The sequence below is a fragment of the Myotis nattereri genome (genome assembly GCF_964212035.1).
Source record: "Myotis nattereri genome assembly, chromosome: 13".
Taxonomy (NCBI): domain Eukaryota; kingdom Metazoa; phylum Chordata; class Mammalia; order Chiroptera; family Vespertilionidae; genus Myotis; species Myotis nattereri.
In genome coordinates, this window is record NC_138088.1 from 9,486,092 (window position 1) to 10,062,807 (window position 576,716).

The 576,716-nt window shown below is 39.9% G+C and overlaps 1 protein-coding gene, 1 long non-coding RNA gene and 2 pseudogenes across 6 annotated transcripts in view; 2 read left to right on the plus strand and 2 right to left on the minus strand.

The window, feature by feature from the left end:
- The first annotated feature begins 35,154 nt into the window (after positions 1 to 35,154).
- Positions 35,155 to 295,986, plus strand: LOC308528709. The gene is made up of 3 exons (XR_013996727.1): positions 35,155 to 35,166; positions 46,039 to 46,086; positions 295,896 to 295,986. It is a non-coding gene; the product is annotated as an uncharacterized lncRNA (long non-coding RNA).
- On the plus strand, positions 197,527 to 198,424 carry LOC308529237 (glyceraldehyde-3-phosphate dehydrogenase-like; annotated as a pseudogene). The gene has a single exon. The product of its transcript is annotated as a glyceraldehyde-3-phosphate dehydrogenase-like (transcript).
- Positions 289,325 to 290,101, minus strand: LOC308529127 (small ribosomal subunit protein eS8-like; annotated as a pseudogene). The gene is made up of 2 exons: positions 290,071 to 290,101; positions 289,325 to 289,929 (listed from the first exon to the last, which is right to left on the minus strand). The product of its transcript is annotated as a small ribosomal subunit protein eS8-like (transcript).
- A 49,125-nt stretch (positions 295,987 to 345,111) lies between the features above and the next one.
- Positions 345,112 to 576,716, minus strand: part of NRG3 (neuregulin 3) — a gene marked incomplete at its 5' end in the record, with an annotated part of 1,046,633 nt that continues 815,028 nt past the window's right edge. The window contains 7 exons of one of the 3 annotated variants that reach the window (XM_081104468.1): positions 345,112 to 347,051; positions 347,295 to 347,366; positions 353,258 to 353,431; positions 357,820 to 357,944; positions 373,859 to 373,985; positions 380,709 to 380,811; positions 464,791 to 464,817. In XM_081104468.1, coding sequence (XP_080960594.1) covers positions 346,544 to 347,051; positions 347,295 to 347,366; positions 353,258 to 353,431; positions 357,820 to 357,944; positions 373,859 to 373,985; positions 380,709 to 380,811; positions 464,791 to 464,817 — 1,136 coding nt within the window. In that variant the 3' untranslated portion in view covers positions 345,112 to 346,543. The remainder of the gene's footprint in view (positions 347,052 to 347,294; positions 347,367 to 353,257; positions 353,432 to 357,819; positions 357,945 to 373,858; positions 373,986 to 380,708; positions 380,812 to 464,790; positions 464,818 to 576,716) is intronic. The other 2 variants (XM_081104470.1, XM_081104469.1) reach the window with 2 other exon arrangements.

Here is a 576,716-nt window from a genome sequence, read left to right on the forward strand (position 1 = left end):
CACTGGTCTAAGGTGAACTCCAAACAACTGATTTTATAATTTATGGAATTCAGGAAGATAAACTTCTCAAATTCAAATGACTGTGTCAATGTTGGAAATAGAAAAAGCAATTTTGCTAACATTTACTGAGTGCATGTTATTAATCAATGGGAACACTCAGGAAAGAGGCCTGATCTATGCCTTCTAGGTGGAATAGCAATGGCATTACTGAGCAAGCACATAATACAGATTAGGAATTTTACTTATACATACACATGACTTACTGTAATTAAATTAATTCATTTACCTTTATAGCGACCCTATGAAGTATTTCCCACATTGTAGAAGCCAGGAAGTGGAAGTACCAAGAGGTTAACACACTTGAGCAAAGTCACACAGATGGTGTCAGATCTAGAATTAATCCCAAGTCTCTTTGATCACAAATTAAAGTGTTTCTACCACATCATTTTGGAGAAGCTCATGACATCTGCAGGAACTCAAGCAAGAAGAGTAGTGGATGCCAGGGCTAGACACTGAACACACCTGTCACCTATTGGCAGATCCACTAGACCAGTGGTTCTCAACCTTGGCTGCACATTAGAATCACTGGGAATCTTTTTAAAATCCTGATTTCTGGGCCTCATCCTCCGGAAATTCTGTTTCTTTGTTATGGGGTGGGGCCACAACACTAGTAACAAAGAAACAGAATTTCTGGAGGATGCGGCCCAGAAATCAGGATTTTAAAAAGATTCCCAGTGATTCTAATGTGCAGCCAAGGTTGAGAACCACTGCACTAGACAATGTGCTGATGGCTCTTCCCAGGGGCCTAAATAATCCCTTTGATATCTTCATCTCTATAATCTATAAGTTTGATGAATGAGATGATCCCAGTGTGAGACGACGTGATAGGGCTGAAAGGCTTGATTTTTCTCATCTGTGATTAGAACAAGCAGCTGAGAATAATATAATTAAAATCTTCTGCTTCAGAGTTGATCCCATCCAGGTGTGGAAGCCCAATAGGACATTGTGTTGTTCTTTGAGGTGAAGAGACCTTCAGTGAGTCCCGTGGCATGGTTTTCTCTGTAAGCACTGATGTAAAAGGTGGCTCATACTCAGAGTAAGTAAGAGGATATGTCCTGGATCCAATTTGTTGACTAGAAAAACATACTATGTCCACTATTATAACTCTTAAGCCTGAATATCAATCTTTTGGCCAAAGTAGGCCAGTTTCTGTTGCATATCTTTTGAGGACACCACAAAGGATGCACATCTCCCTCCAGATTTAAAACTCCCTCATCTCTAATCAGTTTGACGTTCTGACTAATTATCCTAGGTTTCCACCTACCCCAGAGTCACTGATTTTCCACAAGCCCCTCTCCTACTGCTTGTCATGGACTCCACTACTTACAGGGTGAAAACTAGGCTCAGCCTGAAGCTGTGACCTTGTGGTGACACAGCATCCCCTTCAGATAAATTCAACAGGAATTAGAATGGGCTTCTCTTGCTTTTTAACAAATTCATTGATCATAGTAAGTCTTGGATTAATAGTCTTCAGAAATGGATCATCATATCAATACAATCTACTTGGGAAGGGAAAAGAGGGAAGAGGTTCTTTCATATCTCTTCTTATCTTTTTTCTATCATAGCACCCCATGAGTGTGGTATAGTTGGGACTGACTTACTCAAAAGACCTGGGTTAAAAACTTACATTTATCACTAATTTCATGAATTACTCTTTCAACACATTTTCCCTTTTAAGGTCTCAGTTTCTCATCTCAAAATGAAGAGATTGGACAAGACCACAGATAGGACCCAGTTGTGTGTTTCATACCTAATGCAGACGTTAGTCAGTCATCTCTCCCCCTGAATACGGATGTAACTGCACAATCGTTCATGGGCCAGCACTCAGCCTGTGATTGCTATTGAATGAGATTTTGTTTAATATATAAAGTCCATGCCTCACCTTTAAGTGGCAGATCTCCAGTATAGCTCCACCATTTTATGATTATTTTTCTTAGTACCTTTTAGGATGCAAAGAAAACTGTAAAGAGATGAATGTCTAATCAATTGATTAGATTTTGTAGTACTTTTCAATTTTCAATGCTCGTTTAACTCCATTATGCCACTTATTCTTTACAAAGAAACTAGAAAAAAATAAATTTTGTTCTCATATGTATCCAACTAGCTATTGCTGCCTTAAAAGCAAACCTAGAATTGAGTGAAACGATAAGCATTTATGATTGCTCACTGGTGTATTGGTTTGCCACATAGTTCTGGTCTCAGCAGGACTCAGGGGTCTGTGGTCAGCTGGGAATTGACTGTGGGCAGTCTAGTCTAGGATGGCCACTGTTTGGAAAATTGAGAAAAGTGGGCTCTCCTTCAAATAACCTTTCACTGTCCGAAAAAACTAATCTGGGCTTGTTCAGATGGCAGCAACAGGGCGCTGACAACAAGACACCAGCAGTGCCTTCTGAAGCCTAGAGTCAGAAGAGGCACAGTGGCACTTCTACTTCATTTTATTGGCCAAAGCAGATAAAGCCAAACCAGGCTTCGGGAAAGGATCGGGAAAATAGACTTCCTAAGTGTTCTGCCAAAAATTGTAAACCATTTCTATAAATCAGAAACTTATCCTGCGCCTTCTTCTTGTGGATCCTCTTTCCCTACCATCCTTCATTTCTTCAGGAAACCACATTTTGATTCTTAACACTGTAAATCATTTTAGTGAGTTTTTAGAAAAACAGAATAATAAATCAATGTCTGTCTCTTTTGTCTAATAGTGTTTTTCATGGTGATCTATACTGTTGGGTGTATATATTTTATTTAAATGTTTATTGGTTTTCTTTTTTATTGTCTTTTTGGATGCTAACTTCTGTTATACTTCTCACTCATCGTTGTGTGTCCCAGTGCTGATAGCAGTATTGTGAAGTAGTAATTATTCTATATACAAATGGAATGAGACAGACTACTCACTATAGAACATTTAAAATGGATCTTAAATCATAAAAATGATAATTACTGATAATTTCACTAACGTGTTACCACATTGAACTTACTGTTTCTGCCCTACTTAAAATATTTTCTATATATTATTTACTTATAGAAACACAATCAAGATCATGCATTTATAGACTTACATAGTCATCCTATTTACTTGATACTATCCTCTATTTTCCAAATCATTAAATATGCCTTCCTCCAACCTTCTTTATACTTTTTTCTTTTCCTACACTTATATATGCATATTATTCATTTGTATTCTCCTTTTCTTTTCTCTCTTTCTTTTTTATTTTCTTTCTTCCTTTCTTTTGTTTTTATCTTCCTTCATTTCTTTGTTTTTCATCCTACTTTACTTTCTTTCTTATACAATATTATATTTAAGTTTATTCATTTTTTTCTGTGTACACCTTTGATTCCCAAAGTTTTACTGGTTTCTCATAATAAAATGTCTGCAATTTCATTATCACTTTCTTTTTGCCCCGATGTATTTATAAAAGCATATTGTTATTCTATTTATATGGTTAGATTTATTGAATTTTGTATTTATTACTTTGAGGCAAAATTATATTAATTATTATATGTAAATGTATTATACACATTTAGAATAATGTTCTTAGGCACAAACCTACTTATGCCTCTTTAGTTTGACTTATTGAGAGACTACAGCAAAGTGCTTAAGAGCTAAAGCTCTGTAAACAGATTGCCTGTGTTCAATATTTAGCTCAACTAATCTCAAACTGTGTAATATTAGTACAGCTACTGAATCTTGCTTTTATTAATTACCACATCTGTAAAAAGATTATAATAGTATCTTTCTGGAAGGTTGTATGAGCAGTAAATGAGATAATAAATATGATAATACATGTAATAAATATGGCAGTGCCCAACGCAATAAATATGTAGATATTAGTTTTCATTATATTATCTTGTTCAATTCATCTATCTCTATTAATTATTTTCTGTTTTTTGTATTAAAGATTGAAATACATTGAAGTCTTTCACTGTGACTCTAATTTTATCAATTTCATCTTGTATTTCTACATTTTTGCTTTAAATATGTTAATGTGAAATTATTTGAAACATGCAGTGGTTGGCAAAAGTAGGTTTACAGTTGTGAGTACATGAAAGTTTATTCTTTTATTATTTATTAATTATTGTATTATTAATATAATTCAACTGTAAAACTACTTTTGTTTACCCTGTATGTGCCAATTAAAGACTAATATGCAAATCGTCCCCTTGAGAGTTTGACCAACAGGGAATTCAACCAACCAGGAGTTTGAGCACTCACTATGATGTGCACTGACCACCAGGGTGCGGTGTGGAATGAAGGAAGGCCCTGGCCAGTGGCTGGCAGCCGGCAGCCAGCAGCCAGGGGAAGGAAGGCCCTGATCGGTCCTGATCACCAGCCAGGCCTAGGGTCCTTACCTGTGCACTAATTTCATGCACCAGGCCTCCAGTATATATATAAATATATATATATACTAGAGGCCCGGTGCACAAAAATTTGTGCACTCAGGGGGGTCCCTCAGCCAGGCCTATGCGGGTCTGCCAGCGGAATCAGGTCCAGGTTGGGGGCGTGAGTGCAGGCAGATGCTGCAGCCGCCCCACCGGCCCGCGTCCGGGTCTGCCAGCGGGATCGGGTCCCGGGCGATCACCGACACTCACGCCTCCAACCCGCTCTCTGATGGTGCTGTACCATCCTGCCTGTGGTATGCAAATTAGCCACCATCTTTGTTGGCGGTTAATTTGCAAATCGCCGTGATTAGCCAATGGGAAGGGTAGCGGTCGTACGCCAATTACCATGTTTCTCTTTTATTAGTGTAGATTCCTTCCTTCATTTATTTGTTACTCATATAAAGCATACTCATTTTCCCATTAGAAGCTTTTGCCTTGAAGTGTACAATACTGATATTCCAAAGCTGCTTTATTTTCATTTGTAAATGCCTGGTATGTAATTGTCCATCTTTTTAGGTGTAGCTTTTCTGTTTCATTTTATTTTGTTGTGTATGTTATGAACATCATACCATTGGTTTAGGTACTTTTACCAATACAAAAAGAATTTAGTGCTTTGACAATAACTGTGATAATTGATATTATTTAATTGTACTTTTGCCCTATTATGTTATAATTTTTTTATTACTCCTCTTTCCTAGATTGGCCAATATAAAACAAGTCCTTTATGCTTTGCTCCTTCAGTGACATGAATCTTACATATACTAAAGAGTAGATATGTCCAAATTTCATTTCCATATTACCTTAAGAAACAACAGTATTATTTACAATGGTATGTAAAGTACATTTTCACATAGCAAGAATGCATGTTATTTCCTTCCTTCCCTTGTCCCCAATTTTTCATAAGGTGAGATTTTAAACCTAAATTATTATTATGAATAATAAATAGCTCTTATATAGTACATTTTTCCAACAATGTTCACCATATTAATAATTAAATATTATAACTATTATTTTTCTCATTTTATGGTTCTCCATCATTTATTTTATACTATAACTTTTCAACCCATGAATATTTGATCTCACTGGTCAGTTACAAGGCATCTTGAAATAATATTTTCAGGCCGTGTTTGTGGGTGTGATTAATTCCTAATTATTAGATTCTAGATATTTTTATTAAATTTTATATTTAAATCATATAGCTCAAAAGAGCATCTGTTTCAACCCATTTTAAAGGAAGTAATTATTTAGTATCTTTAATATTTATTAGTTTTCTCATCACCTCTAAGAATGAAAAATTCATGATATTTAAAATGTTATAATATTTGTTTCTAACTTAATTTGTTTTCAAGCTGTCAGTGGCTTTTATCTGTGTCAATCAGATTCAAGTTGTCATCTCTACTTTCAGATTTGCCCCTTTCAATCATTTCACTATGGAGAGTTGCTACAGTGTTTCGACAGGTTCAAGCCTTGGACTAATGAGAGGGCATGGTCCTCTCGTGGCAAAGCCACATGCAAGTCCTAGCTTGGAGGGCAAAACCCTCCCAGCACAGCTTGACTTTATGGTCCGAACCTGTGGTCCCACGTGGCTAAGTGATATAGGCTGTGGGAGGTTCAGCAAGTAAACAAAGCTTGATCAGGTGCATGTAATTGAGTAGATTTGAAACCCGTGAGAACATTGTAAATACCTTGACCACACCCTTACTTTGCCACATGGAATCTGGCTAGAAAATAAAGACTCGGCTTGGAGGCTGTGGTGCTGTCTCTCCATCAGAGAGGGCAGTGTCCCACCTAGCCCCAGCTTTATTCTCTTGTCTGTCTTTTCCATCCTTCACTGCCCCCTCTCAGGTTCACCCATGGCTGTGCCAGCACAACACATTTTACCGCCATTTGCACTCTAATTTTTGAAAACTGTAATACAATTATTTTATTCTCCTTCCATGATTAGTTTTTTCAGTGTTTTGCTGTTTCCCTGAGGATAAATGACAATGTCAAAAGTTCCTGTGATTTTAAGGACACTGTGAGATGGGAGAACAGCTGGGGAAAACTGTTAAAAATAAATTGCAATAGCTTTGATTCTTTATGTATTTTTTGTCTTCTTTCTTTTTTTTATTTTAACTCAGCTCTTCCACACTAAATATTATTAAACTAAATAACATTGATTCTATAGTAAACAAGTTGTTCCCACGCATACTGTAACGGGCATTGGGATGTTTTGGAAAGAATTTGGGTTATGGAGCCATGCAGACCTGTGTCAGATGCCAGCTTGGTTATTATTACCCGTGGAATATCATAAACTAGTATATGCCAATTTTTAGTATACACCAAGAATACCAACAGGATAGTGAGCTCTGGACATAGGTGTGATTTAAGGCAAATAGAAATAATGAATATTTTTCAGCAAGGAGCTTGAATATTAAGTTTTGTAAGTAGGCAGACATTAATGGGTTTTAAATAGGCCACTGGGGTGGTTATTTTGCCCATTAGAGGGCTTCTCATATGTTTGCATGGGCATAGTTTTTGGTTGAATGGGACCAGGTGGCAAACCACCGCTATTTTGAAGGTGAGAGATGATGAGAGATTGAATTGAGCACAGATGGATGAAAAGTGTGGCTTCAATTGATGCTTATGTAATAAAATTGTGAAAAGTGGGTTTGAATTTTTCTTTTAATAAACTGTTTTATTTTAGTATTATATATATACACAGAGAAGTGGACCAATCATGCGTATAGCTTAGTGGATTTTCACAAAATGAACACAGTCTCCTGGTCACTGAGACTGAGAATTAGAGGATTCAGGACCCCAGCAGCATTTTCATGCCCTTCCCAGTCTCAATGCAAACACCCAACTTCTGAAATCACAGATTTGCTTGTTTTTGTGCTTATATGAATACTAGAGGCCAGGTGCATGAAATTAGTGCATGGTAGGGTCCCTAGACCTGGCCAGCGATCAGGGCCAATCATGGCCTTCTGGCTACTGGCTGGGGCCTTCCTTTGCTCTACACCGCTCCCTGGTGGTCAGTGCATGTCATAGCGAGTGGCTTCTTGGTCAAATTCCTGCAGGGACAATTTGCATATTAGGCTTTTATACATATAGACTAGAGGCCTGGTGTATGAAATTCATGCATGAGCGGAGGGTGTCCCTCTGCCTGGCCAGTGCCCTCTTTCAATCTGGGAACCCCTCATGTAGGATCCCTAGGCCTGTTCGGCAATCAGGGCCTATTGGGGCTTTCCTTCCCCTGGCTGCTGGCAGCTGGCTCCGCCCCCGCCACTGCCACTGCTTGCCATCTGTGTGGTGCTGTACCCCCCCCCCCCCTACTAGGTGCCTCACTCTGCAGGTGACAGGCATGGGGTGTCATTGCTTGGCTGGCCTGGGCCTCCCTCTTTTGGGTGATTGATCATGGGGCTCTGCGATCAATCGCCCAGCAGAGGGAGGCCCCGCCCACCCTGCCAGGGCTCTGCGATCGGTCACCATGCAGAAGGTGGTCTGGGCCTCCCGATTTGGGGTGATTGTGGAACCCCACCCCCATGCCCCAGATTGATTGTCCCACCGGCTGGTGGCCTGGGCCTCCTCTGTGGGCGATTTTTTGAGAATTTAATAAAACATGTTACCAAAGACAGTTTGACTAATTGCGTGTGCTAAATTCATTTACCCATAGGAGCTGGAAAAATTATTCAGAAAAGTAAATCTTGATTTTCTGCCACTCTTATGTGTATGTACACACAGACACATACATTCACTGCACACATTCACCTTGGCTGGCCTGGCACCAGTGTGTGTCATAGCATGGTCATCCGGAAGGTCCTCAAGAAGGTCATTTTGCTATTCGGTTGTTTGGTCGATTTGCATATTACACATTTATTATTATAGATGATTATATAATGTGTGTTCTTTTGTGTCTGACTTCTTTGGTTCAAGATTATGTTTAACAATTTTAATAATTTTGTTATGCATTGTTGCTTTTTTAATTTTATATTTATTTCTGATGTATAGCATAGTGGTTATATAATTCTATAACTTATGGAGTGATCCCCCTGATAATTCTAGTACCAACCTGGCACCATATATAGTTATTTCAATTTTATTGACTTTATTCCTTATGGATTGTTATGGAGAGCTTCTGCTCATGGTTTCTCTTTTGTATAAATATCCCATACATGTTTATCTATTCTACTGTTGATAGACATTTTGGTAGTTTTCACATTGGGGCTCATAAATGATGTTGGTATGAATATTTTTATATATGTCTTTTGGTATAAATGTATGTAGTTTTATAAAATATATAGCAATGAATGATATTTTTGGATCATAGAGTATGCACATGTTCTAGTATCGACAGTAAATGTTTTTTGATATTTTATGAATACACTAGAGGCCCAGTGAATGAAATTCGTGCACTCCAGGGGGTCCCTCAGCTCAGTCTGCACCCTCTTGCAGTCCGGGAGCCCATGAGGAGCTGCCTAAGCCATCAGTCAGACATCCTTAGTGCTGCCACGGAGGCAGGAGAGGCTTCTGCCACCGCCGCTGTGCTCGCCAGCTGTGAGCCTGGCTCAGGGCTTCTGGCTGAGCAGTGTTTTTCTTGTGGGAGCACACTGACCACCAGCAGTTTGAGTGTCTGCCCTCTGGTGGTCAGTGTGCATCATAGCGACCAGTTGTTTCACCATTCGGTCTATTTGCATATTAGCCTTTTATTATATAGGATGCAGATGCAGTGCCTCAGCACTATATGGGAGTTGAGTTGCCTCACAGTCACCAGGATTTGGTATCATCCATCTTTTTATTTTAGCTAGTCCTGTTCTTGTTGGAGCTATCTAGAAAGTCTAGAACTGCAGGAAAGTTTTATTCATTTATTAATTCAGCACATATTTAGTGATTTGGGGGGGTCAAGGGGTTGTAAGAATTGGGTTGGAGGGTAAATCACATAAATCTTAAAATTTCCCAAAATGATGGCAGGAGTTGAGTTAAAAATGGAAACTGTTAGTTAATGGGATTCTAAAGTCCCCAGTAAATGGTAAAAACTCAATGAAACTATATTCAAAGTGAGAAGTGATGTAGTCATGGATCAGTTATTAGTTTCATTGAACTTTGATTTTTCCGTCTGTAAAAAAGTATTCCTATTTTTTTATGGTCATTGTGTTAACATGGGTATATTGCTTATGTACTATACCTAATGTATAGTATATACTCAAGAGAAAAAACAGTTTTCCTTCTTTCAATCATTTGTTGAGAAAGGCTAAGTAGTAATATTAAAAATATATCAGGTTTAATGAATATGGAAATTCTGAGCTGTAGCATCAGGCTGTAGCTCATGAAAGAAACTTGCAATGATCATGGGTGGTCCTGTGCCAACCAGAGGCCCATTCTAAGACACAGACTGTTCTCTCTGATCTTACAGAAAAGGCATCATTGGTGAGTGACAGGCCAGCATATGCATGGGTCTAAGGAAATTTCTTTATTTGCCCTGGCAGACAAATGCTTGAGCATTTGCACATTGCCATGGTCTGAAGAAAACTAGTGATAGATTGCTACAGCAACTCCAATTGCCTGGTTGAGTTGCCAGAGTTCATGCCTCCCAGGGATCCAGAAGGAGAAAGCATGTGCCTCAGCATCTGGGGAGCCACGTTCCTAATGCGAGCTCCGGTCTCAAGGAAATCGATTAAGTTCAAAATTATGCAGACAGCATTTTATAAGGTCCATTGAATTTAGACAGGAGAGACAAATTAGCAGGGAGCCAGCCTTGAGAAACTGTGCCTGGCACAGGTCAGCTCTTGGATGCAGTGGAGAGTTTGCTAATATAAAGAATAAATAAAGGGTGTGCAAGGGAAGACAGGAAATTTGAGAGTCAGGAATTTCACTGCAAGTCAGATGTAGGAGCCACAGATTTTGTTGGATGGTAAGCAATATTTGTTTGCATTTTTTAATGCAGTAGACAGTATCATAAAGAATTCACATTCCTGAAAGTCACATCTTCTATCTCGGTAAGTCATCCCTATCATATAAACTGATTAATTGTCCACAGAACACATTTATGACAAGTGGGCTAATTAGGAAACTGTCAGCTCTTGCCACAAATTTAATACTTTAAGTCATGCGCCTGGATGGGATTCTGCTTTACCAAATTAGGGAGACTGTCTGGCCATGGACGCTAAAGGAGCACTTAGCTCCCAATTTTATGATTCATAAAACTAATTCCAGAAATGTTCAAAAATTTTATTTACGGCAATATTAGCATCTGGTGTTATAAGAGCTATGTTGCCTAATAGGTTTTTTGGGTACAGAGAAAGGAATAAGAAAACATAGAAAAATTGAACTTTTTATAACTAATCTTTTTTATCTCAGTTTTTTGTAGAAATATTTTTGATGCTTTGCAAGGTAGAGGCAGCAAAATAAGAATCTAAAACAACCTCATCCCATATCTAGCATAAAGGCTTTGTGATTCAGAAATTTTTGGAAGAGCTTATTTCATGTGTTATTATAGCCAGAAAAATAAACGCACTAGCAAGCTTAAGAGAAAACCCAAATTTTGGAGATTTACGGGGAGATGAAGAAAAAAAGAAAATGGAAAGAATAGTCAGTTGATAAGGGTTCACAGTATGATAATAACTTAGGAGGAGGTCTGAGTTGAAAGGGGAGAAAGAGAAGCCCCGATAGAAAAATAAGGTCAGAGAACAAAGAACCCACTGATTCACTGGGTTCTTTAAGATTTCATTCTTCTTTACATGTGCTATCAATGTTTCCTAACCCAAACTACACACAGCCTTTCCTTTTGGCTGGTGAGACAGGAAACAAATAAACAGAGACGGGGAGAGTGGAGAACAGCATGGTGCAGTGACTGCCAGAGAGAGGAATGGAAAATCAGCTGGCTGAGGGGACAGATATATACGGTGGGCTCCCCTTACCCGCGTCTTGATATCTCAGGTGTCAGTTAACCACTGTCAGCCAAGGCCCCGAAATATTAAATGGTAAATTCTAGAAATGAGCAATTCATACATTTAAAATTGCACACTATTCTGAGTAGCGTGGTGAAATCTTGCCGTTTCCCACCCATGAGTGGAGTCGTCCCTTTGTCCAACGTCCCCATGCTGTATACGCTACCTGCCCATCGTCACCTCAGTAGCAGTTTTGATGATCAGGCCAACTGTCAGGGTCCTGCAGTGCTGGTGTGTAAGTAACCATTATTTTACTTACTAATGACCCCAAAGCAGAAGAGCAGTGATGCTGGTAATTCAAATTCACCAAAGAGAAGCTGTAAAGTGCGGAAAGGCAAAAGTTCTCACCTTAATAAGGCATTTTATCATCTTACATCATCATCAGAAGAAAAAGAGTAAGTACGGTACAATAAGATATTTTGAGAGTAAGAGGAGCCATATTCGTATTATACCTTTATTATAGTATATTGCTATAATTGTTCTGTTTTATTATTAGTTACTGTTAATTTCTTATTGTGCCTAATTTATAAATTAAATTTTATCATAGGTATGTATTTTAGAAAAAACGTGGTATATATAAGGTTCGGTACTATCTGTGATTTCAGGCATCCACTGGGGATCTTGGAATGTATCCCTGTGGATTAGGGGGAGACTATTGTAACTTTCAGGGCCATGGGCCAGCAGTTGGTAAAATACATTAGTGATACAAATTCCATTCACCCTTAAACAATGTAGTTATTGGGGGCACCAAATCTCCCTCCTCACTCATTATCAAAAATCCACATGTAACATTTGACTCTGCAGTTAACCCTTGCATCTGCAGAATCAACCAACTGGGATCAAAAACAGTATTTTCCATTGGCACTTGGGAATTCATAGTGGGCAATGCAAGGATACTATTTTCAGTCCTCAGTTGAATCTGCTGATGTGAACCTTGTGGATGGGAAACCTCAGGAAAGGAAAAGTCGATGTATTTGTTGGAAAATATCTACCTGTAAGTGGACTGGCGCAGTTCAAACTTGTGTTGTTCAAACATCAATTCTCCTTCTCTCAAACTTAATTATTTAGTGAAATCTCAGCTTATTTTTGCTCAGGACACACCAGATTGTGCTAAAGGTATTTTGTTGAAAAGAGCAAAAAAGATTTAAAAGATTGTAAAAAGATATAAGATGTTGTCAAAATTCTCATGGAATAAATAGCAGTGCTAATTAGTGATGGGAATTTCATCAGTGACCAAGAAACCAGTGTGTTGAAGCTTTATACTACATTGTTACTAAAATGATACTTTGAGGAAGATTCAATTTTACACTGGAGGATATAAGTTATTACTGAATAAACTCATCTCTTTATGTTTAGTGGGTGATAGTAACCAGAAGAAAATCATGCAGAATCATTATATATATATATTAGAGGCCCGATGCACAAAAATTTGTGCACTTGGGGGGGTCCCTCAGCCCAGCCTGTGACCTCTTGCAGTTTGGGACCCCTCGGGGGATGTCCACCTACTGGCTTAGGCCCGCTCCCTCGGGGATCGGGCCAAGCTGGCAATCAGACATCCCTCTGGCAGCCAGGAGCCCTCAGGGGATGTCCACTTGCCAGTGGGGACCAAGTGGCTCCTGTCTCCACCATGACTTGGATGTGCCAAGGAGAGCGTGTTTCCATCCTTTCCATGCCATCTTCAGTCCTTACCGCTCGCCTGAGAGAGAGTGGCTGGAGGGACACAGGACACCTGCCTGGGACAGTCGAATACCTGAGCCCACAACTGCTTCAGCCTTGAAAGGAGTTGATGAAGGCAGAGGCACGTTCTCCCCTTCCCCTCCTCTCCCTCCCCTTGCTCCCCTCCTCTCCCAGGGCCACAAAAATGTCCCTGCTCTGGCCCAGGGGCAGCTGGCCCGTTGGGAGGGTCTCCCAGGGATGCCCTGAGAGTCTGTAGTGGGTGCTCTGGCTCAGGAGGCAGCTGGGCACGTGGCTCTAGAAAGGCCCAGGGATTGCTTCTGAGACACCGTGGACCGCAGACACCTATGGAGGAGCAGACTGGCCGACCAGACCTAGTTCCGTAGCTCAGTCCTGATCCAGCGCGTGCAGCTGGCCTCCAGTGAGGAAGAAGGGTCTCGTCACTGCAAATGGGTTTTTTAAACTGACTGCTTTTAGTTAAATTTTAAAAGTCATCTCTTGTCAAAAGGGTTAAACCTTCCCACCTCGATTAAAAGCATGTCACACAATCTGCATCTGACACCTTCCATGTGAACTGCAGGAGCTAGAACAAGGCAGCAAGTGGGACTGGAATCCAAAGGATTTGCTATCCTTCTTAGGATGTTCTCAGACGTCAAGGCAGTTGCCTGTGTTTAACTGTGAACAAATAAAACTTTATCGTTTTGCAAAAAAAAAAAAAAAGGGGGTTGCAGTCAGATATCCTTAGCACTGCTGAGGAGGCGGGAGAGGCTCCCGCCATCACTGCTGTGCTGGCAGCCGTCAGCCTTGCTTGTGGCCTAGCAGAGCTCCCCCTGTGGGAGTGCACTGACCAACAGGGGGCAGCTCCTGCATTGAGCGTCTGCCCCCTGGTGGTCAGTGTGTGTCATAGTGACCAGTCATTCCCAGTCTTTCTGCTGTTAGGGTCAATTTGCATATATATTACCCTTTTATTATATGCCTGGTGCATGGGTGGGGGCCAGCTGGTTTGCCCTGAAGAGTGTCCCGGATCAAGGTGGAGGTCCTGCTGGGGTGCCTGGCCAGCCTGGGTGAGTGGCTGATGGTTCTTTGCAGGCTGCCCACAGCCCCTTCAGGGTGGGGGTTCCCTGGGGTGCCTGGACAGCCTGGGTGAGGGGCTGATGGCTGTTTGCAGGCTGGCCACAGCCCCCAGTCACCCAAGCTCCCAGTGGAGGTTGACTGGAAGCAGGTATCTGGGATTTATTTATCTTCTATAATTGAAATTTTGTTGCTTTGAGAGGAGGCCACAGCTGGCCAGGGAAGGCAGGAAGCTTGGCTTCCTCCATCACTGGGGCAACCAAGCCTCCTGCTTGCTCCAGCTCCGTGGCTGCCAGCCACCATCTTGGTTGAGTTAATTTGCATATAGTCACTCTGATTGGCTACTGGGCATGGCTTAGGATGTAGCAAAGGTATGGTCAATTTGCATGTTTCTCTTTTATTAGAATATATTTAAAACCTTTTATAAAATTTTTTGAATCATGTTTTCCCTAGGAATCTTTCCAAGTGTTAATATTTCTCAAGTCCCATTTTCATTGTTTTTGTCAGTATTCTATTTAAACCAAAGCTTTCAGTTCTGACATTGGCCTTCAGAAAGCATGAATGGAGTGACCCTAGCTTCAGTGCTTACTGTCCACTTAGATGCTTTCACCTTTTCCCACTCAAGTAGGGATCTGGAGGCTAGATGGACAAGCATTTCAGTCCATTCTAGTTTGCCATGTAAATGGGTATTGTGTTTTCTATGTTAGAGTTAATTCTGATTGAACCTACTTTACTTTGACAGTTTAATTCTGGAAAAAAAGCCAAACAAGTAAATGTTTTTTATAATTCTCTTTATATCATGTAGAATGTGAAATTCTGAATAACCCAGAATAAATTGCTCCTAAGTTGAAACACTGCTTTCTTAGGAATCAATATGTATCAAGTTGCAGCCAATTCATTACCTTACACTTCTCTCTTGATCCTTTAATGCAAAATCCTGGGACTTGTGGAGCCAAATGTATGTAAGAAGAATTGTTAAAAGGAAATAAGGAGCTTATTTTTGTTCTTACTTGACCAGCTAACCCCACTTTTATGTAGTTTTTTCTCTGGTCAGTGTAACAGCCCTGTGTCACTGAATATATGAATATACATTGAGATGGGGAATTGTGTTTGCCTCCTTTTAGGAAAGCTGTCCATGATGTTATTTTTCAAAGAAAAAGGAATATGATAGGTGGTTCAAATTGTTACTTTTAATCAATTCTCAATAAATGTCCAGTTAACAATGATGGAAACAGATGTTTATTGAGCACCTAATGCATGTCAAGGGCTACACTAGATTCTGGGCATACACTAGTGAAATAAAGTAGAAATGACAACTCCCTTTGTAGCACATAGAATGGAGTTAGTATAAATGAACTCTAGATTCTGATATATTGCCCTGTATTACTTTTGGTTTACAGTGTGTTGTTCATCTTTGTGTTGTGTTTTAGCATGGAAAATATAAATGAGAAATTTAGAAGACACACATTGTCATATTTTATCTATTGCCATTTTTATCCAGAACTTTTCTTCTTAAATCCTGTCATTTTTTTTCAAACAAGTGGACAAGAGAACAATTGTATTTTTTAATCCTCATCTGAGAATTTTTTTCTATTGATTGGTTCTTTTTTTGCGAGAGAGAGAGACATACATGTGAGAGAGAAACATTGATTGGTGATTGGTTGCCCTTACGCTCCCTGACAAGGGATTGAACCAGAAACCTATGTATGTACCCTAAAGGGGAATGGAACCTACAGTTTTTTGGTGCACAGGATGATGCTCTAACCAACTGAGCCACTCGGCCAGGACTCCTGTCATTTTTATTCCATGCAGTTTTCCTCCCATACTAAAAAAAAAAAAAAAAAGACTGTAGTCTTTTTGGTTCTTCTCCATTTTTGATCTCCTAAACAGAATTTGATAATGCTTTAGCATTTGAGATTTTTTTTACAGTTATACTAAGAAGATAGCAATAATAACAAACACATAGGAGTGATAAAATTTTTAAATTTCTTATAATCTCTAACACTGTTTTATAGTTCTGTATTCAGATGTAATTGAAACTACTTTGAACTCTTGCTCTTAGATTTTATTTTTGAGCATGGAAGTTACCTATACTTTGTCAACACATGACCTCCACCAGCTGTCAGATGTATTTGGGATCCAAAACCCTCATTTAAGCAAGCCATATTAGTCAGCCTAAGCTGCCATAACAGACTAAGTAGCTTAAACACCAGGGTTTTCTTTTTTTTCTTTTTTGTTTTTTTCTAATAGTTCTGGAGGCTGGGCAGTACAAGACTAAGGTGCCAGCTGATCGGTTCCCCTAGTAAGGTCCCTCTCCCTGGCTTACAATAGCTGACATCTCACTGTGCCCTCTCTTGGTGGATGAAGAGAGAGATAGCTAGACAGAAATCCCATCATGGAAATTTCACTCCGATGAACTAATCTAAACCTAATTATCTCTCAAGAACTCATCTCTAAAACACATATGAATTTGGAAGGGACACAATTCAGTTCATCGCACAAGCTATGGTGATCTTTGAGACCAATTGTTCAGACACAGCATTTGATTGAGTTTTGATTTTTATTTGAATATGTAAAAAAGTTTATAAAATGTTAAAATTGATACATATATCTTGAAAGGTTTTAATTTGTTTTTGAGAGCTTAAAGTGTTATTGACTTTTTCAAAAATGCTTCTTTTGTAGATTATATGTTAGCATATTTTGGGATAAGATTTGTTCAAGAAACCTTTTTTTTTTTCTCCCTTGGTGGCTCCTTTTTCTATGTCACTAAATAATTGTCTTTGTATCCCTGCTGATTAGAAAGTGTTTGGAAGTGAGCAAGATGGAACTTGATAAAGCATATAAATAGAAAATTCTCACAGTAGGACCTGCTAACTTGATTGCTTCATCACCATGGTAACACTCATCAGTTAGTGAAGCCAGGTAATGAGATGGCTTAGTTCAATTAGAGTTTAGAATATTCTTCAACCACTGCATATGAAATTCACAAAGTATTTGTCTAAAAATAGGTCATGCTCTTCTATGACTCATAAGATATTCTGTGTTCAATAGAGTGCACACACAAAGGTAAGTGAGCAAATCCATCCCTAGGCTCCTCCATTTATTTTGTCCTTGAACAATGCAGAATGCTTAAATATGTCTTTGAAAAAAACAATGTTTATAGATATTTAATGTCACAGCCATAACCCTCTTTCATCTCCTTTTGTAACCTCAGGGATACTAATCTGTTCTCTAAGTTTATAATATTCTCATTTAGAGAAAATTACATAAATGGAATTTATTTTATGTAATTTGGGGGATTTTTTTCTACTGAACATACTTCCCTGGAAATTTACATAGGTTGTTGTGATCACCTGTATCAATATTATGTTCTCCTTTTTCCAGGAGTAGTAGCTATGTATGAATACTCCACAGTTTATTTTACCAGTCACCTGCTGAAGAACATCTGGGTTGTTTCCATTTGGGGCTATTATGAATAAATCTGCTCTAAATATTAATGCAGAGGTTACTGTAAAATAAGCTTTCACCTGCTTGGGATAAATGTCCAGGAGTTCAATTATTGGGCTATATGTTAGTTGTATGTTTAGTTTTTAATAAAGTAAAAACAAAGAAAGCATTTTTTACAGTGGCTTTACTATTTTACATTCTCAGCAGCAATATATGAGTAATCTGGTTTCTCAACATCCTCACCAGCATTTGGTGGTATCATTATTTTTTATTTTTCCCATGTTGATCGGTGTGTAGTGATAATATCTTGTGGTTTATTTTGAATTCTCTGAATGGCTAACGGTGATGAATATCTTTTCATGTGCTTATTTGCCATCTTTCTTCTTTGGTGAAATATCTATTCATGTGTTTTGCTCATTTTCTCATTGTATTTATTTTTTATTTTTTTGACATCTCTTTACATGTAACAGATATTAGATATTAGACTTTCTTGTATATGTAATTTATAAACTTTTTCTTCCAATCTGTAGTATTTCTTTTCTTCCCAAGGCCCAGCTTATTAATCATCAGGTATCTTTTTTCCTTTTAGGGATCATGCTTTTGTTATCAAAACTATGAATATTTGGCCTATATCTTAAAGATTTTCTGCTATTTCTTTCCCTAAAGTTTAATAGTTTGCATTTTCCATTTAAATCTGTGATATATTTTGAGTTAAATTTTCTGTAAGATGTAAGACAAGATTACTTGCATGTTTGTTTTGCCTATGGATACCAAATTGATCAAGTATTATTTATTGAAAAGATATCTTTCTTCCATTGAATTTTTTTATACCTTTATAAAAAATTAGTTGGAAATATTTGTATGGGTCTATTTGGGGGTTCTTTATTCAATTGCATTTATCTGTGTTTTGATTATTTCGCCAGTATCACAATATCTTGACTGCTGCTGCTATATAGTAAATCTGAGAATAAGAGACACTGATTTCTCCCACATGATTCTTTCTTCAATTTTTATTTTAAATTGAGACATATTTGACACATAACATTATATAAGTTAAAGGTAAACAACATATTGATTTGATACATTTATATATTGCAGTATGGTTACCACTGTAGCAGTAGCTAACACCTCTAAGACTTCATAAATTATAATGTCTGTTTTGTGATGAGAACATTTAAGATCTAGTCTCTTAGCAATTTTGATGTATATAACACAGTGTTTGACTATAATCACTATGCTATATATTAAATCTCCAGAACTCACTTATAGTCTAGTTAGTTTGTGTCTTGTAACACCTCCCCAGTTCACCCATCCCTCTGCCCCTGGTAACCATCATTCTACTCTTTGTTTCTAAGAGTTCAGCTTTTTTTAGATTCCACATATTAGCAACATCTTACAGTGTTTGCATTTCTCTGACTATTTCACTTATCATACTACCCTCAAGTTCTACCTCTGCTATCAGAAAGGGCAGAATTCCCTTCTTTTTCATGGCCAAATAATATTTCATTCTTTAACTCAGCTTGTTCATTAAATTCCACATGTGAGTACTTGTCTTTCTTTGACTGGATTATTTCACTTAGCATAATATTCTCCAGGTCCATCTATGCTGTTTCAAAGAGTAAAGTTTTCTTCCTTCTTATGGCAGAGTAGTATTCCATTGTGTAAATGTACCACAGGTTTTTAAACACTTATCTACTGATGGGCACTTGGACTGCTTCTAAACCTTGGTATTGTAAATAATGCTGCAGTGAACATAGGGGTGCATATATTTTTTTGAATTCGTGTTTCAGGTTTCTTCAGATAAATTCCCAGAAGTGGAATTGCTGGGCCATAAGGCAGTTCTACTTTTCATTTTTTGAGGTAACTTCATACTGCTTTCCACAGTGGCTGCACCTATCTGCGTTCCAACCAACAGTGCACCAGGGTTCCCTTTTCTCCGCATCCTCACCAACACCTGTTGTTTGTTGATTTGTTGATGATAAGATTCCCTATGTGCCCTCTGTCAATAGCCAAGCAGGGAGCTCTGATAAAAGCTGGTGGGTAGGGAATGCTGGGTTCCCACAAGTCCTGCAGTGATTCCTCCCTGTCTGGTGGTACCTTGTTACTGGTCCTCCGCGGGCCTCCTCTGGCAGCATCCCAGGAGAGAAATTAAGGGGTGCTTTACGATTGCGGGGGGTGGTCGGAGTTCAGGCTCCCCACAAGGCCTTCACTGACATCTTGTTAGGGATGGGAGCTTGTTACTATCCTTGCTACCAGGATACTCCCTCCTCCCTTTGATTTATACGACTTTGGTTGAGGAGCAGGACAGTGGTCCTCACTGCAGTCTCAAGGGACTGGAAGTCTAGGCTCCTCGCTTGGCCTTGCTGGCACGGAAAAGGCAGGACCACAGTGGCTTCTGTGGTAGAGGCTGGAGAAGAACCATTATGGCCGCAACCTTGTCTGGCTGTGCTGCGTTTGTCAGGGTCCTTTGGGTGGAAAAACAGGCTTTTTGTTTGGTTTGGGGTCTTCACCTGTTGATATATTCTAGTTACAAGTTTCTTTACGCTCCAAGTCTGAGATTCACAGGTAAAAGGAAAACCCAGACAACCACCACTATATTTTCCCTCCGGTTCCAAGGCCCCGGGCTAGTCTGCCCCTTTCAGTCTTGTTTATGTGTGTTTTAATTGTATTTAGTGGAGGGAATAGGGAAAAGGTGCCTATTCCATCTTTCCAGAAGGGGAACCTCCCTGTTTACTTTTCATTCATAACTTAATGCAGGTTTTAATTTAATGTTATTCCCTCCTCATCTTCTTCCTATGGAGGCCCATTACCCCAGAAGTCACAGGGCTTGTCACTACATGCAATTACATTGGGTTTGGTAACAAACATTGGCCTCTGGTAGTTACTCGGAAAGCCTGGTAATTTCAAGCCGGCAGGTGACTTTGGAGATCTTTCCACGAGTTCAGAGAGGTAAGCACAGCTGATAGTGGCAGGCTCCTGAAGCGAAATTGGGCTGAGTTGGATTTCATTTTGAGGAAGGGGCATGGGCTACTTGATCTTACATGTGGTATTTTCAACCTGGACCCATCAGACTACAAACATTGCATGTGCAGACATGTGCTCTAAAGGAAGGTCCCAGCCTTTCCCTCTGATATTCACATGCCTTGTGCAGCTCCTGTCACAGTTACTGCTTTATAGCTTTTAAACCTTATATTACACTAGTAGCCCTGCGCACGAATCCGTGTGCCAGTAGGTCGCTGCTGCCCTCCTGTAGCTCCCCCCACTTCCTTCCCCTCTACCCCCCCTCATAGCTTGCTGCCCTGCCCCCTCCTGTAGCTCTCCACAGCCCGCTTGTACCTTGCTGGCCCACCCTCCTGCTGATCCGTGAACTGGTCATGACTCACTTGGTCATTATGCCTCAGGGCATAATGTCTAATTAGCATATTCCTCTTTTATTATATAGGATTATATCACCTGACTTTCCCCTGGTAGATGAGTTGTTAAATATTATCTCATAACCAAACCCATGCTTTCCAAATAAATATTCTAATCTGAGTAAATGGGCTCCTTATTTTTTTTCACCATAGCTTTTTTTTTTTGGTTTGTTTTTGTTTTCAGCTGGTTTTTTACCTTCTGAATACTTAGTGTATATTTTAATGAAAATTTTAGTTAGATTTTATTCATCTATGCATTTTATGAATTGACACTTTAATGAAAAGAAAAATAATAAAAGAGAAAAAATATTAAAAACAAATGGCAACATGCCAATCAAAAATAAATATGAGACTCACTAGCTGTTGATGTAAAGCCCTTTGTATGAAGCATTAAAAATAGTTTCTTATAGGAAGAGGCTGAGGGGATGGGTGAAAAAGGTGAAAGGATTAAGAAATACAAATTGTTAGTTACAGAATAGTCATGGGGATGTAAAATACAGCATAAGAAATATAGTCAATAATATTATAATAACTATATATAGTGTCAGATGGGTGCAAGATTTACTGGGATGATCACTTAGTAAGTTATGTAGTGTTTAATCACTGGGGTGAACACCTGAAATTAATGTAATAATGTATGTGAACTGTAATTGAAAAGTTAAAAAAGTTAAGTGTATATGTTAAATATATATACATATATGTGTATATATATATAAACTTATATATATATATAAACTTATATATATATACATATACATATATATATATATATATATATATATATATATATATATATATGTTTGAACTTGATTGTATTAAATAAAACTTCTGGGCTGGAAATTGAAAAAAAAATTTACAAATAGCTTAATGACACCCAAACTGTGCCACCAATGAACACTGAATTAATCAACTGTTAGCAACATGCAAATCTGCTAATGATTTCTTGTTTGTCTAGATCCCAAAGAAAGCTCATCACTTTAGAGCTGTATTCATTTATAAATAAAACCCATAGGGCTGGTTTTCTAAAAGATGAGTCATTATGCCCTGGCCGGTTTACTCAGTGGTTAGAACATTGGCCCACAGACCAAAGGGTTGCAAGTTAGATTCCTGGTCAAGGGCAGGTACCTCAGTTGCAGGTTCTCCAGCCCTGGTAAGGTGTGGGTAGAAGGCAACCAATCAATGTGTCTCTCTCACATCGGTATTTCTCTCTCTCTCCCCCCCACCACCCTCCTTTCCACTCTCTCTAAAAATCAATGGAAAAGGTATCCTCTGGTGAGGATTAAAAAAAAAAAAAGACAGGTCACTACCCTGAATAGATCTGAAATATTGTAATTATGATGCCCATTAGGTTTTTATCTAAGTATGTGTCAAATTTAGTATATACTAATTACATGAACTGTAGTAAAAAAATAAGAAACAACTTTTAGAAGAAAAAATATCCATGCAATATTAATTTGAATTTTTAAAATATATATCTATTTTAATATTGATAATAAAATGTTGCCTTAAGGATTTAAAAATTACATTTCAAATTAATAAGAAATATGAAAAAATGCCAATAGCATATTATACCTCTTCAAATTTTCTAGAACTAGAAAAATAATTTTATTTAAAATATAAGTACACCAAAAAAAGAATTGTGTACAAATTGAAATGCCTATGTACTTATCTTCAAAGCAACCAATTAAATCTCAATTATGAAAGAAAAAATTAACACTGAATTTGTAAATTTATATTAGATAGTGAATATTTTTTAAAAGAATAGCCCAAATCAAGACTTCTATCAAAACATTTATTTTCTTTTATTCATAACAGAAGAGGTCTACCAAAGTTTGGTTGAAAAAAAGAAACATTTTAAATCTTCTCAATGTACTAGGAAGTGGAAGTTACAAAAATACTGACATTGCAGCCCTATGTATAAAGGCATGACTAGCACTGAACAATTGCTTTTACTTTAAAAAAATGAGGGTAAAAACCAAACCAGCCAGGCCGATGTGGCTCAGTGGTTGAGCACTGATTTATGAACCAGAAAGTCATGTTTTGATTCCCGGTCAGGGCACATGCCTGGGTTTCATGCTCCATCGCCCGTAGGGGGTGTGCAGAAGGCAGCTGATCAATAATTCTCTCTCATCATTGATGTTTTTATCTCTCCCTTTCCCTTATTCTCGGAAATCAATAAAAATATTTTTTAAATAAAATAAACTTCCTCTTTCTTCTATAAAATAGATTAAAAAAATAAACCAAACAAAAATCAGAGGAAAACTTAAACAAAAAATAAGAATTACAATTTATGTATAGATATCATTTCACTAGAAAGAAAATGTCACTCTTCTTTGAGACAGTTTTTTCTTACGACTTTTACTCTGTTCATAATGCTCCTATTGAAAGTCTAGCTTTCATGAAAGCCCAAATCTGTGCAGGTCAAGTTATCTGTTATATACCACTAGTGGCCTGGTGCATGAAATTTGTGCATGGGGGAGGGGGGTGAGGATGTCCCTCAGCCCAGCCTGCACCCTCTCCAATCTGGGACATCCCTCTCGCAATCTGGGACCGCTGGCTCCTAACCGCTCACCTGCCTGCCTGCTTGATTGCCCCTAACCACTCTGCCTGCCAGCCTGCTTGCCCCCAACTGCCCCACCCACTGCCGGCCTGCTCACCTCCAACTACCCTCACCTCCTGGCCTGATTGCCTGTAACTGCCTCTGCCTCTGCCCCACCACCATGTCTTTGTCCAGAAGGATGTCCGGAAGGTCTCCCGGTCTAATTAGCATATTACCCTTTTATTAGTATAGATAACTCATTCACCACCATTATCCAGGAACCCAGAGGTCACAAACTTAAATTCATCAGAGTCCCAGCACGGTTTCAACAGTCACATATTTCAAATGTTTTGCACACATTCATGCATATATATTTATGTATTTTTTCTAAAACATAGACAATTTTTATAATTATTTTTCTTTTCTGTAATATGATGTCAATTCTGACCAATGATGCAGTTTGCCAGGGTACAAACTAAGTCATTATGATGTTTTTTATAAAAATATTGTCATGGTCCAGTCCTAAACCTTTCCCACTTTCTCCTCTGAGCTGCCACTACTAATTCTGATTAATTGTTATAGGTTAGGAATAAGTTAGATAACTAATTTCATGAAACACTGTAAAATGTACATCTGACCATCATAGGCTTTGATGATTCATTTACTAGTATAAATAAAGTACGTACTTAAAAATTATAGTTCCCTCCATTATAAAATACTAACTGACAGCAATTTCAATTTTAGGTCTTTTTATATACATCTTTGTTTGTAGATGGTGATAATAGTATAGAAATCATTTTAAACCCTATATTTCTTAATGAATACAATCCTATATAATTCATTATGTTGCTATATATGATATTCACATATTTTTTTAATTCTGAAAAATTCCAAGAATGCCAGAAAATTTAGTGATAAAATAACAACAAACACGTCAAGATATAGAATTAACACACATTAAGACTTTAAATAATATTTGCTTCAGATAAATATGAAATAACCATTGAAGATAAAATAAAAATTACCCCATTTTAAACTCTAGTTTTTGGAAATATAATACAGAAAAGTGCATAAATATAAGTATAAAGTTTAACAATCCTATATAATAAAATCCTAATATTCCGGATGACAAGTGCAGCGGCGGTGGAGCGTGACCTCTTCCGCCTCCCGGGCATTGAGGACCCCTCAGGGGATGTCCACCTTCCGGATCCAGGACTGTGAGAGGGCGCAGGCTGGTCTGAGGACACCCCTCCCCAAGTGCACAAATGCCATGCACTGGGCCTCTAGTTTATTATATAGTGGACATATTTCTTATAGAGTCTTAAAAACTGGATAATTTTATTTTGATAAAATATAATTTATCAGTATTTTTCTTTTAAGTTTTATACTTTTTGTGATGTGTGGACTCTTTCGTCTACACCAAAGTAGCTAAAAGTTTCCTCCGATGTTTTTTCTTCTTTAAGTTTAAGAGATGCATCTTTTACATTTTGACTTTGAACTATTTAATATTAAATTTTGAGAGTTGAGTGATTTTTTCCCATACTAATATTTAGCTGTTGCTGCATTATTTGTTGAAAAGTCTTTTACATTAAATTACCTTGGTACCTTTTCCAAAAATCAAGCAATTATACATGTGAGTTTATTTCTGGACTGTTTCTTTTGTAACAAACTATTTTTTCTTATGCCAATACCACATTATCTCAATTTCTTTAAAATTAGTTGACTCATTTTACAGGTTAGCATGTGGTCTGACTTGGGAATGTTCCACATGCAATTGAAAGCAACCTGTATTTCACTCTTGTTGGGCTGGCTTTGTAAATATCAATAAGATATTCTAGAGTCTTCTATACACCTATTGATTTTCTGACTACTTCTGTTAATTACTGAGAGAGAAATGTAACACACTTTAATTATAACTATAGATTTGTCTATTTCTTCTTTCATTTCTATCAGATTTTTTCTCATGTATTTTAAAGTTCTATTTTTTATCTTTAAAATGGGCATTTGGGCCTGGCTGACTTGGCTCAGTTGACCTATGAATCAGGAGGTTAGGATTCCATTCCTGGTCAGGGCTCATGCCCAGGCTGGATCTACAGTGTGGGATGTGCACGAGGCAGGTGATCAAATATTCCCTGTCATCATTGATGTTTCTATCTCTCTCTCCCTCTCCCTTCTTCTCTGAAATCAATAAAAATATATTTAAAAAATAAAATAAAATGGGCATTTGGTAGCTTTTATGACTTCTAGACTCTTTTGTCGTTATGAAATTACACTCTTTATCTCTGGTGATAATTATTGTTCTGCAGGCTGCTATGTCTGACACAGTAACTCCAACATTCATATGATTAGTATTTGCATGTTATTTATTTTTTCATCCATTTACTTTTAGCCTATCTAAGCCTTTGTATTTATAGCCAATTTCAAATATATAGCATATGGTTGATTTTTCTTCTTTAGTTAGTCTGGCAATATCTGCCATTTAATTGGATAATTTTTACCATTCGTAATAAACATAAAATCAACATATTTGAGTTGAAATCTATTACCTTACCACATTATATCTTTTTTGTTGTTGTTGTTATTCTTTCTGATGTCTTTTTTATTCTCTCTAGGGTTCCATTTTATCACCACTGTTGATTTATTAGGTGGTATCTCAACAATTGTGTAATGTTAGAATATGTATGTAATTTAGCACAGTTTTTTTTTTCAGGTAACATTATAAATTCAAAAATAATGTGAGAACCTCTCAATAATATACTTTCTTTTGCTTTCCTTCTGTTCCTTGTGTTGCTGTTATCATTCATTTTTCTTTCAAGTTTTAATCCACACAATATGTTAGTACTTTTTCTGTACTTTCTAAATTAATAGAGTACCTTCTAAAGAAATTTGAACATATCCTATATATTTACCCACTATTTACCATTTCTGGTTCTTTACTTTGGGAAGGATACATCTATTTCCACCTAATATAATGTTCTCTCTTCCTGATAAATATTCTTTTAACATTTTGTGTAATGTAGATATGTTGATGTTGAATTCTTTCACTTTCTCTCATCTATAAAGGTATTTACATTACTTTATTTTTGAAAGATATTTTTAGTGGATATAATTTTTTCCCCTTTCAACACTTTAAACAGCATTCCATTAAACTCTGGCTTTCCTAATTCTGATGCAAAATCTGCTCAAGTTCTATCTTTGCTTCTCTATACATATATGCCTTTGCTCTCTTTTAAGATTTCCTCTCTATATTTAATGATCAGAAATGTGAGTATGATGTACCTTGATGTGTGCTCTGTGTGTGTGTATACACATTTGTGTAACTATAGTATTTGAGCTTCTTGGACTTGTTATTTTTGAGTTTCTATCAAATATGGAAAGTTTTCAGTGATTTTTTTCTTCAAATATTTTTTTTCTTTAAACCTTATTCCTCTTTTACTAGGGTTCAAATTATTTACATTAGGCTGCTTGCTATGTTCTGTGGATTCCTGAGGTCCTGATGAATTACTTCTTAATCCCTTCCCCCCCTTTTCTGTCTTCATTTGAATTAATTTAGGTTGCTGTGTCTTCAAGAACACTTTCCTTTGCCTCTGATGTTATGTAACCTGCTATTCATCTATTTAAATTTTTTCAGAAATTACATTTTGTAAATCTCTGGATGATCTTTTATTTCTTTTTTAACGTTCTTTATTTTGCAATTATATTTATGTTTTCTTTTAAATCTTTGTACAACTTAAACATATTTATGATAACATTTCTAATGTTCTTGTCTGCAAATCTCATCTATTATTTCTTGGCTTTATTATTTTTTGTAAGCCATATTCTCATATATGTTGTAGAATATTATATCATCAGTATATTTATTATATTACTATATAGTATTAGCATTCCCATAAAATAGACAAGTCATTAGACTTTTAAAAAAGTTTTCAGAACAAATGTAATAGGTAAAAGGTTAGTGTTCAGAATGTATAAAGTATTTTTAGTACTTAATAACAAAGAAGAGAAATCCAAGGGAAATTGGATAGATAAAATAATGGGTAAGTTTACATACAGAGAGAAAGAAATTCCAGTGGTAAAAAAACAAACAAAAAAACCAATAAAACAAATAAACAGTTCAAGCTCAATCTCCCTAGTAACAAAGAACATGGAAAAACAATTTACCCTAACACAGATTTGAAAACATCAAATGTTTTGGTGAAAATGCCAGAGTGGCCTTGGTAGGCATAAGTGAAGATTAAGTAATTTGGAAAGTGGCCTGATAACACCTCATTTTGAAGCCGTATTTATATGCACTATAATAACAACAATGACAAGAGGTTCTCAGTGGCCTGAAGTTACAAAGACATGTTTTTTATTCATGTCACACTCTGATGAAAGTCAGAAAGTGGGACGGGAGCTTTGCTCCATGTGTCATTCACATGGATGAGGACATTTTCATCCCACAGTGTGCCATCCCTACTGCCTGAGTCAGCTGCTTGGATTGGCTGGGTGATGAGAGGTGAGAGAAGAACATGGGTGACGGCATGAGATGTTTTATGGACTTGCCAGGAAGGTCATCTTTCATTGCCACTAAGAGTCCATTGTTCACAATTGAGTGACATGATTCTACCTATGGGAAGTGTCTAAAATGTGACCTACTTTTGCACTGAGGAGGAAAATAAAATGAGTTCTCTGTGTCAAACAATTTCTAGAGATATTAAAATACATGTGCAGAAGAAAATCTATAAAATAATTATATTGCAGCATTGCTTATAGGAGGAAAACCACCACCACCACCAAAAACAAACTATAGGTTTAAAAATATACTAGATTTAAAATTTTATGATTTTTTTTTTTTACCATTGGCTTATGTAGAATAAATGTATGAGATAGAATAAGAGACAGGGCTGAAACAAACAAACGAACAAACAGAGCCAGGATAGAGGTCAAACTTGTGAGGTTAAAGATCTAGTGAAAGAAGTTTCTCCCATTACCTGGACCACGACTGGCAGCCCCGAGGCTCACCTTTCTCCCTCTTTGCAGTTGCCATGAAATCTTAGAGTTTGTGGAGTCAGCATGCTCTTTCCAATTTCAATTTTGGGAAGAACAATTTATAGTTTTAAAAATAATTTTAGCTTTAGATATCACTTGGGTAAAAAAGACAAGAATATTTGGAGTTCTTAAGCAAACTGAACACTGATTTAAAATTTAATGTAGAAGTAAGGAAGAAAATTAATTAAATCCTTACAGACAAAGCCATGAACAATTCTCTCATTTCTGGATACTTGGTGTTTATAATTGTTTTCTAAGCATGATAAAAAACATATAAATAAAAATATTATATTATCTTTAAATATATATTACAGTGAAATATATTTTATAATGTTATGCTTAATATATGCATGCAACATCTAAGAATACACATAATAAAATATTTCACTGCATTTGGAATATGTCTCTGTTAAACTGCTATGTAACAATAAGAATGTCCACACAGATGTTTGTGTGCCAGTGTAGTTCTTGTCATGAATACTGAAACTTGTGCAAAGAATGCTTGCTTTCCTGTATTCTTACGGGGGAGAACTTGAATCTTATCCATGATTAAGAGTGTCTGGAGAGGTACAGACTTGAAGAGGATTGGAAAGAGGATTACTGTGAAAAAAATACCCAAAAAAGTTGTGAAGACTGCTCCCAGGGGATTTCAGGTAGGAAGGAGCCAGTGTTCCAGGTATAGATCCTGGACTAGTTCCCTATGGTTGCTGTAACAAAGTGCCACAAACTGGTAGCTTAAAACAACAAATTTATTCTCTCAGGGTGGTTCTTTATAAGAGCTCTCGGGAGAACCTGCCCCATGCCTCCCTCCTAGCTTTGGTGATGGCTGGCAATCCTTGGTGGTCCTTGGCTTATAGATGCATCATTCCAGTTTCTGCCTCCAGCTTCACATGGCATTGTCCTTGTGTGCTACAAAACCATCTTTCCCCTATGTCGCTTTCCTCTTCTAAAAGGATACCAGTCATGGATTAAGGACCCAACATACGCCAGTATGAACTCATCTTAATGAATTACATCTGCAATGATCCTATTGCCACATAAGGTCATGTCCTGAAATAGTAGGAGTTAAGATTCCAACATATCTTTTTGGGGGAGGATACAATTCCACCCATAATAAACTACCTTCTCCAAAAGCTTATTTACTATTTATTTACTCCAGAGTAGACACTATAGGGTGTCCCTAAAATGTATACACACTTTCAATAATTATAAAGGCAGTGCTTATTAAAATACATTTCATTTTCAAGATTGAGCTATCAGCTGTAAAAGTGCATATATTTTGGGGACACCCTGTATAGTATAAAAGGGAAACTTCTCTTACATGGTTCAGACCAAAAATCCTGCTGAAAGAAACCCTCTTAAACACCTGGTCACAAGAACAGAGGCACATCCTGCTGATCTCCAGTGGCGACACGCACCCAAGTTGGTGGTCTTGAGAAAGTGTCATTGGCAGGGCTACTTCTTTCTCTAGAAATGAGAGCAGGGAGGGTTTTCCATGGGAACGACTTGGACGGAAGAATGAAAGCAATACGTGGAGCAAAGGGGAATCTGGAAAGAATAATGAGAAGAGGGTCATGGCATACCTGTGATCTACTGTCTTTAATGAAGAGCCTATTTCTTCCTGCTTTTCAAATGTTTCATTCTATGTCATCTTTTCCTAACCTACTCTGTAGCTCTGACGCTTGTCTTTTAATCTTATCTTTTTGCCTTTCCATTTTTGCTTCCGCTTCCCCTAAAAGCACGCCCAAGGCAAAAAACAGATCTTGGCAGAATACATATCTGGTAAATGGATACATTTTATATATGTCAAATGTTGTGGATTTTTTTTTTTTTTTTTTTGGTTAATCACTGTTGAAAGATAAAAAATAAAACTAAATGTTTTCTCTCTGTACCTGATAGGTGACTTGCCCTTCACCTATCATGTACAGATAGGTTCAGTTGGTTGGTGGCCAAATCACATTTACATATGCGAGAAGGTCAGTTAGCCCATTATTGAACTTCCTTCTTCTTAATCTAAGCAGGTTTTAACCTACATCAGATGCAGCTCTGTTGGACTGAGAAGAGATTTTTTTCTACCTCTTGTGCTTAGTTCCCTGGCTTTCTGGTTCCATTTTAAGCACATCAAACGCTAAAATTAATAGTTTTGCAGCACTTGAAATTATTCTTCCACATTTTAATAATATGGACTCTATTTCCCAGCATTTGGCATCCCACTACCAGCTCCCACTGCTCTTTCGATTTCGTGGTCTCCACACGGATGTGTATAAAGTGGCCCTCATGGATGCTTGGGGAGAACAGCTCTCCCTCCGCCTCACAGAGGAACAGCCTTGAAGTAGAGTTACAGCTCCCAGAGTTTCTGTTCAGTGGATCTTTTTTAAAAAAATTATATATATATATATATATATATATATATATATATATATATATATAATGATTGATTTATTTCAGAGAGGAAGGGAGAGGGAGAGAGAGATAGAAACATCAATGATGAGAGAGAATCATAGATGGGCTGCTTTCTGCATGCCCCACACTGCGGATCGAGCCTGCAACCCAGTCATATGTCCTGACCAGGAATCAAACCCTGACCTCCTGGTTCATAGGTTGACTCTCAACCACCGAGTGACAATAGCCAGGCTATTCAGTAGATCTTAAATTTCTGAGCATGGGGGAAAGAGTGGGAAAAGAATGAAACATTTTATGTTCTTGCAGACCAGGCTAGTTTTCTTTCCTATGGCTCTGCACAGGCGGCCCACAGATGGAGTTCCGTAGTATAATTCATTGCCTGGCAGTTGGTGAAAAAGCCTCTCAGTGTCTAGCAATGCCTGGATAAACATATGTAGTTCTCTCTTCATCATTATATATGAAGTAGGAAAAGGCTGCATCAGGAATTATTAGCCAGATACATTTTTCTCTTAATCATTTCTTTCATGATTAGAAACATTTTAATTCTCTGGAGACTATATATATATATATATATATATATATATATATATATATATATATATATATGGTAGGTAAATAGTGTGTGTGCGTGTGTGTGCATGTGTATGTGTTATAATTTATAATTTCCCTTGAGAAACTTTATCTTTCTACTAAGTGAACTCTCTTTCTCTTAATATATATATATATGAAATTATAAATTCCATTATATATATATACACATAAAGAAACAAAAATTAAATATTCTATTATCTATAGTATATGCTATGTTATATGTAATAATTATTATATTATATCATATTAATATATAATGAAATATATATATATATATATATATATATATACACACACACTAAGAGAAAGAGAGAAAGCACTTGGTAGGAAAATAAAATTTCTCAAGGGAAATTATAAATTCCATTAAATCTACTTTAATTAGTATTCCCAAGAAGATATTTAAATAAAAAGTATTGTAAATTACATTAAGCAGCATTAATTTAAAAAGAAGCTTAAATCTTCCCTGGCCAGTGTTGCTCAGTTGGTTGGGCATTCTCCCATGTACCTAAAGGTTGCCGGTTTGATTCCTGGTCAGGGTACATGCCCAGGTTGCAGACTTGATCCCTGGTAGAAGGCAGCTAGTCATGTTTCTTTCACATCACCATTTCTCTCTCTGCCTCTCCCTTCCGCTCTCTCTAAAAAGTAAAAAGCAATATAAAAGGAAACTTAAATGTTGAGAAAGATAAGCTTTCCAGGGAAAAAGTAGGCGACCACAAAATCATAAGGACCAAGCACTTTACCAGAATAAACTGCTTTATTAGAGGAGGCAGCTATTTGGCAACACTTTCAAAGTATTTTGATAAAATGTAAGGTGAACTCACATAGGTATCATTATAGTGACAGGAAAAAAAAGGTAACTCCTAAATAGGAAAAATAAAATGACTATGACTTACCCTTGATGAGTACTCCATAAATAATTCAATATTTCAAATAAAGATTGTATTATGAAGTCACTGAAGGGAGAGACAGTAGTCATTTTTATTTACAAACTTTTTCAACAGCACACTCCCCCTGGACTTGGCAGACGGTTATCTGAGGAAGTTTGCTCCCAGGCATTGAACTAGTCAAGATCCTCACTGAGCAAGCTCAGGATTTTGACATTTGGGTTTCTCCTCCATTGTAAGTTACCATTTGGAAAACAGTAGATAATTGATCTTAGCATGAAATATTCACATATTGCTACATATTTTAATGTGTAAAAATTTACATAAAGGATAACAAAGGACTTAGTAGAAGATGGGTAGTTTTACAAGAATGGCGATTATTATATTAACAAAAGAGAGATATTACAACGACTGAAAAGTCTGACGTCTGTTCCTGAATCAGATCTCTTCATACATACTTGTAAGATGCCTTTATTATCAGAAAAGACAAAATAATATTCCTTATTTTGATTACCTGCCTGAAAACTAAAGGGAAATTTTACAATACTATAGTATTATTTTTAACTACTTATAAAATCATTGTAATATATTTTGCTTCTCTATACTTAGTATGTATTGTTCATTTCCATGTGCACTCATTTTTATAAGAAACTGATCATTTAAAAAGTAGTGCCAGCTCTGGGGGGTTGTTGGGGGCTGGAGGGATTGAGCAAAAAAGAGGAACCTCATGGACCTTGACAGCAGTGTGGTGATGGTGTGGGTGGGGTTGGTGGAGGTGGAAGAGGGCATAGAGGAGATAAATGCAATTGGAAAATATATAATAAAATATAATAAAAACAAACAAACAAAAAATAAATAAAAAGTGGTGTCAAGAACCTCACAGTAACTACTGTTTCCAAACTTGTACGGGTACTAAGAATTTTTTTAAATTTTATTTTTTTAATTACAGTCTAGAGTCAATATTATTTTGTATTTGTTTCAGGTGTACAGCATAGTGGTTAGATAATCAGATACTGTACAAAGTGTTCCAGTCCATATTTCCAGGTCTTTCTTATGTTTGAGGCCATCAGTGCTTAGGGGTGTGAAAGCGAGCTGTTGAAGGTAAAGTGCCTATGGAAAACACTGAGAAACTACAGAATAAAAAGGGGAATGGATGAGTTTGAGAAACATGCTCAACATACTATTTAGTACAAGATTTGGGGCAAGTTACTATGTTCCTGGGATTCAGTTTTCTCATCTATAAAATCAAAGAGCATGCAAGGGGATGGGAAGGTCAGATGATTAACCAGCCTTAAAATTGAGCTTGCTCAGACCCTGTCCTTATGACTTCCAGGGAAAAAAATCCTTGAGCACGTTCTTGCCACACTTTTCCACCAGCCAAAATGGGTGCTAAGGGCATTGCTTGCCAAGCAATGGAAGGGGAGAGCCAAGAAGCATGAGTACCCTCGCTGTGGCCCCCTCTGAGCTGCGGTCGCTTACTCTAACACATTGGGGTAATAACAGCTTACCGTCAGAGTTATTGCTGCATAATTCTAAAGAAGATCATGCACAGTTTAATTTTTCAGTAGCTTTGGCATGAATATTTTATTATAATTATCTGAGAGGTAGGTTAGCATGCAAAACCCTTACCCAGTAAGTAATGACCTGCTGGGTACTGAATGGGTGAGCCATATGGTGAGGCAACAGGAACATGAAGGAAGAAAGAGGTTAGAAGTTTACATTCACAGAGGGTCTATTTTTATACCTAAGCAAACATATGGAGCCTATTAGCATTGAAGGAATGGAGGAGCAGGAATAAACAAAGAAATCATAAATGCACTATGCAGAAAATTAATTGTGATGATTTGGTTGTAAGGAAAGTGCAATAAGGTGAGTAGAAGATGAATGAAATGCATGATTGTGCTTAAAAATAATGGTGATGACAGCTCATTTATTCATACATGCTATGTATCAGATACTAGGAAAAATACCTTTATATATTATGCCACTTTACTCTTACGACAGTCATTTGAGGTAAGCGCTGCTATATATCACCATTTTAAAGATGATAGAATGTGACTTACCAAGATTAAGCGATTTACACAAGGTCACACAACTGGTAAACAGCAGTGGAAATGTTCAGACCTAAGCTTTCTTGCAAAAATTATCCTGCTTGGATTGAGAAGTACAAATTGGTAGTTACAAAATAGCCACAGAGATGTAAAGGACAGCATAGGGAATATAGGCAATAATATTGTAATAACTATGTTTGGTGCCAGGTGGGGACTGGAAGTATTGGGAGTATAATTTGTAAAGTATATGATTGTCTAACCACAATGCTGTACACCTGAAACTAATACAAAATAATAGTGAATGCAAACTGTAATTGCAAAAAATGAAATTTAAAAAATAATTTAAAATGTTACACTACAAAATTTTATCCTTCCCATATATTATGCCATTTTTAAAAATTTGTTCTCTCTTAACTCACTAGTCTCACTGTTTAAGTCTATGATCAGCCAGAGGAGCAGCTGACCACTGTGGGGAGTTGATCAGAAGTGACTGTCTACCCCCATGTGAGTGTCTCACTCATTCATTTTATACCTCCTACAAGTAGTTAGATGGGAAAATATGAAATATATCAGGCAGCTGGTAATTAAGTTAACTCCAGGCCTACACTGTATGCTAGGCCAAATAGTCACCTAACATTCTATTGTTCATTTCAGATTCGTACCAAGACTCCTGACTATCCTCGCTCACTGGAGAACTATACGGTGAGCTACATGTTACAATATGATTTCCAAAAGTAAAACTGTACCAGTTCATTTCTTATCACCTTCAGGGTCTATGAAAAACATGTGCAAGGCATTTCCCTTAGCTCTCAGCAGTGAATGTGTGTGTCTGTGTGTACATACACATAGGGGTGGCAGAAAATCAAGATTTACTTTTCTGAATAATTTTTGCAGCTCCTATGGGTAAATGAATTTAGCACATGCAATTAGTCAAACTGTCTTTGGTAACATGTTTTATTAAATTCTCAAAAAATCATAAGATGAATCAGAATTAAAGCTCAAAATGATACTACCACCAAGGCAGGAACTCACAGAGTGGATATTCACATTATATTATTGATCAAAGTAAGGTGTGATCAAAATTATTCATTGTATAGATGAGACTAACAGAGAAACCACGTCTTGCTACAGCAAACTGCAGAGACAACAAGGGGACGACATACAGGCACTGGGACTGAGAAAGGATACTCAGGCCGGTGAAAGAAAGCCTGGTGCACAAGGAGGGATGGAATCATCAGATCACAGTTTGCGAAAGCATTCATCATTAAGGTGTCAAAGATTAATAAATGGGTTTTGCAACAGATGGGAGGATTATAGTGATGGAAATCCATGGCAAATGCTATATAGAAATCTAAGAAATTATTATCAAGTAATTTAAGTAAGTAAGTACTAGAGACTCAAGTACAGAGTTACAATCTCTCTATGTGGAGTTGGAATGTATAAAATGGATCCAGTCAAATAAAGTTACACTAATTAGAAAGATTCATAAAACATATTCTAGCCCTGACCGGTTTGGCTCAGTGGATGGAGCGTCAGCCTGCGGAATCAAGGGTCCCGGGTTCGATTCTGGTCAAGGGCATGTACCTTGGTTGTGGGCACATCCCCAGTAGGGAGTGTGCAGGAGGCAGCTGATGGATGTTTCTCTCTCATTGATGTTTCTAACTCTCTATCCTACTCCCTTCCTCTCTGTAAAAAATCAATAAAATATATTTTTAAAAAAACATATTCTAGAACATAAAACAAAGATGAAACTTCAAATGAAGGACCTAATTCAGGCTGGTGTAGTATACTAATCCTGAGATAGTAGATTTAGCCATTTAGCTGTAGTAATAAAAAATCTCCCAAATCTCATCAGCTTGGAGACATTTATTTTAGGTTTGTGATATATTTCCATTGAAAATTGGCTGGGAACCCTCATCTGTGTTATCACTGGGTCCTCTTGTTGGGACCCAGGCAAACAAAGCGGCCACTTTTCTGGAAGATTTTAAGTCATAAGGAGAAGCGGGGAAATGCATTACATAAACATTAACTCTTTAAGTCTTTGCCAAGAAGTGAAATTCATAATATCTTCTAAAATTTCATTAGTGAAAGCATATCACAAAGCAGACCTGAGTTCAACAGGACAGGAGACATGTAATTATCATACAGAAAGTAGAATCGGAGAGATGAAAAATGAGAGAATCAGCTATGACTGCTTATAATGGAACTTGACTCTGAGCCAATACAATGTGGAAGTAATCAAGGAATGGACTCTCCATATATTTTCGAAGGTAGGCTTCAGCCTAGAAAATGGGAAAGATTAACTTCTGTTATAAGTCAAATATCCTAGCCAGATTTGAGTATTGGCATGTGTTGGTGTGTGTGTGTTGGGGGGAGGGGGGGAGCCGGGGGGGGGGTGGGGGGAGGAGTGGTACAGATGGGAATGGAATAAAGAGGAATATAAAGGACTAAATAGTTCAAGTGGGTGAGACAAAGGCATACAATTATGAAATCAAGGAAGATTTCCAGCTTTACTCTCTGGGACTTACAGTCCAGAGAAAAAGAAAAAAAGTTGGCACAGTACCGAGTGTCTTCTGTTTGATAAGGATGTTAGAAGAAATTTTTATTTAATTTCCCCAACAATCCTCCAAGATTAACATATAGATTCAATATCACTTACTCCTCCCCACCCCCATTCTGAAGAGGACCACATTTTAATCTAACAGGAGACTACAAAGTTGTAGGTCCAAGATTTTAAACTCATCACAAGTTATTTTTCCATTCCATTAATATAATGTCTTCTCATTTCAACCACCTACACAGCCCACAAACATTTCCCACGCAGAATGGGATGAATATAAAGCTATAATTCCAAAAAGTTTTAATCCAATGGGAAGCTATCTTTTTATCTTGTTAATTATTAATTTTGTTGATTTTGATTTTTTTTCTTTTTTTATTGTTGACACTACTACAGATGTCACCCATTTCTCCTCCCCCGCTTTGCCCACCACCACCCAGCCCCCACTCCCCTCCCCTGGCCTTCACCACACTGTTCTACGGCTATTCATATATGTTCTTTGGCTAATACCTTTACCTTTTTAAAAAATATTTTTATTGATTTCAGAGAGGAAGGGAGAGGGAGAGAGATAGAAACATCAATGATGAGAGAGAATCATTGATCAGCTGCCTTCTGAACAGCCCCCACTGGGGATCGAGCCTGCAACCTGGGCATGTGCTCTGACCAGGAATTGAATCATGACATACTGGTTCATAGTTTGACACTCAACCACTGAGCCACAGAGGCTAGGCTCTTCTCCTTCTTTCATCCAGTTCTCCCCATAAACATCCCCTTTGACATCTGTCAGCCTGTTCCATGTACCCATGCTTCTGGTTCCATTTTGTTTGTCAGTTTATTTTGTTCATTAGATTTCACATATTAATTGAAATCTTATGGTATTTGTCTTTCTCTTACTGGCTCATTTAACTTAGCATAAATATCCAGGTCCATCCATTCTGTCACAAAGGGTAAGACTTCCTCCTTTCTTTACAGTTGGGCAGTAGTCCATTGTGTGTAAAGATATCAAAGCTTTTTAATCCATTTATCTACTGAAGGATATTTGGGCTATTTCCAAATCTTGGCTATTGTAAATAATGCTGCTATGAACATAGGTGTGCATATAGTCTTTCTGATTGGTGTTTCAGGATTGTTAGGATATACGCCCAGAAGTGGATTGCTGGGACAAATGGCAGTCCCATTTTTAATTTTTTGAGGAAACTGAATACTGTCTTCCATAGTGGCTTCAATAGTCTGCATTCCCATCAGCAGTGCACTAAGGTTCCCTGTTCTCCACATCCTCAACAGCACTTGTTGTTTGTTGAATTATTGATGGTAGCCACTCTAGCAGGTGCGAGGTGATAATACCCCATTGTGGTTTTAATTTGTGTCTTTCTGATGATTAATGATGTTGAACATTTTTTCATATGTCTATTGGCTATCTGCATGTCCTCTATGGAAAATTGTCTATTCAGGTGTTTTGCCCATTTTTAAATTGGATTGTTTGTCTTCCCGGTTTTGAGTTGTAAATGTATTTTCTATATTTTAGAAATTAACATCTTATCAGATGTATCATTGTCAAATATGTTTTACCATACAGTGGGTTCTCTTTTCATTTTGTTGATGGTTTCCTTTGCCGGGCAGAAGATTTTTAGTTTGACATAGTCCAATTTGTTTATTTTTTCCATTGGCTTAGGCATTGATTCAGCAAAAATACTGCTTGTGAGATGTCTGAGATTTTATTGTCTATGATTTCTTTTAGTGTTTTTTTTTTTTTTTATAGTTTCAAGACTTGCATTTAAGGCTTTTTCCATTTTGAAATTATTCTTATGAATGGTGTTAATGGGTGATCTAGTTTCATTTTTTTGCCTGTACCTGTCTAATTTTTCCAACACCATTTATTAAAGAGATTGTTTTCTCTTGTCTCCTTTAGCAAATATTAATTGACCATAAAGGCATGGGGTGTTCTGTTCTATTGATCTATATGCCTGTTCTTGTGCTAGTTCCAGGCTGTTTTCATTACAATGACCTTGTAGTATAGTTTGCTATCAGGTAATGTGATCCCTCCAACTTTGTCCTTCTTTCTCAAGATTTCTAAGGTTATTTGGGGTCTTTTTTGGTTCCATATCATTTTTGGAATGCTTGTTCTAAATCTGTGAAATATGCTACTGGTATTTTAATAGGAATTGCATTGAATCTATAAATTGCTTTGGATAATATGAACATTTTAATGATTTTAATTCTTGCAATTCATGAACATGATATAAGCTTCCACTTGTTTTGTTTGTATTGTCCTCTATTTATTTTCTCAATGTCTTATAGTTTTCCAAATCAGGTCTTTTACATTACATCCTTTGTTAAATTTATTCCTAGGTACCTTATTTTATTTTTGTTGCAATAATAAATTGGATTTTGTTCTTAGTTTCTCTTTCTGATAGTTCAATGGTGTATAAAAATGCCATTGTATCCTGCTACTTTGTTGAATTCACTTATTAGATCTAGAATTATTTTTCTGGTGGAGTCTTTAGGGTTTCCTATGTACACTCTTGTGTCATCTCTTAATAATGACAATTTTACTTTCTCCTTTCCAATTTGTATGCCTTTTATTTCTTCTTGTCTGTGGCTAGGACTGCCAGTATTATCTATACTTATAAAAGGGTAATATGCTAATTAGGCCGGATAGACCAGATGTCCTTCCAGACATCCTTCTGGACAAAGCCATGGTGGTGGGGGCTGAGGCAGAGGTGGTTAAGGGCAATCAGGCCAGCAGGGGAGAGCAGTTAGGTGATCAGGCTGGCAGGGGAGAGTGGTTAGGGCAATCAGGCCTGCAGGGGAGAGTGGTGAGGGGTGATAAGGCTGGCAGGGGAACAGTTAGGGGCATCAGGCAGGCAGGCAGAGGTGGTTAGGGGTGATCAGGCAGGCAGGCAGAAGGATTAGGGGCAATTAGGCAGTGAGGCAGAGTGGTTAGGGGAGATCAGGCAGGCAGGCAGGTGAGCAGTTAGGAGCCAGTGGTCCCGGATTGCTAGAGGGATCCTGGATTGAAGAGGGTGCAGGCCGGGCTGAGGGACCCTCCTCCCCCTCATGCACAAATTTTGTGCACCGGGCCTCTAGGGTTGAATAAGAGTGGTGAAAGCAGACATCCCTGTCCTGTTCCTGTTCATAAGGGAAACTCTTTTAGTTTTTGACCAATGAATATGATGTTGGCTCTAGGTTTTTCATATATGGTTTCTATTATGTTGAGGCATGATTCTTGGATTCCCACTTTGCTGAAAGTTTTTATCATAAATGGGTGCTGGGTTTGATTGAATGCTTTTTCTCCATCTATCTGATTTTTATTTTTTAATTTGTTTATGTAATATATCTCATGAATTGATTTGCAAATACTGGACAAACCTTTCATCCCTGGAATAATCACACTTGGTCATGATATATGATCTTTTTAATGTATTTTGGGATCTGATTTGGTAATATTTTGTGGAGGATTTTAGCATCTATGTTTATCAGGTATATCTAATCTAATAAAAGAGAAACATGCAAATTGACCATACCTTCACTAACCCCTAAGCCATGCCCACCAGCCAATCAGAGAAACTATATGCAAATTAACCCAACCAAGATGGTGGCCGGCAGCCACGGAGCTGGAGCAAGCAGGAGGCTTGGTTGCCCCAGCGATGGAGGAAGCCAAGCTTCCCATCTACCCTGGCTGTCTATGGCCTCCACTAAAGGCAACAAAGTTTGAATTATAGAAGAAAAATAAATCCCATATACCTGCTTCCAGCCAGCCTCCACTGGAAGCTTGGGGGAGTGGGGGCCGTGCCCAGCCTGCAAACAGCCATCAGCCTCTCACCCAGGCTGGCCACACCCTCAAGGGGTGAGGGTCCATGCTGGGGGGCTTGACCAGCCTGCAAACAGCCATCAGCCACTCACTCATGGTGGCCAGACACCCCAGCAGGAACCCCCTCCCTGAAGGGAGTGTGGCCAACCTGAAAATGGCCTTTAGCCCTTCACCCAGGCTGGCCAGGCACTCGAGCAGGGACCCCCACCCTGAAGGGGCTGTGGCCAGCCTGGAAATAGCCATCAGCCCCACACCCAGGCTGTCCACACCCTCAGGGGGTGAGAGTGCCTGCTGGGGGTCTTGGCCAGCCTGCAAACAGCCATCAGCCCCTCACACAGGCTGGCCACACCCTCAAGGGGTGAGGGACCCTGCTGAGGGGCTTGACCAGCCTACAAACAACCCTCAGCCCCTCACCCAGGCTGGCCAGGCACGCCAGCAGGGACCCCCACCCTGAAGGGATTGTGGCCAGTCTGAAAATGGCCCTCAGCCCTTTACCGAGGCTGGCCAGGCACCCCAGTGCGACCCCCACCCTGATCCGGGACACCCTTCAGGGCAAACCAGCCAGGCCCCACCCATGCACCAGGCATATAATAAAAGGGTAATATGCAAATTGACCCTAACAGCAGAATGCCTGGGAATGACTGGTCACTATGACACACACTGACCACCAGGGGGCAGACGCTCAATGCAGGAGCTGCCCCATGGTGGTCAGTGAGCTCCTACAGGGGGAGCTCTGCTCAGCACAAGCCAGGCTGATAGCTGCCATCACAGTAGTGATGGTGGGAGCCTCTCTTGCCTCCTCAGCAGCGCTAAGGATGTCCGACTGCAGCTTAAGCCTGGTCCCCGCTGGCAAGTGGACATGCCCCAAGGGCTCCTGGGCTGCCAGAGGGATGTCTGACTGCCAGCTTAGGCCCGATCCCCTGGGGAGCAGGCCTAAGCCAGTAGGTGGACATCCCCTGAGCGGTCCCAGGCTGTGAGAAGGCATAGGCAGGGCTGAGGGACCCCCCCGAGTGCACAAATGTTTGTGCACCGGGCCTCTAGTTGCTGTATAATTTCTTTCTTTATAGTGTGTTTTTCTGGTTTTGGAATTAGGATAATGCTAGCCTTATAAAAAGAGCTTGGAAGTCTTCCCTCTTGAATTTTTTGGACTTGTTTGAGGAGGATAGATGTTAGTTCTTCTTTGAGTGTTTGATAAAATTCACCTTTGAAGCCATCCAGCCTAGGACTAAAGAACTAAAAACTAAAATTTCTGAAATCACTCTATGAACCAGACATCAAATTTTAGATGTGTGTTCAGAGTCTGGTTTGTGACACACGGAGTCTATCTGGCTTTTACTGCTGCTGCAGAGTGAACCTTTCCCCCAGGCCCCAGGCCCACCATAGCTTATTCAAACAGCAGGTTTACACAGACACTGTTTCTTCTTGAATGCTGAATGCTTAAAGGTGCTTATTATTTGTCTATTCAGGGTAGGCTGCCTTGCAGCTGGCCATCCTGTGTCTATTTATCCAGAAAGCTGTGATCAGCTTCAATCTAAGCACACAGATGAGAGGAAGGAAAACTGTCACTTTTTAAGGACAACATGATTCTGTATATAGAAAACATGAAAGACTTCATCAAAAAGCTATTAGAAATAGTAAGCAAATATAGTCAAATTGTAGGATGCAAAATTAATATGCAAAAATCCATTGCCCTCCTATATACTAACATCAAAACTTCAGGAAAAGAAATGGGGGAAAAATTCCTTTTACAATTGCAACAAAAATAATAACATACCTAGGAGTAAACTTAACAAAGAACACAAAAGACCTATATACTGAAAATTACAAAGCATTATTAAAATAGATTGAAAGAGACACAACAAGTGGAAAAATATCCCATGCTTCTGGATAGGAAGAATCAACATAATTAAAATGGCCATTTCACCCAAAGCAATATACCTATTTAATGCAATCCCCATCAAAATCCTAATGTCATTTTTAAAAGAAATAAGAGAAATCATCAGATTTGTATGGAACCACAAAGGACACTGATTAGCCAAAGCAATCCTGAGAAAAAAGAACAAAGCTAGAGGTATTACACTACCTGACTTCAAATTATACTATGGAATTCTGATAATCATAAGAGCATGGTATTGGCAGAGAAACAGACATACAGATCAATGGAACAGAATAGAAAGCCCAGCTATAAAACCACATGTATATAGACATATAATTTTTGACAAAGGAGCCAGAAACACACAATGGAGTACAGATAGTCTCTTCAATAAATGGTGCTGGGAAAACTGAAAAGCCATATGCAAATAAATGAAACTGTATTACAGTTTGTCCACATGTACAAAAATTAATTAAAAAATGGGTCAAAGACCTAAATATAAGACTTGAAACAAAAAGTTACATTGAAGAAAATACAGATACCAAACTTATGGACCTTGGTAGTAGAGAACATTTTATGAACTTGACCCCAAAGGCAAGGGAAATAAAGGCAAAAATAAGTTAATGGGGCTATATTAACCTCTATGACTTTTAGTTAATTTTTCCTGCTTTATTCTTCAGGTCAAGATATCCAATTTAATAAATAGAAGCACTGAGAGTCAACATCAAGCCTTGTTCCTAAGCTTAAGAAGAAAGCATTGAACATTTTATAATTGAGTATATATTAGTTACAGATTTTTCATAATTGTCCTTAGTTTGATTGAAAAAATTTCCCAGTTAGTTGAGAATTTGGGGCATACATTAGATGCTTTATCTAGATCTATTTAAAAGATTACTTGGTTTTGAAATCTTTTCAAATTTTTTAGTATTCTGAATTACATCATTGGTTTTCAAATATTAAGCCAACCTTTTATTACCAGGAACAGCAACCTTTGGATATGATATATCATAATTTTTATATTGTTGAATTCTATTTACTGAAAGTTTATTGAGAGTTTTTGTTTATGTAAGCTATTGGTCTGTAATTTTCTTAGTTGGGATGCCTTTGATTTTTGTTTCCGATCAATACTGGTGTCATAAAACAAAATGAGATGCCTTTTCTCATCCATATCTTAATGACAGAGCTATATGGGGTTTGTCTTATTTTATTTTTCATAACTTATTGTGTGTGTATGTATGTGTAAGTATATGTAAATGTATGTGATTGTATGTATGAGTATATGATCATATGCATATATGTATGTATACTGATTAAGGGATTAGTATGAGTTAGATTTAGTATGTATTAAAGGATATGGTGTGATGTGGTGTATGATTTGAACAAAGTGTGGACAAAATCTTTTTTTTTTATATGCAGCTGAGAAGTATGCTGATGAGCAATTCAAAGTCATTAGAGAGCTGAGATTTGTTTTCTCTTTGTTTGACAGAAATGAAATATTTTCCTTCTTCATTTAATGCTTTTCTAACATACTGAACAGATGAATTGCATGGAAACTACAACCCTCAAAGTATACTAGTCCTCAGTTTCTGTCAAATGCCTAAGCAGTTCATAGATTATGGATTCTATGTATTTAAGGGCACATGTTTTCCTATTACCAGGCTTTTTATTTTATTTTATATTTTAACTAGGGGACCAGTGCACAAATTTGTGCACCTTGAAAGGAACTGTGGGCTTTGAGGCTGTGGTGGGCACAGGGGTGGGTCTTGGCCCATCCTCTGCACCCCTGCCTGGCCCCTCCCTCCACAGCCCACAGTCCCCTGTCTGCCAGAAACCCCACTCCTTCCACCGCCCCTCTCACCCGCTGATGGTGCAGAGCAATTGGGGCAGATGACAGCAGCGGGTGCGAGAGGGGCTGGCACCGTCAGCGAGTGCAAGTGGCGGCTGCTGCCCTGATCGCCCCTCAGGAGCAGGAGGAGGTGGAGAAGCCCTGAGGGGCATTCAGGGCTGGCAGCCACCACTTGTACCGGCTGAGAGCACCAAGTGATCCGGGCCAGGACTGGGCTCTGGCAGTGGGTGTGAGCAGGGATGGCACTGGAAGTGGGTGTGAGAAGTGGTCTCTAGTCCCAATCACCCCTCGGGAGCAGGGGGAGGTGGTGAAGCCCTCAGGGGCAATCGGGACCAGCAGCTGCCACTCATGCCCGCTGGCAATGCTGAGCATTCAGGGCAGGTGCTGGATGCTGGTAGTGGGTGCAGGTGGTGGCTCTGGCACTAGCAGGTGTGAGCAGGGCCAGCACTGGCAGCAGGTGTGAGTGCCGCATGGGACTGTGGCATGCAGGAGCAAAGAATTTTCAGTAACGACCAGAGGCTCACCCCAAAGACAGCGACTGGTGCCCTGTCCGGTGCTCTGGTGCCCACTCACCTGCTCCACCATCCTGCCTGCTGTTAACGCTTGCCATGTTCCATGCGTGCCCACTAGTGGTCAGCGCACATGGTAGCGACTGGTTGTTTGGTTGTTCTGCCATTTGATCTATTTGCATATTAGGGTTTTATATATAGAGATTGATTTCAGAGTGGAAGGGAGACAGAAAAAGAGAAGAAACATCAATGATGAAAGAGAATCTTCTATTGGCTGCTGCAACCCGTGCGTGTGCCTGAATCGAACCCTGATCATCTGGTTTATAGGACGACACTCAACCACTGAGCCACACAAACCTGGCTTATTACCAGTCTTTAAGACTTGGGAATCCATATACCTTTCTTGTTTAATTCTTAAAAGACTCATTCGTTGAAGATTAAAGATTTCCTTAAACACCTCCAGAGGCTGTGGAGAACAGAATAAGCCAAAGATTAATAAAAACCTATGATTCCCAGGATCCACTACTTCTTCTGGACTATGAGCTACATCCTTTGCAGCTACACTGGTGAAAGTTTGACTGAATGACATCATTATATTTAGAAAATCGGGTGAATGGGTGCATTTAATGTAGGTGAGACATGTGATACTAACCACATACCAAGTATCCAGACCCACGATGTGTGAGTTTAATGAAAAACGGAAAGGTTTTACTCCAACCCAAAACAAACAAACATGACACATTCTGTAATTAGAAAAATGCTAATTTATACTTCTAGTCTTAAGAGATCAACCTCCTGTTCTTAACAGAAATATTATGTTTTATCAACTTTGAGAAAAATACTAAACAAAATAGAATATCCATATAGTACACTCCTTCAAAAAATATATGAGCTATACTGTCAAAAGTTATTTCCCTATTAAGATTACACAATGAGCGATTTTGGTTTTCCTGTTTTTGAAGTGTTTTTGTTTTGTAGAAAATTCTTAGAGAAGATTTGAAAATGAGCAAGAGAGAGGCAATCTGGGTAAGTACATGATAACGTTTTAGGAGAATTTTGGGATTAACTTCAGTGTGTTTTGCAAATATATAATTTATACTGTTTCTTTAGAGGGAGAAGTGAATGAAGATAGCCAAAGTAGCTTTATATGCATCTGTTTTCTCATGTGCTCCTCAATTTGATTCTGTGTATCCATTAAAATGAAGCATAACTATGTTGACTATACCACCATTAATTCATAAACCAAACTCTCATTATTTACTACTCATAGTAATGTATTATTGCCTCTTGTATTAGGATAACATTATCTGATAAAAAAAATTTTTCAAGACATTTTCTTGCATTTTTTTACTTGCATTTTTTATCGATTTTAGAGAGAGAAGAAGGGAGGGAGGGAGGGAGAAAGAGAGAGAGAGAGAGAGAGAGAGAGAGAGAGAGAGAGAGAGAGTTTGACTTGTCATTCCACTTAGTTGTGCATTCATTGGTGCTTCTTGTATGTGTCCTGACCCAGGATTTAACCTGCAATCTTGGCATACCAGGATGATGCTCTAACCAACTGAGCTACCTGGCCAGGGCCAGACATTTTGTACAATACAATTTTTGAGGGCATATAACAGTCAAATGCTTTGTTTGCTATCTGAAGTCAAATCAGAGAGCAAGGATATATATACTTTTTATAAACCCTGCGCTAACATGGCAAACATCACTTTCATTGGCCAATTGGGCTAGTACTAATCACAGGAACATACCAGGAAGTTGGGGAATGCTATTCCTATCTAGAAAGCTGCTTACCAGCAATAACACAGGGTGGGAAAGATGCACACATTTAACAGTTATAAAGTTTCATTATTTTCTTTGGGACAAATTCTATGTACACATTTACATAGCACAGAATAACATTTTAGGTACTAGTGACAGGGACATATCCATTATTTTACAAAGTGAATATCAACTTTGTGTTTAGAGAGAGAAGGGGGAGAGAGAGAGAGAAAGAGAGAGAGAGAGAGAGAGAGAGAGAGAGAGAGAGAGAGACTGATGTGAAAAACATTGATCAGTTGCCTCCCATATGCTCCCCAACCAGAGTTCGAACCCACAACCTAGGTATGTGCCCTGACCAGGCATCAAACCGGCAACCTTTTTGGTGTGTGGGATAGTGCTCCAACCAACTGAACCACCTAGCTACGGCTCAACTTATTTTTAAACAGCTTGTTTAGGTAATTCAATTACCCTATGGTTCACCAAGTTAAAGTGCACAAATGCTTTTTCAGTATATTCATACAGATGGGAGCCATGACCAAAACTGATTTGTAGCAATTTAGTTATCCCATTTTGAAAACTCCATGCCCATTAGTAGTCAATGCCAATTCCACCTTTCTCCCCCATCCCTAGGCAACTACTAATCTATTTTTTATATCTAAAGATATGTCTGTTTTGACCATTTTATATAAAAGAATATACACAATATGTGGTATTTGTGACTGGTTTTTTATACTTCACATAATATTTTAAAGGTATATCTGTGTTGTAGCATGTATCAGTAATCCCTTGGTTTGATTACCATTGTATAGATTTACTAGATTTCTCTTATGCATTTATCAGTTGATACATATTTGAATTGTTTCCATTTTGGGGCTACTGTGAATAATGTTTCTACAAACATGTGTGTATAATTTTTGTTTGGATGTATTTTTCCATTTAAATTAGTATTTCCCTGGAGTTGAGGGATCATAGGGTAACTCTATGTTTAATATTTTGAGGAACTGCCAAAGTATTTTACAAAGTGGCTACAACATTATACATTCTTATTAACAATATATGAGGGTTCTAACTTCACATCTCTGCCAACACTTGTTATTATTATAACTTTTGATTTCAGTCATCTCAGCATGTATGAAGTAGTATTTTATTTTGGTTTTTATTTGAATTTACCTAATGACTAATGACATTGCCCACATATTTTCATGAGCTAATTGGTGATTTCTAGTATATAATCTTTGGGGAATTTTATTCAGAACCTTTGTTCATATAAAATTTGGTTGTTTCCTTTTTTTGTTATTGAGTTGTAAGGATTCTTTATATATTCTGGGCACATGACTCTTATAAGATAGATTTTCAAATATTTTTTCCAGTCTGCTTTTCCCTTGTACTTTTGATGTCAAAAAGAAAAAGAAAAGAAAAAAAAAAAGCCTAACACAAAGTCACAAGAATGCTGTATTTTTTCTAAGAATTTTAATATTTTAGTTCTTACACTCAGGTCTATAATCAACTTTACATTATTTGTGGTGTGGGGTGTGTGTGTGTGTGTGTGTGTGTGTGTGCGTGTGGTGTGAGGAAGGGATGCAAATTCATTCTTGTGTATGTGGATATAGAGTTGTCTCAGGGTTCAGTATCATTTTTGAAAATAAAGTCCTCTCTGAATTGAATTGTGTTGACACTCTTGTGGAAATACAATTTATCACAAATGATGAGATTTATGGATTGATTTTTCTCTTTTTCTTTTGCTTATGAATGTTAAAGTGTTCCAGCACCACTTGTTGAAAAGACTGCTATTTCCCCATTGTATTGACTTTGCTACCTTGTCAAAAGTTAATTTATTGTATTTGAGTGATTTTACTTTGGGTCTTTCTTCTGTTTCATTACTTTTTCTCCAATACAATTCAGTCTTGATTACTGTTAATTTGAATTTTCTTGAAATCGGGTAGTATGAGTAACCTCCTTTACAAAAAACATAATAGGAACACAAGCAGTATAGAGTACTGATATGAGTGCATAAGTATGCTTTAGTTGCTAGGGAGGAACTGTGTTCTTCAGGCTTAAAAGATGGTGCAAATCAGCTCAACAAGCAGGAGATGGCATTGAGGATTGGGCCAAAATTTCAAGTAGTAATAACTGCAGTTGTTTACCCAGCTGGATTCTCTTTTCATATGACTTTGGAAAACCACATTGGAGTGGTTTGCACAAAGCTTAGAGGTTGGTAAAGTTTTCAACATTCAAGGAAACAGATCTTTGTATTTTTATATTTTAACTTTCTATTGGAAGCAATAATAAGCATAATGACAATACTGTTATTTTGCGTTGTTTGTGGTGGTGGTATTTAGTTTACAGAGTTCTTTTATATATATTTACTGGAGGCCTGATGCATGAAATTCATGCAAGGGCCTCAGCCACTGCCACTGAGGTGGCTGCCTCTGCATTGGCCCTGCCCACTGCGGCGGCTGGGGGCTTCTGCCTCAGACCCCACCACCATGGTTTCATCCAAAAGGACATCCAGCCTAATTAGCATATTACGCTTTTATTATTATAGATGAATTTGTGCACGGGTGGGGTCTGGCCAGCCCTCCCTGATTGGAGCCCATTGGGTGGGGCTGGCTGTGGGGTTGAATGCTGGAAGCTGTAGCTTTCCACCAGCTGTATCTAGTTGTACTTGAAGGATGACCAAAAGAAACCCACAACAGAACTGTTTTGCATTTCACATGCCATGAGATGAAGTTGTTTATGTGTTGTTTGCAAACGTATATCAAGATGGATGATGGCCCTTTAATGATTTTTGCGTTCTTCCCGGGGATCTACTCTCAGTTTCCCAATATGATCTTCATGCCTGTTTGTTTAAAAGTTTTTCTGTTTTTGAATGTTCCTACCCTTTGCTTTTGCTCCTGGCAGCCTGCAGGTCCTCTTTGCCACCCCTTTTAAAGAGAGATTGAAAGCTCACCTAATCTGCAATGCACTGCAATTTCACAAAATCCCCACCCAGCCTCTCTACATTCCTCAGCAAAGGGCCGCCATCCCATTAATGCTTAGGTTACCTTTTCGGCTAACGTGGAAGGTCTCCTCAGGCTTCGGGCCGTGGAGGGAGATTTCGACACCTTGCTGCAGAAATCTCTGCAGAGCCCTCTGGAGACTCTGGTCAGGGACAGAAGGACTGATAATTATTTTCTTGTGCTTTCAGTAAATGTACATGCACCAGGGAGCCAGGCAGGGATTTAGAGGTGTTGGGGGCCAATCAGGGGCCAGGTGGGCCAAGAGGGGAAGCTGATCGGGGCCCAGATCAGGCTGGTCTGCTGACACGGTGTGCATTATAGCTACCTGTCATTCTGGTCGTTATGATCGCTGGGTTTTTATATATATACTAGAGGCCCGGTGCACAAAAATTTGTGCACTCGGGGGGAGGGGGGCTCCCTCAGCCCAGCCTGTGCCCTCTCGCAGTCTGGGACCCCTCTGGAGATAATGACCTGCTGTCTTAGGCCTGCTCCCGGGTGGCAGAGGGCAGGCCCAAACCTTAGGTGCAGCCCCTGGTCAGGCTCAGAGCAGGGCCGATTGGGGAGTTGGGGCGCCACCCCCTGTCATGCACAGAGCAGGGCGGATCGGGAGGTTGCGATGCCACCTCTAGTCACACTCAGGGTAGGGCTGATTGGGGGATTGGGGCACCGCCCCCTGTCACACTCAAGGCAGGGTCGATGGGGAGGTTGCAGCGCCACCCCCTGTCATGCACAGAGCAGGGCCAAGCAGAGGGTTGGGGCTCCGTACCCTGTCACGCACAGAGCGGGGCCCATCAGGGGGGTTGGGGAGCTCCCCTCTGTCACGCACAGAGCAGGGCTGATCAGGGGGTTGGGGCGCCTTCCCCTGTCACTAACAGAGCAGGGCGGATAGGAAGTTTGTGTCCCTGCCCCCGTCACACACAGAGCCTCAAGGCGATCAGGGGGTTTGGTCACTGCCCCCTGTCATGCTGATCCCGGTGCCAGGAGGCCTCGTGGCTCCACTGATCCCGGTGCTAGGAGGCCTCGCTGCTACACTGATTCTGGTGCTGGGAGGCATATTACCCTTTTACTGTATAGGATAGAGGCCTGATGCATGGGTGGGGGCTGGCTGGTTTGCCGTGAAGGGTGTCCTGGATCAGAGTGGGGGTCCCCACTGGGGTGCCTGGCCAGCCTGGATGAGGGGATGATGGCTGTTTGCACCTGGTCACACCCCCTTCAGGGTGGGGTCCCCACTGGGGTGCCTGGCCAGTCTGGGTGAGGGGCTGAGGGCTGTTTTCAGGCTGGCGGGTGACTGAAGCTCCCAACCTGTCTTTTTTTTCATTTTTTTATTTTCTTTTTTCTTTTTTTTCTGGGCTTTAGCTCTGAGGCTTTGCTCCAGCTCTGAGGCCTCTGCTGCTGAAAGCAGGTATCTGGTTTGTATGTGTTCTATAATTGTAACACTGTTGCGGTCCTGCTCACTCCAGCTCTGAGATCCCGGCTGGCTGAAAGCAGGGATCTGCGTTTGTTCTATAATTGAAACAATGTTGGGGTCCTGCTGGCTGAAGCCCGGCTGGCTAAAAGCAGGTTTCTGGGGTTTTGTTTAGCTTCTTTATTTGTAACAATGTTTCTTAAACTGAAAGCTCAGAGGCCTGCAAGGCAGGCGGGGAAAGTTGGTTTCCTCTGTCACTGAAGCAAGCAAGCCTCCTGTTAGCTTTAAGCTGTCTGGCTGTCGGCTGCCATCTTGGTTGGCAGTTAATTTGCATATCACCCTGATTAGCCAATGGGAAGGGTAGAGGAGGTATGGCTAATTACCATGTTTCTCTATTATTAGATAGGATAGATTGCATCCAATTGCAACTTTAAATGTTTGCAGGATAGGACCTATTTTCCCTATTTTAGGATAAAAAAGCAAATACTGCACTATTTACCAAAGATCGTTGTAGAAATGCACACCTGACGTGGTCCAGAGTGTCCCAGAAAATCAAGCACTAGCCAATTTAATAGGAGATGACTTATGAGCAGCACAGTAGTTTGCCTAAGAGTCAAATGAAAGAAGAACCTGTTAAGAAATCAAAACAGGTTGGTATAAACAACAAGTGGGTGGAAATGTGGAGTGTTGTATGTGGCAACATAATTAGAGCTAATGAGATGAAATCAGGGCAATTATAAAGGAAGTTAAAGTTAACAAAGTTGTGGACTTAGGAGCAATTAGTAATAGAGTTATCTTTTCTGTTGAGTGTTGGGAAAAACATGTTTTAATGTGTGAGAATGATTGGTTTATGGGGCTTTCAATAACTGGTTTAGAGACTATTCTAGAAAAACGTTAAAATTCAGAAGTGTAGCCAGCTGCAAAACATTACATATGAACACATATAGCCTAATTTCAATGAATCTTTAATATTGTTTTTAGATGTTTTGTTTTCCCCTTCATTTTGTCCCTTAAAATTTGGTAGTAATAGTAAAACTTTATATTATACACATAATTAACATTTTCTTTCTCTGTGCTGTATTTTATAAAATGTCATGTTGATAAATGAAAATATTTTCTTAATATAATCTACAGCCCTAGTTGGTTTGGCTCAATGGATAGAGCGACGGCCTGTGGACTGAAGGGTCATCCCAGGTTTGATTCCAGGCAAGGGCACATGCCCAGGTTGCGGGCTCAATCCCCAGTAGGGGGTGTGCCGGAGGCAGCCAATCAATGATTCTCTCTCATCATTGATGTTTCTATTTCTCTCTCTCCCTTCCTTTCTGAAATCAATAAAAATATATTTTAAAAATGTGATCTATACACTATTAAAAGATAGCAATAGGAATGATGTGAACTTCACAAGCTGACTCTTCAGTGTTACTCTAACAATTGAATATAGTTTTCGAGTTTCAATGGCAGTTTGTTTCCAGTATCAACTCAATTTCATGCAAATTTCAAATTACAAATAATTACATTTTGATCAATTATGAAAAATGTTTATTTTCTACTAGAATATTCAATAGTATTTTCCTAAGTAATAGGCACGGCAAAGCCTCCACCGAAGGCAATATGATGTAGTTGATGATTTTCACACAGACATGGGTAGGGTCTATTAAAAACCTAGAATAGCTTTTTAAAGGCACATTTGTCTCTCACGCACAGTACCAAGTCTTGGAATAAGAATAAAGTTGGAAAAACTCAAGTATAGTACAAATGTTATGAATGCATGGACAAATAAATGTATATATAATTTATATATATTTTTTCTTTTCCATTTTCCACACATAATCTCTCTTGTTAACAACGGGGAAGAACAAGACTGAGAATGTTGATGATTTAATAATAATTCTTTCTGCTAGGAATATAGTTCAGAATCTCTGTAAATGTAAGTAAGGTCAGTAGTTTTATGTCTGTATGTGACATATCACTCATCTTTTTGCACAATGCTTATTTGAGATGAGAGTGCAAGGCTGAAATATACCTCATCAGGGCTGCCTATAAGGATGCTACAGGCTCAACAGGTACAGAGACATGGGCAGGCTTAAAGGAATATTACCCTTTATTTGACTGACAGTGATTTGTGCAAAAGTGGGAAGGAGGCAAACAATAGTTGAAGAGTGAAAAATGAAGGCAATAGATTACCTGCTGGGAATGTGGTATTCTTATGGGGAGGGTATTCTGTGTTGTCCAAGAAATTGCTGGTGAGTGAGCAGAGAACCTAGAGATCTGAAATTAAAGGGGGTCTGGATAGTCAGTTGCTAATCCTATTGACTCTTGTTAGATTCTGAATAGTCATTTCACATGATCCCCAAGGACACAGGAATGCCATCCTTTGAGTGAAACACCAGATTACTCCCTCTCTCTGATCTTTGGCTTCCTGCCATTAGACTAGTATCTGTAATGTTCCTCCTCACCCTTCCCCCTAAATTTCAAGGAGCATGTGAAACAATAATCTGAATTTTCTATGTTAGGCTCATTGAGTGATAGGAGCAAGTATTTATTATATAGGATGTGTTAGTGTTGTGTGTTTTTCATATCTGTTCACATTTCTTTATCTTAATCATAGTTCTGCTCTTTTTTCTTGGGGTGTGAGGAGCCAGGTGATGGAGGAGGAGGATGCCATTCTCTGGATCCCAGGGATTACTGGAGCAGCATAACAGCCATGGGGCTTCCTCGTGTTCTGAGTTAGGGACTGCAGGAGTTCATCCTACGGAGCCTACAGGGACTCATTTGAGGGTTTTGGAGATTTGTTGGAAAGCTCTCAGTGGCTCTGTTTGTTATCAGAAGCCAAATCAGACAGCAGCAGCTGTCAACAAAACCTCAGAGAGAAATCACTGGTGATTCTCTCTGACAGCTTCCCAGCGACAGCCTGGGGCAGCCGGGCCATGGCTCTGCGCTTCTCCAAGTGTGTCTGTGGTCTTCTGACTGAGAGTGACTGGGGACAGTGGTGAATTCCGCTGCCAAATGAGGCACAAATAAGCTTCCACACATCAGCTACCCACGTCAACAGGTGAGGTCCCCCTTGTGATTGCCATGGTAGGTGAGGACATGGTTATTCTACTATGAAGGGTTCAATTCAAGGAATGCCAAGTGACTGGGGGATAGGGCCTATATATTTTCAGAGATAAGGGGAGGTGGCAGGGCTGGTAAACTGAGTCAGGTAGGTTTTTTTGTTGTTGTTAATCCTCACTCAAGGATATTTTTTTTTAAATATTTTTTATTGATTAAGATATTACATATGTGTACCCTCTACCCCCCCCCTCCCTGCTCACCCCCTCACCCCCCCGTTGTCCGTGTCCATTGGTTAGGCCTATATGCTTGCATATAAGTCCTTTGGTTGATCTTTCCGCCTTGCCCCCACCCTCCCCTACCTTCCCTCCAAGGCCCGACAGTCCAATCAATGCCTCTCCGTCTCTGGATCAGTCCTTGTTCATCAGTTTATGTTGTTCATTATATTCCACAAATAAGTGAGATCTTGTGGTATTTATCTGCTCTCCAGTTCCATCCATGCTGTGGCAAATGGTAAGAGTTCCTTTTTCTTCTTCCTCTTCTTAAAGAATACCTTTCAGCATTTCATATAATGCTGGTTTGGTGGTGATGAACTCCTTTAGCTTTTTCTTATCCGTGAAGCTCTTTATCTGACCTTCCATTCTGAATGATAGCTTTGCTGGATAAAGTAATCTTGGTTGCAGGTTCTTGCTATTCATCTCTTTGAATATTTCTTGCCACTCTCTTCTGGCCTGCATGGTTTCTGTTGAGAAATCAGCTGACAGTCGGATGGGTACTCCCTTGTAGGTAACTGACTGTCTTTCTCTTGCTGCTTTTAAGATTCTCTCTTTATCTTTTGCTCTTGGCATTTTAATTATGATGTGTCTTGGTGTGGTCCTCTTTGGATTCCTTTTGTTTGGGGTTCTCTGCGTTTCCTGGACTTGTAAGTCCATTTCTTTCACCAGGTGGGGGAAGTTTTCTGTCATTATTGCTTCAAAAAGGTTTTCAATATCTTGCCCTCTCTCTCCTTCTGCTACCCCTATAATTCTGATGTTGGTACGCTTGAAGTTGTCCCAGAGGTTCCTTACACTATCTTCATATTTTTTGAATCTCTTTTCTTTTTTCTTTTTCGGTTGGGTATTTTTTGTTTCTTTGCATTTCAAATCTTTGACTTGATTCTTGGGATCCTCTTGTCTGCTGTTGGAGCTCTGTAAAGTATTCTTTATTTCAGTCAGTGTATGCATAATTTCTAATTGGTCCTTTTTCATGACCTCCATGGTCTCACCATACTCCTTGAGGGATTCATTAAATTTATCGGCGGTTTCCATAAAATTCTTGACAAACCTTATAAACGTGGCCTTGAACTCTATATCCAGTCGTCTGGCCTCCTCCGTTTCTGCCAATTGTGACCTGTTTCTTTGTCTCCGCATTTTGGCTGCTTCCCTGTGTTGATAGAGTGGCCTGCGCGCCAGGTGTCCTGTAGGGCCCAGTGGCTCAGCCTCCCCAGTTACCTGGGGTGGACACTCTTGGTGCACTCTTGGTGCCTTGCTTGTTGTAGGATCACTGGGAGGAATTGACCTCCAGGCCAATTGGCTGTGGGAAGCAGCTGTGTCTGAAGTGGGAGAATGGACCCCCTCTGACCACTGGGTACAGTGGCTCCTGGATCTAAGGAGGTGCTAATTCAGCCTCTGCCTGAGGCCTCACAGCCGGAGGAGCCACGAAGAGGCTCAGCTGTGAAGCAATGCAAGCCGCTGCGGGGCCTTGGGCCTTCTCGTGGAAGTTCCGGGTCTGGCTGGCCCGGCTGCAGTTAGGTAATTATCAGGTTGCAAAGGGCCGGGGCATTCACATGCAAAAGCCTCTGCCGCAGCCCGGGTGGGGCGGGGCCTCAGGGAGTCAAAAGGCCGGGGAAAGAAGCTATGGCTGATTCTCCGCGCCCGGAGTCGCGCGTCTCAGTGTCCCGGCAATGGCTGCAAGCACCTCCGAGGGAAATCTGCCCCCAAGTTCGCCCGCTGCCGCCTGAGAGAGCAGCCTCTGCCCGTATGAGTCCTGGGTCCCCAGAGACTTCCCAGAACCGGAGATCAGAGCAGTGGGGAGCTTGTGATTCAAAAAAGACAGCTGCGTCCTCAGGTGCCACCCCCTTTCCGCGCGCGCGAGCCGCTGCGTACCTCTGCACTCAGCCTCCGCAGCTCCTCTGGCTCTCAGCGTGCTTTTCTTTCCTTCTAGTTGTAGAAATTACACTCAGCCAGCCTTCCTGTTGTTCTGGACGATGTTTGCTCCGTCCTTTGGGCTAATTTTCAATTGTTGTGTGGGGGCGACTATTTCCCGGTGTTTATCTATGCCGCCATCTTAGTTTCTCTCAAGGATATTTTTCCATTGAGTTTTAGGGAGAATGAAAGAGAGAGGGAAAGACAGAGAGAAACATTGTTACAGAAGACTGAGGAAGAACCAAGCAATGCTTTTAGCAGTGGTTCTCAACCTTCCCAATGCTGCGACCCTTTAACACAGTTCCTCATGTTGTGGTGACCCCCAACCATAAAATTATTTTCGTTGCTACTTCATAACTGTAATTTTACTACTGTTATGAATTGTAATGTAAATATCTGATATGCAGGATGTATTTTCATTGTTACAAATTGAACATAATTAAAGCATAGTGATTAATCACAAAAACAATATGTAATTATATATTGTGAAATATTTATTTCTAATTACAAATATGTGTTTTCTTTTTTGTTTAATATATTTTATTGATTTTTTGCAGAGAGGAAGGGAGAGAGATAGAGAGCTAGAAACATCGATGAGACAGAAACATCAATCAGCTACCTCCTGCACACCCCCCACTGGGGATGTGCCAGCAACCAAGGTACATGCCCTTGACCAGAATCAAACCCGGGACCCTTGATTCCACAGGCCGACACTCTATCCACTGAGCCAAACCAGTCAGGGCACAAATATGTGTTTTCTGATGGTCTTAGGCGACCCCTGTGAAAGGGTTGTTTGACCCCCAAAGGGGTCGCGACCCACAGGTTGAGAACCACTTGCATAGAGATATGGAGTTGCACTTTATTATTATTATTATTATTATTATTATTATTATTATTACATGCGGGCCAAGGGAAAACTGTATTTCAAATTCTGGGCCCCAACATGGAGGAAGTTTCCCTATTTATACCTTTTTACCTTCTTTGTCTCCCAAATATGGTGTTTTTTTTTCCAATCCCCTTTGCAAATTCTTAAAGAGCCCTATGTGCTGGGGCTTTGAGACCTCAACTAAAGGCTTGGCCTGGCACCAGCACTGATAACTTCATCTGGGAAAGGTTTATGGCCTTTCTGGAATGGCAGTAGTCTTATTTTCCTTATTATTTAAGCCAGCAAGCATTTACAAAAGCCAAAATAGCAGGGTTAAAATTTCAAACAGCAGTTTTTACATGAGATGGATGTTTCAACATGAATGTGAGAGGAACACATTGATTGGTTGCCTCCTGCACAAGCTCTTACCAGGGCCCAGGCCGGGGAGGAGCCTACAACCAAGGTACATGCCCTTGCTCAGAATCGAACGCAGGACCTTTTGATCCGCAGGCTGATGCTCTAGCCACTGAGCCAAGCAGCTAGAGCAGGTAAGTTGTTTTTTGTTGTTGTTTTTTGTGTGTTTTTTAATTGCTTTCAGAGAAGCTTGTCAGTCATCTGCACTAAAAATCAGCTGAGAATTAGAAGTGGCTCATGATCAGAAACAGCAAATTAGCCAATAGCAAAAGAGGCCACTTAGACTTTGAAAGGGACACAAAAGTCAGCCTTAAAACAGAAGAGGAAGTTGTTAAAGGAAATCGCAAATTGCTCAGTCTGAAAAACCAAACATCAATTTATTTGAACTTCTAGTAAGAGGAATTGAGAAACTCCATGCAAATAAATAAATAAATAAATAAATAAATAAATAAATAATGCAGGTGCCCCTTTTATAAAATGAAGTGCATGGTCTTTTGGAATAGGAGGGTAAAATTTAGTCACAATTATTTAAAAAGGATTCTGGTTAATATACTAATCAAAAAAGCTAATTGGGTAAATGTGAAAGTCTGTCCAAAGGGGCTTGTGGATTGTGGGCATTCTGTTTCCAGGTTTGAAGATTTTAATATGCGGATGGTTCACATCCTGCAAGAGAGTTATTTATAGTTCTCTCTATATGTTGGTAAAGTGATTACTTAGCTACTATATTTTAATTCTCAAAGCTGATTAAATATCTGAAGCCTGAAGGGTTGATGATGCCTGCATGTTCACCAACCTTCTAGTTAACATGAGCCAAATCTTGCTTATAATAATAAGTAAAGAAGATGAGTTTTATCTTGAGTAAACCTTAAGTCCAGTTTACCCTGTAAAAACTAATTAATAAATATACTTGATTCAACTGTGTGAGATCACTAATAAAGCGAAAAGAGCTCTTGTAGGGTTTTGAAGGGCTCAGAGGTATATGTGTGTTTTGATTTGTTTGTTTTGAGTTGTCACAATACCTGAATTGCATTTGGCATTTAGTGGGAAGCACTTAGTTATGCAAGCATCCTAGGTGTTTCAGAGAGCTCTATACAATTAATTTTCCCACCTCAAATGCCCCTAATTCTTCCACTGAGAAATATGAGGGGATTTACAAAATCTTCAGGAACAAAATAGTGCTTGAAAAGCTTCATTTGATTGGAATATAATAGATGATTAGGAGCCAAAGATCAGGACAAGAAATTATTGGACCCAGAAAAATAAGATATCTTCTTTGGGACTTCGGGGTTTCAGGCTAATGGATAAGAAAGGAGCATTTAATGAACATTGACTCACAGATATTGGTTGACTTTTCCACATTGAACAGTTCAATTTGTTTAACATTCTTATGAGAAAGGGAAGATTGTCTTCCTGTACAGACAAAAACCTGAAGCTGGGAAAGAGAATAACTTGCCCAAAGGCACAGAGCTAAAGAGTAGCATCTCTCAGGAGGTTGGGAAGGCAAGACCTAGGGGCAAACTTCTAGGAACCTCCCCATCCCTCTTTATTTATTTTACTTTTTAATTGAATCTATTGGGGTGATATTGGTTCAGCAAGCCAAATAAATTTCAAGTGTACAACTCAACAACATGCTGAATTTCATTTAAAGAGGTAAACGGGGAGTCCTAGAGAGAAGAATTTATCAATGAGCTTTTTTTTCTTTCTTTTTTTTACTTTCTTTTTTTTTCTATGTGAACTAGCTTTGAAGTAGAGTTGTTCTTCCAAGGGGAATGTTATAAAAGCATTTTGTATGAACATTTATATTCCTGCCAGGAAACCTTGTTATTGTTAAATTATTCTTTGTGATTCTGTTTTCATGATAAACCAAGAGCTTTTGTCCTTCTCCTTTTCTGTTAATTCATTCAAGTTGGTCTACACTGAATACTAAGAGAAAGGTACAGTGTTTATGACAATTCTATAGACAGAGTTACAGAAGAATTATAAATGATTAGCTCCATAGCCATCTGAAAATGTACCATTAAGTAGTAAGAACTAATTCCGAAAGCTAGAGACTCCTATGAACAGTCCATTACTGTACTTGGCTTTTGTGCAACGAATGAAGTATGTTTCTCATGGCTTTGTAGGGAAATTAAATAAATTGAATATAAACTAGATTACCATTCCTTAAAGTACTTTTAAGTACTTTGTGTAGTCTAGTACTTCTGAGATATTTGCCAACATATGGCCTCCCCACATGCATCATTCATTTGTTGGTTTTCTTATTAGAATATAGTAAACAGATTATTGAAGAACATCAGAGAGCACTAATTTAAGTATGCACATTATTAGATTCAATTTTACACTAAATAAAACATTGCATTCATTTTAAAAAAATATCAGGATGAATGTAAGCCAGTAATTTGTATTGATATAAAGTTTAGAATGATTCTCCAATCTTATAGTTTTAATGTACAGTTCTATCTTCACCGTAAATATCTTTAATATATGTTTGCATATATTAGACATATATGTATTAATCCCTCCTCATACAAATTTCATATATGTACAATGTTTTGTTTTGTTTTGGGGAAGGTGGTGAAGTTACTAGTATACACAGAGACTGACTCTGTCTGCCAGCAATTTATTTAGCACAGCTTAGCTGTGGGAATTATAATAATTTCACAAGCCAATAGCATACAGAATAATGTTTCTTAATAAGCTAACAAATAAATAACATACTGCACAGCAATGACAGAGAAATTATAATACTGTTCCGGGCAAGGGCAGATAAAGGGAAAAGTCCAAATTTAACTGAGGAGTACCTTTTTATATGAATTTGGTAACTTGGAAAGATAGCTTAAACAGCTGTAAGCAGACTTCCAACTGCTAGCACAAATAAAAGTCCCTTGTTGCTAGAGTACACAGCTAGGGAATGAAGGCAGGGATATTGGTTATGGGGCTGGGCTGCTCTGAGGGTTATCACTACAGGGACATTGCACAATGTAGCACTCCTGCCCACCAAAAAATCATCTTGGCCAAAGCAGAAGTAAGTGTCTCCAATCTTCAGAGAGCTGTTCAGGTTGGCAAAGTGTGCCTTGCCCAGATGGAAACTCTCTAATAGTCCTCACAAACTTGCAGTATTTATAGTCTAAATGTCCTTGTCAGTGCAGGCAGGTAGGTGTTAACAAAAGAGAAGGGAGCTAGACTCGCTGAGCCTGATTGAGTTTGGAAGTTATACTCCCCCTATCTCCCTATAGAAAGGAAGAATGGCTTTAAAACTCCCCAGGAAACCACTGGTTCATTCCCACAGATTGCTGGGTAGGGCGGGGATACAGGGATACAGGGGTACAGGGCAGGGTGTGTGTGTGAGGAGAACCAGTAAAGTGGAAATTCCTCTGCTGGAGCATGCGCAGTAGGAGCCAAGATGGTGACCATAAAGGAGAAAAGAAGGCTGGATTGAATAGGGGGAGGACCCAACACGAGCCTGCAAAGACCGGGAAAGAGATTGGTTAGTTTGAAAGAAAGCTTACCCCTTCCCACGTCCAGGTATATAATCAAAGATTAACAAAGACCCCTCTTGGTAGCACCTGCTTGCCTACTCACATGTGTGCTCTCTCTGTAGCAGCTCTGTAAACAGTGCTAAGCCACCTGGTCCTGGATGAGAAGCTGGGCCTGTGGGGATAGCCCTATGTGTTTGCTCCGGCTCCATTGCTGGTGTGGTAGTAATGAACTCTTTTAGCCTTTTCTTTTGTCTGCAAAGCTCTTTATTTCACCTTCAATTTTAAATGATAGCCTTGCTGAATAGAGTAGTCTTGGATTCAGTCCTTCGGTTTTCATTACTTTGTGTACTTATGCCATTCTTTTCTTGCCTGAATTATTTCTGCTGAGAAGTCACTGACAGTCTAATGGGAGCTGCCTCGTAAGTAAGTTTCTGTTTCTCTCTTGCAGCCTTTGCATTCTTTGTCTATAAAGTTCGCTGTTTTAATTAGTATGTGCCTAGGTGTGGATCATTTGAGATTACTCTTGATTGGTACTCTGTGTTTCCTGAATCTGAGTGACATTTTCCTTCACCAGGTTAGGGAAATTTTCTGCCATTATTTCTTCAAATATGTTCTCTATTCCTTTCTCAGATTCTGCTTCCTCTGGTACCCCTATAATGCCAGTGTTGTTCCAAAGCTTCCTTAGACTCTCCTCCTGCTTTTTAATTTTTTTTTTTTTTTTCATTTGCAGGCTCTGAATGGGTCCTGTGTTCTACCTTGTCTTCTAATTCTCTAATTCTATCTTTAGCTTCTTCTAGTCTACCATTGAATCTTTCCAGGGTATTCTTTATTTCATCTATGTCATTCCTCATTTCCAATTGATCCTTATGTATTGTTTCAAGCTCTCTTTTCATATGTACATGTAGAATGCAAATGAAAACTCCTGAGCTCTGCGTTAAAAACAAAAACAAAAGCAAACAAAACTGCAGCTTTCTCTCTGACTGGCTCCGGTCTGCCAACTCCAGACTCTGCTGTGGCCATCAGCTCTACCTCCTTTCACGGCTGGATGTTACATGAATTGTGGGTCTAGGCCAGGGGTTCTCAACCTTGGCTACACATTAGAATCACCTGGGAATCTTTTTAAAATCCTGATTTCTGGGCTTCATCCTCCGGAAATTCTGTTTCTTTGTTATGGGGTGGGGCCACAACATTAGTCACAAAGAAACAGAATTTCCGGAGGGTGAGGCCCAGAAATAAGAATTTTAAAAAGATTTTCAGGTGATTCTAATGTGCAGCCAAGGTTGAGAACCACTGGTCTAGGCTCTGGTGCTCTGGGCTGTGGAGCCCAGACTGGGTTCCAGGACTTTATCTTCTGAGAGAACCAGGGGTGGGCAAACTTTTTGACTCGAGGGCCACAATGGGTTCTTAAACTGGACCGGAGGGCCGGAACAAAAGCATGGATGGAGTGTTTGTGTGAACTAATATAAATTCAAAGTAAACATCATTACATAAAAGGGTACGGTCTTTTTTTTTTTTTTTAGTTTTATTCATTTCAAACGGGCCGGATCCGGCCGCGGGCCGTAGTTTGCCCACGGCTGGATAGCATTCGCTTCTTACTCTTGGCCTGCTCCCCCTGGCAGCTGGGTCAGCTCCTCTCCTGACCTTGCCCTTCCTATCCGTCTCCAGGTGTTTCCTGTCCTTTCTTGATTTAAGTCTCCTCCTCAGCGGGACCTCAGTTGGTAATTACAGGTGGATGTTCTTGAATTTAGCTGTATTTCCAGTCTGGCCCCAGGACAAGAAGCACAACAGGAATACCTATTTGGCCACCATTTTTTTCTCACCAGGATGTATTTTTAGAAGTGTATCTTAGCGTTTTACAAGCTGTGGTTTGTGTCACTGACGTCAAACAAGGAGCTTTGGGGAAATAAAAATTTCCAAGCCCCAGTTCAGACCTGCTGTTGCAGGATCTGCACTTTAACAAGAAATAGAGTGATTTGTATTAAAGTTTGAATAGCATTTGTCCTACAGAATCATACATATAACTTCAATACTGATAGTTATTCCTGACATGAAATTATCAATTACATTTTAATTTTTCCCAGACTGCTATTATATTTTAATTTTCATTTACTTGATTGCTTGTAGATTGAACATTTGTTATGTTCATTAACTGTTGATATTGCTTCCTGAATTGAACATTTACACAATTTTCTCTATTTTTTGTGCATTTTTCTTCATGACGTAGAAGTTCTGAATTAACAATTAAGTATTGCACATATTTTCTTCAATCTGGTTGCTTTTATATTTCTTTATTTATTCTGGAATAATTTGAAATATCAACACAATTAATTTATCAGTCTTTACTTTCCTGGCTTCTGTATTTTCTCAATTCTGATGGTCCTTTCTACCCAAATACTTCTGCTTAATTTTTAAAAAATATATTCTTATTGATTGCAGAGGAAAGAAGAGGAAGAGAGAGATAAAAACTGCAGTGATGAGAGAGAATCATTGATCAGCTGCTTCCTTCACACCCCACACTAGGGATTGAGCCTACAACCCAGGCATGTGCCCTGACCAAGAATCAAACTGTGACCTTCTGATTCATAGGTTGATGATCAACCACTGAGCCATGCTGGCTGGGCTGCTTAATTTTTTACATAGATATTTTTAATATTTCTGAAAATTAATTTTTATTTTTTTAATTATTTCATTTTATTTTTTCCAAATGTTTAGCCAATTGTCACCAACCATTTATTAAGAAATCTCTTCATTTCTGCATTGAAAAGTCTTCTGTGTTATATACTGAGTCTACATATATAAAAGGTCTATTTTTATACTCTGCATTTTATTCCATTGATCAATTGCTTGTATTGATAATGGTTGCATAGTAAAATTTGTTTTTATTTCCATGGTTGCATAGTAAATTTTAATATATGGTATGGAAATTTCTTTCTCATTGCATATGTCTCAATTTTTTTCTTAACCAAATTAAACATAATTTTCTTTCAGATAGAGTTTATAATTACTTTTTCTAGTTTCATAATAGAGTCCTTTGGGGGATGGAATCACAGTTAATGTAACAATAAATTTAAAGAGAATGGATTACAGTCCTTCTTCTATATGTAAATATAACACTTTTAATTATAGAATATTATATCATGCATATTTTTGGAATCAGCGCATAAATCCATTTTATGTATTATAAATGCAAATCCATTTCATGCACTAAAATACAAAATGATAAATATAAAAGTATAAACAAGTAAAATCACCATACAATTCTCATTTAAATATTAACTTTGTTAAAAATCTGCTCTATTTTCTTTGAGTTTCATTTTTTTAAGGATGTTTATAACTTTATATATTTATGCAGGATACATTTTTATTTTTTTAATATATATTTTTATTGATTTCAGAGAGGAAAAGAGAGGGAGAGATAGAAACATCAAGGATGAGAGAATCATTGATTGGCTGCCTCCTGCCCACCCCCTACTGAGGATTGAGCCCACAACCCGGGCATGTGCCTGTGACAGGAATCAAACCTGGGACCCTGCAGTCCACAGAGTGATGCTCGATCCACTGAGTAAAACTGCCTAGGGCTTTGCAGGATACATTTTAGAACTGGAAATGTAGATAAACAACACCAAACAGAATTATCTTATGTAACATAGCTCTCAGAGACTTCCACTTTTATCACTTAAATGTGTACAATATTTTAGTCTGATCTGTATATGTATATACATATATTTTTAAAAGGAGCAATAATATTGATATTAATAGCTAGAATTTATTACAATGTATATAATACAAGTGTTAACTGCTTAACAGAATTTTTAATATTTAGCTTCACAACAACTCTTGAAGAAAAGTAATATTCTTATTGTATTTATGAATACATACTTATTATGTATATTTATTCATAACTTTAATAATCTATACTAAAAGGATAATTAATCCAATAAATAAAGGACATGGTTATGCTATTTCTAAAGGAAATACACATTGATAAAAATATATTATATTTCAGCTTGTCAAATGAAAACCAAATGAAAGTTTTAGAACCTCTTGTTCTTTTTTAGAAGATAAATTTATTTATTTTAATATAGTATATAAGCATTATATTGAAGTATACGAAGGACAAGTGCACAGAACAGAAGTTTGCAGCTTTTAATTTTCACAAAGTGAACACACACAGGTAACCAGTACCCCATTCAAGAAGCAGTACTGCATATCCATCCTTCAGTCAGTAGCCTCTCCAAGTTTTTTTCCTAGTTTTCTACTATCTGATCTGTCAGTTTTTCTAATGGGATTAAAAAGAATCATGAATGCAATCCTTTTGAACTTTAAATGACTATACCCACACTGTGGCCTACCTTTTCATTCTATTCCTGGTGTCTTTTATGAACACATGTTCTTAAGTTTGATGGTACAATTATCACTTTTCTTAGTAGTTTATGCTTTTTGTATCCTGACAAAGAAATATATACTCATTCCAAAGTAAATCCTATTTTTTCTTCTAAAAGCATTATTGTATTACATTTTATTCTCTAATCCCCTTGCAATTGATTTGTGTGTATGGTGTGAGGTTGGGATAAAGAACACTTTATCTTTCTGATAAGCATGGGCAATTGACCAAGCACCAGTTATTGAAAAGTCCAGCCTTTCTTCATTGTACTTCAGTGAGGTCTGTTCTTCTATTCTTGTCCAGTTCCATACAGCCTTTTTCACTATAGATTTATAAATATGTTGATAGTAGTAGTGTAATATAAATTATCCAAATTTATTCTTTTAATTCAAGATATTATTTAGGCTACTCTAGGGCCTTGCTTTATAGTATAAATTTTAAATTTAACTGTCAATTTTGACTTTAAATAGTCTGCTGAGATTTTTATTTTAATTATGTTGAATTTATAGATCAAATGAGGAGAATTGATAACTTTAAGATATTCAGTTTTCCAATAATAAAAATGATGAATTTCTTTATTTATTTAGGTCTTCTTTAGCTTTTCTGAATTAGTCTTATATTTTTTATTATTGAGAAGCAACATAACTTTATTAGATTTAATCCTAGCCTTTAATTTCTTCTAGGATGCTTTTTTATAGTTCAGGGGTTATTTATCCTGCTATATAGATTACACTTTGTTGTGCTTTATGTTGACCTTGTATTCAGTGATTTTGCTATATTCTTGTATTAATTCTATTAATGTTCCTGCAGATTTTGTGGATTTATTATGATAAAATTGGTGTCTGCTGATAATGATAGTTTTCCCTTCATTAGTCAAGATCTCCAGTGCAAACTAAAACAAGCACATTGAACAAGCATCCTCTTCTAATTCATGATATCAAAGAAATCTAATAATGGGGCTTTAAGGCTTTTTCTCAAGCTACAATATTCACTGTAGGTGGGGATATAGGTGGAAAAGGACAACCTGATGCATATAGATGAATGTGGAAAATGGTTTAGAAAGCAATCTCGCAGCATATCTCAGAACTTGAAAGTGCAATCTCATATTTAATGCACACAGATGGTCACTGAATTAATATTGGCAATAAACACCAATGGCAATGGTTAATTTAAAAATACATTATTGTAATACATAATAACAGTTATTAAAATGAATGCGAGTCTGTAAGTCCTACATGGATGACTTTAATATATTGGCATATTTATTCTTGTATCAAATTTGAGATATATTTCTGTCAAAAACTAATAACAATCTCTTAGACTTCTTCTCTCTCTCTTTCTCTCTGTCTACCTGTCTGTCTGTCTGTCTGTCTCTCTCAAATACACACAGATGAACATACACATACACAGAAACTCAGTGAAAAGGTGAGGGGTTAGCCCTTGGAAATTGGAAATGGAGGAAATTAGTGGATAACTTTTATTGTTCATCTTCTAATATTAAAATGCTTTTTACTATAAATCTAAAATAATTTTGAAATAAAAGTTAACACAAGGGAAGATAATGAGTTTGGCATTCTCACATAGTACTTTCTCAGGTTTAGTCGGTGATATATATCCATATTTCTAAATCTGACCCTGAGGTTCAGAAATTTAGTATCTTCATCTTTAGTTACCCAAATAAATCACAGTATCTTCCTTGGTGGCCATTTTGTTAGTCACTTTGTATTTAGACATTCTGTGTGAAAGCTGAGTGGTTTCTGGGCACCATTTAGTACTAAACAGTCTCTGTGCTCAAACTTTACTATCTGAGTCGCATTACCCCATCACATGGGGTCTACAGCACAGATAGCAATGGAAATTCATTGTATTGTTTCCTAGCCCTTACCAAAGGCGTTTGAAGTCTTCTGCTCTTTTGAACAGTGACTTATGTCATAAGTTGATATTGTGAAGGGATTTTGGTTTTCCCTTTTCTTTCACCTTTTTATTTGGGGATAAGTTATTGACACTTCAGATATTAACTTCCTGGAACTCTGAACACCCTGCTCTATGCCCCAGAGAAACTCTCTCTCCTGAACCTACTGCTCCTCTGGTTTTTCCTTAGCCTCTAGCTACTTACTTTCCTCTGGGTTCTCTATGTAGTAACTTATTTGGAAAGCTATTTAGAATTCAATTGTGCTTTGTTTTATTGAGTTGCTTACCTTTGTTCTTTTACTAGCTTTTCTGGTTACCTCCTACCAGTCAGAAAGGTACATTTTGTTTTATAAAATTGTGTTATACTTGCCCATCAAATTTGTAAAACCACAATTTTATGTATTTTCTGAAAGTAAGAAGTTATAGAGACAAACAGGCCAAACAGTATGTTGGGAAATGAACAAACAAAACAATAGCAGCATGCCCTAGCTGGTTTGGCTCAGTGGAGAGAGGGTCAGCCTGCGGACTGAAGGGTCCCGGTTTTGAATCCAGTCAGGGGCACATGCCTGGGTTGTGGGCTCAATCCCCAGTAGGGGGCGTTCAGGAAGCAGCCGATCAATGATTCTCTCTCATCATTGATGTTTCTATCTCTCTCTCCCTCTTCCTTCCTCTCTGAAATCAATAAAAATATTTAAAAACAAAACAAAACAAAGAAACAATAGCAACAACAACATTCAAGAAAAGTACAAACAGAGAAATTTAAAAGACTCAGGCCAGGAAAGTGTTTTTCCTGCATTGCATACCCTTGCATGTGTATGATGATAGTGAGTGTTTATTGGGAAATGAATATTGTGGGATGAGAGAGAACAAAACTACTGAAAGGAAAAGGACTGTAATGAAATTCTTTCTACTTTCTTGCCTGAGAATATGTGGGGAAATGTCATCCCTACTTTCCATTAAAATACCCATCAAAATTTCCAGAGACTATAGAAATCTAAAGAATTAACTTAAGTGAATAATAGTTACTGAGGTTATTCTTGATTCTGATTTAACAGAGGTAAGGATGGGGATAAGGTCCACTGAACCCCCTTGCATTCTCTTTATGGGCTTTGATGTAGGACAGTAAACAGAAACTTGCCAGAAGTAGACTTTCCAAACTGCTGTATACTTCTTATAGAACTAGAAGCCTGTTGCACAAAGATTCGCACAATAGGCCTTCCTTCCCCTGGCTGTTGGCACCGGTTTTCCTCCAGCACCTGGGGTCCAGGCCTTTGGTCCATCCACAGCGAAGAAGCCAAGCCTCTTCAGTCTTCAGTCTTCAGTTTTCACTCCAGCTGGAGCCTTCAGTTTTTGCTCTGTGCCTGCGTATGCAAATTAAGCACCATCTTTGTTGGGATAATTTGCATAGTTGCTCTGATTGGCTGGTGGGTGTAGCGGAGTGATACCAATTTGCATGTTACTCTTTTATTAGTGTAGATTGTTTAACATATCAATGAATTTATAATCTAATCTATGTAGATTCATGTTTTTATTAATATTCACACATATTTCTTTGGCTAAACAATTAAAGTCCATAGAGAATTGATTATAAAGATCGATTATTTGAAGCTGTGTGGGCAAAAACTCGACCTTCAAGCACTAGCTGAGCAGAGAGGCAACCTGTGTCCCTGAAGTAGAGCTATGAAAGTTCTCCATTGTGAGGAAATCCTTTTCTGTGATTGGTTCTTCCTTAGAAGTATTTCTGTTCACACCTTGTTTGATTAGTTATACATAAATTGGTGAATCATATTTATACAGTATATTAGCCTATCTAATAAAAGAGAAACATGGTAATTGGCATACGACCGCTACCCTTCCCATTGGCTAATCAGGGCAATATGCAAATTAACTGCCAGCCAAGATGGCAGCCGGCAGCCAGGCAGCTTGAAACTAACTTGAGGCTTGCTTGCTTCAGTGACGGAGGAGGACTCCAACGTTCCCCGCCTGCTGCTGCAGGCCTGTAAGCTGGCAGTTTGAAACATAGTTACAAAAATAGAAGCTAAACAAAACCCCAGAAACCAGCTTTCAGCTAGCTGGGATCTCACACTTGGAGTTGATACAGAGTTTCGATTGTAGAACCTAAACAAACCAGATACCTGCTTTCAGGAGCGGAGGACTAAGAGCTGGAGCCTCAGAGCTAAAGCTGGCTCAGAATAAAAAAAAAAAAGAAAAAAAGGAGCAGTTGGGAGCTTCAGTCCCAGCCTGAAAACAGCCCTCAGCCCCTCACCCAGACTGGCCAGGCACCCCAGGGGGGACCCCCACCCTGATCCGGGACACCCTTCAGGGAAAACCAGCCAGCCCTCACGCATGCACCAGGCCTCTATTCTATATAGTAAAAGGGTAATATGCCTCCCAGCACCGGGATCAGCGGAGCCGTTTGGTCTCCCGGCACCAGGATCAGCATGACAGGGGGCAGCGCCCAAACCCCCTGATCGCCCTGCAGCTCTGTGTGTGACAGGGGGCAGGGCCACACCTCCCTATCTGCTCTGCTCTGTTCCTGACAGGGGAAGCGCCCCAACCCCCTGATCGGCCCTGCTCTGTGCCTGATTATAGGGAGCTCCCCAACCCCCTGATCACCCTGCGTCTCTGTGTGTGATAGGGTGAGGCGCCCCAACCCCCCCCCCCCACGAGCCCTGCTCTGTGTGTGATGGGGTAGAGCCATAACCTCCCCATCGGCCCTGCCCTGAGTGTGAGAGTGGCGGCGCCCCAACCCCCTGATCCGCCCTGCTCTGTGTGTGACAGGGAGCGGTGCCCCAACTCCCCTATCGGCCCTGCTCTGTGAGTGACAGGGGGGAGCTCCTCAACCCCCTGATCAGCCCTGCTCTGTGCGTGACAGGGGGGAGCTCCCCAACCCCCTGATTGTCCCTGCTCTATGAGTGACAGGAGTCAGTGCCCCAACCCCCTGACTGGCCCTGCTCTGTGTGTGACAGGGGGTGGCGCCACAACCTCCCCATCGCCCTGCCTTGAGTGTGACAGTTGGTGGTGCCCCAACCCCCCAATTGGCCCTGCCCTGAGCGTGACTGAGGGTGGCATCGCAACCTCCCAATCTGCCCTGCTCTGTGCATGACAGGGGGAGGTGCCCCAACTCCCCAATCAGCCCTGCTCTGAGCCCGACCAGGGGCTGCACCTAGGGATTGGGCCTGCCCTCTGCCACCCAGGAGCAGGCCTAAGCCAGCAGGTCGATATCTCCCGAGGGGTCCCAGACTGTGAGAGGGCACAGGCCAGGCTGAGAGACTGCCCCTCCCCACCGAGTGCACAAATTTTTATGCACCGGTCCTCTAGTCTCTTATATAAATGTCATAGTATTTGCATATAACTTACACATCCTCCCATATACTTGAAATCATGTCTAGATTACTTATATAATATCTAGTGAGTGTAAATAGTAGGTAAATAGTTATTATACTGTATGGTTTGGGAAGTAATGACAAGAAACATAAGTTTGTACGTATTCAGTACAGGTATAACCATTGTAGGCCTAACTGTATAGCACATGTCAGCAATAATGTAACTTTTAAAAATATGTTTGATCTGTAGATGGTTGAATTTGCAGATAAGAAACCTGCGGATATGGAGGGCTGACTGTATTCCAGTTATGTGTTGCTATTAACCTATCACCTTAAAACGTAGTGGCTTAAAGCAAGAACAGCGGTTTTAAGTCCTCTCATGCTTTCTCTGAATCTGTAATTAGGGGAGGTGTTGCTGGGTAGTTTGGGCTTGCAGCCTCTCAAGGCCTTGCAAGCCACATGGTGAATGGCGCTGCAGCGGCTGGGTGGGCTGGGGCTGGAGCAAGGGCAGATGGCTCACGGGAGGTCTCTCTCTCGCTGTGGTCTCTCCACCGGGACTAGTTTGGGCTTTTGCTTCTTTATCATGTTCTTCTGTGCGATTGCTGCAAGATTTTCCTTTGTGGTTACCATGATAAAATACCTTACCTAAAGTATCTTAAACGTGTCACACCCTATTTTAACCTGATAGCGTCAATAGAATATGTATACTTTATATCATACTGCTTATCCCCCTCACATTTAATGATTGCTATTGCCATTTACATGTTTTATATTGTACAACATAGTACATTATTTATGCTGCTTTTTAAAAAAATTTATATTAGATTTGTGAGTTATGCACCACTGTTACCATATTGCAGAATTTAAGTATGACTATATATTTACCAGTAGCAGTGAGATTTACACTGCTTTTTGTGTTTTTATGATGATTAGCATTCTTTTACTTCCATTCAAAGAACCCCCCTTTAGCATTTTTGTAAGGCAGGTCTAGTGCTAATGAACACCATTACCTTTTGTTTAAGAAAATTTTATCCCTTCTTTGTTTCTGACAAATCCCATTTTAAGTAAAAAAAAAACCAAAAAACAATTTCCCACTTTTACTGCTTATTCTATTCCTGCCTTACCTCCAATGTTAGGAGGAGAAATAGTGAAAAAAATTATAGAGAAGATTTTTGATTGAGGGGGCAGTGGGTTGTTAAATAATTTTATATGTCATGTAATAATTGAAAAGGGGTATTTACATTTCATAAGCATTTATGAAGAAAGTCAATATTCCATTACAAGATATTCAGGAAGGATGAATCCCTTTGAAATTGGTGCAAAATCACACATTCCCCAATTGCTATCTAAGTGAGAAAAATAGAGCCTATGAGAAGGCAGAGACAAAACACTTGAAGGAGAGAATTGACAGAGATGTGAACTATGTGGAGATCTGTTCTGAAGAGGAAAACTACATGTTTTAATTCCTTCAAGAATGGATCTCAACTGAACTGAAGCTTCGACTGCTGAAGGTACTCCTGAGAAATGTATGCTCCTTACCTGGTCTCCCAGTGAACATTGAGGGTTACTCCCTAGGGTGGCTGTGAACCTATTTCTTACATCTGCTGAGCAGGAGGCAGGTATTGAGTCAGCAGAAGAGGCAGGGATGAAGGGGGCCAGCATTGCCACCCGAAGGAGCTGTCTACACCCCCAGGGAAGTCTGGGATCTGGGAAACTGTACCCTTTTCTAGTCTGCTGTGTGCTTTCTTGTGCTTTATGCAAGTGATTTCATACCCTTCTTTATTCTTATCCTATTGTCATTTTAAAAAATTACATCGTATCTGGACTGTTGAATTTTCTTCAATGACATTATCAGTCCATTTTGGTAACCATAGATTCCAAAATTATACTATGACAGTGCCATCCCAACTGATATCCTAATCAATTTATTTGGAAACTTAACAAGCGGATATGTTCTATTTAGGTTAAAGAAATAACTTAGAGATAGCTTCTGGTTTGAATGGACACTTAATTAGCTGCCCATGGATGTGCTTTCTACTTCAATATTGATGAACCATCAGAGAAAGGTAAAAATAAAACAGCCCCCAAGAGTAGACCCAGCTGCTGTCTATAGCTGGGAAAAGTACTCCACAAACTATGCAACTGACATGGGGATTGCCTGATGCCTCAGGAGAGCCTTTGAAGTGAAAATGTTAGCCTAAACAAATGTAACAAAATAACTCTTCCTCCTCTCAGCCTCCACATGCTGTTTCATCTCCATAAACTGAAGGCTGGACTAGCTAGAAAATGAACTGCTATCCCTCTTGCTTGAGTGAGTACTTTAGGGACTTTCAAACCTCATAATCTACTCCCTCTTTTTAAAAATTATTTTAAAATTGATATTTTTGGGAGAGAGAGAGAAACATTGATGAGAGTGAAGCATTGATTGGCTTCCTCCTGCATGCCCCGTATCAGGGAGCAAGCCTGCAATCCCGGCATGTGCCCTGACTGGGAATTGAATGGCAACCTTTCAGCACACAGATGACGCCCAGCCAACTGAGCCATGCTGGCCGGGGCTCTACTCCCTTCTTTAGTTGAACAGTTTTTACATGAAAAACTGACTATACAATAGTAATATTATCTAAGATGTGGAATATTAGAGGAGAGAAATTTGGTGGGGGACAAGGGGAGAAAGGCAGAGATAGAGTGAGTTTGATTTGTGATATATTGATTTTTGTGTTCATGCAATTCAAAGGTGATATACAGTAGAATTTGTATATGTGTTTCTGGATTATAGGAAAGAACAGGCATGGACTCTTGTATTTCTACCCATGTTAATCACTTCACTGAAATTTATCTGGGCAAGGTTATCAATTAGACCCCATTGATTAAATCCAATAACTGCTTCTCAATTTTTATTTTAATAATCTCCCCTTTCCATTTGGAAATGTTGCATTCTCCCTCTTTTATGAAAAATAAGACTCTTTTGGCTTTGACATTAATTTTTTGTTTGCTATTAAGATTTACTCTCGATGTATATGTATATTGTTGATGCTGAGAAGAATATCCCTGCCAAGAAGGACTCTGTGGTTAATCAGGCCCGAAGTCATAGCCAGAGTCCAGCAGCCATTGTGTACAGAGGCCTCTTACACAGGCTGCATTTCGGGAAAAGCCACAGACTCAGATGCCTGCCCCCTGCATTGTGCTCCTGCTTTCTGAGTGGAGTTTTAGAAGAGAGCTTGTAGGACTGCTTTTCAACCAATAGGACTGAGCTATTCCCCATCCAATCAGAGCTGCACAAGTTGTATCATTCTGACTTATCAGGCTTCATTATGACCTGGGAGGACAGAGGTTTTTGGACCAAACTGGGAGGATTTGGAATCCTAATTTTCGTGAGAACAGACCAATCCAGGACCAAGGGCAGGCACGCTTCTTCATACACCAGTGAGCCAGTGTCCCCTCTGTCCGGGTGGAGCTCACTTTCACTTTCCACAGAAGTCTGTTTCTAGCTGGAGCTGCAACCCCAGAGCAGGGCTGGAGGCAAAACACCCAGGCTGCCTGGCTCCGGCCACCTCACAGCTGTGCTGTTCTGCAGCTGTGCTGTTTCACAACTGAACTGCGTGCACTGAGCAAAATCTCTCTTCCCTCACTAAATCTCAAATGGGGCTCCTGTTGGCATTGAATTGGTGACAATGACCTTTGGGTGACAAAATGTATGTGTACGTATACATGTATGTATGTATGTATGTATGTACACATATACTCTCTATATCTTTTCCTTTCCAACCTCTCTAGTAGCTGCCCTTTCTATTACTCAAATTTAGAATTTTCAAAAGTTATCCCTGCATTTTCTTCTTCTTTCACTCTAGGTGGATTTCCCAGGCTAATTTTATCCATCTTCATGGACTTATCTATGTTCTATTATCTGATAACTCCCTAACTTTTAATCGCTATACTTCTTTTAAATTAATATTTTCCCAATACCTGGGCATTTTCCTTAATACTTCTCTTCTTTTTGGGGAAAACAGCTCCTGGGTTTATTCTGTTTTAGGACTTGCTATGAATTGGTTGCATATACACTGAGTCCCTGTTTTTGGCTTTCCAGTCCAGGAAAGGAGATATAGGAAAAGTTCCTTGCCTTTTAATGCTCACCAGATTTCATTTCTGGCAATCTGACAGGTAAGATATGCTTTCCCTACATGCACCTTAAAAAGCTTTAAACCACAACAAAATTTCAAATACACAGTTGAATTCCCAAAAAATAAAAAATTCTAGGGATAAAAAACAAAGAGGACACAGACAAAAGAATAGTCAACATAGATGGCAATGTGGGGCTGGGGAAGTTGTTGCCAATCTCTGTAATAAAGGTGCTGTGATTCTCTGGCCTCATTGTTAAAGAATTTACCAGGCGACCGAAAAATACGCAGGAGTACTGGAGACAGGAAAACACACACACATTTATTTTCACATGTACCAGCACAGGACTCAGGGGAGACTGTTTTTCTCCAAATCCGGAGCAAAAAAATGGAGGAAGCTTGCCCTTTTTATAGCTTTCTGGGTCTCTTTGTCTCCCAAATTTGGAATGAGACTTCTGGACCTTTTGTAGGCTTTTTTTTAAAAAAAAAATAAAAGAAGCCCTGTGTGCTGGGATGAGGGGGGGAGAGGCGGGCAGTGCACCTAGTAACTATCTTGTAGGGAGCTTATGGCCTTGAGCACAGCACAACTTAGATAACTGACAAATACCTGGCATGGGAGTAGCTAGAAGTGGCAACAGAGCGGCAGTGCCTTTCTCTAGGCTGTAATAAGAGCTAACGTTTCTTGAGCATTTGCTGTGTGAAAGGCACTGTTCTAAGAACTACACCTGCATTAGATCACTGACATTTACAATAATTATTTGAGGACAGCACCATTCTTTTTAAAAAAATATATTTTATTGATTTCAGAGAGGCCTGGAGAGGGATAGAGAGATAGAAACATCAATGATGAGAGAGAATCATTAATTGGCTGCCTCCTGCACACTCCCTCCCTACTGGGGATTGAGCCAGCAACTTGGGCATGTGCCCTTGACTGAAATTGAACCCAGGACTCTCTAGTCCACAGGCCAATGCTCTATCCACTGAGCCAAACCAGCTAGAGTGGCACCATTTTTATTTCTACATGTATAGATGATGAATCAGAGGCACTAAATGGCAAAGTCATTTGCCTAAGGCTCTGCACATAAGAAGATATGAATCCAGCATTAAAACTGAGCAGTATAACTCCAATATTTTTAAATTAGTTATTAGAATTTTCAAACACATGAAAGGATAACTTGAAAGGATAGTACAATGAACATACATATACCCCTTGCAAATTGTTTTGTGCATTTCTGTTGAATAATTTGAAAATAAGTTTTAGGCATAATGAAATTTCAACTCTAGATACAAGGTATAATCTACATACAATGATGGTACCAGTAACATACCTAAGAAAGTTAAGACTACATCACATCAGCTAATATTCAGTTCGTATCTAAATTTTCCTAATTTCTGTCAGACAAATTTTTAGAGCTTTTTTTTAAAAAAAAACAAACAATGAAGATTCAATAAATATTGTTACATTACATTAGGTTTGGATGTCTCCTTAGTGTCTTTTGAAATAGAACAATTTTCTCATCTCTTTTCTTTTCTCCCAATATTGACTTTTTGAAAGACTCAGGCCAGTTGCTTGGTTGAATCTCTCACATTTTGGACTTGTCTCATTTTCTCGTGGTGGTGTGTAAATAGCTCTTCTATAGAGCTGGGATTTTATCTACTATCTTACTTTTCTTCTTCTGTAGGTCCTGGGAATTGAGTCATTTCACAAGGAAAGATTCATTTAAAAAATGGAGCTGCTGCTTTATCCATCACTAGAATGGGTAATACCTTAAAAGTAAGATTGCATTTGGTAACTGTCACAGTGACTGACATCAGGGCCCGTTTTCATTGAGAATGTTAGGAACTTTTAGAGGACAAGCTAGGCTGCTGGCTTGGCCTCTCCTTCCACAATGACCATACTGCAGCAGTGTTCTGCTGATATGGACAGTTAAGATGAAATAATAGCTGAGTCACTACTGCTACACTTGGTTCGTTGGGAGTCCTCACAAAAACCTTATAGTATAGATATCATTATTATCCCATCTGAGAAATGAGAGTAGGTATTCAGAACTAGTTAGAATAAACAAGAGGCCCGATGCACCAAATTCGTGCAAGGGGCTCAGCCCTCACAGCCCTGGCTTCATCCAGAAGGTCGTCCGGAAGGGCATCTGGAAGGTTGTTTGGCAGTCCAGTCTAATTAGCATATTATGCTTTTATTATTATAGATTTTCCTGATCCTAAAGCCTATAAAATTTATTTAATCCAAAACGGTAAACATGTTTCAAGTCTCATGCCAACTGTGGCTGAACAGAGCACAGTCATGAGGAGAATTCTGAGGACATAATCCATCCCAGTGAGAAAGAGTACCTTAGAAAATGCCGTTTCTCATGAACCCCAACAAGCATGAATGCTGGTACATATGAAGAATATTTGAGAATGCCACCTGACCCACAGTGAGCAAGCAAATTCTAGCAGGTTGCTAGCTGGGAATATCAGTTGTTTCCTCCTCCAAACAGTAGCAGTTTTCCAAGATTTTATTAATACAAGGTATCCAGGTGATGAGGCACTAACCTGTCTTCCAGGCCACATGCATGTTGGCGGTGGGATGACAGCTGAAGGTGGTTGGGGGAATAGAATTAAATGAAGGTCACAATGGTTCCCGAAAGTAGACAAGAGGTTACTGTTTACACCGGACTAGAAACGATTGCCCTGTGAATGTCCCATAATGTGATCTCTAACAGATTCTACACAAGAGAGCATTTAATGTGAAACAGCTTTATGGGTCATTTAGAGGAAATCCACAGTTTTGCAAGTGAAAAGTGCTGAATGGATGCTTTCTATTAAATTCTTAGAAAGCTCCAGATCCATGAAAAGTGTAGAAAAAAGTAACATTGCAGGATGCCTCACTCAGGCTTCATTTACCCCACTGCACTGAGGATTGTGCCATGGCACGGCCATTCCCTTGGAAACGAATGGTAATTAGGAATGGAGGCAGATGATGTGATTGCATTACTAAGTCTGAGGTAATTAGAGACATAATTTGATTCCTTGTAACATGGCTATTAAGAAGGGCATCAACAAAGCCAAAGATGCTGGCATGGAAGGGTGAACCCTGAACTCTTACTTTCCATACTCTTTCAAATCCTGCTGCTATTTGCTATCTCCCAACAGAAGGCATCATGTTAGCACTTAAAATATTAGGTATCACTTTACACTTCTACATATGGTATTCTAGACCTGAACTCACTAGTCTAACCCAGTGACACAGGGAAGCTCCTCCCACACTGATTTTGTGTTAGAAGTAAATATTCAGTGAGGTTAAATGATTGAGCCAGTAGTACCTGAATTTGAAGAGATAAAGCAACAATTGAAACAGTTCTTTCCTCTTTCTTCCTCTCCATTATGATGAGTGTCCAAGTCAATGTGAAAAATGACACATTATAAAGAACTGTTGGATAACTCAATATTATCATGCAGTTCCAAAGGCTTTTGTTCCTTTTCATTTCTTTGTTTCATAAATCCACATTCATCCCCACAACCGCAAAATGGAATATTCTCCCTCATTACAAGTCCTAGGGACTCAGGTATTTTTCATCACATTAATGCCCCTATCATCTACTATATATTTTGGTGTGTGGACATCCCCCTCTCCCATCAACAAAATGACCTTTAAAACAAACAAATGTACACTTTTTATTTTAAGATTTTCTTTTCTCCAGCTAAAGAATAAATTTTAAACTGTATGTAAGGTTCACTGGAAGAACTAGTTAAGCATAGAGAGTCCCAGAACTGCTCCTAGAGAATGAGACTGTTGATCTTCATTTGGGACTCAGAAATATACATTGTCTACAAGTGCCTTACAAGAATTTAATTCAAGTTATTTTTAGAACTGAGAAACACTGCAATTAGGGGACTAACAAAAAGAGCAAAATGAGAAAGTTACAAATGGCCTTAATCTTTCAAAATTTCGTAATGTTCTTCATCTACTTCTTGGTTTTATAAGTTTCTTCCTCCCAACTGTATTCCCCAAAGAGCTCTCTAACCTCTGTGGCCTGAAATCACCTTGTGACGGGCCATAAAGGAACCGCTAGTAACAACCACATTAGACAACACAGCTCCAGAGTCTTGGAACATGCTTGTCCATACACCACTAGGCTTTTATCCTTTCCTGGATGGCCCCCTCTGAGACATTATAGTCAGATGTTCACTTTTTTCTTCGATCTCTCATATTTGAGCTTCAGTTCAGTGCTGTCATCTGTAGTATATCATAAGCCTTATTTGCCAGAGTTTAACGGAAGATCATTTGAGGTGACATTTTCTATTTTCAAATAGACTTTAGTTCTAGAGCAGTTTTAGGTTACAGAAAAATTGAGCAGGCAGTACAGAGAGTTCCCATAAACTCCCTCTCCAATCACCCCTTTGCCAGTTTTCTCTATTATTAGAATCTTCCATTAGTGTGGTACGTTTGTTACAATTGATGAACCAATAATGATATATTATTATTAACTAAAATTTATACTTTATACTTAAGCCCATGTTTCATTTGTATGACTTTTGACAAATACATAATGCCGTGTATCCAATAGTTCAGTATCATACATAATAGTTTCTATTTTCATAGGTGCCCTAAAAGTCCTCCATGCTCTGCCTCCTCATCCCTTCTCCCCACCCAACCCTGACTACCATAGAACTTTTCACTCTTTCTATAGTTTTGCCTTTTTCAGAATCTCATATTGTTAGAATTATACAGAATGCAGCCTTTTCAGGCTGGCTTCTTTCATTTGGCAATATGAATTTAAGATTTTTCCATGTCTTTATATGGCTTGATATTTTTATTGTTAAGTAACGTTTCATTGAATGGATGCACCTAAGGTTGTTTATAAAGTCAGATAGGTAAGCAACTGGTGGCTTCCAGTTTGGGGAAATTCTGAATAAAACTGTTATAAGTATTTATGTGCAAGTTTTTGTGTGGACATAAGTTTTCAACTCATACGTGCATGATTACAACATTGTATATAAGCCTGTGTTTAGCTATGTAAAAAGTGTCTTCCAAAATGGCTACAATGATAGTCCTGTTGCTCCACATCCTTGTCAACATTTGGTGATGTTAGTGTTCTGAATTTTAGCCACTCTAATAGGTGTATAGTGGTATTTCAGTTCTTTTTAATTTGCAATTCCCTAATATGGTATTGAATATATTTTCGTATGGTTATTTTCCCTCTGTGAATCTTCTTTGGTGAGGTGTTCAGATCTCCTGCCCATTTTTCTATTGCGTTGCTTGTTTTTTTATTGTTGAGATTTTGTAAGTCTTTTATTAGATATGCATTTTGTAAATATTTTCTCCTACTCTATGTCTTCTTTTTCCCCTTAGGTGTGTCTTTCATAGAGTGGATTTTTTTTTAATTTTAATGAAGTCCAATTTATTACTTTTTTTCTTGTATGTGTCATGTTTTTGGTGTTGCATGTAAAAACTCATTAACAATATATGGTGTCAGATGGGTATGTGATTTATCAGATGATCATTAGTAACTTATATAATGTGTTATCACTGAATTGTACACCTGTGTAGGGCATGGCTATAGGGTTAAGCCTCGGACTGACCTGTTGGCAAAACCACAAACAAGTCCCAGCTTAGGGGGCAGTCCTCTTAGCATAATTAGGCTTGACCTTATGATGCTCCCTAGATCTTATCTGGGAAGCTAATGGGCTGAGGGAGATGTAGCAAGTGCTGCCAAAACAAGTGAAACTCACAAGAACATTGTAACTATGGTGACCACTACCTTGTTTACCTCTGGCTATAAAATAAAGGCTCAGTTTGCCTCTGGATCTCTCTCTGTGGCCTCAGCCAGGCACAGAAAGATCCACCTAGACCAGTGATGGTGAACCTATGACATGCGTGTCAGAGGTGACACGCGAAATCATTTTTTTGGTTGAGTTTTCTTTGTTAAATGGCATTTAAATATATAAGATAAATATCAAAAATATAAGTCTTTGTTTTACTATGGTTGCAAATATCAAAAAATTTCTATATGTGACACGGCACCAGAGTTAAGTTAGGGTTTTTCAAAATGCTGACACGCCGAGCTCAAAAGGTTCGCCATCGCTGACCTAGACCCAGCTTATTCTCTCTGTCTGTCATTTCTTCATCCTTCACCACCCTCACTCAGGCTTTCGAACCCTTGGCTGAGCTGGCTCGGCACACACCTGAAACTAATCTATATATATATATATAAAAGCCCAGCGACCAGAACGGCAGAATGACCAGAATGACCAGTGGCTATGACGTGCACTGCAGCAGACAACCAGCCTGATCTGGGCCCCAATTGGCTCCCCCATCCCCTGGCTGGCCCAGCTCCCAATTGGCCCCCAACAGGGAGGGCTGACCAGACCCCAACCATGCATGAATTTGTGCATCAGGACTCTAGTACGATAATGTATGTCAACTATAATTGAAAATAAAAACAAAATTATTTAAAGATTAAAAAGTAAAATAAAAACTCCTTGCCAAATCCAAGTTCACTTAGTAATCCTCCTTTGTTATCTTCTACAAGTTTTGTGTTTTATATTTAGGTCTATGATCTACTTAGAGTTAAAGTGTGTGAATGGTATAAGGAAAGTATTTTTAGACTCACGGGGAGGTGGGTGTATGTTCAATTGTTACGGCACCATTTGTTGAGAAGACTGCTTTTTCTCCACCTAATTGCCTTTTCTCCTTTGTCAAAGATGAATTGACTGTGTTTCTGTGGGTCTATTTCTGAGCGCTCTATTTTGTCCCATTGATCTTTGTCTATTATTTCACCATTACCGCACTGCCTTGATTACTGTAGCTTTATAGTAAGTCTTGAAGTTGAATAGGGACAGTCCTCTGACTTTGTTCTTCTTCAGTACTGTGCTGGTTATTCCTGGTCTTCTGCCTTCCCACATACACTTTAAAATCAGTTGTAAATATCCACAAAGTAATTTGCTGGGATTTTATTTGGGATTGTGTTACATTTGTAGACCAAGTTGAAAAGAACGTACACCTTAAAATATTAAATATTCCTTTCACAAACATGTAACATCTCTCCATTTATTTAGATGTCATTTTATTTCTTTATTTAACATACTAGAGGCCAGGTGCACAAAAATTTGTGCACTGGGGGGGGGGGGTGTCCCTCAGCCCCACTTGTGCCCTCTCACAATCTGGGAACCTGCTAGAGATAACGACCTGCTGGCTTAGGCCCACTCCCAGGTGGCAGAGGGCAAGCCCAATCCCTAGGTGCCTGCCCCGCAGCCCCTGGTCAGGCTCAGAGCAGGGCTGATTGGGGAGTTGGGGCACTACCCCCTGTCATGCACAGAGCAGGGCGGATCAGGGGGTTGTGGTGCCACCCCTGTCACATACAGAGCCGACCGATCAGGGGGTTGGGGCGCTGCCCCCTGTCATGCACAGAGCAGGGCCCATCAGGGGGGTTGGGGAGCTCTCCCCTGTCACACACAGAGCAGGGCTGATCAGGGGGTTGGGGAGCTCCCCCCATCATGCACAGAGCAGGTCCGATCAGGGGGTTGGGGAGCTCCCCCCTGTCAAGCACAGAGCAGGGCCGATCAGGAGGTTGTGATGCCACCCTCAGTCACAATCAGGGTAGGGCCAATTGGGGGGTTGGGGTGCCGCCCCCTGTCACACTCAAGGCATGGTCAATGGGGAGGTTGGGGCGCTGCCCTGTCACCCACAGAGCAGGGCCGATCAGCGGGTTGGGGCACTACCCCCTGTCACACTCAGGGCAGGGCCGATGGGGAGGTTGCGACTCCACCCTGTCACACACAGAGCGGAGCCCATGGGGGGGTTGAGGGGCCGCACCCTGTCACACACAGAGCAGGGCCCTTGGGGGGGGGGGTTGGGGCGCCGCTCTCTATCACCCACAGAGCAGGGCTGATCAGGGGTTTGGGGCACCGCACCCTGTCACACACAGAGCCGCAGGGCGTTTGGGTGCTGCCCCCTGTCACACTGCTCCAGGGGCCATTTTCTTCTCAGATCTCTCCAGCTTCTCCTGCCACACAGCTCCGTGCAGCTTTGGGCTGGTGAGGATTCCACTGTGTGCATGGAAATATCCAGAGAGAACAAAACAGTGGCAGCGAGGCCTGCTGAGGGACCGCAGTGAGCAGCAGGCCAATGCTAGTTCCCAGAGAGTAGCAATGGCAACTTCATCAGGAGAAATGTTGTCAGAGCACTTGGGGAACAATTCCAGGGCCGCCCTGCACTATTTTGGGGCAGAGTGAGCTCGTGCAGGGGTTTAGACACCTAGGAAGCAGGTTATGCAGGAGACCGGAAGCCAGGGACATCTTTAGTCACTTGCTAGTTTCCAGGTTACAGTGGAGAGGCTCTAGGCCTGACCATTTCACCCCCCCAGGTACCCAGGATGCACACATGGGAGACAGGGCAGTGAAGAAATGAAGTCATTTGCCCAGAGGAATTAGCGCCCTGAGGAACAGTGTAGCTAAGTTTGCTCAGGAAAGAGGAGATTCACTAACATTGTTTTATGTCTACTGTGTGTGAGGCATTTCACACATGAAGTTTAATTCTCAAAAGACTCCAGTGGGGAAGGTGTTATGTCCCGAGGCTCAGACAGTCAAGAAACGTGCAGAGACACGTGGTAGACAGAGATATGGTTGCTGAGCAATGGTAGTCGCCTCTCCTTTGCTGCTCTCTGTAGTTACAGACGTTTCCTCCCTCGGGGAGTCTCCTGGCAGCTGGCAGTGAAGGTGATCTCATAAGGAAATTCTCTTATTCTGTGCAAACAGCAGTGCTTTTTCAATCTTGGCTGTCTCATCTGTTTCATAGTTCTAGATTTGAAATTACATTTCATTATGTGTGAGTTTGAAGCAATATTAGTTTTTTTGGGGGGTGGATATTGGAAGTTGCCACAAAGAGACTTGTAATTAAATCGGCATATCAAATCTCTCGGAGGACCATTTTCACATGGGAATTTAATAAGTAATCAGTGGGGTAAACTAGAATCTAAAGTCCGCTTTGAAAACGCATAGACCCCTTCTGTCCTGTTCAGAGTCTCTCTCTACTCAGTCTGCTGAACAGCTTCCATGCTGTGCTACTCGCGCTCTGACCCTCAGGTCCAGGCCCCATCCCTGCTGCTTTTCAAGATGCATAGAAGAAAGCTCAAAGCCGCTCTCTTACCACTGCCAGTGAACAAAAATCTGCGTCATGATGGGAAGATAATATGGCTGTTGCTTAGAAGAATTCACATGCTTTAGTCTGTGTGTATAAAAAACCGTGGCAGCTGATAGACTGTGGATTTTTATGCCGATTTTATAAAGCTATGCAAAACCAATGCTAGTTTACACGGATGCCACCCATAGAGTGACCCCAATATGCCCATAGGTGAAGAGAGACAAGGCTATTACACGGAGCACCGTGGTCATGAAATCCCATATTTATGACCACATTCAGAAAGCCATGAACCTTTCCCACTCGCCATCATATTTCAATTTGCTGCCACATTTGTGAGCACACGTATAAATCACAGGCGCATCTTTCAAAGATAAACCTCACACAAATGCCGGGCAAACTACTGCATCCTTTTTTATGGAATCTATGTGACCTGACTGCAAAGAGTACTTTTGATTAATCAGAACAAAGATTTTAATAAAGAAACAGCAGGTGGGCTAACCACAAAATTAAAACTCCCAGCCGTCTCAGCAAAATAAAGTCATAAATATAAAAGTGCTCAAAATACCTCATTTGCAACTTTGAATAACGCCCCCGTTTAACAAGGACGGAGCACTGGCTTGACCAGCAGAGGGCAGTTGTTCAAGTGTGTGCTCGTGTCCCGGTTCAGTCTCAGCGCCTTTGTCAATCACTCACTGAGTAATAGAGCAGGGCCGTGCGGTAATTAATTGCCATCTGCAGGGTGTTTTTACCAGTGATTTTCACACCCAATTGCTCAATTGCAATAGCATATGAGCTGCATTTCAACACGTGCTGGAGAACAAAAATGTGCATCTAATTTCCTAATCAACTTTGGTCAATTTAAGGATTTTTTTTCCCCCCAGAAACAATATCAGTGTATCTCAGTGACTACATATAACCTCCCTGTTAGCAGTTAACATTTTATGGCTTTTTAAAGAAGTCAGGTCCAGGCTTGAAATCAGGTTCTGCTGCCCAATGGCTGTGTGACCTTGTATAGGTTTTGTTAATTAATCTAGTTACTGAGACTGGAACTACTTTCTCACAGTAAAAATTTAAATAACAATACTAGCCAAAGGTGGTATTGAGGTTTAAGCACTTTAAGAATTCATAAAATGTGCGCTTGAAAATTTTCAGCTGACCTACATAAGTTACACGTGTACTCAGAACACTCCCTCCCAACAAATTTACCTGAGGAATTTTTGAGCATCATTGAGCTACACTAACTACCTCTAGGAAAACAGTTGCGTTTATGGGGAACATAAGACATTTTGGGGGGGCTAGCCATCTGAATCTGTGCCAGTAACCTGCCTTCCAACGCACACTCTTGCTAGCCAATAATTAACTCCATTTGTGAAGGGATGGAGGAGACCAGCAGCCTGACTCTGTACCTAGTTAATCAGTGTCCCTAACGCACATTCCTGTTAGCCTATAGTCTAGACCAGTGATGGCAAACCTTTTGAGCTCAGCATTTTGAAAAACTCTAACTTAACTCTGGTGCCGTATAGAAATTTTTTGATATTTGCAACCATAGTAAAACAAAGAGTTATATTTTTGATATTTACTTTATATATTTAAATGCCATTTAACAAAGAAAAATCAACCAAAAAAATGAGTTCGCATGTCACCTCTGACATGTGTGTCATAGGTTCGCCATCACTGGTCTAGTCACTGCCCCTTCCTTAATTATCTGGTCTTGCAAGACCTGTTTACCTAACTACTTCAGTCTTACAGAGGCCATAAGCCATGAACCATGCACAACCCCTGGAGGAAATCATCAGCACTGGTTCGAGGCCAGGCCTTTAGGTGTGGTCTCACGGCCCCCATCCCAACACACGGGGCTTTTTGCAAAGCCCGAGAACGGTCCGGAAGTCTGATCCATATCTGGGGGACAAAAAACCAGAGGATATAAAGAAAGCTTCCTCCATATTGGCTTGATCAGGATTTGGAAACAGGCTCCCCTGTGTCACAGTACTAGCACATCTGAAAATAAATGGGTTTTTTCTGTGTCTCTGAGTACTCCTGTGTTTATTTTCCAGCTGCCTGGTAAATTCTGTAACAGAGTCAATATGCTCATCTGTTGCTTTGGTGATTGTAAACATGGCAGAGGAATGGTAACAAATACACGGTATAGTTCATGAAATGCTTTTATGTACATCAATATTCATTCTTTATGGTAACTCTGTAGCTAAGCAGGAAAGAGGTTAGGATTTTCCTTTCACGTTGAGGAAGTGGAACCCCAGAACTTTAAGCAATTTGCTCAGTATCATGTGGTGATGACAGATACAGAACTCGAACTTAGTTCACTCTGACACCCAGTCCTGGGCATTTTCAACACACACTCCGGTGCCTCTGAGAGTCACAGCGATTTCCCTCTCAGTCCCTGCCTCTGCACTGTAACCAAGAGAATTAGGTCAAAGTGCCACCAGGTTTCCTTTTTGCTCTGACATTAACAGAGGTCCTAAAACAATTTCCATGAAAAAAATTGTCCTAACCTCAGTAGAGAATTACCACAATATTTCTATAATTCTCAGAGAATGAGGCTCTAGGGCAGCTGTGGGCAAACTACGGCCCGCGGGCCCGTTTGAAATGAATAAAACTATTGAAAAAAAAGACCGTACCCTTTTATGTAATGATGTTTACTTTGAATTTATATTAGTTCACACAAACACTCCATCCATGCGTTTGTTCCGGCCCTCCGGTCCAGTTTAAGAACCCATTGTGGCCCTCGAGTCAAAAAGTTTGCCCTCCCCTGCTCTAAGGTTTAAAAATACGGAAGAAACTTCTTGGAGGGAAGAGAAATAATGAGAAAGATGGTGCTCGAGTCAGTGAATCATTATTTTTAAAAAGTCAACTGTTTCATTCTCTCCTTTTAATACTCAGTAAATATCACCTACCCTCATTCTCAATTCCACCCCCTAAGACAGTTCACCATAATATAATTCTATCGAATTGCTTTCTAAACCCAAACCAAATGATTGCAAACAACAGTAGTAGTCATAACAGTGGCAGTATTAATAATAAACATGTATATGCTTGCTATGTGCCAGAACCATCCTTTGTGCTTTAGAGGCATAATCTCATATAATCTCTTTGATCTTATGAGGTAGGTACTTATAACATTAATGTTATACAGCTGGTCTTTTAACCAGCTTTTTTTTTTTTTAATATATTTTATTGATTTTTCACAGAGAGGAAGGGAGAGAGATAGAGAGTTAGAAACATCGATGAGAGAGAAACATCGATCAGCTGCCTCCTGCACATCTCCCACTAGGGATGTGCCCGCAACCCAGGTACATGCCCTTGATGGGAATCGAACCTGGGACCCTTCAGTCCGCAGGCCGACGCTCTATCCACTGAGCCAAACCGGTTTCGGCCAGCCCTCCTTTCACTACACTCTTTACCAACAGTCTCCAAAGCATCCAGACTGGTCTTTTAAAATGTAAGTTTAATCATGCCATTATGTTTAAATCCTTTATGCAATTTATATTTCTAAAAGGCATTTCTGCCCACGACATAACTTTGTAATCTCATCTCATCTTATCTCATCTCATCTCATCCCCTCATCTGCTCTCCTCTCCTCTCATCCTCTCCTTTCTTCCCTCCAGAGGCTTCACTGACGTTCTCTGTGTCCTTGGCAGGAGCAAGATCTTCCCGGTGCAGGTCTTTTCCCCTGGCGTTTCCGACTGGAGCGCCGTCCTTCCTGCTGCCCCTGTGTTATGCCAGCGCATACCTCTCAAATGTCCTTCCTTCAGAGAGGCTTTGCTGGATGGCTTAGTCTCCCATGGGACACATGCAATTGTTTGGCTCAAATAACTTTTTTATTATTATTATGCTTAACACAATGCCTTATACCCTGATGTGCATGCTTATTATTGCGGGGTTTTTTTTTTTTTAAATGAGGGAAGGGTCCATGCCTGTTTGATTACTGTGATGCAGCCAAAATTTTACAGTTCCTTTCAGAGAGTAGAAAAAATTATATAGCAAAGTCAAGGACTCAACTTTTCATCCTTATTAAACATTCTCATTCGTTTCTCCTCAATTTGTTCCTCAAAAAAGGCAAGACATTTAAGCAAACTATTTCTTAGAACAAAAGAAAAATTATAGAGCACGTGAAACCATAATTCAAACAAGTAAAACAAACAACAAACAAATAAAAACTGTTCCAGAATAATAAAAGAATAAGTGGGAATTAAAATAATAATTCCTATATTTATTATGTAAGTTTTTTACTCTTATTTTGTTTTGCTGTTTTAAATAATACTAGTCTCCTGATATTCGTATTCCATTGATTTTTGCATGTAACTAATAAAGAAATTATAGAAAAGTTACTGGGGGAAGCAAACTAGCTTCTACTGAAGAATTAGAAAGGTACTCAAGGATGAAATTGAGAAATTACTGGGCCCCGCATTTAATTGCAAAGTCCATATGATGTAAGTCATAAAATTATAATTACATGGATGAGGTGAATGATGACTAGTTCACCCAATCTTAGAGTAATAGAACTGGTAAGCACCCTGCAATTCACTAAAGAAATAAGTAGCAAATTTTAAAATAGAGATACATTTTAGAAAATGTATATGAATTCATGGATATTAATATGATGATATCTTCAGGGGAGTAAGGTCATTGAGGATCTATCACTTAGCTGTTTAACCAGGTGCCTGAACCAAAGGTATTCTTGTCTTCAGACTATGCTCATTTCTTAGATTAAACACATATTTGATGCAAGGTATTTTAGTCTACATTTTGGTGTCAAAACTTTTTCTTATTTTACTATAATCATGGCATTAATTTAAAATGTATATTTTTATTGATTTCAGAGAGGAAAGAAGAGGGAGAGAGAGAGATAGAAACATCAATGATGAGAGAGAGTCATTGATCAGCTGCCTCCAGCACCCCCCACACTGGGGATGGAGCCAGCAACCCTGGAATGTGCCCTGACCGGGAATTGAACCGTAACCTCCTGTTTCATAGGTTGATGCTCAACCACTGAGCAACACCAGCTGGGCCATGGCATCAATTTTCATTCAAGTAGGGAAGACCTACCATTTTTTTTTTAATTCAAATACAGCAATACTTTAATAATTCACAGGTTGGGATGCTGACCCCCCACACAGTCAAAAATCTATATATAACATGACTCCCCCAAAACTTTACCAATAGCTTGCTATTAGTAGTTAACATAACATAAAAGCAATTAGCATATATTCTTTAAGTTATATGTATTATATACTGCATCTTTACCATAAAGAGAAAATAAATTTTTATTAAGAAATCATAATAAAGAGCAAATACATTTTCAGTATTTACTGAAAGAAATCTGTGTATGAGTAGACCTTAACAATTCATTCCTGATCCTGCGTTGTTCAAGGTGGGAAGACCTACCATTGATCAGGTGTTTACAGGACTGAGTAATCCTGTAGGGCAGTGGTTCTCAACCTTGGCTGCACATTAGAATCACCTGGGAATCTTTTTAAAATCCTGATTTCTGGGCCTCATCCTCTGGAAATTCTGTTTCTTTGTTATGGGGTGGGGCCACGACATTAGTAACAAAGAAACAGAATTTCTGGAGGATGAGGCCCAGAAATCAGGATTTTAAAAAGATTCCCAGGTGATTCTAATGTGCAACCAAGGTTGAGAACCACTGCTGTAGGGCATATTGTTTCTAATTAACTCCTCCCCTCAATCTATCTGAGCTGTCATCCAGGAAAGTGGCTTCCTATTCTTTGCACCAATGACCACCCACTAGATGTGTTTTTCCAGGGCTTTGTTACTACCATTTAGTATTTGATTATCCATAAATATTTACTGGAAATCTACTACAGACATGCTAGGTAGTGGGGAAATGGAAAAGAGAAGAGCATGATTACACATCTTGCAATGCATGCAAGAGAAAGGAAAAATTGAATGATCACTATATAATATGTGAAGTGCTACAAGAGAGACATGTGCAAGAAACACAATATAATTGCAGAAAGAAAATCTCATAGAGGAAATGATATTTGAGTTAAGACGTAAGTGCCCACAGGGCAACACTTGAGAGGGGAAAAAAAAAAACATTTATCATAGAGAATTGTGCTAGAAAATAACATGCTTAAGAGAATGGAATTCATTTGGGGGGGAATGCCTGAAAAGAGAGGTAAGCATGAACTTAAGGAGAATTTATACCTATAAGTTGAAACTCTGTTCTGAAGCAATAGAAATGGGCCCCACTGAGAGAAAAAGCTTCAATAGTTTCTGATAAAGAGAGAGTCTAGGCCTGGCTTTCTGATTTCTAACCTGTTTAAGTAGATGGATTACGGTGACATACGTTGAGATGGGAAGCACCAGAGTCAGATCATTTGAGTGTGTGCGTATGTACATGCATGTAATGGAGAGGGAAAGGTGTAGGGTGGTGAGCTCATCCTTGGGCATGCTAGTGTTGAAGTACTGTGGGTCCTTTAAGCGGAGACATACAGCAGGCAACTTGACACAGAGTCGTGGAAATGAAGATTGATGTTTGGCTGGAGATAATGACTTAAAAGTTATACAAATGGGAATGAAAGCCATAATGCTGGATGAGACTGTGCAGGAAGAACATTTAAAGTGGAAAGACAAAGTGATGTTATTTAATCAGAAGTTATGAAAGGATATAATTTTCATAGAGCAAAGTTATTGAATTCTGCTACAGTGGCCTCATCTTAGCAAATGGGAAAATGTGAGCACATCGCAGGCCTTCATTCAACAAATGCACACCATTTCACTTGCCACCCACCAAGAAAAACATGGCATAGTTATTCAAAAGTTCTGAAGTTGTTTTTTTTTTAAATATATTTTTATTGATTTCAGAGAGGAACAGAGAGGGAGAGAAAGATAGAAACATCAATGATGAGAGAGAATCATTGATTGGCTGCCTCCTGCACGCCCCACACTGGGGATCAAGCCCACAACCCAGGCATGTGCCCTTGACTGGAATCGAACCTGCGACCTTGTAGTCCGCAGGCCAACACTCTATCCACTGAGCCAAACCAGCTAGGGCTGAAGTTGTTTTTTAACCAAAATTAAGCCTCATAGAAGTACAAAGTGCCTTGATTTCTACTGTGTGCTAAAATCCAAGAGAAATAAGCTTCTAGTTCTGATGTAGCAACATTAGTAGAGAGTACTTAAGCAGCTATGGTGTTACCTCCTTGGGAAAGCTGAATCAGTATGAAGCAGCTCTTTTCTTTTAAAAATAAGTGGGGGAGGGGTAGAAGGGTAAGAACATTGTAAGACTGAAACTGCTCATGCACAGAATTCTGTGTTATGTATCCGGCTAGTTTGAAAGATGTATTAGCATCTGCCTCAACAACTTGTCTCATGAAAGCAATTGAGCCAGGAGCACAGCAAAAAGCAACCAATGGTATATAAGTCCTAACGATATGCATTGTATTCACACCAGCGACAGATGCTGGGTATTCGGGAATATCCTTCTTTCAGTGAATGGACATGACCACAGAAAGTTGGCCACTTCCTTCTCTGCCCACATTTCCTTATTAAATTGAAATATAATAGCAAAATAAATAGAGAGATGATAGGTAGACAGCTAAACAGACATTGCAGACATATACTTTATAAAAATTTTTATCTTTATTGTTAAAAATATTACAGATGTCACTTTTCCCCCCATTTACTCCCTTTCTCTCTCCACCTGCCCTCCCCCCAGGCCTTCACAGCATTATTGTCTATGTCCATAGGTTATTGTCTATGTCCGGAACAGTGGAATGACCAGAATGATTGGGGGCGGGGCCAGCCAGCTAACTGCCAGTGGCCCCTCCCCCTAGCCACCTCCACCTCCAATTGCCCCCCCACCCTGATTGGGTGGGGCCAGCTGGCCAACTACCCACGGCCCCTTCCCTGGCAGCCCCAATCAGCCTGCATTGAGCAGGTGAGCAGGTCCCCCCCCCATGCATGAATTCCTGCACCTGGCCTCTAGTATGCATATAAATTCTTTAATCTCTTCCTTCCGAACCTCCCCCCTTCCCTCTGAGATCCCTCATATACTTACTGTGCAGGATCAGAGATCAAGGAGGATTGAAATAATGCTGCTGCCCTTTATCTCCTCACACTGCTCCCAATCTTCTACTCATCTCTGAAGCTATCTGGGGATTTTAACACCTAAAGTTCCTCATACTTAAGTGTACTAAAAGCTATCGGATATTTCTCTGGCTATACTAAATGGTATTTTAAGCAGAAATAAACTTGGGCAAGCCAGAACATTTTTATAAATGTAAAAAGATGGATTTCAGGGTTATCTGGCCAAAGAATCATTAGGAACAATTGTCTGTTCATCAAAATAGACCCATAGAGCACCTCAATATCTGAAGCTTGAATATTATATAAGAGTAGATTAGGGATGTAACCAAAGACTTTGAATTCCAATTGCTTGAAAAATAATTGAAATTGATTTCTTATATATTTTATTGTGCTAAGACTTTAGTCATATTCCTGAGCCTCCTCTTAATCATTTTATGAATAAAAGTGTGTCCATGACAGTCCTCTCCTTATTCCCTCAGTGTACATCAAAGCCCTCCCATGTTCTTTATTTCTTACTGCTATAAAGTTAAGCTATAAAGAATATGATAACTGAGCCTTGAGGGATTTAAATTTTATTATTAGAAGTTCAGGAAAAATTTAGAAAATTACAATCTGGATTTATATACCCATAGCTGAGCACTTTGGAGAAAATAGTCAAATAGTCCTACTATCTGTGTCAATAGCAGAACAAGTAATTAACTTAGCATGACCGTCTACTGATGGATGTTGGTGACTATCATAAAAGAGTAACTCTGGGAATTAGGAGACCTATGTTCTTACACAGGCTTTTTAAATAACCATCTCTGTGATCCTGATGAGCTACACTCTCTTCAGGTCTCATTTTGCTCATCTTCAAAATGAGATAAACTTATTCCCTCAAGTTTAATATTCTGGGAGTCTATGAAATAGTGTGGATTCAAGGGTCCCCAAGCAAACCTTGGCCCAGGCTGACCCATATGCAGTTGCTACAAAGAGTGGTAAGATCTGCAGGGTCCAGCAACATTTCTATGCCTGGGTGCAGGAATGTTCTCATTGTAGTAGATCTCTTCAGCCAGGAGCTGACAACTTGTTGTGATTCAAGTCAGCAGATGTTCTACTAGCCACCCTTAGTTATCTGCACCCTGAAACTAGCAGGAGTCAATCAGATTCACATGGGGACTTGGGACCCCTGGACATTATGTGATTCTCTAACAATCCAGCCCAAATCAAGTCAGAGAGCCTGCACTGCAATTGCCAGGGCACCCACTGACTATCTGTGTGCTGAATAGATACTGTACTCCCTGTGACACAAACTTGCCAAGATACTCCTACGCCTTTTTTAACATGATAGCTCCCAGGGAACTCTTATCCTACAAGCTCAGGCACACCCCATTTTCCACACCTGCTTTTGTCCCCATAAATTTGCAATTACTTCCCCTCCAGGCTTACTTAGACTAATTAAACTCAGCAGTGGTTCTCAATCTGTGGGTCGCGACCCCTTTGGGGGTCGAGCGACCCTTTCACAGGGGTCACCTAAGACCATCGGAAAACACATATACAATTTCATATTGTTTTTGTGATTAATCGCTATTCTTTAATTATGTTCAATTTGTAACAATGAAAATACATCCTGCATATCAGATATTTATATTATGATTCATAACAGTAGCAAAATTAAAGTTGTGAAGTAGCAACAAAAATAATTTTATGGTTGGGGGTCACCACATGAGGAACTGTATTAAAGGGTCGTGGCGTTAGGAAGGTTGAGAACCACTGGATTAGAGCCTTCTTCTTGCCCCTCCAGTTCCAATGTGAATCAGCTCAAATGCCAGAGCAGGTCAAATCTTTAACTTCCAGATTCCCCACGGGGCCTAGCGGAAGTACGAAGAGGAGCCTTTAAGCCTTGATGTCCAATGCGGTCTCTTGGTCTCTGAGCAGGAAACTGGCAGAGTAGTAATGATGACAGCAGAGAATTTATTAACTGCCTTCATTGAGGACTGCAGGGAGGGGACTGGAGCCCACAATTTGACCTGATTGAGCCTAGAGACTAGAGTGGAAAGACAACTAATATTTCATGAAGCATCTGAGAACAAGAAGCTTAAACATTTTATTTTGCCCTCAGGACATCTCTTTAAGATAAGAATAATTATCATCCTTTCACATATGGCTCAGAGAGGTTAAATAATTTGCCCAAGGTCACATATCTACAAGTAGAAGAGCAGTTATTAGAATGCAGATCTGTCTGTAGGAAAGCTGTTTTTTCCTGTCCCTTAGCCTGCTGGGGAGAAATACCCAGGCTTAGGGAAGTACAGAGCAATGTAAGAATGGTATGAGGGGTCCCTGTCTTATAAAGCCGATTGAAGCCTGTTGTCACAGAGTTGGAGGCAGGAGCATGGAGAGGAGCAGAATGAGTCTGAATAAATTACAGGTGGGGAGGGCAGGCTGCGAGAGAAAGCAGCAGGGATCAGGCTTTGCAGAGAATTAGCTGGGGCCTCAAGAGTCTCCATAGAGGAGGCTCAACTTACAGTTTCTCTTTCTCGCAATCAAGAGCCTCCACATCCAGCCACACTGGTGCTCTGACCTCAGTGTTGTTTGCTGAACTGCACATGTTATAATTGACTAGCAGGTTGCATGTCCTTCTCTGACCTTCACACACCAGAGGGCCTTCTCCCAGGGGCTGGAGACCTGTCTCTTCCCCCCTGCCCTACTCCCTTCATCAAGGCCCAGATCAAATGTCTGTAACTTTCTCTGAATCCCCAGCATGAATAAATAAATCTCCTCTCACTGAATTCCCTCAGCATATTAATCAAGTCCTAAGCACATGGCAGTTTCTGTGCAAGCCTTACACTCCCTGCTGGATCCTTAAATCCTTAAAGGTTGGGGCAAGAGATACGGTAGAAGAAGCACATATTTGAGGTGAAAAATCCTCTTTCCCGTCTCGGTCTCCGACACAGAGATAATGCTCAGAAAATATGTATAGAGGAAGGAAGCTTACTCCCATCATTATGCTTGATTTTTCTTTTTCATACCTTGGTAGAAGACACTGACCGTCCATTGAGCAATTCTTTTTTACTAATTACCAACTACAAGGATAGTTCTGCGATGGTCCAGGGCATGCTAAGGCACCGAGTGTTACTCATGTTTCAGGGAGATACGAATAGCTGTGAAGCAGGGATGACATAAGACTTGTTTTTTGGAGATTCTTCTAAATCCAACGCTATGGAGGGAGCTGCCCAGGCAGCAGGAAGAACAGAGGATGTGGGCTGCATTCCAGGCATGAGATGGTAATGGCTTAAATCAATCTTTATGATGCAGAGGAAAAGGACTGATGAAGTAATAGAACTGTGGGTGTCTGCTCATTCACTTTTCAGCTCTGGCTTCATCGCTTGATCATCTACCGCTGGTTCCCAGTAGCCGCCTATTCCTTCCTATTCATTCATTGGGGTTTGGCTTTTCTTCTTTGTATATTTGCCAAACATGATAGACATAAAATTAAAAACCTATTACTAATAAGGCAAAACCATGCATTACATGTTAAGTAATAGAAAATGTATATGATTAGGCAAAAACGAGTTCCAGGATATGGTGGTCTTAGAACACTGTCATGAGATTGCTATGAAGCATGGGCCAATGTTGTTGTTTTTTAAATATATTTTATTGATTTTTTTTTTTTTTTTACAGAGAGGAGGGGAGAGGGATAGAGAGTTAGAAACATCGATGAGAGAGAAGCATTGATCAGCTGCCTCCTGCACACCCGCCACTGGGGATGTGCCCGCAACCAAGGTACATGCCCTTGACCGGAAGTGAACCTGGGATCCTTCTGTCCGCAGTCCTAAGCTCTATCCAGTGAGCCAAACCGGTTATGGCTGGGCCAATGTTAATGATGTACACAGCTAGATGAGGAAGGGCCCAACTGCTGTCTAGAGCTGGGGCGGCATTTCACATTCTGACCAGCAGTGCACAAGGGTCCCAACTGCTCCACATCTTCACCAACACTTGCTGTTTTTTAAAATCATAACTATCCTAGTAGGTGTGAGACAGTATCTTGTTGTGGGTTTGATTTGCATTTCCCTAAAGATGTTTAGTATAATTTCCTGTAATTATTGTCCATTGGTATATCTTCTTTGGACAAATGCCTATTTATACATTATATGCGCAGTAATTACAGATTTATAATTATTTTTATGTTTGTGTTTTAAATCATGTGAGAAAAAGTAAAGTTACAAATAATACAGGGATATAAGCTTTTATATTTTCCCATGTTTTTACCATTACCAGATACATTTATATTTCTTCAGGTGCCTTCAAGTTACTGTCCAGTATCTTTTTATTTCAATCTGAAAGATTCCCTTTAAGATGTCTTATAAGACAGGGTTATTGATAATGAACCCCAGAAATGTCTTAATTTGTTTTCCATTCTTGAGGGGGAGATTTGCCAGAAATAGGATTATTTGACTTTTTCTTTTTCTTTCCGCACTTTAAATATTTCATTATACTGTCTTTCTGCTTTCATAGCTTCTGATGAGAAATTGGCTGTTAATCGTACTGAACATCTCTTTTTCTCTTTTTGTTTTTAAGGTTTTTATTGGTCTTTGGCTTTAATTAATTTTATTATAATGTGTCTTGATATGAAACTCTTTGAGTTTATTATTTTTAGAGTTCATTGAGTTTCTTGGATTTTAAAATCTATGCATTTTTATCAAATTTGGGATGTTTTGGCCATCATTTTAATTATTCTTTCTGCTTCTATCTCTCTAATAATGCATATGTTCGTCTACTTTATGGTGTTTCACAGAGACCTTAGGTTCTGCTCACTTTTCTTCATCCTTTTCTTTCTACTCCTTAGATTCAGTCATTTCAACTGTCTCATCTTCATATCCACTGTTTCACTTTTCTGCCTGCTCCAATCAGCTGTTGAACTCTAGTGATTTTTTACTTTAGTTTTTATACTTTTTGGTTCCAAAACTTGTTTGATTAATTTTTATAATGTCCATTTCTTTATCGATATTCTCATTTTATTTCTGTAATTTTTGGATTTCCTTAGTTTTGTGTCCATATTTTCCTTTAGTTCTATGAGCACATTTTAGATACTTGATTTAAACTCTTTACCTTATAAGTTCAATTTCTGGGCTTCCTCACAGATGGTTCTATCAAAAAAAAATTGTTCTGCCAAAACCGGTTTGGCTCAGTGGATAGAGTGTCGGCCTGCGGACTGAAGGGTCCCAGGTTCGATTCCGGTCAAGGGCATGTACCTGGGTTGCGGGCATATCCCCAGTGGGAGATGTGCAGGAGGCAGCTGATCGATGTTTCTCTCTCATCGATGTTTCTGACTCTCTGTCTCTCTCCCTTCCTCTCTGTAAAAAATCAATAAGATATATTTAAAAAAAAATTGTTCTAATTAATGGGCAATACTTTCCTGTTTCTTTGTATACTTTGTGATTTTGTTGTTGTTGAAAACTGGACTTTTTGAATATAAAAACCCTTTAATATACAAACTGTAATCACAATAGCATCCACACGGCAGCGAGGGGATGGGAAACCTGGCAGAGAGCAGGGCAGGGGGAGGGAGGCTTTCAGGGTCCCTGCTGCTTCCTGAGCCTGCAGTCACTCTGTTTGTTGCCTGTGGGAGTGTGAGGTCTTAGCAGGAAGCCCATCAAGGCAGCCAGAGGCAGAGGGGCCCTGATACTGACAGTGAGACCGCGCGGGCTGGACTCTCCAGCATGCCATCTCCCCACAGCGGTACCTCCAGCAGGATCCAGATCCAGTGAGGAGGCAGGGAGAAAGGGTTGTGACTGAGAGGAGACTCAGCCATCATCCCTCAGCATCCCGCTGATCACACTTTTGGGAAAAGAGTTGCCCGGAGGCTGTTGGATTGAAAAAGAAAACACACTAAAATTCATCCAGGGAAGAGGACAGAACTTGTGTCTGAGTCCACCTTCTAACCCAGATTCTCTGTGACTCTAGAAAGCTGAGTGGGTCCACTCAGATGTTTGGGAAGGGAAAGGAATGATAGAACCTTTGGCCCAACAGGACCAGATCCTTGCCAGCCATTGACCAAGAAAGCTTCAAGACAAGCCAGGGGAGTCTGTGGGAAGCACTTTGTGTCAATGGTACTCATATGGGAAGGATGGTGACACGTGGCCTGCATGTGGAAGAGAGAGAAAGAACACAAGTTAGGGAGAATTAAGAACTAAGTATCTACGTTTTATAGGACTGGGCAGTAAAGGTGAGATAATCCTTCTGGGATAAGACTGGGATAATCTGAGGCCCATTTTTTTCCTTGCAGACAAGCAGGCCTGAATGTAGTTGATGGCCCCAAAGTCTTCCAGATGGCCCCCATAGGACTCTCCAGGAGGCCTGACTGCCCCCTCCAGGTGTATTGGAGACTGGCTTTAGTCCCAGTTGGGCCCAGGTAGGGCCTGGAGTTCCGCAGTTACATGCAGTCCATGGAGTTCTTCAGAAGGAGGCCAGGGATGAACAGGGTGCCCCAAGCCCTTGACAGAGGTGCAGTTGACGGGGAGGCTGAGGTTAGGGTGGGTCCCAGTTTTCTATGACCTCCAGCCTGTCTGTGTGGTTGTCCCAGTGGATGTGAAAACGGATCACCAAGGGATGCCAGCCAAGATGATCCATTGGAACTGAGAGAAGTCTGGCTTTGGTTCTTCTATATCTCTGGGTTGGGGTACTCATTGTTGACTTAATAGCCCACGCGGATGAACTCTTTAATAGTCCATGCTCGGTGCAGGTGATGAGGCCCAAGGACACACCGAAGGCATCGCTCTCACGGAGGAAGGATGAGTTGGGGACATCAGCCTGAAAGGTGAACACGTGTCTCCCTGCACCGCCAACTAGCACCAAGTCTAGGGTTGGACCAAACTCCTACTTTCGGCTGAGCCAACATAAATGATCTGCAACTCCAGGCCGTCCGCCAGAGTCTTATTGCACTCAAAGCTGACCTGGAACTGGAAGGGGCCTGTGGAAGGGCTCGGGTTCTCCAGCACCGCCAGGTTCAGCACCAACACCTTGGCGGTCACCTCGCCCCACAGCAGCTGAAGCTGGCACTGGACCAAGCCCACCTCTGGGTCCTGTTGGGTCAGCAGGACAGCAGGACAGCCCCCCAACAAGTTTGGACCGATATCCTATATAATAAAAGCGTAGTATGCAAATTGTCCTCTTGACCAGGAGTTCGTTCATCTGGGAATTCAACCAGGGGGCGGGGCTGGCTGGGGGAAGGGAGAGTGGCCCCGGCCGGTGATTTTGGTGGCAGGCAGCCAGAAGAAGGGAGAAGTACCTCTCACCTCCTCTGTCTGAGGACTGAAGTGCTGAAAACTGGACTTTTCAGTATGACAACGTGGTCTCTCTGGAAATCAGATTCCACTCCACCCTTGACCAGATTTTCCTGTTTTATTGATTGTTGAAGACTATAGGAGTTCATTTGTTTAGTGAATTTTCCAAGCTATTTTTACAAAGATGGTATGCCTTCTGTGTGTGGTTACTGAATTCTCTGCTTGACTTGCTTGCATTCAGCTAATGTTTTGGTAGAGAATTTCTTGAACACCAGGAGCTAAGAAAAGGAAGAGGAAAAATAAACAGACAAGAAAAAGCAAACACCTCTTCCAGTCGTTGTGGATTGTCTCTGTGCTGGGGACTCCAACACTCAGCAGGGTTGCACTAACCCCAGGTATATGCTCAAGGTGAGAGTTTAGGGCAGCTGTGGGCAAACTACGGCCTGTGGGCCGGATCCGGCCCTTTCGGCTGTTCTATCCAGCCCACAGACCCGAAAGAGCGGAGGGTTCTCTTGCTCTCCCCTCCACTCCTTCACCAGCAGCAGTGTTAACATGGCAACGTCGGGAAATTCGGCCGCAGCTCCTTCTTCTGAGTCCAGTTTAAGAACCCATTGTGGCCCTCGAGTCAAAAAGTTTGCCCACCCCTGGCTTAGGGTCTTCTCAGGTCTTTTATGAGTGCATGTCTTGCCGTGGGCATGCATATGGATTTTAAAAATCTATACATGGGTGCTTTTGACTACTCTAATTTCCAAAAATTCCCCCAGATTTTCCTCCAGGGCTTTAGACAGTCAAATAGATTTTAAAGCCAAAATCTTTTGCCCTAGGCACCTACAGGTTGCAGTTCACCTTGCAGTGTTTTTGAGCAATTCTTACCACTTTTCTATCCTAACTTCCCAAGTTAGATTTAAAAAGCTGAGCAGCTCACATCACTCTTTCATGCAGCCCCCCAACAAGTTTGGAAAGATATCCTATATAATAAAAGCATAGTATGCAAATTGTCCTCTTGACCAGGAGTTCGTTCATCTGGGAATTCAACCAGGGGGCGGGGCTGGCCGGGGGAAGGGAGAGTGGCCCCGGCCGGTGATTTTGGTGGCAGGCAGCCAGAAGAAGGGAGGAGTACCTGGTAGGCAGCCAGCAGCTGCTAGGGACCCTACCAGTGCATGCACTGGGCCTCTAGTCTATATATATAAAAACCTAAGCAATGGTTACAACCAGTCGACTGGATGACCAGTTGACCAGTCGCTATGATGTGTACTGACCACCAGGGGCCAGATGCTCAAAGCAGTAACTACCCCTGGTGGTCAGTGCGCTCCCATAGCCAACCTCTCATGGCCAGTCAACTTCCCATGGACCCTCCCCTTGGCCGGCCAGCCAGTCAGCCAGCAGCAATCAGCCCGATCGGGACTGGGCAAGACGGCCCTGATCAGCCCTGATCGCCGGCCAGGCTGAGGAACCCCACCTGTGCATGAATTCATGCACCAGACCTCTAGTACATAATAATTTAACTAAAAGATCTGTTCTGCTGCCTTTAGATCCAGGAACAGGTTCCCACCCAGGGCTGCTGCTGCTTCAGAACCTGCTATGTGGAAGAGGCTGTGGGGCAAGTTAACACACACACACACACACACACACACACACACACACACAGCTTTCCTACCATTTAAAGTTGCTTTTTTTGTGATTTATCATTTGCTTGGAGTTCTGACAAAGTTGGTCCTGACAGTTTTGCTTGTTTAGTGATGTTTCAAGGAGAAAGGGGAATGAGACCTTGAGGCTGCCTATTGAACCATTGTGCTGACATGCTTTGTTTCTAAGTAAAATTTTATTGAGGAAAATCATGCATTCAGAAAAGTGCATTAAGTGTAAGTATAGAGCTTGATGACTTTTCATCTGGTTACACCTGTATAACAAGCAATCCAAAAAAGAAATAGGATATCACTTGTTCTCCGTGACCCCTCTTATGCCCACTTTTAGCAAATCTCAACTGTGACCACTCTCTAACTTCTAACAATGTAGATTGTATGTATTCTGATATTTTCTAACCTATCTTATTCAACATTGTTTTTGAGACTTATTCATGAAATTGTGTGTGGCTGTAATTCATTAATTTTTATTTTCAAACATTTTTTTTTCAGCTTTTCCCTTTCTCTTGTTAGTGGTCATTTGTGTATTTGCATTTGTTGACTATTATCACTTTTACTACTATATGCATTTTGGAACACCCCTTTTCTTGGATATATGGGCTTATACCTAGGAGAAAATATCTCTGGGTCATAAGGCACATGCTAGTTCAGCTTCAGTTTTTCAAACTGGTTATACTCAGTGACAAGCCCACCAACAATGGATGAAAGCTATGGTCGTAGCGCATGCTCGTTAACATTTGCTAGAGCCTGTGATTTGTAACTTTTTACTTCTCTGGTGTGTGAGTTATGGTTGTCCAGCATTTCACACTATTACCAGGAAACTATGAGAGTTGTGGTTCCTCCTCATCCTCTCCATCCTTTGGGACTGGAAGCCTGTTAGGTTTTATGAGTTCTGGTGACAGTGTTATGGATTTCACTGTAGTTTTAATTTGCATTTCCATGATCAACAAAACATTGAAAATGTTCTATATGAGTATTGGCTGTTCATGTATGTTGCTTTATGAACTCTCTTTAAATATTTTGCCCATTATTTAATTGAGGTTTTTATCAATCCAATATGTAGTCACATGGGTTATTTATAAATGCTGGGCACTAGTCTTTTCTCAGATATATGTACTAGTAATTTTTTAGTTGCTGGTTTAGTTACCATTTTCTTAAGGGTAATTTTATAAGTACAAGTCTATTTCAGGGTTCACTATTATTTTTCTATATGTCTATCCTATTTAGCTGTCACACTCTTATGATTAGTGTCATTTTATAGAAAAGCTTGAAGTCAGGTAGTGTAAGTTCTCTAACTTTGTTCTTTTTCAAGATTACTTTAATATGTGATGTCATTTTCATATCCATATTCTGTTTTTAATTTTATTGATCCTTATCATTTTTCCCTTCTACTTACTTTGGGTTTAATTTTCTCTTCTTTTTCTGGTTTTCTAAGGTGGAAACTTAAACTATTTGTTTTAGGTCTTTCTTCTTTTCTAATATATGCATTCTACTATACATTGCCTTCTAAGCACTGCTTTCACTCTATCACATAACTATTAATAAGTTGAGTTTTCATTTTTATTTAGTTCATAATATTTAAAAATGTATCTTGTGGTTTCTTCTTTGACCTATGTGTTATTTAGATGTGTCTTCTTTAATCTTCACATGCTTTTATTTTTCCAGCTATCTTTCTGTTGTTGATTTCTAGCTCAATTCCATTTTAGTTTGAGAGCAGACATTGTATGTTTCTTTATTTTAAAATTTCTAAGGTGTGCTTTATGGCCCAGAATGTGGTCTATTGCTGGGGTCCAACCCCAGCAGGTCCAGGGGTCCCCAAAGGTGTGGACAGAGTTGGCAAAGAAGGAATGACACGGAGACAGCGTTCAGTTGATCAGCAGCCTAGCCAGGATCTCTAGCTGGGATCTCCAGCCAAGTTCTGTTCTGGATCTCTAGTGAAGTTCTGGTTTGGATTTCCAGCCAGGTTCTGTGTCCATGTTCTCTTGCTAGGTTCTCCAGGTTCTCCAGCCAGGTTCAGTCACCAGGTTCTAGTCAGGTTCTCTTGCCATGTTCTATCCAGGTTCTGTAGCCAGGTTCTGTCTCTAGGTTCTTTAGCCAGGTTCTCTCGCTAGGTTCTGTGTCTAGGTTCTGTGGCCAGTTTCTGTCCAGGATCTTTTGCCAGGTTCTCTCCAGCGAAGTTCTTCTGTCTCTAGGTTCTGTGTGTAGGTTCTGTCTTCTAAGTTCTGTCTTCTAAGTTCTGTGTTCTAAGTTCTGTGTCTTGCTGCCTTGTTACATCTGTATTTATAACAGTTGATTCAATCCTATCAATCTCTATTACAAAGGTTAGGGCATTTCTTATCTCCATTCCAGGGAGTAAAGATTATGTAGCTTAAGCATGATTGTTCATAGTTAAAGTGATTAATTACCCGCCTGGCACTTAGTTGAGGGGTTTTATTCCCTCTCTAACTTCAGGGGAATATCCCTACCTGAGGAAACAACCTTTCTCAGAGAGGAGACCTTGGTTAAAACACATAGTGCCAAGAAGGTGAGCAAACATATTAAGAACAGTATGCCATACATGCCAGGTCCTTTGAAACAGCAAGGATGGACTGGCTCCCGGCAGTCTATCTTATTGAATATTTCATATGAGCTTGAGAAAAATGTGTATTTTTCCGTTGTTAGGTCCTGTAATCTATAGATGCCAATTTAGTTCGGTTGTTTGATGACATCATTGAGTTTAACTATATCCTTGTTGATTTTCTACCTGCTGGGTTTGTCCATTTCTCATAAATAGGTGTTGAAGTCTCCAAGTATGACATCATACACATCATTTTCTCTTTACAGTTCTATTGGTTTTTGCTGCACACAGTTTGATGCTTTATTGTTAGTTACATACATGTTGAGGACTGTTATGCCTTCTTGGAGAACTGATCCTGCATCATTATTTAATGCTTTTCTTTATTCTGGATTAGTTCCTTGGGTTTGACAACTGCTCTATCTGAAATTAATAGCTACTCTTACTGCTTTCTTTTGAGTAGTGTTAGTATGGTCATTCATTTCACTTACATATAAAAATAATAAAAGGCTAATATGCAAATCGACCAAACAGTGGAACGACCAGTTGCTATGACACACACTGACCACCAGAAGGCAGATGCTCAATGCAAGAGCTGCCCTCTGGTGGTCAGTGTGCTCCTACAGGGGGAGCACTGTTCAGCCAGAAACCAGGTTCACAGCTGGTGAGTGCAGCCGCAGTGGCAGGAGCCTCTCCCGCCTCCACAGCAGCTCCCCAGTGGGGACCGGGCATAAGCTGGCAGTTGGACATCCCCCAAGGGCTCGCAGACTGCAAGAGGATGCAGGCCAGGCGGAGGGATCTCCCAAGTGCACAAATTTTCATGCACTGGGCCTCTAGTATAAAAATATATAAGTAGATAGATAGATATTTACATAACATATAATCAAGTAAATTTTTGGTATTATTTTAAACAAACTTTTATCTATTATATCAATACACCATGCAAAAAATTAAAGTTTTTATTGTGTCTTTACTTATTCTTTTTAATGCTCTTCTTTACTTTATGTGGATCTCAGTTTCAAATTGCTATCATTTTAATTTTCTCTAAAGAACTTCTTTAAACATGTCTTGCAAAGCTAGCCTACTGACAACAAATTTCCACATTTTTTTCTCTTGAAAACAAAACATTTACTTTACTACCTTTATCACGTTTGAAAGGTAGTATTGTAGGATATAAAGTTCCAGGTTGGTGGGGTCCTTTTCTCCTAACACATTAAATATTTCCCTATATTCTGTTATTGACTATATGGTTTCTGGGTAGAAGTCAGATGTAATTCTTATTTTTGTTCCTCTACAGATATCATATATTTCCCCCACAGTTTCTTTCCAGACTTTTGTCTTTGATTTTATGTATTTGAAAATATGTGCCTAATGTAAATATTTTTTTATCTTGCTTGGTGTTCTCTTGCTTTCCTGGATCTGTGGTTTCATGTCTTATATTAATTTAGAGAAATTTCAGTCAATATCATTTCAAATATTTTTTTCTTTTTCTCTCTTTTCTTCCCTTCTATTGTCCCCATTACACACATGTTATGTATGTGTAGTTGTCCCACAGTTCTAAGATATTCTGCTGTGTATTTGTTTTTGTTTTCTTTGCTCTTTGGGTTTTAAGGATTCTGATGATATATCCTCTAGCTCAGAGAATCTATCTCTTTTAAAATTTATCATTATTGTTTATAGTATTAAAGATGTCCAGAGAATCTTTCTTGGGCCATGATCAGTCTACTAATAAGCTCATCAAAGGCATTATTTATTTATGTTATAGTGAATTTTATCTCTAGAACTCTTTTTGGTTCTTTATTAAGATTTCCATCTTTTTCTTATTTTATCCATCTGCTTTTGCATGCTCTCTATATTATACATTAGTGCCCTTAGCATATTAATTGTAGTTACTTTAAATTCCCACTCTGATAATTCTACCATCCCTGCCATGTCTGGTTTTGATGTTTGCTCTGTCTCCTCAATTTGTGTTTTTTGCCTTTGGTACACCTGGTGATGTTTCTTGACAACCAGGCAAGATGTAATGGGGGAAAATACTATTATAAGTAAGCATTTAATATTGTGGTGGTGAGGTGTCAGGGGAAGTATATAGTTTTATGATTAGATATTAGTCTCTTAGTGAGCTTATGTTCTGGACAGTAAATTTTACAAATGTTTCTTAGGGTTTTTTTTATCCTCTTTTATTTGGGAAAGTTGTGCAAGAGTAGGTTGAAGTGGGGTATTTCCCTTCTCCAGGTGAGTTAGGCTCTGGTTAACTAGTTTCCTCTCAGGGCAGATCTATTTATGAAGAACAGAGTGCTCTGGTGTACAGTCATGTTCTGCTTAATGACAGGGATATGTGCAGAGAAATGCATTGCTAAGCAATATTTCTCATTGTGCAAACATCATAGAGTCACTCACTAACCTAGATGGCTAGGCTATATGGTATAGCCTATTGTTCTTAGGATATAAACTGTACAGCATGTTACTGTACTGAGTACTGCATGCAATGGTAAGTATTTGTGTATCCAAACATATCTAAATACTAGAGGCCTGGTGCACAAAAATCGTGCACTGGAGGGGGCTGTCCCTCAGCCTGGCCTGCACCCTCTTACAGTCTGGGACCCCTCACTTCTTACTGCCCACCTGCTTGCTGCTCTTTAGCACTATCGTGGAGGCAGGAGAGGCTCCTGCCACCACCACCACTCTCACCAGCCATGAGCCTGGCTTCTGGCTAAGGGGTGCTCCATCTGTGGGAGCACACTGGCCACCAGGGGGCAGCTTCTGCATTGACCATCTGGCCCCCAGTGCTAAGTGAACATCATAGCGATTGGTTGTTCTGGTCGTTCTGCTGTAATAGTCGCTTAGGCTTTTATTATATGGATAGAAAATGTAGAGTAAATATATAATATAAAAGATAAAAAAAATTGTACACTTGTGCAGGCTACTTACTGTGAATGAAGCTTGTAGGACTGGAAGTTGCTCTGGGTGAGTCAGTAGTGAGTGGTGAGTGAACGAGAAGGCCTAGTCATGTATTATCATCTTCAAGTATTATGTACGGTACATAATTATATGTGCTGCACTTTTATACAACTAGTAACGCAGCTGGTTTGTTTGCACCAGCCTCACCACTAACACAAGTGATGCATTACACGATGCCGTTTTCATGGTTACACTAGACTATAGGACTTTTTCAGCTTCATTGAAGCCTCATGAGACCACAGTTGTATATGCGGTTTGTCCTGCACCGTAATATTCTTATGTGGCATGTGACTGTATTTCAAAATAGTTTATTTCGCCTGTTCTCTCAGAACAAGGAAAGGATTTTTCTCAGATATTTACTGCAAGAATCTGGTCAAGCTCCTGGAGGTAAATCTTAAAATATTGTAGAGGCCCCACTATGAATGGGTCCCCCCAGAGTTTTTAACGTTCAGAGTTGTGCACATTGAGCTTGCAGCAATTTGTCAGTTACAGTTCGGGTTTGCCTGCCCTGACAGTCTTCCCTCAGCAGTTTCTGCTAATGAATCTCTGCTCTAGTAGTCATGACTCCCTCTGTTCACCCGTCTGTCCAATTTGGGGGATAGCAGTTTGTGCTTACCTCTCTTACGGATCCTACAAGAGTTGTGGATTTTCAGTCGGCTAGCATTTTAGTTGTTGTTAGGGTGGAGTGTTGACTTTCAAACTCCTTACATAGAGAAGTTGGAAACGTTTTTAAAATGAAACATATTAAAGTTTGCCAGGGTTGAGAGACAGAGGGGAGGGGGGCTTGTGGGTGTAGTGATGAGAGATCGATGCAACAGATCCTTGTAGTGACAGAACCATTCATCATCTCGACTGTTATGAGTTTACATGTGAAAAATTGCATAGAATAAATATCAATATGCACACACACATGCACATAAAATGTAATTCATTTTAAAAAAATTCATAGAGGAAGACATAGAAACATCAATGATGAGAGAGAATCATTGATCAACTGCCACTTGAACACTCCTTACTAGGGATCAAGCCTACAACCCAGGCATGCGCCCTGACTGAGAATTGAACCGTGACCTTCTGGTTCATAGGTACAAGCTTGACCAGTGAGCAACACTGGCCCGGTTGTAGTTCCTTCTTGAACTAGAGATTCATGTGAGGTAAATTGATAGGTGATTTCTAAGAATTATCATGGCACTCTAAGACTCAAACATCCATTGGCTCAATATATACTCCAAAAAGTGAAAACTAATTTGATATTAAATTAAGACAAATGCAAAAAGTTTAATTATTTGCATCTAAGATTATGGCATAGATGTCAGTAATGTATCTAACTGATTCAGGAGCATAGAATAAATGGAATTAAAAGCAGAAGTCATATCAATGGGGAAAATGCCAATAATAACCATTTAAAATAAAATATGAGAACAAAATTTAAAATAAAGGTAATATGAGTTAATTAACACAGCTTCAAATGTCTTGATATATATGCTTTCTAGGAATTCCTGAAGGAGAAGACAGAGAGTACAGATAAAAATTTGAAATAAAAATGGCCAAAACTTTGTTAGTTTTATTATATTTACATTGTCAATGTGTATAACATTTTATTCTGTTTTATAAACATTATTTCTACATTTAAAACATTAATTCTATAACTAAATACATTAATGGTCTCTACATATTTTTTTTGCCTTTTATTTTCTTGGTTAGCAAAAATACACCCTGGAGTGATTTCTTTAAAAAAAGCCAAAAGTAATAATATTTCTAATATTTGCACATTCCCAACATGCTACTTGTTATCTTTATATGTGAATGACTGTATATAAATATCGAGTCAGGGCTATTTTTTTTCTTGAGACTTTTTAATTGTTCATTTGTCCTCTGGCATTGATTATGGTTATAGAGAAGTCTGAAGCCAAATTCATCTTTCTGCTCTCATCTTTATCTGCCTGCCCAGACCTCAGTTTTGGAGGGCACTTATTTGTGGTGACCATCATGTCAAGTTTTTCTGGCACACAGAATAAAGTTTAGTCTCTATTTTATGACTTTGTTTCTGGAAAGTTTTCTTGAATAGTATCTTTAAAGATAGATTTTATTCTAAATATTTTCCTTAGTTACACAATTTGCACAATTCTATTCTCCCTTACCTTTTCTTTTCTCAAAATTCTTTTAGGAACACATATTTATATCCATTTTATTTTGCTTGCATTTTTAAATCCTGTCTTTTTTGACCTTACTTAGAAATATGTATTCTCCTGTTATCAGTGACAATTTGCCTTTATCTCTGTGGTTTTTTTTTATTGTTCTCTCATTTCTTTTCCTAGTTCTTATATACATATTTCATTGTATTCTAATTTATCACCTTGTCCTAAATTCATGGATCTTTGCTGATATTATCTTGTTTTTATTGCTTTCTGATATTTTTAAAACTCATGGTGGAATACTTTAAAATTTTCTGTTTTATTGTTATTATGGTAAGTATTCTTTTCATGTCCTTTGATTTATTTATTATTTATTTCTTGTGCCATCTTTGATTCTGTGGCTCTTCTTTTTTGATTAAATATTTTTGAAGTAAGTAGTTTGTTTTCTGAAACCATTATTTTCAGAAGTTTCATTGAAGGAGCGGTCAAGCCTCTGTGTCATGGAAAAAGGAGTGTTCTTTAAGAATAAACATATTAGCTGAGCCAGTGTGGCTTAGCGAATGAGAGTCATCCCAAGCACCAAGAGGTCACCGGTTTGATTCCTGGTCAGGGCACATGCCTGAGTTTTGGGCTCAATCCCCAGTAGGGGGCATGCAGGAGGCAGCTGATCCATGATTCTCTCTCAACAATGTTTTCTATCTCTCCCTTTCCCTTCTTCTCTAAAAAACAAAGCAAAAAACCCAAAATAATAAAACATATTAAAAATTATAGCCAAAACCGGTTTGGCTCAGTGGATAAGAGCGTCGGCTTGCGGACTGAAAGGTCCCAGGTTTGATTCCAGTCAAGGGCATGTACCTGGGTTGCAGGCACATCCCCAGTAGGGGATATGGAGGAGGCAGCTGATCGATGTTTCTCTCTCATCGATGTTTCTAACTCTCTATCTCTCTCCCTTCCTCTCTGTAAAAAATCAATAAAATATATTTAAAAAAATTATAAAAAAGAACAAAGATATTACATCTGGGTTTGTATTTCACTAGTAAATGGAGAAAGGCAGGAAGTTGAAGGATTGATTATGGACTCTTTTTCATTTATCCATTGCTATTGGAAAGCCTTTCACAAATGTCAAAATTTTTGGATGATAATGTTGAGATGCTATTTCTCATTAATCTTATTATTTCATGTTTTTCCATTAGACAATGAAGTAAAGGCTATTTTTTACATGCTCAATTTTAAATTAGAAGTTCTCAAAAACGATTTACAAGTCTGGGAAAAATTATTGTGTATTCTTACAAATACACCTAGACCACAGGCTTTGCAATTTAAGGGGCGAGATTTTGATAGTGTAATATTCTGGATTTTCTCAGAATCCTGCTTAGCTATGAGGAGGGAAATGGCTCTTTAGCCTATGGGTAAAAGCTAATGAGATATCAGATAAACACATCTTTACTTCACAATAATTTCTCTGTATGGTCTACAATTGCTTTTCCAAGAGGTCATGAGCAAGAGAGTTGAGGGGAAGGTATCTATCTAGGCCTGATATAAGGCAGAAAGAGCCTGGGACTGGCTGCTGCCATTTAAATATTGACATAACAAGAACAGAAAACATCAGAGAGTTAAAATGTGTACTAAAGGCTTCCGGGATGTAGTGCCGTTTTCTTTATTTTTCAGTGAATTAGCTTTCCAGGTTTTCTTTTGACTGAGATCCAAGACTGATTCTGTTGCTACAGAGATCAATTTACTGGAGCAAATGGATAGCTGAATTTGTCTCAGGAAGCAATCAAAACGGGAGGCTTCGCTTGTGCATGCATGTGTAGGTGTGTGTCGGCTGGTCCTTTTAAATAGGCCCTGAGACACAGTGTGATAGACTCTAAAGAACGTGATGATTAATAAGATGTGGGTGGGGAAGGACAATTTGTGAATGATGCCTAGATGTCTTGTTTGGACATCTGAGGAGATAGTTATATCTTTAGCAAAATCAAATGTACAGAAACAACAGCAGGTCTGAGAGTGCAAAATAATGAGTACAGCTTTGGACAAGTTAAGTTTCAGGTGTCTGGTGGCTATCAAGGTGCTGTCTACCAGGCAGTTAGTTATATGGGCTAGTGCTCTGGATGGAGGTGTGGACTGGAAAAAGAGATTGGGAAGTCATCAACATCTTGTCAAAGGCTTGTCAAGTGGAAATTCAAGTGAAAGCTCCTAGATTCATTTTATATCCAACTGGCCAAATACATACCAGGAATTTTTTTTGTGTGAAATGGTACATTCCTCTTCGAGGAATGGCATTCTTATATTAGAAAACTTTAGTATTTTAAAACTCATTGCAATCCCCCTGTGAAGTGCAGCTTTTGATTAGTGACACTACTATCTCTGTCCCTGTGCCATAAAATCTATATTTAACTAGGTAAAGTCATAATGGAGAAAATAAAAGGAAAATAGTGTGCAATCTTTTAACTTAATGAAACCAGCATGGGTATTTCATCCTGGACTCTGTAATTATTAACATAACTTTTAAGGAAGGGTAGTTGTAAGAAAAAGTGGGAAGTGGAAGACTGTTTAAATGTGTGTGTGTGTATGATTTTTATAGTAAAACTAGAAGCCTGGTGCATGAAATTCATGCATGGAGGAGTGTGTGTCTCTCAGCCCAGCCTGCGCCCTCTCCAATCTGGGACCCCTCAAGGGATGTCAAGCTGCCCGTTTAGGAATGTCCAACTGCCCACTGGGATCAGGCCTAAATGGGCAGTCGGACATCCCTCTCACAATCCAGGACTGCTGGCTCCCAACTGCTCACCTGCCAGCCTGATCACCCCCTAACCACTCCCCTGCCAGCCTGATCAATGCCTAATGCTCCCCTGCCAGCCCAATCGCCCCCAAATACCCTCCCCTGCCAGCCCGATTACCCCTAACTGCCTTTCCTTGCCAGCCTGGTTGCCCCCAACTGCCCTCCCCTGCTGGCCATCTTGGGTCCACATGGGGGCAGCCATCTTGTGTGTTGGAGTTATGGTCAATTTGCATATTACTCTTTGATTAGATAGGATAAAAAAATCATAAAATTTTCCATTTTAATCATTTCAAAGTGGCATTGATTATATTCATAGGGACCCCACTATGGGAAGTCACTGCTAAGTGAGTACAGGGTTTCCATTTGACATGAAAAATTTCTAGAACTAGATAATGGTGTATGTATATTTGGCATTTTTGTTCATCCTCACCCAAGAATATGATTATCATCGGTTTCAAAGAGAGAGGAAAGAGAAGGGAGGGAGAGGGAAACATCTATGTGAGAGAAACATCTTTGGGTTGCCTTCCTTATGCCCCAATTTTGGGATTGAACTCATAACCAGGGTATGAGGCCTGACTAGAACTTGAACCTTGACCCTTCTGTACACAGGACGATGCTCCAACCAGCTGAGCCATACTGTCCAGGGCTTGGCAAAAGTTGTCTTGAATAAAAACAAAACAAAGTGTAAGTGGGGAGGCTTTAGATCTCATCCTGTGCTTCCATGAGTAAGATCTGTGGAAGACTTCTTTCATGGCCTAATATCATGTGTCACAATTTTGCATAATTGTGTCAAAAGTATAGAGTTGTTGTGATAAACAATCTTACTGTGTGTGTCTAACATCGCAAGATGGACATTTAAAACATGTCAGTTTATCCCAACTACTGGTCTCTGTGGCTGAAACCTAAAGTGGAGTTGGCATGTGTTGGACATTAACTCTCCAGCAGCTCTCCCCTGGCATTGCCCTTCCCTTGGCATGGGGCATCTCACCAGGAAAGTGAATACATTGAATGACAATAGGCAGCTAAGTGAATGGCAAATATTCACTATGCTTTAGTGGCATAAAAGCAAGTTCACTTGTAACACGGAATATTGTGCCAATACAGTTTTTAATGTAGCAGAGAGATGTAGGAGGCTGAAAGGGCATTCATAGAATTCAGAAACAAACTGTGAAGAAGTGTGTGATTGAATCAGTAAGAAATAATGAGGCTATGCTTGAAAAGTCAGAATCAGGATTAGGTACTACACTGAGGAATTAGGAGAAAGAGGAAAGGGGGTGTGGGAGGCAGGAAAAGGGAGTGGGGGAAGGAGAGGGGAGATATTGATTTAGTCTTCCTTTTCTAGGGAAAGCTGCAAAGTCATGTATATCCAAAAGGCAGTAAAACAAGGGGGAAGGACTGGCTACTCAGGAGGGTAGCCTGACTCTTCAATTTTCTGGAAGCAAAGCTTTTCAGAAGGAGGGGGTCCTGGAAGCTTGGGATGGAGTGTGACTACATGTCTTAAAGAAATGAAGGAAAGAAATGCCACCTATGGACCGCAGCAATGTCATTGTAACTATGTTCCTTGATGCTTCAAATAAAAGAGTAAGTTCTAATTAAGCCAGAGAATCAAGTTTTTAATGAATTTTCATTCATTCATTCATTCATTCATTCATTCATTCATTCATGTATGCATTTATTTGTTTAATCAACAACAACATTTGAACATTTGAAACCTTATTACCTGCAAGGTCAAAAATACTCTTTTTTTTTTTTTTTTTTTGTTAAGTGTTGGGAAAAAGGAAAAATATAAAGGAAGAAAGACAAATTTTTTGTGTGAAAGAAAACTCCTGGGAGGAAGGTCAGGAATGCAGGAAATTTAAGAATTTGAAGCCTTTTTTCCACTTACCTGAATGTGAAATCCTTAGGCTCACATTAGCTTCTGCAAGCGTAACATCACACAGGTAGAACTCACTTTAATATAAGGGAAATTATAAAGCTTGGTTATAAATTCTTTAAAACAAATCATATTTCCTAAAACACATAATGCCCTGCATGGTCAAAAGTTTCAGTGTTTCCTCCATAAATACCTCATTAATCCCCGATGGGGCAGGGAATGAAACTGTCAGTGGTGCTACAAATATTCAGTGAATCTTCCCATGATGTCCAGAGGGCTCTGGTTTAGAAATTCAGCATTAATTGGGTTATAGTGAAGTTTCTCTTTACTTTGGAAATTCAACTAAACAACACTAGGAAAAAAGTTAGAAGGGGGCAGAAATAAAGAGAAACATTTAATAGCAACCATTGGTCCTGCAGGGGATGAAGAATTTTACTCTATTCTACAAAGGCTGGTTTGATAATAAAATCAACATGAGACAGATTAACAGGAGAAAATCAAATTCAATTCATGCGTATGGAACCCACATACACGAGAAAGTCAGAAACCCCACATAAATGAAAGATTCAGAGATAAAAAGGTAAAATAAGGTATATATGACATCCTGAGCTAAGGGATAGGATAAAGGCCTGGGGATTTAAGCAGAGGTGGGTAATTCATCAGAAGAAGAGCAGATGTTGGGTAATAGATGTTTGTCCAGTCAAACAGATGGGTTACTCAGCTGAAATGTATCTCTGGTAATAATTCCCATTCTGGAAAAGACCCTGAGTTAGAGTCTTCTAGGTAGTTAAGGCAGGGACGGAAGTTTCTCTGAGCCCACGGAGTCTTAATGGTCTTCAGTTTGAAACAAGCTACATGCTGAAGTGGCATATTTTGGGGTCTCATATTCTGCTCTTTTCTAGTCGCATCTGACAATTAATTCAAAGAGATTATGTCCAGGAGAGAACTCAGTGAGATGGTGGCCTGAGACCAGTGCCTTTAGTGGGTTTGGTCACCGACCCTTCATTACCTGAGTCTCTACTGCTGATGGTGATATATGAGTGACAGATGCTCAGGAGGCGTTGACTTAGGATGTGGGACAGTCCTTCTATAGATGGAAGCCAGAGCCTCCGTTCCATCTCTTGGAGCTGCTTTCCCTTAGGATTTATCTCTTGGGAACTGTTGGCTTTTTCTCTAATCACAATGGATTTTCCAGTGAGAACGTCTCTCTGCTTCTCCCTAAAACTGCCACTTCCCTCTTTGAGGGACATTTCCTAATTTCCATGTCTGTATTCTTATTACTGGTTGTAATTACTGGATTCTATGGCAACTCTCTGAGTGGCCCTGCCGTGTTCTCCGCTCTCGGCGTCAGCAGCCGGGGCAGCACTGGCCAGTTCTGTCTGTGCTTTCCTGGACCCCATATACCTAGATTGTACTCATCGCCATTCTAGAGACTTGATGTTAGCCCTGCATCTACATTGTGAATTTAATAGATGTCTGAGGACCAGATGACGCTTATATCTAACTCATAGCAAGTAGCACATTTTTAATGCATAATAAGTAGCATAAGAAATAATAAATATACTGTTTCGCAGGAATCAACTCCTCTACCTCAGTGGCAGGATCCACTTGTAAAGGCTATTGTATCAAAGTCAGACTTCAGCTTGATCACTAAATGTTTTCACTCATAAGGACAGTAAAAGTCTAGGAATTACAAGCAAAATTACAGCCACTGCAAATATTGGTGAGAGAAAGGTCTTTGTTTTGGATAAAGTGCAGTAGGACAGACTGACCTCTGGTAGAAAGTGATCAGTACCCACCAGTAGTCCTGACACATGGGTTGTGGTCAGTAGATAGTACATTTGCCGACCATGAGCCAAGGTGAAGTGGGAAACCCCAGGGATGAAGAGGACCACGTATTTCTTGATGTTAATTACTACATTTATTTGAATTTAAGTTACTATCTAGTATAGTGCCATTATTTTATGGAGTCCAAAGGAAGAAGTATAATTAGCTTTCAACACAATGCTTTCTTATGAAAATTTTATTTTAGATATAGTGTTTTAATGTATATCATGCTGGTCTATTCTATAACTTTCTGAATACACAATATATTCTGTTTCACTGTTGGTTATAATGTATTATTTTTAGGACATTTTAAATGACAAATAAACTGAACATACCTCGTACCAGCAATGCAAATAATACACAGTCAAAGCCATATTTAACAGACAGCTACAACAAAGCTTGGTCCATATCAAGCAATAGCAACCTACAACACAGGTCCCTTCTGGCCTGCTGCATGGCTGATACACACTGAAACCCTCCATGGGCTCTGAAGGATATCAGATTTCAGGAATTTGCTCTATGTGAAAAAAATACATATTACAAATTTTTAAATGGAACAAGCTCTCTGCCTTTATTGTGATGAATTTAATAGACTTAAGGGTAGCTCTACTTCAATCAAATGATGTGCAGATTTGTGGGACAATAATTAATTCTAAGGAAATTGATTCTAACAAGTTGAAATTTGTCACCGTGACAAGACAATCATTATTCTAAGGGATCTGCTGTCTGTACCTGGCAACAAACACGAGGCTTGCCATTAGGGACAGAGCAGAGTGATGCAGTGCCATGGTGAGCATCCAGAGGGCAAGCTGCCTCTAACAACACTAATGGCAACACGGGTATAGGCAGAGTGTGTGCCAGACTTGGTGCTGCATTGTTTGTACTAAATTTTATAGCAATCTTCTGAGTGAGGAACCACTGTCAGAACATTTTATGGATGAGGACCTGAGGTGCAGGAAGGCTAAGTAACTCACCGGGTACTCCACAGCTAGTAAGTAGAGGAGCAAAATTCAAAATTTAGCAGTCTGACTGCAAAGCTCAAGCATGTCCCACACTGCTATGCTGTCCCCTGGCAAGTTAGCGTGGGCCAGCAGCCTTTCTCTTTATGTGACAGGTGTTCATAAATTAGACGTTTGTGAGTTGGGAAGTAGTTGTGCCTCTTTGGCTTGCTATCACAAGCAATCCTAATTCTCTCCGGCCCTCACTGTGGGACCAATCAATGCAGGTGCACTGGCATAGAACATCGGAGAGTGAGTGGTTGCAAAGCACTTGTTTTTTTTATGTAGTCTTTCTAGAAGTGTTTAGTTTGTGGGCTTAAAAATATTTTTCAAATACAAAATTAATAGAGTATAGTCAATATAAAAGCATAATATAAAAGCAAAAGAATTTCCTCCTCCTGTTCCCTACTACTCCAAGGATGTCACTCTTCCCACTTTGAGGTGTCTTCTATATAATTTACATAAAATAAGCTTTTAGATTTTACAAAAATTATATCAAATTATTCAATTGTTACAAAACGTGACTTTTGCTTCACCAATATATCATCAATATAGAAAATCAATTTTATCTATTTCAGTAAAAAGGGAAATTACCGGTTCATGTCTTCCAAGGAAGGATTGGGTGATCAACTATAGGATCAGAAGGATAGAATTGGAACCCAAAATCTGTACACTCTTCCTATTTCAGATTATTGTGGATTTTCACCTTGATTGTCCTCTCTCATTGCAAAGTAAGTATCTCTACAGGAGAGGAAATGTGGCTCCCATCAATTACCAGTTCCATTTTAAAAAATCTGTGGCATGACTCAATTGATTCCACTCTATTAGGTATCTATCTTGATTTGGATCAACCAACTGTACATAAGTGACTGTGGAGTTATGACTGTCACATATTTGTTTAGCTACCCAAACCTGGAATATTCAACAGTGGCCTATGGGGCATAATAACTGCAAATATGCCAATTTCAAGTTTGAACCACATAGCTGAGGGCAGGAGCTAGGTGTAGTTTCCAGAAGTATTGAAGCCTAAAATAATATTGCTAAGATAAAGTTATCTGGATGGACAAAATGATGGGAACCCATTAAGCAAGTATGAATGTACTATAGATTATTTGTCATCTCTCTATGGATGGTCACTCACCTTAGCTCACATTTTTCATTATTGCAAATATTTTCCATTATTATAAGTAATGCTTTTATATTAATTTTGTACACATTTGAGTCCACATAAACATTTATGTTGACTACATTTATAGAAACGGAAGTGCAAGTTCAAAGTATATGTATGTTTTAATTTGATATAGACTATAAAATCCCCACTGAAAAATACTTGTACCAAGTTATACCACCACTAATGATGAATGATTATGCTACTCTCAAATCTCCTAAAAATATTGGATAACATTAAATGAAAGGAAATTAAGAACTTTCAGAAGTGGATTAAAATTATTGAAATCTCTAGGCTTTGTTTTCACTGTACTTCAAGTTATATGGCTGTGAGAATGAATTGACACTAAATATAGTACTAAATGTCTGAATTTTGGGATCTTTTTCATCAAGAGTGGAAGAACATTTAGTCTTAAAGGTGTGTAGAGATATGGCTTGAGTTCTTTCTTAGGAAACAATATTATGAAAGGATCTCTTAAAATTTGGCTTTAGCTATTGAGGGCCAACTTCAACATTTATTTGGGCTGCTCTCTTTCTCAATTCATTAGCAGTGTCAGTCTTCTAAATCAGAAATCATTGTTTGTGGTGAGGGCAGTGAGAGTGGAAGAAACAGTGTGCCAAAGAGAGCCTTACACAGGATGAGGATATATTTGTGTATTTAATTATTAGATGACTCAATGATGTTCTGAACACACATACTAGAGTATACATTTTTCTCAACATACTTTGTACAATGATTCACCTGGATCTTGTTAAAATGCAAATCTCAATGTAGTAGTTTAGGAATGGGGCTGAGAGTCTACTTGCCAACAAACACCATGTGCTGCTGAGGTGGTTGGTCCATGGACCACATTGTACAGAGGAACAGGCTTATAGATTGCAAAAGGGAAACGACCTAAGATTTAAGCATCATTATGTTAAATTTTTATAAGAATATCAGTGTGCAGGCAAGTTATTGGCCCAAGATCACTCAGTTCAAATCCTGAAGCCATGATTCAACCACAGGTCAACTTGAGTAAAACATAAATAAATAAAAATCTATTTTTTTCTTAGTCACAGCTGAACACCCAAGCCAAGTCTTGTGGTCTGAGAATTTGGAATGAAGGAGACAACTTAAGGAAAATTTTACATATTTATGTTCAAAGACTTCATGAGCTAGTTGGGGAAACACAAAGCATTGCATACAATGCAATACGTTCTGTAATACAAGGATATGTAATGATTGTGATTTATAATTTTATTTATTTATTTTTAAAATTTTTAGAGAGAGGAAGAGAGAGAGAGAGAGAGAGAGAGAGAGAGAGAGAGAGAGAGAGACATCAATGTGAGAGAGAAACATCAATGTGAGAGAGAAACACTGATTGGGGCTTCCTGCATGTGCCCTGATCAAACCCACAACCTGGGTATGTGCCCTGACCAGGAAGCGAACCAGCTATGCTTTGGTGTACTGGATGACACTCCAACCAACCAAGCCACACCACCAGAACTAATTTTATTTTTAATAACAGATACAATTTATATTGGATGTAAATTAAAAAATATGCAAATTAAAAATTAAATTACCTATAACCTCAATATCCAGAGATTATAAAAAATAATATGTGTATGTTTTGTATATCATTATGTTTTATATTTATTTTTTTCTATAAATACATAGATTTATGTCAGGATATCTTAGAAATAGTTTCTGGGATGAGACTAAAGTTATCCCCTGACAACAGTTTAACCCTATAGAAAACTGAAGCTGGTTGTTTTACCTACGAGTCACAATTAGCAGCTACCAATTATATACGCTTAGAGATTTCTGTCTGTCTGTCTCTTATATGGTATTAAATGACTCTTATAAGGCAATAAATATGTTAATTATATTGTGTTTACTATTTCTTTATAATATTATCTTGTATGCTTGTTCCTCACCTCTGAATTCCGCCCCCAAGAATAACAGCAATAATTAAATTATGCAACTTAGCATGAAATATATGACATAGGAATGGTTGAGCTTCAAGGCTTCCCTTATTCTCCTTCATCAATTCAAAGGTTATGTGTCATTTTGTTGTTCAAGTTGTCCAAGAACATTTACATACACAAAGCAGGAATTCCTGTTTCAGAGAAGGCCAGGCCCAGCCAGGCCTACAGCCGAAAGCACGGAACTCAGCCGGCGAGGGCCTGGGCTTCCGTGGCCTCTGCTCAGCTGCAGGTCCTGGGGCCTCACCCTCGCAGCAGAAACCCATGACAGGGTGTGGACAGGCACCGCAGACGGGTATGGAGAGGCCCTCAGCACGTCTCTGTCTGTGCTTCCTCCTCCGTCCACCCACCAGCAGCAATGGTGGGGCCCCAGGCAGGACATCCTTCCACACCAGCAAGTGCACCACCAGCAGAACTTGTCCTCTGGGAAGACCCTGGCCTCTCCCTCTGACAATAGCCAGGCCAGCAGAGGGCCACTGCAAACTGCTTCAGCAAGTTCAAATCCAGGTCAATGGAGACATCTGTGCTCAGGTTTAGCAGGAGTCTGAGTGAACTGAAAGTAGAGACCCACTGAAGACACTCAAGCTTCACATGGTGGGCGGCACGGGCGAGGATGAAAGAATCTGGAGGGCCCAGTGGTGCTCGCCACACTTTACCTGGAGCATGACAACCACAAGCTCCCCACAGTCTATCGGGGTACCTGCAAGGTCTCCATGCAAACCGCTGCCAGTAAACAGACGTGCTGCCGAGGCACACAGCTCCCAGGGCCGGAGGGCTGCGTGAGTGGGAGACCGAGGCAGGCCCTGACACAGAGCCCTCTCGGTGTGTCCACATAGTGGGTATCTAGCATTTCCAGGGCCTTCAGAAACATTGTCTCTGTACCAGCCATGGGGTTTCAGCTGTGAAAGGCTGCCAGGAGCCGCCAGGAGAGGTAGCTCCCCTGCCTGCCAGGCCAGCCACTCTACCCACCTGGGAGGACAGCACAGACTGACTTGGTGTGTGTCCCCTTGGGCACATCTCCTCTCCCTCTTCCCTGACTTTCTCTTTCTTTTCATCTATTTTTTTTTTTTTTTGCTTGCTATTGTTGGAGAGGGGAGATGGTTCTATTGAAATAAACACAGACCACCCAAACAGAAACACACACACATACTCTCTCTCCTGTTCTCTCTTCCTCTCCCCGCTCTTTCTCTCTTGTCCTGAAATTCACTCATAATGTCTATTACCATTTCTTTGGGCAGATTAGATTAGATCATTCTTTATAATAAACTGCATGTTACATAGTAAATGCGTTCACATCACACCCTCTGGTGTGAAAGGGAAGCACATAGAGATAAGAATCTCCAGGCCAGATGGTTTCAACTGTAATCACTTAAATAAAATCAAGGATGGCCTGGCCTGAGAAGCCAGAAGAGCACTGAGCTACTTCTGAAAAAAAATTCTCTGGAATATCAGTCAACAAAATTCAGCCAAATGGCCTTTTGAGCACAACTGTTTTCCAGCAAACACTACAGAGTGCTAAGATGAACACACCTCACCTGTTGCCATAGGCCGGTAGGTGGTTACAGCCTCTGGGTTCCATAGCTCTAGCATAGATTAAATATTTTATCTTCAAGGAAATGTAATCAGAGAGGAGAATGAGGACTTGGCTTCATCTGATACTTGATTTACTTTCCCTGCCATTTAGATGAGCCACATTTTGGTGTTGATTTTCAATTCAACTGCTGTTGCAGCACCAGAATCCTGAATTATGAACAAAAAAGAGCAGTTTCATTTAGAAATAAATATTTATTCCAGCAGCTGTGGACTCGGGATTTAAATATCATGCTAACTTGCTGAATGCAAACAGACACAGCACGAAGTCAAGAGAGAAGCGAATGGCAGAAACACCTGTGTGTCCCCTCACTGGGTACACAGTGTGGCGGGTTTGTGGTTTGCCTCTTGTTACCTGCCTGTTTCTTCCCTCCCCAGCGTTTACTAGGAATCCTCCAACCACTGCACTTCCAGCTCTGCCCCTACAGATTCTTTCATTCTCTTCATTTACTCATTTAATAAATATTCAGAGTGGCTAGCGAATACTATGCTCAGCTATGGAGATACAATAGTTAAAATAATTTATATTAGACAAATATATAATGTAGTACTGAGCTAAGTGCTATATTTTAAGGTATCTTTTGATAGCTGTTGGAGAAGAACATGGTATAATTAATTATGGGTAAATAATCAGTGCATGAGTAGAAATATAAACTGCAAATATATAAGAAAGCAAATTATAGACAGAGCTAGAGAAAAATCACAGGGTCTGGAAGGTTATCTGAGAAAGATAAAGACAAATAATTGGTTATGGCATAGGGATGACACGTGGCAGAAGTGGTGGGAGATGATACAGAAAGAGAAGGAGAGACCAGATTTGAAGAACCTGGAGTGGAAGAGCTTGGTCTTTATTCTGGGGGTGAATTACCAATGACTGTGGTCAGATGAAGTGTGTATTCCACGATGATCACTCCAGTTGAGGATGGAGAATTTCTATTAGAAATTCAAGATTCTAGATTTTTTTACAAGATGTAGAAAAAAAGTTTTGAGACCACAGTTTTTGGTAACATATTGATTACCAAGGTTGTAGCTTTTAAAAGTGACTAATTTTTAGTGAAATTACTGATGAGTACACTTCTCCACTCTACAGTTGGCTATAAGAAAATGAGGTTATTTTTGCATACCTTAACATTAAAGCAAGAGGTAGTATAGTGAGTAGGATGCTCTGAATGTCTGACTCCCTTTTGATCTTCAGTGATGATACTTATGATCAAACAAAGATACTAAACTAAAACCAGTTCTTAATGGAAAGGAACTGCTTATAGGAGGCTTATAGAGTGTCAGCCCAATCCTAGCCCCTTCTTTGGTAAACTTCCCCTCTCACAGCCCCTGTATATTTGGCACAATAAGAAACCTATCCCCTGCCTTAACCAGTTTTTCTCCGTGGTTAGAACTTTGGCCCACAGGTTTCAGGTTCCATTCCAGCCAAGGGCATGTGCTTCAGTTGCAGGATAGATTCCTGGCCCATGAGGATCTGTGGGGGAGGCGACCAATTGATGTGATGTGTCTCTCTCACATCAAAGTTTCTCTCTCCGTGTCTCTCCTCCTCCTTTCCACTTTCTCTAAAAATCAATGGGAAAAGAAAATCCTCAGGAGAGGATGAACAAAAACAAGGAAACAAAAAACTTATCCCCAAACCCTGTCTCCAAGTAATGGACAAATGATAGGCACATGACCTATGAATAATCAATCCTTTATCATTTTTCTAAACTGTTTTTATTTATTTCAAAAAGAGGGAGGGAGAGAGAGAGAGAGAGAAACAACAATGATGAGAGAGAATCCTCTATTGGTTGCCTCCTGCATGCCCCCTATTGGGGATCAAGCCTGAAAACTGCACATGTGCCCTGACTAGGAATTGAACAGTGACCTCCTGGTTCATAGGTTGATGCCCAGCCATTGAGCCACACTGGCCAGGCCAAGCCTTTAAACTGGCCTAATACACCTAACTGTGTGACTTGGTAGGAAATGCTACCGTGCCATCCAAATCATAATCTATGGAGAAGTATCTTTGGTATCACTTGGTAGCTTGTTAGAAATGCAAGATCTCAGGCTCTATCCAAGACTTCCTAAATCAACCTACATTTTACCAAGACTCCCAGATGACTCATATTTATATTAAATTTTAGCAGGTTTGACTGTCTTGAAAATTTAAGTTAAGAAACACAGAAAACATCTGAGTTAAAAACTGGAAAGAAACATACACATGCAAAATATAACTATGTTCATGTTCATGGCCAATTAGTTCTATAGAAACCCCCAGACTACTCTTGCAACTGAGGTGCCAGAAGCTACCCCAAGTCTAGACTCTCCTTCCAGTTCCAGGTGTTCAGATTCCTCCTGCAACGTATCTACTCTTAAATTTCCATGCAAGTCACCTCATTCATATAGATATGTACAATGAACTCCCTACTCTTTGAACCAGCTTGAGATTATTTGTTTCCTACAACAAAAGTTGCCAACATAAAAGACTTTGCTGTAGCAATCGCTGAGGAGTTAGCAAATACAAAGCTCCAATTCGATCCCTAAGAGGAACAATTTCTCTTGTGCATAAAATTGGCAGCAACACGTTTCCCCAGTCAGAGCTGGTCGGCCAGGGAAAAGCGATCACTCCCACTAGGATGTGCATTGATTTCTCAGGCAAGCAGAATGGCGCCTCCTCTACAGAAAAGGGTCATTGACTCCTGACCTGTACGAAGGGAAGAAGCCATGTCCACAGAAGATGGTCCTGCGTTTTCACAGGCAGAATTGGCAATCTTTGCTGATGTTTCTCTAGGGAGGAGGAGAGGAGGTTTAATGTAGATATTCCTATTTTAAAGTCAGGAAGTTTGCCACCTTTTTTCCCAAGACCATTGCCAGTAAAGTCTGTCTCTTTATTAACATTTTCTCTTTTGTTTTCATAAACTTCTTTAAAGAAAGCAGTATCTGCCATAAACACTGTTCTGCCTCATTGCATGATATCTGACCTCAAGCAAGTGGCTTATCCTTTCCACTTCTTTATTTCTTTATTATAAAGGGAAGACATAAAAGCCTGTCATCTCTCCTATATGACGGCATGCCATAATCAAATCCAATTATATAAATAATTATGTATATAATACTAGAGGTCCGGTGCACAAAAATTTGTGCACTGGGGGGGGGGTCCCTCAGCCTGGCCTGTGCCCTCTCGCAGTCTGGGACCCCTTGGAGGATGACCACCTGCTGGCTTAGGCCTGCTCCCCAGGGGATTGGGCCTTAGCTGGTAGTCAGACATCCCTCTGGCAGCCCGGGAGCCCTTGGGGGATATCCACTTGCCAGCGGGGAGCAGGCCTAAGCTGCAGTTGGACATCCTTAGTGCTGCTGAGGAGGTGGGAGAGGCTCCCTCCACCACCACTGGACTGGCAGCTGGCAGCCTGGTTTGTGGCTGAGCAGAGCTCCCCCTGTGGGAGTACACATACCACCAGGGGCAGCTTCTGCATTGAGCATCTGTCCCCTGGTGGTCAGTGTGTGTCATAGTGACCAGTCATTTCCATTCATTCTGCTGTTAGGGTCAATTTGCGTATTACCTTTTTATTATATAGGAGTGCCTGGCCAGCCTGGGTGAGGGGCTGATGGCTGTTTGCAGGCTGGCCACAGCCCATTCAGGGTGGGAGTCCCTGCTGGGGTGCCTGGGCAGCCTGAGTGAGGGGATGATGGCTGTTTTCAGGTTGGCCAAGCCCCCCAGCAGGTACTCTCACCCCATGAGGGTGTGACCAGCCTGGGTGAGTGGCTGATGCTGTTTGCAGGCTTGCCACAGCCCCTTCAGGGTGGGGATCTCCCCTGGGTACCTGGGCAGGCTGAGTGAGGGTCTGATGGCTGTTTGCAGGCTGGCCAAGCCCCCCAGCAGGGAACCTCACCCCATGAGGGTGTGGCCATCTTGGGTGAGGGGATGATGGCTATTTGCAGGCTGGCCATGGCCCCCAGCCACCCAAGCTCCCAGTGGAGGTTGGCTAGAAGCCGGTACCTGAGATTTATTTGTCCTCTATAATTGAAATTTTGTTGCCATGAGCGGACACCACAGCCAGCTCAGGACAGGCGGGAAGCTTGGCTTCCTCTATCGCCAGGGCAACCAAGCCTCCTGCTTGCTCCAGCTCCGTGGCTGCCGGCCGCCATATTGGTTGGGTTAATTTGCATATAGTCACTCTGATTGGCTGGTGAACATAGCTTGGGACGTAGCGAAGGTATGGTCAATTAGCATCTTTGTGTTTTATTAGTGTAGATACCAGTATATATGTATATAATACATATATAATATATGTAATTACATATATGTAATTTTCACTGTTAGTTATTTAAATGCAAGGTAGTCCTAATATCCTGGGGTGTCTTTTTTCAATATTTTTTAGAAATGGAATGTTTTGTTGAAAGAAAATATTGCGTTCTAAATAAATAAAAGAGTTTTTGGTCTGTTTGAATTAGCTGCATGGTGATTTCCTGCTGGATGATCTGAGGATTTTATACTTTAAGCCCTATAACTAAATGCATGAAGAACAATGTGAAAATCAGATTTCTGTATAGCTTGAGACATCATATATTCACTTCAACAACTGCTTGTAGAGTGCCTGAACTATATATCAGCAACAGGGCAGAAATAGATAGGTCTCAGTATATATATAACTACAGGGTATGTGCTAATTGATTGTTGAATTAGTATTATTGAAGCACAAATACCTCATCAATTAGCTCTGCCTAATGAAAGTCAGCGAGAACTTTGTTCTGCCTAATGATGGTTGGGGAGAGAGAAGTGAGGTTATAATTGATCTACACCAGTGGTTCTCAACCCTCTGGCCCTTTAAATACACTTCCTCATGTTGTGACCCAACCATAAAATTATTTTCGTTGCTACTTCATAACTGTAATTTTGCTACTGTTATGAATCGTAATGTAAATATCTGATATGCAGGATGGTCTTAGGTGACCCCTGTGAAAGGGTCGTTCGACTTCCAAAGGGGTACAACCCACAGGTTGAGAACCCCTGATCTACACTATTAAGAAATAGTAGGAAATTGGGCCCTGGCCGGTGTAGCTCAGTTGGTTGAGCATTGTCCCATACACTGAAAGGTCGCAGTTTGATCCCTGATCAGGGCACAAGCCCAGGTTGTGGGTTTGATCCCTGGGAGGGGTGCGTGCAGTAGGCAACAGATCAATTTCCCTCTCACATTGATGTTTTTCTCTCTCTCTCTTCCTCTCTCTTCCTTTCACTCTAAAATAAATAAAAGCATGTCCTCATGTGAGGATTGAAAAAAGCAAGAAGAGAAATAGTAGGAAATTTTATGAGAAATAAGTAAGCAAAGAGTTTTCCATGCAAGAAGCATAGGTAAGTAAAGCCACAGTGGTGAGTGAGTGGCTTCAAAAGCATCACATAATCTGATAAGATTGGAGCTTAATTTATGGGGGAAAATAAGTCAGAGTAGCTTAAAAAGTAGAAAAGCTAAAAAAAAAAAAAAAAAAAAAAAAAAGGTTGGGGCCAAGTTGTGAAAAGCTTTGACTTTCGTGAAACTCTATTTTTGCAATACATGTTTAATAAAAGAAAACAAAATGGCTAAATATTTATTTTAGAAAAATCTCTGTGGCAACCAGATCAAAAGAGTTTGCTAGATTGTCTCCTTTTGCTCCTGTGAGTCCACAGACCATTTTGTCATCCTGCTCCCCAGTTCCCGGGAATCTGACCTGCATAGATTGCATCAAATGTGTTGCCATGACTGCTAGGTTTTGGTAAGGCTACATCAATGGGTGGCCCCAGCAGGAGAGTGGATGGGTGGAAGAGAGTACTGCTGAGCTGTGCTTGGCCTCCAGCTTCCTTCCTTCGGAGTCATTTCTTCCTTTTTCTTTTCCGTCATATATTTATTTATTCATTATTTACATCAGTGTGTATCAAGCTTTTTAATTTTATTCAATGGGGTTATAATCTGCTACCATGGTATTTATTTTCAAGTTGTATTTTTAGGATCTTGGCTTTTGAGGGTCCTTCAAGCTCTAATGTCCTCTTGGCACGTCCCTGCTTACTCTGAGGCTCAGCACAACATTCTAGATTCCTCTTCTGTGATGAATGCCCCAGCTCTAGAATTGGTCATTTCTCCATGGAGATCTGGTTCCTCTTAGTGATTCAGGGGTGCTTATTGCTGTTGTGATGCATCTAGGGCTAGGCCCTATCAGCAAATACACCCAAGGAAAGTCCACCAGTTTATACTGACAACTCCACATCTAATCTATGACCATAGCATTCATTTCAGTCTTCCCCTTTCTATATGTTTAATTCCCTTCTCCTACCTGACTGCTATTATTCTTAATATATACTCATTTGCACAATCCTAGAATATATAGAAATTAGTTTTAGAATTAATAACTAATATTACTGAGAAAAGGAAAACTACTCAGGTTTAGGGAATGATGGTACGTTCCTGCTGTCACTGACCCTGGAATATTGTACCATTTCTTATTGGCTTCCCTAAAACTCTGTGACAGGTTTGCTAACAGGATTTTTATTAAACATTCTTTAAGTATCCAATCGGATCCTGTCCTCTCCTCTCTACTGGGTCAATAACTGATAAAATGTGTAGAGTGATTGCTTCCCAGGGCTTTAGAATATGTAGCAAGAGTCAATCTGCCCAAGTTCTTATCTCCCTGCAAGCTTTGAGCACTGTGTCAGCACCAATGGATTTATCCAGCTTCTGACTTAATCACGAACACAACTGTAGTGAGCCATGCCAGAACCTCATATTATAAAATGTATGTAGACAGAGATCTAGGAAAAGTCATACACCATTACACACTTTAGAGAAATAAGTACATAATGGCTTAAACTAGCTGGTTATATTCACTCTAATTAATAACATTCTATTATTTTTGTTCTCCACTTATACCTGGTCCAGGGGTTACATGACAGTTCTTCCATAGCTACCTCTCATTGGCAAGACTTATAAAGAAACACAGAGCATTTCTGCAAGAAGCCATGTCATGATGTGGCATAAACACATTTTTGGCTGGTGTAATACTGTAATTTATAATAAGAAATATATGCTTGGTCTTCATGCCTATTACAGTCACATGGTTCTAAGTACTTTGAAATTTCCTGTGATGAGACCCAATAAAGGTATCTTGGTTGTCAGCGGAATTTTCAGTCCCACTCTCTTCCCACCCTCACCTCTTAGAAGAGGAGAGGGGCTGAAGATTGAGTTCAATCACCTATGACCAATGATGTAATCAACCATGCTTACATTAGACAATCTCCATTAAAACCCCAAAGAGTTCTGAGAGCTTCAAGGTTGGTGAACACATGGAGATACAGGGAGAGACATGGAAGAGGCTGTAAAACTCCACATCTTTTTTGCCCATACTTTGCCCTATGTATCTTTCATCTGGCTGTTTATTCGTATCCTTTAATATCCTTTGTAATAAAGTGGCAATCTAGTGAGTAAACCAGTTTCCTGAGTTCTCTGAGCTGCTCTAGCAAACTAATTGAATCCAAGAAGGGGTGTGTGAAAACTTCTGACTTATAGCCTCTTGGTTAGAGGCACAGGTAACAACCTAGATTTGCAATTAACATCTGAAAGTGAAGGGCAGTCTTATAGAACTGAGACCTTAACCTAAAATCTGATGTTATCACCGAGCAGATGACCCCAGCATTGGGTTGAATTGCAAATGCCTCACTGGTGTTAAATAACTGCTTGGTGTTGTGGGGAAAAACAACCACACATTGAAATTGGGTGCAGAATTGTATCTGGAAGACCTAAAATCTATCTAGTATCAACTTGAATATATACATTTACCATTATGAGTGTTCATAGACACTTATGGAAGGAATCACAATTAGAGCTGAAATGTTAAAGCTCAGAAAAAATAGCTAGTTGAGTAACCAATGTTTGTATTAACCATAACATTGATTAAAAATAATATACTGATTATATACTGGAAAACAAGAAATTTCTTACCCCTACACCTGAGAATTTAAAGTGGTACAAAGTTTCTTAAAGGAAATTTGATTATTTTACACTGCATTTGTTATAAATTGCTTATAACATTTGATTTAGAAACAAACTGTTCTCCGATTATTCTTTATAAATGAATAAGTAAGAAGTGACTTGAGGTTTGCATTAAATAATTTTTATCCCATCATATGTTTAATAATTAAATCTTGAAAACTTGTGAAAATATTTAATATTGATAGATTGCCTAAATCTACTGTGATGAAACTTTTATAAAGTTATACCTTGATCCAATAAATAATAGTGAATTAATTACAACATATTTTTTTAAAAAGCAGAACATGAAATGGCAAATTTATGTATTGATTTATATTAAGAAATATGGGCCCAAATCCATTAGAGTTTAAAAAGTAATGTTATAAAATGTAAGCTAAAAGTAAATTGGTCAGTTTGGGGGAATCCTAATGAACCAAATTATTATTTTGAAATACAGAAAATTAATGGGAAAGAATGAAAATTTTTTCTACATTTTTAAATTCATAATATACCAGTAAATAACCAAATGGAAGTGGAGAGGTTCTTTATAGAAGCATCCCAGGCAATGCATGAAGAAAAGTAATAAAATTGGGTTATCCCCATTTTGCTACACTTAATAAATTATTAGTGGATCTAAGCATTGTTCCTCAATGGCTACTAGTATCACAAAATAAGCGAGAACTAGACATTATGTATGCTTTAATGGAGAAATACATTCTGTAAGTATTTTTACTCTCTCAAAAATATTGAAATTGCATCTGGTCAAACCTTTCGACCCAAATATTACTTAGAGGAAACACGAAGGCAGAGGAGCATATCAATTCACACTTTGATGATACAATCACTTTACAATCTCTACAGAAATGTTTCTAAAATTGCAAGAGAATGAGAAGTATTGGAGAGAAGCACATATAGATTATTTATATTTTGATTCAAACTGTTAAAATTTAAGACATAAATCCATCGGACAAACTGACTAGATATCTGATGGTATAAAAATATTGTCTTTTGTTTTTAGTTGAATAATGGTCTAATGGTATGCTAAAGACAGAATTCTTATTTTTTACTGAAATAAGTACAGATAAAATATGATATCTGGAATTTGCTTTAAAATAATTTTGTAGGGGGATAAGTAGTTAGGGGTATAGGGAAAACAAAACTAGCCATAAATTGAAATTGTAAAACTGGATGTTGGGTAGTTGGAGATTAATTAAACTAGTATGGCTAATTTTGTATACAATGGGAATTTTCTATAATAAAAACATAAAAACAAATGAGCAACAAATGTATAAGGTGAATATAATTTACATAGTAATTCACTAGAGAAAGTAAAGGAATGAAAACACCTCTTGTTTTCCTCAAAATCAACAAAAATTGCTTTTTTGTAATCTATATGATTATAAAAATTTTCTGACTCTGGAATTTCCAACAGCCAAAACTTCATTGGCATTTGTTATCCTCCCATTCCTCTACCAAAAGTCTAGGCAAACCAAGAAACTCAGAAAAATTATTATAGTACTTATGACCGATTTTGAATATCATAAAGTTGGCTGCCTTGCATCATAATTTATAACTAATTAGTCTTGACACACAGGAAGACCACCAATGTTATGATGTTATATTTTTAAAATATTTTATTGATTTTTAGAGAGAAAGGAAGGGAGAGAGAGAGAGAAAGAGAGAGAGAAAGAGAGAGAGAGAGAGAGAGAGAGAGAGAGAGAGAGAGAGAGAGAGAGAGAAACATTGATGTGAGAGCAAAGCATTGATTGGTTGCCTCTTGTGTGTTCCCTACCAGGGGAACAAGCCCTAGTCCCTTCTGTACATGGGATGACACCCAACCAACTGAGTCACACTGGCCAGGGCTATCATTAAAATTTTAACCAACCAATGCAATGAATTTTCTTATTGATTTTCTTTTCTTTTTTTTTAATTCTCACCTGAGGGTTTTTTTTTTATTATTGACTTTAAAGTCAGAGAAAGAGAGAGAGAGATTTGAGGAAGAAACTTTGATCAGTTGCCTCCCATATGTGTCCCAGCTAGGGATGAACCTGAGACCTAGGTATGTGCCTTGACCTGGAACCCAAGGGCAACATTTTTGATGTAGGGGACCAACTGAGCCAACCAACAAGCACCTTACTGGTTTTCTTTTATAAGAATTTTGCAACTAATTCTCTTGAATTTCTAAGATACATATTAATAGCATCAGCAGTACTAAAAACTTTTCTTTATCTTTTTTTGTAATGTATATTTTTTAATTTTTACATTTGTCTGCTTGAAGGGTTGATAAATATTAGTGAAGACAATACCCATTTTTGTTTGTTCTTCATAACTAGATTTTGGTTTGAGAGACTATATCATTTACAATTTTTAAAAAATTTTGAAAACTTTCATTGAGATATAAATGACATATAACAGTATATTAGTTTCAGGTGTACAACATGATTCAATATTTGCATATGTTGCAAAATGATCACCACAATAAGTCTAGTTAACCTCTGAGACATTATACATAGTTACAACACAAATATTTTTCCTGTGATGAGGACTTTTAAGGTTTGCTCTCTTGGCAACTTTCAAATATGCTATGCAGTATTATTAACTACTAGAGGCCCAGTGCACGAAATTGGTGCACTTGGGGAGGTCCCTCAGCCTGGCCTGCACCCTCTGTCAATCTGGGACCTTTCGGGGGATTTCTGACGGCCTGTTTAGGCCTGATCCTGCAGGGATTCCTATGGATCAGGCTTAAACCGGCAGTCGGACATCCCTATTGCAATACGGGACATCTGGCTCCTAACTCTTCACCTGCCTGCCTGATTGCCCCTAACCACTTGCCTGACTGACTGATCGCCCCTAACCGCTGTTTGCTGCTGCCTGATTGCCCCTAACCGCCTCTGCCTGCCTGTCTGATCATGCCTAACTGCCTCTGCCTGCCTGCCTCATTGCTCCTAACCACTTGCCTGCCTGCCTGATTGCCCTGGTCTCTGGTCGTTCTGGTCATTCCACCGTTTTGGTCTCTGGGCTTTTATTATATAGGATTAAGTAGTACAAAACAAACTGAAAAATCAATTAAAGTCTTTATGCTTTCAAATTCTATGTTAAATGGCACATTCCTGAAATATATTTTAGGTCTGACTTTCCAAAGTTAACTGAAATTTTACAGGAGACATCAAACCAGGTGCACTTGCACAGTATGTCTGTACAATACATCACGCTTGTCTATTTTAAAATTCCATTCCACCTTTTTTTTACTTAAGTCAGACATGCTGAGAACCAGAGAACAAAGTTAAAACGACAGATATTATTAAATGTCTGGCTGCTCCAGCTAATAGGGCTTAGAATCTCATGCATTTCTAGTTTCAGCTGCCAGTTCCCGAGCAAGTGGGTCTGTTGATAAAGGGTGGCTTTGACAGGGAAGAAGGGAGAGAGGCAATATGATTTGGAGAAATGTACAGCTTTAATGGAGAGTATTTTTAGAGCCAAAAGAGAAATGTCTTCAGAGCTTCTCTTATGGTTCTCTTAAGTTTATTCCATAACCACCTTCCTTATCAAATATGGCCGGAGGAGGTCAACAGAAGAAACCAGCCCACCCAGTGATGCAGAACAGACTTTCTGAGACTGAGCGTGTCAGATGATTTGACAAGGAAGTTTGGGTAGGGGCATGGGTATAATGATTCTTTAGAAGGTTTTTTTGACCTCACGTTTTTAGCATTTTGTTACAGTAATTTTGTTTTGTGGACCTGACACCCAGGCACTTTATAGTTCAAAATACAAAGTACATTGAATACCTGACATGAAAAAAGAGGTTATTTTGGAAAAGCTTACTTTAGCCTTGTTAGCGCTGCCCACACCTGGAGATTCTCCATGCACACAGGGACTCCACCATGAACATGTTCTGCCATGAACATCGCCCCATGACCCATTGGACCTCAGCAAGATATGCTGACCTGGCTCAGTCGGTCCTCTGACACTCACCTGAGCACAAGTCTCCAATGTCTGTCTGGCCTTTGGGCCACGGTTCTGCATCTTTTCCATGGCTGCATTGCACAATCTCTATTCCTTTTCTACTCTCCACTTCTCTTTTCCCACACACAATCCATCCTAATGTACTTCTTAAGTAATTATTCTCAGCAGTTGTTAAGTTTAGCTTAACATGAATGATGGATTGTTTTACCCTCTTAGAGACACATAAAGATTCTCCGCAGTGATATTTACCATAGCCAAGATCTGGAAACATCCAAAATGCCCATCAGTAGATTAGTAGATAAAAAAAGCCAAGGTACATTTACACAACTGCATACTAGATGGCCGTAAAAAAGAAGAAACGGACCTGGATAAAATTAGTGAATTAAGGAATAAGCCAGTCAGAGAAAGACGAGTACCATATGACCTCACTTGTATGTGAAATGTAATGAACAAATATAAACTCATGAAAAAAATAGAACCAGCACATGGATTCATGGAGCAGACTGACAGCTGTCAGAGGGGAGGGGGGAGGCGGGTACTGGGTGAAATAAGGAGAAAGGATTAGCCAAAGAACATGTATGCATAACCCATCCACACAGACAATAGTGTGGTGACTGCCAGAGGGAAAGGGGCACAGGGGGAGGAGATGGGGACATCTGTAATAATGTCAACAATAAAAATACGAACACGATTATGCTTAAGTAATTGATAAGTAGGGTGAGCACAGCACTTTCGCCCCCCTGGGTGCACTGGCAGCCAGGCCCTGCCTTGGCCTGGGCAGGTGTGCGCACACCACCCTGCAGTTCCTGGACTCAGATGCCTCCTGTGCAAGGACCTGGGACTTTCGCTTCCAGTCAGGCTTAACCTGACTTATACCTCAATAGCTCTCTCCCAACCTCCCTGCCCTTATGTAATCTCCTGCAGGAAGTCAGATTTAATAAAGAGAAAGCAGGAAGGGGGGTTTAACTTCAATCTTCGATTGCTTTGTAGTGCATCACAAACCTTCTCTAAATATCTTGGATTTAATGGAACATGTGAAGGAATGTAAGATATGCTAGGTAGGCATTTGGGTAGGTGAGATGTAAAAATAATCAAACCTCTTTCCTTTCTTGACATCTAATTTAATTCCATTTGTAGGCAACATTACTTCAGAGATTTAGATAATTTTACATAAGGATTTTCAAAAGGCCTTAACAACAAAACTCAGCAATTACTGAGACTTTTCTTAGATGACTTGAGTTTGGAAGCTAGTATATCCAACCCATGCAAAATATCTTTATTTTGAAGATATGTTAATAACACACTTAAATTTGATATTCAACACACAACAGTTGGGTGGCAATAGAATTAGGTGTACTTGGACAGATCTGAGTGTGACTTATAAAACATCATCCCTAGAAAGTTCTTCTAGCTGAGCTGCTGAATTTTCTACTAAGCTGTTCTACACAGAATTGCAATTTTAAAAAGACTTAAATCTTAAACGTAACAGCCTTTGCAAAATTTTATTTTGTTACTAGAGGCCTGGTGCACAAAAATTTGTGCACTCAGGGGAGGGGGGGTCCCTCAGCCAGGCCTGTGACCTCTCGCAGTCTGGGACCCCTCGGAGGATGTCCACCTGCTGGCTTAGGCCCGCTCCCTGGGGGATTGGGCCCAAGCTGGCAGTCAGACATCCTTCTGGCAGCCCAGCAGCCCTTGGGGGATGTCCACTTACCAGCATGGAGCAGACCTAAGCTGCAGTCGGATATCCTTAGTGCTGCTGAGGAGGCGGGAGAGGCTCCATCCACCACTGCTGTGCTGGCAGCCATCAGCCTGGCTTGTGGTTGAGCAGAGCTCCCCCTATTGGAGCGCACTGACCACCAGAGGTCAGCTCCTACATTGAGCATCTGCCACCTGGTGGTCAGTGTTTGTCATAGTGACCAGTCATTCCCAGTCGTTCTGCTGTTAGCATCAATTTGCATGTTACCCTTTTATTATACAGGATAGAGGCCTGGTGCATGGGTGGGGGCCAGCTGGTTTTCCCTGAAGAGTGTCCCTAATCAGGGTGGGGGTCCCTCTGGGGTGCCTGGCCAGCCTGGGTGAGGGGCTGATGGGTGTTTGCAGGCTGGTCACACCCCCTTTAAGGTGGGGGTCCCTACTGGGGTGCCTGGCCAGCCTGGGTGAGGGGCTGATGGCTGTTTGCAGGCTGGTCAAGCCCCCCCAGGTGGGGACCCTCACCCCATGGAAGTTTGGCCAGCCTGGGTGTGGGGCTGATGGCTGTTTTCAGGCTGGCCAACCTCCTTTAGGGTGGGGGGTCCCCACTGGGGTGCCTGGCCAGTCTGGGTGAGAGGCTGAGGGCCATTTTCAAGCCCCCTGGTAATGGAAGCTCCCAGCCTCTCCTTTTTTCCTTTTTTTCTTTTTATTCTGGGATTTATTTACCTTCTTTAATTGAAACTTTGTAGCCTTGAGTGGAGCTCAGAGCCGGCCAGGGCAGGCGGGAAGCTTGGCTTCCTCCATCACTGGGGCAACCAAACCTCCTGCTTGCTCCAGCTCAGTGGCTGCTGGCAGCCATGTTGGTTAATTTGCATATAGTCACTCTGATTGGCTGGTGGGCATGGCTTAAGGCGTAGCGAAGGTACAGTCAATTTGCATGTTTGTCTTTTATTAGTGTAGATAGAGGCCTGGTGCATGAATGGGAGCCAGCTGGTTTGCCCTGAAGGGTGTCCTGGATCAGGGTGGGGGTCCCGCTGGGGGTGCCTGGCCAGCCTGGGTGAGAGGCTGAGGGCTGTTTTCAGGCTGGCCATACCCTCTTCAGGGAGGGGGATCCTGCTGGGGTGCCTGGCAAGCCTGGGTGAGGGGCTAATGGCTGTTTGCAGGCTGGCCACAGCCCCCAGCCACCCAAGCTCCCAGTGGAGGGTGGCTGGAAGCAGGTATCTGGGACTTATTTGTCTTCTATAATTGTTGCCTTGAGTGGAGGCCACAGCTGGCCAGGGCAGGCGGGAAGCTTGGCTTCCTCCATGGCCAGGGCAACTAAGCATCATACTTGCTCCAGCTCCGTGGCTGCTGGCCGCCATCTTGGTTGGGTCAATTTTCATATAGTCGCTCTGATTGGCTGTTGGGCATAGCTTAAGGCGTAGTGGAGGTGCAGTCAATTTGAATGTTTCTCTTTTATTAGATTAGATTATTTTATTTAAAAGGTAGCCACAATACACTACTTTTGGAGGCAAATACAAAACAGTAGACACAATAGAGCCTGGGTCTTTCTAGAATGTCTAGAGCAGTGGTTCTCAACTTTACTAATGCTGAGACCCTTTAATACAGTTCCTCATGTTGTAGTGACCCCCAACCATAAAATTATTTTCGTTGCTACTTCATAACTGTAATTTTGCTACTGTTATGAATCATAATGTAAATATTTGATATGCAGGATGTATTTTCATTGTTACAAATTGAGCATAATTGAAGCATAATGATTAATCACAAAAAGAATATGTAATTACATATGTGATTTCCGATGGTCTTAGGTGACCCCTGTGAAAGGGTCGTTCGCCCCCCGCCCCAAAGGGGTCGTGACCCAAAGGTTGAGAACCGCTGGTCTAGAGGATTCTTTTAGGTCTTTTTAGAGAATGAAAGAGAGAAAATTATATTTGGATCCAATGAGATATAATGGAAGGTTCTGATCTACATTTTATATACACAGTCTTTAATACATGTAGGCATTGATAAAACACCACATTTATGTATAAATAATAACTACTTATGTTATTCTTAAATCCTAAGACATTTAGGGACCAGTTCCAGCCTGCACATATTAAACATAACAGTAGGGTATAGATTTTTCCTCCCAGTGTTGTGGAAAGTTGTGTTGAATCTGTATTTACATGTATTTCATCTTTGATCAAATATATCCAATAGGTATTCCGTTATCTACATTTTGAAGGTAAGGAGCCTAAATTACATGGAATATCTTTCTCTCTCCCTGATCTTCTTTTAAGCAACTAGTAAAGCAATAGCAAAATGCTTGCATTGATTATTATATGCTAGGTGCTATGAAAATACTTTCTTGCACTATATTATTTTTTAAAAAAAAAAAGCCTGCCTGTGCTACAAGCATCAAAATGTTTTGCCTGAAGTAGTCCTAGTGAGGCAATGTGATCTAAGAGGACAGTCAGGCTCATGCACTTTTGCCTCTGTGTGAAGCAGCAGAGATTGGGGGAGCGGGTGGAGAACATCCTGAAAGAACAATACTAGCACACAGTGCCTAACTGAAGGATAAGGCGCAAAGACAAGCATGCCTGGAATGCAGCGGCTAGGGGGCGGGAAACATTGAATGTCTTAATTTCCCTGTCTACTAAAAAATGCAAATATCAAGAGCAAAATTGCTGTTTGGCCAGTGTGGCTCAGTTGGTTGAACATGATGCACTTAATTACACATGATTTAACAAAGTTGTGTCATCAATGTGGTTGGTGGTAAAAATACTATAATATCTGAATATTTTTATGGCTTAATGTGATAGAGCCAAAAAAAATGTATGTTATGCTTATATGAGGAAATAGATACACACAGGCATTTAGATTAATGATACTCATTAATAAAGCTTTAACATAGAAATTTAATAATTTTAAATAGCACAATTATTTAAATATACAATTTACCAATCTGAAATAATGTTTTAATAATATTAAAACCATCCAGAATTAATTTGTAAAATTGAAACCACAGTAAATTACAGATGATGACATATACCCATGTATAACTGCAAAAATTGATAGATGTTGGCTTTTATATTTTTATATCTTAAACTTTTAAGTTAAATGAACAGAATTGTACAGATAAATCTGAAGCCACTCTTTACTCCCTTTAGTTCCATCCCTTCCCTTTTTTTAACTCAAAAGCAAATATTGATGTGTCCATGTTTTGCATAATTTTGGTCCATGTTTTAAAACTGTTACTATATATTTTCAACCCATAAATAATATATCTCTGTGTGTGTATGTTTATTTGTGGAACTTTTACACTTTCCCTTCTTCATTTAAACATATTTTTTGAAGATAAATTTAAGTTAATACAACAGTTCTATTTTAATTATTTAAATTAAGTCTATTCACTTTATGAATACAGCACATTTATCTAGTCTTTTACTGATGTTTCTTTTGTCAATTAGAAGGATATTTGTAATATGTTTTATGAGGTATACTTTATCAGGTTAAGGAATTGTTCTATTTATTTTTTTCGGAGAATGTTTTTCAATGACAACTATCCCTTAAATGTTATTATATATATTCAATCTTGGGCTTCTTTAATTTATATTAACTTATTCCTGCAACCAAGAGAACCAGTAGTTAGTTCAAAAACAAATACCATTGCTGATCATTTTCAGTGATATATAGCAGAACACTTTAATAAGTATTAGATTCTATAACAAATTTCCAAAAATAGATCTTACTTTAAAAAATAATAAACAGCTTCATAGGGATATTATTTACATACTATAAACTTTACTCACTTTAAAGTGTTTTAATGCTTTTTAATATATTTACAGAGTAGTGTAACCACCACCACAATTATGTTAGATCATTTATATTACCCTAAAAATAACGTTGTACCCATTAACATTTTAATTTGTTAAAATTAAACAAGTTCTTTCTCTTCCACCCACAAAATTCCTAGATAGCCCTAAGCAACCACTAATATATTTTCTCTTTTTATAGATTTGTTTATTCTGGACATTTCATATCAATAAGATCACATAATATACAATATTTGTGGCTGACTGCTTTCACCAAGCAGAATATTTTATGTGTTAGATTAACTCATGTTGTAGAATGTATCTGTACTTCATCCTTTGCTATTACCAAGTACATTTCATGAATATGCATTCTACCTGTTATATATTCATTCCTTCATTGACAGATATTTGGATTGTTTTCACCTTTTGTCTATTGTAGTTCAGGTTGCTATGAACATTTGTGTATAAGTTTTTGTGTGACATGTATCTTCATTTATCTTGAATGGAGATGGGAGTGAAATTGGTGGCCCATATGGTAACTCCATGCTTAACATTTTGATGAATGGCCAAACTGTTTTCCAAATGGCTGCATTGTGTTACATTCCCACCAGCAATGTATGAGAAAGTTCCAATTTCTTCCCATCCTGGTCAAGACTCGTTTATTACAGCCATCCTAGTGTTTATGAAGTGGCATCTCATCTTTTTTTTTTTTTTTTTTTGCTAATGACTGATGAGATTGAGCATCTTTTCATGTGCTTAGTTATCATATTTAATCTTCTTTTGAGAAATGTTTATTCAAATAGTTTTCCCATTTTTAAATTAAATTGTCTTTTTATTATTGAACTAGAGGCCCAGTGTGCAAAATTTGTGCACGGGTAGAGTCCCTCTGCCTGACTGGTGATCGGGGCCGATCAGGGCCACCTTGCCCAGTCCCGATTGGGGCCAATCGGAGCCAGTGTCAGGGGAGGGACCGTGGGAGGGTTCCAGGGCATGTCCAGCCCCATCTCAGCCAGTTCCGATCGGCTGGGCCCCAGCAGCAAGCTAACCTACTGGTTGGAGCATCTGCCCCCTGGTGGTCAGTGCACGTCATAGCGACCGGTCAGTCCACTGCTTGGTCAGACACTTAGCATATTAGGCTTTCATATATATAGATTGTAACTCACAATGCGGAATGCTTAGCACGCACTTTCCCTCCAGCCCCTGGTCTTGGAGACCTCATGTCCTTCCTAGGCTCTGCTCACCCTCTTCAGGTGCCACACGAAGTAAATTGCATCGTGTGCGTGGAAACCCTTTGCAGGCTCCATGGGTGTGTCTTTACTTCGCTGCAGTTCTGATTACGCCAACATAAGGAGTGACACCCTCATTATCAGGTAACACCATCGTGGTAAGACCCCTGCTCAGCCTACTGCAGTGGTTTTAAATAGGCCATCGATCACATGGTTTGGTCCAGTGGATAGAGCCCCAGCCTGCGGATTGAAGGGTCCTCGGTTCGATACTTGTCAAGGGCACATTCCTGGGTTGTGGGCTCAATCCCCAGTAGGGGGCATGTGGGAGGCAGCAGATCGATTCTCTCTCATCATTGATGTTTCTCTCTCTCTGCCTTCCTCTCTGAAATCAATAAAAATATATTAACAAAAATAAAAATAAATAGGCCATGAATTAAACGTCGCTGCTCTCCATCCATCCAGTCCCCTCACACCCTCTTTTGTTGTTGCCGCCCCCCCTCCCCACCCCCTCCCCCCACCCCACCCCCACACACACACTGCTGGGGTCTGTAAAATGGGGTCAGGATTTCTACTTCAACCAAGGGAGATGTTTCTGCATGGCCCTCCTTCCCTGCCCATCTCTGTCCCCAGTTCTGTGGGGCCTCTCCCTTCCTCCCCTCCATCTAACTTGGTGGGCCCTGCTCTGCCCCCTCCTCCTACAACCTTTTGTCTGCAGCCTCCCCCTTTATCCTCCAAGGGCAGAGCTCCCCAAAGGCTGGGCGGCGGGGTGAGGCTGTGCAGGGCAGTGCTGTGTGGGGCAGGGCGGGGTTGTGCAGGGCAAGCCCAGGTGGGGCCTTGGAGGAGAGCTGGGGTGACAGGTCATGGGGGGTTGGGAGAGGAGAGGGAGTGACGTGGAACCTGCCCCTGGGAGAGGCATCGGGCTCCTCGGCTGCCCCCACCCAGCAGCTTTTCTAGGCCCCTGTGCAGCTGTCACCCTCTGCCCCTCACTGCCTCCAGCTTCCTTTCAAATTTTGGACTTGGTTTCTCCAACTCAGCCCTGCCCCCCACTCTGCTGCGGCCTTGGGATTCTGAGGCCAAGGCACACCTGGCCTGTCCCCCTGTAATGGTGCTACCCACTCTCCTGTAGTTAGTGAAGCTTATCAAATAAAAAAAAGCATCTCAGAAGATTATAAGTTGTGCACTGAAAACACCACAGGCTGCTAATGACCATACCAGCCTCCAGCGCCACCGGGTCCCTCCTGGCCCCTGCCCCCACCCGCCTCTGCCTGAGGCTTGGGCCAAACCCTGGAAGCTTCCTGACAGCTCTCACCTCAGACCTTACTTTCCAGTCCAGCCCATTAGCTCCCACAGGCCCCAGGGTGTGGCGGAGGCCGGCGCGGCAGGCTTACCTCTTTGCTCTTCGCTTGCCAAGCCAGCCTTTGCTCGCTGCTTCTGCCTGGAGCCAGCCGGCTTCGCTCCGTCGCTTGGCGCCTATATATGCAAATTAACCACCATCTTTGTTGGTGTTTAACCACCATCTTTCTTGGCAATTAATTTGCATATCACCCTGATTAGCCAATGGGAAGCGTAGCAAAGGTATGGTCAATTACCCTTTTGTCTTTTATTAGATAGGATTATAAGATTTTGAATATTCTGAATACAATTATCTTATCAGATATATAATTTGCAAATAATTTTACCATTCCGTGGGTTGTCTTTTTACTTTCTTGATAGTATTCTTTGAAGCAAAAATGTTTTCAATTTTTATTAAGTCCAACTTACCAATCTTGTAACTTTTGCTTTTGGTGTCATAACTAAGATAATATTGTCTAGTGCAAGATAATGATTTACTCCTGTATTTTCTTCTAAAACTTTTACAGCTTTACCCTTACATTTACATCTATGATGGACTTTGACTTAATTTTTATGTGTGATGTGAGACAGGGGGCCAAATTAATCTTTTGTACTAGGACATCCATTTGTATGTGAGCATCTATAAAACAACTTTTTCTGGTCCTTAACATCCTATTCTCCTTCTGTGATTATTATATTTATTTTCCTTAAACCTTAATGCTGTTAATTACCTTGATATTTTCTGGTATTTATTTCTACTTCTCTTATAAATTAAACTTCATCATTTTTATTACTTATGTTCTAAAAACTGATTGTCCTATTCAATCTATTTTCAAACATATTGAAATATACACTGAGTGGCCAGATTATTATGACCACCTGATGTTTGTAGGCAAATTAGCTATGATTTTGCAATGAAGTTGCTAGAGGGCCAGGCCATTATAAATAGGGAAGCAGTAGAAGTGATTTTTTTCTGAAGATATGGATAAACAACGCAATTTAACAGCCTTTGAACTTGGGATGATTGTTGGCGCTCAGAGCCATGGAGTGAGTATCAGCAAAACAGACGAAGGCCTGTTTGAACACCTTTGCTGTCTGCAGTTACCAAGATAAAACGTCTCCAATTCACACAGGAACACAAGGATTGGACAGTCGAGCATTGGAAAGAAGTCACGTGGTCCGATGAATGGTTTCCAGTTGCATCATGCAGATGGCGGAGTGAGAATTTGGAGGAAACAGCATGAAAGCATGCACCCCACATGCATGAGTACAACCCTTCGAGCTGGTGGGAACAGTGCTATGGTTTGGGGCATGTTTTCCTGGCATGATTTGGGCCCTTTAATTCGTGTGGAACAACGTCTGAATAGCACAACATACCTAAGTATAGTTGCTGATCAACTTAATCCTATCATGTTGATGGCGTATCCCAATGGAGATGGCTTCTTCCAACAAGACAATGCCCCATGCCACGGTGCTCGTATTGTGCAGGAGTGGTTTCAAGAACATGAGGGAGACTTTACCTTGCTTAGGTGGCCCCCACAATCACCAGATCTCAATCCAATTGAGCATTTGTGGGACGAAGTTAAAAGAGCCATCAGGCAGCTGGTTCCACAGCCATCAAATCTCACAGAACTGGACAGTGCTATTCATCAGGCATGGTGTCAGATTCCTCACATCACCTTTCAATATCTCGTGGAGTCAATGCCAAGAAGAATCGCCGCAGTATTGAAGGCAAAAGGTGGTCTAACGAAGTACTGATGGGGTGGTCGTGATAATCTGGCCACTCAGTGTATTTTGTCTTCTAAATTCTATGTAATGTTTACTCTACATAGTTTTGGATCCCATTTTCATTCACAGTATTTTCTTTATTTCAACTGTTTCTTCAGTCTTTCTAAATGTTTATACATTTTTAAAGTCTTCTTCAAAAACAAGTTTTCAGTTTTGTGTATACTCCTTTTTCAAATTGTTTGGTTTTTAAAATGTTTATTATTTTGTATTTTTAAATGTTTTATTATTTTATAATATAAGTTTCACTCTTTTCTTTATCATTTTCTTTATACATGTTTAAGTGGAGATAAAGTGAGTGATGAATATAACCCTTTTAGCAGTTTCCTTTTTCCTTATGAACTGAATTAGTGTTGAAATGTATATGCATTGCTTCAGGTGCAAGTCACAACGTTTTAACATAAATTACTTATGTTAGCATTTAAATTGGGAAATTTTATAACTCCTATTACACTTTCTTTTTAAACCATGAAATAATTAAGGTATACTTTTTTAGTTCCACACTATCTAAAATTTAGCTTGTCATTTAATTGAATATTTATTTTTTATTATATTATTTTTTTAAATTACAGTTTGTGTGCAACATTATTTTGTATTAAGTTTTCAGTGGTCAGACAATCATACACTTCATGCAGTGTTCACCCAGTCCCCCACCGAAATGTCCGTTACCCACCTGGGACCACACATAGTTATTGACAATATTATTTTTAGTTATTGCAATATTATTTTTAATCAAAATGAAATAAATTAAAAATTCATTTTGAAAAATAAATGATCTAGCATAATCATACAGGGTAGGCAAAAGTAGGTTTATAGTAATTCTAATGGAAAGTAGTACAATAATTAATAGTGATACAAGAATAAACTCTATTTCACATAATCACAACTGTACACCTACTTTTGCCCCTACCTTTATTTAAAAGTAATACTATAATAATATGATCAGGATGGTGTTAATTCTTTGAAATTGGTTGAGACTTCACTCATAGCCAATATTATTTGATACATTAGTCTTTGTAAAGCATGTTTATTTTTTATTTTAATATTCCTGATTATCTAACTTTACTCAGTTATAATCTGCAAACCCCTGCCCATGGTTTCTTCAGACTCAAAATGTATCAGTCTGTGAGCCATGCTGGCTTCAGCTTCCAATCCACACCCTAATTCTTAGAGTCCTCTTCCTTTATAACACCTGGGCATTTTCGTCATTTAATTTTAATGCTACTGTGTACAGCAAAATACTTTTTATACTTATTCAAATTATTACTTTGAAGAGAGAAGCTTAAATAAACAGTTCATTTCCCCAGAAATTTACCAGGCATCTGTGAGAGCAATTTTTAAAGTTTTCAAAATATAACCACTTAAAAAATTTGCCCAGTCCAAATAGTTAATTCAGACAAAAATTGATTATAAATTTGAAAACCAAATATTTAATATGTTTATAGACATTATGGATTACATAAAAAGGAATATTTCTCAATTCATTGTAAGAAATGAGCATACTACTTTAAAATATGAGAAAGATAAAACAAAAGAGAAAAATCTAAAACATTTCTCATTATTTTAGAGATCAAATAGTTATTTAAAAGTAAGCTGAATATTTTTATGATATGTTAAAAGGACAAAGCATCATAACCAAGTACTTTAATCCAATACATAACAGGTTTACTAGTGGTTGAACTCAGAAATCTGGTAACAGCTAGATATTTTATTGGATCAAGAAGAAAACAAATGTGGTTATTTAGTTTTGCAATAAAAAGACATTCAACAATACAACGTAAACTATCTATTTCTTCTATTAGTGCTACGAGGCACACTACTTCTTTTAGATGATAAAGGTCACTCTGAAACCATATAATAATAATAATGACAATTATAATAATCCCTTTAATGCTTGTAACATTCCCTCTCATTAAATCAGGTCCATGACATGTCATATATAAACCTCTTAAAGGATTTTCTGGAAATTGTATTTAACCTACTTTGCAAAGTAAGAGAAAAAGGAAATATATAATTGGAAATGGCTAGGAGATTTATCATTATTTGAAAATTATATGAGTCTACCATGAAAACCTAAGAACATAAATCAACAAAAAGTATTAACCACAGTAAGAAATTTCAGTAAGTTATCAGCTTATAAATGAAGACTACAAAATCAACTATCTCTCTATGTGTAGCAGTGATCAGTGATAAACTATAAGAAAATATGTAAGAATAAATATAAGAGAAAATTATAGTGACTATCTGCAGAAAACATTACTGAGCCATATATGATAAAACAATGGAAATTTAGGAAATGTAATTTAAGATATACATTCTTATCAAACTCAGCTATGAAAATTATATCAGCATTCTTTTTTAGAAATAAAGAGTTCTAATATTTATTTTGAAAAATAAATGATCTTGTATAATTATATTTTATGTTTTGGTTTTGGTTTTCTTGTTGTTGTTTTTGTTAATCTTCACTGGAGGATATTTCTTCCCATTGATTTTAGAGAGAGAGGAAGGGAGGAAGGAGGGGGTAGAGAAGAGAGAGAGAGAGAAACATCAATGTGAGAGATTCACAATTGGTTGCCTCCCAGGAGCACCTTAACGGGGGCAGGGAACCTGCCACCCAGCTATGTCCCCTTCCTCAAGATCGAACCTGCAACCCTTTTGTTTGTGGGCTGATGCTTTAACCAATGCTGGCCATGGCTGCATAATTCTATTTTCAAGTAATAACATATTAATGAGGCATAAGCTGTTCTCACAGATATTAAGCCCTGTTGGGATTTTTTGCTTTTCTGTACTTTCAGCACTTTGATTCCACACACATTGTCACTCTTGGACTGCACTTCAAAGACCAAATCCACACCTACCGAGATGAGCAGTCTAACACACCCCATGATCTATTACGCAGAGCTTTCTCTTTTATCAGCTCTAGCATTATCGATCTCTTTGGACAGAAGTGTTAGTGCAGTTATTAGAATCATTTATTTGCTTTCTTGCATTACTTTATAAAACTTAGTGAAGAATAAAAATTATGTTTCAAAACCTTAATCATTGTTAAAGTGATGCTGTAACTCACTGGATGCAGAGAAAGTAAATGATCTTTAACCTTGATCTAGCATTCATTGGATTTAGCCTGATGTGCCATTTTTCATAAAGATCCAAATTCAAAAACAAATTGCTGGAATGGGTGTTTGCATATTCTAAGCAAGAACAATGTGGGACAGAGAGCAGAATTCACCTGCAAGCTTTCTTTCTCCTGTTTATTTTTATTTTAAAAATCTTAAACCTGTCTAGGAGATTATATGGAACTTCCAGGTATGATTCAGAACAAAGTGAGGGTAAAGAGGCTGAAAGAGATGTAGAAAGAGGTTGCTCTTTTTTAAAAAAAAAAAATATATATATATATATATATATATATATATTTTATTGATTTTTTTACAGAGAGGAAGGGAGAGAGAGATAGAGAGTTAGAAACATCGATGAGAGAGAAACATCGATCAGCTGCCTCCTGCACACCCCCCACTGGGGATGTGCCTGCAACCCAGGTACATGCCCTTGACCGGAATCGAACCTGGGACCTTTCAGTCCGCAGGCCAACGCTCTATCCACTGAGCCAAACCGGTTTCGGCAAGAGGTTGCTCTTGATGGGGGTGGGTGGGAGGGAAGGGTAGCAGTGAGTTTTCTGGCCTCCAGCAGATAATCTATGGGTTTGAATACAATTAGAACTGGAAGAATATGACATCTCATGGTTGTCAGGCTGACGGATGCCTGGGGATAGAGAAGTCTTCCCAACTTATTGAGAGAGGTTCCCAGAATTCCATACCCTGAAAGCTAGAAGCCTAATGGGAGTTCAAAGTTGACTGTTTCTTTCACCATGCAGATGAAGGCTAGGAATCACAGGTAGTTAAGTCACCAGTAATAAATATTTCCTTAAATTTTGAATTCTGCACTGAAAATTGATAACCAATATTTTCTTATAATTTAATAAGCCTGTTCTTTTATATCCTTTTGAATTTTGTTAATAGTTGATATGTCAAAGACTTGGAATAGTACTAAACCCTACCACTTCAATGGTATTTCTGTTTATCTCTATTTTTATTAATGTTATTGTTTGTTTCATTTTGTCTTCCATTATTTCTTGTTGAATATATACAAGTTGAATAAAAGACTGTGGATATAATGTCTTCATTGTAGATTTTACATTTTACTACACTGACTACTATAAAAGGACTCATCTCTTTTAATATCTTAACCTCTATCTGGTTTGTTCTTGCCTTCTCTCTATCTGTTACAACATTCAACATCTGCACAATTGTTTTTTCTAAAATAATCATTTTATTTAAGTGTATTATATAAACAATATAAAATAAATGCTTTTCATACAAAGATTAACTTCATCCGAAAGATTTTACTCATTTTGATTGATCATATTATCAAATAGATTAAATTTTTAGTCTGTTTTTTACATTTTTATTGAAATTTTATTTTTCCCATCACCATTTATCTCCTCTAGGCCCTCTTCCACCTTCCATTTCCCTTACCCTCCACAATAACCATTCTTTTGTCCATGTCCATGAGTTTTCTCTCCTTTTTCTTTCTTTTTTGCTCTATCTGTCCACCTCACACATCCCCACCCACCCCTAGAGCTGTCTGCCTGCTCTCTATCTATGAGTCTGTCTCTATAGTGCTTGGCAGTTCAGTTTGTTCCTTAGATTCCACATATGAGTGAAGTCATGTGATACTTGTCTTTCTCTGACTGGCTTATTTCACTTAGTATAATGCTCTCCAGGTCCATCCATACTATTGCAAAGGGTAAAATTTCCTTTTTATGGCAGAATAGTATTCCATTCTGTAAATGTACCACAGCTTTTTTATCTACTGATGGATGCTCAGGCTGCTTCCAGATATTGGCTATTGCAAATAACGCTGCAGTGCACATAGGGGTGGGTGCATAATTCTTTTGAACTAGTGTTTTTTTTAAAAGACAATTCTCTATCTCAAGAGTCTGCAATCTACAACTTATAGACCAAGTGTGTCCAGCACCAGTTTTTATATGAGCTAGAATGTCTTGACATCTTTAAATAGAATAAAAGGGAAAATATGTGAGAGAAACCATATGTGGCACACAAAACTTAACACATCTGCCATCTGTACTTTACAACAGAAGTTTGCTGACCCCTGTTCAGTCCTACATCAAAACAGACTTTTAGCAGGTGCTGCACTGGCCCCGCTCATGTTCTCTGTGCTTGTCCGGCTGCTGGCACATGTGACTCTTTGACATGGGAGATGGGGCTCTGTTCTCTGTGACCTGTGGCTGGACCTGGCCGAGAGCCAAGGAGTTAGTGCCCCGGGCAGCAGTCCTCACTGATGGATAAACACCCGCTCACTTGCTTCTTGGGCGGAAAAACTCCGAGGCCCACATTCTCCACTCGCTTGGAGGGTCCCCACCATGATTAAGAGCCTGCTGACCACAGCAGTCACGTGCTTCAGAATACATGTTTTGTGGCTTCTTTCTGTTCCTTGTCTCTCTTCCTCACTTCCTTGCAGTGCTTCCGGGTGTTGTATCCCCAATAAACTACGTAAGCTTAATGCATGAGTCATTGCCTAAAATGGCCTTTAGAACGTTATCTTCTATTCTCCTGCTTCCTTGAATTTTACCCAATTCCTTAATTTCATATGTAACGAATTCCTGAAAACACGTACGAGTTCAACATGTATAATTTGAAAAGGCAGACTTACATTTTATAAGGTCTCAGAGAGCCAAATATGTCATTTAAAATTTCTCCTGACATTAACCGTTAGTCCCAAATTTGAAAGGCATGTTGAAAATATTTCATAAGCAATTTTTAAATGCATTTTTCCTCACAATTCCTCACAGGTGACTGTGTATCCGCTGACTAAATGGGGGTGAAGGCACACTTAGTAGCTTCTATCCTAGAGCTTTATTCTATATGTGGGCTGCTTATGACTGATAACTTCATTTTTTATTTTCTCTCTTTCAATTTGTTTTAATACAAATAATTAGATACAAATGAATTAGGTTCCCACATAACTGAAGAAACACTATTCTTCAGACTAAGGCCTCATGCTACTGCTGCACTCTGTTTGGTGCATAGGCAATGTTACCTTGAAATATTTTACTGTCTTTATTCACCAGGCAAAGAATGAAAACCATAATTGATTTGGGACAGGTATTTCAGAGCAAACAGTGCATTATTTTTCTAAAGAATGATATACATCGCCTGGCTGGTGTCGCTCAGTGAGCCAGAAAGTCTCAGCTCCATTCTCAGTCAGGGCACATGCCCAGATTTCGGACTCGATCCTCAGTAGGGGCCATGCAGGAGGCAGCTGATGGATGATGCTCTCTCATCATTGATGTTTCTATCTCTTGCCCTTTCTCTCTTCCTCTCTTTTAATATCAATAAAAACATGTGCTTTTCTTAAAAACAAAACAAAACAAAAAAACAATGGCATATATAAAAGTCAAATTTTTAAATCAAAGACCCCCCCTGCTAGCTTTTTCCTGTTTCCTCCAGGTGTGCCTATAGTTTTGGGTTGCAGTAGCTTTTTTAATTCTGGTGATTTCTCTTGCTCTAGTTATTCTTATAAAAGGAGAAATGTCTTTGCCTAGAGTTTGTTTAGGGCGGCGATTCTCCCCCATGACTGCACAGGGGACTCAGGGGCACTGGGCACAGCCCAGGGGCCAGGTCTCAGCTCCACGGACCCTGGTTTCATTGCATGGGATGTGGTCCGGGCACTGGGAATTTCAAATCTTCGCAGGAAATTTGTTTCCTTTCTACCGAATTTGTTGGGGTGACACTGGTTAACAAAACTATACAGGTTTTGAGTGCACAATCCCACAACACATCATCTGTACACTGTATTGTGTGTTCATCACCCATGTCAAATCTCCGTCCATCACCATGTATCTCCCCTTGTACCCTCCAGCACCTCCCTCACCTACCTCTCCAAAACAATCACCATACTGTTGTCTGTGTCCACGCGTTTTTTTTCTCTTTTTTTTTCTTTTTTGCTCCATCTTTCTAGCCCTGAAGGCTGCCAGCATGCTCTCTATCTGTGAGTCTGTCTCTATTTTGCTTGTTAGTTCATTTTGTTTGTTATATTCCACGTATGAGTGCGATCATATGGTGCTTGTCTTTCTCTGACTGGCTTGTTTCACTTGGCATAATGCTCTCCATTCCCAGGAGATTTTAATGTGCAGCTAAAGCTGAGAGCTACAGATCGAATCAGCTGGGAGTTCAACTGAATTCTACTGAACTTAGATAGTGTTTACTCTTTTACATTATGTAATGTAAAAATTATATCCTTTATATCCAGTCATATCCTGATTTCCATCTCTGGTATAGATAGTCAATTTCCTTTAATCTAAAGTGGTTTGAGTTGTGTTTCCGTGGCTTCCAAGGCAAAGAATCCTGAGTAGCAAAAACACTCAAGCTGTCATCAGACCTGAGTTTGAGACTCGCCCCTGACCCTGGGGATGTACCTGCAGGCATTCCTGCGAAAGGACAGCAACATCGGAGACAAGGGGAGAGCAGCCTGCCTCGGTGCCTGGGAGGAAATCGCAGAACAGAACAGCCTTCGAAACTTAGTAACTCCCCCTCTGCATTCCAGTCCTCTCTCCCCCCCCGCCTGTGAGAAATCAGACCCCAGAGACATCCAGCAAAGTGCTGAAATCGGCTGCGTAGGTCAATCACACAGACTCACCCACATCAAGCAATCCCTACGCTGTAAAAAATATAGCAACGCAAGTCTCCCGGATATATTTTCCTTGCCTGGAACCCTTTCATGCCCCTCCTTCTGAATAACTGCTTTCTTCAGTTAATGTCTGCGGCGATGCGCACGCGTCAGCGCTCAGCCTGCTCCTCGGACACAGCCTGCTCCTCGCGCCTGCTGTTCAGAAGGGAGAGGTAAACCCTGGCAAAGTCCTAAAACAGCCACAGGAGTCAGATAATGTGACAGACAACAACAAATAAAAGAGCACTTCACGCTATTCGCTTTCGGCGATCCCTGGGACATCTTGAGGAAGCCAAAGCTTTCTATCGATCACGTTAGAACGTTGCTCTAGCGCGGAGGGGAGGGATCATGAAGCGCATGTCATTACGGGGTCAGAGACCACGTGGGAATATAGAATGAGTGGCAGGTCCTGCTGCCCTCGGATGGTTCCACATTACAGATGCACGTCCTCCCGTCCGCTTCCCCGGGTCGTTCCTTGCTGTAACATTCTATCTCTGAAATGTCGCATTTCTAACTCCTATCTTGTTCTCATTGGTGCCTCCGCCGCCTGCTTTCACTTGGTGAGGGGCATATATTTACATCCTCACTTGGAGCTCAGAGCCAGCGGAGAGAACTGGCTAAACACCAGGGGCCCATAAGGTCAGGGAGCAACCCTCCCCCCTCCCATCCGCCCCCCCCCCCCACTCCTGTCCACGGACTTCTATCGCAGAAACGCCCTTGTCCTTGGGAAAGTGTCTGCTATTTCCTACCTGTGGATTCCTCAGTGTCTGTGCCCCACTACTGCCAAAGATCCATCAGCTAAAGCACAGAGAGTCAGCCAATGAGCACAACACAGGCGCGGTGTGTCTCAGAAAATATATGAATTTTTCAACTAACACGAGGCATCGTTTCTTTGCTTACAAATACAAACACCTGGCATATAAACTGTGCATTTTGCTCACTGATCTTTAGAAGACATTTGTAGGAGCCCTGGAGTCCGCAGATAGCTTTGTTAAAGTCCAATTTCTGTTGATTATATTTGTCCAATGACGTGTAATCAATCCTTCTGACCCTGTGTCTCCGCTTTTGTAAATAGGAATAATAATAACACATAACCAAAACTTGCTTTAAGGTAGAAATGAGATAATGCATGTGGAATTAAGTCCAGAGTAGTTTGGCAAATACCATCTTTTGGAGTTAAATCAACCCAAGAGAATTTCCCAGAGGAATTACTGATATTGTCTCTGGAGAAACAGTCCTAGCAAGACAAATGTCAAAGTGCTGCCTCTTTGGGGAGGAATGGGGAGTTAAATCATATAATTAAGCATCCATGCTTTCTTCACCACTCAGTCTCACTCACAGCTGATGTCTAAGTGATCTCAGAACACCGCGAACTTGCTAATGGAAGAGACAGAGTGAGGTAATTGCTGTAAAAACGCCGCCTTGGCCCTCCGCACTCTGAGGCTGGGACAGAGTGTTACTATCATCCTAGAATCAAAAAGCAAGGTCTCCGATATCACTCAGACAGAATCCTTTCTTTGCATGGAGTTAACCGAGGGAACTCCTGAGACTCTTAAGTAACCCCCTCAAACTGATTCCACGCAGGCCTGACAGTCTGCAACACGGGACATTGGAAAGTCAGAGAGATGCTATAAGATGCAGACCCTAAGCACGGCCTACACCCTGCAGTGGTCCCGCACGGGGCCTGGTTCTTGCAAGTGACATCCATCTGGCTTCGTTCTCCCTCCTCTCATGCCACTGCCCACACCCCTTCATGCGAGGCTGGTCTCTCCACATGTCTGTGCCTGTCAGAGCCTCGGGGGTGTGAGGGAGGCTTGGGTCGCTCCAGCCTGCATTTGGCTCTGTAGCACTACCCTTTCCACCGGAGCAGCCTGAAGAACCGCGTCTTCCATTTCAGTGTGAAGAGAGCAATCTCCGGAGACAGCCAGGGCTAGATGAGCACCTTCTGCTTTTCTCCCGCCGCGTGGCTGTCAGGAAGGGCACGGAGCTGTTCAATGGAAAGTGACTGTACCTCACATGCCACAGGCAGTTGTCATTGAATTCAGGAGCCTTTCCTATGTCATAATTTTAATGATTCTCATGCTGCAAAGGCCAGGGATTTAGACGTTTAACCATTTCATAGCAAACCAAGCTAAGCAGTCATTGGTCTTACGGGTATGGCTGTGATAGTTGGGGAATGTGTTCAGAAAAGCAGAAATCTTGGGTTAATATTTTAAATCTTGTCATAAACAAAGTAAAAGCAATTCAAAGAAAGCAGAAAATACATGTATAACAATAGCAGTTTAAATATATCTATGTCTATTATATATTTATTTATATTGTCACTAGAGAGATAGTAAAATATATTGAATCTATGAAACAAGAAACTAGAGAATACTATAAAAGTAATGAGTTATTACAAATATATATTATATATTTTTTAAAATATATATACATACAATTTTTATTATATAAAATATAATAAATTGTTATATAATAAATTTATATTAATTTTATTATATAAAATTGATTTTTAATTAATTAATTTATATAATTAATACATATGTATAATTTTTAATTCAGTGAAAAGATTGAGAGACAATAAAGAATATCATAGGGAGTAGACCAAAACCAAAATATATCTCACAGCAGACTAATAGGAGTTTCACAAAGAGAAGAAAATAGGGTAAGGGATTAAATAAAATAATAACACTGGACAATTTTCCATAAAAAAGAAATTCAAGATTATTGTGGAAAGACACAAATTATCCAGCTTGATAAATGTAGAATAGCACCCCAAGCTATAGCATATTATATGAACTCATCATGATATTCCAGCACCTGATTATAAAGGGATGTCCTCCAGAAGTCTCAGCATGGGAAAGAGAAGGAAGCAGACTTCTCAGAGGGCTTTAAAGCTGCGTGAATTTTCTGGAATGCTGTGACATGATGGCATAAGTGTAACACCTTCAAACTTCCAGATAAAAATAATTTCTCAACCCAGAATGAGAATTTTTTAAAATGATGATGAAAATATGAATATGTTCTTCCTGAAAACATCACCAGAGAAAATATTCTTGCCAAAGAAAGAAAAACCTCAAGGCAATGAAAGTGATGGGATTGCTGATCTAGGCTGGGCTCAGCAGGCCGACTGTGCAAGCTCTGGGTTGGGTGTCCCTCTGGAGCTCAGGGTGAAGGGAGAGAAAACCAGGGGACGATCTTCTCATGCTTGAACACTGTTGTGCAAGAAGGAAAACAGAATCATGATTCAGTCTAAAGTCTCTGTCCATCAGGTCCACTACATCTTGTTGACCCAATGGTTCTCCAAGGGGTCAATTTTCTCCCCTGCCCAGGGACATTTTATGAAATCTGGAGACATTTTTGATTATCTGGAATCTTGGAGAAAGGCAGGGGTGCTATTAGCTTCTAGTGGGAAGAGTCTATGATACTGATAACCATCAGCGCTCCACAACAAGAATTGTACAGCCTACAGTTCACTTTAGTGCTTTGGTGAGGACCGCTGCATTAACCTACTCAAGTCCCATAGACAAGCCCAATGTCAAGGGTGAGGAAGGACCCACTAGGAGCCCAGGGTGAGGGTGTAAATGGAGAATACTGCCACAGGGATTGAGGAATCGGTTGGATAATTTGATCTAATTCATCAGCAGATAATAAATTCAAAATTAATTTCAAAGTATGTATGCAACTCTTTCACGGGGAAGAAGGTGTGGCCTCTATTTCCAAGAGAAGAGACTAATAATTATCACTGCTCTTCATTGATTCAAAGATTCATAGTTCTTTTTCACATTCAAACATCTCCAAAGTAATGTGTCTTATGATCAAAGTGTTAGGAGGTATTGTATTATATTTCAATTGGTCTTTTTTGTTTATTCCAGTGGAACATGAAAAAATTACATCTTCTACATTAAATGCTTATTATGCACTTTCCCTATGATGGGCAGTAAATTCAGAAGAACTCTTGGAGGTACAAATAGTTATTTTGCATATGTATGTGAGGATCAGAACTTCCCACCTCTGTCTCTACCTCTCCACATATAAACAGGAGTTTACCTTTCCATAGTGTTTCCCAGAAACAGAAAAAGGATGCAAACATTATTGTTGGACTCTAGAGCTACATTTGATAGTAACTGGGGACAGATCTGCACAGTGGTAAAAAGGAAATACTGGCTCCAGCTCTCAGATTAAATGAAAGACAGAGTGAAAATGCTTAGGATGTTGTTTGACATCTAATAAACATAGACTAAATAGTTATGGTAGACAGTATATGCCCAGTACTATGATAATTGCTTTATGTGGACTGTTCTATAGCCTATTAGATGACTCATCTAATTTTTTCAGAATTTTCCTACTCAGTTCTGAAAAATAGCAAGGGATTCATAACCCAAATTCACACAGCTCAAAGTGGTGCATCAGTGTGTGTGTGTGTGTGTGTGTGTATGTGTGTGTGGTAGGGAATTCAGTGGGATTTGAAACTCACATCTGGGATTCTAGTGGCTGTGCACTATTTGCAACTCTGATTCTTTATGGTGCCGTGTTGATTACTTGAGCCCTCAGCAAGCATAACCAAAGCTTGGGAATCAGTCTAATTGGGCAAACAATGAAACTGTAGAGCATTTGTACTGATGGTTTTGGGAATAGATTCCTTCGCTTACTTATGGAGAGGACAAGAATGTTAGGGAGAGGCAGAGGCCTATACAGAGAGATAAGACAATCAACAGTGATCATTCTACATGTTATACTTCATAAAAGGCATTGGTGAAAAGAATATACACCAACTGTAATTCTCTTTCTGCTTCTTAGTGAAATGCCCAAAGTCAACTCTCAAATGACCTATTAAAGCAAGCCATGAGGCAGCTTAGAAAGTATATCCAAACTAAGAAAATGTTAGGTAAGCATAAGTTTACATTGACTAGTTGTCAACATTAATTTAGTATGCAGTAGTTGTGCAAACTTGCATAATTTATGCAGTTCTCTGGCCCATCACTGTAAAGTGAAGCGGTTGACCTCTTTTCTAGCTTGAATATTTGGTGGTTTGGTAGGTGGATAACTTTGGGGAGCGGTGATTTTAAAGATACATTTTATTAGGAACTTTGATAGGTAATGCATTATTTTCCACTTCATTAATATTTCATCAGAAGCTAAATTTATGACTTCATAAAATTAGAACAACCAATTCAGGTAATTACTAGGTGGAAAACATTGAAGCCATACTAACACCGTCTTGGTTTTCTCATCTGCTAATATGGACACTGGCTTCTGCTTTGCTAAGTCATACATTGTGTGGAATAGCATGTGCACAGGCTCACAGTGTCCGCACAGAAAACACACAGGGCAGCATGTTACTAAGATGTATCCCACATGCTGTTAGACTCTGGCGACTATCACCTAAAGTTAGTGGTCTAGTATTTTTGTTTTCTTGCAAGGCTTGGGTGTAATGCACATTTTCTTACCATATATCTACACAGCAAGGCCATCACTACTTTTGGGGTTCAGAAACTCATCCATAAAGTAATACTGAAATCCACATTTTCAAAGATAAGTGAAAATTAATCTGAAATATTGAAAGATGAATTTCAGTAACACTTTAGCTGGCTTCAGTATTTATTCCTGTAGAGCCAGGCTTACATCAACCTTCCCATTAAAATTTCCTCTGAGCACCCTATATTTGAGTAAATATGAAAATACAGTATTTCCTTATACTCTAAATTGGCATAAATATAAAAAGATATTCTTGTAAATAAATATTCCTTGCAAATTGACTGCATTTATGAAGGTGGGAAATCATAAAACCTTACATTACCATGGCTGTGTAGGGAAGAAAAGTCTATGTTACTACAGTAAAAGAACAAAAATGTGTTTAGCTATGCAGAAGACTGGAGACCAGGTGCATGAAATTCATGCATGGGTAGGTTCCCTAGGCCTGGCTGGAGATCAGGGCTGATCTGTGGGGTGACTGGTGGGGCAATCAGAGGGGCTCGCACTGGCACCTACCTTGGCTGGCCTGGCGCCTCCCACTCACCAGCCCCACCATCTGCCAACACTGCAGCTGGCCGGGGCCTGTGGGCTGAGGGCAGCTCCTGCGTTGAGTGTCTGCCCCTAGGTGGTCAGTGCTCATCATAGCGACTGGTCGTTCTGTGGGTCTTTCCGCTGTTTGGTCGATTTGCATATTAGGGTTTTATTATATAGGATAAGAGAAGTCATAGGTGGGAGTCATGTGGGGAGCTGCCTGTCTGCTTCTTGACTAGTGTTCCAACCATATCTCATGCTTAGGTCTTTTCAAGAAGATCAAATTCATTTCTAGCTCATTCCTGCTTCTGAGTTAACATTTTAAGATTGACTGTGGCTTGGATCATCTGTCTTCCCAAATAGTTCTGAGGTGTGTAGAATACCAATGCAGATGAAAGCTCTGGCCCAACTGGTATAGCTCAGAGGTTGAGTGTCAACCTATGAACCAGGAGGTCATGGTTTGATCCTTGCCAGGGCACATGCCCAGGTTTGGGACTGGATCCCCAGTAGGGGGCATGCATGAAGCAGCTGATCAATGATTCTCTCATCATTGATGTTTCTATCTCTCTCTCCCTCTCCCTTCCTATCTCTGAAGTAAATAAAAACAAACAACAATAAACTTATATTGCTGTTGTGAAATAAATGCATGGTTAATTGCATTTTAAAAAAAAAAAAAAAAAAGAACGAAAGATCTGTAGTTGTTGAGAGTAAGACTTTTATCTGATTTTTATTTGCATTTAGAACCTATGCAATTTGCCGATTTAAGAATGAGGCCCCTAGTGATGGAAAGCTTTACCAAAGATTACTTGTTTTGGGGGAGGGCTTTCTTCAAGATTTTAGAGGATATGGTAATGTTATGGCAGCCTAATTTTGGCCATATAATCACAATCAGGCTTTCAGGTTAGATCCAGGGATGGTGGCATTGAGTGGGGGAGAAGATCATAAATGAAGAGATTAACATTGGACTGTAGTCTTATTTTGTGTGATTCTGGACTATCACTCAACCCTCTAAATTTCCAAGACTGGGCCGGTGCAGTGGCTGTGCATTTTGACTGTGCATCAGTCATCATGCAAGTCTGTGAAATGCTACGGCCTGCCCAGTCCAGCTCACTTCCTGAGAATCTCCAAGGGCAGGTCTGACTTCCATATGTTTACAGATGCCCCAGGTGATCTGACGAACCTTGGGATTAAACCCACTGCTCTGGAAATTCCTAAGGGCCTTTCCAGGCCACCAGTGCAGGCGGGAGATTGACTTTTCCTTCATGGTATTTCTTTCCACCAGTGTTTTTGATCTTTCACTTATTCTATTTTTTCTACTTATTTGACTTACTAACCAACCCAAATTCTAATTACATGATGTGTGGCAATATCAACCTGTATTTACTGCAAAATCAGGTAATTTTAAAAAAAAAATTTATTGGGGTGACACTGGTTAACAAAATTATACAGGTTTCAGATGCACAAGTCCACAACATATCATCTGCGCACTGTACTGTGTGTTCACTGCCCCAATTCAAGTCTCCTTCCAACACTTTTATCTCCCTATAACCCTCCTCCATCTCACGCTCCACCTCCTCAGATTCCTGGCATGTTATCCATGTCTATGAGTTTTTCTCTTTTCTTCTTTTTTTCTCAATCCCTCCACTCCCCAGACAGCTGTCAGCTATCTTTAGAAGACATTTGTAGGAGCCCTGGAGTCTGCAGATAGTTCGTTAGATTCTGTATGTGAATGAAATAATATGGTACTTTAAAATCAGGTAAATCTTTTTTTATTTAATACTAGAGGCCCGGTGCACAAAAATTTGTGCACTCAGGGGGGAGGGAGGTCCCTCAGCCCGTCCTGTGCCCTCTCGCAGCCTGGGACCCCTCAGGAGATAACGACCTGCTGGCTTAGGCCTGCTCCCCCCGGGTGGCAGAGGGCAGGCCCAATCCCTAGGTGCAGCCCCTGGTCGGGCTCAGAGCAGGGCCAATTGGGGAGTTGGGGCGCCACCCCAGCATTCACAGAGCAGGGCAGATTGGGAGGTTGTGATGCTGCCCTCAGTCACACTCAGGGTAGGGCCAATTGGGGGGCTGGGGCACCGTCCCCTGTCACACTCAAGGCAGGGTCAATGGGGAGGTTGCGGTGCCACCCCGTCTTGCACAGAGAAGGGCCAATCAGGGGGTTGGGGTACCACCCTCTATCACCCACAGAGCAGGGCCGATCAGGGGGTTGGGGCACCGCCACTCTCACACTCAGGGCAGGGCCAATGGGGAGGTTATGGCTCTACCCCATCACACACAGACCAGGGCCCGTTGGGGGCAGGGGGTTGGGGAACTCCCCCCTATCAGGCACAGATCAGGGCCGCTCAGGGGGTTGGGGCCCCACCCCCTGTCACGCACAGAGCCACAGGGCGATCAGGGGGTTTGGGCGCTTCCCCCTGTCATGCTGATCCCAGTGCCAGGAGGCATATTACCCTTTTACTATATAGGGTAGAGGCCTGGTGCATGGGTGGGGCCAGCTGGTTTGCCCTGAAGGGTGTCCTGGATCAGTGTGGGGGTCCCCACTGGGGTGCCTGGCCAGTCTGGGTGAGGGGCTGAGGGCTATTTTCAGGCTGGGAGTGACTGAAGTTCCCAACCTCTCCTTTTTTTCTTTTTTTTCTTTTTTTTTTTATTCTGAGCAAGCTTTACCTTGAGGCTTGGCTCCAGCTCTTAGGCCTCCGTGGCTGAAAGTAGATTTCTGGCCTTTGCTTACAATGTTGCGAATCCGCTGGCTGAAGTCCGGCGGTATTTGTTACAATGTTTCTTAAACTGCCCGCTCAGAGGCCTGCAGCTGCAGGCGGGAAACGTTGGTTTCCTCCGTCACTGAGGCAAGCAAGCCTCATGTTAGTTTCAAGCTGCCTGGCTGCCGGCCGCCATCTTGGCTGACAGTTAATTTGCATATCTCGCTGATTAGCCAATGAAAAGGGTAGCGGTCGTACACCAATTACCATGTTTCTCTTTTATTAGTGTAGATATTTTTATTGATTTGAGAGAGGAAGGTAGAGGAAGATGGAGATAGAAACATCAATGATGAAAGAGAATCATTGATCGGCTGCCTCCTACATGCTCCACACTGGGATTGAGCCCAAAACCCAGACTTGTGCCCTGACTGGGAATTGAACCATCACCTCCTGGTTCGTAGATCAATGCTCAACCACTGAGCCACACCAACCAGGCTCAGGTAAATCTTAAAATCAATATTTTCCTCATATGAAGGCATAATGCTGAGATCCCTTTAGCTTCCAGAGCTGAATTCAATCCCAGGGGAAACACACACACACACACACACACACACAGCTACAGTTATCTGGCAAATGGGATTTGATAGACATGGTTCTCATTTGAGTCTTCTGATGGAAGAAATTTTAAGGGGAGAGGGAAGATAACTATTTGACAAAGCAGTTATTTCCTGTTAAAAAAAAATGTCCAGGATTCTTTCCTGTACTTTTAAAAATTAAATTACTTTGGTTATATGTTTGTAAAAACCACTGGCACACATAAGAGGGATTTCTCAATTCCTCCTCTTGCAGAAGCTCTGGGGCACCTACCATCTTCCATCCCTTTGAGGATGGTCTGAGATGACAGATTGGATTAATGCAGTTCAGCATCCAACTCAGGAGATCAGCAAATGGGAGGGACACTGATTGGTGGATAAAACATTGCTAGCTGATGTATTCAAATTCTTACCTGGTGGATAGGTTCTTTTCTATGTCATTGCTTATACAGTTCTTATAAATAAATATTAATAAAGAACTCACATGGTTATCTATTTTTACTTGACTTCATCAAAATTACTGCAACCAGAGACTGTCTATTTCATGTATCTTTTTATACCCTAAAATGAATAACCCAAAATTAATCAACTGACTTGTAAATTCCTTAATTCTATGCATCACCTTCTTCATTCTTCCCAGTTCTTTTAACCAGAATTAAAAATTAGACTGTCAGAACCGGCTAGGTGTTAAGGAGAGACAGGTCTTACTTGCTCCACTGCCCCTGGGGCGGCTCCAGGAAGGAGAGGTTACACTCACTGGACATCTGAATTACTTGGAGAGGGAACAGGACTCTGTCCGCTCATCCCCTTGAGAAGCTTATGCTCTTATTGTCTCAACCTCCATCCAGTGGTTCTTTGGGGGCATCAGAAAAAAATCTATTAGGTCAAACTTTCCCCAGGATATATACTCACACAGAGATCAGGTAATGGTCACATTCATCCATACACATTTATAAGTGCCTACTATGTGTCAGCCATTGTCACAGGCCCTAGGTATGAGAAATTAACAAAACAAAGGCTTCCTTACTGGGATTTAACTTATAAAGAGAGGTCAAGTTGTACTAAGTACTACTGAAAAAATAAAGAGGGCAAGCCAGAGAGGACAAGAGTTGTTACATATATGTAGTAGTCAGTGACATTTGAGCAGCGCTTGAAGCAAAGACATTCCTCAAGCTGGTACCTGGGGAAAGTCTTCAAGGCAGCAGGAACATAGAGGGGAAGGTCCCTGAGGCAGCAGAGCCCTTGGCATGTTTGGGGAACAACAAGGAAGCTGGTGTTCTGGAGCAGAATGATGAAGATCCAGGTGCGGAAGAGAAGGTCAGGTGGACCCAGGGGACAAGCCATTAGGCTTTTAGGTCATGATAAGTACTTTGCTGTTTATTCTGAAAAATATTAAAGGTTAATGTACTTCCTCATTCTTGTTTTCAAAGGATAAATCTGGCTCCTGTAGGCAGAATGATCTTTCCAGGCAAACTCCAGAGCAGGGAAACCTGGAACAATGCAGAGGCTTCTTGCATTGTTCAGGTGGGAGATGGTGATGGCTTGGAGTGGGAAAGAGCGATGGAGGTGGTCTCACGTGGTCAGATTCTGAGCTTATTTTGAAGACAGAACTGAGAAATTTGCTGATGGATTGGATGTGATATGAGAAAAGAGAAAGAAATCAAGAAGACTCAGGTAGATTCTACAGTCCATTGTCTTGAGCTCTATCATGGAACTACTCAGGCTTGGGAGGGAGAGAGAACAAAACTCAAGGTCTCCTACAACCTGAGTGGCTGCGGATGACTTCTTATAAATGTTATCAGCCTCAGTTTCTTCAAGTATGTTAGTGAACATTATATCTAACACATCAGTGTGTCTTCAGGGTTAAAATTAAGTAAGAGCCTTAAGTGTGTTAAACTCTCTGTATTTACATCTAAACTGTTATCTCAATGCTATGAGAGAATTGCTATTATCATAGGATGAGAAAACTGAAACGTAAGAGATTATAGAATTTGCTCAAAGTCACACAGAGCTAGATGTAGGACTCGAAATCAGCTCTGTCTGACACTAGAACCCAAGTCCCCAAACGCCATATTAACGACAACAAAAACAATTAGTGATCTCAGTAATACAAGTAGCTAACATGGTACATCCAACAGGCCACACCTTTTGTCTAAGTGCCTCACCAACGTTACTTTCATTCTTACAACCTGCCAGCCCCATGAGTAATCTTTCTTTTACAAACGAGGGAGCAGAAGCTCAGGGAGGTAACACAGCTTGTCCATACCACACGGGCAATGAGCTCGCATTCCTGGAAGCCTGGCTTTAACTTGGGTCCACAGCACCCAGGCTGCCTGCTCCACTGATGCCAAATGCCTCTCTGCACTAACGGATTTCGTCCCGCCAACATGAGAGGGAGGAGGAGCAGGGGAGGCCGACTGTGTGGGTTCTTAGGAGAACCTCTAAAGCTCGGAGGAACAGCAGGTACCTGCTGTCCGTGACTCCAGAGCCATAGCAGGACTGGCCATTTCAGCTCTGCGGCACTTTTCTTTGAGGTCAGTATCACAAGATGTTAGTCTGCTTCTTCCTCCAAAAACAGAATTTAATGCACTTTCGCATCGCTCTCCTTTTTCAGAGATGATGAAGTACTCATCAGAAGGCATGTTTTTGCAACTATAAGTGCTCTCCACTCACCAGCGAATCCAATTGCTTCATGTTGAGGAGGAAAGAGAACGAGTGAAAACCTGGCTACTGTTGAATCCTCAGAGAAATGAAAGCAAAAAAAAAAAAGAAAGAGAAAAACCAGCTATTTCAAAAGTAAAATCAGACTGCATTTGGAGGATAGCAAGGAAGGAAAAGGGAACTTATTATCAAGTAATAATAAATTGGTTTCCTTTTGTTTCAACCTCACTTTTATGATGTTGCAATACAATTCCCAACGGAATGTTCTTTTCAGGGATCTTTTGTGTTTTTTGTTTGTCTTTTTTTGTAGTTTTTTGGGGGGTTTTGATTTGGTTAAAATCACAAAGGAGTTAAATCAATTCTTTATAAATCTACCTTTAGGAAGGCAGAGATTAAAGCAGTTCTAGATATCAGTGCACAGAACTTGTCCATATGATTGTCCTTGGTCATTGCAGATGGAGAAGCCATCACTCCCATGGTGAAGGCAGCTGCAGGGCTATTTCTGTGCCTTTTATAAAGGGAACAGGCAGGGTGCCTAATAGCAGCTGAGGGGTGATGTCTTGATTTCTAGAATATTAAGGGTGCAAATGTGTTGAATACCCACTGAACACCCATCCAGTTTGAGCCATGACTAGGCATTCACAGGCGAACCTAATTTTCAGAACTTGCACCAGAGAAAGAGACCTCTTGCCATTCCCATTTCAGAGATGAGGAGACAGTGTCAGCACTGCAGATGTCTGAAACACATATCTAAAACATACGGGAAGTTGGTGGATATACACTCACATCTGCATAACTCCTACTCATGGTGCTACACACTGCAATGCCTTCCCTTAGCATCACGACCCTCCACTAACTTCTCTGTAAATTGAGAGCATGTATTGTCTGAAAAGATTAATTGTAAATAATGTGTGTAAAGTAACTAGTATAGTGCCTGGCATATTGTAGAAAATTTTTCTCAAACGTTTTATTGGTGCATGTACCGTCAGGGTTGTATGAAAGAAACAGAACCAGTACGATGGAGGGATTTATATTCCAATATTATATGAATTATACTAATATAGGATAGTAAGATTTAAAATTATATTATAATGCATATATGTATAGGTGTCATTCATATATATACATACACATATATATGTGTATGTATATATATGAATATCTGCAGTCCACATGCAGAATTTCTTCTGTCAGAGTACTTCACTCTTTCCCTTAACATCTTTCAACCGATTTCAGCTCAAGCTATGGAGGATAATCTTCACTTAAAGCCAATTGATTGTATATATTAACCACATCTACTAACTACCTTTAGGGCACCATCACGATTAGTGTTTGATTAAATAACTAGATGCTATTGCCTAGGCACGTTGACTCATGAGGTTATTCATCACATTGTGCAGCAGCAGGAAACTTGCCTGAATCATTTTATCACATTGATAATTAAAGAGCTAGCCTGTTAGTATTTTTAGATTATCTTCAGAGGGGGCATGGGAACCAATGAGGGAAGAAGCACTGCATTTCCTCATCTGCACATTTTTCCTAAAAAAGTAACTATTAGAGTATTTGTTCTTTATTGAATTATTTTCAAAATGCCTGATTCAATGTTTTCTTGGAGGCAAATACTTGTTAAATTATTCATAGTACTACTTTCTAAGAATAATTAGATTACCTGCAGCCTACATCAGCTAGGAGACTGTAGTGCCAAAATATGAGAATTTATAATGCTTTATGTGCATTTTTCCTTGACCAATCTAGCCTGTATTTGGAAATGGGAATAGGATCAACTCTGAAAGCAGTTTATGGAGCGTGCTTTATGTTGATGGGGATTGAAATTGTGACCAGAGAAAGTCTTACTGACAAGTTGACATTTGAATAAACATCCGAAAGAAATGAAGATGTCATTCAGACATCTGGGCTGAAAGCATTCTGGGCAAAGTTCCTCTGTTAGGAGCATGCCCAGTGTGCTGTGGCAGAAATGAAGAAGGGTGGGTTAGAGGGGAGTCAATGAGAGGAAAGCGGGCATAAATGAGGTCAGATTGATAGTCTTCTTGTTAATTCGATTATTTTTCAATCATACTCTCTTTCCTACTTCCATGGGAGGATATAATTCCTTTCCCCAATTTTGTTGACTTGGCAATGTAACTAGCACTGTAACCAAGTGGATATGCTGCTCAGTTCTCCTTCAAAGGAGCCTGCTTCGGGCAGCATAATTGGACCCAGAGCTCTCAGTGCTGTCTCCCTGATTCATGACCAAGTTCACTTCTACTGGGCTGTTCTTAGCCAACCACTGAGCATTGCATGGGCACTGGTACAGCTTCTAGTAGAACGCATGCCAACTTGTATAGCAACTTTGGGTCAAGGGTTACACACTGGTTTAGCTAAAACTTTCTTAGCACTGCACTGCAATCTAAGGTTCTCCCTATGTATTTATTCTCCCTTCTCCCTCTCCATTTACAGTTTATCAGACCTGCATTGCAAGTCTGCACTGGAAGTTCTTCCCACACATAGACCTCCATTCCTTTATAGCATCTGTTTTTTAGGGGATCTGAACAGATACATTTGGCTTTGCTTCACATTGTTATAATGTACTTCCTGCAGATTGATTTTGGCTTGTCATGTTGCATGCATTGACCAAAGACAAGGAGGACATGAAATAGAACTGGGCCCAATCTGTAGCTTGAGCCAAGTACACTTGAGCCTGGACCACCAGTGACCATCCCACAACCATGAGTATAGATAGTTTTAAGCTATTGATATTTGGCATTGTTTGTACACAGTATTATTGTTACAACAGTTAATTGATACACATAGTAAAATTTTGGCTATTTTTTTTCTAAAATAGATGAAAAGCAAGTAGAGAGCTTGAAACACAAGATGACTTGATCTGAATGACTCTGTTTTAGCAGGTTCACTCTTATTACAATGTTGATAGTAAATGGGAAGTGATAAAGGGCAAAAATGAAGAAATCTGCTATTGGCTTATGAATGAGTTCAGGCAGGAGACAATGGTGGTTTTGACTAAGATGGAAAGAAGTGGTAGAAATCAAGATATTCTTTAAAAATAGAAAAGACAGGATTTATTGATGGGATGCTCTGTAGTGTGCAATAAAAAAGAGAAAATGGTGACACCAATGGTTTTGACCTGAACAATTGGAATGATGGAGTAGTCTTAACAGAGAAAAGAAACAATCTGAAATCAGGCTTTATAGACCCTTGAACTTCTCAGCTGCAATCATCTGTATTGTTTCTACATCACACTTCAGCCACCCTCTCCCACAGTTGTTTCCTGAACTTTGTCATCACTAATTAATATGTCATTTCTAGAATCTAGAATTTGGGTAAGCCCAACACTGACTATCTCTTATTTTTCAAATTTACTGAACCTAGCACTTCAAATAAAAAATATTTCAATGTTATCAGACATTCCAACTTTTATGCTATCAACCTCATACTATTTTTTCTTACAACAAAGGACATAACACTTCTTTTTCGTCATCTTTTTTCAGGACACGATGCTTCTTTACTATAAAAACTCTCAATATAAATTTTCCTCAGAAAAACTCACTCACCTGTTAAAATCTCAATCCTGCTGATCTGCACAGCTCACACCCAAGGCCAGCTTCTCTTCTATGCTCAAGCCCAGTGCTCCTGCAATTGTCCAGTCTCTCTAATACATTTCCACTTCCTTCCTTGCTCCTGCATCATTTCTATCAGCGACAAATATGCTTACATAGGCCCAGTATGAAATATCCGCTCTTTTCTCCAGACATCCAGCATGCCCCATGGGTAAGGGATAGAGGTCAAACTAACTACATGAAGAAGAATGGTCACCCCCCAGACAACAGCCTCCACACAAAGAGACCCAGCTGCAGTGTAGGGGCCACTGGTCCTCATTGTCTAGGCAACAACCCTCTCCTGCCACTAAGGCACTGTGTCTTTCAGGTCAGCCTGTTACAACAGTGCTGGCTGTGACTGCTTATAGAAATGAACCCAGAGCGATAATATCACTTACTGATGCCATAGATTATTGGACCTTCAGCTATCATATCAGTAAAAGGGGAATGATAATGTACCATAGTCTAAAGGACTATTGTAAAGATTAATTATCCTCACACACAGAATAAACTCATTTTATTTTAGGAATACCTATAAAGGACTTACTGAGTTTAGATTTCACCAGGATCCATGACCCATAGCTAAAGTGATTATGTAAAATATAGATCCAGCTTAACTTTGGGAAACATACTGAAACAAATAGATCAATCTAAGATAGAGAAGAAGATAGCAAATGAAATATAGATATCAGCAGTGACAGATGGTTAGTATAAAATAAGAACCATGTTCTCAAGAAATATCTCATTGACATGTAATCAGACCCAAATTTAAATATGGATTCAAATAACAATTATACTTCTGTTACTAACACAAAACAAAAATGTATAAACATTATGACTAGTAGATGAGACCCTTAGCACATATTAGGAAATTTATGGCCAAGAAAATAAAATAAGATCCATAGAATTAGAGGTTTGTTTGTGTTGGGGTTTCATGGCCAATTTTGACTTACTAAAGATATGAAAGTATTATTTAACATTAAAAATGAATTAACATACAATACATTGTAATAATAAATTAACAGTTCAAAATTAAAAAATATATAACTGTCTCAACATGGATAGAAAAAGTGGGAATAAAATAAAATTTCCTTCACATTATAATGACTACCAAAAATCTACAATAAACTTCATGCTTAATTTTGAGACTGTAGAACTATTCCATTTTGAACAACTTAGTGGTCATCTTAAAATTAAAAATATACATATCCTAAAACCGATGCACAAGTAGCCATTGTTCTTAATAATCTTCAAAAAATAAATGCAATGTGGTAGGTTTATATGACAGAGTACAATGTATCACAGAGAGAACAAATCTCAAAACACAATTCTAGGAGAAGAAATTAAGTCAGTTAGTTCTAGTATAATGTGAATGGTGCCAAACTATTTTTGAGTGTCAGAACATTATTGCTATGTAAGATGATATAAAAATAGGAATCTATGATTCCCTAATTTTATTTGAATTATGGTCAATTTATAGTGTCATATACAAATATAAACATTTTTATATTGCAAATGTGAAAGGTTTTTGAAACATTTTTGATACATGTAATGTTCTGAAATGGTGTTTAGCAAATGTTTCTATAAAGGACTAGATAGTAAATATTTCAGTCTTTGTAAACACAACTGGTTTTTATCACAAATTCTGTTATTTTTTCAATCAGCTCATAACATGCTAAAAAAATCTTAGCAGTTCTTTTCTGATCCAGTGAAAGGATACACAATAATCCAGTATGGAAGTTGGGTTTTTGGATGGAGCATTCAACATAGTTACACACAGAGCAATGGAACAGAATAGAGAGCCAAGTTCTAAAATCACATGGACAGATAATTTATGACAAAGGAGCCAGAAACACAATGGAATAAAGATAGTCTCTTCAGTAAATGGTGCTGGGAAAACTGGAAAGCCCCATGCAAATAAATTAATCTGGATTACAGTTTGTCTCCATGTACAAAAATTAATTCAAAATGGATCAAAGACTTATATATCATACTTAAAACAATAAGTTACATAGAAGAAAATATAGGTACCAAACTTATGGATCTTGTTCATAGAGAAAATTTAAGCACTTGACCTCAAAGGCAAAAGAAGTAAAGGCAAAAATAAATGAATGGGACTATATCAAACTAAAAAGTTTTTGCACAGCGAAAGAAACTGACAACAAAACAAAGAGGCAGCCAACCAGATGAGAGATGATATTTGCAAACAGTAGCTTCTACAAAGACTTAATTTCCAAAATATATAAAGAACTCATAAAACTCAACGCCAAACAAACAACCCAATAAAAACACTGGGCAAAGGATCTGAAACTACACCTCTCCCAAGAAGACACATGAACAGCCAATAGATATATGAAAAGGTATTCAACCTCACTGGCAATTAGAGAAATGCAAATCAAAACTACAGTAAGATATCACCTTACACCTGTTAAGAGTGGCCATTATCCACAAGACAAACAGTAACAAGTGTTGGAGAGGTTGTGGAAAAAAGGGAACCCTCATTCCCTACTGCAGTGGCAAACTGCGGCCCCTTGAGTGTGGCTCTTCCATAAAATACCATTTGCGCTGCGCGCCCGTACAGTGCAATTGAAACTTCGTGGCCACACTCAAGGGGCCAAAGAGCCGCATGTGGCTGGCAAGCTGCAGTTTGCCTACCACTGCCCTAATGGTAGGAATGCAGACTTGTACAACCACTATGGAAAGCACTCTGGCAAATTCCTCAAAAAATTAATAGAACTACCATAGGGCCCAGCAATCCTTCTTCTGGATATATACCCGAAAAACTCGAAACCATGTATTCACAAAGATATATTCACCCCTATGTTCATTGCAGCATTATTCACATGGCCAAGACATGGAAACAACCAAAGTGTCCTGTAGAGGACTAGATAAAGTAGATGTGGTACATATACACAATGGAATACTACTCAGCCATAAGAAAGGATGAAATAGGGTTATTTACAACAACATGGATAGACCTTGAGAATATTATGCTAAATGAAATAAGTCAGACAGAAAAAGCTAAGACCTGTATGATTTCACACAGATGTGGGATATAAAATTGAAACTTGTGAACACAAACAGTAGTGGGGCACTTGCCAGAGGGAAGGGGGTGGGGGGAAAACGGTCCTAATATAAGGTGACAAGAGAAGATTTGACATTGGGTGGTGGGCACATGGTGCACTATATAGACCTTGTGACATAGAAACCCACACCTGAAACCTATATGTTCATGTTGACCAATCAATTTAATGAATTAATGTTAAAAAATAAAACAAATCAATAAAATTGACTGCATTAATAGGATCGAGGAAAAATAGCATAATCTCATTAGCTGCCAATGAGATGTGGCATTTGGTAAAATTCAGCATTCCTACTGAGACAAAAAGTACCTATAGCAAATATTCTTAATTTTGAAATGTTGAAAACATTATTTGAATTCAGAAATGAAGTAGAATACACATTTTACCACATTTAATGTACATTCACTTGGAAAATATAGATGGTGCAATAAGACAGGAGCAATAAATATTTTTAATAAATAGAAAGGAATAAGCTTCTCATTATTTTCATAATTGAATATACATAGAGATTTTTAAAAATCTGCATAAAAACTATTACAATTAATCATGACTTGTAGATGGAAAATCATGTCAAAATCAATTCTATATCTATATAAATCACAAATATTTAGAAAACCTCTTTAAATGCTTTTTGTAATATCATTAACAACTATTATTAAAATGTTGAATTCTGTGTGACAGTTTCTAGTGATTTTAGTAGTCATGTTCCTGTGACTCAGAAATTACACTGCTCTTGGGAAGTCCTTACATACCCGCAGAAATGAGTATGTCACTGTTTGAAAACAGTAACTTAGAGAATCCACTGGGAAGCCTCTTTGAACTACCCAGGACTCTGAAACTTGCCTTCCAGAAACCCTGGCAGTATAAAGGATAGAGGGGATATGTAACTTTTAGAGGGAACTATTCCAGGACTGAATTTTTATTAAGTTTCAGAGCCTTCCAATGTGAAGTCTGTGGACATAAGCACAGGGACCCGAGCTCCTGTGAGGGTACCAGATAAAATCAGGATGGGGCATCACTTCTGCTGTTCTTTCAGTTGCAACCTTCTTGAATTCCAAATATAAAAAGGAAATAGGAATATGTGGGTCAGGTGAGACTTCCAAGACCCAGGCAAGTCCAAGAATAATGTTGCACAATTTCTTTTTCTCATATCCAAATATTGTTGCCGTTGAATATATATTCTTGTAATAAAATTAATGAGTTGACAAACTAAGATAGCCCTGGAAAGTAAGAAAAGCCGAGCCTTCCTCCCAACTGGTTGTGGAATAGCCGAGTTATAATCATATATGAGATGTCCAGTGAGGGTTCTCAGGGGAGTCCTTTATCAGAGACTGTGATGTCACCACAGCAGCTTGTCTGGTGCTTTCAGGACCATGGGTCTTAAAGTATGCCTTGCTATTATATGAAAACATCTGAATTTGTTTCTCTTGCATTCAAATGTTGCTGTACAATGTGAATGTGAAGTGTATATTTGCCATTTCATCTGTGATGTCCTTATAAAAGGGCATTTTAGATACTTAGAGAAAACCAAATTGTTTCATATCATGCCAACCTTGTTCATTTATTCATTCAGCAAACATGAAAGGAGCCCCTACAAAGTGCCAACACTACTCTAGGTGCTAGAGATACTGCAGCAATTAAAACACAACCAAAACAGAGCAAAGCAAAACAAAAGAAACTCTGCCCAGAGAACTCAATTCTAATGGTGGGAGACACCAAATTAAAGAAATCCTATATAATAAAAGCCTAATATGCAAATTGTCCCCTTGACTGGGAGTTCGGCCAGGGGGCAGGGTTGGCTGGCCAACCACCCTCAGCCCCTTCCCCTGACCAGCCCCACCCTGACTGGCTGCGATAGTAGGTGGCCTGGGGAAGGTAGGGCCCCCCACCCCCGGCAGCCACTAGGGACCTTACCTGTACATGAATTTTGTGCACTAGGCCTCTAGTATTACTATATCACCACATTAGTTGGGGACAATTCTACATCACTGCATAAGCAGTTTCTGTGATCATATAAGAACGTTGCTTCCCAGTCAGATGCAGTCCAGTTGAACCTTATGGAAACTCAATCACTATAAACTAAAACAAGAAGCCTAACTATACCATAGCCTCATACACAGTTTATTTCCTCATGCCAACCACTAAACTTCAGTACGTAGGATCATCAGAGATATTATAAGCCACACAGATTAATTTAAAAAGCAAATTTTATAAAGTCAATACCTAATCTTATCTAATAAAGATGGAATATGCTAATTGACCCTCACAGTGTCACAAAGATGGTGGCACCCACAGCCAATAAGGAGGGAATATGCTAATTGACTGTCCCACCCTCAAAGATGGTGGCACCCACAATCACAAGATGGCCTGCAGGGGAAGGCAGTTAGGGGTGACCAGGCCAGCAGGGGAGGGGAGTTGAGGGGAACCAGGCTGGCAGGGGAGGGCAGTTAGGGACAACTGGGCCAGTGGAAGAGGGCAGTTGGGTGTGACTGGGCCGGTGGGGGAGGGCAGTTGGGGACAACCTGGCTGGCAGAGGAGTAGTTAGGCATTGATCAGGCTGGCAGGGGAGTGATTAGGGGGTGATTAGGCTGGCAGGCAGAAACAGTTAGGGGCAATCAGGCAGGCAGGCGAGCAGTTGGGAGCCAGCAGTCCCAGATTGTGAGAAGTATGTCCAACTGCCAGTTTAAGACATCCGCAAGGGGTCCCAGATTGGAGAGTGTGCAGGCTGGGCTGAGCGATACCCCCTGCTAGTGCACGAATTTCGTGCACTGGGCCTCTAGTAATTAAATAAGCTTAAAACCATGACAGAAATGCTTGTGAGGAAGAAAGAATTTGACAACAGCACACATTAATGTTGGCACAAAATGAGACAAAATGGGACTGTGAAGGATTCAACTTCCCTCCCATATGACTTTTCCCTGGGATGGTAGATCACTTCCAATTTTTGTGCTAGCCCTGACTGCTTAGCCCTGTCTGCCTGGAGCCCCATGGTTCAGGAGTCTGGCTCCTGTTAAAAATGTGTGTGTGTGTGTGTGTGTGTGTGTGTGTGTGTGTGTGTGACTTTCCCAGGCCTGACCCCAGGCAGTGCAAAGGATTTACGCAGCAGGCCTCCCAGGGCCAACCTGACCTCCTGGTGCATGGGAGGCACTGCAGTCTTTGCAGAGGGGTGTGGTCAATGGCTGGGACACTCTGGGTGGTTGCACATTCCTAGTCCAGGCACCCTCATTCCTCGGCTCCTCATCTGAGGCTGTGGGCAGAGGTTTTCTTCAGATGCCTGCCTCTGTGGGGATCTTCTTATGAGAGGCAGAAAGGGCAGACGAACCTTGAAGACACTTTCCCCGTTCAGACTCATTACCCAGTTCTTTTCCTTTCCAACCCTCTTTCCCTCTCCCCAGACTCTGGTCCAGAAAACTGCAGGGACCTTTGGTGGGGCTTTTTCAATAAATAGAAGACTCCCACCTGACACTCCACCAGGGAGCCTGTCATAAAAGGAAAGTAAAATGGGGGAAATGATACTTTGTGCAAGGTTAGCCAATAGCTTATACTACTGCAGTAGGTGATTGAAACCACAGCACTGCCTTCATTTTGGCTCCTGTTGCTTTAATGGGCAACTCCAACATTTAGCAGGCTCTCCCGCGTGGCTGAACTCTGGCAGTGTGAGACCAAATCTTACTTTGGTTCTCAGGAGTATATTTTCAGTGATGGGCACCTGTCTGAACCAAGTTCTAGGTGACTGGTATCCTCACATTAGATCATGTAGGTGTCTTAGAGGATGGTGTGGGAACCAGCTCTATGGGAGTTAGGCTGCCAGTGCCACTGTCTTCCCATCCCACATCATCTTAGCTCTGCTTTTACACCTGTATGTCTAAATTGTTCCGGTCTAGTGGGAATTCCCACCCAAGGTTCCTCAAAGCTCAGCCCTATCCAAAGCCTCACTCTTCTCATTAAGAGAATTATTTTGAAGAAAACAAGTTTAATTGCCCAGTACTAGCAATAAAATTGAGCGAAAGGTGACGTATCAGGGAAGAGAGAACTAGTCTTACTAGTATATGACACCAGGCTCATAAAAATGATGTATGCTTTGTCTATATCTGTAAAAATTAATCCACAGTGTCACCTAAGGTCACGTAGGAGATGAGTGGTGGATGTTAAGTGCCTCACTTAGGTTTAACTCCCGTGGGTCAAGAAACCCAGGCTACCATAGCTGTTCCTACAACCTTCTAAGTATCCTAGACCGCAGGCAAATTCACAGATGAGAACTGTGGGAGGTTATGTTGTGGATCAGAGTAGTGAACCCTTTATAATTATTGTCACTGCACTAGGGAATAAGAACACAACTTCATTAAGGAGAGACCATTGTCTTTGGAGTCGAATACACCTCAACTATATTCCTGGCTGCACCCCTCAGTAGAAATGTGACTTAGTCTAATTACTTACTGTTTTATAGCTATAAGTCATTATTTTCATGACAAGTAACATGCCAACAGCACCTAACAGAGTTATTGTGGCTATTAAAGAAGTTAATTTATTTAAAAGTTCTCACCCCATAAATGCACAGGAGCAGAAATTCAGCAAAAGAAAGGCACCTTCTCCTTAAAGAGAGATAGATGTGGAAGGGCAGTGGCCAGTCACCGGCAGAAGCAACTGCGGAAGCTTAGTTCAGTCTAGCAACTCTCAAGGGAAATGCATTGATTTAGCAGAGTGGTCTCTTTCACAAACCAAAACCAGGAAATGCAGCCAGGACTCAGAAGGGATTAAAACAAAAATGTAAAGACATAATTTACACAAAAAGGAGATGATGCCAAAAGCGGAAGGGCCTGAAACCTACTGTGGGTTCTTGGCTTTGCTCAGGAAAGAATTCAAAGCAAGACAGCATAGAGTTGAAAATGAAAGTGAGTTTATTAGTGAATCAGTGAGACAGAGAAGAAGCAGATAGAGCACCCCTCCCTGTGGGGATTTACTTCTTTGATTGAGGCTCATTGACTCAAGGGGTGGGGCATTCAGTAAGGGGAGGAATATTCAGGATCTTTCTGGGAAAGGGGTGGAGACTTCTCCGAAGAGCCCCAGCGGGCCATTTTTCATCCTTGGCTGGCTTTCCATTTCCAACAACGGTGGCTCTGGGTGTGTGGTTTATTGTGCTTACTTATGACAATGAGCTATAATGAGGCTAGGGGTTCTGCAAAGTGAAATCCAGACAGTCTCTGTGGGTTCTAAGCCATAAATCTGTTGGGGGTTGGTCTTACTATCTCCTTGGCAGTTTCCGTAGCTTTATTTTATTTGTTGTTGTTGTTGTTGTTAATCCTCACCCAAGGAAAATTTTTTTTTTTTTCTTGAGAGTGGAAGGGAAGGGGAGGTGGAGAGAAAAATCGATGCGAGACACATCAGTTGGTGGCCTCCCACATGTGCCCCAACTATGGCCAGGATTAAACCTGCAACCCAGGTATGTGCTCTCGACTGGGACTCGAACTCGAAACCCATTATTTCAAGGGCCAACCCTCTAACCACTGAGCACACTGGCCAGGGCAGACAGTTTCTATAGCTTCCATTGCTTGCAGCTGTTCTGCCACATACCCTGTCTTAGAACAAGAGCGTCTCCTCCTTGGCTAACTTCTTTTCTGGGGTTGCATGGCCGCTCAGCTGCTCTAAGCTCCTGGTGCTGTGCATCTCTCTTTGTACTTTAAGCAAAATGATGCTTTCAGCTGCACCAAAGTATCTTCTCAGTTCAACCACCTGGAGAGATGCTGCATCCCTATGTAGGCTGTAAATCTCCATTACCAGCTGGATGTAACCGGTGCAGTGTGGGCCAGGTGCGCAGGCCTGGAGCAGTGAATTTCAGCCAAGGTGGGTGGTTATATGACTGGAGTGGCAGGTTTCGCTGTGACTGCAGAATATCATGGGAGGACGTGGAAGTGCTCTCTGCAACATGAACAGAGTGGAGGCGGAAGGAAAATGGGCATCTCTGCCAGAGAAAAGCCATCAGCATTTCATTTTCTCGTCATCTAATTAAATACATAGTTTTACCTTGGAACCTGATGAAAAGCAGCGCGTAGGCCATGTCTGCAATACACTGAAATAAAACAAATAGCACAAATAACAGAAACGCAGAGGTAGGATTTCTGCCTAGGAGAAGCCATGACGTGGGTAAAGGCGGAGCGAGGGGCTGCTTTGAAGCCATATGCATATTTAAAAATTTGAGAAAATGCTAATTGTACATTTTAAGGAAGGATGGTTTGCCACTGAAGCAAATTGTTAAAACCCACCTCGTGCGCCATTCGATCCACTTCTTGCTGTGAAGCTGAGTCTAAGGGCCTTGATACAATCATCTTCTAAGGGCTCTACATTACATATGTTGTAGAAATTATATATAATTCTACACAAGTGTCCATTATTATCATCTCACCATTACATATACTCACAGACATTCATATATATATATACATATATATATATATAATTTAATTCCTATTAAAAATTTTGTATATATTTATATATAAATGTTTAATAGGAGTTAAATTGTATATTTTACATTCTGCTTTTATACACAATGAACATCTTTTCATATTTATATGATCAGGTTATAAAGCATAAAATTTAATTGCTATTTAAAAATACATAAATATATACTAAATATTATAGAATTGTGTATATGTGAAACCACATAAATAATAAACATTTTGATTTCTAAATATACGCTTGAACTATAACATTTAAATGAACTTTCCAAAATATTCTCTGGAATATACCTTAGTTCTGAGGATCTAAATTTTTCCTTCATTTTATGAGTTTTTGTGTATTCTTTACGATATTAAGAACATATTCTTCCCTAGTTAACTAAATTTTTTAATGTTAAAAGTTTGTATAATCTTATCTTTGCTGTTAATTAGACTTGCATGTGATTTTTTTTTTTTAAAAAAAAAAAAACACTATAGTTTTTCCAAAGAACTTGCTCTTGGATATTTTTATTTTTTTACTCAATATTTACTCTCACTCATTATGTTCTGCCGTTATCTTTATTGGTTCCTTGTTTGTGCCCTCTATATACTGCTAAAGTTGAAGGATATATTGTGCCTCAGGCACCTTCATCTTCCAGCTCCCAAGTGCCGTCTCCAGAGTAAACTCGATGCAAAGACTTGAGTGGTGTTGGCAGCTCTGTGATTCGTGTGGTAAGGGAATGGCCACCTTGCCCAGGCAAGGCCACAGCTGCCCACGTTGCGGACTGGCCCTGGCACCATCTGCTGGGCTGACCCACTACTCTGCCAGCAGTTTCTGTGAACACTGGAATTGTTTCCCGTTGGATATTTCTGGAAACATCTCTTTACATCAATTAAAGACTAAACAACAGATGGTGATTTCTGGAGACGGTGAAGGATTTAACCGATTCTTTACTGATATGGCGAACAGTGGTAGCAACCAATTAAGCATCACGTGCTTCGGTTACTCTTCTTTTAGGTGGTCAGTTTCCAGTATGAGGAGATTTCAGGTTCGAGAGTGAACATATGCTTCTCAGCTTCTGATGATGGAGGCTTGTCAGGATGCCCGGGAAGTCAGCAAGCACAGGTATGTGTGTCAGTAATGTCAAGGTCAGGCCTTACACCAATGAAAATGATGTTCCTCACCATTCAGATACCAGAGCAGCTCCAAGGACACTCAGCAAAACTTAGTGACTGTGATATATTGGAGACTATGTGCCAAAGCCTAGCACTGTGCCTGGCACAAGAAAACTCAGCAAACAGTAGCTGGCATTGTACTACCAGTGACAAAATCCTAGCAACTGAGCAGCAGTGTTGTTGACCTTGTCTTTCATTTTGGCATACTATTGGAAGAATCTGCCTATACTTCTCTAATAATTTTACCACATTCATAACTCTATTTTCATGACTCTGCCTTACTTTCTTCTCTCTCTCTCTCTCTCTCTCTCTCTCTCTCTCTCTCTCTCTCTCTCCTCTCTCTCTCTCATTTACAACCTAAATTCCTCAAGACAGAGAATCTGATGAGGCATGTTCTTTATTCATTGTCAGAGCGCACCCACTGGTCACTCTTGTGCCAAATTACTCCTTAAACTGGCCCGTACAATGGACCCATCACTACTCTTCTTAGACTCCTGATGCAATCCACCCTAGCCGGGTTAACAGGGTTAAGTGACAGAAAATGTGGGAAATTACATGCAAGGATCACCCTGGTATGAACTCGGCTTAGAAGAGACTGGGGGTCCAGGGCGCACTGAGTTTTATAGACTATTAAATACAGCAGGGATTTATTTTTCTTTTCCTCGGGAAACTGGTAATTTTTATAGTGGGTTCAAATCTTTAAAAATCTGTCAATGAACACAAAGCAATTTGCTTAGGAAGTAGTTGAGTGATGACCTCCTTAGAGCCTTGGGAGCCATTTGGAAAATTTGCAATGGCTCACCAAGAATCTTCTCACCACGCATGTCTCCAGGTCCTTGGAGCCTGGCTGAACCACACCAGCTCATTTTGGAAGCAATCTAATGATTAAGTGAATCCTCACCCATTCCTGGCAGGGTAAGGTAAAGTATCAGGAAGATTAGAAGGTACCAGTAGACAGACTTTAGTTCAAATCAGTTTTCTGTCAGCAACTAGCTGACATGGGCCCCAGCTCGCACTCCCAGCCTCGCAGCCCTGCAGTCCTGCCTGGCACTCTGCCATGGCCTGGTGCCGCTCCCTCACCTGCTCCACCAACCCACCTGCAGAGGATTGATCAGTGCTGGGCCCCCTGCCCAGCTCCCTCAACACCTGGGAGCCAGGCAGCGGCCCCACCCCACCCCCCACCCCCATCGCTGGCACTGGTCACTGTCTGTGGGGTGATTGGCAGGGCAATTTGGTCCCCACTCGCACCTGCCTTGGCCTGGCACCACCCACTCACCTGCTCCACCATCCCACTGCTGTCCCACTCTTGACCAGGCCTCCACTGCCTCCCTCTGCTAGCATGCATCTCTGACGCTTGCCATGTTCCGCGCCACCCCCTGGGGGTCAACACACATCATAGCAAGTGGTGAACTCCCAGTTGAACAACTGCCGGAGGGGACAATCTGCACATTAGGCTTTTATCATATGGGATTATTCTAGAGTTATTTTTCTTTCTGTGTAAAACTAATTCCAAAACGTATTTGTTTAAAATAATACACACTTTTTATTGCTCAGGAGTCAGTGGGCCCAGGGTTGGTGGGGCAGGCAGCAATGCTGAACTGAGGAAACGGACTTGCGTGCTTGGGGATGGCCTGGCTAGTGGCTGCTCTGTGGCTCTCGTCCTGTGCTCTGCAGAGTTACATTGCAAGAGGGGTCCATGCAGGGAGTAGAATAATTGCAGCCATTTCTTATCTCAGAGTGCAAAAGGTATACTGTATTATATCCATGCAGTCTGATAAAATTTTGATGAAATTCAATGTCTATATGAAAAGGAAAAAATGCTTAGTGAGCCAGGAAGAGAAGTATTTCCTTAAAATGATAAAAAAAAAAAAGTAGAATTCATCCCAGTAGTCAATAACATATGTAATGCTGAAGTATTTTACTACTTGAATAAACTTAAGACAGGGATGCCTGTCTTACTAGGGAGGAACTGAGCAGACTGGTACACTGACAGGGCACCCCCTCCTTTGCCTCTCCTATCTGTACACCAAGGGCAAATGGCCCACAGTTTAAGCAGATTATCTCCAGTGCTGCTTTGATTAAAGAGTATAAAGGAGCTTCCTAAGTAGTGAGTGGATATAAAAGCCCAATCAGAGTAGATTTTAGAGAGAAGGACAGGAGAAGAATCTCAGATAATACAGATAGATATTTCCTAAGAGTTTTACTCTGAAGGACAGGAGACAAAGTGGGACAGTAGCTCTAGAGATAGGACGAAAAAAGCATTTTGCTATTTTTAAAAATATGACAAAATGAGCATGCATATATGCTGATGGGAAATAAAGAGTAGAAAAGAAATAAATGGTTATGTAGAAAAAGGAGAAAATCTGCAAGGAGCGGCATCTAATGTGATCTGATTTATATATTTACTACTTTCCTTTGTCTTATTCATTGTTTTTTTATAATATCTTCAAGATTTTTTAATTTATTGATTTTTAGATAGAGAGGAAAAGAGAGGGTGAGTGAAACATCGATAATAAGATCACATTGATGTGCTGTCTCCTGCATGCCCCCCACCGGGGATCAAGTCTGCAACTCTGGCATGTGCTCTGACTGGGGGTCTAACCAGCAACCTTTCAGTGCACAGGAAGATGCCCAACCAACTAAGCCCCCCCAGCCAGGACTTGTTCATTGTTTTTTACGCCTATAAATAGAATAATCATACATATTTTAGACTATTGTGATGTGTGAACTTAATTTAATGAAAATATATAAAGATATTTAGAACTTGGGCTGCATGAAGTAAACATTAGATTTTTTCCCCCTTTTCTTGTCTTTTTTTTTTTTTTGCCATTGAAATTAAGAGGTGGCCGCCTCCTTAGTGAAATTTATCCTGTTTTATAAAATCTCCAGTCGGGACTCTTATGAGCAAACGAGGACTCACTCTGGCTCTTAATGAGAGATGCACACCAGGCGATTTATAATTAAATGCATACTGCCTGTCACTTGCAGGTTAAATACATGGTTCGTGCAGTTGGACAGGAGGGAAAGCTTTATGAATGGTGCTCTCAAGCGTAGTCTGTTTCAGCATATAAATGTATTGCTGGGGGGAAATTGCTCCTGGTAAGATAATACAGATGAAAAGAAATGAGGGGGCAAACAGTTCAACATATAGCATATGCCATGACTGACACCCTCAAGGTTGGCAGCCTGGCAGGAATCTACGGTCTACCATTATGACCAGAGTGCTATGACCTCTGATGCTGCTTTGTCCTGATCATAAATTATTTCACCCAAACTGATGGGGTAATTGATTTTGTTACCCATGAACAATGACCCTGCTCTTGAAATAAAGGGTTTAATGTAGGAAGATGAATCCCCAAATCTAGAAAAATTGTCATCAGTGCTCTCCCTCTACACCTAAAACTGAAAGTGATTCAGAGAACTTTCAGGCAGAAACCAATGGCATCATAAACCACATAAATGTTGGTTACTTATATGCTTCTTTACAATGACTCGCTGGGTGGTGAGTGTGAATTAATGTGAGAAGGAGAAACGCTTGAAGACTGTAGTCTTAAGGGCTGGTAGACTTTACTTCCAGGAACCGTATACCATGCACAGTGTAGATCTGGCAGGGAGCCGGCAGAGTAATCATTGTGAAATAAGCTCAGGCCATTGCCCATCACAAAGGCCTGCTATCAGAGAAAAGTACTTCACAGAACCTTGTCCTACCTGGGTGAAGGGCTCTAACCTTACTCAAGTCCCTCTCTAACCTTCCTAAGCACCTAAGAGGAAAGCAGGAAAAGACACACTTGCTAAGATCAGAGGCAGGGATACCAGCCCACTAAAAGATGGAGTTTCAATCATGAAACTCTAGAACACTTCTTCCTCACTAACATCACCACCACAGCAAGGCACCAGCATAACAAAGTGGGTCACAGCCTAAGAGGATTATAAGCTCTATTTAAAGAGTTTTCAGGCAAGCCTGAATACAGGGGAGACAGAAACCAAGAGCAGGAAAGGATTTTGAAGGCTCTAGTGCAAGCACGTCAAACTCAAAGGCTAACTCACACCAAATAAACCAGGCTGTTTTTGCCTGGGGTGAAGGCAATTGCCACACCCTATTGGAAAACATTTGCCCTACCCTTTGGAGTTTCTGAAGCCCATTAGCCCATTAAGAGACTGAGAATAACAATCAGCCTACAGGCAGAAGCAGTTACTGAACCCTGTTGGAAAAACTCTAGCCCCTCCCTGTGGTCCATCCCCTGAGGCGAATCAAGACTGTATACAATCAGATTGCAGAAAGAGGTGGGTCTCTGGAGGTTTTGAGTTTTTGCCTGATTTAATTCAGCATCCTGGGCTAAGAAAAGCAGACAAGGGTGTGCATCTTGGTCCTTTCCAAAGGCAACCAGCCCCAGCAGGGGGAGCCACAAGCTGTGGATTGCTGATAGCTATAAACATGGTACTCAGAGCCAGTCACAAACAGCATCTGACATTGTCCTGCACCAGAGGTTGTGAGTTGTAGCAGATCTACCTAATACATAGACACAAACTCAAACACACAACCAAAATGGGGAGACAAAAAAAAAAAAAAAAAAAAAGGCCAAAAACCAAAGAACAAGAGAATTCTCCAGAAGAGCTAAATGAAATGGAGATAAGAAATTTGTCAGACATTGAGTACATAAAAATGATGGCAAAGATATAGTAACAATGAAGAATGACAGCACCTGCAACCTTGGCTCATGGGGATGACACGCTAACCAACTGAGTGACCCAGCCAGGGTCGAGATCATTCTTTTCCAACCTGCTGATTCCAGTTCAGGATCATTGGTGGCCAGAGCCTCTCCTGGCAGCTCAGGGAGCCAGGACAGGCTTCTCTAGACAGGACACCTGTCCATTGCAGGGCACACTCACACTCATATCCACACCACACTCACTCGACTGGGACAACGCAGACATGCCAATTCACTTCATGTGCACATCGTTAGGGTGTAGGAGAAAACCAGAGTTCTTGGAGAAAACCCACACAGACATGAAGAGAACATGCAAACTTCACACAGACAGTGGCCCTAGCCTGAAATCAACCTTTTTTTCTCATCAACAGTATAACCAAAGGAAGTTGAATGAAATGCCATTATCTGAGAACCTGCTGTAAACACAACTGATGACATTTCCCTTGGATTCATTTATAAAAAGACTGTTACTCATGTTGGGGGCTCTCTCTTGGATCACTTGCTCTGAGGAAGCAAGTTGTGAGGAGCCCTATAGAGAGGCCTACATGTCAGGGAACTTAGGTACTCAGCCCGCAGTCAGTGAGGAACTGAGGGTTGCTTGCAACCAACTGAGTGAGCTTGGAAGCAGGTCCTCCAGCGCCATATGACTGCAGGCCTGCCAACAGCTTGATTCTGACTTCATGAGAGATCTTGAGGCAGAACTATCCATCTAAGCTTCTCTGGAACTCCCATTCCACAGAAGCAGTGAGATAATGAATATTGCTTAAAGATGCTAAGATTTGGCCCTAGCCCCAGTTTGGCTCAGTGGATAGAGCATCAACCTGTGGACTGAAGAGTCCCGGGTTTGATTCCAGTCAAGAGCATGTATCTCAGTTGCAGGCTTTAGCATTAGCCCCGGTTGGGACACATGTGGGAGTTGCGCAATCAATGTGTCTCTCTCACATCTATATTTGTCTCTCTCTCTCCCTCTCCCTCTCCCTTTTACTCTCTCTCGCTTAAAAAAAAATCTATGGGAAAAATATCCTCAGGTGAGGATTAACAAAACAAACAAACAAACAAACAAAAAGATGCTAAGATTTGGAGTAATTTTTACATATCTACAGATAACTAATATACTGACCTATCTGGAAAAGGAATTATGTAACAGGAGATTAAAGAGGACAATGTTCTTTAAATATTGATTTTTTTTTTTTACCTCCTTTATAAGTTTAGTCTCTATCATAAAGTATGAACACTTTTTAGGAGGAATCTTTATCAGGCTGAGTTACACAAAGACCCCTTAGAAGGGTCTTTCTCCATGCCCCCTTCAGAGTTTGACATGGGGACATATCAAACCATGCCCATCTTTGTTATTTTCCCTTTGTACTATTAATAAAGGATAAAAGTACTTGCTGTTCTGGGAGAGGACTAATTTATAGGGAAGAAAAGAAATAAACAAATTAGAGTTGATAATTCTATTGTGATAAAATGTCTTGATGCAAAAATTACATTGTAAAGCTGAGTCATATAATTTCTGAAGGAGGCTTTTTAGTGTACATTGCACATTAAATGCAGTTGTATGTGTAGTTAAATTTGATGAACAGTGACACCTTCCCATTCAAAATGCCAAGTCCTGTTGACAAAGTGTTCAAGAGGGACTGAAACAAAGCAAAGGGAAGAAATCTGTGTAAAAATATTTGATCCCCCATCAAGTCATGTTGGGCCATATATTCAGAGACTCTTCAAAATCAGTGTGTCCCCCAAAACTATATGTTAGATAATATGCATTTTATATATGCAACCATAAAGAGAATTTTTTAAAATCTTAAAAATATTGTATTCCAAACTTTACTGACAAACTTAGGTCCTTCATGATGGTAGCAGAAAAAAGAAAAAATGTTTCTTTATCTATGATTCCATTTGCATGTGACAATTGTGGCTTGGATGAGAGTGATAGTTATGAAGGTTGTAAAAAGTAAAAAATCATTGATATCAGGACGATTATGAAAAAAGAATTGTCAGGCTCATGAATCAGATGTGGTATATAAGACAGATAGAAGAGTCAAGGTGGAAATCAAAGCTTGGCCTGAGGAGCAAGACAATCTGTAGTGCTATTAGTTGTAATTGAGAACCCAGGTGGATTAACAGATTAGATGATGGTGATAGACAGGGAGTCAGGAATTGTCGTAAACTTTTATTGCTTACTAGAGGCCCAATGCACGAAATTCATGCAAAGGGCTTGGCCTCCCCCCACTGCTGCCATGGCTTCATCCAAGGTCGTCTGGAAAGACATATGGAAGGATGTCTTGTTTAATTAGCATATTATGCTTTTATTATTATAGATTTACACCTAAATATAAATGTCAAGTATATATTTGGATTTTTTAAATTAAATTTATTGGGGTGATATCTATAATAGCAAAAGCATAATATGCTAACTAGACCAAACGTCCTTCTGGATGACCTTCTGGATGAAGCCAGGGCTGGGAGGGAAGCCCAGGTCCTGGGGGCCAGAGGGAAGCTGGTTCCGGCAGTCGGAGGAAGAAAGGCCTACTCTTGCATGAATTTTGTGCATCGAGCCTCTAGTTGGTTAATAAAATTGTATAGATTTAAGGTGTACAATTCTTTAATACATCATTTGTAATTGTTGCAGTTGGATTTACAAATCCATAATTCAAGGTAGAAGTTGTGTGGGAACCACACCAGGTCCCTGGATAGTCAAGGCCAGTGGGAGCACAGAGGCCTTGTTATCAATACACCAGAATGACCAAAGGCCACTCTGGGCATGTGCCTAAATGGAATGTTCAAGGACTCTGAGCCTGGGAGTCCTAATCAGGCCAAGATACCATGACCAGGTGCAAGGACACAAGGTATCCTGTGCCCTCCAATAGCCAATATGATTGATGTAACTATTGGCACGAAGCCCTCTTTGTCTAAATGGTATAAAAGTAGGTTACTGATCAGGTAGTCAGCTGAGGTGGGAGTGAGAAGAAGTCTGCTGGAGTATGGAGAAAGAGAATCTAGGATGGAGTGTGTGAGGAAGTCTGCTAGAGAGAGTAGCTGGGCAGGAGAGACTGGAGAAGCTGCTGAGCCGAAGAGCTCAGGTACCACTATGATGTGAGGCGATGAGTCTAGAAGGCAGCGTGTGACTGCTCAGATAATAGCTGTGGGTACAGAGACTGATGCTGTTCTATGGGAAAGATATATACTGAGTGGCCAGATTATTATGACCACTCCATCAGTACTTCGTTGGGCCACCTTTTGCCTTCAATACTGCGGCGATTCTTCTTGGCATTGACTCCACAAGATGTTGAAAGGTGATGCGAGGAATCTGACACCATGCCTGATGAATAGCACTGTCCAGTTCTGTGAGATTTGATGGTTGTGGAACCAGCTGCCTGATGGCTCTTTTAACTTCGTCCCACAAATGCTCAATTGGATTGAGATCTGGTGATTGTGGGGGCCACCTAAGCAAGGTAAAGTCTCACTCACATTCTTGAAACAACTCCTGCACAATACGAGCATTGTGGCATGGTGCATTGTCTTGTTGGAAGAAGCCATCTCCATTGGGATGCACCATCAACATGATAGGATGAACTTGATCAGCAATGATACTTAGGTATGTTGTGCTATTCAGACTTTCTTCCACATGAATTAAAGGGCCCAAATCATGCCAGGAAAACATGCCCCAAACCATAACACTGCCCCCACCAGCTTGAAGGATTGTACTCATGCATGTGGGGTGCATGCTTTTATGCTATTTCCGCCAAATTCTCACTCTGCCATCTGCATGATGCAACTGGAAACGTGATTCAGTGGACCACGTGACTTTTTTCCAATGCTCGACTGTCCAATCCTTGTGTTCCTGAGTGAATTGGAGATGTTTTTTCTTGGCAATGCAGACAGCAAAGGTGTTTGAACCTGCCTTCGGCTTCCATATCCCATATGGAAGTGTACGGCTAATTTACCTACAAACATCAGGTGGTCATAATAATCTGGCCACTCAGTATATGTTCACCATATGGACTTTGCTGTGAGGACTGCTCTTGTCTAATGGTGACATGGCCACTGGCTTCAGCAATAAAGACTCATTCTTATTTACCCTCAACCTCTCATAGCTTCTCCATCTAAGACCTGTGTCCTGAGGTCCAGCCCCAGGCAGAGGGGCTCAGACCCAACACCTGTGACTAGTGAGCAGAGGATAAAGGAGGAACTTGGACTAAGTTCCCAACACTTAGGTCAGTGGGCAGGGTTCGAGAAGAACCAGCCCTGGCGTAGTCGGATAGGAGAATTTAGAAAAATGCATGGACTCACAGCCACTCAGAGATACTCAGAGGCAGTCAGACCAGCAGAGCTGTGCGGTGCTCCTGCTGCTGGCTCTGACAAGTTGTCATTGAAAATATAAATTTGAGTCTCATCAAATTGCTGATGGTTGCGGAAGCCAGCCTCTAAAATGGGCCCAAATGACCCCTGGCCCTGATATTTATGAGCTTGTTTGGTTCCCTCCCATAGTTTATCAGGCTTGGTTCCTGTGAGTGGGAGAGTATTTGAAAAGAGCCTGTGATTGATAAAATTAAAGAAACCCTTCTTGGAAAGTGGAGAAAAGGAGATACTTTCATGTAGGGGCACACTGCTTAGCAACATCATTCCCTACATTCACCAGGACATTAGAAAGTGTTCTAATGAGCTGGGTTATCTAGCTAAGGAGGTTTTCAGCCATAGTATTAGAGGTACCACTTGTTTTCACCTTGCTGCTCATAGTAAAGTGTGAAGTGAGAGAGAGACTAAAAAAACTCTTAAACTGAAGAAATTGGGACTCAATGGTGCTGAAAATTCTCAGATTCTCCAGTGGGAAAATGATGCTAAAATGAAGAAGTTGCTTCTAAAAAATGATTAAACCCAGATCAAACATGCTAGGAAGATGTGTACTAAAGGTAAAGCCTATGGCATGACAGTAAAATCATGTCCCGCCTCAGAAAAATCAAAACTGGGGCATCGGAATATCATCCTGTCATACAACAGGGCCTGTAAGGGTTAGGAGGGTGAGGCACACAGACATTTCTAATCAAACAACCGAGCTTCTAAGGAGCTTAAGAGCATTGTTTCCCAGCCAGTTCAGCATAAGCCCAAGGTACAGTAGACTTTATTTCAAAGAGGTGTGTCAGTAAGTCTTTTGTCTAATGTGTAGGGCAGATGACGTACTAGTATCTCTTCAGTTTTATGGGCCTTTAAATTTAGAGAGAAATTGAACTTGAAAAGATATATTTAAGGATTTAAATTCAAAGAGCTTCATTTATACCTGAGCTTAATCCCTGCTTTCTGGTATTTACACACTTGTCTAGATCCCTCACACCTTGTATTAGGTTGGTCTATGTGTGAACAATAGAAAAAATGGCAAAAGTGATGACATGTTACCTCCAAGGCTATATTATATGACATCGTGGCTTCTGCCCAATTCTCTTGGAATACTTGCTCTGGAGAAATCCAGGTGTCATGTTCTGGGGACACTCAGACAGCACTGTGCAGTGTCCCTTGTGCATGATCTAAGCCTTCTTCCATGATCTAGAAGAAACCAAGGCCTATTTGCAGTAACCACATGAGAAAACCATCATGGAAGCAGGTCCTACCATTTTAGTTCAGGCTTCTGACCATCTTCACATTAGCTGAGAGCTAGACTGCAATTTCAGGAGACCTTGAGTTAAAACTATCCATCTAAGCCACTGATTAAGACTTGACCCCCAGAAACCATGTGAGATAATAAAAGTTTGTTGTTCCAAGCTGCTAGTTTTGGGGTAATTTGTTATGATTGATAGACAACTACTAAGATGGTGTTTAAAGCCATGGGTCTAGGCTAGGGAAAGCTCCTAAAAAGTGAAGGTAGATAGAGAAGTCATATTATCAGGAATCTGATGCCTACGGCCTGCAAGTGCTTAAGTATCAGATGCAAGGGGAAACAATACAGCCATATGATTTTGGCAAATTACTGGCATTTATTTTTCTAATCCAGCAGACGGAGATAGAACAGCCTACAGTGTTGTGGGTGAAAATTAATGGGATAACATGTGTAATGTGTAGTGTCTGTAATATTATAGTCTCAAATGGTATTATTTTTCTTCTCCCTTATACCTTACTTCCCACAGTTTTAGGTTTTATCCTCATAAACAGGACAGGGTCTCAGATGTTCAGATGAGCATCATGAAGTGTGTAAAATTTTCACAATTATTTTCAAGTTAGGTTGATTGTACTCTTTGTAGATATCTTCCTTGCCATTAAAATTGGTCAGTAAAATAATATTATCAAAATATACATCCCCCTATTTATAATTATATGCAAGAAATATTGCTGTAGAAGAAGCATATTAAGGAGTTTGTACAGAATGATTTTAGTTTTCCTTTAGCATTACTCATGCTCATTATTATTTTGTCTGACAGTTGAGAAATTTCTATTCAATGGTATATTTCTGTCTAGGTATAACATCTGGAGAATTTTTTTAAGCAATGAGAAGTTAGAAGATATCTATTCAAAACAGATGGATAGAAAATCTATTTTCCTCAGAAATTATTTAATGTCACATTTAGAAATACTGTACAGCTGAAATTTGAGATTAGCCAACAAGCATCTGACAATTTTTATTCTTATCTGTCAGTCAAATGCTTCAAAAAGACTTAATTTTGCATCTCATAGTGTACTGGCAAAATTGGATTTTTGTTTATGGGAGCAGAAAGTAGGGAAATTATTTATTTTTGTTTGATTTCCTTAGAAATTCAGAATGAAAATTCTATAAAACTGTTTCTTATATTGTTGTAAAATAAACATTATGACCAGATTACAAATTGAACTTTAAATGATGAAGCTTATATTTTCAAAAAAAAAAAAAAAAAAGTGGGCTCAAGGAATACTTAAATATTCTTTTATATAAGCCTACCTAGAAAGGGAAATGTAACCTGGCAGGGCAACGGCCTGAGTCTTAGACGGAGAGTGTGTCCACCACACGCACATGGTGCATTTGAAGTGCTATCAGGACCTTGAAATCACTTTTTGTTACTCTTTAGCTGTGGCATTTCCAATCCATTATCTTCTATGTTCATTGGTATTTTAAGCAGGTAGAAAATATGCTATAATCATTTAACTTTTTTTCCTAAAATATAAATTTTATCTTAGGTCCTGGCTGGTTTGGCTCAGTGGATAGAAGTAATGGTGAACCTATGACACACGTGTCACAAGTGACACGCGAACTCATATTTTTGGTTGATTTTTCTTTGTTAAATGGCATTTAAATACATAAAATAAATATCAAAAATATAAATCTTTGTTTTACTATGGTTGCAAATATCAAAATATTTCTATATGTGACACGGCACCAGAGTTAAGTTAGGGTTTTTCAAAATGCTGACACGCCGAGCTCAAAAGGTTCGCCATCACTGGGATAGAGCGTCAGACTGCGGACTGAAGGGTCCCGGTTTTGATTCCAGTCAAGGCCTCATGTCCAGGCTGTAGGCTCAATCTTCAGTAGAGGGCATGCAGGAGGCAGCCAATTAATGATTCTCTCTCATCATTGATGTTTCTATCTCTCTCCTTCTCCCTTCCTTTCTGAAATCAATAAAAATATTAAAAAAATAAAAAATAAATCTTATCTTAGGAAAAAGATGTGTAATAGGGGAATAGAACAAATTTTTTTTAGTGTTTCTATGTGAACTAGGTCTACTTTCCTGAAAATAGAATTTGAGATGAAGGTTTATGAGCAAAAATGGGGAGAGAGAGAGAGAGAGAGAGAGAGAGAGAGAGAGAGAGAGAAAGAGAGAGAGAGAGGAAACTCATGGACAACAGTGTGGTGATGGGGAGGTTGGGGCGGGGGGAGTGTGAAATGGGAAGAGAGCCCAGAGAGGATAAATGGTGATAGAAAAAATAAAATAAATTTTAAAAAAGCAAACAACAACAACAACAATAAAACAACTTATGTTCAAAAAGTTTATCAGAGATTTTTCATGAAAGTGTCTGTAAGGGGCAGAGAAACATGATTGGGTAGAAGAAAATGATAAACTGTGAAACAGTGTAGCAGAAACATTCCAGAGCTGAACTTATCCTTCATATTTATCTCAATACCCCTTCATTGACTAGCCATTGGAGGCAGCTGCCAGTGGACTGATGGAATCTTTGTACTGTCTCAAGAGAGCCAATCGCTAAACATTCAAGAATTTCGTAAACTGGTTATTAAACTCTGTTGTTATCTTGAAATCAGCCAACCTAGGAATATTGATTTGCTTTTGGAGCACTGGTTTACCAGCATGATTTGGGGTATATTCTTGGGAAGGTGGTTTTCTTCCACAGAAGGAAATGTCTGAGAGGGTCTCACCTGTGAGCCATTAGCTGGAAACAATCCCAGAAGCCAGGGCAGTGCATGTCCTTGTCATGAAAGGGGAGAGTTGGGCAGTGCAACATGACATACCCTGCAGTCCACACCATTTACTGCCCAGATTCACTAGTTCACCCCATCTGATAAAGATACCTCCAGAATTCCAGATGGTCTCTTTACTTTGGGTAACTTAGAAGATGAAGATTAGTTAGTAGACCGTGAAGTCACACATATGCTCATCACCCTTCCTTTCTCTTACAATCCCTTGTATAGTCTCATTGTGTTTGGCTAGCACCTCTGCTAGTCTAAGTGGATAACTGATGGGGTGAACCTTATCTTCATGATTGAGAATTCATGCATGGCTGCTGTACCTATCACTTAACATCAAAATTGGTAACAAAGTACCAAGTGACTCCCCAAGGGGTTACCTATGTGCCAAATTTTTTTATTTCTGTCCCCATAAGCCCTACCACTTCCTGATGGTCAGAGTGAATTACCTTGACAGAATGCTGATTCCTTTATTTGCTTCTAATCTCTTGGCACAAAGAACCTAAAGTGAGTGGGTGGAAGCCTGAAAATAAAGTTGAATGGGACTCTAACTATGTCCCCTGGTGTAAGTGTTACCTCTATGGTAAACCCTCAGAAACTGTAAACCCTCAGAGTCTAAGGTAATAGAGAATGGAAGTACAAGTTTCCTACATGGATTATTGCAAGCGATAGTAATTAAGGCTACTCCTATTCCAACCCGCTTTGTTGTTTAACTCACATATTCTACTTATTGGAGACCTCACATGCTTGCATCTCCAAACTGGAACCTCAGTTGGGTCAGGGCAGCTTTGAGGTAGTATATGTATATATGTATTATGATATTTATGGTTCTTTGTCCACTGACATATCTCCTTTGGTGTGAAGTTTATCTCTTGTTCTACAGAGTTGTTTTGCAGGATTCTGAGTAGCTGCGTCAGATATCTCTAGATAGTGTGCCAGCCTGTGGGCAAGAAAGAAAAATTTATACTCAGAATGTATGCTGATTCTAGTCAAGATGATAACTGTCTTTTAAGGTAGAGAAATCCAATGTAATAAGCCTACCACCAAAACGTCTCATAGGTAGATAACTTATTGGGGTCTAGAGCTGGTTTATGTTGTGGGGGATTGAACATTTGCCAGAAGTAGTAGCTGTATCAGTCTTAGAGAATGGAAACACATGCTAAAAGGACCATGTGTAGTTTTCCTCTCTGACTCAATGGCTACTCTATTCATGAGCTCATTGTATTAGAAATGGGGTATTGGTTGGCAATGGTTGATTGATACCAAATGGTGAGTTGCTCTGTCTACTCGGTAGCTCAGTACTTACTTCATTAAGTATGTTTTCTAGTAGGTATAGATATACAATAAAATGTCTTGACCACTTCCATTGGTGCCTCTTTCCCAGCTCTTCTTGTTCTCAATCTTCCAACTTTCTTCTCCTATGTGTATAGAAATCCATGCAGTCATCTGCCATTGCTCATTATTCCATTAGCATTCTTATCTTAGACCACTTCCCTTTCCACACAAGTAGATAACCAAATGTCTGAAGCTTGGACTTTTTCTTCTTATCAGCTTTTCAAAAGGAGTCCCCTCATGTGGTACCAGGTATGAGCTGAAGAAGCACAGTGCAACATTAATAAAAGATATGGAGGTCTAGGTTATCTGCTCATGCAGCCAAGCCATCACTCTGGACATACCACTTTTACATTACAATAGATTGTTGCGGACTGGTCTAACTTATGACTTTATGAATTTGACAGGTATAGCTATTGCTACGTGGTCAAATGGTATCCATGGTCAGACACTGTAAGGATACTCTAGTACAGTGGTCAGCAAACTCATTAGTCAACAGAGCCAAATATCAACAGTACAACGATTGAAATTTATTTTGAGAGCCAAATTTTTTAAACTTAAACTATATAGGTAAGTACATTGTTATTAACTTAATTAGGGTACTCCTAAGGCTTAGGAAGACACACACTCAAGGGGCCAAAGAGCCTCATGTGGCTCGCGAGCCGCATGTGGCTCGCGAGCCACAGTTTGCCGACCACTGCATCTAGTAGATCAGCCACTACTTGTCAAATGGTATATATAGTTGTCCACTGCAAGGCAGGAACTTGCTTCAGATCTCCTGGGGTCCAATTGTAATTTTCCTCTTGGGGAATTTAATAAATGCCACATGGCACATTTATAATCAGGGTGGAATATTCTAGGTAATATGGGCTATAGGTATAGTTGGATTGTAGTTCTTTTGTGCATTGGGCCCTATTCAAACCTGGCAGCCTTCCAGGCAAGTGTTTCTAAGCGGTGGGGGGAGTAAGATGACATAATATGTCCTTTACTTAAGGAGGCATATCATGTAATGTCCCAAACTTCTATACCTCTAAAAGTTTCACTGCTGTGGCACATGCCCTAACATTTCTCTAATTTATCTCTTACCCTCTGGAGCACATGAAACACAAAAAAGGTCTCCAATGTATTTAGCACTTTGTGTGCATTTTGTCTGGTTAATATGATGCCATCAATGAAGTAGACCAATGGAATGTTCTGCATAATATCCAAGTGATCCAGTTCCCTTCAGACTATGTTATGCCAGAGTATAAGAGAGTTTATATACACTTAGGACAAGGCTGTAATGTATATTGTTTCCATCCCACATTCATGTGAATCACTTCTAATTTTCTATCCCCAAATGGCTGGAGATTGGATATTTTTGCTAGTTATTCCCCTGTTTCAGTGTCCGTTTGCTCCAGAAAAAATTCCCTTCTGGCAAAGGTACTGCAATTGAGGCTACTGTTTGGTTGTGTTTAGAGCACAGCATCATCAGTTGGCACAATACGTCTCTTGTTCGAAGGGGCCAGAATAGTGAATTAAATGGAACTATTATGAGGACCCTCATGTCGAAATTTAAGTCATTAAAGTAGTCACTAATCTCTAACACCCCAGTGTGTGATATTTAAATCCTTGTTTTGATATAATTTTAAATATACAGAAGAGTTGCAAAATAATATAGAAAGTTTCCATTACAATTCACCTAGTTTACATAATCATGTTGATATCTTTCATAATGATTTATCAAAACTAAGAAATTAACAATGATAGAATACTATTATTCAACTAGAGACTTTATTCAGATTTTACCAGGTCATGACCTTTGTTGTCATTTTTCCAGAACCCAAAGCCTCATACCACATTGCATTTAGGTTTCATGTTACTTTATACAAATTAAAACCACAGGAGATGCGTGCATGTCCAATAGAATGACAGAAATGGGGAAAAAATGTCAATACCAAGTGTTGGCAAGAATGTGGATCAGCTGGGATTCTTATGCATGCCTGGTGGAAATGCAAAATGGCATAGCAACTTGGGAAGATCATTTGGCAATTTCTTATAAAGATAAGCCTATTAGGTGGCTTTCTCTATCTTTCTCCACCTCTTTCCCCACCCCTTTACCCCAAAGGTATTTTTCTTGCCTCTCTCTTTCTCATTAACTCTAAAGGCCCTTCTTTTGCCTCTGTAACTTGTTTCCCGAGTCTATTTCTTCTACTTATATGGCTCACTTCTATTTCTGTTACGTTCTAAATAAACTTTTGCTTCTACTAGTATTTGAGTACTGGCTCTAAATTCTTCCTTAGCCAAAACTCAAGAGAACCAAGGTCTGGTCCTATTCCATCGGTCTCACACCTGGTGCCATTTCCCTGCCAATACTTAGGGACTCGAGCACTAAGTATGGTGATGCTCCAAGGTAAAAGGAATATATCAAGATAAGAACTACACCTGCCCTTTGCCTCAGCAATTCCTAGGTAAAAGCTTGAGAGAACATTAATTTGAAAAATGGATTTTTCAGTTGCAGGGCTGAATATGTCCCATTGAAATCATCGATAAATATCATTCTCATGAAAGGAGCAATTTTAAGGGTTACTAAGGAAAGAGCCCACGTCCCTGGTGGGGGGTAAGGAAGTGGGTGGCAGAATTGTGTCAGCTGGGATTCCGACTCCCATGTTTGTGAGCTGATTCACCTACCAGTCAAGCAAGACTCTGTCCAGAGCAAAACCTCTGAATGCAGAAGGAAGAAATGTCTCAGGAACACTCAGCCTTTCCGTCCCATGCTGTCACCCTTGGTTCATTCGGATTCATTCATGCCATTTATCTTCCTGGATATTCAGGGGAAGCAGGGGTCTTAAAAAAACTCGTATTACCCAACAAACGACCTGTTAGAAATGTAGAATATAGGGCCACACAAAACCTGTACTAAAATTACTAGATGTTTACTGTAGCTTTACTTATAAAAGCCCCAAACTGATAAAACCTCCACTGTCCAGCAACTGATTAATATACAAAAAAAAAAAAAATAGGGGTACAATATAATGAAACACTGCTCAACAATAACAAATAATAAACTAATAAATACATAAACATGGGTGAATTTCAAGTCTTGCACAAAGGTACATATTATGTAATTCCATTTTAATAGCATTCTGGAAAAGATCAAACTATTGGAAGAGACATCAGAACAATGGTTGCTATGAGCCAGAGCTTGGTGAAGGGGCTGACTGAAAAAGAAAGGAGGCAAGCTTAGGGGGTGATGGTGATACAGGAATTCCCCTGAATTTTAAAGTTCACGTTTAGTCGCTTTGCTTTTATAAAACACCTACATCAGAACCTGTGTTTCCTAACCAAAAGAATCTAAAAAGGATTTTTCTTTTCCAACAAAAGGCAAAAAGCACACACAGCGCTGGGTGTGTGTTTTGCAGCAGCCCTTACAGAGGCAGCACCTGGAGCAGTGAGAGGGGGGGCCCCGCCCCGCTCCTTCGCTGGGAACCACACTCAGCATCAAGCCGCCATCACCTTGAGCTGTTGTCTGTGAGCATCTGCACTTTATCTCCATTCATTTTGTGCATCTGTTAGCAAGATGGGTGTGACTTTATCAGAAAGGCCTAAGGGAGCTCCTTACGGGTTTTATGTTGAGTGCAAAAGTGAGCATAATTGTTTTGATCACCGTGAATGGAAGACATTGTGTGTGCATTGAATTTTGGGTCCAGGAGGCTAAAAATTATTTCCACATAAATTAATGACAAGTGCTTCTTCACTTTGCACCATTTTGACTTACAAAAGTTTTTTTTTGTGTGTGTGTGTGTGTGTTTTTTGTGTGTTTTTTTTTATAAAAACGCTCCACTTTCAGGTAGTGGGGGAAAGCAGTAGCTTATATTTTTACTATGGTGGAGGTGTTTAGATGACTATATATATTTGTCAAAACTTACCAAATTAGGATTGTGCACAAAGGTAAATTTTATTATGTAAATTATAAAACAATAAACCTGACCAAAAAGAAAAGAAAGATGTAGCCATCCACACTTATTGGTTCAATTTTTCATGCCTTAAAATGAGAATCATTAGATAGAAAGAATAATGGGTTTTAAGAAATTAACAGTTCAAACAAAGCCCAAGTTCATGCTGCTTCTCTGCCTCCATGAATACTGCACAGGTTTCTCTTGAAGTTTCTCAAGGAAGCTCATGCCTTTAGAACCAGCAGTTCCAGGTCACCTGCCCATGGAGGACTCACAAATGTGCGGAGTCTACTAGTTGTTTTATAGTCGGATTTATCCAGCTCTAAGGCTTGTGGTAAAAATTTCAAGACGAGTTTGATCCTATTGTTAGAAGACAGCTGCTCTAAGTTCCCCATCCGAGGTAGTGTGAACTCCCCTAGCCCACTACTCCATGCCTGTGAACATTGAACATTGGCGTTTCTAAGTTGCTGTGACTGAAATCTTAAAGAAGCAGGCTACTTTACAGGGCCAGTGCTCAAATGTGCCCTTGACACTGAAGTTTGGTCTATCTATTGTATTTTACCAAATGGTAAATTGAAAATCGGAACTGAGCTCCTAGATAATGGACATTGTTTCTAAGCAAAGGCCATGCTTACAGATGAGTACCATCTGAAGGGCAATTAGGAGTTTTAAAGTCAAATGGTACTTATATGGCATTGTACAGTATGAAATTCTGAAAGCTTTTTGACAAATGGCGGAAAAAGAGATGAAATTGAATGCCAATAACAGAAAATGTGACTCATATATGAGATATGATCCTTCTTGAACAGCCAGGTTCAGACAATGTGGGTGTCTCGTGTGATTGCACTGTGGGGGAAATGATAGGTTTCTTGGTATTTACAGGGCAGCTGATGCCTGAAAAGCTGGAAAGGAATCTCTTAGTAGTAAATGTAAACATATCTCATTGAGTAAGATCATGTGTTGCAGTAGTTAAGAGTTTGGGATTTGGAGTATGGCAGACCTTGATTGAAACGTTAATCTGCTATTTTCCAGCTCTCTAAATCCCCATTCTTTCCTCTGAAAGCAGGAAAGACAAACATTATTAACAAGGTAAATTAAAGATGGCATAAAACATATGTCACACACCTAGTGTGGTGCTGGCTCACAGAAAATGCTTAAGAAGTAGAATTCAATAGTATCATTTTTAAATTTTACCTCAGAACTAAAAGAATGCGTCCACTCAGGTTTCAGTTGTACATCGGGTAGGTCAGAATATTTTTGTTTCTTGATAAGTGCTGGTTGGATGTTTGTAGATATGTTTCATTCATCGGCATCACCCAGATATGCTGAATGAAAAATAACAGCTCTGTGTAAGCCAGCGCAAGCATCTGAATACTGAGACTATGGAGGATAAAATGTTTATTCTATAAACATACTATAAAAATAAATTTAAAGTTACTAAAATTGATGTAAAAGAGCATGAATGAGTTATTTGTCCCTCCAAGAAATTAACAGAACACAAAATAAAAATATAAATTGATGAAATAACTAGGAATACTGCTGAATCACAAGAAAATATACTTTCTATTTTTTTCTCCCAGTTCATTATATATTCAAACTGTAAGCCCACAAACTGATTGTTTAAAAGGGACCACCATATATAATCAGTAAAAATTAGACAAAGGCTCTAATGGTATATTTTCTTTCCTTCTTCTATTTTATTAATATGTTTCTTTTTTTAAATATATTTTATTGATTTTTTACAGAGAGGAAGGGAGAGGGATATAGAGCTAGAAACATCGATAGGAGAGAAACATCGATCAGCCGCCTCCTGCACATCTCCCACTGGGGATATGCCCGCAACCCAGGCACATGCCCCTGACCGGAATCAAACCTGGGATCCTTCAGTCCACAGGCCGACGCTCCATCCACTGAGCCAAACCGGTTTCGGCAATGTGTTTCTTTTACCAAAATGTAACTTGTGAGAGCTTAATTTCGTGTTCCCATTTGAGATGAAGCTTTGAAAATTGCAGGCTTATATGGCAGATAGTGGAGGAAATCTCCCAATTAAAGTCTATATTATAGGATGAAAGTATAAACAAAGCATCTAACCACTTGCTTCCCTACCCTCTCACCATTAAATTATACTTAAAGCTAAAGGAAACATTTTCTATCATCACTGGATGGATTGCACATCCAAGACTTCAAACAATTTCCCTATGTATAGAAGAGCTCTAATGGAGAGATAACTTTAACCAGGGGCTAACTTACACCTCACACTTACCAGGAACTATGTACAGGAATAACTCAAGAATCTGGTTATGGGCTCTCTGCTCCTCCTGTTTATCAGACAGCCTCTTCCTGCGCTGTGCCAGAAGCCACAACCCTGAGACACGGTGGTGAAGGTCGGAGTGAACGGATTTGGCCGCACTGGGCGTCTGGTCACCACGGCTGCTTTTAACTCTGGCAAAGGGGATATTGTCGCCATCAATGACCTCTTCATTGACCTCAACTACATGGTCTACATGTTCCAGTATGATTCTACTCTTGGCAAGTTCAAAGGCACAGTCAAAGCTGAGAACGGGAAGCTTGTCCTCAATAGAAAGTCCATCTCCATCTTCCAGGAGCGAGATCCCATCAACATCAAATGAGTTGATGCTGGTGCTGAGTACGTTGTGGAGTCCACCAGTGTCTTCACTACCATGGAGAAGGCCGGGGCTCACTTGAAGGGCAGAGCCAAGGGGGGCATCATCTCTGCCCTTTCTGCGGATGCCCCCATGTTTGTGATGGGAGTGAACCATGACAAGTATGACAATTCCCTCAAGATTGTCAGCAATGCCTCCTGCATCACCAACTGCTTGGCCCCCCTGGCCAAGGTCATCCATGACAACTTTGGCATTGAGGAGGGACTCATGACCATGGTCCATGCCATCACCACCCCCCAGAAGACCGTGGATGGACCCTCTAGAAAGCTGTGGCATCATGGCTGAGGAGCCGCCCAGAAAAATCATGCCTGCTTCTACTGGTGCTGCCAAGGCTGTGGGCAAGGTCAACCCTGAGCTGAATGAGAAGCTCACTGGCATGGCTTTCTGAGTCCCCACCCCCAGTGTGACAGTTGTGGATCTAACCTGCCGCCTGGAGAAAGCTGCCAAATATGATGATATCAAGAAGGTAGTGAAGCAGGAATCAGAGGGCCCCCTCAAGGGCATCCTAGGCTATACTGAGGACCAGGTGGTCTCCTGTGACTTTAACAGTGATACTCACTCATCCACCTTTGATGCTGGGGCTGGCATTGCCCTCAATGACCACTTTGTCAAGCTTGTTTCCTGGTATGACAATGAGTTTGGCTACAACAACAGGCTGGTGAACCTTATGGTCCAGATGTCCTCTAAGGAATAAGAGTCCCCTGGACCACCAGCCCTGGCAAGAGGAATAGAGGCCCTCAGCTGCTGGGGAGTCCCTGCCCAGATCGATCTTCCAACACCTGACCACCGTTTCCATTCCACACCCTCTGAAGAAGGGGAGGGGTATAGGGAGCCCTATTTTGTTGTGCACCATCAATAAAGTTCACTGTACCCAACCAAAAAAAAAAAATCTTACCTAATAATAGACAGACATGCTAATTGACTGTACCTTTGTTGCACCCAAAGCCATGCCCACCAGCCAATCAGAGCAACTATATGCAAATTAACCCAACCAAGATGGCGGCCGGCAGCCATGAAGCTGGAGCTAGCAGGAGGCTTGGTTGCCTCAATGATGGAGGAAACCAAGCTTTCCAGCTGCACGGCCGGCTCTGAACTCCAAACAAAGCAACAAAGTTTCAATTATAGAAGGTAAATAAACCCCAGATACCTGCTTGCAGCCGCCATGGTCATGGAGCTGGAGCGAGCAGGAGGCTTGGTTGCCCCAAGATGGAGGAAGCCAAGCTTCCCAGCCGGCTGCTGCTTCCTCTCAAGGCAACAAAGTTTCAATTATAGAAGGTAAATAAACCCCAGATACCTGCTTCCAGTCACCATGACCACAGAGCTGGAGTGAATAAAAACAAAAAAAGGAAAGGCTGGGAGCTTTGGTCACCGGGGGTTTGGTCAGTCTGAAAACAGACATCAGCCCCTCACCCAGGCTGGCCAGGCACCCCAGTGGGGACCCCCATACTGAAGTGGGTTTGGAAAGCCTGAAAACAGCCATCAGCCCCTCACCGAGGCTGGCCAAACACCCATGGGGTGAGGGTCCCCACTGAGGGGCTTGACCAGCCTGAAAACAGCCATCAGCACCTCACCCAGGTTGGCCTGGCACCCCAGCGGGACCCCCACCCTGATCCAGGACACCCTTCAGGGCAAACCAGTTGGCCCCCACCCATGCACCAGGCCTCTATTCTATATAATAAATATGCAAATTAACCCTAACAGCAGAATGACTGGGAATGACTGGTCACTGTGACACACACTGAACACCAGGGGGAAGAAGCTCAATGCAGGAGATGCCCCCTGGTGGTCAGTGCACTCCCACAGGGGGAGCTCTGCTCAGCCACAAGCCAGGCTGATGGCTGCCAGCACAGCGGTGGTGGCTGGAGCCTCTCCCGCCTCCTTAGCAGCGCTAAGAATATCTGACTGCAACTTAGGTCTGCTCCCTACTAGCAAGTGGACATTCCCCGAGGGCTGCCGGGCTGCCAGGGGGATGTCTGACTGCCAGCTTGGGCCCGATCCCCCAGGGAGCGGGCCTAAGCCAGCAGGTGGACATCCTCCGAGGAGTCCCAGGCTGCAAGAGGGCATAGGCCGGGCTGAGGGACTCCCCCGAGTGCACAAATTTTTGTGCACTGGGCCTCTAGTAAATAAATGAAGAAGAATCTGGTTATGGTTTTTCATCTAGAGAGGCAAGAGGGCAGGTGGAAGAAACAGTACTTGAAATCCCTCTTGGCACTGCTGATGGGTAATACTGGTGAGTCCTTGATTGGGGACAGTGAAGGTTCCAACTGCATCCTTAGCCACAGGAAGCAGTCCTAGGCTGGAGAGATTCTCTCTTCTGTTGTGGCAGCAATTGACCAGAAGAGATGCTGTTTCTGTTCAAGCAAAAAAGTCATATAGAGAAATCAGCACAGCTCAGAGACTTTTTCAACAAGCAAACCAGAGAGAGATAAATGCCCTAGCTAAGCAGCCCATATAGCCTGCTCCTACAGCACAGTTTTGGACCTCAGAATTCACCATGTCAATTTGCACCAACCAACTGTTGAGATTAAGATCTGATCGAAGGAATCTATTAGAAGCCAAGCAGTACTACAAGGACAAAAATAAGGAAAATGAGTCCACCCTATATATATGGACACACACATAAGTGATCTGGATGGAGAGCCCTTTACTCAGAGTAATCATTTAACAAAAACTGGCATAAAACCCATGAAAAAGTCAACACTGTTGGGGTCCAGCACAACACCAATAAAGAGGGAGAATTATGTAACTAGAAAGATGCAGAAGAATATTTATGTGTATATGCATCTCCAGTCCCATATCCATATCTATATTTATATGTATATTTTCATATATGTATATGTATATCTAATATGTCTATATCAAATTATAAAAGTTGCCTGCCTTATTCAGATTTTGTGTGCTGCTGCTATTTCTCAAACTAGACTTTATTAGAGAAGGTTATAAAGAACAATATGAAGATTATTAGTAAAAGATACAAAGACAAATACTTATCAACACCAAACAAGATGCTCTGGGTGACATTCCCATGGGACCTGTCCTTGCAGAAGGCAAGCAGCCAGCTCATATGGAGGCCTATTTTGTGCACATATATGTTTGTATACATATGTAGACCACTCCTGTTTATTGACCAAGTCATCAGTAATCTTTTTCTTTAAATATATTTTTATTGATTTCAGAGAGAAAGGAAGGAGAGAGAGATAAAAACATTGATGTTGAGAGAGAATCATGGATCAGCTACCTTCTGCATGCCCCTTACTGAGGATCAAGCATGAAACCTGGGCATCCACCCTGACCAGGAATTGAACCGTGACCTCCTGGTTCATAGGTCCTGACAACTGGCTTTAGTAAATTGTAAGTTTCTGTTTGAAAACAGTATGCACAGGTCAAGTGGCCAGGCATATTATCCCCACGTAGGGATTTTCTCAAAGCAAATGTAAAAATGGTCAATGCTTTTAAAACAGGGTCAGCAAGCCTTCTCTATAAAGGAGCAGGTGGTAATCCTTGAGGCTTTGTGAACTGTCAGCTCTGCCCTAGGGTAAAGCTACCACAGGCAATATGTAAACGAAGGTACATAACTGGGTCACTGTGTGACAAAGACAGACAGTAGTTTAGTTTTGTCCCTCAGGCAATAGTTTGCTGACCCTGAGTTGGCCAGTATATGGACCATATGGTCTAACTAGGAAAAACAAAAAGCAAAATGGATTTTACAATTGTTTACGGAATTGAAACTTTTTATACTGGAGCAGAGGAAGGAAACAATTAGATGACTAAAGAAAAGAGTACTATATCCAATAGTGTGGTCAGGTAATTTAAGAATCACTCAGAATTGACACTTTGAGGGGGGAAAGCCACCTTCCTGCAAAAAGGCCAACTAAAGTTCTCCTGTAACAAAAACCTAAAGATGCTGAATAAATTGTACTTTTGTAAAAAGCCATAACAGGGCATTCCAAAACCTAGGAGAAAAAGACAGAGAAGATAATCTCCAGTTGTTAAAAAAAAAAAAGAAGAAAACAGAAAATCAAATTGTAAGTGACTTTACATTACAGCTGAGGCTTATATTGCCTGTGATGTATGTGTTGGAGGAACACTTCGGGAAGTACTTTTACTAGGACTCAGAAGGTTATTTTTTTTTAAGTTTATTCCCCTTAATGCCAAGATACCAATAGATCATACTAAAATGGCACAGGGCCCATCATGTAGTGGATGCTGTGGTAAGGTATGTTCCTGCAGAACCAAGGCACTCACACATCGCCCCACCTGCTGACAGTGTTAGCAGCCAGGAATTGCTCTTGGCTAAATTGACTTGCCAAAGCTTTCACCTTCTTCAAAGGGTCAGCCTAAAACCTATTACTAGACAAGGCAAAAATTCCATGTTCAACACCTTTATGTCAGTTTGGGAAACCTCAGAAGAGTCTTTGGCTCTTTAAGGACCATCAGATGGTGCCCAGTTGTAACTGAATTACAGTTTACCTTTCCTTCCGCTCGATCCTTCTTTCCTCACTTCTTTTAGGAATTGTTCTCTAGGGTCCATAAGTCACTGTCTCAAATTATTTTTCTAGGAAACTGGACCTGGCACAGTCATCACCCAGCTTTATATATTAGCATTATTTCTTATATACTTAGATAATTCCCACAAACATTTTGGTAGATTAGCATATATTTATGAATCCATAAATATTATATAGTAATTTTGTAGCCATTTTAACTCTATGTATGGTATAATAGAATATATTATGTGCTGTACTCAAAATTGTTTTGGGGCTTATGTTTTCAAATAATGTTTAGCTCTTTAAAATATGACTCAAAGCAAATATGTCAAAATATTAAGAGCTCTGCCCAGCCAGTGTGGCTCAGTGAATTGAGCCTTGCCCTATGCACTGGGGGAGTCGCAAGTTTGATTCCCGGTCAGACCACATGCCCAGGTTTCGGGCTTGATCCTCGGTCGGGAGCCTGCAGGAGGCAGCTGATCAATGTTTCTCTCTCATGAATGTTTCTATCTCATCAATTTTTCTGTCTTTCTTTCCTTCTCCTGTCCTCTCTCTGAAATAAATAAAAACATATTTAAAAAGAATACTAAGAGCTGATACTTTTCAAACATGGTCATATACATCTCTGGTATATCATTTCCTCTGTACTTCTTTATATTGAATGCTTCCGGATTAAAGATTTTTTAAAAACTAAACTAGCTTAATTCAAAGAAAAATAATGACAAATCTACAGTGTTCCTCCTCCACACCCATTTAATCACTTGAGTCCAGATTATACTGCACAAAAGCCTTTTGCAGGGTGACTCAAACCAACCTAAGTATCTAGTGCCATTGGCAGCTGCATGCTGGCCGGCTCTCCTGTTCTGGCCCATCGTTTTCAAAAGTATGTTCCATAGAAGGGCATTCCTGAAAAATATTTTAGAGAAAAGCTACTCATTGGTCAAATAATCCATTAATTATGCAAGCCACAGGTCTCTTTTGGATGTACATTTGCTTCTCTACATTAAAGACAAAAAGCAATTCTGCAATTAAAAAAAAACACCTATTCAATTAACGGTTATTTCCAAATTTTGTTTTTTCATTAAACATTTGCTTATGGAGTTTCTAATAAACTGCCCAGGGGATTAGCAAACTGTGGACACACTTCACATTCACCACCAGTTATATTTTCTCTGTTCACTGTCCATCATCAAACATTCTATAAATGTGTATTGAGTTCCTGGTGAGTGCATGGGTGGATAAATATGTGTTCTTATAGAACTAACGCACAAATCTTATATTAAAATCATTTATTTATACATCTCTTCCATCAGACTGCAAGTTCCTCAATGACAGGAATTGTAGCTGATTCATGGTTACATCTGCAGTGCTTAATACCATGTCTGTCATGTAGCAGATGCTCAAGAAATGCCGTTTGAAATTTTGGGGGAGGGGAAGATAGAAAAAATGTGGAAGAAACTAAAAAAAATCAACTATATGAAAGTCAAAATTGAACTATTCTTCTAAAAATATAATAGTAGAATAAGTAAAAAAAAAAAATAGGTTAGGACAGTTAGCCTATTTCAAAGTAAATTATTTTTAACTCTTCCATGGAATTTTTTTTCCCCTAAGGCTCTCATTTTTATATAGTGACAGTGACACTTAAAGATAGGTTTAAGAGGTTTAAGTGCCAAGTCTCAGAAGAAATTTTAAGAAAAACACTGAGTTTGTGCAACTTATGAGCAGCTTCCAAGGTTTAGAACACATTGGCCTACCACCACAGCGGCACTCCCTCAGAAGCACAGTGCATTCAGGACCTGGATGACTTCCACCCAGATAGGCGACAATGCCCACAGTCCAACAGGGATTAGGAGCTAATTGGTGTTGGAATTTTATAATTAGCTAACCTGCAATTGTTCAGATTGTCATTCTCGTTTACTGATCCAAGTCAAAAGTATCATGGTTCAAATATTCTTTCTGATTATCTCAGCTTCATCATTCTTGATAATTCTTCCTTCCACCCAACTATATCCGCCATTACTTTTAAACCTAGAACACACTGTTGTTTGGCAAATACATTCTTTTGTATTTTTAATCTCCTCATAGAATTATCCCACTAATTCCATGCCTTTAGAAAAGCTCTACCATGAGATGCCTTTTCTCTCCAGCTTTCTCAGATAGGTTGATACATATCACACACGTGAAAGAATAGAGTAGAGAAGTGATCTTGGCATCTTCGCCCACTGTGCCACTGTTATGTACCACTTCTTTCTTCACATTTACTGTTAGAGCAGTGACTGTCTCTCTATATTCACTCCAGTACTTTTATTGGTCTTTTCTTCCTGCATCCCTGCCAATCCCCAGATGAGGTAGGAACTCTTCAATGTTCTTTCATAGAATCTTGTAATTTTTCAAGAGCAAATTAACATATGATTCTGAGTCTATGGATCCCTGTGAGTAAATATTACCTCTTTTATTTTATTATTGTACCCTAGTCTTTGGCCAGTGCCTACTCCCAGTTTTACTCTCCTAAGTATTTGTTGAAGAACTGAATACTTGTAGAGTACAGCAGGGCAATTATATCTAAGGCTCCATCTCAAACCTGACATATCATCACATCCCAGCTCTAATACTTGAGTACCTATACCATCAGTGACCCTTAACTTATACTTATAGGATGTTTGTATTTTAATTTGATGCTGGATAAATAGTCAACAAAGACAGTCCCATATTAATGACTTTGGTTCATAAAGATTGTTAGTATCTTTCTCAATCTCATTGCTCCTGTAAGGTCTTCCTAAGTCCACATAACTTCTAGGATCATCATGTTACTTTCTACAAACTTCAAACTCTTACACTAACTACCAATTTGCCACTGAGCTATCCCCTACATCTACTTATTCAATGTTAAGTAATCTTTATGTAAAGTCACCAGAGTCCCTGTAGAACAGGGATCCTCAAACTTTTTAAACAGGGGGCCAGTTCACTGTCCCTCAGACCGTTGGAGGGCCGGACTATAGTTAAAAAGAAACTATGAACAAATTCCTATGCACACTGCACATATCTTATTTTGAAGTAAAAAAAAACATAACGGGAACAAATACAATATTTGTATTTGCATGTGGCCTGTGGGCCATAGTTTGAGGACCCCTGCTGTAGAAGCTTACTGTTGACAAGATCAGCCCACTGAAACCTCCTAATGGCCCATAGATTTCAAAGTATGTCACCCTCACTTGAATCTCACAATGATTCTTGTGGCCCTGGATTAGGCTAAATTCAATTACAATCCTATAATTCAGCAATAACTCTTATTTATAATTTTTTCCTAAGATGCTATGAGTCAACTTAAATTAATCAAATCAAATTAAACTCACTTTAACTAAAGCTGTTCACGTAAATAATATTATAAAGACCCAGGAGTCTCTAGTCCTCTAGATGAGATATTTGCAGTCAGCATTGCCCTCTCTAAAGATAAGTGTTTCAATTCTATTGACCTCTCCCTGACCACACTGGGTCTATTCAGTCATTTGTCCTGGAAAAAATTGAGAAGGAAAGTAAGATTTCAGTTTCCTTTTCAAAATCAGTTTTCACATGCATCTTTGCAGTTGTACTTTTCTATGGCAGCTTCCCAGCAAGACACTGGTCCTTCGCCATTAACTTCATCCCCTATGCTGGATGGTGCAGATGGTTTTCTATTGTATGGTCCAAGGGGAAGAACCCTTTGCTGCTCCACTTCAATATCTGCCTTGATTTTTCATCTCTGGCAAACAGAATCTGGAATCTCTTTATCATAGCTTCTTCATCAGCCTGTTAAGGGGACATTTATGAATGGTGGACTCATTTGTTATCAATTAATTGAAATGCTTTGTTTACAATGCCATCTATATATGGTGCACTTTTTATCCTCTACACTCTACTGCGCAATGGTTAACATTACAGTGTATATCTTTCTATACACATAACATGAGAAAAGAGTGGATACACTGAGAACCATTCTACCTAACAAAATTGTCCCTTTATGCTCCCTGACCTATAGATCATATATCCCTTCCTGAATTACTTGGCTCTTGAGATATACATATATATATATATATATATATATATATATATATATATATATATATATATAATTTCAGAGAGCAAGAGAGAGGGAGAGAGAGATAGAAACATCAATGATAAGAATCATCAATTGGCTGCTTCCTGAATGCCTCCTACTGGGGAGCCAGCCCAAAACCCCAGCATGTGCCCTGACTGGGAATGGAACAGTGACCTTGTGGTTCATGGCTCAAGGCTCAACCACTGTGCCAAACTGGCCAGGTTTGACTCTTGCTTTTTACGTTCAGATGAAGCCTCTCCTGGAACTCAGTGGACTCAGTCACATACACACATTCTGTTCTACCCCATGAAATACCAAGTTCTGTAAAATTTTCCCTGAAGAATTTGTTCTCTGATTCACAGAATACCAGCACAGGAATGTTTCAGAGCTGGCTAGGATATAAACATCCACCACTTCTATTCTTAAAGAGCACCACTTGTAAAATAAGGGTTTTAAATCATTGTCAGCGGAAAGGAAGCTGATATTCAAAGCCAAACATTTGACTACTTAGTACATTGAAATATTCTTTATAGTTAATATGATGACAAAAATATCTATCTATAATAATAAAAGCATAATATGCTAATTAGACCAGAAGTCCTTCCGGACAACCTTCCGGATGAAGCCAGGGCTTCGAGGGAAGCCCGGGTCCCGGGTGCCAGAGGGAAGCCAGTGCCAGCAGCTGGGGGAAGGAAGGCCTACTCTTGCACAAATTTTGTGCATTGGGCCTCTAGTGATACTATAAAAATGTTAGTGCTTTTAAAAATCTAATTGAGAAAAATATACCTGCACAAGTAATAAAAGGAACAACCCCCCAAAAGAAATATTCCTAATGAGAAGACCTTGGGGGAAAATGTAGCGTGGTATATTTCACACACTGCATCCCAACACAGAGAGTAAGGCCACTGTGAGCAAGGTGTTTTTTTTGTTTGTTTTAATATATATGAAACCACATTAATTAGAGCACAGATATGGTTTTGAATTCTGGTAGCCTAACTAATTAATTTTGTGACCTTTGGAAAGTAATTTAACTTCTTCAACCCATAAAGTGGTTAGTCCATAAAAATGTAACAGAGTTGGTGTAGCTATCAAATAAAACATTCTGTGAATGAATTTAGCAGAGTAGTTAGCACATGTCAGGCCATCCATCATGTAATATATTATAGCTTACTGCAAAGAGAAAATCCTTGAACATCTCTCTTAGAAGGCATCCTTATTAGACAGAGAATCACTAAACATGATAAAATAAGCATATGGGAAACATAAGCATGGATAAATGCATTTTTGAAAATGATGCCTACACATAAAGCACAATTTTCTTAAGCCAGCATAAAGGGAGATCAATTTCAAAATCTCCCTAAAAAATAGTCATCCATTTAGAAACTATTGAATAGTGGAAACAGCAAAACACATGAACCAGGAAGCAAGCTATATCTTCTCTGATCCTCAGGTTCCTTATCTATAAAATATCTAACACTGTTGTCTTGAATGGGAACTAAAGGTATACAGTATTGGGGGCATGTTGGTACAAACCACAGAGTGCTACACAATGCATGGCGTCATTCAGTCAGTCCGTTAGCAATCATTTAGTAAGTGCTCCTGAAAGTTTTATTCTTGGTTTGTTTCTGTCAAGCATATCAGGAAAAATGCCACCAGATTCTGTGATTTCAACATACTTTGCTCATTAGAATACATGGTTACTGTAAAGTTAAATTGTAATAGCAGGTGTTCATTAATCTAGCTAAATGCCAGGAGAAGAAAGCTGGCCCTTTTGAGGAAGGGCAGTCATTTATTCAAGGCTTGAGTCTGCAAATGTGTCCCCATCCTCATAAGATGTTTAAACTTGAAAAACTGCTCAGAGTTGGTTAAGTTAAAATGTCTCTTCATTTTTTCTTAAGTGATTCGGATTTTGTAGCCTCCATTTTGTGTCTAACCCACACCTCAACTAGATTGATCATGACTTTGTATAGACAACTTTAGTTTTCTCATACTGATTAAACACCTTTTCCCCCCAAATAAAAACAATGTTATTCATTAATCCCATATACTAAAGGGTTAGTGACATTTCTTCCTCACTGAAATCCACTGCTTGCTATTGATGCAAGTGATAGCAAAAAACCATCCATGAATGGGATAAAATTGGCCAAATATGACTACTATATAATATAGGCACTAAAAGCCTACTTACTAAACCTAAGCTATGCATTTATTGCAATTGCAATGCTTTGTAAAAGAGACTACATTCTTCTGATGTCAGATCCTTGTAAGACCTTTCAGTCTCTGGAATTCCTGCATAAAAACAGACGGCAACTACATAGGGAAACCAGAGATACATGGACAATATTTATACAGACACAACAAGTAGGTTTCAAGGTATTTCCATGAACTGCGAAATACACCAGTAGCCACAAGACAGGCCTTGGACCACTGTTTATGTGGGAAGAAGACAAAGGAAGCAGTGAGGGGGGATTCTTTGGAACTGAGGAGTCGCCTCAAAGAGTCAGCAAATGTTCTCTGTACAACATCATGGGCCGACTTGAGAAGAGCGGCTGAAACTGGGAAGGGGTTTGCTTTCCAGAAACCTGGCCAGTGTGAGGGACCAGGAGAAGAAGTGCCAAAGAACACAGCAGCCCAGCCCGTGAGAACTCGAAAAGAAGATTCCAGAATCCCTTTGTGTGTGTCCCTCACTCAGAAACTTCTGGGAGCTGGATTAAAATTGAACATTGCCTCATCGAAGAGATCAGAAAAACTATTTCACGTTAAAAACAAACAAACAGAAAGGCCTCAAATCACTGTAAATCATACTGTTTATGTCTCTCTGGTCGAATAATAAAGAAAACAATAACAGAAAAAAATATTTGGAGCAAAAAAAGAAGTGTGAAGTTAAATCTCAATCATAGGTCTTATAAGACAAAAATGAGAATCAGGAGCAGACAAAATTCTTTACAGACTATGGGAGCAAGCTATAAAGATGTGCCACAAAACAAACCGAAACTATTGCTCACTACTTTAAAAAGAGCTAAAAGACATTAAAAGGATTCAGGACATGATGGAAAACATGAATAATTAGCAAAAATCAGAAATAGGGTTACTGAACTCAAGATGAATAATGAACAAATTATATTAGAAATTGAGGCAACTGGAAGGAACAAATGAAAGAAAGAAAAAATAAATATAATGTCTTAAGAAATGGAAAATAAAAATGATTTTTTTTTTAAATTAGAAAGAAATGGAAACATTAAAAGGAAGCAAGAGTGATAAATACTGGTGTTGAGCAAAAGAGATTGCCCTAGGAATGAATGATGGGAATCTGAATATAAAACCACAGCAAGAGAATGAGAGAGAGAGAGAGAGAGAAGGAGAGAGAGAGAGAGAGAGAGAGAGAGAGAGAGAGAGAGAGAGAGAGAGAAGGAGAGAGAGAGAGAGAGAGAGAGAGAGAGAGAGAGAGAGAGAGAGAAAGAAGAAGAAGAAGAAGAAGAAGAAGAAGAAGAAGAAGAAGAAGAAGAAGAAGAAGAAGAAGAAGAAGAAGAAAAAGAAGAAGAAGAAGAAGGAGGGGGAGGAGGAGGAGGAGGAGGGGGAGGAGGAGGAGGAGGAGGAGGAGGAGGAGGAGGAGGAGGAGGAGGAAAGAAGGAAAGGCAAGGCAGGCAGGAACAAATGAAGGAAGAAAGGGAAGGTGGGAGGGAGGACGAGAATCTGCTCCATGAGGAGGTGGTTCAGGAAGTGGCTAACCGGGGCAGTCAGTGTTCAATGGGCAGGTGAGAGTCCCGAGTAACAGACTTGCACATGATGGAGAGACTCTAAATTCATTAAATAGATAAATCAATCAGCCAGGTGAAAAGCCTATCTTCTCACAAGAGACTCTAGAAAACTAAATGCGCACTTTAACTAGGAGAGTCAGTCAGTATCTGCAGAGAGATAGAGGTCATCTCAGGTAATTGATCCTCATCCATCCATCCCCAAATTAAGTTAATTTCTTATCTAGTGCTGATCTTAGCTTCATGCAAGTGCAAATGAGAACACATCACTTATTTTTAGTTGGGCTTAATAGTACTTACTGAGAATAACTTCTGACAGAAAATGAAACGGCAAGGTCTTTACTTACATGCAAAATATCAATTAATTAACTTAAAAAGAGTACATGAAAACCCAGAAATATTGTTTTTGCAGATGTTTGAACTCATCACAGTATTCTGTACATTTTATATGTCCTGCAAAACACATGTAAATCCAAGTCAGAAGTTTTCTTCAGTGGAAAACATAGATGACTTTCAACTGCTCAGGTAGCAGAAGGTAAAGACACGGAAAAACCCTGCACACGTGTTCATTCTCTGGAGGCTTAAATGTGATTGCTGCTTTTTTCAGATTCTTTTAAGGCTAAATCTTTGAGATGAGTGCAGATTGCAGGCCTTCTATTTTCTTAGCCTTATTTTTATAGAAATTTATGACAACTTGTGATATAATCATTGGTGTGCAGTAATTCAAAACATCAAGCTAAAGGTGTGAAGACCAGTGCTTTTCAGTAGTGAGTGATCTGGAAAAGGACCTGTCAGCTAGCCTGGTTCACTCATTTTCCAGGTGAGAAAATGAGGCCCAGAGAGAGAAAGTGGTTTACAAGTTCTAGGCTTACATGGAATATAACAAGTGTCTCTGATTGTTCTATGATGGGGTAGATGTATATTTATTAACACAAAAAATTTCCAGCCTGGCCAGCGTGGCTAAGTGGTTGAGTATCAAACCATGAACCAGGAGGTCATAGTTTGATTTCTGGTCAGGGTACACACCGGGATTGCAGGCTCAATCCCAAGTAGGGTGTGGTCCAGAGACAGCCTATCGATGATTCTCTCTCAACACTGATGTTTCTACCCCTGTATCCCTCTTCCTTTCTCTCTCTGAAATCAATAAAAACATATTTAAAAAAAATGTTCACAAAGATATTAAGCAGTATGCTCATTATAATTCTGGAAATACATATGCCAACATTTGTTCTGAGTCCTTTTTTTTTCTGACTATAGTTTTCAGGTAAATGGTTATAATTTAATGTTCAATTTTGCTTGCATTTATTTCCTGATTGTTATAACAAATATGCATTACTTGTATAATGAAGAAAGACCCATAATATTAGCAAAGTTTAGAATCAGTTTAAACTGGCCAACTGTTGAGGCTACAGTATGAATTTCGGAAAAGCAATCCGCATGGTGGATGTTTAATAAGCTTTTGCTTGGAGCCAGCATGTCCCAGAAGGAGTGGAGAAGGCATGGGTGCTTTGCAACTCTAAGTGTGGCCCACAGAACAGCAGCATAGGCATTACCCAAGACTTGGTAGAAATGCAGAATTTCTGAACTTAGCTTTATTAAATCAGAATCTGCATTTTAAGGTCTCTACATGTTTCATAAGCACATTACAGTTTTAGAATCATTATTCCAAACTAGAGCATAAATCCTAATTGCATCCAATCACTCACTGAGTTTGAGAAGGAATATGGAGGAAAGACATGGAGGGGGATTTCAAGAGGGCTGCAGAGTAGGTGGAAGCTATACCTACCTGTGTCTGGCACCAAACTGTATTTATAGCTAAATCATAAAGCAATCAACCTGCATAACCAACTGAAGGCTAGCTGAACTCAAATATTATAACCAAGTAGTTGCAGAAGACACAGGGAGACTGGTAAGAAGGGCAGAAATGCAGAAAGGGCTGGCACCCACACCCATGTGCAGTGGCTGAGAGGTATCTTGGCTAAAATACTCCCTTTCCCCAGGAGCGAGGGTCTCAACCCCACCCAGGAATCCCCAAACCAGAGCAACAAAGGAGCCTGCATAGCATCTAGTGGTGACAATCAGTAGGGATTCAGTCCACCTGGGAGAGAAGGGAGTCTGCTGGAGACCCAGATGCCATCTTCCTGGGGTGGAGCACTCCTATTGTCACAGCACCAGCCTGGAGAGTGCACTGCCCGGGCCTCCAGCTAGTGACGACACAACTCTGCCAGTGATGACACACTCTGTCACACTCAGGTCCTACAGAGGGGTCTGCAGGCTGCACACAGCGGGAAACTTTGGGGAGCTCTTTTTCTTTGTCTGGAGAAGTTCTTGGCAGAGATTCAGACAGTAACTGAACTGTGTAGCTTTGGAAAGAGGACCATTCCTTTCCACCTCAAGTGCACAGCCTGCACCCACCACTCCCACACCTGATTTCTGTGTCCAGGAACCAGACGGACAGATGCTGGGCTGTATGACTACATTGGCAGGGGAGAGGGGGGAACGTCTCTCTCCCATGTGAGCTCAGCCAAAGCTATTCCAGAAAGGGGAAGAAGTGACCACCTTCCTACTACAGGCTTATGGGCAATACTCCCCATAAATGTTTATCTCTTTTCCACGTCCAGTGCGGCTAGAGAGCGGTTCAGTTCCTGAGTAGGGGCAGCTGGGGATTGAGAATATGAAAGAAAGAGACAGACTCAGAGATAGAAGAAAAAAGCTGGGGCCGGGTGGGACAGCTGTCCTCTGATGGAGAGACAGCGATTCAGAGCCCATACAGTGCATTTATTTTATTCAGCAAAATACCAGGAAGTTTTACTAAAGCCCAAGACAAAGGAGATTATGTGCATTCTTGTGGCTCCTTTGTAATCATCACTTCTGGGTGGGCCCAGATAATCATGTTTGTTCCTGGTGTTTGGCTGGATTTAGATAATAAAACCCACGCCCTGGTGCCTGAGCTGAAGGTCAGGCTGACAGCCCAACTGCCTCTGGCAAGGTATATATACACATCAATATTATAGATAGAGACAACAGTGTGGCAAACAGCAGTGGGGGGTAGGTGGAGGTGGGCAAAGGTAGGGATAATGGGAGGAAATAGACTTTGCTTGGAGCAATGGGCATACACTGCATTGTGCAAATGATTTTTGGTTGAGTTGTGTTACACTTCTAAGGTAGCCTAGATTATAGGATTATACGGTAGAACTTCTCTCTTTGACAGCTTCCTTATTTGTAAATGCTGTTAATAGTCCCTATATTTCATGAATATTTTGAACATTCAGTGTTAAATATGCAGCAATGCACATAACCTGTAGGAGATAAGGGCTCATTAATGCCATTTCCCTTTTCCTTACTGTGAAAGTATAATGGGACGTTTGGTGGCTTATAGTTTTGTAGCAAGGAGAGGATATGAAAATACAGCCAACATATTATGTTGCTTTGGGCTATGACTCTTATTTTCAAATTTTGTTAAGTGTCTCTAGTAGTTGGTCTAATACAAAATCTTGTAGAACTCAGACCTTGGCAAGTAGGGGTTGGACACTTTCCCTTCCTAAAAAGGATGGTAATGATGGGTTTTAATTGCAACACAATTAGAGCTTTTGATATCAAATTAATTTTCAGTGATAGTGTTGGTCTTGGCAGAGAGTACAGAATTTATGAGATAAAAGCCCCGTGAGTATATGCACACACTCTTATAGCTTTTTATGCTAAATTGAAATTCCTGCTTCATTTCCATTTCTAGAATCAAAGATTAAGGATAATAAAGCTTTTTAGCTTAGCTAAATTAGTTAAGTGCATTTTATTACATCAAGTCATACTTAATTATAAGCCATACTTGGCAAATTCTCTCCACTTTAAATAATTGTTCACAAGATAATAATTTTATGAAATTTGTGTACATAATATGAAAATATGGTGCTAAATTAAAATTACAGAATTTTAATAAATTTTGAGCCTGTATTTTACTTTTAACCATTAATGCACTTAAGCCCATGTAGTTAAACTAGCATGAGTACTAAAACAAAACCTTATTTTTGTTATTTAATAAAAAAATTTTACATTTTTGCCAATAAAAGCAATGCATATTATTTTGAATAAGCACATTTGATGTGTCCAAAATTTAGACCATTCCAGACAATAGTAGTGTCAGAATAATTATAATGAAAACAGAAAGCCAGTAATTAAAATGATAAGTACTGACAGATAATCCTATATAATAAAAGGTTAATATGCAATTGTCCCTTCGGGAGTTCGAATGACCGGGAGTTCGATCACTTGCTATGATGTGCGCTGACCACCAGGCAGCAGTGAGGAATGAAGGAAGACCCCAGCTGGCAACCAGAAGGAAGACCCCGGCTGGCAGCCAGGAAGGCCCCGATTAGCCCTGATCTCTAGCCAGGCCTAGGTACCCTACCGGTGCACGAATTTCATGCACTACACCTCCAGTTTGATATAATATTAAGACACAAATGCATCTCTACAGAATAGATATATGTACTAAAGTTACCCATGTGACATAAGTAGATAACAAGTATGAGAACTTTGAGATTATTTTCTCCTTATACAATAACACAATTTTATTTTTTTATTTTAACTATTAACATACTATCAATCCAAATAATGTTTCTTACATTTCCTTTCAAAAAAGCATACACACACACACACACACACACATACACACACACGCGCGCGCACACACACACACTAGAGGCCCATTGCATGAAATTCGTGCACTTGGTTGGTCCCTCAGCCTGGTCTGCACCCTCTCGCAGTCTGGGAGCCCTCAGTCAGACATCCTCCTGCCACTGCTGCTGCACACGCCAGCTGTGAGCCTGGCTTCTGGCTGAGTGGCACTTCCCCTGTGGGAGTGCACTGACCACCAGTGGGCAGCTCCTTCATTGAGTGTCTCCCCTTGGTAGTCATTGAGTGTCATAGCGAATGGTCGTTCCACTGTTGGGCTGAAACTGGCTCTCTAACATCCCTCGAGAAGTCCTGGATTGCGAGAGGGCACAGGCCAGGCCTAGGAACCCCACTGGTGCATGATTGAGGCTGGAGAGGGACATGGGAAGGCTCCAGGGTGTGTCTCAGTCCCAACCCAAATGGCCAGACAACAGCAGCAAGCTAACCTACCGGTTGGAGCATCTGCCCCCTGGGGGTCAGTGCACATCATAGCAACTGGTCGACTGGTTGACTGTCTGCCCCCTGGTGGTCAGTGCATGTCATAGAGAGTGGTTGAACGGCTTTAGCATATCATTAGCATATTACACTTTGATTGGTTGAATGGCTGACCAGAGGACCGGACACTTAGTATATTAGGGTTTTATTATATAGGATACTAGAGGCCTGGTGCATGGGATTTGTTCACTGTTGGGAAGCATGGCTTGCAAGGATTGGCCCGCTGTGGGATCACTACTCATCCCAGTCAGCCAAGCAGTGCTCCCACTATGGGAGTGCACTGACCACCAGAGGATAGTTCCTGCATGGAGCATCTGCCTGCTGGTGGTCAGTGTGCATCATAGCAACTAGTTCACCAGTTGTTCTGGTCATTCTGCTATTCTGTCGCTGGGCTATTATTATATAGAATACTAGAGGCCCAGTGCACAAATTCGTGCACCTGTGCACCAGTGGGGTCCCTTGGCCTGGCTTGCAGGATCAGGCTGAAACTGGCTCTCTATAATCCCCCGAGGGATCCTGGATTGCAAGAGCATGCAGACCAGGCTGAGAGACCCACTGGTGCATGATCAGGGTTGGGGAGGGATGTGGGAGGTTGGCCAGCCAGAAAGGGACCATCGGAGGGCTCCAGGGTGTGTCTGGCCCATCTCATTCAGTCCCAATTGGCCAGATCTGAGCAGCAAACTAACCTACCAGTCAGAGCGTCTGCCCCTGGTGGTCACTGCACATCATAGTGAGTGGTTGAGTGGCCTTAGCATATCATTAGCATATTATGCTTTTTGACTGGCTGAATGGCCAACCGGATGACCAGATACTTAGCATATTAAGCTTTTATTATATAGGATATGTGGTTACAAATGGTAAAATTTTATGAATATTGCCATTTCTATCTAACTTTATTTTTAGATATTATTATTCCCTAAAGCACTTCCTTATTCTTTTATTTTTAAGTATGAAATTGAATACTATTTATTATTTATTTATTGAATTAAACAGTCCTCTATGGATGGAAATGATGTGGTCTCTAAAATTTTCCTTTTAGAAATAATGCTGCAGTGACTGTCCTTGTGCACTTACCATTTATACACATGCAAGGCTAACTGGAGGATAAGATCCCATATGTATGTAGCAAATCTGAGCTAAAAGGTATATGAATTTTAAATTTCAATTTGAATTCTACAGAGATTTAATTTTTGATGCACTCCATAGAGATTGTACTAAGATTTACCCTGACTAATAATATATTAAGGTTTCTGTTTTCTCACACTGACCAATACTGTGTTATAAAACTATTGATTTCCTACCAGTGTTATAATTAAAGTATTTTTCTGGTATTTTTAATTATTAAAATTAACTTTTCATTTTGAAAATATTACAGACATGCAAAAATTACTAAAAATTTGGTGTAAAATCAACAATACCCTCAGATATTAACATTTTACATAAACACAGCACATTTACAAAATCCTAGAGATTAACATGGTAGGAAAACTATAACTTAATTTACACATCTCATCAAAACTTCACCAAATACTCTACTAGGGTCTTTATATGGATCTGGAATTAAATTTAGTACTATACATTGCATTGAGTATCCTTTAATCTGGAATAGTTTCAAGATCTTTGTCCCCCCTTTCAACACCTTAACATTTTTGAAGAAAACTGCCAAGTTATTTTGTCTAATAGCTCCAATTTTGCCTTGCCTCATGTCTCTTTATGACTAAATTCTGTGGTCAGAACACCGCAGAAGTAATGGTGTGTCTTTCATTGCAGTCACAAGGCACATGAGGTAGATTTGGTTCAGCTACTTAGGTTGTGAAACTTGATCACTTGCTTTATGGTCCCTGGCAGGTTTTCCACTGCATCGTAATTTTCCCTTGGTAATGACTGATCTCCTCTGGAAGATACTTTGAGGTCATGCAGATATTTTTAAATCACACATTCACCCACTAATTTAGAATCTATAGGTGAAGATAATGGCAATTCTCCATTTCTACATGGAGTAGGTAGAAATGTACTCCAAGGAGTTCTCCTTCCTCACCTCTTTACTTAGTTTTTGGTTACTGATTGATTGACTCCCTTGGTTCATATCAGTTTGGACCTATGGAATCTTACATTAGTCTATGGGTAGTAATTCACTATTTCCTTTTTTGGACTGAAAAAGTTTCATATTTGGCTTTTGAGAACTTCTTCATGCTAGTCCCTGTGGCCTTTCAACATAGCCCCATCGTTTCGGAGTCTTTGCTTTTCTTGTATTAAGTGAGATTAAGCCACTTTAATTTTACTTTCAGTGAAACTGTTAAACTTTTGTCTTAAATTTTTCATTTAGTTAATTTTTCTTATTAATAGAAATTATTTTCATAAGTAGGCAATTAATTCTTTGTAATATGATTTGTGAAATGTTTTGCAGTTGATATTTATGTTTTTATTTTCTTATGTTTTATATTCATAAATTTGATTTTAATGTAATAAAATTTATGAAGTTTTTAAGGCTTCTGTGTATTGTCTTCATAACTGGACCAGCCTTTCCCACTCCTATATTATAAAACATTTTTTTCCTGTCAGTATACTTTTTTTAAGTACAATTAGCAGATCACTTTTTTACATTTACATCTTCCACACATTTTAAATGTTGCTTTGTGTAAAATGTAAGTTATATGTATTATTTTTTCTCTAGATGATTACTTTGAACTGAAAGAAGATCCACATTTATTGCTTAATTTATTAGTTCTGGTTATTTAAAATTCTATCTTTATTCAATAGTAACATTTTGTGTGTCATTGTTTTTATTTTTGTTAATTTATGTCTACTTACAATTTTGTATCACACTTACTTTGTCTAGTTTCAGAATGTATTTTAATATGCTAATCAGGTATCTTCATATTACTTCTCTTTTTCATATTTTTATTAAAAAGTACTTTTCATGTGAAATGTAGCTTAAAAATGTATTATTATTACTGGGGTGACATTCAGTTAGGGAGAACTGACATTTGTACAAATATGAGTCTTTTAGTCAAGGTTACTGTCTTACTATCTACTCAAGTTTTTCTTTGAGTCTTTTGAGAATGTTTTAAAATATCCTTTATATGCATTCAGAGAGTGTTTCTTGTTAAGTTTATTAAAAGGTATTTTATCAATGTTTAAATTGTTTCAAATAAGATATTTTCCAATTATTTTGTTTCCATTTTTTGTTGTTTATAAATTAGAAAACTTTTGATTTCTACATATAGATTTTGTATCTAGAAATCTATCTGAATTTCATTATTGTAGTTGCTTTTATCAGTTGAGTCTTGGGTTTTCTAATTATATATTCACATCAGTGGTAAATAGTGAAAGTTATGATTCCCTTTCTCATTTCATATATTAATATTTTCTCTTGTCTGCAATGGCTGACATTTTCAAAATCATATCATAATGATGATAGTGCTGCCCATCCTTGTGTTAGGATTCTAATAAGAATGCTTCTAATGTTTCCTTGGCAAAAAAAATAAGTGAGTTTTAGAATTTTGTATCTGTATCTCATAATGTTTAAAGAATATCCATGTATTGTTATTTTATTGTTTTAAATCAAGATAGATATTAAATGTTATCAAAGGCCTTGAAATATCTATGGAAATTATTTTATGGCTGTCTCCTATTATCCATTAGTATGGTAAAATTAATAGGTTTCTTAAAGCTGAAGCATTCCTGCAATGGAATAAACTTCACTTGGTTACTAGAATACATACTGCTATTGTTTTAATGTGTAATTGAATCATGTTTGCTAATATTTATTTACCGTTTTCATTATTAAACATAATCTTTGACCTTTAAGAAAAATTTTGTTGCATTTTGATATCATTATAAGAGTAGCTTCAAAAAAAGATTTTGTTTCTTTTTTTTTATATTGACCATTTTAAATAGGTTTTGAATTTTCTGATCTGTAAAAGTTTTGGTAAAATTTCCCTGGAAAAAATGTCTGAGTTTGGTGATTTTGAACAGAGGGTAGCCTTTTCACAACTCTATTTTTCCATAATAACTGGTCTGTAGACATTCTGTGTTGAAGTAAATTTAGTTTAGTATAATTTCCTTTAAATGTTCCTATTTTCCCCCTGGGTTTTCAATTTGCAGACTTTAACAACACAAGCCTTTATTAATATTTTGATTTTCTCAAAATATGGTGATTTACTTTTCACCATTTATTGTTTTATGCATTTGTGTTTTCTATTTTTGCATGATCTAGTTTATTGATTTATTTAGTAGTTCTGCCACTTTTTTGTTTCTAACTTGTAGCCCGGTGCATGAAATTCGTGCACAGAGCGGGGGTTCCCTCAGCCCAGCCTGCACCCTGTCCAATTAGGGACCCTTTGGAGCAGTGGTTCTCAACCTTCTGGCCCTTTAAGTACAGTTTCTCATGTTGTGACCCAACCATAAAACTATTTTGTTGCTTCTTCATAACTGTAATGTTGCTACTGTTATGAATCATAATGTAAATATCTGATATGCAGGATGGTCTTAGGCGACCCCTGTGAAAGGGTCATTTGACCACCAAAAGGGTCACAACCCACAGGTTGAGAACCGCTGCCTTTGAGGATGTCCAACTGCCGGTTTAGGCCCAATAGGGCCTAAGCCAGCAGTCGGACATCCCTTTCGCAATCTGGAACCGCTGGCTCCTAACTGCTCACCTGCCTGCCTGCCTGATCGTCCCTAACTGCCCTCTCCTGCCTGCCTGATCTCGCTCCCAACTGCCCTCCCCTGCCAGCCTGGTTCCCCACAACTGCCCTCCCTTGCTGGCCTGATGGCCCCCAATTGCCCTCTCCTGCCAGCCTAATCTCACCCCCAACTGCCCTCCCCTGCCAGCCTGGTTCCCCACAACTGCCCTCCCCTGCTGGCCTGATGGCCCCCAACTGCCCTCCCCTGCAGGCCAATTTGGTTCTGATTGGTCGGTTTCTATACCATTCAGAGTCAAAAGCTCCACCTCCTAGGCAGCCATTGGTTCTTCATAGCACCCACATTTGGTTCTGATTGGTCAGTTTCTATGTCAATCAACGTGAAAAGCTCTGCCTCCTAGGCAGCCATTCTCTCCTCATAGATTCTGTTCTGATTGGTCGGTTCCTATGCTAGTCAGTGTCTCTGGGCCTATCAATGGGACCTGATCAGAAAGTCAGGGCTGATCAGCAGCCCTAGTGGAAGCCTGGAGAGAAATGGAGGTGTAGCTGCTGGCCAGACTGGGAGAGAAAGAGAGAGGCAAGTGCTGATCAAAAGCTGCCACAGAGGCAACAGATCAGTCCTTGCTTCTCTCTTCAGGCCTCTCTCTGGCCCTGATTTTCAGCCCCCTCAGCAGTCAGTGCTGGGGCACCACACCCGCAGCGGAAGCAGTGGCAACCCAGCTCTGACTTGGTGGTGACCGTTCCTTAAGACCCAGGGTTTTTATATATTAGGATTGACTACATTCTTTTTTTAACTTTATTAAATCCATCCTTCTGCTTCCCCTAGATTGTTGTTATTGTGTTTTTTTTCTATTTTCAATTAAAACTTTATACTTTATCTCATAATTTCTGTTATGAATAGCTTTTGTGACTTTTAAACATTCTACAACTTGGGTTTGGATATTTTTTTTAAATTGTTTTAAGAAGGTTTCTTTTTGTAATTTCCAGGTGTTAGGAACTTTTGAGTAATTTACTTTGTTATTACATTGTTGTTCCAGCTCACTGTAATCAGAGCAACTATCTCTATTATTTCTACTTTGAAATACACAGAGACTTTATTTGTGGCTTATTATTTGGTCAAATTTATAAATATTTCATGAACATTTCATCAGAAGAGGTATTCACTGTTTTTGAGGCACAAAGTTTTTAAGCATATTATATTAAGGTTTTAAATGAAATTTGGACTAATTCTGTTAATTTTCCAAAAACACACATATTGTGATTTTAGAGAGAATACATGGCAGATAATTATAAGACCAATTGATGGATAGTTTATTTTTACATTGTTTGAGATTTTCAAGTTCAGGAACATTATGTTACTTACTTTATTGAATATTTGTTTCTTGTTTCTATTTTAACTTTTCTTTTTCTTTTTTTTTAAATATATTTTTTATTGATTAAGATATTACATATGTGTCCTTGTCCGCACGTTACCCTCTACCCCCCCCCCCCCCCCGCTCATGCCCTCCCCCGCCCCCAGCCCCCGTTGTCCTTGTCCATTGGTTAGGCCTATATGCCTGCATGTAAGTCCTTTGGTTGATCTTTCCCCCTTACCCCCACCCTCCCCTACCTTCCCTCCAAAGCCCGACAGTCCAATCAATGCCTCTCCTTCTCTGGATCAGTCCTTGTTCATCAGTTTATGTTGTTCATTATAATCCACAAATGAGTGAGATCATGTGGTATTTATCCGCTCTCCAGTTCCATTCATGCTGTGGCAAATGGTAAGAGTTCCTTTTTCTTCTTCCTCTTCTTAAAGAATACCTTTCAGCATTTCATATAATGCTGGTTTGGTGGTGATGAACTCCTTTAGCTTTTTCTTATCTGTGAAGCTCTTTCTCTGACCTTCTATTCTGAATGATAGCTTTGCTAGATAAAGTAATCTTGGTTGCAGGTTCATGCTATTCACCACTTTGAATATTTCTTGCCACTCTCTTCTGGCCTGCATGGTTTCTGTTGAGAAATCAGCTGACAGTCGGATGGGTACTCCCTTGTAGGTAACTGACTGTATTTCTCTTGCTGCTTTTAAGATTCTCTCTTTGTCTTTTGCTCTTGGCATTTTAATTATGATGTGTCTTGGTGTGGTCCTCTTTGGGTTCCTTTTGTTTTGGGTTCTCTGCGCTTCCTGGACTTGTAAGTCTATTTCTTTCACCAGGTAGGGGAAGTTTTCTGTCATTATTTCTTCAAAAAGGTTTTCAATATCTTGCCCTCTCTCTCCTTCTGGTACCCCTATAATTCTGATGTTGGTACGCTTGAAGTTGTCCCAGAGGCTCCTTACACTATCTTCATATTTTTGTAATCTCTTTTCTTTTTTCTTTTTCTGTTGGGTATTTTTTGTTTCTTTGTATTTCAAATCTTTGACTTGATTCTTGGGATCCTCTTGTCTGCTGTTGGATCTCTGTAAATTATTCTTTATTTCAGTCAGTGTATGCTTAATTTCTAGTTGGTCCTTTTTCATGTCCTCCATGGTCTCACTATACTCCTTGAGGGATTCTTTAAATTTATCGGCGGTTTCCATAAAATTCTTGAAAAACCTTATAAACATGGCCTTGAACTCTATATCCAGTCGTTTGCTTTCCTCCATTTCTGCCATTTGTGACCTGTTTCTTTGTCTCCGCATTTTGGCTGCTTCCCTGTGTTGATAGAGTGGCTTTGTGTGCTAGGTGTCCTGTAGGGCCCACTGGCTCAGCCTCCCCAGTTACCTGAGGTAGCTATGCCTTGGTTGTTGTAGGATCACTGAGAGGAATTGACCTCCAGGCCAATTGGCAGTGAGAATCAGCTGTGTCTGCAGTGGGAGAACTTCTGTGCTGGAGACACCCTTATGGGCAAGACTTGCTTCATTGGGGCTTTGGTCCTCACTGAGTCTGCCCCCTGAGTGTGCCCCTTATGGATCTGAGGAGTTGTGATCTGGATGGTCCCCCTCTGACCACTGGGTACAGTGGCTCTTGGATCTAAGGAGGTGCTAATTTAGCCTCTGCCTGAGGTTACACAGCAGGAACTCCGAAGAGAACTGCAGATTCCCCTTCCTTTTTTTTTGGCCCTGATGAGGCTCAGCTGTGAAGCAATGCAAGCCGCTGTGGGGTCTTGGGCCTTCTCTTGGAAGTTCTGGGTTTGTCTGGCCAGGCTGCAGTTAGGTATTTACAGGTTACAAAGGGCCGGGGCATTCATATGCAAAAGCCTCTGCCGCAGCCTGGGTGGGGCGGGGGCTCAAGGAATCAAAGGGCAGAGCAAGCACCTATGGCAGAGCCTCAGCCCTGCCCTAAGGAGTCGCGAGTCTCAGTGTCCCGGTAACGGCTGCAAGCACCTCTGAGGGAAAGCCACCCTCAAGTTCGCCCGCTGCCAAACAGTCCAGTTTCTCCCCGTATGAGTCCTGGGTCCCCAGAGACTTCCCGGAACTGGAGGTCAGAGCCGTCAGGAGCTTGTGACTCCCTCTGGATTCAAAAAGACAGCCGCGTCCTCAGGTGCCAGCCCTTTTCTGGGCGCGCGAGCCCCCTACCTCTGCACTTTACTTCCGCAGCTCCTCTGGCTCTCAGTGTGCTTTTCTTTCCTTCTAGTTGTAGAATTTACACTCAGCCATCCTTCCTGTAGATCTGGATGATGTCCGTTCTGTGTTTTTGATGTGTTTTTCAATTGTTGTGGGAAGCAGCAATTTCCCGGTGTTTATCTATGCCGCCATCTTAGTTTTTTTTCTATTTTAACTTTTCAAGAGAGAGAGAGAATGCCAATATAATCCCACAGACTAATTTCTATAAGAAAAAATGTTTCTTCTCAGAATGCACATTTAAAATTGTTAACATTAAAATATATGATTGTCTAACCACTATGCGTACACCTGAAACTGACACAAAACAATATTGAATGTAAACTGTAATTGAAAAAAAATGAATAAATAAAAATAAAATTGATAACATTAAATACATGAATACTTAGTACCACATTGCTCCAAATAAACATTGTATGTTGAAGAAATGTGCATAGCAGATTTGCTTACACTAGTCCTGTTTCTCTTCCATCCTCTGCTACTCTGTTGAAAAGGTGGTGGCTAAGGGACTGGAGGTCAGAACGGTGATAAAGATCACATATCTATCTGCTGAAACCAGTTTGGCTCAGTGGATAGAGCGTCGGCCTGAGGACTGAGAGGTCCCAGGTTCGATTCTGGCCAAAGGCATGTACCTGGGTTGCGGGCACATCCCCAGTAGGAGATGTGCAGGAGGCAGCTGATCGATGTTTCTCTCTCATCGATGTTTCTAACTCTCTGTCTCTCTCCCTTTCTCTCTGTAAAAAAATCAATAAAATATATTTAAAACAAACAAACAAAAAGATCACATATCTATATGTCATTATCTATGGCACAAAGGATTTTACATTTTAATGTTATTTTCTTGAGGCTCCAGCAAAGCACTTGCATCAAAAGTGCTATTTCACAAGTTCTCCAGCAATGAAAGCATTACATCCAATCAGCAACATCAAAATGTCCTAACTTGTCACTATAAGCAGTCACTATTATTGGTGTTAGCATTACCATGAAATTCCTTACCTCTACAAGGTGCTATTTTGCATATTTCCTGCATTCTATTATCATAATTAGAAAAATGTATTACAGCCAAAATTCAAGATTGTAGGGACCACTTTGTAAAGTATATGATTGTCTAACCATTATGCTGTACACCTGAAACTAATAAAAATAATATTGAATGTCATTGAAAAATAAAATTTAAAAAATGCAAGCCAGTATAGATAAAGTTTGGATATAGATGAGTAGCCACTGGTTAGCCCTGACTTCTGCAGCCCTTCCACCAACAGGTACTCTGAAGGACGACCTGCTTAAGTAATCTGCAGACAAATTCGGTGTCACTCACCTAAATATCTCCATTGAATAGAGCTGCCTGGGTGGGGTTGTGAAGACTTCAGGGTGAAGCTGGTCCACAGGCCCAATTGCCAATGTCTACAAACATTTGAAATATAATCTTTATAATTTGGTCTAATCTATGATTCAAAAACTCAATGCCTCTATCACAGAATTTCCTGACCAGATCTCATATGAGGCCAGGCTACACTAGTCTGACTGCTGCTCATCTGGGAGAAAGCTTCTCTTGAAATCACTTATTCAGGCTCCACAGAGAGCTCCCAGGAGGAAGACCTTTGGGGTGTGGATATCAGCAACACAGGGGATTTCACTGAGAGAGGCACATTGCAGGTAACATGGAAGGTCAAGGCCCTTGTGGGCCTTGGGAGAGTCAGAGGGTATCTTAGGTACTTGGCAGAGTTGAGTATTTACATTCTGGAAAATGACCCCCTTGTCTTACATGTATACCCAGCACTTTGGGTTTGCCTCGTGGGCATGCATGTTCCTGTCAGACAGGTGTGGACATAATTTGGGTAAATAATGAAGGAGAGTGACATGTTGGTTTGAGTTGTGCATGTCCCAGGAAAGCAAAAGACTCTTTCTTAGGAAGTCCATGCCTATGGCTGTTGCAGTCACTCGATGGAACTCACGCATGAAAGAAGAAAGAGCACATGAAATCACAGGGGAGGAAGGATTTAGCCTTCATATAAGGTATTTGGATTCACCCCAACTTCAGACCCCAGCACAAGCCTCTCTGGCCTTTAGGGAGGATGAGGTTAGATGGCCCCTCATAAGCTGACAGGAATGCGTCTTTATAGACTTGCATTTCATCAGGACCCCACTTCTTGCCTTGCCTCCATTTAATGCTACAAATTCCAATAGCACCTTCCTGAGTATGGCAGCTTTAGGTTGGTTTGTCTTTATTTTATTTGCTCTGAATTTATACATATACTGTACCTCTACACAAAATATCTTTCCCCACTTTGTTCTTGAAATGCCCATTCACCTGCAACCTACAGCATAACAACTCTGGTTGCCTAGAGAAATGGATTGGTTTTGCGTTGCTTATTAAAGGGGGCATTTTTAGGGAAACAGTAAGGGAGTGAAGAAAGTCATAGAGTGAAGGGGAAAGGTTTGAGGGAGGATAGTGTCTTATGTAATTCAGGATGTCCCCATGCACAGAGACCTCTGGTTCCACATCTCCACCTGAGGCAAGGGGTCTGGAGTTTTGTATTCTCAGAGCAATCAATCTTTAGTTGTCAGAGGTCTCCTGGGCAAGTTGAAGCCCACAGGCTGAGGGGAGTGCCCAGAGAAAGGGAACAATTGTCAGTCCTTAACAACTAAGACTTAAGTGTACCAGCCTGGTCAGCAGACTCTGGGAGAGATCCCAACAGTCTCCATACTTGCTCTGACTGGCTCATGGGTGGCGCTATGACAAGTACTAAGAGATACAGGAAATAAGTTAATACAGAAAGGAAAAAGGAGAGAAATCATCACTTACTGGCAGAAAGAAAAAAGGAGTAATAATTGATCTTAAAAGCAGTTTAGTTTTCTTTTTGTTGTTTTATAATGATTTTCAAATACAAGTATTTGTCCATTACTTAAAAATATTTAGTAACTCACAGGTCAGCATATTTTTTGTTTTAGAAAAATATATAATGTCTCAATTAATATCCTCCAACTAGATGGAATTCTGCTTTTCATCGAGTTTTAGATACATGACATTTTGTTTTTCAACTAAAATGAATAATCCATTTACAGCATTTTTCAAAAAATGAATAGTTGTATTTTCACTAGATATCTCAAAGCAGTTACTGATAAAATTGAACCAAGACTGAATAGGACAAAAGTAATTGCAATTTCACTAGATGGTATGCCTTTTAAAAGACAGACCTGGGGCACTAGACTATGAGGAGATGAATCATTTTCCTCAAATATCTATTGGTGGATGAAAACAAAATTCATATGGATTTCCCTGGAGCCTGTCTTAGGGTTTCATAATCACATTAACTGCTGAGAGGTTTAGATAAATAGTTCAATATCTACACATTCAGTATTTCCCCCAAAATCTTCAAGAAAAATCTTTACCAGTTTGGTGAAAACTCTCTTTGGGTAATAAAGGGACAATATCCTAAAGCCAAAAAAATAAAAAATAAAAAGTATAGTATCTCTTGTTATTGTCCCTATAGGACAGAGTATGTGTTGAGTGCAAACACAACTTGGATCACACAGATAAAATGGAGCAATTTCAGAATCAGGAAACAGTATTCTCAAAGTGTTATTTATTAAAGTTATTGATCTCTGAACATAATTTCCAAATAAAACCTTTCCTTTTGCACTCTTCTCACCAATGTATTAATTAATAGACATTCAGTACAGTGTTTTATTCATTAGATGTGCATGTACAGTCTCTGTTGACTGAACGCTTCAATAGTCACTTGCAGGGAAAGGAGAAAGGGCAGACACGCAGATACACCCACTTTTAGTGAGTTTTCTACATCTTATGTAGAAGAGCTTCACAAAAATACTTTATGACTCTGACCTCCCTCTGCACTCCTGTGAACAAATGTAAATGTACTTTCTTGTCATTGTTGGGAGCCCAAATCCTCCCGAGGCCTAAAAATAGCCTGGGATCTCATAGAGCATCAATACTTTGGAGAATCCCCCCTTTTGGTGGTTACCAGTCCTCACTGGAAACTCTGGAGGTGGATATTGTTGCAGACCCTGGGCCCTTTGTGAACCATATTGTGTCACAGGATTCTGGGGAATACCAGGAACCCTGTGCTCAAGGTTGACTAGACTTTATATAAGGTCTCCTAGACTTTACATATTCATCCCCTCTGCTATCTTGCCAATTTACCAAACAGCTGCCACCAAGGAGCTCATTTTCCCCTGCAGTTTTAGGCCCTCAGGGGCACCCTGTTCTTATTCAAATGAAGAGCCACTTAATCCTTGTTTCTCTCAGAAAGATTGTTTTCTCAGGAATAGCAATCTCTTCAATGAGCATAGGCTTTCACAAATGTAGGAATGTGTATTGACTTTGAAGTGTTTCTCCTATTCCACCCTGAATAAAAGTGCAAGATCAGAATAATTAAAAAAATAAAAACCTTGACCAAGTGTGAATAGCCCGGTTGGGGTGACTCAGTAGTTGAGATTCAACCCATGAACCAAGAGCTCACAGGCCAGCAGTTTGCTTCCTGGTCAGGGCACATGCCCTTGTTGAGGGTGTGCTCCCCAGTAGGGGGCATGCAGGAGGCAGCTGATTGATGTTTCTCATCAATGTTTCTATTTCTTTATCCCTCTCCCTTCCCCTCACCCTAAAAAAATAAATAGAATAAAATAAAGTTTAAACAGTATGAATATAGGGAATAGTAGGGAATGAAATGGTGTTAGATTGGGAAGGGAAAATGCAGAAGACACAAATTGATCCTTCACATATCCTCTTACCTTGATGGAAACAAAAACACAATTGGTGACTTAAAAAAAAAAAAAACCATGATCATTTATCCAATTAGGGGAGGAAAAAGTGTAATACTACTTTGGTTTTATATCCTTGCAGTCTTTATTCTTTCCATTACTAGTGTGAGTATACACTGATGCAACCAAAAATGGAGAGCAATTTGGCCCAGGCTTCAGTGGACCATGACCTAGAAGCTGTCAGAGGACTCTCTTCCTCCTGCCTCACTCCAGCAGCATTAGCCTTGGTAGAGATTGCTGCTCTCTCCATGCTGGAAACAGGCAGGAAGGAGGAGAGGAGGGTGAAGGTGCTAGGTGACTGGGGAGGAGTTAACACTTATTCAGCTGGAACTCAGCAGAAAAGTGCAGCCAGTGAGAGCACTGACTGTTATACAGACTTCCTGAGCTTGACTCTCACCTCTGCCTGTGATTTTTGGCCAGTTACTCAAACTCAGAGCCTTAGTTGTCTCCTCTGTAAAATATAGGTTATTATAGGACGTAGGGTTGTGGCAGTAAGTAAATGAACTACTCTATGTAAGGCACATGTAACAGTGGCTAGGCATGTTCAGCAGTTAAAAGCATTGGCTCTTTCTGCTCTAGATCAGGCCTTCTTTGCTTCTTGAATGATGGACCTAAGAGAAGAGTGGGCTTTTGGGGGCAGGGGGTGGGGGGGAGAGGGGGAAGGCAATCAGCCTACTCATATTTTTTCTTTCACTATAATTAGTGTTTTTTTAAGAATCTAAAGCCCATTTCGAACTCTTCCCTCCCCCCTCTCTCTACTCAGGCTCCTCATATTTTCAAGCATGTATTTTGGCAAAGGTATTTTCTTAATCAGTCTTTCCTCTCTATGCATTTTGACACTGTTCTACTTAAGACTTCACTGAATTACTATTGTCACATTCTTTCTCTAATCCTATCCCCTTAAAATCCATCATCTACTGAGGAGCATTCTGGCCAAATCCTTTCCCTTTTAAACCTTTCACTGGCTCCCCAACTTTACTACAATAAAGTCTACCCTCCTTTTAGCTGGTGTGTAAGGTTCTGCCCACATCTATCTCCTGTCACTCCACTTGTCTCACACTGTACGTGCCAGCAACACTGTCTCTTACATTTGCAATTTCCTCAGGAGTTAATGCTAATGATAAAATAGATTGAGTGTGTTTGTGTTTGTGTGTGTGTGTGTGTGTGTGTGTGTGTGTGTGTGTATGTGTATGTGTCTATAGGCAGGTACAATTTAGAGTTAAGGGTACTTTAATTTTTTTTTTAATTAAACAAGGGTTAAAGTGACAAAATGAAACATCATTCTCTCAAAAAATATCCCCCAAATCTTAATTTCCTAACTGGGTTATTTCTCCAGCTCCTAGCTTATCTATCTTTCCTTATGTTATAGAATAATCATTATGGCAGGCTGAACTATTTGAGAGCCTGGGTTTTGACATACCCTATGCAGGGTATAGAGTAGATCTTCAGTTAGTAGTGAGAAATAAATGACACTCAATTGACTAAAGAATCTTAATCACAGTAATTACCAGGAGGTTCTTAGTATATCTTCCCACCAACGAAATACCTATTCCTTTTTTTTTTCATATTTTCTTTTTTAGTTTCCCAAGTAAAAACCAAAACCAAAGTATGAGTTTTCTTATTTTGTAATTTTTCTTACTATCAAGTCTGACTCAACTATTGATTGCTCACAAATAAGGTATTGATATTTAATATATGAAAGAGTTTCCCCACTTGATCATTGTATAGAATGAAAATGTTTGCCCAACTGGCACGGCTCAGTGGCTGAGCATTGACCTATGAATTAGGAGATCACAGTTCGATTCCTGATCAAGGCACATGCCCAGGTTGGGGGCTTCCATCATTGATGTTTCTATCTCTCTCTCCCTCTCCCTTTCTCTATGAAACAAATTAAAAATATTTTAAAAAGAAAAAATGGTGTGTATCTTTAGTAAAGAAGGGGAATATTCTGTGTTATATTTTAGTAATAAAGTGTTAATAAGAAATGCCATTATAAATCATAAAAATATGCTTAAATGCATTAGTATTCATAAAATGGAAATGTAAACATGATAGATATCATTTTAGTCTTAACAGTTTGATGAAAAGTATAATCCTGTCTACTACCATATCTTGACAGGGATGTGGGGATATAAGAACCTCATGCATGATAGGTGGTCATGAAGTTTAGTAGAGCTAATCAGAGGCATAATCAAGGTACATACTTCATTTAAAGTAAATAAATAACATAGGTTCACTGTACACTTGCAGTTCTGCTCCTAGATATGTAGCTTTCTCTATACCTTATAGACAGGGGTCTAATAGTGAACAAGGATAGGATTGGTCACTGTTCCTTTGTCACTGGTGGCAGAAATCCAGAGGCCACCAGGGGTCCGTGTGGAGAATGAGTATAATACCATGTCATTCCACAGTCAACACAACACGTGCACAGACACCAGTGTGGACAGATCTAGAACTTCAAGAGTTGATTGAAAAATGTAATAATCACAATGAGATATTTGGTTTGTTGTCCACCTATGTGCCTCTTTTTGCCCCATACAGGGTTGTCGTGAGCATTAAATGAGTCAATGCATGAAAAGCACCTAGCTCAATGCCTGGGACACAGCAAATGCTCTGTAATACTAGCTATTACTCATTTTATTTTATTATAAAAATTAGGGACACATGCAAACAAAACACCATTTAACATTTGAAATACCGTAAATGCATCCTAGTACAAAATATACATCAACATTCCCCAAATTTATTGCTTATGGGGAATGGGAGTAGGAAATGGGGGAAAAAGGAATAAAGGCAGAGCTATCACAAGAGGGAGTGATGTGTCAGGCCCTGAGCAATGTGATTAAACCTTCCGCACCTGAGTTTCAGAAAAAGATCAAAGCTATCCAAAGGGCTTGCTGGTCGGGCATGAAGTTAAAGTTATTTTAGCGACAAGTGAAATAACGACTTCATCAATAGGCGGTGTTATTGCTCAAAACACATGTTTGGAGGTAGGTAGTCCCAGGGTCAGTTGGGTTCTCAGTGGTACTGTATGTCTGCGCTCAGTCTGCATGGCCTGGATTTTACGCTCTGGCTTTCTTTCATGGTCATAATACAGGCCATGTCTCAGAGTCTACCTGGTGGGGAAAGGAGTGGACTTACTTAGAACACTTTGTCTCTTTTAACCAAGAGAAAATCTTTACCAGCATGTCTGCCATCAGCAACCATACGACCAACTCAGACCAAAGCCATGACTCAGGGTAGATCGGTGACTTAAGGCCCAGCTGTGAGGAAAGGGAAATGCTGTATCTGATATCGACAGCCCCTCTGATGGACAGTGGCTCTTCCTACCATGCAGAAGGGGTGGGAATGGCTGCTGGGTAGGCCACTGAGAGTATCTGCCATGTGAGAATGAGAACATGGGACTATAAATATGAGATAACCTCATGCTGAGTTAAAATCATTACTTCACCACTTACAGGCCTTCACCCTTATGGAAACAATTCAAACTTTCTGTGCCTCATTTTCCCCATCTGCAAAGAATGAATAATACTATCTACCTCATAAGCATGCACTAACAAATGCTACCTCTAATTGCTATTTGTTAGTAATTATTAAAGTGACCAAGGGATTGTATTCTTTGGGATCTCCATGCGAAGCCCAGGATTGTCACCTGCTGCAAGCGCTATCCACATGTGCTAGTGCCTTTATGCAGGGCTGATCTGGGCTTTTAGGGGATAGCTGGCAATATCTTCTCCTTGTCACAATTATCAGGGGAGCAGGGTGAGTGCTATGGGCATCTAGTACCAGAAGAGGCCAGAGACGCTGCTGAACATCTTACAATGCATAGGGCAGCCTCCACAACAATTATTCAGTCCATAATGTTAATACTGTCAAGATCAAAAACCCCTTTAATATATATAACTGAGACTGAAGTAGGTCAAAACGAACATTTTTAACCATCTATATCAACCATCTTTTTGTCCACAAAATGCAGATAATCACCCCTTTCATGTTGTTGAGAAGATTAAAAATCCATAAAGAGCATTTCAAACAGAGTGAGCAAACAGTTCTCAAACTGCAGCTCAGCTTCTTCAACCACTAAATGTGATAATAATGCTTCCTTGTAATGTCACTGTGAGGATTAAGTAGAATATGCTTAAGGTTCCCAGGACACAGTAGGTAATGCCAAGTATCAGATGCTTTCTTCTCTTCTCATTAATCTTCAAGAGGCAGAACTTTGATCCTCTCTAGGGATGAGGTACTGAGGAGCTACTAAAAAAATGTAACTTAGAGCAAAGCTTGGATACCTAGAGTTGAGAAGGTCTTTCACTACTCAACTGTCACAAGATATCTCTCACGAATTTTTAGATGAATCAGGCTGTGGTAAAAATATGTACACTCAGTTCCAGAGTCAGAAGCATAAATTAGAAGAAGAAAAAAATCAGTATGTAATTTGCTTTCCATTTGATTTTTATATAAGGTTGTTACATCTTTAATGGCATAACAGCAGTGTGTAACATGGAAGTTGCACAAGCGTACTGGTCAACTCATTGTAAACATCACTGTGCATAGTTACTATAAAACCCCCTATTATTCATGTAACGAGTCTTGGTAATAAACCAGCAGCCATTGATTCATTTCTCTGTGTTATTTCATGCAGTGCACCTTTGAGGTCTGAAATACAAAAAGCAGCTACTTTGAAAGAGAAATATCACAGAGAAGAAAGGCTATCAATGTGCAGGCTAAAACCAAATGAGGCCCGATGCTAATAAAAGCTCTGAAGCTTGACCCTGCAGACACCCCGCACCTCGCACAGTTTCTAACTCAGACAAGGTGTAATGGCCAGCATAAACCACGCTTACATCCCATTCACCACGCAAAGATTTCAAAATTGCCAGCCAATAAAATGGAAGAGAACCCGTGCAGCCAAATGTAGGAAATGAAGATAAAAATCGGGTGAAAATGTTGTAATTAGCATTGGGAGGAGGGAATGGGTGCCTCAAGAAAAAGCACCGGATACCAGCAGTAAAATGGAAGAGAAAAACTCATTGTGGCCATTCTAAATGCCATGGAATCAAGCCAATGGGGTTAATGAAACCAGCCTGGGCTTTTAGTGTGTCATCTTTTGCTGCTTGTACTATTTTTGTTTGCTTTTTATCTTCTGTAATGATTATGAGGGCAGACATCCAGTATAATGAGAAACATGCAAAACACAATCAGGTACCTGGCTTGTATTATTTGACAAAAATATGAATAGATTCATTCTTTCCACCCCTTTCTGTGTATCACTAGTGTTAGATAATTTACACATTCCGCCACCATTATCTCCCTTAAATTCTTAGATACATTTTTTTACTCAGGGATTCTGCTTTATATTGAGCTTAAACACAATTCTTGTTGTTTTTTCTTTTGTTTGATTCATTAATCCTATTTTCAGTACTTGAGTTCACAGGGCAGACCTTCTGCTTTTTACAGTATGTGAAGTTCTCTTACTGTTCTGATGATACTGTCCTCAAATTTTCCCAGGTGGTTGAGAATTTCTTAAGAGTCACACATGGAAGCAAAACAAGGTTTTTAGGGTGACCTTAGAGCAGATCTCAATACTCATTCTAATTACTAGGAGGTCTTATTGAAATTCAGTTTCTGATTCATTAGGTAGGGTGAGGTGCTAGATTCTTCATTTCTAGCAAGCTTCCCCAAGATGCTAAAGCTGCTAGTTAGCCAACAACTATGAGTAGCAATTGTTTAAAAATGCAGATTAGAATATATTACTATTTTCATCAGTCTGAATACTATTCATCTGACAATGCAATGTAAGACGGAGATTTGTTTATGCATGTGAAAGAGCCTCATCACCTTTCCTAGACTCAGTGAAGACAGTTTTCCATTTATTAATTCCTTTATGAAATCTTTTTGCATTTGTCATATTCTCTGTTCTCAGGAACATACACCTTACTGCTCAGGTAAATAGCTCTCACTATCACTTATTACTCAGGACAATCCTTGAGCTTATCTTTTGTAAGTAGCTCATAGCTACCTACATACCTGCTCCCATTGTCATTGGTGTCAATGTCTTTACATTTTAAAGTAAACTCAGTATCTCCCTGCTCCACTGTGTCATCTCCAAGGAATGGTAATGCCATACAGCCAGGTGCCCAAGATAGGACTGTTGGAATTACTTAGTATTTTCCTTATATCATCTCATTAGTCAATGAATTTATTGCCAAGACTGGATGATGGTACCTCCTAAACACCTTGTAGGATTACCCATGCTGCAGATCTGTGGTTAAGGATTATTTCCCCCAAGATTCCATTTCTCCCCTATCTTCTACATTCACAAATACATCTACACCTTCAAAGTTGGCTTCTTCTGCTCAATTCCCACAGAGCTACCCATGCTTCTCCTTTCTTAATCTTAGCATATTTATGATTATAGAGGCTTTATATGTTTTTCTTTTCCACTATCACACAGAGTAAATGTCTAACAAGAAACTACTGAATATTTAATAAACACTGAAAAAAAAACCTATGCTTGCCTGGCCAGTATGGCTTCCTGGTTGGGTATGTCTACCTATGAACCAGGAGGTCATGGTTCATTTCCCAGTCAGGGCACATGCCTGGGTTGTGAGCTCGAACCCCAGAGGCAGCCAATAGATAGATGATTCTCTCTCATCATTGATGTTTCTATCTCTTTCTCCCTTCCTCTCTGAAATAAAAAAAATATATTTTCTTTTAAAAAAGAAAAACCTGTGCTTGACTTAGTTCTTTTGTCTTTCTGTCTGTATCTAGGTGAAATGCATTGACATTCATTTGAAATGAAACCCAATTTAGTTGCTTATAACAACTTTATTTTTCAGTTTTAAATGCTTTTTGTATAAGTGTAGATTATTAAAAATGACTTTTTCTATTAATAAATAAAATCTTATTGACATTTTAACCTGAATAATGTTAGTGGATGGTATTCATACATAAAATCTTTCACTTGCTCTTAATTACAAAAATAAAACAATCACAGATCAGCACTTTCTAGATTTTGAAAGGTTGTACTGAAGTCCAGTTCTTTTTGATGTGTGGAGGGTGACCTCCATGCTTTTCTGGAACCCTGTTATCTGTATTCACACACACACACACACACACACACACACACACACACACACACACACGCTGCATGCTGGCACCAGTGGTCTCTGAGGATTGTGAGCCAGGAGAAAAGTTATCAGCTATCCCAGTTTGCCCAGGACTTGGGGGCTTCATAAGATGTGGGACTTTCAGTGCTAAAATCAGGACAATATTGGGCAAACAGGGATGGATGGTCACAACAGCCAGTGTTGACTGCATCTGGGGTCTAGCTCTACCTATAACATCCACCTATCACCAAAGTCCATAAAAGCCAGGCCTGTTAAAAGAAGTCACAATAGCTGGGATAGTTGCTTTATAGATACGAAGGGGAATTTGACTTGACAGGCTCTCCTGGCCAATCCGGACCTTCCAACAGATTGATTCCATATTACCTTTTATTGGGCTCATGGCCAACAAAAGCCAGCTATAGTAGAAGGACACCCATTGTTGTTGTTTTTAAGATGAGGACCTTTTCCCTAATATTTATTAAATAGCAGATTTTATCCTTTTCTCTACTATCAACCATGGCTGTCATCAGATGGTAATAATTTAACCATTTGCAAGGGCAATAGCTTAGTAAACTGTTTGCAAAAATTAAACCATAAATGAAATAGAAATTGGATAAATGCAGAGGCACATGTTTCTCTAATTAATATTGCTTCTGTAGAGAATTACTAGTATAGGTTTCTTTTGGCAACATTCATTTTAGTTAAATCTTGTCTGGCAGTAACATTTTAAGAGAAGAGCATTAAATGTTTAGAAAGAAATAACTTAGTTTCCTCAGAAATGTCTTCATCTGAATTATGTAGTTTCAAAACAGGGCTCTGTTAAGACTGGAAGTTTAGGCACTTGGTCTGGTTTTCAAAGGATTCTTTAGGTGATCTGACAATGTTTATCCCAATGACTTTCTACATCTCCCTACAAAACTTTCTCTATTTCTGCTTAGTAGGTCAACAGCCTTTTTTTCCCCCCAGACACTATTAGCACTGTGTTTTGCATATAGTAGGGACTCAATAAATGTAAGTCAGATGGATGAATAAATGATGAAAAAATAAAATCTGGCAGAATATTTGGAACCTCCACCACAGAACTTGCCTTGTTATCATTGCCAAGCTGGCAGATTGTCTCCACTTCTCCCTTTCCCATGAGCAACTCTGCTGCCCCTCCTCTTTTTTCTAACTTAAAGAGACCCCAAACCAGGACTCCCTTTCTCCAAAGGTCTGTGCTAAAAATTCACACTTCTCTCTACTCTTCTTTAGCCTGTTCTACTCCCTAAATCAAATTCATGTTTAAATATTTAATTGCTACCTACAAAAAAGTAGAAATACAAAATTTATTAAATTATCAGAGTTTACGCCAATAATAATAAAATACCTGGAAGTACTTTAAATGTTAAACTAAATGCATGTCTACATGGTAAATTTTCAAGTACTGAAAATTGATAGTTTTTAAAAATATATTTTATTGATATTTTACAGAGAGGAAGGGAGAGGGATAGAGAGTTAGAAGCATTGATGAGAGAGAAACATCAATCAGCTGCCTCCTGCACACCTCCTACTGGGGATGTGCCTGCAACCAAGGTGCATGCCCTTGACCAGAATTGAACCTGGGACCTTTCAGCCTGCAGGGTGATGCTCTATCCACTGAGCCAAACTGATTAGGGCAAAAATTGATAGTTTTCAAACAGTTTGATGAGATGGAAGAATGAATGTGTGTGTATGTGTGTGTGTGTGTGTGTGTGTGTATGTGATATGTATATTCCTAGTGAGACAAATATTCCTCTTCTGCCATTAGCAAAATCTAAAACATGAATAAGAATAAGGATGAAGGGGTGGTTGAGAGGACATGGAAAAACAATGGCTGATGATAGAGAAAAATCTTAATTGAACCTTCAATTAACTGGATTGTTAGTGGTAGGAAGTAAGATTTGCTATACATTGCTTTTATTAAAAAGTGAGGAATTTAAGGAAACTAAATAGTCACAGGAATATTTAATTTAAATTCTTGAGAGTGCGCTACTGAGGTCATAATAAATTCACTTAATTGCCTACATTTCCTATTTCTAAAGTTCTGACAATTGGAATAGATGCCCTAAATGATGACCCTGAGTCCCAACGTGGGTTGTAGTGATGAGACAATGAGATAATGTGTGTGAAAGTACTTTGCAGATTACAGTGCACTGCACAACTCCAAGGAAGACCTATTAATGCATACCCATCTCGAAAAATTAGTATTTCTTCATAAATTTTGATTCCCACTTTCTGGAATTACTCAATGTAGCTGGATGGCCATGTTTTAAGAATGGCTATAGAAAAAGTTTCTTAAAGGGTCAGAGGTCTGTCTAAATCACTTCCGTTATTCCTTCCACTGCTGATATTTCATAATATATATATATATTAATATATATATATATATATATAGAAGGCTAATATGCTAAGTGCCCCTCCGAATGTCTGACTGGTTGCTATGATGCACACTGACCACAGGGATCAGACAATCAACTCAGGAGCTGCCATGACAAGCACAGAGAAACAGCACCGCTGAACTGGTGCCCACAAAGCAACACTTGGCTTCCCCCAAGTGGGACACAGGACCCGCCACCACCCTGTAGTGACAGCCCACCAAATCGCAGCCAATGCTGCCAAGACCCTATGGCACAAAATGCAGCCCACAGCCCAGCCCAGCTCAGAAACGGTGGCTGTGGACACTGGGTAATGACGTTATGTAGCAACACTCGGCTTCCTCTCCCTTGTGAGGACTAGCCTCTTTGGAGTTTCTTCAGCCCAGGAACACGACTTGCTGTATAGTCAGGTGGAAACATTTCACACTTTAACCAAATGTCTATGAAGCGTTTTCCCATGCCTCATCTCATTTGATCCTCACAGAAATCCTGGAGTAGGTAGATAGGAGAGTTGGTGGAATCCTATTTTCTTTTCATTAGCAGGAAAATGGAGATTTAGAAAGTTTAGAAACTTGACCCAACTGAAAAGAAGTAAGAAATGGTGGACCTTGAAAATGACTTCAGGTTTTCTCACTGCACAGAATATAGTCAAACACTGCTGCAGTTAAATATGTTACTCTTTGTTCTCCCTGCGTGATCCTATATAATAAAAGCCTAATATGTTGTGTCCATTCTTCCAGTCATTCGTTCAACCAATCAAAGTGTAATATGCTAATGATATACTAAGGCTGTTCAACTGCTCACTATGACATGCACTGACCACCAGGGGGCAGACACTCTGATAAGTAGGTTAGTTTGCTGTTGGGGTCTGGCCATTCGGGATTGAGTGAGATGGGCTGGACATGCCCTGGAGCCTTCCCGCAGTCCCTACCTGGCTGGCCAACCTCCTGCATCCCTCCCCAGCTCAGACTGTGCACCAGTAGGGGCTCTCGGCCTGGCCTGTGCCCTCTCACAATCCAGCACCCCTAGAAGGATGTGGAAGATCTGGTTTCAGCCCAATCCCACAGGCCAGGCAAGGGACCCCACTGGAGCACAAATCCGTGCACCAGGCCTCTAGTCTACAATAATCTACTTTGTGTTGATATTTACTGCTGTGTTGCTGACAATTACCTGAAAGAGAAATTTGGGGTGCTTCACTGGGCTGGAAAAAGTTTAGCTACATCAGAAAGCAGGTCTAATTAAGCAAGTTTAATATATATATATATATATATATATATATATATATATATATATACACACACATATATATATGCTGAAGTTGACTCGCTCATGTGTGATACATATAAAACTCTTGCTGGTGCCAATCACACGTGTGTATTTTGACCTGTCATTGTTGATCGTGAATTTGGTTGACACTTCTATTATAGAGAAAGGGTGAATAGTGATAGTAAAATATTTCTTCTAATTAATTTCCTTTTAATGTGCATGAATTTGTGCACCGTTTCACTAGTACATGACTGAAAGATACTAGTATTTCAACAATTGCTCTTTTGACCATTAAACAAATCTAATTTATTTCTATTAGTAACCAACCTACCTTCTGCCAAGTGATATAGTTTTGAAAGTACCTTGTAATGTGCTCTAGTCCAGTGACTTTTCATCAAGTTGGGATGTACACATCAGTTTCAGTCCAGTGCTTCTCCGTACCTGACCCTCCCTTCTCAACAGTCACTGATCCGTCTTGGCTATCAAGTGTCGACTATTTCTAGTAATAGCAGTGAGAAGTAGGGCTGGAAGGTTAGCTTTCAGGATTGGTTCTCTGCAGGGAGTATCTCACTGAGAGCTGGTGCCACTCTCTATGCTAGCCCATAGCTCATGCATTCATGGCACAGGAGATCCTTGGTACTTGTGGAGATGAATGGATAATATTAGCCTCTTTAAAAACACATACATTTGCTGTAGAGCTCTCTCCGCTTTGGGGATCCTCTGAGAAATTAAGATAGAACTTTGTTCTTGTTCAAGGAAGGCACCCTACCATTGAATTCCTCTGAAGGATTTCACCTTGTCTAGTACCAAACAAATATATTCAAAACAGTTACTCTAACTTGTATAGCACAACTACTGACAATCAGAACAGATGCTGGCCAGAGCAGTAAAGTGGGGTCTGTGTCATATTAGCACTCCAGTTCATGATTCATGGGAAGCCCTTTCAGAGTGGTGCTGAGGGGCCAGGAGGTGGGAGGCACTCAGGGTTTAGGACAACTTCTGTGTTTCTATCAGGCAAAAGGATTTCCATTTTAACAACAAATTGAGGCATACTGGAGCACACCAGCTAGGTACCAGTCCTGCCAGTACTTGGTGGTGTCTGAAAAGAATGTAGACCCTCATTCTCAGGTACTAACCACAACTGAAACCCATGGGAACCTCTGGTGTCCCCTCCCATAGAATTGTGGAAGACAGGGACAGTGGTCTAGGGACTCATGCTAAGACATGTATGCATAGGGGAACTACAGCAATGGCCTGCTTCCAAGTTTGAACTTCTCCATATACTAGCTGTGTGACCTTAACTAAATTACTTAACTCTCTATTTTTACATTCCATTTTTTTGTAAAACCAGAGTAATAATTCTACACATATGTTGTTTTGAAGATTAAACTTGTTAATATCTATAAGGTAAGTATAATAGTGCCTCACACAGTAAATGCTATGTCAGTATAAACTGCCATTACTTAGTCACCCTTGTCCAAAATATGGATATTATCTATAAAACTACTAATCTCACACTTTATCTGGTAACCAGTACTGCAGACCCCATAACACATGTGTATAACTCCAAACTTTGATAGATCCCTCCTGTATTTCTTTTCTTAGATATCTATTGTTGGCACTTAGTCCCATGATAATGGAAAAGTCAAGATTCTATACTGCTTACATTGTAACATGCTTTATTTTAATTCTTTTTATAAATTTATACTTTTTCTAGGAGTTTAACTACTTTCTGTCTCTCCTTTAGAACTAGGGATGGGAAAAATTCTATTTCGTTGAACCTAGAGCAAGGCTAATTTAGCCTCACAGTGTAGAGAGCCATTGCATTTAATGGTATTCTATCTCTATGAGAAGGGGGCCCTTCATGTAGCCTTGGATGAACAGGTGTCATGATACAGTGTAGTGTGCAAAATGAGGCATCCATTAGTGCTCATGTTAGTGAGCATTGAGGCTCCATAGTTCTCTGCTCCATGCAATGACAACTTTCTCAATAGCTCAATTATTTGGACTTATGATCCCTTTCCTTCTTGTCATACCACATATACCACATAATTTTCATTCTTTCATATTTTTAAATAACTGAAAAAGTGCTGGATGAAGAAAGAGGTAAGAGATGCATATACTGGGCTTAGAGATATTAAGAAAGAACTCATTGACCTTGAGAGGGGACTAACCTGTATAGATGCCTACACAGGCAGTGGATGAGTTAGAGGGAGTGAAATTATGGAGAAATAATCTGCTTTTTGGTTTTTGCAATCTTAAATGGTATTACTTTAAATATGAGCTATTAACTCCCATCACCTGTGCATTGGGGTGGGAGACCACAAGTAAATATCAAAGGAATCTGATTTCCTTGGTGGGTCTGGCTAAGAAGTTGGGACAGGTGTGCCTTTGCTTGAGGAACATAACATATGAATAAATTATGACTTTTCTTTAGTTGTTATTTCTTCCACTGTGTGAAAACTATAGTGCATATTCAGTCTATTGTCAGATCAGGTGTTTGTCTTGATTATTATAATCGACACTAGGGTCCGTAGTGTCTATTATCCTTCTGCCGGTTGCCGTCCAAGTACTCCCTCCCTTCCCCTGGCTGCCTGCTGCCACCGCCACCAGCCTAGGCCTCGCTCACCTCCCCTGGCCAGATCCACCCCTGGTCAAACTCCCAGATGACCTCCCGGTCAAGGGGACAATTTTCATACTACACTTTTATTATATAGGATGATATGATTAGGTTTGTTTTTTCTTTTTTCTATCCAGCCCAAAATGACCAATGCCTTTAACCTCCCTACCTGCTTTTCTGTGAGATATAGCATGCTATAGGGTCGCTGGAGTTGAATGTTGGCTTTTCTGAACGTCTACATCCTCAATCTTTATTTCTGGATTTGCTATAGTAATTATTGTTTTACTAGAAAGCAAAATAAAGGTAGCACTTGAGCGATTAGAAGTATAAAATTAAATTTTTGTCAAAAGAACCAGTTCTTATATTAGATATAAGAATGTTATCAAACATATCTAATCTAAATATATATATATTAAAGGTTAATTATTCTTTTCCACCCAGTGTTATGGATATATAACTGACATAATCACTGTGTGAATTTCAGATGTACAATATAAGGTTTTACTTACATATATTGTAATATGGTTACCACAATAAGTTTATTGTGTTTATCCACCATCTCCTATAGATGCTATACAAAAATGGACATTTTTTTTCTCATATAATGAGAACTTTTAGAATTTACTCTCCTGACAACTTTCATATAAGTCATACAGCTGTGGAAACTGCAGTCAATATGTTATACCTTATACCCCTAAGTGTTTATAAATCTTTACTGTTGACCACTTTCCTGAATTCCCCATTTTTGTTTAACGTAGAGTGACTCTTACTCTAGCTCTGCTCCTCAGACTCCTCCTCTATGACATGTAGGATTTGGATCAATTTGTTACTAGTCATCTTTTATCTCTATGCATATGGTAAGTATTAATTTTATTCAGCAACCAAGAAATAAAATATATCGAGCTCAGTCCATTGTGAGGAGCTGAAGATACCTTTTCTCCCACACTATATGATGTGTGTAAATATTTCAGAAAAACCATCAATTGCTGAAGAGCCAATTTATTTTGAAAATTCATTAGTATTATTTGCTCAATGTAATAAAACTTGGTGTTTTATATTTCTCAAATGAGGACTGTATTGTAGCTGTGTTATTTTGATATAGTAATATTTTTGTTCCACAAATCTATAAAAAGGCAAGGACTCTGTTTCGGGCACAATACAGACCTGGGTAATAGTGCCTTTCTTGGCAGTGTATTAATAGCACATTAATGTACTAGTCATAGAATTTACCTCTCTCTTTTCGTTTTATTTATATTATTGAATGTCTACTTCAGATTATAATTATGTCACTAAATCTCAGGATCATAATGCATGCCAATTGCCTGACTCTAAATCAAATCTACAAAAGCAAGTTTTATTTAAGGAGGATTATTGAAGCTTGAAAAATACCTTCCTGAGAGTATTTAGGCTGCATAAAATGGGACAATAAGTAATGGTTGGTCTCAAAATGTTTTTGATATTATCCTTCTGTAATGAAATTGGTTTACATAGTACCCTATCAAATCATTTCAATAAAAGAGAAAGAGAGAAGGAGGAGGAGGAGAAAGAAGAGAACAAGATTTTGTATTTTCTCAAGTGTTCCCTTTATTTTTTTAAATTTGTATTGTTGAAAGTATTACAGATGTCCCCCTTCTTCTCCCAATGACACCCTCGACCCCATTCCTGACCCCATTCTTGACCCCGAACCCAAGGCCTTCAATAAACTATTGTCTTTGTCCATGGGTTATGCAAATTAAAATGACAATGAAAGAAAGAAAGAGAGAGAGAGAGAGAGAGAGAGAGAGAGAGAGAGAGAGAGAGAAAGAAAGAAAGAAAGAAAGAAAGAAAGAAAGAAAGAAAGAAAGAAAGAAAGAAAGAACTCTCACTGCCTTTAAGCTGGGATAGTAGTATTTTCCTGGGTTTAGACATTTAGACTGGTACCCCATTGGCTCTCCTGAGACTCAGGCCATGGGTCTCCAACTGTAACTCTACCACCAGCCCTTCTGAGTATACAATTTGCAGATCAAAGGACCTCTCAGTCACCATAATTAGGTGAGTAAATTCCTTATAATAAATCTACTGTTTATATCTATCTATCTATTCTATAGATAGCTATATTTATCTATCTATCTATCTATCTATCTATCTATCTATCTATCTATCTATCTATCATCTATCTATCTACCATCTATTCGTCTATTTATCTATCTATCCTATTCATTCTGTTTCTCTAGAGAGCCCTGACTAATACAAGGGAGTACAGATGTGCATAATCTTAACCCTATGTCAATTATTACTTGTGAGTCATGTGCTAACAGATACAGAGTGCTTTAGGAGTCCATTTGATGGACCAGTAAGGGAAGGATCATGGAGAAGTTAGCGCTTGAGGTGACTTTTTTTCTGTTTTTTTCCAGGCAAAGAAAGTGGGAAATTATGTCCTAGGCACTGAAAATGAAAATAGTGCTCACTTGCTTTATTGATTTATTCAAAGAACATAGAAAGGTTAGGAATGACTAGATTGTACACTGTGTATGGAGATAGCAGAAAGATGTGTGGGACACCTGCAGAGTGAAAAGACCATAATCATACTCCATCAGCAAAGCATGACATGCTGGAACCGAATCAAATCAGACCCACTTTTTTGGAAACTGAGCACCATTGCTTGGTTTCCTAGTTTACCTATAAGAGATAATCTTCTTTTTATCAGTCACTGAGAATTCTGCTTCTGTAAAATATTCTTCAACTTTCCTTTATACCACTGTCCCTACACTAGCTCAAGACACTGTAATTTTTTACCGGATCACTGTACACACACCCTCATTCTGCCAACACCTTGATGTCAGCCTTGAGAGACCCTCAGGAGAGCACTAAGATGACTCCTTCCTGACTCCTGACCAACAACACTGTGAGATAATACATTTGCATAGTTTTAAACCACTGAGTTTGTTACAACAATAATACACTGCTATCTGGTTTTTACCCAGAAAGTTAACTATTTAGTTTTGTGTTTTAAAAACTATTGTAATTCTCAATGGGGACACATTAGGGAACACTGCAGAAAAAGCCAGAGATTATAGTCATGTTATTTTGGATTCTGGTGGTGACAGTAGAGATACAGAAGTGCTTGGATTTAACCTTGGGAAGTAAGGGCTTCCAAGCTGGTGATGCATCAGATATTCAAGGGGAGGGGAAGTGACATGTCCACCGTCATTCTGAGGTGTTGGGCTTATAAAATTAGTGAATGCTGTTTTCAGCCAAGGAGAAGGGAGTCTAGAGAGAACAGCTGCATATGAGGAAAAAAATAACTATTTATCTAGGCAAATATACATCTCCTGAACTAGTTCCCTAATGTTCTTTATTTTGAGCTGAAAAATGTTCCAATGCCTGTATTATATTTCAACTTCTGAAAATAACAAATTTGCCCTTGGTTCTCCACAAAAATTAAAAACTCTTTAAACTCATTCAATCCTGAAATGCACATCTGCAGACTAATTACTAGAAGAGAGGAAATGTTCTTTTTAAATATGCAGGATGACATGTTTATCCAAAGAAATTTTCCCTGAGTACACTTACCTGTGGGAAATGTTACAGGAATCAAGCCCCTGGTGCCATTTATCGTCATGGTCAATTTTCCAATTTTCTGAGTTGAACAGTTCAGTGCCCATCAAAACATGAGACTATTTCACCTGGCTTGGCTTGGCGTATAATAAAATAATGATATGACATGGCATGATATGATATGATGTGATTTGATATGGCATGATGTTATATACTATATGTGATATATATATATATATATCACAGTATGTACATATGTATACCTATGATGCTATATACAATGTTTTATTGGTCACAGCAACTCTGTCTGCTTTTGCCATCTTGCCACAGAGCAGAAAGCCTTAGTGGAAGGAGACTGCAAAGCATAAGCAAATTCTCACTGAGGTGCTTTCATGTGAATCATGCCCTCACTTGGTGGGGTATGATTGGGGAAGTGTTAGCTCTGCACTTTGGTTTACGCATACATATGATGGGGATAAAAATCACAAGTACTTCAATGTATTCTTGTTCATCCTAAGCTAACACTGCAGGGCTTATCACCTGGAAAGCACTCAGAGGCGGTCCTTGGAGATCATTTGGTTGAACCCATTAAACTGACAGATGAGGAAATTAAAATACAGACAGGTGAAGTCCTTTCGCATACTCACGTGCACAGAATCCAGGCTGCCCGGACCCTAACAGAGGACACTGGGATACCATGCTGCTAATCACTGCCTCGCTTGTGCTTGAGGGTCGCCTAAATGAGAATCACCTCAAATCCAGATTAAAGGGCTTGATCCTCAGAGTTTCTGATTTAGTAGGTTTCTAGCAAGTGATCAGATGAAACTGGTGCTGCTGGTTCAGGAATCACATTTTGAGATTTGTGAAGTAGACTGGGAGGCAAAGTTAAGAGCATTTCAAACTGTGTTAATATCAAGGATTAAATCAATGATTTGGGGTGTAAGCTAGGTAGGAACTTAATGAGCCGTGGGCGGTGAGGGTGACAGATGAATGTTGAGATATCTCTCTCAGACAGCTAGGACAATGCTATTAATTTAGATCAGAAAAGTGATAGGAGTAAGTGACTTGGAAGGTGATTGCGGGCTTCATTTTAGATGGGCCAAAGCGGAGGAGCCTGTAGCCTGGGAACAGGAAGAAGTGCTGAACCATCAGTTAAAAGTTTGAATCTAAGCTTTGGCCAAAGCTCTGAGCTCAAGTTAAAATCTATAGTTGTACATGTGATGATTGGAAATGAGGAAGTGCAATAAACTGTGTCTAAATTGAAAAACAGGAATAAGCACAGGAACATCAATGTTGACAGTGGCACAGAGCAGGAACAGTGGAGGAGACTAGGAAATACTTCGCAGAGAGTAGAATTCAAGCAAGCAGTGGGTGGATGACAAGAAGGGGTGATCTCTATCAGCAGAAACTGCATCTTATAATAAAGTTTAATAATTATATATATATATATATATATATATATATATATATATATGATTTAGAGGTTTCAGTAGCATAATGGGATGAAGCCATTTGTCTTATCTATGAGTTTGCTTATTTTTTAATCCAGATGAAAAATGCATACTACCAAAACTTGTTGAAGTTTATTCATGGAACCGAAAAATGCAAATCCTCTTCTAGTCCTCACCCAAGCCTGACCCAGGATAAAACATCACAAACATGACTACCAGCCTCCAAAATTGTGTCTTCCACTGATTTCTAATCAGTAATGGAACTTCTGGGTCTAAGTTTCTGAGGCCTGGCTGTCTTTTCTGTGTGGCCCTATTTAAAGCAGCTTAATTAAAAATAAAAAATAGATACCAGCTCTGAATTTCCTCCAAAACTCCAGTCACATTCCCATTTGCCTCCTGAACATTTGGATGTCTCACATTTAAGGACTTCTTGGGCCTCCTATGTTGATTTGACCTAAAAATTAAAATGGCTCAGAGATAAATTGATTATCTTGGTTCATTCTCAAGCTGACAGTGGTGTGAAACCTCCAAACCAGAGATCTGAAAGCACTTGTAGAGCTTCTCTTTCTGTCACTATGCAACCCCATTTCTTAATCACTGTCATATTGATTCTGCCTCCTAGCAATTATTATAACCATCTGTACCTTCCTGATGCCACTCGCTTAGGAAGATTTCACTATCACCTATATTTCTGCAGTTGTCATACTGTTGCTCTTCCTCTAACGCTAGTGCCTTCCAACCTGTCAATCACAAAACTGTCAGAGTGATCTTTCTGAAAGGGAAGTCAGCTCAGGCCTCTCTCCTGCTCAAAACCCACCGAGCTTAGGTAAATTCCAAATGTTTTGTCCTATCGTATGAGGTCCTCTTTTCCTCTCCTGCTTTAGTTTGCATTGCAACCCCCTTTGCCCCTATAAATTATTTGTAGATCAAAAGTCCTTATAAATATAAGAGCTGGTATTTATAGTTTCCACTGTGTGTCATAATCTGATAAATAACCTGCCTAATTTTTTTTTTTTTAATCCTTGGCTTTCCCCACTATATCTCAGTCCTGTCCTTCCAGGATAAACAACCAAATGAAGATATCAGACACAGTCCCCAAAGCACAGGACCAATTTAAATAGGGCCACACAGAAAAGACAGCCAGGCCTCAGAAACTTAGATCCAGAAGTTCCATTACTGATTAGAAATCAGTGGAAGACACAATTTTGGAGGCTGGTAGTCACGCTTGTGATGTTTTATCCTGGGTCAGGCTAAAACATCATGAATAATAATATACGGCTTGGGTGAGGACTAGAAGAGGATTTGCATTTTTCAGTTCCATGAATAAACTACAACAAGTTTTGGTAGTATGCATTTTTCATCTGGATTAAAAAATAAGCGAGCGGCGGCTGCTGTCCCCGATTGTCCCTTAGGGCTTCTCCACCTCCCCCTGCTCCTGAGGGGTGAATGGGGCTGGCAGCTACCTCTCACACCTGCCACCGGTGACAGCCCCGCTAGGACCCACTCTGGTGTCAGCTGCAGGTGCAAGTGTGTGCAAGTAGTGGCAGCGGGAATGGGGTTGCTGGCACACAGGGGACCTGGGGACATGGTGGGAGAGACCAGGCAGGGATGCGGATTCAAACCGTGACCTCTTGGTTCAAAGGTTAATGCTCAACCACTCAGTCACACCCAATGGCTTATTTTTAACAGTTTGCTAATATCCAGATATTTGAAATTTTCTAAATATCTTATTGTTTTTTGTTTTGAATAGGTCAGTTTGGACCATGGAATATATTTGCTATGATTTTCAGTTCTTTGAAATTTATTGGGAATTGTTTTAAGGCCCAGACTAAGATGTAGATAAGTGAAAAGAATCTGTAATTATGTTGTTGGGTGAAATGTTCCTCAAGTTAGAATGAGTTCAAGTGGCTTAGATTGTTAAGTCTTCTAAGTTATGACAGTTTTATACATTTGTCTTATCAATTGCAAGTATCTGGAGGCTTCCTATCTAATAATAGACAAACATGATAATTGACCGTACCTTGGCTATGCCTCCCATTGGCTAATCAGCATGATATGGAAATTAACCACCAACAAAGATGGTGGCTAATTTGCATTTTGCAGGCAGGGCGGGACATCGGGAGCCGCCATCCAGGCCCCCATGTGTGACCCCAGGAGCCGCCGGAAATCTGGGCCTCAGGCAAGGCGGCCCCTCAGGACCCAGGAGCCGCCTTGCCTGCGGCCGTGATTGTGATGTTGACTGGAAAGCTGGGCGCAGGCAAGGTGGCACCCCCGGGATCCAGGAGCCACTTTGCCTGTGGCTGGTGTTCATGATCACGATCGGGAAGCCAGACCGCAGGCAAGGCAGCACCCCAGGACCCAGGAGCCAGTCGGCAAAGTCTGCAGGCAAAACAGTGATCAAGCTATGAGGGGGAGGGTGTGGGGCAGAAAGAGCTACAGGAGCAGCTCTGGCCGGAGACCGAAGACTCCTGCCAGAGCAAGGAGCAAAGACTGAAGGCTCCAGCCGCAGCGAGCAAAGATGGAAGGTGGTGGCCAGAGTGAAGGTCTGGGTGCTGGGTGCCAGAGGAAAACTGGTGCTGGCAGCCAGGGGAAAGGAGGCCTATTGCATGAATCTTAAAAATATTAAAAAATTAAAAATGAATAAAATATTAATTGAAATGTATCTGCATTACATGAAAAATCTCCTAATTGCTTCTAGCATAACTTACTAAATTGTGCTAAAATTTACATGGTTCAATGAAAAAATATCTTAATTCTAAATGATACAATAGAAAATATATAATAGTGCAGTTATAAGCACTTATCTGAAAATAAAAATTTAAAGAAGTAAATTTAAAGAAGGGATTTGTCAAAGAAAATATATGCACAATCCATGGACACAGACAGCAGTATGGTGATGGCCAGAGAGAAGTGGGGGGTAAGAGCTGGGTAGAGGGGGCAAAAGGGGGGAAATAGGGACATCCTATATAATAATAACAAAAGGCTGAAATGAACATTGACTAAATGGCAGAATGACTGGTTGCTATGATGCGCACTGGCCACCAGGGGGCAGATGTTCAAAGCAGGAGCTGCCGACTGGTGGTCAGTGCACTTCCATATGGGGAGTGCCACTCAGCTAGAAGCTGTCTCATGGCTGGCCAGTGCAGTGGTGGTGGCAGGAGCCTCTCCCACCTCTGTGGCAGCACTAAGAATGTCCAACTGACAGTTTAGACCCGATCCCTTGGGGGCCTAAGCCTTTAGTCGGACATCCCCCGAGGGCTCCCTGGCTGCCAGAAGGATGTCTGATTGCAATCTTAGGCCTGATCCCCCGGGGAGTGGGCCTAAGTCAACAGGTGGACATCCCCCAAGGGGTCCTGGACTGTGAATGGGCACAGGCCGGGCTGAGGGACCCCCCTCCCCGAGTGAACAAATTTTTGTGCACCAAGCCTCTAGTAGTTTTATAAACATGTAAGATTTCTATACCTTGTTGATGAATGACATGTTTTTTGTTATGTCTGACTCCTCTGTTTATGGTAACACTCTTCATTTGAAGTCTACATTTTCTGATATTAATGTAGCTTTACAAGCTTTGTCATGTGTAGTGTTTATATGGTATTTACTGTTTGGTTTAAAATTCTTTAATGCTATTTTTTTATTATTATGTGTTATTTGTAAAAGTAACAAAAGGAGAATTGTGTCTGAGTATGGGAGCCATGGTGTGTGTTCCCTTGGGCTCTCTGTGTCTTCTTAAATGGGTGTGAGCTCACTGGAACACCCCTGAGTCCTCCCCACACCCTGCCGCTGCACACTGTCTGCCCCCACACACTTTGCCCCCCTACCCCCGCCCCCCCTCTCCCCACACACACACATACACACTCTGTGTTGTCTCGGAGCTATAGCTGATTTCCATCCATGTAGATTCTACTTCCCTTGACTGGACTGACACCTGGGAGAACACTCTCTTGAAGCTGAGGACGCCATTTTTATGATTTCACTAATATTTAATTTCAAGTTCTATTTAGAAAATACATGTGGAATTTCCTACATATTTTATTGGAGCTATAGCGACTACTCCTGCTATCCATGTAAACTAACAGGTGGTATCAACAATCACCTTTTCTTTGACATACCACTTTCTACTGGCACTTATCAACCAATCTCCAAACTAAATATAAAACATTAAAAATGAAAACTTTTGTTGAAGGCAATAGCATGAATTGGTAATTGAAGGCTTTCATAGTGGAAAGAGGTGAGACTTTACTGGTGTCAAACGGATTTGGTTTTGAATCTCAGCTTCGTTAATGTGTGACCTTCAGCAAATTACTTCACTGAACTTCAGTGTCTTTATCTCTAAAATGAGGGTAATAATGCCTACATTATTTAGGTATTATGTGGGATAGAAATAATATGTGGACTGTTAACATGAAGTAGAACCCAGTAATTGGTAGTATTATTATCATTATGGTCATTTTACACATTAAAGAATTGAGTCTCTTTCTCCTAAAAAGTATTAATCTCTAATCCCAGTTTATAAAGTACTCCCATAAACTCAAAGGAAAGGGCAGTCACTGAAATAATTACATACATATACTTTCTTTCTGCCAGCTAGTCCTAGTGATTAAATGTATTTGCATACGCAAATTAAAACACGGTGTATTCATTACTTTGAATATGTTTTTCATTAGGTAAATGAAATGTTTATTAAGGATGATATAAAGCTAAAAGCAGAATATTGTCAAAACAAGTTACTGGATATATTTTTTTAATTTATTTTTTAAATATGGCAATACCACTTTTACTTTTGTTCCCCCAAAATGTATGCACACTTTAACAGCTGATAGCTCAATTTTGAAAATGAAATGTATTTTAATGAATACTGCCTTTATAATTATTCAAAGTGTGTAAAATGAAATGTATTTTAATGAATACATTAAAATGTTGAATGCCTTTATAATTATTCAAAGTGTGTGTAAACATTTTTGGGACACCCTAATATACATATATAGTCATTTTATTCAATATTTTTTGTTTTACACATACTAGTCTATAAGCAAATTCTAGAACACTTAAGGTTCTTTTTAACTGCATTACAGGAGTGATTTAAGCTTTCTTTCAATGCCATTTTAATTACACAAGAAAAAAATCAAGTTTTGGTGTTTGTTTTTTTATTCTTGACTACAGGCTAAAGCAGAAATAACAACACATTAGAAAATGCTCTCTTTGACAACTGAAACCAATAAAAAAATCTATTTTAAAAATAAAGGGCAACAGATTATCCATCTGCAGAGTGAATCCACCAAAGAGAGTTGAAAATTCCCCAAATGTTATTAGAATGATTGACAACAGGTGGTTTCCATCCTCTCTGTTAACATCTCTTCCTTATTGATTCTATCCCAGCGTGTGCATACCTTCCCTATTACTCAAACAGCAGAGCAAGGTCATTCTCTGGCTCTCCTCTCCTTGCCCCCAGAGACACCCCAGCTCTCTCCCAACCATATTCTCTATACTTTCACATATACATTTGGGCTGTTTATGCTTTCTGTCATCTCAGCTTTCTCAGAGGGTCTGGATTAACTTGACTCCTCAATTTCCCTGTCCCAGCCAATGAGTCCTCAGCTCACTATGCTGCCTCTGCCTTCTCACCTCTCCATAGCTTTTCCCATCCCCAATCTAAACCATTCCTCAGTTGAACACCTATTCTGGTTAGGGAAGAAAGGTGCTATGAGCAGTTAATTATTTCTTGTTAATTGAATGAATGCATTTAATGCCACCAAGCTTGTTATAAATTGCTTTTTGTTCTTGGCTATGAGGTTCACTGCCCATTCTTGGGTCTTTTTTTTTTTTTTTTTTTTTTTTTTTTTTAGGGACATGAATACTCTTATGTGTAAGCCACATTATCCTCTTAATAGGGGTCATATTCATGGAGTTTTAATAATTTTTAATGGTTGCTTCTTAGGACTTTGCCTTTCCAGTATGAGGTTACCTATCAGCCATACTCAGACAATTAGCTAGAAAATATCCAGCTGGAATGGGGATCCTAAAGAGAAGGAATATAAAGGAAAAGTTTTTCTTTTAATATATTTTTATTTATTTCAGTAGAGGAAAGGAGAGGAAGAGAAATACAAACATCAGTGATGAGAATCATTGATTGGCTGCCTCCTGCATGCTTCCCATTGGGGATGGAGCCTGCAACTCCCATATGTGCCCTGACCAGGAATTGAACCATGACCTCCTGGTTCATGGGTTGATGCTCAACCACTGAGCAACACCAGCCAGGCTAGAGGAAAAGTTTTATTTGGATAATAGGGATTTCACCCAGAGCCCTGAGCAAGAAGTTTATAGTCCTTCACTTAAATCTTCCCTCTAAGACTGATTTTAAATGTCTTTGGGTGATTGTCTTCATTGACTTCTTCTTTCATTTATGCAATCATAATTTATTAAATGCCAAGGCCACACTAAGAACAGAGGATCAGATCACTTTCTATAAAAAGCTTATGGTTAAGTCATCAAACAGCCACTGTATCAAACACACATAGTAGACTGTTGAGTCAGCCAATTACAATAAGAAAACAAGTAACACAGTTAATTTAGGGTAATTGGAAGAGGGTATACTTGCAAAGGAATATGTACAGAAATGCAGTGAGGAGGAAATCAAGGAAAGTAACGTATCTTGCAGCCAGTGGTATCACAGCTATTATCACCCAAAACGATGAGAGAAATGGTTACTGGAAGTTGAAAGAATGAATTGCATGGAGGAGGGAACCTTTAGAAAGCCTTTGGTCAAGTGAAACAGCCAGTCCAAAATGAATCTGAAGGAAGAAAGCCAGGGAATAAAAAAGATACTGTTCTTCCTCCCATTCCTGAAACGAATCCTCACGGATTGAGCCAACCAGAAGACAGAGGATGAGAGAGCTCATGGATATACTAGTAATAGAGGCCCAGTGCATGAAATTCGTGCACTGGGGGGCGGGGGGGGGGGGGCGGGGGAGGGGGGTCCCTCAGCCTGGCCTGCACCCTCTCCAATTTGGAATTCCTTGGGGGATGTCAGATTGCCAGTTTAGGCCCAATCCTGCACCAGCAGTCAGACATCACTCTCGAAATTCGGGACCGCTGGCTCCTAACCACTCACCTGCCTGCCTGCCTGATTACCCCTAACCAATCTGTCTGCCAGCCTGATCGCCCCCAACTGCCCACCCCTGCCAGCCTGTTTGCCCCCAACTACCCCCTGCCACTGGCCTGATTGCTCCCAACTGCCCCCCCTTGCCAGCCTGATTGGGGTTGGGGGGCCAATTGGGGGTGAGGCTGGCCATGGGGAGGGGCTTTGGTCAGTGAGCTGGGAGGCCACCCCCCCAAATGGGGTGGGGGTGGAGATTGGGGCCAGTGGCCTGGGGGAGGAGCCATGCCCCTGATTGGGGTGGGGGGGCAATCTGGGGTGGGGCTGAGCAAGGGGAGGGGCTGCAGGAAGTTGGCTGCCCAGCCCTGCCCCCTCTTGTGGTGGGGGGGGGGGGATGCAATCAGGGGTGGACAGCACAGGGAGGGGCTGTGGGCTTATTGTGGTGAGACAGGTTGATCAAGGGCGGGGCTGGCCGGGGCGGGCGGGGCAGGGTGGTGGGAAGAGAGAGGGTGTTTGGCCGGCCCGCCTGCTCTTTTTTTTTTTTGGCAACTTCACAACTTTTACTTGTGGTGCCTGTGCTATGTCTGAAAAATACCTTCTGCCCCTGCCCAGGACAGCAATGGGGAGGGGGCAGCAAAAAATAGAAGACGTCCTTCCCTATTGCACATGGACCCTATATACAGGCTCACCTGGCCCAGGCTGGTGGGATGCTTGGCACATTCTAGGATCCCTGCTCAGGGGCTGGAGGGGTGACTGGTGGCAGCACAAATGAGAGGGGACCTCTGGGTGACCACTCTGGTCCTGGCTACTGGTCCTGGCACTTCCTGGTCCTCAGTTCCTTTCTGGTCCTGGCTGCAGCCCTGGTCCCCCGACCTGGTTCAGCCTCCCATCTCCATCCTGGCCTCAGATGGCCCCCTTGGCTCCTGGGGGCTCTGTCCTCCCCTCCTAACCTGGAGATCTCAAGGGAGGTTATGGCTTCTCAGAGACTCCTTGACAGCCCTGTCACTCGTGTTCACACAGGGAAGGGGTGCATGTGGCAAAAGCAGCTGTATAAATGCGGGTGCATGGGCAAGTCCTCCGGGGTCACTTGGACAGTTTGCTGATGACGCAGATCAGGGCCACATTCTCATCCTTGAGGCGCTGGTTGTCAGCTCGGAGATTAGACAGGCCCTTCAGCTCCTCTTCCAGTTCAGCGGCCTTGTACTCCAGGGCCCTGCACTCAAATCTCGCCAGCTCCAGGAGGGCCGGCCTCTCTGCAAAGCGCTCTTGCCTCTGCATGGCGCGCTCCAGCTCCACCTTGAGCTGCTCCAGCCGCAGCGTGGTCTGGGTCAGGGCCTCACGAAGTCTCTCATTCTCAATGTGCAGCTTTGCGTAGAGCTTCCTGAAGCTCCCTCAGGCTCTTCCATTTCGGGCTGGGGTTCTGGGTTTAGGTCCTGCTGCCTCTGGAGGGGAGGGGCTGGATTCTGGGCTGATGTCCACTGGCTTCACCTTCTCCCCCTTCACAAGCCCTCTCCTCTCATTGCCAACTCTGCAGTGCTCCCTGGAGGCCTGTGGTCCCTGTCCCTGCCCCTCAGGCACCTCTACTCTCTGGGCAGGGCCATCAGAATTCTCAACCCCAGGGACTCAGGGCTGCCAGGAAGGGGCCAGGCTCTGTGTGCCCTGCTCTTGATTGGGATGGGAGAGTCTGATGGGGGGGGGGGGGGAGGGGGGGAAGGCTGGCAGCGGGGAGGGGCTGCGAGGTTTGCTGCTGGCCCCACCCCCTGATCAGGTGGTTTGCTGGCTACAGTGGGCGTCATAGCGACTGGCCCAATCAGGGCCATCTTCTGCCCGCTCGCCACTCCCCAGTCCCAATACCTCCTCCACTGTGGGGCTATCAGGCCTTTGGGATCACCAGCTCACGGCACCTGCTTTCCCACAGGCCTGTGCCTCCAAGCAGCTTGGGATGAGCTGCTTGGGGGCTCAAGGCCTGTGGGAAAGCAGGCACCGGTGACTTCACCTGCATGCGTGTCCATCTGACTGGTGACTAATGGAACGCACTGCTTGCTTGGGGCCGCTCACACCTGGGCAGGTAGGTCTCGGGCACTGCCACGACCACTACTGCCACTGCTGTTGCTGCTGCTGATGGAGCTGGGGCTTGAGACACTGACGGAGGCTGCTGGGCATGCCCGCGACCTACCCACCCCAGGTCCGGTCACACATGGGACACCTGCCGCCCCGGGTCACAGATAGCAGGCCCGGATGGTGGCAGGGCAGGTGGGATGGCGCTGTCCCGCCCCACCTCCCCGGGTTAAAAATAGCAGGCCCAGATGGCAGCAGGGCAGGCAGCATGGCGCTGTCTCGCCCTGCCTGCGGTATGCAAATTAGCTGCTATCTTTGTTGACAGTTAATTTGCATATCATATTGATTAGCCAATGGGAGGCATAGCAAAGGTATGGTCAATTACCCTGTTTGTCTATTATTAGATAGGATATCTGTGCTAGTCAGCTGCCCAGGTAGTGAGCTGAAGAAAGAAGTAAAAAGTAGACATGGAGCACAAGAGAAATCATTCTATGTAGTTTATGCTTTTTGATGCTTAAGATCCCATCTTTTCTTTCATCTGGGGAAAGTTTGTAATAAATAAAAAAATAAATAAAAGATGAATCAAGATATTCTTCTAATACCTAAATCTTAAATCATCTACTACTCGTACTCTTGACAAAAATTACTGGGGATGGGAGTGGGTAAAAGGTGAAATAGAAACACTAAGTAAAATTAAATGCATCTGCTATATTTAGTGCACAGTTTTCTAGAACATATATTTTATTAGGATCACATAAAACACCATATAGCAAAAGCATCTGTATGTGTTGCTACTAAAATATTAAGAGGACCACTAAGTATTTATGTGTCTTTCTTTATGGTGTACAGACCAGGGTCTGGCAACTTATCTTTCACTTTGAAAGCCATATTCCATCATACCTCTACACCCCTAGAAATGATTTTTGTTTCTGTGTTTTGTTTTTAGAAATGTTATTGACATTACAGCACCCTTACCTTTCTCTTGGTCTATCTCTCACCACTGAGTCTGTCAGTAAAATATTGCTTAGTGATGTAGTATAATAGTCACAAACTATCAGGGCATAAAACGATGAGCATTTATTTCTTACTAAGTTTATAGATCAGTGAGTGTAGCTCCACTTCAGTCCCTGTCGACCTGATGTGCCAGCTTCAGAGTGCAGTCTCTGCTTCACAGGTATGTTCTTCTCCTGGCATGGAGGGTGCCAGTGGGAGCATGTCCTGGTGATGGCAGGGGGACAAGATAACAAGGAGGCACACTTCCCTGTCTGCCTCCATTCCATTGGCCAGGGTGAGGGAATGCCTGAGCCTAATGTCAGCAGGAAGCAAAAATTATCTCACCTCTACAGAGGGACACAAAAGTCATGTGGTAAAGGGCTTAGAAAAAAAAATAGAAATAAATTTTAATTTATTTTTTTCCTGGAGCCCCTTCTGATACTCATGTCAGTCAAGGTCTCATCAGAAAACAGATGGCAGATTCAAATTAAGATCATTTTTTTCAAAGGGTTGTTTTGAAGCCATAGTGGATTAAAAGGCTTACCAATTCTTTGAAGCTCCATGTAACTTTCATAAAGTACCCTACTTGGAAAACTTATAGAAGGCCTGGATGGTCTTTCTTACTTGCAAAAGTCTTTCAAAATAAAAATTGGCTTCAAGGCAAAGTTCAAATCCAGAGCAACAAAGTATGACCTCAGAATAAAGTAAAGTCAGGGTGTGGCTTTAAGACCCTCATTAAGACCTCAGAGAGATTTGGCTTTCTAAGAGTTTAAGGATATGCCTTGTAGGCATTTCAAGGGGGTTTCAGAGAAGATTAAGCACAGTGTCCCTGTTATGGGTTAAATTGTATTTCCCCCAAATAATATTAAAATCTTAATCCCCGATAATTTTGAAGTGACATTATTTAAAGACAGGCTCTTAACCAAATTAAAATGATTTCATTAACAGTGGGCCCAAATTCATTATGACTGGAGTCCTTTCCTCCAAAGGGAGGAAATTTGAAGACAGACTCACACACGGACACCATAAGAATGCCAAGGCAGAGATTAAGGTGATGCAGCTACAAGCCAATCACCACCAGATTGCCTGAAATGCACCAGAAGTTAGAAGCGAGGCATAGAACAGGATTTTCCTTAGAGCCCTCACAAGGAGAAAACCCTGCCACACCTTGATCTTGACCTGGCCTCCAGAATTATGGACCATAAATGCCTGTTGTTTAAGCCACCCAATCAGTGGTACTTTGTTTTGGCAGCTGTAGCAAATTAATACAGTCAGTCCTACATCAAACTCAAAAAAATTCCAGGAATGGGAATGACTATAAGAGATTTGTGAGTGTGGTTGTGTTTAATAAAGTTCATTACAATTTGACCCCCCCACCCCCTGCCAAAAAAAAAAAAAAAAAAAAAAGGAAGCCAACACATTTTTGAAATGACTTAAATTGAAAGGGACAGAAACAGAACAAAATGAAAAGAGATACCTTCAAACTACTAGGACAGGCACTAAACTGAGAAGCCTGCTCAGCTGAAAATACCAGCCATGTCTTATGGAAATGGATGGATGATTCACAGTCACAGGGTAGAGGAAAAAAAAACCACAGAAAACCATTGCCAGGAAGCTGGGCTGGGCTTAATTAAGATTTGATCAGATATGCCCAGCTGGGCTTTAAAATTATTATGGATCAGTAACGGCTATGTACCTGCCATTTCCTCTTGGAATAGAAGTGTCTATCATGATTATCTCTTTCTGTCACCCCACAGTAAGTTTTGACATCTGAGCTGCAGAAACCAGAATCGCCAGCCCTTTGAGGACCCCCAGGCCTTTTTGCATACCTGCAGGCCTTTGCAGAGCTCCAGCCTGCTTCCTGGTTAATTGCCCACCTGGCACTCCCTTTGGCTACTTCCCCTGTAACCCCAGCCCTTGCATATCACTAAGGCCTTTGAAGACCCCTAGTCCTGCATGTCCGTAACTGCCTTTCCCCTCTTTTACTTTGTGCTTTTGCTATATAAGCAGCTGGCTTATTTATAGTGAGCTGCAGAGCAGACTTTTGTGGCTAACCTGCTGCTCTCCCTTACTGCCCACAATATTGGAAAAAAACGCTCACATATGATTCAGCCATGTCTCTGCTTAAATTGGCTCGAGTTGCGACAGGCAGCACAGACCCACTGTTTTTCCAGTTACATGAGTTTGAAAGGCCACCACACAGGCCTGTCCTGAGCTTGTCAGGTTAGCAGGTAGCCCTTTTGTCCACACCTGTAAATAATTTTTATTACAGTGTATTTGACCCAAACTGGTGAATTGCCGTGAAGCAGGATTTAGAACGCTCTGAAGGATGGCAGTGTGCAGCGTCGCCCGCGTATTTTGAATTAAGGAGGGAATTTCAGGAAGATAACATGAAGCGGGAGAAAGCAAGGCTGGAAGCGGAGTATGAGACAGTGGACAAGAGTAGGTGATCTCTTGAGGGTGGTTATGCTCTGGAGGGTTCTGGATTGGGGATTACTTCTGGCATTTCAAAAGCATGTTAACCTGAGTGCACAAAAGCAATGGACAAGGCATTATTAAGGCAAAGATAAGCATTTACTAGGGGCGTTATAGGCCTGAGAGATGACTGTCCACTATGGCCTCCCAGTTAGGGATTTATGACCAGATCACCCTGTGAGGGCACCTTCAGGCAGATGGATCACAGCACCCCTTTTTCGTTCACACATAAATTGAAGGAAGACTTGTTAAACAAAAAAGAAACAGAACTTAAATGATTTTGAAAATACTCAGTCCCTCCAGATAACATAAATGCTAAAAGTAAAATGTTACATTAAACAAACAAACAAAAAAATGTCAAAAACAAGTCAGAAAAAAAAGGCTGAATGTTCTGTCCTCCTTTAAAAATAAACAAACATATTTTAATCCTCATATGAGGCTATGCTCTCTGTTTTTTAATTTTTTAAAAAATATATTTTATTGATTTTCCACAGAGAGGAAGGGAGAGAGATCGTCAGAAACATCGATGAGAGAGAAACATCGATCAGCCGCCTCCTGCACACCCCCCACCGGGGATGTGCCCACAACCCAGGTACATGCCCTTGACCGGAATCGAACCTGGGACCCTTCAGTCCACAGGCCGATGCTCTATCCACTGAGCCAAACTGGTTTCAGCTGCTCTCTGTTTTTTAAATTGATGAGAGAGAGAGAGAGAGAGAGAGAGAGAGAGAGAGAGAGAGAGAGAGAGAGAGAGAGAGGAAGATATGAGAGAAAAACATTGCCTTCCATACACACCCTGACTAGGGATCAAACCCTTAACCTAGCTATGTGCCCTGACCAGGAATTGAGCCCACAACCTTTTGGTGTTTGGAATGATGGCCAACGAACTGAGCCACTGGCAGGGTGTTCTGTGTCCTTTTATGTGATGATTAGAGAGTTGTGATCACAAGAGGAGATAGAGGGGAGGCTTAGGTCAACAGAAGTCTATTATACTCACAGGCCTTAGGAAGGGGTGTCTCTGCAGGCCACAGGGCTCACAAGAGAAGCACTGGGTTTCACTCAGGTGGCAGAAGATGAGCAGGGGAAAATTTTAGTCCAGAGCCTGTACTGGGATTTCTGCATGAAAGACAAGACAAAGTAAATATATTAAGTGGCTAGTTCAAATAATCCCAATGGACTATGGGTGATAGGTGCAGTCTCTGGCTGCCTGGCACCTGACCTTGAGAGGATTAAGGCAGAGGGATATTGCCCTGGTGCTTAACAGCCAGATAGTAAAGGTCTGGCAATGGATTGGCTAGTTTACACATCAAAGGCTGCAGCTGGCTGAGCCTCTCAGTATATCTAAGAACTACCTAGTCCTGGGAGGGGTTGCCTTTCCCCAGCCAGAAAAGTTTCTACGTCAAAACATCGCATTATATCATAATACGGAGAAAATTTTGAAAATAATGTAAATTATACACAGAATATGTGACTCTATACCCTTTTGCTAGAGCCTCAGAAAGAACAAAAATATTTGTGAGTGTAGCTTTTGCCTAATGGAGTAAAAAACCAGTAAAATCCATTGAAGAGCCCCAGTGTTGTTGAGAATTCTGTTTTTTTCTGCAGAAATACTGCTAGCTTGAACTGAAAGGGACAGAGAGAATCTGAAATGAAAGGAGGCTTCCAGAACACCAAAACTGCTTGGAGAGCCGGCAAGCTAATGAAACTATTCAGCTTCAAACACTTGCTACTTGTCATGAAAAGGGAAGAAAACAATGAATGGCCCACAGGGCAGAGCCGAGACTCCAAGGATTATGCCCAATGGTTGACACTGAGTCAAGAAAAATCTCCATTTGCCCAGCTGTATTACAGAATATACTGGAGCCAGTCACTCCTTCCACCTGCTGCAAACTTATAAGGTGATCCCCAAGATTCCGGCCCCTTGGTGTACATGTTTCTGTAAAATCTACCTCCTTGCATGTGATTGGGACTTATCAATAAGATGGGATGTTTGTTATGCAGCAATAGAAAACTAATACAGCCAGATAGCAGCCTAGTTTTTTAAAAGCAGCTCTCATCTTGGTGCGTTCCAGCCAGATAAGAGAGGATCTCTTCAAGCCAGTAAGAAATCTGACTACCTTGCTTAAAAGACAAGGTGGAAATGCCCTGAGGCCTCATTAAAAAAGAAGAGGGCCATTTTATGTCATCTTCTCTCAGCTGCTATGAGTCTCAGTTGGCCCTAGCGATGCTCGAGGAATAACATTGAAGCCCTCTTGGACATTTGAGACCAGTCCGGCCTTCAGCCAGAGACCACCAAATGACCCCACTAGGGCTACATAAAACAGAAGAATTGGCCAGACAAGTTCTGCCAGAATTATGAGAAAATCTAAAATGTTTGTTGAGAAAGTCACTAAATTTGGGAGAAGTTTATTATGCAGAATGGATCTCTTGAAGAGGGATATTGCCTCCTGGTGCACTGTTTAGAGAAATGTGAATGTGGTGTGATTATAATGGGTAAAGTCATAACTCAAAGCTAGTGAACAACAGATTTCTAAAACTACTGTGTGAAAAGAATAGGAAGGGAAATTTAGTATAACCCTGTAGTGGGCGGTTGTTTATAGGAGACCGCCTTTAGAGAAGTACTGATTTGAGTTTGAAAAGCATGGTGATCCAAGGAGGAGCACAAGGGAATGAACCCCCTGACCCTCCTTCCTCCCTCTGCTCTTCTGCCATGGCTTCCAATTGGTCAAAGCTCCAGAAAGCACAGGGATGGCTTGACAGTTCCTTGTAGTTATACAGGTCAGCCTCCTGGTGCAGCAAGTACGGGGAGGTGCATGAATAGTGGACCTGGTGGGGCATAGCGAAGACACCCAGCCCAGCTGGAATCACTGCTGTGATGGGGGCAGACACATAATGTGTGCTACTCAAGGTCCAAGAATGCATCTCAGGGACTTTGGATTCAGTTGGCTCTCTTTAGGATCTGTTGCCAAAAAATTGGTAACAGTTCTATAAGCAAAGGTTTAAGGAGGAGACAATTTATGAAAGGGAACAGCAGGAAAACTCATGGAGAAAAAAATAAAGATGCCATATTTTATTGTAATTCTGAGTAATTAGAGCAAAGCAATTAGCAATAGCATTTACCACAACAGACCATGGCTATTTTTGTTTATTGCTGAAACACTGATTGACTAAATAGGTTGAGTGTCAGTTTTTCGACAAGCTACCACAGCCCATCTGTCAGGTAATTGGTATTTCAAAGCTTGAGCTGCAGCAAATGGAATCTTTTGGGGGCACTCTCTTTCTCTGATCCATTCATTCTGTCTTCTTCCCTTTTATAAATGGTTTATGTGTAAATCAACATCTGGAAAAAGGGAAAGAAAAATACAGCACAATCACTGAGCCTGAAAGTTGATACTGGGATCAGAGATCCAGGTAGGAGTTGGGGGAAGGTCATTAATCTGGAAATTTCCAGCAGAGCAGCACTCGTTACGGGGCTCTGATTGGCCTCTTTCACAGTGTTCCTGAGGTATTCCACTTACTAAGCAATTATCACAACTCCTGAGCCCATGAAGCAGAACAGATATGACATTTGTAAAATGCAGCAATCCCAGATTAACTAGATTCCCTTTCAAAACATAAAACTTAGAAATTATTTTTCTATGTTAGGGTCCAGATGTGGTAGGAACACCGCAGGAGATTCCTAGTTTGTTGAGCCAAAATTTACGAAGAAGTGGATCTGTGCTTGAAAATACTTCACTTGACATGGAGCTTCATTAAAAGCCATAAGGGTTTTACATTCTGCCAGGCTTAATCAGCGTTTCTGCCTGTGTTTGTGGTCAGATGCAAAAAGGCAGTGACTCGCCTCTCTGCTTAGGGCCTATTTTCTACCATCTTCTCTCAGCTGCTATTCGTCTCCATTGGCAAGGAGCCCAATATGCAGCATAAATTTATTTGTAGAACAAAACAGTTACAAAAGGCTGGCCTCTTCACACACTATGATTGCTTCCTGAAAGAAGCAAATGGGGTTGTTCTAGGTGTTTTGCTGAGTGATTTTAGCTGAGAGCTCAGAAAGAATTCCTGTAGTGTGCCTTGAGGAAAGTTTTTATTTTGGTTAATCCTCACTGGAGGATATCTTTCCCAGTGATTTTTCTGGAGAGAGTAGAAGGGAGGAGGAGAGAGGAAAGAGAAACATCGATGTGAGAGATCCACATCAATTGGTTGCCTTCTGCAGGCACCTCAACCAGGGTGGGGAACCTGCAACCCAGATACATGCCCTTGACCCAAAACTAACCCACAACACTTTGTTTTGTGAGCCGATGCTCTAACCCAGCCGTGGGCAAACTACAGCCTGCGGGCCAGATCCGGCCCGTTTGAAATGAATAAAACTAAAAAAAAAAAAAAAAAAAAAAAAAAAAAAAGACTGTACCCTTTAATGTAATGATGTATACTTTGAATTTATATTAGTTCACACAAACACTCCATCCATGCTTTTGTTCCAGCCCTCCGGTCCAGTTTAAGAACCCATTGTGGCCCTCGAGTCAAAAAGTTTGCCCACCCCTGCTAACCATTGTGCCAAGCTGACCAGGGTGAGGAAAGTTTTTTAAATGTATTTTATAATGCATGCCATCATACTTACAGATTCCTTATCTACCTGGATATTCAAAGTACCTATAAACTCATTCCATTTATCATTGGAAAGAATAGCATACATTCATCCCTCCCACCACTCTAAAAGCAATGTCTTATTTTATATTAATTTTGAAAGATACAGTATTGGACTGATTTCTTCTGGTAAAAATTTTTACCATAGAGATCGCATAATGCACAAAACACAAGTTATCTTCACACACTTCACCACACATTCCCCTCACCTTTCTACAGAGATGACCACATTATCAGTTTGGGGGGATAGTTCTGGACAGCCTTGCTTCCTTCCTGCTCATGGTGTTTCCTTAGCTCAGCTGGTCTTAGCCAGTCCCAAGGCAAGTGAACCTTAACATCAGCTGACGAGCTCCAAAGTTTTTCTCTTCTAATAAGACCAGTTGCTCTACTGGGAAACTTTCATTGTGATCTATTATTTGCCTAGATGTTCCATGCAATTTCTTTTAATTTTTCAGCAGATTTGTAGAGTGATATGGGGTACAGTTTCTTGTTCTAGAACCCTTCTCATGGGGCGTCAACATCATATTAGTTTTCCCCAATAAACTTTACATTAAATGGCAGTAGATATGTATGTGTTTACATAAGATCTGTATCTTTGCAAACATTTTTCATACCATTAATATATATATGTCTAAATCTATCTCTAACCATCTATATATATAAAAGCCTAAGTGACCAGCCTACCAGCCTACCATCAGGTAGCTATGATGTGCAGTGACCACTTGGGGGGCAGATGCTCAATGGAAACATGGAACAGACTGATGAATCTCAGAGGGAAGAAGTAAGAGGGGAGAGAAGGAAGAGATTAACCAAAAATCTTTTATGCATACTAGAGACTCAGTGCATGAATTTTTGCACTGGACTGGTGGGATCCCTTGGCCTTGCCTGCAGGGATCTGGCCAAAATCAGTTTGGTGCACAGATTCATGCACCAGTGGGGTCCCTTGGCTTGGCCTGTGGGGATTGGGCTGAAACAGGCTATCTGACATCCTCCAAGGGGTCCTGGATTGCAAATCTGTGCAGTGGGCCTCTAGTAATAATGTAAAAGAACATAAAGGCATCTATCTATAATGACAAAACTATACACCCAATGAGAAGGAAAAGAAAACCACATGATATAACTCAGTGATGGCAAACCTTTTGAACTCGGCGTGTCAGCATTTTGAAAACCCTAACTTAACTCTGGTGCCGTGTCACATATAGAAACTTTTTGATATTTGCAACCACAGTAAAACAAAGATTTATATTTTTGATATTTATTTTACATATTTAAATGCCATTTAACAAAGAAAAATAAACCAAAAAAAATGAGTTTGCATGTCACCACTGACACGTGTGTCATAGGTTCACCATCACTGATATAACTTCTTTTTTTTTGACATTTATAATTCTATTATTTATTTATTTATTTATTTATTTATTTATTTATTTATTTTTTATATAGAGGAAGGGAGAGGGATAGAGAGTTAGAAACATTGATGAGAGAGAAACATCAATCAGCTGCCTCCTGCACACCCCCCCACTGGTGACGTGCCCGCAACCAAGGTACATGCCCTTGACCAGAATTGAACCTGGGACCCTTCAGTCCACAGACTGACACTCTATCCATTGAGCCAAACTGGTTAGGGCTATAATTCTTTATTTTTTCTTTTGTCATTATATTTGCATGATTATATACTAAAATAGTGGTGTCACCCAGTTGAAGTGGCTCAGTTGGTTGAGTGTCATCCTGTGCATCAAAAGGTTGCTGGTTTGATTCCTGGTCAGGGCACATATCAGAGTTGCAGATTTGACTCCTGGTTGTGGAGCATATGAAAGGCAACCAATTGATGTTTCTCTCTCACATTGATGTTTTTAATCTCTCTCTCTTTTTCTCCCTTCCTTTCTCTCTCTTTCTCTTCCTCTCTCTAAGCATGTCCTCAGGTGAGGATTAAAAATAAATAAATAAATAAAAATACAATAAAATAGTGGTGTCAATATAAATTTTATAAAATTTGAATTTTTAAGACACAATTTTAAAAGTATTTAATACTTTTATGTTATCATGGTTTTATTTTATGCTAGAGGCCCAATGCATAAAATTCATACAAGAGTAGGCCTTCCTTCCCCCAGCTGCCAGCAACAGCTTCCTCCTTGCACCAGGAACCCAGGCTTCCCTTGCAGCCCCAGCTTCATCCAGAAGGACGTCTGGTCTGATTAGCATATTATGCTTTTATTATTATAGATATTCATAGACTTTATATTAAACATTGGAATATCTCTCTAAATTCTCATTTACCAGCACTGTGATATTTTATAGTTTTTCCAATCTGAGGAGAAAATAAAAATGCATATCCTTTTTGTGCATTTCCTGGTTGCGAATGAAGTTGACCATATAGCCTACTGGACATGTTATTTTTTTTCTGTAAAATATTATTTCATTCCCATTGATCCCTTCTTAATTAATGTAAATAATATGACTAAATGTTTTCTACTGTAATTTACTTACCAAAGCATTTTTTCTCCCATAGAATTGAACTATCAATGTTGTCATATATTGCATTCTTTTTTGTGTCAATAGATATATTTCTCTACTCTTTGTTTAATATTTCTCATATATTGATCCATTCTTATGTCAATGCCACAATTTAAAAACTATTCCAGCTCTTACTATATTTTTAAGGTCGTAGTACTTCTCTGAACTCATTGTTCTCCTTGATTATTATATAGTACTAGGGGCCTGGTGCACGAAATTCGTGCACTGGGTGTGTGTGTGGGGGGGGGAGTGTCCCTCAGCCCAGCCGGCCCCCTCTCACATACTGGGAGCCCTCAGGCATTGACCCACATCACCCTCCAATAGCAGGATCAGCCCCTTGTCCAGGCCTGATGTCTCTGACAGAGCCGTCAGGCCTGGGCAGGGGACACTCATTTTCCCCCATCACTGATTCTTCCCCCAGCCCAGGCCTGATGCCTCTGGCCCAGGCATCAGGCCTGGGCAGGGGACCCCCAGACCCCTCCGATTGCTGGCTCTGCCCCTTGCCCAGGCCTGATGCCCCGGTCAGAGGCATAGACTCCCATCACCCTCCGATCGCCTGATCGGCCCATTGCCCAGGCCTAACGCCTCAGCCAGAGGTGTCAGGCTTGGGCAGGGGACCCCGATCTCCCCCAAATCACTGGCTCTGATCCCCGCCCAGGCCTGAGGCCTCTGGCCCAGGAATCATGCCTGGGCAGGGGACCCTCATCTCTCTCTGATCGCTTCCTCCAACCCCCGCCCAAGTCTGATGCCTCTGACCCAGGCTTCAGGCCTGGGCAAGGGGACCATCATGTCCCCCCAATCCCCAGCTCCGCCCCCCACCCAGGCCTGATGCCTCTGGCCCAGGCATCAGGCCTGGGCAGGGGACCCCCCGCCCAGGCCTGATGCCTCAGCCAGAGGAGTTGACCCTCATCACCCTCCGATCACCGATCACCGGATCGGCCCCTTGACCATGCCTGAGGCCTCCGGCAGAGGTGTCAGGCCTGGGCAGGGGACCCCCAGCTCCCCGCGGTTGCAGGCTCCGCCCCTGCCCAAGCCTAACGATTCTGGCCAAGATATTAGGCCTGGGCAGGGGACCCCCAGATCCCCGTAGCTATAGGCTCCTCCCCTGCCCAGGCCTAACGCCGCTGGCCAAGACATTAGGCCTGGGCAGGGCACTCCCAGCTCCCTGCGATCTCCCACTCTGCCCCTGCCCAGGCCTAACGCCTCTGGCCTAGGCATCCGGCCCGGGCAGCGGGGACCCGCAGCTGCAGTGGCCCCGGGATCGTGGGCTCCGCTTTAGGCCCAGGCAAGGGACCCCTACCTCCCGGGACTGCCAGCTTCGACCGTGCCCAGCTCCCATCACTGGCTCCACCCCTACTTCCTGCTATCACTGGCCAGGGTGGCAAAGGCGCCTGATTCTCCGATCATGGCTGTGGGGGCAGGGCAAAGGTGGCCCCAGGGCCGCCTTTGCCCTGCCCCCCAGCTCTTAGCTCCCCCCTGGGTTTCAGATCACTGTCAGTGGAAGGGGGCTTCTTCCTGCTTTCCCTTTCGCCTCCCTGCATTGTGCCTACGTATGCAAATTAGCCGCCATCTTTGTTGGCAGTTAACTGCCATCTTAGTTGGCAGTTAATTTGCATATAGCCCTGATTAGCCAATGAAAAGGGTAGCGCCGTACGCCAATTACAATTTTTCTCTTTTATTAGTGTAGATTTATACAGTTTCATACATATGTTTAACAATCTAAGTTTCTTAAATATTTTGTTGGGGTTTCAATGATATTGAAATAATTTTCTTCACTACAGTAGTATAGTTGTCCCTATTAAGGTTTCATATAGTTCTTGTTAATTTACTCTTATCTATTTTTTTTTTTTTTTACATTTTCAATTTGGCTATTACTAGTATACATTAAATAAAAGAACTCTCAAAATAGTAGAACTTTTGCTGAGATTGTTGCCTATTTTTTATTTTAAAACTAAAGGTCTGGTGCACAAAAATTTGTGCACTCTGGTGGTGGTCCCTCAGCCTGGCCTGTGCCCTCTCGCAGTCTGGGACCCCTCAGGGGATGACCACCTGATGGCTTAGGCCTGATCCCTGGGGTATTGGGCCTTGGCTGGCAATCAGACATCCCTCTGACAGCCTGGCAGCCCTCTGGGCATGTCCACTTGCCAGCGGGGACCAGGTCTAAGCTGCAGTCGGACATCCTTAGTGCTGCTGAGGAGGCAGGAGAGGCTCCCACCACCACCACTATACTGGCAGCCATCAGCCTGGCTTGTGACTGAGCAGAGCTCCCCCTGTGGGAGGGCACTGACCACCAGAAGACAGCTCCTGCATTGAGGATCTGCCCCCTGGTGGTCAGTGTGTGTCATAATGACCAGTCATTCCCAGTCTTTCTGCTGTTAGGGTCAGTTTGCATATTACCCTTTTACTATATAGTATAGAGGCCTGGTGCACGGGTGTGGGCTGGCTGGTTTGCCCTGAAGGGTGTCCCGGATCATGGTGGGGGTCCCACTTGGGTGCCTGGCCAGCCTGGGTGAGGGTCTGATGGCTGTTTGCAGCTGGTCACACCCCCTTCAGGGTGGGGGTTCCCACTGGGGTGCCTGGCCAGCCTGGATGAGGGGCTGATGGCTGTTTTCAGGCTGGCCACATCCCCTTTAGGGTGGGGGTCCCCACTGGAGTGCCTGGCCAGCCTGGGTGAGGGGCTGAGGACCATTTTTAGGCTGGCCGTCTACTGAAGCTCCCAGCCTCTATTTTTTTTTTTTTTAATTCTGGGATTTATTTACCTTCTATAATTGAAACTTTGTTGCCGTCACTGGAGCTGAGAGCCAGCTCCTCCTCACTCCAGCTCTGAGGCCACGGCCTGCTGAAAGAAGGTATCTGGGGTTTGTTTAGCTTCTATAATTGAAACTTTGTTGCTTTCGGAGCTCAGAGCCGGGCCACGGCAGGCGGGGAATCTTGGCTTCCTCCATCACTGGGGCAAGCAAGCCTCCTGCTCATCTCAGCTGTGTGGCTGCCAGCCGCCATCTTGGTTGGTTTAATTTGCATATCGCGCTGATTAGCCAATGGGAGGTGTAGTGAAGGTATGGTCAATTACCACATTTATCTATTATTAAATAGGATCTTTTGTAAAATTTTATGGCTGTTTGTTGGGTGTTTATCTTTTATTTGTTATTTCCTGTTTTCCTCTCTACTAATATTTTATATTTTTCCCAACCCTGACCACAGTTATTTTGAGGAATCAATATGGGACCTATACTGATTAAATGCTATTGGCTTACTTTCTACTTGTAGTAGAAAATTCCCATTTTCTCTGTATGTTGTCCTGCCTTTATTTTTTATCCTGAAGCAATAATTTCTGGGGCTTTCTACCTGTCACAAGTTAGAAATGGAGAGAAGTTTCTACCTTTTTTGCATTAACATTTTAAGTCAGTTTTAGACACTTCTACTTCTAAATACTCTTTATATAAATGATTTTTTTTTTATTGTTGCTACAGCTTTTTTTTTCCAAGAAGTAGAAATATATGATTCTGGTATTCAAGGAGGTATTGCTGATGCTATACTTCTTTATTTTCCACTATTTTTGGATTTATTTATTTTTAACTGTTTAATGTTATATATAATGTGTTTTGTTTTTTTTAAATTTCCACACACACTTACAAACATATACCCATATATCACGTACTTATGATAAGAGGATAAGTATTATAATTAAATCCCACGTCATCAAAATTTTAATATTTTACTTGTATTTCTATACTTTTTTAGCCCATGGTATATAATTAGTAAAGAATTTCTTTTATTGTAGCTAGATGAACAAAGATATTCTTAAGCTTAAATCATATTTCCTTTCTGGAAATATTGGTGAAAAGATACTCAGAGCAATATTCCCATCAGAGAACACGTAAAAATTCTGTATAAAATAGAAAAGAACATAAATATTTTTCTTATTCATAATTACATATAAAAATGCATATCTGTAGATAGAAATTCCCAAGTGGCTACTAGTAAAAACAGAGTTTGACTCTGGAGAGGTAATACTTCTGCTGTGAATAACCCTCGTCAATGATGGCAAAAGCCAGGTTTAAACATGTAGAGTAGGACAGCAGACAAATGTGTTAGTTCATTCAGGCTACTAACAAAATACCACAGACTGGGTGGTGTAAAAACAACAGAATTATATTTCTCCCAGAGCTGACAGCTAGAAGTTCAAGCTGAGGGTGCTGGAATGGTCAGGCTCTGGTGAAGACCCTCAAATGGTGGAAGGGACTGGGGCAATCCATGTTGTTTTTTCTAAAAGAGCACTAATCCTATTCATGATGGTCCCACCCTCATGACCTAAGACCTTCCCAAGGCCCCACCTCCTAATACCTTCACACTGGGCATTAGGATTTGAAAATGACTTTTAGGAGAACGTGAAAATCCAAACCAGAGCAGAAAATACAGAAAAAAAAAATGGGAATATGATTAATGAACTCATGAACAGTATTGACGTTAAATAAGGTACATTTATTAAAGAATTATACTTTCTTAGAATAAAAAATGTTAAAAGTTGTAATTATAGACTTATTAAATATTTTGTAGCAGATGAGAGAGAGAGAGCATTAGAAATTCAGACAACTGGAGAAATTATCCAGAATGCAACAAAGATAAAAACATGAATTTGAAATTAGAATATATAAATGAGAGGATGATAAACTCAAGCATAGACCTACTTTGATCTTCAGAAAGAGAACATAGAAAGACTAAAGGGCCCTAGCTGGTGTGGGTCAGTGGATAGAGTGTCGGCCTGGGGACTGAAGGGTCCCAGGTTCGATTCTGGTCAAGGGAACATGCCTGGGTTGCGGGATAGATCCCCAGTAGGGGGCGTGCAGGAGGCAACCAATCAATGTTTTTCTCTCATCATTGAAGTTTCTATGTCTCTCTCTCGCTCTCCCTTCCTCTCTGAAATAAAGTAAAAATTTAAAAAAGAATAAAGGGAATATAACTACTTGAAAATAAAATGAATAAAATGTTTCTTTATTGAAAGTCACCAATCTGGAATCCCAATGTGTACTAAACAGAATAAATGAAAATCAGATCACAAAAGTTTATTAATATAATGAAACTGTAGAACTCCAGAGAAACTAAAAGTCCTGAAAGCAATCACAAGAAAATGAATTTCTTATGAATACATTGAACTTCATAATAGCTACATTAGAAGCTAATACAAAGAAATAATAACTTGAAAATAATAAGAGAAACAAAGTTATTCTTTAGATATTTAGGATTTTTTTGCATCTCTGTATAAATGCAAATTGTTTGATTGCAAGTAACAAAAGCACATGTATTCTATCCTAAGGCAGGCAGGGAGGGGCTGGTGGGGGAGAAAAAAAGAAGCATTTATTGCAAGGATATTATGATGTTTCATAAAACTCAAGAGCCTGCAGGAACACTAGGACTCCAAAAGAACTAGAACCAGGAACAGAAAATAGAGGAGGAACAGTAGCAACTCTCACATTCTCTCTCTCTCTCTCTCTCTCTCTCTCTCTCTCTCTCTCTCTCTCTCTCTCTCTCCCCTCTATCTCTATCTCTCTCAGGAATGTCCACAAATGATCACAAATGCTCTGAGGCTCTGAGAATATTGATTTTGGGTTTCCAAATAAATTGTAGCAAATAGATGAATTCACAAACATGGAATCCAAAAATAATGAAGCTTGATTGTATAATTTAGTCTCAGTATTTTATGTCTCATGTTGTATGTTCTCTTTAATATTGTCAAAGAAGACAATAAGTACTCATTCTCTCTCAGCTATACTCTGCAAAATATCAAGCACTGTTAACTTTGTCAGCATTGGATGAGCCAATAATCTTCATTGAAAACTTCTTTCCTGGAAAGAGGAGAATCAGCTGAATATATGATTCTTATATCATCACTGTGGAGTTTAGTTTAAATTTGTTTGGATTAATATTAATATTAACATTAATATTAATATTAATTACCTAAGTTCTGTAAATATCAAAGAAGAAGTGACTCAAAATGGGATATAGCCAATTATCTAAAACATGATAACTGCATATTTCTGTTACATTTATTTATCATATTTTCAGTTGTGTTGATTTTCCTATAACTGGTTTTACTGAAAACACTCTCCCAACTTTGATGAACCACTTTCAACTTTAATTTCATTTTAATTATAATGAGTAAGTTGGCCCTTAATAATTTTCAAGCCCAAACATCTGCACTGCAAAGTCTCAATGACCACTGGAAAATAATATGTAGTGTGCTCCCATTAATTCTTACTTGTGGCTTTTCAATGGAGTGGTAGCACACAGGAGAATGCTGTCATTAGTAAAATGTATGTCACCATCAAGACGTAAATATAAAAGTTATTCATCATGATCAGGTTTCCTCATATTTAATTTATTTGTAATTGTATTAAAAATAATACTATAAAAAGTTTATAAAAGAAAAGAATAGCTTACCCATGGGGATATAAATAACTATGCACGGGGCCAAGTGCATACTTGAAGCATCAGGGGTCCACTCTGTAAAGCTCATGATATTCTAACCACTATGCTGCATACCTGAAACTAATAAAAATAATATTGGGCCCCACCGCCATGGCTCAGTGGTTGAGCATTGATCTATGAACCAGGATGGTCACAGTTTGAATCCTGGTTAGGGCACATGCCCAGAATGCAGGCTCAGTCCCCAGAAGGGGGCATGCAGGAGGCAGCCAATCATTGATTTTTCTCTCTGATCGATGTTTCTATTTCTCTATTCCTCTCCCTTCTTCTCTCTCTAAAAACCAATAAAAACATATTTTAAAAATAATATTGAATGTAAACTGTAATTAAAAATTAAGAAAAAATAATATCACAAAAATGTATAGTTTCAAAAAGGAATATAAATGAATATAAAATGTAACATACCACCAAAAAAGAAGAAGAAGAAGAAGAAGAAGAAGAAGAAGAAGCTTTTACTTTGTGTTAAAATTGGGAAAAGACAGCCAAAGTAATTTCCATCACAATTATTAATAAAATAAATTACCAAAATCAGTATCACTTAATTTTAATCAAACTTCTTGCTTAATCAATTTGATGTGAAGGAAGCAAAGTTATAAACAGACAATACATTTATTGTTTGTTATGAGAAAAAATGGCCAATAATTTGATAATTTACTCATTATATGGTTATATTCCTAAAAAATATTATTTTAAAATATTATAGTATTAAAGGGATTTGGTTCTGGTTAGAAGATAAGGGTAGAAAAAGGAATTGTTTAATATCTGTGCCAGCAATAATAAGCTATAAAATAAATGAAAGTAAATGAAATAAACTATAATAGCCATAATATCAATTACATGTATTTTGAAATACACATATTGAGAATAAGTCTTATATAAAATGAAAAAAATCTATACATATTCACTCAGATAGTGTATCAGGGTCATGAAAGGTGGAAAGCATAAGTATAGTCTCAGAGAATAGACATAGAACTTGGGTTCAAATTCCAGCTCTGCTACTTGTTAGCTCTGTGCCTTAGACAAGTTAGTTAACCACTGTGTTCCCGCAACTCTCAATTACAACTATGAATAATACCTATCTCATAGGGTTTCATAGAGTTTAGAGAAGTTAATTCTGTGGGCATAAAACAATGCTCAGAGTGTAGTACTGTTATGACAAGTGTCAATTATTCAGCTTATAGGTAAAACCTGAACATTTTAATCTTTTGCAAATAAAGCCCAAGCCTGATACCAACATTCACAATCAAACTCAAAAGGATTTTCCTTGGAACTCAAAATATTTTGCTTTTAATCAAATAAATTAAAAACAATTATTAATATTGAGAATAAATGGCAGGTACCTTTATCATTATAGGTTATTAAATGCAATATTAGATATGACAGTATGATACTAGAAATATTAATAGACATGTAATCCTAGACATTCCAGTAAAGATGCATTAAAACAGTAGTATTACTGCCCTTCCTAGTGTACTCAGTGGTTAGAGCATTGGCCCAGGAACTGAAGGGCCATGGGTTGGATTCCTGGTCAAGGGCACATGCCTGGGTTGCAGGTTTGGTCCCTAACCCAAGTCAGGGCATGAGGGAGGCAACCAATCAATGTGTCTCTCTCACATCGGTGTCTGTCTGTCTGTCTCCCTTCCTTCCATTTTCTCTAAAAATAAATGGAGTCCAGCCAGCATGGCTTAGTGGTTGAGAGTTGACCTATGAACCAGGAGGTCACTGTTCAATCCCAGGTCAGGGCAAATGCCTGGTTGCAGGCTGAATCCCCAGCGTGGGGCCTGCAAGAGGCAGCTTATCAATGATTCTCTCTCATCATTGATGTTTCTATCTCTTTCCTCTTTTCCTCTCTGAAATCAGTAACATACATACATACATACATACATACATACATACATAAATAAATAAATAAATAAATAAAATCAATGGAAAAAATATTCTAGGGTGAGGATTAACAAAATAAATAAAATAGTCATATTACCAAGTCCCTTGGATTTAAGACTTGATACATGTCAGGTATTCCAGTAGCTTTATAACCAGCATGTACCAACACAACCAGGCAAGTAATTTGCTACTGTCTCCTTTTACAGATAAGGATACAGAAGAAAGCAAGGGGATTATATAGCTTATTAGTTGTGGCCTAACAAAGGGCAAGAAAATATTTTAAGTATGAAACAGTAAACTTCAATCATATTATAACATATTGTATTGCATTTCATTTTATTAAATATTTTTAAAGTGATACAGATAAACCTGGTAATTCATGAATCAGACTTTGCCTAGAGTTTTAGTTCAGTAAACAGCAACCCAATGCATAAAGCTTTGGTGAGTAATGTCAGCCTCACTATAGTTTTTCTTAAGGAGTCTGTAAGCAGACCCATCAGAAAGCAAAATACTCTGCTTTCCACTTCCTTCCTCTAGTCTAGCTCATCTTTCTCCGTCAGCACTACCACTTCTCTACATTGTGCTGTTTTTCTTCATGGCATCACTGTGCCCCCACATTTCCCGTATCTGGGAGACACGGTACGTTCCCCTGAACTGGTATCATCTCCTGATGTAATCAGCAGCCCCTCCCATTCTGTTTACCCAAATTTCAGCCTCTCAGTCTGGTATTTAATACCTATTTCTTTTCACCACACTCATTGAAATTCTCTTTTTTTGCATAAAAAGAGTAAACAAATTTCAATGTCAGTACGTAATTATCCCTCACATGATATTTTAATGGCTTAGGAATGTTTCACTGCCTGAATGTTTACTATTACATCTAACCAATGCGCAGCTGTTGAAAATTTTGGTTTTTCCAATTTTTCATTACTACAAACAACTGTAAAACAAACAGCCTTGCAGTTAATTATGTTAAAATTTGACCATACGCTTAATTATTTCCTTAGGATAAAATTCTAGTTAATTGAATTTTTGGTTCATTGTTTATACATATTGTTAAGGCTGTTGATGCACACTATCAAATTACCCTACAGATAGTTTATACACATTTACATTCACTCAGTAGAGACTGAGGGATAGTAAAAAAAGTAGTATCTCATTGTTATTTTAATTTGCATTTTACAGTAAGATGTGAAACTGTTTAATAACAATGTTACTTTTGCCAAAAATATAGCCAGTTGAAATTATAACACAGCATGGTAGGCAGACCTACACATATGTAAAATACACAGATAGTATTTCCTGTGCATTGAATGAACATACACACATGCACACATATTTCAAATAACTGGCTGATCACTCAGAAAATCAAATAAGTAAATGCCTAACTCCTAAATATTTACCATACAGAGCAGTGTGTTTTTATGTGTGTTTCCAAGCGCCTGAGTGGTTTGTGTAGTAAATTTAGAAGATCAAGACCAACATTTTCCCAGCCATCAAAGAGCAGAACAAAATATATATCCATGTGTATGTTTCCTTGGTAACAGGCAAAAATATTTCTTACTGTGAGCTGTGATCAGAAACGTCTGAAAGCCACTGATATAAATAATCTGTGGAATTAAATGCATTACTGCATGTAGTGTGCTTTGTGCAATATACTATTGTTTAGTAAGCACTTGTACATATTTTGGAAGCATTATCATCATTACACACATATGAATTTGCGTGTATATCATAATCAGGAAAACGTAAGGCTTTTTAAATGAAAATATGCTTTCTGATATATGTGCAACCTCTGCCATGGGCTTCGGCACTGTCTACTTCTACGAATAGGTGATCCATCCTGAGGGCTTTACCACATACTCTGTGAAAAGGTTAATTTCTATTTATTGAGTCCTGCTTTACAGTCAGTAGGGTTTGTGAGGCTAGGCTTATGTACTCCATAACATGCAACTGTTCATGGGCATACACGGAAGCTGCCAAGTCTCTTTTGTATCATTGACTCTCCAGATGAGACACAACTATTCACAAGTCAAAGTAGCAAAATTCTCCTCTCTTAAGTCCAAGGCTTTTCCCTAGATTCTAGGAGGAAATTCTTAGCTCAAAGAGGGATAAAATAGCAGATGTCTTCGTATTTTCCTCAAGACATTTGAATATATGGAAATCATAAATATTCTATTTTAAAGAGCACATTGATTCTGCATACATAACTTAAGCATTCAGCACATGATAAAAGGATTACAACAGTTATCCTCATTAATCAAAGGCCCCTGGCATGACCAAAGCCAGAATAGTGGTGATGGGCACAGTGAGAAGTACTGGGATAATATCTCCTTATTCCAGTTCAAGCCATCTTACTGGGAGATCTCAGGCCACGCCCCCAGCTTGATGGGGACTTCAGGCTGCACCCCTGGCCCTGGCGCAGGGACAGGGGACATGAAGCTGTGTCCCCCCCCCCACCTGGTGGGGCTTGATGGGGGACATGAGACTTCACCCCCTGCCCAGAGGGTCTTGACAGGGGACCTCAGGCCACGCCTCCCACCTTGGTGCTGGGCCAGGGGACCTGAGGCTGCACCCCACGCACAGAGGGACTTGGCGGGTGTGGGGCCGGCTGGTCTAGGTCTCACCCAATGGGGATGGGGCGGCTAGGTCTGGGTCTCCTGTGTTTTTAAAGCGCATGTGAGTGGTGGGCAGCGACTTGACTCTAGGTCTTGCAGCGTGCCCCGGACTGACAGATGGAAGATTTTCATATACATTTTACTAATTTTCTTTTATCTCTGACACTTCTATTATAGAGAGAGGGCAAATAGTAATATTAAAATATTTCCTCTAATTAATTCCCTTTTAATGTGTACAAATTTCATGCACCAGGCCACTAGTTTACTTATAAAAAAGAAATTCCATCATTTCACGCATGTACATATGTGCTTTATGTTTTTTATTATTTATTTACCACAAGTAAAGGTCAGGCATTGTTATCTTTCTTTTAATTTTTTTTTTACCATTTCATTCAATTACTGCTGTGTGTGTGCTCCATGTGAGTGACGTAGGTGCTTATGTAGGTGTGTTGCGACTTACGGCAAAAATTGCGTTACATCGTGCTGTAGGAACGAATCTCCGACGTAACCCAGGACCTGTGGCAATAGGCTTAACAAAAGAATAAGAGGAGGAGAAAGGAACAGAGCCTATTCAAACAAATAGTTGAAGAGAACTTCCAAAACTGATGGAAAGAGCTAGCTTCTTGAATCCAAGAAGCAAAGAGAACACTTAATTACCTAAATCAGAAGAAGACTTCTCCAAGATACAATGTATTAAATCTGTCAAAAATTATTGGGGGAAAAAGAATTCTTATGGGGAAAAAAATCGTCAATTGTAAAGGAAAGCCCATGACATAATCATCAAACTTCTAAGCAGAAAATTAACAAGTTAAAGTGAGTGGAAGCAAATATCCAAACTATTGAAAGAGAAAAATTACCAGCCAAGAATAATATATCCAGCAAAGTTAACCTTTAGATATGAAGGAGAAATACAACCTTTTCAGATATACAGAGGCTGAGGAAATTTATCACCAAAAAACTTTCATTGCAGGAACTACTCAAAGGGATTAGTCTACCTGAACTAAAGAACAAAAGGTCACAAACCAGGAGTAAAATCGCCAACAAACTTGCAGTATGAACAAAGATTTGTGACAAAAAACATCAAGGGGGAGGGGGCAGAAGTCAGAATTTGCAAAGGAGGATGGAGATCAGACACATTCAAAAGAAAAAGGACTGCTATATACAGGGTGTCCCAAAACCATGTATACACACTAACTGCTGACAGCTCAATTGATGTTTCTTTCTTTTCAGCCAGATTAAGCTTTGAACAAAGGAAGTTCACCCTAAAATGCTACTGGAAGTTTGAAAATGCAGTTGAAGTACAAAAACTGCCTTTATAATTATTCAAGTGTATATACATTTTGTACCCCCCAAAAATATATACACATTTTAACAGCAGATTATTCTCTTAATTTTCATTTCTTTTTCAGGTTGAACTGATTTAAAATAATGGTTGAAACCAGACTAAGCTTTAACATAGAAAATTTATCCACTAGACTTTTTATTGTTGTTGATCCTCACCTGAAGATATTGTTTTATTGATTTTTTTAGAGAGAGTGGAAGAGAGAAGGAAAGACAGAGAGAACCATTGATGTGAGAGAAACACCCGGGCCAGGGAGGAGCCTGCAACCAAGGTATGTGCCCTTTGACCAGAATTGAACCTGGGACCCTTTGGTCAACAGGCCAACACTCTATCCACTGAGTCAAACCAGCTAGGGATCCACTAGATTTTTTTATAGGTATACATAAAAGAGAAAGTTTTTGGTGCAAAACTGGCAACAGTTGATGAATTGAGGGTGCACAAATAATGAACGCAATTATTCTTGATGTTTGTGATTCCATTGTTTCATGTTATCAGCAATTCCTGAACCAAAACAGTCATCAGTTTGAAAGCAGGGGTTGACAAAATAAGATTATTCATTTCTGTAGATTCTTTTAAATTTTGAAAATGAACTGAATGTTAATAAACACTGACCTTATAATTGTTCAAACTATACATTTTTTGGGAACAGCCTATATATGAAACTTTCTTTTTTCATTAATCTAAAGATAAACACACACACACACACACACACATACACACACACACCAAAACAGACATGTTATTTAAAAAAGGGGAAGCAGAGAAAAGAGGTATGGAATACCACCAAACAAAAACAAAAGAGAGAACCACAAAAGAAAAAATAAAAGGAAGCACAGAGCTACTAGAAAACAAAAGATGAAATGCTATAGGAAATCCTCATACATCAATAATTATCCAAAATGTCAATGGACTGAATTCACCAATAAAAGGCACAGAGTAGCATATTGGATCAAAAACACATGTAAGCTTCAAAGACAAAGATAGACTCAAAGTAAAGGCTGGAAAATGATTTTCCAAGCAAATAGCATTCACATAAGAGCATGTGTAGCCATACTTATATCTGACAAAACAGATCTCAAGATGACAAAGTTAACAAGAGACGAAGATGGACATTTTATAATGAAAAAATGGAAACACTGCATCAAGAAGTCATAACACTTCTCAATATTTATGCACCCAATCAGGGAGCACTGAAATATATAAAGCAACTATTCACAGAACTAATGGGAGAGACTGATAAAAATACAATCATAGTTGGGGACCTAAATACTCCATGGACGGCTCTAGACAGATCATCCAAACAAAATCAACAAAGAAATATCGGCCTTAAATGACACATTAGACAAAATGGACATAATTGACATTTCCAGAGCCTTTCAGCCAAGAACATCAGATTTTACATTCTTCTCCAGTGCACATGGAATATTCTCAAGGATAGACCATATGTTGGATCAGAAAGCTAGCCTCAACTAATTCAAGAGGATTTAAACTATACCACGCATATTCTTTGCAATTAGAAATGAACTGCACAATTAGAAATGAACTGCAAAAGGGAGTAAAGAAACTGACAAATATATGGAGATTAAACAACATAGTACTAAAAAATGACTGGGTCAAGGAAGAAATAAAAGGTGAGATAAAAAAATCTATAGAGACAAATGAAAATGACAATATGACATATCAAAACCTCTGTGATTCAGTGAAAGCAGTAATAAAAGGGAAGTTTATCATTATAGGCCTATCTCAAGAAACAAGAGAAATCCCAAGTCAATAACCTAACATTACCTGGTCAGGAGGTAGGGCATTTTTCCTATGCACTGAAGGGTCCTGTGTTTGGTTCCAGGTCAGGGCACATACCCAGTTTACTGGTTTGATCACACAGTTGGGGCATATGTGTAAGGTAGCCAATCAATGTTCAATGTTTCTCTCTCACATCTCTCTCTCTCTCTCTCTCTCTCTCTCTCTCTCTCTCTCTCTCTCTCTCCCCCCTCTCTCTTTCCACTTTTCCTCCTCTTTTCCTAGAATCAATGAAAAACATAGCCTCAGGTGAGGATCAAAAATAATAATAATAAAATAATATAACATATATTAAAAAATGAGAAAAAAAAGTAACCCAAAGTCAGCAGAATAAAGAAATAATAAAAATTAAGACAGAATTAAATGAAATAGAGTACAAAATGACTATATAAAAAATAACAACAAAGATGAGTAAAATTGACAAACTGCTGGCTAGACTCACTAAGAAATGAAGAGAAAAGATTCATATAAACAAAGTCAGAAATGAAAGGGGAGATGGAACCACAGACATCACATATTTACAGAGGATCACACTAGAATACTATGAAGACTCTATGTCACCAAATTCAATAACCTAGAAAAAGTAGATAAGTTCATAAAAGTATGTAACCTTCCTATATTGAAAATCTGAATTGACTGATCAATAGTGAAGAAATTGAAAGTACCATCAGAAAACTTTCAAAACATAAAAGTCCAGGACCAGATGGCTTCACTAGTGAATAATAGCAAATAATCAAGGAAGATTTAATACCTATTCTCAAACTCTTCCAAAAAATTGAAGAGGCAACACCTTGTAATACATTTTATGAGGCCAACATAACCCAGTACCGAAACCTGGCAAGGACAGCACACACACAAAAAACTATAGACCAACATCTCTGATGAATACAGATGCAAAGTCCTACACAAATTCTAACAAATCAAATACAAAAATACATTTTAAAAAATTGTCTCGTGCCCAGCTCGTGTGGTTCAGTGGTTGGGCATTAACCCAATGAACCAGGAGATCACCGTGTTGATTCCCAGTCAGGGCACATGCCTGGGTTGCAGGCTTGATCCCTGGTGGTAGGGGTGTTCAAGAGGCAGCCAATCAATGTTTCTCTCTCTCTCTGCCTTCTTCTCTCTCTTTTTTAAATCAATTTAAAAAAAACATTTTAAAATAACAATACATCACAATCAAGTGGGGTTCATTCCAGGGGCATAAGGATGGTTCAACATATACAAATTGATAAATGTAATAAAGCACATTAACAAAAGAAAGAAAAGAATCTTATGATCTTATCAATAGGTGCAGAAAAAGAACATTTGATAAGATACAATATTCATTTATGATTAAGACACTCAATAAAGTGGGTACAGAAGGAATGTACTTAACATAATAAAGACCATGTATGACAAACCCTAAGGAAATATCATACTCAGTGGTGAAATACTGAAAGTTTTTCCTCTAAAATCAGGAACAAGGCAAAGATGCCCACTCTCACCACTATTATTTAACATAGTTCTGGAAGTCTTAGCCAGAGCAATTAGAAAATAAAAAAGAAATAAAAGCATCCAAATTGGCAAGGAAAAATATAAGTGATGACTTGACTCTGTAGATAGAAAACCCTAAAAGTTCACCAAAAAACTATTAGAAACAATAAACAAATATAGTAAAGTTTCAGAACACAGAATCAATGTACAAAAAAACATTGCTTTCCTGTATACTAACAATGAAATATCAGAAAAGAGATGAAAAAAATCAATTCTTTTTGCAATTGCAGCCAAAAGAATAAAATACCTATATATAAACCTAACAAAGGATGTGAAGGACCTAAAAACTACAAAGCATATACTGGAAACTGTAAAGCATTATTTAAAAATATTTAAAAAGACTTATTGAAAGAGAACAATATACCATGGTCATGAATTGGAATGATCAACATAGGAAAAAAATGGCCATATTACCCAAAGCAATATACAGATTTAATGCAATACCCATCAAAATCCCAATGAACAAAAAAATAATCATTAGATTTGTATGAAACTGGAAAGATCCCAAATAACCAAAACAATACAGAGAAAAAAATACAAAGCTGGAGGTATCACACTGATTTTAAATTATACTACAGAGCTACAGTTATCAAAACAGCATGGCATTGGCAGAAAAACAGATACAGAGATCAATGGAACAAAATTAATAGCCCAGAAATAAAACCACATGTATATGGGCAACCAATTTTTGACAAAGAAGTCAAAAACACACAATGGGGAAAAGAATACCTCTTCAATAAATGGAGCCAGGAAAATTAGAAAGCCAAATGAAAAAGAATGGAACTACGTTACAGTTTGTCTCCATGTCCAACAATTAAATCAAACTGGATCAAAGACCTAAATTTAGGACCTGAAACAATAAATTACACAAAAGAAAACATAGGTACCAAACTTATGGAACTTTGTCACAGAGAACATTTTATGAATTTGACCCCATAGCAAAGTAAAGGCAAAAATAAATGAAGGGGACTATATCAAACTAAAAGGTTTCTGCATAGCAAAAGAAGCTGCCAGCAAAGCAAAGGGGCAACCAACCAAATGGGAGATAATATTTGCAAACAATAGCTCCAACAAGGGGTTAATAACCAAAATACATAAAGAACTCTTACAACTCAACACCAAACAAACAATAATCCAATTAAAAATTGGACAGAGTGCCAAGCCAGTATTGCTCAGTGGTTGAACATCGACCTATGAACCAGAAGGTCACAGTTCCATTCCTAGCCAGGGAACATGCTTGAATTGTGGGATTGATCCCCAATGGGGGACGTACAAGAGATAGCTAATCAATGATTCTCTCTCATCATTGATGTTTCTCTCTATCCTTGATCCTTCCTCTGTGAAATCAGATATATGAAAAAATGCTCACCTGCATTAGCTATTAAGGAAATGCAAATCAAAACTATGATGAGATACCATCCACACCTGTTAGAATGGCTATTATTAACAAGTAATAACAAGTATTGGAAAAATTGTGAAGAAAGAGGAACCCTCATTCACTGCTGATGGGAATGTAAACTGGCACAACCACTATGGAAAACAGTATGGTGGTTCCTCAAAAAACTACAAATAGAGTTCTCATATGACCCAGAAATCCCTCTTCTGGATATCTACCTGAAAAAACTTGAAAACAGTTATTCATAAAGATCTATGTACCCCTATGTTCATTGCAGCATTATTTATTTGGCCAATGCAATGGAGACAACCAAAGAGTCCTTTGATAGTAGGTTGGATAAAGGAGATGTGTGGATATATACACTATGGAATTCTACTCAGCCATAAGAAAAGATGAAATACCTCTATTTGTGACAACATGGATGTACCTGAGAATATTATGTTAAATGAAATAAGTCAATCAGAAAAAAAGGTAATAAACATATGATTTTACTGATATGTGGGGTATAAAACAAACTCATCGACATAGACAACAGTATGCCAATTTCCAGAGGGAAGGGAGCTGGGGAGCAAATATATGGTGACAAAAGGTGATTAGACTTTGGATGGTGGGCACACAATTCAATATACAGATCATGTATAATAAAAATGTATACTTAAAACCTATATAATCTTATTAACTAATGTCACCTCAATAAATATAATTTCAAAATGTCATCCGATAAGCATTTGTTGATTCAATAAATATGGAACTTGTGGGGAAAAAAAAACTTAGGCAGTTAAAAGGGTGGAATTATTATGATTAATTCTCTAAAACATGGCCTTGAATTGTCTTTATTCACTACCTGGAAGGAGAACCCAATGATCCATCAGCCTAAGAATCTACAGTCTCAAGGATTGGTTAGGCCAGTGGTCGGCAAACTCATTAGTCAACAGAGCCAAATATCAACAGTACAACGATTGAAAATTCTTTTGAGAGCCAAGTTTTTTAAACTTAAACTATAAAGGTAGGCACATTGTTATTAACTTAATTAGGGTACTCCTAAGGCTTAGGAAGAGCTACACTCAAGGGGCCAAGTGGCTCGCGAGCCGCAGTTTGCCGACCAAGGGGTTAGGCCAAGTCACTAAGTAGCCCGTCACACTCTACATGTGTTTGGGAATGAGATAGAAATACAACTACCCTGTTGATAATTGGTTTCAGAGTCTTTGCAGTTGTTGATGGTATCTGTTGACACTCCAAGCCTGTCAGACATCCATGAACTGGAGTCTATTCTAGGGTGGGTGTAACTGTGAACAGTAACTCATAAACCAGGGCTATGAATAGAAATGAATGGCAGCAATTTAAGAAATCCCTTATTTGTAAGGGAGTGTGATGGATGCTGAGAGAGTCAATTAGTCTTGCAAAAGCATTCAGAGAATATCTGTTACAGGAGAGATGGCAACTTATTCGTTAGTCAGTAATTGAGAATTTGATTAGGTAATCAATAATTTACTACCTTAACTGTTCATAAAATATTTCATTGCAAGATCTTAAATGGGTTTTGAAATTACTCATGTTAATTACATTTCTTTCTTAGGCAGTGCCTATGAAATCATAATATTCCTTTATTGCAGCAAACTAAGAACTATTTAAAGAGAAAGGCCACTGTACAGAGAAAATACACGTGATATATTGTGTTCTTAATTTATAAAACATTGCACAACAAAAATCCAGTTTTTACTACATTTTGCAACATAATATATCTCTTAATGAAGAAACAGATTGCCCCTTCCTTTTTTTAAAAAAATTCTCTTGGTAATTAAAGTTCAAAAAAATGTAAGGTAGTAGGGTAAATTATAATTTGTTACCCATGGAAACCACCACATTGTACTAATACAGTGACTTTGCATTTCATAGATCATTCTTGGACATATTGTCTAATTACAAATAATAAGACATTGCTTTTTTCAAAACTAAAATTGACAATGGAGCAAACATGGAAGTGACAATCCTGTATGGTCTTAGAGATAGGAATAGAGAATTGAATCCTTCATTCATTTAACAAATAATTATCTTATCAATATATGTCGGGCACTGTGCAATGTGGGTGCTGCCTCCACAGAAGGTTTATTTTTTATTAGTTGGGCTCAATCGTTTTTAGAGTCATTATGGAAAATATAGGATTTCAAGAATTCACTGTGATGGAGTGCTGGTTATGCCTCTTCTCTGCATGCCCCTCGACGTCGACGACACGCTCCATTCTCCCTTGCAGTTAGAAGTGACAAGTCACTGAGACCTGGACAGCGGAGCATGCGGAGCAGTGATTATGCTTGGCCTAGGAAACTTGCACATGTGCCCCTTCCTGTTCTTTCCCCTCTGCCAAGCAGACACAGGTGATGATCAGTGCCGGGAGATGAAGGATACCAGATCCCATAGTCAGTGAGGAGTGGAGAGCATCCCACTAACAAGAAGTCCACCTTTGTCATCTGAGAAAATAACACCAGATGTGTTATCATCATCAGGCATTTGGGGGCTGTCTAGCTCTGGCTTACCCTAATGACTACAGTCACATGGACTCAGATATAAACTGCATCTGACCCTGGGCTCCTCCACTTATGCCTTCTGTCACTTAGGACAATTGTGACATTCTAATTTACTTCACCAGAAAACGAGACTAATAATTACAACCACCGTATAAGGTGTTGGGGAAGATGGAAGGGGTTTATGTATGAACAGGGATTATACCAGCCCCTGGTAAATAAATAAACAAGGTTGGTTACTTTTATTATTGTTCCTCAGAGGATCCTTAAAGATCTGACATAGAAGCATGAAGCAGACCGTCAAACCTCAGAGGGAAGGCAAGGGAAGGTGGGTGGGTGGAAAGAGATCAACCAATGGATTTGTATGCATATATGCGTAGCCCATGGACACAGAAAACAGGGGGGCAGGGGCAGGCTAGGAGAGGTCAATGAGGGTAAAAAGGGGCATGTGTAATATTTTCTACAATAAAGATTTTAATAAAAAGATCTGAGAGGAAAGTTAAAGTGGACACATGAAGCCACAGGGTGAGAATTGCTCCCACAGTGCGGGGCAGGTTGGCTGGAGCAGTGAAGGATCAAACATGCGCTCCAGTGAGAAAGTGACAATCACACTCTCCTCTTCACTGGGTGCTCTCAAATTTTCTGTTCACTGAGATTGTCTATTGTGGTTACATTCATGAGGCATCAACTCTCAACAGTATCTGGAGAGACACAGCTAGCTATTCTGAAGGAGATAATGCAAATAGCAGCAAAGAAAAAAGAAGAAGAAGAAGAAGAAGAAGAAGAAGAAGAAGAAGAAGAAGAAGAAGAAGAAGAAGAAGAAGAAGAAGAAGAAGAAGAAGAAGGAGAAGAAGAAGGAGAAGAAGAAGAGGAGGAGGGGGAGCTCAAGAGGAAGAAGGAAACGTGGCCTTAGCAGCAGAGAAGCCGTTGGAAACCCAGAAGTGTAGGGAGAGAATCCAGGAGCCACAGGAATCTGGAAAGTAGAGGAACTTGAAGAGAAGACCAACATGTGTGATCATTATCATACACATTCTAACTAGTCAGAAAATTGCATATGCATGGACGTGTCTATGCTATTACCCACCTGTGCCATGGCAGGTATAATTACAAGGAAGGGAGCATTTAGCATCCATCTTGAGATATGTGGGGACTACCTCAGAGCAGTTTAGCATACCATAATTACTACAGCCACATGGATTCAAATATAAGCTGCATGGTTTTGATCCTCGGCTCCTCCACATAAGCCTTCTTTCACTTAGGACAATTGTGCCATTCTAATTTTCTTCACCAGAAAAAAAGGCTAATGATTATGTAGATTTATTTAATACCTATTCCCTTAAAATTAACCTTAGGCCTTATTGTGCTCTCCTTATTAAATTTTATTTAAGGAAGCAAAACACTTGAGGAAATTTTCTATTAACCACTCAGCGTTTATCTGAGTCATCCTGGTTCTGGAAAATTTTGTATTTCTCATTTCTATTTGACTAAAACCACTCTAAGGGTTTCTAATGAATATCTTCCTGACTATTCAGATCCTGTTGTGACAGATTTCTCATGTAAGAACTGGAGCTCTTGCAGACCCAGGCCAGGAAAGAATGAGAAAGGGAGGCCGATGGGAAGAGGGGAGAAGCTCTGGTCAGAGATCCCGTGTTGAGCACTGTGTTTACACAGATGGTTAAGATTATTGCTGCACACCTCGGCTTTGAAGTGCTGGTTTTCAAAGGGGCGAGGGTGATAGGTATGTCACTTTTTATCCAACTATATTTCATTTCCTTTTGAAATACTGCTCCTCTTTCTTCTGATGGCGATCTCAATTGTGGGAGGTGAACATTTCACCCAAACAGAACAAATCAGCATCAGCCCTGCGATTCTGCTTAAACCATCAAGAAGAAGGTCCTCATTCTCTTTGGAGACATACAACTGTAATGGTTACATGAGTTAAGAGATGCTTCTGGAAATATTTGCCTGAAAATGAGGTCATCACAGAAAAAAGCCGAGTCAAAAGATGAATAGAGGGAAGTTGTGTCTCCATGAAACTGACTTCCTGGAGCCAGCTGTCTTTGCCTCTAACTCATCTATGAACCTTCTGGTTGCATTGATGGTTCTCACAGGGTGGCACCTGGAGCAGGAGCAGCCCCAGCAGCAGCACCAGGGAGCTTGTTAGAAGTGCAAATCCTCATGCCCCAACAAAAGCCTATTGAAGCAGAACCTCTGGAGCTTGGGCCCAGCAATCTGTGTTTGAACAAGCTCTCCCGGGGATTTTGATGAGTGCCCCTGGGTTATGTGAATTGCTGGGCTCTATTTGCTTATTTAATTTCATGTACACACACACACACACATACCTATACATAGATATACATGTATGTAAATAGATTACAAAAAGAATCTGTTCTTGATTTAGCAAACTATTCATTTAATCATTAATTCAATAATCCATTTGATAAAATTTACTAAGTTCTTAGCATCTATAGTATATCTCTAGATGTTTAGAATAAAAAATAAGTATGTTTTCTAATTTCAAATAGCTTTCAAAATAAGAGATAGCTAGGAATAATAAATACTTAAGCTGCCATTCTTCTGCACCCATGATAGTCACTCCTAAACGAATTGCTATCATAATCCTTCCCAATAAAGTAATTCAGTCAATGCCAATCTATCAGAGTAGGCTCAAGATAATACATCAGTCATCTCTTGGATTGAAAGAAAAATAATTTTACTATTTATTTTTAATTTTGCATATAAATTATATTTTAATATAAAGTGGTTTGGGTAATAACATATAGGGTATTTTTAGTGTGAGTCAATAATATCTTGACCAATCTTCTTGGAACAATATACTTTGTATTTTACTAGAGGCCCAGTGCATGATTTCATGTACCAGTGGAGTCCCCCGACCTGGCCTACAGGATTGGGCCAAAACTAGATCTCTGATATCTCCCAAGGAGTCCCGGATTGTGAGAGGGTGCAGGCCAGGCCCAGGGACCCCAATGGTGCACGATTGGGGCCAGGAAGGGGTAAGGAATGTTGGCCAGCCAGGGAGGGCTCCAGGGTGTGTCTGGCCCATCTTGCTCAGTCCTGATGGGTTGGACCCCAGCAGCAGGCTAACCTACTGGTCAGAGCATCTTCCCCCTGGTGGTGAGTGCATGTCATAGCAAGCGGTTGAGCAGCCTTAGCATATCATTAGCATATTATGCTTTGATTGGTTGAACGAATAACCAGTCAACGAAACACTTAGCATATTAGGCTTTTATTATATAAGATTACCATTACCTAATATGTAATGGTAATATTATATGTATCCATAGCATTTTAGGGGTTTTTCATTTATTTATTTTAAAGACTAAACACCTTTATTACATGAGCTAAGATATAAGGGAAGAGGATTTATTTGTCTTTCGGGGCCTTGATATTCCTCTGATAAAACTCCAGCTCCTTTCCCTCTAGCACATGGTCCTCTGTGTGGCCACATGGGCCTGGTCTTGAAGGGATGTGTGCAAGAATCTTGCCTTGCTGGAACCGCTCCTCGAAAAGACTGCTGATTTTGGCATTCTTTTTCCCTTAACATATATCTGAGTTTTCTTTGATTGTTTCTTGTTGAAAATCTTTTCTTCCTCAGGAATTAATTTGGCACTCTTCTTGTGGCATAGGGGCAGTGCCTAGTGGGACTCACACCACTGTCTCTGAGTGTGTGTCAATGAACAGGGGCAGTTCCTTACTAGGGCCTTAGTGTGGACCCATTTGTTGTTGGATGCATTGTAGACAACATCAATAATCCTTCTTCTGTGCATACAGCACTCGGAACCCCAGGAGGAGTTGCCTACATCCAGCCTCAAGGTTTGGTACTTCTTGTTACCTCCTCGCACATGGACTGTGCATATGTGGTGGGTGGGGGCCAGTCTTAGCATTGCCAGCAGGATGTCCCAGCTCATATTTTCTCTTCTTGTGGAAGGACTTTCTCTTGCCCCTGGTCTTATGGCACTTGGTGCCAGCTGGAAGGATAAAGTGCAAAATATTCTCTAGTTAGAATTGCAATTCATTTACTTAAGAAACTTTTGGATATGTTTAATATAAAATGCAATACCAATTTTACAGATGTGGATATTGGTGTCAGAAAGCATACTGCTTTTTACCTGTATTCACCACAACTTCATTGTTCAGCATTCAACGTGACTGATTAGAGATCTTTGACAACATTTATTCCAACAGACTGGATCTATTGGACCAGCTGCTGACAGAACCTGATTGGGAATTACATACAGATTGGAGCAGCTTCATGGAGAATGGTCAACAATGAGAGTAAATGGTAGTTGATATAGACAAGGTAATAGAAGTCCCTTGCTGTAGGGCCCTCAGCATAAAAGGCTGCACTGATAGCTACAACAAAGCCTTGGACTTATCCAAGGGAAAGAATGTTATCATCCACACTGATCTTACATATGCCTTCATGGCAGTCCATGCCCATGGGGTAATGTGGAAAGAAAAATGTTCTTAACCTTGGGGAATAAGCGCATCAAACATGCAAAGGAGATTTTAAAATTGCTAGAGGCAGTGACTCCACTAAACTAGATTGCCATAATGACCTGCCCAGAACATCAGAAGGACAGTTCCCCAAGAAGCCAGGGAAACCAAACTCCCAATAAAGCAGCAAGACAAGCCACTTGACGGCCACCACTTCTTGGGGCTTTAATTCCCACCTGGACTTGTCAGAATTTACATCCCATTACAAATAACAAGATGAGGATCAGGCCCATGGATGGAAATTCTCTAACATTGACCCTAATTCTACATGAAAGATCAACACTCATGATCTGATCTTACTCCCTGAAGCTCTATAGGTGAGTTCTCCATCCATTTACCCTTAAAAGGATCCAGAGTTTTGAAGAGAGGAATTGTTACTCTAGATCAAGCATGTCAAACTCAAAGGCTAACATGGGCCAAATAAGCAAGGTTTAAGTGTATGTGACCACAAAAAAACAAAAGCTTCAATTTTCATAGAAACGTAAGTTTATTTAGATAGAGACATGCTGACTACAAAGAGCTGAAATAAATGAGTCATTGTTAACATAAAATAATAGAACATTTTAATAAAAACGAATATTTTTTCTTGAACATTAACTTACCAGACACTACATGTATAACACAAATAAAACTATTTTTCTTGTTCTCCTAAAGCGAAATATTTTCTGTTGTGCATGCCAAACAAGTCAGTCCAAAACTAATGACATAGCAATGGGCTGCTAAAATACTCTCTGCTAGTATTAGTGGAGAGAAATGGTGCACCTGCACATAAGGCACATAAAGGAAATGAATGCAACACAACTATAGTATTTAATCATTAGCAGATGTTGTAGTTTGTTATTAATAATTATTTTACAGGATATTGTAAAAATTAAGTCATGAAATTTTTATTCAAATGTTTCTTACATACAGTTATATTGGCTGGACCACAAAAATATTTGTCGTGGGCTGCATGTGGCCCATGGGCTGTGAGTCTGACATGCTTGTCCTGGATACTCAGGTCACTGGGGAGTCTCCCCAATTGGACATGCTTGCTCAGCAGGAAGTTTTTACACTAAGTACAGGACCTAAGTTTCTGAAAACTAGAAAGATGAATAGATTGGGTTCAAGAGCTCCAAAAGCTAGAAAAATGAGTGGACAGGGCTCAAGCATGCCCAGATGCTAGCAAGGTAATTGGACAGAAGAAGCCCACACTTCCCTATAAGCACTAGGGGCTAGAGCAGGAAGAAGAGATGGGTTTGGGGACAGGAATCTACCATTCTCCCAGGTTGTGTGGCACCTTAATAAAACCTCTTTCCTTTTATTTTATTTTTTATTTTTTTATTGTTTAAAGTATTACATATAGTTTGGCTTTTGCTGTGAAAGGCAGCCAAACATATGCTGTTTTTGGTTACAATTTTCCAGTCCAATGTCTCAGAACTGAAAGACAGAAGGAAAGAGGGAAAGAGCTGGGAATCCTGTCCAGGATGAAAGATGTGTCTTAACTCTTAAGCACCTAAGGGATACTGGAAGACAACACAGCATTATGGTATAACAAGTAACGGAGAGGAGCCTCAGAGTCAAATAGGGGTCAATTACAACTTGAATTTGGCACATGTTCTCTCTGGGCACAGCACTGATGGGATAACCTTATATCAGATTACTGGCCAATCCTTAGGTATTCTGTTCGATCTTGTAAGCTTCAGTATCATCTATCTCTTTGGTAGTGATTTTGCTTTGGAAAATACAAACAGAATCCGAGAGAAAACATGGAGATAAAAAAATCCCATTAAAAGTCATGTGGTTCTTCATCATGAGTCTGATAAATACACAAATAACAACAAAAATGCAAATAACAACAACAAAATATAGATAAATTGGACATTATAAAATGAAAACTTTTTTTGGCTTTGAATGACACTGTTAAGAAGGCAAAAAGACAACCCAGACAACAAGAAAAAGTATATGTAAATCACATATCTGATAAAGCTCTACCATCCAGAATATAAAGACCTCTAATAACTCAACACGAGAAAAGACAAATAAACCAAGAGAAAAAAAATGGACAAAGGACTTCAATAGCTATTTCTCCAAAGAATATACACAAATGGCCAACAAGAATATTAAAATATGGTAACATCATTAATCACTAGAAAATTGCAAGTCAAAATCACAATAAGATACCACTTCAAACCCACTGGGATGGCTATAATAATTTTTAAAATATTTAATAACAAGTATTATGACAGTTGCATAATTGGAAGGCTCACAAATTGCTGGTGGGAATGTAAAATGTTACAACTGCTATAGAACAAACTGAATGAATGCAAAATAGAGACAGACTTCTAGACAAAGAGCAGGCAGACAACTATGGTGGGGTGGGTGGAGGAATTGAGCAAAAAGAGAAAAAAAGAGAGAGAACTCATGGACATGGACAGCAGTGTGGTGATGATGGGGGTAGGGGAGGGGGTATAGGTGGAAGAGGTCATAGAAGGGATAAATGATGATGAAAAAATAACATGAAATAAATAAAAATAGATAAAATAAATTAAATTAAAGAAAGAAAAGAAAACACTTTGGGGTTCTTCAAAAAGTTACACATAGAATTATCATATGACAAAGCAATTCTATTCTTGGTTATTTACCTGCCAAAATTAAAAGAGGTGTTGAAACCAAAAGTTGTACATTAATGTTCTAGCAAGACTATTAATTAAAGCACAAAGATAGAAACAACCCATGTGTCTGTCACCTGATGAATGGATAATCAAAATGTGGTATGTCCATACACTGAAATTATGTGGCCATAAAAAGGAATGAAGTAGTCATGCGTGCTATAACATGGATTAACTCTGAAAAGTGAAAGAAGCCAGGCATAAAAGACCATATCTTATATGATTTTACTTATATACAATATCCATATCTGATAAATCCATAGACAGAGAAATCAAGTTTGTGGTTGCCAGTGGTTACAGAGAGGTGGTAATGAAGAGTGACTTTTTCATTGTTGAAGGGTTTTCTTTTGGAACAATTAAAATGATCTGAAACTAGATAGAGGTGATGCTTGCATTTACACTGTGAAAATACTAAATGTCACTGAATTGTATATTTTTAATGATAAATTCTGTCCTGTGCATTTTCCCACACATGTACACATACCAAAGATCTCTAGTGTAGAAAACAGATCTTTTTATTTGCATATAGAGTAAATATAAAGAATTGCCTGACACCTCAGATTCCCACGAGATGATGCAATGAGAAGCAGATGTCACCGGAACATGCAGCAGAATTTGCACCACAGGAGAGGAATCCCAGAATATAGGAACTCCATGTGTAGAGATCTATTGGCACAGCTTCCATTCACTCTTCTGAGATAAAGAGAGAAAACCTTTTCTTCCTTTCAGAATGTAAACCAATACTCTCTGGCGGAGGAAAGAAAGGCCTCTACCCCAGAATGTAAGCAATTGTCTCAAAAGGAGATAAAATATAAACCCCCATCTCTAGATCATATTGCCCTTATAATGGTAGAAAAATAGCTCTGAAGGATAAAAGACAAGTGTCTCTGAGTTTATTCCCCCTAGCATTTGAACAAATGACTGTTGGGGAGAAGAAATATTCTCTATCTTCATGTCCTGTCAATTTTCATTATTCAGAAGGCCTCAACCATGTAGGAACACAGAAACACACACACACACACACACACACACACACACACACACACACACGTCAAACTATGTTTCAACACTGGTCTAAAAAATTAAAAGCTGTCTTCCACATCAGAGTGGCTCAGGGGTTGAGCTTAGATCTATGAACCAGGAAGTCCCTTCTTATTCCTGGTCAGGGCACAGGGGGGTCATGCAGGAGACAGCGGATTGATGATTGTTTGTCATCATGGATGTTTCTATCTTTCTCTCCTTCTCCCTTCTTCTCTCTGAAATCAATAAAAAATAAAAACGAAAGCTGTCTAATCTGAAGTTTGGTTTCTTTGGCTTTGCTCTTTTGGCTTTGAATAGCTCCAGGGAACTCATACCTTTGGGAACCACTTATTGTATCTTTGAAACGAGTCCATTTCTTGGGTTGCGCTGGGTTGTCATTATAAAGAAGTCATAGAAAGAAGGGGGTTTATTATATGTGGAATATAGACTCACTAGAGGCCTGGTGCATGAAAATTCGTGCACTCAGGGTGGGGTGGGGGGTCCCTCAGCCCGGCCTGTGCCCTCTCTCAGACCAGGAGCCCTCAGGGGATGTCCAACTGACAACTGAGGCCTGCTCCCTCGGGGGAGTGGGCCGAAGCCACAGTCTGGCCTCGCTCTGCAGGAGGTGACCCAAGAGCCGATTGGGGGACGGAGCCAGCCAGCACGCGGCCAGCCCCACCCCCCATCACCCCGCTGCTTCCTCCAGTGGCCTCCATCTGCGGGAGGCAATCGCCCCTCCACCACTGCAGGTCTCTGCTGCCCCCCAGTCGCCATCCCCTTCCTCTGCCTGCTGGCACCTGTGTTGGCTGGCCTGGTGCCACCTTTTCGCCGGCCCTTCCCCAAGCTGAACGGTCATTCCACCATTCGGTCTATTTGCATATTAGGCTTTTATTATATAGAATAATCATATTTAATATACAGATAAATAGTATTTATTAATGTCTTTTATTTAATGTATTTAGTACCTTGTAGAAATAGCTACTATAAGAGGACTTTAAATCAATTCCTAACAGTATACTTCCTTTTCATTTTATTTTATTTATTTTTTTAAATATATTTTATTGGTTTTTTTACAGAGAGGAAGGGAGAGAGATAGAGAGCTAGAAACATCGATGAGAGAGAAACATCAATCAGCTGCCTCCTGCACATCCCCCACTGGGGATGAGCCTGCAACCCAGGTACATGCCCTCGACTGGAATCGAACCTGGGAGGGACCCTTCAGTCCGCAGGCCGATGCTCCATCCACTGAGCCAAACCGGTTTCGGCCTTTTCATTTTATTATCAATCTCTTATTTAATGAACTGTGATGGTTATTTTTCTTCATTTTTTTTCCTGCTCAAAGGGTGATGAAAAACCTTATATAATTTTCCTTTAAAATCTTGCCAATATATTTGGCTTTGAAAAGCCTAGTCTAAAATGTAAATTTCAGCAGGGTTCTGCATTAATCAACTGATTTTTAATTGTAAAGAGTGACTAGAAGCACTGTATCAGGAAACAAAGAGATTTAATAGACATACCACTTGGGTCATAAGAACTTTTCATAATTCAGTCACTTCTCTCTAACTATCTACTAAAATGGAGGTAGTGCCTGCCCAAACAATTAATGTTAAGATTATATGATAAGTGTTTGGAATATTTCCTTATGGAAATATTCGCATATCGGAGGTGACAACCCTAGGATCTAAGACAACAGGGACAGTAGAATGTCAGTTTTGAAAATGGAAACCATTTATCCAACAAATAACTGTTACGTTCCCAATTTACAGGTAAGAAAATGAAGGCTGGGTGCAACTGAAAATGCAACATGTATGTGTGGACTTGAATCCAGCCTTGCGCAGCTACCAGTTGACATTGGGTAATTTCAAAAACTCTGCTTACTCACCTGCAAACAGAGTCATTATTTATATGGTATTAAAAAAATGTGCCTATACTAATAAATCAGTATTTTTTTACTCTGACATGGATTGCTTTTCTCATGGCTACCTCTTTTTCTCCTCTATATCTTGTCTTTAAAGAAACCCTTTATTAGAAACTTTCCTGTCCCTTTCCATCAGAGGGTGCCACCATTAGGCTCTAATATCACACCATGCGTTTTCCTTAAAGAGCTGATCAAAATTTATAATTGTATAATTTTATGATTACTTGTGTTTTGATCTCTTCACTACTAGACTGTAGGGTTCATGAGGGGCTAAGATTACATACATTGCCTTAACTATTGTGATTCTAGCATCTAGACATTTCTTTGTCTATAGGTGCCCAGAAAATATTTGTTGCATGAATAAAAAACATTAATTATAAGTAAATAGTTTTTTTTTCTTTTTTCTAAATATGTTTTTATTGGTTTCGGACAGAGAAAGGGAGGGGGAGAGAGAGATAGAAACATCAATGATGTGAGAGAATCACTGATTGGCTGCCTCCTGCACTCTCCCTCCTGGGGATCCAGCCCACAACCCATCATGTGCCCTGACCAGGAATTGAAAGGTGAACTGGTTCCTGAGTCGACACTCAACCACTGAGCCACAGAGCCTGGGCAATAAATAGCTTTTTAAAGGAGAAAACAAAAAGGCCTTCAACCGAGCTGCTGGAGCATAAATGACTTTTTTAATTTAATTTTTAAATCACAGTTTATATTCAATATTATTTTGTGTTAGTTTAGGTATAATAATTAAACAATCACTAGTACTTTTTATAATTAATAATGAGAAGGGCAAATAATTCAAGCCTCAGAGAGAACAGTAGTCCTCAAAGGTAGTGTTCTTTTATTCAATCTAAATGTCACTGAAAAAAATGATATTGACTCCAAATTGGTTATCTTATAAATAGCTTCTCCACTGGGGGAAAGTTACAGAGCTTCCATAGCAGTGAATATAATTAGCTTATTGTCTCTCTGTGTTAAACTGTCTGAAGAGGAAGAAATGAAACCTCTCATCTCTTCACTTCCTTTACCAGGGGGAGATTCTTAGAGGAAAGAAAGTAAAGAGGGGTGACACTGCCTAATATCCTTGACAGAACAGTTACTAGACCTATGAGAAAATAGACTAATAATAATATTTGTTAGGAAAGGGGTTCTTATATGTTGAACAAAGATGTCTCTTTAAGGATTGCTTGTAACAGGAGAAAAGGGTGAACAGGAGAAGGAAAAGGAGGAGAAGAAAAAAGACCCATCCCTTATGGATGTATGAGGCATGGCTCCCTGGACAAAACCGGGGTATAAAATGAAGATGATTCAGAGATTAAATTCTTTCTATTCCTGTATCTAACTTAGAGAACTTACCTATTCTGAGTCAAAATGTGTGTCCAGTGTTAAACACAAACAAACTAACAAAACACCGATGAGTTGTTTTGATTTCCTAGAGTCCTCAATTGGCTTCTGGGCTTCTTGATTGTCTGCATTCCTGAAATTACTAATTAAAGCTTAAGGTGGGGTAAGAGTTTTCATTCCTATGAGTCTGACTTGACAATCGGAAGCTTTGTGTTACTTCACCATCTATGACCCTCTTCTACCAAAACACATTCCAGCTTCAGATGTCCATGTGGAATATTGACCTCAGCAAAGGAAACATCAAAATGAAAACCTCTCTAGGTAGGAATTACAAAAACATGTTGCTTTCCTGACAAAATGAGACACATTGCTTGGAAAGTCTCTGCCTTTCCCTCGTCCGGAATGTAGATGTGATTCCTGTGGAAGCAGATGCTGCTTTTTGACCGGAAGAACCAAAAAAAGTAATAAAGTCCAAGAGTTTAAAATAAGCACTAACATCAATATATTGAAGTTATTGGAATAAAGTCATCAGCCACAGAGCTCAGACTTATTATTTAAGACAAACATATCTCTATTATTTAAGCTACTGTAGCCTTTTCAGTTGCTTGCAAGCAACAGGAAAAATGCATTTCTAAATTATAGAGTCCCTATTAAAATGTCTGGAATCATCTCAGTCAATGTTGGGGAAGGTCAAATAAATTTTAAAGTGTTTTAGATACCAACTCTCAAGAAGCCACTGTTGCTTTAAAGACTAAAAGAGGACATCCGTTTACAGAGTAGCTTTTTCCCTTTGCTCTACTGGCCAAACTCACAAAATTTGAACTGTCAGTGTTTAAATTTTCCATTGTTCACTCAAATGAGAAAAGGGGAAAGGCCACGAAATCAGAGAGGCTTAGACTGAACTCCATTAAGTTGTCACTGCAGCAAAAGAGAAACGTAAGTGACGTCCCCAAATGACTTCAACATGACTTCATAGAGGCGCAGAAGCCACACTGTCTGCTGTAGGAGGCAGCATTTCTGTGGAGATGAGGGGGGTCATGAAGCAGAGCACCCTGCTTTCTGTCCTGGGACCTCTGTGTGGGGAGCTCCATTGCACATGGGCATGGGGACTTCAGGTGGGAGCACAGCTATATTATCATAGCAGGAGTGACCTCTGGGCTCTTGTCTGGAGGTCATGATCACACACAGGGTTTCTTCAGACACACTCAAAAAGGCAGCCTCACCAAGTAAGGTAGGAGGATACAAAGAGCACAATGTAAAGGAATCAAGTTTTTTAAAAGAACTAAAAACCAAGTTTTCCTTTTTTTTGAATACCTAGATTTATGGAAGTTTCCAGTGAGAAAAGATATCAGGAGTCATAAATTCAAAAGTTGTTATTTGATAAGTGAAAAATAGAGTCCAATGAGGGTGAGTAATAACATAAGTCACAATAGGCAATCGTCAGCAGGAGAACCTAGGCCTCTGAACTGGTTTCACTTTCTTTCGTACAATTACGCTACAATACTTTCCCTTTCTAGGCGAGTGTAAAACCAAAGATAAGTGACGTAGGCAAACATAGACCATATATGCTTCCTGAGCAAGTGGATAATATTACAAATAATATGATCTTTATGAGGTGACCTTGCAGGAATGCTAGGGAGCAGAGGGCTTGAATTTTCTTAGCATTGGATCAAGTGGTTTCTTTCTGAACAGGATGCAAGGGTGATTTTTTCCCTGGTTCTTGCCTAGGTGGATTAGGAGAATGAAGCCATGGACAAAAGGTGGTACATGAAAAGGTGGAAATTTATTGGAAACAAGTACAGACTCCCACATTGGGCGGGGGGGCGGGGGGGAGTCCCAAAGGGAATAGCCCACTAAACCCCTTTTCCTAAGGTTTATAAAGGCTGCAGTTCTTTGTCTCTTGATGCTACCTTCTTATTGGTAGAATATCAACTTCAAAGCTTAAAACCCACGTGGTGCCCCCCTATTTCTCTCCGCCTTCAGTGGTAGAATTCCCTAGCTCCTGTGAAAATCTGTTTTCCTCTTTCTCTCATTTGTCAGCATTTCTTTATCCCCTGTGAAAGTTTGTCTCCTGTTTCTCCCCGTACCCTGTGGCTTTCCCCCATCTTCTGTGAATGGATGTCTTCCTTTTTCCTTATCCTGTGGCACCTTTTGTTCTCTGTGAATGTATGCCTTTTGGCAGATCCAGGCCCCCGACCAACTATGTCTTCCTCCCATGGACCCCCTAATTCCTAAAACTCCTTAAACCTGCCTATTTTACCCCTAAAACTCCTTTCAGTAGTATAGATAGGACATCTGATCTGTCAGCGGTAAGCCCTAGACATGTTTAATTCCACTGAGCAGAAGCCCTGCTGTTATCCTCACTTTGTGTGTTCTCATGGCTTAGATTTAGCTTTGGTTTCTGAGCTGCTTCCAGCTTATTTTCAGGGACAGCAGTCTGCCTGGTGGATCTGATACAACCCTCGTCCAACCCTTGCCACTCTTCACTCAGCACTGCTGGGCCTCTGGGTGACTTTGATGATACATTTTTAGAACCACGTAGGTGTCAGTGGCCCCGCTTGAATTCATATGAGCCCACAATACATAGAACATATTCACAAAAATACATGAAGATCACAATTTACCTGGATCAACATCAAATTTATCAAGATATTAGACATTGTAACTTGGTCTATGTGTCCCGCAACCTGAATCTCCACCTGAGCCTCGCTTACCAATCACTAGTGTAATTCTCTTCTCTCCATAAGAATATCACTGAAGTCTTACCATACACTGTAGGTTGTCAAGTAGTGATGATATTGTATGAATTCTTCACTATCATAATAGCTTTAAAATTCTTCCAAATAGCCTGGCCAGCATGGCTCAGTGGTTGAGCATCGACCTATGAACCAGGAGGTCATGTTTCAATTCCTGGTCTGGACACATGCCCAGGTTTCAGCTTGATCCCCAGTATGGACCCCTCAGGAGGCAATCAATCAATGATTCTTTCTAATCATTGATGTTTCTATCTCTCTCCCTCTTCTTTCCTCTCCAAAATCAATAAAAATATTTTATAAAATTAAAAAAAATTCTTCCAAATGAAGTTAATTTATACTGGGTAATGGGGATAATTCAAACTACAATAATTGTTGTTTTTGTTAATCCTCACCAGAGGACATTTTCTGCATTGAATTTTAGAGAATGGAAGGGAAGGAGGGAGAGAGGTAGACAGGGAAAGAGAGATAGAGAGAGAGATAGAGATAGAGAGAAAGAGAAACATCAATGTGAAAGAGACACATGGATTTGTTGCCTCCTACATGCTCCCTGACCAGGGCCATGGATTGAGCCTGTAACCCAGGTATGTGCCCTTGACCAGGAGTCAAACCCGGGACTCTTTGGTACACGGGCTGATACTCCAACCACTGAGCAACACTGTCAGGGCTATAATAATTGTCTTAATCAGGTTCCTCTTATGGTCAAGGCATTTCTTCACATTTTATCTATACTTATGAAGGACTTCTGATAATATAGTGAACTCTATGGCAATGACTTTTTTTCCTAATAGTACTTTCTTCCTTAATAAGATGGTTCTGATTTATTAAAGACAGCAGCATACCCAACTAAAAGATTACATTCCCTAGCCTGCATTGAAGGTAGGTATACCTGGTGCCTCATTTCTGGCCACTGAGAGACAAGAGGATGTGAGACCAGAGGATGTGAAGTTCTGAATTCACAGAAGCTTCATAAGTGGGGGGAGAAAAATCTAGATAAGCTGCTATTATTCTTGGAAGACAATGGGCATGCATGATATATACATACATACACACATACATATACAATGGACTTCCAAAAAGTAAGTACAGAGCAGGGAGGGAATAATTAATAAAATAGTTTATCCCCAAAGAGCAGAGCATGAGGCCTCATTTTGGGCTAGTTCAGGCAGCATCTACACAGTCCCTTAGCAGGGTATGGTTAATGGATGGTGAGTGACTGGGAATGTTTTCTGATCAGTGTCATTGTGAGGACATTTTTCAATTTGGTAATTCTAGGCTTCATCCCCTATCATTTGTTGTATGTGTTAGGCAGATATAATTTGTACCTTAGCTTAGAGGTAGTTGGATCCAAAAAAATCCTATTAGGAACTAATGAAGAAGATTGCACAGATTTTCCTGAGATGAAATTTTGAGGGTTCTATGTAGGGAAGAAAGATTTTTTCTCAAAAGCACAGACCATGACAAATGTTGTGTTAGTCTACAATATACATTACTTCCTGTTACACTGTTAGCAAGAACTCTGATCTCTGATGATGACAACTCCTTCTTGCCATCACTGGACTGCCCAGTGTTAGACAATTTTCCCTTGTGCAATTTTCTTTCTTAATTTAAGGTTTAAAATCTATACACGCATTTTCCTACCTTGATAAACATTACCGCAAACATACTAATTAATCTATTCCATTGTTGATAAATGTATGGGTTTGTATGGTTTTTAAAATAAAGAATGAAACTATAGGTAGATTTGGTAAAATATTTTGCATATAGCATTAGAGATTCAAATTTTCATTTCATTTTGTAAAGAGCAAAGAACTTATTACCAAGTCATTGGTGTAAAACAACTCTAGGTGTTCATGTGATTTTTTTTTTTTACTTTTACTTTAGACCCTACATCAAAAGCAGAAGATGACAAACTAATAAACGGGAAGATAATTGTTAATGATTGGGCATATGCCAGGTATTGAATGCTTTCATTGCATTAGCACATCCTATGTGTTGTGTTTTTTCCTCACTATATCATTATACTGAGATTGAGATATCAAATTATTATACTTCTAAGTTTTCACACATCTCATAATGCTAAAATCAGAATGAGAAATCAGTTTTGTCTAATTTAAATTTTATGTTCTTTTCACTACTTCAGATTTATTTATGTAGGGAAGATACTGTGATGCACTGCTAGGATTTTTAAAAATATATATATTTTATTGATTTCAAAGAGGAAGGGAGAGGGAGAGAGAGATAGAAACATCAATGATGATAGAATCATTGATTGGCTGCCTCCTGAAAGTCCCCCACTGGGGATTGAGCCTGCATGCAACCCAGGCATGTGCCCTTAACTGGAATCAAACCCAGGACCCTTCAGTCTTCAGGCCAATGCTCTATCCACTGAGCCAAACTGGCTAGGGTTACTGCTAGGATTAATGTTAGACTGGTACTTTGTAGAGGTGGCTAAAACCAAGAATTACACTTGCAACCTGAGGTGGGGCAGGAAGCAGAAGGACAGCCAATGTTGTAATGAGGCATCTTATCTTATAGAGGCAAATATGTGAAAGATGCTAGAAGAGAACATCTGGTGTGGCAAGCAAAGTTCTCAGGTGGCCACCATGACCTCTACCCTCTGGTGTTATATCCTGGACAATCCTCGCCCCAGCCCTTCCTTTCTCCTAACCACTGTGACAAAAAATATGGGATGCTACTGCCTTGACTAGGTTATATTACACAGCAAAGGTGAGGGGACGTCAATCCTATGATTATGTTGCTATGTAAGACTCCGCCTTGGAGAGACTGGAGCAAGAGATTCTCCTTCTTACCCTGGAGAAGCAGCCGCTGTGCTCTCAACTGCCCAAGGAGCGGGCCGTGTGGCAGGGAACTGTAGGTGGCTTCTAAGATGTGACAACCTTTGTGCTATAGCCACAAAGAAATTAATTCTGCCTGCAACCTGTATCAGCTTAGAAACAGATATTTTTTCCCAGTTACCAGTAAGCCTCCAGATGAGAACACAACCAAGTCTATATCTCGACTGCAACCTTGTAAAATCTTGAACAGAGCATTTAGCTAAGTCATGCTTAGACTTCAAACCAAAGAAAACTGTGAGTTAATAAATACAGATTGTTTGAAGCCACTAGGTTTGTTGTGACTTATTACACAGCAATAGGAAACCAATCCAACTAGTGAAGTAGTTGGCATCAATGAGGCTCAGTTCCAAGGTAGCATGACAGGAAGATGGTACTGGATGGGACTTATTTCCTGGAAGGACTAAAGTGTTAGAGAATATATGAAGAAATCACTTAAGAACAATGCAGGACTTGAGTTACCTGCACAAAGGCTCAATAGATAGGTAGATATTAATAGTAAAGCAGACTCTAAATGAGCCAACATTTGTTCATTCTGTAAGCCAAAATTAATTTTAGACTATCATAAGGAATAAAAGCATTTATTTGAGCAAAAAGGAGCTGCATTCCAGGAGCCACAGATTCAAATAACAACTGAAATTGTGTTCCACCAAGACATAAGGGAGGCCATCTCTTACGGCAACATTTTTCACCCAGGTTTCTCAACTGCTTCCATTTTATGTAAATTAGGCATTTAAATTGTATAATTCTGATTGGACAGCACATTTCTAATGTGTTAGTAGAAAGATGAAACCAGGGCTTCCCTGCAGTGGTTGATACAGACAAGCAGAGCACAGAGCAGGAAGCCCAGAGATCAGTCTGACGTTCTGCCAGGTAGAGAGTGCAGGACGCGCCCCATCAACAGGTGGCCACTGGGCTCTTATTACTTATAAAGTCTGGGCTCTTGGTTGACCATGTGGAATCCAGCTCAGCAGATAAATTCCTTCTCAAGTTTCACATCAAAAAGAATCTTTTCAGGATTCAAAATTCCTTCAGAAATATTGAATAATGACAAAAGTGATAAGAAAATAAATGAACTACAAGAAAAATCTAAAGAAATGACTCAGAATGAGGTAGAGAAAGAAAAGAAGATGGAAAATATTGAAAGTAGGTGAAAAAATATTTCTTATTCCAGACCTATGAGTCAGAAATTCTGGGGGAATGTGGTGGCAATTTTTGCTGCAACTGATTCTGATGCGCACTAGAGTTTGCACACCACGGGGAAAGACTGGAAAGGTGGAAGGAACATACTCTGACTTTAAAAAGTGACAGGTTACGAAAAATTGTTTTAATTCTATTTTTGGTATCTTTTTTGCAATAATATAAAAAGCAGAAAGAAAAGAATGTGATCTCATTAAAAGAACACATGCTTGCCCTGATCGGTTTGGCTCAGTGGATAGAGCGTCGGCCTATAGACTGAAGGGTCCCAGGTTGGATTCCGGTCAAGGGCATGTACCTTGGTTGAGGGCACATCCCCAGTGGAGGGTGTGCAGGAGGCAGCTGATTGATGTTTCTCTCTCATTGATGTTTCTAACTCTCTATCCCTCTTCCTTCCTCTCTGTAAAAAATCAATAAAATATATATTTTTAAAAAGAACACATGCTTTAACAGAAACTATAAGCACAACTAAAACTTTGTTATAAGTTTTGGACTAAATGTTTGTGTCCTTCCAAAACTCATATGTTCTAGTGTCACGACATTTGGAGGTGAGCCTTTGAGAGGTAATATGGTTACGAGAGCGGAGTCCCATGATGGGATTAGAGTCGTCGTTATAAGAAAGCAGAACAGACCTATCACTTTGTCCTCTCCAACATGTGAGGACACAAGCTAAAGATGTTGTCTGTAAACCAGAGCGGGGCCTCCCCAGGCACCCGCCATGCTGGCTCCCTGACCATGGACCTCCAGGCTATAGAACTAGGAGGAAAAAATGACTGTTGTTTAAGTCACCCAGTCTACTGTGTTCTATTATAATAGTCTGAATCGACTAAGACAGAAGTAAACACAACTGGTTTTTAAATGAATCAGAAAAAAAAATGGATGTGGGGAAACACTGAATTTTCACTTTGTAAAATCTGGGTTCTTGGTTGACCATGTGGAATCCATCTCAGCAGATAAATTCCTTTATAGTCACCTGGCTATAAAATAATTAGGTAAAGCAACCATAATTCTTCTTATCCAAATAGAATAAGGGGCATTTCATTTGATAATAAATCTTTCTATTTTAAAACACCACTGTTCTCAGTTTATTTTGTTCATTAGATTCCATATATGAGTGAGCTCATGTGATGTTTGTCTTTCTCTGACTGGCTTATTTAGCTTAGCTTAATACTCTCCAGGTCCCTCCATGTTGTCTCAAAGGGTAAGATATAAATTGCTTTTTACTGCTTCATAGTAAGTATTCTATGGTGTGAATGTACCACATCTTTTTTATCCACTCATCTACTGATGGGCACCTGGGCTGTTTCCGGATCTTAGTTATTGTTAATTGTGCTGCTAAGAACAGAAGGGTGCAAAATAGATCCAGAGACATAAAAGCATGGAACAGACTGTCAAATCTCAGAGGGAAGGTGTGGGTGGGTGGGAAGAGATCAACCAAGGAATTGTATGCATATATGCATAACCCAGTGACACAGACAATAGGGTGGTGAAGGCTTGGGATGGGGGAAGGAGGTGGGTTAGAAAGGTCAGTGGTGTTAAAAGGGTACATATGTAATATTTTCAACATTAAAGATTAAAAAATAAAATTTAAAAATACCACTCTTCTCTTAAAATCTAGAATTATTTTTTTGTAGACTTTTACTTGACACCATAGTTAAATTCTTTGATGTGTGCCAGAATAACAATGGATTGGAAACTCCCCAGACTGCAGCCATAATTAATGAACCCAACTGATAAAATATGTAAAGTCAAAAGAGTAGGCATGTTTTCCACACAGCCCCATCCAACAGAGTGCCAGATTCACTTTGTTCCAGTATTGGAAAGATTACAAATACATGACCTTTCAAATAACTTTCTACTGCTAATTTTTACTTTTGTATATGTTGAATACTCTTCACATTTTAAAAATGAACAGTTTTGAAGATACATTTTAAAATATTGAAGTTAGGAGGAAAATACTGGCAATAAAGTAAATCAAGTTTTGGGAAATAAAAACTAAAAAAAAACACATCATTAAATTAATAAAATGACCTTTATGGAATTTATGTAAATACCATTTTAACATTAATAATTAGAAGACCTGCATCTGGAAATCTTTCTGTAGTAGTGAATATTTTAAATATTAAAAATTGGTGTGCTTCCTAAGTTTTGCATAATTCTGGAAAACAATTTTACAACTTCTTTAATATAGACCCCTTTTGAGAAAAGAAAAACCCGTGGGTGTGTTATGGACTGCATTGTAATCCCCCCCAAATGCTTATCTTGAAGACTTAGCCCCCTATGTGACTCTATTGGGACAGAGGGCCTTTAAGGAGGTAATAAAGTTAATGAAGATCATAAGGGTGGGACCCTCAGCCAATAGAATTGGTATTCTTATAAGAAAAGAAAGAAACATCAGAGTTCATTCTCTTTCTGAAAGCATAGAAAGAAGGCCATGGAAACAAACCCTGCTCCCACCTTGATCTTGGATTTACCTCCCCAGAACTGTGAGAAAATAAATTTCTGCTGTTTTAGCCACCCATCTGTGGTATTTTTTTATGGCAGCCCTAGTTGAGTAAGACATGTGGTCATAGATGAGTGTTTCTAGAACAATGCCTGGTACAAAGAAGGTGCTAGAGAGATATTTGTTGAATAAAGTATTAAGTGCAGAGAACCTTTAATATTCAATATGGCCATAGTTTGTCTTAATTTTACATCTCAAGAACATACTTATTATCTATAGAAACCAATCCACAAACATGTAATGGATGCTATTTTGTTAACTGCACATTTGTTTTTTTTTCAGTGTGTAACTATGCTTGTGTAACTATGCTTTTCATAAGTAAATACTATAAGAATAGTATGAAGCACACTTGTCTTGCATTCAAAGTATAAGATAGAACAAGAGTAAGAGAATCACCCTTGGCATGCACTGGGCTGTAACTTCAGGGTCTCAGTACAACATTGTTCAAAGTACTGGAGCAGGTAGGTAGACAATAGACACCTTAGGGCAAAACCATTTTGCCCACAGAAATAGGAATTGAGCAACAAAATGATGCAATATCAATTTAACATCCTGTTTTTTTTTTATACCAGAAGCAATGTCAGTAACTTCCTCTGTGAGCTCATCAGAGCAGAACTAGATATCGGGCCCCACTTAATTGAAGGAAGGATAGGAGATGTGTGGGGGCACATGGATAGTAGTTGAACAGTAAATGTATCTGCCACGCAATCGATCTTGGATTCCAAGTTTTCAGTGACTGTTTTCTGACCATATTCAAGTACCAAATATTTTATTATCAGAGTTTGTTCAGGAAAACATTTCAGGGATTTGGGATAAGAAATTAGATACTTACAATATATTTGTGAGGAATGAGGTGAGAGTCAGGAAAAATGAAGAATGACCTCAGGGAAGCAAGAAGCCATGCGAATCTGCAAGGATACCAGATCCTGCAGCACTGAAGCAGGTGCCTGCCTGGAAGTCTTTGGGAAGCTTCTGCACAGCCTCCTTTGTGGACTGTGCCATGTTTCCTGCTACCAAATCTCTGGGCAGTAACTGTCATGATGAAATGTAAGCTAGAATTAACTGGCAATAAATTCCAGGAAATGTACCTCTCAGACTTTCTTCCCACCCCCTAAAACACACACAGGAGTATAGAAGCAAGTGGAGAGCATTCCTGGTCATCAAATAAAAATAATGTGTGTCATGTGTGCATACATGCACACATGTGTGATGAACACTATAATTGCTTATTTGCTCTATTTTGGCTTTGGTTTCTGGGAAATTCAGAAATCACCACCCCCCCCCCCACTGTCCTTTTTAATTTCATTTTTCATAGTGTATGAACATGAACAAAACCTTTGGTGAGAAAAATTTATAGTACTTACATTCAATTATTTTATAAATAAAATGCTTTCATTGTAATTGCATATCCTTGCCTTTATCAATCATGAAAATTCTCATCTGTAAAATGCAAAGGTTTAATTTTGGTAAAGTTTCATGATTAGTCTACACTGACAAACTCTAGTATATGTTAAAGAAAAAGGATTGCCATTTCAAAGCAAATCTTGATGCCCATATCTCTGAAATAAATATTATAAAAACATAAATGAGAAATTAAATACCTAATACAATATGTATGGCATTTGAATAGAGTTTACATTACCCTTAGTCTGAAGTTATGTATGGTTTTGCCTGGTAATTATATTATTTTATGAGCAAGCAGTAATAAGATGTAGCTATGAAAATAATAATTTTTCCATCATTGAAATGCTACCTTTTTATATTTTGGATTTTCTTGAACAATTAATATACAACATGGTATTTATGAGAAAAAATTATATGGTAACCAAAAATATAACATAAATGAAAATTCACTTACCAAAAATGTATAGGACCAAAAATGTATATGAAGAAAACATTGACCTGCTACTGGTCATAAAGAAAACTTCATTGAAAACTTCATTGAAAAATATCTCTCTCTCTCTCTCTCTCTCTCCCTCTCTCTCTCTCTCTCTCTCTCTCTCTCTCTCTCGTCTCAAGAAACAATAACAATGTAACAAACCGATTTGCAATCTGGCAAAAAGACAAGGACAGCCAGTGGCTTGTAGGCCTGATTGGTGGAAAGCAACACAAGTATTGCTAACACTGATGTAAAGATTAGGGTTATTAAAAATAGAATTAATTACTTTTAATTAGATTTAGCACTCAATGAAGTATATTATACTGTGTTGTCTAAATGGATACACCTAATTTGTAAGATTGTATTTTTCATGGTGATATTTTTGGTTTAAAAAAATCATAAGAGGAGGACAGTTGGCTAATTTGGAGCCCACCCAGAGATAAATTAACTTAATTAGCAATGACTCCTTAAAGGGGATCCAATAAAATTGCATATTCAATACATATTTTCTCATCTATGCATGAGTAATTGACAAGTTACTTATATGTTGATTCATTCAACAAATAATTACTGCTTGTCTGCTATATCCTATTTAGAATTCTAGGCATTGTAGATATAAATAAAAATAAGATAGACTTAGGATATAGTTTAAGTGTTTTATGTTCACTGTCATAGGGACTAAATTTTTATAATGTATATTAAAATGTCCAACCATCTATTGATTTCCCTTCTGATTTAGCTCCTACACTGGATTTGCATTTTGAGGTTGAGTAGGGAAGAAATATGAGCCCATAAACATATTGTCTCTTTGTCATACCATGTGAAATCATTGGTGGAGTTAGAAACTGGCCATTGTAAGCATGGACATTATGTTGTACACCACCTCCAGAGGCAAAGCCCTGTGCTCAAAGTGTAGTGTTCCTATATTTAGCAAACTGAAGAAGGAGTCTTCTCATTCCAACTTTGGCAAAAAGTTACTCTACAAGAACTTAATTCAGCACAATACCATAACTTCACAAAGATTGGCTTCTGTACAGAAGCCCGCATTCTGGAATTCTAAGGTGTCTGAATTCAGAAAACTATTATAATGCCCAACAGATTCATATTCTAATGCCCTAGAAGGAGAAAGGACTCAACCAAGTACACCTAGTGATTTAGAAGCAAAACTATTGCTGTAGACAAGTCCTGTTAAGCTGCACACCAGCCATCTATCAATTTTACTAAATATCTCGTTCAGCCTTTTCTCTTTTTATTTGAAATTAGAGGCCCAGTGCATGAAATTTGTGCACTGGGGGGGGGGGGTCCCTCAGCCTGACCTACACCCTCTTGCAGTCCGGGAGCCCTCGGGGGATGCCGCCAGCCATGAGCCCAGCTTCTGGCTGAGTGGCACTCCTCCTGTGAGAGTGCACTGACCATCAGGGGGCAGCTCCTGTGTTAAGCATCTACCCCTTGGTGGTCAGTGATCATCATAGCGACCGGTCATTCCGGCGTTCGGTCAAATTGCACATTAGCCTTTTATTATATAGGATAACTTTGAAATTTTTTTTGCAATAGCTTTTATATTTTATTTCTCTTTATTGTTGAAAGCATTACAGATATTCTCCCATCCCCTCCCTCTGTTGATTCCTCCACCCCACTCCCCCCGCCCAGGTCTTCACTGCACTATAGTCTGTGTCCATGGGTTATGCATATTTTTGGTTAATCCCTTCCTGCCTCCCCTCCCTCTGATATTCTGTTCCATGCTTCCATGTCTCTGGATCCATTTTGTTCATCAGTTTATTTTGCTCATTAGATTCCACATACAAGTGAGATCATGTGATACTTGTCTTTCTCTGACTGGCTTATTTTGCTTAGCATAGTACTCCCCAGGCCCCTCCATGCTGTCTCAAAGACTAAGAGATCCCTTTTTATAGCTGCATGGTATTCCATTGTGTAAATTACATAAAATCAGAAAACTTTTACAAAGTTCAATTCAAATTGAACCATTTGAATATAAACTGCCAACATGAGATGACATCATACTAGACATAGACATTCTTCTAAAAAATAATTCAACTATTAAAAGAAAAAGGTAAAACAAAAAATTAATATTAATTATTAAGATATCACCACCATTAACTCCAATGCATTGCAATTGTATTTAATTGTCATATCTTCAACATGGAATAGTTCCTCCATCTTTATTGACTTTCACAAACTTTATTCTTTGAAATTACCATCCCTTTATTTTGAGGAACATCTCTCAGTTTGTGCTAGTTTGATGTATGTTCATGATTAAATTCAGATTATTTAATTTGGGTGGAAATATCACAAAAGAGATTTTTTGTTCTTTTCATTACCTCCTATCAGGTGGTTTACAATATTGATTTATTCCATAACTGGTGATGTTAAATTTAGTCTTTTGATTAAAACAATGAGTGCCAATTTTTTCCACTGTGAAGTTATTCCTTTTTTGCAATTTATAAGTAATTTTTCGGAGATACTTTGAGACTATGCTAATATATAACTCTTCATCAAATATTACAGTTTTGTATTAGTATCATTAACATTCCCTAGACATATTAATTATTACAATTATGGTTGATTTGATCACAAAGGTGAGTTTCTTATCCCATCATTCCTTCTACTTTTATTTGTTGGCATTCTGTAGTAAGGAGAACATTATCTTCCCTCCAATTACTCACTTGTAATTTATTTATATCAGCAAGGATTCATGGATTCCTATTTTATTCATTAGAGTGTAATTTGTCTTAATTATCATTTATTTGTATGCTTAATTGTTCAGCTGTGTGTAATAGTCTAATAGAGGCCACTCCAAGTTGTCTTCTTGTCAAGAAAAGCATGTGCTTTGACAATGTTTCCACCATTCCTTGATTCCTTTCTCACTTTCTGTTGCTACAAAATATTCATCTCATACTTCCTGGGCCCTATAATCAATCGGTCATTATTCCAAGAAATCCGTGTTCCTTTTAGTAGAAGATGTTGTTTAGAAAGCAAGGCCTGGGCACTGAGTGTGCTCCTAGTCTCTTGGATGCTACTCCAAAGCCCGCTCAATGGAGAGAGCTAGCATGAGTACACACACACACACACACACACACACACACCTGTTTATTTTTATTTAGATTGAAAACTGTGAGTTCACACTGATACTTCAGTTTCCAGTGCTGCACAATATAATTCATGATAGCTTTCTCTCTTCATATTTGTTCCTCCTCTCTCAAACAGAAAAACCTGGCTTCCATTATCCAGAAATATTTACTTGTTTAATCAGTCCCCCTCCCTTATACACTATCTTTTACCTATCTTTTACCACCTTTCCTTTTTACCTCCCTCAGGCTGTGACATCTACTCTAACTTACTCCCAACACTGCCTCACATAGAGTTGCTTCTCCCCACACTCTTGGGCTCCAACCTCCTACTCTGGGCTGCCTCATCCCAAGGAGGGACCTCCTCAGCTCTCTCAGGTTCTAACACCCCAACTCCTAGGGCCACACCTGGTGGTGTGAGCAAGGGGAAGGGGACAGGAGTCCTTTAAGAAACGCTTTGTGCATAATTCCCCTTTGCTGGCCCAGCCCTTCCCCCTAGTCACAGTGAGGAGGATCCTCTCTAATGCCCATAGAGCAAGTTCCCCTCTGGCATCATCGTTATTCTCCCAAGCCTGAAGTCCGCGCTGTGGGAAGTCTTTCCAAACAAAATGTCAAAGCTTTATTTGTATGGTTCTCATGTTCTGCCCTGTCGTTCTTCTTGACTTAAGAGTGCAATTGTCTGCAATAGAAAGATACTGGATAACATAAAATACTGGGGGCAGGGGAAATGATTGCTAATATTTAAAGTATATTTCACCACACATTTTAAAGCTCATTTTTTTCTTTACAGTAACTATATGCTATAAGAATTATAATATTACTTTTATAAATGAGGACACTGACACACTCCCAGGTCTTACAGTGCGTGTGTGGTAGAGCTCTGATTGACAGCCAGGCTGGCCTGATAACGCAGGCCTTGCTCCCTGCGTTGCACCCTGCTCCCTCGATCTGGGCTTCCTCCTCCTGGGTGTTACAGGTTCCAAATGTACTTCTCAGCGTCCTTCTTAACGGAACTCAGTACTGACTTGTTCCTTATCTACATAATAGGCTGAAGCCACATTAAAGTGTTCCTGTAAGGAATCTTGTGGAAGAATTTCTACAAAAGAGAATGTTATGTAAATGCTCACTAAGATTACTAATGTCCAGAATTCAGACATTGTGAATGTGACCTTACTCACAGAAATGAATAGTTATCAACCCAGGACAAGGGAAGACTTCTGAAATATTTAAGACCTACATGCTTTTTCTGGAAAACATCTGCCAGAATTGGATATTTAGGCTATGGCAATGAATGACAATTGCCACTATTTAAGAATGGAGATATAAAACAATTTTACTTTTTCTTCCCCTGTAACATGAGTTCAGGGTCCGTATTGAGTCTCATAAACAACCTCTAGAGATCATTTTAAAGCTGTTTCAGTCTCATTCTTTTTTATCTTTTTTGTTTTAAGTAATGCACTACCTAAATGTTCTCTTCTAATGTCTTAGCAAAAAATCTTATAGTGTGCTCTCAGTTAAATGCATCAGACTTTAACCATCTCTACTGCTAGAGCTCAAATTGAAAAATATAGAATTTTGCTTTGCTTAACATTCAGTTATGACTACAGATGTTTATAACCCTATTTCTGGTAAAAGATAAATGTCTTCTGAATTTAAGATTTGATATTGATAGACAAATAACTGCTAAATTTTAATATATATATATATATATATATATATATATATATATATATATATATACTTCTCTAAGCTTCTGAGTATCCGTGGCCATATAAAGATGAATTAGCACCCAGACATTGTGCTCAAGAGGCAGTACGTTTAAGGCAGTATGCTGAGTCAGCCTGAAAATTCCTAGTTCACAGTTTTTTAAAATTGCTAGTTTACCTTGCATCTCTGCACATCTGTGTATGTTGTTTCCTGAGTCTGAAACATTGTTCTTCTGCTTGAATGAAGAGTGAATTGCTAAATGCCCTCAAAACTCAAATGCCAAGTCATAAACCCTTCATTTCTTGCCTGATTGCCACATATTGCACTCTCCACACTTTCCTCATGGTAGTTAGAATATTGTACTTAACCGTCTGCCAACTGTCTATCTCACTAGGTGATGGTATACATTTAAGTTGTACGTTCAAATACTTTCTCACTAATTTTTCCACCGTTCACTCATTGAACACATATTTATTGAGCATGTATTTATTGAGTCTGGAGAAATAGACAGGAGTCTAATTGTAAAGCATCTTCCAGGGCTGTCAAGGATATGGAGTGCTTTTCCTGATTTGAAGTGCAATGAAAACCACTATATAAGAACAGAACTATGAAGCTAGTTTTCTCATATAAGGTGAGTTCACATGAGTGCAACATGCCTTCTCAGCCTATGGGTTGGAGAGAACAAGTGACCATGAACAATCATCTCTTCCTCTCCTTCCTCCCCATCCTCCCCTTCCTCCTCCTCTTCCTCATCAGCATCATGATCATCATCGTTACCTTGGTAGCAACATAAGAAGGGGCATACTTGTGAAAAGAAGCATTTTGGAGGACTTTGAAGTGACCCTTCTTGCTGATGAGTGTAAACAATGAAGGAGTTATCTCTTTAATTAAACAGAGAACACAGCTGAGGGGGAGCACCTGGGTCAGTTTTCAGTGTGCGATCCCTCAACATGAAGTGCCTTCGGAATCCCGTGTGTACCTATTCTTCAGAAATTTGGGGATCAGCGTTTGCTTTCTTGAGACTAAAATGAGGAGAGATCCCAATGCTACGTATAACTAAGGTTGCCTGAGGATTACGTGGTAGGATATTCATGAAGCACACACCTCAGCATCTGGCATGCCGAGAGCACTAACTCACAGTGGGACCCTTGGCACCCTTCCTTATGCCTCTGTTACCCCTTTCCTGATCTCACCTCAAGGTGGCTCTTTTATTTTCCTTTTTTTATAGTGGGGCTATCTTTTTCTGGGATGTCCTGTCTTATTCTGTTTTATGAAGATACTAGAGAGAGTTCTCATATAGTCTTCACTCAGTTACCCTTAATGTGAACATCTTCCATCTTAATATCTGGTACATTTATCAAAACTGAGAAATTAGCCCTGGCCAGTGTGTTCAGTGGTTAGAGTGTTGTCCTATGCACTGAAGGGTCACAAGTTCTATTCCTGATCAAGGGCACTTAATTGGGTTGCCCGTTCGATCTCCACCCCTATTGGGGTATGTGTGAGAAGCAAACAATCGATGTGTTCCTCTCAAATCAGTCTCTCTCTCTCTCTCTCTCTCTCTCTCTCTCTCTCTCTCTCTCTCTCTCTTTTTTTCTTTCCCCCCTCCCTTCCATGCTCTCTAAAAATCAATGGAAAAAATGTCCTTGGGTGAGGATTAATAACAACAGCAACAACAAAACTAAGAAATTCACATATGCACAATACCATTAACTAAATTACAGACTTCATGCAGGTGTCACCAGTTCTTTTTGCTTCAAAAATCAGTCCAGGACGCTTTCTGTGTTAACGTTCTAGGGCTGCCATAATACAGTACTGCAGCCTGGGTGGCTTAAACAGCAGGCATTTGTTTTCTCACAGTGTGGAGCCTAGAAGTCCAGGAGGCGAGTTGTTGACAGAGTTGATTTCCCATGAGCCCTCTCTTCTTGACTTGTGGATGGCCATATCTTCTCCTTCTTTATTTCTTTTTTGTATCAGCATCCTAATCTCTTCTTATAATAACACTGGTCATATTGAATTAGGGCCCATCCCAATGACCTTATGTAATCGTAATTACCTCTTTAAAGACTCTATCTCCTAACCTAGGCACATTCTAAAGTGTTGGGGGTTAGGACTTCCACATATGATTTTTGGGGGGACACAATTTAACCTGTAACACTGTTTTATTTCATCATATTTCCTTCGTTTCGTCAAATTCATGGCAGTTTCTCAGCCTTTTATCCTTTGAAACTTTTGAAGAGCACTGACCAGTTGTTACAGAGATGATCCTAAATATATGTGTTTGATATTTCCCCATAATTAGACTGAGGTAAATTGTTTTGGGAAAGGATTCTACAGAGGTGAAGTGCTCTTTTCATCACAACATTTGGGGAGGGGGGCACATGAAATTAATATGACATATCACGTTAAAACTTGAATCGCTTGAAGGTGGTGTCCATAAATGTCTCCAGTTAAAACTGGTATTTCCTCCTTCCCAAAGTCTACTCATTAGAAATGAGCCACTAAGTCCAGCCCACAGGCAATGGTAGAGAATTACGCTTCACCTCCTGGATGAGGAGTGTCAAATCATGTATAAACATACGTTAAAGACACCCCAGTAATTAATGAATCTCAGGGGAGAGGAACTTTGAAGCTATGCAAATATCCTGTTTCTCCTTAACATTTTACCTTTATTAATGTAGTTTCATACTGTCCAGTCACAATCTCTTGAAAAAAAGGGAAACCAATCTACTCTAGGGAAGCGAGTCCCGGCCAATCTGTTGTCAGCAGCCATACTTGGCTGTGTTTTTTCTGAATGTCACAACTCATCCATCCTTTTGCCTACTTAAAGTAAACTCCTTCCTTTTGTAGTTGTCAGCATTTGCCCAGGAAGTAAGATACCTGAGTTCTGGAAATCGTGGCTGATAGCACAGCATGGAACTGGGTCTCTGTGATATTGTGACATTAAGGAGTGATAGAGTGTCATCTTTGTTGGAGCCTCAGATGCTCTCTAATTGAGCCAGGCTGGGAGAGGGAAGCTGTAGCCCAGTGCAGTGGCCATCCTCCAATCCTGAATTCTAAATGGACAAGAGGGGTCCTGGCATCCATAGTCCAATGCCTTATGCACACAGTAATCCTCCAAGTAGATATCTCCATTATTTACTGATTTTTCCAGTTTCACTCTTGAAATGGTTTTTTCCAAGTACTAGGGGTGCCTCTATTTAGTCTCCCCTTATAATTCGAAACAATATTAAATTACAATAGTAATAGCAACCTCATGTGTACTTAAATAATAACCAGATCTTACTTTTCTGACCAGCGTAATCTCTTTCTCAAGGGAATTATTTATAAGATACTGCGTTACAAGCAGTAGGTGGCTTGTCAGGAAGAAAATCCAAGTGTGATGGACACAGTCGATGGTCTATGACCAGTGCCCTGGAGCTGTGATACCACAGTGACGCTCCTACACAGAGCGTGCCCGCAAGCGCACCTGGTGTTTGTGGGCGCCCAGGACAGTGCCGACAATAGTGACACACTCCAAGTTTCTTTTCTTTTCTAAATTCTAGAAAAGGAAACTCTTTTAGTCAGAGATTTGATAAGGCTATGGCTCTTTTATATTCACTTATTAATTCATTTATTCTAAAAATATTTATTGGGAAGCAGAAGTGCTGATAAGGGTGCCCTCGGCTACTGCAGTCACTCTCCAGTCCTCTGCACCAGATGAGAGCTGCAGGCTGACACTCCACGGAGCCAGAGTGCTGTACTTTGAACTGAAGAAAAGCAGAAATAAACATCTCCTACCTTTAATTGCAGCCATTGATTGCCATGCCCAGGAGTCCTGGACAATGAGAGGTCGAGAGAAGGCACGGGGACAGGGATGAGCAGCTAGTTCTCCTCACCCTCTGCCTTTTGCTGTCTCATGCCTCCATTGCCTGCATCCCCCACCAGCGCTGCGGCTGGAGGAGACCCCTATGGCCCTGAGGGTCACTGCCACCAGCCGGAGACAGGCCCTGGAGGTGGGGCCTGCAGTAGCACGCTGAGCCAGCCATCCCATTTCTGCTAGTTAACCTTGAGCATCTTTATGTGAGTAAGAGAACCCTATGCTTGTTTAAGCTATTGTGTTTTTCTTTATTTGTTTTTTAACTTTTTAACTTCAAAGTAATCAGATTTTCATGGAGAAGCCTTGTGTGCCCTTGCTGCAGCTTCACCCAATGACAACATCTCACAGAACTTTAGTACAATGTCAAAGCCAGGAGAGCGACATTGGTCAAAGGCCTTATTCAGATTTTGAATGAATGCATGAGTGAATGAATGAATGAATGAATGAATGAATAAACAAATAAAAATATTTAAGTATCTGTGGCCTCTGTCTTCTTAAAGAGAAAACTTGATTACATTCCCAGGACTCAATCTCTCTACTTTACATCTGGTATATACAGTTAAACAAACAACACTGGTCTGAACTTCATGGATCCACTTATACACAAATTTTTCAATAGATTTACACTCAAGCCTCCATATCCATGGGTTTTGCACCACATGATTCAACCAAACCTGAACTGAAAATAGTATTTTTGATCTGCAGTTGGGAATCGGCAGATGCGGAGAGCTTACTGTATTCATTGTTCTATTCCATTTTATATAAGGGACTTGAGCATCTCGGGGATCCTGGAACCAATCCTGTGCTGATAGCAACTAGTGACTAAACTTCTGGGGGAATCAAAAGTTATGTGAAATTTTTGATTGCATGGTATTAGCACTCCCAACCCCCAGTCTTGTTCAATGGTCAACTGTATTCTAATTCTTAGGTAGTATTTCTCAAGGTAGCTCATATTATCAATTAATTTGCTGAATTTTCTGATTTTGCTCTTTAGGGTCATCTTATTTTCCAAGGTATAGGGATACTTCCATTGAGTCTGTCTGTATACTGCTTGAAAGTCATCATGAATGATCTGGATCTGATGGTCAAGGTCTGATCTAGGTTACATGGGACCTGAAACTTATGCAATATAAGGGGACCTCTTTAAGAAAGAGAATACAAAATTATGAGTGCAAAATTTGGTATTAAATATGATATTTATTTAAAATGAGATAAAACAGTTACTGGAGTCTCAGATACCCACATTTTTGTCTCTTGAGAATCATTTAGACAATTTGTCATAAACGCTTATATGGAAACGCAACCTGACTTCTCTCCAATATACTCTACCCCTCTTAGGCACTGGCGACCCTCACAGGGATCCATGCATGTGAGGGCCTTGAAGTTTAAGTCTCAGTACTTTCACGGTAGAGTTCTCTTCTCCAGTTCTGGAGTAAAGCTCTCAAAGCGACAAAGACAGAGTGAACCAAGATACAACTCCAAGTCAGAATAAGCAAGGACACAATTAAGTCACCAAAGCTACATATATGTGATGTGAAATTGAAATTCTAAATGAGGAGAGGTCAGAAATGGAATGAATACCAGGAATCATAATGCCTGGCAAGGAGGCGATGGGGGAACTGGAGATTAAGTGGGTATGAGGGTATGCCATAGAGGCAAGAAATGGAGAATCATGACACAGAGAGCTGGTGTGTACTGTATCTTTAAATCTCACGTTGTGCCTCTGTGTGTGGCTCTGAACCTGGCAATTTAAAACATCCAAAAACCTAGTGGCTTGGAGTCAGGAAGAAGACACGGAAGTGAGAAAGAGCATTCACATTATTGTTTCCCTCTGATCTAATATGCTTTTAACATGACAAATAAGGAGGGATTGCCCCTCGCTGTAACAGAAGCTATGGAGGCTTTAGAATCCACTTTAGCAATATGAGAGTTCCAGAATACCCTTTCTGCCCCTGCATTCCTACGTGGGGGAGCTTCCTGAAGCATAGACAAGTGCACAGATCTTGCTCTGCAAAAGCTGTGTCACAGAAAAATCTACATTTTCATGAAGTGAGGAAGCCACGCTCTCCTGCTGGGAAGCAATGTTTTTCAATTCAACTCCAGAAATGTTCTCTATAATCAATACATTGATTTTGAAATGTTGTGGGAAGAAAATGCTACTTAAAATAAACATTGACTACCAAAGTTTGGCCTTTTAGGAGAGTAGAATAATTCATGTTGAAGTCAGGTCTTTATTGCTTTTCAGTGTAAAAAGTAAAGATTCCAAGAGAGGGATAAATATCTCTTCATAACAAAGAAACAAACAAACAAACAAAAATGGATGTTGAAGGGATAGCGGAGAATGGAAGAGAAGCATTTTGTAAGGAGGGCAGGAAAAATATGAGAAAATTGAGAGAGGCAGAGGAGAGAGAGAACAAACAGGAGACAGAGAAAGTGGGGCAGCAGGACAGTGACTCCTGTGTGAAGGGAATGGGATTGTGAGAAAAGTCTTAGTTCCTTGAGAACGTTCTCATGGCAGCGAATGGATAATAAAGTTTTATAATAAGGATGTGTGAGATAAATGCAAATTGCATCCTATTCTGTGCTGGAATTGCTCACACTTCCCCTTAAACTATAAGTAGCAGTGAACCTTGTGTTTAAGTGCGCCAGGGGAATGCGGCACTGGTGAAGCAGCACCGGGAAATATAGGGTCAACATCAAATGTCAGGAGGAGAATAATGATAGAGAAGGACTTGAATTTTAATGACTTTATTGATTTCTAATACACAGGCGTTTACAGAGAAAATAGTGATAAATAAGCATTTTTTACTCAAAAAATAAATTATTATTTTTTAATTATGTTACTAGAGGCCCGGTGCACAAAAATTTGTGCACTTGGGGGGTCCCTCAGCCTGGCCTATGCCCTCTTGCAGTCTGGGACCCCTCGGAGGATGTCCACCTGCTGGCTTAGGCCCGATCCCTGGGGGATCGGGCCCAAGCTGGCAGTCAGACATCCCTCTGGCAGCCCGGCAGCCCTTGGGGATGTCCACTTGCCAGCGGGGACCAGGTCTAAGCTGCAGTAGTACATCCTTAGCGCTGCTGAGGAGGTGGGAGAGGCTCCCACCACCACCGCTGTACTGGCAGCCATCAGCCTGGCTTGTGGCTGAGCAGAGCTCCCCCTGTGGGAGTACACATACCACCAGGGGCAGCTCCTGCATTGAGAGTCTGCCCCCTGGTGGTCAGTGTGTGTCATAATGACCAGTCATTCCCAGTCATTCTGCTGTTAGGGTCAGTTTGCACATTAACCTTTTATTATATGCCGGTGCATGGGTGGGGGCTGGCTGGTTTGCCCTGAAGGGTGTCCCGGATCAGGGTGGAGGTCCCACTGGGGTGCCTGGCCAGCCTGGGTGAGGGGCTGATTGGTATTTGCAGGCTGGTCACACCCCCTTCAGGGTGGGGGTCCCCACTGAGGTGCCTGGCCAGTCTGGGTGAGGGGCTGAGGGCCATTTTCAGGCTGGCCAAGCCCCCTGGCAATGGAAGCTCCCAATGGAAGCTTCTTTTATTCTGGGATTTATTCACCTTCTATAATTGAAACTTTGTAGTCTTGAGAGGAGCTCAGAGCCAGCCAGGGCAGGTAGGAGGGAAGCCTCCTTCTTGCTCCAGCTCTGTGGTCACAGCCAGCTGACAGCAGGTATCTGGGGTTTATTTACCTTCTATAATTGAAACTTTGTTGCTTTTAGTGGAGCTCAGAGCCGCCGTGGCAGGCAAGAAGCTTGGCTTCCTCCATCATTGGGGCAACCAAGCCTCCTCCTCACTCCAGTTCTGTGGTTGCTGGGTGCCATCTTAGTTGGGTTAATTTGCATATAGTCCCTCTGATTAGCTGGTGGGAGTGGCTTAAGGCATAGTGAAGGTATGGTCAATTTGCATGTTTGTCTTTTATTAGTGTAGATTATGTTTGAATCCTCACCCAAGAATATTTTTTATTGATTTTAGAGAGAGTGATGGAGAGAGAAATAGCGATGTGAGAGAGAAACATGGATTGTCTGCCTCCTATAAATGCCCCAACCAGGGATCGAACCCACAACCTACATATGTTCCCTGACTGGCAATTGAACTCACAACCTTTTGGTGTACAGGATGATGCTCCAACCAACTGAGCCACCTGTTCAGGGAGAATTAAGGTAATTGTATAGGTCATAATTGAACCTGTAAAAACAAGTATTGATTAAACACATTATGGTGGATTAACAAAAATGATCATAGCTAATATTCTTGCACCATATACTTTCATAAGTGCTTATGAGTATTACATAATTTAATTCTCCCATTGGAGCACAGATATCGTTTAGCTCACCCAGAGTCGCAGGGCTGTTTGGTTTCTGAGCTTGCTCTTAGCTATCAGACTGTATCAATTCCATAAAGCCTAATGCAATGAAGCCTTTACAAATTATGACGATGAAGTAGTTCCTTGAACTACAAATATACTCATTACAAAGCAGAAATAACAAAGCAGGTTGACATTTAACGTACAGATGACTATATGTGTGTATATGTCTATCACATACGGACTGTTTAATGAAATATGTATCTATTTTTATTCTCCCAGTGGTGACCTTCACCTTCTCTAATACAAATTTGTTATATTACATTTCTCAATATTCCAGTTTTAAGAATGGTATAGTGTATCTTGCCTCTCCCCTGACTGATTTTTTAAAAAAATATAGCACATTTTAATTTCTTAGGTGATTTTATTTTTCAGTTTTTGCTTAGATTTTGTATTTATTTAAAATTTACATTCATTGTGTGTATGAATTGTCACAGGCATTTTTACATTATAACTTCCAAACTTTTCAGTTTTTTGTCTTCATTGGGTTGCTTCATTGAACTTCAAGTGACCAATTGTCTTAATTTGCCTGAACCTGATGGATTTCTTGGAACATGGGACTTTAGTTTTATAATTTGGACAGTTGTGGGCAAACTAGGACAGTTGATTGCCTTAAGATTGTGTGCCTTTAAGCAAAATGTACTTAACTTGCCTTAAAAAATAATAGAAATACCTGTATTTGCAAAGGTATAGAGATATATAAAGAAAGGCATCTATTGAGAAAGATAAAGGGAAAAGATGAAAGACATATACAGGGAGAAAAGGATGCATATGTAGAGGCTACAGATACCTGTTTATGTTTTTATGTATTTATTTTCCTACATTTATACACGCATCTATATGTATGCCCAAATATTTAAAAGGGTGAGAGAATTAGAGAGAATGGTCTCAGTTTCAATCCTCATTGTGACATTTATAATATAATCCTTGGCAAGTCATGAATTATTTCTGTTCCTTGGTTTTCTCATGTGTATAGTGGGTATAATATCTCCTTTATAAAAGGACTACAGTAAATATTTCATATAATTTGTATATATTAACTATTCATCTATTAACAGCAAGTGTAAGAAAATTTTATAACATGCATATATTTTTTAATATTTTATTTAAAAAATATATACCAAAACCATCCCTTATCTTTGCTTTCCAAGGTCAAAGAGAAGTTCGTCCATAGCAGTTCTTCAGTGCTTTCCTTTCCTTGTTTGGATTATATATGAAAACTGTCATGTATTAAATCTATGAAATCATGAGAAAGGCCCAGAGTTTGGTCCTCTGAAATTACCATTACTTCCTGTTAAATGATTTCATGTAAGAAGTTATATCAGATCTTCTGGAAGTTCTCAGAGTAGCGACCCTCACCAAGGTCTTCTCTGCTAACTTTATGTGAAGCAAAGACACCCAGGGTACAAGCTGAGCCTTCATAGACCTTCAAGCAGCTTTCACCCATTTGAGATCCTGACTCTGGTGGGGTACCCTTCAGCAGATGGATGCACTGGTTACTCTTGTGGTACCCACAAAATCTTTCCTTCCTTCCAGTTTCAGAGAGCCTTTCTCAAGTTGCCACCATCTTTCCCTCACAACCAGCAAAGCCTTTAACACTTGCCCATACACCCCTGGAAAATCATTCTATTCCCTTCATTGGCCATGATTCTGAAAATTCCATTCAAATACAAAAGGAAGCCCATCCCAGCCATTGTGCCTCAGTGGTTGAGTATTGACCTATGAACCAGTAGGTCACAGTTCAATTCCTGCTCAGGGAACATGCCTGGGTTTTGTGCTTGATCCCCAGTTGAGGACATGTAGGAGGTAGCTGATCAATGATTCTCTCTCATCATTAATGTTTCTCTCTCTCTCTCCTTCTCCCCTCCTCTCTCTGAAATCAATAAAAATATATCTTTTAAAATAATTAAAGAAACCCAGAAGTCAAAGGCAAAATGGTGGTCTCTCAACAGAAGACTTGAACATGCTATAAAGACAGTTTTGCTGATGACTTTATAATAGCTTTCCCAAAAGTTTTGTTGATGAGTTTATAACAGCTTTCCCCAAAGTGACACAAATTAATTAGCTTATGAATAATTTTCCTCCTATTTTTAGTACTGTTATAAAGTAATAACATTTTAGTAGCTTTTCCTTCCCAACCTGTCCACAAAGAATATCCAGAACCATTTCTGTTTCCTCTGACAACTGACTAATGAGAAGCTACAGAAAAGAAACAATGCTCCCTACGTATCCATTAGTGTAAATAAGTTTTTCACCGCCTTAGGTGTACTGAGGGCAATAATTAATGCAACCACTTAAGGTGACTCTTTATTTAAAAGACTTATCAATTCCACTTAAATTCACCATTCATTTGAACATGGTATATAAACAATTTCCTGCTTGGATATCCATTTTAGTGTAAGTACCCAAAGAAGAATATGGACTCCCTAACATTCCAATTCCCATGTAGTTGAGATGTCAGACATCTGAACTATAAAAGGAGTCCTAGGAACAAACACAGGATCTACAAAAAGTTAATAGCTATTCTAACTTATTTGGAATTCTTGAGTAGGTTCATTTCAGTTTCCTAATAGATACCAGTTTATTTTGTTAATTTTCTGCCTTCAAGCTATTTTGCAACAACACTGTCACAAAGTTATGCTAAGAGGTAGGCTGGCAGGGGCTGGGGACTGGGGGAGGCAAATTTCTCACTGAAATCAAAGCTTATAAACTGGAACTGTGTTTCCTCAAGATAATAGGCAATGCAAGGGTTATATGCCCATTTGCTCTTCTCGGGGAAACTGCCTCTCATCACTACTGCCTCCTGTATAGCAAGTATTTTGTACAATATAATCTTATGGTGAGCATCTGGCTCCTAAGTATTGCTGTTTCCAGTAATTTTGAAACCTGAATTTCAAAAAAGGTTAGTATATTGAAAGGAGCAGTTATAATATATTAGGAACAGAGGCCAGTAATTTTCAGTGGTATATTCTACAGCAAAAGGAAATTGTTGGCAGAGACAGAAGGGAGAGCAGCATTCAAAGATGGCTTGATTGCACTGCTGGTTTTCCCTATATCTCCCCTGTGCCTTGTTCCAGTCTTTCCTGAGGCCCAATTGCATTAATGTCCTTGGGTTCATGAGACATCTCAGCATAAAATATAGTAGACCCTCAAACAGATATTAGCTGTGTAATTCTCATGTTATTGTTCTCTCTATTGTTCTTCAGTCTATAAAAACTCTTGGTTTTCCTTCCTTCCCTAGCCAGTAGTGGTTGCACCATTTGTTCACATAAACCATATTCTGAAGACTCCATTGCAGTCCAGCTCTTCCAACTTAATTATGACAGGAAACCCAAACACTGAATAATTTTTCCAACCCATTTTTCTTTCTTTTTACTTCTGACACAGATGGTTCAGATTGACAACCACTCCAAGACCAAGGTCTCCAAAGTCAGCTTGGTCCCAAGAATTCCCTTTAATCTTTTTATTTCATTAACTTTTCCCATTATTCCTCTCAATTTCTACATGAAATGTTTACTACATGCCATCAGATCTCTACCCAAGAAAACAATGTTATTTTTAGTAAATCAATGCCTTTAGACTCACTGAGAATATAATTTTATCACCATATCAGAGTCTAACATCTTTATTCATATCCACTCTCTCTTTTGTATCAGTCATAGAGAACGGTGTGTTCTTTCTCCCATTACAGACAATGGTTTCCACTCTTCCCTCTGAGCCCATTCATTTTCACCTCTTCAAGGACTCTCCTGTAGAGACTTCCTCTTTAAAATCTTTATCTTTATAGGCTCTATTCTCTCAGCTAGCACAAATTCTCGATAATTCTTATCTAAGTATATAAGCTAAAATAGTTAGGATAGTTTTGACTCCAATAACATAATCTATATATATAAAAGCCAAGTGACCAGCACAGTGGAACGACTGGAATGACCAGAATGACCAGAATGACTGGTCACTATGACAAGCAATGTGGCAGCCAACTGGCCCAACTGGGGCCCTGATCAAACCCCCCCCCCCAACTACTTGCAGGCCCTCCCCCCAGCTGGCCCAGCCCTCAATCAGCCCTCCTACCCTGATTGGGGGTGGGGCCAGCTGGCCAACCATCCATGGCCCCTCCCCCTGACAAGCACTGTCCCTGATCAACCCCTCCCACCCCAATCTGGGGTAGGGCAGGCCAACTTCCCATGGCCCCTCCCCCCAGACAGTCCCGCCCCAATTAACCCCCATTGAGGTGGGCTGACTGGACCCCACCCATGCATGAATTCATGCACAGGGCCTCTAGTAGCAAAATAAAAGTGATTTGACCAATGCAGATTTTTTTAAATCTATAGAAAAAGGAGCATGTAGATGAGAATTTCACCCAAAAAATAGAGAAGAAAGCTCTACACATCTGATTTCTGATATCATTATAGAGATCCATAACTGCTCTGATTTGGACAGTGTCTAGTGTTAGTGTTGGGGGTATTGGTGTTGGTGGTGATGGTGGTGATGTTGGCACTGCTGTTTTGGTATTGTTGTTGGTGGTGTTGTTGTTTGTAGTGGTGGTGATGGTGGTGATGTGCATTGCTCTGGTTTCTGATATCTTCATGAAAATTTGGTCTGGTGCATGCATGTAAGTGGAGAGTTCTCTGCAACACTGAGCCAGTGGATGCTCTGCAGTTAGCTGAAATAATCCCAGACCCAAAAGAGCATTCTAACTGAGAACCTGTCTATATTGTAGGAGAGAAACAAAAAATATTAAGAATATCTTAGCTGCCTGGCTGGTGTTGCTCAGTGGTTGAGCGTTGACCCAGGAACTGAGAGGTTACTGGTACAATTCCCGGGATCGGGGCACATGCCCAAGTTTCGGGCTTGGTCCCAAGTTGAGGATATGCAGGAGGAAGCCTATTGGTGATGTATCTCTCTCATCAGTGTTTCTACCTCTCTATTCATCTCCCTTCCTCTCTGTAAAAATCAAATTTAAAAAAATGTTAAAAATACATATCTTAGCTGATGCCAACATAGGTAGTAATTGTTTCAAGCCAATAATTGTCCACCCACTATCAAGTTTTCACAAGGAACATAAGAACTTAAAATTGGCTGAGAGTAAGTATTTACCTTTCACTTTACCAGTGGAATGGTGACTTTCCTAGAAATTAAACTTGGTTTATAAGCCAGAAATATTTATAAGGCATTTTTTTTTGGTGAATATCTGAGTTCTGAATGCAACTATGCCAATCATTTCTTAAAAGGAAAATCTAATAATCCCACTTTTCTCTTTAAAACATTTAAAGGTTTTCTTACTTCTCTGGAACATAGTTCAGATTCTTGACATGGCCAACATAGGTAGTATAGCCAACAGTCCAGCATATTAGCTCTGCATTTAGATAATGACCTCACTATTAACATGTCTGTGTCCTATCCTCTTTAAAACAGATGTTACTTAACCTCTCTAAATTTAAGTTTTCTCATTAAGTGGGGATTAAAAGAATAGTACCCTAACTCATAGCATCATGAGCTTAAATGAGACAATCCAATTAAAATATAGCAAATAGATAATCTTAGTGTGGTTCACTAAACATTTTCAGTTCTGCTGGGAACATGATTTGACTGCCCTTCCTCAACCGCTTGTAATTATTGTAGCCATGTGGCTTGCATAGGCCAATAAAACATGAGTTGAGGTCACATGTGTTAAGTGCTTGCCAGAAGATTTAAGAAATAGGGTGCAGCCCTAGGCAGTTGCTCAGTGGTTAGAACATCAGCCTGAGGACTGAGGGTCCTGGGTTCAATTCTGGTCAAGGTCATGTTCAACATCCCAGCCGCAGTCAGGGCACATGTGGGAGGCAACAAGTCATTGTGTCTCTTTCACATAGATGTTTCTCTCTCTCTCCCCCCGCCCCCTTCATTCCACTCTCTAAAAATCAATGGGGGAAAAATATTCTTGTGTGACAATTAACAAAAAAACAAACAACAACAACAACAAAAAAAAAAAAAAAAAAAGAAAAGAAAAGAAATAGGGTGTGATTTGTCACGCTCTTTTCCCTTGACACAATGACTGACAATGCCCTAAATGGGGACTTCCAGAGGCAGACCAGCATGGAACAGAGCTCCCAGCCAATTTGAAACACATATGAAGCATTAGTGAGAGATATACTAATGTTGTTTAAGCCACTAAACAACCTAGCCTATGCAACTAGTGCAAAATGGTTAAAACTATATTTGTTGTTGTCCTACGTGTCATCGCCATTACCATCAGTATCATTACCATCATTAATCATTACCATCCCCTTCATCATCATTATCAAATCCTCATCCCCCTCCTTTAGCTGTCCTGTTCTCTGTAACTTTATTCCACTTTATGATCTCCTTTGCCCCCTAGTTCCCTACCTCAGTCATATCAGTCTTTGTCCATTTTCTTGATTGATGCTGTTTTACATTTAAGCTTCAAAAATTAATTTTATTTCCACCCTTCTTAGATCCCTCTTCTTACCCTCATTAGCTAACACTAACAGGTTTTTAACTTAAACTTTACTTTCTTTTTTTAAAAATATATTTTTATTGATTTCAGAAAGGAAGAGAGAGGGAAAGAAAGTTAGAAACATCAGTGATGAGAAAGAATCATTGATTGACTGTTTCATACACACCCTCTACTGGGGGTGGGGCCCACAACTCGGGCATATGCCCTGACCAAGAATAGAACCTAGACCTCCTGGTTCAGAAGTTGACATTCAACCACTGAACCACCCTGGCTGGACAAACTTTACTTTCTTCTTACAGCATTTCATAGCATTTTGGAATGATTGGTCTGAGGGTTTTTTTACAATAAAGCATTATTGATCTTTCCTGCCAAATCTTTTCTCTCAGTCATTTTATTGTAAGGTGAAATATTCTTCTTCCATTACTAAAGCCAGAAGCCTAGAAGTTATCCATTTTTTCTTTGTTCCCCTCACCACATATCAATCAAACTCTTTTCTACTTCTACTCTATTCTTTATATGGCAGCCAGAGTAATCTTCTAAAAAAGAAAAAAAAAAAAACTGATCATGTTGTTTCATTCCTTGAGTCCTTCAGTCTTTTACATGCCTTTGAACTAAAATCCAAACCCCTTACCATAACCGTTGATCTCTGGTCTAACTCCTGCTTGTTCTCCAGGTTCATTTGCTTATTTGCCTGTAGCCTCATTAGCCTCCCTTCTCTTCCCTGAAATGTTTCTTTTTTTTTCCCACTGAATTTATTGGAGTGAAATTGGTTAATAATGTTCATGTGTATGTTCTATAATACAACATCTGTACATTGTATTGTGTGTTCATCATCCCAAGTCAACTCTCTTTTCACCACCATTTACTCCCCCTTTACTCTTTTACCTCCCCCTCCACCCCCTTTTCCTCTAATAATCACCATACTGTTGTTTGTGTCTATGAGGTTATTTTGTTTTGTTTTTGCTTAATCCCTTCACTCCTTTACCCAGCCCAACAACCCCTCCCCTATTGACTCTTCCCTGAAGTGTTGAAACCCTTTCCTGTCTAAGAAGTTTTGTGTATGAAATTTCCCCTCTACTCTTCATATGGTTGAAACATATGTGACCTTAAATATGTCCTCCCATGGGAGGCCTTTCATAACCATCTTCATGAATGGGTGCCATATCACCTCTGCTCTGTGTCACTGTGGTCTGCTCATATTCTTCATGACACATCAACACACACAACACAAACACACACATACACACACACACATCTTTATTAATTTTGTTATCTCAGAAAAATACTGTAAGCAATGAAAGTTGAGACCATTTCTATTTTATTAGCCAACGTTTTACCAAGTTCTTGAATTAATAAATGTTGCTCACAATTTCAAAGATCATCATATACATTTTGCAAAGCATTAATTGTCTGGAATAATAAGGGAGGAATTCTTAATTGTGCTCCTCGATATTACCTTTATACCCATATCACAACATGTCAACAACCTTACATAGATTATTATCATCATCTCAGAGTTACCCTGGCTGAGAAGCCACCCATGCATTCTATCTCCAAAGAGCAAGTATGACTTGAAAACAGGACTTGACATAAATTAAACAAACTCATTTAATCTAAAAATATATCTTTAGTATCTTAAACAGCAAGGATACATAATATCTGAAATTTAAAACAAAAATAACATTTTAAAAAGATATATACTAGGATAGATATGGATGGAAATTCCATTGTAAAATTTATTGTAACAATTTTAGAGAATGAAAAAGTTATTACGAATCCCCTTAAGGTTAGATATGATTAACCTCTCTAGATTTTTAGAATTGGAAGGTATCTTAAATATTATTTCAGATGAAGCATGGGGAGCCCTACTGTAAATGTAAAATAGTAAATTAATCTTTTTTCTCTGTCTTTGTGAAATTGTGTTCATACACTGAAGTCCAATCAATTATCATCTGTCACCCTTGTTACCCAATTGGCCTCTCACCAGGTTCTCTTTCATTCGCTATCATCACCCTGAAGCCATTTATACACAGTAGCCAGAGTCATCTTTTTAAAGAAAATCTGAACAGATCCCTCTTTGCCTAAAACTCTGTAATGATGCCTCATTGCTCTTAAATTAAAATTAAAACTCCATCCCACATCTTATAAGACCCTATATAAGTTGGCTTGTGTCAGCCAGTCTATATGACCATCTCCTTGAACTCATCCTCGTTATCTCTACTGCAGACACCCTGGCCTCTTTGCTCGTGCTTCAGCATTCCAGCCCTCCTCCCCACTCAGGGTTTCCCACTTGCCGTTCCTTTTACCAGGGTTGTCCTTGCCCAGGTCTTTGGGTGACTTATTTTCAGTATTCAGTCTTATTTTGAACATATGCGATTTCCTCAGAAGTGGCGTTTCCAATGGTCCTATGTAAAATAACTCCTTCCCCTACGTTTCTACCCAGCTACTTCCTATTTCTTTAGGTTTTTCTATCAAAAGCTGAATTACATTATTCAATTATTTAACTCACTTCTATCTGTCTCCCTCACAGAGCTCGAGCTCAATGAAAGGATCTTGTCTATTTTGTTTGCCACTGTGTCTCCTGCCCCTAGAACCTATCTCACATACAGCAAGCACTCAGTAGATGCCAGTGGAAGGGAGGGAAACACATGAACATGTTTACTAGTATATATGGGGACATATGTGTGGAGAATTATCTCGCTCATTCTGTCCACCTAGTTCTCCACACAGGAAAACTTGGTCACCACAGTGTCTAAGGAGAAGTGGGTGGGCTCACAGGGTGAGGCCAGCGTTCTTTCTCACCAAACAGAAAGCACGGTCATTAGGAAAATACTGTCCTCTCATGTCACATGACCTCTGCCTCCTTCTCTGTAATCAGAAGGCATACATACAGATTTTAGCTTTGCTTCAAGGAGCAGTGATAATTCACGTCATTGAGTGATAACAAATAGAATTCTATGAACCAGCTCAGGATCACATTTTAAAGAATCCGTTGAACTACCCTAAATCCATGCTTAGCTCCCAGAATGCTGAAAGTTTGGACAGCTCTTCCCCTGACAGAGGCCAGCAGTTTTCGTGAATGGTTTCATTCTGGGAGCTACCTGGTAAGTCAAGTGTTAAATAATGAAAAAATATGCATCAACTTTCTAAGTTGGAGAGTTATAGACGGGAAAGTTGCCATCTGCCCTTGGATGTAAAGGAAATGAGAAAGACATTCTTGCAGCAACTGGGTGCTGTTGAGCAAGTATGTCTAATCTCTGGAAAATAGGAAGCCTCGGGGGAATATATCACTCGTGTCCTGCTTCTTGTGGCCTCGTCCACAGCAAACACTCAGTTGCAATGCAGAGGAGCAGAACAGAGCCCCAGTTAACCAAACCAAAGAGGCATGTCCCAAACTGAAAGGCACCATAAAACACCATAAAGCAATGTACTAATGAGCATTGTAAGAATAGGAAACAAAGGCACTGCTTTTTGCAGAATATTGAAATGGGTTCGATAAATTAGATTGTTGAAAATTATATTTAATATATCTTCTGAATATAAAAGTAAAACATGTCCACTATAAAAATAGAAATACGCAGTCAATATTTTAATATTTCTTTCTAATAGCTTATGTGGAGAACATTTTCCAAATCAATCAGTATTCTCTCAAAACACAATATTTAATAATATCATAATTTAAGCACTTTGCTGTAGCTTCAATTTTAGGTATCTTTCAATTGCTTTTATTGGGTTTGTTTTACCATATATGTATACATGCATAGATGAAAAAGAGGGAAAGGAACATATGAACATAAATTTATTATTTATGTTATAAAATTATAATTCAATATTGACCTATATCTTTAATTAAGTGTAATAGTGGGAACAACATCTAAGACGCAACTTTACAGGATTTAACATAATGTCATCATTATGTAAAATATACGATTTGTTTAACCATTTGATTTGATTTTTTCCTATTATAAATAAGGCTGTAGTAAATATTCTTATACATAAAATCCTTGTGTAATTTTCTGTGTATAACTTTTGTTATGAAATATTTCAACCATAATAAAGATACTATCACACACACTATCATTCCTTCTGTTTTTGGAGTGTGTGTTCTGTGTTTGTGTGTTTGTACAGATAATTTTCTGTTCGTGCCCTTTGCCCATATTTCCACTAATATGTTGTCCTCACCGAGGCATCAGAGTTTGTCATTTTGTTCATTCCTATCTTTTAGAACATCACCCAGCACACATACTAGGCATGCAGTTAAGACTTGTTGAATTAATCCTTTTTTAAAGTTAGCCAGTTTTCTAGCAACATTTCTTGAATAATGTAAACATATAATTTAAAATGTTCCTTTCTATGACATTATTTTAAATTTAAGAATGTATTTCTGTGCTCTTGCTTAATTTAATTTCTTTCTATTCCTGCATCATACAAGAAGGTTTAATAAGAATAGTATTATGACATTTTTGATTGTATGCTAAACTTCTTTATTCTGTGCATATAGTTTTATTTTTCAAAGTGTTTTTAGCCATTCACAGTCATGCATTTCCTGAAATACTTCAAGTATGTCTTTTATTCTATTGCATTATATTTATGAATTAAATTGAGGATTATTGGCAAGTTTAAAATATGGAATTTTCTCATTAAGAGAAATTTATATCCTCGTTTATTTACATGTTCATCAATATTATTTTACTTGGTAGTTCCCTTAAGTTCATTTCAGGGTAATATATGTTTATGTTAATATTGCAAATTAGATCTTACTTAGCTTATATTTTCTGGACACTTATTCTTCTTATTTATAGGCATATCACTGAAATCACAGTAGCATTCTGTTGACTCTTGAATTTCCTTTTGGATTGTTGTGATTTTACATTTACTATATTTTTTTCTTATTCCTTTTTAAAATCGTGTCTTTTTTTTTGCTATTTATGGAGATAAATCATGTTTCTAAATACACCAATATTAAAATATATTTAAATTGCTAAACTAAATTTTATACTGGCATGATGATTTCTTTTTTATTATACTAATACAATTCATTTGCAAGTATTTTACTTAGAATTTTTTCATATCTATTTATAAATGACATTGGACAATAGAAAATTTCCCAAAGACAGTTTTGTCAAACAGTAGTGAATACTAAATGCTCTTCGATAGATAAAAGGTCTTGTGATCCAAGCACTCAAAGGAAATAGATCTGGATGCCTAAAGGGAGAGATGGGTTGACTTCCCTTTTCCTGGCTCATCTTTGCCACTTGCTGGCTGTGGTATCTGACCCTACAGTGAGGCCCAGGTGGTGAGGAGATAAGACAATGAGCAAGCGCAGTTTCCACCCTCTGAATGACACAGATGAACAGCTATGGAAGCACTTTCTCTGATGGAGCACTTCCGTGGGGTGGGAGACCCTCTCCCCAGGGTTCTCTGAGTGCAGCTCACCTGGCAGAGCTGGTGCCTCCTCCTGGCCTTGGCTTCTCCTTAGCTCTGGACCATCCCACAGACTCTGCGTTGGGTTGGGGGAGCATGCATCTGTACCTTAAGACCAACACATGGACCCCCTCCCCCCACGCCTCTGTGTCTCTTCAATTGAGCAATTGGCAAACAAGATCCAGACAGAATTTTATTTCATTCTCCCCAGGCTAGAACTTCAAGGGAATACACACCACGGGACCTACCGAATGCCCTCTGAATGCCCTCTCACACGGCTGGATGTAAGGGGAAGCCATCTTTTCTTCATCTGAAAAAAGGGAACAGCACAAAATGCTGACAATTCTCTGAAGGAAAACTATTTCTCCTTGTAAAGCTCATGTTTTCAGAGGCAGGAAGTGGGTGATAGCTAACTTGGCAGAAGTGGCTTTAACATTTAATGGCATATCCTTCCTAGGTGATCTAAAGCTTTCTCTAGGAAATGAAGGCACAAGGCACCTACTGTAGCTGTTTCAACCTTTGGACCTCAAGCAAGTTTTAGAGAGAAAGCTTTGCGTTTTAACATCCAACGTATGCATGTGTGTGTGTGTGTATTAATTATATATTCTTGTATAACAGATATTTAGCATTGATATATGATTATAGCTTACATATGTGAACATACATATGTGTGTGCATATATTTATATATGTATTATATATATGAACATATATGTATTATATATCCATATATAACCTACCTATAAAATTATCTGTATCTGGAAACTTATTGTATTTAGCTAAGTAATTCTTGGAATAGGAATGTTGTTTTTTCTCTTTAATTTCCTATGAATATTTTCATAACTCAAATTTTCTATTTTTCAGCACTTTGGGTACATTTTATTTTCTCTGGAAAATTATGGTGCATTGGGATTTTTATTAGTACTTATTTGTGCTGTTAAACAAAAATTTAAAATACTTTCCATTCTTGTAATTTATATACTTTCTCTTTGCTTTGTTTGATTTCTCATTTTAATGTTATTCTTTATCTAAAGTTGCATCTTTTATTTTTTCAGTTTTCACTATATTTCTTATTCCAAATATCTAATTTTCTGCTATTACATATTTTTTCTTATTTTTCAAAGTGGATTATATTGTGTTTTTAATCATCTAAATTGAATTCTTAATTCAAACCTCTTTTCCTTTAATGCTAAATTCATTTAAGACTCTCTCTGGATATCACTGAGTTCAGCTTTGGCTGGTTTTAAATATTTTTTAATGTCTTTGCTTTTGATTTTCTAAATTTTCTAACGCTGAAACTTTTATTTTCTCTTTGATGCTTGTTATTTAGAAGAGTAGGGTTTATTTGCTCTTTTTAACATTTAAGTTTTGAAACAACACATGTATAAGAGTATGAAATTAGACAACTTTAATACTATTAGGGCATAATTGTGCTTTGAAAATTTTCGTATTTACTAATTCTGTCCTATTTCAGCTTTGCTTTATTTCCTCTTTCTTTAATACTGTTCTTTCTTTCTTCTTTAAAATATTCTTTCTTGACTTTCTTTCTTATACAATGTGTTCCTTATGACTCAGCTATTTATCTCATTTCTGATAATACATTTCATCATTTTTATATAATAGTTGGTAATTTCTAAGGTGTGATATTCAAGCAAACTCATTCTGGAAGGAGTCCTGACCTCTGCACAGATGTTGGCATGGCCTCACAGCGCTCCTGTGGGGATAGTCTATGATCTCCATGCCTTGGCAGTGAGAGGTTCCTCTATCAGTGGTCGGCAAACTCATTAGTCAACAGAGCCAAATATCAACAGTACACAATTGAAATTTCTTTTGAGAGCTAAATTTTTTAAACTTAAACTATATAGGTAGGTACATTGTTATTAACTTAATGAGGGTCCTCCTAAGGCTTAGGAAGAGCACACTCACGGGCCAAAGGGCCGCATGTGGCTCGCGAGCCGCAGTTTGCCGACCACGGCAGGTCTTTGGCCTCCCTGATAAAGTGGACAGGGGAGAAATGGAATGAGTCTCTTTAGTATCTTCTATTGACCACATGCTTCCATGCAAAATCCCCCTTTCAGATCCTTCCAGGAGTGAGGGACCAACCATAGCAGCTTTCCCGATGAACACGCATCTGACCCCAACCTCCTGGTTTTAGCAGCGACGACTCTGGATTCAGGGAAGGAAAATTTAAGTACCCAAACTATAACATCACTTGTCTTATCTTGGTGCCATCATTTTTGATGAATTGCATAAAGGACTTGGTAGGCCAAAAAACGTACATACAGATTATACAGAATATATATATATATATATATATATATATATATATATATATATATATATTCATTTCATTGATGTGGCACTTTTGAAGTAAATGGACAGCTAAGTGCAACTACCAGCCGGCTCTTGTTTTGTGGAAGCAGATAACGGGAAGATGGCCATTTTGTATTCACTCTTCACTTGATGGAAGCAATTGGCATAGCCACTGCCCGATGTATGTGGGATAAGAAACAGCAATTTTGCTAACTATTTGATCACTGCACTTTGTATGTGAAAATTTTCATGAATCTACAAAATTGTGTGCATAGAGTTCCATTCATGAGCTCTATGCTCTGTTCTCATTTCTAGAACTAGTTCTATCCAATCTATGGGTTGGTGAACTATGGGTCTGGATCATGTCTTAAACATGTAAACTATGATTATCAGAAATTCCTCAAGAAAGACAGTGATAAAGATTGGAAAATAAAGGGTAAGTCTGCATGAACTCTGGTTTAAAGACCAGGCCCTTAATTTGTGTTATTGTGTGTGTGTGTGTGTGTGTGTGTGTGTGTGTGTGAAACCTTAGGAAAGTTTCTTAACTTCCTTTGCCTTGGTTTTCTCATCTTTAAAATGGAGATCATACTCTTATCTACTTCATAGTTTTATTATGAACATTAAATATGTTAATATATGTAAAATACCCAGGCCCTGGCATATTCTCAGTTCTTTACAAAGGCTTGCTTTTATGTTAATGTCATGCCTCCTGGGCTCCAAAGCTGATGGCAATTTTAAATCATCATGTCCTGTATTTTTTAGCACTCAGTTTTTTGAGTGTGGAATGGGAGGTGTGAATTTAGTCAGCTGTACAAAGGTTTCTGCAGGGTTTATATCTTTTTATCCAGTTGTCTACATTAGCAAAAATATTATTTCAGTGATCAAAATTCATTGAGAAAACTGCTCTAAAAACTTTCCTAATACTGTGAGAGAGGCTAATATCTATGTCTATCCATACATAAAAATATGCTTATACCAATAAATGTATCTGTACATATAATATTTAAATATTGGCACAAGTCAAACATTTAAAATCAATTTATGAACATTTAAATATCAATTAAATATATTATGTGATAAATGCTTTAAAGAACCATTTGAAAATATAAATGTGCTTCATCCAGATATGGATTGGGTAGCTATTAAAATATTACATGTAAAGATGATTTACTAGTTGAGGAAATTATCAAAGACCATATGTAAAGTTAATAAAGGAGAAGAAAATGTTTTAAATATTAGATGATTCCAAGTTTGTAAATTACATACGGCATGTGTGTGTTTATCCAATTAAAAATAATGGAAGAAAATAGACTTAAATATTAATAGTGCTTATCTCTTGGTTGTGATTTTTATTTTTTCTTAATATATTCTATGTGTAAACATGTAACATTTTTCTAATTAGAAATTAAAATTAAGCTTCATTAAAATGATACATTTCTGATTAGACCTAAACCAATTATATTTTAACTGCAATATGTTATATCGCTATGCAAAGTAAAGTTTAAAAATTCCAGTGATATTAAAACTGTATATACTAGCCACTTCCAGAAATCAATTGAGTAATGACTAAAACAAGTGTTCAAAGTGGTCATACTAAAAAGCAGAACTATGGAAATAGTAAAAAGATCAGTGATTGCTGGAGGTGACAGGTGGGGGATGGGGGTGGGAATGGTGAATAAGTACTAGAGAACAGAGAATTTTTAGGGCAGTGAAAGTACTCTGTATGATACTATAACAATGAATACATGCCATTATATATTTGTCAAAACCCATAGAATGTACAATAACAAGAGTAAACCAAATGTAAACTATGGATTTGGGATGATTATGATGTGTCCATGTGGATTCTTCAATTGTAATAAATGCATTGCTCCCATGGGGAATGTTGATAATGGGGGAGGCTGTGGGTATGTAGAATCAGTATGTATATGGGAAATCTCTGTGCCTTCCCTGTTTTGTTGTGAATTTAAGAATGCTCTAAACAAAAAACCTTAATTATAAAAAAATAATAGTAACAAAAAGGTGCCCTGGCCTATGTGGCTCAGTTGGTTGCATGTCGTCCCATGCACCCTAAGGTTGCCGGTTTGATTCCCTGCCAGGGCACATTCCCAGGTTGTAGTTTGGTCGGGAGGCAACCAATTGATATTTCTCTCTCTCCCTCTCCATTCCTCTCTCTCTAAAATCAATAAAAAACATATTTTTAAAAAGTCATATTCATTGACCCAGCCATACAATTTCTTCTGATGTATAACCAAGAAAATTTTACTAACCTTATGAAATGTTTAGTTTTAGACCTTCCCCCACACACAAAAATGTGAACATATTAACGTATGCACAGCATTACATACAATGCTGAGTGTTTGCAGGCCCTACAAAACTTGCTCATGAACCTACATATTAATTCCAAAAAAAAGAAAAAGTAATATGTATTGTAATATTAATTGTGGAACTACTTATGGTAGTGAATAAATCAAAGCAATTTGAATGTCAAATAATAATAGTGCCTAAATATATGTACCCCTGAAATTTATGTAGCCTTTAAATTAAATGTTTACAAAGACAATGTATAATGATGGGGCAGTATGATATATTGTTTTTAAATTATAATACAACATAATAGAAAAATAACTTCTAGTAGAAAAATGTGAAATATGCACATATGAGGAAAATGAGAGGGCAATACAAAAAGAGACCACTTATTATGGTCTTAGCATAGTTGAAGTCATAGCTGATCATTTTATTATTTTTAATAATTTCATTAACATTGTTTTTAAAATAAAATAAAAAAGCATAGCAAAAAGGAAATTATTAGTAAACTCTAACTACTTATGGTATCAGGTCTCTGTTTCTCCTTTTTCAGTAGACAAAGGACTCACAGTAATGCTTATTTATTGTTTTAGTTGCAGTGGAGGGAGTATGCAGGATAAGCTCTTTTAAAATAACAAACAAAAAAGAATAAGAGAATGACTCATTACAGCACCGTGACTATTTTGTGAAGTACAGCATAAGAATTATACTATTGTAATAACTATGTGTGATGCAGTTGGGTATTGGGAATATCAGGGGGAACACTTTGTAAAATATATAATTGTTTAACCACTGTGCTGTACACTGGAAATTAATACAAAAGGAAAATATTTTTTAAAAATTTAAATGCAAAAAAAGAAAGAAAAGAATGATCCATATCTCACAGCGTATTGTACATCCTCAGCTTATTTAGGTTATTTGGATCCAAGAAAGACTGCAACTACTTTTATCTAAGTCACACAATTTAACTTTTATAATTTGTTTGCATCTGCCTCATTTAAATCTGTATTTTTATCAACTTACACAAAAATTTTACAAATTTTATGTCAAGTCTGAAAAAATGGCAAAATCAGACATTTTACTATATATAAATGTTTGCCCTCAACAAGCATAATTAATGGTCAGTAGAAATTCTAAAATATAAAGTATTATGGAAAGATTCCAACTTGTAAAGAATTATGAAAGAAAGCCTCATTGTGCAATATATTTGTCTAATATTTCTGTACATTGTTTTAGCCGTAGATTTTATTTTATTTTTAATCAGTAATATTTTGCTTAAAACCTTTAAAAATATTGTTATTGGCTTGGTTTCTATTCATTGTTTAAAGGGTGATTGTTTTCTTTTATTTATTGTTTTATTATTTTACTTAAATAGATGATTTTGCCTTTCTCATATGGTGGAAAATACTGTTGTAAAAAACACACACAGTATCATGATGTTGAAATGTCTTGTTAACAATATTAAGAACATTAAAGTGCCCTGGGATATGTCTGTATATGAGGGAATATTGGCTAAAATCATGATGAACCTTGTTATCACATTTAAAACATTCCTCACTTATTCCTCCACTAGTGCAACTCAAAAGAGCAAATCTATTTTTGTCTACAAAATCACACTGCTCTCTCATGTAGAAAAAATTCTGTTTAATGAAAGGGAAGTGAGATAAGAGGAACATGTAGTAAGAAACCAACCTAAGGGATTCTGAGTGTCCATCTTCATCAAAGGCTACTGAGATGATACGGCAGGGTGTGGCAGTCAAGGATGAACATTCACATGACAAAGTCAAGATTATTATTGAAGTGATCGTGAACTTCACATCCTTATTTTGAATAAGCAATATATCTCTCTGAAACAAAGTGCAGACACAGTGGAACTCAACAGTACTGAAATGTCAAAGGGCACACATCTAGGGTCATTTCCCAAAGCCTTCATATCCCATAGAGAGGTGGACATCATTTTGAATTTTTTTTTTTCCAGAAGAAAACCAAGGAGATACATACACACTCCTTGAAACAGAATTATTATCACAGGCACAAAAGATTGCTTCCGGTAGATTAAAAAAAATGACAATTAAAATATTCTGCTGACCATTTTGCTGTGTGTGACATAATTCTTTATTTAAAATATGATCAAATGGGTTAATAAAATATATTAATTATTAAGAACTATGGAAAGTGTTTTTATTTAGATTTAATGTCTACAATTACATACTTACAAAAGCAAGAGAGAGCCAAGGTGCTTCTCTCTAGTTATCTTAACATATACACAGTGGTCACTGGTGAGTGTGCAGTGATTTGAGAATGAGCTTTATGTTCTTCCATTTGTTTCAGTTTGAACAAATGTGTCAATTCTCCACGCTTTTATTGATGAAAACATAATTTAAAAGCTGACTGTAAAAAACATAGAAGATAATCTTTATATTTTCTTGCTGCATCCATTTCCTAAGAAACATCTAAATTCAAGGTCTTCCATGGTGTCGGCTTGGACACACTTAAGTGGCCTGAAAGGGGAAAATCTAAGGAAAAGGAGTATAACATTGAGTTTTAACACACCATGTGTGTGCACGCATGATTGTTTAAGCCCTTACATTTATATTGATTTCATAAAGGACAGCGTCAATGTAAAGTGTAACAAGGCTGTATAAGTGCTCCCTCAGCCTTCTAAAAATACATCAAAATGTAGACTTTTTTTTCTATTTCGATTTTGTAAGCAACTACATGGAATCCTTATAATTTTAATAAACAGCAAAACTTGAAAAGTTTTACTTTTTTGATGAAATTATTTTATATCCTGCATTGCTTCATTGAAGACTAAGGAATTTAGACTTTAGAATCTTGATGAGGATAAGTTATATATGAAAGAATAGTGCTAGTTGGGATGCTATAAGAAGGTCAAGTAGACATTGACTTGTCAAAAACAGCAAATACAACCAACATTAAATAAGAAAGTAAACCTTACATTTTTTGGCCTATTGTGTCCCCCAAAGACAGGATTATTTGCAACTATAATATGAAAGTGTCTTCAGAGAGTTTTTTCACTATTAATTGGAGAGTTTATGTGAATGAGTTTTAGGTGCAAATAATTGAGAATATCAATTACTATCCTGTGCATCCAATGAGAGTGTCCTCTGTCTCTATGAGAGGAAGCATCTTCAAGATCTCATGCCCTCTCTGCAGAAACCCTTGCTCTGGCTTTGATAAAGGTTCACAGAATGCAGTTTCTCTTAAAAACAATCTGCAGCAAATTTTGACCCAAAAATTTGGGGAAAGTTCTGATGCTGAAGCTTTTAAATTAGGTATTTTCTTGGTCAACCCTTCATTTTTAGTATCTGTCCTAGGTAAATTTACTTTAAAAACAATCACAAAAGCAATCTTATCTATTTCTGCAAGGAAATGAAATGGAACATTATATTTAAGTCTTATTCATAGATCCATATACACATTCCAATTATTTTTTTAGTCTTACAGAAATAGTCTTAAAACCATTAACTTTCTAAAGGGTTGTGTTGAAATGATAGGATGGCAAATGACCAGGTAACATCTGAATTATAATGATTGGATAACAAGTTATTCAATTTGGAAAGAAGTTGAACTAGATCATTCTCCTTGTTTGGCAAATGGTATCATGGAGCTACTATTATGGACAGATAAGTTAGAAGCTTTCACAAAATGACTTTCAATATAATGATTTTGTAATGCATTTCCAACAAAAGAGATTGCTTACTATCACACAATTCTTTCATAGGCAAAATTACACATGCAATCAACACAGGAATTTATGACAAAAAGTTATCAAAGTAGTAGAAGCCCAGTACGTCTAGGTCTGCTCACCTCTGCTATTGTCATCACTGGGTATACAACACTACCCATAGCCCCCACCACCACTCCACCTTCACCTCACTAGAGTGCAAAGAGTGCTAGAAGTCAAAGGCACCTATTTAGGGACCCTTGGGAGAAGTTGATTTAATTTGGAAAAAATATCTTTGAGATCCTTTTACATTATAGTTTTAGCAATCATATACACTCACCGTTCAATCTTCATTTCTAAGAGATAATCTAGCAGAAATTTTATTTCATGTTCTTTTGATTTTTCCAACCTGAGGACATTTCTGCTTACCCAACAAAGAGAAAGAACTGAAAAATACCTTATTATCTAAATGTTGGCAGAGCTCTACATAATTTGATTTCATTGGCATTCCTGAAGGCCATCACTTTAATATTTTTCAATTTAAACAAAAATAAAGCTATGAAAATAATGAAACACATAAATTTAATATACATATATATTTTATATATTTATATATGTATATTTGTGCATGTGTATGGTCACAATAGGGAACAGATTATTATGAGAGAACAATGTAGGCTTTAAGGAATGAATTTCTTGCTTTACCCTCACTATTTCTTAAATGGGAAAGAATAAAAGAGAAAGAGATAAAGCTTATTTAAAGGCCTCATTTTCCATAAAATGTTGGGATACATTTAAAATTGAGAACACCCTAGAAACATTGTACTGGTTTTTGCTGGATGAAGACTGAATTTCTGAAGACTAAAGTACAAACACAGTATAGGCATGCTGTCATTGAACACACTGCACTGAATCTATACAATTGAATAATAAAAAAGTATTTCTTATATATAAAATGTTTCCCAGGTACCAAAACATCAAATAAAAATCCCACCCCTCCTGCTGAGTCCCTAGGTATGTATACTACATACTGTCTTGGGAAATGTTGCACAGAGCTTGTCTCAGGGGCAATGTTTTCTGGTTTATGGGGCCAGAAGTAAGGAACCAGTATCCCCCCTTGCTTTGGGAGGTGTGGCTTCCTGTAGCACCATGTTGCTGGTAGGTGTAACACCCAGCGTGTTCTGGTGGACACCTGCTCATTGACAGCCTTAGCCATGGTCACTGGGAGCCTCACTTGAATTGTAGATTTACTGTCATTCACTCTGGAAGCCAGTGTGCATTCTCTTGAAGTCTGCTTATCCCTTTTTTCTCTTTTTGGCAGGTCTGATATGTTACTATGATCAAAACAGACTAATTTGACAAATGCTGGAAATAGCACTATTTCTCCTACAGAAGGTCTTTCTGCTGCTACTTAGAAATGATGTAAAGTATTAGAAATGTGAGTCACTTATAAATATTTAGTCCTTAACCCATAGCAAAGTAGAGAGATATTGGACTAGAGCAGTGGTTCTCAACCTTCCTAATGCCGCGATCCTTTAATACAATTCCTCATGTTGTGGTGACCACCAAACATAAAATTATTTTCATTGCTACTTCATAACTGTAATTTTGCTACTGTTATGAATCGCAATGTAAATATCTGATATGCAGGATGTATTTAGGCGACCCCTGCGAAAGGGTCATTCGACCCCCAAAGGGGTCGCGACCCACAGGTTGAGAACTGCTGGACTAGAGTATCAAACAGAGCACTTCATCATTTGTGTGCATAGGAAAACCAGGAAGAAAATTTGGATGCCCATTTTCCAACATTGTTTCGACTATTTCTCATTAACATAAAGTTGGTCACATGTTTTGAACAAATGCATTCCATAGCAGTCACTGGCAAATTAGACTAACATAGGCTTTATGAACAACATTCATAGCAGAAGATGATTCAGAGTAAAAATAAGAACTGACTTTCATTTTCCAGTTAATAACAAGTATTCGACTTAGTTTATTATAAACCTGCTTACATAATAAAGACGAGGAAAGTGAAGCATGATCAAAGGTGTCTTGTAGAAAGACGTGTTTCTTTGTGGGCACCTGAGCTCAAAGGACAAGGTACTGATGGCTCCAGGTGTTTGCCATGTTAGATCAGCTTTGCAAGTCTTGATGCTCTCAGCACTTGTCTGCTGGTGCCCAAAATAAGCATTTTGAGCTTGGACCTTTTTCAAAGGAGAGTTTCATATTCCAAAAGGAGAGAAATGACCACTGAACATAACATTAATAGTTATTCTTTATGGAAGAGTTTGTCTTGACTATCAATTAGGAAGTACCTGTATCTCTAACTTCACATGAGACTGCCAGTGGGTGTGCCTGATGGTCATGTTCTTCTGAATGCACCAGGGTGTTTACAATCACACAATACATGGTTCTTCTTTGAAAAATAATGGGTTGGACCAGGACTTATGTTTGACTGATAATCTTTTAAAAGTAAATAATATATTAACAACCACAGTGAGTCACAGAGTATATAACCTCCTAAATAGATAAATTATGTCCGACTCCTTCAGATAAGCAACAAGGAACATTTCAGTGAAAAAACCCAAGAATGAGGTTGACAGCAACAAACTTGTGAGGCCTTCTAGTTAATGTTTATAGTTATAACAAATTGCAACACAATAACATATTTTATATGTACCTTAAGAGGGTTTTATATACCTGCTAAGACTATTTTTCCAATTTTTTCCCAAAGATATCATAATTTTAAAATGAGAACATAGATGATCTAGAAATAAAAATATATAATCATCTTTTAAGAGGCTAACATTACCTATAAATTAGAAAACAACAAAACCATAATGGGACAACTGATGAGTACAACGAACCTTTTGTTGCATATAAAATGCATCTCTACCAAAATGTTTTCAACATTTGAGACCTTGAATTTTCACAAAACAGTGCTGAAAAACATACTGTCCTTTCTTTCCCCTGTGTGGCATTGTGTCTATTATTAAAGAATGTTCTCAAAGAGCAATTTGCAAAGTATTTTCAACAGAAACAACTTAACTTCAAATAAGAGTTGTATGTGTTCAATGTCTGACGCTGAAATAGTTACATTTCTTTTCAATGGAAAAAGAAAATTTTAAATAAGGTTTCCCCAACTGCAGTAAAAGAAATCTTTTATATACTTTCAAATACTGTGCCTTTTTATTTAAAACAGTGTAAACATAACAACACCACCAATAATTGGAAAAAGACTGGTTATGTGAACACTAATTTTCTTGAATGCCCCCATCAAAATAAGGGTAAATAAAACAGACAAATCTCCAGGAGGAGTCCCCGCTCACCTCAGCAGTGGTAAAAATATTGCTTTATTCCAAAGGAACATACAATACAATTTACTGTCCTTTTGAGGGCTTCCTGTGAACTGAATACTCGCCTTTGTGATTTCAACAATTTATTCTTTCCATATTAACCACAGAAGCCAATATCTTGGTCCACAAGTTGTAGACTAACTACAAAATAAATACTAATGAGGCTCATGAAAAAGCAAAGTATAACTGTCAATTTGGTCATCGGCTTGTGTGAATAATTTAAGTACGCATGATTCAAAACAAGCACACACATTCAACTCTCCTGTGATACAGATATCATCAATGAACCTACAGTTGTTCCTCTCAGAAGTATTCACATCAGAAAATGGTCTAGACATTGTCAACAGTTTTATAGGACCCCACCATGCAAGTGACTTTGATGTAAGAACTTACTAACTGAACTTTATACTTAATGGAAAAATTTAAAGTGAACAGATCTAAGAGGGAAATTTTTTTTTAATATTAGATTCCCTGATGTTTCAGAACAAAGTTTAGCAAGCTTAATGCACACACACACATGCACACACATACAGTGAACACATATGCATACAGCATACCAGTGCTCGAGGGAGCAAACACACACACACACACATTCTCTCTCTCTCTCTCTCTCTCTCTCTCTCTCTCTCTCTCTCTCTCTCACACACACACACAGGCACACACACACACACACTGAGAAATGCTCCTTTGGCGTCCTAAACGATCTCAAAGAAAAACATTTCTATCAGCATGACTTTAGTGACATGACACTGATTTTTTTGTCCTTTTTTATAGATTGATTTCATATCTTGCTCTGAGATTCTGCACCTTCAAATTTCAGAGGAAGATGGCACGAAAGAGCAGCTGAGTTTGCCCCCAATGGCTCCCTCTATCTCTGTCCTCCTTCTCCTTCCCAGGCCTGGGCCATTCTCAAAATGAAATAGAAAACACTACATTGGTTGACATGACATAACCTGTGATGAGGCTGTCGAGTGAAGAGAAATTTAGGGGCTGGGACTGCCAAGCCAAATGGCAAGGGCTGTCTGCGCACAGGCACACCCGCCCCCGGGTGCAGCTGGTCTCTGAAACCAGGTACCTGCCAGTGCTTTTGGACGAGCACGCGGTGCTGGGGGGCTGAGGGTCTGAATCGCCCGCATCTACCAAGAGCCAAAGAGGATAATGTTGGGACTAACTGAAACTGTATTCAGAATTCCACCCGAAAGCTTTAGTTGTAAGCTTTATCCCTCCTGAAACGTTTCTTTCCCTTTAAAAAAATATTTTGTTAAAAAACACTATGATATGAGGGCGATAGACTATTTGGTTTCTTCTAAGTAGATGCTCTTAAATTAATGCATATAAATAATTTGTATTTAATTTCCTCTCTTTCCTGTTGAGCAAAGCATAGAATGCACAGATTCCTACGTCTCAAGTCACTTGGTCAACGCAGAGTCTCTTTGTATTTCATTTCTTAGGATAAATTGTGCCTCTCGTTCCGATTTGGCCATGGGACTCAGGGGGAGAAAGGCGGTGTTTTCACTCGCACTGTCCTCAGCTTCTACACTGGCTAGTTCGTAGTCTTCTGACCTCCTGGCATCAGTCAGAATTCGGATCTGCTCCTGGACAGTTTCTAGCAGTATTTTCACTTCTTGTTGTTCTGCTAAAAGACAATCGCTGACTGGAATACTCACATTGACAATATCAGCAGAGTAGGAGTTTTTGCACCATTTGATGCTTTTGACGTCAGAAATCCCTGGCATTTGGATGCAGGTTTCCTCTAGCCCCACTGAAGGGATGATGGGCACTGAACTGGCCCTTGGGGATGAATACCCCAGCAGGTCCTTTTGATCCAAGCTATTAAAATAGGAGTTTGTCTCTCTCGAAGGCAGTTGCATATGCACTGATGCATCCTGTTGGGTGTTTAAACCGGCGGATGAATACCTGAAAAGAAAGAGAGTGTGAGACAGCCTGCCTTCTGCCGGCGCTTCTTCAGAGCACTCGCCAGCCAGCAAAGCACTTGCCACATGCACCACCTCACTGACTTCTCACAGCAACCCCATCAGACGCAGAATATGTTCCCAGATAAACAGAGAAGGAAACTGAAGCTCAGAGAGGTGCAGTGACTTGCCCAAGGTCACACAGAAAATAAGTGACAGACTGAGACTCAAACCCAGATCTTCTTACTTTAAGTCCAGGGATCTTTCAACACACCACAGCTGTATAGGCAGGTGGGATATAGTCTTCCTGACCTCTATCCTAGAATACAAAGTACATGGGGATTGAGCAGGTAAGTGTGGCCTTTCCATAGCGACAAACAGGAAACCCATAACGGCATCACTCCACTCCATCAACTCGACCACCCTCTCAGCCCTGGTTTGGTACTCATGTGGCCAACCTACTTGGAGAAACCGGGAAGCCCCACGTTAAGCATTAAGGTACCAGAGTCCAGAGTCTTTCTGCTTCACAACGTTAGGGGAACGAACGCCATTTCTATCGGCACTCTGCTCTGTGGGCATTGCCTCACTACAAACTGCTGAGCCTAAAGGGGCATGGGAGGCACATGATTCTTCTCTCTGTCCAAAGACAAGCATGAAGTGAGCTCCGTAAGGCCTCTACCAATCTAGCAACTTCCCATACATGGTTTCTGCAGCCAAGTAAGGTAGCTCATTTGTGCATGTCAATGGCTTGTCAAGAATGCCAGCATGCTATTCAAGTCATTTGAAGATTCCAGAATCTGATTAGGCCCTTTCTTGCCTGTTCAGAGCTAGTGAATTTCCCAATGCCTCTGAGCTTCCCAGTGCCACAGTGTGGGTCAGCTAGTCATAGATTCAAAGAAATGTGGTTTGGGGACTTGAACAGTAGTTTTTACTCTATTTCTGTTATTTATCCCTAATTTAAACATTAAATTAAACATTAAAATTTACGTGTAATCTAAACATATCTACCCTCCATATGATACCTAGCATTCCCCTAGTCTTACATTGTAATATAAATAAAAGTCATGTTTATACAAGGAAAGAGTAATTGCGATGAAGTGTGTAGCATACTGAATAGAAATCGTTATTTAAGGGCATGATGGGAATAATTTAGAGGTCTTTCTTTCTATCAGATTGTGAGAAAAGATGGGGAGCAAATTTAGGTGTCTTTATAGTCCCATCCTCTCTTACTGTGCCTAGTACAGAGTGGGTAACCAATAAATCTTGATGGAGCATGTGAGAACATAGCATACCTTAGAGATAAACACTTTATACCCCAATCAACATCCATTTCAAACATACTAACAAGAGCTAACATTTACATAGTGATTTTATTTTTTAAAGATATTTTTAGTTAATTTCAGAGAGGAAGGGAGAGGGAGGTAAAAATATTAATGATGAGAGAGAATCATTGATCAGCTGCTTCCTGCACACCCTTACTGGGGATGGAGCCCACCACCCAGGCATGTGCCCTGACCAGGAAGAGAACCGTGACATCCTGGTTCATGGATGACACTCAACCACTGAGCCATGCTGGTCAGGCTGCACAGTGTTTTTCAAAAGTACTTTCACCTTTAATTGCTTCACTATTTTTAAACCTGTGGTTTACTTATTATTATTACCATGTTATTAAAGAAGAAACTGGACTAAGGGTTACTCAAATGACTTGCACAAGTTACCTTTCGTAAGCAGAAGAGGAAGAAGTTAAACGCAAGTTGTCTTATTTTAATTGTTACTATGAAAGCCAGAAATGAGTGGGCATCCAAGGTGCACTAGAACACTTTTCAAAGGATGCATAATCTCTACCTGTGTAAACTGTATAGCCACCCCGCAAAAGGAAATTTTCCAGGGATTTTGGTCCATTTGCTTTGGTGTTTTGGGACTGAAAATCTAAGCCTAAGGGTTCTAATCAATTTCAACAAGAAGAAATGGAACAAATTAGAGGGTTTTGTGTTTGTCCTGAATATCATCCAGTTAACACCATTAATATCTATGAAGATTCAGAATCTCTACTATCAGATTCACTAACCTCACAGAGACAAAAATGTAATTAGGATAAAATTGTATTTCTCACAAATATCATGAGAGTATATTAGTGGGTAGAATTTAATAGGTTTGAAATGTGATAATCATAGATGCAAATTCTTATACCAGGATCTAAACATTATTTGCAAAAATCTGTATATATAAAAGCCTAAGTGACTGGCTAACCAGCCAACCACCTGGTCTTTGATGTGCAATGACCACTGGGAGCAGATGCTCAACACATAGGCATGGAAACATGGAACAGACTGATGAATCTCAGAGGTAAGGGAGTGGGGGGCAGGGCAGGAAGAGATTAACCAAAACTCTTATATGCATACTAGAGGCCCGGTGCACGGATTCATGCACTGGTGGGGTCCCTTGGCTTGGCCTGCAGGGATCAGGTCGAAACCAGCTCTCCAACATCCTGTGAGGGGTCACGAATTGTGAGAGAGCACAGGCCAGGCTGAGGGACCCCACCAGTGCATGAATCTGTGAACTGGGCCTCTAGTATTAGATAAATGTATAAATGTCTTAGAGGATTTAGACAATCATAGTTTTAATAAGTTAACAATGTGGCCTGATGAAGAAGTGATCAAAGGCAATTCAAGCCAAACTTGAAGCAGTCTTATAACAAGCCTGACTGCTAGATTAAGGGTGTAGATGAGAAAGGAATTTCAGCTGACCTATAGGTCACCTCACAAGTCAGTTAAGGGACATGGGACACACAGCTGCCAATAACTGCAATATAAAATGTTACCATAACATGAAGATGTGAACTCTCCCAAATGTGCTTTTGTTTTGGATCAGACATGACTTCAAGCCCCAACACCATTTTTAGATGAATTGCAGCCTCCTTTTAATTTTATCCTTAATTAAAACAATCAGGTGGTGACACTGCTCTGGGGGATTGCTCTGAGAACTAACTGAAGTAATGCTTCTGCACTATTCCCCAGAGGATGCTGGTAACTCCCACTTCCCTCCTAGAGTCTGTGAGTCCAGCACTGGTATTGAGGAGAAGCAGATTACTCTTCTCCATGAGTTTAAGTGAGAGCACAACTTCTAGATGTGATATGGGTTGGAAGACAGGCAGCAGTCTGATCCCTGACAGTCAATCACTTGTTCACAATTTTGATCCATGAGCTTGTCATTCATTGTCTGTAAAATGCCAATTTGGACTGTTGTTCCTCTGATCTCTCAACAAAGAAATAACCAGTGCATTTCCTCAGCAACTAAGGAAAGGTGAAATATTGCCAGGCCAATGAGGCTCAGTGGTTGAGTGTTGACCCATGAATTGGGAGGTTATAAACGGCAAACAGTCAGTATACTTCGTATCCCTTCTACTTTGAAGGTGGCAGTCTAGCTTTTGTGACTCCATTTATTTCTATCTAGCATATGAATACATTAGTTTGGTTTGCCTGACATAACACAGCTCAGAGCTCTGGGACCGTGGCTGTCTCTGACCCCACTAATCCGAAAAAAGGTTCCTGAATAGTTACCAGTTCACACCTTCCTCTGGCTTCACTGAGATAACTACTGGTTCAAACTGGGCCGAAGTCAGTGCCACGGAGAGAAGTCCCACCACCGGGGCCTACCTAGCAGACAGCACCCACATGCGTGATAAACAAGCAGCAGATGGCTGATGGCTCTTGCAAATTCAATCACTGCCCCTCCAGGTTAGGGCCAGATTTGAAGAGGGCCTTTAACTGTGAAATTCTATTACAGATCCTATTTCCAGTCCAGAGAGATGGAAAGTCCCCCAGGAGTGGAAAATAGCTGTTTTCAAGAACTGAGAATGAGATTGCTCCCTGAGATTCATTGTGTTGAGCACACCGTGACTTATACTTAGAGTCACCATTTATCAACACTGGGTGCATATCACACACAGGAAAATGCACGTGGCCAGCCAGCTGGAGAGAATATTCCAACCCCGATGATGATTGAACCAAAACAAAACCACCACCATGCAGACAGAAAGTGGAAGTCTCCCAGGAGGTAAAAGACAAAGCAGGGCACCTCTGAACATGTGATGGGCACCTCTGAGCCTCTGAAAGTTCATGTATGTGTGGTTGAAGCAGCTCAGAGCATCCTTACACCTGGACATATGAAACAACAGCCAAAACATGCCCGTCAGAAAGAAACACGGCATGGGCTGGGCCCCCTCTGCAGTCACAAAGTATGCTATTCCTAGGCAACGGCAATATCAGTGATTTAAGAAGGAAAATAATTATGAAATCTGATTAGTTGTCATTGTAGGCTAAATACAAACCCCCTTTCCAAATATAAGGCAAAGAGAAGGCCAGCTACTTCTTGACTTGCATTATATCAGACATTTTGGATAACTTGGCTGTTATGTTGAATTTGCAGATCTGTACCAACTACATTTTGCACTACATTCGGAATTGCTTCAAAATTACAAAACCCAGCCACAGGCTATTTAATTCTTGTCTCCTGGTCTTCCTAAAGCAATCTGTTGCTGAGCTTTGTCAGATAGAGTAGAAATGCACATATATCTTGTCCAGAAGAAAAGACAAGGGTAAGGCTCTGTGATGGACTCCCTACTTGCTTAGGCCTCCAGCTTGATACAGTGTGGGAACATCACCCAGGGCAAAGCAGCATAGAAACCTGGCATGGCTCATCCAGAGAGATAAAAGCTAGATGTGATAAGAACCTGGCTTGTGTGAGAGAACAGGTTCCTGAAATTTCTGTAGCAAACCCTGATTGCATTATTCTTGAAATCAATGATAATTTTATAACAGCTCCTGAGACAATACAAACCAGTACTACATCTCTGCTTGCCATGTGACAAGGTACAAGCTCTTTCCACACATAACTTAAAAAAAAAAAATCTACCCAACAACCTTGAGGAAGGCTGTATTATTTCTATTCAATTTATAGATGAAAAAAAAACTTAAGCTTAGATGATAAAACTATCTCAAATTCACACAAGATGTTAAGGGCCAAATATTTGAACTTAAGTCATTTGAAGTAAGAGCTACCATGTTTGGTTGAATAGTCAATTAGGTGAATGGGACTGAAGTTCATCCTCCATTCCATTCACCACACCTTGAGCTGTGTAAGCCACTCAGAGGAAGGACACCCTTTGCACTGCAAGGAGGAATAGCAGTTGTCGTGCCCAAAGCCCATATTTCCATCCCTGCACCATGAATAAACCTAGGGATCTGAGTTCAGCAAATTGTACTTCGAAATCATGCTGTCAGTATTAACCGAAACACATTCAAGAATGCTCGATGGAAGTAGATAACATGATAATATATATATAATTAGAGGCCCCGTGCACAACATTCATGCATTGGGGGAGTTTCCTCAGCCTGTCCTGCACACTCTCAGAGTCCGGAACCCCTTGGGGGATGTCCCGCCTGCTGCTGGGAGCTGGCCTAAGCTGGCAGTCAGACATTCCTGAGGGATCCTTAATGCTGCCGTGGAGGTGGGGGAGGCTCCTGTCACCAACACTGTGCTCACCAGCCATGAGCCTGGCTTCTGGCTGAGCGGCACTCCCCTTGTGGGAGCGCACTGACCACCAGGGAGCACAGCTCCTGCATTGAGCATCTGCCCCTTGGTGGTCAGTGCGCGTCATAGAGCCCGGTCTTTCTACTGTTGGGTCAATTTGCATATTAGGGTCTCATCATATAGGAGATGTATATGTATGTGTGTGTGTGTGTGTGTGTGTATCCTATATGATATATCTCATATATATATGCTATAGGTTCTATAGGTTACTGTTCACAGTATTGTCCACAGTCGTACTTATCAGAGAATTAAGTAGTTTTATTCAAACCTAAGGATAAAGAAACATTTTAGTCCTCCTAAGAAATCTCAAGTTTTTAAATCGAAGACAAATTCTAAGCTGTTTTAGTGACTATTTAATAACATAGTGCCTAGATATGTGTACATTTATTTCCTTGCTAATGTTATGTTTATTTTTGATTAAACACTTTCCTAATATATATTTCCATTGTACCTAACCTTTTAAGTTAGTTTACCTTTGTAGAACAAAGATGAAAGGAAGTATAAATAGCTAATTGGTGACAAAATCAATGAATAAAAAACCCCAATGAGCATAGCAACTCAACTTAAAGCTATAGCAATAATGACACCCTCCCTACATTTCATTGTTTTCAGACCTACCCTTGGCAAGGTATTGTATCCTGGTCGGGGATCCTTGATTCCTCAAGTTGCTGATACGCTGGCCCCACAATCCCGCCCAGCCTACTTCGGGGTGAGGGGGGTGTCCTCCTGAAGGCGTTCCGGTGGAGCACACCACTCCTCTGTCCTGGACTGCAGCAGGAGGAGAGACTCCGGCTGCGGGAGAGAAAACCAGCACATCAGTCATAGCCATAACCTTTCGGGTGGCTGCTCAAACCCTTTAAACACTGCACTTGCACCCGAGAGCCTCAAAGTCCCTGTCCAGACTCCACCCATGACTGGAGTGTTTCTGCCAGGAGGGATCAGAAGTTGCCAAATCCATTTACCCTTGCGAAGCCTGAGGCCAAGAGAAGTTCTTGTGTTTCTGGCTTTCTAACGTGGGTCACAATGGGCTAAAATTGCTGCTTTCCAGCCAAATTAAGAGGTGGGTTTAAGGAATTCTGAAGCTCCTGATTCCCACCCTCCCTCAGTATTCAAGCTACAGTGGCTGTATCTCTAATAACAATAAGTGTGGCTTTCTTATTAGACACTGACATGGACCAAACACAGTTAGGCCTGAAGGGATCTACGGGGAAATTTTCACTTGTGCTAGCAGTAGAATAAACAAACTTTATTATGATTGGCATTCTCTCCTTAACATATGTGCTAAATTCACAGTTTATTATCTCAAAATTCCATCAGTCTTGAGAAGCTAAATCATTTTCCATTTTTAGTTTGCTTTTACTAAACATCTCATTCTGACTCATATGTCCAAATACCAAAATAACTGTGTTTTTAGGTGCCCCTAAAGGGCAACAGATATAAATGAAATGTACTTTCGGTGAGATCCCTATACAGATCATGTTAAACAAAAGAATAAGATTCTTTCTAAAAATCAGTTACTAATTTGACACACTACCTGTTGCATATCCATTCGCATCTCTACCCCACTGAATTTCACATACTCCATGGGGAGCAGTGCAGAGAACTGGCTCCTGTGTACACATTCCTAAGATGACAGTTTGTGATTAAATCACATAAAACTATGCAGAAAAAATTAAACACATTTTCAAAATGTCAATAAACCTATCAGGTTTTAAACAGACCAATCCCCCAAAGGAGTTTACCCATATCACTTTATTATTTGAAGTTCTGTATGTTTTCCTGCATGAATATTGCTGTTATTTCTACTGAACAAAACAACTTCTCAAATATTATTTAAGGCCAGAGTTTGAGAACCAAGATGACTAATAAAACTTCATATTCTCAACCCAACATGGACTTCCTGAGTTAGTACAAACACCAGATTATGTCTGGCAACATTATTACAACTTAATTATTTCTCATAATATTTCTTGCATGTCGAGTCCCAAGATGCCTAATATCAAGGGGTCTCATTAAGTCAACAAGTCTATGAAGCTCTGTATCAGCTCATGCCTTTCCCTCCCTCCAGCTTCTATCTGCACCATCCAGCAGCAGTTATGGAGTCTGAAGGGTGCTCAGGCTTGCGTGCTAGGGTTAGCTGGATCTGGGTTTGCATCTCCGGTCTGTACATCATTAGCAGCATGGCACTGGGGGAAGTACTGGTACCAGTTAGAGCAGTGATGGCAAACCTATGACACACGTGTCTGAGGTGACATGCGAACTCATTTTTTTTGGTTGATTTTTCTTTGTTAAATGGCATTTAAATATATAAAATAAATATCAAAAATATAAATCTTTGTTTTACTATTGTTACAAATATAAAAAAAAAATTTCTATATGTGACACGGCACCAGAGTTAAGTTAGGGTTTTTCAAAATGCTGACATGCTGAGCTCAAAAGATTCACCATCACTGAGTTAGAGTCTTGGAGGAAAATAGATGACACGCTAAATTGGGTCATTTGGGGGAAAGTTTGCCATTTACAAAGGTGTGCCCAGTATTTGAGAAAAGAAGGACAACAGAGGATACTGCTGTATGTCAAGGCTAGTGACAACAGGAAGCTGTTACTATCCCTATGACCTAAGGGACAAGGAGAGGGAGCTGTTAGCAGAACGGAGAGACAAGGCGATTAGAAGGAAAGGGCCACTTGGCAGGCACTTTGGTCCCAGGAAAAGGGCCATAGCTGAGGCAGCCAAGCAGGGAGGGGGGTGGAAGTACTGGAACCTCGCTCTCTTTGGCCCTCCCATCACATGCAGGCGCCTCCCATTGAGCCGACGGAAGCTAGAGGACAAGGGAGCCTGCTGCCCTTCTAGTGCACAGAGCAATGCTGGCAGAGAGAGGTGAAGACTAGACACGTGTGGAGAAAGGCACTGGCATCATGCTTACGTCTTTTCATAAGATTGCTATGGGGGTTAAAAGCGATAAAGTATGTGAAGTGTTTGGCACATAACAGGTGCTCAGTACAATGAGCTCCCCTGGCTCCTCTCACACAAATCATTGAAAACTCAGACTCTTTCCTCCTTTAAAAATACTTAGATGTGTGTTATCTATAAGTGACTTACATTGCCAAGTACAATGCAATAAGTAAGACATGACATACTAGGATTCTTTTTTAAAAAGAAATAGTTTTGACTAAAAAGAAATAATGCTTTGAATTAATAGCTTTGTTTCATAAATGAGCTATCCAAATATGTCATATTTGCAGTGCAATGCAATAAATTAATTATTCATAGCTAGCCAAACTGCTTGGCAGCAAAGTCTACCATATGAACTAGTGGCCCATCTTAAAAACAGTTCCATGACTACTGATCAGCCAGCTAGTCTAGCCTGCTAACGCAGTAGCATTCGGGGAGTCATGGAGCAGTTGGCAGGCTACATAAATCAGTGACCGGGCTGCCAGTCATGAAAACATTTAAGTCTCCTGCATGTTTTACAAAACAAAGCTCTGAGATATTAAACTGTAGCTTCAAAGTTTTAGAGGCACTTTATGAATCAGTCCTTGCCTATTTACCATGACACGATGCATGCCAACAACACTGCAATGTCACTGAACCAAACAGAAAGGAAGGTCTCCGACAGGCATCCTTATTTCCTAGGAACCACAGCGGGAGCCACATTTAGGAGGAAGGATGTCAACAGAGAAGAGGAAGAGTAGGGTATTTGCAGCACAAACACGATAGAAGCTGTAATTCTTTTTTATCTCAACTTTAAAACATCAATGGCATAACGTAGTGCTGGAGTAATATTATACTTAATTAGTTTACTTAACTGGGTGCAATGCCATTTTAACATGTATTATAATCAGCAGGGGGAAATGCTGTTTTGGAGAAAATATTCATCTTCTAAGATGCTGGTAATTTTGGACTTATTTCCCTAATTAAAGAACTTCTATTAGCTCCAGGGAACTGAAATGGTTTTTTTTTTGTTTGTTTGTTTTTGGTTTTTTTTTTTGTTTTTTTTTTAGAGGGAAATATCTACAAATTCCTTAATTGATATAAATCAAAATATGTAGTTAATAACTAAAGTAATTATCCAACAACTAAACATATTTAAATCCTGAGCTAAAAATATTTAAATCACCTTTTGAAAAACAGCAAACCTTTAGTATCTCAGTCTCTAATCGTACAGAGTGACAGAAATCCTCAAAGCAACATGTCAGCATCAATGAAATCCTTTTTGGGCCCATTGAAAAGCAAGGAAGAAGACCATTGCCTTGTACAATGTGTGCTTCTGTCCGGGTGGTTTGCAAAGCACTGCCTGGGTGTGTAAAAACCAGTATTTACGTTTCATTGATGGGAACAACTGTGATTTTTCATATTTTCTTTTTCACAAAGTTTTATCTCTTCATAATTTTCTTTTTAAATTTTAAATACTATACTTCTTACTAAGAAAAGAAAGCTCAAATCTTGGGACAACTTCTACAAGGATCGAGGATATGCATTTAAATGACATAAACATAATGTCTGCTTCAGCACTAGTCCCAAACTTTGGCACTTGTTTTAGAGCAAACATTTTCAATTTTTAGAGTTCCAGATTCCTCATGTATAAAACACAGTATGTGACTAGAAGATGACTAAGAAGTTTTCAGCCTCAGAATTTTATAAAATTTGTAAGATAACGTTATTTTTGGCTTTCTCCCCAAAGAGCCAATTGCTATGGTCAGCTTGTAAAGGATGGCCACCCCATTGATCATAGATCTTACAGATCCAAGGAGATTTGCCAGGATTCTTCCCCCATGAAAGTTTCTTTGTTTGAGAGTCATGGTGAAAGACCTGGAGCATGTCACATCAGTTTCCCAGAGAAGAATTAGTCATTAAATCTGCAGAGAGTGATAAGGCAGGCTAAAACAATCATGTTTTTAATAGTTATTTTCAGAATGCAATTATTTCATCCATTGGTCTGTATCTGTAGCTTTGATGGGTGTTGTTCACAGCTCCTTTCGGCTTTGTAGAGGGGCACTGCAGCCTGCTGGTGTCTTTGGTTTACCTGCTGTGAGCTGCTTGAGCATCCACTCCATGGAGAGCCACGTGAGAAGCAAGAACAATCATCTCTCCTAAACAGTGTTGCCATTTCTGGGCATGTGCTGTCCAGAGTCACACACGGTGTGAATGTGCCCATTCTACCATGATTAACTACCTGTACCTGTGGTGTTTGACAGATTGGCTTCCTCTGTCAGAAGGGACCTCTGGAAATGACTGGGGGCCAGCAAAGCTTGACTCCATCATTTTCTCCAGTGCCGTCACGGGATGCCTCTCCGCCTTTGAGTACTGTGGGGAATCACATGCACAAGGTTGAGCAGGAGGATGAGCGGAGGGCCTGCAACACTACAGATAGCTATTGACAAGGTATGGAACTTCCAGGAACATTCCTCTGGCCACCCGGCCAGGAGCATGGCAGAGGCATCATTCGCAGCCCGTGTCTCCCACTGAGCATGCTCTCCCATCCCTGCCCCGCACCCTCTGTGACTCGGTGAGGTCCCTTCAAGAGGGTTCTTCATTTTAGAATCCTGAGTCTGTCTTTTCATTTAAATCCACAGCCATGGCACAGCCAAAATAAACACAAGCATGTGTTTTTGAATGCAAATTTTATTAAAATATTAATTAGTAGCTGACTACTAATATTAGGATTCAATAAATGCTGATTGAATGAAACTCAGAACACTCTCAAAATTATGGAGGACATTGATTCAGTGTCTCTGTCCACCACTCCACACTGTTTCCCTCTTTCAGTCTGTTACCAGATGTGTCTAAAAAGAGGAATTTGTGAGCATTTCACTCTTTATAGTTACTAACTCTTGGTTTTACCTTTGACTATGATACTGCATAAGCAAAAGAGTCTAAAGAAAACCGACAGAGATGATATATTAAGAACAATTTTGCCTCAAGGTAAGTATCACATGGCATCTCACCCAGGCAGGTGCCCAGTCATCTTTCTTTGGATCTTGGCCCTTGAACAGGCAGTAGGAACGGCAGGTTTCTCTTCTAGAAACTTCAGATAAAAACTCTCCTGAGAAATGATGTTTGTAGAATGCTAACCAAACTACAGAGATTTTGGAATTTAGATATTCATGTACAATGTATGACCAAGAATTTCACAGAAAAATATGGGTATATAGCATGCAAATGAGAAGGTATACAACTATACACATTGTGAATAAATGGAAATCAGAATAAAAAAATAAATTTTACGAATATATAGTAAAGACAAAGATTTGAGAAAAGTAAAGATGGTGCTAATCTGTTGGGATAAATATTGACAATTCTAGAGGCCTGATGCACGAAAATTGTGCAAGAGTAGGCCTTCCTTCCCCTGGCTGCCGGCACCAGCTTCCCTCCAACACCCGGGACCGGGCTTTGTTTTGGATGCCAGCAGGCAACCAGGACCCGGGCTTTGCCCCAGCCACCAGCAGCCACCTGGGACCAGGGCTTCCCTCCAGCCCAGGTTTCGTCTGGAGGACATCTGGTCTAATTAGCATATTACCCTTATTATTATAGATGTTCCAAAATGTTACATATACATACTCTTTTATCAAGAATATTATTTCTAGGAATTGCCATCATTAATATAATTATAAACATTTAATATGATATAATCACCAGAGTATGCCAGCAACACAATTTTAAAGAAAAGAAAAGAAAAAAAAAAAACTGAAAGCAAACACACAAGAAACAACTGAAAACAATAAAAATATCCACAAACAAATACTACGTTGCCATTCAAAAGAATAACATCAAGGTACAAAAAATATGCCTATATGAATTATTTGGTTATATAAGGAAAATGCAGAAAACATTGTATGTATATATGTACATAGAATTTATACATATACATATATTCTGTGTCTATTTCTTATGCAACTATGCAGAATGCAGATTTTAAAAAAGTAAAATAAACTAATAAATATAATATTAACTAGTTGTTATCCTTGAGGAAATGTGTATCAATGGGATGGGTTAGGAAGAGTACGGAAAAACGTTTTCTGTTAAAGTACTTCTGAGAGTGGCAGTAATGACCATGACTTTCATCAGAATCTGCATCCTACAAAATGGGTTTACAGAAGCGGGTCAGACTTCTGCAAAAATGGAATAAATTAACAAGGAACAAAAAGAAGATATGGAGATAATTAGGAAGAGGCAAGGGTCTCCAACAATCCAAAAGTACAAACATCCAAAAACCAATGGGAATACCTGTATGTATGCTTCTAATTGAATTTGTTTATTGTAAACTATCCATGGAGAAAGTGAACTGAATGGACATGTTACTGAAATGTAACTGACATCCTGAATTTCCATCTGATATTCAGGTTCTATAGAAGACCTGCTAGGTTTTTGTTTTCATTCTTGTTTTCTTTAACATCTGACAACTAGGTTTAGAAGACAAACTATGGTGCCTGGCAGGGAGGAGGCGAGCCCCTGCTCTGCTCCTACAGAGAGCGCTCAGGAGCAACATCAGCCAAGTATTTCTGGAGCATCCAGGTTTTCTAGAGGAAACCACCCAATCGTTAATGTCAGCAGCCCATTTATTTTTTAAAAAGAATAATATATCAAAATGCCTAATTTAGCTTTTGGCCCATTAGTTCAGAGCTTCTATCTAAATGAGACTATTGATCCTGAGAGCTTGAGGGGCTTTTTCAAAATCCTGGATAAATGTTTTGAATAGAATCAACCTATTACTCGTTCTGATTATTCATATGGTTTATACTAGATACCCTGTTCAAAATATTTCTTTCAAAAACTGAGATTGTTGTTATACAGTTGCTTTCAATTGGACTCTTTTGATCCATTAATACAAATTTGTTTTCATAATTTGTTATTTTGAATCTTCTTCCTTTTTCTCACAGCCTTTATAAGAATCATTTACATTTTAGTGGCTGCATTTAACCTGAGATTCATTAATTGCTTGTCTTCCTATCCAGAGTTAGCTGAAATGTGGGAACACTAAAAAGAACCCTCTTGATTTGGCAAACCTTCAAACTGATATTCCATACATGTGGGTTCAAGTGAATATAAAGGTAGCTTCCAGTTTTCAGTTCTGACAAACAAAGAGCTTGGAAATGGTCATTCCTGTCTTTACAATAAAAAAAGGCTGAACAAATAGAAAATCAATGACTATTCTTATATCCATCAGATATTTCAGGTTTCAGGCAAAACCGCCACTCTAAAATCTGGACAGGTGAGTGCATACAGAGGGTAATAGTCAAGATCAGCTCACCTGTAGCAGGATCTGCCAGAGACACAAATTGGCTGGAATACACAAGTGGTCATTTTAATAAGTTGTTGGAATCTGTGAGTGGGCTCGAGTGAAAGTAAAAATCTCCTGAAGGCTGCAATCTGAGGTAGGGTTCCAATACAGACCCACAACAGATGCTCACATGAAGAACAGTTTTTAAAAAATCATCTCCTGTCTCTGACAAGGGAAGGGGGTAAATAACCACTTGGAAATGCATGCAGAATGTTCTCCATTACCACTGCCTACTTTTCAGTGAAAAATGACTTTACCAGAGTTTTATCTCACCTGAGAGGAGAGCGTTTCCCTGGCTCCACCCCCTGTAGCCTTCCTGTCTCACATAAGGGATAAAAAGTGAAGAAAATCTTATGAAGGTCTTAGCCCAGGAATATACTGACTAAAAGAGTGAAATGTAATCATAAAGTCAGAGATGATCTCCTTCCACCACTCCTTAGCACCACATAAACAGGGATCCACTGTAACAACAGGGGATGACAGCGGGGAAGTTGTAAGAAGGAGTTCTTAGGGAAATCTAAGATACACAAATATATAGAAAGAAAACACTAGAAGGTGTTAAAGCCCTTGGCATCTGCATTGACATCAAACATTAAATAAAACCCAACCACAAGCCAGATTAACATAGAACCATACACTAAAGGTCTATTTGCCTCACTGTCTATTACCCATCATGTCTACCTTTTAACCAAACTTTTATAAGGTATGCCAAAAGACAAGAAAAATGAAGTCCAAAGAGACAAAATAATCACCAGAACCTGACACAGATAGCACAGATATGTTGGAGTGATCAGGTAGTTAATTTAAAAGGAGCATGGTAAATACTTTCAGGGTTCTAAATGGAAAAGTAAACAGCATGCAAGAAAAGATGGGTATTTTAAGTATAGAGAAAAATCACTGAGAAAGATGTAAAAGTAAATGCTAGAAATAAAAAACACTGTAACAAAATGATGAATGCCCCTGATAGACTCATCCCTAGAGTGGACACAACCAAAAAAAGAAGCAGTGATCTTGTGTTTAAGTCAATAGAACCTTCCTGAAATGAAACACAAAGCAAAAACTAAATGCATAAATACAAGAAAAAAAGAGGAGCACAGCAGAAGATAATATTCAAGAACTGTGGACAATTTCAAAAGGTATAACATATACACAATTGGAATACCGGAAGGAGAAGTAAAAGCAAATGGATCATGAAAAATGTTTGAATAACGACCTATACCTTTCAAAAATTATTAACAGATACCAAACCACAGATATAGAAAGCTCACAAAACACCATGAAAGATAAACATAAAAATATTTATACCACAAAATATCATATTAAATTTGTATTTAATTAAATAAATAATAGATGGATGGTAGATAGATAAATTAATTAAATAAATAAAATGCTGGGGAGGGGGGTAAGCCATAAAAGAAAAAGATTAAAAAATACAGTGGACTTCTAATAAATCATACAAACAAGAAGAGAGAAAGAGTGAAATAAAGTGTTAAAAGAACAAAAGATACCAACATAAAAATATCTCTAGTGAAACTATTCTTTAAAAATAAAGGAGAAATAAAGCCTTTATAAAAGAAAAACTGAAGAAATTCATGACCAGCAGACCTGTCCTACAAAAAATTTTAAGAGAAGTTCCTTGGGAGGAAACAAAATTGTGTATAGGTCAGAAGCTCATATCTTTATAAAGAAAGAAAATGTTAGAGAAGCAATAAATAAAGGTAAATTAAAATATTTTTCTTATATTAATAGATCAAATAAAAATATTCATTCAAATTAATAGTAAATACACAAATTAAATAATTGGCAGCAATGTTATAAAGAACGGGAAAGTGGAATTAGGAAACTCTGTTATAAAATGCCTATACTATCAATGAAATGGTAAAGTGTTACTAAAAGTGGACTTAGATTAGTTACCAGCTCCAGCTGCCCATCCCACCCTTCATTAACATTCTGTACAACAGTGCCAAGTACCTCAGTTAATTCCACGTTCCTTGCCTGCACTCACACCACAGATCTTGACTTTGTGTGTGTGTGTACTTGTTGTACACGTTTTGTTAAAACCTCTTCTGATATATTATACAAAACGTCACTTTAATAGTGAATAAGGAGATGCCACAGACCATTCACGGGTCTGTTCAGTAAGAGCTGAAAGAATTTCCTTTTAAACACCCACATAGGCCCTGATCGGTCCTGTTATTCTGTGGGCAGCACTCATCCCTGTTGACTTTGCTGACCGCCTGCCTTGCGGAGGTGCTTTGGGTGCTGAGGCAGCCACTGCTGTTGCACCATCCCCCATGTCGCTCCTAAGACAATATTGTGGTGCACTGGAATCAATAGCCCAGCCAAATGAAGCAGGCACGTGCTGGAAGCAGAGCGACAACTCTGTTGTTTCTAGCTCTGCAGCTTGCACGCAGTGGGGGTCAGAAGGCTAAGTGAAAGCAGTGTCTGTGCTGGAAAGCAATGTTGACAGCTGATAACCCCCTGGTCTGGAACCCAGGCAATAAAGGCAGGAAGGAGCATGTTTTTAAACAGTTTTAAATGTCTGGCTTTCTGCTAAAGGAAATAATGCTGGGAAACATAGAAGGCAGCAGGAAAAGAGGAAGACCTAATATGAGATGGACTGACCTCTGAAAAGGAGCCGTAGACGTGAGTCTAGAGGAGCTGAGCAGGGTTTGAGGACAGGACAGTGTGGACATCCCTCTTTCATAGTCGCCAGGAGTCAGGGCTCAATAGCACTTAACACACAGTCTGCATGCTCCTAGTTTATTCAGTCAAAAAAGATACCCAACCACACTAGGTATTAGGAAAATGCAAATCAAAACTGCAATGGGATATCACCTCACACATGTTAGAATGGCCATTATCAACAAGGCCATGGAGAGGTTGTGGAGGAAAAGGAACCTTCATTCACTGCTGGTGAGAATGTAAACTGCTACAGCCATTACTGAAAACAATATGGAGGCTCCTCAAAAAATTAAGAATACAGCCCTGACGGGTTTGGCTCAGTGGATAGAGCGTCGGCCTGTGGACTGAGGGGTCCCAGGTTTGATTCCAGTCATGGGCATGTGCCTTGGTTGTGGGCACATCCCCAGTAGGGGGTGTGCAGGAGGCAGCTGATTGATGTTTCTCTCTCATTGATGTTTCTAACTCTCTATCCCTCTCCTTTCCTCTCTGTAAAATTCAATAAAATATATTTTTTAAAAAATTAAGAATACAGTGACCATATAACCCAGCAACCCTATGTTCATTGCAACATTATTCACAGTAGCCAGGACATGGAAACAACCAAAATGTCCTTCGTTCGATGATTGGATAAAGATGTGTTACTTATATACAATGGAGTACTACTCAGTCATAAGAAAATATGAAATGCTGCCTTTTGCAACAGCATGGATGCATCTTGAGAATATCTTGCTAAGCCAAATAAGTCAGAGATAAAAAGTTAAGAACCATATGCTTTCACTCATACGTGGGATATAAAAGTGAAAGCATCAAAGAAGAAAAACTCACAGACATAGACAACAGTATAGGGGTTGCCAGAGAGAAGAGGGGTAGGTGTGGTAAAGGGTTAAGTGGGTCAGATATATGGTGATGGAAGAACTGACTCTGGATGGGCAAGCAATGCAATATACAGATGATATATCATAGAATTGTATACTCAAAACCTATATAATCTATTAAGCAATGCCACCCTACTAAATTTAACTTAAAAACATAATAATTCACATCTTATGGATAAACAGCATGTACATTTGTGCTTTAGATGATAATATTTAGTTATCAACTCTTTTTAAAAAGGGCATTTGGAACCACCCATTATGAACATCTGAGTGCAATTCAATTTTTCACAGTGGATTTCCTAGCAAATCAGTGATCTTCCATACTACAGGCCAACTAATATAAGTCTCCATCTTTAATTAATTGTAAGTTTGAACTGGAGGAGAAAATGTGTCTGTTACCTTATTGTGTTAAAGCAAGTGTTGTGCCTTTGCACATTCAAAAGAAGATTTTTTTTTTTATACACACACACAAAATAAATCTTTATTTTAAGTCTGACTTATTAGCCAAGATGATGGTGAAATTGAGTGGTTACGTTTTAGAACATGATTTCAACCGGATCTATAATGCGAGTAATTAAAAACAGCTTGACCATCGTTGCTATTTTGAGCATTTTGGCACCGGGTGTCAGAGCAGAAAGAACAGTTATGATTGCAGTCAAACTTTGAAACATTTCCACTGAAGCAAAATAACTTAGCCAGACATGCTTTCCAGACACAAGGCCCAGCAAGCACCCTTCGACAACCACCCTCTACCACCCACCCACCACTCCACCTCCCCACCTCAACTAGATGTCTGTTCAGCCAGGGGACTGAACCCGCCACTTATTTTCTCTTCTCAGATTCCCATTGTCAGGTTAACTTCAGGCTGTAGGTGTTGGCACATTCCTTGTGATATTATGTGACTAATCTCTGTCACCTAAGTAATCAGTAAGTGCTTTGAAAATAGGGACATTGTTATTTTGGGCCATCATTATACCCCTGGTCTTTAAAGCAGTGTAGGGTGCTTACTAGACGGTTAATGCATATAAAGCATCTTGCTTTTGTAGACTTCTTTCTGATCCCTGAACTCAAGAGAGTGAGAAGTTCACTCTCTTGACTGGTCTGGAGGTTATAATTCTAGCCCTGGTGGCATTCTCTCTCTCTCTCTCTCTCTCTCTCTCTCTCTCAACACAAGTCAGTGAGGTCAGGGCATCTCTTCGAGTCACAAATGCTTCATTGGTAGATGATGCTGAAGAACCAGGTTCTTCTAAGGCACTTCCAGGTCCTCGGAGCAAGTGTTTCCAGGCTATCATGTCACTTCTTGGGACTAGGTGTTCCACACTTTGTAAATGACTGTAAAGTGAAACCCTACCCCATGAATATTTAAAGAACTTAAGGGAATGCCAGACAGACATTTGTTAAACAGTGCATTTTGCAAAGAATTTTAAGTTGTTAATCTGGGCTTCAAGATAAAATAAAGAAAGCTTTGTCTGATATGGTAAGCTGGTAGGAAATGTTCCATCCCAAGGATTATAGTGTACCTGGATAACATAGCACCCTTCATGCAGTAGAACTAAACGCTCATGGTGGGAAAGCTGGAGATAGAACCTCTATCTAGGCTTTCAGAATTTTCCAATGGGCATATTTTACAGCTTGAGCTTGGACTCTGGACTTGCTCACCACTCTTGAAAGTTGGGAAGAATAATTTTCTATTGGGGGTGACTATCCTGGGCATTGAAGGGGATTTATCAGCACCTCTGCCCTCTACTCATTGATGCCTGTAGCACTTCCCTCCCAAGATGTAGCACCCAAGGTGTTTCCAGATTTTGCCAAATGTTCCCTGGGGCAATATTACCCCCTGTTGAATACCTCTGAGCGACAAGGATGTGGGTTTGACTCTCGACTACTCACTAGCTGTATGACAGAAGTTAACTTAAGCTTTGAGCCTCATTTTCCTCTTCTATTCATCTTGGGTGGAAATAAGCAATTTTTGTTAGGACTAAATAAGACAATGTAGGTATATTATTTAGCATAATCCTGTGTATGTAGCAAATACATGTTATTTACTATTACTATTATCACTATTTTATTTATCATTTTTTGTTATTATCACTGACATTTTTATTCCCACATAGCTCTTTTTTTCAACTTTATTCTTATTGTTGACACTATTGCATATGTTCCCATCCCCCCTTTGCCCACCTCTACCTATCTCCTGCCCCCTTCCCGTCTGGCTGTCACCACACTGTTGTCTGTATCAACATGTTATGTCTATGTTGTTTGGTTAATCCTTTCATCTTCTTTCATCCAGTCCTCCCTTTCCCCCTCCCCTCTGACAGCTGTCAGTCTGTTCCATACATCCATGCCTCTGTCTCTATTTTATTCATTAGATTCCACGTATAAGTGAAATCAAATGGTATTTGTCTTTTTCTGACTGGCTTATTTCACTTAAGATAATAATAATCTCTGGGTCCATATAAGCTGTCCCAAAAGATAAGATTTATTTCATTTTTATGGTCCCATAACATTCCATTGTGTAAATGCACCAAGCTGTTTTATCTACTCATCTACTGATGGGCACTTGGGCTGTTTCCAGATATTGGATATTGTAAATAATGCTGCTATGAACATAGGGCTGCATATATTCTTTCGTATTTGTGTTTTGAGATTCTTAGGACATATTCCAAGGAATGGGATCGCTGGGTCAAAAGGCAGTTCTATTTTTAATTTCTTGAGGAAACTCCATACTGTTTTCCACAGTGGATGTACCAGCCTGTATTCCCACCAGCAGTGCACTAAGGTTCCCTGTTCTCCACAGCCTCACCAGCACTTGCTGGTTGCTGATTAATTGATTGCAGCCATTCTAACAGGTGTGAGACGATACCTCATTGTGGTTTTAATTTGCATCTCTCTAATGATTAGTGATGGTCCATCTTCCCTACCCCAAGCGCCCAGCCAGTGTCCCTACTTCTACTTGTTGAATCACTTAGCTGGCCATCCTTCTGAGTTCAGTAGCACAGGGGTACCAAAGGCCGCACAAAGCTGAGACTTTTGGACCATGTCTCCCAGGAAATTTTTTGTCCAAGAACCAGATGGGCAGATGCTGATGTGTGTGGCTACATTGCAGGGGAGGCAAATCCTATCTCCCCTGCAAGCTTAGCCTGCACTACCCCAGGAAGGGGAAGAAGTGCCCACCTTCTTCCTACAGGTTTGTGGGTACAATCCCAATAAGACTTTTTGGATCCTCCCTGCCAAGCCAAGGACACTCTGCATCATGAGGCTCAGCTCCATGTGAGAAAGGGAGAGTGGCTCAGAGCTGGGACATTTAAAGTGTGAGACCCTAGGATGCTCTTGTCTGGGGCCAGGATGAAGGGCTTGGCCTCCTCCTGTGAGCTTGGTCAGTATCACCATCCAATGGGAGAGTCTTTTGGTCTGCCACCTTGAGCTCAGAGTGGCTGAACTTGTTCCTGCAGAGGGGATGGTGGGCTGAACCCAAACTGAACCTGCAGTGAGTCCCTAGATGAGGAACTTGAACTCTTTAGCAGAGACTGAGTGGTTGGCTCTGCAGCAGGGACCACAATCCCTCACTGAATGGCTGACTGCATGATCCCCAAGTAGTGGACCCACTAGCCCTGTTCCCCTGACCCTGGTTGCCCCACAACCTGTGGAAGGGGCTATGGTTTGGGGTCAGCTGGGCCTACCCTATCATCTTTCTTTGGAAGGCTCTAGAGCAGTGGTTCTCAACCTTCCTAATGCTGCAACCCTTTAATATAGTTCCTCGTGGTGTGGTGACCCCCAATTTCATTGTTACAAATTGAACATAATTAAAGCATAGTGATTAATCACAAAAACAATATGTAATTATATATGTGTTTTCTGATGGTCTTAGGCAACCCCTGGAAAAGGGTCGTTCGACCCCCAAAGGGGTCGCGACCCACAGGTTGAGAACCGCTGCTGTAGAGGAAGAGTAGGCAACCTCAGGGAAAGACAGCATAGCTGACAGGTGGAGGCAGACCTCAGGGATCCTCAGTCCTTCTACCCATTGGCCCTTATACACAGACTGGTCCCTCCCATGCATACTCAGGCCCAGTAGACACAGCCACAAACAATGAACAGTGTGGTAGCTCTAGACAAAGGCTGGTTACACATAACATCTGATATCAACCTGTACCTAAATATGGCCCAAGTGGACCCAGAAACAACACAACCAATGGTGGCCATGAAAAATTACAGTATAATGCTGGAAGCTAATCCCAGCAGGGCATAATAAAATGCAAGAAGTCCTCAAAAGGTTGATGGGCTTCTATATTCAGCAGGGCTGAATCATATTACCTGCTGCTGGAATAGCTGAAAGCATTTCCCCAAACCTGAAAATCTACATGTTATTACTGCAGCTGGCCAAACAGCTGAACAGCTGTAGGCATTTCCCCCAACCTGACAATGCCTACTGTACACTACACCTTACCTTTGATATGTATATCTGCTTTGCTTTAGGGCAATTTGTGTGAATAAAGAGCTTGGGTCCGGAGATTAGAGAGAACTTGATTACTATAGCTAAGTTTCCTCTGGCTTCCCCATGTATTCCAAATTTATACTTCTAGTCTCTTTATTAATTTACTCGCAGCCCTTCTTCAGATTCCTAAACCCTTCTAGATGCTGAGAAACACCCTGGCAGCATAATTCTCATTTGATTCTTATAATAAAATTATGAGCAAGAATATTAGCATGTAAATCTCCAAGGTGGAAATTTGACTAGAAATATATGGACTGAGATTTTATACTAAATTCTCTAATATAAGTGAAATGTATCTATCTATCTATCTATCTATCTATCTATCTATCTATCTATCTATCTACATACTATGGTCTCCCATTAAATTAACAAAATAAATGTTGACAAAGGGATAACAAAGCTAATAGTACCCACATTGCTTTCTAGGACTGGAATTGATGTGCATCTTTGGGAAAACAACTTGTTCATCCCAGGCTATGGTAGGAGGTACTATTTATGCACTCCCTTGAGCCCAAGCTGGCACTGCATAGAATGCTATAGCTGTGAAAGGGACCAATGTTTTGCCATCCTAAAGCTGTGCCATTGTTTTTAAGCTAGTTGTTAAGACACAAAAGATGCAGAAAGAACATTTGACCCTCCCTCTTTCCTGCCCAAGAGGCTCAGATGACAAGACTTGCTCCAGAAAGGAAACCACTTTAGCCTAATTTAAAGTAATTTTGCTAGATGGGAAGGCTCCCAGCAGGAGCCTCGTAGCAGATCGTCCTCTGTGCCCCATTGTTTCTGGGTTGCCCAGCAAGAATTTTCAAGCTACGTGTGTTCTGCTCTTCCTCAACTACCTATAAATTGTCCATCTTCAATGTTGAAGTCTGAGTCTGTTCCCCCCTTTCTCCTTTTTCCAATATGTACCCAATTTTGTATCACTGTCTTTAGAATTTTCAGGCTTATGTGAATTCCCTGTAGGCACATATTAAAATTTGATTTTCTCCTGTTAATCTGCTGTATGTTATTTGAATTATTAGCTCAGCTAGAAGAAGGTAGAAGGTGGGAGTGAAAATATTATTTTTTAGCCCCCCCGCCCCCACATTGGCATGCATATGTTTCTTCGATGCACTCACTTTTTTCAGCCTTCCTTTCATATCTATTCTCTGCCTGAACTCCCAATTCCTGTATAGACCTGTGGACTGATGATCTCTTGAAATGTATTATCTTAGCTGACCACATCACTACTGCGAGACAAAATGTCTTATACATACACCCACTTTATTAAAAAATGGGATCAATATAAAAAGACACTTTCCCATATCTTATCTATGACTCTATGGGAATAATCCAGTTGGGTTCACCCTCTGCTGCCTTCGGCAAACACACAAATGCCATGTGTGTGGTGGGGGGAGGGGAGGAGGATGGGCTGTAGAAAAGAGAGGAGGGAGAGAAAAAAATTATCTATTCTCAAAGGTCTTTCAAGTGTTGGATCCTTACAGTTAGTAATTTCTTTCTTTTGTTCTAATCCTAATAACTCCAATCAAATGATGGGTGGGAGGAGCACAGCAGTGAAGTTTCTTCTCATTTTGCTTTCGTAGTAAAAAATGGGAGAGAACATGGATGTCTACTAGGAGGGGAAGGACGAAAGAACATTGTGAAGTGGCCACTCTGTGGACCTTGATGCTATCTCTCAAATGAGTGAGTGTGGCGAGTATAGATCAGACACAAAACGCTGTTGCTCCTGTGTTTAGTGAAAGGAAAAAATAAAAATGGATACAAAGCTGTGTTTTCTGCTGTAACCCTGTAAAATGCAAAGGGACTGGCAAAGATGCTCTTTCTTCTTGAGCAAACTAATTATTTAATTTGTTTTAGAGAGGGAGGATGGAGAGAGCGATGGTGAGAGAAACATCAATGTGAAAAAGATACAAGGATTGGTTGCCACTGATATGTGCCCCAACCAGGGATCAAACCCACAACCTAGGTATGTGCCCTGACCAGGAATTGAACCAGCTACCTTCAGTGCACGGGACAATGCTTCAACACACTGAGCCACACTGGCCAGGGCTTGACCAAACTTTAGACAGGCTCCTCCAAGCCCTCATTTTGAGAAGGCCTCCACTTTGGCCTATAAAACTGTAGATTCTCAGTACAAATGATTTCATCCACTCACCCACTCACAGCCACACTAAAAGATGACTAAACTCTAACATAGTTTATAACATCCCAAGGCTGACTCTGGGCCCACTTAAAGGGCCTTCCTGTGAACAAACCAACAAACAAAACCCTCAAGGCCTCCAAAATAATTCACCCTTTGTTCTAGCCAACACTTGAGCAAGGGCCCCTGACCTCCCTTTTCTAGGGCATTTGCTAAGCAGGGCTTGCAACTGCAAACTTCCTTTGTCACTCTGAGGTGTATATGAATCTCCTGCAACTCAGGAGTGTCTCTCAAGGACCCAAAAACCATTTCTTTGAAATGTAATCAATAAAAAGGATAGGGCTTCTGTCGCCCAGTCTCTGAGGAAGTATATAATCCTAAAGTGAATAATTACCAGCTAGCAGATGCTATAAATGTTGGCTTAATCGCATTTACACTGATCAAACTCGTAATTTTTCACTTCCCAGAAGATGAAAAGGAGCCGTGTACTAAACACGACAGCTCGGCGGAGCCCTGTGTGGTGGTGGCCTTACAAACTCAGAGATATAAAGTAACCACATAGGATGGTCCGAAATTAAAACTCTCCAACTAAAAGTTAATAGTGGTGGGTAGTCATATCCTAGGCTGATATCTTCCCTGACAAAGGTCAATTCTTACCTTAGCTGAACCTGTCTACTGACCTTTTGCGTGTGAACATACCTTTGGAATATCAGGGTAATTTCCTCTCCCCCACCACACATCTCACTGCACCACAGTGGAGACCACAAATCCCCTTATTGTTATTGTTAATTGTGTTAATTGTTGACTGTTTACTCTCCTATTCCCACAAATATAAAAGAAGCATGGGTCTATTTATTTTACTTTCTTATCCAACCCCAGAGATATTCAGCTTTGCTTCCTCCCGCCTCCCTAACTCACCAGTGGATTTCATGTAACCCCTTGGGTCTCCTCCTTTGATTGTAATGTACAAAGTCAGGTGCCAACTGCCAGTTCCTGGAGCGTTTTCTCAGTCCCTTGAAATTTGGCATCCCAGAAGATGTCAGTTTTGCTCAAATAAACTCATAAAAATCCTCTACAGGTTTAAACATTTCTTACATTGACACCCAGTTCTATTAAGCTCCTGCTGTTTCTCCCATCCCATTCTCTCATTCTGTCTTTAAAACACCCAGTCACCCCAGGCCAGTGTGGCTCAATGGTTGAGCATCAACCTAGGAACCAGGAGGTCACGGTTTGATTCCCAGTCAAGGCATATGCACAGATTTCAGGCTCTACTCCCAGTAGGGGGTGCAAAAGAGGCAGCCAATAGATTCTCTCTCATTATTGATGTTTCTATCTCTCTCTTCCTCTCCCTTTTTCTATGAAATCAATAAAAATATATTTAAAACAAAACAAAACAAAAAACACTCAGTCACCTCTGAACAAACTGAAGTTCAGTTCACACAGGACCCTCTTTCATAATGCAATAGTAGGTTACTGATTACAGTCTCTCTTTACTATTTGAGCTAGTGGCTGGCTTTGTCTTTGACAGGTCCAGATGCTAAGGAATTGAAGCCCTCCATCACTGCATTTGTTTTAGGGCGGTGGGATGATACTCATTAGAAATCATTAGCAAAAGCATTCTCTCTGTTTCAGAAACGAAGAATCTCTACACATCGCCATGATTACCAGTTAAATAAAACTTTGCTGGGAAGCAATCCTGATTTATGAATCCACATTAAACATCTAAGTACATCTGTTATGCCCAGCAAAATGGTAACTGTTTGGGTAATGATATCTTAGAGTCACAACTGATGCATACATTCCCAGTGATTTATGCATTTGGAGGGGTGGAATGTGTCATGGTGATTGACTATTATACTCAAATACTGGATTTTTACTGTGCCCTCTGTCCCTTCATTTTGTGCCTGAGAATCAGGAAGTGCAACCTTGTGCGGGGGCAGAATGGCTACCCTGAGAGATATATTTCAGTATGTCTTAGGCGGTATCCACTTGCCTTTGATTCAGCATTTTGAAATATATCTCAGAAAAGATGAAAGCTACTTTAGAAAGATGTACGATTCCAAGAGTTTGCTTTTAACTTCAAGTTGTTAGAAGTACTGACCGTGGTTCCACAGTGCCCACCGCCCACCTCGCTCACCTTGGCCTTCTCTCACACCCTTCCTTCCCTTGGAGGTGCATTCTTAGGATTCATGACTTGAGTGTTTCTCCCATCTCTGCCCTGTGACTATCTGATGAACCTTTCACATTCTTCAAAACTCAGCTCAAGCCTGACTTTCTTAAGAGGCAGCCTCCACCTGACCCCTCTCCCCTTTCCTCTTTGGTCCCTTCTCCAATTTCTGTTGCAATAGCAACCATCTCAGCCCACACATCTCTGATTCTGGTGTTTGTATTTCTTACAATACATGAGTTGCCATATGGTGGGGAACATTGTATCCCTGGTGCCCAGCACAATTTCTGACACAATGGAAGGATTCAGTACGTGATTATGGAACAAACAACTGAAGCTCTCTTTGCTTCCAGAGACGACTTTATATGACCTATTGTAATCCAGGCTGAGATTTAACTTTTCTCTTTTATCCAGTACATGTATTCATTCATGTGCACACATGGAACTGCAAGATGATTTAAGAAAAAACTCTCCAAAGTACTGTAAAAATACACATACAAGTCTGACTGCAGGCTCCCCACCCCTGCCTGGCCTGGGACCGCTGAGGAGGGCTGTGGGAAGAGATACAGAGACATGTAACTTACATTCTGCAGCTGCACATGATTCTTCACCAGGTGCTCTGACTTTGCCATTGTGCTGGATGCTTTGAGACTGTAGTTTTTACCATTCTGTGGCTCTTTCAGCTGCTCTTGAAGTTGTTTAGCTTGTTTTCTGCAGGTTTAAATAAATAAATGAATAAATCATTACATATATGTATGCTACGCATATTGTTCGCTTCATTCATTCCTATCATCTGTCATTTACTAAAGCTAGAGGAAACTCAGTTTAATTCTCTTTTTAAAGGGAATCCTTCCCTCATTTTCAACTTCACCAAGAACTCCTTCCAATTTGGAGAGAAGGTGGTATTGCCCATCATCTCCCAGGGACTCGCGCCCAGCAGTGTTCTGAAGGCGGACAGCAACGTCATGGGTGGTCCCTGCCCTCATGGATGCAAGGGGTCCCTTAGCCTGAGTGGTCAGCTGCAAAGAATTGGAAATGTTCTGGAGAAGTGACCAGTGGAAAATAGGAAGCTTGGACCTAACAGCCACACACATGTAACATACTACAAAGTTACATGATTTGTATCTTTACAAGTCAAGCGTGTGTAGCTTGATTGCATGGTTGGCATATGTACCATAATGAGTGTATATTTTCTTTCTTATAGTTTAGAACCAGCTCATTATTGTTATCATCAACCCTGCCTATAGAGATCTTTACCCCTTTGCAAACATTTTTGTAACCAACAAAAACAGTTAACTCTTAAATAGTATCTATTATGTGCCAAACATCATTTTATTTTTTAAATCTATTTTTATTGATTTCAGAGAGGAAGGAGGAGAGAGAGAGAGAAACATCAATGATGAGAGAGAACCATTTATCAGCTGCCTCCTGTACGTCCCCTACTGAGGATTGAGCCTGCAACCCAGGCATGTGCCCTTGACTGGAAGCGAACCTGGGACCTTTCAGTCCACAGGCTGATGCTCTATCCACTGAGCAAACCAGCTAGGGCCCAAAATCATTTTAAATGTTTTCCATCTATCAATTCACTTATTCTTCACAATAATTTTGTGTGACAAGGCATTAATTCTGTATCCATTTAGATAAGAAATCTGAGGCACAGGAAGTTAGATCATTTGCCCACACTCACATTGCCAGGAAGTGCTACAGAGCTGGATGCAGACCCAGGCATTGTGGCCACATATTCAGCACTCTTAACCGCCACTCAGAACCGGCAAAGCACTTGCCCGTGGACCCGCAGCTTCTCAGCGGGAAGGCTGAGCCTACTCACAGTGTTCGGACTCCAAATAAAGGACTCCCGCCTGCATATGTGGGCTGGCTATAGCAGCATGATGCAACAGATCACCGCGCTATTAGCTGCTCTGTCCCAAGGGCTTTGCAGCACCTATCTATCAGCAGAAGACTCAGCACCAATAAAACAAGCAAACAATAGCAAGCGAACAAAAGCCTCTGCAGAGTCATCTGCCCTGAACTCTGCCTCTTGCCCACGGCCCTGCCTAGGACAGAGCTCTGGTGGAGCAGAGCGCTGGCCTTGCAGGGAGCCACCAGCAGGCCACTCCCTGCAGAGCTGGGACTCAGGTCTTAGAGGGGCAGAGACTTGTATCTGCCACCCTCCAGTTCCGTTTGGATTTCCTAAATCAAGAGATTGATTTCCTAACCGTCCCTGAGCCTCAGCTTCTTCATCTGCAAATGGAGTCTGTAAAAGCTATCTTCCATGCATCCTGTGGAAACTAAACGTGAGAGCGCATGCGGAATGCTGAGCTCCTCCCCGGCTCACCAGTTAGCACGCGTGCACGTGCAGATGCTACAGAGGAATTAGAACACTGGCTCAGAGAGCAAAGAAAAGACCGTATGAACTGTATCTCTCAGCATTTGCCACGGGATATGGAGGTTTTGAATTTACACCAGTGTGATGCACTCTATTTAAATATTTCTTTCATCTTTTCAATTATTTGGGGGGCTTTTATCTCCAGTACTCTAAATTGCTTTAATCCAGTTGTAATTATGTATCTACTTCCTAACAGCTCATCTGTAGCCTATTGTTAAAAATAAATCAATCACATCAGCATTTTTAGAAGCACATCATAGTCAAGAAACCCTATCAGGAATTCACTGAAGAAGCAAATGGGAGATCAGAAAGTTCCACCTGAGTAACTCATCATGAAGCAGTGAGAGGGGCTTATGCTCCTAAGAATTAAAGATAAGAAACACTATCTTCCAGTGATTCCATAATTCGGTGTTTGGGAAATATAAATTTCTGAAGGAATTATTTATTAAATGTTTGAGAACAGTTCCTGAGTCCTTTTATCACTTACTTTCCTTTCCTTCCTTTTCACTCACGTCCAGACTCACCTGCCTCCTTCTCTGTCATCCCTGCCCTTTCCCAGGCATGCGCATTTTTGCTCTCATCCTTTCCCCAGTAACTGCCAGCAGAGGAAAATGATCGCTGTACCATCAACCCTCTCATGAGAACACCTGCTCTGGGGAGACCAGATGCAGGCATTGCACACTGAACCCTACTAGCCAGCAATGTCGGTATCAACATTGCATAGTAAACTGAGTTTTTTAAGTTTCTCTGGCTCAATTCTTCAGAAGGAACTGAAATGTAAGTAGTGGCATATCTGATGTCACAAGTCTGTTGGAAAACATTTGCAATGTTGCAGGTGGGGTTCTTGGGGAAGTAGACACTGAGAAGGAGTGTGCAGGATTCTTACTAGGGAGGGCTCTTTGGATTGGCACCAGCAGAAGCAAAGGGTAGGAAACAGGACTGGACTGCAGGAAAAGTAAGGATGCCATGCAGATCTCAGTAAATCCCACAGCAAGTTCTGGAACTGGCCTGGCCTTGCACTGCATGTTGGGGAAAAGTCTACGCCTTCAGAGCCTCACATTGAACCATCACCAACTGTGATCTATCTCAGGTCAGAGTATGTGCTTGAGAAAAGTAACTCCTAGCATAACTGTGTTTTAGCAACTGGGGGACTAAGCCCTTCACCACTGAAGAGCATCATAGCAGCATACCCGAGCATTCGCTGCTGTCCTTACGAGGCTTTCTCTGTGCCTACAATACCTTACTTCAGAGAGTGATAACCGACAGTCAGAGCAGTTGGCCACCATCTCTGCTGTGTACCAGTAGCACCCACTTGTTTTCCTCCTGTGTTTTCCCAGTTGTGATCATTATTCGTCCAGCCTTTGCTCCTGGAACACCTCCTCTCCCATCCCCTTCCATTCTTAGAGTTGAAACATGTCCTGCATTTCCAAAGTCTGCTAAGGACCCCTACAGCCAGTCTCACCCTTCTTACCCACGTGAGTTGAAAGTAAAAAGAAAACCTATGAGAATGTATAGTTGCATGTGAGCCATATCAGCCCGACTGAAAGCTCAATGAATAGTTCTGTTAGCTACTTGGGGGAATGTATTGCTTTATTGGGAGGGATGAGAATTTCTTCCATTGGGTCCTTCAGAGTCGTTGGGTTTTAATTCATTCAGTTAGAAAACCTTCTAAATTCAAGAAGGTGTTTGTCACTTCTACCTCCTCAGCTAACAGTTTGCTATAGTATTCTATCTGCTGAGGTCATGCCATAACAAGGGTGACAAGAGAATGGAGAAAGGACCAGAGTGGTGGAATCTGGGAGTTTATGGGGATTAAAACGTAAGTGACCAAGAGAATGTGAGCTTTTTTGTAACTCCTGACTTTCTCTCACCAGAAATAGTACATCCTGGTATATAGGATGGAGGTTTCAAGTGAATTTATTTGAAAAACCAATGATAGAGAGGTCCCACAATCCTAGAATTTGTGGCTTTCAAGATGAGTTAAAGAACGTATCCACATGGAAACAACCTGACTCTATGAAAGTGAGGAAAGGTCAAGGTAGAGTCTGATCAAGGGTTTGGGAGGGGACTTGGAATTCCAGCACTCAGCACAGAGAATACTGTGTCAGGGTGTTATAAACATGCACGTTCACCAATAGGAAATGATTTAGAAAGTGGATTCAGTTCAGAAAAACTGTATACTTTCTATATTAAAAATATGTAAATACTGCCCTAGCTTGTTTGGCTCAGTGGGTAGAGCGTCAGCCTGCAGATTGAAGTGTCTTATTTAGTGAGTGAATGAATCATGCTACGTCTACAAAACAAACCTAATACCTAGTTTTCTTTTAATAAAGACTAACATTTATTTGATTCACACACACACACACACACACACACACACAGTGCACGTTGCCCTCAGCTGTGTAAATCAGATGCCTGGTGTGGGGTGTGGATTCCGCTCAGGCAAAGAACAGTAAAGGAAGACCATGCCTGGAAAGTGTACAGAAGAAGGAACTATACTCTTAATGAGAACTATAATTTCCACCTGGGAAAGACTTCCATTTTTATTATCAGTTTATTCTTCTCACATTTTCTTATTTATTTGTTTTTAATGAGAACATGTTCCAGCTGGGCAGGCAGAAGGCAAGCTCGGGAAGAGTGTTCCTCCATTGGCTAAGGAAGAAACCGACACTGAACAGGTTTCCATTAAACCCTGGACTGCTCACTGCATCGCAGGAGGAAGTGTCCCAGAGCCCACTGCTGCCCTGAAGACCGAAGGCCCAGGTTACCCAGCTGCTCGCCAGTCTTGTGAGCATGATCATCAATCTTCCATGTAAATGTGGTACGACTAAAACTCACACTCTAGTGAGAACAATGAAGCACTTCTTCATAATAACTTGCTATTGTTAAATACGCCATTTCTTTCTCAAGGGCAGGAGGAGCATGGAGAAGCTTGCACCACCGGGTGAGGTGATCGCCTGTCTCCTGCTCCAGGGCGCACTCTTCACCTGGGGTTGCCCGGCGGAAAAGGTGGCTGTGAACAATAGCAAGCCCCACTGAGTACTTACTCTTTTATACTCTGTGGTGTCCTTTTGACAATATTTTCCCATTAATCCTTAACACATTCTAGAAGGGAGCTATATGTTGACCATCTTACCAAAAAGGAAATCAAAGGTAAGGGACTGGATGTAATTTGCTTAAGAGTTCATAACAAGCAAGTGGCAGCCTGAAGATTTGAACACATGTAAAACCACAGCCACTGTGCCCTGTAGCCTCCCTGAAAAAATAAAATTAAAAAGTGCTCCGGATTGCACCTGAGCAGGGCTTCCTCATTCACCCGCAGCAGTTTCAGCAGCCAGTGAAAGGATATATGAGCCAACGTGGTTGGTGTAAAGCATGTGATTGAAACTAGAACAGTGCAACTTCAAAGACCCCATCGATTGGTAAGGGATAAACGTCTAATCACTCTGCTGTACACCTAAAACTAATGTAATATTGTATGCCAGCTGTAATTGAAAAATAATAAAAATCATTTTTTAAAAAAAAAAATGATTCCATCTGCAATTTTCTACTGTGTGGCTTTGACAACTTAATATTTTAAAATTGAATCCTGATATTTTAAAAAATGCAGCAATAACACACAATTCCAATTGTCGTAAGGATTGGGAGCTAATACATGAAAAGCTCAGTGTCTCTGACAAAGAATAAGTGCTTAAAATGAACAGGAACACCTGAAACCTGTATAGCTTTATTAACCAATGTCACCCCAATAAATTCAATAAAAATTTTAAAAATAAAATGAGCAATAAAAAACAAACACAAAACAACACAAAACAAAAACCCACTAACATCACAGCTAAGAGTTGCCTAGATGTAATAATTAAATGTAATGTGGCATCTGGATGTAGCCCTGGAACAAAAAAGCACATTAGGTAAAAACTAAGAAATCTGGAAGTATGAACTTTAGTTAGTATTACTGTATCAATATTAAATGTGTCATGCTAATATAAGGCAATAGTGGGAAACTGAGTCTGGGTATATGGAATCTCTGTACTCTTTCACAGTAATTCTGAAAATCTAAATGTATTCTAAACTAGTTTATTAAAACATAATAGTTACTAATTCTGGATTCAGACCTGAGTTTCCATTATTTTTCTGAAGATCAACAAATATGCAGACAAGTATAATAGGCTATATATGGAAATTGGTCTATTTTTAGAAGAACAAATGGATAGAAAAATATATGTCAATGAAAAGCAATGAAGCTTTGGTTTGGATTTCAACAAGCTATAGGAACAGAATTGGTGCCAACTTATTCAGGCCTACGTGCCTTAGAAGAAACCAAAAAATAGTATGTTTATCTGTATTTCCTATTTTATTATGCTATTATAATAATTAAAATACCTTTACCAAAGTTTATTTAAAATAAAGATATATGTAGGTATACATATATAATTACATAGCCGTATATGGATGTATATTTTAGCCTACATTATTATTCAAAACTAACTACCTTTATGTGCAGAAGGTCTGGTTTTTTGGCAAAGGAAGTATAGGGCATATTCGGGATATGTATACCAGCTGGGGAACTAAAATAGATTTTATAATTTTTCATATTTCACATTTGGCTAAAACCTTTATGAATATTATGTAAAAACACTATTGAAAGAAAACATGTAGATTTTTTAAAGAAAAACAATAGATACTGGTTGATAATGTTTAGGTCTACAGCAGTGTGACCTCTCTGGTCACAAGAGTGTGAACTCCTTAGTCACAGGCAAATGTTGAGACTTTAATTCTGGCAGGTAATCAAAATGTGCAAAGAATGCAGAGTTTTTATGAGCACAGAGAGGGATGATAGCTATGTGCGTCAAAGATAAACCACACACACATACATGCAAGTGTGGCATGTACACTCACCACAGGCTACAAAATTCTAAGTCACTCTAGATGTTGGATGGGCCCATTTTTACAAGATCCCTCTGTCAGGAGCAAAGACTGAGAACTTAAAAAAGACAAAGTGCTTCCTCTGAGAAGTAGCCTTTTAACACTTGAGAGAATGGTCTTACTTGCTTTTGAAGTAGAATGCTGCACAGAACATGCCCACGATGACAATTCCAAAGATGATGCATGAAATTGACAGCACCTGCCTTTGATAAACGTCTTCACTCTCTGTGAATTTGAAAAGAGAAATTAGAAAGGATGTTAGCAGGGCACAGCTGAGACAATCTTCGTCCTTGTGCTTTTAAGCTGGTATCTCCTTTCAAAGCAAACTTTTTTGATCCTGTCATGAATAGGGAAAACATGAGGAACTTATTAGCATGCAATTTGTTGGCAGTGGTCTACAGGATAGCTGATTGCTACATTTTGATTTGCATGGCTAAGTCAGAACTCATACTCACATATCACAATTATGTATCTTATCAAAAGACATCGCATGACGTTAGGACACATGGGGGGCATATCTTTGTGAAATGATGGTTGGGTTCAAAATAATCTGCTACAGAAACAAATGTGAGCCCATCAGAGCCTTCTTGTGCCAGTGATGACTTCCAATTTATTTTACGATGCCACTGCATTTATTATTTGGTCTTTGGCTGTCATTCACCCACGATTATGATTGGCATCACTAATGAAAAAGAACTTCAATATGGATGTGAATGTTTATTCACCCATTCTGTGACTTCCTCAATACCCATCATCTGGCATCTCTATTATCTCAATTGCTGTTATCAAGACCATATCTTATAGCTTCTTATCGCATAAAAACAACAGAATTCATAAACAAGCATTTCACTTCTCAGCCATTATTATTTATATTCCCAGCTCATTTTCTGAAATATGTCTACTGAAACAGTTCTTCCATCTCATCAAGACCTTTGACCCATAGATCTCCGAACCTTCTTTCTGTTATTGTCCTCTTGTTGTCTTCATTTCTCTCCTTATACAGCATACAGACTTTGGTGCATGATTACACTCATTTATTCTCTTGCAAATACCCTCACTTCTGGATCCTTTTCTCCTTCCCCTTTACTCATTTGTCAAAATAACTGTGTACAAATCCAGTCAACTGCCTTTTCTACCCCTCTACCTTGAACAGTTCAGAATTGGAGAGAAGATTGCACAACTGAGAAAGGAGACAGCAATAAAGGTTGACAATCACATTACTGAAGCAGACATCCAGTAGAGGCTAACAATCTCATCAGCTTGCTTCTCCATTTTTCTAAAGATCATCCATACATTCTCCATACTACTCAAACATCTGACTTACCCTCCTTCCTGACTCTGAGATCTTTCATATTTGTCACACACAAAAAGAAGTCAGTATAAAAGAAATAATCTTGATGCATAACACAAAATATACAAAATTAATTGTGCCTCTATTCCTTTGGATTCGTTCTTATTAACATAACGCAGTAGTTCTCACACTTTAGTATGCATTGGAGTCACCTTGAGAGTTATTGAAGGGCAGTCTGCCACCTACTTTCCCTCCCAGAGTAGGTCTGAAGTGGAGACAGAACATTTGCATTAAAAAAAAAATCCCCAGGTGATTCTGATGTTGCTGGTCTGTGAAACATGTTTTGAGAACCACTGAATAGGCTAGGAACCCTCAGAACACAGATCTACTATAAGAGAATAACTGGGGGATATTTGTTTTTCTTTGTAAATGTCAACTAAGGATCCACTTTGGACCTTTTGAATAAAAATGTCTATTCAAAAGAAAATTTTCAATGGTGGTGGAAAAAATTAAATTAAATTAAACTTAAAAAAAAGAAAAGTGATTGAGCGTCAACCTATGAAACAGGAGGTCACGGTGCAATTCCCTGTCAGGGCTGTGCCTGGGTTGCAGGCTTGATCCTCAGTGGGGGGCATGCGGGAGGCAACCAATCAATGATTCTCTCTCATCATTGATGTTTCTATCTTTCTCTCATTTTCCTCTCCTCTCTGAAATCAATAAAAATGTACATTTTTTAAAAGTCCTCTCCTTGAGGATATGCTTAAAAATAATAGAAAGAAATAAAATCTTCAGGTGTTTCTCATGCACACCAAAGTAAGAAAATTATTCAATTAGAGAAAATGTTATCTTTTAAAAGATTAATTTCTTAAGATCCAATTGTCTTCTACCATCTCAGGGTCTTCACAATCACTGAGAGTAAGAGAAGGGAAAACATTCCAATTCATTTTATGTTGCCAACATTACCTTTATATGAACATTAGACAAAGACATAAGAGAAAATAAATTACAGACATATATTCCCCCTTGACATAGATGCAAAAATTCTCACCAAAAGTTTAGGAAATTAAATCCAGTAAGATGTTAAAAGTAACACACCATGGCCAAGTGGGGTTTATATAAGGAATACAAGGTTAGTTTAATATTTTAAAAATTAATAAATGTGATTCACAATTTTAACAGCCAATAAAAATAATTTAATTATCAATTAGGTGGAAAATTTACTTAAAATCTAACATTAATTCCTGATTAAAATTCTCAAAGAGTAGGGATAGAAGGGAACTTCATCACACTTATGAAGAATATATATATAATCTATACCTAATTGTAAAAGACTGAATGCTTTTCCCTAAGGTTAGGAATGAAGCAAGAATATACCCTCTCACCACTTCTATTCAATATTGTACTGGAAGTTTAGTCAGTGGAATAAGCAAATATAGAAATTAAATCCATTCAGTTTTGGAAAGTAGAAGAAAAATCATCTTTGTTCTCAGATAGCATGATCATCTATGCCAAAAGCTGATAGAATCCACAAAGAAAGAGTTAGTATAACTAGTAAGGAAAGCTTAGCAATTTTGCATGATTTAAGTTGTATTATAGATGATACAAAAATTAAATATGTGTCTAATAACAACAAATAATCAGAAATTAACATATAATTATTATTTAGACAATCATCAAAAATATAAAGCACATAGAGATACATGAGGTGTGTACACTGAAAACTACCCAAATATTATAGAGAGAATTTTAAAAAGACAAATAAATGAAGATACGCATCATGTTTATGGATTGAAAGACTCAATATTATTAAGATGTCAATTTTCCTCAAGTTAATAGATACATTGAGTACAATTCTACTGAAAATTTCAGGGGGAATTTTGTTGTTGCAGAAATTGACAAACTAATTCTAAATGTTATGTGGAAATACAAAAGATCTAGAGTAGCCATAACAATGTTTTGGTAGCCCAAAAAATCAAAGTTGAAGGACTTAAACTACTTTGTTCCAAGACTTATTATGAAGTTATAGTAATCAAGGCACTCTAGGCCAATACCATAGTGCCTTGATATTGGCCTACTTATAGACAGACAAGAGAGTCCAGGAATATATGCAAAAAATATGTGGCCAATTGATTTATGAAAAGATGCCAAGACAATTCAAAGGGGAAATTATCTTTAAAAAAATTGACATTATAACAGTAGTATAGCCATATCCATAAAAATGAACCTTGATTTGAGACATTAATGTAAAATTTTATACTATAAAGCTATTAGAAGAAAACATGGGAGAAAATCTTAGTAATCATGGGTTTGGCAAAGATTCCTTAACTACAATACAAAAGATACAAAGTATGAAAAATTTTAAATCAATAAAATGGACTTCATCAAAGTTAATAATGTTTGCTCTTCAAAATATAGACTCATATCTACAATATATTCAAAAACATTGACTGTTCAACAAAAATATATATTCAATAACATGAACTTGTATATGGTATAATATAAGTGGATCTCTTACTACTCAATAAGAAGACAACAGCTGCATTTTGAAATGGAAAAAAGATTTGAATAAACACTTCCCCAAAGATATATAGATGGCAAATACATACATAAAATATTTATAGATTGTAAATGCAAACATCATTAATCATTATGAAATTGAAAATTAATCTGTTTGGAGCTATATGGCATCCCTACTAGAATGTTTAAAATTAAAGAATGACTATACCAGGAAAGTGGAACAATTTTAACTTCCATGTACTTCTGGTAGAAATGTAAAATGATATAACCACTTAAGAAATAATTTCATGAAAGTTAGACATATGCTTACCTTATGCATAGCTATTGCATTCCTAGAGATTTACCAAAGACTTATGAAAGTGTTCATTATGTACATAAATTTTCATGGCAGCTTTATTTGTAATAGCAAAAAAGTGGAAACAATCCAAATGCCCACGAACAGGTGAATGGATAAACATATTGTGCTATATCCATACAATGGGATATTATCTTACCTAATAATAGACAAACATGGTAATTGACCATACCTTTGCTATGCCTCCCATTGGCTAATCTGTGCGATATGCAAATTAACTGCCAACAAAGATGATGGCTGGCAGCCACAGAGCTGGAATGAGCAGGAGCCTTGCTTGCTCCAGTGACGTAGGAAGACAAGGTTCTCACCTGCCGCGGCCTGCTCTAAGCTACACTCAAAGCAACAAGGTTTCAATTATAGAAGATAAATAAACCCCAGATACCTGCTTTCAGCCGGCTGTAGCCATGGAGCTGAGTACAGGAGGCTTTCCCTCCCACCCGCCCTGGCCAGCTCTGAGCTCCACTCAGGCAACAAAGTTTCAATTATAGAAGGTAAATAAACCCCAGATACCTGCTTTCAGCAGGCCGTGGCCACAGAGCTGGAGCCTTGGCTTGCCCCTGGCGATGGAGGAAGCCAAGCCCTGGCTGGCTCTGAGCTCCACTCCAGGCTACAAAGTTTCAATTATAGAAGGTAAATAAATCCCAGAAAAAGAAAAAGAAAAAAAGGAGAGGCTGGGAGCTTCTGTCACTGGGGAGGCTTGACCAGCCTGAAAACGGCCCTCAGCCCTTCACCCAGACTGGCCAGGCACCCCAGTGGGGACCCCCCCACCCTAAAGGTTGTGTGGCCATCCTGAAAACAGCCATCAGCCCCTCAACCAGGCTTGCCAGGCACCCCAGTGGCACCCCAGTGGGGCCCCCACCCTGAAGGGCAAACCAGCCGGCCCCCACCCATGCACAGGCCTCTATCCTATATAATAAAAGGGTAATATGCAAACTGACCTTAACAGCAGAAAGACTGGGAATGTCTGGTCACTATGACACACACTTACCACCAGGGGGCAGACGCTCAATGCAGTAGCTGCCCCCTGGTGGTCAGTGCGCTCCCATAGGGGGAGCTCTGCTCAGCCACAAGCCAGGCTGATGGCTGCCAGTGCAGAGATGGTGATGGGAGCCTCTCCTGCCTCCTCAGCAGCACTAAGGATGTCAGACTGCAGCTTAGGCCTGCTCTCCGCTGGCAAATGGAGATCCCCTGAGGGCTCCTGGGCTGCCAGAGGGATGTCTGACTGCCAGCTTAGGCCCAATCCCCCAGGGAGCGGGCCTAAACCAGCAGGTGGTTATCCCCTGAGGGGTCCCAGACTGCGAGAGGGCACAGGCCGGGCTGAGGGACACACAGCCCCCCCCCCCCCGCCCCCCCCCCCCGCCCGTGCACAAATTTTTGTGCACTGGGACTCTAGTACAGAAATAGAAAGGAATGAGCTATTGATAAAAGTAACAATACACATGAGTCTCAAAATAATTATGCTGAGTGCAAGTCAGACTCCCCAAAAATGTACCTGTTGCATTATCCTAATTGTATAAAATTCTGGAAAATGACAACCAATCTATAGTATGTGGAAAGCATGCAAGTGGATACCTGGAGTGAGGAACTGGGGATGGGGGTGACATGAAGAAACTTTGGAGAATTATAGATATATTATCATCTTAAATATGGTGTTTCCATGCATGAATATTTATGTCAAAGTGTATCAAATGATATATTTTAAATAAGTGTTATTTTTACGTCAATTATAGTCGCAAACATATTAATCTGAGGGGACAAAGAATATAAGGACAAGTAAAGGATATACATGATAAAAAAGATATGCCTGATACAACACCATCCACCTATACTATCTCCTCTCCTTTTCTTCCAGCATACCTGACATTTAACTCCTTAGAGACCTGATACATGCTATTCTTTTTCCCTTTCTGGAATATTATTCCATGTTCGTTTTTTAAATGCCTACTCACCTTCTGATCTCAAATTAAATGTCACCAGCGCAAAAAATCTTGCCCTGCCCTGTAAGCACCATTGGTGCAGAGACCATGTTTTTGTTGATTTATTCATTTGACTCACCACTGCTTCTCTAGCACCAGCTGTGGTTCTTCCCACAGAGTGACACCCCAAGACTTGTTACCTAATAGATACATAGATATCTCAGGCTTTACAGGGGTTTTCTGCTTTATGCTATTCCTGAAATAGCAACTCTCACCCAGGGATGCCCTTAAGGTTTAATACTTTTCCTTTGTTCATCCCACATCCTCCCAGGCTTCACACAAATCCTCCTTTTCCAAGTTGACCACCAGCAACTGACCCCACCCTTTCCTGAACTCTGCACCTGGCTCTTTTCATTGGGGTTTCCCCATCCAAACCTGGCCTCCTTGCTGCGACTGTCCTAAGTCCTTTGCAGAGGGCGAAGTGTCAGAAGGAAAATGATGAAGTCATTTGTTCCCAGGCCTCTGAATAAACTGTAGCATGATCTGCCCACAGGCAGGTACTATCATGGTTCTTTCCCATGCCATCTGACTGCCAGGCCCTAGTTTTCTGGGTGATTTTCAGGTTGTCTGGTCAGACTCCAGGAATACACTCTACATAAGGGGTCGTCAAACTTTTTAAACAGGGGGCCGGTTCACTGTCCCTCAGACTGTTGGAGGGCCGGACTATAGTTTAAAAAAAAAACAAAAAACTATGGCCCTAACGGGTTTGGCTCAGTGGATAGAGCGTCGGCCTGCGGGCTGAAGGGTCCCAGGTTCGATTCCGGCCAAGGGCATGTACCTTGGCTGCGAGCACATCCCCAGTGGGGAGTGTGCAGGAGGCAGCTGATCGATGTTTCTAACTCTGTATCCCTCTCCCTTCCCTCTCCCTTCTTCTCTGTGAAAAATCAATAAAATATTAAAAAAAAAAACTATGAACAAGTTCCTATGCACACTGCATATATCTTATTTTGAAGTAAAAAGACAAAACGGGAACAAATACAATATTTGTATTTGCATGTGGCCCGCGGGCCGTAGTTTGAGGACCCCTGCTCTGCATGGTTGGGTTTATATAGAGTTTTCAACATGCTCCGCGCCTGCAATGGTGAGCTGCCTGGTTTTCTGTCCCAGTGAAGGGCACATGCCTAGGTTGTCGGCTCAATCTCCAGTAGGGGGGCATGAGGGAGGCAGCCGGTCAATGATTCTGCATGATACCAATTCACAGCCAGAAAACTGGCTGAGAGTTGGCTCATGGGCACAGTAATCCCCATACCAGGACTTGCTGGGATGCTTTCACAATGCCCCAGAAGCTTCCAGGGCCAGCTAACGTGAGTCCATGGCTTGTGATGTTCCTCTCCCAGCAAAGTCAGCTGCAGGACTCCATCTTTAATTAAGCAAGTCCGGACCAGACACACAGACATGGATTAAAGCCTCCACATGCAGAACCCAATCTCTAGGCCCTGGTGTCTTTTTTTTTTTTACTTTCTTTCCTGGGACCATGCACTATTTTTAAACATGACAAATTTTTCTGTCCTTTTTCCTACAGAAGTGTGTTGGGAAACAGAGATTTAGAAGAACTTTCCCCTCTTCTTTCCCTTCTTAGGTTTTGCTTCTGTTTTATTTTGACTGGAGTGTCATAAAACAGAAAGTAAACCCAAAAGAAATATCACTATCCAGTTTTCTGAATAAGCGGAGAAGGGCAATCAGGTGGCCCTGGCAAGTCTTAGTTTACATTTTACATTTGAAAAGATTCAAATTAAAGAGATTACAGAATGTGTCATTGGCACCTGGTTTGGAAGCATTCCTACCTTAAAGAATGCAATCCTTTCTATCTCCACATTTGTAAGCTCATTAAATTTTCCATTTGAACTTGGAAACAAATACATACTTGCACAGACTATAAAGAACTCCATTTCACTTAATTGCTGTGAGTTGATGACTGCAATGGGATAAGCATGACTTGCATCTGATAAGCTACCCCACCTGGCCTGTGCCAATAACAAGAATTATGAAAATGATGGATAATAATACTCATTAAAACATAAAACAAGATTGTATGCACTACACTGAATGATTTCCTCCTGAAATCTTTGTGGTGTTTTTGTTCTTATTTGAAGGTAGTCAAATATGGCCTGGGGAAATGCACAAAATCAATTCTGAATTGAAATCAAGAGTGAAATTAAAACCCCAAAGAGGGTGAGTGTAGTCACATGGGGCACAAGAACCAGCATGGGAGGGGCCAGAGCAAGGGGGCAAGCATCTGGCAATGTTGGATTTGACTTTCATTTTAGCCACTTTTAATTTGAGTAACCACAGATCTATCACTTTATTTATAAACTTCAAACAAGGCAGGGATGAAACGCTGACTTTAATAAATGTTCTAACAAGAGGTATGTAATGTTATGAAAGCATATGATAAATGGACCTATTCATAGATATGAGAGGTCAGAGATCTGAAGTATAAAATTAGGAGCCAAGTAGGCAAGAGATATGGGGATGAGGAGAGTGGTCCAGAAAGAGAAAACCACCACTTGTGCAAAGGCCCTGCTGTAGGAGATAAAAATGGCACATTCGGGAATCTGCAGGTTATTTCCAAACCCCAGAGACTTTGTATGAGCACTTTGCTCGCCCTTAATAGCTTGGCAGAGCAAGAGGCAATGGGGACTTGCTGTGCAATGAGCATAACCTTGCAACAGCAGGGAGGTACTGAAGGATTTGAAAGGAGAGGAGTGTGATGTGGTGATATTTACATTTCCATTGTTCTGCATGGGTGGAAAGGATTAGAAGGGATAGAGTAAATGCAGAGCCCTGTTAGGAGTCTATTATAATGGCTCAGGTCAGGCATGAGGAATGTACGACAGCAGTAACAATCATGGTGGGGAGTGGAAGGAACAGAAATGAAAAGCACTTAGGTTGAAACTATAAGGGACTAGATGGTGATGCTGTTAGCTAACAGGATATTGGAGGAAGGCCAGACACGGAAGAAAAAGTCGCAAGCTCAGTTGTAGACTCAGGGAGTTTTAAGGGCCTGGAAGATATCCAAGTACAGATACCCAGTGGACCCTTAAACATGGCAATCTAGGTTAAGAGGAGGTGGCAGGGCTCAGGATAGAAATATTTAGGGGCTATGCATATAGTGACACTTGTGTGTCAATAAGATAGTCCCAAGGGAAAATGAAGAGTAATAGGAGAAGAATGGCTAAGATAGAGGCTCGAGGGATTCCAAACTTGCATGGAAGTGCGGAGAAGGAACCTGCAGGGGAGATGCAAAAGGAACAGCCAACCAGACAAAAAGAAAAGTAAAAACCAAACAACAAACATAGCAAAACACGAGAATATTATGAAAAACACACACAGAGTTTTCTAGGATGGGTTATTGGTACTTTGCTAGGCCAAATGAGATCGAGTCCATTAATTTAGTGATGTGGAGGTCATTGGGCTCTCTGATGAAGTCATGATGGTCGCCCTCATAAGCCTGTGGGTCCTCTGCCGTGTACCATTCACATGCTGCAATCAAATGCACTTTCTCCAAACCTACCCCATTTAAACCACTTTGGCCTGGATTTAGAATCAAGAATTCCAGCCTAACTCCAGAAAGCAGGGAATAACTTAATTGTAACTTGAGGCTACCATGAACGTCACTGTAGAGAAGTCGTGAGGAATGAATGAGCTAAGATATATGGCATTGTAGTTCTTAACTCCAAGTGGTATGAACGATTAGGCTCAACCATAGAACACTATCATAGGGGAGAGGGGGGCAGTGGCACAACAAATTGCTAAATACTGGCAATTTAATTTGTTTCTATCAAATAGATGGTAACTGAAATTATTTTATGGGATGATAATGTTTGTGCATTTCATTTCTTAAAAATCCAGATTATGAAGTCATTTTTGAGGACAAAAACCAATCTTTACTTAAACAGGAATTAGTAAAGGATGTTTCATTATCTCTACTCCCAGCGCTGATCCTCTCACCTTTTCTGTTACACACAGGACTTGCTCCTCTCTTTTTATATGATCATATTTCTTGTTATAAAGGTGGAAACTAGAGAAGGTAATGTAACAGTGACATTTTGGAAACTGACATAGGACCAGTGGGAAAGTCCTTTTGGCAGGCAGCCTGGCCTAAGACTCTGAAAAAGACCAGGGCTGCCCTTAGCTGCACCCTCCCTCCACTCCCCCCATTGCCCACTTCACTCAGGGAGCATGGTGCTTGGTGGCTGGGTACCCCTGGGTTTAAACACCAACTACAGCTGTTCTTATTCTCTCTCATCCATGGTCTTGGTCAATAAAATGGAGGAAAATGACATGCCTCACCTATTTGTTAAGAGATTCAATAGGCGAGCACAAATAAAGTGTCTAGAATAATGGATGGCATGGAATTGATGAACCAAATACCAGTTTCCCTCTTCCCCGCTTTTTGCCTGGAGCCTAGACTTTGCTCCACTTCTCTCGTGTGCAGCCAACCTTACCTACAGGCAATGACAGCTGACCTGAGGCTGGGCCCTCCTGTATGTTCACTGCAATCTCAGTTGATGGAATTTACTTTTATGTCATTTTCTTTACTTACAGTTCCTTATACTTTCACTCTTAGCAACTGCATTTTTCAACTAGTGGTTCTGAATTGCTATAAGGATATTTTGGAAAATGCAAAGCAAGTGAGCCTCACTGAGTCCTGGGCTGTCTTTCCCATTCCCCTCACACATACCCTTTGAGAAGAGAAGAAATGTGTATCCCTTGTTGCCAGAGACACAGAATTCCTGGAGAGCACGCAGGCCACGGCATCTCATGCTGAACTAGAGTGCTCACAGTTCAGGCCATTCTGTGCAAAGCTGCCTGAAAGAATGCTTTTGGAAACCGGAGTCTTTAGAATTTTGGAAGTCTCTACACAAAAACTTGTCAAGCAATACTAGGTAGAAAAAAATAGCACAAGAAAATCATATTTGCTTCTTTCTTATACCATTCTCAGTAGAGTTCTCGATATTAAGAATGGAGGTGTGAGGCCTAGCTGGTTTGGCTCAGTGGATAGAGCATTGGCCTACAGACTGAAGGGTCCCAGGTTAGATTCTGGTCAAGGGCACATACCCAGGTTGTGGGCTTGATCCCCAGTACAGGGTGTGCAGGAGACTGTCCCTCTCCCTTCCTCTTTGATATATATATATATATATATATATATATATATATATATATATATATGAAAAAGAACAGAGGTGTGAGTGACTGTGATGAACTGTAAGTCCCTGTGTATGTCAAGGAATGGGAAATGTTCTAAAAGGTGGCTCTAAATCCCTTCCAATATAGCGCCCCTGGATTCCACTGACTCTTGACAATCTTTCCCTTGTACCACCAACTTTAATTAATACTGGAAGACATCAAACTTAAGTCTGATTTTCCTATGTGTGCTGGCATCCAGGAAATGTAAGGCTTAAATATGGACCTAAACACACATGCACACACACATCTGTAAGTCATATATGAGAACAAAGCTTTTTCACTCAGACCACCTCATATTCAACATATGCACATAAGACCCTATGTGGGCCAGCACTAGCTGCCCATGAAAACATGATTAGTCCAATAGTTTATTGTAGTGCAACCTAACAGTACCCCTGGGATTCTTATCCAAGTACTCATCATCTGAAACCCTGCAGTTAGAAGTCTACATCAAGAAGCAGAAGTCACCATAACACAACAATATTCACCAATGAACCCACTGTTTGGACACAGAGACACGCCCGCAGACAAGAACAACGTCATGGGAAGATGAAGGTAGAGGCAGGGTGATGCATGGATAAGTCCGGGAAGGCCAATGATTGCCAGCAAACCACTGACGCTAGGAGAAAAGCAAAGGAAACGAACCCCCTCTCTGCCCTCAGAAGAAACCAACTCTGTTAACTCTTGATCTTGTACTTCCAGCCTCCAGAACTGTGAGACAATACAGGTCTGTTATTTAACCACCAGCCCTTGGTACTTTGTTATGGGCAGCCCTAGCAAGCTACCGTAAAATACTCCCTGATCCATAAAAAATCAGAATGAACACTATCAGGTCTGAAAATTCTCCTCAAGCTCCCCCTTCCATATCCTTTTTGCATCTTCCAATGATGCACATATCTGTCTTCCCACGCCCAAGACTGAGAGCCCCTCAAGGTCAAGAGTATCATCTTCATTCCTGGATCCCTGTGCCTGGCTCGCGCTTGCCCTGCACAGGAAAGGCTACTCAGCAGGCCTTTGTTGAACTCAACAGCTTCTGGGTTGGGTGTCTAATGCCATTCTTCCAGCTGATCCTCTGCCCGGTTGGGTAATAAAAATAGGCACTGCTTTCTCGGAGGGGTGTCCTCTTACCCCAGGAATCCGTCCTGTTGTTCTTTGCAGCCCACTGTGAAAGGGCAGCATTTCAAATACTTCGAAAAGGAAAAGAATGGCTTCATAATAAAATGTTGGCATTCAAAATATTTTACCATCTTTCCATGCAAAGTGCTTTTAGATGTGCATTAGCCATAAAATTTGATATTTAAAGGAAATAACAGTTTAAATGCATAAACACATTCATTCTCAGCCTGTAATTTTCTTTTCTCCACCCTCTTCCCCCACACTCCGCCAAATGTAAACCTGCCCTGTAAAATCCCTTATCTCCCTCCCTGCTTCCCCAAACAGTGCAGCGCTGGCTGACTGCAGATAAGTGGATGTTCTAAAACACATTGGGGAAAAAAAAACACATGAAAAGCCCCGGGTCTTCTCATTGGTATGTCTAACAGGCACTGGCTTTCTAAGTGCTATTGCTCCCACAAATAAATTATTGTAAAAAGAAAATTGCATCAAAATAAATCTATGGGTGAGTTTTCAATGCTAAGTTGAAACCAGTCTTTGGCTTCTGGCTTCACTGATAAAAGGTCTGAGAGTTTCATTTTCCTGAACCTGTAGTAACTGTCCTGGATCCTTCCTCTTAACCCCAGTTTTACAACTCAGGATTCACTGTTCATTGGCAAAGTCACATTCCACTAGCAAGATATGCGACTCAGAAGGACACCATGTTATTTTCTTGGCAATGAGAAGAATGTGACCCAGTGGCCTATAGGACTCTTCTAGTGCTTGACCTATTTTGATGGAGTGGGAAGACTAATCCACTAAAACCGTGTCCACTTTGCCACACATGAGAACAGTCAGGTCCATAGGAACAGCCAACCCTCCCAGACTGGTTTAATGGATCTCCACCACCCTTGGCCAGGTGAGAGGTAAGTTAAAGGCACCCGAGTCCCTTTGCCTCAAATGTTAGTGTGGCCTGAACTACAAGTGTCATCTGCAAAGTCAGCCATTTCACAGCTGCTCAAGCAGACAGCCTTGTGGCTGTGTGCCCTTCCCAGGCCCATGCTGTAGCTGTCACGTCAGGGGCTGTCCTGAGGCAGGCGGGGTGTCAGACAGCTCAGCACAGGCTTCTGGGCTCTGGGCAGTGAATCTCCACCCTGGCGCTGCATCAGAAGTGATGCGGGAACTTTTCAAACCTGCCTACGAACCAGTCCCCCCCAGAGCAGGGGATCTAGTTTCCAGCCCTGGGACCCTACATTCATATTTCTCTAAGGCAGCCAAGATGCAGTAAAAGAGACCCCAAAATTACAAAAGGCAAAATTAACTGTAGTTATACATTTTATTTCACTCAACATATCTAACCAGTATCATTTCCACATGGAATCACTGTAAAAGGGCTAATAAAATATTTTACTTTTTATCTTTTTAGCACTAAATCTGTAAAAGCCTGTGTGCATTTTGTGGCTGCTCATCTCATTCGGGGCTGGCCGCATTTCAGGCGCTCCATGGTCACAGGTGGTCAGTGGCATCCATATTGGACAGGGTAGGTCAAGGGTTAGACAGTAGGCTCCTGTTTCTAGGCATCCTCTCTGACTACTTATGTGAATTGGGGCAATTTTATTAACTATCTGTGACTCCGTTTTTAGGGTGAAAAAGGGGGCCATGACCATATTACTTCCCTCACTGGATTGCTTTGTGAGCATTTCATAAGCACAGTGCCTAGCTCACTAAAAATGTTCATAACATTTAAGTGGCTTCTGTTATTAACATCATCATCATCATCATCATCATCATTTCTATTCTTTTAATATATCATGACAAATATTGCTAGAAAAAATCCATAGAGAAAGTTGGATTTGAGAGGTAGCACTAAAACCATTTGAAAATATATGACTTTCAAGTCCTCATGTGGGAAAAGAAAATTAATAATTAAAATAGGCATCATCAAACTCATTGGTCTCAGATACAAAGTTATACTGAAGCTCTTTAAAATAAAATAATGATAACTAGCCGAAACCGGTTTGGCTCAGTGGATAGAGCGTCGGCTTGCGGACTGAAAGGTCCCAGGTTCGATTCCGGTCAAGGGCATGTACCTGGGTTGTGGGCACATCCCCAGTGGGAGATGTGCAGGAGGCAGCTGATCGATGTTTCTCTCTCGTCGATGTTTCTAACTCTCTATCTCTCTCCCTTCCTCTCTGTAAAAAATCAATAAAATATATTTTAAAAAAATAATGATAACTAATAAATATGCATGCTCCTTTATCAACATCAGTGCTGATAATGTTTAACTTAATTCATTTTACATTTGGCCTCTGAATGCATCATACGGATAGGTAAATACAGGCAAACTAGAGCTGGAAATGAAACAGCAAAGCTGATCCTGTCCTTTGATCTCCCTGTGCCTCTGCCCCTGCACTGCCTGCTTTGGTAACTTGTCAATATCCCTCTCCTCACTCTGAGTTTCTGTTCCCCTAGATCAGGGGTCCTCAAACTTTTTAAACAGGGGGCCAGTTCACTGTCCCTCAGACCGTTGGAGGGCCCGACTATAGTTTAAAAAAAAAAAACTGTGAACAAATTCCTATGCACACTGCACATATCTTATTTTGAAGTAAAAAAACAAAACGGGAACAAATACAATATTTGTATTTGCATGTGGCCCGCGGGCCGTAGTTTGAGGACCCCTGCCCTAGATACTTAGTTGCTGAGGCTCTTGGCTGGCCACATCTGTTACTCCATCTAAGAAAGTCCTTTCGTGCTTCTGATCCAGTCTTATTTTTTTTCAAAATTCAAATTCCTGTCTTTAAAATATAGTTCATATCAAAGTGTAATATGTATATAAAAATGCATAATTCATAACTTTACAGTGTGAGGAAATTTGACAAAATGAACATGCATAAGTAATCAACACCCAGATCAGGAAATGGGACAAGGCCATCCAATACTGCCTCTTAACCACAAACCACCTTGTCTACAGCATATCCACTAACCTGACTTCTGGCACCAGAGATGATCTGTGCTGGTTTATGAAGTTTATATAAATGGGATCACATTATATGTTCTTTTTATACCTAGCTTTTTCCCATTATTGCTGGTGAGATTCAATCATGTCATTGTATGTAGCTATGGATCATTTATTATTCCTGTTAACCTGCCTTTTAAAACTTACAATAAAGTCAAAATCATGGGCATTTTTGTATATTAGGTCTCAGAGGTCAATCTCATCTTTTTAGTGGCTGCATAGTACTCTATACTATGGTGACCTCACATGGGCATCTATATTATTTCCAGTTTTGCATTGTTATAACCAATGTTCTAATGAACAGTCTTGTATATGTGTAGCAACTACAATTTAAATGGAATTTTGATCAACTTTACAGTGTGCAAAGAGTATAATGAGGAAGGGAAGTCAGATAAAAGAAATGAAAGTGGATAACTAGGGATTCTAGTAAGAATATTGTGCCTCCTCATTATGATATTCGAAGTTTCTCAGCCTAAACCCTCTCCAACTCTTGACCCAATGAATCTTGTCAATAAGTCCACCTATGACAAATGCCGTTGAGCTTTCTCAAGCAGAGTAGGTGTAACTGACATATTGCTTTTCTCGGTGACAGTAGTTATCCCAGGTGTCCTTAATTCACAGGCATGAATGAGGAAAACTTGGCTCATCAGTTCTATGTAGAAAAACTTGATGATAAGTTCCCAGGGTGGAATATATAGACTTAAAACCAGTATATGTAAGCCTCCAGAATGAGCCTTAAAAGTACCCCTAAAAACACTGACTCATTTTATGAACCTATCATGATTTCTAGCTTTAATACTGGATATTGTGGTGCATTAAAATGTTCATAAGCTCTAATGTCAGAAAGACTTGGATCAATGGTTCCTTTTGTTATTTCATAATGTGACTTTTGAGTCTTATCTTCTTTGCCAAAAGAAAGAGCAGTAGGCGGTACTTTTTGATGTAAGATAATCATATACTACAGTTATATGTACCCTTCCTTCCCAGGTAAGTTAAGAGAAGCAAGCTGTCATCTAGCTGTGAAAGAAATTGTGTATCCAACTGTGTAATACCAACAAGGGTCTGGTGACAAGTGTATCTCAGCAAGGAGTGAGAGCTTCAGGGTCCAAGAAGATGACAGGGTTAGTACCAAGAGATAATAACAGTGAAGGTTCAACTAAAACAGAAGCAATAGAAGATACTTGCCACTTGAAGAATTAGCACAAGCAAAGACTCTGCAAGAGATATCCAGAAGCAAGATGAACCACACCAGACCCATAAGGAAAGTGATTCAAGCAGCTGGTTATCGCTGAATGGAATAGAATGTTAAGGTCTCTGAGAATCCCCAAGTCTCTGTGGTCTATATGCATATAATCTTCAATAAAAGCATGTGGAGTATTTAGATTCACTCTTTGCTCTAGCCACATCATGGCAATAGTTCCTATCTTGTAACATCAAGTGTATGGGGATAGCAGCAGAGAGTATTATCTTGCTTCAGGCCCTACAGTGTGTAGAGAAAATTTCATCTCTTCTGGCATCATAAGCTGTAATAACCATGTTTTCTATTTTCTACTTATGATGCTTTGACATCTGGGGCTTGCTGGCCCTGAAGGAACTGCCCCTCCCAGGGTTGGCCAATTTTGAGAGACAGGAAACAACTAGCTCGTGAGCATGTTGTTTTATTTGTATTTTTTCAAATACAAACCAACCAATCCAGAGCTCCTCTCCGGACCACCCCTTTATCAGACTCCCACACTTGCACAACTGTGCACCTGCCCTCATAACCTCAGGCCTAGGTACCAGCCAAGTGGGAAGAGCCTCTGTTCCCACAGACTGCAGACATTATTTAAAGCAGCCAATCCTAAGCCTGCTTACCCGGCCTCCTCACCTACTGTATGGTGTAGCAATCACAATACAGACCCTTCCCCACACGTTCCCCTTCTTCTCGGCCCCCTGTCCGACCTTGGTGTTTCTTCATGCGGCACCCACATAGCCCCTTCTTCTTGGGAACTATAAGTAATGAATGATCTTTTCAATGACAGTTGTTTCATAAACTGTTGGCCTTATTGGATGTCAAATTTTTAGTTAAAACCCTATATTTTCTAACATGTGCTATTCAAATGAATGTTTTTAAAGGATAATGTGTCATATTAAAAGTTGTAAATACTTTAAAGATACTGAAAATTTGCTTTTCTAAAGAAAAAGAATAAAGCTGCTTAGCTCAATCTAATGGAGCAACCACTCCCCATTGAAATAACTCCTAAAGAATTCATCTCTGTACAGGAGTAAACTTTAAGACCAGCAGAAAGTTAGACTATGTTTATTGAATTCTCTCCTACATCACATATCAGACACTGCTCTAGAATTATACTTTAGCTAAAGGATAAATAAGGTAAAATTCATAAATCCTATGATCTAGCTGGTGAGATGGCATATCAGTGTAAATAAAAAACAGTGATAAGTGTTAAGGATTATGAGCAGAGTGGCATCAGCAAGATGTCACTATCCAAAGCAATCTACAGTTTCAAGGCAATCATTATTAAAATTCCACTAGAAAAAAGGAACAGAGCTGGTAGTGGCATACTTTCTCATTTTAAACTATTTTAAACTGTACTTCAAAGCTATAGTAAACAAAACAGTACAGTATTGTCATAAAAATAGAAATATAGACTGATGGCACAGACTCAAGAGCCCAGAAATAGCCTGGCCAGTGTGGCTCAGTGGTTGGGCATCAACCTATAAGCCAGGAGGACACTGGTTCAATTCCCGGTCAGGGTTTGATTCCCAGTCAGGACACAGGCCCCTCAGGACACATGCCTGGATTGCAGGCTCGATCCCCAGTGTGGGGTATGCAGGAGGCAGCAGATCAATGATTCTCTGTCATCACTGATGTTTCTATCTCGTTCTCCCTCTCTCTTCTTCTCTGAAATCAATAAAAATATATTTTACAAAAAGAGCCCAGAAATAAACCCTTACATATATGTCAACTAATATTTGACAAAAGAACCAGAATAATGAATGGGTAAGGATAGTCTCTTTAATGAATGGTGTTGGAGAAACTGTGTAATCATATGAAAAGAAATGGTATTGAACCTCTATCTTACACCATTCACAAAAATTAACTTCAAATGAACTGAAGCATAAGACCTGAAACCATACAACTTCCAGAAGAAATCATGGGAAATAAGCTCCTTGGTAATGATTTTGTGGATATGACATCAAAGGCACAAGGAACAAAAGCAAAAACAAATAAGTGGGAGTGTATAAGACTTAAAAAACTTCTGCACAGAAATAAATCAACAACAAAGGCAACTTATGAGATGGGAGAGAATACTTGCAAACCATCTACCTGATAAGGAGTTAATATCAAAAAATTTTTTAAGAGCTTATACAAATAAAGCTAGAAACCAAACACACACACACACACACACACACACACACACACACACACACCACCACCACCACCACCACCACCACCACAACAACAACAACAATAACAAAACAACACACAAACAACAGCAACAAACAATAATAATAGGCAGAGAAGCTGAAGATATTTTCTCAAAGAAGACATACAGATGGCCAAGAGACACATGCAAAGGTGTTTGATATCACTCATCATCAGGAAAATGCAAATCAAAACCACAATAAGTTATCACCCCACTTGTTACAATGGTTGTTGTAAAAAATACAAGAGATAATAAGTGTTGGCTAAAATGTGGACAAAAGAGAATCCTTGTGCACTGTTTGTTGGAATGTAAATCGGTACAACTATGGAAAACAGTGGAGGTTCCTCAAAAAATTAGAAGTAGAACACCAGCCCTGGCCAATTTAGCTCAGCTGTTAGAGCATCAGCTGAAGGGTCACAGGTTCAATTCCCGGCCAAGGGCATGTACTTCAGTTGCAGGTGTGTCCCTGGCCCCAGTTGGGAAAATCAATGGAAAAAATATTCTCAGGTAAAGATTAAAAAAAAAAAAAAGTAGATCACCATATGATCCAGCTAGCCCCCTTCTGGGTATATATTCAAAGGAAATGAAATCATGATCTCAAAGAGATATCTGCACGACCATGTTCGCTGCAATATTATTCACAATAGCCAAGAAGTGGAAACAGCCTAAGTGTCCATTGATCAATTAATGAGTGAAGAAGATGTGATACACACACACACACACACAGATACACAGGAATATTATCCAGCCATGAGAAAGAAGTGAATCCTGGCATTTGCTACAACATGGATGGGCCTTAAGGACATTATGCTAAGTGAAATAAATCAAACAGAGAAAGGCAATATGGTATGATCTCACTGATATGTGAGTGGGGAAAAGGGCTGAACTCTTAGAAACAGAGTAAAATGGCCCCTGCCAGAGGCTGAGAATAGGGAAAACGAGCAAGGATCAAAGGGTTCAACCTTCCAGTTAGAATATGAATGAGTTCTGAGGATCTAATGTACATCATGGTGACTATAGTTAACAGTACTGCATTATATATTTGAAAGTTTATAACAATTATATCTTAAATGTTCACACACACACCCCAAAATAGTAGTGTAGTTATGTGATGTGATAGAGGTGTTAACTAAACCTATTGTCGAAATCATTTTGAAATATAACTGTTTCATCACATTGCATACCTTAAACTCACACATGTTACTTGTCAATTATCCTATCTAATAAAAGAGAAACATGGTAATTGGCGTACAACTGCTACCCTTCCCATTGGCTAATCAGGGTGATATGCAAATTAACTGCCAGCCAAGATGGTAGCTGGCAGCCAGGCAGCTTAAACTGAACATGAGGCTTGCTTGCTTCAGTGACGGAGGAAACCAATGTTCCCCGCCTGACTTGAGGGCCTCTGAGCCTGCAGTTTGAAACATTGTAACAGATATAGAAGCTAAACAAAACCCCAGAAACCAGCTTTCAGCCGGCTGGGATATCAGAGCTGGAGTTATACATTGCTTCGATTATAGAACCGAAACAAACCAGATACCTGCTTTCAGGAGTGGAGGCCTAAGAGCTGGAGCCTCAGAGCTAAAGCTGGCCCAGAATAAATTAAAAAAAAAGAAGAAAAGGAGCAGTTGGGAGCTTCAGTCCCAGCCTGAAAAGAGCCCTTAGCCCCTCACCCAGACTGGCCAGGCACCCCAGTGGGGACCCCTACCCTGAAGGGTGTGTGACCAGCTGCAAACAACCATCATCCCCTCATCCAGGCTGATCAGGCACCTACCCTGATCCAGGACACCCTTCAGGGCAAACCAGCCAGCCCCCACCCATGCACCAGGCCTCTATTCTATATAGTAAAAGGGTAATATGCCTCCCAGGACCAGATTCAGAGGAGCCGTGAGGCCTCCAGGCACCAGGATCAGCTTGACAGGGGGCAGCGCCCAAACCCCCTGATTGCCCTGCCTGTGGCTCTGTGTGTGACAGCGGGTGGGGCCACAACCTCCCTATCAGCCCTGCTCTGTTCGTGACAGGGGAAGGTGCCCCAACCCCCTGATTGGCCCTGCTCTGTGCCTGATAGGGGGGAGCTCCCCAAACCCCTGATCACCCTGCGGCTCTGTGTGTGACAGAGTGTGGCGCCCCAACCCCAGTACCCCACGGGCCCTGCTCTGTGTGTGACGGGGTAGAGCCATAACCTCCCCATCGGTCCTGCCCTGAGTGTAAGAGTGGCAGCGCCCCAACCCCCTGATTGGCCCTGCTCTGTGGGTGATAGAGGGTGGCGCCCCAACCCCCTGATCCGCCCTCTCTGTGTGTGACAGGGGGCGGTGCCCCAACTCCCCTATCCGCCCTACTCTGTGAATGACAGGGGCAAGCTCCTCAACCCCCTGATGGGCAGTGCTCTGTGCGTGACAGGGGGCAGTGCCCCAACCCCCTGATTGGCCCTGCTCTGTGGGTGACAGGGGGGAGCTCCCCAACCCCCTGATCGACCCTGCTCTGTGCATGACAGGGGGCAGTGCCCCAACCCCCTGATAGGCCCTGCTCTGTGCGTGACAAAGGGTGGCGCCACAGCCTCCCCATCGACCCTGCCTTGAGTGTGACAGGGGGCGGTGCCCCAACCCCCCAATTGGCCCTACCCTGAGTGTGACTGAGGGTGACATCACAACCTCCCAATCTGCCCTGCTCTGTGCATGACAGGGGGCGGCGCCCCAACTCCCTAATTGGCCCTGCTCTGAGCCCGACCAGGGGCTTCACCTAGGTATTGGGCCTGCCCTCTGCCACCCGGGAGCAGGCCTAAGCCAGCAGGTCGTTATCTCCTGAGGGGTCCCAGACTGTGAGAGGGCACAGGCCGGGCTGAGTGACCCTCCCTCCCCCCCGAGTGCACAAATTTTTGTGCACCAGGCCTCTAGTATAACAATAAGTTTGAAAAAAAGTTAAGTTTCCAAACACTGAAGTTAAAAAAGAGAAAGAAATGCAAATCAAAAGCATAATTAGATATGACTTTGTGCTCATTAAAATGGGTGAATCAATAAGATAGACAATAACAAATGTTGGCAATATGTGGAGAAATTGAAACTTTCATGAAGTACTGCTGGGACTGTAATATGCTTTAGCCACTTTGAAAAATAGTCTAGTAGTTCCTCAAGTTTTTAAATATACAGTTACCATATGACACAGCAATTCTTCTCCTAGGTATCTATGGAAGAGGAAGGAAAATATACGTTCTACAAAATCTTGTACTTAAATGTTTCTCTGCATATCATTTACTAGAGGCCTGGCACACAAAACTCATGCATGGGTAAGGTCCCTAGGCCTGGACTGCAATCAGGGCTGATATTCCCTGGCTGCTGGCAGCCAGCCCTATCCCCCACCACTGACGCTAGTCGCCCTCTGTGTGTGGGGTGACTGAAGGGGTTATTGGGCTTGGATTGCTGGCTCCTAATTGCTCACCTGCCTTCCTGCCTGGTCACCCCTAACTGCCCCTCCCTGATCACTGGCCCCGCCACCACCACCACCCACCCCCAGTTCCTCATTTGTCATTGGGTGATCAGAACCTGACAGCTGGGAAAGGGCCCAAGAGGTGGTCAGTGTGCCTCATAGTGACTGGTCGAGTGGTCATTCTGGTCATTCCCCCATTAGGGTCAATTTGCATATTCCCCTTTTATTATGTAAGATAGGGGTGGAATCAGAATTATAAAGCAAGAAGGCTGTCTTACAAAATCATCCATTCTAGAGTGAGAGGAGAACCAAGATGGCGGCATAGGTTAACGCCGGAGTTTGCTGCTTTGAACAACTACTTCAAAAGTGAAACCAGAAAACGGAAGGGACATCACCCAGAACCACAGGAACGCTGGCTGAGTGGAGGTCCTACAACTAGGAGGAAAGAGAAACGCATACGGACACTCAGAGGAGGCACAGTGCTGAAGTCAAATTCTGAGGTGCGGAGTGCGCGGAGCGGGCTGGCGGCGGAGAGTGCGGTTGGCATTTTCAATCGGGAGGGAGTCGCAGACTCTGAGCTCCAGATACAGGCGAGTCTTTAGGGACCCAGACTCAAACGGGAGAAGCGGGACTGTCTGGCTTCGGTCAGAGCGTGTGCAGCTTTCTCTCCGAGCTTTGCAGCCGTTGCTGGGACTCAGAGAGGCAGAGCCCCTGGGGACAGGACTGAGAGCCACCATAACTGCTCTCTCCAGCCCACCCTATTGATCCTGTGCGACCCACCCCGCCCAAGCCCTGCACAGAGGTATTTGCTGGATAGCCTCAGGCAAAGGCTAAATTAGCACCTCCCTAGAGGACAGAAGTTCTCTCACTGCAGACACAGCTGATTATCATAGCCACTTGGCCTGGAGGTCAAACCCTCCCTGGTATTAGCTACAACAATCAAGGTTTAACTATAAGACTGCGCACAAAGACCACTAGGGGGTGCACCAAGGAAGCATAACAAAATGCGGAGACAAAGAAACAGGACAAAATTGTCAATGGAAGATATAGAGTTCAGAACCACACTTTTAAGGTCTCTCAAGAAATGTTTAGAAGCCGCCGATAAACTTAATGAGATCTACAAGAAAACTAATGAGACCCTCGATCTTATATTGGGGAACCACCTAGAAATTAAGCATACACGGAATGAAATAACGAATATTATACAGACTCCAGACAGCAGACCAGAGGAGCACAAGAATCAAGTCAATGATTTGAAATGCGAGGAAGCAAAAAACACCCAACCGGAAAAGCAAAATGAAAAAAGAATCCAAAAATGCGAGGATAGTGTAAGGAGCCTCTGGGACAGCTTCAAGCGTACCAACATCAGAATTATAGGGGTGCCAGAAGATGAGAGAGACCAAGATATTGAAAACCTATTTGAAGAAATAATGACAGAAAACTTCCCCCACCTGGTGAAAGAAATGGACTTACAGGTCCAAGAAGCGCAGAGAACCCCAAACAAAAGGAATCCAAAGAGGACCACACCAAGACACATCATAATTAAAATGCCAAGAGCAAAAGATAAAGAGAGAATCTTAAAAACAGCAAGAGAAAGAAACTCAGTTACCTACAAGGGAATACCCATACGACTGTCAGCTGATTTCTCAACAGAAACTTTGCAGGCCAGAAGGGAGTGGCAAGAAATATTCAAAGTGATGAATACCAAGAACCTACAACCAAGATTACTTTATCCAGCAAAGCTATCATTCAGAATTGAAGGTCAAATAAAGTGCTTCACAGATAAGGAAAAGCTAAAGGAGTTCATCACCACCAAACCAGGATTATATGAAATGCTGAAAGGTATCCTTTAAGAAGAGGAAGAGGAAGAAAAAGGTAAAGATACAAATTATGAACAACAAATATGCATCTATCAACAAGTGAATCTAAGAATCAAGTGAATAAATAATCTGATGAACAGAATGAACTGTTGATTATAATAGAATCAGGGACATAGAAAGGGGATGGACTGACTATTCTTGGGGGGGAAAGGGGTGTGGGAGATGCGGGAAGAGACTGGACAAAAATCGTGCACCTATGGATGAGGACAGTGGGTGGGGAGTGAGGGCGGAGGGTGGGGCGGGAACTGGGAGGAGGGGAGTTATGGGGGGAAAAAAAGAGGAACAAATGTAATAATCTGAACAATAAAGATTTAATTAAAAGAAAAAAAATCATCCATTCTAAATATCCACTCAACAGGGGAAAGCAAGGTACCATGTGTAGAATAAAAATGGTTGGGAAGCCCCTGGCTGGTTTGGCTCAGTGGACAGAGGATCAGCCTGTGGACTGAAGGGTCCTGGGTTCAATTCCCAATCAATGGCAAGTGCCCAGGTTGCGGGCTTGATCTGCACTTAGGGGGCCTGCAGGAGGTAGCCTATCAGTGACTCTTTCTCATCATTGATGTTTCTATCTCTCTCCCTCTCCCTTCCTCTCTGAAATCAATAAAAATATATATTTTTTAAATGGTTGGGAAGTAAATGAAGGAATAAAGGGGAGGAGATGGAGCCAGGCAGGCTGCTACAGGGTGTTTAGGGAGATCCCTGTGGTCCTGCCCATGGACAGAGTATAAACTGATTGAGGTAATGTCCAGCTATGATCCCACAAGCAGAATAAAATTGAAGCATTTTTGTCTTCATGTCAGAGATAAGGAAACTGAGGCTCAATGAGATTAATGTAACAACTTCAGAAAAACAGACCTAGGTCCCAAGTACATGCCCCAACTCCAGGAGGACATGCATAAGCTTGCCCTGGTAGCTCAGTTGGTTAGAGCGTTATCACCACATGCCAAAGTTGCAGTTGGATCCCTGGTCAGGGCACATAGAAGAATCAGCCAGTGAATGCATAAATACCTGGAACAAATTGATGTTTCTCTCCCTCTTTCTTTCTACCCCTCTCTCTCTAAAATCAATCTATATATATATATATATATATATATATATATATATATATATATATATATTTTAGAAAAAGGTCATGCATCTTTTTCTCTTTTCCTGATCTCCTCTTTCCCCTACCCTTGAGGCAGCTGAAAGGGAAACTGTCCATCTTCTCTCCTACACCCAAAGGCATACAGAACAGGACTCCCAAGCAAAAGTAGAAATATAAACCAAAAAGTATTTTATTAAAAGGAAAAATCTAAAAGATAGTATTGGCTCACAGGTGCTCAGAATCTAATAGAAGAGGCAGTGTATGTTTGAAAATTAAATAAAAGAAGTTTCAAAAGAGACATGGAAGCCAAGATGGAAGGTGAGGAAACAGGAACTCCTACTATTTAATATGTAATGATTCTATGGTGAGTACGATGAGCCCCACACAATCAGCTCCTTTTGCCCTTGAGCTCTGGGGAGCACAAGGGAATTCCTCAAGTTACACAGTTAGAGGTGAAAAGTAGAACCAAGAACCAACCAATTGTCCTGACTCCAAAGTTCAAACATGTCTTTCTCCATTAACATTTATTTAACTAAAGTCTCAAAGTCATTATATGGTAATTACCTCAAAAATAAGTTTGTTTTTTGAAAACGAGGGTGGATGAATATGTAAATGAAAGTTGCTAATTCCTGCTAATGGAATAGGTGTGGGAGGTGAAGAAAAATGAATCAGGCATGGTTTTAAAATCATTAGCCTGAATGAAACAGGATGGGATTGCCATTTCAGGAGGAGAGATAACCGAGCAGTTGGTGGTGAGGATCTAAGATGGTGGGTATTTTCCTTCATTTTCTGGTCCTGTCTTTTCTCTTCCCATTGCCTTCCACACTCTGTGCCAGGCAGGCTGTCATTTCTCCGTCCTCCCCCTTACCTCCTTCTTCCTGGGATGCCCTCCTACCCTCTCTCAAATAATCCACCAAACTAGAAGCATATCATTTGGATCAAAGATTTCCATGGGGAGGACGTTGTCCCTCATCTCCACCCCCAATAACTGCCAGGGGTGAGGTTTCCCTTTCTTGTGCTTCTGGAGAATCCAGTGGGGTAATCTCATTGTGCCAATGATTACTGTGCTGCAGTCCCTGGGTTAGTTATTTGTCTTCATTTTAATCTGTAAACTCCTTGGAGCTCTGCTGATTGTTTTGTTCTCTATTTGTTCCCATTTTGCTCTGTGTTGTTCCAGAAAATCAGGGAAAACAACATAATGTGAATGCACTCAGCTTGTACTCTGAACTGGCACATGCAATAGACTGCCAAGACATCTGAGAAATTAGGACCTCATGTTCATGAACCTGCGTTCAACATACACAGTCAAGTTCCTTGGAGAGACCCAGCAAAGGCATATTACCACCCTCCCACTGGGTTGTTGGGATCCAAACACACATGCATGCCTTTAGACTGAGATTATCCTGGAATTCTCAGTATCCCTGAATGTCATTCTTAGATGTAGGATTCTGCTTATAATTTTCTGGTAATTACAAACCCCTTCTTAAGCTTCACTGACATTGCTAACCATGGTAGGAGTGTCATGACATGGCCTATTCTATGAGACAACTATTACCTCGAATGCCACAGGGAAATTGGTTTAAAAGGGGAAATTGGGAAAGAAAAACCGACATGCAGGTTCTAACAATGGTTCCGAAAACATATTAGGACACTTTCTTCTTTCCCTCCATGCCCCCTGCTACTCACACATGCCATTGCCTTTAAAAAAAAGTTCACACAGTGACATTTCTGAATGAAACCAGCAATTATGAAAACTCTAAGACTACAGGGAAGCTCAGACCCCCAAGGAAGAGATGTGCAGAAATTTTCCATAGCCTCTTGTCTCTATGGCGAGACAGCTCAGGCAGGAGGTCCCCATGGACTGAAATAGATCAAAATCCTCCTGTTGGCGTATTCACAGCAAAGGCCCATTTCCACTGGATTCAAATACCACACTGATCGTCTATGACAGACAGAAAGTCTACAGGAACCAAGGAAGAAAGACAGACTTCTGAAGATGAGGAACTGTGGGAAGACTTGGAATAAGTACTCACAGTTGGAATAAAATGCATCCAGTAAACAAGGCCACAGGCACTGTGCTCAAACCTACCATTTCAGAAGAGAAATCTCCTACCCGGAGATTGTTTTAAAATGTGCTTTCTGAACAGTAAAACGGTACAAGCATCTCCCAGGACAGAGAAATGACAGCCAGGTTTTGGATACAGTGGCTCAAAAAAACAATTCCATTTTAGGAGAGAACTACAGAGTTAAGACAGTTGTCAAAAGCAGGGCCTATTATAATTCTTACTGCTCCCCAGCCCCCGCCATTATCATTTGAGCATCTTACAGGGTTGTCAGCAGAGAATATCATAATTCTGATTTTCAGCAAAATGTCTGTGGCTAAGCAGTTATGCGTGCTTTGTGTGACAGAAGTGCCATTCTCATCATTTCTAGGAGAAAACACTCGATTTTATAATGCTAGAAATTTCCCCCAAATGCATGCATTTTTTTTTTTTTTTGATGATTCTGAGGCCTCAGTTCTCTTTTAAGCAATTCATGTTTTGTCTCCACTTAAGAAACACTGAGTGATTTCACAATACAGGCAACCCCCTCGCATGCGATTCTGTGAAATAATCAGTGAGCTCTGCAATAGGGGCAACAAGGAAACACAGACGTGTAAAATGAGTGTGGGGTGTCAGGGGTGTGAGCGCAGCGTGGGTGCCCTTGCATCGTGAAAGATCAAGGTCAGAAAACTACAGTGAGGGGTCAAATATAGCAGGGTGGTCTGGCTTTGTAAGTAAAGTTCTGTAGGGGCAGGGACACACCCATTTCTATTGTTTATGGCTGTGTTTGTATTTCAACAGCAGAGCTGAGTAGTTGCTGCAAAGTCCAGAAAACCCAAATATTTACTATTTGGCCTTCTATAGAGAAAAAATGCGCTGATCCTTGGAATAAAAAAAAGAAAATTCAACAAATAAAAATTACTTTGTCATGAGATATGCAAACTAATTTAAATAATGACTCACTCTAAACAATATTTTAAAAATTAGTGTTTTAAAAGATTTTTTAAAAAATTCTAAAATTACTCCTTAAATTGTCACAAGAATCATTTTAGCTTCTTTACTGATTGGGTAAACCTGGATCCTGCCAGACTAGGGAAGTCCCCTCGCTTGGCACCTACTGGCAGATAAGACCAGTGTGGCTCCTAGGACGACTGAGGCTCAGAGTCTAAAGCCAGAACCTGAGGGCAGAGGGGGCACCTGAGCGGGCACAGGTCAGGGTCCTGCAAGCTGTTAAGGCACAAAAGCTCTGCTGGAGTGGGGATGGTGCCAGTGAGCTGGGCCAACTAGTGTCCTTCCCAGAAAACTCACCTGTAGACCAGAGGGAGAGTAGAGGCAGTTCAAAATGGAAGCAAAATCAGAAAGACCAAAAAATAAGGACAAAAGAGAGACAAAGGACAGTTGCGTCATGTTAAACAGATGTCCAGTCTCAAGGGGGATCCACCTAGAATTCTGCACAAATCATGAGAAATGTTTTCTTACCACCCTTAACATCATCCCAGACTCTCAAGACCAGGCATCAAGGTCAAAATCCCTGTGTGGATGAAGAGGGACCCCATGCTAACCTGACTAACTCAAGGAAGGCTTAGCTGGCGGCCTTGCAAACTCAAGAGACCTAAAGTAACCACAAAGGATGGTCTGAAATTAAAACCTTTAATTAAAAAGCACTTTATAGTGGGTAGTCATGTCCTAGGCCAGTAAATTCCGTCCCAAAGATCAACTTCAATCTTTATTGAGCCTATTGTCTTTTTGCATCTGAGATAACATACCTGTGGAATGTCAGGGTCACTTGTAACTTTGCTTTTTCTAGATCCCTCAGGGCACACAAATGGCACCAGGGGGAGACCACAAATTCCCTCATTGTTGTTGTTATCTTAATTGTTAACTGTTATACCCTGTACCCACCTATACAGAAGAAGCATGTGTCTATCAGCTGTGACTGAACCCCTGGGGATTGATAAGAAACAATGACTTTCAGCGAAGGAGTCTTCCCATGTCCTCATTACTGACACTCGGGAGGACAGGAGGCGGCTGACAGTGTGCTTGTGCATTGGCCTTGATCCATGTAGGGTGCCTCTGTGAACAGGCCCCACTTAGAACAATGACAGCAATGGCAACTGTAACACAAACACTGAGCTCTTACAATACAAAGCTCCTTACAGGTGCAAAGGCCTTTAGCCTCTCCACTGTTCAGGACCACTGTTAACCCTTCTGCACTTGAAGAAATCGACTCGCAGAGAAACTAAACTATGCAGTCAAATTCAAATAAAAACTAAATGGTCACAGACTCCAGAGTCCATGCTTTCAACCACCACAGGTTACTGCCTAGGGAGAGAAAAAAATACTTCCTCCACCTCTGTAACTAGAAAATCTTTAATCAAACCAAAATAACGTTGTAGAAGTGGTATGGCAGGGGGAAAAGACCATACGCTGCATTAGGGAGACCTGGGTTCAAATGCCAATTCTCCTTTTGATTAAGCAGGATCATTAGGAAGAAATCCCTTGTCCTTCCCAAGCCTCAGGACTCTCCTCTGTAAAAGAGCAAGGCTAATGCCTTCCTTGTAGGGTGTTTGTGAGCATAATAAAATAAGGGATGCAAAGTCCTCAGAACAGTGTTGGTCACATAATGGGTAATTATTCCCCCAAAATAATGTTTTTCTTCTTCCTTTCTGCTATGGTAGTGGGGAAAGCATCCGGTCTTTCAACCCTGAGCTTATAGAAGACCTTACCTTTACCATCATGTAACCCAGGAGAGAACAGCCCCATGGATTGCCTCACTGCTAAACACACAGCCAAGGATTCTTTGTTGAAAACCTGAGGTGCTCCTGACCTTAGATCCCAGTTTATCCTCATCCAGATGGATGGGATCAGTGTCATGAGGCATGATCTATCTTCCATGTTGTCTTGAATTAAAGTGAAGAAACTTAAAATATTTAAAATCTTAATTATGCTGCTTGGAGTGCTTGTGGTATGGAGGAAGGAAGGAATATTGCCGGAAGCCGGTCCATCCTTGCTGCTTGATACAGTCACCACAGGGAAGAAACATCTGCACAGCATATGTTTCAAGGGATCTGACATATATGGCATACTGTTCTTAATATGTTTGCTCCCCTTCTTAGCGCTATGTGTTTTAACCAAGGTCACCTCTCCAAGAAAGGTAGTTTCCCCAGGTGGGGATTTTTCCCTGGAGTTAGGGATTAACAGGACTAAGGAAGGGAATATCAGTAAAACCCCTTAACTAAGTGCCAGGTGGGTAGTTAATCACTTTAACTACGAACAATGACACTTAAGCTACATAATCTTTACTTAGGATAATCTCCTTCAGTTACTTCCTTGTAGCTTAACAGAACAATAGAGTAGTGACCTTGGAATGGAGATAACAAACACCCTAACCTTTGGAATAGAATGGAGAGGATTAAAATCAACTGGTATAAATACAGAAGTAATAGGAGAATAAAGACAGAACCTGGTTGGAGAACCTGGCTAGAGAACCTGGCTAGGCTGCTGATCAACTGAATGCTGCCTCCGTGTCCGTCATCCCTTCTTCGCTGACTCCATCCACACCTTTGGGAAGCCCTGGACCTGCTGGGGCAGGACCCCAACAGAATATTCTATTCTGTGTTGACTTAGGATATTTAGCAGCCATTTTTTTTTTAAGTCTGAGATATTCTATTTCAGTACATACAAGGCTTCAAAAAGCAGATGTGGGTACAGTAAACAAAATACCATTAGAAACTGCCTGATTTCCTCTTGCCTCTGTCTTCTGCTATAGTAGACCCATTGGATCGCAACCTCCCCACCCCATGCTCACCACCTACACACCCTGATAGGGCGGCTCTGATCCAAGCTTGGGAATAATTTCAACTGTGGGAGGGAGTTAGACAAACATGAGCAGAACAAGAGTGATGGGGCAGTTACAGAAGGACAACATGGCAGAAAGCCCTGGGTGACTAGAAAATTTGGGAAAACAAACACTTCACCCCCAGGTAACCTTTCCTCCCCTAGCATATCCTTGTGAGAGGGTTAACTTGACACGCAGGCAGACAGGGCAGGGGCCGAGTGGAAAACAAAGGCAGGGGGAACATAGGCAGGGCAGACATGGCAGTTTGATCAGCCTAACCACAGGAACCAACCAAGCAGAAATGATAAAATGTTTCTGGACTCAAAACAAGAGGCATGGGAAACCAAGGGAGGACCTGCAGCAACAAGGTGTAGGAATGCATAGAAACAGAGAAAGTTCAGCACAGGAGCAGAGAAAGAGCACACGGAAATAGGGAAAGTTCAGGTCTATTGCTGGGCAAGAACGACTGAGGGAATCGATCAGATGATGACACAGGTAGACATAGAGCAGGCTTGTAGCAAATATATACCCCTGGACTAAAGGCTTGAGGGGATCAGTCCCCTCCCCCCATGAGGGGAGTCTGAATCTGCTTGTAATAACTTTTCCACATTTTTGCTTAAATCTTCTGGTCCTTGGAGCTCATTCTTCAGCATTGCGAGACAAGACCCTGGGAAGAAACCTCTGCTCACCGTTCCGGTTATCACTTGGCCATGGGGTTTGGGCCCTGATCTTTCTTATGGCTGGCCATGCAGTTTGGACCCTCTGACATTCCCTCCTTAGAGACAACATCTAGGCTTCAGTTGTAGTTCAGCTCCAGGCGCAGAAAAGCAGCAAAAACTGGGTGGGTGATGCCAGGACCAGCCACATTGACTAATAACCCCCTGTTCTGGCACCCACCAATCAAAAGAGACAATGACCCTGAAAGGATACGCTTGGGAAGATGATGAATATTCTATTGTGATTGGATCCCTGGGACCTCCCCTAAGCTCTCTGCCCTTAAAAGCCCTTAGGACCAAGGACCCAGTGCGCTCTCCCTCCTGGGAGCACACCCAAGCCTCCTTCTTCCTCCTCTCTCCCCACCCAGGCAAGTTACCTCCTGAGCCCATTTCTTCTACCACTCACTTCTTCTACCTCTGTGAGTTACTAAATACATGTGTCCTATATTTTGAGTCTTGACTCTGAATTCTTTCCTACCCGGAAATCAAGTACCAAGGTTGCTGAATCAAGGACTGTTCTGACACCACTGATCCAACACCTGGTGTCCTTCTCACTGCCACCAACACAACTACACTTGGAAGGGCACAAGGCAGTGTTTAGGAGACACTCAAGGGATTGGTTTACTAAACATCAAGTCTGCATATTAATCATCCAGCCCTGGCCTTGTCCTTGAGATGCCCTGACAAAGTTCCAACGTTCGTCTCTGTTAGGTCGGAGAGAGCCCAGGATTGGATACATGCAGACATGACAAGATAATGGACTTCCCCTGGAATTTCTCACAGATCAAGGTGCCAGACACAGATACCAGCTTCTTCTCCCTGAATTCACATACCCCCACACAGATAAGAACTTTGTCCTGAATATTCCACCCATCCTCTGCAGCAGAGAATTCCTCAGCTCATGTCCCCGCCCCTCACCCAACCGCAGTATAAAAAAAGCGGCCCCCTCCCTGTTGGCGTGAATCCACGTGCCCTGTCCTTGGGGTACGTGGGTCTCCCGGGGACGCAGAATAAACCTTTTCCTTTCCTTTCTTTTCTGATTCACTGGTCTCTATTTCTCGCGCCGCCTCCTGAGCCACCTAACCTAACAGTCTCCAGTTCTGGTATTTGATCTTTATTCAGTGCTCTCCACTTCCAGTCAAGAGAAATTGAGATCTTCTCAATGATTTTTCTTCACTATGTCATCTCCCCTTACATTTAACAGTTGCACATACACAAACACAGAGAAATTAGTGTATAGGGAGAGAAAGAGAGAGACAGAGAGAGAGAGAGATCTAAATCCTAACCCTAAATTTAAATTTAAAAAGCCTTTTTTGATGCTGACGGCCTGATCTTCCTTTTATTGCTCCCTCATTATTTTGTATATTCATTTCTACATTTCTTCATTTCTGGAGGGAGTTCAGATTTCATCTATTTTTTAATTGAGTTTATTAGGGTGACATTGGTTTGCAAAATCATACAGTTTTTTTTATTTTTTTATTTGATTTCAGAGAGGAAGGGAGGAGAGAGAGAGATAGAAACATTAATGATAAGAGAGAGAATCATTGATCAGCTGCCTCTTGCACACTCCCCACTGGGGACTGATCCCGCAACCCAGGCATGTGCTCTTGACAGGAATCGAACCCAGGACCCTTCAGTCCACAGGCCGACACTCTATCCACTGAGTCAAACCAGCTAGGGCAAAACCACTCAGTTTTTAAGTGTAGAAGTCAATAAAACAGCATCTGTACACTGCGACATGTGCCCATCACCCCAAGCAAAGTCTCTTTCCATCCCATCCTTCCACTTTACACTTACGCATTCATGCACCCATTCATTCATTTATTTACATATTATGTGAGCACCTACTCTGTGCCAAGCATTGTGCTAGGCATTAGAAGTAACTGCAACATAAACAGTCTGTTTTCTCAGATTTTGCCAGGGCTACTAGAGGATAGAGACAAAGTACTTGGTGCAGTGTGAGGATTTATAATACATACTTAATCTAGACTTTGGAGACAGCATTTGGAATACTGGGACAGCTTTCTCTATGGAGTAATACCTTAGATAATTCTGAAAGGAGAGTAGAGATTAGGTGGAAAATGAAAGATAAGAGCGGCCATTGGTAAATGGAGACAGGAACAGTCGGATCTTCTAGACCAGCGGTTCTCAACCTGTGGGTCGCGACCCCTTTGGGGGTCAAACGACCCTTTCACAGGGGTCATCTAAAACCATCGGAAAACACATATATAATTACATATTTTTTTGTGTGATTAATCACTATATTTTATTATGTTCAATTTGTAACAATGAAATTGGGGGTCACCACAACATGAGAAACTGTATTAAAGGGTCGTGGCATTAGGAAGGTTGAGAACCACTGTTCTAGACATAGGTAACAGCAACTGCAAAACCCAAGTGAGAAAGACAGCTTATAACATTAAAGGAACTAAAGGTTTTTCTGCGAGCAAGCATATCAGACATATAGCTGGGTGTGCTGAAAGTAAAAAGGCTATATTTGTATTTTAGAATAACTCTGATTGTTCTGTGGGAAACAGATTAGAAAGAGAGTGCAGAGAGACAAAGATAATAGGCTATTACAGTAGCTGATGTACAGATAACATTTCTCTGTCTAGATATGTGGCAGTGGAAGTAAGCTAAAGTGGAAACACGGATAGATGTTTAAGAACAATTGAATCAACTAGATTTAGTCATTGCTAGTTGGATGGGAGAGAAAGGGAGTCCAAGCGGACTTTTAGGGTTTTTATGTGGGCAAAGGGATGGATGGTGGTGTCACTCCCCAAGAATAGAGGAGGTGACACAGGATGGAAGGCTATGCTGAGTATGATGTTTTTATGGGATTCATGAATGTGGATATAGTAGGAACTGGCATGCCCCATATTTGACACTCCACAACCTTCTGTCCTTTAATACCTACCTAAGACACCAAGTACTCAACTGAATCATACCTGTCTATGATGATACCATATACATCACACTACATATTCTGTCTGCAAGAATGCATGACCTCGCCCTAGCCGGTTTCACTCAGTAGATAGTGTGTCGGCCTGCAGACTGAAAGGTCCAGGGTTCGATTCCAGTCAAGGGCAAATGCCCGGGTTGTGGGCACGATCCCCAGCAACTGGCATGCAGGAAGCAGCCAATCCATGATTCTCTCTTGTTATTGATGTTTCTATTTCTCTCTCCCTCTCCTTTCCTCTCTGAAATATATATATATTATATCTATCTATCTATATCTATATATAGATATATATATATCTATATATATATCTATATATAGATATATATATATCTATCTATATATATATATATATATATATATATATATTAAAAAAGAATGCATGACCTCTATCATTTGCAGGGATATCTAAATTTCTAAGACATAAGAAAAGTAAAAAAAAACAAAACAAAAAAAAAACAAAACCATAAATAAATAAATAAATAAAATGAATTAAAAATCTAAGACCTGGTCATCAAGCTGAGGGTGGACCTCTTACTCCCAGGAGGACCTCAATACCCAGGGTTTATAACCATTTCAAAAAAGTTCTCAAAATTGATCTGATGCTACAACTTGCTCCTGGAAGGCAGGCAAAGTCAGAGTAATAGCCTTAGCCAAATAGACACTGAAAGAGTTGGAGGAATTGAAACACCTGATCAATTCAGATATAGCTTTAAAGGCTCTGGCATTGCAACAACACTCTTTACTCTCAGGCTATCTATTTGGGGAAAACATCAAGTAAAAATTACACAGTAAAACCCCAACGAGGCTGCCTGAAGAAGAAAAGTTAAATTGTTCTGCAGGGTAATTTCACAACTGAAAGTACAGTTTTATTCAAGGTATAGGGCTTAGATAATATAGAAAAAGTACCTATAAAAGCTTTTTTTTAATGAAAGGATAAATTATTGAGTCCACAAATAATGATAATGCTTTATATTTGTACTAAAATTTGTAGTTTACAAAATAATTCCATTTCCATGAAATTAATTTAATGTCTGACTCATGGAACTTCAAAAGCAGTCACTGTTTTCCAGATCCTTTGGTCCAATGTTAGGAAATTCCACATAAACCTGCAATCAATTTGTCAACATACAAAGTATTTTCTTGCCTCAACTAAACCACATTCTGTAAAAGTAGATGATTATTGATGTCGGGAGTCAAAGAAGATGAAGAGTAAATATCTTCACACCTGAATTGGTTGAGTACTATTGCTGAATATTCTTAACATATTTGATATATTTTTAATAAAATGCAGGAGGTAAAAGAAAGACAATGAATTTTTCCAAAACAAGAAAACTGAGCCAATAACGAGTAATTTAAATGTCTTCTCTTCATCTATTTGTAGTTTTTAAATAAACATTTTCTGTTAAAAGAATTTTAGCATTACAAAATAATTGTGACACTAGTACAGGTGTATTCACACCCAGTTTCACCTGCTGTTATATTACCTTAATACATGTATTTGTCACACGTAATGAGCTCATATTGATATATTGCTAACTAATGTCTACACTTTACTCAGATTTTCCAGTTTTCCCTGATGTCCTTTTCCTCTTCCAAGACCCCATCTAAGACACCATGACATGTAGTGGCCATGTTTCTTTAGGTTCCCTTTGATTATGACCGTTTTTCAGATTTTCCTTATTTTTGCTGACTAACAATTTTGAGGATTACGGGTCAGCTACTTTGTGGAATGCCTCTCAATCACGATTTTCTGATGATTACACGGTGGAGGTCATGTTTGTCAGGGTTCTCAGCTGTAAAGCTACTCCTCTTTTTTCCATTTCTACAGTGTTCTTCGGAAGAAACTCACCAGGTGCATTCAACATTTAAGGGGACTTATATTTCATCTCTCTAAGGACAGACCAGCTACATACATTATTTGGTGGGTGATATCTGTCTGTTCCCCACATTTATTACTTATTTGTAACACTAGACACACATCTATTTTATTTTACATATTGAGGTATAGTCCAATACAACTTTATTTATTGTTTGTTTGTTGTTGCTCAAAATTGTTCAGCTTTGGGGAACTCTTTCAGATGGCTTCTGGAACACTTTGATAAACCCACATTGTTGTGGGTATGTTTTTGTCAAGTGCTTTTTTACTTCCTGGCTCTACAAGATGCTTCAGGCCCCTTCTGTATATTTCCTGTCCCAGTCCTGGAATAAGCCCTTTCTCCGAGGCTCACCTGTCTGGGGAGTAGGCCTTGGTTATGGTGAACTGTGTGGGTGTAAGTCTACAAGTACTACTCCCTCCTCCTGCTGCTGGGGCCAGGAGGAGCTTTCTTGAATCCTCAACAGAAGTTGCTCCCTTTCATGCTACTCTCCATTCAACCTTTAGTAACTGGCCAATATTACTATTTAATGTTCCTTCCCAATGTACAACTCTAGTGCAGTGGTTCTCAACCTGTGGGTCACGACCCCTTTGGGGGTCGAACGACCCTTTCACAGGGGTCGCCTAAGACCATCAGAAAACACATCTATAATCACATATTGTTTTTGTGATTAGTCACTATGCTTTAATTATGTTCAACTTGTAACAATGAAACTGGGGGTCACCACAACATGAGGAACTGTATTAAAGGGTCGCGGCATTAGGAAGGTTGAGAACCACTGCTCTAGTGGCTTCTGCTCCAGTCACATCTCAGCTATGACTCTGGACTTACCTGTCTCTCGAGTTCTCAGTGTGATATGATCCATGAAAACTCAGTTTGTGGGTGAATCCAAGAAAAGTCATTAAGTTACAGATTGTCCATTTTTACTTGTTACTAGGACAGGAGTGGCAACTTCCAAGCTCTTTGCATGTTGAATCTGATACTAGAAGTTTCTCTATTTCCATTTTCTTTTCTTTTTTAAATCTTTATTGTTGAAAGTTTTGATTCCATTTTCTAATCTTTTATTTCTATCTATTCAGACCCACCTTTGCCTCTAGTAACTATCTACCTTCTTTTCATTCCAATACCTCAACGACAGCAATTGCAGACATTTATGTTTGCATTCTGTCGACTTTAGAATTCCTCAGTTCAGTTTGTTTCTAACGGAGAGAACATCGGGAGTCTCACTTAGTCAAAGTACAGTCATATGTGCTAGAATGGATACCAATGCAAATTGTGGCATTCTGCACTTTACCTTAAAGTCGCAGACACTTCAGTCCAGGCATTCAGGGCTAGAAACGCATTGCCATGAAATACACAGATGGCGCCTTTCCTTGCCTACATGTGCACGTGATGAGGTTTTTACAATGGCTTGAGCTTCTAGACATTTTCCCCCTAAAGTTCATCTGAAGAATATAGTTTAAAGTGGAAAAGGACAGACAGTCTTAGAACTTTTACTCATGCACCATGGCAACTCAGTGACTGCCTGAGAAGAGTAGTCCACATGCTAATTCCCAAGTTTCCAAAGTATTCTCCCTTCCTGACACACTAAACCATTATAGGCACATTTCACTCCCAAGTAAAGTCCAAGAGATCAAATGACAATAATCCCCTTGTGGGAAGGAATCTGGGGAGCTGGGAAGCAATAACTGACAGCTCACGAGCCATGAAGGCATGAGGGAAGGCTGCTGTCACAGTGAAAGCCAGGCTCAGAGCCTAAGAGCAGGTCACAGTGTTCACATTCATTAACCAACTTGCCACATGAATTGGCAGAATGGATTCGCTCTGCTATTGGCTGACTTTGGATAGCATTTCAGAGGCATGGAAATAAAGGTTCTATGACTAAGAACAGATGAGGTGCCAAATGCATTAAGCACTTATGTGATACAACTCCACTTAATTCCCACAAGGGGATTTGTGCCACCATCCCCTTTTTCCTTTTTTTAAAACAAATATTTTTATTGATTTCAAAAAGAAAGGAAGAGAGAGAGAAAGATAGAAACATCCATGAAGAGAAAGAATCATTGCTTGCTTGACTCCTGCCTGCCCCCTACTGAGGATCAAGCCCACAACCCTGGCATGTGCCCTTGACTGGAATTGAACCTGGGACCCTTCAGTCCCAGGCCAACGCTCTATCCACTGAGCCAAACTGGCTAGGGCACCACCCCCTTTTTTATCTGTTTAATGAAACTTAGAACAGTCAAGGGAAGTCACATAACTTTGTAACTAAACTGTTCTAGTTCACTGCCTTCCAGGAGATCAAGGCTGGACCCTCAGAGCCCTCTGTGGGGAGGAGCCACCAAGATGGAGCAGCCAGGGCCCATGAAGACAATGTCTTCAGTTTGGAAGGAAAAGGATGCCACACAATTCCCAGTGCCTGGGTCTCATCAGCAGTGAATGGTCAGATGTTAGGGTCTCAGCGTGGTGCCAAATGTGAAAACTCTCCAGACTACCCAGCATTCCAATGAAGGAAAAGATAACTCACTTCCTAAGCAACACTCATGTGTCAGGCACTTTCATAGATTGATATTTATTTGATATTTTATTTAACCTTCAAAATAACCTTGTGGTTTGTGAATTTGTTGAACATTTTACAGAGAAAAAAACAAACAAAAACAAGGCTCAGAAAGATGAAAATATTTGTTGACAATCTATTGGTGAGGAGGGTGTTAAACTGCAATTCAAACTCAGGGCTGTCTGAATGCAAATTCTTGGCTCTTTCAACATGCATCTCATGGCTTCTATGAATATTTTTCATGTATTACATATGAAATGAAAAGTTAAATATTCATGAAACCTGCTCTTGAGTGTGTAATCTCTCCACGTTAAGTTGCTTAGCCATTTATTTTTAAATCAGTCACTGGTGATTAGAGAATATATTAGGGGGAAAATGTCAACGTTCAGTTTTTTACTTTGCTATGATGTTTGTTTGTTTTTTAATTCAGGGAAAAATGTGTATATATATCCTCTAATTTCAACCTAATACAAAGGTGCTAAGCTGATCCAGTGGCAAGGCTGTGACTCTAGGCCCCGTTTATGACCTAGTCTAGAGTCACAGGCAGGAGGCTGGTTCTGTTAAATTCAATTTGAGATAATACCAATTTTTAAATATTGCTTAGAGAGTTTTAAGCTTCAAAACTAGGCAGGAGACTTCAGTCATAGGGTTGTTTAGGAAGTTAATGTGGATTATCCACGATGTTATTAAACATACCAGAAATATGGCCCAGCCATGACCTTAAGTACAGGAAAGACAGTGAACTTCTGAAACAATAAGAGTAATTGGAGGTGAGGGAAAGAAGCAGGTACCATAAGGGTCTCATGACTGCCTAGAGGGGCCAATGACACAGATGCACCACCTGGTGGAGACTAACTAGGAAGCCATCCATCTATTTTTTTTTTTAATTTAAATTATTGTTGAAAGTATTACATTAGTCTCCTTTCCCCCATTGGCCTCTCTCCACCCGCTCCCACTCCCCAGCACAGGCCCTCACCCTCCTACTGTCTGTGTCCACTGGTTATGCTTATATGCATGCATACAAGTCTTTTGGCTGACCTCTTACCCCCTCACCCTCTCCCTCCCTCTTCTGTCTTTCCTCTGAAGTTTGATGGTCTTTTTGATGCGTCTATGTCTCTGGATCTATATTTGTTCATCAGTTTATGTTGTTCAGTATATTCCAAAAATGAGTGAGATCATGGATATTTATCTTTCTCTGACTGGCTTATTTTACTTAGCATAATGCTCTCCAGGTCCATCCATGCTGTTGCAAATAGTAAGAATTCCTTCTTTTTTACAGCAGCATAGTATTCCGTTGTATAGATGTTCCACATTTTTTTAATCCACTCATCTGCTGATGGGCACTAGCTAAGATTTGGAAACATCCATTCATTTTTTATGCAAACCAGGCTCTGTGCAGGGTGGAAAGTACTCTCCTTAGTGCATGCCTACTACTCAAGACAGCCACCTCCCTGTGCCTTCCTTATGAAGTATTCTTCATGTGTTGGTCAAGATGTCATGTACTCTCAGCACAGCTACTAAAACTTAGCCTGAGTTAGAAAATGAGAGCTCTGTGAGCTGGTCCCACCACTCTGGTAGTGAATTACGGAACCAGGAGCTGCACTAGAATTATTTCAGGTCTCCTCCAGTGGGCTAGTATTAGGCCTGCATTTGATTTTCTACCAACTTCCCAAATTCCTTTAAAGCTCAGTTAATTCAGCAATATAATTGCATTCCCTGAGGAACATGTGAACATCACTGCTGTATAGAAATGGAGATTTCCCCAGCATGCTCTACTGCTACAATGGGTCTTCAAACTAATGAAATTCTTACTATCATTCAAGGGGAAGGGGGAAATTTATAATAGTGCTGCTAACTTTTATGGATAATCATTTAAAAAATAAATAAATATATTATTTTTAAAAGACTTTAAATAAAATGATAGAGGAACCATTGCTATTGATCCTATGGACATTAAAAGATAAAGGGAAAATTTGTAATTTGTCTGAAATTGATCAGTCCCGTGAAACACACAATCTACAAAAACTATCACCAGGAGAAAGAAATACTCTGAATCGGCCTACATCTATTTAAAAATTAAATTAATAGTAACTTTCCAAGAAAAAAATCTGTGACCTAAAGTTTAATGATTAGTTTTAGATACAATATCAAAAGCATGATTAAAAATTGAAAATTTTGACTTAATTAAAGTGAAATATATCTGCTCTGCAAAAGACAATTTGAAGAGAATAAAAAGGTGAGCCAAAGACTGGAGAAAATATTTGTAAGACGTATATTTGTGGAACATGTCTGATAAAGAATTTTATCCAAAATCCTTTTCAAATCCCTTAAAACTAACCAACAAGAAAAGAACCAACTCCATTTCAAAAGAGAACAAAATATCTAAAGAGACATCAAAAAAGGTAGATAGTGGTCAAAAGCATATGAAAAGTGCTCAAAATCATGTGTCATTAGGGAACTGCATATTAAAACAACAATGACATACCACCATACACCCATTAGAATGGCTAAGATCCAAAAACTTAACAACAGCAAGGCTGGTGAGGATGTAAGAAATAGGAGCTCTCATTCATTTTCAGGAATGCAAAATGGTAAGGCCACTTTCGAAGAAACATTGGCAATTTCTTACAAAGCTATACATAGCCTCATGATGCAATCTAGAAATTTTGCTCTTTGGTACTTGCACCAACTTTTTGAAAATTATGTCCACTTAAAACCTGCATGTGGATGCTTATGGTAACTTTATAATCACCCCAAACTGAAAGCAACCTAGATGTCTTTCAATAGGTGAATGGATTAAAAACAACTGGTACATCCTTACATTCAATGATAAAAAGAAATGAGCTACCAAGTCACAGAAAGACATGGGGTAACCGTGAATGATTTGATGATAAAAATGCTAAGTGATATAAACAAGTCTGAAAAGGCAGCATACTCTATGAATCCAACTATATGGCATTCAGGAAAAGGCAAAATTACAGACACAGTAAAAAGATCAGTGGTTATCTAAGGCTGTCGGCAAGAAAGTAGGGATAAATAGGTGGATTTTTAGGGCAGTGAACTATTCTATATGATACTGTAAAAGTGATACATGACATTATGCATTTGGTAAAGTTCATAGAATGTACATCACGAAGAGTGAACCCTAATGTAAATTGTGAACTTTACTTGTAATAATGTATTTATATTAGCTCTTCAACTGTAACGAAACACAACACTAATGCAAGATATTACAGTAATAGGAAAAATTGTGTATGTGTGGTGGGGAAGGGTTACATGGGAAGTCTGTATTCTCTGTACAATTTTACTCTTAACCTAAAACCGGTTTAAAAAATGGGCTGTTAATAAAAAATGCTTATTCCAAACATCAGAACTATTTAAAGATTCATAACTCTAAATTAGGTGGGCATCAAAGACTTTAATTGTCCTTTACCTGTCACCATAGCAATAACACATACAGCTAGTTTCACCTCTTTTACCCATGCAAAATGGAAAAATCGGCAGGCAAATCCATCATCCTATTCAAACAGTGACAATCACTGCTATAGAAGGATTTCATTTTGCTGCCATTTTAAATTCAGTGCATCTACTCAGGAAGGGTAAAAGCTTGCTGGTTTTCTTTCTTTTTCCCCCATGATGGAGTGGCAAGGAAATCTCATTGCCATCACCATACATGAGTGACCACGGCTTTGTCAAGAAACTCACCAGTAAATGATGCTAACATTGTTCTTCCAAATGCCCCTCTGACCTGTTAACCAGAGATCACCAAGTTATAGTCAAGAATCTTGGCACGAGAGGTTGTCTCCAGTAGGCAACAATTGTGACCAAACTGGAGATATCTGTCTGTCAGTTTACATGTCATCGATATTGAGTGTGGGATTAACAAAGAAGATGAAATTTCATGGTATTCTGACCATCTGTTCTGAAGTGAAATCAGTTCTCACAAGGCAGGGTGTGGGCCTCAATTTCCTGAGACTTAGCCATGTGTGGGGTCTGAGTTGGCCCTGAGCACATTGGGGATCGGGAGGCAGACACTACTGTCACCCTGGGGGCTGTATTCCCTCAGGGCATGCCACGCCATGCTGCCTCCATTGGTTTCATGCTCCTGGCTGCCACAGCTCCTGTCCCTGGAAGCAATCTGAAGATTCTGGGAGAGTTGCCAAGCACAGCCCTCCTATCTGCTTGGGAACAGAGAGCATTTAGGCTTTTGGAACTAAGCTCCTCTGCCAGACAGGAGCCCCGGCAGGACTGGAAGCTCATCTCTCTCCGCAGCACACTCATCTGGTCTCCCTCCATCCCTTCTTCCCCTGGAAGGCGAGGCAGGCTGAGAGGTTTGCAGGTGAACACCACCAAGGCATCAATGTGGGTTTTCTCATTTTAACACATTGATTACCATTTTCTTTCAGGGCTGAGCAGTAATTACCACTAATGAGCACCACGATTATTTGCTGCCATAACTCACCAGTTCTTTGGCTTTGCCATTTAACACAATGAATTAGAGCTTTTTGTGCCAGAACTTGGCAGATTTTAGTGTTATCTTCCCTTCAGGTCAAGGTGTACTGCAATATGCAGGAGAGCGAGGGGCATTTCTACTCAGGAAACATTCTGGATGCCTTGGCATGAATCATGCTTATACAGACAAATTTGTGGACTTAACTGCTGGTGTCTTGGCCATCACTGACACTGTACTGCACATTGAGCAACTCGTTTCTCCCGAGTGAGTTGTTACACCTTATAAATGCCAGGCCAAGTTGAGCCAACCTCCTCACTGCAGCTTCTGCCTCAGGCATTGCTTAGGAATGTGAATTGATTTTCTAGTGAAATACACACACATCTGAAGTTTCTTGTGTGATGTTTTAGCAGGATAGAGGGAAGGAGGAGGATAAGTAACTTATTGAGAAGCTACTCCAAACCAGGTACCATGTAGACACAATATATCTGCAGTGTCTTCCTGAAGGGAGCTCTTTTTATTAGTCTATTGAGGACTAGAAATCTAGCTCCAGGAAGGGTTATGGCTAGACAAAGTTCCATGTCCAATAAATGTCAGCGACAGGCTAAGACTCAAAGCTATACAATTGCCTGCACAGTTTGATCAATTCCTGTTTAAACAGTTTCATATTTTCAAATTTCCTACACATACTAGACTCTATGCCTTCCAAAACAAGGGCTACAGTTCCTACTCACTCTGTATTTATATATATCTAGAGGCCTGGTGCACACAAATTTGTGCACTCAGGTGGGTCACTCATCCCGGCCTGTGCCCTCTCACAGTCTGGGACCCCTTGGGGGATGACCACCTGCTGGCTCAGGCTTGCTTCTTGGGGGATCAGGCCTAAGCTGGCAGTCAGACATGCCTCTGGCAGCCCAGGAGTCCTCAGGGGCCAGGCCTAAGCTGCAGTCGAACATCCTTAGCACTACTGAGGAGGCAGGAGAGGCTCCCACCACCACCGCTGTACTTGCAGCCATCAGCCTGGCTTGTGGCTGAGCAGAGCTCCCCCTGTGGGAGAGCACTGACCACCAGGGGGCAGCTCCTGGATTGAGTGTCTGCCCCCTGGTGGTCAGTGTGTGTCATAGTGACCAGACATTCCCAGTCATTCTGCTGTTAGGGTCAATTTTCATATTACCCTTTTATTATATAGGATAGAGGCCTGGTGCATGGGTGGGGGCCAGCTGATTTGCCCTGAAGGGTGTCCTGGATCAGGGTGGGGGTCCCACTGGGGTGCGTGGCCAGCCTGGGTGAGGGGCTGAGAGCCATTATCAGACTGGCCACACTCCCTTCAGGGTGAGGGTCCCCGCTGGGGTGCTTGGCCAGCCTGGGTGAGGGCTGATGGCTGTTTGCAGGCTGGCCACAGCCCCCAGCCACCCAAGCTCCCAGTGGAGGCTGGCTGGAAGCAGGTATCTGGGATTTATTTGTCTTCTATAATTGAAACTTTGTTGCCTTGAGCGAAGGCTACAGCTGGCCAGGGCAGGCAGGAAGCTTGGCTTCCTCCATCGCTGGGGCAACCAAACCTCCTGCTTGCTCCAGCTCCATGGCTTCTGGGTTAATTTGCAAATAGCCACTCTGATTGGCTGGTGGGCGTGGCTTGTGGGTGTGGCTTGTGAGTGTGGTGGAGATATGGTCAATTTGCATGTTTCTCTTTTATTAGATAAGATAACCAAGATTTGAAAACAGCCAAGTGTCCATCAGTAGATGAGTGAATAAAAAAGCTCAGGTACATTTACATTTACACAATGAAATGTTACTCTTTGTGTAACATGGATGGACCTGGAGAACATTATGCTAAGTGAATTAAACCAGTCAGAGAAAGACATGATCATAACAATAGATGCAAAAAATCACATGATAAAATCCAACACCTATTTATGATAAAAACTCTCAGCAAAGTGGGAATAGAGGGATCATATCTCAGTATAAATAAAGACCATTTGTGACAAACTCACAGCCAACATCGTACTCAATGGGCAAATCTAAAAGTATTTCCTTTAAGTAGAGGTCCAAGACAGGGATGTCCATTTTTACCACTCTAATTCAACATAACAATAGAAGCCCTAGCCACAACTATTAGATAAGAAGAAGAAATAAGAAGAAATAAAAGGCATCCAAATTGGAAAGAAAGAAGTAAAACTCTCATTATTTGTAGATGACATAATACTGTATAGAGAGAACCCTAAAGATTCTACCAAAATCCCCACTAGATTTGATAAATAAAATCAGTAAAGTATAGGAATAAAAAATAAATATCCAAAAATCAGTGGCATTTGTACACACCAAAAATTAACTATTAGAAAGGGAAACTAAGAAAACAATCCAATTTATAATTGCATAAAAAATACCTAGAAATAGGTTCAACCAAGGATGAAAAAGAACTGTATTCAGGAAATTGTAAGACAATGAAGAAAAACGTAGAAGATACAAATAAGTGGCTGCCTATATCATGATCATGAACAGGAAGAAGTAACATCATTAAAGTGTCCACACAACCCAAATATATAGATTCAATGTAATTCCCATCAAGATGCCAAAGGCATATTTCACAATCCAGAACCAATATTATAAAAATGTATATGGAACCACAAAAGACAGGAATACCCAGATCGATCATGGGAAAAAAGAACAAAGTAGGAAGAATCACACTACCTCATATCAAACTATAATACAGGGCGTAGTTATCAAAACAGCATGGTACTGGTGTAAAAACACAGATACAGATCAATGTAACAGAATAGAAAGCATAGAAATAAACCCACACTTTTATGGTCAGTTAATATTTGACAAAGGCGGCAAGAACATTCAATTGGGTAAAGATCGTCTATTCAATAAATGACATTGGGAAAATTGGACAGATATGTGCAAAAAAATGAAACTAGACCACCTTCTTGCATTACACATAAGAATAAACTCAAAATGGATTAAATACTTAAATGTTGGAGTTAAAACCATAAAAATCCTCTAGAGAAACACAGGCAGTAAAATCATGGAGATTTCTCTTAGCAGTATTTTTTCTGATATATGTCCTTGGGTAAGGGAAACAAAATGAAAAAGAAACAAATTGGACTACATCAAAGTAAAATGTTTTTTTGCACAGCAAAGCAGACCATCAGCAAAATAAAAGACAACCCACTGAATGGGAGGACATATTCACCAAAGATACATCTGATTAGGAGTTAATATCCAAAAGTTATAAAAACCATACAACTCAACACCAAAAACAAACAATCCAATTTTTAAAAAATGGACAAAGGAAATGAATAGACACTTCTCCAAAGAGGACACACAGATGGCCAGTAGACATATGTAAAGATGCTCAATGTTGATAATCAACAGAGAATTGCAAATTAAAACCACAATGAGACATCACCTCCCACTTGTAAGAATGGCTATTATCAATAAATCAACAAGCACCAAGTGCTGGTAAGGATGTGGAGAAAAGCAAATTCTTGTGCACTGTTGGTAGGAATGTGGACTGGTGCAGCCACTGTTGAAAACAGCATGGAGTTACCTCAAATAATTAAAAATGGAATTGCCGTATGACCCAATAATTCCACTTCTGAGAATATATCCGGAGAAACCCAAAACTCTTTTTGAAATAATACATGCACCCCTATGTTCATTGCAGCACTATTTACAATAGCCAAAATTTGTAAGTGCCTATCAGTGTAAGAGTGGATAAAAATGTGGTGGTACAAGCCCTGGCCAGTGTTACTCAGTAGTTAGAGAGTGGGCTTGCATACCAAAAGGTCTAGGGTTCTATTACCAGTAAAGGGCATCTACCTGGGTTCCAGATTTGATTCCCAGCCCCAAGGCAGGAAGCAATCAATGTTTCTCTTTCTCTCCCCCTCCTTTTCTCCCTTCTGCTCCCTCTAAGGATTAATAGAAAAAATATCCTTGCATGAAGATTAAAAAATACCACCACCACCACCAACAACAACAACAAAATACACGGTGGTGCATGTGTACAATGGAATACTACTCAGTTGTCAAAACAAGGAAATCTTACCCTTGACCCAAAGAGTATTATGCTAAGTGAAATAAGTCAGTTAGAGAAAGACAAGTACCATACGATTTCACTTATATATGGCATCTAATGAACAAAATAAACTAAAAAACAAAATGGAACCACACTCATGTAAACAGAGAACAGGCTGATAGCTATTAGATGGGAAGAGGTAAGAGGGCTGGGTAAAAAGGTAAAGGAATTAAGCAAACACTCACACACACACACACACACACACACACACACACACACACACCCTCATAGACAGACAGCAGTATGGTAATCACCAGAAGGAAAGCTGGGATATGGACTGGAAGGTAGGAGAGGGTAAAGGGAGATAAATGGTTATGGAAGGAGACTTAACTTGGAAAGGTGAATGCACAATACAATATACAGATGGTGTATTATAGAATTGCACACCTGAAACTTACATAATTTTATTAACCAATGTCACCCCAATGAATTAAAAAAATGGGATTTAATTAAATGTTCTAGAAATTTTAGGAATCAGAATGCAGCTCCAACTTCCCAAAATATGAATTTTACATTAGGGGATCTTCCAATTTTTTTGTGTCCTTTAATATAAATGCGGGCATATAGTCCTTCCATTCTTCAAAGATCTTATTAAGAATTTATCCTCCAGTCACTGGGTCCCAGTGAAGTAGAACTCAAAGCAGACGACAGAGAGTTCTGTGTTTTTGTTTTTTTTTAATCTTTAAATTCTTTATTAGTTAAGGAATTACAAATGTGTCCATACCCTCCCTGCCATTACCCCCCCCCCCACTCATGCTCTCATCCTCCTGTTGTCCATGTCCATTGGTTTGGCTTATATGCATGCATACAAGTCCTTTGGTTGATCTCTTCCCCTTACTCCCTCCCTCCCCTACTTTCCCTCTGGGGAGTGATAGTCTGATCGCTGTTTCTCTGTCTTTGGATCTGAGTTCTGTGGTGTTAGAGGCATGAAGGTAGGTGGCCTCACATGAAGACTCATGCTCTCAGTAGTGGGGTGAAGAACATTTTCTTAGTTCTGGAGATACCTGAGAATAATGGAACTGTTAACCCAGATTAATTTGTACTGATTGCCATTTACCATTTTTCTGTGCAGGACAATATAAAGACCCATTTATTTACATTATTTTCACCTGTGTCACAATTTTTTAAAAATTGCTTAATCACCACCATGTCTTCCAAAGTTCCTATGAAAGAACAAAGCAAAAGAGCCAACAATTTTCCAAATTGATATTTGCAGGCTTCTTTCTTAACTCCTCTGATGACAAGGTGGCTTTATGTACTTCATCCTTTCTAGAAAAGAGCCATTTTAAGCTAAGAAAAGGCTTGGGTTTTATTTGATTAATGCATTGCTGTGTACAGAAAATGTTAGAAAGTATATTTAGAAGACTGTTCCTTGTGCTATCTAAGTGACAAAACCATGTTTCCTGCTAAATATGTTTTACTTTAACTTTGTGATTTTTTGTGGTCTCAAAGTTCTGCTTGATTTTGCAGATCAGAAAAACATTCTAGTATAAGACAACAGATAGATATTTCTAAATTGGATAAAAACTTTTATCCTAACTTCTTTTTTAAAATGCTACTCACTAATGAATTCTCACCAATCAGAATATGAATTCAGGCTTGGAACATAATTAATTAGGTGCATTTTCTACATTTCAGAGGATCATGAAGATTACACACTTGTTATGCATACTATAAATTTAGGTCATCCTTTTTACATGATTGGAAATATATAAATGTATTTTAATCTTCACCCAAGGATATTTTTTCCATTGATTTGTAGAGAGAATGGAAGAGAGAAGGAAGATAGAGAGAAATATCAATGTGAGAGAAACACATCGATTGGTTGCCTCCTGCATAAACCCAACCAGGACCCAGGCCGGGGAGGAGCCCACAGCTGAGGTATATGCCCCTTGACTGGAATCGAGAACCTTTCATTTCGTCAGGCAGATGTCTATCCACTGAGCCAAACAGGTTAGGGCTGATTTTGAAATATTTTTTTTAAACTTTTGAATTGTTCAAGTTTCCTTATTTTGTTCCTAATGGAATTAGGCTTGTGTGCAATCAGCTCCATCCATGCCTTGAACTATACATCAGAATTGAAAAGAAAAGTAGTTAGTGATGTATTTGTTTATATCATTGTCAAAATTGACACTCTCTGGCATATTTTTACCATGTACTGTTATGACTTTCTAATGTTTGTGTGCATTTATCTTATTCTCTAACATGGAGCTTTTCAACCACTGTTGTAAGTGAATTGAAAGAGATGGATTACCTAAGACATAGTAAAGCCTGGGTGAGGTTTTAAAAGTTACCTAAATCTCTCAGGCCTGTCACTTACAGCCTTGAGGTGAGCAAAGCTATCAGAGATTTTTTGGAAAGAGGCCTGATCGGAGTGGGTCTGACATCATGCCCCACAACCCCTATGACAGATTGCAAGATGAGCAGTTTAGGGCTTCTGAACTGGTCCAAGAAAGTGTGCTCTCAGCCCCTCATGGGAAAGGGCTTGAAGAGCTAGTATTGCAAGTAAAGAGAAGCTCTGGGCGCTCCCAGAGGGACGCTGGGCAGGGGTGGAGCAATCGGAGAAGCAAGGACGAACCACCTACATTGATTGTCTTTACACGTGTGATGTGTCCGCCTCTGGCTGGTATTCATTTTTAGTGGCATCCAAGCTGGCTGTAGTATATTGACTAGTAATTCAAGTCATTCCACAAATTCTACATTCTTATTATTTCAGAATAGTTGTATAGAAAAGTTTTACTGAGTTACATGCCAATTGGCATTATCACCAGAAATTTAACATTACATTTGCCAATGAAAAAAGGAAAGGGCTTTAAGTTTCCTAACTATAATTTCAACTACTGTAAAAATTCAAATGGTCATAAAAATAGTTTAAAGTTTATATTACTTTCTTGTCTGTGGTGGCATTTAAAAGTTTTAAATGACCATGAAAGTCTAACAGAAAGACATTTTTTTTATGAAAGCAAACTCCAGTTTTTTGTTGTTACAGTTTTAAAAGTCACATATGTAGGAGTTTTATCTAAACTAAGGAATTAGCCTGGCCAGCATGGCTCAGTGGTTGAGCGTCGACTTATGAACCAGTCAGGGCACATGTCCAGGTTGTGGGCTCGAACCCCAGTGTGGGGCATGCAGGAGGCAGCTGATCAATGATTCTCTCTCATCATTGATGTTCTATCTCTCTATCTCTCTCCCTTCCTCTCTGAAATCAATAAAAATATATTAAAAAATAAACGAAGTAATTAATATTATCCTAATACTTTATATTTTATTACAATATAAAGATTAGAAAAAGAATATTGTTACAAAACACCTAATATGCCTCAAATATCCTCCTGTGTGTCCCTTCAAGTTTCCTTCTTTTGTTCCTAATGGAATTAGGAAAATATATTTCTGTGTTTAATATTCAAATGGTCGTAAAATGGTCATAAAAAAATGATTGAGAAACACTGTTTGAACATACTTTTTCCTTCCTCTACAATATCATATTGATGCTTTCTGCATGAACTACCTTTCCTACCCTGCTCCCTCCACTTCAGGCATAGATGTTCCTCCTCCTCTGCATCCTGTCCGGGGAGGGCAGAGGTCTTCCGCTCAATGAGTGGTGAGCAGCCACGGCGCAGTGAGGAGGAGCTGCGGTGCCGGGCTGCCATCTGTTACACCACCCCTGGAATGTTCGAGATTCCACTTTGCATGTTGATAAGAAAGTAGTTAAAACACAAGCTGACAATGTAAAAGGACATTGAGTGGGATGGGGGTGGCAGTCTATGTGCTGAAACCAGAACTAATGAGTATGTAAGTACAGACATCACTCCTTTGGTCTGAAATCGTGCTCGTCTTCTCAGCACACACATGTGAATCTCTACCATTTCAGATCTTCCACATAATTATGTGTAATAAAATATAATTCATCTTTTCAAAGATTAATAATAGACGTGAGATACAAAAATCATATGCTGATGGCTATTACTAGAAATGGTCTTATATGTGACTATCAGTTGGTTGTACCTATGTGTCTGTATATTAACCTGTCCACCTATGCATTCAGCTATAGTAACAAATGTTGAGACTTGAAATGAAAAAGCTAATATAAAAGGGGTTTATTTTAAATCAAATTAGGAGTCATCTTTATTACAGTGTCTCTAAATTAAGATGCCATTTTAAAAACATGATGATTACTAAACTGCCTATGAAGTCATAAATCTTCCAAACTGAGAGGCCTGGCGCTAGGTCTGTGGCTTAAATGCGGGTACGTGCAAGCTCCTTCAAAGTCATAAATGACCCTCACGTATGATCTCAGCCATCTGCTGCTCGGTTTGACCTTACCCCACTGTGTTCAGGTCGCCGCTGGTGCCTGAGAAATGTCCCCTGGTTCTGCGGGCACCGCGGCTGTGGGACTCAGCTGCAGAGAATCGTTACCGGGCTCACTGTTCTGCGGGAGGAGCAGCCGCTGCTCGGCAGGGCTGGAGGTGAAGGGCTCATCACTGAGAGCAGCAGCCGCGTTTTGAGAGTAAGGGGGCCTCCAGGCTTTGTGTAGGAAGGATTCCGGGATCTTCTGTGAATTGTCTTCTGTGAATTGGCCCTCTTTGGGGAAAGACGCTGGGCACTGCCAACCATCACGTCTCGTTGGCTGAGGGTCACTCTTGGAGCTTTAACCTTTAAGCACTGCTGGCCTCCCCTTGCTCCGCTGAGCAAGGCTGCTAACAGGAAAGGGGCTCTGGTTGCTGGGCTGTAAGGCCTGCACCAGGTCTTCTTCTTTCCAGTAAGTGCTAAGTGAATATACTCCACAATCCGTCATTTCAATATCTTTGTTGTTGTTGTTGACAGTATTTCAGATGTCCCCCCATTTTCTCTCGTTTACCCAGCTCCTCCCAGCCCCAGCCCCACCCAGGCTTTCCATGGGTTATGCCTATATGTCTGTGTCCATTGGTTATGCCTATATGAATATGAGTTCTTTGGTTAATATCAACCCATCACTTCCCTCCCCCGCCCCCCCCCCCCCCGAGATATGTCAGTCTGTTCCATGCTCCCATGTCTCTGGACCTACTTTGTTCAGCAGTTTATTATGTTCATTAGATTCCACATATGAGTGAGGTCATGTGGTATAATATCGTTAATAAGCTTCATTTCAGCACATCATTTAAAGTTATAGAATGGACATCTCTATTTTCACCTTATACATTAAGGCATTTTAGTTACTTAAAAACATCAGTCATTAAAGAAATAAAGAAGTCAGGAACAAGGAAGCCTCAGGTTTGTTTCTGCAACTGCCAGTTGTGTTCCTGAGTGACCTTCTGGGTGGTACTGTGGATCCAGTCATCGCTGTGCAGTTCAACTTTCACCTGGACTTTCAACCATCTTCTGTTATTTAGCATTTAAAAGTGACTTGTATCCAAAATTATTCAGTTCTCTAAAGCATTAGATGATGGCTTAAGAACATCTATTTGTTTCTCAAAAGCTATTTAACTCAAATGGAATTTAAAATTCTGAAGTAAATACTCAGAACTTCCAAATGCTGCTGCTGCCATAAGTGCTTACACATTCACACAAGTGTGCATTCATCACATTTCAAGGACTACTTGCTGCATTTCAATCAAGTCCTTTTTCAGAGATGTACACAGTGTACTGCGATCCTAAAAGCTGTCCAGGCTGGTGATCTTTGCATTTGTCCTTCACCAAACAGACTTCATCTCATAGGAGCAGATGGACGGAGAGAGACCAAACTGGAGTCAGAGAAGGACCGGGACAATTTCAGCTGATGCCTGACTCCTGCTAACCACGAGTGTGCGAATTGGGGCCAAGACGAGTAAAGACTCCAGGTTCCTTTAAAACGCAATCCCATTTGCCACTTGGAGGCGGGGACTTGAACTCAGCTCCAGTGGGAATGGTTTCTCAAACTCAATGCATTTCATTCCTGCTACAATCCTTTGGGAAGAAAGAGACAACCTTCCACGCTGATTACTACCAGCCAGTTTGTTGCAAAAACACGACATTACATCTAGTTTGAAGTTGTTAGCTGACTTGCAAACCACATTTAGAGGTACTTACTTTGATTTTTTGAAGAGCAGCTGTTTTCAGTTACATATCTTAAGTACACCAAAGTTCATGTGTATTTCTATGTAGGAAATCAAAACATCATCCTTCTCATTAAAATCTCCTTCTAGATGTCCTACAGCCGTAAACAGGCCCTGCATGGGAAACAGGATGCACAACGCACAAATCCCTCCACACCCAGCTTCACGTTTTGCCAGGCGCAGCAAAGTTTCTACAAACCCATGACTCCTCTTGGGTCTCAGCTGTCTCCTTAAAACCGTGACACCAGAGAGGCTTGGAGCCTGGTTCCAACAACTATGAGATTTTAAACATGTGCTTCACTGAGGTCCAGTTTTCTGGTCTGTAAAATGGGGATGGTGGTGTTGCCGGAGAAATAGATTGGTGGGGCTCCTCCATGGATAGTGGGAGTAGGGGGTCCTTGCAATATCTTCAGAAAAGGATTTTAAGGTTCACATGAGAGAATGAATGGTTTTCACTTGCGTGGAATTGTATTTCTTGGGTTATAAAGTCCTGTTGCCTTTGACCCAGTCCCGGAAAATGTGCAGCTGGGGATCCAGCAGAGCCAAAAGCAGGGCCAGTGTCAGCTTCCATTCTACGGTGAAGTTGGTCCAATGTGGCCTCAGGCTAGATCCAGTTATCAGTCCATTGTGTGGGCCCCACATGGCCATGAGCCAGGTGGTCTAGTTCAGGGGAGTGCACCCCTGTAAGGAGAGTCCCAAGAGAGCAAGAAGGCCAAGAGCACAAGAGCCAAGAGAGAGAACTCCCTTCATTCCCGAGTTAGTATTTCAGATTTTGCTGCCTTGCAGTGGCCACGCTTACTCTGGCCACTGACTCACTCCCAGATGTGACTGACAAGTAAGCATTTTCCCACATCACCCAGATGTGTCTAAACTGCTGTCCAGTCCTTGTGCCCATCAGTTTGCAGGGCACAGACTTGGAGAGTGCTACCTGCAGCCTCCTGGCAAAGCTGTATAAATGGATGCCTCTATTATCCAGTCTCCCCTCTCCTCCTTTCCTGTGAATAATAACCAGGTTACTAACAGCATCCCTAGGACCTCACTAGGGCTGGTTGTGAGCACTAAATTGTAGGATGTCAGCAAGTTGCCTGGTCAAGAAACTGGCATGTTGAAGAGGTCCAATAAGCCAGCCTCATTGCTGGCCCCTTCTCTCATTGAAACGTATTTGTAAACGACCACATCGCTTTCTGTCCAAATAGTCCCCATGTCTTAACCCTGGCTCAAACTCCAGCTCTTCCTAGCCCTCATCCACACGCAAGCCGAGAAAGGTAAATCCCGTGGAGCAGCGGGGCAGGTCCCTGCATCAGGCTGTGCTCATCTCATCTAAACCTCCCAGCAACCCCCTTGTACAGGGGAATAATTATCTGTACTTCACAGATAAGGAAATAAAATTCACCCAGCCGGTAAATAATAGGGCTGAGGTTCTAACCTGGGCTATCGCTCACCTACTTTTCTGGAAACTCACACAGTTTTAATGTTATGGCATTCATTTGAGAAATAATATTTCACATTTTGCCTCAAATTGTCTTAAGCTATTATTAAAATGCCTTATTTAACTTTTCGTATTTATGCCATCTTCATGAGTAAGCTTCTCAGGACTAAAAAAGTCAGTATCGGCCCACCCTCCTTCACTTATTGGACAAAGACATACTGGATGCTCACAGGATGTGGGGATCAGTGCTAAGAGCTGGGAGTCCAGGAACAAACAACACAGCTTCCTGCCCTCAAATAGTTCACGGTCAAGTGGGAACAATATCCACACACTAATAGCAATGCCATACAGAAAATGCTGCCATAGAAATACGTCAGGATGCTCGTGACCCTGAAAGAAATTGTGCCAATCCAGGGCACAGGTTTCTCAGGAATCTGTCTCAGAGGAGGCAATATGAGTCTTACAGGAAAATGCAAATTTACACAAAATGAGGCGAGAGGTGGCTAAGAATTTAGAGGGTTCACAGTGAAACACAAAGGAGAAAAATCCCAATATGCAAAAACAGCATGTTAATCTGAGTCAAAATCACCTTATTGCTGAGCACAAAGAACAGTGGAGATGTTGAAACAAATAGATTTATATGCATATTTATATACATATCTAACAGCTTGGATTTTATCCTTGTAGGAATGTTTTCCCCATTGATATAAAAGGAATTGTGTAATATTTTGCAAAACAATTTTGCCTAATTTTTAAACATTTCTTGTTTTTTTAAAGTTATTTTTTTTAAATATATTTTATTGATTTTTTACAGAGAGGAAGGGAGAGAGATAGAGAGTTAGAAACATCGATGAGAGAGAAACGTCCATCAGCTGCCTCCTGCACATCTCCTACTGGGGATATGCCCGCAACCCAGGTACATGCCCTTGACCGGAATCGAACCTGGGACCCTTCAGTCCGCAGGCCGATGCTCTATCCACTGAGCCAAACCGGTTTCGGCTAAAGTTATTTTTAATAGTTGTTGTAAAATGTGTTACACTTTGGAAGATATATAAAAGATATGCATACAGTTAATACAGTATAGAAAATTAAAACCTGCATACACCCAGGTTAAGAAATTTAACATTACAAGTCTCTCATTGGATACTGTCCCCCATTCCCTGCTCATATCCCTTCATTCCCCACAGGAATAATACCTTCCTGAAATTTGTGCAAATCTTAGCCATGTAGGTTTCACCAGACAATTATCAACAGAAAATCTACACCTATGTAAACAACCTGGATAATTTCACGTAGAAAATATATTGTTCATTTTTTCTTGTTTGTTAACTATATACCTATACATACATTATATGTATACATGCATAAACAAACAAATCAATCAATAAAAATATTAGTATTTACATTTCTCAGTGAATCACCTACTTTATTTAATAATATTTTTTGAAGTTTACTCATGATAATTTGATTTTGTAATTCTTCCTGTTAGTTGCTGCACAATACTCTATTGAATGATTGTTTACACCAAAGTTTGTCAGTTTATTAATTATGGCCATTTGGATTACTTTTACTTTTATTTTTTGGCTGGTATAAACAATATCACTGACATCCATAGTCATACCTAGAGCACCTGTGTGGAGATTTTATGGTACAAGGGCAGGAATGACATTGCCCTGTCAGCAGTGAGTTATATTTCCCGTTGTTCCAAATCTAGGCAAGCTCAGATAGTATCCACATTTCTACTCTGCTCTAGTCTAGTCTACTCCAGTCTAGTCTAGTGTCCTTGAATTGATCCAAATCTAGTTAAGTCTATTCTATTCTATTTTGCCTATCACTTGATTGTGAAATATTTCAGTCTGACTTTAACTTGCATTTCCTAAACAAAAAATATGATAAGCATCTTTTCATATACTTACAGCCTATTTGAATTTTCTCTTCATACCCACGCTAATTTGTCTATTGTACATTTTGCCATTTCAAATTGATCTGTGGAATACTAATCTGATATTTGATATGCGTAATGAAATAGCTTGTCCTGGTTTGTGACACAGCTGCCTGCCCTCAAATAGGTCATGGTCAAGTGTTTTCATTCTTTTGACATTAAGAAGGTCTTAATTTTAATGCGATAATTTTTATTAAACTTTCAGTTAATGCATATGATTTCTGTGCCTTGTTTAATAAATATTTTCTTATCTCCATACCATAAAATTTTTGTTCCTATATCATCTTTAAAGTTCTATAGATTTGTGGGTTGTGTTTTTTTTTTTAATTTAAATTTTAATCCAAATAGGAATTTATCTGGGAGTATGGAATGAGAGCTATCAATTTAAATATTTTTCTACAAAATGCCTGATTGTCCTTTTGTTATATGGGTTTATGGAGAGAGGGATATCCAATTTAAATATTTTCCATACAAATGCTTAATTGTCTAGTTGTTATTCATTGTATAGTCCATCCTTTGCAAATGACCTGCAATTACCTATATGTCAGGATTTTATTTCCCACATATGTTTGAATCAGCCTCTATGTATTGATCTGTTTATCTGTCCGTGCACTAACACGCTGCTGTCTCAGCTTCTGCAGCTTCACACTACCTATTGACACCTGGGAGGGTAAATGCCCCATTTGTCTTCCTTCAGGTATGCTGTGTCTATTTTTGTCCTCAAAATACATAAAAAGTTTCACCTTTACATCTCTTTATCTTTTGTTATATTTATCGTAATTTGATTTTTGCTTCTAGAGTAATTAATTTTTTAAAATTACATAGAAATGCAATTGATATTTTTATGTTGTTGTTTATATCCAAAGATTTTGCTAAATTCTTATCTACACTAATAAAAGAGAAAAATGGTAATTGGTGTATGGCGATACCTTTTTCATTGGCTAATCAGGGCTATATGCAAATTAACTGCCAACTAAGATTGGCAGTTAACTGCCAACAAGATGGCGGCTAATTTGCATATGTAGGCACAATGCAGGGAGGCGAAAGGGAAAGCAGGAAGAAGCCCCCTGCCACTGACAGTGATCTGAAACCCAGGGGGCAGCTAAGAGCTGGGGGGCAGGGCAAAGGCAGCCCTGGGGCCGCCTTTGCCCTGCCCCCCAGCCATGATCGGAGAATCAGGCGCCTTTGCCGCCCTGGCCAGTGATAGCAGGAAGTAGGGATGGAGCCAGCGATGGGAGCTGGGCACGGTCGAAGCTGGCAGTCCCGGGAGCTAGGGGTCCCTTGCCTGGGCCTAAAGTGGAGCCCATGATCGCGGCGCCCCCCACTGCCACTGCAGGTCCCCGCTGCCTGGGCCAGACGCCTAGGCCAGAGGTGTCAGGCCTGGGCAGGGGCGGAGCCTGCAACCGCGGGGAGCTGGGGGTCCCCTGCCCAGGCCTGACACCTCTGCTGGAGGCCTCAGGCCTGGTCAAGGCTGATCCGGTGATTGGTGATCGGAGGGTGATGAGGGTCAACTCCTCTGGCTGAGGCATCATGCCTGGGTGGGGGGCAGAGCCGGGGGTTGGGGGGATATGATGGTCCCCTTGCCCAGGCCTGAAGCCTGGGTCAGAGGCATCAGGCTTGGGCGGGGGGTGGAGCAAGCGATCAGAGGGAGATGGGGGTCCCCTGCCCAGGCATGATTCCTGGGCCAGAGGCCTCAGGCCTGGGCGGGGGCCAGAGCCAGTGATCGGGGGGAGATGGGGGTCCCCTGTCCAAGCCTGACACCTCTGGTGGAGGCGTCAGGCCTGGGCAAGGGGCCGATCAGGCGATCGGAGGGTGATGGGGGTCAACGCCTGAGGGCTCCCAGTATGTGAGAGGGGGCAGGCTGGGCTGAGGGACACTCCCCACCACCCCCCCACACCCAGTACACGAATTTCGTGCACCGGGCCCCTAGTTAATTCTAATAATCATGTACAGAACTCGGGGGTAATAATTTCATTGCTAATTAACTGATGATCGATTTTACTACAATATTGAATGAGAATAGGAGACATGGGCATCTTGTGTTTTTCTGATGCCAAAGGTAATCTTGAAAAATTTACCATCAAGTATAATAAATACTAGAGGCCCGGTGCACAAAAATTTGTGGACTCGGGGGTTAGGGGGGGAGGGGTCCCTCTGCCCGGCCTGTGCCCTCTCGCAGTCTGGGACCCCTCAGGGGATGACCACTTGCTGGCTTAGGCCTGCTCCCAGGGGGATTGGGCCTAAGCTGGCAATCAGACATCCCTCTGGCAGCCCGGCAGCCCTCGGGGGATGTCCACTTGCCAGCGGGGAGCAGGCCTAAGCTGCAGTTGGATATCCTTAGCGCTGCTGAGGAGGCAGGAGAGGCTCCCACCACCACCGCTGTACTGGCAGCCATCAGCCTGGCTTGTGGCTGAGCAGAGCTCCTCCCATGTGGGAGCACACTGACCACCAGAGGGCAGCTCCTGCATTGAGCGTCTGCCCCCTGGTGGTCAGTGTGTGTCATTGTGACCAGTCATTCCCAGTCTTTCTGCTATTAGGGTCAGTTTTCATATTACCCTTTTATTATATAGGATAGAGGCCTGGTGCACGGGTGGGGGCCAGCTGGTTTGCCCTGAAGGGTGTCCCAGATCAGGGTGGGGGCCCCGCTTGGGTGCCTGGCCAGCCTGGATGAGGGGCTGATGGCTGTTTTCAGGCTAGCTACACCCCCTTTAGGGTGAGGGTCCCCACTAGGATGCCTGGCCAGTCTGGGTGAGTGGCTGAGGGCCGTTTTCAGGCTGGCCAGCGACTGAAGCTCCCAGCCTCTCCTTTTTCTCTTTCTTTCTTTTTTTTTTTTATTCTGGGATTTATTTACCTTCTATAATTGAAACTTTGTTGCTGTCACTGGAGCTGAGAACTGGCGCCTGCTTGCTGCAGCTCTGAGGCCATGGTCTGCTGAAAGCAGGTATCTGGGGTTTGTTTAGCTTCTATAATTTAAATGTTGCTGCTTTCGGAGCTTAGAGCCCGGCTGCGGCAGGAGGGGAACCTTGGCTTCCTCCATCACTGGAGCAAGCAAGCCTCCTGCTCATTTCAGCTGCGTGGCTGCCGGCTCCCATCTTGGTTGCCGGTTAATTTGTATATCTTGCTGATTAGCCAATGGGAAGCGTAGGGAAGGTATGGTCAATTACCCTTTTTGTCTTTTATTAGATAGGATTAAGGATCTTTCAGTGCTCTCTGTCAAAATGAAAAACCTCACTTACACTCTCAGTTTGAAATGCTTTTTATCATGAATATATACTAGGTTTATTGAATATGTTTTGCTACTATCTAAATCACATTTTTCTCCTTAATCTTTTAATGTGGTGAATTATAATAGTACATTTGCTAATATTAAAGAAAAGCTATATTCTTAGAATAAATAAAAATGGTCAAGTGATATGACTTTTGTATATTTTGATGGATTTAGTTTGCTCTTTCCTTACATGCTATCAGGTTTTATATTTAAGGTTATGCTAGCGGCTAGCCACTTACCAAAATTTTTGGAATATTTTCTCTTGAATTCTCTGAAAGAGGCTAAGTTGAAATTACCTGCTGTTCATTCATCACAAAGGATTCATTCCCAATGCCAACTGAGCATGGTGTTTTCTTATTTAGGATAAGTTTTCCATAACCATTTTTTTGCTCTTTCAATCCTCTCTTTTGTGTGAAAAATTTTAAATTTCATTTATTTCTTCTATACTTTGTTAATTACTTCTATTTTTAGGTGTTTTATGGCTTATTTTTTCTAACTTCTTACAATGGAATGTTTAGCTCATTATACTGAATCTTTGGATTTCTAATATACTAGTAAGAAAGGTCAAACCTTTTAATATGCCATTAACTTCATTCTACACATTTTAATGTGAAGTATTTTAAGTTTCTTCTTTGATCTAATAATTAATTTTAAATGTGTTGAAGCCCCTTGTTATGATGTGCATAACTGGTCCTCTTTTTGTTATTATTAACTTTATTGCATTATGGTCAGAAAATATAGTATGCATCATATTATATCTTTGAAATTTGTTGAAGCTAGTCTTATGGGCTAGAGCAGTGATCGGCAAACTGCAGCTCGGCAAACCGCGGCTCGCGAGCCACATGCGGCTCTTTGGCCCCTTGAGTGTGGCTCTTCCACAAAATACCAGCTCTTCCACAAAATACCAACTTCTGCACATGGGCCAGGAAGTTTCAATCGCACTGTACATGCGTGTCCCCACGTGGTATTTTGTGGAAGAGCCACACTCAAGGGGCCAAAGAGCCGCATGTGGCTCGCGAGCCGCGGTTTGCCGACCACGGGGCTAGAGTGTTGTCATTTTTTATTAATGTTAGATATGCTTGTGGAAAGAAGTGTTCTACAAAATTTGAGTATAATATTTATTATGTGTTCATTAAATGAAAGTTATTAAATTATACAGTTCATATTATTCTATATAAGCTTTTGGATTTTATTTTTGTTTGTTTCTTTGATCTAAGAAACAAGAGAGGTATATGAAGTTTTCCTCTTATGCTAAAACTACTGTTTTTATTATTATTGGCTCTGCAGAGTAAGGAATAGACAGAAAGAGAGAGAAAGAGAGAGATTGGTTGTCTTCCATATGTGCCCAACTGGGTATCATACCTGCAACCTAAGTGTGTGCCCTGACTAGGAGTCAAACCTGCAACCTTCAGGTGCACAGAACGAAGTTCCGACCGACCAGTGAGGGCTTATGGTGTAACTATTGAAATCTGTCTTGTATTCTACCAATATTATACATATCTAGATATGCACACATACACATTTTTACCTTAATGACAAAATGACAGAACCACTACAATAAGTGTGTGTTATCTATTAAATGTGAAGATAAGCACATTCTATGGCCCAACAATATTATATTTTTTGAGGTTATATTAAGAGGTACAAACAACTTTACAATTTTGTATTCCCCTAGTCAAGTAAATATTTTATTGTTAACTAGTGAGAATCGTATCTATACTAAAGTTTTTCAAATTTCACTTTATTTAATATTTATAACATTTCACCTGCATTGTTCTGGTTGTTATTTGCCTGGTATATGAGTATGTGTTTTAATTAATTATGATTATTTATATTTGTAAAATTTTTAACATCTTTTTAATGTGTTCTCTATTTGAATCTATTTGATTTGTGTACTGTTTTCTTTTACCTTTCTTATTCCTTACTTGCCTTGTTTTGGCTGAACTGAATAATTTTTAGTTTTAGACCAAAACAAAAATCGATAATTAATTAATCAATACTTCTCAATTTCTTCAGAATAAAATAGGACAAAAATTACAAATATAAAGATGAATTCAAAATTCTTAAAAAACAAAATACCTGAATCTAGTAGTATTCAAACAAACCACATTGGGTTTATTCCAGGAATGCAAATTGATTTAACACTTGAAACATAATCAATTTAATTCATTACATCAATAAAGTAAAGGATAAATCATATGAAGATATCAATAGATTTAGAAAAAAGTCTGATAAAATTCAATACAAATTTATAAAAATTTAAAAAATCTTCAAAAATTAGAAATAGAAGGTTTTTTTTTTTTTTTAAATTGTGATAGCAGGTAGCAACAAAGCCATAAAAAATAGTATAATTAACAGTAAAAATGTTAAATGTTTTTGCTCTGAGCCTGGGAATAATGCAATGAAACTTACTATAAATATTTTTAATCAATGTAAAGGAAGGTATAGGCAGTACAGAAAGACAATAAGAAGAAATAATATTTAAATAAAATATTTAAATTTAAGAATAAAAAATATTATAATATTCAGATGATATGATTTAATAGACAACCCAAACTATCTATAGATAAATTATTAGAAGTAATAAGCAAATATAGCAAGTTTGCTAGATATAAAGTCAATATGTAAAAATCAATTGAATTTATCTGTAGCAACAACAAAGACAAAATTAAATTTAAAAATCAATGTAGTTTACAAGAGCACTAAATATTTAGATATCAAGATATTAAATCTAACAAAAATGTCCAAAACCTCTAGGCAGAAATTGATACAACATTACTGAGAGAAATTAAAGATCTAAGCAAGTAGAGGGCTATACTATAACCATGGATTAGAAGATTGAATATTTAAAAATTTATCAATACTTTTCAAACTTATATGTAGATTTAATGTAATTTGATGAAAATCAAAGCAAGTTTTTTTCTTCATTTTTAAAACTTGTTTTTATTGTAAAATATAAATGGAAGTGCAAATAGCCAAAGGTAATCTGTACACTATAGAAGTGTAAGTTTAGCTTCCTTGGCCTGTCAGAAATACAGACTTATTATAAAGCTACAAAATATAAGTTATATAAAGAGTTACTCTAAGAAACTGATAAGAAATTTCCATTAGGAAATGAATAGGAGACCTAACAAATACTTCACAAACTGGTTGCCCAGATGTCAAATAAACATGAAAATGTGCTCATACTCTCATTTGGGAAAGGCAAGGAGGAAACATTACACATAAAGTAGAACGGCAAATACTGAAACAAGGGACCATTTCAGATGTGGAGAGAATATAAAGCAACACATATTCTTATACAATTCTGGTGGGAATGCAAATTGGTTCAACCTCTTTGGGAAAATAAATGACAAAACCACTACAGTAAAATAAATTTGTGTTATCTATTAAATGTGAAGATAAGCACGTTCTATGGCCCAACAATATTAAATAAAAATGAATACTCATTTATAAAGACAGCTATTGGATGTTCAAGGCAGAATTACTTGTAATATTCTAAAACTAGAAGAAAAAAAACACAGTAAAGGCCTGTGAAAAGTAGAATGGTTCAATTATTGTATATTCCTATAATGACTATCTATTTAAATGTGTTTATATAAAATACAATGAATCAGGCTAAATTATATGGTTCAGGTGGTAAAAGGCTGAACACAAGCAAGAAAATGCATAGCATAATAGGATATTGATTTTGTTGCGGTTGTTGGTTTTCTTTGTTTTGTTCTGTTTTGTTGCTTTGTTTTGTTTTTGAGGGAGTAGAAGTGCTGGGATTTGGAAAGGAAAAGTGATTAGCTTCTCAATAGCCAGCGTTGTTCTTTTCCTTGACATGGCTGGTTACATAAGTTTGTGCTTGAGAATAAATGTTTAAGCTTCACATTTATATTTTATACACTTTCTCTCTATGTTCACAATTAAAAACATTTTTTTCTACAAATCAAAGGAGTTTTCTAAACTAAAGTTTTTTAGAAAAATATTGCCTAGAAGGGAGATCATGTACATCCCCTATATTTTCTAATAAGGTTTCCATAACAACCCAAGTAGCATGAGAAGGGAGTCTATTAAATTCACTTAGAGTATTGGCTTTTCTGGCTAGCTGTCACCAGTCTCAAAACCGAAGTCCTCCAGCTGGAGGAAGTGATGTCACAAGCTGTCTCAGTCACAGCCGAAGATCTATGGAGCCCCAACAGCTGCTCTAAAGGCTGTATTGATGGAAGATGTGACGGCAGAGTGCTGCTCAACAGCAGGGCTCTTAAGAAAGCCTCCTATTGGGATCCCTTCAGGGGAAGTGCTGAGCCATATCAAAGCATCCAGCAACCACCACTTCTGTTTTCTCATCAACTCCACCTCCAAGCCCCCAAAAGGCAATGAATGAGAAACCACTTAAAGGTGGAGGTAGGAATTTTGCAACCTCCCTGCCCCTTATTCTTTCTATTTGGTTATTTCTACCAGAGACATGGTAACACTAAGTTAGCTTATAGAATTTTAGTTTATGTCGAAGATTCTGTAAATTAGGATTGGCCCCTTAAATCTAGCGCATTCTAATTTTGGATTCTCATGTGCTCTATGTAAGCAATTTGGCACTGGTCGACATGGACGATCTACTTTATCATTCCATTGGCTAAATCATCCTCTGCACAGAAATACCCAAAAAGCTTCTCAAAATTAATAAGTAAAAAATGAACTCCTAATCTTTAGCCTTCCCTCCTAAAGCCTCCTGGAATGGGGTTTTTCCTAATCCAATAAGGGCCACCACCCTTCCAGTCCAAAACTCTGGAGTCATCCTCAATAGCTCTAACTCAAACACAATATCTGATCTATCAACAAATCCAGTAACCTCTCCCCTTTCAACAGAGATCCAGAATCTGACTTTACTTCACGCCCTCTACTGCTGAATTCTTCCTGCTCGTCACCACCATATCACCTCCTGGTATTACAATGACCTCCCACTTGCTCTCCTATGGACAGCTTCTGGCTTTTCTGAAGAAAATAAGCCCATAAGACCGATGTGGTCATTTCAGGGCTCCAAACCCTCCAGGGAATGCCCATCTCATTCTTAGTCAAATCCCTTAATATAACCTACATGGACCTACCTGATCTGGGTCCCTACAATTTCTCTGATCTCACATCCTATGACTGTTTGCTCACTCTGCTCTAGTCACACAGACCTCTGATCTTGAAATTGGGCCTCCCTCTGCTTGGAAAACACCTCCCCAGGTAGCCACCTCCATCTTTAATGCTACTCTCTCAGTGTGGCTGCCCCTGGTGCCCTATTCAGAAGACCACCTCCTTGCTGTGACACTCCTTAACCTCTTCTCCACTTTTTCTTTTCCCCTTAGGGTCAGTCGTACATGTTTTACTTATTTGTCTTGTTTATATTCTGCCTCCATTACTAGAATATGAGCTCCACAAAGGCAGGCATATTTGCTTTAGTCATTGTGCACCCAATACCTACCTATACAATAGTCGGCATATAGTAAGTGCTCATACAGTACTATTAAATAAGTGCATGAATAAACATTTTCTACAATGCAGCATGCTGACCATCTATATTTTAAGACCATCTATATTTTAAATTGTTCCTCATAAAATAGATGTTTGTGATCAGAAAGGTCTGGGGACTTTGCAAATTCCATTTCACCTTGGAGTTTCACAAAGCACATTCTCATATTGATATAAGAATTTAGATCATTTAAAGGAAATGTTTAAATTTCTTTAACACGACATGTTCTCAACTTATTGATCATGAAATTCTGTTACATACATAAATTGCCATTTATTTTTAACTTTTATATCGTATGATTAAATATGTATGTGTATATATAAAAACAACTTTTAATATTTCCTTAGGAAATATCATATTAGATATAAAATTGGATCTGTGTCCAAGTTCAATTTGATTAAACCAGTCTAGGCCTTTTCACAATTTCTAGTCACCTGCCTCCACTTAGCCAAGGAAAATAACCCAAAAAGGAAGCTCTTATAAATAGTCTTTGTTTGTTGTGCAATGATATGTTTGTTTTTTAAAAAATAATCTGTAAATGGATCATTTAAAATTAAACTGTAACTTAAGGAAATGTAAATAAATGTGTCTTATTCAAGAAAATTCAATAATGCATATCACCCTTGTAAAATTATCGGAGTGCCAGCCACGTGAACTGGCTTCAACTCCTGCCCCTACCACAACTTATTTGTTATCAGTTGTAATTCCTGTGATTATAGTTACTTAAGTTCAACAAGTAATGTATTTATTGATCCCCCAAGCTCGGTGTTCTATGGAGTCCAGTATCCTCCTTGGAGAAATCACGGCGATACTTAGAGCAGAGAAGATGACTGAGGTGGAGTTGGTTCGGGATCTGGCTCAGTGCCTAGCCCACTGCAGTTGCAGGAGAAATACTAGCCCCTTTACCTTTCTTTAATTGTTTGTTTCAATATAGCAAATTTGGCTTTACAAAATGAGCTATAAAAATAAACTGCACAAAATACATTCAGATGAATATACCTATGATTTATACGTGTCATGCTTTCATGCACATTTTTCTAATTACCTCAGAGCAAATTGTAAAACAAAGCCTTTTGTTGAAGCTCAATTATGAATGCTGATTTAACAATTTGCTCTGTGCAGCAGGGACTGAAGAACTTAATTCAGAGCCAAGGCCTCCCTAATTTGCCGTAAACTCTTTCAACCATACTTTTTGTTTCATTTAGTTTTGTTTTCCATTATGGAGGAATTCTAAATATCATCTAGGTAGAATAACATTTTCAATGTAGTGGGAGATGATGCCAGGTTACGTAAAGGCATACAAGTTACTTATGTAAAGCCAGTCTTCCAACAACATTTACCAAGAGGCCGCCTCTGTATCCTCATCTCTGCGCTGGGCACATGGGCCCAGGGATAAAGGCAGCACCGTTAGTGTGAGCTTACAGCTGCCCATGGAAACAGCAATGCAAGCTATAGAAGGAGCCACCGACTTGCTCCACCGCATCTTTAGACCCAGCAGAACATTCCCCAAGACGTTTCTGAGGAGCAGGAACTGCTTCTGGGCTAACACATTTTGTTAATTAGAATAATTTTACAAGGGGTCTCATCAAGCCTCAAGGTTAATTGTATTGAGTCCCCACTGAAGAAGGAATACAGGATGGACTCGCCAGCTATGCAGATGTGAATAACACCAGATTAAAGAACAAGGATTGAATTGGCTGCCATGGGAAGAGAAAAGTGCTAAGGATGGAATTATAAGACCGCTCCTGCTAGCAGGTAGCTAATAAGTGTTTGCTATCGATTCCCTGCTTTGCCTTGACTTGAGTAAATGTAGGTAAGCCTTTAACATTGCTGGGACTCAGTTCATAATAAATACGGGAATCTGGACTCCAGACTCAAACATCTCATGGATCCCTTTGACTCACGATATGCTATGATCTTATAGCTATTTATGAAACTATTCCAAATAAATCAATGGCACTGACAATACCTCCTAAACGTCAAAGCCCCTGAATGCCTGGGTCCCATTATTACTTCAACTCAGTCAGTTGCAAAAGATTAAATTATTCATTTAAAATGGTTTTCACCTCATTTAAAAAACTTTAAAACATACTGTTTCAATTTGAACTTTTAACGGGGTTCAGAATTGCCTAAAACATATCCTTTTTCCTCTACAAGGACTTTTAATCGTATACATAAAAAACGTGTTGCTGTGAGAATTGAGCTCCAAGGGGGTGTGGGGGGGAATGGAAAGAAAAGCATTAAAAAAAGATAAATAAGTAAGGGAAATTGAGAGCATATGAAAACAAAACAGATGATAAGGGGGGGTGGGGATCTACTCTGCTATGAAACAATGTTAAAATCAAGAAAATGAAATCATCTTTATTTCATGAAAAATATCTTTGATAGAAAAATGCAGACCAGAAAAGCTTTTATGGAATTTTTACTAATAGATGTTCATAGATATGAGTTAGCATTTGTGTGTGACAGGATCTCAGACTGAACCAGATCTTAACCACTTTCAAAGTTTAAAAGGGGCATCCATTTCCAAGTAACGTCCAGTTAAAATTTCCCCATAAGATATCCTGTAGTTCCTTATTTCTTCGAGGCCTAAAAGTTACAGTGAGCATATTGCAATTGGCTTCCATTCCATGTTTTATTTTTAATTTGTTTAAAGTTCAGTATTGACAAATTGCACATTTATATTCACAATCACTTAGGCCTCACTTACGTAAACCTAAGTTTTAGAAACTAAAGTAGCTTTAAAAACTGGCAAAAATTGCAATGTGTCTTAAAATAGTTAATGAATAATAGTATTCATATTGTATTGTTGTTTCAAGATGGTAGCCTGACAGTCATGTCAGCCTCCCAGGATGTTACATGCAGTGATGCGGTCTCTCCCTGCACGGTGCTATCCATCACTTTAGTCCAGGGCAGACACATTGTCGCCCTCAGAGAAAACCCCAGCTGTTCCAAGGATAGTCCCTTTAACGCTCATGGTTCCTGTGCTAGAATATCACACTTTTGCATCCTTAGTCATAATCCTTTTTGGAAACTCAGTGATTTCTTAGTAGTAAAATGTACAAATGTCACCGATGGGGGGAAAAACACTTTAGAAAAAAGCACAGAGGAGTGATCTACCAAATCTACGACGTACCCTATCACAACATCAAGCTAAAGAGAGAAGCTTCTGAAGTCTGAACCTGTAGTTCTGAGACTGTGGTCCCCTTTTTGCAACTAAAATAATCACTAAACAGCATCCACACCTGTCTCCACATGTCCTCACCTGTCAGTGTGTGTAGCTCAAAAACAGAACAACTAAAAGAGTTTAAGTTGTTATAAATCACAATCACTGCGCCAAAATATCTGTACTTTTCTACCTGTCAGATAGAAAATTCAGGCTAAAACAAAATGACAAGTAATAGAAGTAAAGGTAAAGTCTCACCTTTTGAAAGTAAATCATCGTAAATCTATTATAGAAGTAGGCACTGGAAAAGGCTGTCCGAAAGTTTGTTCCCTAAAAGTGACCTAAAGATATTTTGTTAACTAAAGAATATATTAGGCAACTGGAGTTACACAATGTTCTTTTTTTATTTCAAGGGATAATTTTAACAGATATATAAAACTCGGCTAAACTGACTATATTTCTATCTCATACAAATGTAAAATCAAAAGAAATTACAAGATAAATCTAAAATTTCAATACCAATAAAACCCGACCAGTATTGCACACCATAATCTCCACCATGAAAAAATGTACATATATATTCAGCAAAGTGGCTGGGGAAACAACAAAAACTATAGCAAAATGCTTACAAGTTTGCCCCCCCCCCTCTAGATGGAGAGAAAATAAGCAAATGGTATTATAAATTGAATTTATAAAATTACAGTATGCAAAGAATGAAAGAGAAAATAAATTAAGATATTTTGGAGCATTCACTGCACATAGCTACTCTAAATGTGTGGTGTGTATTAGCTCATATAAATTTTAAAGTGTCTTGGGAAACACATTTAGACTTCTGAAAAGATACTGAGAAACCATAGTTTTCCCAGAAAAAAAGGTGCACAGGAAAGAAAGTTGAAAATAATATCATAACAGGTCTCAGTAAAGAGGTACAACATAAGGATAGACCAAGATAATTTTCTTGCAGTATTAGATGGAATATCAGGTAAAGGAAGAGATTACAGAGCAGATACAGGTTTACTGGATGAACCATTTTCAACAATTCCAAGAGTTGTTGGAATATGTACTAGTATTTTTCCTGTCTTGCATACAAGAAAACTGTGGCTTGGGGAAATTGAAATACTCACCGATGCAATAGTCATACTTAAACAACAACAACAACAACAAAGATACAGCTCAGGAATCTGTCAATAACTTCATGACACTGTGTTGTACAGGGAGGCAGGGTCCCATTCATTATAAAGAACTGGCCAGCCAAGAGGGACAGGTTCAATCAGCTCAGGTCAGTGGCCTCTTCCAAATTTATGATTTACATCATTTGTTCATAGAATAAGAGTTTGATTGGACAATTGTTGCAAAACATACCAATAATACATAATGTTTAATATCAATCAATATCACTCTTCATTTCTTCTTGATTGATATTATTGATATTAAACATTGTTTATGTATAGGTATGTTTTGCAACAATTGTCCAATCAAACTCTTATTCTATGAATAAATGATGTAAATCATAAATTTGGAAGAGGCCACTGACCTGATAAAAAACATTTCTTTTTATAACTATATTACCCCCAAGGGTATGGCTTTTTAATAAGAAAAAAAGAAGCATGCCTTCTTACTAGTACAATACATTCCAAATAAATCAAACTATCATCCAACTAGTTTTTAAACTATATCTTCTACATTCTGGAGCATCATAAAAATATTAAAGTAAATAAGACTTTAGGAAAAGGCCATACTTGTGTTCTTCCAAATACATCATCTTGTTTTATTCTAACCACATTCTTGTGAGATATGTACTAACACTACATTTTATAGGTGATTAGCTCAGTCCTATTGATTCACTCTTGCCAAACCAAATAGAGCTAGTCATTGGCAGCTGATCTAACCCTTGGTTTGTCAGATATTTGGTCTTAAGCTTTTCCCAGGGTCATATAGGTTAGTAGTAAGTGTTAGTCACCTCAGAAACCAACCTGAGAAGGCAAAATGCAGTGACGTGTGACATAGACCTTTGCATCATATGGAATTTCTGTATAGACCAACCTAAAGGTCTAGAAAAACCTCATTTGAGCTGATGCTGTTGGATGATATTGGCCCTCATTGATTTCATAATATTTTGGAGAAAGTTAAACTGCAGAGGGACCATGTCTACCTGCCTGTCATAGCTGCCTGGCTTCCGAGTGTATCTATTCCTGCCATCACGCTGCTTCAATCCCATAGCATCTCTTTTTCTCGCAGCTATAGAAAAGTGGAATCATTGTAACACTACTATGATTCCACAGTACAACTCCAGAAAATAAATAACCTTGATTTTTTCTCATATGAAACATCTCAGATTCTCATAAAAACATGTTTGTGACTAAAGTTAGCAGCCTGAATGTAATGGGGAGATGAATGGATGTTGAACAAATAAAGATACAGCTGTTATTACTTCATTAATAGTTCCTTGAACGGCATCTTTTGGTATGTTAAATGCTACTTTCTCTCGCAAAAGCTGATTAACTAAGTTAGCGCGCTACCATTTGTTTTCTGAAGCATCCACATTTAATGTGTTAAGCGATTTCACCGACAATAAGAACTTGGCTTTAAAGTACTTCATCAATTTCTCTGACAGCGGGACTCATCGTGCCCAGAACCAATGAGTTTACAGAATGCAATTTCCATGTTAAATATTCATAGCTGCCAAGAGATAATTTGGGGAAAGCTTAGCATTATTTTTGCCTAATTTTCATCATGTAATAAGCAGAGTTACACCTGGAGACACACAAAATGCCCTTACTCCAATCCCTCCTGTTCACCAATCCCATTAATTCTGCTTATCTTTCTGCAATGCTCATATCCACTTTAATTCAGCCTTCATAGGGAATGAAGTGTGAAATAGAAATGATCAGTAGTGGGCCACTCTTCATTGTGATTATGGCCCCAAAGGTAGGGTTGCCAGATAAAATACTCAACACCCAGTTAATTTAAATTTTGTAAGCAACAAACAGCTTTTTTATATAGATATGCCCAATGCAATTCATCAAACATATCTAAGCTAAACTATTGTGGGTTTTTTTGTGTATCTAAAATTCAAATTTAAGCAAGGATTCTGCATCTTTATTTGCTAAATCTGGCAACTGTATGCATAATGCATCTTCTAGAGTTGAGGTCCAAGTTGAGTATATGGATGTCCCTGACTCAATATGCTTGGAGCCCAGCATAGGGGCAGTGAAGAGAACACACCATCTTCAATTATGCTGGTGGAGGAACACTATGGGATGAATTTGGGCTTCAGAGACATTTGATCTAGATTATAATTCATCTTTGCTGTTTATCAGTTAAGCATATTGCTTTTACTTCCATTGACCTTGTTTCTTCATGAGTGCAATAAAAAAATTAGCTTACTAGGCTTCTTAGACTAACTTTCTTTGCCCTGCATCCCTGTGTCTTTTTTCCAAATATGGATAGCTTCCTTGAACACATACCAAGTAGCTCCTCAAATCTGGTATACACCCACAGGATGATAAAAAAAATTAAATTAAATTAAATTAAAGAAATACAGGATCAATGTTTTCCAGGCCAAAAGCCAGCCATTCAGATTGTAGTGATTTTTCTATATCACATGTTTGAGATACCAAATGACTTTGAAAGATAAAATTAGATAATTCATGTGAAATCACCAACCATGCCCATTAGTTATACAATAGTCAGCAAATGTTAATTCCCTTCCCTCCATCTTTCTTAAGTGCTTGCAAGCTTTGTCATAAAAAGAGTCTATATTCAATATGCTCTCAACACAGTGCAGTCTCCTGCTTCAGGACTCATCCAAAGAAATAAAGTCAATGAAATCCTTCTGAGAAGAGTGAATGAGACATGTGAGAGGGCAGTGTCACTGGACAAGCGTCACTGAACTTTCTTCAAGTATGTCTGATCCTATTGGAAATACTAATACATGGAAGGCAGCCACCCTGCATAACCAGGTTGAATATTAAAGGCATCTTATTTGAAGTAAAATTCTGATTAAGGAACTTTAGATTTCAGAGACATTACTCTTTAGAGAGCTAATCCTGCGATCTTGGCTGACATTCACTGGAATGCTCTGGAAAATGGTTGTCATTCTATAAGATATCCTTAGAGTCCCTACATAGCAAAGAAGGAAACACTAATATTTGATTTCCCTTTTCCAGAAGAATCAGAGTGATGTTGACAACTTAAAGAAGTCCAAGACAGCATATAGGTCAGAAATCACCAACCCTGAAGCTGCTCCAGGAAGAACAAGTAGTTACAATAGCTCACCTTGAGCACTTCGCAAGTACCAGACTTTATGTGTTTTGATCTGCAAACAACTCTATGAACTTGGTAATGCCATCATCCCATGTAGACAGATGGGAACCCCAGGAATAGATAAGATAAATCCCTTACCTGGGTCATACAAATACTAAAATGGTGGTGCCAGAATGAACTGAAGTCTGTGTGTCCCTTTATGTCAAAGTTTCTCACCATGTAAGCAGAGACCTTCTTCTTCAGAATCATGTTACAGCTGAAGAGCCTGGAACCTGTCCCAGAACTACCTCATCACATGCCTAAGGCTGAGAACGGGAATTTACATTTATGACAAGCTGCCCAGTGCCCAGGATAAGAGTTAAAGTTGAGAACTCTTGAATTACATGATTTTGCCTACCTAGGTTATTCCATTATTCTCAGTTAGCTCAACATTTAACTATGCAACTAATAGAAAACACAAACCTCTAAGTGAAAACAACTAACTCATGACATATTCTATAGGAAGACACCTGCTCAATCAGGGTCTCTAGGACACTGGTCCACTTCCAGGACTGCACAAAATGCCCCAGTGAGTTGGAAGCTACACTTTGAGAAACCCTCATGCGCCATCCACCACTGGGTTTCATTGGTACTTTGTTTATACTGTCTGTTTTTTTTTTAATTATTTAAGAAACTTAAGAGTTAAGAAAATCATATATTTAAATTCATTTTAAATCATTAACTCAACGAACATTTATTGAGCTCTTATAATTATGCTGCGCATTGCATCTCTTATAAGTTGCAGCAATGAGTAAATTCTGTTCTTCCAGAACTTATTTTCCCATAGGGAGACTTATAATAAAAAATGAACAGCCGAAACCAGTTTGGCTCAGTGGATAGAGTATCAGCCTGCGGACTGAAAGGTCCCAGGTTCGACTCCGGTCAAGGGCATGTACCAGGGTTGTGGGCACATCCCCAGTAGGAGATGTGCAGGAGGCTGCTGATCGATGTTTCTCTCTCACCGATGTTTCTAGTTCTCTATCCCTCTCCCTTCCTCTCTGTAAAAAATCAATAAGATATATTTTTAAAAATTAACAAATAACTCAGTTAGACAGTGATAAATCCAATGCAGGGGGGAGAGGCTAATATGAATGAGATAAAGAAGACATAAACTAGGGTGGCTAGGGAATATCTCTTTGGAAATTCATGTTAACTGAAGCCTTTATTATGAGGAGGAAACATGCATGTATAGGTGAGTAAACTAGTTAACACTGAGAGAACAACTAGTGCAAAGGCCTTGAGGTAGATAGAAGAACAAGGAGAAGGTGGATGCAACAGATATCTAGTGAGCTTGGCAGGAAGTGAATCAGGGAAGTAGGCACTGCCAGATCACAGTGCACTTAGCATGGCAACCTATGATGTCTATACTATATTTCATCCTAAAGCCATTAGAAAGTTTCATGCAGGGAATGCCATGATTGATTTATAATGTAAATAAAAAGTTTTGTGTCATTTAAATCATAATGCAGTGTGCCTTTGTTAATAAGAACCAATATTTCCAAACACATAGCCTCATCCTGGTCCTGTTAATTTTACCATCTTCATTAGGGTGTTTCCTCTTCTGCCCATAGAAATCTTACCCTTCCCGCAAAGGCCAGTTCAATGTACACTGTGCCCAAGGCTCTGCTGCTTGCACCTCATCCCCATGCTTCTCCAGGCATTCTGCCCTTGCTTCTCTTTCTGCGCTTGACACAGAATAAGTGGAAATTCATCTTTATAACATCCACAGTTGTTCCAAGAGCAAGCATTTGGAGAAAAATCCTGAGCTTGGCCCGTTGGCTTGGATTTTGCATGCAATGCCTTACGGCAACCTTGCATATAGCTCCTGACAGAATAAGCAAAGGGAAACCTAATCTCTCTCCTGCTGGAAACCTCTGAAGGCTTCCTCTCACAAGATAAAAAAAAAACACATACTTCTCTAAAGGGCTTAGAGCAGCGGTTCTCAACCTGTGGGTCATGACCCCTTTGGGCGTCGAACGACCCTTTCACAGGTGTCGCTTAGGGCCATTGGAAAACACATATATAATTACATATTGTTTTGTGATTAATCACTATGCTTTAATTATGTTCAATTTGTAACAATGAAAATACATCCTGCATATCAGATATTTGCATTACGATTCATAACAGTAGCAAAATCACAGTTATGAAGTAGCAACGAAAATAATTTTATGGTTGGGGGTCACCACAACACGAGGAACTGTATTAAAGGGTCACAGCATTAGGAAGGTTGAGAATCACTGGCTTAGAGGTCATCATAATCAGCTCTGTCCTGATTAACCAACCAATCATTTACCACACTCCCTTTCATGTGCATTGTTTCTCTAATTACCCAAGACTTCTTGTCATTTCCTAAAACCCCTGTGCTTTTCCATCTCTTATTTACTACGTTCTTCCTTGTTCCTTTCCTTCATGTTTTCTTCTGTCATCTCCCATCTGTAGGGACACTTTTTATTCTTCCACTTACAGGTGCCCCTGACTGTTCCAATGATATATGGTTATGTCTTCTTCTGTGCTTTCTCCCAGAATTTACCAGAGTAGAGTATGATTTTTAAAGTCCTAGCTCTATGAAACATGCTTCTCTGGGAAATTAATTCAGAAAATGTTGCCTAGAACACTCTTCTCATGAGATTCATGAATGGATGGATGTATATGGAAGATTTTGTGAAATTGTGCAGCACAGGAACAGAGCCTAGCATTGAATTCTATATCTTCGCTTATTTATGTGCGTAGGAACATATTAACATCCTGCAGATGTTTGGGAAACACTTCTTTTAAGTTTTGTAAAAGAAAAAATATCACCAAAAGAAAACACCAACCGATAGTTCAACTAAATCCTTTTTGTACTGAACTGCAATAATTGGTTTACAAGTGCATCCTGTACACTGCATTGTAAACTACTTGAGCATCTGTCTTGTCTTTGTGTGGCTCTGGCCCAGCATGGGCCTGACTTCCCAAAGGGGATTCACACATTCTGATTGGCTGAGTCATCATGAGCTCAAAAAGCAGACTCCGCTGATTGAGAAGAGCCTGTATCCTCTTCACTTTGCTGCATTTTCTGATGTTCTGTCCTCATCCATTTGTTTCTCTCTATTATTCGACAGATTCACCCCAGCTCCTGAAGCAATTGTCAGGGAGGACTGTATATATAACTTCATTGGAAATTATTGAACAATGAGAATCTGAACATCTTTGCTGTTCATTTTTTCCTCTTTTCTAGCACGTCCCAGGAGATCTTTGGAACCTATATACATTTAGAGCTATATACATTTTGGAACTTATATATATTTTAGGTAATTAACATGTATATGTAATCAACTTGATTCTGGTTACAATCTCAAATTCATTTTGAGTCTAATCTGACAACAAAAAAACACAATCCTTTCTGTTTGATCTTATTTCAATCTAATAAATTACACTTTATAAAAAAGTTCAATAATTTTGTAAGTGTTTAAGCTATGTCTTTGTTTTTGTCATTAAATCAAAATGTTGCCCTAGAAGCAACTGGAAACTATACTCATGACTGTTCTTGATCCTTCATATACCATTTTATAGCCCCAAACCTATCTATCACTAAATTGATATAAATCTATACCATATTACAAAAGAAGTTCATAAGAGTCTATCCAAGGTTTTATTGAATTCTATAAATTCACTTTCTGTATAGAACAGTGATGGCAAACCTTTTGAGCTCGGCGTGTCAGCATTTTGAAAAACCCTAACTTAACTCTGGTGCAGTGTCACATATAGAATTTTTTTTATATTTTCAACCATAGTAAAACAAAGACTTATATTTTTGATATTTATTTTGTATATTTAAATGCCATTTAAGAAAAATCAACCAAAAAAATGAGTTTGCGTGTCACCTCTGACATGTGTGTCATAGGTTCACCATCACTGGTATAGAAACTCTCAATCTAGTCATTTATCAGCTTTATAAAAGTACATTAATTTAGCAAACATGTAGTGGTCAACCATGTAAATATGTAATCTTTCAGTGAACAGCACTTCTTTTTCAAATGGTTCACAACAAATACCTTCTCAGTGTCTACCAATGAACCTTTATTAACCAATTCTGGAATCTAGTTTCAAATTGTTTTTATAGAAATATCCATTTTCTCCTTTGTAGAAATCACAACTAAAATGTCTGCAAATTTTCTATCGAATCTCTGGATTATAGCCATTTCTCAAAGATCACTGAAAGTTTTCAATTTCACCTTTACATTTTGTCAGAATTTAATTCATTTGACTTAGTGATCAAGGCTTTTTTTAGAGATGTTTACTTCTAACCACTGGATGTACCGATATGTGCTAATGACTTAGATTAATCATGTACAGTTAAGCCAAAATATTATCTTTATTATGTATGACCAGGGAGTTTTGGTAATAAAAAAGTCAAGTCATCTCTTCCAAAAACAAAAATAAGAATAACAAAAATAATCGGAGAGACTGAATTATTAATACTTGTATGGAGAACCATGATATGGGCCCTCCCTTCCTCCCCGCCCCCCAGCCCCCCAAAAAAGATTCTATTTCTATGGAAAGCAACCTTACAGGGTGATCTGATTATAAATTCCTAACTGAGCAGGTCATGGTGGGTAGTCATGCCCCAGGCATATAGCTTCTTTAGTGAAAGGTTTATCTTTGCCTCAAACAAGCATTGTCCATTGTTTCTTTGCATCCAGGCCAGCACACTTTTGAAAAAAAGGTAACTACCCTGAAGAAAGCATGACATCTTGTTAACTATCCTGTAATCCAATTCCCACCTTGCTTTTTTCCACCTTCGTATAATCTTTCTTACTTTTCCTTCTTAATCTCAAGTGCCTAAAAAAAATAATTTTAAAAAGCTGCAAAACTGTTATTTTGCTGAGCATTTGAGATCTTGCTCTGTGGCATATGTCATTAGTTTGGCTCAAATAAGCTCTTACAAAAATACTCTACAGGCTTGGACATTTCCTACATTGACAGCGTCACAAAAAATCAGTGTAAAGAGAGAGCTAGTGGTCATATTGCTAAAGAGAAAAGTCAATGAGAAAACAAGATGGTGCAAATATTTCTTCAGCAGAACCTTGGCAGGTCATTGGAGAGATGGTTCAATCTATTGGCAAATGTCTCCCATCAGAGGAAATGGACCTTTATACCCAACAGCATTCAACAGTAGGACCTACCAACTAATGTTCCTAACATAGTCTGTAATCACAAAGAAAACGACAAATACAGTACAACTTTTGTGGGTTATCCTTCATGAGAGACTGCAATGACCAGCAAATGTGAGCCTTTTTGTACACTTGACAGAGTTTTGAACGTAAAGTTATAAGCTGGCATTTGGTTCATTTATTATTTTCTTACAGCTTGGACCATTTGAGTTACTTACCCAAGATTCTTATGACCTCATGGTGTTTGGAAAACATTAATTACCTTCAAACCTTAGGACTAGATACAGAACTTGCCATCAAAAACATTGCCATAGGACAACCTCTTTGAGTAATCCTGAAGCCCTTATTCTGTGGCATGCCCAGTAACTAGTCATCAGTAGAATTCAAGAGATTTGGTAGAAGATAGAATTTGGTTCAAATCTTGTATTTGTAAACTTCCTAGTTCTTTGAACTAGCTATTTCACCTAACTATACCACAGTTTTGTCATTTATAACATAAGGATGTAACGGTAAGTAGTTCCTACCTGATGTATTTTTGGAGGGAGTTCAATGAAAGAATGTAAATTTTGTGACACATGTCAAGCATTAAATAATGTTAACTTATATTACTCTGACATATCTGATTTCTCATGTAGTTTACTATAAGAAAAACTAAACAATTTTTTTATCATAACCCCTCTACAAACACACATACAAATATATTTGTGCATAAATTCCAATTTTATTTTATAGAAAAACATGATATATTCAAATGAATGAAAATATCTTTGTTCATATAAGTCTAAGTTAGAGATTTCAGCCCAGAGAAAAATGATCCTTACTTGTCTATCTCTAATAAAATTCAAAAATTAAGGTATCTTATGAATTCATTTGACCAACATGTGAGCCTGTTAGATTTAAATGAACATGCTCCAATTCATTCAAAATAAGCAAGGTCACATTAAGAAAAATATCCTCACTTCATATAATCCAAACAGAGTTAGAAACGTTTTTTTTTGTGTGTGTGTTTTTTTTTTTTTTTTTTTTTTTTACCTGGGGGATGAATATATGATACTCAATATATGGGAAAGGTTAAGAAATAACTTTGTCAATTTTGTATCTGTACACATTTAAATTTTAAACATTTCTAAGCCTCTCATTATATAAAACTCAGTGTTTCTTCTTAAACTTCAAAATATATAAATTCTTTCAGAGAAAATTTAAAAGATTTTAGTTAGCAATCTGATTTTTCCCAAGTTTCATAAAATTTTGATGTTTAAAAATGTATACTAGAGTTTACTCAGATTTTGCATATATTATGCTATCCTAAAAACAATGTCAAATCACAAACAATACATTTAACTGACAGTTCATTTTATTTTTCCATATAAGAATGAATCACATTTGCATGAAAGGTTTCCTACAAGATCCACAGCTCTCCCTGTGGCTTGCTCATATGTTTTCAAATGGCATTTCACCTGTTTTTATAGAAACATCTTTGATGCCTAGAGTATCCAATGTGTCAGGGCATTATCAGAGAAATAGCGCGTGACAAATAGCTTAAATAGATGTAATGAGATATGCTCCATGACTGAGCACCCAGCACAGTACCCAGATAGTTCTCAGATGAGACATGCCTCTGCATGACCAATGTGCCTTCCAAACTTTGCCAATCTGATGTGCCCTTTGGCCATCTGGATTATCGCTTGGATTTCTCACACACCTCAGTGAGTACTTGTCTATTCCATCTCCTGATCTGTTCACACTTTGAGGAAAAGTTCAAACATCTGACTGTAAGATTCTCAATTTTCCCTCATGCATGCCTGAATGAGTAGGCTAAGTCATGAATTCCAAAAATCTTTTTTGATTATTGGTTTAATATGAATTAATTTTTTTCACAAACATTTCACAATTTTGTGTTTTCATGCACCTTCAAATTACATTAGTTAACTTTTTTTTTTTTTTAACTACAATTGTATTCCAGAGTGGTATTTATTGTTGAAATTTTCATTTGTAGCAATCCCAGAAGCACCATTAAGAGAAATTCATGAATATAATTAAGGAAAAATCCTTTTGAATGCTGACAGTTTTATGGCCATTAGGTTTGGCATGGCTTATTCAATAGGATAGTTATTCTTTTCAATTAATAAATAGATTCGGAAAACTTTTTGGTTAAGTGTTTTTAGTGCAGCTGATATTCTCTCTCTAGTATAAAGAAGTGACTCCAGAGACCTCATAGACCAGATAGACTGAAGCAGAAACCTCACTCTCAAGCGGAAGCGAATGAGTAAGGATAGCTCTGGACTGTGGCATCACTGGGTACAGCTGATCTGCTTTGGCTGGTGCTCAGCTTAAATGTTTCTTCCTCTGGAGGTTGTCTCTGAACTTCCCAAGCCCATTTAGCTTCTTTGTTATATTTTGCTTATGACATTTTTATTTATAGCACCTCTTATATCACCTCAAATACATGTAGCTTTCTCTTTTATTTTAGGATCAGAGCCCTTAGACTTAAAGAGATGTGGGTTTTATATCTGTATCTTCAATATCTTATATATCTGGCACAGAGTACAATAAATGTATGCTGGTTAAATAATAATAATATTCTTGAAGCATATGACTTGGCGTTCCCTGCTACAAAAACGAATTTGTACGAAGCATTCAGGTTTTGAGTCTGATCAACGAGAGTGCGCATAGATGTGGCTTCTGGGTAACAAAGACTTGGAAAGAAGGCACCTGTGTTTCTGATTATCACCTTGTGACCCATGTTCCAACTCAAGGGAAGATGAAATTAGCATTGCCCACGGAAAGAGTGATAAAGTTGAGAGTAAAGGTGTTCAGAACTCATTAAAGCAGAACTGGCACTGACTATTTTCCGGCACCAAAATATACCTTCGTGATTTAAGCTATGCCGACATCTCTGCTTCCCAACTGAATTGATACCTAGAGATGCCTTGTTACTGGGATGATGTCACCTTCAATGGAAGAACTTTTCTTTATGTGAATTCTAAAATCTCAAGTTAAATATGAAAATATTTGTTTTCAAAGCATCAAAAATAATTTTACATATTCAGTTAGAGCAACCTGTGAGCGTAAATAGTGTCTAGAACCAGTGAGATCAGCAAAAGCAGTTTATTTACTAACCTGTTCAACATTACAAACAATCCTTCATTAGTTGCCACTATCTATATGCATATGTCCTCCCTTCAACTCCGACTTGCTGCCCATCCGCTTTCCTCCATGGCAATCTCTACTGCTGGAGTCAATATTCACACACAGAGAACCCATCGCCTGTAAGGCTTTACAGCAAGATTCACTATGTTCTTAGCCTTGAGTTGCATATAGATGATCTACATAATATTTTTTTTTTGTACTTTTTACCAGCTGGTTAGTCCACTATTTTAAATTTTTAATAGACCTCTTAATACATATCTTGGTTCTTTAGCAAATTATTATGCTATAAGGTGCCAGTGTCCTCGGGACTAGAGGTCCTAAAGAAAAGTTAATTATCACTTTCAGCAGTGATAATTAACATTGATGTAGCAATTTCTGTTTACTATAACCATGGCCACCCACTTGTGGGATCTGAAGCTACCCATCCCCACGCACCACCCATGAGCTATCTCTTGCATCTGCAGTCACTGTGCTACATAAACTGAACTGAAGCCTCTATCCTCAAAGCCTGCAATCACCACAGTCCAGTGGGGCAAATTTCCCTATCCACTATGGCCTGCAGCCATCATCCTCAAAGTGACTGTTGATGCTGGAACCTCCGTTGCTGCTCATCCTTACCATCATCAGTAAATGAGGAAAGTATCAACCAACCATGTGTCCTTCTCAACATACTGGTATACTCTATCTACTTCTTGATCATGACCATAAATTTCTGTACTTCCTAGCCCATATGACTACAACTTCCTTTCCATGTCAACAACTTCTTTCATTACTCCCATGATGACTACTCATTGAGATAAAATACCCTTTCTTCACTTCTTTCCACACCCACCTTACATTCCAGAAAGCTTCATTGGAATATTATCCTCAATTTCATTGCCCTTAGGAGTTTTCATCACCTCAATTTAAAAAATCCAAACCTTCAGGAGTTAAGCTGTGTTGTCTGCTTTTTCTATAATCTAATACTGAGATAATAGAGCACTAATAAATAATGTCACACAACAGAGAGATTCAATTCCAATTTAAATGTGCAATCACTAATCACTAATTAACCCTAAAACTTCCAGCAATACAACCACTAAATTGACATCTCCCAGATATAACAAAGGCATCCAGAACTCAACATTTCCGAACTTAATCTAGGAAACATTTCTCATAATTTTTTTTTCCTTTCCCAGTATTGTTTTTCAGTAGATGGGTCCACATTTTATCTAAATATGAAAACTATAAACCCTGCAGTCATCCTAGGAATTTTCTTTTTCTAACCTGCAACCTCAATTTGTCTCAACTACTTGTTGATATCATGTTTTAAATATCTATCATTTCTATCCTATATCTTGCTTGCCATTGGTATTAAGAAACTTGCAATTTTATAGTTATCAGTAATATTACCTGATTATCATCTGTAAGTTTACTAGACTATACGCCCCATTGAACTAGGATTTTTTAGTCCATTTTTACTCATTATTTTATCTCTAGCATTTTGCAGTTTTTCTTTACTTACAATGATCACTAGATAAATATTTTCTGAATAAATAGGTGAACGAATAAATGAATACAAGTAAATGTATGTATCACAATAAACATATTATGTATGAAGCAAGTATTCATATCCTTACCATGTAAGAGAAAATCGGAAGCTTAACAAACATCAATTAAGCAGAGAATTATGAGTTTGGAAGTAAACTTAGGTCATCTCCATTTAACTAACTTCAACTCTTAAGGATCTTTCCATTTTAGCACCATGATGCATATCAACTTCATGCAAAACCTTTTTTTCCATTGTATTTTTAATTTAGACTCAGAAAAGTGTGACCCATTCTTAATGTAATTATCTATGGATATAGAGAATAATTCCCGTGGAAGACATTCTAATGCTTTTAAAAACACACCATTCATTGCAAGTACTTTCAAAAGAAATATTTTAATTTTGTAAAATGAAAAGTTTCTATAGTCCATACTCACAATTAAGATTGGTACCAAAATGTTTCCAAAGCAATCGTCATGTGAAAGGGAAAGGAATTAGAGCAGAAAATAACAAAAGTGACATTTTTAAACCATCACAGTTATTCTCTATCTTTTATTGAGTGTTTGCCATCTTGTAAACATTGTGCTAAGCAATTTATACATGCAGTAAAAGAGGAACGATTATTATCCCTATTTTACGGATAAGAAAATTGAGAATTAGAGCAAACAATCAAAGCCAGGAGCCAAATCTAACTTCTATAGGATTCCAGAGCTGCACTTAACATTAAATTGACTTCCCAATAAGTAGTTAAGCCTTTCATTTTGAGCCATTACTTAGTGAAAAATAGACAAAAACATTTTTTTCTACTAATAGCATCTGATAGTGAAACATTTCAAGTATAATTAGATGGAAAAGGAGAACAAAAACATTTCAAACTTCACATTTTCCCAGATTTTTAAGAAGCAAATGTTTATTCTTACCCATGAATTCAATCCCCAAGTGGTCTGCTACACAGAAGTCAGCATGTAAGAAAGGGAAACAGAAAAAGAAATGATGATTAGAAAAAATTCCACATGGAAATCAATGTGTATCAGATTCCCATTTTAAGGGGAAAACATGTGTCTCAATTTTAACTGCATATTTTTTGGGGAAAGATAATTTATAATTGCTCACAATAAGGGGTGCTCTGAACATGATTCATATTTCCCCAAAGCCTGAAACTTTAGTTGGAATAATATTGCATCTGTTACCAAGTATGCGAAGTATAAAGTTAGGCCTCAAGAAAGAAAGAAATGTTCACACACAATATATCTGGTACTAAATTGATTTTTAGAAATCATGGTATTTTATGTAAAACTTGAGGCCTGGTGCATGAAAATTCATGCACTTGGGGGGGGTCCCTCAGCCCAACCTGCTCCCTCTCACAGTCGGACATCTTTAGCACTGCCAAGGAGGCAGGAGAGGCTCCTGCCACCGCTACTGCACTCACAACCTTCAGCTCTGCTTGTGGCTTAGTGGAGCTCCCCCTGTGGGAGTGCACTGACTATCAGGGGGCAGCTCCTGCATTAAGCGTCTACCACCTGGTGGTCAGTTTGCATCAAAACGACCGGTCATCCTGGTAGTTCCACCTTAGGGTCAATTTGCATATTACCCTTTTATTATTAGAATGACTACTTGTTTAACATATACTTAGTGTACTCTCTGCTATAAGTGGAGAGCTTTTATATGATTGGCCTTCACCATGTGCTGATACTTTCACAAAAAATCAATAATGTTGTATTTTTTCCTGTTATTTGTTAGATGAGAAAACTGCACTTCAGCAAGATTAAAAATCTTACATTGGCCCCAAAAGATGAGGTAGATCTAGGGCATAAATAAAGTCAATCTGACCCCCAAGCCCTCTCTCTGACTGTTAAGCTCTGCCACTTCCTACCAAAAATGAATAACTATGTACCATGTACATGTGGGCTACCCACTGTTTTACCAGCTAATGTCTGCCTGTGATCAGCAGAGTGATAAACTGAGCCCAGCTATGCCCAGGTGTTCGGCCTTAGATGTCTCATCATCTAGATCAGTGGTTCTCAACCTGTGGGTCGCCTAAGACCATCGGAAAACACATATATAATTACATATTGTTTTTGTGATTAATCACTATACTTTAATTATGTTCAATTTAAAACAATGAAATTGGGGGGTCACCACAACATGAGGAACTGTATTAAAGGGTCGCAGCATTAGGAAGGTTGAGAACCACTGATCTAGATGGTGCCTCATTTAATCATTCAATTATTCACTCATTCACATTATTATTATTATTATTATTATTATCATTATTATTATTATTATTATTATTATGTGTCTTCTTAGTCTACTACGCCATGGCTTAGATTCCTTTCACTTCTCTCTCCATCTCTGGCCACTCTCCAGGCGTCTGTCCCCCTCTGGGCCTCAGTCCCTCTCTCAGTCTTCCTCCACCCACCTCTGTTCCTTCCTCCAGGTGTGTCTCTCACTTCTGTCTCAGCCTCTCATTCCCCGTATCTCCCCCGAGGCTGCTGCCAGCTCCCAACCAGACCCGAAATCCACATCTGCTGAGAAGTCTCCTCCCCAAGGACATCCTCATCTCATTTACCTTTCCCACCGCCACCACCACCACCGTCACCTTGCAGCTGCTGCCCTGCCTCAGTTTCCCCGGACTCCCTCCTGTCTCAGTAAAGATTGGAGGCTCTTCTCACTGCACAGCCTGGTTACCCTTCCGCTCATTATCACTTTTTAAATTCATTTAATTAATGATGATTTCTGTTGCAGCAATATATTATATAAATGAGAATAAATGAAAAAAGTATGGCTACAATTGTATTTGTTTCTAAGACTGATTACTGAGCTCCTTTTTATGAATTCTTTATTTAGCAAAGCAGTTTTCCTTTTTAGAAAATATGTGTTTAGTTACCTTGAATAATTCAGTGTGTTTCCTATTTGTAAATAATTCATTTTTAATTTCATTGTGGTAAAATATATAGAGACTAAAAATTGTCATCTTAACCATTTTAAGTGTACAGTTCAGCGTCATTAACTGCATTCCCAATGTGGGCAAACATCACCACTATATTTCCAAAACTCTTCCATAACCCCAAAGAGAAACTGTACCCACTGAGCAATAATTTTGTATTTTCCCCTTTCTGCAGCCTCTGGTAATTTCTAATCTACTACTCTCTGTCTCTTCGAATTTGCCTGTATATAGTTCATTTTTTCATTGATTAGTACCTATTTTAATTGAGGATGACTCATACAAAAAAGATGATAATGGAATTTTTAAAAAGTAGATATATTACTTTCTTTACATGCCTTTTATTTTGACTGCTTAATATATACCGATAGATATTTAGCACACTTTCATGAAAAGACAAGATTTTTGTTCTCCAGTAATTCAGAAATCAGTGGGAGCTCACAGAGAAAAGACTTTGGTAATTGTTAGTAACAGTGCTATAGTGGAAAAGCAAAAAATGTATATTAGATGGAGGGGCCTAAAGTGCTCTGTGAAAGAATGGAGATTGTAGAAAAGTTGGCAAGCTTATGTTTCAATTCTAATGTGAATAAGAATCTTCATTCTTTTAAAAAATATTTTAAATTGATTTTTAGAGAGAGAGGATGGGAGAGGGAGAGATGGAAAAACATGAATGTGAGATGTGAGAGGGGAACATTAATCAGCTGCCTCCTGCGCATTACCTCCTGGGGGGATTAAGCCAAAAACCTGGGCATGTGCCCTGACCAGGAATTGAACTGGCAACTTTTCAGTGCCTGGGACCATGCTCAACCAACTAAGCCGCTCAGCCAACTAAGCCACTCAGCCAGGGCAGAAGCTTCATTCTTAATTTTTTGAGGAGTCTCCATACTGTTTTCCATAGTGGCTGTTCAACTTTACATTCCCATCAGCATGAACGAATAAGGGCTCCTTTTTCTCCACAACCTCTCCAACACTTGTTATTACTTGTGTTGCTGATAATAGCCATTCTAACAGGTGTGAGGTGATATCTCCTTGTAGTTTTGATTTGCATTTCCCTAATAGCTAGTATAGTTGAGCATCTTTTCATGTATCTGTTGGCTATTTGTATATCTTCCTAAGATAGGTATTTGTTCAGGCTCTCTGCCCATTTTTCTTATTGGATTGTTTATTTAGTGTTGAGTTTATACATTTTGCATATAAACTTTATATATTTTGTATATTAATCCCTTACCAAGCTGTTGTTGCAAATATCATCTCCAATTCGATTGGTTGCCTTTTTGTTTTGATGGCAGTTTCTTTTGCTGCGCAGAAGCATTTTAGTTAGATATAGTCCCATTCATTTATTTTTGCCTTTACTTTCCTTGCCTGTGGGAAGATAAAACTATCTCTAAGACCAAGGACCATAAACTTAGCACCTATGTTTTCTCCTATGTAACTTTCTGTTTCAACTCTTATATTTAGACTAGAGGCCAAGTGCACAAAATTCATGCAAGGGACGGAGGGGGCGGGCGTCCCTCAGCCTGGCCTACACCCTCTTGTAATCTGGGACCCCTCGGGGGATGTCTGACTGCCGGTTTAGGCCCGATCCTACAGGGAAGGCCCAATCTCGCAGGAATCCCCGCGGGATCAGGCCTAAACTGACAGTCGGACATCCCTTTCACAATCTGGGATTGCTGCCTCCTAACTGCCTGCCTGTCTGATTGCCCCTAACAGCTTGCCTGCCTGCCTGATTGCTCCTAACTGCCTCTGCCTTGGCCCCTGCCACCACGGCTTCGCCCAGAAAGATGTCCAGAAGGTCGTTTGGCTGTCCAATCTAATTAGCATATTATGCTTTTATTATTATAGATCTTTGATCCATTTTGAATTAATTTTTGTATAAGGGGCAAATAGTAACCTATTTTCATTCTTTTGCATGTAGCTTTCCAATTTTCCCAGCACCATTTATTGAAGAGGCTTTCTTTTCTCCATTGGATATTTTTTACTTCTTTGTCAAAAATCTTTTGCCCATATACATGTGGTTTTATCTCTGGGCTCTCAATTCTTTTCCATTGGTCTGTGTCTGTTTTCTATCAATACTATGTTGTTGCCAAAACCGGTTTGGCTCAGTGGATAGAGCGTCGGCTTGCGGACTGAAGGGTCCCAGGTTCGATTCCGGTCAAGGGCATGTACCTGGGTTGCGGGCACATCTCCATTGGGAGATGTGCAGGAGGCAGCTGATCGATGTTTCTCTCTCTCATCGATGTTTCTGACTCTCTGTCTCTCTTCCTTCCTCTCTGTAAAATATCAATAAAATATATTTAAAAAAAAAATACTATGTTGTTTTTATTATTGTACCTCTGTCATATAATTTGAAGTCAGGAGTGTGATACCTCCAACTTCATTCTTTTTTCTCAGGACTGCTTTGGCTATTCTGGGTTTGTGATTCCATACCAATTTGATGATATCATTTTTTAAAATTTATTTTTATTGCTTATAAAGAGAGAGAAAGGAAGAGAGAGAGAGAGAGAGAGAGAGAGAGAGAGAGAGAGAGAGAGATCACTGTTTGTTTGTTTTTGTTTCACTTATTTATGCATTCATTAGTTGATTCCTGTATGTGCCCAGACTGGATCAAAGCCACAACCTCGCATACCAGGATGACACTCTAATCAACTGAGCTACCCAGCCAGGGCCAACTCTCATGATATTTTGTTCTATTTCTTTAAAAATGGAAGGCAGTGAGGAGATTAAGCAGAAACACACACACACACACACATTTTTTAAATTCAATAAAAACGGCAGGATAAGAGGACACAAACAGATACTTGTATACCACAGCAGCATTAATTGTAATAGTCAATAAGTGGAGACAACACATATGTCCATCAACTTATGAAAGGAGAAACAAAATGTGATATTATCCATATAATGGAAAGTTATTTGGCATAAAAATGTATGACATACTGATATTTGCTACATGCATGAACTTTGAAAGCATCATACTAAAAAGCTAGATGCATAAAAGGACACATGTGGTATAATTCCATTTATATTAAATGTCCAGAAGAAGCAAATCTATAGACAAGGAAAGCAGATTAATGGTTGACAGCAGGGCGCAGGAGTGGCGGAAGGGACAAATGGAGAGGGACTGCTCACTGGGGCAAGGTTTCTTTTTGGAGTGATGAAAGTGTTCTGGAATTAGATAATGATGATGGTTGCACAACAATGTGCGTATACTAAAGCCCTGAATTATGTTCTTTAAAATGATTATAATGGTGAATTTTATGTTATATGAATTTTTGCCTCAAAAAAAATATTAATCTGAATACAAAAAAGTTGCCATTGGAATTTTAACGGGGATTGCACTAAATCTGCATACTGCTTTGGGTAATATGGCCATATTAATATTTTTATCCTTCCAACCCATAAACATGGAATATCTTTCACATCTGTGTGATAGGAGATATGGAGAATCAAGCTCTGTGAGTCTGGAGATTGCACTTAGAAGTGGGTGGCATGTTTGATGAATTTGAGGGCAATCTCAATATTTTAAGATTGAAGAAATCAGATTTTGAAAATTATTCAAATACTTAAAGGTATATGTAGAATTCTTAAGGAAAAATAAATCTATCTTCTTTTAACATAGTAGAAAAGTTACATCTAATCAATATAGTTATAATGCTCAGAAATACTATCAAGCAAGTTGGCATTTGTATCCTTGGGTTTTAAAGGGAAATTCTTAACTTTTATAATGACATTTGTGACACCAGTGAAACATACAAATAAAATGTTAGGTCTCAATTAAAATCTCTCTATCTTTCTCTCATGTGCACACACACAGACATTTCCATTCTTTTCTCAAAACGCTAAACACAAATCTTTATTGCAGATTTAAAGATACTAATAGACTTTGTCTCACATAAAAGGATCAATAAAAATCCATGAAGAGCACAACAGAAAAGCAATTAATTTTGTCAACTGAGTTACATAGGACCTAAACCACAGTATTTCTCATAACTCTTAATTACCGATTTCTTAAAGAAAACAGTTTCCTGGGACTATTCCAGGGTGCCTGAGAAAACCAAGAGGTGTATGATGAGAATTAATGAACCAATCATCCACTTATTCATTCCTCAACAAACCATCCGCCAAGAACTGCACAGATACTGGGTTGGAAGAGAAAGTACAGGACTTAAGCAAAAACATTTGATTTTCCTTATGGTGCATAGTAGGGTGTATTATTTCTATGTCTTTAATGGTTTGATTGACTTTTATATGTAAAAGTTATAGTTTTTTAGAATATTTGCACTCTTTTTATATAATAATGGCTACTACTTACTGAGCACTTACTATGTGCCAGGATTTGATTTAAATATTATCTTGCATAAACTTATGAGAATAAGATTGTCATCATTCTCATTTTATAGATGAGGAATAGAGGCAGAGAGAGTTCAAGAAATTTCCCTGAATTTGGGAAATGTGGAGAAAACCACATTGCTGGTAAGTGGTAGAAACACAATTGAATCTAAGCAGCTTGAACTTTAGCCACTTTTTATACTCAGGGCATACATTGGCCCTGTCTATGAAGAAAACCTAGTTTTTACAAAATTATCAGGTAATCAGATGCCCAAGGAAGAGTTATTTAATCCACTAAGAGAACAAATTGTTTTCAGGCACTGTACAAGCACCACTTATTGTCCTGTTTACCTTACATTTTATTGTTGTTGTTGTTAATTCTCACCTGAGGATATTTTTCCATTGATTTTTAAAAATATATTCATTGATTTCAGAGAGGAAAAAAGAGGGAGAGAAAGAGAGAGAGAAACAGCAATGATGACAGAGTATCATTGATCGGCTGCCTCCTGCATGCCTCCTATCTGAAATCTGGGCATGTGCCCTTGACCAGAATCGAACCTGGGACCCTTCAGTTCACAGGTGGACTCTCTATCTACGGGGCCAAACTGACTAGGGCTCTATTGATTTTTAGAGAGAGTGAAAGGGAATGGGAGAGATAGAAAGAGAGAAACAGCAATGTGAGAGAGATACATCAATTGGTTGCCTCCTGCACATACCCTGATTGGGGCTGGGGATCAAGCCTACAACAGAGGTATGTGCCCTTGACTGGAATGGAACCTGAGACCCTGCAGTCCATGGGCTGATACTCTAACCACTGAGCAAAACCAGCTAGGACACACCTTAGGTAGAGGAGGGTTCCCTCTCTCCAAGGAACCAAATTGGCAATTCATTAATATTTCTTCATTGATTATTAGTAAGATTTCTTTATACTAAGGTTGGCCTATTTGAAGTTGTTTGCTTGTATGTGTACCAAGGGATATACAGAGTTCTGTCTGAATGTTTGCCAAACTCTGAAGCAAAGGATCTTAAAATTGGCAATATATTTAACAAATGCCAGCAACTCTGCTGCATACCTTAAACATTCACAAGATTTGTGGTCTAGGTAGGTGACCTCAGTTTTATGTTGTTTACTTAATATTCTGTAATGTCAAAAACTCTTGGAAATTCAAGGCCCACATGTTTCCAAAGTGTCCTGACTCGTGTGTGAGCAATTCAAAGCCTCTTGTTCACAGACAATCGGGGGTGACCAACAGTTTTCTAGGTTGTGGGGGGGAGGGAGCAGGGGAGGGAGCAGGGTAAAGAACAGTAACAAAAACAATACTTGATTTGATTACAATCTTAGGGCGGGAGGAGACAGGTTGTGATCCAACCTATGACGAAGAACTCACTGCAATGAGGCAATGGGACAATGAGACATGAATGTGAGTTTCAGTGTCATTCCTATATTAAAAGTAACTGAACAAGGCAATTCTATCATAGAACAGTCCAAAATGTGGTATTTAAACCCTAGTTTCATGGAATGTGGAAAAGCATGTTACATAAAATATTATTCAGTGCTTGAGAAATTTAGAATACTGGTTTAAAGTTCAACAGTCTTCTCCACGACAAGAGTCCCCAAAGGCCTTCATATGTGTGCCAAGCTCTCCTGGAGGGGGTTAAGTAGCTTTATTTCCCAGACTGATGTAAGCAACCACCTTGGCATGAAGCCCCTGTGGACCTAGTGATCTAAGGTACCCACTCTGGGAAATACATGCCAGATAAGGGTGGAGGAAACCAGCCACTCAACTATAAAACATCTCGGCTATAAACGGTTATCTTTATAAATGCAATGAAATCTGCCCCTCTGTAGATTCCACCAACAGATCCTTGTCAAGCACTTTTCAATAGCAACACTTTAGGAAGAGGTAGTCCGAAACTGAGAAGTCAAAATTGGAGTTACGAAGATGATAAGTTGATTCTTGAATGTTTGCTGATCCCTAACACCTGAGCTTAGTATGCCCTAGTTCTGTGGTCGGCAAACTGCAGCTCACAAGCCACATGCGACTCTTTGTCCCCTTGAGTGTGGCTCTTCCTAAGCCTTAGGAGCACCCTAATTAAGTTAGTAACAATGTACCTACCTATATAGTTTAAGTTTAAAACATTTGGCTCTCAAAAGAAATTTCAATCGTTGTACTGTTGATATTTGGCTCTGTTGACTAATGAGTTTGCCTACCACTGCCCTAGTTTTTTCCTAGAATCATTGTTAAGAGATGTAATTGTCTCATACTTCAACAGTGGGTCTGTGTATTCTGCTTGCTCCTAGGTAAGATCATGGACAAAGTGATCAGGTTCATATATCAAGACATTGTCATGTATGTCCAAGTTCATTATAACAAGCCAGGCACACTAGGAAAGGCTTGGATACATTCTTAGATCTCTGAGTAGGAGAGGAACAAAGGCTGATGGAAGACCTGGATGTGATTGTTGAGGGAAGCTTCATTCTGGAATAAATACATGGATCTATATGCAACCAAAACCCAAGGTTTGGCTACCTACCAAACTCGTGAGACAGGGGCTGGTGAAAAAGAAAAGAGGTTTATTCAAGTGCTGGTAACCTGAGGAAATAGGAGACTCTTATAGCAATGACCATTATAAGGAGAGAGAGGGAGAACGGAACAAAGAAATCAAGGGGAGGGGTGGAAAAATTCTCAACGTGCAGTCAGAATCAGTCCATTCTGATGGGGACCTAGAAACTGGTCAAGGGATGGTTTGGTGTGAATCATCCTGATTTTATGTCACCCTGGTTTAACAGTTGAAGGTCAGTAAATCTCCCAGAGCTGTGATGACTGAAGGTCAGAGTCTGTATCTTCTGAAGTTTGTTCCTAGGATTCTTATACAAATATGTTGTTCATTTCCAAGCTACATAATTAGTCAGAGTCAGCATTTACAGAAACAATGAATGCTATTTAAAGAATGGTGAGGTGGGCCCTAACCGGTTTTGCTCAGTGAATAGAGTGTCAGCCTGCAGACCCAAGGGTCCCAGGTTTGATTCCAGTCAAGGGCATGTACCTTGGTTGTGGGGCACATCCCCAGTAGAGGGTGTGCAAGAGGCAGCTGATCGATGTTTCTCTCTCATCGATGTTTCTAACTCTCTATCCCTCTCCCTTCCTCTCTGTAAAAAATCAATAAAATATATATTTTTTAAAAAGAATGGTGATGTGGGTTGCACATAGAATATATACAATCCCCATCTGTTACACATATAATATATACCTTTCAAAACAGATAAGGAATCAGGGAGTTGGGGGCTAGGGTTCAGGACAAGCTACCAGAGTATATAACTGTGTCATTAGGGGGAAGAAAATCTGGCAACTGGAAACAGGGTAGCAGCCAGACCTGAATCTCTGAGGCCTAAGGGCCCACAATAGGGAGGAAAGAAGATCTATCAAGAGAGTGAGCTCACTCCTGAAGGGCAAGCAGTAAATTCCCTCTCTAGGCACTGTGTTAGAGTCTATAGGATTATCCTACAAGGAGAAAAATATTAACAGGAATATTTTTCCAGCTATTAGTGCAAGAGTTACGATATGAATGGAAGTTAGATTCTAAATTCCAAGCTCCCTCTACTAAAATATATTGCCTCATTGAATACATAATTTTATCACCACATATACATTTGATTTTAAAACTTATATGTGTTACCAAGACTGGTGTGTCACAGTTGATTGTAGCATCCTCCCGTACACCAAAAGGTAGCAGGTTCAATCTCTGGTCAAGGTGCATGCAGGAGGCAACTGATTGATGTTTCTCTCTCACATATATCCCTTTCTCTAAAGTCATTTATATATGAATGACTGATATTCATGAATAAAATTTGGGAAGTGAAGAATTGATACGTTTCTTACTACTTCCTAAAAGTGATTTTTGTTAATTTTTTGTTCGTTGTTTTTCTTCTTTGCTCTGTATGTGTAAAATAAATTTAAAATCAATTTTACACAAAATCAACTTTCATCACATGCCTAAATCCGAGGACTCTCTGTCCATTTCAGCTCTATAGTCCCAATCCCCTTCTCTCCTCCATCACATCAGAACTGACAGTTTTTTTCTACTGCTGATAGTAAGCCCTGACATCATTACTGTGGCCAGCCTCACACCAGACAGGTCATCAATCGTGGAGAAGCAAAACCACTTTTCCAGAAAATCAAATAGTCCCATTCTCCTATCCATGGGCTTTGCTATAAAACCTAGCCTCTTTGTTTTTCTTCTCCAAAGCTCTGTTACTGGTTTCTGTAGAACAGACACACCTCTATTTTGCATTCTTCTCTCATCCTGTAAATAAGAATATTCATTTACATCAAAGGAGAAGCAGGCAGCCTTGGAGACCGTGCCACGGGTTTGTGCAATGCAAACTCAGGATGAGCATTTTGCTCTGTAAAATGGAATATCAAAACAGGGTCACAGCAGAGGTTTAGGAGTGACTCTTGTTTAGGCTGCTCTTCAAAGATACCTCTTGCCTAAATAGCTTGTAGAGTTTTCCAATGAAAACATCTTGGAGCATTAGGCTCAACTGTGATTCCATGTTCACAATCATTGATTGAAAAACTAAATAAGAATTCCCATTATATAAAAGAATCATTCATTCAAAAAGTCCACTGCTTCTTCAGTTTTATAACTAACTAGAGGCCCAGTACACCGGTAGGGTCCCTCAGCCTGGCCTGCACCCTCTCGCAATCTGGGACCCCTTGGGGGATGTCAAATAGCCGGTTTCGGCCTGATCCCCATAGGCCTGATCCAGATAAGCGGGAGCCCGATCTCTGCAGGCCTATTTCAGATAGCGGGGAGCCCGATCCTGTGCATTGAGAATCTGTCCCCTGGTGGTCAGTGCAAGTCATAGTGACTGGTCAACCGGTCGTTCGGTCACTTAGGCTTTTATACATATATAGATAGATAATAGTGAATCTGTATAGGTGACTGCACAGGAGATACTGCTCTGGAGACTCACAATCATTCCCCAGCATCTTGTCACATGTTATCGACCTTTCCCTTCTCATATTTTCTCAATGGGCACTTCTACACACTTTATTTCATGGAATTTACAAAATTAGCCTGCAGAGCAGTGCTACTGAGTCTCATTTAATAACTGCAGACAATAAGCCTCTGTAAAAAACGAGATGCTTAGGGTGGAAAAGTATCTTAAATCCCAGACTGACGGGGAGTTGTTTCTTTTGCTCTCTGATTTGTCACTCCAGCCTATCACAGTCGGACATTTTGTTGGTATTTGATAAAGATGCATTGAACGAAAAAAAAAGTCATCTGGTCAGCTCCCTTACTCACTACATGTGAGATCTGTATTCCTTCAAAGCGTATCCAGCCTGCTTTCTGTCACCTCAGTTTTTAAGGATTCCAAGTAATGTGACACCTTTGATGACAACTCTTTCGATATTGAAAAAAGAGTATTGACACATGTTTTTAGAAAATGCTCCCAAGTCAAAGTATATTTAATTACCATTTACAAGACTCTACAATTTTGGAGTTCAAAATCACCAGATTAATATCTGAGAAAGTCAAAGATGGTCACATGATTTTTTAATGTTTTTCTTGATTTTAGCTAGAGAGGAAGGGAGAGGGGTAGAGAGATAGAAACATTGATGAGAGAGAGAAACATCAATGAGAGAAACTTCAAGTGGCCACCTTTTGCACTCCCCTACTGGGGATGGAGCCCACAACCCAGGCATGTTCCCCGACCAGGAATTGAACTGGTGACCTTCTGGTTCATGGGTCATTGCTCAACCATGGAGCCACACTGGCCAGGCTGTCACATGATTTCCGTATGTAATTTAAGATTTGCTTGAACAAGTTATCAATTCTAAGGGAAATATTAAATTTTCCATGGTAATTAAAATATTATTATACATGATATTTCAGGATTTACCCTTTACTAGTTTCAAACTATTTAAGCAATCTTTTAAATAGCTATCTTGTATACTTTTACTGATTCTAACTTTTAAACTTCAATCTATTTTAGTATCCATGAAGACATACAGAAGAGATTATGATTAATAGACATAAGGATTCAAATAAAATAGGGGAAAGTCTTCTAAAAAACAAAACTAAATAAAGAGGATAAAAAGTATGTGGCAATCAGCATTATATCTGTTTGTATAGTTTGCACACTAATTACTTAAAGCCTTTGTTAACACATTGTTTTAATACTATGTTTTTACTCATACTCCTGAATTCAAAATTGCAATGTCTTCATAATGAATACTAATTCAGAAGATGATGGACAGATTTTAAGAAAAATTACTCTGAACGACACTCCACTAAACAAAGAACAAAGACAACTAATTCCCACCTCTCAACAGAGATCACGGCTTTGGTAACATGGAGATCCCCCAAAAAGGAGACTTCTGCTTCCCACCTGCCAAAGACAGAGGCACCAAAGGAAAGGATGTCCAAAGGACTTGTGTGAGGTACACGATTCTTGGTCCTGGACCAACTGCCCAAAGTATTTACCTAGAACACCAGATGCACTGATGGAGCTGACCAACAGCCTATTCATGATGAAGTAAGAAAGGAAATCCATGCCAAGAAAGTAGCACAGATATTCATTTTAGGAGGCCAGTTAAGGTCATAGTCAGAAAAGGGCTTATTTAGGTTAGGACTCAGGAAAGTGGGAGTGGCGGAGATAGTGTAATTTATGATAAGTTGAGGTAGCTGTTTCAGAATGAAGGCCCCAAACAAGCATATGTGTTGGAAGCTTATTTTTGAGTGATGTCTGAAATTTGAGGGACACTATCAAGAAATTGGGGAGGACAAGATAAGGCAGACCTGACAGTTGTTGCTTTATCCTTTTGGTAACTACTCTTTCAGGGGGGCTTTTATTTAGTGGTGGCACCTGTGGCCTCTGAAGGGCAGGCTTGTCCACTGTCAATGCCTGCTCAGCTCTGTTTGCTATATTTTGTTTTATGAAAAGATATTCATTTGTATTGTATTACAAATCATTCTTCCAATGCAAAAGGTAGCGCATTATTTAAAGTTTTCCTGCAGGGGATCACATAAAATATGAAAAAAAAAAATCACCTGTTTCCCTCACCTCTCTCAGCATTCTGTTCTGCCAACCTTTCCCCTAGTAGTCCCCATACCTCCATACCTGTTTTCTTTTTTTTTTTCCAAAGCAAACTTATAAATTTTATTTAAAAATTTAGCACCCAGAATTTAGCTTTCAGTCAACCTTACAAATATATGAAGAATTCCCAGGTACAAGGCACTGGGGGAATCCTGAAAAAAAAAATAGAAAGAAGAAGAAGAAGAAGAAGAAGAAGAAGAAGAAGAAGAAGAAGAAGAAGAAGGAGGAGGAGGAGGAGGAGGAGGAGGAGGAGGAGGAGGAGGAGGAGGAGGAGGAAGAGAAAGAAAAAGAGGAAGAAGAAAGAAAAGGACTCTTGAAAGGAATCTTAGAGAGCTCCATGTCTAAGATGTTAATCTTTCCTCTCAGTTATCAGTCAACATAGCAGAGAACAAGAGCTATAAGGTCATTGCACTCATGGGGCTCATCAACTAGTGGGAGATATAAGACATTGATATTATAATGACACCATTCTAATTAACCTACTTATTAATAACAGGAAAGGAGCAAAGGGAAGGCCCAATGGTATAGCCATGCCATTTGGGCAGCTCTGCCAGGAAGCTGCAGTGTAACACTCCCCAGGAAAGCCAGTGGTCTATTCCCTGCAGAGCAGATCGCAGGAGAAAGGGTCTGGGCATGGGGAGAACAGACACATGCCCAGCAAAGTCTGGGTGAAGTAGGGAAGGTATTTGTCTGTCAGTCACACCTGGGAGCAGGTCATTGGCCAGAGTAGGTGTGGCCACTACAAATACAGGAAGATTTGAGATATTTAGTTCCCTAAAAAATAAAGAACGTGTCTCTCTTGGCTCCTGGCTCTCTTAGTTCTCACTCTCTTGGCTCCCCTCACAATGGACTAATGGACTGCAACTAGCCTAATGCTGAACCCAGTGTTGGACGCAATTCCAACAAGGAACAGAAACTCCTCCATACCTGTTTTCATTCCAGCAAGTCCACTAGCTTTAAAATCTTTCTTGATGGATTTCCAAGTCTTCCTCCTACAAACTCATTCTGTCTTTGAAGGCCCACCTCCTCCTGAAGCCATCTCTGAATGCCTAAAATAATCTTATCTGCTCCATTTTTATAATAATGCAATCTGTATTTCAATGTAGGACCATGATGCCTTGAATTATAACTAGTGGGGATATGTCTATACCATAACTACTTAGGTAAACCGGGATCTTCTTCTCCAGCCCCTCTTCACTTCCCCTAGTGCCTCTCAGACAGCAGACAAGTAAATGTTCATTGAATCTCTTGGAAGGTATATTGTTGTGAGCTTTAAAAAAAATCATGTTTACATCCATAATGTTTACTCTTAGCAATATTTGCCACCTTAGCCTTCCAGATCTTCTGGGAATTTCAAGTAGGTGTCCATTAACACACACACACACACACACACTGTATTTGGGGTTACATAGTGTAATTGCCATTGATTTGCAAATCACCTGAAGGGCAGAAAAACAAAAGAAAGAAAAAATAGGTAAAGCCTTTTCTTTCTTCATTCTAACCCCTTAGTCAACGGAGGCTTTCATATAGGTCACTAGTCATGTAAGAAGTTCTTACTTTAATGTCTTTTGAAAAAAGAAAAGAAAAGGTCTTGACAGGCACTAGGGTTGCCGAGAAGAAGCCACCCCTGGCAGTCCAGCTCTCCACTCCTGCCACATCCCTGCCTGTTTTCCACACGCACCCGAGCTCCATTCGTGGAATGAAGGCAAGTGCTTCAACACAACAGGCTTTGTAGAGCTCCAGATGTTTGGAAGAGCTGCTTTCTCTTGCTCATCTTTTCAGACTCAGCTCAAACAATTCCCAGGCAGGGGTTCTTTCCAGGAACAAATCCCTGGCTCTTTCAATTCTATCTTGTGCTCATGTGCCTGGCAATCTCACATCCTTCCAGACTATGCCCCCTATTGAGCAGGTAGTAGGTGCTCAAAGCATTCTTGTTGACTGTTAACACAAAAGTATCTGAATCAAATCCATGTGTTTGTTTAAATGCGCAAATTCATGGTAATTAATATTTAACATTGTGCTTGGAAAATGATAAGAAAAACGAGAAAACTGGGTAGGGAATATGGCAACACTATAGTTTGTATTATTAATTATGGTTTATTGTTTCATTCTGACAAGATAAAACATTCCAATGTTGGGAAACATATTTTTATAAGTACTGGTATGGGAATAGTTTCATCGCCTATGATCTTTATGCTGGGTATTTCTGTTATCAAGCTTAAAAGTCACATCAACTTATATTTATAAACCCCTGAACACCTGGGAATACTTGATAATGAGCATGACAAAGGGCACATTTGAGCTAACTAATGGATTAATTTATTACTTTGCACACTTTAAATGTAGCAGTAGGATGAAACTTTTTTTCCTAAATGCATAATCAGCTGAGACTGTTATTTGTCTCATTTAAATGCAAAGAACAATTCTTTTTCTACCTACTCCCTAAATCCATTAAGCAGTTAATAACATAAGGACTACTGTAAGCTTCTCTTATTTAATAGAAATAAAGAAATGGAAATTAACTGGCAGAGCCTTCGGCCATAATGACTTCCCCCAGAGTAGCTAGATTACTCTTAGTAGTGTAGAAAAATCAAAGGAAGCTTCTTTATTAAAATAATGGAAGAAACCATTATCTAATAATGCCTATAATTAGCTGGGAATTCAGTTGAATCCAGGTACTTTGAAGTTCTTACCCTCATCTTCCCACTACCTTCTTCTATAGTCTTCATAACTTTATATATTTTCTAGATATTTGAATGGAAATAATAACTCTACTGGGCATTTCATTAGTGGGATAACCTTTTCAAAATGGTGTGAAGATGTTAGAGCTGAGTATGAATAAATTTTTTTAATTCTAATTTTACATCATTTAGACATTATTAGCAAGGCAAATGAATAGCGTCCACAACATTAACCCTTGAAAGGGCCATTTGCGAATGATGTACTTGATACTCTGTGTGACATCCCCCTCACTGTCCTCATAGCACACTCATATTTTACAGTTGAGGAAATTGAGACTCAGCGAGGTGGACTGACTTGCCCAAGATGGGAAGAATCTCATTTCATTAAACCATGTAGCTATCAACCTTGGAAGACTTTCCACCTAGCTTAGTATGCCACGTACATCAGACATCAAGGATTCAGCCCCACTTGCTGCTCCAGGCCCCCCTCCCTCATGGAAATGTGCATCCTAGTCTCAGGAGAGAGGGAAATACCAAAGATACATGATAACACATACTTCACATAGTAATAACTTCTAAGGAGTCAAAAGAAGGAGGGTGAGGGAGATTAAAGTACTGTTTTATGTAATATCTCTCATAAATGCATAATTAATGAGTACATTCCATCAGATTGTGCATGAGCAGGGCGAGTCATTGGAAGTGGAGAGAGAATATGCCATAAAGTGAAAGGTGGTGAGGGGTTGAGTAGTGTTGATATTTAGAGGAGGAGCATTAAGGGCAGAAAGAGCAGCTGGTCCATGGCACCAAGGAAGTAGAATGATTCTGGGTGTCAAGGTGTCAAGGTGGTTGAACTGCTAAGGGAGAGGGGAGGTGGTAGTAGTGTATGGTCAGAGAGGTCATGGAGGACCAAGTGGCACAGGTCTATTTTTTATTTGGATGATGACTTTGGCTTCTATTCTGAGTGACATAGAACCACAGGAAGGATTTTTGAGCAAAGGAATAATGTGATCTGACTTTGAAGACATCTCTCTGCTGCTGTGTGGGACGAGGCTGCAGGCAGGGAGACAGTTGAAAGCAGAGGAATCAGGGAGAAGGCTACTGTGGAAACACTTCCGGGAGAAGTATGCATCATCATGTATCTTTGGTAGTTTTCCCTCTCTTCTCCAGGCAAGTGTGCACATTTCTATGAGGGAGGGGCTCCACTGCACATTCACTTGCTAGAGCTGCCACAACAAAGTACCACAGCCTGGGTGGCTTAACCAACATAAGCTTATTGTCTCATAGTTCTCAAGGCTGGAAGTCAGAGATCAAGGTGTCAGAGGGGTTGGTTCCTTCTGAGGGCTGTGAGGGAGAATGTGCTCCATGCCCCCTGCTAGCTTCTGGAGGTTTGCTGGCAATCTTCGGTGTTCCTTGGCTTATGGATGCATCACTCCATCTCTTCATTCATCTTTATACGATATTCTCTCTGTGTGCATATTGGTGTCCAAATTTCCCCTTTTTATAAGGTCATTAGTCACATTTGATCAGGACCCACCTTAATGACCTCATTTTAACTTGATTACCGCTGTAAAAACTTAATCTCCAAACAAGGTCACAATCTGGGAAGGGGATTCAGAATTGAGGGCTAGGTCTTTAATGTATAAATTTTGGAAACACTAGTCAACACTTAACAACCTGTTTGTTTTTTATTCATTGAATGTATGACATTTAAAACAATAACTGGTACAAAATAAGTGCTCAAGAAATATTTTTTGAATGAATGAATGAGATTCATCACAGTAAAATCCAGATCTAGAGCTAATTTATACATTAATATTTTCCAGCTCTGTGTAACCGTTATATCAAATAAAATCACAACTCTAATAGTACTGCTCTTTTTTAATGCTATTTTCATATATATGTGTATATATATATATATATATATATATGTAAAATTTCATTTTAATTATTTATTTCAACCTTTGGCAAATATTTGCTTAGTGCATTCCCTATAACATGTTCTATGAAGACTTGTGCATGTATTACAATAATTTTTAAATCTCTCTCCCAAATTCTCTGAGTTACCCAACCACTCTGGGTTTCTGTCAATCAAACCCTGTACTAAGGACTGGAGGTTTGACTGATAGAAACCCCTAAAAATGTTGAAGATATAGCCTGTGTTCTAAAAAGGTTTTTTTTATAAAGAAAATGATATACATATTTTCCTTATAAAAATTGACTTTATAAGGAATATATTGTTTTCTGGTACCTGAACAAATACGGTATGATAGAAAAATATTAGCATTTCATTATATGAGCTTTAATTCTGTTTTTTCTTTCAGTGACCATGTGTGACCTTAGGTAAGTTACTTAATCTTTCTATGCTTCAATGTCATCATCTATGTAAGAAATAAAACGGGCATGGCTTATGAAATGATTAAATGAGATAATATATCTAATTTTGTAGGCATTGTTTTTTTCCTACTTACTATCCATTCTCTTCTCTACCACAATCTTTTCAAAGTCTCAATGTACTCAGCAAAATGTCTCCACTTTTCAGCCTTTCTTGTACCATTTAGGATGGCCATATGGCATAGTTCTGTTTTATAGCATTGAAATAGACAAATTCTTAGTTTGACTTTCAGCAAAGCACTTTGTAAGGAAACCAATTTTATTGATATTTTGATAAAGAATTAGCCATTTGCTAGGTTCCCCCCTCCACTTTCACCTGGAGAGTGGACAGTATAGCTATCCTGCAGTTATGAGGCAGCCTGACTGGAGATGGAAGCCACATGCTCACCTGGGTGATGAGAATTACTTAAGGATCCGAATGTTGACGGCAGTCTGTCAAGCTGTACCAGCCCTACACTTCCCACACCTCTGCACTTTTCATCACGTCAGACAAATAAAAACTGAACTTAATGATTTGATTGTTTAAGTGGGTGTTCTGTTATTTGCAGCTAAACATAATCTTAATTGGTACCACAGCACAGTCTCTCAGACATAGTAGGCTTGCATTTGTTATGTTCTATTTGGTTGTATTTGAACTTCTCACCCAAAAAACAAACTGCAGAATCCTATATAATAAAGAGTAATATGCAAATTGACCATCATGCCCTCACACAAGATGGCCTCCCCCATGTGGTCAAAGATGGCCACCACAAGATGGCCGGCAGGGGAGGGCAGTTGGGGGAGACCAGGCCAGCAGGAAGGGCAGTTGGGGGCAATTGGGCCAGCAGAGGAGCAGTTAGGCATCAATCAGGCTGGCAGGGGAGTAGTTAGGGGGTGATCAGGCTGGCAGGAAGAAGCAGTTAGGGGCATTCAGGCAGGCAGGCAGGCAGGCGAGTGGTTGGGAGCCAGCAGTCCCAGATTGTTAAGGATGTCCCTGGGGGATCAGGCCTCAACTGGCAGTCAGACATCCCCTGAGGGTTCCCAGATTGGAGAGGGTGCAGGCTGGGCTGAGGGACAACTCCCCCTAATGCACAAATTTCATGCACTGGGCCTCTAGTTCATTTAAAGATAACTTTAGACTTATATTGTTTATGAATAGACACATTTTTTTTCCTAGAAACTAAGTATTTATATGTTGTTATACCAAAGTATATGCAATTCTTCTTATTATTGTGTTATCATCTTTACTTTGTGTGTCTGTGCATGTGTGTAGTATCTTGACATTATTTTCATAATCTTGAATTCCTGCTGGTTGGTCTGCTTTTTCAAGTAGAGAATCTTCTTTGAATTTTTAGCAGTCCTTCATGAATTAACATTAAACAGCTTATTGAAGAATAATCATCAGTCAGTAATCCGTCAAAGTCAACTCTATTTGTTCCATAAAATGCTTTCTAATAGATATTTGGAAGGCGACAGCAGCATCTGTTGCTATAATGCCCCAAATTTCAGAAAGCTGAAATTGAGTATTTTCTTAGCTGTATTATCTTCTCCTTCACAGATGCTTTAAGTCTCCTTTTACCTGCATCTTATGCTAAGCTTTCCAGCTATCTCTTCACTCATAAGCACAATCATTTGCTTAGAAAAAGTCCCTTGAATGTTCTGATCAATACAGAGTCCTCCTTCAAACCACAGTGGGTTCTGCTACATAACTGAAAAGGTGATATTCAATTCTCTAAGTTGTTCTGAATCTATAATCCCACCCAGGAAATGAGATAAAAAGTTTAAGAGGAAATTTTTCTCCATAGTGGTAGTGATGAAATATGGAACAACTAGAGAGGGTTTCTCAACTGTGTGTATGTATGTGTGCATGTGTTTATAGTTGCCTAAAGGTTAGGCCGCATGAATATTTCTTCTCAGTAATTTTTGTGGTTAGCTATCCGAGAAACATTTCAAGTGAATAAAACAGAACTGCTGTGGCCCTGGCCAGGTAGCTCAGTTTGTTAGAGCATCATCCTTATATGTTAAAGTGGCCAGTTTGATCCCCAGTCAGGACACATACAAAAATCAACCACTGAATGCATCAATGAGTAGAACAACAAAGCGATCTCTCTCTCTCTCTCTCTCTCTCTCTCTCTCTCTCTCTCTCTCATCAATTTTCAAAACAGAACTGTGTGTCTTTCTCATTTTGAGCATGTCTTTTTTCCTCTTGCTAAAATATTTACACTCTTCCATGTCAATTTTCCTCTTTTGCATATGGAAAAGACCAGAGACAAATGTTACATTTTCTAATTCTTTTCTTGCTTCCTCCTCTTTTCAGCTTAACCAATGCCTCTAATTTCCACCCTTCTTCTGTCAGATATGAATAATAATTTTTAACATCAGTGCTCTCTTTGCTTGCCAGGCATGTTTTAATTCCCCTCGTGCCCCACTTGCATAAGCACATATTGACATTTTCCTCCCAGGATAGTAGCCTACTTTGTAGATCAGCAATTCCCTATTTTCAGCCATAATGTATGTGTGGGAAAGGAAATCATTTGACCTCATCAGGACTGCGTTTATTGGGCAGGGAAATCCCAGAGGACTGTTGTAGTTTGTGGCAGCAAGAGCAACGATGCAGGGCCATCAACCTAATTTTATTTGCAGGTATTAGAGGAAGGGGGTAGTTAATAAGCATTGATCACCCATTAAGCCACATTCTGTATTAAGCACTGTGACTCTTGTGTGTAAAGCTCAGAACAAGCCTGTGATACTTGAAACTGTGCTCCAACCTATGTTTTAGAAACTGGTAAATAGAAGCAACTGGATCTGTTATTTAACACTGCCTTAATGAATGCCTCAATGTTCTCTTGGGGAGACAATTTCTTTTGTTTGCAAAATGTGTCTCAATTGGGTTTTTAGTTATTTTAGTATAAGTACAGTTTCTTTTTAGAAATGGGGTCTGCAGACGTCTTTTGGATCCTAGGAGATGAAAGGTGGTGAAGTTATAGAAATAATTACATCCCTAGAGACTTTTCCCCCATTTTCTAGATGAGAACATTCAGCCTCGATGGGGTTCAATAAATTGCTTAAGGTTGTGTAACTGATGAATAATAGTGTGATATTAAATTCAAGTTGGCGATTCCAGATACACCAAGTCTATAAGAGGCATTGCATTACGTTCGTGATAACAAGGTGAGAACTCAAACCCAGTCTCCTATCTCCAGAGACTGCCCTTTCCCAGCATAAGGCTCTAACTCCAAGGAGCTCTTTGTGTTTGGTGAGTACACCACGAGCGATGCTGCAGCAGTAGGGCCTAACAGCAGCGTCCATCACTGTGTGTAATGGGACTTAATTAGACAGAGACGCTAAAGGAAATGTTTTTCAAGCAAACAAACGAAGCTCATAAAAAGAATCACTCACCAGGACATATTAGCCAGCTAGCTTGCTTTTATAATTTTTGCCATTGTCTGTGATTTACTTCACTAATATGTAAAAAACGTATCTCAACTCTCAGTTATTTATGGTATCGGTGGTCTTAATTAATTTCTCTCTCTCTCTCTTGAGAGAAAGATGTGTGTGTGTGTGTGTGTGTATGCAGAAACACATACACACACACACACACACACACACACACACACACACATATACAGGGCATCCCAAACAAATGTATACCTATTATAACAGCTGATAGCTCAATTTTTAAAATTAAATGTATTTTAATAAGCACTGCCTTCATAATTATTCAAAGTGTATTTATACATAGTTTGGAAATATACATTTCTCTTCAGATCTCCTCAACTATGGACAACAGAGATATTGAAGGTGTCCATTGTAATTATATAATTGCATTTGTATCAAACTCTTTTTTAATCTAACGTACTTTACCTCATATATTTAGTTGCTAGGTAGATTGGTTTATATTGGTTAATGGCTGGTTATCATCTTGATAAATTGTGCTTTTAAAATTCTCTAATGTCCCTTTTTATCCTGATTCTTCCCATTAACCTTGCCTTGCTCCTCATTAATACTGAGACTCTTTTCTAACTTCGTGCTTTCCTTTTTAAAAATGTACTTGACTAACATCCTGTTGCCATCCTTTCATTTTCTACCTTCAGTAATCATTAAAGTGCATTTCTTTCAAGCAGCACACAGATGTGCTTGTTTTCATAATCTCTATCCTTAATGGGAGAATTCAGTTGTTCAGGTTTATTTTAATGGCTAAGATGTTAAAGCGAACCCTTTAGAATGTGTTATATTTATGTGATATTGATACTTCCTTTTCTAACAAAGATGCTTCAGAGTCCAGCGCTTCAGACGTGTGGGCTAGGTCAGTGCCCAGAGCAGGAAGGAGACCTAGGAGGTGAGCCAGCACTTGGCGTTCAGCAGAACCATCTCGTTTTCCTCCCGGTCTCATATTTCCCAGTGGCCCTTGCAGTCAGTGGGCCATAGTGTTGAGTTCTGGCCGACACAACAAAAGGCACATATTCTAGTCCCCGGCCTGATTGAAACAATTCTCTGGCAGCTCTGGAGTGAGGAACTGCCAGGTGAAGTCTGAATTCCTAAATGGGTTCCCAACTCGCTCTGTGATGTGTGTGTGTGTGTGTGTGTGTGTGTGTGTGTGTGTGTGTAGGCCAGCTCTCTTCCCCATCCCCCCCCCCTACAAATACAATATTTGACCATAATATCAAGTGGCAGAAATTTTGATTCACTTTGTCATATGTGATAGTTTAATGGGTCAATGTGGCCATAGTACCCAGTTACTGAATCAAACACTAATAAAAGCAGTTGATTTTAAGTGAAGATTCCCCCTCAAGAAAGTAGAGGGGCCTTATGCTATATAATAAAAGCCTAATCTGAAAATTGTCCCCTCAGGAGGTCATTCCACCAGGAGTTTGACTGCTCACTATTATGTGCGTTGACCAACAGGGGGTGGTGCAGAACATGGCGGCCTCGGTGACACGGTGTTGGCTGCAGGTGACAGTGGAGGTGCTGCGGGGCCCTGATGGGCTCTGAGGAGAACTGGATCATGGAGGGATGGTGGAGCAGGTGAGGGAGCGGCGCCAGGCCAAGGCTGTGTGCCAGGTGGGGCTGTGGGGCTGCGAGGCTGAACATCTCTGTCAAAATCTTACATTGAGACTACATGTTGCTCTGACAATAGAGTGTGTAAAACGTTGTTTGTGACTGTGACTACCAAAGGTAGCTCCCAGAAGACCAGATGAAAGGAAACAGCTGCTGGAAGAACAGGATGCTCCCTGAGAAAAGATGACAACCTCTTATCATGCAACAAATCCTTCTTAATAACAGATCTTTAAAAAATTCCTAACACCTCTGGAAACAAAGAAGGGTCGATTGAAGATGGAAATCATCACTCCAAACAGCCAGGGAACTTCAACATGTGGCAGTGGCTGCCAGTGTGTTTCAGTGTGAGCAGCCAGACACAGAGGGACCCGATCAGTGATGGGAGTCATGCAGGAGGGGCTGCTGGGGGAACTGGATGCTCCGCATCTCCTAACCACCCTGCCTGCCCTGCACATGGGTCTTAAGCAACAGGTGAGTGTCTTCCCAGGTGGGAGAAATGAGAATGGGCATCTGATCAGAGGAGCATTCGGGAGCAGTGCAGAACACCTTGCCAAGAAGACTAGGCTATTCGAGATGTACTTCTGCTTCTTCACGTTTACTTCTTTATTAGTTCAGGGACTCTGTTTTATTCTTGTTTTTCCTCAAATGATGCTTGGATGTTTTCATTTGCAATTCATAGCTACTATACCTATGACATGGGCCAAGAGAGGTGACCTGGGGGACAGCAGTTTTCTCTGTGGGAATCCCCCTTAGGACCAAGGCCAGAGAAAGAAATAGGTCAGTGGTGAGAAGAGGCTCAACATTAGTCTTCCCAGTGAAGCTCTTTTCGCTCTAAGCCTAAGTTGTTCCATGTGTAAGGATAGGTGAAAAAATCAGCGGGTTCCGCCCTGAGGGACAGGGGGAGCTGAGACCAGCACAGAAACCTGAGAGCCACGGACCCCTTAGATAGCATGGCTCTCACTCCCTGTAGGAGCAAACATCCAGTGCTGTAACAATAACTGATGCGCTGGCCACAGTACACACACAGTGACAGGACTACTAGTTTAGACTCACGGATCTATGCTTTTCTAAAAAAAAAAAAAATATGCACTAAATCTCACTGAGGAACAAAGTAATTGGTTTTATTATTTTTAACAACGTGGCATCATCTCCATTCTCCCATGTGAAGCGGATTGAAAGACAAGAATATGAAATCAGCTGTATTTTTTCTCTTATCAGCTCTTCATTTTCCAAAAAATGCACTCAAGTTTCAGCTGCCCATTTTTTTCCAAATAACTTAATTTGAAGAAACTGGAGTAGCGAAAAGATGAAAAGTCTTACAGCATGTACGCCATGTCACATGACATTTAGAAACCAGTGTGACTGCAGTGATGCATCAGTCAGCTGGAAGATCTTGGAACTTGGACTAGACTTGTCTGCTATGGTGGCACTGGTGTTGGAGGTTCAACTTCAGCTGCTACTAATGGGAAGTTATTTAGGAGGGCAGGTAGAACATGAGTTCTAGTACGTATGGTGTTATTAGGCAGCTGGTGGAAGACCAAGAAATCAGGTGGCCTCAGAGTAGTACAAATAGGTGGGAAGATGGAATATAGCTACAAGCAGCAATATTCGGAGATCCAGGCAGGCAGGCAGGCCCTGGTGGCAGCATCTATCAGTGGATAACAGGAGCCTACTCAAGTGCTGGGTCTGGATCAGAATCCAGACTCCTTATCTCTGTAGAATGGATGTGAGCAAAATAGCACCCAGGCTAAAATGACTGAGCAGAACGCTATCTAGATCTGTTGAAGTTCCATATTAAATAGAGACAGTGAGGACAACTGAGAATTGATAGCTAACTTGGATGGATTGTCTAGCAAAAGTTCGTGCATAATTAGGCATTAGCTACCTGGTGGTGTTCTTGCCAGCTTCCTTATCTCAACGTTCAAGATTAAAGGCCACTTCATGCATCTGGGGAATCCATAAGAAAGGATTTATGGCAGGACCCAAGCCTTGAAATAAAGTCATTTGTGATCAAGTTTAGGGTGGGGGGATTAAAAAGAGTTGATTAAAAGATTAAAAGCCAAGCAAAATTTTAGAATGAAGAGCATCTCCTTTCTAAGAGAATATATCCCTGAGGCCCAAGGAACTCAGCTGCCAGAGTCCTAATGAAATACATGCTCAGCAGGGTCCGAGGAAGAGCCTTGACAAGGAGGACAGGCAATGAGGGAAATGGTCTCCTTGGGTTTGGTGCTGCCTTGCAAAAGGGGTATCAGGTTGTAAAACCATTGCAATCTGGACTTCACGTGACCTCTTTGTATGCAGAGGCTAAAGAGACCTGTGATGTTCAACTCACACACACAACTGCACACATTTTTTTATTTCCATCTTGTCTTAGCATGTCTTGAGAACTTTCTCACATCATTAAATACTTTTTTTTCAAATGCATCATTTTATCATGGTAGAATAATATTCCATCATACGGCTGCACAGTTATTAATGTCGAAAAATCCCCTCTCATGGCACATTTTTACAAGACGAGCTATACTAAATGTGCAATGTTATGGCACCCTTGCCTATAAATCTACAGCGGCATTTCCATTTCCAAGCATGGGATTACTGACTCATGAATATAGACTCCTTTAATATCCCCATATATTAAAATGCTATATCTTTCCCATTTGCTTTCCAAAAAGGTTATGCCAATTGGTATTCCTACCACCGACAGCACCTAAGGGACAGCACATTTCCAATAGGCTTTGTGGAAAACAGAGTGCTCGGGCTAGTTGGCAATAACGTGGAGGAATATTTAGACTGAAATGATTTTAGTCCTGAGTCTGCGACCTTGGCTGGACTCCAGTCGAGGCATTTTGAAGTCTCCCTCGCCAGACCCCAGATTAGGCTGAAGGAGGCTGGAGCATGTGTATCCGGGGCAAGGCCATATTTCAGCACAAGTATTTTTGTTGACGTTCCCAATGGTAGTAACCCAAATTGACACACTTGTAGCAAGACGTCCCTTCAGAAGCTCTCCAGCACCTGCTTCTCCTACTGAATTGCAAAGGGAGAAAACAGGGACTATGAGGCAACATCCAGGAAGCAGCCTCACTTGGACACCCACATGTGCAAATAGGTCCCCTTTCAAAGAAATCCGGGGCTCTCTCCTCCCGGGAGGCAGGGGTGTGGAGGGCACAGGAGACCTCCGCCCAGCAGTGCTGACTCCAGTCCCGGTCTCCTCCCACCACCACGCCCCCGTCCAGCTGCATAATCCTGGGCGAATTTCTTCTCTCAGACACAGATTTCTAATAATCGCAATTTCTTAATAAGGTTACACAAGGTATGCTAAGAAACAAACAAAAAATATCCTACTCTATATTCCTGCTGGGGTCCTTGTTCCAGCATCTAGAAGGATTCAGCAATCTGGAGAAAGGCTGTGTGTAACTTAATAAAGACTCCAGAGATGAAATATAATTTTGAAAGGCATATGTCAGAGGAGCCTAGCCTAAGAAACTAAGATCTCCTAGTCCCAGGACCCCATGCTTTTTATTAACACAAATTGTCCTGTGGCAAGGAGGAGATATACATTTTTAAAGGGTCAGGTTTAGTCTACAGCGTCCATTGTCAGATTGGAAGAATTAGCCTATGGCTGTTCAGGTGTTTGGCCAGTAGGAGGTAATAATATGTAGATTATGATGCCCTGAACTGTCTGGCAGCAAACAATCATTCCTTTTCAGGTTTGGGGAAATGCCTTTAACCATTCCCAACAGGTGACAACATATGTGACTCAGCCTTTGTTGAGTCCCCAAGTTCCATCAACCTTTCAATGAAACTCTTGAAATTATGACATGCTGGAATTGGCTGCTGGCAATTCCCATAAGATGCTATAAACAGTAAGATACCTTTCATAATTATTTCCAATTAAATGATTACCTGGACCTTGATCTTGAAGTTCAGTTCAGTCCTTTTGATTATGTTTTTATATTATGTTACTTTATTTTTAAACTATGCACCATCGATTGCAAGACCAGATCTTCCTTCTATCAGTTAAGTAGCCTTCTTGTTTACCTAAAATGTTGTTGAAACCCCTGGCTCTGAGCTACTTAGAGGGTCCAGTTCAGGTCAGTTAAGACATTCTGCTTCGGTCTTATCTCTTCACGGCCCCACCGATCCCGGTAAAGACCAATGGATCTCAGTGAGCAGTTTAACTAAGCGTACAGATTAGATCAGCTAGCAACCTCCAAAGCTCCCAGAGACCAGGCCAGGATATAAATGTAAGTCTAGAGTTAGAAGTCAGGCAACGCTTAAGTAGTGGGTTCTATAGCGAACATATAGGCATTCGAATTCTACTTTTTTACAAACCCTGTACCAGTCAAACAGAATATCAGCGCACAGTCACCTGGGGACCCACCCATGTGCCGCTCATAGCAGCACATGGCAGCGGCAGGTTCCTTCTCTCTTGGTCTTGTTTGATTTCTCCTTCCAGCTTTAGGAACCAACCTTGACATGCCAGTTTGCCAACATGGGTCCCTTCAACTCCTGGTAGGAGTTGTTATATTTTTTTGTAGCAACACGAATAGTTGGCACAAGCACATTTTGAACTAAAAATGTAGCTTCAAAATTATGAAAGTCCCTCAGGTGCACTGTTGTTTTCAAGTTTTATAACCAGCTATAGATGGATAATGTTATATTCGTAGGTGAGGAAACTACATTGAATAAATAAATAGACCATTATTTGCCTAACATGTGGCCAAGCTAGGATTTTAACGCAGAACTTCTAAATCCAAAGTTTCTGCTCCTCCTAAACCAGGATGTCAGTTGTCTATGTGTCTTGAAATGCAGTTCCTGAATATGTTGAATTATCCTGTTGTTTCCACTGAAATTAAATATTTAGCCACTGCCCTAGGAGGAAAAAAATGTTACTTATTTCAGTTGAAGTTAATGTCCTAATGCACACTTTATCTTTCCACCTGGATACCTGGTCCATCCAAAGGACATCTCTGCAGCGATTCCCCTCAGCCTCACTGGAATGGACCACACTGGATATTGTTAGCTAATGCCTGAGTTAAAAGGTTAAAATAGATGGTTCACTTACGTAACACAGAAATTTACCCTAATGTCCTACTCAAGGTCACCTGAGAAGTCTGGAAATAAATATTAAAAACGTAAAAATGCGAAGGTGAGTTGGCCCAGCACATTCTGACCAGGACAGAGGTGGCTGGCAGTCGTTAATCAGCGGGGCTCCTCTAGACGTTTTTGAGAAGTCCACTGCACAAAGGGGTTGAATCACCCTAATATCATAGTTATTTGAGGTGAACGTCATGCTGGAAACATATTCCTCTTTATGGAGCATGTGAGTGGAGGGGTCTTGTTTGACATTCTGGAGGACCACGGCTGCATGACCAAGAAGGAGGCCCGAGCCTTGTTCCTGCAGCTGGTATCAGAAATACTGTACTGCCACCAGAATGGCATCATCCACAGGGGCTTGAGCCAGGGAACACACTTACAGATGCTGAGTCGAGTGTAAAACTTGCAGGCTTTGGCCTCAGGAGTGGATTTCCTGGCCATAAACTGAGCAGGTTTGGGCACCCTCTATTAGGCTGCCTCAGACCCCTCTGATAGGCCCGGGGTTGAGGTAGGGAGCCTGGAGTAGCCCTGTACAGGATGGTGATGGGAACGCTGTCTTCTGTGGGGGAAGACTTTGGGAAATGGAACAGCAGATACTGCACAGGCACTTCAATGTACCATACTTTATGTCTATCAAATATCAAACACTTAAAAAAAAAAGAACAAACCTGGAAGATATAATGAAGGACCCATGGCTCAACATGAACCAGGAGGAGGTACTCAGGCCTTACAGTGAGGCAGCTGGGGGTGACATGAACCACCAGGTAACATAGAGAATGGACAACCTAGGACTTGAGAGGGACAAGATCCAGGAGTCAGTAATAGAAAGTGCAAGAAAGTGGTGGCACATACTTGATCCAAAGTACCACAAAAACCAAGGTGAAGGGCTGCACCATTAGGATAAGGCCCTGCCTCTCCCCTGACCCCAACAGCCACAGTCCTTCCTCAACCCACGAAGTTCAGCCATCAAGGTGGAAGACCAAAGAGGCTGCCAGTCTTCCAGCCAGCCTGGAGTCCGGGACTGCCACCCCAACCCAGTGTGTCCCTGGGGGCTCCCCCTCCACCTGCAGCAGCAACAGTGGTGGTGGCGCTCCAGAGGGAATCAATGAGGAAACTCCCTCCGTGCTGGGCAGCCTGATGGTGGGACCCCAGCCTCTCCTTCTGGCCACAGCCAGGGCTGGCAGGGGTGGCTAGAAGGGTCTTCAGTTTCCTATTAAGACTCGTGCTGTAGGCCATCCACTAACAAGCAACATCTCAAAAGGCCAGGCCAATATAATTTTTTAAAACTGTGGATGGCCAAGGCAAGGCTACAAAATACTGGGGAGATCAAGAGGAATTCCCTGCATCTTATTCTTCCTTTTCCTCTTTTCCCCCTAATCCTCACCTGAGAATATATGCTTTTATTAATTTTTGGAGAGAAAGGCGGGGGGGGGGGAGGCAGGGGAGAGAGAAAAAAAAAGAGAAACATCAATCTATTGCCTCCTATATGCCCCGACCAGGGATGGAACCCACAACCAGAAATCAAACCCACAACCTTTTGGTGTATGGGACTAGCATTCCAACCAATTGAGACACCCTGCCAGGGCTCCCTGCATTTTAAATGCTGAACTTGGAGGTGCTGAGTTCCAGGGAGGCCAGGCATGTGGTGGGGAGATCAGCCAGAGGCTGAACACAAAATACATGCTGTGTGTGCAAAGGCCCCTGGGTGAGAGGACGTGGTCCAGTGATGATGGAGGTGTGCGAACCACTACCATGTTCTCTGCAGGAGATTCACATCAGGAGGGTTTCCTGCATCTCCACAGCCTTCAGAAGCATCTCCAAAACACCTGCTGAGCTTAGAGGACAGCTGGAGGCCCCTGAGGCTCAAGAAGAGGAAAGGCAGTCTTCACAGCAGGCCCAGCCCTCCACCCCGTGTGAAGAGACTTTAGAGACTGGGCTTTTTTGTGGGGCCCTTTCTTCCCCCCCTGCTCTTCTCTTTTCCCATGTTCGTAGGGGTTCTTATTAAAGTATTTGGTTCTTCCAAATTTTGTAATAAACTTGGTGCCCCGGAAAAAATAAAAAAGTCAATATCCTAGACCTAGTTGTTTCCTACATTTTTTGGACAGCTCTAGTTCCATTAGATGTTGATAGAAATTCAAGAGAAACAGTATGTACACAAGTTTAAGAAATACGAGTGTTGCCGTGGCCAGTGGGCTCAGTTGGTTGGGCATAGTCCAAAGCACTAAAAGGTTGCTGGTTGGATACCCAGTCAAGGAACATGCCTGCATTGAGGGCTCCATCCCATTAGGAGGTGTGCAGGAGGCAGCTGATGGATATTTCTCTCTCCCTGTCATTTCCTCTCTCTTTAAAAATCAATAATGAACATCTAAAAAAAGAAAAGAAATATGGCTATTGATATAAAGTCAAATAGTTCCTTATTATAGGCCTATTCTGAGATTCTAATATTTTATGTGATTTATGACTCTCCAAAGAGGAGAGGCTCTAATTTCTGTCTCATCTAGAACTCAAAAACAAGTCATGGAATAAAATTGGGACAATACAACATTAACATTAATGCCACCTTTACTTTGATCAAAATCACAGTGAGATAATATGGAGCTCTGCTCTCTAAAGTGAAATGCAGACTCATTTGTGGGCTGGTGGGTTAGGGGCTTGGTTTTCTTCATGGTTGCCTGCCTTCATCTGTCCAACCAGAAGTGACTCTCTCATTGTCTGGTCACAGTGATCAGCCATTACCTATAATCTTGACACAACCTTGTAGACAAACTAACCAAAACTCAACTTCTGACTAGCCTCGAGAATAGGATAATTTACTAACTTGAAAGTGGTCAGTTCTGCCAAAGTTATTAGTCAATGTTAGTTGTAATAACAAAACCAAAAAAAACTCCAAAAGCAAACCTAAGGAATTTAGATGTAATAGTCTCTAGGTTACCCCCAGACTCTAAAATATAATCCAAACCAATTCCTTTTGTCCATCTGTTTTCATGTCTGCCAGCAGCTATTTCTCCACTTCTCCAACCCCAGCTCAAATTCCTCTTAATGGCTCCCCAGAGCTTACCACATCAACACTGGGAACTTCAACTTGGCTTTAAGGCTGAACTTGATTTGACTCCACTGTAGCTGCTCAACTTTATAATCTCTATGCATCAAATATTTAATAAATCAATCTCATCTTGTTGCTAACTAAGCATCTTTAAAGTTTCATTAAGTTGTTCCCCCAGCCTGAGTCCATTGTCTTCTCTCTGATCCAAATCCCAAATAAAACTTACTTCTTACAGAAAAGCATCTCTGACTATTTCAGACCTCGTTTGGCAGATAAGAAAATTGACTCAAAGAAGTTGAATTACTTGTTCGAGGTCAGAGGCCTGATGCAGCACAGGCAAGGTAGGAATACAGGGGTGCAGAGCTCTCCAACCCCATCCTCCCTCCGCAATGAGGCACCCCTCTCAGGTCCATCCTAACGTCACTGCGGTTGTGGTCAGTGAAACGTGACCCGTCAAGGAAATGTTTATAAAAGGCCAAGAAAAAAACAAACATGAGTCCAAAATCCTGTTACCAGGGAAATCATGAACATATGATTAAAACCTAAACTTCTACAGTACATACCCTCAACTTTAAAAAAAGAAAAGAAAAACCCTTAGAAAATTTACTAAAAAAAGAAATCTCGTTTGCTCGGTAGAACTAGATCTCAGGGCGCATTTTCATCCACAGGGACACCTGTCTATTGAATGCATTCCTTACTATGCTTTGCAGTGTCAATGCCTTTTACTTCTCATCAAATGCTCAGCATGACAGCCACAGGACTATTATCTGAAGAACGGGGGAAACCGGGCTTATGTTGGCATCTAATGTAATTTTATTCCTTTGCCAGTTAAACTTTGTATGTATTTTTCCCTTAGATAACGGCTCACAATCTTTTTTTGCAACTTATACAAGCTTTCGTGATTTGTAAATTCCATTTCAGTCAAATGAAATAATTTTACCCAAGGTTAAAATAATTGAGAGATGGTAAAACTCCAATAAATGTCTGTCACTCACATTAGAATATGCACTTTCTTACAGTTGCAAAAGTGAAGGTAATATCATGTTTACTCTGCATCTTAGAGGCCAGATGAGAAAAATCCGTGCACTCGCTCTAGAGACAGAGGGAGAAATAGCACCCAGGAAGGCAGGTGAGGTATGGCCACTCCACCAGCCATGGCGCCTAGGATATGCAGCTTGATCTCGCTGGCCTGTTTCCCAGCCCTAAAATAGACTGACAATGGACCTGACATCTAGAAAGCTTCCTACCGCATTCTTCTGTCATCCTATGCTTAGGCAAGGGCCGTAGTAAACAATGCCAGGAAACACTGATGCGCACATAGCTCTAACTTCTTTCTGGATGTCTAATGTACAATGAACTTTGTACATTCCTAGCAGGATCTTTTATCATAATCAAGTATATTTCTTTTTTTTTTTAGTTTTATTCATTTTATTCATATTTCATAAAAGCTTCCTTGTTTAATGTCATGCTTGCTTTGGCCAAGGTTCTGGCTAAGCTGGTGGCTCTCATGCCATACCAATCACATGGCCAACTTTGGCTGGTCTAGGAGCAGCTCATGCAGAGATAGTGAGTCCCCTCTTTATCACAGGAAGGCAGGGGTTCAAGGAACCTTTTTGGAAATTACAGGGGGGTAGAGAGTGTCCTCCCTATGTTGTGCAACATTCTAAAACACCTTCTAAAAAACCTATGCAAAGACTAAGTAGCTCAAATAAGACATGAAAATATTAATAGTGGTTGTCATTGCATGATGACACTTAGGGAACATATTAAGTTTATAATGATGTATTTAAATTTAATGAAACAGCTCTAGCCGGCTTGGCTCAGTGGATAGAGCATCGGCCTGCAGACTAAATGATCCCAGACTCGATTCAGGTCAAGGGCACATGCCTGGGTTTCGGTCTCAAATCCACAATAGGGGGTGTGCAGTAGGCAGCCAATCCATGATTCTATTTCATCATTGATGTTTCTATCTCTCTCTCCCTCTCCCTTCCTCTCTGAAATCAATAAAAAATATAAATAAATAAATACATAAATAAATAAATAAATAAATAAATTAGATTTAAATTTTAATAAAAATACGTAAACTACTTTTTTATTTCTTCTGTTTAAATTGACTCTGGGAGATATTTGGCAATTTTAGTTTATTATAGCTCTGCTTCAAGTGAATTAACTATTGTTTGGGTTTCAGGGCAAGGTCAAATTGATTTATGAAAACTATTTTGAGATCTCGTTTATTAAATATTTCTAAGCATCACAAATAGCAGACTTATCACCGAGGCAGACACCTAGTTCCCACTAAAGTCAACAGCGCACATGCTCCCGAGGAAGGATTTCCTGTCATTTCTGCAATCGCTGAACACCTTCCTTGCCTCTCCCGCGGGTTATCTCCGGATGGAGCAGAAGGGTGAGGGCAGCCCAGGGCCCAGCAGCGGTGGAACTTTGCCCTCCCAGGAGCTGCTCTGGGCTGGGCCACGCTCAGTTGTGGGAGACTCGGCCCTGAAGCTCAGGGCTTAGTGGCTGCAAATGAATCAAAAGCGAGGCATGCATCATTGTGCAGCTTTCTAATCCCGACTTGTTGTCACAACTTGACGGGAAGAGCTGCACGCCATTTTTTTTTTTTTTTGCTCTGCCCCACTCACAGATATCTTCATAGAAACTCACACACATTTTAAAATGACAGCATGAACCCACCTTGGAAAACACTCAAGCCGCTTGCTGCAAGCATTGCCAGGTGAGTCTCAGGGCTGGTAGTGGGCAGATTGGGATCCTAGGAGAGGGCTTGTTTCTCATGCATCTACAATCTAGGGCCAATCATCAGCCCTGTCTTCCATGGAGACTCAGTTTCCTTTTAGGTTAAGTAAGAGTCTATAGACACACTGATTACAGTATCCTCCATATAAAACTGTCTGTGATTAGGAGTTCCTAAGGCTTGAAAAAGCTTGGAATAGCTAATCAAAATTTAATTTAAATATATAAATGCAAAAATATTCCATTCCAGTGAACTGTGGCACAAATCCTGCCCTCTTACCATTTTCCCTTTAGACTTTATGAGCATAAAGCTTACTCCATGATTCAACACAACAGCCTCAAGTGTCTCCATAGTGACAATCGAGCTGCAAACATCTAGACTACATAATGGATGCTAAATATACTAATTGAATTTTCTGTATAATTAAATAAGCAGAAATCCACTCCATATTGCATATTAGCATATAATACATAGGAAATAAGCAGTTTTACAGCCTGGACCACACATAATTGTGTTTATTTCTCACAGAATAGGGTCACCTTTATAACATTTAATTAGAAGTAACATGATAATAATTGCTACAGACTATCCTTTCTCCTGCTGCCACACATAAACAAACAGATATGGAACTGGATCTGATGACATATTTTGCATATTCGCTGGCCTGCGCTTTGACCTCTGTGATTGGGGAATTTCTTCTGAAGAGTAATGTCCTCTTTGGAGCACAGTGGCTGCTGTAGGATGAATGCTGGTGCCCCCTAAAATTCCATGGGAAATCCTAATGCCCAGCGTGATGGGGTCAGGAGGTGGAGCCTTGGGGGGTGATTGGGTAGGTCAGGGCAGTCCTCACTAATGGGATTGAAGCTTTTATAAAGAGACTTCACAGAGCGCCCTTGCCCCTTCCGCGTGGTGATGTTCTAGAGAAATGGCCATCTGAGAACCAGGGAGGGGGCTTCCACAGACACTGAGTCTGCTTGTGCCTCGATCTAAGACTCTCAGGCTTCAGAACCATGAGAAGCAGATTTCTGTTGCTTATAAGCGAGTCAGTCTACAGCATTTTTAAGCAGCATGAATGGACTAAGGAGACTGGAGACGTCTTCCCCTGCCAGTCACAGGCCTTACCCCCACCCTCTGAGAGGGCTGCCCGCCCATAGACCTGTGCGGGACAACAATGTTTAAAGCAGCCATATTATTTATCGCAGCCAAAAGGAGAAGCAAAATGTGGTCTATCCATACAAGGAGAAATTATTTGGAGATAAAAGGAATTAAATGGGGAGACACACTACAAGGTGGGTAAACCTTGAAAACATTATGCTTAGAAAAGAAGCCAGACACAGAGGACCACATATTGTGTGACTCCGCATACATTAAATACCCAGAATAGGCAAATCTATAGATTCAGAAACTAGATCAGTGGCTGCCAGGGGCGGAGGATAGGGACCAATGGGGGACATGAGTTTTTGTTATTGTTGTTTTGAGGATTGGATAATGGTGATAGTTGCACAAGTTTGTGAATACACTCAGAAACTGAGTGTTAGAGTATGTTTCATGATATATGAATTATATGTCCACAAATAACAAAAGAAGTAAGCATAAGGAGCGGTTGAGCTGTAATGCCGTTTTACCAAGCCCTGAGCTAAACCCTGAGGTTACTCTGAAGATAAGTTGTTCTGAGATGAGGTGAGGAGGCTGTGTCCACCAGCTGCAGGATGCTGGCTGATCCCTGTGGCAGCTCTCCTCAGCCAAAGGCAATTCTTGGAGAGGTAGTCAGATTTCCATCAGACAAGCATCCCAGTAGTTGGAAAAATAAGCGCCCGAATCCTAAAGGGGAGATATGATGGTGACCAGACTGTCTCCATATCATGTCTCCTTTAGTACTTTCTCAGCTCTGTAAACTGAGAACCAAATCTGATGCGTGCACCATAACATTCTGGTGTCTGCTTCGTGCTTGATGAATGTGCTAAATGAGTCAATGATGCTTCTTTGGTTTGTTCCTATGTCAGGATCTCATAGCCTGGTCCCTGAGACCTAGCAGGACCTCTGCTTTCTCACAAAGAGGACAGACTCTGTGGGTGCCCACCTTTTCATTTCAGGGCCTTTACAGCCCCAAACCTACCCATCCTTCAGGTTCCAGAGAAACCCTATTTTCTCTCATGCTTCTGCCCACAGTTGGGATTTCCTTAAGGAAGGTCATGGCTCTCAGAGGATCCAGATAAAATGGAGTGATAGTTTACTATCCAATATAATAAAAGGCTAATATGCAAATTCTCCCCACCAGTGGGAGTTCGACCAACCAGGTGTTAGACATGCACTGACCACCAGGGGGTGGCACGGAACATGGTGGGCGTCGGTGATGCAGCACTGGCAGAGGGCAGCAATGGAGGCGCTGCCAGCCTTGACAGGCCCCAATGAGAGTGGGACCGTGGCGGGATGATGGAGCAGGTGAGTGGGCGGCACCAGGCCAAGGCAGGTGTGAGTGGGGGCCCGGTCACCCTGCAGATGGCGACCAGTGGCGGGGGTCAGGGCTGGCAAGCAGAAGGCGCCAGGTCAAGGTGGGTACCAGTGGGGGCCCCAATCACTCCACTGGTCGCCCCACAGATCGGCCCTGATTACCAGCCAGGCCTAGGGACCCTACCTGTGCATGAACTTTGTGTACTGGGCTTCTAGTGTAAATACAAGAAGACTGAGCACAAAAACAAATATTCAGAGGCTATGAATGGCAAGAGGAGGAAACGTAAAGAGCGAACTAACAGGAGGTTCACACTAGGTACCTGGCCCGCCAGGCATTTGCATTGCTCAGTCAACCTGTTAAACTCATCATATAGAATAAGAGTACTGAGGATCTGGAAAGTAAATGGTGTGTTTGATTTCACAGAACTATTATGAACCCTAGGGGCTAGAGAAAGAGAAAGAGGCCTTAGTAGCCACAGAGACTAGCTGGGATTTGCAGGGAAACAGGTACCAAAAATGTGGTTAAATAATAATTATTTGTGTTCCCTCTGGCATCCTAACCAAACTATCCAGACCCCAGGTCAGGCTAGGGGACAGCTGGAACTGACCTGTACAACCCAGGCTGGGCAGGATGTGAGATCTGCAAAACACAGGCCTCCTCACAGTCCAGACTGAATTCCCCATTAGACCTCTGCTCACAGAACCAGCTATACCTCCCACTTGTAGGGCTGAAGAGCTTGCAATCTACCTTAGCCTGCCAAAGGTCATTTCCAAGATGGCACCTGCAGCCATCCTGCAAAACAATCGTGCAGGACAGATTCTGACTTGACAGATCCTCTGAGGAATCAAGGCAGGCACAGGTCAGGTCACTGTAACCCCAGAAAACACGTGGGGCTGTGTGGCGGATCTAGGATGCTGAGCCACTGGTTTCATGCCTCCATCTCTAGGCTGCTGCTGCTCAGGGAGCTGCTGACAGCCAAGCCTCATTTGTCTACTTGTCAGGTGGAGCTTTCTCTCCTCTTGGCCCAGAAAGTCCTCACTTCATGCTCAACTTCCAGGAGCTGCTCTGTGTTCTGGGTCTATTTGGATTTAGACTTCAGAACTATGTCCAACTTCTACTGGATCCTGGATATAGGCATTTGGGGCACTGAAGCATGGTCCCCTGTCCCTCCCGGGGCACACATTGCTCTGAGCCTCTTCTGGGTGTGTCCTGGTGGCTATCCATAATAAGACCAGACTTCCTGAGTGTCCATGAGGCAGAGATGTTTCCACCAGTTCTGTTACTTCTCAGGAGACCCTTGTGTTTCATCCTGCAAGTCAGCAGGGAACCAAAATCACAGCTCTGGTTCTGAAATTCAGGTCTGCCTTTCACAAGCACTTTTGGTGAGAAAGAAAAAAAAAAAGCAGCATTCATCCCAGCCAGAGTGGCTCAGTGGTTGAGCATCGACCTATGAACCAGGAGGTCACTGCATATGCCCAGGTCACAGGTTCAATCCCTTGTTTGGGGCATTCAAGAAGCAACTAATCAATGATTCTCTCTCATCATTGATGTTTCTCTCTCTCTCTTTTCCTCTCTGAAATCAATAAAAATATATTTTAGAAAAGCAGCATTCAATCATTTCACCAACTTTCAGAAGGCATTTGTAACAAAGGGAAGCAGAATGAATGTCAGCCTTTGTGTATCTTGTCATATTTTTTTACCCCACAAAAATGATGAGTGTAAGTTGGTACTGTCTCCAGTTTGGATGGGAAAACGTGGTTAGGAAAGATAAAGGACTTCCCCAGTTCTCTGCAGATAGTAACTGTGGTATCGCAGTTCCAGCTGGGATTCTTGGGGGCTCACATTTACCATCTGTGTGCTCTGCATGGCTGGATATCTAAACAGGCCCACTCAGCAAGCTCACCTGCCATGCTCACTAAGTACACAGGCTTCCAGGATTACTCCTCAAAACTGATCCAGCGAGTCGGGGAGGGTCCCAGGAATCTGTGTGGGTTTTTCTTTCAGGTTAACTGTGGGCAACACTTCTCTCAATCAAACAAAAATGCTATCGCTTACCATCCTGGTGACAAGGATTCATAATTCAAGAATCAGCTCTAACTCCAGAGAGCAGAGGCAAGATGACATTGGAAACAGTGTGCAGGATAAAATGGAGACATAAATGTCAGTAGCAAAGAGATTCCTTCAGAGAATGCAGTAGAGAAGAGATGAAGTCCTGTGTGTAAGGAGGGGCTGTGGGGCTGGAGAAGGGAGAGGGTGATGCTGGAGGGCACGTGGGTGACAAGATGGGGACAGACAGGGTAGCTGGTCCATGTCTCCTTTGTTGAGGTGCATTCTGGTCCCTGTAGGATTGTGATGGTGTTGAAATAAAATAAGGTCATGACACAAAGAATGCAAAAGGAATAGGAAACTTGCAGTGCTTGAATAAGAAAGTAGAATTGGAGCCATTTTCAAAGTATTTAAAATTTCTTATATTCTTCAAAGAACTGGAACAAAACAACTCCACAATGATAAACTGAAGCAAGGCAAGCCTCTTCTCACTTTATCTTCTTGATCTATTTCCTAACGAGGGAACACAGAAAAAAGTAAAAGAAAGGTCACCTTTTATTGAGGAGAAAGAAATGTATGCTGATTGTTGATGTTCTGAACTACATAACAAAATGAACTCAAATCTGGAGCCACTGACACTCAGAAATAGCTTGTTCTTGTAAAAATAGGTAGAAAACCGGTAATAGTGGAGGACACGTCACTGATAGCATAACATCTAGGCCGGATGAAAAAACTTTGATTTAGACGAAGAAGCAATTTCAATGGAATAAGGAAAATTCGATGACTGCAGTTAAAATAAATGCGAGCTTATCTGTAATCTTGCTAGAGGAGTCCTGAGGACAATCATTCCAGGTCTTGCTTTGTAGGAAGTGGACAATATCAATATGAGAAGAGTGAGTTACACAATGTGAAGGGGCACTGCCATGAAGCTTTTGTCCTCTAATTTACGGCCAAAAGCTCACTGCAACTATGAGAAGAAGATAAAGGAAAGCAGGGAAATAATAGCTAAAGTTGAGTAAGAATGTAATATATGCCAGATACCATGATGCATTCAATCTCATCTAACAAAGCAAGGATGATAGATGTACAGATGGGCACAGAAGCTGTAGAGTTTGTAACTTGTCCATACTGGGAAGCAGTAACTGAAAAATCATGATTCCAACTCATTCATCTCATGTGAAGTCAGATTAACTCTTCAAAGAGAACCACCTATTCTCTCTATTGTTCAGAACTCTCCTCAATTTCAATTGTTAGCGTTATCACTCACCTATGACTCTCACAATCACCTTTAACTAGACTGATGTCTTGTGTGCATTCCTGGAATTATTCTCCACCTCCCAAGTTCAGTTTTGTACATCCCTGCTCCAAAATGTCACCCAAGGGCACAGTTGCCTTCACCAAGTACCCCTCCTCTTCATGACGAATGGCCTTTTTAGCAAATGACCTCGCTTGCCAATTACAGTGTTTGCCCTCAGTCTTGGTAATTCTTCCATGCTACGTCCTGTTTGCTAAATCTTGCCACTGCGGGGGATGCTGGGCATGTAAAGCTAGCAGCAAAGCCTCACATAACTTTCCCTTCCTACAGAGCTCAGTATAGGGCCCAGAGCAAAATGGTTTTCATTGTTAGCACAAACAAATTAATTACAACAATTCCTTTAGGATTCATAAAATGTATCCATCTCTGTTTTCTCATCTGTTTTAATAATCACCTCGTTAAAAACTAATAAGAACCCTGGACAAATATTATTACAGTTTAATGTAATTATTATATTTTCATATAGTAGATATTATTTCCTTCATGCTACTCATAAAGTTAAAAAGGATCTGAGAGAATGTAATGGTGGCCCAAGGTTACACTGTAGGGAAATTGTATCTGTCTTTGGTGCCTCATTTAAGATTAACACTCAATGTATGCTTGATGAATGAGTGCATGAATAAGCTAGAATTCAAATCAGGCCACCTAACTCCAAACTCTCTGTCACACCATCCATGATGATTTATTTGATAACTAGAGGCCCGATGCACAACATTTGTGCACTGGAGGGCAGGGAGGATTTGCAGGGGGGCTCAGCCTGGCCTGCATCCTCTCACAATCTGGGACCCCTCGGAGGATGTCCCCCTGCCCGGCTTCTGGGAGTGCACTGACCACCACAGAGCAGCTCCTGCATTGAGCATCTGCCCATGGTGGTCAGTGTGCATCATAGCAACCGGTTGTTCCACTGTTTGGTCATTTTGCATATTACCCTTTTATTATATAAGATGTGTGCCTGTTCATGTTTTCCTCATAAAGTTGAATTCCAGTGCAGTTCACATAGCATTGGCTTTGCAACATTTCACAATTAGTTCCAGAACATACCAAACTCATTGGCTCAGTCAAAGAGAGAAAACAATAGCTGGTCTAATTTTAATAGAACTAAATTTCCTATTAATGATGGTAGAAAAGTTAATGGTGATTTCAAATAAGGCTGAGCTTAAAAATCTGGCAGTGTGAGTGATCCCAATTACAAATGATGTCTTAATTATGCTTTGTAAAACTTTATAAAGGCATTATCATGATTATTTAGGATTAAAAACACACACAGAAATATATCCACTTTCTTCAAAATAAATAAATAACATGTGATGATAAATGGTCAACAAAAGTTTCTGTCCAAAGCAGAAATTGAATTTAAAATACCACTGTATGGTTAATATAATGTGTTTAACATTTAAAGCACCAGGCTGCTCTGGGGTGGGGGTGGAGCCTGCTTTTCTAAAGGCGGGTGGGTTAGGACAAGGCATGAGGAGGTGAGGTGGATTGGAGGTGAATGGGACTTGCTGTAAGAGTTTCCCCTTCCTTAGAATCATAATCATTCAGATCTGTCCATCCCAGGAATTTATATATAACAATGGCTAAAGGATACTAATTTGAAGCTTTATGCAAAGAAAAAAAGGAAAGACTTATAAAATACAGCATATGCATATACATATCCTTAAAGGCTGAAATTGAGTTGCATCTCCCTTCTGCTCTGAGCATCCAGACTTTTCTCGAGAAAGAACTGGTGACGAGCTGTGACCAGCTGTCTAAAGGTGATACCTGGGCCATCCCAGGTTTCCCTTTCACAGAGCTTGTCCCTACACTGATCTCTCCCTGGAAGTGAGTTTCCTTCTCACTCATCATAAATAGTCCTACTGTTGGCATGTTAATCCAGCTCTGTCTCTTATCCCAAGCCGGCGAGGTCTGCAGTGGATCTGCAGGGATCAGCCACACTGTGCTGCTAGGAGACCACCCTGTGGGGCTCCTGCACGAGTGGAGCCAAGGAGAGGCACCAGAAGCCGTTCAATGGGGAAGAGTGTTCATTCTAGAAGTTCTCACCAAACACACCTCTAGATGGGTGACAAGCTGAGCTCCGGTGTAATATCCGGGCACTCCTCCTTAGCAAGAGTAGCTCTAGGTAGCCTGATTGAATTCATTTTCACCCAGTGTGATGGGCATGAATCTTCATGCTTCCTGGGGTTAAGAGTTCAAGTTTAATTGAGTCAAACTTGGGCCAATATGAGCACAATAGGCCAGGAGTAGAGGTAATAGAAGAGAAAGAGAAAAGGCCTTCAGAAAATACAAAATGTATCAGTAAGACAAGTGCCAGGACACAAGGTACAGCCTTGAGAAAGATTTATATAGGATGTAGATTTGTATTTGGGAAGTGTAAAATGTAGAAAATGTTTACCTTATTGGAGTTTTAGTCCTAGCCCAAATCCCCAGTCTTAGTGGGATTTTAGTCTAAGCTCAGGCACCATTTCAGCAAATTATTCACTGCCCTTAAGCTTCAGTTATATCAGATATTAAATGGTAATTTTGGAGCTTCAGAAGGAAAACGTTCCAAAGAGCTGTGCACTGCAGGAGGAGCCTGACCATGAGGTGGAAAGCCATCAGCAGAACTGCTGAATTGAAGGAAAGAGACAAAAGCACCAGATAAGACCCAAGCCTGAGGCGATCTTCTCCTCAGTGTGGAAAAGGGAAGGACACTGGGTGTGTAAAACCACAACTGAAAAAACCTTCTATTCCAGAGAAGTACACTGCCTTCAGCAGAACACCGGTTACTTCCCACCAGCAGGGTCCTCCCTGGTGAAAATAGCTAGCAGCCTGCCCGCCAAAGTGGGACACTCTCAGGGCAGCTCTGGGAGGATAAAGACGGCATCAAGAAGACTGCGTTTATCCATGCTGCAGTAAGGAGAATACTGAGATTCCAGGGTAAAGGCAATGGAGCTCAGATGCTCAGGGCATTGGAAGGAAGGGAAGTGGGTTGTAGCCATGTGGAGGCAGATGGAGAGCCCAAGAGGGTGTTCAGGAGAGGGAACACTTTGGCTGGAGGTTGGGCAGCACATGCACACATACACACACACACACACACGCGCACACACACAGAGAGAAAAGTGTCAACTACTTAATTATAAGGGGATGTGTGTGTGTGTGTGTGTGTGTGTGTGTGTGTTTGTTACAGTAAGCTGTTATGTAAATATCATTACTCTCTCACCAGACCTTTGCTATTTCTTTGGCAAACAGTGAGGAAATCACTGAAAAGACCTGGCCCCACATCTGGGTCAAGGAGTAGGGAGCAGTCCTTCAAGGTAAGTCCTGAGTTCAAGCGCCTGGGTATTTTATTGACACTGAGGGGAAGGCACAAGGAACTTCTTTAGGGTACCATAGCATTTAAGGATATACATACAGGTCAAAGGACAGTATGACCAAAGCCAAACACTCATTTCTGTGGGTTTTGCAAGCCTCTTAAAGGAAGATGGAGATAACCGTATGTGCAATCTTAGAGCACTGGTAGGAAAAGTACTTCCCTAGAAGCAGGTCAGTGTGGTGGGTTTGGACTTTTACTTCAGCACTTACCACCTGGGCAATTTCCAAGAGCTTATGTAACCTTCTGTGCCTCACTCCTTCTCTGTAAAAAAAAATAAAGACATAGACCCCACATCACAGAACTTCAGGAATTTGGGGTGGCCATAGAGCACTAACAGACCAACAGTATGATAGGTTTCCTAAGTACTCACTGTGACCTAAACGGCTTATTGCTAAGAAGGAAGTGAAATGATATGTATGAAACTTTTTTGTGAAGTGTAAGGAAATATGTGTTTGTTATTGTTCATTATTATAAAATAAAAAGTAAAACATAAGAAAAACAAAATAAAGTTCCTAAATGCTTGATCCTAAAATTCAGAAAATAATTCTTTCTCAGGCTGTTACAGGTAAAGTGTTTCCAAATGGATCAGGAGCAGGTCTAGGGCCATCTCCACTAGAGGCATCATGGGTAGATGAGCACGTAAATATTTATCACGAGGATCAAGGCATTGTCCGCCCGGCTCCCAGCCCTCCCTGTTAGCAGTATTCTTGGAGGAGAAGCCCCATGTGGTCTCTAGGTTTTAGAATGTACCTATTTACTAAAAATGATAATAATTAACATTATTTATAAAGTTAACCCTCGACAAATCTCTTAACAGTGCTTCCAGTTCTACTCTTAAATAATCTAGTTAATGATCATTTTTGTCTATTCTACGTTTTAATGAAATTATAAACCATAATATTCTATGAAATAGTATTTTTGTCACAGTCAACCCAGTAATGTATACAGAGGCCGATGAAAAGCCCTATTTACAAAGCTCCATGTTGATATCAGGGAAGGCCACCCACTGCTTTCCTCTGCTGCAGTTCCATTCCACCACCGACTGCATCGACGGAGAGCCTGAGAAGCCAGTACTGGTGGCAGTGAGCAATGGTTTGCAATGAAAAGGACATTCTAGGAGGGAGCCATGCCACCTGCACAGAGTAGCGGTTCCTTCTCCTAAGTGCTAGCCCTGCCACTCCCTGTGTCTGGGATCAGGAGTCACCCACGGCCAGCTGCCTCTTCCCATCCCCCTCTCCAGCTCTGTTCTTTTATCACAACCTGTGTGCATGCTCATTCCAAGCCATGCTTCAGACTCAGCTTTGGACCCCACTGTCCAAAGATGCTTCAAAGATTAAAAATTGGCTTGGAAAACATTGCTGCAACATACAATCTCCAAATTGGATTTCTCAGTGATTTCTAAGGTTCCTTCCAGAGAAGTACTCAATGTGATCAGAGCTAGAAGGCCAAAAAAAGTGGATTTAAATGGGATTATGCCACAAAAAGTGACACATTGAGTTAACAAATACTTTCAGAGCATGTACCAGATAATAGGGATAAGGTATAAAAATGTAAATGAAAGGATTTGCCTTTAAGATTATCATACTATGGAAGGGAGTTCTAAGGAAGCAACTGTAAGTAAGAGTATAGTGCAGTATGCTGAGTGTTACAAAGGAACCACGCAAAAAGCACTTAGTGTTTGAATTTATTAACCTCTGTAGCTTGATTAAGCCCTGAAAAAAACTTAAAACGTACACATTTCAGATCTAGTTCATTCTTCGGTCCTTTAGTGATGAGCACTGGTTCAGTGATTGGTGCTGGTGAGAAATTTCTGGACTGTGCAGGATTGAAAATGTCTTTGCGTTGCCATTGTATTTAAGGACAACATGTCAAGATGTAAAATCTTAGTGTCCATGTGATAGCGCTAACAATTTTATAGACATTCCTTCATTGCTTTCTGGTTTTGACTGCTAAAGAGGATACATTCAAATTCAGTCTTCTTTTTCTTCTTTGAAAATGACTATTTTTGTACTTGGCAGCATGCAGCGCCTTATTTTTGTTTTGAAGTTAGTTTCCCCTTAGTAATTTTTTTCTTGCCCTCAAGAGTCTTTATAGTTCTAGGATGATTTTCTTTTGTTACGTAATTATCTATTTATTCTAATCCCTTCACCTTCTCCTGGGTCGACTTTTGCAGTGTTTTGGTGTCCTGAGTTTCGTGTCATTATGCACTTTTATGTTAAGTAAACCTTCTGGGACATCTCTTTTGCATCCTGAATATGTTTTGACTGATTTTTAGTCATATTGATTCTGCTTTGTTTATATTCAATAAAGATCTTATTTTTATTTCACCCAGATTTCACTCTAGCTTTAAGAACTATGCATTATTTTTAAAAATCTAATCTAGGATCAAAAGAAAAATGTCTTACCCTAATAAGTTTATTTCCTTTCATGTAAATATACATATATTTCAAAGTAGATTTTGTTCTGAGCCCAACCATCTTTATGGTTATTTGTTCCAATAATTTGTTAAAAAATAACAGCTCATCTTTATTTTCAAAGTGTGATACATCAACTGAAGCCTGTATGAAACACGTAATCTTAGACACCCACTCAGACCTACTGAGTAAATCTGTAGTGGTATTTCAACAAGAGCTCCAGGTAGCACACAATACAATCATCCAGAGGAGCTATGTATTGGTTCTTAGGGTTCATCTAAATTAGCTGTGTTTTCCAAGCAGATGCCAACACCTAAGACAGGCTGTGACAGTTAATGGTTCTGTCTCTAAGAAGTCGATGGGGAAGCCCTGTTTGTCAAACTCTAATGTGACCAAAGTCAGTCTGGGTGCCAACAGGCGCAACTTGTTTTACATGTTTATTTAATCATCCATTATGGTTTCTTCCCCAAAGCATGGATCACAATACACAAGGTAATCTATCTCTGAGCACTTCTGGGCCAGCTCACTAGAGGCTGCTGGGGAGCGCAGCTCTGGGAAGGGGGTGGGGAGGGGTCATGCACTGGGAGGGCTTACCCCAAGCCAGGCAGGTGTTGAAATGTGGGCCAATGAATGATCTCAGTTTTATTTTCTTTTATCTTTAAAGGTCCAATTAATTTAGAGGTCATTGCTTTTACTGTCACTGAGGAGTAAAGATGATTGTTGGGCTTATCCAGCTATGTGCAGGCCAAATTGCTTTATTCATAACTAGTGGCCTGGTGCACAAAAATTTGTGCACTCGAGGGTGGTAGGGGGGAATGTCCCTCAGCCTGGCCTGCACCCTCTCTATCTGGGACCCCTGGAAGTATGTCCTACTGCCGGTTTACAGGGATCGGGCCTAAACTGGCAGTCGGACATCCCTCTCACAATCTGAGACTGCTGGCTCCTAACCACTCACCTGTCTGCCTGCCTGATTGCCCCTAACCACTCTGCCTGCCATCCTGCTTGCCACCAACTTTCCCCCACCACCAGCCTGATCACCCCCAACTGCCCCCTGTACCAGTGTGCTCACCCCAACTATCCCCCCTGCCGACCTGCTCACCCCTAACTGCCCCCCACTGCTGACCTGCTCACTCCAATTGGCTCCATCTCCTATTCCATTTGTGTCCTTTCCAACCCTAAGTTAATGCCGTGTCCTTAATATGTGGTTATGAGATGTCTCTGTGACTGAGCTGGGAAACCTTTCACGTTCCTCTTTCCTTTTCTTTTATCTCAGGATAACTGAGCTCTGCAGTTTGTGTGGAACCAAAGGCCCTGGGAATACAATGCTGAGCCCTCTGAACTCATTTTATTCTTTGTTGTATTATTTGATTCCTGGAGCTGAATTAAACATGAAAACAGAAGAAAATATACCCTTAGATATAGAATCTGAGTCATTACCCAGAGATTTCTGCAAGAGTTGACACTGAGGCATGAGACACATGTGTTTATTGGTCAGTTTCCTCAACTATGAAATGAAGGTTGATCCTGCCCCTCGGATCCTTTGGAGGTTGGATATGATGCATCCAGAGGGATTAACTGGCAGCTCGGAGAGTAAGATCAGAAGTCAAAAGACACTTGTTTCCTTTACCCAGACAAAGTTGAAAAACACAACTCCTTTTATCATAACAGCAGCAAGGGCCATGCCTGTGGGGGGAGGAGCAGGGAACCAGGGCTTCCCCCTTGCTCCTTCCCCGCCCTCCCTCCCTCCATCCCTGCACTGGTCCAGCTGCTATTGCTATCGTGGAATCGCTCAACTCAGGCTCTGGCCCTGCCCATGTCACAGGGAGGAGCGTGCACAGTTTCTTGCAGACACAGAAGCAGCTGTGGAGTAGGGAGGTGGCAGTTATTCCCCTGAGCAGGCGCTGAAGTCCTTGTTGAAGTATTCACTCCAGAGCCTGCAAGTCTGAATCCTGGGAGGCTGCACAGTGGAGGCACCACATTCCTTTTCGTAGAAACTGAAGATTGATAGGAGCCTGCCGGTTGAGGGGAAGGACCAGGAGGTTTACCTTGTGCCCATTCGCCAATCCCCAGTCCCGCTTTGCTGATCGCCCCACCTGAGCCCATGCCACCCGGGCCACACACGGGGGCCTGGATGGCAGCTCCCACTGTCCTGCCCTGCCTATAGTATGCAAATTAGCCACCATCTTTGTTGGCGGTTAATTTGCATATCGCTCTGATTGGCTGGTGGGCATGGCGAAGGTACTGCCAATTTGCATCTTTGTCTTTTATTAGATAGGATGGTTCCTTCTGCTTGTCATCTTTATTCTTAAATTGCTTTAGAAGCATTGAAATGAGATCTGATAGGAAGAGGCACTAAGCCCGATAGTTCACTCCGCCATTTCCCCACATTTTCTCCAGTGTAGGGAAAGCAAAAACTGGTTAAAATGCCGAACAAGCTTCTCTTTTTTTAAAAAGAGAATACATTTTAGAATTTTACACACAATCATTTTCTGCACATTTGTTTATTCAGTGAAAATTTAATAGTTTTTGGCATAAAACCTGGAGAAGTCATAGTGAACCTCTCTTCCCTCTTAGAAATTATAATCTAGTGAACTATACAGGGACTGTGAAAATAACCGTGCAGAAATGCTAATATATCACAGGGAGCTAGAGATTGCCAGGGGTTTGTGTGTGCCTGTGTTCAGGAGAAAGATGTTGCCATTTTATGCAGGGTAGTGAAAGAAACCCTCAATTAAAAGGTGAATTTCACCAGCCTGGAAGAAGGTGAGGGCAGGAGACCTGCACACATCTGAAGGAAGAGCACTGGGAGCAGAGGTGCACCACTGCACAGGAGGACGGTAGAATGTTTTATTTTGAAACATTCCTAACAAAATGTTATTGTGTGCCCACTGAAATCAGATATGCAATTCCATTGTTAGTAGCTCCGAAATGGCGTTCCAACCTCCTACCATTGCCCTTCCTAATCCAGACCCTCAGTATCTTGCTGGCATCTTGGCAGTAGCTCCTTGACTGGCAACCAAGTCTATCCTCAAGCGAAAATGTGATCGTGCCACATCTCTGCGGGACGTTCTTCAAAAACACCCACATGGAGAGAAGCAGCGTGGGAGGTCCCTCACACACTCATCCCCAACAGTCAACTCCAAACACATTTTATGCGTAAACCTAAAAAGCAGATATTCTTTACCAGATTTAAATCAATCTGGATATTTATTTTCTGGGATACTTATAAAAATGTCCTAATGTTTATAGTCTTGTATCATTCAGATTTAAGTTTGTGACACCCAGTAAAATAGAAAGTGTGTTTTACAAGGTAGAAACCACTAATGTAAAAATAGGAACACAAAAATATTTATTCAAAATAATCACTTAACATTGTGCTGTTTTACTACATATTCACAAATAATCATGCCCAAAGTTATTTCAGAGCAATTACTCAAGACACATAAAAATGAATTGAAAATCTGTGAGAATCCATGCATTAACTAAAAAAACATTCCATTTTCACAACACTAACAGGGAAGCACCGGCTACATTTATATCTTATAATAAAGGGAATCAATTTGCTGGATAAAATTGCAATAGATGTTAGGAGGTGAAGCAGTAAGGAAATTGTCTGTGCAAAGAGCTTATTTAAGTAAAGAAGGAAAAAGAATCTGAATAGTACTCTGAGATCCCAGGATCCTTCTACAAAAATTAGATGTGTTTGCCCTAGCTAGTTTGGCTCGGTGTATAGAGCGGTGGTCTTCAGACCCAGGGATCCTGGGTTTGATTCAGGTTAAAGGCATGTGCCCGGGTTGCAGGCTCGATCCCCAGTAGGGGGCATGCCAGAAGCATGGTTCTCTGTCATCATTGATGTTTCTATCGCTCCCTTCCTCTCTGGAATCAATAAAAATATATATTAAAAATTAGATATGGGGAAATAAAACATAAATTTGTTTAAAGTATGCCAGGTGATTGTCTTCGCAATCATAAAAAATAGAAAAAAAGGGTGGAAAACACCCTTCTTCAGAGGCATGTTGTACAGTTGATACTTTTCAGTCTTTCCTGTGATTCATCAGGGAATTTTCCTAAAATAAAGATTCTGATGCATTTGGTCTGGTGTGGCGCTGGAGATCCTCCATCTCTAACAAGCTCCAGGTGACCTTGGGCCACACCCTACGTTCCAAGTGTCCCAGTGGGCACGCTAGATTGCAGTCCTACAGATTTCCGTGCAAATTCTAGTCCTGTTTCATATAATTGGTCACTGAATGCCTGGCAGCCTCTGAGCCCTGGGTAGGTAGACATGTCCATGCTGTTGCCGAGGTGTTAAGACAATGTCAGCAGTGCTCCAGGCAATACGTCAGTATCTAGTGACTAGCAGGTCCCTTCCCTGAATGTTTGAAATCTCATTTGTTCAAACTGATGTTATCAAAAGTGCAATTATGATATCTCAAGTGTAATGACAATAGGTAGGTCAAGATGCCACCAAAATAAGTCAAAAAAATTAGATGCCATTTCATTTTTATGGCATTTTTCTTTGTATGTGCTCTGACAGAGGTCTCCTTTATAAGCTGAGCATAATGAGAGAGAAATAAATTGCTGGAAAGGCAGTGCAAACATTTGGAAAAGCAAGAGGCTAAAATGCAGTGTGAGGTGGCGGCTTCCTCCCAGGAAATTTTTGTCTGACAACCAATTACAGCCTTGGCAGTAAACAGTGTTCTGGAGAGCTGTAATTCCGTCAGATCAGAGCGGGGAGGGGCGAGGAAGTGGGAGCTGGAGTCTTTCAGATGCATGTAGAAAATGAGTAGAGATGCTTCAAAAACAAAGTGATTAGCATGTATGCCAAGTAGGAACTGAAAATGTTATAAGCAAACCGTGCCTTAGAGGTTATCTCCCTGGTGCATTAATGCGTTGCACAGTGCACTCCATCAGAAACACTCAGCTTACCTGAAGAGGAACATCAAACATGCCCAGTTCTGTGCCTGCTCCCAGAACCCGCCTCAGACTGCTGGTTACATCATTTGTCTCTAGATTTCTGGTTGCTGTTCCATAATTATTCTCATCGCTCCTCTTGCTTCGCTACTCTGGGTTTATGGACCAAATGGCACATGGCAGCTCCAAAAGGCATCCTAACAACGTGAAGCAACATCTTAAAGATTAATGCCTTGCCCTGGCTGGTTTGGCTCAGTGGATAGAGTGTCAGCCTGCGGACTGAAAGGTCCCAGGTTCAATTCCGGCCAAGGGCATGTACCTTGGTTGCGGGCACATCCCCAGTAGGAGGTGTGCAAGAGGCAGCTGATCGATGTTTCTCTCCCATCGATGTTTCTAGCTCTCTATCCCTCTCCCTTCCTCTCTGTAAAAAATCAATAAAATATATATTTTTTTAAAAAGATTAATGCCTTGCTAGAAAGAAGCACTTTTGACAGTCGTAACTGATCATCAGGCTTGGATTTAGGTGGGGGCCGCTTGAGTTGCATTTCTTATAGCAATTGTGGGCCCCTGAGGAGAACCCGGCTCACTCTCTCCACTACCTTGTCCACCCTCTGCTAATATGTGATGTGGCATGACTCAGCAATATGTGTTTCCAGTGTGAATTTTTATAAAACAGCAAAAGCTAATTCAAGACTCTATCATGTAATCTAATCATGAAAATGAAAGAAATAAAAATGAACACTGTCTTATCCAAATATTTAAGGAACTTGGCATAATTCCAGGCCTAGACTATAATCACCATACCTGGAAATAGTAATAACTTGTGTTTATAAAAAGAGGTGGCAATGAACCTGCATGAGAGTCTCAAATATCTTTGGGTCCCATGCCGAATTTGATATTTTCCTGTGATGCTGCCTGCCTTCTGAAGGACAAGTAATACTGGTCTAGCAATGGAATAAAATGAAGTTCTACTTTTTATTGTTTTTAAGAAACCACCAAAGAAGTTAGTAATAAGGTTAGATAATAATAGGGTAGCTTTCCCCAGAGCCACTTTCCCCTCACTCTCCCTTGATATTCCAGGACACATTTGAGAGTACAGATCCTTAGCAATAGCAGGGACATGTAAAAACATCCTGAACAAAGTTCAGAAGCCCTCAGAGCAGGCCTGTGCCCGTCTGCACACGGCCCCCTGAATTCAGAGTCTTTAGTCTGGAGGAAGTTACCTAGTACACAGCCAATTCTGTGTTTTTATAGAGGAAGATTGAGGCTCAAGGAACTTAACTGATTTGCCCAAGTCAGAAGCTCATCAGAAGCATCTCCATGGAGACCACACAGACTCAAGATGACACCAACGTTCTCACGCTCTAATATATGAGCTTTTTAAGTGGTATGTCTATTTCTATCCTCCAGACACCACTACATTTCCCCACAGATTTCACACAGGGTCTGAAGGGACCTGCATGATCCAGCAATGGAAAATCTCTCCTTCGAGCTAATCTGCTCCTCCCTAATCCTCTAAATGCATTTCCCTTGGGTCCACTCCTAGGACATCTCTTAAACTCACCTCTTCCCCACAACAGGTGCAGGTAGAAGTGATTCCTTCTACTACCTCCTCTCCCCGGTTCTCCTCATTACTGGACTTTCTCATGCTTGCGTCTCAGCTGGAACATGTAAGTCTTCATTGAACCTCCTTTGTTACCTTCTCCCACGGCTTCTAGCTACTTTATCCATAGTGCTAATGAATATTAAATATTACTACAGTTTGTGGTTTTTCTACTCCTTGCAGGACCTCTCCGCACACTCCTATGACATGGTTCCTGCTGGCCAGCGCCCCTCCTCTGAGCTCAGAGACATCAGAACCAACAAGCAGCACCCCCTCCTCAGAAGCACATGGGTCCCTTCCTCTAAAGTTTAGAGTCTAAACTAATAAATACTAAAAATGCCAATCTTTCCATTTGTTTCCCCAAACATACAGCAAAATGCTTGTGTGGTAACTGCTTCTTGCTATTGCTACCTCTATGATAATTCAAGATTCTTTTTTCATTTGTTTTGTCTTTGACATTACATAATTACATGTATTATGTACTTTATATCTAGTCAACAAGATTTTATATTACATTATTTTCAAAAATAGATGAGCTCTCTGACTACTAATTGGGTCTGACTCATACAAATGGTAAAACAAGAAGATTCAATTCAAGGTGAAATAAGATCTAAATGTAAAAGGCAAAGATATAAAACTGTTGAAGGTAATATCAAAGTATATTTTTAGAAATTAATAGTGGGAATAGATTTCTTATGCAGGACACAAAAAACACACACTAAAAAATATATAAGTAAAATTTACATTAAAATCCATAATTATATTATAATCCAGAATTAACTTCTATTCATCTAAAAGAATCATAGACCAAGTGAAAGTATCAATCAGAGATTGGAAAGCTATTCCCAATATATATTACACACACACACACACACACACACACACACATTGATATTTTGAGTTTATTATAAAGGAGTATTATCCATCAATAACTAAAAGACAGACAACCAAGGAGAAAATTGGGCAAAAAAAACTTGAAGAAGGACTCAAAAAAGAAAAAGGGGGATATTCAAATGGCCATACCACATAAGAAAAGATGGTGTAGGAAATACAGATAAAATTCAAAACAAGATACATTTATTAGTACTTTTGTAAATTTAACAAAATTAAAAGTCCAAAATACAACATATTGTTAAGGATACAACACAATCACATGTCAATTGATTTTTTGGTAAAAATTGTGGCATTGCCCAGCACATCTAGACATGCACATACCCTTCACTTCAGCCAATCCATTTCTGCTCGTAAACTAAAGAAGCCACATGTGTGGCAGGGCATATATGCAGGACTCTGACATTCCCTACCCGCCCTTCATTTCAAGTTCTTCCTTCTTTTTTTATGGCATGCAAGAGCAGAAAATGACTTTTCCTCCTCTCCTTCAAGTGCTAGGTAAATTGTTGAAAATAAAGCCTGAACCCTATCTGTAAGCATACAGGAAATCAATGGAAGATTCATTAAAGCACAGTATTTCAGGTAATCATAATTTATTTTTTAAAGTATGTTGTGTAACAGGAAACTTTTCAATAATCTTTGCTGTGCTTAAGATAATAATGCCATTAATTAGTTTCTTTGAGAGACTTCCTGGGTATTTTATAAATGATTTCTTTTTCCCACTCCTGGGAAAATAGTCATCAGCATTCAAATTGCAATCAATGCAAGAAACTCTATGGAAGGTGAGTGTCTTCTTCACTTAATGTGTTCCAATTACTTCATGTCTTTAATCCATTTAATTCTGCTGCAGAGTGAGAAACAAGCCCAGCTGGTGTGGCTCAATGGTTGAGCAATGACCCAGGAACCAATAGATTGTGGTTCAAGTCCTGGTCAGGGCACATGCCTGGGTTGTGAGCTCCATTCTCAGAGGGGGCATGCAGGAAGAAGCCGATCATTGATTCTCTCTCATCCTTGATGTTTCTATCTATCCCTCTCCCTTCCTCTCTCTCTAAAAAATCAATAAAAATATATATTTTTAAAAAGAGTGAGAATTAAGTAGGGAAGGATAATTCAGGCAAGTTCTTGGCCTGATGGATCAGAAGAGATTTGGACATAAAAATATCAAAGAAACTAATATCAATAAAGGCCAAGTGCCCTAGCTGGTTTGGCTTAGTGGATAGATGAATTTCTATATCACAGTTGCAAAGTATAATAGTAAATGATTGACTTTAGAACACTCTCATTCATAAGATTGCCTAAATGTAAGTAGTATTCAAAGGAAGTTTTCCTATAACTTATCTCTAAAACATTTGTAAGGGTCTAATATGTGAAATGCATACTAATATGCATTTGCCTATTTCATTTTTTATCTATTTAGATAGCCCTTAACCTATGAAAATATGAGTCATAACAAAATTGTATAAGACCCTAATAAAATAAATATAAGATTAACTCATTCATTCTAGAATAGGAGAGGAAGAATTGTATTCTAATATTTGTTTGTTACTTGAGATAATTCTCAAACAATTCTATATAATAAAAGGCTAATATGCAAATTGATGGGACGGGGGAATGACCAGTCACTATGATGTGCACTGACCACCAAGGGGCAGACGCTCAATGCAGGAGCTGCCTCCTGGTAGTCAGTGCACTCCCACAGGAAGCTGAGCTCACGGCTGGCGAGCACAATGGTGGTGATGGGAGCCTCTCCCGCCTCTACAGCAGTGCTAAGGATGTCCAACTGACAGCTTAGGCAGGGAGCAGGCCTAAGCCTTCAGTCAGACATCTCCCAAGGGCTCCTTGACTGCAAGAGGGCACAGGCTGGGCTGAGGGGACCCCCTACCCTGAGTGCACACATTTCATGCACCGGGCCTCCGGTCTAAATATTAGTAATTATAATAAAACAAAATGTTAACATTTATTGGCTATTCTTTCAGGCATTGTGGCTAAATGTGACACAGATGTGACCTTATATACTCCTCACAGCAGCCTTATGGAGAAAGGTGAAATATTTTCATTTTTATAGATGAAGAAACTGATATCAAGAAAGGCCAAGTGCCCTAGTTGGTTTGGCTCAGTGGATAGAGTGTCAGCCTGCAAACTGAAGGTCCCGAGTTCAATGCCAGTCAAGGGCATATGCCTGAGTTTTGGGCTCAATCCCCAGTAGGGGGCATGCAGAAGGCAGCCAATCAATGATTTTCTCTCACCATTGATGTTTCTATCTCTCTCACCCTCTCCCTTCCTCTCTGAAATAAATAAAAATATATTTTATTAAAAAGGTCAAGCTACTTGTTTAACTTTACATTGATTGAAGAGGAGCAAGATACTCCAATAGACTATTTGCTCTTTCTCTCTCTATATATATACCTTCAGCCTCTTAAATTTTGTGAATGTCTGGTGTCTGTCAAGACAGTATCAGATGCTGGGAATTGATTGTGAAATTCCCTCATGGTGCTCCATTATCATTAAGAATATAAAATAGAGGGGGAAATTGCAAAAAAAAGTGAAATAATCTCTAAGCTTACATGTGTACAACATACCTTCGAACAGAGCAAAGCAAATAATGTGCTGTTTTGGGGAGGGTGAGCCAGAGAATGTTGAACTCACTCTGGAATGATGAGAAGGAGTTTGCAAAGCTGAGAACAAGGAAGGATACAAAAACCAAAACTCAGATAGATCAAAGGTTTGTAGATAGAAGAGTAAAGGACTTATTTGAGGAGTAGTCAGCATTTTTACTTTAAGTGCCTTCACATTTAAAGGAAAAGATGTCGAAAGAAGGGACACAAAGGCCAGAGTGAAGAATATATATTTTAAAAGAATGTCTATAGACTCATGGATACAGATAACAGACTGACATGTCAGAGGGGAGGGCAGTTGGGGGACAGAGTGCCAAAGGTGAAGTGATTAAACAGTAGAAAACGGTAGTTACAGAATGGCCCCAGAGATGCGGGTTGCAGCATGGGGAATATAGTCAATAATGTCGAGATAACTTTGGGGCCGTGGGGGGAACACTCTGAGAGCACATGGTTTTAAAGTCACTTTTCTGTACATATGAAACTTGGGATGCCAGACTGTCAAAAATGCAGGATGGTATTGAATGTAAACTGTGATTGAAAAGTAAAAAAAAAAAAAAAAAAAAAGATAAAGACTGTCTGATAATACCAGCTAGTGGAAGCTATAGTCTACTCTAAATAGTGTGGTAAAACACTACTAATTTATTACCACATTAATTACCACAACATTTGCAAGCACTCCAAGGCTCTCCCTACTCAAAGTGTGGTCTTGCAGCCTTAGCATCATCTGGGACCTTTGAAATTCAGGACCTCAGCCTGGAACCAGACCTACTGAAACTGAAGCTTCATTGTCAAGACAGGCATGAGGGCATATGGATGCACATGACATTTTGAATAGCAATCACTGTATAGAAACAGTGATTTCTAAGGGGAGCCCATGAAAAGTTACGTGATTGGTTCAAGATACAAGGTAGCACATTTCCTATAGCAGGAAGCTAGTTGGCACATAATTCAACTAAATGTGGGTCAAGGTTTCCACACGTGGTGACTCCTTGGGTCAGGAAAAGTCGAGCATGGGTATCTTCCCCCAGAAAGATGGGCCAAGTTGAAATGCTGGGGCTCTGGAGACAGTGTGAGTCTTGACCCTCTGCACCTCAAGTGTAGCAAGAGGCAGTACTTGGCAGCAAAAGGGTGTCTGGATGAAGCAGATGGAAAAGAGTCATTGGCATTTATTAAGGCTCTGTGTTTTGGAGAACGCTTCACGTGTGCTTTCTCACTTTAGCCTCATTTTACCAGAGAGGGACTTGAGGCTTGGAGATAACAAATGATTTTCCCAGGTGTGACTACAGCAATAATACTGATAATAATTGTCTAGCTAGCACTTACTGTGCATGTACTATATTCAAAATATTGCGCTAGATGGTTTTGTTCCCAGTATCTCATTTAATTTCCACTACAATCTTGTGAGAAGATATTATTCCTCCACTTTATAGCTAAGGAAATGAAATAATAGACAGTTTAAATGACTTGGTCAAGATCACATAATTCATCACTACTTATGTTTGAACATAGGTCTGTCTGACTCAAAATCCCACGCCCATTCCTCAACACCAAATGACTGCAAAGGCGATCATTTGTCCATCAGCAACCTTCAAATGACATCAAAGATATTCTCACTTCTCTCATAAACTTTCACAGACACACACAAAAAGAAACCTTTTCAGATGAATAGTTATAAATAGCAAGATTTCTAAGATTTACGAGTGAGATTATTGATTTACTATTTGGTAAAATGTGTCCCTCAGCAAAGATGAAATAAGCATACCTTTGTTGATGAAGTTACCTTCACTGATGGGTGGCTAATTGGATATCACTACCACGTCTATCATGCAGAGTCTCACACTAATAAGTGCAAAAATACTTACAAAGATATTATTAAGGACATATGTATTTTCAAATAAACCTCCAAACCAACTCCACACTCATATATCAAGGTCTCCAGTTCCCCAGTCACAGTACAGCAAAATTGATGTATGTGTCTCATTCACGCAGCACAGGTGCTTGTACTGGAGGGCAGGTGATTTAGAGAAAGTGTAGGGGTTTGGTTCCTCACAGCGCTCTGTTTGAATCCCCAATTCCCTACCTCAGAGTCACGTGGCCCCCGACAAGTTCTTTAGTACTCCCCAAGTCATGATTTCCTCCACCATAAAACAAGCATTTGTGTTACCTCAGAGGATGATTCAACACAACCACAATGAAAGGAGACTGGTGGATGGATGCTCATGGCTGGTCCTTCCTTCCGCTTTAACTCTGGTATCTCACATAGTCAGGAATTGAAAGATAAGTGCTTCCATCTTGAAATCATTATATCCGAGCGGACACCACAAATTGACAAGGAAATGCAAGATTCTGAGCAGTTGTCATAATCTCTAGTTTTTTTGTTTTAGTCCATTAAATCTGTGTTGACCAATTTGATGACCTTGAATGGCACATTTATGTTCATTGCAGTTAGATCATGCAGCGTAGGCCCAGGCCGACTTACAAAGAGTGAGATGAGTTCAAACCCTTATCCCCAACCACTTTCTACAGCTGCACACCCTCCCCCGACTTTCACAGTTACATTATCTGAGGTGCTACTCAGTTTGTGGCAACACAAGATCTCCCCTTTCTGTCTCGAGTGATCCATGGTCTATTTCTTTCCTAATGTCTACTTAAACATCCTTTACATATACGTGATATCAATGCGGTATTAGAGTAAAAATAATTATTTTTATTTTTTATTTTTTTAAAATTTTGTTTTATTGCATAAAGTATTACAAAGAGTATTATATATGTCTCCTTTTTTTGTCAAGAAGGGGAAAAATAGAGTAAAAATAATTTAATTTTAAAAATTCACAGTAAGAACAAGTAACCTCTAGTGAATTTTCACCATTCTCTTTAACCCAGATCACTGGCCCTTTAACATGCAGTTTGGTAAAAAATTAAATCTACATCCAATGGTGGGATTTTCCTAGCTTAGAGTAAGAGATGCTTTATTCATCTTCTTAAAATGTATATTGGTCAGTGCAGCTTTCATATAAGAGACTTTGGTAATTTAAAGGAACCTGGAGAGAACAAAGCCTGGGGTAGCAATAACTCACGTTGGGTGTTAAATTGAACGTGTCTTTGGGACAGATAATCTGAACTTACCATCATATCACATGGACAGTGCGTGAAGGAAACAAATGCCATCGGGACCTGTGAGCATATCTATCCTCCAGAACAGAGAGCAAACGAATTTTTTAGTTTTAGTCCATTAAATCTGTGTTTACCAATTTGATCACTTTGAAAGGCATTTATTTTCCTGGCAGTTAGATCATGCAGAGTAGGCCCAGGCCGACTTACAAAGTGTGAGATAAGTTATATTGCTCTCCCTAGAAATCCTGTGCCCTCTTCAGACAGTGTCCTACTAGATAAGCCATGTTTGCTCCAGGAAAGGAGGCTTTCATTGGCAATGTACCTGGCATATTTGACGCTGAGCTGCCACTCAGTAGCCTGGCAAAGGCAGCTGATGGTTACAATTTTCCATTTGCATGAGTCTAAAATCATGACCTCCATGGACACCAGTGACATATGATTAACCCTCATTTCTATAATGCCACCGAGTTTGATGCCTGGAATTCATTGATGAGGGCTTGGCAATCTGCTAATGGCCTTTGCTCCATCTGGAATGTGTCAGCTCCTTTGTGAAGAGAAAAATAAAATGCAAAGATAGTTTTCTAACAGTATCATGCCAGTGTGTGAGGGAGCTGATAGACTCACCCCCTCCAGAATAACTTTTTATATATATTTTACTCCTATTCAGGCATGCGCTCCATAATGGTGTCTTGGTCAAATAAGAACTGCATATATGACAGTGGTCCCATAAGATGACAATGGAGTTAAAAAGTTCCAATTGCCTAGTGACCTTGTAACTGACATAATGTGGTAACACATTTCTCATGTGTTTGGGGTGAAGCTGGTGTGAACAAACCTACCACATTGCCAGTCGTATGAAAGAATAGCAATAAAACTATGCACAGCACTTAATGCTTAATAATGATAAAGAGCCATGTTACTGTTTTATGTATTTACTACACTATACTTTTTTCACTTTACTTGAATTCATGACACTGATGGTTATGATGCTGATTGATACACCTGATAGAAAAACACCCCACCCTATTGCTGATGTTAACAACACTGCTGGTTTATTTTTTATCATTATTTTTGAGTATACTCTTTCTACTTATTAAAACAAAATTTGCTGTAAAACAGAAGGCCAGGTGATGCCCGCAGTAGTCTCATACATCTTATATTTACCCTGTCTCTTGATTGCATTATTGTCTCTTGTGCTTGATTTAATCTTGTGTTGTTTTGTACAGTAACAGGCAGTACAAGCTTGTAGAATATGAGCAATAAGCTATATCATATATCATAGTTGTACCATCTAGGTTTGTGTAAGTGCACTCTATGATATTCGCACAAAAAAATCACTTAACATTTCTCAGAACGTATCCCCGATGTTAAGCAGTGCATGACCTGATCATAGTCTAATTCCAATACATACTGATCCTAACACCAGAGATAAATTTCTCCAAATTTCTGAAAGTGAACATGACACATTTAAATATCTTTAATATATACATCCAGACAGTTGCCAAATACATTAGTCTCTGAATGATAAGAATAACCCAGCACACACCCAGTATTCAAGGACTCAGTGTCCTGAAATATCTTTGTTGCTTTTATTTTATTTTATTCCATTCTTTCTTCCTGGGAATAAAATGCCTACTTACCCTAATATCTTGGCTTCTGTCCTGTCACAAAAACTCAAGTCAAGCATTTCCCACCAGGTAGCCTCCCCAAATCTCTTCTATTTGAAAACATAACAGGCAATAAGAACCCTGGCCTTTGGAGTTTAAAATGCAAGGAAGGCTTCTGATGACCAGGCCTTGCATGGTCTTCTGATCCTGTGAGAGGAGTTTAGATGCAGGAGAGGCCGTGGGAAAAAGGGGGTCCATGGAGAGGAATGCATAGGTGACTGGAGGAGACAGCTCCAAGCCACCAGCTTGGTTACAACATTGTTACAAGAGAAGGGGGGGAAGAAGAGGGGGCCACCAGGTGAGCTTTGAAACTGATCCCAGCCTGGGGAGGGTCCAGTTAGAAAACAAAGCTCACATTGTTTTCTGTGTAAATGGGATCGCCCCCTGGAGCACAACTCCTCACAGAGTAAGGGTGGTCAGGCTACAGCACAGAATGCCACTGAGATAGAATGAAGTGAGAGAAGCAAGTAAGTTATGGCCAGAGCCCATTTGGAGGATGGAGCTTGAGCAGGGTGGTTGAGACTGGAAGGAGGGGCCAGATCTGGGAAATCCTTTGGAAGCAGAAAGGAGCCCAGAAGGACGTTTGATAAAATGGCAGGGTGAGGAAGAGAGCAGGGACCAGTGCTTTTGGAGTTGTGAATTGGATAATGTCAGAGAAAAGAAACACCACTTTCCAAGTTATAGAATTTATTTTATTTTATTATTTTATTTAATTGCATTTTATTGCATTTTATTGCATTGCATTGCATTGCATTGCATTGCATTTTATTGCTTAAAATATTACAAAGAGCAGTACATTTGTCTCCTTTTTTTCCCCCTTGACCTTCCCCCAGCCTCCTCTACGTCCCCAGTGTCTTGTGTCCACTGGCTATGCTTATATGCTTGCATACAAGTCCTTTGGTTGATCTCTTACCTTCCCCCCCACCCCCCAAGTTATAGAATTTTAGATTTGTATGTAGATTTAAGCACTCAGTAGATGGCTTTTGACATGGCCCACCTTACATGCCAGCGAGGCACCCACAAAGGTTGCTGGCTAGTCATGTGTGGGTCAGGCCAGGCTCAGGGTGGCGCATTGAGAATGCAGGCACATCTAAGCTCATTTACACCGAGAAGCAGTTGCAGCCCCAGCGTGGAGTGAACTAGAGGTAGTGTATAGGGGGCGCTTATGTACTTGAGAGAACCATGGGCAGGATCTCCTGCAGCAGCGAGTAGAAGGACCTCAGAGGCAGAGCGCAGAGCAGAGGGGAGAACTGGTGGATTTCCTGAACTGGAGGCCGGAGAAGGAGAGGCCCAGGAGCGCAACAGTGTTTAATGCAACAGAACAAAAATGGAGATGGAGAAAAATGTTTCTTTTGTTTTGTAATTTTTTTTCTGTTTCTTCTTTTAAATCTTATTTTTTTCTTCTCACCTATTTCAGTTTTCCTCATTCTGGCATATGTTGTTCATTCATAGCTTCTTACTTATTCTAACTATTTAAAATATTAACTTATAGTAGCCTATTGTTTTGGGAGCATTCTTCTGGCATAATTTCATGGTTTGAATCATTCTTCTTTTATTCTCTTTTCCTTATAATAACTTAAAATAAGTTTGTATGGAAATTGGCCATGGTCTGTCTCCTCCTCTTCTCCCGATCCTCCATTCTCCTCCTCCTCTCTCTTCTCTGGTGTTTCCCTGTACTTCTGAGGAAGGCAGATGGGTCAGGGCAGAGTTTCTAGTATTGTAGGTCTAGAGCTCCCTCTCCTGTCATTTTTTCAAAGTAATAACAAAAAAAATGACCTTGCATTTACTGGTAATGTGGCTTCTGCTCCTTTTTCAACCATATCCTTTGTTTCTACTGCAGCTACTCAGATAAATGTGAGTTTTCTCTCAGCAGATTCTCATCATTGTGGGAAGCTTCATTTCAGTAGCTTGTAGGGTCCACGGGGCCCAGACGTCTCCAGCACTCTCAGACCTCACTGCCAAGCCCCAGGCCTCACCAACAGAATGGCTATGTGGCTGCTCCACAGTGGACTCAACAGGCATCCCATGGGAGTTTTGGGAAAGCTGGGGGTACCACTGGGCTTTGGGAATCTTATTTTAATATTAAGTGAATAAAAATTTTTCATTGTACTCCATAATTTGAACTTGATTTGTTCTGAATGTCAATAAAATGTTCTGAATGTTATCACTGAGTAAAATTGACACTTCAGGAGGCTGCACCCTATCTGTGACCTCACATGAGCCTGCATGTAGCATGTAACCCTGACTGACAGGTCATAATATGTTTTAGTACAGTCGTGGGGACATTGGCTAGACTTTGATGAACAGTGCTGTGTATCCTGCTTTTAAGAATATATATAACCAACACAAATTGTTTGGCAAAGGAAGAGATAGAGATGAGATTTTAGAGAGGAAATTGAATTGAAGGAAAGAAGGAACTTTTTTGGAATTAAGGAGACTTTAATACATAATTTTAAGTATGAGAAGAATTAGGTGAGGTGAGATTGAAAAGGCAAGTATTGAATAAAGACTGTAGTCCAAATGAATAAAATTCAAAGAATTTTAAAAGACTTTTTATAAAGAGATTAATTTTGAAATACAAAGAGATTAATTTTGAAATTCTCTCTCTCTCTCTCTCTTTTACACACACACACAGACATACACAGGAATACCCCTCCCTTGTGATAGCAAATTATCATCAAACATTTGTTTGAAGATCTAATACTGGGATCCAATTACTTTAGGAAGGACTCACAGAGAGATCTTTGTTTTATTGATTGGAGAACGTTTATTTCCTGCTTTTTTGCACATGAGTTTTATTCACTCTTTCTCAGTGCCAGTCCTAGAGAAAAAATTAATTTCTATGTGATGTGACAAATGTGAGCTTTTGGTGGGGAAAGAAGTGAAGATCAGTTCCCTTTCGTCCAGCACCAGTGACACCTTTGAATGAGTAGCCACCGTTCTGCACATGGGACATAAGCATTAGAGCAGTGGTTCTCAACCTTCCTAATGCCACGACCCTTTAATACAGTTCCTCATGCTGTGGTGACCCCCAACCATAAAATTATTTTCATTGCTACTTCATAACTGTAATTTTGCTACTGTTATGAATCGTAATGTAAATATCTGATATGCAGGATGTATCTAGGCAACCCCTGAAAGGGTCCTTCGACCGCCAAAGGGGTCATGACCCACAGGTTGAGAACAGCTATATTAGAGGAAGAATGTACACAGGAATGTGAAAGCTAATGGAGGAAAAGATTTAACATGCAGGAGGTGCTAGCTGCGCTCCACTCATCCACTCTGTAGACAGGATATTGTTCTGCAAATGTGTCTGCCTGAGCCCAGATCCATGTGTGACCTAAGCTTGAGGACAACCTGGCTGATTCTACACAAGATCTGTCTGGTCTGCAGCCAAGTCCAGCTCTTAGGACTACGGCAGTGCCTACAGTGAATATTCTTCCTTCGGTTTATTAAACATTGTATTCAGTCACCGAAGCTTTAGCCTTTAGGGAGTCAACAGAGTAAACAAGTGAGCAGATTAGGTTTTTATTAAACCCAAAATTGCATGGCTCAGCTGAATAAGCTCCAATTTATCCTTCCTAATTGAGAAAATGTTTAGGCCAATGAGTACATTTTGGTTACAAGGAAATTCCACCTGACCAGTTAACAACAAAGCCTTGGAAAATATAAAAATTCCATGTCACACCAGGCTTGGGTGATGTTATTTCTGTATTTTTAAACCAACACTGATCCCAAGGGATAATTTGTGTGTGTGTGTGTGTGTGTGTGGGGGGGGGTTAATCATGGATTTGTGGTGTTTGAAGTTTTCCATAAAAAAAAAAGAAATTATGGAAAGCATTCAGAGTAAGATGGCATATTGAACTAATTATTTGAGGCATCTTTTTATACTCTAAACATACAATAATGAGGAACAAATTGAGAAATAGAAAACCAAAAAGATGGCTGTGTTAAATCAAGAAAAGAATGCACAGAACAGAAATATTGAATGACACTCACATGTGGACTCTAAATAACAAAACAAACTGATAAAAGGAGTGGATCCAGAGACTTGAAGCATAAAACAGGAGGGAAGGTGAGGGAGGGTAGGTGGGTGGGAGTTAATCAACAAGGACCTTGTATTCATATACGCATGGCACATGGACACAGACAATGGGGTGGTGGCCCTGGGGCAGGGGTGGTTGGGAGTGGGGGTTGGAGAGGGGGCAGGCTGGAGGGGGTCAATGGGAGAGAAAAGGAGGCATATGTAATACTTTTAACAATAAAGAAAAATGCTGTGAGCCATGAAGTCAAAATGAAAAAAAAATTCTAAAAAAAGGAAATATAGCGTGACATTCACAGCTGAAGCCATACACCAGGCAGTTCGAGGAAACCAAGGCAGAACGTGGTAGCTGAGAGTTAAGCTATTCATAGGTAAAAACGTAAATAAGAGAGAATGTGGTCTATCAAAATATAACACAGTGTAAAATACTCATTAACCCTCCTGGGGGAAGAATCTGCCTTGTGCTATTAATGTTAGGCTTAATCTCAAGACTTGCTCATGCCAATGAAATGTGAGCAAACGTGATGACTCTTTGTGGAAGAAGCTTTAGGATCTAATGACAGTTTCTCCATTCCTATTGGTCAAGAAAGAGAATGTCCATATGCCTGGGTCTCAGAATGAAGATGAGGAAGAAAAACAGCCACAGAACCCACAGTGGAAACACATGTGAAATAAAACTTGTTTGTTTGTTTTTTTAATGCCAGAGAAATTGTGATGTCATTGATCACTGCAATCTAACCTACTTTATTCTGACTAATACTTGGTCCTGAGAAGACTTAATATTTAACCTAACAAATCCTAATACCTGTACTTGTAAAGTGTACAAGTGTAGAAGGAGGGTTTGTCACTGGGCACCAAGGAGAGTTCCAGTTCCTAGGGAGCTGCAGGCCCAGGGAGGTGGCAGGAAGAGACCCGAAATGAGACTGAAAGGGGATGCCTCCCAGCCAGGTGACCATCATTGCCCATCCCTAATGCTGCCTCAGCACAGGCATATCCAAGAACACTGCACATTTGTAGGGACTTCAGACCACAAAATCATAGGCAGAAAAAGTGAGCATAAACCGAGAGGAAAAAGTGAAAATGAAATAAACAATATCCTATTCAAAAATAAGCCACTAAATCCAAATATCAAAATTAATGATGAAATCCAGTGTTAGAATTGCTTCCATCATCTCCAACACACAGGACTCCCAATGGAATGATACATTTTTTTTTTAGTTACAGAAGAATGTTTCAGGAAAAAAAAAATTATAGCTCAGTTTTCTTTAAAAAAAGGGATTTTACAGGTGAATTTTAGAAAGAACTTATTAAGTATTCAGAGAATAAAAACATCATCATTATGAAAAAAAATTAGTCACAATATAAGAAAGGTTAGTAAATTGGAAGATAATAATTTAAAATTTCATTCAGAATGTAATAGCAAGACCAAGACCAAAAAAAAAACCCCAAAACAATTGAAATATCATATAAGAGATATGAAGACTAGACTAAAGTTTCCAATATGCAGCAAAATAAATACTAGAAGGTTGGAAATAAAAGAAATGACAGAGGCAATATTTTAAAACATAACTGGTAAATATTTTCATAATTAAAGAAGATACAAATCAACTTTAAAATGCCTTTTGAGTATCTAACAAGAAAACGAAAGACAAATTTACACCAACATGTGTTTTACTAGAACTTTAGGAGCCTTTAAAAGCTATCAGAGAGAAATATTCCCAGAATGGCGATGTAAGGAGCCTTGATATTCTGCTCCTCCACAAAATCCATGGGACCATGTTAAAATTCTAAAAATAAACTCTTTCAGAACTTTGGAAATTAACCAAAAGCTTGCAACAATCCAAGGAGAATTTATTCAAGAAAAGGCCAAATCTTTGTAATAACAGCAAGATTTGTACCCTTCTAAGTAACTCTGTTCCTATCCCCCTCTCCCTGTCTCTATGGAAGTTGTAAGGTTACAATATAGAAGCAAGGGAAGCTGTGAAGAAAAGAAGCCTGCCCACCCCACCACTGGGAAAGGTGGAAAGGGTTTGGAGATACCCCGCCCCCCCCCCCCGGCCCCCGCCCCCCCTCCCCCCCATCGCCCCGAAGTCCAAAACTGGACAGTTTTCACTATTAGACTTGTCCCAGGCACAGGACTAGTCTTTATTTGACCAGTCTCAGAGCTCGCTTAGTGAGGAAAGCCCAATGCCTAGGAATTTTGCCAAGTTAACCAGCAGTAATTGTTTCACATTATTTCTGCTGCCTAAGGCAGCAATACAAATAGGGGCGGCCAAGAAGCTGGTCAGAAAATGAAAAAAAGACTATGTGGTGAGTAACTGTCTGTAGCGGGCCTTGGGAAGCCCCAGCAGATTGTCGGGGATCTAGAATACTACGCACATGTGTAGGGCTGTGCACACGTGAAGGAAATCTCCGAAAAGTCCTAATCTCTCAGTGAGTTTTTGCAAAATGCAAGAAGGCAACAGCAGGGTTGTGGAGCATTGAAGGCCTGTCCCAACACACACACACACACACACACACACACACACGTGTTTGGCAAAGAAAGGGGGACACTGATTCAAAATATTTAAGAAAATATGTGTTAAAATTAGCTGACTATTAAGTTGATGGAGAGGAGACTTCAGTGGCTTCACTGAAATGGCAAAGAATATAGACTTTAAAGAATTATTTCAGGTAAGTCACCAAGCAAAGAGCAAACAAAAAGCAGCAATGAACAGAAGTAACAAAAGGATGTTCGAGGGTGAGGGTGAATTTAATTTCCAGAATTTCCACCTTACATTATTTAAAATGTCAAGTTTTAAACAAATAATTGTACACTACACAAGGACACACACAACATGCACACACAAGACAGTATGGCCTATAAAAGCAAAAAGCAAAACAGTCAATAGAAATCTCTGTGAGGCAGCCCAGATACTGGACTTAATAAAAATATTTAAATTCAACAATCATAAATATGTTCAATGAACTACAGGAATGTCTATCATCAAAATAATTAAGGGAAATAATGAGAGCAAGGTCTAGCAAATAGAGGTTATAAATAACAATGTAAAAAGTGTTTCAAAGGAATCAAATACATAATGTGTCATTGAAATGTGCAACCATGAAGTGATAAATTTACTAGAGGGCTTTAACAGGAGATTTCTGTAGGCAGTAGAGAAAACCAGAGAACTAGAAGATAGCTCATTTGAGATTACCTACGTTGAGAAACAAAAATAAATAAGAATTAATAAAAATTAACAGAGTCTCAGAAACCTGTGGGACACCATAAATCGTACTAACATATGCATAATGAAAGTGCCAGAAGGAGAGGAGAAAAAACACAAAGCAAAGGTAATACTTGAAGAAATAATGACAGAAAAATCCCCAAATTTATTGAAAGACATTAATTTACACACTGAAGAGTTCAATGAACTTCAAAGAGGATAAACTAAAAAGATTTTAATCTTGACACATCATTATCAAACTCTCAAAAGATAAAGACAAAGGGAAATCTTGAAAACCTCAATAAAGAATGAGTCATCAGATACAAGATATCTTCAATAAAATTATCAGCAATTTCTTATCAGAAGACATAGAGGTCAGGATGCAGTGAGATGACATTAAATGTTGAAAGAAAAAGACAGCAAGAAGTCTATATTTAGCAAAAGTATCCTTCAAAATGGAGAGAAAAAATAATACATTACATATGAGAGAAAGAGAGAGAGAGAGAGAGAGAGAGAGAGAGAGAGAGAGAGAGAGAGAGATTTTTACTATCAGACCTGCTCTACAAGATATAAGTACTAAAGTGAGTCCTTCAGGCTAAAATGAAAGAATATTGTGTAGTTCCTCAAATCCACATTAATAAATTAGGAGCAAGAATAAATCTAACTACATAGATAAATAGTAAATAAAGTATAATTTTGGTAACTTATATTTTCCTATGTGATTTAAAAAAACAACTACATAAAGCAGTAAGTATAAAACTTTATTGGTGATATTATGATGCCTAAAGAAGTAACCTGCATGATAATAGTACAAAGGAGGAGGAAAAAATGGACTTATGCCTGAGCAAAGTTTTTATATACTACTAGAAGCCCAGTGCATGAATTCATGCACCTGTGGGGTCCCTTGGCCTGGCCTGCAGGATCAGGCCCAAACCAGCTATCCATCATCCCCCAAGGGGCCCCAGATTGCGAGAGAGCTCATGCCAGGCTTAGGGACCCCACGGGTGCACAATAGGGGCTGGGGAGGGACACGGGAGGTTGGCCAGCCAGGAAGGCACTGTGGGAGGGCTCCAGGTTGTGTCTGGCCCGTCTTGCTCAGTCCCAATCGGCTGGACTCCAGCAGCAAGCTAACCTACTGGTAGTAGCTTCTGCTTCCTGGTGGTCAGTGCATGTCATAGCGAGCTGTTGACCCGCCTTAGCATATCATCAGCATATTATGCTTTGATTGGTTGAAGGGATGACTGGACGACCAGACAGTTAGCATATTAGGCTTTTATTATGTAGGATTGAAATTAAGTTGTGATTAATCCAAACTAGGTTGTTTTAAGTTAATATGTTTAGTGTAATATACAGGTCATAGACTTCAAAAATAAAAATTTAAAACCTATAGATTAATAGATGGCAATAAAATAATACACTAAATATATCTAAAAATATCTATTACAAAATAAGGTTGTGATGAAAGAATATGGAGCAAAGAAAGACAAGCAATTCACAAAAATAAATAACAAAGGCTAAATAATTTCTGTCTTATTGGAAATTACATTCAATGTAAGTGGGTTAAACATTCTGATTAAAAGGCAGATATTAGCAGAATGAATTAAAATAAATGACCCAAGTCTTTGTCATCTACAGGAAGCACATTTAAAATTCAAGTATCTAAACTGATTAAAAGTAAAATAGGAAAAAATACTATGCAACCATTGAGTGGCTATACTAAAATAACATAAAATAAACTTTCAATAATATGAAAAGACACACAGAATGAGAAAAAATATTTTCAAATTTAATAAGGAACCTTCATACAGGATATATATGGAACTCTTACAATTCAACAATAAAAAGGCAAACAGCTCAATTAACAAATGGGCAAATAATTTGAATAGACATTTCTCTATATAATATATGTATAGCCCTTAAACATACAAAAATATGCTAACAATCATTAGATCTTATAGAAATGCAAATCAAAACCACAGTGAGATATCACTTCTTGCACATTACAATGGCTAAAATAGATTTTTTTTTAAAAAGATGATAACAAGTATTGTGGAAGATGTAGAGAAATTTGAACCCTCAAGCATTTCTGGTTGGAAATGTAAAATGTTTGAGCTGCTTTGGAAAATTCTTTGTAGTTATTCAAAATGTTAAACATGGGGTTACCATCTGATCCAACAATTCTACTCTTAATTATATACCCAAAAGAAATGGAAACATATCTATGCATAAAAATGTATACATGAATGTTCCTAGCAGCATTATTTCATAAAAGCTTAAATTTGGAAACAATCCAAGTGTTTATCAACTGCTGAATAAACAAACAATATTTGTTATATCTATCCCTATTATATTATTTTGCAATAAGAAGAATGATACAATCTGCAACATGGGTGAACCTTAAATACATTATGCTAAATAAAAGAAACAGAAATAAAATGAATAAAAAAACAAACAAAAACCCTATATTGTATGATTTCATTTATATGCTATATCCAGATTGGACAAATCCATGTAAACAGAAAGTAGTTTAGTGATCGTTAAGGAATGGAGATGGCTTCTAGTAGATATGAGATTTCATATTATAGTAATAAAAATATTCCAAAATTAGATAATTGTGACAGGTTTCACAACTCTGTGTATAAAAAACTGACTTGGGCATACTGAAATTACATACCATGTGAATTTCATGCTATGTAAATTATATTTCATTAAAGCTATTAATAAAAATATAGAAATATAATTTTCTTTAAAACTGGATGAAAATAAGAATGATAGCAAAGTAATTTTCGTTATATTAAACTCCAGAACATAGCAAAAATATTTTTAAAGCACTGAGGAAATATCATTCTAGAATTGTACACAAAACTACCTATCTAGAGTAAAACAAAATAAATACACTTTCAACATTTTTAGAGGCCATCAGAGTCTACTAAATCTTGAACTTTTACTGAAAAAAAAGTCCTTTAATAAGAAGCAAAATGAATGTAATATACTATGACTTCAGCCAGGATGATATGATTGACTTTTAAAAATCCTATATACCAAAAGTAGTCTCTTGGGACATATAACGGAAAATTAATGCTATATACAATAGCAACAGTGTCTCTAAAATGGTTAGGCAAAAAAATTAAGAAATGTGAAGGATTAATATAGAGAAAACATAGATAGATAATATATATAAATGGTCTCATAAAACAAAAACTAAATAAAATAATATTGTATGTTCTCAAGAGGGAGGACTCAATTTTGTGAAGATATAAATGTTCTTTTAATTAATAATTCCAATACTGTTTCAATAAGATTTTCATAAAACTTAACAAATTTATCAAGAGTTTACTGAAGGGCAGAAATAAGTAATAAACTGATGAAGGGACTTGCTTTACCTGATATTAAGATATATGATAAACCTATAACTATGATAATGTAGAAGTAAAATAAAATGTAGACAAATGAGCACCCCTATATAAAATATTGATATAAGATAAAGTTAGCCATAAATAACATTTAAAAAGTACAAAATAGTGCCCCTTATTGTTTGGCTTTTTAAAAGTTATATTTTTTATTGATTTTAGAGAGTACAGAAGAGAGAGAGGGAGAGATAGAAACAGCCACGATAAGAATTACTGATTGGCTGCTTCCTGTACACCCCCTACTAGGCATCTAGCTCAAAACCCAGGCATGCGACCTGACAAGGAATCAAACTGTGACCTCCTGGTTCATAGGTTGAAGTTCAACCACTGAGCCACCTCTGTCAGGCTACCATTTATTGTAAACCTAAAACCCTCCATGAGGATGGTGACCATGAAGGATGACATCAGGGTTTTTTTTTTAAATCCTCACCTGAGGATAGTTTATATTTTTCCATTGATTTTTTAGGAAGAGTGAAAGGAAGGGGGGATGGGGAGAGAGAGAAACATCGATGTGAGAGAGACACATCGATTGGTTGCCTGCTGCACATGCTTCCAGTGAGGGTTAAGTAAAATAACATATTTAAAGTGACTGGTTCAAGCTAGGACCTACATACATATTATTTCCACCTTTCTCTTTTTGGATGATGGACATTTTATTCTCTTTAGGTAATATGGCATCAAGGAAGATCTGGTAATTTCTTACCTATAAATAATTCTATTTGCTGATAGTAATAACATAAGGTTAACCAAATACTTCTTCTCTTAGTAAATAATTTCAGGTTCTCTGTGTTCAAACAAGGGATCAACAACTATAGATTCTCTAATTTCAACCCAAATGAAAACAACAAACATAAGATGTTTAAGTACAATGGCTCTTGTTGGAGCAACTTTCTAAATTTCTTTATGGAAAACATTCTTAAAGTTCTTTTTTTTTTATTGCTTAAAGTATTACAAAGGGTATTACATATGTATCCATTCCCCCCCCCCCCCCGCCCTTGACAGTCCCCTAGCCTCCCCTATCCCCCAGTGTCTTATGTCCATTGGTTATGCTTATATGCATGCATACAAGTCCTTTGGTTGATCTCTTACCCCCTTCCTCCTGCCCTCCAACTCTCCCCGGCCTTCCCGCTGCAGCTTGACAATCTGTTCGAGGCAGCTCTGCCTCTGTATCTATTATTGTTCAAAAGTTTATAATGGTCTCTATTATCCATGAATGAGTGAGATCATGTGGTATTTTTCCTTCATTGACTGGCTTATTTCACTTACCATAATGCTCTCCAGTTCCATCCATGCCGTTGCAAATGGTAAGAGTTCCTTCCTTTTTACAGCAGCATAGTATTCCATCGTGTAGATGTACCACAGTTTTCTAATCCATTCATCTACTGATGGGCACTTAGGCTGTTTCCAGATCTTAGCTATGGTGAATTGTGCTGCTATGAACATAGGGGTGCATATATCCTTTCTGATTGGTGTTTCTGGATATATTCCTAGAAGTGGGATCACAGGGTCAAATGGGAGTTCCATTTGTAGTTTTTTGAGGAAACTCCATACTGTCTTTCATAGTGGCTGCACCAGTCTGCATTCCCACCAGCAGTGCACAAGTGTTCCATTTTCTCCACATCCTCTCCAGCACTTGTTGTTTGTTGATTTGTTGATGATAGCCAGTCTGACAGGTGTGAGATGGTACCTCATTGTTTTGATTTGCATCTCTCAGATGATTAGTGACTTTGAGCATGTTTTCATGTCTCTTGGCTTTCTGAATGTCCTCTTTTGAAAGGTGTCTATTTAGGTCCTTTGCCCATTTTTGGATTGGATTGTTTATCTTCCTTTTGTTAAGTTGTATGAGTTCCCTATAAATTTTGGAGATTAGGCCCTTATCAGATATGACATTGGCAAATATATTTTCCCACACAGTGGGTTTTCTCGTTGTTTTGTTGATGGTTTCTTTTGCTGTGCAGAAGCTTTTTATTTTGATGTAGTCCCATTTGTTCATTTTCTCTTTAGTTTCAAGTGCCCTAGGAGCTGTATCAGTGAAGAAATTGCTTCGGCATATGCCTGAGATTTTGTTGCCTTTGGATTCTTCTAGAATTTTTATGGTTTCCTGCCCTTGTCTCCAGACTGGCAATGATCCCAGCCTGCGTTCCCACTACCCATTCCGGCCTTCGGATGTCATGGCCTCCTTCAGTGTCCATTCTGGAAATGCTTCCCCGGGATATGTTTGCACTGCCAGCTCCCTAGTGTTTGTTTCTTTCCACCTCTGGGCTGAGGACTGTATGTCTTCTCTTGGCACTTTCTACTTCAAGAACGTCCCCCAGTTCATCTGGCAGAAGAACCTAAGCCACCTCCTGGGGGAGACATATTCTGACACCCGCCAAGGGTTCCATCTATTTTGGCCATTTTATAAGATAATTATCATATTTCATTTGCCGCAAAATGTTTTTCTAGAATAGAAAATGTGATTTTGTTCACATTAGAGTTTTGAAAGAGGGGCCACCACTGGCAACAGTGATGTCTTAGCTATGCTCACATTCTTGATTCTCTGACCAATTTTTCTAAAGTTCTTGAGCACAAGAAACCGATGAAAGATTTGAGAGGCTTTTCTAAATCATTTTAATTAGTAAAGTTTAAAACTTTATGATTTCATGTAGTTAAAAAATGCCTATTCATGCTGCTATGTGATTTTCATATTTTAAAAAGATGTAAATAAAATAAGAGTCATATAATGACCCATTGTTATTCTATACATTGAAGAACCAGAGTCCATGGCTGCTTTATATAGATTTATTCCCCATTCTAGATGTAGAATGTTTCAATTTTTAAAGATCTTTATATTGCTCAATTATAATCTCTGGATTAAAGCTTTACAGAAATAAAGGCTGAATCTCTATTATGCTATAAATCCGATGATTTATAATGTCAAGCTAAGCAACTTGCTCATCAAAGGAATCTTATATTGTCTTCAAATCCTAGTCCACTGCTCTTCCCCTCACTGTGAAGAATAAATATATGTCAAAATCAACAATCCAACCCAGATAAATCTTAAATAAACATCACAATGATGAGAACTGTCTTACTCTCAAATCATATTTAAGGAAAAGTAATTCTAAAATACTTTTCAATATTGCAATATTTTTGTAGCTTTCCAAAATTCAGAAAATTATAAAGAGTTATTTAAAAATTGACAGCTATTGTGCAAATGCTTGTGTTCCCCTAAAATTCATATGTTGAAATCTTAATTCTCAATGTGATGGTATAAATAGGTAGGACCTTTAGGAGATACTTGAGTCATGAGGGTGGAGTCCTCATCAATAGGATTAATGCTTATGAAAGAAAACCCTCAGAACTGCCTGCCCCCCTCAACCAGGTGCGGATGGAAGAAGCAGTCTGCAACCTGTAGGAGGCCCTCATCCTCATCCGACTATGCTTGCTCCCTGATCTTAAACTTCCAGCCTTGAGAACTGTGAGAAATAGATTTATGTTTTTTAAGCTCTCCAGTCTTTGGCATTTTGTTACAGCAGCCAGAGACAACAGTCACAATTCAGTCCAGAATTCACTGGAATGCATATTTGAAATTTAAGCCAAATAATTAAGCCCTTTTGAAAGTGTATTTTCACAAGTTATCAGCCAATATTCATAGGAAGTATGGAAACAGGGACTTAGAATATATAAGTAGAGCTCAGTTTCTGCTCTTGTGTTTGAGGTATTATTCTAGGGTAAGAGCATAAAGAAACCGTATGCAAATTACATAATATCTTACTGTGTTATACACAAAAATTAGAATTATCTAAAAAATCCACATAATTCTTGGTAATAGTAATCATATCTCCCAAACTATTTATTTCCATTTTTTTCTATGTGTTAAAATGTTCTGAGTAACCTAAGTACAATTGGGAACATTTCATCTTTACTCCTCAAAAACTGACAAAGATGATAATATAAGTGCTTCTGTCAATTTTGATTGTAAAAAGGTCAGTTGTGTGAGTTACTGCTTCTTAGAGTATAGGACCTTAAACACATTTCAGACAACAGTTATACACATGTTTCATTCTGTTCCATGGTCAGATTGCTTGAGAGTTAAGTGTATATTTTGGAGCAAACTTGGATTTCAGAAATGTAGGTACTCAACAGCAAAAGCTATTTCCAATCTTGCAACATGGATTTTCTGTCAAAAACCTTTGTTTTTGCTTTAAATGGTTTCAGAATCTGGAAAATCTATTTTAATCAGATGAAAAGATACAATGAAATTCCATTTTAAAAAGTGAAGCATTTTATATCATTAAAATAGTCAATGACTGCCTGGCCAGTGTGGCTCAGTGGTGAACTAAGAGGTCAATTTCCAGTCAGAGCATATGCCTGGGTTGTAGGCTCGCTCCCCAGTGGGGAAGGTGCAGAAGGCAGGCAATCAAAGACTCTCTCTCATCACTAATGTTTCTATCTCTTTCTCCCTCTTCCTTTCTCTCTGAAATCAATAAAAAATATTTTAAAAAGTCAATAACGTTAATTATTATTAAAATAGTTTTTAACACATGTGCTATGTGCACAAATTCAAAGAATGATGCTAGGCACTATGGGTGAAAAGAAAGTTTGTGTTTGGATTTTTAAAAAGATGGAAATATCTACAATTACTTGCTCAGGTGGGTTATTCACATGGACTTTAAAACCTCTAGGATAATTTTTGCTTAAAGATGGGGATTGGCCACATGCTTGTTTTTTTTTTTTTTTTTTCTTCCTGGAACCATTGAATGTAAGTATAAAAATCAACAGGTCATAAATCTACAACAAACAAGAGATTGGTAAAGAACTGTCAGATATAAAAACAATTTTTTTTCTATATATTCTGGAAAGCAGAAAGTCCATAGGAAAGCAATAACTATGCCCCGTGATGGAGGAAGTGGCAGTGTGAGACATAATTTAGAGGTGATACAGTGCTCCCAATAAAACCACAGAGAGACTTGGGGCTGAAAAAGTGCCTAACACACAGAAGGGTATGAGGAAGACCAATGACTCAACACATAATAGAGAGGGTGGACAAATACCATGCCTGGAACTGGAAACATGCCTTACTTGTACCCTACTCCTGACTCAGAAGAGTCAGCAGCCAGGACACCAGGAGGCAATTCTATAGGAAATTGTGACTCATGATATTTTGACATATTAGAGACCCCAGAATGACACCAACTCCAAGCCGAGAATCCTAAAGTGAAGACCTCAAGTCAACCAGTACTACACACTTACATAGAGCTCTGAATGAGCTTTCCATGCCTTCCAAACATAAGCAAAGGACCAGAGAGAGCAGGGGGAGAGAGAGAGGTGATTCACAGAGATGATTCATAGGAAATAAGAAAATATCAAATTACAAACAGTACTATCCTTAGAGAGATTAAAAAATACCTTATTCATTTAATGTGGTAAAATTCCTGGCCATAGGAACAATCGGTGAATCTGAAAGAGCTCTTAGAGATTAAAATGTCTTAATCAAAATACAAAGAATTAATAAAGTGGTAGAAAAATAAAGAATTCTGTGAATAAATAAGGAACCATGGAAAACATTGAGAAAAGATGAAAGAAAATAAGATTTAGAATATCAACCAGGAAGTCCAATAGTCAACCAGGAGAAATTTAAGGAGAGAACAGAAAACAAAAACTGGAGAGATGAAAATGATCTAGAAAATAATAAAATGTTTCACAGAGCAGACAGACCCAAATCTTGAAATTAAAATACCCCATTGAAGGAAATTTTAAAATAGCCCAGCAAATGTGAGCATAGAATAAAGCCATCATCAGAACACACTAGTGATACTCAAGAACTGTCTTCCCTTCAACAACATTTAAACAGGAAGACAAAAAAAAAAAAATCAGAAAATGGCATCGGCAGCTCAGGACAACAGTGAAGGTAAACTCCTGTTTTGATTCAGACGGAAACTATGCAGAGGAGACAGAGGGCCCCAGAAAAGTGAAAATAAGGGGTTACTAGGAAGCTGGGAATATTTGCTTCTTAAAGTACAGGATCTTAAACATGGGGGCTAAAGAAGCTGTTAGATTCTCCAGAAAAACACAAATATCTACAGAAAGTAAGTATTCCACATGGCTTTGCAGTAGACAATAAGGTGGACATTCTTCAGAGTATTTTTTTAAATACATCTGAAATATGGTGAGGAAGATATGACTATAGTTACAGAACAGTTAAGTTATCAACAAAGAGCAAAAATGTGGAGGGAAGAGCATTGGAAGAGGCATGAATAAAAAGAACCAACCTGTTAATATCTTTATGTAATAAAGTGAGGAGCCAAACCTACAGTCTGAATAATGAATACACTGATTTATCTCAATATACTAGAGGCCCAGTGCATAGATTCGTGCACTGGTGGGGTCTCTCGGCTTGGCCTGCAGAGCTCAGGGGACCTCCAAGCCGCCACAACCCAGCCTTACCTGCCAGCTCATCAGGCCCCAGCCCGCTGTGCACGTCGATCCCGCAGCATGAAGCAGTGTGGGAAATAGCAGGCGGCCAGGGAGGAGCCTGAGCCCGGGCTGGGCACTGCACTGCTCCCATTCATCCCAGCCCCACTGCGCCTGCTGCAGGCACCACTGGGTGCACAGGGGGAGTGTCCGTGGGAGAGGCTCGAGCTGCCACAGCTGTGCTCACCAGCCATGAGTTCAGCGACCGGGACCTGTCTGAGTGGCTTCCCGCTGTGGGAGTGCACTGACCACTGCGGGTAGCTCCTGCATTGAGCATCTGCCCCCTGGTGGTCAGTGCACGTCATAGCTACCGGTCGGTTGTCTGGTCACTTAGGCTTTTATATATATATATATACTAGAAGACCGTTGCAGGAGGATTCCTGCAAGAATAGGGCTTCCTTGGGCCAATTGTGCCACCAAACCCCTCTGCCAGGGCCACAGATGGGGGTCCTGCCCGCCCAGGGCTGCACATGGGGGTCCCGGCTAAGGGCAGGGCTTAGGCGGTGCATTCCCTCTGCCAAGCCCCTCCGCCAAGCCCCTCTGCCCAGGGCCACACACGGGGGTCCTGGCTGGGGGCGGGGCTTAGGCGGCCCTTTCACGCTGCCAAGCCCCTCTGCTCAGGGCCACAGATGGGGATCCCACCTGCCCAGGGCCGCAAATGGGGGTCCCAGATGGGGGTGGGGTTTAGGTGGCACACGGGGCCCAGATGGCTGCTTGCGCTGGCCTGCCTTGCCTGCAGTATGCAAATTAGTCACCATCTTTGTTGGCGGTTAATTTGCATATCACACTGATTAGCCAATGGAAGGCGTAGCGAAGGTATGGTCAGTTACCCTGTTTGTCTGTTATTAGATTAGACTAGAGGCACAGTGCATGAAACTTGTGCATTGGGGGGGGGGTGTCCCCCCCAGCCCAGCCTGCACCCTCTCCAATCCAGGATGCCTTGGAGGATGTATGACTGCTGGTTTAGGCCCAGTCCTAAACCGGAAGTCGGACACCCCTCTCACAATCCTGGACCGCTGGCTCCTGATCACTCACCTGCCTGCCTGCCTGGTCACCCCTCACTGCACCCCTCTGCCATCCTGGTTGCCTCTCATGCTCCCCCTACCCCCGCCAGCCTGGTAGCCCCATGCAGCCTGCTGTTCAGTCATTTGGTCATCCCTCACTAACTACCCTGCTGACCTGGGTGCCCCACACAGCCTGCTTGTTCAGTCATTTGGTTGCCCTCACTAACACCCCTGCCTGCCTGGTCGGCCCACACAGCCTGTTTGTTCAGTCATTTGGTTGCCCTCACTAACACCCCTGCCTGCCTGGTCGCCCCACACAGCCTGCTTGTTCAGTTGTTTGGTCATCCCTTGCTAACCCCCCTGCCGGCCTGGTCACCCCACGCAGCCTGCTGTTCAGTTGTTTCGTTGTCTCTTACTAAGCCCTCTGCTGGCCTGGTCCTAGGCAGCCATCTTGTGAGGGCATGAGGGCTAATTTGCATATTACCCCTTTATTATATAGGATATAGATATTTATATGTTTACATATTTATTTACATTTAAAGTGTATAATTTGCTATTCTGATATATTGTGAAATAATCAGCACAATCAAGCTAATTAATATATCTATCACCTCATACAGTCACATTTTTTGTGCTTGTGTGTGATAAAAACACTTAAGATGAATGAGTTCCATATGGTAATGCAACTATAGCTAATAATGCTGTATTCTATACTTGAAATTTGCCAGAGGGTCACCTTACACATTCTCATATATTTTTCTTTAATTATATGAAGGCTATCTGTAGATTACTTGATGTAGAAGACTTATTCTCAGAATAAGAAGAGGTTAGTTTATGAAGAACTTTATTAAAAAGAATTATATCCCTGTCCCCAACCCCACCACCAAGACCACATTATTGGTATGGGCGAAGGGAAAGAATGCTGCATTAGAACTTTGAGACCTATATTTAAATCAGCTACTAAACTACCAAGCAGCCTCAAAGAAATTATGAAAAATCCGTCTTCATCCTTAAACTAAACTATTACTAAGGTAAATTTCTATTCTATATAAGCATCTGTGGAAGAAAGTATATGAGTGTTGTTTTTAAAAGTCTTTCACTGGTGGTAGTCATGTGGCTAATGTTTAGCCTGACCTTTTCAGTCTTCTGTATCCACATTAGAAGTTAGCATCATGATAAAAAATAAAAGCTCCATTGAAAAGCAAAACAAAAACTTGGCAACAAAATATTTTTCCTGCTTTGGAAAGTGGCTGTTGCTTGCTGTTTGCTTTTGTATTTTTAAAACACACACACACACACACACACACACACACCACACACACACAAACCACACACACACACACACACACAAAACCATTTTTAGGTAAATTCTGGTTTGTTGCCTATCAAGAAAATATCAACAAATATATCAAAATAACTACTTCCAGCAAACTCTAGAGTTTCATCACATTTTGCATTCAGGAATAATTTCACTGGCAGCATGCACTAATATATCAAAAGAGCATTTAAAACGAGATTTTTGTTCAAAGAAATAGCACTTCAAAGCAATTGAATAGCAAGTAATCATGTCTAACTTCTACAAAGCAGTATTATCCTTCCTAAAATGAAAACCTTGAACACACAAAATCTGAGTTGAAATCAAATCTGATATTAAAATTTATTACATAGATATGACTTGCTATGTCGGTTAAGAGCTGACATTTCAAAATAATTCTAAAAATCATGTTCAAGTAGATGATATTTATTCATTCCACAAACTGAAATTTAGTCTAAAAACCTTGATCCTCATTACAAGAAAGTGAAGTTTTATATGCATATCATATTGTTAGCATTTTATCTCAAGATATTATGTTCCTGCAATAAAATTTCCTTCAAAGGGAACTGGCATTAGGGAAAGGGAAAAATAAAATCAAGTAATTAATTAATAATCTGTCATGGCTTTTTTCTTTAAATTTGGTTTGATATTCATTATTTCTTCAAATAAAGAGTGATCATTTAATGACCGCTGATAAGTTTTAATTTCTGAGTAATTAGCATCCTGTACTTTGTATTTCCCTCAGTACCTGTGAGGTTGAATGAATTGTACTATTTCATTCTCCCTGTGTGTTGCTGTGATCTGTTCCATTATAATTCCAACATTTGCATCATGCTGAAATATAATTCCCTTCAGACCAGATTATACTTTTAAATTGTTTAAGTCACTTGCATTATTTTTTCTTTTATCACATGTAGAGCTTTAATCTCTTGATATTTATTTTGTGTAAATTGTGAGAAAAATGATCTAATTTTATTGTTCTGTTTACAAGTGATTATAGACAGTCCAGTAATGACTAACGCATTCTTTTGTCATTAATTTCCATATGTACTGATTTTGTTCTGAAAATAGAAAAGATACTACTCATTTTTCTAATATATTAAATAATTCTTGACTTTTCTCATGTGTTTACTCTGATGAACTAATAAATAGTTCATTTAGTCTCTCACAAAATTAAGTTTATTAAATAAAACTTTATTGAATTTACCAATATTTTTGCAAGCATTTTCCTCTTTACACTGTTGATAATCTGAAATTGGGACAAACTGAATATAGTGCCAGGCAGTGTAATTTAACATTTTTATGTTGTGTTTACAAAACCAGAGACATAGGACATAGTAGAGCTCTTCTTTGTTACAAATACCAGTCCCCCTCACCTCCTTTTCTCTCTCCCTCTCTATCTCCCTCACACACACAGTCAGTACTGAGTGGGGTTTTTTGTTTGTTTGCTTTAACCTCATGGCTTGTGCACATATATTTATTATGGACTACAGGTTTGTGTCCCCCTGCATGGGTTGAGACCCCATACTCCTGAGGGGAGGGAGTTTTGCTGCTGTGATGTCCCCCCAGCTTCTCAGCCAGGACACCTGGGTCTGGGGGGCCAGACCTTTCTGCATCTCCACTCTTCTTACCAGTTTCTATGTGGCTTCTTCTGTAAATCCTTGACCATAATATTTTAGTTCAGCTAGCCTTCAGTTGATTGTTCTGATTAATTGCTCTATAATTTACTGTAAATCTGGTTTGGGGCCAGAAGCAGGCAAGTGTACCTTGGCTTCTACCTTCTCTGCAGCCATTTTTTAATCTCTGAGGTTGTTAATTTTCTAGTAGCAATGTTAAAAAGAAATTGATGAAATAATGTTATTAATGTATTTCATCCAGTGCACCCACATTTTTATGATTTCAGCATGTAACTAAAATTTAGAAAGCAGTGAGAATTGACATTACTTTTTTCATACTAAGTCTTTGAATTATGGTATGTATTTTATATCTATTTGGACTAGCTATATTTTGCATGCCCAATAGCCACACATAGCTGGTGGCTACCACGTTGTTCAGCTCATATATAAGAAAATGAAATAATGTTTGTATGAAGATTCTATAAATCATTTACCCTTTTGAATATACAAAGTGTACTTAATTGTTTCTTATTTACCTTGGGGTTCCTGGGCAGAAAAAGTTAAATGAGTATATTAATAATTTTTTATCTGTTCCTTCATTAATTGCTTTGCCTACTTGTTATTGCCTCAGCAAGCTGTGCAGCATAGTTTTTTTTTGCATGTTTGTTTTTTTTTTAATTGGCTTGATAGTTTAAGTCTTGTTTTGAACCTAGGAATAATTCCTCTAAATTTAATTGTTATTTTCATATTTGTCAAATTGTTTTGCACAATTATTCTTTATTATTGAAGGAAATTATTTTTCAAGTATGTCTCACTAAATTTTTCTAAGGAGAAATAGCTATTTCTTTTATTGATATGTCTATACCTCTAGGTGGCCACCTGGCTTTTTCTGATGTTATAACAATGTAATTAAATGTTTTTATTACCTGATAGCCTAATGCTGCACTATTATCTCAATACAGGCATAGCTGGGGGACACTTCTGGTTCCCTTCCAGACCACCACAAGGGGGGTATCACAATAAATGAATCATAGTCTTTTTGTTGGTGGAGAGTCTTCCCTGCAACTTGCAAATATTATCTCAGTGAAGAACAAGAATGTGAAGGGCAACAAGACAAGGTATGCCTCCCCCTTTTGGAATGAAGCCACTTGGTTATGGCATCACAGACTTTAATATACTCCAAGGCTTGTTCTCCTTTCATGAAGCAGTTATTTGTGTTTCCCAAGGGTCAGCGAGGTGAGGTTTTCCTGTGATCAGTGCGGCTAAGGAATGAGAGGTGAGAATCAGGGATCACAAAAAAACGTATTTGTCAGTGTGCACATGCAGTCTGTCCCTGATGAGGACAAGATGGCAATGGCTCATTATAAGAACCACATGCACTGCAGAGAACTCAGGTGATCATTTTAAAGTGAGGACGGGCATTTCTGGAACATGTAAGATTGAATGCATCCAAGATGTTTTGGACTTTCTGTGACCAATAATGGTTTATGTGTACACTTTTAGTGCTTATTTATTAACAGCTCTTGCAATGAGTCTTAAAGTTTCTATAATTTGTAATGTCAAGTGTGTCACCTACTTAGAAAGTCATGTAATGTATACAAATATCATACATATATGATCCACATGTATTCTTGTAACTTTAACATCACTTATTTTTAATAAGTTGCATGGAAGTTTTTCTAACAATTATGTATTTAAACTTATAAAATGTATTATGCTTCAAAATGAATATAATGACATGAAATCATTATTAAAAACTTGAGGACAGATGGAAATTTCAGTAATTTTTATTTTACCTTTTTAAAATTTAATTTCATGACTCTAGTTCTACTTTTTTTGTTTCTCATTCATCATGGTAATTAGATAATTTTTATTAATCTATACACATTTTTATGATGTTTTAAATATGTTGTTATTGATTTATAGAGAGAGGGAGGAGAGAGAGAGAGGAGAGAGAGAAACATTGATTCACTGCCTCCCAACTGGGGATAGAACCTGTAAACTGGGCATGTGCCTTGACTGGGAATCGAATTGGTGACCTTTCTGTGCATGGGACAATGCTCAACCAACTGAGCCACACCAGCCAGGCCCATTTTTATAATTTTATTTTACTTCTTTTACTCTAAACATACCTTGAAGCCTATCATTTATATGTTTTTTATTGTTTTTAGAATTTTCATAGGTCCAAACTGATTTCTTTAAAAAAAATTTTTAAAGTATAGTTGACATTCAATACTATATTAGTTTCAGGAGTATAGCATTGTATTAGACATTAACATAATTTATGAAGTGATCCCTCTGATAAGTCATACATAATTATTATAATAGTATTGACTATAATCCCTATGCTGTCCCTTGCATCCCTATGACAATTTTTTAACTACCAATTTATACTTCTGAGTCCCTTCACCTTTTTCACCCAGTCCTCCCAAACTCCTTCTTATATGGAAACCATTGGCTTGTTTCCTTATCTATGGGTTTGTCTCTTATTCTTTTTATTTGTTTATTTAGGTTTTTAGTTTCCACATACTGTACATGAAGTCATATGGTATTTGTAATAGACACATGAAAAAAACGCTCAAAGTCAATAATGATCATAGACATGCAAATTAAAACCACAATGAGGTATCACCTCACACCTGTCAGGATGACTTATCATCAATAAATTAACAAACAAGTGTTAGGTAGGATGTGGAAAGAAGGGTACCTTCATGTAATGTTGGTGGGATTGCAAACTGGAAAACAGTATAGAGGTTCCTCCAAAACTTAAAAATAAGACTACTATAAGACCTAGCAATCCCATTTCCTGGTGTTTATCTCAAGAAATTCAGCACACAAATCTGAAAAATCCAAAACACTAATTCAACAAAACATGTGTATCCTTATGTTCATTGTGTGTTGGTTTCTAATTTGAGCCCAGGGTTATTTAGAAGAGGATTTTTGTTTCTTTTAATATGAAAAGTAGTTGCATTTTCTATTAATCTGTCTGTTTCTAATTTTATTGTATTATAATCATAAATGGTAGCTAAAATTGTTTTCATTCTTTAAAATATTGCTTTTTTCTTGTAGTTAGGTTATAAATATTTTAAGCATTTCACAATATTTCTAAATAATTTCTATTATCTTTCAAGACAGTGTTTGGTAAGGAGGAAGGGAGAGGGAGAGAGAAAGAGAAAAACATCTATTTGAGGGAGAGACATCAATCAGTTGCCTCCTGGATGGACCCCAACCAGGGATCAAACCTGCAACCTTGGTGTGTACCCTGACTCAGAAACAAACCCGTGCCCTTTCATTGAATGGGACCAACTGAACCACACTGCTTAGGACTCATTTTTTAATTGATATAATTTTAGGTGTAAGTCATACAAATAGTCTCTATATTTTCCTCTAAAATCTTTATTTTTCATAGTTAATTTGAAAATAATTTTATCTTTGATGGTGTAATAGTCGTTATGTTTAATATCGGCACCCAATTTCCCAGAGCTATTTTAAATTTTTTCTTCCAGTACTTAAAGTGCCTATTCTTCCTACTAGACTCCTACATAATGTTTGAAACTATTGGAAATTGAATCTTTTTTTTTTTAATTTACAAGAAGCACTTAGCTTAAATTTATAATACACATTTGAATGTGTATGCCTTTGCCATGTAAAAATTGCAATCATAAAAATAGAAAATGATATAATATATATTTATTTTTTTAAATTATGTTTTAGTTTATTTTAGAGAGAGAGGAAGGGAAAGGAAGAGAGAGAGAGAGAGAGAGAGAGAGAGAGAGAGAGACCCACAAGAAACATCAATCAGCAGCTTCCTGCATGTCCCCAACTGGGGATCGAGCCCAAAACCTGGGCACATGTCCTGAATTGGGACCTCTCAGTGCACGGGGTGATGCTCAACAACTGAGCTGTCCCATATTTTCTTATAAAGAATTTGTTAAAATTACATTTTCTAATTGCTTATGTCTGTATATAGATAAAGTTTTGTCTTTTGTATGCTGATTTTATTAGTCCTCTTTAGTTTTGATATTCCCAATATTTTCTTGAATTTCCTAAGTGAATAAACCATAGCGTCACTAATTTCGAATAATACAATTTTACTTCAACCTTTACATTCATTTCTCTTATTTCTTTTCATGATTATTAGATTCCTAGAAACTCCAAGATGAAGTTGGATAATAGAAACAATAGTGTTATTTTGCCTTTTTCTTTATATTAATGATTATGTTTCACTATGAATTATCACGAATGATTTTTCTCTCTTCTTTGGTATTTGGTTTGTTATTTAAATTTACTTCATGTGAAGCCTTCTTCACATTTTCTCTTCAAATTGCACCCCTCCTTTTCTAGCACACTCCCATATTCCTCACGTTATCTCTTTGCGATGCATTCTGATTTGATTTATACACCTTCTAATAGTCTCTCATGGAGGATTTCCTTCAGTGCTTTTTCTTACTTTTGTTGTAGTCTTTCCTATGAGATCACTAGCATCATGAGTTATCCTTTAGGGACTAGATGTGCCCTTGAATGCGGGTCTGTCTGTGGGAAAATTTCCCATGTGCCTCTGCTGAGGTTGTGGAGGACTTTATGTGCTACTGTATTAGTGCAGGCACAAGGTTCCAGCATGACATGCTGAGAGTGAATTCAGACTCCACACTGCATCTAGTGCTTATGTGCAACTGTCTTCTTTCTGCAAAGACTCAGAGAGTTCACCCTAATCCCAGGCTACAAATGAAAGCAGTGGATTAAGTTTTTTCTAGTCCTTATTTCACAAGGTAGATGTTACGTCCAGACTCAGCGTTAGCTCTAAAACTCATTCCCAACAGCTCACGTACACGGGGCACTGGGAGTTTTTTCTTTGTGGTTTGGTATATACAATTTTTTCTTCTGTCCTTCTCTCCCTCCCACTTCCCTTCCTTCCTATTTTCTTCAAGAACAAATCTGTATTAGTATTATAATCAATTTTAGTTTTTGAGTGATAAGGATGTATTGCGAATATTTTCATTAATTAGAGCTGGAACTCCCAGTTAGGAGTTTCCTTTTTCCCAAGAACTTGTGTCCCTATGTGGGTTACCGTAATTTTTAAAAAATATATTTTATTGATTTTTTACAGAGAGGAAGGGAGAGGGATAGAGAGTTAGAAACATTGATGAGAGAGAAACATTGATCATCTGCATCCTGCACACTCCCTACTGGCGATGTGCCCGCAACCAAGGTACATGCCCTTGACCGGAATCGAACCCGGGACCCTTCAGTCTGCAGGCCGATGCTCTATCCACTGAGCCAAACCGGTTACGGCGGGTTACCGTAATTTTGCTGGAATTGGGACATTCTTCTCATCCCATTGGCTAGACACACCACCATTGGTGCCCCCACTTGAGTGTGTGCCGCCTGTGCCAAGAGCCAACCAGGAGCAGGATCTTCATGATGAACCTTCAAAAGGTTTTGGTAAAATACATGACAACCTTCTGTCCTCATTATATGCTCTTGTTTTCATTTCTGCTGTTAGTTAAATATACAATGCGTCTTGACTGGGGGGTGGAGGTGGTCTCTTTCATTTACCACCAAACAAGACTGTTTTACATTCACTGGAATAAATGTCAGCCCTTTGCCAAAACCAATCTCATCTGCTTTGTAGTCTATACATTTCTCTCTGCCTACAGTGCTTGTGAAAGACAGCTTCTCACTAGCCTTTTGTGCTGAGACAGAAGTGCCTCTATTGCTCTGTTCTTTGCCACCACAGGATGAATTTGGAGGCAGTAAAAAAGGGTAGTTTCAGATTGCTGACCTAGATCTCTCTCTATCAGTGAGGTGAGGAGGAACAGTCAGGAAGCACTAGCTTCTCTTCTGTTAAAACCTTGAAATCTTGAGAATTTTTTTTCTAGATTTTCAAGGAGGATAGAGAGGGAACGTCGAGTCTTATTATACCTTGCAGTGGGTTGTCATACATTTATTCATATTTTTAATATTTTATTATTGAAAGGTATAATTTGTATTCACTGAAGTGTTTCTCCGCTTTTTTCTCACTAGATGTCTTTCCTCTTATACTTCATGACTCATAAGAACACTTCTCTATATGCTGATCTGGTCATTTGTAATTTGGAAAACTGTTTGAATTTTAATTTTTAAAATTCACCATCAGACCACATGCTCTGCAGACTTCCTTATCTGAAAGAGTCATCCAAGGGTGTGCTCAACACTGAGCATGACAAATGCTTGAAAAAACACAGATTCAGAGAGGTTCCTGGAGCATTAAAGTCAACCTCAAGTGGGACAATAAAGGCAGAATCAGGCTCATAACCTTCAGCAATTTCCCTTCCACCTCAACTGTAGTAAAGTCAAAACTGCTTTTGATACTGGTATTACAAACCATTTGAGGTGAAATAATTTCAATTCACCTGGGATTTTTTTGTTCAGGTTGACTAAACTGATACTATTAACCTAGAGAAAGACGGTGAGCAAATTATTTTGGAGAGATTTATAGGTCGAGAAATAAAGATACTGACTAATATCAGTTAAACCAACACTTCCCCCAAAATTTATTCTATCATTCAAACTTAGTAAGAAGTAAATTTATTAAATTCAATTTACTAAATTAAACATATGTACTTCATTAAATTAACACAAGTGATTCTTTTGTTCAATAAATGTTTCCTGAGCCTTTCTTTCTTCTCTTTCTCAATCATTCCAAGTGCATCAAAACACTTCTTGTATGAGGAACAAAACTGAACTCCTTCAACCCCATTCTCACTCTAGCCCCCAATTGCATCTTGCTAATGAATGAACGCTCATTTCCAGCTCTATGCTCAAGGTTGAACTCCTCAGCAAGCCCACCACATCTGTACACATACTCTCTGCATTCCTTAATGTCACCTTAGTGGTGATGTGATCCACTATTATCAGAGGGCAAAGAACAACCCTCCCATTTCTACACCAAATTCCATTCTCAGGAACTTCACTTATGCAACTACTTACTCTCCCTCTGCATTATCAATTTCCCCTCCTATTTTATCATTTACTTTAACATAAAAACATAATTGTCTTTAAAATAATCCTATATAATGAAAGCCTAATATGCAAATTGTCCCCTCAACTGGGAGTTCAACCAGGAGTTCGACTGCTTGCTATGATGTGCGCTCCTCCAGGGGGCGGCATGGACCATAGCGGGCGTCAGCAACATGGTGCTGGCAGCGGGCGGCAGTGGAGGTGCTGCTGGCCCCGATGGGCCCCAAGGAGAGCGGGACCACAGGGGGATGGTGGAGCAGGTGAGCTGGCAGTGCCAGGCGAATGCCGGTGCAAGTGAGGGCCGATTGCCCCATCAATCACCCCGCAGATGGCAACCAGCGGCAGTGGTAGGGGGCAGGGCCGCTGCCCGGATCCCAGACACTGAGGGAGCTTGGCGGGGGCTGATTCCCCCGCCAGTTGCTTTGCAGACAGCGACCAGCAGCGGTTCTGACACTTCCATTACAGAGAAAGGGCAAATAGCAATATTAAAATATTTCTTCTAATTATGTTCCTTTCAATGTTCATGAATCCGTGCACTAGGCCACTAGTAAGCATATATGAGTTGTTACACTCTCATCCTCCTTCAACTACCACTTCATTTCTTCATCTTATTTAGAGCCAAATGGCTTTCAATAAATTTCTGTTAGTGACTACTATCATTACCTCAACTTCTCTCAACCAATTTCTACTGTGCTTCCATGTCCCATCAACCCGAAGACACTATTCCTTCCAAGTGCTCTCCATGTGTACAACCATAATTTTCAAAACTATTATATATATATCTTCATCCCTGAGTGTAATTTAAGGTAGTTGACCACTTTCTCTATCTCTTGGCTTTGGTGACCCCATTATCCTGCATTTCCTCACACCCCATTTGTTCCATTTAAGTCTGCACTTTGGCTTTTCTACTTTATTCTGTTTCACTAAGTCAAGAAACCTTGGGCTCTCCTTTTAATATTTTAAATTTTTATTCTTTTTTACCTCTAGACTCTTCCTAAGGGATCACATCTTTCCCATGACTTAGATAGAATTCCTCTTGCAAATATAACTAAGTTTTTTTCATTATCTGATATTACATGAAAAGTATAGAGAAAGTTCAACTTGGAATTTTTCAGGAAACCACTAGCACACTAGCATGTTCCACAGAAAGGCTCGCTGCCCTCAGTGGCTTCTACTAAATGGCATGAGAGTGTCAGAGTCAGTGCCATACAATCAGGGTCACACTTGCACCTAAGTGAGCCATTTTCCATTGACAATTGGTTATTTTCCTCCTATAATTACTAAAACTATACTAATTTAATGATAGAAGCAGTTGTCAGAGACCTGTAAATATAGGTTTATAAACATAAACATTTACAACATCTCAAAGGGAAAATATGCAAGGACCAAAAGAAGGATTGAATTGGGAGGTGGCAAGAAAAGTTTGGTATTCCAGGAAAAGTGGTAAACCAGGAAAGAATTTTCCTGGCATTTGAAGGTGTTCATATGAAGTTATTCTAATTCAGATAAAATAGAATTAAATCAGTATGCTTATTATAGTCATATTTTCTGTCAAGAAGAAGGAATTTTTGTAGGGAAGGCTGAACATATATTAGAGAGCAGCTGTTGAGGTACAAAATGATGGATAAGAGAGCTTATAAGTACAGATGAGTTCTAGGGTCCCAGGCTGATTGGACTATATCCCAGATCCTGAGAGAACTTGGCCTGAGATCTGAGGCCACCATCTGCTTTCTCAGAGGCTTCACTGGTAAACTGAAAACAAACAACACATTATCTCTTTTAGAGAAAAGAATTATAGAGAGTGAGTCCTTAGATTATAAATCAGTGAGCATGCTAAATGCAACCACAAGTTACAAAAACATTTATAAAATAATGGTCAATACTAACAAATGGAAGATGTTGGCATCACTAAGGGCAACCTAGGTTTACAAAGAACAAGTCAAGTCTACATTATTTCCTTCTTGATTGAGATACTAAACTGGAAGATTAAAAAAATGTGAAACAGATGGGACACCTAGGCCCATTATCAGATCCTTCAGAACAAGAAGAAAAAAATATATGTGTCAAATTTTGTTCTATTGGATAAAATCCAGTGTTGTTTGTTATGTGGAGTAATTTGTTAATAGTGGAATGGTTTCTCCATCTTATTAGATATTTATTTTCCCTAATTGTTCCCTGATTTCCTTTGGTTGAGGGAATTATCTCTCTTATCTGAGGAGTCTCCACCTGTGGAAGTCAAGAGTGTCAGATCCTTACTCTCTCTGGCCCTAGTAGAGCTAAAATTATGACCCAGCATTTCACCTGCAAGATGACTGCAATGATGTCAATCTCAGGGATTCTGGGGGAGAGAAAGTGGAATAGAATTAAATTAAGTATAAAAAATAAGAGCTATTAGGTGTCCAGTAAATGGTAGATCCCTTTCCAGACTGACCATTTGAGAAGAAATGCAAACTACTATGATATTATGGAAGGGAACAAACCATAGTGGGCAGATGGTGATGGCCACAAAGGCAGAATAATAAAACTTGCATGTTTACAACTAGAGGATGGATACATCTGATTATAGAGTCTGTTTCTGGGCACCAGGCAAACTATGGCACATGAAAAAGAGAGAATGGTTTTCATTTTTTTTCCTTGGCTGATAATGCTTCAATGATTGTCCTGAATCATGCTTGTTAAGAATGAAATAGGAAGAATCAAATTACCTGAGATATTCATGAGCTGAGAATATCTTTCTCAGAGAATATCTTTCTGCCCCTGACCACTCTCCCAGGTAAAGTAATTCTCTAAGCAGCCCAGGGTTCTTACCTGATTAATCATTTGTTTCTTCTGTATCAGCACACAGATGTCAGCTTCAACATTCTTTGTCTTGCTGACCAACCTTGATGTTGAGTAGTTTAATTCTCAGATTATTAATAGCATAGTAGTCTATGGTTATAAAATGGTTGATATGTTTCTGCTCATGATCATTACATACTTAGTTATGAGTATCACTAATTTCTGGTACTATGATACTATAGAACAATAATGAGTTACTCCAATAATATAAATTTGAAAGTAATATATGTATTTGCTTTATAAAGTGAAACATCCTAAAAAATAGAAAGATAGAGGGATCTTATAAAATGAATAACAACCTTAGGATTAATCTCTGGACTACAAGGTAGTTGACAATAAACTGGGATTAAGGTTTGTCTTTTATAAATGTTATCAAGTCTTCCTCTATGAAAAAACAAAAGAAGTACTTCAAATGCTACTTCCAGAAATAAGGTAATCTTTCCTTCTCTCTCTCTTTTCCTCCCTCGCCCTCTCTTTACTTCTCCCTCTCACTTATTTTAATCTTTAACTTTTGCAACCTGGCTTTTTCTGCTTCATTAAGTCATTGCCTATCATGGCTATCTTTAAATGTAACAATTGGCCCATAAGTCTAAATTACTAATAATTAAACAGCAAGAAAGAAATTAATAGGACTGAAATAGTCAGAAAATTTCTGGGTGGGAGAGGGTAAGTGAAGGAGGACTGCATTCCTCTCATGTATTTTAATATATTAACAAAACTTTAGTAATTAAGAGTATTACTCTAGTGCACAAATAAATCAATAAAACAGGGGATTCCTGTCAAATATGGTAGAGTAGCTGGAAGCTGCACTCACCTTCTCCCATGACCACATCAAAATTACAACTAAATTAGAGAAGAATCAACCTGTACAATCATCTGAAGACTAGCTGAAGAGAAGTCACATAACTAATCTGCTTTAAACTGGTGAACTCTGCTAGCTCCACCTGGTGACTACCTGAGACCCTACTCCATTGCAAATGCCTGGGGACCCCAGGTGGGTGGTCCCTGGCCTCAGTGTACCCTGAGACTTTTGATGAGTGGCCTCAGACCCAGCACAGGCACCAAGTTTGAATCTGTGTTAAACTGATGAATACCACTTGCCCTTACAGACAATTTCCTGAGAATCTGCCTCATGCAACTTACCACATGAGGCTCTTTAGTGGCTGAGCATAACAAACAGCAGGCAGGTGGTGGTGGATCTCAGGGTGCCTTTGGCCTTTGCTGACCTGCCCGGCAGCCAGCCTTGGTTTTCAGCTTGCCACTCCTACATGCACCCAACACAGGTGGCTACAAACTATGAATTGCTTTTAAGCTTCATACAGGGAGCCCAGCGCTAGTAACAGGCAGTATCTGACATTGATCTGCACTGGAGTCTCTCCTATGAGGCCCCAGAACCCACCCACCCACCCAGAGGCTGAATTAAGACCACAATAGGGGATCATCTAATTAGCTCTACAGGCAACATATTCAAGGAGAGATTTTTGGCAGTCACTAGAACCTTCTGGGGAAAATTATTTTTCAAGTCATACACAGTGGTTGTGGCCAACCCTCACAGCAAGTTGGCCTGAGGGTCAACCCCATCCATAATGTAGCAACAATAATAAAGGCTCAAATAAAACAGGAGGGCACATAACCCATACAAGGGATACTCCTAGAGAACCCAACTCAGAGGATCAGGGATTATACCACTGGGCCTCATAGGACACCTATTACATAAGGCCAGCCTATGAAGACTGGAAGACATAGCAGATCTACTTAATTCATAGAGAAAAAAAAAACAAAAAACACAGAGAGGCTGCCAAAATGGGGACACCAAAAAAACATGTCCCAAATGAAAGAAGAAATGGAGACAAGCGTCTACCACATAAGTTCAAAACAATGGATATAAGGATGCTCAATAAACTTAGTGAGAACCTCAACAAAGATATAGCAAGCATTAAAATAAAGCCATAAAAAGAACCAGTTAGAAATACCTAAAATTAAGAATATACTAAAAGGAATCAAGTGTCACATGATCTCACTCATATATGGAATCTAATGAACAAAATACTAGTAAATTGATTAATAAAATAGATCCAGAGACATAGAAGCATGTAACAGACTGTCAAATCTCAGAGGGAAGGCCAGGGGTGGGTAGGTGAGTGGGAAGAGATTAACCCAAGAACTTGTATGCATACAGGCATAACCCATGGACACAGACAATAGTGTAGTGAAGGCCTGGGGTGGGAGTGAGGACAGGCTAGAAGGGGTCAATGGGGGTGAGGACAGGCTAGAAAGGAGAGCATATATAATACTTTCAATAATAAAGATTAAAAAAAATTCATATAAAGAACCAGTTAGAACTGAAGACTGCAATAACTAAAATGAAGCATACACTAAAATCAAGAGCAGATTAGGTAAGGCAGAAGACAGAATCAGAAATTTGCAAGACAAAGTAGCAAAAAAAAAATGCAATCAAAGCAGCAAAAAAAAAATAAATTAAAAAATGAGAATAGTTTAAGGTAGTGGTTCTTAACCTGTGGGTCGCGACCCCTTTGGGGGTTAAATGACCCTTTCACAGGGGTCGCCTAAGATCATCAGAAAACACATATTTTCGATGTTCTTAGGAACCCAGACACCGCTCCTCTATCCATCTCCAGTCGGGTCCACCCACATGCAGATACACCCACATACAAGTACCCAGTGGGATGACATCATCGCACCAACCCCATCACATACACCCCGTACAAATACAGGTGTATGGGTCAGGGTTGGCGTCATAATGTACTTATGCGTACTAGTCACACATGTGTAGAGAGCAGCTACTGTGTAAAAAACAGATGCTGTGTTGAAAGCAGCAGTATTGGAGATAAAACAACACTTCATGAATTATAATTACTGGGTAAATACAAAATCATGTACTGTAAAATCATCAACTACTGCAAAAAAAAAAAATCTGTACCATGGGAACTTAATCTGGATGCTGATCAGTCTTTTTATATTCAGCTGTGGTTGATGTGAATATTGTCCCCTTGTGATAGTAACAGGTATGTAAAAAAACAACACAGAGAATGGTAAATCATAGGAAACTTTAATGAACTGTATTGACTGAACTATGCCATGTATCATCTTTTGTATTATTAAAGCTATTGTTATATATTATTTTCATTAGCAAACCATACCATGACAATGGATCATGTAGAGAAGAACATTAAGAAAAGAAAACATAGTGAGGATTTTTTACAATATGGTTTTACCTCAATAGTTACAGCAGGAATTGAGAAACCACAATGTGTTATTTGTTGTGAAGTTCTATCAGCCGAATCTATGAAGCTGAACAAACTAAAATGCCATTTTGATAGCAAGCATCCGAACTGTACCAGCAAGGATGCCAACTATTTTAGAAGCAAAGCTGATGGATTCAAGAAAGCCAGACTTGACACTGGTGGCAAGTACCACAAACAAAATGTAGCAGCCATTGAAGATTCATATCTGGTGGCACTCAGAATCACCAGAGCTATGAAACCTCACACCATTGCTGAGGATTTACTGTTGCCAGCGGCCAAAGACACTGTTGGAGTTATGATCAGAGACGAATTTGTTACAGAATTGAGTGCAATTTCCTTATCCAACAACATTGTCCACAGAAGAATAGATGACATGTCTGCTGATATTCTTGATCAGGTAATCCAGGAAATTATATCTGCTCCACTTCCAATAGTTAGTATCCAGCTTGATGAATCTACAGATGTTGCAAACTGTTCACAGTTACTGGTTTACATGAGGTATATTAATGATGGCAACTTTAAAGATGAGTTTGTTTTTTGCAAACCTCTTGAAATGACAACTACTGCACATGATGTATTTGACACAGTTGGTTCATTTCTGAAAGAGCATAAGATCTCTTGGGAAAAGGTTTGTGGTGTTTGCACAGATGGTGCTCCAGCTATGCTAGGATGTTGATCTGGATTTCAATGTGTGGTACTGAATGAGTCACCAAAAGTCATTGGAACTCACTGTATGATTCATTGGCAAATATTAACAATGAAGATGCTGCCACAAGAGTTACAAGAAATAATGAAAAGCGTCATAAGTTGTGTCAATTTTGTAAAGGCGAGCACTTTAAACAGTCGACTGTTTATGCAACTGTGCAACAAGTTGGATGCGCCGAACAATGCTCTGCTATTTCACACTGAAGTGAGATGGTTGTTGAGGGGAAAAATTTTAAAACATGTTTTTGAGCTTCATGATGGACTCAAAACGTTTTTTAATCATTAAGCAAGACCGCAGTTCGAAGCACTTTTCGGCAATAAAAGTGAACTGCAGAAAATAGCTTACTTGGTTGACATCTTTGCCATCTTGAATGAGTTAAATTTATCACTGCAAGGACCAAATGCAACATGCCTTGATTTGTCTGAAAAGATCCGATCATTCCAAATGAAACTTCAGCTTTGGCAAAAAAATTGGATGAAAATAAAATTTACATGTTGCCTACCTTATCTGCTTTCTTTGAGGAACATGACATTGAACCAGACAAAAGGATTATGATGATAATTTCTGTGAAAGAACACTTGCACATGCTTGCAGACAAAATTTCATCATACTTTCCAAATCTACCTGACACCCCATTTGCACTTGCCAGAAGCCCATTCACAAAGTTGAAGATGTTCCTGAAACAGCACAAGAGGAGTTCATTGAACTTACTAACAATGATGCAGCGAGAACTGATTTCTCTACAATGCCAGTTACAAAATTCTGGATCAAGTGTTTGCAGTCATATCCTGTTCTGTCTGAGACTGTGTTGCGCCTTCTTCTTCCATTTCCAACAACATATCTTTGTGAAACAGGGCTTTCCAGCTTGTTGGTTATCAAGCCTAAATACAGAAGTAGACTTGTTGTGGAAGATGATCTTCATTTTGCTCTCTTGCAAAGACTGCCCTGAGAATTTCTGATCTGGTGAGAAAGAAGCAATCTCATCCTTTGCACTGATGTTGGCTTTTTACGCATACTGTTGCAAAATGTAGCAATGTAGTTTACGGTTTTTATATTAAGACTGTTACCCATGCTACACCATGCTTCAAGACAAAATTTCATTTATTTGTAATTAGAAATAAATATTTCACAATATATAATTACATATTGTTTTTGTGATTAATCACTATGCTTTAATTATGTTCAATTTGTAACAATGAAAATGCATCCTGCATATCAGATATTTACATTATGATTTATAACAGTAGCAAAATTACAGTTATGAAGTAGCAACGAAAATAATTTTATGGTTGGGGGTCTCCACAACATGAGGAACTGTATTAAAGTGTCGTGGAATTAGGAAGGTTGAGAACAACTGGTTTAAGTTATCTTTGGGACAACATCTGCATCATAGGGATACCAGAAGGAGAAGAGAGAGAGAACAAGGAATTGAGAACCTATTTGAGGAAATAATGACTGAAAATATCCATAACCTATTGAAGAAAATACACAAGTGAAGGAAACACAGAGAGTCCCAAACAAGATGATCCTAAAGAGGCTGACACCAATGTACACCATAATAAAAATTCCAAACGTTATAGAAAAAGAGAGAATCTTAAAAGCAGCAAGAGACATTTACCTACAAGGGAGAACCCATTAAACGGTTAGCTGATTTCTCAAAGGGATCAAAAATAAGGACCTACAACAAAGATTGCTCTACCCAGAAATGTTATCATTTAACATTGAAAGAGAAAGAATAAGGTACCCAGACAAGAAAATGCTATAGATGTCCATTGCCACCAAACCAGAATTACAAGAAATGTTAAAGGGACTTCTTTAAGAAGAAGAAAAAACAAAAGGAACATAAATATGAATAATAAAATGGCAATAACTCTGTACTTATCATCAATCACTTTAAATGTGAATGGATTAAGTCCTTCAATGAAAAGAAATAGGGTAGTAGAATGATAAGAAAAACACTGATATAAATGCTATTTACAAGAGACCAACTTAAGATGGAAAGTCATGCACAGACTGACAGTAAAGGACTGGAAAATGATATTTCATAAAAGTGGAAACCCCCCTAAAAATATATTGTATTATTTATTTATTTAATTTCGGAGAGGAAGAGAGAGAGAGAGAGAGAGAGAGAGAGAGAGAGAGAGAGAGAGAGAGAGAGAGACATCAATAATGAGAATCATTGATTGGCTGCTTCCTGCATGCCCCCTACTAGGAATTTAGCCCACAACCTTGGCATGTATCCTGACCAGGAATTGAACTGTCACTTTCTGGTTCATAGGTTAATGCTCTACAATTGAGCTACATTGACCAGACCAAAATATATTTTAAAACAGGCTATAATAGGACACAAAGAAGGACATTTCTTAATGACAAAAGGATCAACTCAACAAGAGAATATAACCTTATAAACATTTATGTACCCTACAAAGGAGCACCTAAATATATAAAGCAAATATTGATGGACATAAATGGAGAGATTGACATTAATACAGTCATAGTAGGAAACTTTTACAACCCATTGTCATCAATGGATAGAACTTCCAGAGAGAAAATCAACAAGGCAAAAGTGGACTTAAATGTCACATTAGACTAGATGGATTTGATAATTTCGGAGCATTTCACTACAAGGGAGGAGAACATAAATTCTTTACAAGTGAATATGGAACATTTTCTAGGATAGACTACCTATTAAGCCACAAAAAGGTCTCAATAAATTTAAGAAGATTGAAATCATATCAAGCATCTTCTTTGACTAAAAGAAGAAACTAAAAATTAATTACAAAAAAAATTAAACACACATAGAAGCTAAATAATATGTTAATAAGCAATGAATGATTAACAATGAGATAAAAAAGAATCCTTGAGACAAGTGAAAATGACAACACAACAACCCAAAATATATGGGACATAGCAAAAGCTGTCCTAAGAGAGAAATTCATAGCAATTCATGTTTATCTCAAGAAACAAGAAAAATCTCGATAAAGAATCTATTCTTTCACCTGAAGGAACTACACAAAGAACACAAATAGAGCCCATGGGGAAAAGCCCAAAGTAAACTGAAGGAAGAAAATAATAAAGATCAGACTGGAAATAAAGAAAATAAACTCTAAAAAAAGAATTCAAAAAAATCAATGAAACCAACAGGTGGTCCTTTGAAAAGATAAACAAAATTGATAAACATTTAACAGACTCATCAAGTAAAACAGAGAGGGGACTCAAATCAACAAAATTATCAATGAAAGAGTGACAACTGACACACAGAAATACAAAGGATTATAAGACAATACTATGAATGATTATATGCCAACAAATTGGACAATCTGGAAGAAATTAATAAATTCCTAGAAATATACAATCTTCCAAGAAAATTTGAACTGACTGATTATAACCAACAAAATTGAAACAGTAACCAAAAAAACAAAAGCCCTAGACTAGATGGCTTTACAGGTTAATTTTACCAAACTTTCAAAAGAGAGAGAGAGAGAGAGAGAGAGAGAGAGAGAGAGAGAGGCTATCCTTCTCAAACAATTCAAGAAATTTCAAAAAGAGGGAAGTCTTCCAAGCTCATTTTCTGAGGCTAGCATTATCCTGATTCAAACACCAAGGATATTATAAAAAGTTAAATTATAGGCCAATAACCCTGATGAACATAGATCAACAAATCATCAACAAAATATTAGAAAATCAAATTCAGCAATACATTAACAAGACCATAAATCATGATCAAATGGGATTTATTTCTGGGATGCAAAGTTGGTACAATATCCACAAATCAATTAATGTGATACACCACATAAACAAAATGAAGGATACAAAATCATATGATCATATTAAAAGATGCAGAAAAAAAAAAACCTTAGACAAAATCCAGCACCTATTTTTGATAAAAAGTCTCAGCAAAGTGGGAATAGAGGGAACACACCTCAACATAATAAAATCCATATATTACAAACCTACAGCCAACATTATACTCATCAGGGAAAAGCTAAAAGCATTTTCTTTAAGATTAGGAACAAGACAGGGATGTCCACTGTGAACATTGCTATCAACATAGCACAGGAAGTACTATCAGATAAGAAAAAATAAAAGATATCAAAATTAAAAAGGGAGAGGTAAACTGTCATTATTTACATATGACATGATACTATATATCAGAGATGGTGACCCTTTTTACTGCTAAGGACCATTTGCATATTTATAACATCATTTGTGGGCCATAAAAAATTATCAACTTAAAAATTAGTCTTGCTATATTTGGTCAAACATTTAATTAACTCACCCCTAATGCTTTGAGAGGGCCAGACCAAATGATTTCTCAGGCCTTATATGGCCCATAGGTCAGATGTTCCCCACCCTTGCTATGTATAGATAACCCTAAAAATTGCACAAAGACACTACTAGAACTGGTAAGTGAATTCAGTAAAGTAGCACAATACAAAATAAATATTCAAAAATCAGTTGCATTTTCTATACAAATAGTGAACTATCAGAAAGGGAATCTAAAAGAACAATCCCATGTATAATTACAAAAAAAGAAATAAACCTAGTCATGCATTTACCAAGGAGATAAAAGACCTGTACTCAGAAAATGATGAGAATGTAAAAGAAACTGAAGAAGATACAAATAAATAAAAACATATATCCTGCTCATGGATAGGAAAAATTAATATCATTAAAGCAATCTGTGGACTCAACACAATTCCTATCAAAATACCAATGGCATTTTTACAGAACTAGAACAAGTATTCCAAAAATGTATATGGAAAGGAGAAAGGAAGGGAGAAAGAAATGGTTTGCTTCGAACAGCAACATCCGGGTTGTCTCCCAGTCTCAGGATCATAGAAAACACCATTATAAACACCCCAGCAATTCTACTACTTTTCTCCAAAACATAACAGCTCCTGGGCACAGCATGCAAATAAAGGGATGGGTTTGGGAAAGTCTTATTAACACAGGTGAAAACCATTATGGCTTTTTTCTGTATTTTGTAGAACGTAGTAATAACAATACAGTGATGAATGTAATGTGATGTGATTGACATTTTTTCAAAATGGAGTATGAGGAAGAAGCATAAAAAGCCATGAACAGAGTAATTTCAGATGCCCTGACCATTCTTGGCCATTGATTTTTTGGGAGAGTGGAAAGGATAGGGAAAGACAGAAAGAAACATTGATGTGAGAGAAACACATTGAGTGGATGTTTCCTGCCAGAGCTCTAATCAGGGCCTAGGGCCAGGAGGAGCCTGCAACCAAAGTGCATGCCCTTGCTCCTTTGGTCTGCAGGCTCACACTGTATCCACTGAGCCAAACTGGCTAGGGCTCTTTCTTATACTCATTCAGAAGCGTACCATTTGTAAACTCTCAGATAAAAGAGTCATTGGAATACTCACAAAAGATTGTCCCCCTCATCTGACACTTCTATTATAGAGAAAGGGAAAATAGCAATATTAAAATATTTCCTCTAATTAATTTCCTTTTAATGTGCACAAATTTCATGCATCGGGCCACTAGTGCTTAAATAACAAGCCATATATGTTGAATAGAGAAATAAACTGAAATATTCTACATATAAAATTAAGATGTATAGAGGACGGAACAGTTTGCCCGAGTAGGAAGAACTCTCTTAAGATCCTCAAATGGAGCAGATAGGGGTAAAGGGTAGTGTGGGCGGGGTGGAACCTGAGCGACCATTCAGATCTGGAGCTCTCTCTGGGTGGCTACCTAGCCAGCTGGGCTACTCTGCTCCTAGCGACACCCTCACAGGGGTGGGTTCTCTGTAGCAGAGAGCAGGAGCACTGCAGGGCCTCCTCTTCAGGGACTCCCTGCTTGGGCAGCGAGCTCTTGATCACCAAAATGAACTCAGAACACCACCACAGGACACGCTTACTGAGCGAGCACCGTGGTGGGCCCCCTCCCCCGCCTGGCTTTGAACCTGCCCTATTCGGCCAGAGGCTGGAGTGGCAATTAGAAAGAAAAAAACAGACTGAGCTGTCCTTCCTTCATCCTGGCCCACGGTTTTGTAGAGGGACCCACTCACAGTCTATCAGAGGCACCTCAAATTCCAACACAGCAGAGGTCTGGAAGGTCACTCAGAAAAACAATGATGCTCGCCTGGCTGGGTGGCTTAGTGGTTGAGCGTTGACCCATGTACCAGACGGTCATGGTTTGATTCCAGGTCAGGGCACATGCCTGGGTTTCAGGCTCAATCCCCAGTAGGGGGTGTGCAGGAGGCAGCTGATCTGATGGATGATTCTCTGTCATCATTGGTGTTTCTATCTCTCCCTCTCTCTTCCTCTTTCTGAAATCAATAAAAAACATATTTAAACACACACACACACACACACACACACAAACAACAATGATGCTCAAAGGAAGGGGCCAATGTGAGGAATCATAATTAAGTATCACTCCACGAGAAAGAATTGCTGTCAGCTTTAACACTGTCTCTTCATTTTTCATTTTTTAAAAAATATATTTTATTGATTTTTTTACAGAGAGGGATAGAGAGTTAGAAACATCGATGAGAGAGAAACATCAATCAGCTGCCTCCTGCATGCCCCCTACTGGGGATGTGCCCTCAACCCAGGTACATGCCCTTGACCGGAGTCGAACCCGGGACCCTTCAGTCCGTAGGCCAACGCTCTATCCACTGAGCCAAACCGGTTTCGGCTAAATGGGTTTTTTTTTATTGTAAATACTTCACAGGAACATATGAGGATTATCTGTATATGCTTAAACAGTGCCTGGCACACAGTAAGCATTGAAAAGTTTGTTAAAATTGTCCTTATTTTAATAATTATTAAAGTAACTAAAATGTATTGTAGAAAATACAGAAATACATTGATGAGGAAATTATGTGTACTGCATTTTGCACTTTGCCTTCAAGTTATGTTTTGAAACCACATGTATTAAGTGTAAATATATATTTTACAAGTTTGAGGACCATATACTCCTGCTTCACAGTTTTATCATTGTAGCTATTCTCAGCTCTGTCTTTCACTCTCTGTCCCGGTTAGATGACAAGTTATATGGTCACTCCATTCACACCACATACATGGATTTGAAATCTACATTTTATTAAATATTACACAAGGACTATTTTTCAATACATTAGGTGTTATAAAATATGTGAAACAGCTTCTATATAGTTTATTGTTGAACCATAACTAATCAATCAAATCGTAATCTTTTTTAAAATAAGGAAAAATATATGGAAATCATATTACCAAGAATAAAATATATTATAAGTTTCTTATGGTGTTTATCGATAGAATGGAAAGTCCAAAAATAGCACTAGATATATATGATTATGGAGTATATGATTAAGTTTCCTTTTTATATCAATGAAGGATGTTCAGATTATTCAACAAATTCTGCTGAGAGAAACAGAGACCAAGTTACGTCTACCCGAGGAGAGGAGAGGGGTGGGGTGGGGTGGGGGTGGGAAAGGTGAAGGTGAATACAGCCAGTGATGTTGTGATCAGTGTGCACGGCGGCAGGTAATTACTGATAGGATGACTACAATGTAAGGTATAAGGGTTGAATCATTATATTCTATACCTGAAATTAATGTAACTAATGTAATAGTGTATACCAATCATACTTAAATAAAAATTAAAAAAATATAACTATTAAAAAAAACATTGTTTCTATTTTAAAGTACACACTCGTATAAATTTCAGGTAGATGGTGACTATGTATAACCATGCATGCATGTATGATAAATAATAAATTATGTACATAATGAAATTTTAAAAGCTATGCTAGTAAAATATTTATTTTATTTTATAAAATAACTGATAGATTACATAAAATACAAAACTTCTGTAGGTTTCAAAAAACACCATGAAAAATAAGTCAAAGAGCAATCTGGAAAAATCACAACATATATGATAAGTGCACAATTTGTTATCCTCAAAATAACAAACTACTTCAAAGAAGACAAAAAAATTATATGACTTGAGCAAAAAAAATAATTGTTAAAAATCACAAAAGTAGAAATGAAACTGATTGACATAAAAGTAAAAATATTTAATTTTGCTGGTAATCAAAAAAATTATGTTTAAAATCTTGGTAAGATAATTTTCCCAATATAATTTTGCCCATAAAAGTAGCAACTAAATAATACCATTCGGTTCTCATACTGTGCTCATGGGAATGTTAATTGACATAACTTTTCTTGAGGAAAAGTAATTTAAATGTATTAAAAGTCAAGACATTATCCTTAAGAAATAATCCATACTTCAATGTAGAGAATTATGCATAATGCCTGTCAATCTCTGTAATCATGAAAAATTGAAAACACACTAAATAGTCCAACCTAAATGTTGGTAAAATTACTTCTATTACATGCTTATAATATTACACTTTTTAAAGTAATAGTTTAGCAGAACATAAAATTACATATTTTTATGGTAAAAGGGTCACACTATCTAAACAGAAAAAGTAGATTACAAAATATGTACAGAATGATCCCAGTTTTGTAAAGAAAATGAGTATATTATGTAACAAGATGTTAGCATTTGATTCTTCCTACTTCAGATTTGATTAAGGTGTCAATAAAATGGATAATGGATAATGAAGTGAGAGACAAATCACTAGGTGAAGGATTTATAAAGAAAATCAAATAATCTAGAACTATCCCATAGCACTGGCTCTCCGTCGCTGACTGTGAAAATAGAGGAGGGGACGGAGAGAGATGAGAGACAAAGCCATGTTGGTCCTGAGAATCTGATGACAGACACATCTGAATGGCCTGCTCTCCAGGGGACAACAGGTGTGTCAGTATGAGGAATACTGGCTGGGGGCTGTCTTGTGACAAATCCAAGAAGTCCCTGAGCAGGCAGGTGGAGAGTCCATCACCATCCCAGGTGGAGTGGACTCCTGGCAAGACAGAGCTAAGTGAGGAGGAGCATCAGTTAGCAAGCGGAGGAGGCAGCAGAGCAGGGGGTGTGAGACAAGGACAGCTGTGCTTCCCTCTGGCCCCATGAGCCCTGCTTTCAGTGCAGTGGCTGATGCTGAAGACATATATTCCACATGAAAAGTGTCCAACAGTTGGAGTGCAATGCACTAAAATGACTAAGGTGGTCATCTCTGAATGGTGTGATCATGAAGAAAGTTTTCTTCCTTGTAAAGGTAGTTATCTTCCTAGTGTTATAGAAATGGTGTGCATTTGCCTGATTTATTGGTCAATGTTCGATGCTTTGTACAACTGAACAGGGTAGTCTTGAAGATAGTAGCAGTCAAATATATGAAAACACCATAGACCTGATAAAAAGGATGAGGTTCATAGAGGCAGGGTCAAAATCTGATGTCTGTTACTCTTCTTTCAAGGCCAGAAAAGAGTTACAGATTTTACATATTAACCCATTCTGCCAACAATGCTTTCATGGCTACTGGAGGGTGGAGTGGTTTAGGAGACAAGTATTCTGAGCAGATTCCAGTCTGGAAGACACCTCCTCTCATCAGTATAAGTTAATGGACCAAGAACAAGCAATGATCAGTCTCTATTTTCTGTCCTCAGGAATTTTTTTTTTAATATATATAATTACATATTGTTTTTTTTTAAATATATTTTTATTGATTTTTTACAGAGAGGAAGGGAGAGAGATAGAGTCAGAAACATCGATGAGAGAGAAACATCAACCAGCTGCCTCCTGCACACCTCCCACTGGGGATGTGCCTGCAACCAAGGTACATGCCCTTGACTGGAATCGAACCTGGGACCTTTCAGTCCGCAGGCCGATGCTCTAATCCACTGAGCCAAACCAGTCTTGGCAAGTCCTCAGGAATATTTTGTTTCTCCATCTTATTTATTAATGAAAATTTCCTTCCCGGGACCATGTCACATACCACCATAGAGTCCTTTACAGTCTAGTATGAATGATATATGTAAAGTTGGGCAGTGCAGCCTGTGCAAGAGGACACAACCACAGCAACCCCTGCTCACCACAAAGCATACACCTAGATAAGTCTTTCCTGAGCAACCCAGTTCTCTCCCTCCACTTTATGTGATTTTGTATTGGCCCCATTTTTATACTTCCCTAAGCTGTCTTATCTTGTATGTGTTCTTATTTGTACTTGTTTACATATCTTTTCTTGCTTCTATGCAACTGGAAAATTTGAGGCCAGGTAATATGACATGTTTTTTAATCCCTGGAAGCACCGGTCTCAAGGCCTTGTACACTGTGGAGTTAAAAAGGCAACAATAACAGTTTAAATAAAAACCAACAATAATAATGACAGATAACATTTATTGAGCTCTCACTATGTACCAAGTACAAACTGTTCTGAATGGATTATTTTACTTAACCCTAATAATAACTGTATGCATTAGAGACTATATAATCTTATTTTATAAAGAAGAAAACCAGAACCCATTAAGGTTAAGTAACGTCCTATCAAATTATTAATATGATTTTGAATTTAAAAATTTCCATCTCTTGGACATATTACACCCTTTGGAGCCTATAATTTCATTTAAGTAAATGCAGTTTACTAAACTATGAGTTTATTGATTGTAGGAGCCTTAATTATTGTTTGAATCTACAAAGTGGTATACTTTATATGTACTTAACTGGAGAATAATGTGTGAATGAATAAAAGAAGGCTAGATTATTTCAGCTGTGCAGTTGACCCCACTTCTGAATGGCTTGCAGGGGTAGCCTGCTCCAAAGCCACACTGCTTGAAGCAAATGGTCACAGGATTAGAACCAAGACCCTTTAACCCCCAATTAAGGACACCTTTCCTTACACCCCTCCATCTAATTGTTCACACAAAGGACACTTTGCTGTATGTTACATGAAACTGGAGAAGGCAAGACTGCAGAGCATTGGTCTCTTCGGGAAGCTTCCACTAATACTCTTCACAGAAACCTTTTGCATCTGCTTAGCCACCTCTGCCCAGTTCCTGGGCCCCACATTGATTCTTCGAGGGTGCTCTCAAGTTTCCTTCTGCCTCAATCTGACACACATGACAAAGGAGCCCCACTCTGGCCTGGGCTGAATGGATTGGGCACTGGGAAAGTGATGATTCAGCAGGCTTCCTGGTACCAGAAGGAGACCCACTGTGCTCAGACCTGATGAGTCAGTTGTCCCTACAAGCCATCTGGAAGTGGCTGTGCTGACTGGTCCACTGCCTGGGGCTACAACCACATGCCTTGGCAAACTGAATGTCTGGATTCACAAAGTGACTATTCCTGGGAAGGTGGGGCCCACAAGCCCAGTGTGGAGCGATGGAACGTCTAAACCCAGGTCATCTTTGTTGTTGCTTTCCGCTGATCCAAGTACATAGCAGGCTCCTATCATCTTACAGAGCACTCTCAGAGCAGAGCCTGCTTTCTAAGATCCAAAGAAACCAAAGTGTGAATGTAAGACAGTCCTGTTAAAGTAACCAGAGTCACTCATGCTAAGCCCCATATCAGCGACCAAAACTTACTTAAATGTCTATGCTCAGCAATCCCAGAAAAGAAAGGCCTAGGTCAACCCATTCGTGCTTGCCTGCTCAGAACAAGTAACCCCACGGACCTCTAAGACTTCCTTTTGCTCCATATAAGGAAAGTCACCCTGTTTCAACCAATCAGCAAACACTGGGCATAACTTCCTTTCTCCTGCTCACGTTGGTCTATAAAAATCTCTCACCTTGCACAGCTCTTCGGAGCGCTTTCTCTCTGCCAGATGGGATGCTGCCTGGTCATGAATTGCTGAATGAAAGTCGACTAGATCCGTAGATTGTGGACATTTTCCTTTTGATAGTTTATATAGACTACAGTCAGAAGTTATCCTCCATCCTCCCATAGTGAAGACTAGATGACTCTGAGAGCTTAAGCTGTAAGCCCCATGTCAGGATTTGGGCATGCAGACTTGTCACCTATCGCCCACTGAAACAGGAATTTTCAGGGGTGAAAAGACAGGTTTAGGAAATTTTAGACATTTTAAAGAAGTTAAGGGGACCGTGGAGGAAGCACAGGGCTGCAGAGCAGCAGAAGGTGTATTTCCATAGAATAGGAAAAGCTGCAACAGGTACATTTCCATAGAATGAGAGAGCTGGGAACAGCAAAAGGTCTATATTTACAAAATAAAGAGAAGGAAGCCCTTCATAACTAAGGAGAAGAAGAAAGAAAACAATAAGGAAGGAGGGGGTGGAGAACCTCACATGTCCCAGGTGAGGTTCAACCTTTGAGCTCAGAAGTTACCATAGAACCAGTCCAAGGGAATAGTGACCAATCAGAGGGGATCTCAAGGCACCAAGATCTGCAGCCTTTACAAGCCATGGAAACAGGGACTCGGTGGGACGCGTTCCCCTCCCCACATGGGAGTCTGTACTTGTTCTTCAATAAATCTCTATTTTTGCTATACCACCTTCCATCCATGGATTCATTCGTTGACTCCGATGGACAAAGAATCAGGGAACACCGCATGTTCCAGTCCCAAAATCACGTATCACCACCATGGGGATCCTGGGTGCTGGGTGCTGATCTGGGGAGCAGGCACCATGAGGTCTGACATCTTACTCTGCACATTTCTTGGATTCTGCTCTGCATCCATGCTCTGGAGCTGCTCTCGCTTTGGCCAGTGATGGAATCAGGATCTTGATGATAACTGGGGTTGGCATGGTGCTCCTAAGAGGAGAGACCTGGAAAATATCTGCCTGAATCCTTGGCCAGCTCATGGTCCTAGAGTTCCATCTAGCTTTGCTCTGAGGCTAGGGAGGGAACCTGGCCTAGGTGGGTGTGTGCAGTAAGGATGAGGAAACAGGACAAGAGTCTACAGGTTGATCCTGTGCTTGCAGGGAAAGGAGACTGGTTCTGAAGTAATGTCATTAGAAATCGCCAAGAAGATCATGGGGCTGCCGGGAGGCTGACCTCTGCTCTCCAGGGCAGGGCTGGCAGCAGCAGGAGGCAGGGTGCAGAAATGTGCCACTCAGCAATATCCACCCTGGCTGCTGTGGCTTCCTCCTCTGAAGGCTACACGCTCATGGTCCCGGCCACAGTTTGCTCCTCTCACTGCCTTGCTCCGGAGCCCTGCCTGCTATCCACCTGTGATCGCGATGCACGCTGAATGCTGTGAGGGCTCCATTAACCTGGCAGTTATATGCCTTAGATATTTTTTTAAAAAACTAAGATCAAAGCACTTTTAAGTTTGATTCTCATGTGTACATGTTTTCCTGAGTGGAATTAACCACAGATTCTTAGGGGGGATGAAGCGGGCAGAGAGATAGGTTTTTGACATAGCAGGGCTGAGGACACAACCTGGGGCCACAGTGAAGACACTGGTCAGAGCTGCCACTGGGCCTCTCAGTGCAAGGCCTGGTTCCGTCGCCCCAAATGCATATAATTAGAAGTTTTAGTATTAGTTTTAAATTAATTGGCAAAGATTCACATTTCAGACCAACTCTGCATTGCCTAAGGGAGAATCGAACACACATCCACACTTCCAATCCTCTGTTAATTGGGATTTCCCTAAATACAGCACACAGTCAGCAGTGGGGAAGAAGCAAGAGAGAGAGAAAGGGTGTCGGGTGTCAGAGAGAGGGTGTCAGAGGGAAGCTGGTTTCCTGCGCCCAGTCATTCCAAAGATATCAGGAGCAGCAAATTAAACGATCCTTCAGCAAGAATTTTGACAGGAAAATTTCATTAGGGATTTAAATCTCTATGGAAGCTCAAGTTGCTGCATTAAGATATGAAAATTGTGCAAATATTGTTCCTTAGACTGATGTTTGCTGCAGGTCATTGAGTCTCAGTCAATGAAATTTAGAGTGATAAATGCCATATTGAAAATAACGAGATGAAGGAGGGGGCGAGGGAAGGAAGAAAAGAGGCCTGCGTTGGGAGCTCAGGCCCTCGAGTTATTTGGATTGGAAGGTAGACTCCAGCATTAACCAGCTGTGTAACCTTGGGCAAGTCTGTTTAACATCTCTGAGGCCTAATTTCCTCATTTATAAAATGTGAACTATTGCCAGAAACTCTCTGCTAGACCATGATTGTGAAGGTTTTAATGAGATAATCCAGGTAAAGTTCTCTAACACAGTGCCTGGCACTTGTAAATCCTAAACATACTAGTCCTATATAATAAAGATGTAATATGCAAATGGTTGTCACACTGTGAAGCATAATGACTGACAGTGTAACGACCAGATCATGGATCAGCAGGAGGTTGGGGCAGCGAGCTACAAGCTGGCAGTGGAGAGCTACAGGAGGGGGCAGGGCAGCAAGCTATTAGAGAGGGCGGGGGAGCTACTGGAGGGCAGCAGCAAGCTACTGGCGAGCTACTGGAGCATGGATTTGTGCGCAGGGCTACTAGTATGATTATAATACAGAAAGTGGGCTAATGTTTATCTGGCACTGACTTCTTCATAGTCTCAGTGATATCAACCTACCAGTGCCATTATTACTATTTTTAATGTTTATTTATTGATTTTAGAGAGAAGGAGAGAGAGAGAGCGGCATTGATTTGGTGTTCCCCTTATTTAGGCATTCATTGGCTGATTCTTGTATGTGTCCCTGACCAGGGATTGAATGGAAACCTTGGCAAATCAGGATGACACTAGGACTAACTGAGCTACTTGGTCCAGCCAGGGGGGTCTTGAAGCCTGAATCCTGTTTGTACACCTTTGTACTAACAGAATCTGACTGATTATATGGCTGTTGGTGGATGTTTAGAAAATATTTGTGAAATGAATTAATAATTGCATAAATAAATGGATGATGCATGAATGAATGGAAGGAATAATTTTTTCTCAATTAAACTGTGCCTCAAGGATTCATCCACAGATTTCTCAATGTTCGTTTGTTTATATTTTGTTTCAAGGCATTCTCACAGTTTTATTCCCATTATCATGTGTCATTTTATAGAAAACAGGAGAAAAGAGAAAAAAATTTCATATACTTACATAGTCCAAACACTTAAAGTCCCCCTTTTGCATTTTAGGGTATGTGTGTTTTCATCATTTTACCAAAGGATGTTCCTGCTGCAATCTTATATGAAAATAATTTCCATCTTGCTGTTTCACTTAGTAAGATTATTTCATATGCTATTATTTTAATGATAATTTAATAGAACATGATAGATGTGCCATATTATGTTTTACTTTAATATACTCTTTCTGATTTTTAGACCGTGCCCATTGTTTCACTATTATGAATATTGTTGCACTACTTATTTTCATGTATATATGACATAGGTTTTCAGGGTCACTGTCTGTACTTGGATCGCTTTTCTTTGAGGAGCATACAGTCTTTACAAGGGACCTCACCTTCAACCACTGTAGTGATGCACTGTGGTATCCAATTGGATGGCAAGAGTTTAATTATTGTTTAAAAGGGATTATGTTCACCATTTTATACTACATTCAAACCCTTTTCCAGAACACTGTACTTGATAGATATTCCACAGCTATATATGAAAAGAACAAGAAAAGGAAGAAGAGGAAGGGAAAAGGAAGAAAGGGAGAGATGGGGGAGAGAAAGAAGGTAGAGGGGAAAGCGAATAATGAAGAAAGAGAAGGAAGTAAAGGGAAAACAGAAGGGAAGGAAAAATGAGGGGAGAGAAAGAAGAAAGGGAAGAAAGCATAACAAAGAAGGGAACTAGGTAAATCAGAGAGAATGACAAAGAAAAGAAAGAAAAAGATAAAGAAAGAATCAGAAAGCTCATTCTTCTGTGTAAATTTGCTAATAATTCCAAATACATGTCTCTATCCACAACCATACTTTCCAGGCATCAGCTTAGCATGTGACCAAATCACAGGAGAAAAAAGATACAACATACTCTAGTATCTGCCCCTATCTGGGCAATTCCTAGACAGCAGGGCCTCACATTTCACAGAACAGAGAATCCATGGCTTGCTTTGTAGCTAGGTTTTAGGCAACCTTCTTCACCACCCCCCCCCCACCACCACCACCACCACCACCACCTTTCTCAAGGAGAGCTAAATTTATGAAGAAGAATAGTAGATACTGTATGGTGACTTACCTTACCAAGGTAAAACACAGTCAAATTAAATTAGAGAAAAATTTCCCCATTTTCTTGATGAAACACAGCTAGAAATTCAGGGGCAAAATGAAAATATGCATTTTGAAAAGATGTTAAAAGATGGTTAGACACATTCATTGTGCAGCAACATGCACACTAGCAGATAGGGCGACCTCTGTCTGTTGTCAATACGCAATGCTGCGCTCAAGTTTATGTTATGCATGATTGGTAATCAGAAAACCGTAACATTGCCTTTACGATTGG